Genomic DNA, 576716 nt, shown 5'->3' with positions numbered 1-576716 from the left:
ACAACACAAACACCCAGTCCCTGGGAAGATAAAATCCCCAACCTGGCTGGGAATCAAACCCAGGACCCCGTGAGCCAGAGGCAGCAACGCTAGTCCCTAGACCATGAGCTGCGGACGTGTTTATGGATGAACTGGATAAGAAAGATATTGACTGTCAGTAAAGGCTCTGCTAAGGTTATTGGTATATTTCAACAACTCCTGCTTTCCACTGCCACTCTCACCCATTCCATGTCACAAAGTCTCTTCCTTATAGCTTTACCATCTGCACATCTGCAGTGGAAGGCAGGAGTAGTTTACTGTATGCAGCATGCCTCGTCTGCTTGCCAATATTCTGTCAGGCAGTCAACAGAGTGCTTATGATCAGTGTTGTTGGTTTTGGTCTTTAACATTACATATGACAACCAGACCATTTGTGTCATGACTTAAGCACAACTCAGAAACCTGATGATGTTCAACCAATCATAGCACAATAAATGTATAGTAATACAGCTGACATAGTTTTCGTGAATTATTAGCTTCTGTGTGGGCTTCTGTGTATACAAATAGCAATTACTTTAGATTAGTCAGACTATACAGGAATTTCAAAATAATACCCTTCTCTCAGCTTTTCCATTGACTATAAGGAATAGTGGTTGATGCTTTTATTACATTGATTCATGTTCTTCCATGTGTAGAGGTTTCCCTACTGATGATAGGTTGAAACCCTCTTGCAAGCACTAACATATCTATTAATGAATGTTCACTAGCACCTGTAATTGTTACATCTTTTAATTCATCTGATAACAATATTTCCATCTCTCTAACTCTATTTGATAGTTTTCAGCAAGTTGTGCCCCACAGATCTTATAAAGAGTGATTCAGCTGCCCTTCTTGCTGGACTCCATGCAGCCTGTGGTGCCATCAAATACCACTCTCAAGATTTTCATATTCTCTTGCTTGCTATGGGCAAATTATTAGTAATAAAGAAAAAGTGAACAGGATCTTTTTGTAGGGAATTTAATGAAGCTAAATTTTGTGCTGGGACACGTTTTTACAGGGGCGCACAGTTTCTGTGCTATTCAAGAAGAATGCATCTGAAGGTCATTTTTGTACATTTTTCTTGAATAATTCAAAAAATATGACCTCTATGAAAAATGCATCCCAGTACAACACTTAACTACATTAAATTTCCTACAAAAAGATCCTGTTCATTTTTTCTGTAGGACTAACTGTTTGCATGTGGAGAACAAGAGAATGTGGAAATCTTGTACGTGGTATTTGAAGGCATTGTGCATTGCATAAACCTGGTGGCAAAGTCAGCTGAATCATCCTGTATATTTGAAAAATGTCATATTACCACCTTGAGCTGCTGGCAAAATTGTTTGTTTACACAAAAATTGCTTTATTTGCAGTACCTAATTTGACTAGCGCTACTGCTGCTGTTATTTATTGTTGGTGCTTTTATTGCTATTGTTGGTGGTACTGGTGCTCTTGTTGCTGTTATTGTTGGTATTCCATTACTGATGGGCTGGCTTCTCTGTTTAGTGTTGAAACAATAACAAGCATTGTGTCTTTATGTGTGTTCATAATTTCGACCTTTGGATTTATCTTATAGCTGATAAACTTTTTACCATTAACATTTAAATGCAAAGCATATCTTGTGCAGCATTTCCTTTTCAGGAATTCAGTTTCTAGAAAGCTTGTATTGTTACACGTTCTACATATTTTAAGGAATTGTCTGTTGGTCTGGTTCAAAAATGACAGTTGTATTAAGTGATACCTGTACAGTAGTTATGTAACTATTACAATCCAATTTTGTACTGTGACCAGAGCTTTCTCTATGTTTTGAATAGTGTCTTTTAATTCATTATGCTATAGGTCATTAGTACCTCCAGTTGTAACATGACACTGAAGTTCATGTGCAACATTATCATAATGTAAGTTCTTTACAACATTATGTATGGGTGCCACAGGTTTTACGCAGCTAGTGATCTTAAGATCACATTCATTTTACAAAATTTTTGTGATCCATAGTCAAGTATGTCATAATAAATGCTTACCTAGATGTTCTTGTGGTGCATATTTCTATTGAAATGGTAGGTACCAAAACAATGTACACACATGAACAAAAGCTCAAGAGTCATCAACTTAAAAGTTTACACAAATCACAATGGTTTAGAAGGCATAGTCCTACTGGAATTGATATTCTTTTGTCTTCTGCCAACCTGAATATTAGTTAAGTAGCCATTTACATGGGAGATGCGATTTATTGGTCTTTTAGCATACGAGGAATCTCTTGCCTTCTGCCAAACCTAATGTCAGTTAAGTAGCCAGTCACAGGGGAAATGTGATTTATTGGATCTTGTAACATACAACAATGAAATGTATTATGTATTAGTGGCCACTGGCTAAGTGGCGATCAATTATAAATGTTTTATTTTTATTTATTTATTTATCCTTTGACAAAGTACATTGTATGTATCAAGATATATTTTCATCTCATGCACTGACAGGTACATAGTATTTACTGTCTGCTGTTCAACACAAATATAATTTATCACAATTTTGTTCTAGGGCTATTTCATATTAAATTAGGTTTTGTACAATTTTTCTTTTGATACAATAACAGTATTGCAATTGTTTTGAACTGTAGTGCACATAAATTAATTTACAATTTTTTTTAGGCTCATGGAAGAGGTTCCATTTTCTTGTGTCATGGTTGTGTTGTGTGTTGTTATCTCTCATATTGGGAGAATATTTGAATTTTGACAGAGGAGTTCATATAGGTATATACTGGGTAATGTTAGTATTTTGAGAGCTTTAAATGCTGGTTTACATGAATCTTTCCATTTAAGGTTGGCTAACATTTTTATGGCTCTTTTTTGTAATTTAAATATTTTATTAATTTTTGTTTTCAAGGTACCTCCCCACAAAGTTATGCCGTAACTTAATGTTATATGAATTAATGCATTGTATATTGTTTTCATAATGCCTGTATCTTTTAGGTAGTTGAGTTTGTGCAGCACATATAGGTTTGCACTGAGCTTCCCCCTTATATATTCTATATGCTTATCCCAGTTTACATTTTCATCGATAATTATCCCAAGGAATTTTGTATATTTGGTGTTCTCTGCTATGCACTTGTCTATACGTACAATGATAACTTCACTGTAAAAGTTTTGAAGTCTGAAGTTTACACAAAGTGTTTTAGTAATATTGTTGTAAAAAAGAAAAAGTACTCTGTCTTCAGGCCACTAGTGGCCTACTGGGACCATCTGACTGCCATGTCATCCTCAGAGGAGGATGCGGACAGGAGCACACTGCTCTCCCGGTCGTTATGATGGTATTCTTGACCGAAGTCGCTACTATTCGGTCAAGTAGCTCCTCAATTGGCGTCATGAGGCTGAGTGCACCCCGAAGAATGGCAACAGTGCATTGCGGCTGGATGGTCACCAATCCAAGTGCTGGCCACACCCAACGGCGCTTAACTTCAGTGATCTCACGGGAACTGGTGTATCCCCTGTGGCAAGGCCGTTGCCCAGTAATATTGTTGTGCAGGTTTAATTCAGTAAATCTTTGGATGGCATTATTTACTTTCACACTGACTTTTATTTCTAGCTTTTCTGTGTCTTTATCTGTGAACAGAAGAGTTGTGTCATCTGTATAGGTAACTATACTACCATACCTGATCATATTTGGGATGTGATTTGTGTACAGCATGAAGAGTATTGGGCCAAGAATGGAGGCTTGTGGCACTGAGAAGTGTAAAATACTTGCTTTAGATCTTATTTTTTCGCCAGTTGTTTTTGTAATTTCAGTATATTGGCTCATGTTTGTCAGGTATGAGAGAATCCAGTCTCCTGCATTTCCTCTAATGCCATATACTCCTAATATTTCTACTAAAGTTTTGTGGTCTACACAGTTGAATGCCTTTGTTAGATCCATAAATACTCCTACACATTTATTTTTAGAGTCCAATTTGTTATGACATTTTTGATGAGATCTATTACTGCATCTATGGTGCATTTATCTTTCTGGAAGCCAAACTGATTCTTGTTGATTATTTCATATTTCATCAGAAAAGCAATGAGTCTCTGTGCATAAGCTCATTCATATATTTTTGATATGACTGGTAAAAGAGCTATAGGCGTATAATTTTTTGGATTGTATTCATTCCCATTTTTATGTATTGGTTTTATCAGTGCTGTCTTTAAGCACTTTGGAAAAGTTCCTTCCAGCAATGATGAATTGATTAGTTGTGTGAGAGGTTTCTTGAGTTCCTGCATACAGTGTTCAATTTCTATACTTGATATTCTGTCAATTCTACATGACTTTGTTGGTTTTATTTTTTTTTATTTTTAATGTTTCTTCTTCTGTCACTGGGAAAAGTGCCATTGTTTTTTCCTGGGGATTAATAAAAGTTAGTAAGTTTTTTTACTTTTTTAATTTTTTTAATTTTTTTTTTTTTTTTAGTTTTTGGCCTACTGTGGCAAAATAGTCATTGAAGAGATTTATGATTTTATTCTGTTCAGGTATAGTTTTTTTGCTGATCATGAACTGTATTTTGCTGTGTTCCTGTGAATTGGAGGGTTTGCGATTTGTATTTATAATAAACCAGCAAACCTTGCTTTCATTAGCAGCACTATTTATGTGCTTTTTTGCCTCTAGTCATTTGGCTGCTTGCAGAACTTTAGCATACATACTTTTATATTTTCTGTATTACTCTTTAAAGTTTTAATCAATGCTAGTTTTATATATTCTGTGCATCATTTTTATCTTGTTCCTACAGACCAAAATGCCTTTTGTTATCCATTTTTTGTTTTTATTTGTGGTTTTGGCTTTAGTTTTTATTACAGGGCATGTAATATTGAGATGGTAGGAAAGTGTGTCAATAAAATGAGTCTCTTTATGATCCACTGATGGCAAGTCTTTTTCCAGTATTTCCCATCCTTCTTTTTCAAGTTTGATCCTAAGGGCTATAAGTTCTGTTCATTTAATCCTTTTTTCCCCATATTTTTTGTGTGTTTTCATTTGTAGTGATATGATTTAGACATATTTTTATTGCATCATGGACTGACAGGGCTGTTTCTATAACTTCACTTTTCTACTGAAAGTCTCTTAAATTAGTGAAGATGTGATCTATTTGAGTACAGGAGTTAGCAGTTATACATGTTGGAGTAGCTATTGCATTGTATAAGCCATATGTTTTCATTGTGTTTAGGAGCTCCCTACTGTCATTTATGTCTTGCAATGTGTTTATGTTTACATCACCTAGTAGTTCAAATGGTTCAAATGGCTCTGAGCACCATGGGACTTAACTTTGGAGGTCATCAGTCCCTTAAAACTTAGAACTACTTAAACCTAACTAGCCTAAGGACATCACACACATCCATGCCCTAGGCAGGATTCGAACCTGCGACCGTAGCGGTTGCGCGGTTCCAGACTAGCACCTAGAACTGCTCGGCCACGCTGCACCTAGTAGTACAAGTGCACAGTTCTTGCTTAGGATGATGTGTAAGAGCTCTCCTATGTTTTCAATGAACGTTTTTATAGACCCATTTGGTGGTCTGTAGATGTTTAAGATGTACAGTGAGGAACTACTTAGAACTATTTTTTGGCCTGTTACTTCGACTACATTTTCAATGTTATGTTTTTTTACAGAAGTCAAGACTGTTTATATGGTTTCTACTAACATTGTTATGGGTAAGTATAGCAGCCCCACCTCCCTTACTATACCTCCTGCATGAACTAGCTGTTACATTGTAATTTGCAACAGTAAGATTTAGAATTTCATGCTCATTTAGACCATGTTCTGTCAGAACTAGAATGTCAGGAGTTTCTTCATTTAGCATTATTTGTAATTGGGTTACCTTATTTTTTAAGTATTGTATATTCTGGTGCATTATTTTTATAACTGAATATCCTGATTCTATGTTTGTTTTTGTCCTATATTCTTTTTTATCACTGTTTTTTGTGGATATCAGATTTTGTGATTTTTCACCCCACTATACAATGTTAGTTTCCCTTGTTTCTAATGATTTTACAAACATCTGCATATATTCTGCCAAGTGTTACCAGATCTAATCTATTTAAATGTGTGCCATCCTTTCCCAGACAATTTTCACACAGGAATTTGTTTGGATCTATGAAGATAGCACCAAGACAATCACACTCTTGTTTGATGGCACTGTTTATTTTGGATATGTATTTGTCACTCACTGACCTCCTTTTTATGATTCTGCTAAGTCTGAGCCTGGATCCTTCATAAACACTTCTTGCTGCAAGAATCATGTTTCTTGTTTCATTCACTAATTCATCTTTGCTGCTGCTTTTAAGCAAGTTGGTTCCAACATGTGTAAAATCACCTTTATAGTTTCGTTTGCGTTCCATATCCTGTTCTGTAGCCACTTGTTTTGCAATATTTTTGAAATGTTTGCCGCGTTGTTGCACTCTTATCCCAGGTTGCATGTCAATTTCACAGTTGGGGACAGCGATATTTTTCAAGAGCTAATATCCTATTACTAGAAACTCGCAATCTTGTACAGATTTGGGCTTGCTTCTTCTTTTGGTGTCTTCCACTTATATTTATCTGCTGATGTTAGACCTGTTGACTTTTTCATGTCTTCATTGGAGGCAATGAGTATATTTTTGTTTTTAAAGTTCTAGTGCGTATATGGAGCACGAGATGTGTTATTGTTTTTTGAGTTTGTAATTTCGTGGTATTCTATTTGTTTTTGGTGGTTTTCATTCTCACGGCACTGCTTTTCTTGTGTTAGTGTATCATTTTCTTTCCTTGCCTTGAATAGTTCAGTTTTTACAGTGTCACTGTCATATTGTAGCCTCTTTATAGTTTCATTTTCTGAGGCTTGTGTAGGTATCACCTTATCAAGGAATAGGCCAAATTTCAAATATGAAGTATATGATACCAAATATAAATTTATCGTATGATAGAGGTTTGTATTATAATTTGGAAGACATTTGGACTAGTAAAGAAAGAATTTTATCTGAATTTGTTAGAAATTAATTTGAGCATTCCATCTATTTACAATGAGATTTCATTTAAACATAATGTTAAATATATTATTTAGAACATGTTAAACTACAAATTTGCAAACACTGAATTGGAACATTTTTACACAGAAATTTATGTCACAAGCTCCAGTTTTTATTTTGCTAAATACGATAACACAGTTTATTTGTTTAGCCCTCAAACAGGTGTGTTTATGTATAAAGTGTGCTAATCACAAAAACACATTGTCTTGTACCACTCTATTGTTGTCTTACGATTGTGAGCCAATACTTATTTCTTCTTTACTGCCCATGCATATTCCTTCATTACTGTTTCAGCTAACACAGTGGTACATTGTGTTGTCATGCAGCCAAGTGAGCAGCAGTAATATAAAATAAACAGTGAGTTAGGTGAGAGAAAAATTACAATCCATGCAAGAAAATGACCTATATACCTAGCTAGCAGCAAAATCCCACACTGAGGCAGTTATCTATGAGATACATATCATCTCTGTCTCATGATGAAGTGGTACCAAATGATTTGCGAAAACATATTCTTATAAAACTTGTTGACAGTGAAGTGAAACAAACTTCCAGCCGTGTTTCAAGCAGATCCAAAAAATTGCCAAAGAGAAATGAAGATTTTTATGGATTATTCCAAGGAAGTCCAACCACCATCTAACATAGATTCCAGGGCTGGAATAACAATTAAATGTTCTCCATTGTCCCATAATACTGTACTCATCCCCTCTTGTGACAGAAACTCTATCTTATTTCTGCACTTAAATGTCAGGTCTCCAAAAAATAAAGCTGATGAGCTTGGTATACTAGTAAAAGGTAACAAAAGAATGGTTTTATGTATAAATGAACATTGGTTAAAGGAAGAAGATATAAAACTGTATGTACCATCAGGTTTCAAATTAGCTACATACTACTGCAGACCCAATGAATTGTATGGGGGTTGATCCATATATGTTAGCAATGATGTAGATTTAAAGTTTTCTGTTCTCGGAGTTAGTGACTTATGCATTAAAGGTGTTTTTGAAGCCACTGCTTTGATTATACCTAGTATACAGCTCATCACAGTTTCTTTATATCACACTCTTGAAAATAATGTAGAACAATTTATAGAATGCTTAGAAAATCTCGCGATCAGTATACAAAAGTATACTAAATACAAAATATTAATTTTTGGGGATCTAAACATAGACATTAGGAAAATGACAGGCATTTCTCCTGTATGTATACAAATGTTATTTTCAGCTAGGCTTATTTAATGTCAATTACCTGTCGGACCATAGAGTAATACGGGTGAAACTAATTACTGAAAAACCAAAAGAAGACCAGGAACAAACTCAGTGTGTGAGACTATTTACAGATAGAAATATCAGCAAGTATAGAGAAGAACTTGAGTCTATAGATTGGAATACTGTTATGCATTCCTCCAGAAACTCAGTGTGTGAGACTATTTACAGATAGAAATATCAACAAGTATAGAGAAGAACTTGAGTCTATAGATTGGAATACTGTTATACATTCCTCCAGATATGTTGATGAAGCCTTCAGCACATTTCTCAAAATCATTTCTGAAATCTTCCATACGTGCTGTACACTGTCAAAAAAATAAATAAATAAGTAAATAAAGAAATAAAAAATCAGGAAATCTAACCACTCAACTTTACAGAAGTGGTTTTCACCTCAATTACAAAAACTGAGACTATTGGTAATTACTTGTCACAATAAGGTCAAAAAGAGAGCAATAGATAAAGAAACTTACAAAAACCTGAAAACAAAATACAGATCTGAAATTAAAACAGCCAAGTATAAGGCAAATGGTGATTTCATTAAAAATCACAATAAATGTAAGGCTGCATCAAAAGTAATAAAAGCAGAGCTAAGTATGGATATAAGCCATAAAGACAACACAAATGCTGCTCACTGCTGATGATTTCACTCACTTTTTTGTCGGCTCTGTCAAACATAGCCTCCCAACTCAGGGCAACCACAATTCTACACATACACCTATTTCTCACCCCACATCTGACAGAAATTTTCAACAAAACATTACAAACGTAGTGTCAGTTTGTAAATGGAGAGAAGTACAAGTAACTGATATAATTAAAGCAACCTCTAAATTTGGATACTCCAGATCTGAAGACGTTTATGGCCTGTCAAACTTTTGAATTAAAAAAATTGTAGACCTCATATCACATCCTCCTTGCATACTGATTAACTGGATCCTCTCTAGTGGATGCTTTCCTGAATGTCTCAAAGAGACAGTTGTCATACCATTTTACAAAAAGGGTGACAGGTCCTGTATCAATAATTATAGACCAATTTCACTTGTGCATATTCTCTCAAAAATAATACAATATTGCATACTGCAGCAAGTATGCATACATCTATCAGACAATAATATATTAAACGATTCTCAGTATGGATTTAGGTCAAACTTATCAACAGTCAAAACAGGTGAAAACCTCATCTCTTTTGTACTAAGGTCATTTGAATCAGAATTATCTGTTGAAGCAATTCAAATTGACTTGAGTAAGGCTTTTGACTCAGTTAACCACAAGTTATTATTAGATGAACTGTGCTGCTATGGAATCAAACACTTGGAACTCTCACTAATTGAATCATATCTCAGCAATAGAAAACAAATTGTAAAGCATAATGGCCAAAAGTCGCAGACTCTAAGTATAAAATAAAGTGTTCCTCAGGGCTCAGTGCTTGGCCCTCTACTATTTATATTATTTGCAAACGACTTTCCGAGTAACTTACCCTGTAGATCTATCCTCTATGCTGATGACACAACATTAGCTAATTCCAGAAAGGATATAAACAAATTGAAGGAGGAAAGTGAAGAATGTCTCAAAATATCTAACATCGGGTTTATAGCTAGTGAGTTACTATGAACCATGAAAAGACTGTCCAGATAATCTTCAGTTTATCAAACAGTAAAACTGAGTTATCATCTATTATACTACTAGGAATACATGTTGACTCGAAATTAACGTGGGACACACATACAGATTATGTAGGTATGTCAAAAGTTATCATGAGTTTACCTACTAGCCAAAATATGCACATGTGTTACACAAGATTTGTTACTTCATTCATACTACGCCTTCCTTCACTGTCATCTACAATATGGCACTCTTTTATGGGGTAACTCCCCAGGAGCCAAAAAAATTTTCACTTGGCAGAAAAAAGCAATTAGATGTCTTTATGGAATCACTGACAACAAGACCTCATGTAGACCTTATTTTAAAGACTTAAAAATTCTCACAGTCCTATCTCTTTACATATATTGTTGCCTATTAAACGTAAAAGAAAACTTAAACCACTACACTAGAAGGAAATAATGTTCATCAACACAATACTCGACAAACAAATATGATTGATAAACCCACAACCAGGCTTAAGAAAACCCAGTCTAGCTATGAATACATAGACATAAAATTATTCAACACTTTACCCGTACGGGCTCAACTGGTTTCACTGGATATTTTCAAAACTAAAACCAAAGTGTGGATGAAGGAAAACACTTTCTGTAGTATAGAAGAATTTCAGAATAGTTGTAAAGATGACCTAATTTATTGATAAATTAAGGCTTACTGTTATGTATAGATATGGCTGTAGAGGCAGCTATAAGCTAATAGGGTACAACACTGCTATATTTCTTACCGTCTAATAATGTATAGATATGGGTGTAGAGGCAGCTATAAGCTAATAGGGTACAACACTGCTACATTTCATACCATGTAATATTTTGTTATATGAAACATAATGTACAAATAGCTATCATTCTTCAGATGACATCGACTGCATGTTAATGCTGGTAAATTAAGACTAACTGTTATGCATAGATATGGGTGTAGAGGCAGTTACAAGCTAATAGAGTACAACACTGCTATATTTTTACCATGTAATATTTTGATATGTAAAACATAATGTACAAATAAATTACTGGGAGGGGGGGGAGGAGTGGAGGCTTGATATACATTAGTATTGGCATAGATCTGCAAAATAGTACCTTCAGTGTTATAACACTCACTTAGGTCCACCAACATTTACTGAACACAATTAACTTCTGTAATAGCAAAGTAAGTGGTCTATTAGTAATCAAACCAAACAGTAATAGAACTCAGCAGTATATTCATCTGAGCCACAATAGAAATTAGTATTAAATAGTTCTTGATTAATTTGAATAAACTACAAATACTACTTATCTGATAAAAATGTGTGTAGTGATTGAAATTCCATTAAGCTGAGCAGTGATGGAAACCACAAGATCATAATTCATAGCAGTATGCACACAGTGTACAATCAAGACAGTCAGAGTCCACAGGAAGAGGTGAATCAGATAACAGTAACTGAGAAAGAGACCACTACTGGACAGCCTCATAGTTGCTTGCTACAGAAGTTCACATGACTTGCTTGCAATATGGCCAGTAGCATTCCCACCACTTGCTACATTGTCCAGCATATTACCCACATCAATATGTTTACATTTTCCATTTGCCTGGTGGATGGGGTTACTAAATCCCTCCTCACTTGAACTGGCATAATAGGCCAGGACCTGCCCAGGCAGTGTGGGAATGACTGCACAGTGGAACTAGCTGAAAGCCGGGACGGCCAAGAGGTAAGGAACCTAGAAGATCTCCAGGGTCAGCAGTGATGTTGGTGCTGGATCTGAAGTTTCTTGTGTAGGCCTGTAGACTGCTTGGAACAGCGATGGCCCAGTGCGTTGAGGCAGGACCAGAGATCCAGCCATCAGTGAAGCCAGATCCATGTGTGTGTCCCACAGCTTGCACAAAGGGGAGACCAGTTGTCCCTGCTCTGTGAACCGAGAGTGGATAGAGTTGCATTGTGGTTGCAGTGGTGGTGGCAGTGAACTCCTCAATGAGCAAAGCTGCTGACCAGAGTGCTGCAACAGAGTTGGTGTCAATGTGGCAGCCCCCATGTTGTTCCCACCAATACTATATGTGCCCCTGTTGTTCTGCCTTGGACCTCTCAAACCATCTTGGATTCTGCAAAATGTTTGTATCCACATGGAATGGTATGACTGTGTCTGCTCTGTGTTTAGAAGCTGGATACAGGAGATCCAGATGGGTCCTGTGAGAGCAATCAATCTCAACCAGGCTCTGACTATTAATGGTCATGAACCTATGAGAAGTTAGGAAGATGTTCAGCACTGTAGCTGATTTAGCAGACCCTAAAGCTTACAGCATTTGCACTTTAAAAGAGAGAACAAATCTTTTTACAGCCCGTTTGAGGCCGAATGAGAAGGGAATGTGGTAAGATGTTTAATTCCATTGTAGATGCAAAACCTTTTTAAATTGGAACCTTTTTAAATTCAGAACTGGGGACTTCTGTCGGTCTTCAGCAAGCAGATGTACTATCTGTTGCAAAGATTGGGTCCAAGTTTTACCCCATGGCCACAATTGTTGTAAGTTTGAGGCAGATGATATATGGGAAGTGGGAGAAGGAGTTGATGATAATTAACCAAACAGAACTCAAGTATGGGACCACAAAGATGGCATGACTTCACTCCTGTGGCTATGTCAGCACTGGCCATGCTGAGAATGACTGGGTTGAGGCCAGCTGTTGTGCTTGGCAAATGGCACACTAGCGCACAATCTATCTACTATTGTCATCTGTAGAAGGCCAGTAAATGAAGTGACATTGTAGTTGCTTCATCCTTGAAATCTCCCAGTGGGATTCATGCATGAGTAGAAAGATGAACCAAAAGTTAGTGCCACCAATACAAAAAATAGCAAAGGCCACGAGAATCTGCACCAGATGGCTTTGGAGGCTCACCTTGACCAGACATATAGCATGACCTGCTGATGACATGTGTTGCACCAAGATGTACCAATGACCAGGGAATTTATAGGTTACTTGTCAACTGATTGCTCACATTGGCTGTCTTTCTGGCAACCAACTATTTCCTGGTGGTCCAATTCAGGATCCAGGCCTATGAGAAGGTGAGACAGCATATTTGCATTAAAATGCTGATGGTGAAGCATGATAGCAATTGGGGTGTTGGAAATTCATCAAATAGACAGCCCATCAATGAAGTCAATGTGCTGCATGCTATGGCAATGTAGTCTTGTATCCAAAAGTGACAAGAGTGGTTTATGGTTGGTTATAACTATATAGTTAACGTCCAATGGAATAGGGTGGGCCTTGCAAAATCTGGGACTTGCTGTAATCTTTAAGACATGTGGACCTGGAAGGCAACTACTTTCCCCACACCAAGTCCAAACAGTGGTACAAGTTGTGTTTGAAGTGTATCAGTAATAGCATAAGGGACCAATAGGGTGACCAACAGCTGTACACAACCTAGAGGTGACGCCTCATGGCGGCCATAGAAATGTCCCTTTTCTTATGTATGACATACATTAGTTACAGATTTCAGTTTACACATTGCACTGTACTCAGTAATAATAATAATAATAATAATAATAATAAATTTGTTGCAAGTGATAAGAAAAAGTTTTGGAGTTGGAAATGATTCACAGATGTATTTGTATTTAACTTGATGAACTGAGGTGTGTCAATAATTGTTGATAAAGTTAGTAAATTATTCTTGTTCACTGCAACTATTTTAGAAAATCTTACATTCTTAGGTACCAAAATTTTACAATATTCTTCTTTCAATTACAGTTTCATCACTTTCCAATTCACCATTACAGATTTTTTAATAACAGTGTCTTTGAACTTAGTGAACAGGTCTGCTTTAACAACTAACTGTACTGAACTTTGATTATCGTTAGCAAGTGAACTGTTTAGTCCTAATGCTGGTCATTATATAGAATTTTGACACTATCTCATACTTTTAGTGTTATTATAATTAATATTTTATGTAAATTACAATGAAAAAAGATTAATGTAAATAATTTCAAATGTGAAATAAAGATCAGCAGAGAACAAAATTATATATTCATTTAACTATTTTATGACTTGCAAAATTTTGTAAAATAAATTACTTTAACAGTTAATTTTACAATTTGTAAGTTTTGATTAGAAATAAATTAGTATTTTAATTACCTACAATAATAGCAACTCCAATACCAAATCATTATCATTTTATACAAGTAGCACTGTTTGAATATGTACTGAAGATTAATAAATTTGAAAGTGTTTGGAGTTTGAACAATCAATTATTTTACTATGTAGGATTGTATCAGATTACTTTATTTTGTGGAATGATTATTATTCCTAATACCATTATACAATGATAAGTGTAGGGTGAAAATTAAGATGTGCTAAGAACCAACATATGTTTAAATAATGAGACTACAGTGTAGTGGTATGTTTATTAAAGAGACATATTATGTACTACAGTTGATGAATCTCAGTCTGTTACTTAACACTGTACACACACAACATTGATTGCACTTCACAGAGTGTGAGAGCACCCACAATGAAGTATATCGACTGTTTATATCTGAAAGTGATACACTGGTATTGATAAGAAAAAAAATTTTGAATATCTTGCATTGTTACCAGTATCAAAATTTTATGCAGTGCTTGAACTTGATCATGGCCTGAAATTTTATTAGTTATAGTCCTCTGGGGCCACAATGCTTCAGCATACTTCCACAATGTGACCCCTGTGTAAACACTTATAACACTCAGCCTCATATTGTGAACATCCCCACTTGGAATGCAAGGACAAACAGTCAAGGCAACTTGGAAACAAAGTGTATTCCCATGAATAACATCTGGTACTTTAGAGTCTGTTACGGAAACCTGCTGCACTATATCACTACAGCTCTGTGCCACATGTGAGGTGTCAAAGTATGCTGAGCACTCTGGCCAGCATGTGGTCAGACTGCCTTAAAGCTTGTATGGGAACCTCCTTATCTAGAACTAAGCTAATCACTACATCACCAATTAAATTTTCTGCATGTAGTTTATTACATTGACAAGTGAATCTACATTTTTGACTCTATTACCACAAATCCATAATCCAATGCGCATGACTTGCAGCGTATGACTTGCATTGTTGTAAAAACCCTAACTTCATGGCAACCATATGTATTTCATTAGAAAAATCCTCAAGTATAAAGAGAATATGTTAGAAAATGGTAACACTGGTGGATCAGGCAGCAGGGCTAACTTTTGAATCAAGTAATATAAATGAGCATTTGTAGCAAGCAAAAAGAACCATTATGAATCTGTACATTTAATTTCACTTACTTACAACTGCAGTGGGAGGCATCTTTTTATATACAGTACTTCACAGCATTTTTAAGCCTCATTAAATGACTGGGAGTGCCTGTGACTGCTGCAACTGTGAACTAATTAAATGTATGATCGAGTCCTGATGCTGAGGCTTTTGTCACTAAGACATGAGAATTCAGGCATATGTGTTAATGCTTGGTGAACAAAGACTGTGACCTCTTCAATGTCAATGTTATAACCCTCACTTGGGACAAATAATGTTTACTGAATACAATTAGCTTGTGCCTATTAGTCCACAAACCAAATAGTAATACTTCTCAGTTATTTATTCATCTGAGCCACAATAGAAATTAATGTGAAGCAGCTGTGCTTAATTTGAATAAATTTCAGGCACTACTTAGCCTATAAACAGATCACCCCTACATGGCCTTATATTTGCCCACTGCAGAGATTCATGTGACTAGCCTATGATATCAGTTTGGCAGGTTTACTTAACTTACTGTTGATGATTACTGTATAGAAAATGCATGAAATGGCTTCAGTGTTACGGCACAAGCAAAAAACCACAATTGTATGTGCATACTTAACACCAAACATCAATATTAACCCTTTGACTGCTGCAAGATGAGATCCTTACATTCCACGTTGAGTGCTATTTTATTGTAATTGTACTGCTCACCCAGTGCTGCTACTTGTGCTGAGAGAGAGTTTTCTATGGCTGGGAAATGTGTAGCATCTGACTGCACGAAAACTATTAGTATAAAAAAAAAACTGACTTTCTTTTCGTTATTTGTCGTAGTTAATTAATTATCAAATTAAGCAAAGCATTGCCTGAAAATTTAAGGAGTTTGTAGAGGCAAAAATGCATTGCCTAAACTTTGTGTATGGTTGATTTTAGCTCACACATTGCTGTGTATGAAATGTAGATAAGATATCAAAATGTTGTTGAAAATTGAGTGCAGAATGATATCTGATTTTGTTCTCGAGTTATTGGTTTTTATATCTAGTGGACAGTCAAGCGCAATGCGCTCATTTCCATCCCTGTGACTTGGATTCATGGTGTCTCAACAATCGTGACATAAATGGTTCAAGATATCGAAACAAGGATTTTTGCAAGTGATAGTACACAAAGAGGCATGTATGTCAGATGATAAATACTCAAAACTTTTTTATTCACTGAGACATTGAAGTAACTTGTCTGTGGCAGTTACAGGATCGACAGAATTGGATGTGTAAACACATCAATAGTGCTTTAGGGAAGCCTGGGGGTTGCATTTAAACACATCCTCAGCATCTGGGGAGGAGTGGAGCATAATGAATTAACTCGCCCACAGTACTCAAAAGGTTAATGCATTTCCACAGTCCTTAGAGGAAATGATTTTGAAAAATAGTCAAACTGTAGGATATTAATTTTTGGAGACATAAATATTGATATTACACTAAAGGCATCCACGCAATTTAATTCTTTTTATAAACTAAGATCACATGACCTGTATTACATTAATAATAATTTAGGTAGACTGATATAATACCACTGCAACAATGTTTCCCTACCTAACTGACTAAATGCTGTGACTGTGCTGTCTTGTAATGTTTTGTGGTTCCTGTCTGGATGAGGAGAGGGTGATATGATAAGTGGGTGGCTTGTTTTCCTCTCAATACAACACAAAATGCACACATGATTAAAATACACATTATTACAGGAACCAATTGAGTACTTAACTTCAATGGTGTCCAGTCTGAAGTTCTGTGGTTAACTGCAATCAAATAACATGTACAAATTCTTGAATCTTGTCCAAGCCCATATCACCACTATATACAATGACTAACGTTCCCTCACAGCTAGCTAAGGTGCGAGGTGATGACTATCATTGTGGATGCATAGAGAACAGTGGGACATATTGAGGTGCAATGTGAACTGAGTCCCAATGCAACGTACTGAGGTTGAGAAATAGAGGAAGCTCGGTTGGTGCTGGCGGCCTATAAGCACGCTGCCCATGGGGCATTATCGATGTGTAGCCTGGGTTCTGTCTTGGCCTTGTCTTGTCATAGGCACACTTAGTTCAGCATTTGCTGTACAATGGTTCCCAGAGCCAACCAATGTGCTGACGAAGACATACCCCAGCACACTAAAATAATCACAAAATTGCAAGGTAAGGCGTATTGGGCACTGCACAAGGTTAAGAAAACAACATATTTATTGAAATACCTAAAGAAAACAAGGAATGGTCACTTGCTGATATGAGGACACTAGATAAAAGAGCAGTGTCATAAGAAGAGCACCCTTAGTGCTGACTTGTCCATAAAAACACTCTCTATATGTCTTCTACATATCCTATATGCTCTAAACGTGAACAAAGTCACTAAGTTGTCATCACGTACTCACCAGCATAACACAAGCCATGGAATTGACTGGCCTGGATGGGCAGGAGGTCAAAACTCAGACAGTACTCATGTGGGCACTAATGCTTGCTTATTTGAATGTCTTATGGCTCAAAGCACTGATTTACATACCAAGCTGCATAGTAGGTGTAGAAATGGAGCAGCACATGTGATTCTGAACAGATTACAATGGATGTTCTTGGACACAAAGCACGTCGCCACATGATGTGTCTGCTGTGATGTGTGCATGAGGCCAAATTCTGATTATGTTCCTCCCATGCTCTGCCCCCACACACTAAAGCTCTTCTGCAATGCACAATGGGGATTGTGCAGAATGAAGGCTATAACTCAGTGTCATGTACTGGCCTGGCATTATTGCTGCCATTGAAGATATGAGTGAAGAGAAGACCAGGACTGAGGATGAGGCTATGTCGACAGAAGCCTCACTAGGACTGGAGCTATTCTATTTGTCTCAGTAGCCAGCAATTGTATCTGGTAGCACAGTAGAACTGACAACTTGAGCTGGGAGCAGGCATGTGAGGACAGAAACTCACTGTCTTAGCAGACAGCCTTAGTGAACTAGGAATGTATGAAACTGCTAAAACTGATGTGTGGCATAGGGCTGTCACACCACACCTATTATGTTCACTGATTAATTGTTATTTAGTAATAGCTGATTCCCTTCAGCCTTAAAATTGACAGTTGTTACACTTCTACTCAAAGAAAGATGACAAGTCTCACCCTTAACATTAATACGTAATATCTCTTGTAATCATCCTTCCAAAACCAATAGGATACTGCACACAGCTCCAAATCTTTGAAAATCTTTGTTGTAGTAGTAGTAGTAGTAGTAGTTGTTGTTGTTTTAGTTTTATTCGTCCACAGATCTTTTTTACAAGATACTGGATGTGTCTTGGCATTATGATTTAAGAACTTCAAAAATAAAGAATATGTCAAAATCTTTTAAGTACAATATACGAATGTCAAGAAACTAAACTTTTGTTGTACCTACTGTTAATCCCACTGTAAACTGCTCTCATTATGCTGTTCCATGTTTTGTAGACACTTGAAAATGGCTTAATGCCAAAATTTCAAACATAAAATAAATTCTAATAGTTGAAAGAAAGATGACAGCATTTAAAAAATTTACAGAAACTGTAGATCCATATTACAAGAAAGTAAAAATAAGGTAATTCACATATATAGAAATTTGCGTACTTACAAATCTAGTGTGACAACGATGGGATAGGTAGTTGACTGTGGCCTTACTAGTGGGTACCATCCTGGCATTTGCCTGAAATAGTACAGGGAAACTGTGGAAAACATGGAACAGGATGGCTAGGTGAAAACAAGAGCCTCCACCCTCCCAAGAAGAAGGCTACCCTTTTTAAAACAGTGTTGCCTCATTTGGTGTATCCTAGTGTACAGGAACATTTTACAAGTATTTTATTTAATAATGTAAAATTTGATACTACACAGTTCATTTATTTCTCACTCCCAGGCACTGCACACAGTATACACACATTGTTTCATAACACTACACACACTATCAGCTGAGGTTGGGACCATTTTAGGTTTTAACAACATGTAAGTAGTAGGGAGATGCTTTGGGCACTCAAACGAGAATCCCTGGAGGGAAGGTGATGTTCTTTTTGAGGAACACTGTTGAGAAACTGAACCAGCATATGAAGCTGACTGCTGAATGATTCTACTGCTGCCAACATACATTGCGTCTAAGTACCAAGAAGATAAAATACAAGAACTTAGGACTCATATGGAGACATACAGACAGTTGTTTTTTCCCTTGCTCTATTTGTGAATGGAACAGGTAAGGAAATGACTTGTAGTGATACAGGGTTCCCTCTGCCACATGCAGTATGGTGGCTTGCAGAGTACATATGTACAAATGGTAGAAATATTGTGTACTGCAACTTCCCGTTTGCTACTGGGAGAATCTGAGTCAGCAACTGAGCTCAGAAAGAAGGTTAAGGTGTTAGTGTTACACACTCCATAGTTCTGGCAGTAAGATTTTCCAGAAAAGAAGAAAGAGGGGAAAAATAGTTTGGCATTGTTATGTGGAATGATAGGTGTTTAATTATTGCTATTATCATTTATTGTGTTACATTCTTTTATCAAATCCTACTCTGTGTTATCTAAGTAATCCTTCAGTGTACAGAATGTATTGCTAAAAAGGTACCTTTCAGCTGCCTTTTAAAGTAAGTTTGTTTTAGCAATTTCTTTAATCTCCTTCAGCAGTTTATTGTACAGTTTTATATCTTGGTAGAAAATTCTGTTTTGAATTTTATGTTTATTCTTTCTTCATATAAGTAAGTTCAGTCCAGAGCTTGTTCCACAGTCATGGACAGAGCTGTTTGTGCAGTAATTATCAGTGTTAATTTTAATAAATACAACTGACTGGTAATTGTATGGGCACAGTACAATTAAAATTCTGTCTTTACAATGATCACACATGCTGTCTTTGGTTATTATTCATATGGACCTTTAATGCAGTCTGAAAACTATGCTCATATCTTTCTTCAATTAACATTCTAAGTGACAGGTGCTGGGCCATAGAGATCATGACCCACCAGAAAACATTTATATTTATACTAGCTGAGTTCCAGCATTTCCTGTGTTATGTATTTATTCCAGTCCCTAATTCCATCTCCTCTTCCTCCTCCTCCTCCTCCTCCTCCCTTTTTTTCCGTCTCCTCCTGTTCCCTTTCTCTGTCCATTTCCTCCTTCTCCTCAAGTCTGTTCCTTTCTCTGTCCGTCTCCCTGTCTCCACCTCTCCCCTCTCTCTGTCCATTTCCTACCCTCCCTCTCTCCTCCCCTCTACCTGTACCCATCTCCTCCTTCCCCCTCGCTGTCTGTCCATCTCCTCCTTCCCTCTTCTCTCTCCATGTCATCACGCTCACCCCAGGAAAAGGCTGGTGGTTCTTCCCCTTGCAATATTTCTTTCCAGATTGTAACTAACATGTGCGTTTGACATCATATCTCCTGAACTATGTGTTGTACAACGATATATTTTTGTAGGTACATTCAGCAACAGATGTGGATACTGCCTGTGGAGTGTTGCAAATAGTGTTAGTAGTAACTAAGAGATAACTTTAAACAACTTACATGATGCAGCAGTTTTTGATGCATCTCAGTGTTTATGACATTGTATCTCCTGGTATATGTGAATACTGCCTGCAAAATGTGTCAAAGATACAATTAATAGTAAAGAAGTAATAAATTAAAATGTCATGCCTCATGCAGCAGTTTCACTGCATGAACAGTGAAAATGTAAAAGGGATAAAAATCTTCTTTTTTCACCATTTTGTGGAGGTCATCAGCAAGAAAAAGTTTTATAAAGGTTTTAAATTATGTCTCAAGTGTGCCATTAGTCTCTAAGTGCTCTCATTGTCAAATATTGGATAACTAAAGCATGGATATTTATATTTCATGGGATCCACTCATTTTTTACTCCCACCCCACTCTCACCTGTTTCATAGTTAGGTGGTTATTACCCCCACACCGATGACTTCCAGACAGTAAGTGATATGTGTACCAAGAGTGGTTGACAACTATTCAGTAGTTTAGGAGACATGGAACATACATACATACATACATATACACATACATCCATTTCCATTTTTGTAATCTGTATGGATATGTATCAGTTCCCAAATTTAACAGCTACCTTTCAGAGAAGAAAGTAGCATGGAAATTAAGTCTTGAAAATGAGGATTTCTAAAAAGTAGAGGCTACATTTAATTCGGGACAAAAATTTCAGTTACTTCCCTGAGGGCTTCCCATGTGGATGGACTTGGTGACTGATATGTAACATTACAGTGTGTTAATGGTGCCCTTTCAGAGAAAACTGACTGTACCCACAAACTGACTTGACCAGTACTTATGGGAGGGGGGCAACTGGAAAGGAGGGTGAAATTCCTGGAGCTCAAGATTCATGAGAGAGTGGATAAATGATAAATGATAAATGTTTCCAATGGCCACGGACCCACAGCTGTAAGGCTGTACCAACTGCTTCCTGGCTTGCATCGACCACAACAGTGAGTTTGGCGTTATGAATAGGATGATGTAACAGTGCCCAATTGGGCATAGCGTATTTTTCTTCATTGAAGATACCTAAGGATCTTTCAGTCCAAGGCATGTCTCTTTCCCTGAGGTGAATTTGCCTCTAAGAAATCCTGTCCATGTTGTCTGTTTCACAGCTACTTCTACAGGATGGCGTCAGTAAAACTCTGCTGTTCCTAAAAACCATCATAATTCCTTGAAGGCTGCAGCAACAGGAAATCCACTAATAATCTGCACACTGTCAAGTGTCGGAGACAGACCTTCTGCCAAAATAGTGAAATCCAAACACTTCACGTTATCTATCCTGCAAATACATTTATCTTTGTTGATCACCACTCCAAAATCCCCAATTTTCTAGAATAGCATTCGTAGATCTGCTTCATGTTGTTCAGTGGTAGCTGAGAAAACGAGAATTTCATCCATGTAACAGAATAAAAAAGGCAGGCCTCTTATCACCTGGTGGATAATCTTTGTCAGGATTGTGAGGCGTTTTTCAGCCCAAAAGGGTACGAAGTTGAAATGGAACAATCCAAATGAAGTACTGATAGTGGTCTTCGCCCTTACCACAGCGATCTGTGCATAGACCTTGCGGCAGTCTACTACACCGAAAATTTTGCCCCTGCTACAGCAGTGTTGCAGTCAACCACCTGAGGAAATGGATGCTCGTCGGGAATAGTGCGGGAGTTAAGAACTCTATAATCCCCACTCACGCGCCATTCCTGTCCTTTTCTTTTCTTTTTTTATTAACAGCAAACGCAGTAAACTTTTCTGGCGTGAGTCTGCATGGACTAGGCACCAACAGAGAGGTCCAGGCAACGTCCGGATATAGTGCTACGTGTCATGCTTGCAAATCAGCTCAGAATTCCTGATCTCCATAATCCCTGTGAAACCTGCAGAACAACATCATATCCATTGGTAACTTCAGCTAACTATGACACTTTGAAGAAATGCAGGAAGAAATGCAGGAAGTCAGACCCTAAAATCGGCTTTGTTACTTCCTCTACAATAAAAGACCATGTGAATGGACGCTGTAGTCTTAAATAAACGGACAGAATCTTCTTTCCAGAAATTTCTATTACGGAATTATTTGCTGTTTTTAGCAGAATCGGCACCTTAGAACCATCTACTGTGAAAGACCTTGCTGGTGAAACGCTACAGCCAAAGCTGGTGTCCACCAAAAAAGTCGTTCATGAAGCCTTGTGTTTCACAAACTATCGATGAGACTGCACCTCCATGAAACACACAAATTCGATCTTTTTCTGTAGCTGCATCCATTCACAAAATGTAGTTTCAAATCCGACCATAATGGATATGCTTTGTTTTTTGTAGACATTTGATGTTGACCTCCTCCTCTCTGACGGCTCCATCCGCACCTATTTACACATTAAACCACCAACCACCGACGGCCGGAGTGGCCGTGCAGATCTAGGCGCTACAGTCTGGAACCGAGCGACTGCTACGGTCGCAGGTTCGAATCCTGCCTCGGGCATGGATGTATGTGTTGTCCTTAGGTTAGTTAGGTTTAATTATTTCTAAGTTCTAGGTGACTAATGACCTCAGAAGTTAAGTCGCATAGTGCTCAGAGCCATTTGAACCATTTGAACCAACCACCAACAACACCTGTGTTTCGATAACTGTCTACATCTACATCTACATCCATACTCCGCAAGCCACCTGACGGTGTGTGGCGGAGGATACCTTGAGTACCTCTATCGGTTCTCCCTTCTATTCCAGTCTCGTATTGTTCGTGCGAAGAAGGATTGTCGGTATGCCTCCGTGTGGGCTCTAATCTCCCTGATTTTATCCTCATGGTCTCTTCGCGAGATATACGTAGGAGGGAGCAACATACTGCTTGACTCCTTGGTGAAGGTATGTTCTCGAAACTTCAACAAAAGCCCATACCGAGCTACTGAGCGTCTCTCCTGCAGAGTCTTCCACTGGAGTTTATCTATCATCTCCGTAACGCTTTCGCGATTACTAAATGATACTGAAACGAAGCGAGCTACTCTCCGTTGGATCTTCTCTCTTTTATCAATCCTATCTGGTATGGATCCCACACTGCTGAGCATTATTCAAGCAGTGGGCGAACAAGCGTACTGTAACCCACTTTCTTTGTTTTCGGATTGCATTTCCTTAGGACTCTTCCAATGAATCTCAGTCTGGCATCTGCCTTACCGACGATCAACTTTATATGATCACTCCATTTTAAATCACTCCTAATGCGTACTCCCAGATAATTTATGGAAGTAACTGCTTCCATTTGCTGACCTGCTATATTGGAGCTAAATGATAAGGGATCTTTCTTTCTATGTATTCGCAGCGCATTACACTTGTCTACATTGAGATTCAATTGCCATTCCCTGCACCATGCGTCAATTCGCTGAAGATCCTCCTGCATTTCAGTACAATTTTCCATTTTTACTACCTCTCGATATACCACAGCATCATCCGCAAAAAGCCTCAGTGAACTTCCGATGTCATCCACAAGGTCATTTATGCATATTGTGAATAGCAACGATGCTACGACACTCCCCTGTGGCACACCGGAAATCACTCTTACTTCGGAAGACTTCTCTCCATTGAGAATGACATGCTGCGTTCTGTTATCTAGGAACTCTTGAATCCAACCACACAATTGGTCTGATAGCCCATATGCTCTTACTTTGTTCATTAAACGACTGCGGGGAACTGTATCGAACGCTTTGCGGAAGTCAAGAAACACGGCATCTACCTGGGAACCCGTGTCTATGGCCCTCTGAGTCTCGTGGACGAATAGCGCGAGCTGGGTTTCACACGATCGTGTTTTTCGAAACTTATGCTGATTCCTACAGAGTAGCTTTCTAGTCTCCAGAAAAGTCATTATACTCGAACATAATACGTGTTCTAAAATTCTACAACTGATCGACGTTAGAGATATAGGTCTATAGCTCTGCACATCTGTTCGACGTCCCTTCTTGAAAACGGGGATGACCTGTGCCCTTTTCCAATCCTTTGGAACGCTACGCTCTTCTAGAGACCTACGGTACACCGCTGCAAGAAGGGGGGCAAGTTCCTTCGCGTACTCTGTGTAAAATCGAACTGGTATCCCATCAGGTCCAGCGGCCTTTCCTCTTTTGAGCGATTTTAATTGTTTCTCTATCCCTCTGTCGTCTGTTTCGATATCTACCATTTTGTCATCTGTGCGACAATCTAGAGAAGGAACCACAGTGCAGTCTTCCTCCGTGAAACAGCTTTGGAAAAAGACATTTAGTATTTCGGCCTTTAGTCTGTCATCCTCTGTTTCAGTACCATTTTGGTCACAGAGTGTCTGGACATTTTGTTTTGATCCACCTACCGCTTTGACATAAGACCAAAATTTCTTAGGATTTTCTGCCAAGTCAGTACATAGAACATTACTTTCGAATTCATTGAACGCCTCTCGCATAGCCCTCCTCACACTACATTTTGCTTCGCGTAATTTTTGTTTGTCTGCAAGGCTTTGGCTATGTTTATGTTTGCTCTGAAGTTCCCTTTGCTTCCGCAGTGGTTTTCTAACTCGGTTGTTGTACCACGGTGGCTCTTTTCCATCTCTTACGACCTTGCTTGGCACATACTCATCTAACGCATATTGTACGATGGTTTTGAACTTTGTCCACTGATCCTCAACACTATCTGTACTCGAGACAAAACCTTTTTGTTGAGCCATCAGGTACTCTGAAATCTGCTTTTTGTCACTTTTGCTAAACAGAAAAATCTTCCTACCTTTTTTAATATGTCTATTTACGGCTGAAATCATCGATGCAGTAATCGCTTTATGATCGCTGATTCCCTGTTCTGCGTTAACTGTTTCTAATAGTCCGGGTCTGTTTGTCACCAGAAGGTCTAATATGTTATCGCCACGAGTCGGTTCTCTGTTTAACTGCTCAAGGTAGTTTTCAGATAAAGCACTTAAAAAAATTTCACTGGATGCTTTGTCCCTGCCACCCGTTATGAACGTTTGAGTCTCCCAGTTTATATCTGGCAAATTAAAATCTCCACCCAGAACTATAACATGGTGGGGAAATCTACTCGAAATATTTTCCAAATTATCCTTCAGGTGTTTAGCCACAACAGCTGCTGAGCCTGGGGGCCTATAGAGGCATCCAATTACCATGTCTGAGCCTGCTTTAACCGTGACCTTCACCCAAATTATTTCACATTTCGGATCTCCGTCAATTTGCTTCGATACTATTGCACTTCTTATTGCTATAAACACGCCTCCCCCTTCACTGTCCAGCCTGTCTCTGCGGTATACATTCCAGTCCGAGTTTAGAATTTTATTACTGTTTATATCTGGCTTCAGCCAACTTTCTGTCCCTAGTACTATGTGGGCATTGTGACCGTTTATTAATGAGAGCAGTTCTGGGACGTTTCTATAGGCGCTCCTGCAGTTTACTATTAGCACATTAATATTATTATTCCGTGTTGCATTTTGCCTACTCCTACGTTGCCGCGTCTCAGGAGGCGTCTTGTCGGGCCTAGGGAGGGAATTCTCTAACCCAAAAAACCCACATGTGCACTCCACATGTACTCCGCTACCCTTGTAGCCGCTTCCTGCGTGTAGTGCACGCCTGACCTATTCAGGGGGACCCTACATTTCCCCACCCGATAGCGGAGGTCGAGAAATTTGCACCTCAGATCTCCGCAGAAACGTCTGAGCCTCTGGTTCAAGCCTTCCACTCGGCTCCAAACCAGAGGACCGCGATCGGCTCTGGGAACGATACTACAAATAGTTAACTCAGATTCCACCCCGCGAGTGAGGCTTTCCGCCTTCACCAACTCCGCCAACCGCCTGTATGAACTGAGGATGACCTCTGAACCCAGACGGCAGGAGTCATTGGTGCTGACATGAGCAACAATTTGCAGTCGGGTGCACCCAGTGCTCTTTATCGCCGCCGGCAGGGCCTCCTCCACATATCGGATGAGACCCCCCGGCAAGCAGACAGAGTGAACACTGGCCTTCTTCCCCGACCTTTCCGCTATTTACCTAAGGGTCTCCATCACCCGCCTAACGTTGGAACTCCCAATCACTAATAAACCCCACTGCCGCTACGCTCAAAAAAAAAAAAAAAAAAAAAAAAGGTTCAAATGGCTCTGAGCACTAGGGGACTTAACTACTGTGGTCATCAGTCCCCTAGAACTACTTAAACCTAACTAACCTAAGGACATCACACACATCCATGCCCGAGGCAGGATTCGAACCTGCGACCGTAGCAGTCGCGCGATTCCGGACTGCGCGCCTAGAACCGCTAGACCACCGCGGCCGGCGCCGCTACGCTCCGAGGCAGCAGCCTGAAGATGGCTGACCGTGGCCATCAACACGTTCAGCTGTTCGTGAACAGTGGCCAGCTCCTCCTGCATCCGTACGCATCAGTCACACATCCTATCCATCCTAAGAAATCAATTTACTGTAGAGAGTTGATCAACTTTTAACTAGACTGCTAATTCACTAAAGGCTGCTGATAGTTGACTAAACTGTGGTTACTAGACACTTCTTTTAGAAAACAATGAAAATAGCACTACCTGTCTCTACTGTATTCAAAACAAACACTAGCACTACTGGCACTATGGCTGACTAAAGGGACTCTCTCTGACTGTATTCAAAACGAACACGAAATCTATGGAACACTATTACTAGCACTCGACAATTAAAGCTTCCTAAATGCAAAACACACGGAAGAAGAAGTGACAAGTAAGAAAAATACAGTGACAAGAACTTACTTACTCAGTATGCTGAGGGTCTCACCAAGGCCTTCATAGACATGCACTATTCCCAGTCCTAGACTACAAACAGTTCTCCCATATCATTTCACCTGACATTCACAATCCTCCCACGACCCCCCGAAAACCAGCCACAAAGAAGTGTCCCCTTCATCACCCAGTACCACTCCAGACTGGAACAACTGAACCACATCCTTCACCAGGGCTTCGATTACCCATCATCACGCCTTGAAATGGGGGACATCCTACCCATGATACTTCCCACCCCTAATAAAGTGGTGTTCTCCCCCTCACCCAACCTTGACAACATCATAGTCCATCCCTATTGCACTTCCTATCCTAAACCCTTGGACAAGGATCATATTCCTGCAGAAGACCTGGGTGCAAGACCTGCCCAATCCATCTATCCAGCACTTCCTATTCCAGTCCTGTCACATGTTTATCCTACACCATCAGGGGCCAGACCACCTGTAAAAACAGTGAAGTCATTTACTAGCTCTGCTGCAATCATTGCACAGTTTTTTATGTTGGTATGACTGCTAATAATTTGTCCACCAGGACAAATGACCACCGTCAAACTGTGACCAAGAGCAAAGTAGACCCCCTGTGGCAGAAAATGCAGCTGAACATATCATGCTTGATTTCAATGGCTGCTTCACTACCCTAGCCATTTGGATCCACTCCTCCACCACCAGCTTTTTTGAACTGTGCTGATGGGAATTATCCTTATTTGCTCCCATAATTGTAACAGCCTCAACATTCGGTAACAAACTGTCCCCAAACCATCCACCCAACAGTTTCCACCCCCTCTGTCCTGACATCTCCTCTCCACTCTCGTTTCCCACCCTCTTTGTTTTCTGCCCTTTGCCAACGCACCCGCTCATCTTTCCCTGCTTCTTTTCTTTTTCGCTCCTTTTTTTACCACCTCCCACCAGACAGCGTTCGTCTGTCTCTACTAACCCTTCCCTTCCCTGCCCCCTCAGGTTGCTGTTTGCATACCATGTGATAGTTGCATTCCAGCCCGAGATGCTGGAGTTGGTAGTCATGTGTATATACGCAAGATGGTAGTGAAAAAAAGTTCACGAAAATCAAGTTCCGCGAAAATCGTACAAAAGAATGTATCTTTACGTATTGGGTGGAAAAAAAGTATCGTGGTTCGACCTGGAAAACGTTACTGCTGCGAAGTTAAAGCAAAAAAACACAAACGAAATCATTACAACATCAAAATCTAGTGAAAAAACCGTGGCTTATGGAAATTCAGTGACATCGATATGTGAACATTGCGATGATTTTCGTCTCACTTTAACTGCAAAAAACAGTGAAATCAGTGAACTTAAAAGGACTGTAGCCTTATTGGAGAAACAGCTGCAACATCTTGGCTGTAAAACGCAACAAACAGAGCATCGTCTGAACCTGGAAGAAATATCGGCTACCAGTGATGTAATCAAAGGAAGAACGACTGTGGAAACCAGCACAAAACTTGGAAATAATAAAGTAAGTGCATCAAATAGTTATAATGACAAACATGATTCCACAAACAATGTCATTCAAAACATATGAGTCCAGATAATAATTACAAACAACAACAGCCGTGCACTGTAAATGTTTCGCGAGTGTCGCATCCAAAACAAAGAAATGTGATTAAAAATTCAGTCGACTGGCCTCAAGTGTGCAAAAGAGAACAAAAAGTGCTAATTTTTTTCCGATAGTCATGGACGTCAGATAGCAAAAAAGGTAGCAGATACACAAACTAACGCAAGTGTCCAAGCCTTTGTCAAACCAGGAGCAGACATTGCAGAAGTGACAAAAACAGTGGTAAAATGGTGTGAAAACCTTAACCCAAAAGACTGTGTCGTTATCTGTGCAGGTGCAAATGATGTTGCCAGAGATAAAGGTAGTGAACTCATCATTGTTCTTGAAAGTGTGATACCCAAATTAGGCAACACAAATGTAGCTGTTGTAAATCAACCACACAGATACAACCTCCCTCCTTGGCCATGTGTTAATAAATTAATAGAAAGAGTAAACAAAGAGATAGATGCTGTATGCATAAAGTTTCTGTATGTGGACTTAATATGGCTGAGCGGTTCTAGGCGCTTCAGTCTGGAACCGTGTGACTGCTACGGTCGCAGGTTCGAATCCTGCCTCAGGCATGGATGAGTGTGATGTCCTTAGGTTAGTTAGGTTTAAGTAGTTCTAAGTTCTAGGGGACTGATGACCTCAGATGTTAAGTCCCACAGTGCTCTGAGCCATTTCAACCATTTTTTTGAACTTAATAAATGTAAGCATGTTAGACAGGCCCATGCACACCAGCCATGGCCTTCATTTAAATCACAGTGGGAAACAATTTTTGGTTGAAGAAATCTGTCATCTAGCAAATTTGAGTCACAATAGGCATAATATACACTCCTGGAAATTGAAATAAGAACACCGTGAATTCATTGTCCCAGGAAGGGGAAACTTTATTGACACATTCCTGGGGTCAGATACATCACATGATCACACTGACAGAACCACAGGCACATAGACACAGGCAACAGAACATGCACAATGTCGGCACTAGTACAGTGTATATCCACCTTTCGCAGCAATGCAGGCTGCTATTCTCCCATGGAGACGATCGTAGAGATGCTGGATGTAGTCCTGTGGAACGGCTTGCCATGCCATTTCCACCTGGCGCCTCAGTTGGACCAGCGTTCGTGCTGGACGTGCAGACCGCGTGAGACGACGCTTCATCCAGTCCCAAACATGCTCAATGGGGGACAGATCCGGAGATCTTGCTGGCCAGGGTAGTTGACTTACACCTTCTAGAGCACGTTGGGTGGCACGGGATACATGCGGACGTGCATTGTCCTGTTGGAACAGCAAGTTCCCTTGCCGGTCTAGGAATGGTAGAACGATGGGTTCGATGACGGTTTGGATGTACCGTGCACTATTCAGTGTCCCCTCGACGATCACCAGTGGTGTACGGCCAGTGTAGGAGATCGCTCCCCACACCATGATGCCGGGTGTTGGCCCTGTGTGCCTCGGTCGTATGCAGTCCTGATTGTGGCGCTCACCTGCACGCCGCCAAACACGCATACGACCATCATTGGCACCAATGCAGAAGCGACTCTCATCGCTGAAGACGACACGTCTCCATTCGTCCCTCCATTCACGCCTGTCGCGACACCACTGGAGGCGGGCTGCACGATGTTGGGGCGTGAGCGGAAGACGGCCTAACGGTGTGCGGGACCGTAGCCCAGCTTCATGGAGACGGTTGCGAATGGTCCTCGCCGATACCCCAGGAGCAACAGTGTCCCTAATTTGCTGGGAAGTGGCGGTGCGGTCCCCTACGGCACTGCGTAGGATCCTACGGTCTTGGCGTGCATCCGTGCGTCGCTGCGGTCCGGTCCCAGGTCGACGGGCACGTGCACCTTCCGCCGACCACTGGCGACAACATCGATGTACTGTGGAGACCTCACGCCCCACGTGTTGAGCAATTCGGCGGTACGTCCACCCGGCCTCCCGCATGCCCACTATACGCCCTCGCTCAAAGTCCGTCAACTGCACATACGGTTCACGTCCACGCTGTTGCGGCATGCTACCAGTGTTAAAGACTGCGATGGAGCTCCGTATGCCACGGCAAACTGGCTGACACTGACGGCGGCGGTGCACAAATGCTGCGCAGCTAGCGCCATTCGACGGCCAACACCGCGGTTCCTGGTGTGTCCGCTGTGCCGTGCGTGTGATCATTGCTTGTACAGCCCTCTCGCAGTGTCCGGAGCAAGTATGGTGGGTCTGACACACCGGTGTCAATGTGTTCTTTTTTCCATTTCCAGGAGTGTAGAAGCAGTCCAAAGTACTTTGGACAAATGGGTCATAAAGAAAGATGCGATGTCTTATAAAGAGGATGAAAGACATTTTTTAGGGAAGTAGACTGTATCACAAAAAAAAAAAAAAAAATGTGATGGAGAATTAAATTGCAAATACACACTGAAGATTGTACACCAGAACGTACAGTCATTAACAAACAAAGTTGATGAAATAAATGTACTCCTCAATAGTGAATGGAAGGATATTTCAGTGTTATGTCTTTGTGAGCATTGGTTACAAAATGAAATATTTTCAGTACTTAAAAATACTGCATTTTAACCTTGCAAACTGCTTTTGTAGAATGGAATCAAAACATGGGGGAACTTGTATATATGTAAAAGAATATGTACATTATAAGAGTATAGCATCTGTTTGGAAACTTGGTTGTGAAAGAGACTTTGAAATCTCAGCTGTTGAGTTAATGTCTGAAAAAACTGTTATTTTATGTGTGTATAGATCTCCTTTTAGCAACATAAGTGTTTTTTTTTTCAAAAAATTGGATCTTGCTTTAGGCAAACGTAAGACAACTGGGAAAATAGTGATACTATGTGGTGATTTTAATGTTGAGTTTCTGAGCCATAGCCCTCACAGGGAAACGTTTTTAAATATTATAAAAGCCTACAATCTTTGACTGACTGTTAGCTCTCCAACACATGTAACAAAAACTAGTGTCACACTCGTTGATCAGGTATGTGTAAACATGGACAAGTGTACATCAGAAAACTTTGATACTGGCTATAGCGACCACCTATTGCAATTACTGACCATACCTGTAAATCACATTTCGACCAGTATAGAAAATGTTATCCATAAAAGGATTTATAGTAGGAAAAATATTGAATTCTTCCAGTACCTAAACAGTGAACAATCTTGGAGAAAAGTATATGATACCTCTATTACCAACAAAACAATGGAAAATTTTTTGAATATTTTCAAGCATAACTTTGACATAGCTTTTCCACAAAGGAAAGTGATTTCCAAAAGCACAGATAGATTCAAAAACTGGATTACATCAGGCATTAGAGTATCTGTAGAATGAAGCAGGAACTTTTTCTGCAGTCAAAAACTCACAGCAGTCCAGAATTTATTAATTATTTCAGAAAATACAAGCTAGTTTTGAAACATGTCATAAAAGAGGCAAAAATTAATGAAAATGACAAATATATTATAAAGTCATCCAATAAAACTAAGTCCATGTGGGAAGCTGTGCAGGATCTTATGGGAAAGAAGACAACTCACAAAAATATTGTGGTATCACATGATGACAAGAATGTCACTGACCCTAGGCCAGTTGCAAACAGTTTCAATTCTTATTATGCAACTGTTGCTGGAAAATTAGTGAAGGAAAAATTTGGAAATCCACCTAACACAACATGGAAAGAACTTTCATCTATTGAAATAAATAATATATCCATGTTCCTCAGTCCAATAAGCCCAAAAGAGCTCCTAAATACCATTAATTCACTGAAGAGTAAGTATTGAACTGGTATTGATGATATTCCAGATTATATTATAAAAATAACAGCAAGACAAATACTTTCGCATTTATTGGACATATGCAATTCATCCTTATCATGTGGTGTCTTCTCTCAGCAACTGAAATAACAAAAGTAATACCCCTATATAAAAAAGGTGATCATCAATGTGTGGGTAACTATAGGTCTCTGTGTCTCTATTGTCAGGGTTTTCGGAAATTATTGAAAAAGTGCTTTCGAAACTAATTACATTCTTTGACAAGAATAATATTATTTCTGGATGTCAACATGGCCTCAGACAACAGCAGTCAATTGAAACAGCCACTTTGTCTGATAAACCATGTCTTAAATGCAGTGGACAACCACAGAAATATCTCAGGTTTATTCTTGGATGTAACGAAAGCTTTTGATGTGATTGATCATTCTATACTCCTGAGGAAGCTTGAATGGTATGGTGTAAGAGGTGCGGCAAATCAGTAGATTAAATCATATTTGGAATATCGCTCTCAGGTAACTGAAATTAAGTACATGGAAGGCAATGAACTCCAGGTACATCTTTCAGAACCATTTGGACTAAGTCATAGTGTTCCACAGAGCTCCATTTTAGGTCCCTTTCGTTTTTTGGTCTACATTAATGATTTCCCATCACACGTTAGAGATTCTGAACCAATACTGTTTGCAGATGACACCAGTCTATTGATTGAAGGGAATAACGAAGAAAATCTTACTGCATCTGCAAAAGATATTACAAAATGAGTGTCTGAATGGTTTACCAGAAACAGGCTAATAGTTAATCCACAAAAAACGGTACTTATGAATTTCCACACTGATCAAAATATAAATCCGGCGCAACCTGTAATATGTATAGATAACCAAAACATTACTGCTATCAATGAAACTAAATTTCTTGGGGTTCATATCCAGGAAAATCTTAAATGGAGCACTCATATCACATCCCTTAATTCAAAACTAGCAAAAATAAGCTATGTAGTAAGAATTCTCTGCAACAATACTGGTGCAGAAACAGTTAATGCTGTATACTTTGCTTGTGTACATTCAGTACTGAAGTACAGTATCATTTTCTGTGGAAACATACACTAGGCCATAACAGTTTTCAGGAAACAAAAGACAATCATAAGAATAATGAAACAAGTGAGTATCAGAAAACCATGCAAACCTTTCTTTAAAGATCTAAAGATCCTTGCATTTATATACTGGAAGTAGTCACGCTTGTCAAAAAAAGCATACTGAGAAAAGAAAACATTTTTCCTCAAAACAAAAGTGTCCATGATTACAGTACCAGGTCAGACAGTGACATGCATGTCAATCATTGTAACACCACATTATGCCAAAAAGGTGTATATCATGCAGGAACAAAACTTTACAACAGATTACCAAGACATATAAAATCTGTTCCTGAACTACAAAGCTTTAAAAAGTCTGTGACAGCCTACCTTCTGAAAAACTGCTACTATTCAGTCTCACAGTATCTTATGCAAGAAAAATGTAATTTGTATCTTTAATTGTAGGAAATAAGTTATAAATATACAGTATTTCAAAAATTTGTAATTATTAACTACATAGATCCAATTTGTCACAAAATTTAAATAATGTATGTTTGACATTTGAAAAACCAATAGCTAAAAAGGTTTTCTGTCCAATATCCTGTGTACAATATATGTACTGAAAAAGAGATTTATATGGACAAATAAATAAATAAATGATGTGTGTTTCTCATTAGCTAATGAGGGCTGTGGCCGAAAGCTTTAAGTAAGTGTCTTTTAATTGTGCCTGTCTGCAATTTAATATGTCTTCTTTACAGTAAGTAGCAATCTATCTTTTCCTACATTCATTGTTTTACTCCATCAGTCTCCTATTTATGGTAAAAAGTATGCCAGGACATAACTGTATTTTGAATTCTAATTAAAATAGTGGCTAATATGGTTACTCAAGGTCAACTGTAAAAATTGTAGTTACGTATACCCATTGAAATTACAACAGAAGTAATCAAAGTTATCTCTGTTACTGTGCTATTATCTCGGAACCCTGGCCAGTAGCATGATGTCTATTAATGGCTTCCAGGATCAACAGAAATAATCATTTATCCTGACTAACTGTGCATTATGATCAGAAACAGCATTTGTTATTGGGTAAACAGATATTTTCTTTCTTTGTGCCTTATCAAAGAAAACATTATCAATTAGGGACCTACTGTCTTTATCACTCTTGCTCATAAATTAAGGATAATGCTGATACATGGTGGAACAACGCTCTGCTGGACGGTTTGCGGGTTTACATCGCCTTGGGGTATGACAATGAGGTGCATTTAACCTGTGGTCGTCGCACGGTGGCGATGGCAGAAGTCCACATACGCAGAAGTGTGTTGGTGCATGTCAGAGTACGGTGCAGCGAGTAAGTGTGCAGAAGTTTTCAGATGTGCTAATGGTAACTGTGTGTTGAAAATGGCTCAAAGAACGTATATAAAGCCGGTGGCCGTGCGGTTCTAGGCGCTTCAGTCCGGAACCACAGGACTGCTACGGTCGCAGGTTCGAATCCTGCCTCGGGCATGGATGTGTGTGATGTCCTTAGGTTAGTTAGGTTTAAATAGTTCTAAGTTCTAGGGGACTGATGACCTAAGATGTTAAGTCCCATAGTGCTCAGACCCATTTTTTTGAACACATATTGATAACGTTATGAGGGGTAGAATACTAGGGCGACTGGAGGCTGGTCAAACACAGCAGGTCGTAGCACGGGCCCTCCGTGTGCCACAAAGTGTGATCTCAAGATTATGGCAACGATTCCAGCAGACAGGAAACGTCTCCAGGCTCTACAGTACGGGACATCCACAGTGTACAACACCACAAGGAGACTGACATCTCACCATCAGTGCCCGCAGATGGACGCAGGGTACTGCAGGTAGTCTTACTTGGCACCTTACTGCAGCCACTGGAACAGTTGTCTCCAGACATACAGTCTACAGACGACTGAACAGACATGGTTTATTCGCCCGGAGACCTGCAAGGTGCATTCCACAGACCCCTGGTCACAGGAGAGCCCGTAAAGCCTGGTGTCAAGAACACAGTACATGGTAATTGGAACGGACGAGTCCAGGTATAGTCTGAACAGTGATTCTCGTTGGGTTTTCATCTGGCGTGAACCAGGAACCAGATACCAACCCCTTAATGTCCTTGAAAGTGAGCTGTATGGAGGTCGTGGTTTGATAGTGTGGGTTGGGATTATGATTGGTGTTCGTACACTCCTGCATATCTTTGACAGAGAAACTGTAACAGGTCAGGTGTATCAGGACGTCATTTTGCACCAGTACGTCTGCCTTATCAGAGGTGCAGTGGGTCCCACCTTCCTCCTGATGGTTGATAACGCACGGCCCCACCGAGCTGCCATCGTGGAGGAATACCTTGAAACAAAAGATATCAGGCGACTGGAGTGACCTGCCTGTTCTCCAGACCTAAACCCCATCGAGCACGTCTGGGATGGTGTCAGTCAACGTATCGCTGCACGTCTTCAAACCCCTACGACACTTCAGGAGCTCCGACAGGCACTGGTGCAAGAACGGGAGGCTATACCCCAGCAGCTGATCGACCACCTGATCCAGAGTATGCCAACCCATTGTGCAGCCTGTGTACGTGCGCATGTTGATCATATCCCATATTGATGTCGGGGTACATTCGCAGGAAACAGTGGCGTTTTGTAGCATATATGTTTCACGACGGTTTTCTCAATTTATCATCAATACCGTGGACTTACAGATCTGTATCGTGTGTGTTCCCTATGTGCCTATGCTATTAGCGCCAGTTTTGCGTAGTGCCACGTTGTGTGGCACTACATTCCGTAACTATCCTTAACCCTTTATTTGGCAAATGGTGAAAATAAAAACAAAATTTTTTTTCAGTGCTTATATTTATTTATTATGCTTAAAGAAATACAATTCAGTCAGTTTTAGAAATTTTTGACAAAAGTTATGAAAATTATGAAATGTTGCTTACAAACAACATCGCCAGCAGTAGACCACATTTATACATATTATAGAAAAGAAGTGTTTGCCAATAACCTCAAGCAAAAGGTTTCCTGTACGTGAATAACTTAATTTATAAACACATTTATGCATTCCTGCTGTGTAATAGAACTGTTTCATTTTCCCTTCTAGTTCTTCTTGCAATGGAATTTTTGGAAACAGTTCCTCTTTGGAACGAAGCACAATGCTAGATTGCATTTTGAACACGACTGTAGAATTTCCAGATGGACAATAACGACAATGACCTTTGGGACCGTATACAGGTCAACGCTCCATATTATCAAATCGGACATCTTGTGTAACAGTCGGAGCTGTTGGCTTCCTCCTCTTCTTTTGTTGTGGTGTTATGTCCATTGAGGGCTTTCCTACTTTCCTTTTCCCTGAAAACTTCAAACCATTGGCAATATCTGCCCTGAATGACTTCAATGTGGTCTTCTTGTCCAGAGATTCTCTTCAAATGGTTCAAATGGCTCTGAGCACTATGGGACTCAACTGCTGAGGTCATCAGTCCCCTAGAACTTAGAACTACTTAAACCTAACTAACCTAAGGACATCACACACATCCATGCCCGAGGCAGGATTCGGACCTGCGACCGTAGCGGTCACGCGGATCCAGACTGTAGCGCCCAGAACCGCTCGGCCACTCTGGCCGGCAGATTCTCTTCGAAATACCAGCCAGGTATTTACAACACTCAGATCTAGCATAAATGTACCAACGTCTAGTTTTCTTTGGTATTCTGTAGAGCTCTACCAGCATACCATCAAGATCAACGCCTCCTATATGCTTGTTGTACTGACGTACAACACTGGGACAGGGTACTTCAATTCTTCTTTTTTCATTGCTGTCCCATCGTTTTACTGTTGATTGTGGTTGGACACCACAAAATGAGCATGCAAGTGTCACGATTTTATTGTCTGCCTACCTTACTAAAATGAGGTCTGATTGACTGTCCTTCCTGTAGTCACAGCTGCCTCGTCCTTTTTTCAGTAACTGCTTCTCGTCTTGTAGAGGGCAGTTCCTTATTCGGTTCTTCCTTATGGTGTCCATGGACTCAATGTTTTGATTTTTTAAAGTATGTTATAAGTTCAAGGCTGCAAAAGAAATTGTCAAAATGAACTCTGGGAGAAATATCTCTTGGAATACTTTTGCAAAGTGTAACTACAACTTGTCCTCCAATTCCAAATACTTTCTCGTCATCAGCAAGATCAGTTATCATCCCCTTGCCACTATAGGGAAGAAAATGATAGACAACACCAGACACACCAGCTCGAACAAAAATCCTAAAACCCCACTTGTGTGGCTTGTTTTGAATATATTGGCGCAATTTACCTGCTCTTGTACCTTTATATGGAACCATCATCTCATCTACAGAAAATTCCGACTCTTGTTTCTGTTCACGGCAGGTCTTATTTTGAAAAGTCTTCCAGAAGAGTTCACAGCATTCTCATTGTTCGTAAAATGCAGGTATCGGCGGAGTTTCTGAAAGCACTTCAAACTGAAAATGCTGGTGATTTTTTCACAATTCATTGACTGAGACCAATAGTCAGTGTACGAAGGCATAGAAACAAGACCCATGTATATCAGAACACCGAAAAATTGTTCCATTTCATTTATATTGGTGTTTACTGACGTGTTAGTTCGTTGCACAGAGTATAAGTTCGTTTCCTGCACAATTTTGTCAATTAGTTCTGAATCAAAGAATCTTCTGAAATAACCCAGTGGTGTATTGCCTTCATCAGAAAACACAGGAGAGAGACTTTCTGCCCTAGCCATTATATCTTCCTTTACCCATATGAGGTAGAAGTGACTGCCTTTGTAATTTTCTTTTTCACTTGACTGGCACTTGCACTAGAAGGATTCACTGCAGAAGGTCCTTGCACATGTTCAGCTTCTGAGATTTCACTTCCTGAATCAGAATCAGTGTCTGGTATAACTAGGTTATGGAACTGAGATTGGCACTCTGGAATATAGTCTGGATCATCATCACTACAGTGTGCCAAAACTCCGAGTTCAGAGTCTTCAGATTCGCTTAGATCAGACAAAGCCAGGTTTTCTGGTGGAACTACTAGTCTCTCGCTTTTTTTTAATTCCATAAAATATTCTGGAATCCATAGCTAAAAAGCCCCTGAAAATAAAAATGTCTGCTCTGTCACACCGTAAGCATATGTAATATACTAATGGCACATGTACCAACTATTGGCAATGTTGCTCACAGGCAACATAAAAGTTTTATACTATTTACGTAATTCAAAACAATATTAGATTGAAATATTTCTGCTGTAAATTCACCTCTGGGTATCTCTTGAAGAAAATCTGCTGAGATTACTGCCAATTTATTGAAATCCACTCTTTCAGAACCAAAATAAGACACCCCTGTTGCTCACACGGGGAGATCTCTGTAACACCACTGCACAAACTGCCATCTCGTGTGGAAAACCTTGAACTATTACAACAACTGGCATTCGCAGTGTATAAAGGAACATTGCCTGGAGGCAACAATGCCAGTAAAAGGCACTGGGAAGTGTTTGCTGTCCCATAAGGCCAAAGTAAATTTCATGTTGCTCGAGAGCAACACTGCCAAATAAAGGTTTAATTTATGAACATGAGTGTACATAATGTTACAATTAAAAGTGAACTATTGTTCAGCATTAATTCACAAGCACACACTGCTATGTGCTGATCACTACAAAATCTACTTGTGTCAATGCTTTTGAACTTGTTTTCTGTCTTAATATATGCAACAACTCCTCCTTTTCCAATATTAGCTCTGCATGAGTAAGCTGCTAGACAGTAATCTTTTATATGTAACTTATCTAACCCTGTGGTTATGTGGTGCACAGACAGGCACAGTATGTCCACCTTTTCCTCTAAATTTTGCAAGCAGGCAAGAAGTTTACAGTTCTGCTGCTGTTGATGCATTTTGATGACATTGGCCGTAAGTCAAGAGTATGTCTACCTATTCTTCATTAGTAAATGGCACTATACTGCTGACAAATAATCACGCATTACGAACGATTCGATTGTGTGGATATTTTACAAGCAACATACTGTAAATGAATTGCAGGATTCCTTATTACAAACTTGATCTATGCAGACAATCGTTCCATGACACTTCGGTTAACTCCTCTGAAGAGCAGTGTTTAAACATCTTGTACACTGATACATATTAATCTACTGTTCATAACCAATAAATTATGGTCAGGGTCCACATCTGCCGCTGGAAATGTCTTACAATTTAAAACCTGGTTCCGAAATTTCCGTCTTACTATTACATAAGTAATCTAAAACCTTCCGGTGTCTCCAGGTCTCTTCCACGCAATAACCTCCTTTCATGATCCTTAAACCATGGGTTAATTATGGTTAAATTAAGCTCTGTGCAAAATTCTACCAGGTGGTTTCTTCTATCATTTCTCTCCCTCAGTCCATGTTCACCTACTGCTTTTCCTTCTCTTCCTTTTCCTACTACCGAGTTCCAGTCCCCCATGACTATTAAATTTTCTTCTTTAATTATCTGAATAATTAGTTTTATCTCATCGTACATTTCTTTAATCTCGTCCTCATCTGCGGAGCTGGTTGGCATATAAACTTGTGCTACTGTGGTGCGTGTGGGCTTCGTGTCTATCTTGGTTACAATAAGGCGTTCACTATGCTATTCATAGTAGCTTATCGGCATTCCTATCTTTTTAATTCATTATTAAGCTGGTTCCTGTATTACTCCTATTTGATTTTGTATTTATAACCCTGTATTCACCTGATCCCCAACGGCCTTGCCGCAGTGGTAACACCGGTTCCCGTCAGATCACCGGAGTTAAGCGCTGTCGGGCTGGGCTACCACTTGGATGGGTGACCATCCGGTCTGCCAAGCGCTGTTGGCAAGCGGGGTGCACTCAGCCGTTGTGAGGCAAACTCAGGAGTTACTTGATTGAGAAGTAGCGGCTCCCGTCTAAGAAACTGACATACGGCCGGGAGAGCGGTGTGCTGACCACAGCCCCTCTGTATTCGCATCCAGTGACGCCTATGAGCTAAGGATGACACGCCGGCCGGTCGGTGCCGTTGGGCCTTCGTGGCCTGTTCGGGAGTTTAGTTTAGCTTATTCACCTGATCGGAAGCTCTGTTCCTCCTGCCACCGAACTTCACCATTTCCCAACTTATGCATTTCCCTTTTTAAAGTTTCTAACCTACCTGCCCGATTAAGGGATCTGACATTACACGCTCCGATCTGTAGAACACCAGTTTTGTTTCTCTTGATGACGACGTCCTCCTGAGTAGTCCCTACTAGAAGATAAGTAAGGGGGATTAATCTACGTCCGGAATATTTTACCCAAGAGGATGCCATCATCATTTAACCATACAGTAGAGCTGCATGCTCTCGGGAAGAATAAAGGCTGTAGTTTCCACTTGCTTTCAGTCGCAGTACCAGTACATCAAGACCGTTTTGGTTGAAGTTACAAGGCCGGATCAGTCAATCATCCAGAATACTGACTTGCAACTACTGAAAAGGCTGCTGCCTCTCGTCCGGAACCACACGTTTGCGTGACTATCCTTTCGATGTACACTTAAAATTTCCCCAAAAATGTCACTGCTAACAATTTCAGGTTTAAACAAGCTTTCTGCACCTAGTATTTTCAAACTCTGGCACTTTGTTGCGAATGCTTCGGCAGTTTACCATCAGGATGTTAATATTCTCACCTATGGGAGGCATCTCTCTCGGTCTTACACTGATACTTCTGGGTTTCCTACAGTTGCCATTATCTGGATTGGATGGAGAGTCGCATAATCTAAAAAAATCCTTGTGTGCATCCCACATACAGACCGCTACCTGAGTAGCAGCCTTAGATGTGCGGCGCACACCGGACACATTTAGGGGGACCCTACAATTCTCAAGCCTATGGCGCAAGTCCAGGAATTCGCAGCCTAGCTTGTCACAGAATCTTCGAAGTCCCTGGTTCAGTGCTTCCACTCGATTCAGAACAGCCGCCCGTGATGACCGAGCGGTTCTAGGCGCTTCAGTCCGGAACCGCGGTCGCAGGTTCGAATCCTCGGGCATGGATGTGTGTGATGTCCTTAGGTTAGTTAGGTTTAAGTAGTTCTAAGTTCTAGAGGACTGATGACCTCAGATGTTAAGTCCCATAGTGCTCAGAGCCGTTTTGATTCAGAACCAAAGGGCCATGATCAGTTCTGGGGACAATGCTGCAAATTGTGAGCTTCATTGGCTCTCCACGCGCAAGACTGGTCTACTCAAACTTCTCTGCCAGTCGCTGGAAAGACCCAAGCACGACCTCGGAGCCCAGGCGACAGGCGTCACTTTTTCCCTAAGGGGTACCATCATTTGCCATACATTAGAACTGCTGATGATTAATAGGATCCTACCCTTTCGTGTTTGCGTCCTGTTGACAGTGGACAAAACAGGTTTCCCCAAAACAGGTGAAGTAAGTCCCACTGGCTCAGTTTCTATTTCAGTGGAAGACAGCACCTCAAACGTGTTGGTTGGGGGGATGGGGGGTTCGGTATAACGCCCTGAGTCCTCCCTGGCCCCCGTCCACCCTGTATGGGACACTCAGATCTACCACTGATACGTCACTCGCAGTCAAGTGGACATGTAATTGTTCTGGCAAACCACAAGCGCCAGAACGATGAAGAGCAGAGAAGGCCGTGAGACGACGTCTGCCAATGGTGCGCTGATTAGGACCGCACCGCGACAGGAGTGCCCTCTAGCCGAAGAGAATATAAGCGCCGCTCCTTCCAGCCTCGGGCGGACAGTATTAGCAAAGTAGTAGGAGAGTACTATGACATCAGTGACGTGTATCCATATCAACTGCTTACAAGGACCTTGTATACAGCAAAGGACTTTGATTATTTGCATGCCGCCCATCGCTTACGGCACCGTTGTAAATTCAACGTTAAGTATTGTTTATCTTCTTATTTGTAAATAAAAACTATTAATGTGATTTGCTTGGATTGTTGTATAGCTACCTGAGAACCTTTAGCTACCATTAGGCACCCTATAAGCGACGAACGGGCAGGACCCCACAGTAATGACAGACCCTGTACTTTCTGCAGAGGAGACAGGATCCATAGAAGAGAATAGTCCTTGAGGTATTTCCGGTACCGGTATCACAGGTAAACAACTCTCGGAAGCTCTTCCAACCCACCGATTTGCAGCAGCTGCAAATCGTTTGACAGTAGTCAGGGCGATTTCCAGGTGCTTATGAATGTCAACCAACTCATCCGGTGTTTGGGAATAGCATTCGCAGTGGGGTTGCGTTTTAGCTGGTGCAGTGTATTACAAGGCAGTGGATAAATAACTTTACATTAAGCCCAGTGATAATCTTTTAATCTGTTGAGGTGAGTTGCTTTCTTCTTATTTCCTGTTTATGTTCTTTTTACATTTCCTACGCGTTACTATTTATTTCATTTTGTGGTTCTTGTGTTAGATTTTACTTTTGAATCGCCCACAGCCCCCACTGTCTCATGGCAGTCCCCTTAGATTCAATATTTGTTATTACGTAGTACCGATATTCCATATAATTAATAGTTTACAATGTGTGGTGTTGCAGCATTATTTAAAAGTCATCTGTGGTTCTTTCACTTACTCGTGTAAACTATGATAATAATATGATTCACACATATATTTTCCTTTGTGCTGTGTTTTATCTTCATTTCTTTGCTATGTGATTCGTGGCCACACAATTAATCGTATGAACTGTGATTGTAATTTATTGCATGTATGTCTATTACCTTTTTTCTGTGATACATTCGATTTTTTTTTTTTTTTTTTTTTACGAATTAGCACAAGTTTATATGCCAACCAGTTCCGCAGATAGTATCGTTTTTCCCATGGACGGAATTTGTGTACTTCATCTGTTGGTGTCTAGGTTATCCCCTGTCGTGAAGCTAACTGAGGCGGGATGTGGGTACTAGTCCGGTATTCAACTAGTCGGATATGCTAAACGGTCTAAAATGCACGTGCTGGCTGTCAGCACGCCGACCCTCGTCGTTAATCCGCCGAATCCCAGAGGCTACGTGCTAATACGCGTAGCTGTACTGGCGGGTTGCTTTGAAGAACGCTAACAGAGAAAATTAATATGAACAGACCCCTGCAGTTTTCAGTCTGCCACAGTAACAATATTCTCAAATTGCTATCACTAGGACACTTCTCTGTTCGCTTTCAAAATCTTAATAAATATGCGTAGAACTCTTCAAAATATACCGATATTAGTCCCAGTTATGTCTAAAAACGACTACGCCATTCTGCGACTAACAAGGCTGTAAAATTTCGTCTTTACCTGTATGTTCGTGGTGCACAAGAAATTAAATCTGTAACTAGCATTTCTGCAGTAGTTACAAGGAACAATGATGATGATGGCGCGTTGGAAACTTAGTATTTATTTTTTTGGTACTCCATACCAATTTAGAAGGAACTTTATGGATAAAATATAACTTGTATTCATTTACGGATACTTAGTCATATTAGAATCGCTTCCAATCCGCGATTCAGCGCTCGTGTCGCAAGCCAATAGAAGCGGTGGAAAGCACCAGGCAGTTTCAAGCCCGGCAGCCGGGCGAAAAATATCACATCTCATAATCGTTTTTCAGAAACTTCCAGTATATGTGGCAACAAATTAGGTCAGGTTTCGACATAACAAGTTTGACCATGACCTTGAAAGGATAATTAATGCTACTCTTGCGTTACGCCGCGCGGGATTAGCCGAGCGGCCTGGGGCGCTGCAGTCATGGACTGTGTGGCTGATCCCGGCGGAGATTCGAGTCCTCCCTCGGGCATGGGTATGTGTGTTCGACCTTAGGATGTTAAGTAGTGTGTAAGCCTAGGGACTGATGACCTTAGCAGTTCAGTCTCATAAGATTTCACACACATTTGAATATTTTTTCCTTGCGTTACGAAAATAGCAAAATGCTACCATCACTGGTAACCATCCCTAAAACTTACAGCCTGGAACGTAAATCCCCATTGGTAGAAGTAGTAAGGCACTTTTGTGTGTGTTGAAACAGCAGAAAGTGTGTGAACATTGAAACAGTACCATATGCGAACGCTGATAACTAGAATTAATGAGACGCGCTGGTACATGTCGAGCAGCGGAAAATACCTGAAAATAGCAAAAACTATCGAATTTGTCAGAAAAATGCAATAATTTATAAAATTACGAAATTCTTAGCTAGAACCCAGGACACCCTAAACGCTAAACCTTATAGTTAGATATATCCGACAATTTCCGAAATGAGCATAAATTGGAAAAAAAATGTAAATGTCGAGACTCGAATTCAGAACCTCTCAGGTGACGGGGGAGAGTGATTGTAAGGGAGATGTTGGGGATGGGAAAGTACGTTAAGTAGGTATCGACGTTTCTAAGATTAGTGAAAGTAGGTCAAGGAACTGTTAGGTTATTTGAACTGATTCTCTGGATCAATAACTACTGCCCTGCACTAAGCGCCTGATGCGATTAAGTTAATAATTGTCTGTCGAGGCATACTTTCAAATCAAATGTGTTAATTCTAAATTTTATTACAATAGCTTCTTTGTGTCTCAATGAAACGACCACACAAACAATAGTGCGCATAAGCGAATTTAATTTTAAGAGCTACGGTCATATAAACTGCTAGTTGCAAGTTAATCTAGTTAATACACACGATTAGCGAAACAGGTGAACCATCCCAATATTTGTTTGGACTGCTTTGGGGAAACATGCAAGGTACAAGCAGCAACTTAAACTGTAGAATTTCAGATCCAGTCCTTCCCATTAACAGCGCGTAGTTTCGTTGTTTGTCTGCTCATTGCAAGTAGAGGCTCGCAGTTAATTGCTCGCAATAAGCGAGACCACGGGATGCTGAGAACTGGCGCAACGCGAAGATTGTTTCCGCGCTCTACTCGTTGATGTTTAAGGCCGCCGACGCAAAGATCCCGTCTTTGATTGTCATTCAGTACCACCGTTTTCCATTGGCTGGATATGTACTGTAGCAGCCGAGAAAACCGTTGCTCATGATTTTATCGCTCGTTTTGACACTACTTGGCTCTGTAGCCGAAATCACTAGCACACGCCTGTGCGATGTCGCTCGACTAGAAGGTAAACCTATTTGAATCTTGGTGGTCTAATATTAGCACTGCCAGTGTTTGGCCGGCACCAGGAGGAGATGTAGTGACGCAAAGTTCCGCTTGTCAGTCTTTGGCCCAATGTCCTGGATTAAATTCCAAACCTCTCCGCAGTGTATCATGAAGTGAGGGCACGCGACGCTGCTAATGGTGATCCGTCCGTCGTTTGGGGACGTTCAACTCGGCAGTCCCCTTGGTGCTATTCGGGAAGAGTAGGTTATTTGCCGGTATTGGGTCTCAACCTTTCCCTTCTCCTCATTTGCAACACTACAGTGTACAAGCACTCATCACAGCCATCCACACGATATAGATACACACTTGACACTTCGTAACAGGTAAGAGGAAGACAATGGCAAACCACCTCCCCCAAGGACCGTGCCTAGAACGGTGATGAAGGTTTACTGCATACAGTTTTTAATGCTCACAGCCTAACAAAAAAGGGGAAGCATCCAGAAGAGGAGGAGGAAACGAAGTCAGACTTCACAGGTTGAGAGCATATGTGATGTCACTTCAGTGATTAAAAAATCGGATCAGGTTTACTAAGAATTTGGCAGTATGAGCCTACTTTACAGTATGACGTTGCACTCACTTTGGATCGATGTATGCCCTGATTTGTTTGGGAAGGGTGTCGTAAAGCAGTTGTATTCTCTTCTGGAGCGAGTTGGCCCACAACTGTTGTAACTGGTATTTGATATCCTGGATGCAGGCACTAGGATAGAGCTATGTCCAAGATGGTCCTACACATGTTCTGTCACGGAGATATCTGAGGGTCTTGCTGGCCACAGAAGTACCTCAACTGACGTAGGCTGTTAATAGACACACGTGCCATGTGTGGATGAGCATTGTCCTGCTGAAAAATGGTACCACATTACTGTCACATGAGAGGCAACACATGAAGACACAGGATGGTCGTGATGTACCGTTGTGCTATGAGAGTTTCGTCAATCACTATCGGGCGTGACTTGAAGTCATACTGATGGCTCCCAGCCGGCCGGTGTGGCCGTGTGGTTCTAGGCGCTTCAGTCTGGAACCGCGTGACCGCTACGGTCGCAGGTTCGAATCCTGACTCGGGCATGGATGTGTGTGATGTCCTTAGGATAGTTAGGTTTAAGTAATTCTAAGTTCTAGGGGACTGATGACCACAGATGTTAAGTCCCACCATAGTGCTCAGAGCCATTTGAACCATTTTTGATGGCTCCCAACACCATCAACGCAGGAGTGATACCGCTATCTCTCCAAAATATTGGAAGAATGGGACCTCTCCCCAGGTCGCTGCTGTGGCCGAATGGTTCTAGGAGCTTCAGTCTGGAACCGCGCGACCGCTACGGTCGCAGGTTCGAATCCTGCCTCGAGCATGGGTGTGTGTGATGTCCTTAGGTTAGTTAGGTTTAAGTAGTTCCAAATTCTAGGGGACTGATGACCCCAGATGTTAAGTCCCATAGTGCTCAGAGCCATTTGAACCATTTTTTGAGCTTTTCGAAACGTTGGACATACTAACTGCTGAATTACAAAGATTTTGTGACAACGTCGATCTGCTAAATTCAGTAGCGAATCTCTATGGCTTGGGTGTAGACAAAAATGGTACCGTCGAAAAACTTAGGTAAGTGTGAGAAAATTAAACAAAGCTGTTCTACTACTTGTAAAATATTAGCGTTTTTTAAATTATGTCCAATACGCAATTTCAATCATTTTTCAGATCTTACAGTTCCATAGGATAAGAAGCTACTGTGGTCAGATCTTCGCCGCGAGGATGAAATGGAAAACACAATGCAAGTTTTGTATAGGCAGCTGGAGATGTTCTAAGACACATATGAACTTCTGACAGGAAGAGGATTACTATGGGAACGTAGCAGTTGAGGTACTGCATGAGAGGGTGTTTGTGTTGTCGGATGTTTGGAAGAGGAATGTGGGAGAGTGAAGAGAAATGACGTTCCAGAGCAAGTCTTAGGCTGTGAGTGGAGAGGAATGGCGAAGAAGGTAGTCGTGACCGAGGTAGGTGGGGTGTGTTCGGTTTTATCTGGTAGGATGGGTAAGTATCAGGGCGGATTTCATGGTTGGGTAAAGGGAGGCGATTCGAATTTCACTGGGATAGGATGTGGAAAGTGTGGAGGTGTAGCGTTGGGGGAATGTGGAGTAGACTCGCGGCAGAATGCTAGGAGCAGTGAGCAGAGGGGAAACTAGGGGTGGGTAGTATCGAGTTTACAGGTAACGAAGGACATTCGGATGTGTTCAAGATGTAAGAGGAGGGAGCGGAATTTTGTAAGCTGGTAGAGGATGTGAGTGAAGGACCTTAAGCAGATTCGAAAGGTTAGGCAGGGTGCATGGTGTTCGAGGACAGAGCGTGATGAAAGGAGGGAGGTGCCGAAGTCCATGCCACATTTGCATAGCAGAGGATGGGTCTAATCAGGGATTTATAGGAGTGGAGGGTTGTGCAATCCCCATGATCGGCCAGTGAGTAGTTTTAGTAATTTTAGTCTATTGTGGGCTTTCTGTTGAATAGTTACGAGATGGGGCTTCCATGTCAGTTGGCGACCAAGTAAGTTACTAAATGGGGCTTCCATGTCAGATGGGAACCAAGTGTTAAAATTTTTGGAAATCTGTGGTAAGGTCTTATAGGGCAAAACTACTCAGGTCATCGGTCCCTAAGCCTACACACTACTTAACCTAACTTAAACTAACTTACGCTATGGACAACACACACACCCATGCCCGAGGGAGGACGCGAACCTCCGACGGAGGGAACCGCACGGACTGTGACAAGGCGCTTCAGACCGCGCGGCTGCCGGCCGCGGTGGCCGAGCGGTTCTAGGCGCTTTAGTCGGGAACCGCGCGACTGCTAAGGCCACAGGTTCGAATCCTGCCTCGGGCATGGATGTGTGTGATGTCCTTAAGTTAGTTAGGTTTAAGTAGTTCTAAGTTCTAGGGGACTGATGACCTCAGCTGTCCCATAGTGCTCAGAACCATTTGAACCATTTGAAGCGCGCTGCTACCCCGCGTGGTATCAAGTGTTGGTCCGAGGTGTTTTAGTGTATTAGTTACCTAGATTGAACGGTCGTCAATGGTAAGGTAAAAGTTGTGGGGACGGAAACTGCGGGTGGTACGACCTACAATTATTGTCTGGGTTTTGGTAGGTTTGACTTTGAGGAGCCACTGTTGCCACCACTAAGTGAATTAATTGCGATGGAGCTGAAGGGATCGTTGGGATTTGTGGAGGGTAGGATAGAGGGCGAGGAACGCATTGTCAGCGGCATACTGGAGGAGACGAACAGGGATAGGGGCTTTGGCATATCAACATTGTAGAGGACGTGCAGGAGAGGAGAGGGGATGGATCCTTGGAGCACATCTGCAGTGGGACGGAAGATACGAGAATTGGAATTGTTGACGGCGACGTAAGACGGGCGGTTAGAGAGAAAGCAGATATAATTTATGGGAAGTGCATAGGTCTGGAGATTAAAGAGGGCGCCAGAACGTCACACACGATCATAAGCTTTCTCAAGATCTGTGGAGACAAAAATGACGGATTTTCGGTTGTTGATTTGGTGGAATAGGAGATGATTAAGGTACAGGTGTTGGTCATTGGAAGAAAATTGAGGCAGAAGCCACATTGTTAGAGAGGAACTGGTAAGTGTTATTGTAGGTGTTTATGGATATGGTGGGAGAGGATGGCCTCATAAACTTTGTTCAACACTGAGGTGTTGATGATGGGACAGTAGGAGGAGGCGTCAGTGGCAAATTTATTAGGTTTGAGGAAGAGGATGGGGGAAGGCGGGGGGGGGGGGGGGGGGTGGTTCGAGAGGTTTTCTACGGCTTAGGACAGAAATCCGTGTGAAGGATAATGTCATAAAGGTTGGCTAGGATTTCTAGGAAGGAGAGGGGGATTCTTTCAGGTGTCTACAGGTTATGCAGTCGTGACTTGGAAGCAGTTTTGTGTTTGTTATGGAGTTGCTGTTGTAGCTCTTCTATCACCACCTCCCGATAATTAAATACTACCTCACTTACACTCACAAGTACGACGAAACTCAATTGATCAGATCAGATCAAGTAAAATTTTTATTTCCGCCCTAAATGTAACTACCGCTGCTCTACCTTAAATGCAGCTCGGCCCTACGATCCTCTGGTTTTCCGCCACAAGAAACTCAATGACAGCCGTCTACTTGAAATCCACGTTCGTTACAGACGCCATTTGGAAAGCTATATACAACACTACCACTTTCACCATGAAACTGTAGGGGCTGTTGCGGGAATGTGTTGTCCCACAACAAATTCCCATTTTTTCAACCGTAAATGCCAAAGAAAATAATTTGTTGCATTACATACTGATCGTTCCTCGGATATCACAGCTTGCGCAGTTCGCCCAATATGGCGTCGAATGTAATAAGATTTGCACCAAGGCGGCCGGACCTGCCCCGCAAGGGGCCTCCAGCCAATGACGCCAAACGCTCATTTCATTTCATTTAACAACTTACGCAGAGTGGAGTGACAGTAGCTGTGCGCCTATCCTCGCAATATGAGGTGTGCATCCTGTAATATTCATATGCGCCTCTGATATTAAATGCAGTTGAGAGCTCGCTCTTCTGGTGATCCAGATCTTGTACTTATCTCTTTGTCAGGTCGTGATATCTAGCGAAACGAGTACATTGCCTAGTAAACGATTTTTTTTGGAGTTGGAGGGCACTGCCGTGTCTGGAAAAAAATTGTTGCCGTCAGCATTTCTTGGTGTCTGTGTTCCACGAATTGCGCCGATGTTAGCACATTTTTGATGTCAGCGCTCCAGGGATAGCACCATCAGCATACTAAGGGGTTAACGTTTCCGGTGCAATATTTTATTGTCCTTGTAATATTCCAAGTCACTAACCTTCCCTTCCGAGGCTAGGGGGGCACTGCTTTCGGGCAATTTCCTCCTCATTCTAGGTCTGCGATCTGTAGTAAGAGGACCATAATTAATTTGACAAATAAGTCGTACAAATTGGCTGGATATACTAATATGCAGATGTTCCTCATTAAGGTGCAAATGCATCCGTTCCTGTAGAAAGATACGTGTGCAATGCAAATGCAACTGCGCACTGTAAATATTTGTCTAATACATTTTTCAACACTTACAATTTGTTATAACAAATTAATTCCAAACCCTCCTTTTTGGTCAATTGCATGAGTCTAATCAGTTGTAGGGACCAGGTTCTTTTGTAAATAATAACAATGATGTAACAAAATTTCTAGTGGTCCATTAACAATAATTTTTTGTGAGCAATAATTTTCAAGAATATCTTGTTGTTACTTTAAAAGATGACCTATATGCACATATATACAGGACAACAGTTTTCAGCAATCTCTTTCTCGTACTTTAAAAAAATGACACATACACGTATACACGATAGTGATATAGCACATTTTATGTAGCAGTATTGTTTTGTATTTTGATGATAACTATATACATTTTTATTAAACTAATACTGTTAAGTACAGAGATACAATTTATTTACCAAACTTCAAATTTCATTATCATTCCTAATCAGTTAGTGAATGAATTTGTTGCTGGTCTCACGGAATTAAGAAAGAATTGAATAAACATTTTCATTACTAAATCGTACCCAGCTTGTGTTATGAACATTTATCATTTCACCAACCATAACCCTGCTTTCAATTTAATCAAGTTATAGGAAGTCAGCAGAACAATAACTGGATAATGCGGCATGTGTGTGTGTGTGTGTGTGTGTGTGTGTGTGTGTGTGTGTGTGTGTGTGTGTGTGTGTTCGCGGCCATTCTCTAGACATATACGAAGCCAAAGAACTTTAGAAACCGGTCAAGCACTTAGTAAACTTCTTTCCCACACAGGGACAGTGTGAGGAAATACGAATAGTACGTCCCACTCGGTAACATGATTACCAAATTACGTGGTATGGTGAGCCGTAGATAGGATAAGAGCTAGTCTGTGACAACATAAAGTACCAAAACGTGTAAGTGACTCATATATGTCTTAGCTTGCTTTCTAATAACAGTGCTCTCTGAAACGTTCTCTTGGTGCGACAACTGTACTGTCAGAACCTGAGTCATGGAGAAAACAATTACATAGCTCTTACATCGGTAAACTGTAGTATGTAATGCCCTGCATTAAAGTATATTGCAATGTATATTTCAGACTTTAGAAGTCCAGCTATCCCAGCTTAGTTTTAGTGTGGTTCTTCTAAAGGACCTCCTGCCCCTTAAGAGTTCACTAAATTACGGTGACCAGCGGGACTGGTATCGATCTGTGGCTAGCCTGTTCGTGGACCGGCCGTGATAAAATTTTTATCACCTGAATTTGTCCTACATGCGCACAGTCCCCGATCACTAGACTGTGTGAGTTTCAGTATCACACTAACTGATAGTTCAGTGCACTTTATTGTTTACAAGTGAAGGCATTACCCGAAACTAATGATGTTGCCATATAGGTTGGCAGCCTTCATCCTACTTCCTGTGGTAAGGGATGTGCGAACACTTGGTTTTACTGTCTCCCATATCACTCCATTACCAACAATCACAATGCAACATTGAACACTGCACTGAGCCACTGTAACCATCTATACTACCAGTTACAATTTTTAAAATACCTTACTGAAGGTGCATTGGCAACAAACCGTGCAATAACGACACGTTATTTCAGTTTTGCATGTAAATGAAACACGGAAAACACAACTACATTAAGAAGACGCAAAAACAGAACTGTTCTACTGGCCGATAACAGCCTATACGGTGCTTCATACGTTTATTCAGGATGACAGATTTTTCTGTTCCTATCCCCTCCTTGATGCCTGCTATTAAGATTTCCTGATGACCTGACCATTTGTTCTTAACTTATTCTGTGACAGATTACACACATCTCATTCGTAGGTACTACTTGTCAACTGATACTCTTTTTTTTCTCTCTATGAGTTCGCAACTTCTTAGGTCTAGAGAAATGCCACAACTGTACTATGAGTTTCATAACGACAGATTTACTTTAAGTTCCCGTGTAATTAATTACAAATATGGTTGTGCATTAAATCAGTCTGTGCTCACATTTCCAAGGTATATTGAGCAAACGTTAGTTGCCCTTACTCTCTCGTCGGCTTGTCAATTCCCTGCTTTCTGTTGGTATGCGTTAAGGGTGCTGCTCATCTCCTCTGGATCTCCACAAACCTTTTGTGCCAAGAGAGAGAATTCACAGAATCTATATTGAGTCCACTGCTGGAGCCGCCCCTTATACTCACTGTTGAGAAAAGCATGTTGCATTCCACTAGCCCATAACAGGTTAGATTTTAGAGTCCATGACTAAATGTCAGTTACATAATTTATTTAAAGTAATAATATTTACTTATAAGAAAGAAGGTTTCAAGTAAAGATTAAAAACTCTCAAGACGTACTATCACTTTGAGTATAACAACGCTGGGCGGTTCTGACCATAACTTGAAGATAGTTGTTTTTCAAAAATCAATGAGGAATACTTAACGATCCTTGTTCCACATCTTGCGTTGCATACGTGCTGGACAGTGTTTTTATTTTGCTGGCGTACGCGGGGCACAACATAAGCATGTTCCAACTTCACACGCGCTGGCTCGGCCTTGCATGAACGAAGACAGCACATTGGAACCACTGTAATTATATTCGACAGCAGCTAGCTGTGTAATGAACTTTCACTGCACCAGCGGATTGGTGGTCGCTTGTATGACGTCATCGGTAGACACAGCAGGAATTTCTAGTGAGCCACAGGACAGTTGGGAGGAACCACAACTATTCACATTCTATGTGAAAGAGCTGGTGATTAATACGATACACAGTCGCGAACAATGTTGGTGTTCATGGGGAAACACTGTCTGATGAAGTTGCAGTCACACACAATCAAATATGAAAAAGTTTTCAAACGCGTGTAAATAATGGACATGGCCTCTGAATCTACGTAAATGTAAAGCTGTCTTCTTCCCATAAAACGTGTAGATGCTACTTGTAATACAGTTAATGAGTTGCAATTAGTACCAGATATGTCTCAAAAATATTTATGAAAGCAATATCTACATGATATTTATATCTACGTGTGCAAGGGCGTGCTAAAAAGTAATGCCGCTAAATTTTTTATTCTGTTCTCAATTTTGGTTGAGGTATAACATGTCATGCATATTACTCGGTCGACTTTCCCGTTTCGCTGCCGCAAGTTGCAACCTCTGCCGTCAGGGGTTTTCGAACTTACTCGTGCAACGTTGCAGTATGTAACGTCACTACGTCGGTGCCTGAGAAACAGCATGGTGCAATCGAGAAGACTGAAATCACGAATTCGAAGAGTTTGTCCACACATGGTTCACTCTCTCCTTCACTTCGACTGCGCCAGAACACACACGAGCACTACGACATTTGCAACGATTTGACACCTTGGGTTCACTGTCATTGATCATCCTTCATACAGTCCCGACTTGGCCATATCCGATTTTCGCCTGTTTGCAAAACTTAAAGAACACTGTCGAGGACTTAACTTTGATAATGATGAAGCCGTGCAAGCAGAGGTGAAACTTGGAAATTTGTCGTAAGGTCTTATGGGACCAAACTGTTGAGGTCATCGGTCCCTAAGCTTACACACTACTTAATCTAACTAAAACTAACTTATGCTATGGACGACACTCACACCCATGTCCGAGGGAGGACTCGAACCTCCGGCGGGGGAAATCCCACGGACCGTGACAAGACGCCCTTAGACCGCACGGCCACCCCGCGCGGCAAGCAGAGGTGAGGTTGTGGCTCAAACAATTTGCTGTGACAGTGTCAACAAACTGGTTTTTCGTTGCGAGAAATTTGTTCGGCGCCAGCACGACTATGTTAAGAAATAAATGTATAGACGTAAAGAATAAAGGCGTAGAATGTTAATAATGTTTGTTTTGCTTAAAAAACTTAAAGAATTTTCAAACAAAAAATTTGGAGGCATTACTTTTCAGAATGCTCTTGTACGCTATATGAAAACAAGTATCTGAACACCTATAGTGGACATTAATACGGAGTCTGTCCACCCTTCGCCCTTGTGACGACTTGAACTTTGCTGGAGACACTTTCATTGAGGTGTGTGAATGTTGTGGATAAATGACAGCCCATCCTTCCTCACGAGACGAAACTAGTGACTGTAACGATGTTGGACGCTGGGATCTGGAGCGAAGTCGACGTTCTGACACATTCCAGAGGTAATCCAATTGTTTCAGTTTGAGACTCTGGGCAGGTCAGTCAATTTCAGCAATGTAATTCTCCACAAACCATTGCCTCACACATGCTGCTTTATGACGGGATCTACTGTCATGCTGATGCAGTCAATCATTGTCTCGGAATTGTTGCACTACAGTAAGCAGTACACAAAGCTGTCAAGTGTGTTCATATTCTTCCACGTTTAGCATTTTGTTAAGCGCAATAAGGTGATGCTGATGACACCCTCACCATGTACAACAGTCCCATACCTTGACATCATTATTTCCTTACATCATTATTGGCGCTGTGCAACGGCCTTGCCGCAGTGGATACACCGGCGCCCGTCAGACCACCGAAGTTAAGCGCTGTCGGGCGTGGCCGGCACTTGGATGGGTGACCATCTGGGCCGCCATGCGCTGTTGCCACTTTCGGGGTGCACTCAGCCTCGTGATGCCAATTGAGGAGACTTCCTCTTCCGTCTTCGAGACCGTTGGCCGTTGGACCTAGGTTTTTAAAGAGGTTGTTACTCCTTCTCCTCCTTCAACGTCACTTGCTAAAGGGGGCGCAGGCTTCGAACCGGTAATAGCAGAGTTATTATTATTATTATTATTTTAAATTATTCATATTTACTCGACCGAATAGTAGCGGCTTCGGTCAAAGAAAACCGCCATAACGACCGGGAGAGCGGTGTGCTGACCACACGCCCCTCCTATCCGCAACCTCATCTGAGGATGACACGGCGGTCGGATAGTCCCAATGGGCTACTTGTGGCCTGAAGACGGAGTGCTATTGTTGACGCTACACATGATGGAAGGTAACGTTCTCCAGGAATTCACCAAACCCAAAACGTTCCATCGGATTGACACAGGGTATAGCGCGATTCAATGCATATCACTCGTTTCTAGTCATCTAAATGTCCACTGACGTCGCTCATTACACCACCTCAAGCCATGCATAGTGCTGAGTACACAAATGTGTGGCGTATGAGGAGCTGTTTGACCGCTGTACCCCATTCTTTTTGACTCATTACGCACAGTCATTATGCTACCTGCGCTGCATGGTTTCACGAGGGAGGAGGTAGGCACTGCGTTTATTCCATATACAGACGCACTTTCGGGGAAAATCGCCCGCATTTTAAAGAAACACCGGGTCGGAACTGTGTTTTGTCCTCCGAATAAAACCCGTGCACTGGTGGGGAGCGCCAAAGATGACCTCGGTTTGAGGAAGGCCGGCGTGTACCAGATGCCGTGTCAATGTGGCAAGTCGTATATTGGTCAGACGATGCGTACCGTCGAGGATCGATTCCGTGAACACCAGAGGCACACTCGACTGATGTATACGAGCAAGTCGGCGGTCGCTGAACATTGTTTGTCGGAGAATCACGCTATGGAATATGAACGCACGAGGATTCTGGTACAGACGTCGAGATACTGGGACAGCGTTGTTACAGAGGCCATCGAAATTCGCACCAATGACGACCTCATAAACCGTGACTGTGGCTATAATCTTAGCAAGGCTTAGCAACCAGCGATTGGGTTAATCAAGAGTAAATCGAGCAAACGTATACTTGTGACGACCACGGCGGACAGAGCCATCACATCAACGTCTTCTCAGACGCCGTCGCAATCTGTTCCACCGCGTGACCGTGGCGCGGGGTGCGGACGGCGGAGTGAGCGCGCCGCGGGCGGAGGGTATTTAAATCGGCCGCCGCCGCGACCGAACCCAGTTCCCCCTGAGCAGCCATAGCGTACGGATCTCCGTGCCGGCACGTTCACAGGAGCTCAGTCCGTCAGTTCACCTGATGATGGCGACATGTATGATCGCCGAAATATTGTGCCCGTTGGACACTGTAGACCGGCAGTACGCCCGTGGATATTTTGATTATCAAATACGCCGGGAGAAACTCAAGAATCACACAGTATTACTCTTCGTTTTTGGAGCATCACCTGCGAGCAGCTTCACGAAAGAAGCGGCGACACTTTCTGCGCAACCCACCCATCATTTTGCACGACATAGCGCTGTGGCTGCTCCGTTTGGTCGATGGGACTGGGAAGTACTGTACCATCCACCATACTCCCCGGACTTAAGTCCTTGTGACTTCGATTTGATTCCGAAGATGAAGGAACCACTTCGTGGCATTCGCTTCAGAACTGTTCCACAGATTCGACAGGCAGTAGACCGCTCCATTCGTACCATGAACAGAACAGGCTCTGCTAACGGTATACTACGCCTTCCACATCGCTGGCAACAGGTTCTACACAACTCTGGTGACTACTTTGAAGGACAGTAACAAGTGCAAACATGTAACTCTTTTGTATCGGCTGTGAATAAATAGTTGCCACTATTTAAGTTCCAAACCTCGTATTATGTCTGCGCAAAGAGTGCGCAGGTAAATAGCGATATCTGAATTGCGAGTCAGTCTCGCCGGTTCCTTGACCTTGCCTTCATTACGTTTTGATTCAAATTGCTTCCTGAGCTGTTGTGCACGCTCATAACGACTGCGCTACGCTCTGTACTTTGTTTTCGGCTAGACGTTCACTTCTGTAACTCTAATGTCAACGACTTTGGGGCCCGCCTGTTTGTTCCACTGATCTCTGCGTCATCGTCAGTGCTAGTGATCGTAAACTGTGTTCAGAGTAGGATAGAAAATTTCGAGTTAACTGTCAGACTGAAGCTGCAGCACTTGGATCCGTTACTATAAACGCTTGTGGACACGGTCACACAACGACGAGAAAGGCAAGGAGCTTTGTCTGAATTGAATCTGTGGCTAAACACTCGATACAAGCTGGGATATCGATGCACCCATAGAAGCGGCGTCTTTGCGAGTTGATAAAGAAAAGCGTCAGATTCCATGCTTTGTCCTGGTCTTCTTCTCCACCGAGTCCCATAATGATGAAGTGAGCGCTAGGATCTCGAGATCGTCATACAGCACAGAGTAGTCAGTGCCGATGCAGTGCTCTGCCACGGCTGATTTATTGGGCAATGAGATCAGAGTGTACCTTCAGCGTTTAGAGCACCTCGTGCTTCACGAGAGGCAAAAATTTAAAACTCATCTAAATTTCATACATGGAAATATTCATTTTACAAATATAATTGAAAAGGAGTGCTGGCTTCTATTTTTGGTTGTTTTGGTTCGTCACAAAGATGATGGCACCCTGGGACACGTAGTTTACCATAAGACGACTCAGAAAGTCTTATACTTACATGAAAATATTTGCCACCGTCCTTCCGAGACGATGGGTGTTCTTAAGACGTCGGATCAAAGGGCATATAGCACTGTGCAGGATGAACTTTTACGCTTAGAAAGAACTTTTTGTAGCGACTGGGTACACTCCACGGCGGATACGGAAGGCGCTACAGATAAAACTTCAGGTACTCTTAAGAAATGATGAAGATAAAGAAGATAGATCTAGATTCGTAACTTCCCTGCCATATTTGGAAAATCTGCCATAAAAAACAAGTCAGATTCTCGCCAAGTATATAGCTAAAGCGATCTTTCGCCTTCTACCGAACACAGTAGAACTTCTGGGTTCCTTCAAGGATGGCCTGATGCTGCGCTAGGCTGGGGCTTACAAAATATCTTGCAAGTGTGGCCTTTCATACGTCGGGAAGGCAACTCGTACAGTCCATGGGAAGTGTGCGAAACACTGAAGGCTCTTACAGCCAATAGATTGGTTGTGACAAAGCACTGTGTCGACACTAATCACTCTAAACTGTGTAAGAATGTCGAAATTGCAACGTTGACTTCGTCATTTTGGGATCTGTGATGAAGGAAGTTGTGGAAATTCATTTAGCGATCTACATCTACATGATTATTGTGCAGTTCACTGTTAAGGGCGTGACAGAGGGTTCATCGAATGACATTTCAAGCTAATACTCTAACGTTCCACTCTCGAACTGCGAGCGACCGAGCGACGTGGCGCAGTGGTTAGTACACTGGACTCGCACCCGGGAGGACGACGATTCAAACCCGCGTTCGGTTATCCTGATTTGGGTTTATCGTGGTTTCCCTAAACGCTTCAGGCAAATGCTAGGATGGTTCCTTTGAAAAGGACGGCCGATTTCCTTCCCTATCCTTATCTACTCCGATGGGACCGATGGCCTAGCTGTTTGGTCCCTCCCCCAATCAACCAACAAATCGAACTGCGAGCGGGAAAAACGAGCACTTACATCTTTCTGTGCAAGCTCTGACTTCTTTTCTTTTATCATGATGATCTTTTCTCCCTGTATAGGTGGGCATTAACAGAATAATTTCGCACTGGGAAGAGATAGTTGGTGATTGAAATTTCACGATAACATCTTGCTGCAACGAAGAACGCCTTCGTTGTAATGATTGCTACCCCAATTCACGTAACATATCCGTGACACTCTTTCCCCTATTTCGAGATAATACAAAACGAGCTTCCCTTCTTCGAATCTTTTCGATGTGCTTCATCAGTTCCATCTGATGCGGATCCCATACTGCACAGCAATACTCCAGAAGAGGGCGGACACGCGTGGTGTAAGGCAGTCTCTTTAGTAGACCTGCTGCATTTCCTAAGTGTTCTGCTCACAAATCGAAGTCATTGGTTTGCTTTCCCCACAACATTATCTATGTGATCGTTCCAGTTTAAGTTATTTGTAACTGTAATCCCTAAGTCTTTAGCTACATTTACAGCCTTTAGATTTGCGTGATTTATCGTGTAGCCGAAATTTAGCGGATATCTTTTGGTGCTCATGAGGATGACTTCATACTTTTCATTATTTAGTCAGTTGCCCCTTTTCGCTTGTCTAAATCATTTTACAACTGGCTTTGATCATCTGATGACTTTACAAGACGGTAAATGACAGCATCACCTGCAAACAATCTAAATGGGCTGCTCACATTGTCTCTTGTGTCGTTTATGTACATCAGAAACAGAAGGGGGCAAATAACACATTCTTGGGGAACACCAGATATTATATCTATTTTATTCAATAACTTTCAGTCAATTTTCTACGAACTGCTGATTACTTCTGACAGAAACTTACGAGTCCTGTCGTACAATTGAGGCGATACTACATATACACGCAATTTGATTTGAAGTATCTTGTGAGCAACGGTGTGAAAAGCCTTCTAGAAATATAAAAATATGGAATCAGTTTGACATCCCCTGTCGATGGCACTCATTACTTTGTGAGAATAAAGAGCTAGTTGTTTTTCAAGAGAACGATATTTCCTGAATCCGTGCTGACTACTCGTCAGTAAATCGTTTTCTTCGAGGTAATTCATGAAGTTCGAACACAGTATATGTTCCAAAATCCTACTGCAAATCGACGTTAGTGATATGGGTCTGTAATTCAGCTAGTTACTCCTATTTCGTTTTGTGGGTATTGGTGTGACTTGTGCAACTTTCCAGTCTTTAGGTACGGATCTTCTGTCGAGCGAGCGTTTTTGTGTGTTTGCTAAGTATGGATTTAACCAATAGAGCTAGCGGTTTCAGCCCGGAAAAAAACATGGAACCTGGCGCTTTCTTCGTACAGCTCCTACTGAAGCATCGATATCTCAACATGGATTTATCATCTAACCAGAGGATCAGTTCACACTAAGCTCTATGCCGCTGACTAACGTCTCTGGCCTTTGCTTATTCTGTGGCAGCAAGCGCAGTGACCTGGCTCTCGTGTAAAAACAACGGATATGTGTGCTGTAATTTCAGTCTGTCAGCTCACTAGGAAGATGGCGGGCCGGCCGGAGTGGCCGAGCGGTTGTAGGCGCTTCAGTCTGGAACCGCGCTACCGCTACGGCCGCAAGTTCGAATCCTGCCTCGGGCATGGATGTGTGTGATGTCCTTAGGTTAGTTAGGTTTAAGTAGTTCTAAGTTCGAGGGGACTGATGACCTCAGATGTTAAGTCCCATAGTGCTCAGAGCCATTTTATGGAGTATAAAGAGGGTCTATACAAGGGTGATGTACTTGAGGACAATATTATGGAAATGGAAGAGGACGTAGATGAAGATGAAATGGGAGATATGATACTGCGTGAAGAGTTTGACAGAGCACTGAAAGACCTAAGTCGAAACAAGGCCCCAGGAGTAGACAACATTCCATTAGTACTACTTACAGTCTTGGGAGAGCCAGCCCTAACAGAACTCTACCATCTGGTGAGCAAGATGTATGAGACAGGCGAAATACCCTCAGACTTCAAGAAGAATATAATAATTCCAATCCCAAAGAAAGTAGGTGTTGACAGATGTGGACATTACCGAACTATCAGTTTAATAAGTTACGGCTGCAAACTACTAAAGCGAATTCTTTACAGACGAATGGAAAAATTGGTAGAAGCCGACCTCGGGGAAGATTAGTTTGGATTCCGTAGAAATGTTGGAACACGTGAGGCAATACTGACCCTACGACGTATCTTAGAAGATAGATTAAGGAAAGGCAAACCTACGTTTTTAGTATTTGTAGACTTAGAGAAAGCTTTTGACAATGTTGACTGGAATACTCTCTTTCAAATTCTGAATGTGGCAGGGGTAAAATACAGGGAGCGAAAGGCTATTTACAATTTATACAGAAACCAGATGGCAGTTATAAGAGTCGAGGGGCATGAAAGGGAAGCTATGGTTGGGAAGGAAGTGAGGCAGGGTTATAGCCTATCCCCGATGTTATTCAATCTGTATATTGAGCGAGCAGTAAAGGAAACAAAAGAAAAATTCGGAGTAGGAATTAAAATCCACGGAGAAGAAATAAAAACTTTGAGGCTCGCCGATGACATAGTAATTCTATCAGAGATAGCAAAGGACCTTGAAGAGCAGTTGAACGGAATAGACAGTGTCTTGAAAGGAGGATCGAAGATGAACATCAACAAAAGCAAAACGAGGATAATGGAACGTAGTCGAATTAAGTGGGGTGATGTTGAGGGAATTACATTAGTAAATGAGACACTTAACGTAGTATATGAGTTTTGCTATTTGGGGAGCAAAGTAACTGATGATGGTCGAAGTAAAGAGGATATAAAATGTAGACTGGCAATGGCAAGGAAAGCGTTTCTGAAGAAGAGTAATTTGTTAACATCGAGTATAGATTTAAGTGTCCGGAAGTCGTTTCTGAAAGTATTTGTATGGAGTGTAGCCATGTATGGAAGTGAAACGTGGACGATAAATAGTTTGGACAAGAAGAGAATAGAAGCTTTCGAAATGTGGTGCTACAGAAGAATGCTGAAGATTAGATGGGTCTATCACATAAATAATGAGGAGGTACTGAATACAATTGGGGAGAAATTTGTGGCGCAACTTGACTAGAAGAAAGGATAGGTTGGTAGGACATGTTCTGAGGCATCAAGGGATCACCACTTTAGTATTGGACGGCAGCGTGGAGGGTAAAAATCGTAGAGGGAGACCAGGAGATGAATACACTAAGCAGATTCAGAAGGATGTAGGTTGCAGTAGGTACTGGGAGATGAAGAAGCTTGCACAGAATAGAGTAGCATGGAGAGCTGCATCAAACCAGTCTCTGGACTGAAGACCACAACAACAACAGCTAGAAAGGAGGAATATTTTTGTTCTATAACAGCAAGACACTAGACTTTGGTATGGTAACACAACAAAGTCACATTATTTGTGAAAAGGGGAACTCGAATTTAGGTGGCAAATAATGTACTACTAGCCTTAGGGCAAACTTATAAAGATTATATCGGCACTATGGTTACAAATTTTAAAACATCTTCGGAGAAAATCTCATGCTTAATATTCAGATTTAGAAACTAAGTTCATACGTTCTACAAAGCTCAAAAACCCTTAAAAGAGTGCAACGAATCTAACAAGGAGAAAAATAAAGCATGTTTCGGAAATGGGCTCAAATGATACATTGAAAATTGCCCAGAGAGCATATTAATTCATTGGTTCGCTCTAATAGGAGAAGGAAATAAATACAAAATAATTGTAGGAGACTACCTATCCCACAAAATAACTACCAGAAACGGGAAAAAAGTTAACCACCTTCCGTAAGAGAAACAGATTTAGTAATCTTAGAGCATTCCAAAAGAAAAAAATTAAGTATCTCTTCTATCCCAATACAAGCCGAAATTTAGACTGATCCTGTCACAGTAATTGCCAGAAATAAGCGAGAGATAATTAGTTTCAAAGTCAGAAAAGAACTTAAACGCAGAGACGAGCCCTTATCTGTCAGAAATTATAGCAAAATACCAGCCGGAGAGTCGCCAATGTAAAATTGGAAGGACAGAAACCTAACATTCACATAAAACTTCTCAAATCAAACTAAAACAGTTTCAAAGAAAACATGTCTAAGGAAGTGATGGACAGCTGGGAAGAGCCGCGCGGCATTAGCCGAGCGGCCTAGGGCGCTGCAGTCCTGGACTGTGCGGCTGGTCCCGGCGGAGGTTCGAGTCCTCCCTCGGGCATGGGTGTGTGTGTTCGTCCTTAGGATAATTTAGGTTAAGCAGTGTGTAAGCTTAGGGACTGACGACCTCAGCAGCTAAGTCCCATAAGGTTTCACACACATCTGAACATTTGACAGCTGGGAAGAAATTAAAGTATCATCAACAAACGCTGCTCAAAATTTAGAGGATCGTAAAAGAAAAGAAAAAAAAAAACACTCTCACACGTTATGGAATAAAGGATGTGACGGTGCTCTTTACGAAAAACAGGCGGCCTGGAAAGGAGACTACTAGTCGTGAAAAAAAGACAAACACATTTATTTTTCCCTTATTATAATGCCTACCGAAATCGTAGTAAATTTCACAAGCAATAATTGTTAGAAAGACCATTATTATTAATAAACAGGTATGTGGAAATCATTAGACTATTCAGACACAGAACTTATTACTAGATCATAAATTGTAATGAGGGTTTTTTATTCACTTAATAGGAAACAGTTATAAGCAAATCTAACCAAAGAAGTGAGCAATCTGAAACATTTTTGATCTAACATATACTACAAATTTAGAATGTTAACGATGTGGCCTAGATGAGGCGTATATGCTGAATATTCCAATTTTATTGAATTTAATGAAGACAGACGAGGCTGAATATTGTGTTCCGTTTCATCAACATATCATATGCCTCAGAGACCAAGAATTCACATATTTTTCTGTCGTACCCTCCAAGCTGTTCCTTGGCTGAAACGGCTGGGTTACAAAAAGTGTTGGTTTGGAGTACTGGCACCAGGATCAGGATATTTATGTTTACTAAGCACGTGCTGTTTAGGTCAACGCTCGACATTTGTTAACATTGGCGGTGCTACAAACACCAGGTTTATCTGTTCTAAACAATGTACCTTGCCTTCAACTCAAGGTACGTAACTACCGCACAATGCGTATAGGAATAGTGTGGCCCCGACGTCTTCGTTTATCGCTGGCTTCAGATACCGCATTTCCGTTCCGAATGCCATCAAACCGATCAAAATAAAACAGAAGTGGGGCTGATACTTGCGTACTTGAAGTCTTGTTGAATATTTTTCACTTGTAAATGTATTTTAAATTCCAACTCTCTCAGTGTACGAAGAAAATTAGCAAATTTAAAGTCTCATTTGTTTCATCATGAATGGTTAATAACGTTATTATTTATTAATGAATCAAATCCTTCAGATGTTGATAAGAAGTCATCACACAATTTGATGCGACTGTGAATACTATCACTAACTATATGCTAACAAAGATGTGAAAATTTGTTACGGACCATACCACATAAAATAATCCTGTAAATAAGTCAACCAAAAACGTAGCACATAGTAGTTCTTTCAAGAATTATACCCTATCATGATACAGTAGCAGAGTTCTAAAACCTTCACTGTGGACAAAATAAGGTAATTAATGCTGTTTAATAATAGTAATGTAAAAAATGAGGACTATTTCTCTATCCTCACAAAAAGATTTGTAAGAAAATCCAAGTGTTACGGTGACACTAAAGATGCCTCGAAATAAAACGAAACATGTATGGTCTAAATAAGACTCTTATTACAGCCGTAAAAGACAGTATATAACCTTTATTACTTGCGTAACGGTGACTGCGGGACAAGGACGACTAAAAGCAAATTAATTTATTGTTTATTTGTTCCTTTTAGGCATTACTGGGAAGCAAATGAATTCGCAGCCACTAGGCCACAGCGAACTTTAGAAAGTTTTGATGTGCAACAAATACTGCCAATTTACCTGCGAGTTACATTGTTTCTTAGGCAAAATGTTACTTAGATTAAATATTGTTTATTATGATCCCAGAAGGGACTACAAATCTACTGAAACTGAAATTACTGATTTGATATCTATCAATATTTTATATTCTTCATCCAGATAGAGCTAGAAATCGTCCATTGTGCCGAAATTTGCATGTCAGGTTGAGAAACATATAAATAATTTATTGGCGATCTAAATACAGCTAAAATCAGTAGGCACAAGCAAATTTTTGTGTCATAACCTAATACAAAGTAGGCGGGTTACTTACGGTAACCATGAACAATGTGGAAACCTAGGTCGATACTAAGTCAATGGTCAGAAATTCAGTACAGGCCGAAAGTTATGACTGAAAGTAACATGACATGAGATGAAATCATTACCAATAAACCAATCCAGAATCGTTTTGACAAACAACACACACAATCAGAGTTCCTAAATCAAAGTTCAGGACAAGAAAAGTGAGCTGAACCTTATATCTGAGGATTGGCGTACACCAGCATAAGGACCAAATATGCTGATCCAGATGCCTATCGGGTATTTACAAGGTCCAGTGACAATAATGTGACCACCGCCTATGTTCCACGTCAATGCGCAATAGCCAGTCACAGATGGCAGCTGGCAGCACTAGCAGTGGAGGGCGTATATAAAGCGATTCGAGGGGACACGGAAAACAGTGCAGTCGTTGTTGTAGCGCGGAAACGGAGAGATTTTTCTAACGTCTAAAAGGGCATCATCATTCGATTTAGGGCCCAAGGTGGGAACCATTTTCGAAGTGACTAATTTTGTGAACTGTAGCGCCTTGTACTGCCGCAGTAGTTAATGTATACAGTTGACTGCAAAATGGCGCTACCTAGAACCGGCACAGAGGCAACTGTGGTGCACCACCGGCCATAGATGACAGTGGTGAACGACGACTGCAGCGATCTGTACGAACGAATAGAAGTGCAACTGCTGAGCAGCTGACAGCCCAGATGAACTAAAAGGCTACCAACAGTGTCTCCTCAACGACCGTTCAGCAGACGTTGCTGCCTACAAACCTCCACAGCAGCCATCTGATTGATGCACCAATGCTGACTGACGGCGACGAAAACTGAAATTTGCACTCCAACACCGCGACTGAATGTCCACCGCGTGGCGGCAGCGGCCTTTTCAGATGAATCACGTTTTATGCTCCATCAGACAGATGCCTGTTGGTGTGTACGGCATGAAACGTCTGCAAGCAAAGAGTTCTGGCCGAATGAGGGAGCATTATGGTCTTCGGAATGTTTTTGTAGCATTCCTTGGCTGCTCACGTCATTCTGGAAGGCACAGTGGATCAGTACAAGTAAGTATATACCCTTGGGTTCCATGTCCACCCGTACATGCAGTTTGATTTTCCTTTGCACGACGGCATCTGCCAGCAGCATAATGAAACGTACCCCACTGCTTGTAGTATACGTACGAGGTTTGAAAATCACCAGGATGAATTTACCATACTCCCCTGATCACCACATTTCCCAGATTTAAAACCAATTGAGAATCTGTGTGACCATCCCGGTCGGGCCGTTCGCGCTATGAATCCTCCACCTAGAACTCTAGGGCAGCTGGCTATTGCACTCCCTTTCGATGCCTTGCAGAGTTTCATTGGCTCTCTTCTGACATGTCTCGCAGCGGTCCGTACTCTTATTGGTGATCATTCAGGCTTTTGACAGTGGATCACATTAATGTGACTAGGCGGGGTATTTTTTGCAGTGGACTGGTGTTGTGATGTGTTTGTCGACCTGTAGCGTCGCGGCCGCCCCAACCGGAACTAAAAGGGTTGGACAGATATATGGAAACACCGCGACAAATGCGTGCTTGAATGTAAATGCACATACTAACCAAGCCTGCAGGTTGCACTGTTGTATTTCACAACTAACGGCACCTGTGCAACGTCTTCAGTACCTTGCAAGCTCCAGAACAATGTTCTGTGTAACTGTGAGCGCCTAAATAACAAGAAAGTTAAGTAGGGAACTGCAGGGCAAGTCGAAAGTCCAAAGCCCCTCATCAGTGATGCAAATGTCCGTACCAGGAAAGACCGATGTTTAGTCCAAAAGTGCAACATGGCGAGGTTTCGGTGATGACTTGGGTAGTCATATATTTGGTACTCCACGGACCCGATGAATACTCTGCAAGGTCACATTACTGCCATTTATTATGTGACCATTTTGTCTGATAAGGTCCATCCTGTGGTACAATGTTTGTACCCCAATGGTGATGCTTTGTTTCAAGACGACAGGGCCACGGAGCCAGGTGGTGCAGTGGTTAGCGTACTGGACTCCCATTCGGGAGGAGGTCGGTTCAAACCTGTGTCGGGTCATCCTGATTTAGAATTTCCGTGATTTCACTAAATCGCTTTGGGCTAATGCTGGGATGGTCCCTTTGAAAGCGTATGGCTGACTTCCTTCTCCATTCTTCCCTAATCGGAACGGACCAACGACTTCGCTATTTGGTCCCATCCCCCAATTCAACCAACCAACCAACCCAATGACAGGGCTCCTGTTTGCATGGCTCACATCTTCCAGGACTGATTTTGTGAGCATGAGGATGAACTGTCGCCTCTTCTATGGCCACCATTGGCACCAGATCTCAATATTATTGAGCTTTTGTAGATTGCTTTGGAGAGAAAGGTGCGTGATCGATATCCACCGCCATCGTCGTTACGTGGACTTGACATTATGTTATAGGCAGTAAGACATAATATTCCCTAGGAAACCATATATGGCCTGTTTTTGTCCATTCCAAGACGAGTGGAAGCTGTTTTGAATACCAACAGTTTTCGTACACCGTATTTGCCATGTTTATGTCTTGTACTTTTGATTTGTCCGTATTTACACTGATGAGCCAAAACACTATAACCACCTGCTTAATAGCTTGTTTTCCATCTTTGGAACGAAATACATCACTGATTCTACGTATGATGGATCCGACAGTTTGTTGGTCTGGTGTGGAGGTGTGTGGCGTTGGATGTCTTTGCACGGGTAATGTAATTTGCGTAAATATCGGGCCACTCATTTGTGTCCGCGGTGATGGCACCCAGATGGGTTCCATAGAATTTACGTGAGGTGAATTTGGTCGCGGAGACATCAACATGAGTTCACTATAATCCTCCTGAAACCAATGTAGCACGGTTCTGTCTCCGAGGTGCAGACAATTATACTGCTGAAAGATGACATCACCGTCGGGAAAGACATCAAACACAAAGGGATTCAGGTGGTTCCAGCTATCAGCATATCTTCCATTACCATCACAGGTCCTATGCAAGTGCAAGAGAATGTTTCCAATAGCATAACACTGCTCCCACCAGCCTGTGTCCATGGTGCACTGCACGTTTCGAGCCGCCATTCACCTCAATTACGGCGTTTGCGGAGACAAATATCGACATACTGCAGCAAAAATGTGATTCATCCGAAGAGCCGACACGTTTCCATTGATCTATAGTCGGGTCCTGATGGTCCCATGCCCATTGCAATCATAATTGACGATGTCGTTGGGTCAACATGTAAACACTTAGGGGTGGTCTGCTGCGGAGCTCCATGTTCAACAATGTGCTATGAACGGAGTGTTCTGAAACACTTGTGCATGCACCAGCATTGTGCTCTTTCAGCAGAGATGTAACCATACATTCTACTTTGCAGAGAAGACAAGCCTCCGACCCCCACGTTCTGTAAAGAGTCGCGGACGTTCAACCATTTAGTGCCTAGTGGTAGTTTCACTGTCTTTCAATAGTGGGGCACAGCTGGTATGGGTGTGTTTTGTTTTGCGGGTTGTATACATTCTGGGGCAAATCAGATGATGCTGTAATTTAGCGTCTAGTAAGGTCATCCGAAGACCAGTATCAATTGCAAAGCGATTTAGAAAAGATTGCTGTATGGTGTGGCAGGTGGCAGTTGACGCTAAATAACGAAAAGTGTGAGGTAATTCACATGAGTTCCAAAAGAGATCCGTTGGAATTCGATTACTCTATAAATAGTACAATTCTCAAGGTTGTCAATTCAACTGAATACCTGGGTGTTAAAATTACGAACAACTTCAGTTGGAAAGACCACATAAATAATATTGTGGGGAAGGCGAGCCAATGGTTGCGTTTCATTGGTAGGACACTTAGAAGATGCAACAAGTCCACTGAAGAGACAGCTTACACTACACTCGTTCGTCCTCTGTTAGAATATTGCTGCGCGGTGTGGGATCCTTACCAGGTGGGATTGACGGAGGACATCGAAAGGGTGCAAAAAAGGGCAGCTCGTTTTGTATTATCACGTAACAGGGGAGAGAGTGTGGCAGATATGATACGCGAGTTGGGATGGAAGTCATTAAAGCAAATACGTTTTTAGTAGCGGCAAGATCTATTTATGAAATTTCAGTCACCAACTTTCTCTTCCGAATGCGAAAATATTTTGTTGAGCCCAACCTACATAGGTAGGAATGATCATCAAATAAAATAAGAGAAATCAGAGCTCGAACAGAAAGGTTTAGGTGTTCGTTTTTCCCGCTCGCTGTTCAGGAGTGGAATGGTAGAGAGATAGTAAGATTGTGGTTCGATGAACCCTCTGTCAAGCACTTAAATGTGAATTGCAGAGTAATCATGTAGATGTAGATGAAAGCATATGTTCACAGTCAAACCCATTGTTATGCTAACTGATTTATGACCCTCTGAGGGTTGGTTTATGACCTCCTGCTAATAGTCCATTCTTCTGAGAAACCCCCAACCCCTCCCCATCCTACTCCCCCAACCCTCTGAGACATTCAAAACCCTCCGACCCTCCCCCTCACCTATGCAAGCGCACTTTTGATATCAAATTAATTGACTAATTAATTAAATTGATCAAGTAATTACTCCCACTCTACCTGGGAAATCCATCATCCCTCCTCTCCCTTCTCCTACTCTCCCCTCCCCCCTTTGGAAACTGGCAGCAAAAAGGCCTGGTCTGTGCTGAGCTGCTGGAGAGGAAGGACATAGGGTAGTTTATTTTCCTTATTTTGGGTGCTTGCTACCGTGTTGGCAATTGGCAGGAGAAGCTCAGCCCCACCCCTCCGCAAAAACTGATAACCGTGCTCTAATGCCAGTGTCTGATAGCATCACGTGGGACATTCTGTTGACGTGACAACTCATTGAGAGTGGTGGTCTGGACCTCGAGTAATTGAGCAAAATGCATTGAGATGACAGAAAACCTTCTAAAATTACGTAAATTGATGAAAAATACGTAAAATTAATAAAAATTGGACAAAACATGTGGAGGGATGAGGGTACTTACACGCTCACCTAGGTGTATGAAAGTCATTCCGTTCCTCTACAGGTGGGACTGACAACTTATGGTGCTTCCTATCTGTAATCTATGGATTTACGTCCTCCAGAATACCTCCTAGTCCCACATGTAGTTATGCTCTGTAAGTCATAAAAATGAAAGACACAGCGCCAAAGATTTGGGGGTCAGAATGATTACCAACTAGGACACTGAAACACCGATCACCTACCTGGGTGCAATATTCACCGTCTATATGAGAGATCAGTGCTCTGTATCTCTTAGTAAACAGATCACCGAAATATCTGCTACCCCATTACCGTGGAAGATGAGATCAAATGTAGAAGAAATCAATTTCGGGTAGCTGTTTATAAAAACTCCACAATACCTCAAACTCTTCCAGTTTCCATATACTGATATGTTTTCCACATTTTTGTCAATAAGAAACACCGCCTCTGTCTTTTATTTCAACTCTTCTGTGTGTTTTGGGAGCAGCTTAGTTCACACTATCCAATGTTCATCTTTCTATGAGAGTCAATGGATCAAAGCCTGTTAATGTCAGTTTAATATCTGACACAGACCTCAAAGTCATGGTAGAAAAACAAACTGTATGGATGTGTACACAGCTATAGGCATACACTGCTTTGATGTGTTACAGCAAAACAAAATGTATCAAATTGCTTATGAAACAACAACACAAGAACCCTCTATTGTGATTGACAGGCTGTGGGATATGGTCTTCCTCCAGTACAGACGACAAAACTTCATCCAAACCTGTGGAAGCGATTTCGATCACTGGTCGCCTGCTCCAGTGGATCAGTCAGTACATGTGAATTTATTTAATGAGATCACCACATATTGTCGATCTCAACATGCAGACGGTATTTGTTTCCCATATATCGGAAGAAATTGGAAATTTTTGGTAATGTCTTACAAGACCAAACTGTTGTGGTCATCGGTCCCTATGCTTACGCACTACTTAATCTATCTTAAACTAACTTACGCTAAGGAAAACACACACACACACACACACACACACACACACACACACAGCCATGACCGAGGGGGGACTCGAACCTCCGACGGGGCTAGCCGCGCGGGCCGTGACAAGACGCGCTAGACCATGAGGCTACCCCGCGCAGCGTACATCGGAAGAGAGAGACACGGTAAAATCTTATTGTTCACTACCTGGTGACGTTAAGTAGGTTTTATAGTTCGTGGTTTTACTCCGTTGGATGTTACAAAAATAACGAGGAGAGAGAGAGAGAGAGAGAGAGAGACTGTGATGTCAAAGAACACTCTGACACAATTACACTGTCGTTTTTCTAGCGTGATAATCACGGGAATACAATAAAGGAGATAGGACACATACAGGGGGATATTTATGAACCATCACTCTGTATCAATGAATTGTAGGTGTTATGGTTCTGAACTTCTTCCCCGCATGGTTGTGAGTTTCCTCCTGTACGTTAGTGTGTCATTTTTCTCGTTATGATAGCTCTCTACCTAATCAGTGACGGGTGAAGGTCTAGACAGCATTCAAACTACAGAACAGTGCTCTCAAAGCGTGATGGTATTTCTAAGGAATTAGCAGAGCTACATGATTTGGCTGGGGGTACCAGCTCTTCCTGCTCTGGCAAACGCCAACTATCGCGCAAGAAATGTACGTACCAAAAATAATAGACGCGAGGGCTTTTTAATTGTAATTACGATCTTTATTCCTGGACAAATATGTGATAACGACGTTGTGGCGGGAGGGTTTTACTACTGGGCAGTGCGAAACGATACCCAGCTGGTGTGAGTGTGGTTAACTTTTTTCGGACGCTATACACATATAAATGATAATCGTAAATGTGTATGTATTGGACTGTAAAGTTACTGTGGTCAGTGTTCCGAAAGATAGTGACTATGTCTGGTTGTAAGGGAGGTATACAGGGTGGTCCATTGATAGTGACCGGGCCAAATATCTCAAGAAATAAGCATCAAACGAAAAGACTACAAAGAACGAAACTCGTCTAGCTTCAAGGGGGAAACCAGATGGCGCTATGGTTGGCCCGCTAGATGGCGCTGCCATAGGTCAAACGGATATCAACTGCGTTTTTTTAAAGAGTATACCCCATTTTTTATTACATATTACAGATTAGCCGCGACAGCAGCTTAAACACCTACTTGGGCAACATCATTTGTTGCAGATCGTGGTTGACGTTTCACATGTGGCTGAACACTTCCTTAAATAAAGTAACTATCCGGCGAACGGTCCGGACACTTGGATGATGTCGTTCAGGATACCGAGCAGCATGGATAGCACACGCCCGTTGGGCATTTTGATCACAATAGCCAAACATCAACACGATATCGACCTTTTCCGCAATTGGTAAACGGTCCATTTTAGCACGGGTAACGTATCACGAAGCAAATACCGTCCGCACTGACGGAATGTTACGAGATACCACGTACTTATACACTCCTGGAAATTGAAATAAGAACACCGTGAATTCATTGTCCCAGGAAGGGGAAACTTTATTGACACATTCCTGGGGTCAGATACATCACATGATCACACTGACAGAATCACAGGCACATAGACACAGGCAACAGAGCATGCACAATGTCGGCACTAGTACAGTGTATATCCACCTTTCGCAGCAATGCAGGCTGCTATTCTCCCATGGAGACGATCGTAGAGATGCTGGATGTAGTCCTGTGGAACGGCTTGCCATGCCATTTCCACCTGGCGCCTCAGTTGAACCAGCGTTCGTGCTGGACGTGCAGACCGCGTGAGACGACGCTTCATCCAGTCCCAAACATGCTCAATGGGGGACAGATCCGGAGATCTTGCTGGCCAGGGTAGTTGACTTACACCTTCTAGAGCACGTTGGGTGGCACGGGATACATGCGGACGTGCATTGTCCTGTTGGAACAGCAAGTTCCCTTGCCGGTCTAGGAATGGTAGAACGATGGGTTCGATGACGGTTTGGATGTACCGTGCACTATTCAGTGTCCCCTCGACGATCACCAGTGGTGTACGGCCAGTGTAGGAGATCGCTCCCCACACCATGATGCCGGGTGTTGGCCCTGTGTGCCTCGGTCGTATGCAGTCCTGATTGTGGCGCTCACCTGCACGGCGTCAAACACGCATACGACCATCATTGGCACCAAGGCAGAAGCGACTCTCATCGCTGAAGACGACACGTCTCCATTCGTCCCTCCATTCACGCCTGTCGCGACACCACTGGAGGCGGGCTGCACGATGTTGGGGCGTGAGCGGAAGACGGCCTAACGGTGTGCGGGACCGTAGCCCAGCTTCATGGAGACGGTTGCGAATGGTCCTCGCCGATACCCCAGGAGCAACAGTGTCCCTAATTTGCTGGGAAGTGGCGGTGCGGTCCCCTACGGCACTGCGTAGGATCCTACGGTCTTGGCGTGCATCCGTGCGTCGCTGCGGTCCGGTCCCAGGTCGACGGGCACGTGTACCTTCCGCCGACCACTGGCGACAACATCGATGTACTGTGGAGACCTCACGCCCCACGTGTTGAGCAATTCGGCGGTACATCCACCCGGCCTCCCGCATGCCCACTATACGCCCTCGCTCAAAGTCCGTCAACTGCACATACGGTTCACGTCCACGCTGTCGCGGCATGCTACCAGTGTTAACGACTGCGATGGAGCTCCGTATGCCACGGCAAACTGATAGACACTGACGGCGGCGGTGCACAAATGCTGCGCAGCTAGCGCCATTCGACGGCCAACACCGCGGTTCCTGGTGTGTCCGCTGTGCCGTGCGTGTGATCATTGCTTGTACAGCCCTCTCGCAGTGTCCGGAGCAAGTATGGTGGGTCTGACACACCGGTGTCAATGTGTTCTTTTTTCCATTTCCAGGAGTGTACATTTGTGACTATTACAGCGCCATCTATCACAAAGCGAAAAAAGTGGTCCAACTAAAACATTCATATTTCTTTACGTATTTCACGAATATGTAATAAAAAATGGGGGTTCCTATTTTGAAAAACGTAGATGATATCCGTTTGACCTATGGTAGCGTCATCTAGCGGGTCAACCATAACGCCATCTGGTTTCCCCCTTCAAGCTAGACAAGTTTCGTTCTTTGTAGTTTTTTCCTTTGACGCTTATTTCGTGAGATATTTGGACCGGTCGCGATCAATGGACTACCCTGTATATCTGATGTGGAAAACTGCGATTTCATTACATCGATAGCCGTAAGGGGGATGAAAGATTTTACGTGGAGAATTATGTCCAGTCATAAGAAGGATATAGATTTATATTGCCAATTGATATTTCCAGAGTCACGGCCATCCGGAGGTGCTACTTCCAATACTTCGCTCACTGTCGAATGATATCTGATTGGTACTGCAGTCGTAATATTTAATTGTAATTACAATGATAGATATGTGGATGGTTTCCTAGGACCACTCTGCCTGCCATCTGGGTGCGTGGAGGAGATAACCGGTGACCAAAAGTAATAGAGATATCCGGTTTAAGGCGCAAGCCGCAGCTAAGCCTCAAACTTGTCAGGTGGCGTACAGCTGTGTCGCCCTCCGAGAGGGTGAATAGTGAACTAATACTTAGTAGATGTTGGGCAGCCTACGTAATCTCGTGCGTTGCTAGTATTCTCCGATTTTTACATGGTTGTCTGAGAGGATTCGATGTTGACCACTGACAAGTGTTGGCGGTGGACATATTGATAAGATCGAAATTCCTATGACCCCAGTCATCCTGCACGCCTTCTACGGTCAGGCGGGCCTCTCCGTCGGTCCAGGCCTGGCGCAATCACTAAGATGTGCGTCCACAATGGAATTAGCGCTGTGTGTCGTTTGGGCTGGAGCACTGCATGGGGACGTCGAGTCATGAGCACGTGGGATGTGTAAGTGTTCCAGCGATCTCCAACCTATAACCATGACAACAACTACTAGGGAATGGAATGTCGTTTTAAGTATGTGGTGTTTTCAGTACAGTGCAGTGGACTCTGTCTTGCGGCAGAAAGGTGGGAGTGATATTCGTTGTTGTTACTGTCCTATCACATGGTAGACCATTCATCCTTCTCCATGTCCTCATCCTTCATCCTGGTGTAGCTGAGAGAACCAACTTAGGGAGTATATAGTGGTATAGAAAAACAGCCGCAATGACGTGTGGATTGCATAAGTACATAGCACGCAATGGAGCTGAAATTTAAAACTCTCAGCTGCCTCCAACGTAATGGATTCCTACAAAATGACCTAATTGTGCCAGTATCCATCAATATGAGGCAAGGGAAAACATCCAGGAGGGTTTGAAAACCAGGTGGTTGGAGGATCGAATGTTGTCAAATACTCCAATCTTAGTATTCATCAATACGATATAAGGAAAAACTGCCCACACACAGAGTGTATCGATTTAATTAATTAGTCAATCAATCTGACAAAGTGAGGGAATATTTCCAATATCTCTACAGCCCTGCATTTTCAGAGTGGTTGGAGGTTTCCCAGGTATCTGCTACTATGTCGAGGAAAAAGGAGGAGTTAGTGTGGCATGTGATGGACGCTACCTACTTCTTCTTGAATGTCTTTGTTCCATCCATTACAGGTTCTCATAGCAGTGGACCTGTGAGAACAAAGGTACATACCGACCCCCAGCACCAGGTCTGCATGAGTGATGAGATGCAGGGGAGATGGATGGAAGGAAGGAGGGGTGGCTAGGACATCTTGGTCTGTGTGTGTTTGCACACGTTGGTTCACACAAACAGGAAGTAATCACTTGGGACCGAGAGAGGGAAAGAGAGAGGCAGGAAGTGAATCTGGTATCAAATTTCAAAGGAATGCCACTACCTGATGCTTTGTTTCTTGAGGATTAGCATGATCCAGTAACTGTGGTAGTCCCTGACTGATGGCGTGCATAGTGCAGTGTGATGTGCCTGGCAGTCAGCAATGTGTTTTTCTTCACCAGTTTTGCTTAGCTCGATCTGTGACACTATAATTCATTTGATGATCTTTTCATGACGGCATTCCTTGTGCAAATAAAAGAGTGTTCCAATTATTTAAATATTCCATACTGCCTTGTCACCCACAGGTTGATTAAATAAACATTATTTCATATACTAAAGTTACCCACCAATCAACCAATATTACCAGAAGGGGGCAGCATCCACCAGGGAAAACTGTCCCACATAAAAGGATATCGATTTAATTAATTAGTAAGTCAGTTTGCTAGACTGGGAGTTGGGCTATTCGAATAACTCAGGCCTGACCTGCAGCAGCTTGTGTTCAACGACAGAATACCAAAAGTGGATCCACCAGTCAAGGTGAGGGAAAGTACCTCAATTGAGCTATTTCCCTCCAACTTTTTTCGATCAATTTAATTCATTAGTCACTTAATTTGATGAAGCAGAAAAATAGGCTAAGGGGGGTGCCAAAGACTGTGCATCAGAAACTCCCTTCGGAAGTGTGTGGAATTCAAGAAGTGCACTTGTATCAGTGGGGAGGAGGGGGGAGGGGGAAGGGGAGGGGGTGGTAGGTCAGGCAGACAGAGGTGTGGGGCCGAGGCTTCCTGCCAATTGTCAACAGGGTAGCGCCCGAAATAAAGAAATTAAACTGCACTATGCCCTTCCTCTCCAGAAGGTCAGCACAGACCAGGCTTTTTTCCCACCAATTTCCAGATTCTGGAGGGGGGCACTGGTGGAAGGGAGGGGTGGAGTGATGGATTTCCCAGGACGAGGAGGGGGTAATTAATTGATCAATTTAATTCATTAGTCAATTGATTTGATATCAAAAGTGTGCTTGTATCAGCAAAGGGGAGGTTGGAAGGTTGGGGATTTCCTAGAGGGTTGAGGGATGAGAAGGGGACAGGAAGGGTTGGGGATTATCCCTGGGGGTCATAAATCAATCCCCAGTGGGTCGTCAACCGATTAGTGTAACAACAGGTTTGCCCCTGAAATTGTGCTTGCCCTAAATGTACACAACCCCGCCAAACAAAATGTGCTCATACTGGCTACTTCGTTCTGCCTCTTTGTATAGATGCTCATGACAGTAGCATGTGAACATTCGATCAACTTCGCCGTTTTCGAGATACTCGTTTATTGGCTATGATAATAATAATAATCTACCCTTTGTCAAAGTAGCTTATCTCAATGGATTTCCCCATTTGCAGGCTGAATTTTCTCTTGGGTGATCCCCTGTCAAAAATGTTCAAATGTGTGTGAAATCTTACAGGACTTAACTGCTAAGATCATCAGTCCCTAAGCTTACACACTACTTAACCTAAATTATCCTAAGGACAAACACATACATCCATGCCCGAGGGAGGACTCGAACCTCCGCCGGGATCAGCTGTACAGTCCATGACTGCAGCGCCTTAAACCGCTCGGCTAATCCCGCGCGGCATCCCCTGTCCATGTCTGTTCTGCTTACATGATTCTGTTGCTACGTCACATGCCCGCGACGCCATCAGACGGCATCCAACGTCGCGGTAGGCAATGGTCATAATGTTTTGGCTTATCAGTGTATGTCTACCACATGTGCCTGCTACACAGATACTGTTGGCGCCGGTCTATGAGTCGGTTTGCCCATCATTGGAGAGGTGGCACCGTAAAATTAAATTTACTGTCAGGCTCTCTACACATTAAGCACTCCTTATAGTTAATGATTGGAACATGGTTGTAAGGTAAAAGTCTACAGGCTTTTAAGGAAGATCACAAGACATGATCATTGCTAAAAACTTGGCTCACTGACGACAGCTATCTGTCAGTTACTACGAGCTATGACCTCTCTGACAGGAACCCAAAAATCCGGTTGCATAACTGAGACGATATTCCATCAGCACGTATTTTCATTACAAGCCGCTAGTGAGATACGGTGTCGAAGGCCTTCTGGAAATCTAAAAAGCAGAATCAATATAAAATCCTTTGCCTACAGCTCTCAACAATTCGTGTGAGTAAAGAGATATTTGTGTTTCACAAGAACGATGTTTTTGAGATCCGTATTGACTGTGTGTCAATTGACCGTTCTCCTCGAGGTAATTCATAATGTTCGAACACAATATATGTTCCAGAATACTGCTGCATATCGACGTTAATGATGTAGGCCTGTAATTTAGTGGATTACTCTTATCGTCTTTCTTGCATATTGGTGTGACTTGTGTAGCTTTCCAGTCTTTGGGTACGGATCTTTCGTCGAGTGAGCGGTTGTATACGATTGTTAAGTATGGAGCTATTGCATCAGTATACTCTGAAAAGAACCTAATTGGTATATAATCTGAAACGGAAGACTTGCTTTTATTAAATGATTTAAGTTGTTTCACTATCCCGAGGATATCTACTTCTAAGTTACTCGTGTTGGGAGCTGTTCCTGATTCGAATTCTGGAATATTTCCTTCGCCTTCTTTGGTGAAGGAATTTTGGAAGGCTTTGTTTAGTAACTCTGCATTGGCAGCACTGCCATCGATAGTATTTTCATTACCATAGCGCAGAGAAGGCATTGATTGTGTTTTGCCGCTAGCATACTTTACATGACGCCAGAATCTCTTTGGTTTCTTTGCCAGGATTCGAGACAAAGTTTCGTTGTGGAAACTGTTACAAGCATCTCGCACTGAAGCCCTCGAGCTTCTGTAAAAGATCACCAATCTTGGAGATTTTGCGTTCGTTTCAGTTTGGCACGCTTCTTTCGTTGTTTCTGCAACAGTGTTCTGACCTGTTTTGTGTACCATGAGGAATCAGCTCCTTCATTTGTTAACTTATTTGGTATAAATCTCTCAATTGCTATCATACTATCTTTTTGAATTCAAGCCACATCTGGTCTACACCTACATTGTTAATCTGGAAGTTGTGGAGTTGTCTCTCAGGAAGACGTCATAAGAATTTTTATCTGCTTTTTAAAATAGGTATATTTTTCTTTTATTTTTGGTGGATTTGCGAGTTACAGTATTCAGTCTCGCTACGGCAACCCTGCTTTCACTAATCCCTGTATTCGTTTTGATGCTTGTTATTAAGTCAGGATTATTTGTTGCTAAGAGTTCAAGTGGGTTTTCAGAAGCGTTTACTTCTCGAATGAGCTCGTGAACTAATTTTCAGGAAATGCGTTTAGCACAATTTCTGATGATGTTTTATGTGTACATCTGGATTTTAACATATATTCTCGCTAACATATCGAGGATAAATTGAAGTCATCACCAACTACAACTGTATGAGTCGGGTACGTGTTTGAAATTAGACTCAAATTTTCTTTGCACGTTTTAGCAGTTGTGTCATCGGAGTTGAGAAGTCGGTAAAAGGATCCAATTATTATTCTATTCCGGTTGCCAAAAATGACCTCTATATATACTAACTTACAGGAACTTCAGTTTCACTATAAGATAAACTACTTCTAACAGCAACAAACAATCCACCGCCAGCTGTATTTAGCCTATACTTTCTGAACACTGTCAGGTCCCTCACAAAAATTTCGGCTGAACTTGTCTCCGGCTTTAGTCAGATTTCAGTGCCTATAAATATTTGAGCATCAGTGCTTTTTATTAGCGCTTGGAGCTCTCGTACTTTTCCAACACATCTACGACAATTTACAACTCTTATACCGATGGTTCGTAGAGCTACGTTCTTCCCATGTTCGACCTGCACTCTTTGAGACTGAAGCCCTTTCGGTGTTTCCGTGAGACTCTGTAAGCTAAAAAAACTGCCCAGTCCACGCCACATAGCACCACTACCAGTGCAGCCGCCTCCTGCGTGTACTGGACTCCTGACCTATTTATAAAAACCCGAAACTTCACCATCCTACGACACACGTTGAGGAATCTGCAGTCAGCATGGTCGCAGAGCCGTCTGAGCCTCTGATTCAGACCCTCCACTCGGCTTTGTACTAGATGCCCCCAGGCAGTCCTGTCGGCTATGGTGCAAATGATTCACTCCGCACTCATCTCGCAAGTAAGACTGGCAGCCTTTACCACTGCTGATAGCTGATTGAAACCAGGGAGAATCTCTTCCAGTCCAAAGCGACTCATGTCATTGGTGCCGATATGAGCCACCACATGCACTTGGCTGCAACCTATGTTCTTCATGGCATCAGAAAAGACCTGTTCCACGTCTGGAATGACTCCACTACATATACACACAGAGTGCACATTGGCTTTATTCCCCTCCCGGGCTACCACGTCCCTATAAAGTCCCATGACGCGCCTAACATTGGAGCTCCCAACTACCAACGCTCCCACCCTCTATGACTGTGTGGATCTTGCAAGCTGACAGCTTTCCTCTGAAATAAGACAAGCGATGCGTCTACCTGACGGACAGTGTCAACCACAGATAGCACCTAGGACTTTTTTGTCAGACTAACCAGGAGTCCTTACGTTCAGCCCACTGGAAAGTCTTTTGCAGCATGCCACACCCCAAGGCGATCTCCCACTCGACCACAGGTGAGGGGTCAATCTCAATGCGAGCAGTAAATGGGCTGGCCACCGGTGCAGACCAATCGACGGACTCGTGTGTCGTGCTGGAAATCCGTTAGATTCCCACGACTGGTCCATAACATTGATACCCATTCACTGTAACTTCAAGCAGTGTAACTAAAGCTAACACAGCCTAGAGCTGAGAGCGAAGTGTCACCGGCTCATCTCGCTTCCGCACACAACAATCACAGTCTGTGTCCAAAATAAAGACGGTGGAAAACTGCGCTACACAGATAAACAAACGACCATCGAGAAGCGCTAAGAAACTCTACTTCAGGCACTGGCGAAAACGTGAGAACTGTGTCTAGTAAATTAGATTAACATGTAGAGATTCTAATACTAAACTACCATAGTTCACAGGTGAGACTAAATAATTCGCTCCTGGTTAGAAACTTGTAAAATGTCAAAAAATCGGTTACTCTCCGACACAAACGAAACGCTAGAACTATGTCTAGTAAATATTAGATTAAAATGCAGAAACTAAAAAAAAAAAAAACTACCAAAGCACACAGATGAAACTATATAATTCGCTCCTTGTTAGGGACTCATAAAATGTCACAAAATCGGTTACTTCCCTGTTGCTGCCCTGTCTTAGCCGGCGACTGCTGTCTGACTCATTACTAGTCGAAATGAGGATGTTCAAGGAATAGTCGCACGCTTCTCGACAGCAGATTATTTAAAAGTGTATATACGGTGTCGAGGGACCGATGGCCGTTGTAATTTGGTCCCTTCAACCCCCACAAACAAACCAACCATATACGGTGTCGTGGAAGGAATTATAAGGAGAAAAGGGAAGGAGGGGTGACTGAACTGATAGCATGGATTCTCACCAATAAAACCCGATTATGGAACGAATCACTACATACACTAATCAACCATCATCCTGTTCGAATATGGGGGAAGAGGGATTTATATCCCAGAGGCATGTAACGGCAGATTACCTACGAAAATTTCTGGTTTGCAATCGAAATTCGATCAACCTAAAACTACCTTCAGCTACTAAATATAAAGCCTGGCTCTGTTAAAAGCTTGCAGCTTGGATTTAGCTTTGTTTTGAATTAGCGAACAACTTTGGCTTCGCATGTGTGGTGCTAAGTACCTATGGTCGGATGACTTATATGGTGCAGCAGTAAGAAATCTGAAAGTTGTCTGTTATGATTTGCCAACTTCCGTGTAATATATTTTACTTGTCTCCTAGCAACCTTTGCTGTCATATGTGTGCCCACTGATCAATTTTGCGCATATTCACCACTGCGTCTGCTATGCTGCTCTTTGAGGCGAGAGTGGCCTTGGCCAATGAGAATTCGGGGCACTGAGATTCCACGTGGCTTGCAAGTTTTCAAGGAAGACAAAGCGTTCTTTCTCGCTTCCATTCCGTTTGGATTGTGCTGGAGTGAACGTGTATTTTTGCTTTTGTGTGACGTGGTGTGCTTTCTGGTGAGGCTTCATTGGATTATACTAAGGAAGATGGAGAGTGATATCTACAATCAGCTTAAAGTTTGTATTCATGAGATGGTACTGCGAATCAACATATTTTCTATACATTATCTCCAGAATAAAAGGTTATGTGTTTATTTATTATACAAGATGGAAGAGTAATATCTCATGGCTGCTAAAATAGGATGAATACCAGAGTGATATTCGTGATTATAGTTAATGTGGTGCAGCTTAAATCCCGTTTACATCCTGTAATGGACCATAATCGATTTAATAAGACGGTATTTTATTCACCAACAAGGTTATCGTACTTGTTTAATTCACTACTATCCAGAAGAATAGGTCTTTGCCTGATAGCGATGTGTGTGCCACATGGTTGATATAATTCTGATATTATTGCACTGTGTAAAAATACTTGTATCAACTGGGAATTACTAATCACAATTTAACAGGAAAATTTCATTTCCTTCTTTCCGTTTGGTTCGTTTCATGAATTTAATTAAATGAAGTATAATTTCTGAAGATAGCAGTGTTGAGTAACCATGAGGCTTAGTACTAATACCTTGCATAGAAATCCTAAGGAAGACGACTTTATAAGCTTCTGGTTCACTCATTAGTTCAACGATACCGTAATTATTTTTCATGGTATACGAACAGTGTGGCTCAACAAGGCTTTCTATTACTTTAATAATTTGTTTTCAGATTCCAGACGGTTAATTTGCTTGAGAATTCCCGACCAACAGTTGTTCACCGTTATTAGGAGCAATGTATTACCAGTTACAGTCAACTGTTACAGAATATAATTGAACCCACAATATGGTACATGTCTTGTTTACTAGGCATAATCTAAATGACGCTCATGGAACCAAGGTTAGATCCAATCGTAGGAAATTTGCGTAGGGGACAACTGTAAATCAGTCCAGAAGGGAAAGAATACACATCACACTGAGTATGGAATGTCGGCAGCGAATGATGCCTAAGGTTGAAATAAAAAAAACTGAGTCCAGCCTCAGCTTAAAAGGATAGCAGTCCTTTATTTGTACCTGTCTGCTACTCAACGTTTCTTATATATGGTGAGTAGCAATCTATCCTTTTCCTAATACTGTCAGCCCAAGGTAGTGAGACCGTGTAATAATACTGTGTTATCTTTTGGTATTTCTACACTTAGTACAGAGAGCATCTTTAATGAGAGCAGTTATATGTGGAATTTAGTGGCCACAACTGCAATCACATATTTTAAAGACTGACCCTCCCTACATAAAAGAACAGGATTTTGTTTTTCTGGGTTGATTAACAAATACAATTTAATTTTTTAATGAATAACATTGCACGTGTCTATTGAGCCTTTGCCTTGTCTGGTATAAACTGCTTCAATGAAAATAGTTATCAGCTAAGTTACAATTTGTGACAGAGTATCATGGTTTTTACTAACAACACAAGAATGCTGAGCATTAAAACTTCTCCTTTAAGGAATTACAATAATCAGTTATTATCTGTGCTTTGTGAGAATCAATGGAATTTCTGAGCATTACTGTATAAGTAAAACGTTTTGGGGGATGAAATCTGATTACTAACACATGCTTCAAGCAATAATTGTAAAATAGAAGAATAGACTTTGTAGGATGTTAGCGAAAAATGCATAATCAGGTTTAACTGTGAATAATTGTGGAACATAAGAAAAAAAAACATACTTAGTGTACTAGACTGGGTTAACACTGTCGTCGAACTTTCGTTTGTTGCTTATTTCTGAAGAATAGTCCAGTTCATAGTGATTAGTGATTATTGACTGGAAGAAGTCTGTGAAATAAAACATGAAGATGTCGCGAATTGGGGGGAAGATTTTTGAAAGTTGTGGCACAGCCAGCAGTTTGATAGTTAAATTTAGATGTACAGTGCCAGTTCTAATTTTCTTACTAAATTCATGATTAGGAAGAGTGAGGAATACAGACTGATTACTATGAAATTGTTGCAGTGTGGAATATTGTGCCTTTTGTTGAAATTCTTTGTGTTAATCTGATGCAAATTTTCTTTCAGGGTTATTCTGTGTTTAAGAGCTAATTTTGGCTCTGCGAAATTTAATTTTTTAAAGTGACGTATGTCATTCCTTGGAATTCAATCTTCAAGGTTTGGATGTTGGTTCACTGGACAGGAAACTTGGTGTATTTTGTCGAGATTCGACATTCACATTTTGAAGAAGAAAGGCATGCCTATAGTTATTGTGGCCTTCTACAGCAGTGGATTGAGTGACTGAACAGAGAGCAATACAGTGTAATAGACGATTCAGTTTTGGTGAGTTGTGGTGTAGGTTTGAGAACAGTGCGAAGTGTGATAGATTGGGGTGCCATTGCCTGTAACACGCAATCTCTCCTCCTGTGTCTAGAGAGCAATCTGAGCAGCTACCACTATATCAAGCAGGGTTTGCTGCCTGACGCACTGCCTCTCTTATAGCCCGTTCCACATGGCATATGCCGTGCGGTTCTAGGCGATACAGTCTGGAACCGAGCGACCGCTACGGTCGCAGGTTCGAATCCTGCCTCGGGCATGGCTGTGTGTGATGTCGTTAGGTTAGTTAGGTTTAAGTAGTTCTAAGTTCTAGGCGACTGATGACCTCAGAAGTTAAGTCGCCTAGTGCTCAGAGCCATTTCAACCATTTGAACCACATGGCATATCTCAACAGGACGACGCCCGGCCGCATGTGGCGAGGAATGCGCAAGCCGTCTTCGAAGAACGACGAGTACCACTGTTCCTCTGCCCTGCCCATTCACCTCACATGTTGGCCGTCGAACATTTCCGGGATATGGTTGGGCGGCAACTTGTTAAGTCAGGTCCTCCTGCAGCCGCAGTTGATTCTTCGTGGTCGCGCCTACTAACTGTGTAGCAGAGTATTCCCCAGCAGCACAATCGAGTGCTCTATGATTCCACGCCATGACGTCTACTGGCTGGTTGCAACACGTGGTGGTGCTGCTCCCTACTGAATTTCCACAGTCATACCACATGTACAGGTCTGTAATGCTAATCATCTCTGTAGTGTCATGTCCCTAATCGGTAGAATAAATTTCATTGTGATCATATCTCTTTCTCTTGGTATTTCATTCTTTTCCAAAGAGTAGTGTATTTTATTTTATGATGATATTTAAGGCATTCTTGGGATTTTTGTGTGAGATGATTCTCTGATGTGATTTTGGTTTTGCTGTTTCTCGATGCTGGTGAGAGGAGGTTATGAGTTTTATTCTTCATTATTGTCATAGTCAAGTGGCTTTTGAATGTTTGTTTGTGAATATGGAAGTCAGTTTTGCTTTCTTATACAGTTCTCTAGTGCAAATCTTTATGAACTTGGTATCCTCTGAAGTCATTTTGAGATTCTAGCTTGGTTTTTGGTGGTGTTAATATTCGCATCATAATGGAGAAATCTATAGTCAGCGGGAAAGGGACTAGGCGAACCCACATTATGATAATTAGAGAAAGGCAGAAATCCAGAGTTATGAGTCATTCTGATTTAGGTGTCTTGTCAGTTTCTACTACCTACCGAAGTGATAATACATTAAGCAGTGATTCAGTTAGCAAGTCTAGTAGTTCAAGGAGAGGGTACCCCCACTCATGACGTCAATAATGAAGTTCATGAATTTACCAGCGTTGTCATGAATGAGTGGGGTTTTTTCTCTCGTATAGGTCAGCCATATGAGTCTGTTGGGAGTCATGCTGTGTTAGCAGATCCTTCCACTGTTTCCCCAACATCTATTCCAAATGAACAGGATAATGGTAGTTCAGCTGCTAGCTTTACAGTTCATCAAGATTTCTATGGGTTGTTAAGATTCTTACTGAGGTTAGAAGCAAGTACCAAAAAGTTAGTTATTGATATAAAAAGGGTTAAGAGGTTTTTAAGAAAGGACTTGAATAGAAACTAGGGACTAGTTCTAGAGTATTGCGTGAGGATTTAAAAAAAATAGAAACTAGTGTGAAGGAACACGATAAGAAATTAGGAGAGAAAATGGAAGACAGTGCAAGGGAGTTAACTGAAAAATTAGTCTAATGTTACTTCTTTACAAGGGCACATATATGGTTTGGAACAAAGGTGTAAATCAATTGCTGAAGAAGTGATAAGGAAATAAACTGAACTGAGTACACAATTAAGTTATATGGTCAACTTGTTACTATTGAAGAAGGTAAGGGTCAATTTCAATTACTGGTTACTGAACACATTTATAACTGCCGAGAGGGAGGACCATCGTGTTCGGTGTATGGCTCTGGCGCATCGTACTGCATCTGCACCACCAATACTATAAAAGTAAAAGAATGAACTGTAACAAATCGGTTACTCCAAGGACAGCTTCGAGCCAGACGCATTGCATTGTGCATTCCACTGACCCCAAACCATTTCATTTGCGACTTTAGTGGTGTCAATCGAGAACTCATTGGAAGGTAGGGTGGAGATCTGTTAAGTTTTCTGATGAAAGCTGGATCAGCATCGGTGCCAATGATGGCTGTGTATTGGTTAAGAGGCCAGTTGAAGGCCTGCAGTCAGCCTGTCTGTGTGCTAGATACACTGGACCTACACCTTGTGTCATAGCCTAGGATGAGATTTCGTATGGCACTAGGAACACTCTCGTGGTATCCCACGCATCCTGACTGCAAATTTGTACGTTAATTTTGTGATTCGACCTGTTGTGCTGCCATTCTCGAACAGGATTCCAGGGGGTGTTTTACAACAGGATAACACATGCCCACATACCACTGTTGTAACTCGACGTGCTCTACAGTGTTGAAATGTTGCCTTGTCTTGCTTGATCACCAGATCTGTCTCCAATCAAGCACATACAGGACATCATCGGACGAGAACTCGAGCATCATTCACAAACAGCTTTAACCATCCCTATATTGCCCAACCAAGTGCAACAGGGACGGAATGTATTCCCACAGTATGGTGGACCCTTTGTGTGGTGACTGTGAACATTCATTCCATGAGGGAAGCCCCTGTGTTCCGCCACCTGTGTGTGTCAATTGTCATGACTGCAACTCCCCTCGCTCACCGGATGGCCCAGCTTACAAGAGAGAAAAGAAGATCCAAGAGTACAAGTTCCTGAATTGCCTGTCTTATGCCGAGGCTAGCCAGAAATATGAGAGATCCACCCAGTGTCACATTTCTCAACTTTTCTCTCTGCTACACCCTTTCCCCTTCCTACATCTTCCTTACCCCAGCCCCGTCCCCCTTTCCCCTCCCTCTCACCTGCAATTCCGGCGACCTCCAATCCAGGAGCCACTCCCCCTCCCCGGCTGAAGAAGGGCGCATCTTCTTTGGCACCTGCTCGTGATTGGACTCCCCTCCCCTCCCCCCGGGACCCCTCTCACCAGATGCACCATCTGTGCACCTCAAGATCGCCCACTTTCTTTCAGTTCCAGATCTTGCAGACTCCTGACTCCGTCAGTGCCCTGCCCTCCTCCACCTCCGAAAGAGTAGAAGAAGAAACTTAAATACCAAGACAACGGCCCTCTGGTGCCCCCAGAGGTGCCATCTCCCCCCTTGCAACCAGAGTCTGACTTCTCATTTATGGATGTCACCCCAACCTTGTCAGTGATAACCACTGTCTTGACCTCCTCTCAGCTTCTTTATATTTAACCTGGACTCCCGCTGCATGATCATCCAGTGAAATTGCAGCAGATACTGTCGTCACCTATTGGAAGTACAACATCTTGTTTCGAGCAGTTCGAGGCGCTACAGTCTGGAGCCGCGCGACTGCTACGGTCGCAGGTTCGAATCCTGCCTCGGGCATGGATGTGTGTGATGTACTTAAGTTGGTTAGGTTTAAGTAGTTCTAAGTTCTAGGGGACTGATGACCTCAGAAGTTAAGTCCCACAGTGCTCAGAGCCAGCCAACATCTTGTTTCCTTCTATTCTGCGTTCTGTCTTACTCTTCAAGAAACGCACTTCTGTGGTGACCAGTGTCCAACGTTTCGTGGTTATTGGGAATTCTGTCAGAACCGTGCTGACCCAGTGTTAGCATCTGGTGGGGTCCGCACTTCGATTCACTCTGATGTAAATAGTGACTGTATCCCTCTTCATACCAATCTGGGAGCAATAGTAGTTAAAGTGCAAACGACTCTGGCAATCACAGTTTGCAACGTCTAGCTCCCTCCAGGTACGCCACTTCCTTATGTTGAACTGTCTACCTTAATACAGCAACTCCCGCCCCTGTTTCTCCTCCCCAGATACTTCAATGCCCACCACCCACTTTGTGGGAGTGCCACTTCATTGGTATGGGTCTCCTAATTGACCAACTTATTACAGACTTTGATTCGTGTCTCCTCAATCATGGTTCTCCTACCTGCTTCAGTGCCGCTTATGGCGCCTTTACTGCTATCGATCTCACAATCTCCAGCCCTGTTCTCATGGCTTCCCTCATTGGTCATCCCAAGATGATATTTGTGACAGTGACCACTTTCTGATGATTCTATCGTTCCTCTGCTGCCGCCAACCAGGCAGGCCCCCACACTTACATTCTGCAGGGCCAATTGGCCTTTCTAGCAATGATGTGATAGTGCAAGGTATTTCTGCCACTATTCTTTAAGCTGATGGCACTGCTGTCCCCCTATTCACAGTTCCCCCTTGTCATCGACCAGTACCTTGGTGGATCAAGGATGTAGCAGTTGCTGTCCAGTACGGCTGATGGACGCTGCAGCAATTTAAACGACACCCTTCATAGACCAACCCGCTCGCTTTTAAGTGTCCCCGTGCTAGGGCTCGTTACCTTATTAAGCAGAGTAAAAAGGACTGGTTGGAGCGCTATGTTCCCTCCCTGGGGAAGTATATCTCTTCATCACAGGTTTGGTCCAAGCCCTGTAGCCTTCTGGGCCACCAGCGACATTCATCTGTCCAGGGGCTAACCTCCAAGGTGCTCTGAGCACTGATCCATTGGTCCTTGCAGAACATCTTGCGACACACTTTGCGACGTCATCAGCGTCCTCTTCCTATCCTGCCACCTTTCTCTGGCAGAAACACCGAGTTGCACAGACCCTCCCCCCCCCCCCCCCCCCCTGTTTCAGCCTGCATCACGCTGAAACCTGTAATGAATCCATCACTGAATAGGAATTCTTGTAGGCTCTTGCCTCTTCATGTGACACTGCCCCAGGCCCAGATTCCATCCACAACCAGATGATCCAACACTTGGACGCTACCCGGAGGCAACATCTCCTCAGGGTCTTCAACTGCATTTGGCTCATGGGTGCTTTTGCATCGTAATGGCTAGACAGTACAGTTACCCTGTCCTTAAGCCCAGGAAGAATACAATATCTCTCGACAGCTACTGCCCTATTCACCTGATGAAAGTACTTTAAAAACTGATTGAGAGGATGGTCAGCTTCCTATTATGTTGGGCACTCGAATCTCAGGGTCTTTTGTCCATTTCCAACTGACCATTTACTCAGATTGAAAACAGCAAGCTTTTATTAACCGCTGGCATCATGTTGCGGTCTTCTTTGACCTACATAAGGCATACGACATGGCTTGGCCCTCTAATATTTTAGTTACCCTCCATGAATGGGGCCTTGTGTCCTCCGTCCAATTTTTATCAGCGAGTATTTACCTCACTGGCTCTTCCGGGGTCGAGCTGGCACTTCACTCAGCACCCCTCATATTCAGGAGAATGGTATTCCACAGGGTTCTGTGTTAAGTGTCACACTCTTCCTCATAGCCATCCATGGGCATGTAACCTCTGTTGGGCCTATGGTTACCCCAGAGTTGCATGTCGACGATTTTTGCATCTGGTGCAGTTCCACTCGGTAGCATATGCTGAGCGGCCTCTCCAAGGCGCCATGCGACAGGTCTCTGCGTGGGCCATCTTCCTCCGCAACGTGGGTTATGCATTTTTGTCGTCGACCTACAGTACACCCCAATCCAGAACTTTATTTAGGCGACCAGTTCCTCGATGTTGTAGCACAGTCCGTTTCTTGGGCCTTATTTTTTATAAAAAGCTGGCGTAGCTGCCCCATATTAGCCTCCTAAAGACTAAATGCATGCAGAAGCTTAATGCTTTCCAACTCCTGGCCCACACATCTTGGGGAGCAGACCATGCCACTCATCTCCATCTTTACCGTGCTTGGCCTTCCCCATAATAGATTATGGCAATCAGGCTTATGGCTCAGCAGCTCCTTTCACTCTGCAAATACTTGATCCTGTTCACCATTGTGGGGTGCATCTGGCTGTTGGTGCCTTTCTCACTAGTCCCGTTGACAGTCTCCTCGCAGAAGTGGATAGTCTCCCTCTACAGATACGACAGAGCCAATTCCTGGTTTCTTACACAGTCGCCAATCGCCAATTCCTTGACCATCTCGTAGACCCTGTCCTCTTTGCAAACAAGGAGTATCTCCCTCCTGATAACCGCCCATGGGTAGGATTGCCACTTTGAATGCATCTCACGTCCCTTTTCTGGGGTCTTGTACGTGCCATTCTTGCAGAGTTCCAGGGTGCCACCATCTTCTACACTGATGGTTCTAAGACGATAGATAAGGTAGGATACGCTTTCATGTCTCCTACTGGCGTAGAACTCTATTTATTGCCAGGACCATGTAGTGTGTTCACAGCTTAGCTCCTAGCCATTCGCAAAGCCCTCCACTTTGTTTCTCAGGCCTCCCTCAGCAGTATTTTAATTTGTACCGACTCAATGAGTAGCCTGCAGGCTGTCGACCGATGCTACTCTCGTCACACTTTGGGTTCTGCTGTCCACGGCCTTCTCTCTGCCCTTGGCTGTACCACCTGCTCAGTTGTCTTGCTCTGCGTCCCAAGTCATGTGGGTATCCCAGGGAACGAACTGCCTAACTGTGTGGCTGTGAAGCAGATACTTACCTCCCATTCCATTTCATGATTATAGCTGTAGATATGCGGATCTACGTCAAATCTCTCTTTGCCCAAAAGTAGAATGACATATGGTGCGCTACTGCTCACAGTAATAAACTCTGCAAACTGAAGGATTCTACTACAGTTTGGCGCTCTTCCTTCTGCTCCTCTCAGAAGGAGTAAACCACTGGTCATACCAGGCTCACTCGTTATTTCCTCTTGCATAACGATTCACTCCTGCAATGTGGTTGTGGAAACAGACTGACGGTTTCCCATATCTTGGTGGAATGTCCCCGTCTTTCGGCCCTTCGTCCTAAGTATCATCTTCAATGTTCCTTAAATTTAATATTGGCAGATGATTCACAGATGGTTGCACTGGTCCTCATTTTCCTCCGCGAAAGTGGTTTTTACTTTCAGATATAAGGTTTTGCTTTGCTCCTGGATTAGGGGCAGGGTGGTTGTGGTTATGGCTTCTCTTCATGTTTTCTCAGTCTGGGAGCCATGACCACTCCCTATTCCAAAGAACACGCTTTTATCCTTCTGTTTTCACAGTTTTTAGATTTGGGGTACCCTCTTATCCATTCTTCAGTGTGTGCTTTGACTTTCTCATTTTATAGTTTGACTACTCTTCACATTTAGCGGACCCTCTCTCTTCCGTGTGTAGCTTTGGAATCGCGGGACTGATGACCTCATCGTTTAGACACACACACCCCTCAGTCCATCAATCAACAGACACGCAATTCCATCCCACAAACTGACATTGCATGACAGTGATTAACATTGCATGATAACAGGTTAATGTAGCGCGAGATGAGCCATTGCAAACATGAAATGCTGGCACATCAATAACCGGTTAAATCGGCAGAATGTTGAATGCATGCACATTTGCATGCTTGCATTCAGCATTCTGCCGATTTAAATGGCTATTAATGTGCCAGCATTTAATGTTTGCAATGGCTTATCTCGCGCTACATCAACCTGTTATCATGCAGTGTTAATCACTTAAATATGTTACTTAGATAAATGTATACTCGAAATTTTATTACTCTGGTTCAAAATGGCTCTGAGCACTATGGGACTTAACAGCTGTGGTCATCAGTCCCCTAGAACTTAGAACTACTTAAACCTAACTAACCTAAGGACATCACACACATCCATGCCCGAGGCAGGATTCGAATCTGCGACCGTAGCAGTCGCGCGGTTCCGGACTGCGCGCCTAGAACCGCGAGACCACCGCAGCCGGCTTTATTACTCTGAATTAATTACTTTTTGACGGTGCGACTTTTCCTTCCGTTAGTGTTTTGTTTTGGGTCTTAGTCCAACAATCATAGCACTGCCAAACACTTATTTACGTACCGAATATTTGACAGTGGCTTTGGGATTAATTCAATGCACTGATCACAAATATTGGGTCCGTTTGTCTAGACTGGCACTAGTTTTTACATGTAGGGTGTTGAACTGCATATTTTTACAGAAATTCTGATATATACTCCATTCAAAATTCTGACTACGTATAAATAGTGACAGGATTACTAAAATGGAGCTATACAATTTAAGGGGTGTGAAACATATCATCATGTTCATCATTGAACCGCCCGAAGTCTCCAGGGAAAACGTCGGCATGTGAGTGAATGAAGTGCATTTTGATTGATACGTTGCTGTTGAGTTTCTCATGGGCAAATACAAGCTTATTCATTTCCAGTTGTGCCCATGAACATTGATGTAACTTTCTGAAAGCACTGCCATGCGCTTACCTCATCAGGATTAAGAATATGTTCGCATTGCTGGTCTCCAAAGAACTTACGTATTTGTATACCAATGAATACTTCCTGCTTGATCTTCTCAGCACTCAGTCCACGGAATTTTCCAAGAAAGCACGTAGATATTCGTTCGTTGCTCTTCATCACAGGGAAGAGCTGTAGCCATTACTGGAAGCCATATTTCTGGTAGGTTGTGTTTTGTTTGAACGCCAGGTTCAGATAATGGAATATACATGAGACGATGCACGATCGAGTGGAAAGCTGCGTAATTGTGACTATGTGGGTGCTGGAAGCTTGCATAAATTACTGTATGTGAAGCTTTTTCTTTCTTTTTCATTTTTTTTTTTTTTTTGTAAACTCTGAAAAGTGGCTTCCTATTTACTTTTGGGCCGTCAGATTACAACTGAATTAAACTCAATTTTCGTGCCATACGCCTTTCCCCATTATTCTTTGCAAGGCATCTTCAGAGGCCTGGAAAATGTACATTTTTTGGTTATGCTGCTTAGTTTACATTTCGGGACGATATATATATATATATATATATATATATATATATATATATATATAAACTGTTATAGCTGTGCCCTCTTGTAATGTTTCGTGGTTCCTGGCTGGATGAGAACAGGGTGGTATGATAGGTGGGTGGCCGGTTTCATCTCACTACAACACAAAATTCACATGTGTTTAAAATACACTTTCTTAGCCGGCCGCTGTGACCGAGCGGTTCTAGGCGCTTCAGTCCTGTACCACGCTGCTGCTGCAGTCGCAGGTTCGATTCCTACCTCGGGCATGGATGTGTGTGATGTCCTTAGGTTATGTAGGTTTAAGTAGTTCTAAGTTCTAGGGGACTGATGACCTCAGATGTTAAGTCCGATAGTGCTCAGAGCCATTTGAACCATTTGAACACTTTATAACAGGAACTAATTGAGTACTTAATTTCAGTTATGTCCAATCTATAGTTCTGTGGTTAACAGCAATCAAATAACATGTACAAATTTTTGAATCTTGTCTGTGTCCGTATCACACCTATATACAATGACTAACGTTCCCTCACAGCTAGCTAAGGTGCCAGACGACGATTATCACTGTGTAAGACTGGAGCACAGTACGGCGTATTGAGGTGCAATGCGAACTGAGTCCCAATGCGACGTACTGACGTACTGAGATTGAGCGTTTCAGACAGCTCGGTCGGCGGCGGCAGCCTATATGCATGCTGCCCAGGGGGCGTTATCGGCGCGTAGCCTAGGGGCGTATCTTGGTCTACTCTTGTTGGGTGGGGTTGTTTTGGGGGAGGAGACCAGACAGCGAGGTCATCGGTCTCATCGGATCAGGAAAGGAAGTCGGGCGTGCCCTTTCGAAGGAACCATCCCGGCATTTGCCTGGAGCGATTTAGGGAAATGACGGAAAATCTAAATCAGGATGGCCAGACACGGGATTCAACCGTCGTCCTCCCGTCTACTCTTGTCATATGCCCGCCGCGCGCCTAGTTCAGCATCGCCTATACAATATTTCCTAGTGCCGACCGGTGTGCTGGCGAAGTCGTACGTCAGCACATAAATAGCTGTAGTGGTTGGGTTTTCTGCGGTGTAGTAATAATTTAAAATTCTTCGTAGAGGTTCCATGGATTTTATTCTACATGTTGTATTTTTATTCCATTTTTGGCCCTGTTCTTCTTCTTATAACTGGGAATCAAAATTTTGTTTTTCAATCTTCCCTGCACTAGGAACTGACCACTTGTTCTAGGAACTAAACACAAGTTTTGATGCTATGTTTTGATAGTGTTTGCCGATTGTCGATTTTTATTGCCGAAGATCGAACGTTATTGCCAACTATTGTGTGTAATTTTGAGATATCTGTGATCTGTTTGTGTGTGTGCGTGTGTGTGTGTGTGTGTGTGTGTGTGTGAACTGGTATTTGCTTTGGTGTGATTAGATGATAATATGCGAAATTTTGTGTGTGTGTGAATCCATGTTTGTGTTTATATGGCCCAGAAGGTCGGCACGAGAATTTCGGAAACTGCACGACTTGTAGTGTGTTCGAGGAATGCTGTAGTGAGTGTCTTCAGCACGTGGCGAAACCAAGGTGAAACCACGTCCATACGTTGTAGCATTGGGCGGCCACCCCTCATTACAGATGTCGGACGCCGTAGGCTGGGCTGACTGGTAAAACAGGACAGGCAGTCAGCTGTGGCGGAACTAACATCAGACTTTACTGCTGGGGAGAGTAGAAGTGTGTCTGAATACACTGCACCGAACACTACTAACGGTGGGCCTCCGCATCCGACGACCCATGCATGTGCCAACTTTAGCACCACTGCAACTACAACTAAAATGGGCATGTGACCATCGACACTGCATGTTGACGCATTGGCAGAACGTTGCACGGTCTGATGAATCCCGATACTTTCTTCATCATGCCGATGGTAGAGCGCGAATCCATCGTCTTCTTGGGGAACAGCTCCTTGACGTCTGTACTGCGGGACGGAGACAAGCTGGCGGCGGCTCCATTATGCTTTGGGGAACATTTACGGGGCATCCATGGGTCCATTGGAGCTCTTGCAAGGTGCCATGACGGCCAAGGACTATCGTATACTGGTTCCGGACCATATACACCTCTTCATGACGATCGTTTTTCACGATAGCAGTGGCATTTTTCAACAAGGTGATGCACCATGTCATAAGATCAGGAGTGTGATATAGTAGTTAGAGGAACAACGTGGTCCCCCAGCTGGCCAGATCTGAACCCTATCGAACACATCTGGGATGTGATCGAAAGTGGCAGCAAAACTCATCGCCTCCCTCCTCGGAATTTACGGGAATTAGGTGACTTCTGTGCGCAGATGTGGTGCCAAATCCCTCCAGCGACCTACCAAGGCCTCATTGCTTCGGTGCCATGGGGTGTCGCCAATATTTTCTCTACCATAGGTGGACATGCTAGCTATTAGGTAGATGGTCATTATGTTCTGGCTGATCATTGCATGTATATTGGATCACAACTTTGACATTAAAGTTTGTATATTCCTGATCCCCGGAATTTGTCCCTATGGATTGTTGACTGGCTTATATTGTGTTTCATTCATTTGTAATTAGACGGTACAAAAGTGAAAATTACCAACACTCCATAATATTACACGGTACTGAGGACGAAAGGAACACAAAAGTTGAAGAAGTATCTCCTTGTTCTAATATCTACAGTATATTGAGGTCCAAGAAAATTATATAAGAGCCTCTGAGCTCCATTATGAAATGAATAACCTTACTTTGGGAGATTAGTTGTTGTAGTAATGTATCTAACTGTCTAGTGGTACAAGTCCATTTCATTCACGTATCTGAACAAGTTCTTAACTTTGCAGTTCAATTGCTGTAAGAAATTTCGTTCAAAACTATGTATGAAAATTTCAGATAGTGTAAGACAAAGAGAAGAATCCATAAGTAGTCCGTTACATTGGCTATAATACGTGATCTGAAACTGGAAACAATTCTAATTTATAAACGTTTCAGTAGTAATCATTATGTCATATAAATCTACAGGTTTAATTTGGATTTGTGCAAGAAATATGTTAATTTAATAGTATCATGTTCTGCCAGACACTGATGGAAAATTCGGTTCATGTTAATTGATGTATATCTTTTTTTGTATATGGTTTGGGAATGTTCATACCTACCTACATGTGCATACGTTACGGCCATAGTAAGGCCATATTTTGCATTCATTTCCCACACTTTGCAATTTGATACTTTTTGTTTAACTTTTGCGTATGATCTGTGGATGTACACACTCACTCGTGTTCATCAAGGCAACAGTGAGGCCATACTTTAAATTCACTTCTACATCTTTTTTATTTGATAACTTTTATATAAGACACTTTTCAATTTTAGTGTGTTTATCTAACTTTTGATTTACTTGTAACTATTCAGGCCACGTTATGATCCCATTTATAGCATAGGTAAGATCCCTTGGTGAACATTTAAAACACTTGTTATATTCTTTTCCAATTAATGATTTTACATGGATTTTGTATGAGAATTTCAACATTCAGACCATGAAATATTATTGCTCTTTTACAAAGATTCAGGAAACTTATGTATTGCCACATTATGGCTCATCAGAACAATATGTTCTAGAGTTTATTTTAGTGACTGATGAGCTTTCAACTAAGGTAATTCTTGTCCAGTTTTTGTGATGATTGTGGATAATATTACTGCTGATTAGGATGGTTGTTAAAAGCGGGATGAATAGCAGAGTGGTATCCGTGGTTATGGTTAATGCAGTGCAGCTTCCATTTTGTTCACACGCTGTGTATCTCGTAATCGAATGTATTGAGTCGATATTTTATTCAAAAAAAATGTTTTGTATTTGTACAGTTGATGACTGTCTAGAAAAATAGGTCTTTGTCTGATAGTGGGATGTGTGTCACATGGTTCATGTAATACTAATTTTAATGTGATATGTTAAAATCAGTTGTATTCATTGGGTACTAATAATCACAAATTAACAGAAAAGCTCATATCCTTATATCTGTGTCGTTCCTTTCATGCATTTAATTGAATAAAATATAATGCTTTGCGTGGGAATAATAAGTGGGATGATTTTATGCTCTCAGCTCACTCGTTGGTTTGATGATATTTACTTTTCCCGAATATTGCGTCCCAGCGAGACTTTCCTTTACTTTAAGAATTTGTTTTCAGATTCCAGCAGGTAAGTTTGCCTCAAGAATTTCAGAGATGAAACTCTGCGCCATTGTTAGGAACGGTATATTATCAGTGACAGTCTGCTATTACAGAATGTAATTGAATCTACGATGTGGTACTATACATGTCATGCCTACTAAACGTAATATAAACGATGCTTGCTGTATCCAAGGTTAGATCCAGTAATGAAAACTTACTGTTTTTGAGATGGCAAAACGGTGCAAATGCGAAAGAATATCCGTTGCTTAAGTGTGTGTGTGTGTGTGTGTGTGTGTGTGTGTGTTTTCTATCGAATCATACCTAATGGCAGTGAGCTTGCTCACTAATACATTTTGGGCTTTTTTCACTTCTTATGGAGGTCATAGTATTTAAGCATGGCAATTTGTGGAATTTATTGACCACAACTGCAAACACATATTTAACAGACACCATACATATTATAAACAAAAACCATCCTCGTGAATCAGTTTATCTATTAGCGACAAACAAATCAAAATCCCTACAGTAGTACCTGAGAGTAGCCTTCACACGCAGACAGAAAAAACACGGCGAGGAACTTTAATTTAGTAATATGTATAGATACAAATTTCTCTTTATGTGGACCAGACAGAAGCTCACACGTATATTTGGATATATAATTTTGTGAGCTAATTACAAGATAAGGCTTGTTCTAAGTTATTCAATGTGAAAAAAATGTCGCACTTGGCGGTAGGCATGCAATTCCACATTCCAGTTCAAGACAAAGGTGTATCTAACAAAACATAGTCCCGCCGCGTGGTCTGGGGTGCCGCGCCACGGTTGGCGCGGCTCCCCCCTTCGGATGTTCGAGTCCTCCCTTGGGCATGGGGGTATGTGGTTTCCTTAGCGTAAGTTGGTTTAAGTTAGATTAAGTAGTGTGTAAGCCTAGGGACCGATGACCTCAGCAGTTTGGTCCCATAGGAACTACCACAAATTTCCAAGTTTTCCAAAACCTAGTCCCACCAATAGGTTTAATACAAATACCATTTAAAAAACAAGGCTCTGTCAATCCTGTAACTGCGTGCAGCGTAGCCAAGAATAGGTAGCATGAAATCCCCGCTCTGCCGGAGTTGTACCATTTTCTCAGTGAGACGAGGCAATGCCTTGGAGAATAGATACGCAGTCTCGTCGATGTTAGAGTTGTGTTTGAGCTAGACATTCTTTTTTTTCCAGATAAAGTATCAAATTGTATCCAGTTTACACTTGCACGATGCAGTATCTTGTATATTTCTTTCTGTTACTGTTACCTTGATTTCAACATTAAAACATAACGTGAACTTTTTACAGATATAAACAACCGGTTTGTTTTGTCCATGACACAAATAAAGAGAACAGAAAATAACAGTGTATACAGTAACATTGTCTGTATGTAATGAGGTACAAAAAACAAGATAAGTAGGCTGCACTATATTGCACATTATGTTACGTGCAACAATTCCATTCCGTACATTTGACGTCCAGGCTTATCTTCACATAGCAGGTATGTACACGTACGAGCAGCGTTCGCCTTAAAGAAGATGTTCAATGCGATAACTTTCATTTCCAAACAGCTGCCAATGTCTAAATCGTACTTTGATGGACCCTACGCAACACACCTGCCTACACCATTGCCGAAGCGTCATTAACGCTAGCTGTTGGGTTGTGTATATCCATAGATGGAGCAATATAAACTTGTTCTTTTAAGTGTCTCCATAAATAAATATCTTGTGGGTTAAGGTCTGGGGAACGTTGACGCTAGAGTACTGGATCTCCACGACCAACCCATTTCCCGGGAAACGATGCATTTAAACAGTTACGCACATTCATTTCAAAGTGTGGCGGTGGACCATCACGCTCAGAAACATAGCTGTCGCCGAACATCAAGTGGAACGTTTTCTGAGGGACTCATAGCGGACTTTGAAGATCATCCCGGCTAAAAAAAGAAACCCATCGTAGCTAACATGTGGCGAGCAAGGGTGTACAGGATCGGAAGAGTTTGTGCCATGTGAGGGATCCGCGATGTTATGTGGGCGTTGTCATAGTACATGTGTTGCTGTGAGGTTAAGGGAGCGGAGATAATGTTCAACGAGTCCAAATCTGATCAGTTGCAACATCCGTCTGCAGTTGAAGGCCGCAGGGTTCCACAGGTCAGCCGAAAATCGATGCCAAGGTGGTTTAAGGAATCTGTCACGTTGAGTGGGTCAACGGTTCCCTCAAGCAGACTGTACTGATACATGTAGCTCACGATTGACATACGTTAAAGGAGCTGCCCAACGCCATAGGTGCAAGTGCTGCCCAGCTATCGTTGGCGCTTCGAAGGCAGAGGAACAAATCGTCCATATAGGTGATACAGCAAAATGGAAGTCTATCTAGCGACATCAGTCGTTGTCGTAGGCAACATAATGGTTCTAGGGCGAAGGCATACAGCAGCGCTGAGGTGAGGCACCGCTGTCACACCAAGTACCTATTCAGGATCGGTTGTGTGAGCCTACAACTATACAACATCCGGGATGTTGTGCCATGCAGAAGAAATATGACCACCTCGGCAATGGTTCCTGGATATCTCATATGATGGAGAGATGCTGTAAGAAAAGAATGATCGACTGAATCAAATAACTGGCTGAATTCTAAGGATGCCAAAGTCGTGGACAAATGTTGAGCTGGAGCGAGGGCAATCATGTCCCTGTAGCGTCAGTTTGCTGTGTGAATATTGTACGCTCTGCCTAGCAACGCCTGGTCATAGGACATGACATGATGGGCCATCCTCTCCAAGATGCTAATCCAGGGGGGTTTAAAATGAATGTGCGCAACGGAAAATACTGAACGCGAAAATCAAGATTTGGCCCTGTCTGACTACCCCCTGAAGCAGATCTTAGGATCTCTTAATTGTGATACTATTTCCTCCTTCTTGCTCTTTAACATATAAGTTACAACCTAAACATAAATGAATGATTAAGGGAACTATTAAGTACTAAATGATGAATGTTGTTTCTGCTTATACATTGATTGTAGATAAAAACCCCTTAATATTACAAATGTTTATATTTCCTAGCTAATATTACTGATCAGTTGCCCAAATCTGCCCCTTTTTTATGGCTACGTGATCTAATATAAATATCACGACGAGATGACTGACATCATCTACGTACCAAACACTAGAAGGCAATAATTTCAAAGATGATTTACAGTGGTGTGCAACCTCAATGGAAATAAAACTTACGTGATCACAGCTGTTTAGCCTTATAGCCCTAATAAGCCGAAGCAATTAGCAATATCACCGTATGCGTCCGGTGCATTGTAGTGATGGTTCTCATACACGTCTGTGACGATGGAAGAACTCCAGCCACAAAATAAACTCTTTCAAACACCAGGATGGCAGAAGGCGGTCCTCTGACTAGTATAAACTGACACTGTCTTCTCCTCTCTGTGTTCTATAGACAAGAAACGCGAACTCCCAGCCACAAGGATGGAATTCAGATAACGTCTCTATGTGAGTATAGGCAGAAGTGCTCTTAGTCACTGAATACTGCGTAGTCAACGACGACTCCCTACCCGGAGGCGAAGTCCAGAATCGTATAAGTTCGCAACAGTACAGTGCCTACCTGTTCTAACTATAAAATCTCCCGAGAGCAAAGACAGAGAGTCCATCTGTACCAACAAAAGCTGATACTAAGCGACCGTCAAACACGGGCACTCAAAACGGAAGACCACTTTCTCTCCACCGCTGGCTTCCCAGCAAAGCTCAGCTTCCCTCCCTCGTAACTGCAGAAAGCGAATCATATTCTCTAATACACGGAATAGTCTTTTGTCTTCCAGCGTCGAAAGCTTGCGAGGAAATACTTATCCCCGTTAGTTAGGAATACATACAATGGTACGCTTCTCAGAGTAAAAATCCTCGGGAATAACCCAGCCTGCATGGTTTCCGAGGTAACGCTTCCTCGTTCCTCTCTGCTGCGTCCAAGATTTTCAGAGTTTCCGATGTACTATCCGGTTATCCTCCCGGCCCCACTACAATCCCTACCGGCTGCTGCTGTATTGTGCTTCAGCGCTCAGGTGTCCGGACCGTCCGTCTTGGCTACTTCTTGTGTCAAGCAGGACCAACACAGTTGTTCGGGCTTTTCCACCCAGGGCTTGAGTTACGCCTGCCGTGTCATTTCCACTTGCGTTCCAACCTCTACTAGTATAGACAATCATTCATTACGCCGTTTTGATAATAAAGTCACTCCCTCACCTTTCATGCAATAAGCATTAACAACTATTTACAAGGTGTACGTGACAATGTCAGTCTTCTTTAAATATTCATATATACAATGTACAACCTATCAAAATGATACCTAATTCCGGTTGTAAATCACGGCAAAGTTATAGATGAGTGCTTGTAAGGTGCGAAATTATAGCTACCTTACACCTCTTAAGTCACACTGCCAAAAGATGTGTGAGGATCTTCATGTCGCTATTTAGTAGGGTCAAGGGGTGATAGTCACTGATGTGCGACCCCTGTGGGGTTTGTAAATATGAACAATGAGGCCCTCTAGAAATACACTGGGGACCCTCACTTTGGCGACATCACTTCTCTACAGATAACAGTCCATGTGAGCGCTAAAAGATGTCAGAAAGCATGATATAATTCAAGGTAGATTCCGTCAGGACCAGGTGACTTGTTATCAGCTCCTGCTCAAATAGTATCGAGGACTTTGACCTATATTACTGCTGCCTCCAATTCCAATGCTGCGTCTTCTGGTATTGTACCAAACAAGAGCCGAGAGACTTCTTCACTGACAGCCAGTCGATGAGGGTGGTTAACATACAACCTAGCATAATGGGCGTGAAATGTGTATCCAGCGCTGGACATAGTGTCATGTTGCCTATCTTCTTCATCAGTGATGATTCGAATCGACTAGGCACCATCGTCACCCGCCTGCTGGCAGATGGTATATTGACAGAGCTTCCAAAGCCATATGGTCAAATGTACGGGCTCGCTCCACTGCCCCTTCAATGTGGCGGCGCTTGAGGGCTGTGGTCTGTGCTTTGGCGCAGTTCATTATTGTACACTGTTCAGGCGGAAACAGCATCATAGAGCAGTCCCTCAACACTTGGTAGTAATAGTTCAGGGATTGCCTCCTCCAAGCTACTGAGTCTGCATTACGCTATCATGGCCCAGTGGAGGACAGGTTTTGTGCAGGATGGCCACCACAACAATATAGAGGGGTAAGCACCACAGCGGCAGCGACATGAATCCCAATTCACCTCCATAACCTGCCGATAGTTGGTAAATGCCAGTACGGCCATATTCAGCATCCAAACACCCCTTCCATGCCAAACCCTTTGGCAGCCGAGGGTGACGGTGCAGACATATGCCCCATGGTCAAAACAAGGGACAGGCCAAATTTCAGCCAGTTGGGTTCCTTCCACCAGCGAGCACTATACATAAACGCGATAAAGGCGACTAGAAGAATGTTCAGTGTAGTGCATGAAATAGATGTGGTCGCCATGAACATGTTGTCATGTGTCCACAAGTTAAGATGGTCAACGATCGTAGCAAGCTCAGCACAAGGAGAATGATCCAGCAATTCACCTTTCGGGTGGAGGGTGGAATTAAAATCGCCACCAATGCATCTTCCTGCCCCATGAAAAGAGCTAAGACAGCCTTTACACATCCGAAAGATATTGGACATAATCGACAGGTAACCCTTCACAGATGAGGACTGTCACAGTGCTACTGGTATCCAACACATGGGAGATGAAAGGGATATACCCAAACAGGTTAAGAAAGCAATCGATATGCACTTCAAATAAGAGGGTCATGTCTAACTTCGCTGCATGAAATGTATTGTGGAACATTGCCAGTTTATGTGGGGCACGCATAGCATTGACATTGATCATAGCTAGGCAATATGTCTCTTCTGTCACTCCTGTAGTGGAGACATGAGGTCCACCAGTGGCATCTGGCTGGGGCAGGCCACACAAGACGGTCGAAAATGTGGCGATCACAGTGATGAGGTAGGGGGGGGGGGGGCTGAGAGGTGGCAGAAGCCCCCTCTCATGTTTCTATCTTACTCTGAGTAATTCGATTTTCCTCTCTAATGGTTCAAATGGCTCTGAGCACTATGGGACTCAACTGCTGAGGTCATTAGTGCCCTAGAACTTAGAACTAGTTAAACCTAATTAACCTAAGGACATCACAAACATCCATGCCCGAGGCAGGATTCGAAACTACGACCGTAGCGGTCTTGCGGTTCCAGACTGCAGTGCCTTTAACCGCACGGCCACTTCGGCCGGCGATTTTCCTCTCTAATTGCATGCGGTGAAAAGTTGCTATTCCTTCACACGCGGACTTCCTACGCAGCGTCTTTCGTCACCCGGGTGGTCCGGTGACAGGCGGGCACTGCTGATCTTGAAAGGGTTAAGCCGACGGGTGTGAGGGAGTCGAGTGAATGCTTTCCAGACATTGTCAGTAGAGCGGCGGAGACACGCCCGCAGGGGCCTGAAAGAGCAGCTGGGCTAGAGATTCCGTTATTTCGCAGAAACTTAGCGAAAACACTTTCTGATGGGCTATCAGCGAGGCATCGGAATGACTTGTGTCCCCAGGCAGTCTTGGTGGGCAAATTCCCGCGTTTTCTGCCAAATCGTAACTGTGATTGGCTTGCTCAGGACATAGCTCCGTGACGTAGCAAAATCGGCGCAGAAATTGGCACCAAGAATCTCCATTGGTGGAATGGTAGTGCTTTGGCAATAGAGTGGAATTTTCCGCCTGTTTTCGAGTTGCTGATTGGAACATTTAACCACGGCCACTGTCGTGGGGACGGGAATGTTCTGTGTTCTGTTTGTACGGGTGATCTTGTGGTAGTCAGCTCTCGCCTTTCGGTCAGTGTAGGTTACAAGACTGAGCTCTCGCTGCTCTGGACAGCCTGCCTTCTGTTCGCTGTCTAATATACTTTTATTTGATTGTAACTGTTTAACGAAGTTTCTGAAGTATCAATTTCAACGTAACTTTCTGAGTACAGTTGGCAATTGAGGGTTCTGCGTACAAGCGGCCTATGTTGTCTGTCTTGGGCAGTTTTGGCTAAAGTTGACTATCGGAGGTACTGTGTGACTTCCTTGTTAAAATCAATCACTGTACCGTCCGTGATTGTGTGGTGAGCCTTCTTCGTCTCCCTCAGAGGCGTATTTGTATTGATAGGAAGTCTTTAGTCTGGAACAACCAGACCAGGGCAATTTGTTTCGGGCTATACTCGCGACATTATCATCATCACGACGGGACGTCGAAGTAACCAGCCATCGCTTCCGGTACACCAGATCGTGTCCTTGCAGTTAAGAAGACAGCTTGGTAATGTATGTCCACAGCACCGGCAGATTAGGGAATTTGCACTGTGATAATCAGAGCTCAGCAGAGCGCGCCTGTTTGTCTTTTTCTAACTTTGTTCTGTCTTGGGTGTTCATTGTCTGAGTTCTCACTACTGTAGCAGCAATTAATGTTGGGTTGGTTGTGGGTTTCTCGTAAGATCTGAGTTGCAAGGGATTGGCTCCACATACCACTTCGTCATAAATGTCACAATCTAGTTTACGGACAACTTTACCTTCGCAGCATTTATTTGAGTATCCAATTTGTTCCATTTTGATGTATTGTAAATGTTTCATGTGTTTTGTTTATGATTTTGAGTTTAGTCATAATAAATCAAATTGTTATTTTGGACAGAACTTTCATTCTGTTAATCGGTAGAGCAACCCTTTCATTTCTCACTATGTTACTGAAACTTTCCTTTATTTAATTAATGTCTATCAAATTAAATTATTGTAGGTGCCAAACTATTTTCTACTACACTTGCAGGGTCGATTACAGTCAGTTCGCGTTTCTTTTTAATCCATGCGCAACAGCAAAAGTCGGAGTTAGGATACGGGGGGCTTGGAGCATCATTTACATATGAAGATTCTCGAAGAATTTCGTGTTAAATACACTACTAGCCCCGGCACCTCGCATAAAATGGCGACCCTTAGCCTCGCATCTTTCCTGTGAATCACTGATAAGCTAACAGTATTCTTAGTAGGAACATTCAAATTTTTTTCTCTACTTTTTTTTAATGATTAATACCCAAGTTCTTTTTCTTGTAGTTCCGTTGTGATTAGTTTTAAGTAGCAGCGCATGATTACTGTTTTTGTTTTCAGTGTATATATTTTTTGTTTGTTCATGTTTTATGTGTTTCTTTGATGTGGTGTCCATACCACATCGCACTTTGTCGGGTTTGTGTGCGGTTTCAGTACCACATCAAATTGTGCTTGTAATTACAGCGTTGGAACGGCGTTGTTGAAATTTTATGTCTATCTGTAAAAATGCAGGGAGTAGATTATTTTTATTGTGCATTTTAGATAAATTTTGATTTTCATTAATGATCACGAGAAGTAAGGCACGACTATTAGTGAGCGAAGCTAAAACAAAACTGGATACCATAATGGATAAGGTGCAGGTTACTGACGGGGATAGGTTCGGAGATGGGGTGGGCACATTTTTAGCAGGACAGGGCGGCATGTTCATTGATGAGGAAGGTGATTTGGACGCGATCTTAGAGCAACGTCGCGGCCGTGATTATGATAGTGAGGTAGAGGATGAAACAGAGACAGGCACACAGGTCGAGACAGTAGCAGAAGTTTATAGTCAAACGAACGAGAGCAGACAGAGGCCAGCTCGGTCACGTCAGAGCTCTAGCGCCCAGGTGTCCAGAGTTACATCGCCCAAGTGTGACGAGGATAAAAAAGATGACATAAACCCAATACTGAGCTTCCTACGATCAATGAAAGAAGAAGCTGACGAACAACGTAAGAAGGAGAAGGAAGAAGATGAGAAACAGCGTAAGAAGGAGAAGGAAGAAGCTGACGAACAGCGTAAGGACACTGAGGCAATAATTTCGCATATAGGAGAAATTCGTGGGGAATTACTAACAATAAAGAAATAATGTGGAGAAGTAAAACAAATGTCAATGGCTGCACAAAAAGTAGCAGACCTGGCCAAAACAGCAGCAATAGGGGCAATAAAAGTCGCGGAAGCAACTTCAAAACTCGCAGGCCCCTTGCGACGTACAACACAAGCCCACTCTAAATCGCTAGCGTTCTTAAAAACCCAAGGAAATATCGCGGTTACGAACACCACGAAACGAATAGAAGAAGTAGAGAGTCGGATAGCAAAACTAGAGCGAAACGGGCACACGAGCACTGCGCGTTCGGATACCAATGATGGAGTACACAGAATTGTGTCTCCGAGGTAAAGCCCGCCGTGTTCTAGCCCAATGACCGAGTGCGGAACTAACAATGCACACGCAGAAACAGCGAGTAAGAGCTCTAATAATTGTAGCCCACTTAGGAGAGGGAATTCTGAGTGCCACTTCCACTGTGATACAGAGGTAGCATACCACAGTTATCAGCAAGATATATCAGGACACTCAGCAGACGTACAAGTATCGGAAACGAGTGACAACACCAGTGCGAGGTTCAGACAGGATTTTGATCACAATCACTTCCTGTCGATACTAAAATTCCAGAAGTTCAAAGAAAATGGAGGGTCGATGCATCCGAAGAGCTGGGTGATGCAGTTTACAAGTTCAGTACCGGCATTATGGCCAACCCAGGCAAAATTAGAATTCATGTGTGGACACATCGAAGGCCAAGCCGCGGAAAAGATGCGGGGTGTGGCAGCGACGTGTCGGACTTATCAGGAATTTGTTGGTGCATTCCTGCGGACCTACTGGTCAAAGGAAACGCAAGACAGGATTAAAGAGGAAATAATATTTTGTACTGAACTGGATGTGTCCGGGCATAGGAGCGCAACCAAATTTCTTGATGATTTACTCAAGAAGAATCAATTTTTAGATAGTCCATATAGCAACGGAGAAATTATTAAATTTTGCTTTTCCAAATTGTCGGGAAGTGCGGATCTGACATAGAAGCATTTAAGAGTCTATTGCGCCAACTCGAAGTAGTCTGATAAACAAGACGCAAAGGACAAGAAGAAGGGGCAAAGTAACAAATACCACGGGCCAGGAAGGGAAGACGACAACAGATCGCATAATCGGACTGGTCAGTTAGGAAACCAGGGTTACGGAAGTCAAGGTTACGCTATTCAAGGTTATGGAAACCAGAGACACGGAAACCAGAACGTCAGGGAACAGGGTCAATCTAGACAAGGAATCTCGGATAGGAGGAATAACGAACGGCAAAGCGACCGTAATTGGAGAGAGCGAAACCAAGGACAACAGTGGAGCCAGGAGATTGAGACTAGACACGCAAATCCTAATGCACGTCAGGGGAGGGGGAGCTTAACAAGGGATTGACGCCAGACTAGAGCGAACACTGGTCGCCGGAATTTCGCACGTAATCTCGGACCTGCCCAACTACGGATGATAAATTACGAAGATTTATCAGAAATCCTGCTCGAAGAACATAAAACAACTCCTCGACAGGATCGGCAGCCTCTTATCACTGATCAATAGCTGAAAAGAGTATGAATGCGATGATAGATAGTGGAAGCTACATAACTGCAATATCTGAGGCAGCATACAAGAGGTGCCCTCAGGAGGTGGACTGGCCTGTCCTATCGGTTAAGAAAACCAAATTAAAAGGTGCATTAGCGGGTAAATGTACGGAGGTCACCCAACAAACAAGACTGGAATTCTCCTGTCAAGAACACAAAATAGAGTCTAACTTCTGGATCGTGCCAAATCTGGCGATCGACATGATAATAGGAACGGACTTTCTAAATGAGCAGGAAGCGATAGTTGACCTAGGACGAGGTGAAGTGGTTTTGAGGAAAGGGAATCCCGTCCACATTAAGTTCGACGACCAGCTGATCCCAGCTCAACTACCGTCTAACTGTGTACGGATAAACTACGCGTGTCAGAAAGACAGAAAGGAAGAACAGGTCGACGTTGCGGGTAGGGGAGAGGACACGGATGAGAATGAAGTCGTTATAATGGGAGAAATAAAGGAGAAAATAGGAGAAAAAGTGGAAGCAATAAAGAATATAAGGTCTGACCAGCGCAAAGAACTTCATAAATGACTAGTAGAACATGCGGAGGTTTTCATTCCCAAGACAGGATCAATAAAGAACTTCCAATACGAATTCAGTGTACGTCCGCACAACCAGTTTCGTGTGCCACCCTACCCAATCCCCTTGGGATATCGACAGAAAGTTGCAGCTGAAATTACGCGAATGCTGAGTGAAGGAATAATAGAACCTACGGCTTCAGTCTATAATAACCCGTTAAGAGTAGTCGAGAAGGCAGATGGTAGTATTCGTTTAGTCTTGGACTCGCGACAAATTAATACCGTAATAGAACCCGAAACAGACAGACTGGAACGATTAGAGGAACTCTTACAAAACTTCCATGGAATATCAATCTTCTCATCAGTTGATCTAAAATCGAGTTTCTGGCAGATCGAGCTCCACCCAAATTGCAGACAGTACACAGCCTTTTTAGCATTTGGAAGATGTTACCGGTTTCGTCGTCTACCATTTGGTTTGAACATTTCGTCTGCCGCATTCATTTGGGGGCTGGACGGCATACTAAGCGATAATTTGAAACGTCATGTCACCAGCTATGTGGACGATTTGCTGATCGCGGAGAAATCTTGGGGAGAGCACAATGCGGTCCTCGGTGAACTCCTTGCGACTTTCAAGGAATACGGAGTGACTATCAATATCGAAAAATCGAATTTTGGGACGTCCTCTGTCAAATTTCTAGGACATATCATCACGGGTGAGGGCATTGCGCCAAATCCCGAAAAGATCGAAGCGATTGAAAAGTTTCCCATTCCTACGACAAAGAAGCAGTTAACGGGGTTCTTAGGGATCATAAATTTTTACAACCGCTTCATACATGTCAAAACTCAGAGCAGTCCTAGGTTGCATCAACTTACAGGAAAGAAGATTCCTTGGGAATGGGATGAGGCGGCCGAATCCGATTGGAAAGCATTAAAATTCGCATTATTACAAGCACCCATCCTCTCACACCCTAATTTAGCAGAAGATCTTTGCATAGTAACGGACAGTTCATACTCAGGTCTGGGTGTCACGGTGTTCCAAGACTATGTACATGAAGGAAACAGGGTGTAGAAGACAATTGCGTTTGGTAGCAGAGTACTAGCTAAGAGTGAGAGGAATTACTCAGTAGCCGAGTTAGAGGCGCTGGCAATTGTATGGGCGTTTGAAAAATTCAGGTACCTTCTGTTTGGTCGCAAGACGAGGGTCTACACAGACCACAAGGCACTCGAGTTCCTGATGACTGCAAAGCTTATCACAGGCGGCTCATTAGGTGGGCATCATATCTGCAGCAGTACAATTTTTCGATAGAATATATCCCCGGCAGTCAGAACATTATTTCAGACGCCTTATCACGGTCACCGATCGGATTTGAGCACAACATGGAAGACGATCTGGAGGAAAATCACTACTGCCTTTTCTATATGCAGAAAGTAGCCTTTGACAATTTTATTACCTGTAGTATGCAGGACATCAAGAAGGAGCAAGACAAAGACCCTGCCCTAGTGTTATTGAAACAGAAATGGATAAACAGAAGACACGCCACCGTCAGGCAGTTCTACATCTTGCGGAAAGGCATAATTTTCCACCGAAATTATGCCAATGACACTGAATGGGGGGTATGCATCCCTGAACACCTAATAAACAAGGTTATATGGCATACTCACCTCAGCTATGGGCACTTCGGACCACGCAAGTGCAATCTCAAGCTAAGGACCATGTGTTACTTACGAAACATGGAGCGGCGAATTCGGAGGGTACTGTCGGTGTGTAAAGACTGCCAAAAGGCTAAGCGCACCACTGTGAGCATGCAGGGACCGTTATACCCAATCGTACCGACCAAATTAAGACAATTAGCGGCAACAGATTTGATGGGGCCTTTGCCAAGAACAAGAAGAGGATATACTTACGTATTAGTGTTTGTTGAACTAACGTCCAAATACGTTACCTTTACGGCACTGAAGAGGGCGACAGGACGAACTGTATCACGAGCCCTAATCCGGGATTTCCTACCACAGGTTGGTCATGTGAGTAGAATTATTTCTGATAACGGGCCACAGTTTAAGTCAAAAACATGGAAGGAGACGTTGCGTCGATGTAAAATTGATCCCATTTTTATATCTTCACACCATCCGAGCTCGAATGCTGCAGAACGGGTTATTAAGGAACTCGGAAACTTGTGCCGGTTGTACTGCAACAAACAGCACACGACATGGGACGTTTTCCTTAAAGACTTCCAGGAGGTGATCAATGAGGCACCCCATGGGATAACAAAATTGGCACCCATTACAGTACTGAAAAACCGGATTCCTAAGGATTTGATAACCGAGGTCGTAAACTTCCCGCCAAGAGCGCGAACGCAGCACCGAGCCATAGTGGATTTGGCTCTCAAGAGGATACGGGCTGCAGCAGAGGTCAGGAAGAGACGTGCCGACAGGGGAGCTCGTCTACGACACTTCCAAATTGGACAAATGGTGCTCGTGAAGTCTTTCCGACTCTCTAACAAACAAAAAATGAAATGCCAAAAATTCTACTCTGTTTACAACGGCCCGTACCGTGTAAGGAGAACAGCTCACCACAATGCTCATGAATTGGAGACGCTGAAAGGAAAGAAGTCCATAGGACTCCACCACATCTCTCACATAAAGGAGTTCGTGGAATAGTAGTAGTGTAAGTGGGGTACATAGTAGAATGGGCAAATACATGAACCTTGCTATAGTAGTAGTGTAAGTGGTGTACATAGTAGAATAGGCAAATATATGAACCTTTCTTCGTGGAACAATAATCGTTGCATTAATAAATTAAGATTGCTAAAGTTGTCTCGCATAAGAATTTACTGCTGCTATCCTTTTTTGTTTATGTTCGCGACTTCCAATGTCGATGGAGTAGGAGACACTACCTTTCCATGAGCAATGTTTTTGTCCTTTCCTGTCTGGTGTCCATGTTGAGGGATAATGATGAGTGAGGAGATGTCGCACAAACGGGCGCACACAAGAACGTGCTCTTAGAAGCGTTCTGAGAAGTCGTGATACGCTCCATAGCGGCCACAACTAGTTCGTGAGACGTTCATACCAATGCATGCAGGCACGCGTCAGTGCACTGCAAGATTGTGGTATATTGCGTGATTTCGAGGATGAATATGGGCAGTATAGTTTTTACAGTGATGCGCCAGCATCGTTGTCATGCAAGTCGGTGTGGACCTGTGAGCGTTTGACTCCAGTGGTGCCCTAGACGGTAGAAATGCGGGCATAAAGCCTACCATGCCAATGTGCTGGTTGGGGATTTAGCGTGCTGCTTGTGACTGTCATAGATGAATAACCAAGGAATTATACTTGGAGATTCGTGACATACTGTGTAGGTGGTGTGTGGTGGGCGACGGAATCCTCAACAGGAACCAGTCCTGGCTTGGTCATATTGCATTGCCTCTGGAAAGGTGTGCTTTGATCGCGAAAACCGCATCACATAGAAAAAGAAGTTGCAACTATAATTTATTGTCTTGTATAGCCATGGCTAACCCAGTCTCTGGAGTTTCAGTGAGGCGTAGTGAGAACTCGGGAGGCCGTGTCGTACGGTGCGCACATCACTGTCTTCGTCAACAGCGGCGAGCAGCGAGACATCTCAGCGTAACAGGAATTATGTAAGAGTATTGTATAAGGTAAAAAAAAAAAGGTACCATATACTAGGACAAGTTAAACTGTAGGATTTAACAATAACTAGATCAATATTGTTGGGGTTTTCTAGCACAAGTAGGAATGTTTGGCGCGCGCCTGTTGGGATGCTATTTTTCAGGTCACCAAATCACAGACCCGAGATGGAGGGACGACCGGCGAGCGAACGTAGAATAGTTGCATATTCTTTATAGCTCAGTAAAACTTCGACCTGCATAATAACATAATTTATTCAAAAGACATAGAATGTAGATCGTTGGCATATGGTAGTTAATTCTTGAGCATGTCAAATGTCGACCTATATAAGTAATAGTAATATTAGTGCGGGCCCGCACATTTAGTTGTTCATCCAATATAGCGTCACACACCATGTACAGTAGTGAGATCGGTCTCTACACAAATATCAGGATAGATTATTTCCATGTCTAGATTAGATATACCAAGATTTTGTTGTAATTATAGCCATAGATTGATAACTATAAAATTAAAATAAGAGTGTCTGAAATGACATACCATCAATGTATCGTTATGTAAATTTATTATAACATAGAAGGTCATGGGAAAAAGTTAGGCATAAGATTTTTGTCAGAACTGTGCAGATGACGGGAATCGTGGCAATGCAGAGGCCGGCCGGAGCAAAATAACAAGAGGTCATCGGCTATCTGAAAGAAGGGGAGTGTCAGCGCGCCACCTGACCAGAAGTGTGTGGCAGCGTCCGGTCCTACAAGCTGACGGTCACCGGGCCGTATACCTGAGGGATTAGGCGGCAGACAGCCCTCGCCGGACCACAAGCAAAAGTGTGACTGGCCGTTGACACTGACACGCGACCAGCACGCAACAGCCAGCTAGCTCTCCGGACGCGGCAGCCGTTTGGAGGGATTCCCTGCGGCAGACCACATTGTCGTGAGTACACGAAGAAGATCACATAAGGTGTCAGAACCTGCGCCTCATGTGCCTCAGGACAGAAAGGGCCGCTATGTAATCACCTATTTGAGTTTTTACAACTCATTAGCATTGGCCGATCTGCATACACAAAGCAGTATCGTGCCACAAACTCTAACAAATGAATTGTCTCATTTCTAACTTCTCCTCTCACTTAGAGAGCAGTTGTAGCAATCGTCGCTCCTAGTTCGATCCTGTCTGGATGACCTCACACACTTCTGGTGTCACTCCACGTGCCATCATCCCTCGTCGAACTGCAATATTGGGAAACGTAAAGTACTGTCCAGGGAGAGAAGAGACCTGGACTAGTGATGTATCCCAACTAGCAGATCTCAGAGACAATTAATCGACGTGAGGAGAGCCTATCACTATATCTTCCTACCGTACTGCCATGATCATATGCGTGAGTCTTGCTGCAATCTCAACAGAGTACTGCAGATGCTCCAGCACACCCTATTGCTGTTGCAAAAACGTAGCAACAACAGCCGATGTTTAGCCCTATGTGATGTCAGTACTGTGGCCCCATCCCAAAAGCCCCCCTCCGATGCTCAAGACATGGAACCACGTGCATCAATGCATATGACTCAACATGCCAACCACCTCAGAGAAACTAACGAATTTGTGAAGTGCTTCGAATATTTCCAACAATGTGATTTAGTGCCTCATTCTCAGCACAGTCATGAACATTGTGCAATGTGCAAGCACAACTTGACACCCCATGAACCTTGTTTTTTTTCTTAAATTTCTTTCTCTAGTGTTGTTTTTGTAATGTATGTTATACCTTCTTCAAATGGTTCAAATGGCTCTGAGCACTATGGGACTCAACTTCTGAGGTCATTAGTCCCCTAGAACTTAGAACTAGTTAAACCTAACTAACCTAAGGACATCACAAACATCCATGCCCAAGGCAGGATTCAAACCTGCGACCGTAGCGGTCTTGCGGTTCCAGACTGCAGCGCCTTTAACCGCACAGCCACTTCGGCTGGCTTGATATACCTTGTACGTGTTTGTGAATTTGCACTGTAATTCTTATGTAAGTGATAGAGTAGGGCGTACAAATTACAAATTACTGTATTGTTCTCTACACCAGGTTTTTTTTTGTATTCTGAATTTTTTTTTGTGTGTATGCAAATAGTGTGCCTGAAGACCCCATAAACTGAAGCAGATACCACCACTGTCATTGTGAATGGACCATCAGTTCAGGGAACATTTTGTAAAGGTTATTCTTGCTGCAGGGAGACAGAATGAATTGGAGGTTGTAATTAGATTCTGAAAGCTCACAAAGAGATTGTTAACTTAAATATTATCATGTGTGATTGAGTTCAGGTTACTTTAATGATTGAAATTGTTGTAACATCTTGGGCATTTAATTGTGCAGCACTCCAACTCTGATTGTAAAGAATAAACTGCTCCATATTTGGCTCACGTGCCCGAGCCGTACTTAGAGCGTGAATGTCTGTGTGAATCGGTGTTTGGAAGGGGCTCCCTGGGTATGGGTGTGTGATGTGAGTGTTAGAGTTCCATACTAAGAAAGTGAAGTTGGCTACATCAAGAATAATCCTCGCTCTATGAGCTGCATTTTTCAGTCGCAGAGAATTTTTTTTATAGAGCGCGGCATGTGGAGTCAGTTTGCAAGATTGTTCTTGGGTGATTGACTCACTACCTTGCTCCTAAGTGAGCCAACCGCTCACCAATTACAATCTAAAATGGCGTAGGGGCTATGAGAGGTGGCAGAAGCCCCCTCTCATATTTCTATCTTACTCTGAGTAATTCGATTTTCCTCTCTAATTGCATGCGGTGAAAAGTTGCTATTCCTTTACACGCGGACTTCCCACGCAGCATCTGTCGTCACCCGGGTGGTCCGGTGACAGGCAGCCTCTGCTGATCTTGAGAGGGTTAAGCCGACGGGTGTGAGGGAGTCGAGTGAATGCTTTCCAGACGCCGACATTGGCAGTAGAGCGGCGGAGACACGCCTGCAGGGGCCTGAAGAGCGGCTGGTCTAGAGATTCCGTTATTTCGCAGAAACTTTGCGAAAACACGTTCTGGCGGGCTACCAGTGAGGCGTGGGAATGACTTGTGTCCCCAGGCAGTCTTGGCGGGCAAATTACCGCGTTTTCTGCCAAATCATAACTGTGATTGGCTTGCTCAGGACATATCTCCGTGACGTAGCAAAATCGGCGCAGAAATTGGCGCCAAGAATCTCCATTGGTGGAATGGTAGTGCTTTGGCAATAGAGTGGAATTTTCCGCCTGTTTTCGAGTTGCTGATTGGTACATTTAACCACGGCCACTGTCGCAGGGGCGGGAATGTTCTGTGTTGCGTTTGTACGGGTGCTCTTGTGGTAGTCGGCTCTCGCCTTTCGGTCGGAGTAGGTTACAAGACTGAGCTCTCGCTGCTCTGGACAGCCTGCCTTCCGTTGGCTGTCTAATATACTTTTATTTGATTGTAACTGTTTAACGAAGTTTCTGAAGTATCGACTTCAATGTAATTTTCCGAGTACAGTTGCCAATTGAGGGTTCTGCGTACAAGAGGCCTATGTTGTCTGTCTTGGGCGGTTTTGGCTAAAGTTGACCATCAGAGTTACTGTGTGACTTCGCTTGTTAAAATCGATCACTGTACCATCAGTGATTGTGTGGCGAGCCTTCTTCGTCTCCCTCAGAGGCGCATTTGTATTGATAGGAAGTCTTTAGTCTGGAACAACCAGACCAGGACAATTTGTTTCGGGCTATACTCGCGACGTTATCATCATCACGACGGGACGTCGAAGCAACCAGCCATCGCTTCCGGTACGCCAGATCGTGTCCTTGCAGTTAGGAAGACAGCTTGGTAATGTATGTCCGCAGCACCGGCAGATTAGGGAATTTGCACTGTGATAATCAGAGCTCAGCAGAGAGCGCCTGGTTGTCTTTTTCTAACTTTGTTCTGTCTTGGGTGTTCATTGTCTGAGTTCTCAGTACTGTAGCAGCATTAATGTTGGGTTGGTTGTGTGTTTCTCTCAAGATCTGAGTTGCAAGGGAATGGCTCTACATACCACTTCGTCATAAATGTCACAATCTAGTTTATGGACAACTTCACCTTCACAGTATTTATTTGAATATCCAATTTGATCCAATTTGATGTATTGTAAATGTTTCATGTGTTTTGTTTATGATTTTGAGTTTAGTCATAATAAATCAAATTGTTATTTTGGACAGAACTTTCATTCTGTTAATCGGTAGAGCAACCCTTTCATTTCTCACTACGTTACTGAAACTTTCCTTTATTTAATTAATGTCTATCAAATTAAATTATATTAGGTGCCAAGCTCTTTTCTACTCCACGTACAGGGTCGATTACAGTCAGTTCGCGTTTCTTTTTAATCCATGTGCAACAGCAAAAGTCGGAGTTAGAATAGGGGGAGGGGCTGCTTAGAACATCATTTATATATGAAGATTCTCGAAGAATTTAGTGTTAAATACACTACTAGCCCCGGCACCTTGCAGGGCAACTGGTGGAACGCGCCCGCCCACGGTATCCACAGACTGTTCTGGATCCTTCTCTACGTCTTCCGCCCAAGGAACATGTGCAGCATCAGTGCATTGTCCAGGAATAGAGGCATCAGGACGCCGTCGCATGTTGGCGACAACCAGAGAGAGCTTCTCAACAGAGGGCGTAGGCAGCAGAGGGGAAGGCGTCACAGGCTGCAGAGGACAAGCAGCTGAGGTAGGTATAGAAGGAGGCACGCTCAATAGCAAGCCTTCCGAGGTCGATGCATCTTCCGACGTCCGTGCGATGTCCCGTATATCTATACTGAAGAGACAATTGCCAGTCAGAGTATGACTATGTGTCTTGTGTTTCCTCAGTGACTTCTGCTTCCAAACGCGCTGTTTGTGTCGAAGTGGGATAGGCTGTTATCCGAAGCCGCCCTAACCGGAAGGAAATCAAAAGGTGGAATGACGCCCGAGTCGACGTCCATCGCTACTGTAACGTCGCTCTCGTGTTCTGATTGGCGTCGGAGGGCGTCATTTCCACCAGAGGTGATGGAGAGCGAATCTGAAGACTCGCTTCTCCTTCAGTGTCCGGAAACAATAGCTGATGGGAAGCAATCTGGGTCAGTGCATCCCACACCTTTGCAACAGCGGCGTACGTGACAGGGAGCACCTTAAGTGTCACAGGTGGTTGGACATATCTTACCATCATCTGAATCAGGCGTCTGTCTGGAGGCAATCTGACCTGACGTGGCCAACCTGGCCACAGCCAGCAAAAGTTCGCGTCTGAGCTTCATACATTACGTTGTCAATCATCAAATAAGAAGGCATGTGCATCGTCAGTTCAAGTTTGATCCGACACACAGCATGTAAGATGTAGTAGGTCTCTAAGATCTGTCATTTTTCCGTGATGTGACAGATAACATTTCTGTATGCTCGAAATGCAGATACGACCACGTCTTGCAGTACCTGTAAAGGAAGTTCGAAAACACGCAGGGTGTGGAACCCAAAACCTGGTGATCACTCGAAACAGGTCCGACGTTACCCTGAGTAAAACGTCGCACAGCATCAGCGCAAACTTCTTCGGCCTTAATTTTAATGTAAATGATGCTGTTCGTGGTGGAGAAGTGAATTGCAACATCATCTTTAGGCACAAGATGAAGTTCGTCACATATGAATTGTTCCACTTCGTGAGCTCGAGGTCGTGCATATTCTGCTTGAAAGGTGATCTTAATAGTCGACCGTGATACGATAACGCCATTGCAGGTCAGAACTAGAAAGTATACAGCGAGATAGTACCGCAAGCTAACGAGTAAACAAAAACATGCCCGCGGAGCGCTACTCAGAGCGCCCGAGCATGTCCGCCTCGTGTCTGCTATGAGCCAACTGACACTATGGTAGTGCGGGGTGATACACGTTTCTCTGTACATTCCAGTTCGCTGCAAGATGTATCCGTGTTGCCGGTACATCATTTCCATTCATGTGTTTTCAAAAAGCACGTGATCTGATTTTGCTAGATAAACTTTTGTCTTGAATCTGCATGAGGAATAGCAACTCGACCCTCAAGTGCTGCATTTCTTCTTCACCCTGTATAATGAACAAATCATAAATAAAAAATAGGGTACAGAACTTCTGAAAACATTGTTGTGTTTATTTTTTTTTCTTTTAAATACTAAAGTCGTTTCATCTACATGTAACAATTCGCTTAGAGCCTTAGACAATAGGAACATATCTTGGTTGTTTTTTTAGCTTGATTACATACATAATATTTGGATGCTAAATTTGTGATGTACACAAGTGCTCATACAGTTTTTGAAAAACTCCAGCTATGACCGTGAAAATTGGTGATGGTATCAGCTCTTGTCTATATATTCACCCTTTACTATGACAGCCTTTTCCCAACGATGGGTGACTTGACTGAGACCTTGAGTGCAGAAATTCGCATTCTGGATGTTCAGGAAACGTTCATCCATTAACATCACTTCGTCGTAATTCCAGAAATGTTGCCACTCAGTGGTTTCTTCAGCTAAGAAAAGAGGATAGGTCACTGAGAATCATGTCAGGAGAATATGAGTGGTGGAGCAAAATTTGATAGTCCAAAGAAGCAGCTTGTGCAAAATGAGCTGGCGTGTCGCTGTGGAACAAATATATTACATCTGTACCTACATACGTATATATACACGGCAAACAACCATGCTGAGCATGGCGCCGGGTACCTTATACAGCTGTTATTCATTCCATTTACTGTACCAGTCGAAAATGAAGCGAAAGAAAAACGACTGTCTACTATTGTAAGCTTTCGCACGAGCTCTGATTCCTTTTGTCTTGTCTTCACGGTCCTTAGGCGAGCTGTTCAAATGTTTCTGAGCACTATGGGACTTAACTCACTATGGGACTTAACTTCTGAGGTCCCCTAGAACTTAGAACTACTCAAACCTAACTAACCTAAGGACATCACACACATCCATGCCCGAGGCAGGATTCCAACCTGCGACAGAAACGGTCGCGCCGTTCCGGCTTGTAGCGCCTAGAACCGCTCCGACACTCCGGCCAGCAGGCGAGTTGTGTGTGAGTGGTAGTATAAGGGACAGACAGAAAGTGTTCGTTCGGAGGCCGTACAATCCAGAATCGGCATGTCAATCCGACAAAATCGCAATCCGACAAAATGGCAAACAACTCCACCGACGTACCAAGCTGAAGACACACTTTGGGTGAAACACCGTCTCCTGCTTCGTGAAGAAGTCCGTAACTGCCTGCTGCACATTCTCGTCAGACAGGAATTGCAGATCCTTCAAGGCCTTTTTTAAGGAATCGAAGGTGTGATAGTCGCACGGAGGGAGGACAGTATTATAGGACGGTTGCTCGAGTGTTTCCCGCTTGAGTTGGCGTAACTTCTGCGTTACGACATTTGCGATATGGTGAAGTGCGTTATCGCGAAGCAGCAGCACGGAACTTCGTGCACCATTGTACAACTGTGGTTTTCGACAGACCTGCTGTCCCCATACACATTCTTCATTTTTCGATGGGTGTCTTATGTGCTTGGCGTTTGGCAGCCAAGAAAAAAATAACAGCACGTTGGTCCTGTTTGAACGCATTTGGTAATACCGTTGCCACACTTCACGTTTCCGCATTTACCGCACGCACGTCGGAAAGATACGAATGCCACGCTAATCCCTTGCCTACATGTCGGTGCTTATATACCGGGATCGGAGTCAAGCAACGTTGCATATAGGCTGCAGTCTACAGCCTGTCGCAAATCCCTGTCCCCGAACCTACGTCAATAGAGTTTCACAAAAAAAATTTCTCTCGCCTCCACGGTTTCCCATTTGGTTCACGAAGTATTTTCGTAATAGCTACATTTTATTCCGAACGAATCTAGCAGCACGCCTCTTAATTACGTCGATGTCTTCCTTTGATTCTGTCTGGAGAGGATCGCAAAAACTCTAGCAGTACTCAAGAACGGGTCGCACAAGTGTTCTGTTGCCTAAGACAGCTTCCCGCGTCGCTTCGTCTTGACGGCCTCCCGTAGCCTTGCCAAGAAACTTCGGCAATAGCCCCTATCACAGTTTGAACCTTAAGAGCATAATGCATTAGACCAGTCCATGACAGTCCCAAAACAATAAAAAAGAAAGAAAAAAACACTCAGCATCATCTTGGCCGATTACGATTGGGTCTTCTCTTTTTTCAGTGGGTGTGAATGTGCGTGTTTGCATTACTTGCTCTGCTTCTTTTCTCGGACTCATAGTGATACACTCAGCACTCATCAATGGTGATTACGCGTCTAAGGAAATTATCTGAAATAGTCTGACACAGTTGCAGCATTTCCGCCGATGCCTCGATTCGGCGAGCTTATTGAGTGGATGTGAGCAGCCGCAGAACCGAGCGGACGGAGAATTTTGTCACGCTTAAAATGTTGTGCAAACTGGGAAGACTGATAGGTGGCTTTCTCCACTGTCGCTTCGAATGCGATACGCTGATCTTCGAGCACCGGAGCTTCCATTTCTCTTGCGATTTCTTGTTGTTCACAGAGAGATGTTCTGCCATTTCCTTCATCATCATTCAGATTTGTTTGATAACACTGGAAGCGCCTGCGGCACTAACCGCTGTTCATGTGATGGTGCCTTGTTACCGTACACTCAGCTAGTATTGTTGCAGCGTTTTCCCCCTTGAAACGCAGATCACAAATTACTGCACAATGCCCCACTTTGTCAATGGGCTGCGGTGCTTTGTTTTGGCTCCTCTAGCGGCGTGCCGCGGTACTGTGGCACGAGGATTTCAGAATGTACGTAGAGTGCAGACATGTACCTGTAATTAAATGATAAATTAATTACATAACTTCATTTTTTCGACTTCATAATGAAAACTTTCACTATCCTCGTATTCATTTTGTTTATAAAGTTAAATTTTTATACGAGTTCAATGTAAATTTATGAAATGAAACATTTTCCGTTTATTTTTAAATGCTGCCAAATGTGCAAACTTTAATCGAGTGGCCAGGGTAGGCATTTTTGTTGTATTGTAATTCAGAATCAGTGCAAGGCAAGCAGCGGCAGCCAGTTATGTGTTAATGTTCTACAGCACGCTGTAAATATCGCACTAAAATTATGCCATTTCTCTTAGAATGTGTGCTGGTATGCTAATAAAACGGACGAAAATGTGTTTTGTAGCGTTCTCTCCGCCGTGCGGTCTAAGGCGTCTTGTCATGGTTCGCGCGGCTTTCCCCGTCGGAGGTTCGAGTCCTCCCTCGGGCATGGGTGTGTGTGTGTGTTGTCCTTAGCGTAAGTTAGTTGAAGTTAGATTAAGTAGTGCGTAAGGCTAGGAACTGATGACCTCAGCAGTTTGGTCCTATAGTCCTTACCACAAATTTCCAATTTCGTTCTCTCCGCGATAACTAGAAATCAGTGTCGAGTGCTGAAAGAGTGGTCAGCCGTGTTATGATCAACTGTGAGAAGGGACACAGCGTGTGGTTTCTATTGCACATGCTCTGATGTGACGTCATACCTTCCAGCATTATGAGTGCTATGCTGCTCTCAACACCAGGTCAATACATTTCTTTTGAATGTTTGAGTAACGAATTGTGCAAGCGTAGAGTATGTGAGATTCTTGAGGAGTAGGTGGCTTGTCGGCACTGAGCTATGTTGTTTTCCTTTTGGTGTCGTATGAGTCCTTGTGAACTTGGCATCGTTGTTTGTCTCTCAGGTTCGTTAGAAATTCACAACTGGCTTGTAGACACGCTCGCGGTAACTTCGGAACAGGTTCATACGTCTTACTTCGATTCTGAATCGTATGTGTTTTATATCTTCAGGCTGACAGGGTCCTTTTGCGGCACGGGCAACAAGTTCCTTTCACTCATCGCGATGGTTCTAATAATATGGTTGTTCTGGAAAATGTGGCGGTGGAACATACGAATGTTGGGATGCTTAACCTTACGCTTGAAACTGATGATAGTTTCCTCAAGATCATACGGCTTCCCTTTGGGGTCATACGGCGGGAACGATGGTCCACTCAACACCGTTTACAAGTTAATAGTGATGTTCGATCTGTGGATGTGGTGGTGAAGCTGAATATCCCCTCCCATTTGCAGGTGTGTGGATACCAACTACATGTAATTTATCCAGGCGAAGTATGGACCTGTTTTATGTTTAATGAGAGTGGACACCGCCGCACAAATTGCCTGCGTCGTGTCACGGTCTTCAAATACACTTGTAAACATCCTCAAGTGACAGCCATTGTGCCTAATCATGTCCCTGAGGGGTAACGCGAGACATTGCTTGATGGCACAAGTGAATTTCCGCCGTTAACCTCGCGTAGGGACTTTGTTGCTGTAGCTTTCGTGTCGCCAGCACTTCCACTTAAAAACAAGCATAACGGATACAAGATGGTAAGGAGTCAGACGATTCCTCTTCCCTTCTCCGTCCTACTGAAAAGATTCCCTTGGAGGAAGTCTCAGCCCTCACTGATTTCAGACCAAACGATAACATGTCAGTTGCTATTCAAGAGTCGAAAGCGAACAGCACCCCCTCCAATTTATATCCAGAGATCGAGAGTGCGTCTTCGGGATTTCATTAGGATGGACCCGTTTCGGAGCTCTGTGCTATATCCTTCCTCTGCACATGATAATGAATTTCCTCAGGACCCTTCGCTCTGCCGGCCGGTGTGGCCGAGCGGTTCTAGGCGCTTCAGTCTGAAACCACGCGACCGCTACGGTCGCAGGTTCGAATCCTGCCTCTGGCATGGATGTGTGTGATGTCCATAGGTTAGTTAGGTTAAAGTAGTTCTAAGTTCGAGGGGACTGATGACATCAGATGTTAAGTCTCATAGTGCTCAGAGCCATTTGAACCTCCCGCCGTCAAAGCCCCCCCCCCCCCCCCCCACTCCACGTTATCGCATGCGGCAGTAGCGTTCCCACAAAGCCCCTATAAACAGCGTGTTCAATTTAAGCTTGCGGCGTCAAGAAAAAAACATGAAATGGATGCAGGAGAGGGATCCAGCATGGACTGTGATACATGACCTTAAAGGTCACTTGCAAGTAATCATCTAAATTCGTTTGGTAACACAAGCCTATACTTTTCTTACCTTGAATATGAACAGAATTAGCTCCGATCTTAAACTTGCGCCATTGCGGCAATATTTACGTTTCAAGTGCAGACGAGATATTTTTGCAAGAAGTTTTATTTGATCATTTTTCTGTTCCCAGCTAGGCTACTTTCTTTAATGTAGCTACTGGTCTGTCTACTGGTACTCCCTTATATTACAGGGAGTGAATATCACTGACCGATTTCGAAGTTCTTGATAACGGTCGACGAATAGGCTGCAAATTTTGTGACCTTACTTTAATTCTTCTTTATGCCCCTTCAGGTTCTGACCATTCCACAGATCGAGAGGACTACTACAAATAGGACGTAGTTTATTTATTTCGTAACAATTTGCAGAAACTTCTGTTAGGCGGAGATTTTAGTTGTGTTTTGCGTCCTGTGGATCAGACCCCAAATATTATCTTCAGTAATGAAATGGTTGGTTGGGTTGTGTCACTATCACAGTCTCGTCAGTTATTCGGAATTTACAGCTACTTCCAGCAGCAGACTCAATTGTTTGTAGCTTTCTGATTCTTTTAAGTGGGCAACAGCTAGCGACAGACATGACACTAAGATGTTTCGCTAATTACTGTGCCGTATCAGTAACCTTAAATCAAGTGCCGCAACCTGTAAAATTGTATCGCCTATCCTGGATGTTGAACACATCTCTCTTAAAGGACCCTTCGCTCGAGATTATTGTTCGAGAGGTTTGGACCCGTAGCGTGCGTTCCCACGACTGCTATCATTCTTTTGTAGATCGGTGGTCAGCGCATGCTAAAACACTGCTCCGCAAAGCGTTAATACTTTATGGTGCTGGGGGAGGGGGGTCTCTGGCAGGCCCAGGAATTTTACTGTTCCGTCTTATGGCGACTTCATAAAGGTGCCAGACAAGCTTCCATAAGGACTACGGCTGTTCGCAATGTTACCGCGAAGCTTCTTCAGTTAAGGAGACAACAAATGGAAGGACCTGGGGTGCGATCAAAATACCGTTCATTCCTACAGGATGAGGTGGCCTCCTCAGCCTGTGTCATCTTATCCGGTTGTGGACGCTTCGAGAAAGAGCATGTATCGCGTCCCTCCCTCACACAGATGGTCACATACTGAACTCCCAACGTGACATTTCCAGATCGATCTATAACTACTGTAGCGACCTTTATGATACCCATGGTACTGATACGAGTTTTCCTGATGCATTTGCTCCTCTCCTGGATTGCATAGTTACTCCCGCATTAAATGATGAATTTCAAAGTGACTTTACTCGAGATGATATATATCGCCTTATTGTTTGTTCACCATCGCAAAAATGACCAGGACTCGTTGGTATTCCTAAGGAATTTTATGTACATTTTTGGCCTCTTATAGGTGATACCATTACATCACTAGTAAAGCACTAGTAAAGAGGTGATACCGGTTGGGAGCGATTTGATTCCTGCTCCTTTCAAGGTTGGTAAAATCGTTCTCATTCCGAAGACAACCGGACGCCCAGACACTGATAAATTCTATCTGTTCACACTCCTTAATTTCGATTACAAAACTGTTGCGCGGGTAGTTGAGAGCCATTTGTCGATATGGCTAGAGAAAATTCTGGCAGTTCACCATAGCTTTGTGCCCGGGCACACGATCCTGACTTCCGTAATCTAATACCGGTACGTCATCTCGGTGGCTGCAGCTACTTCTGTTTCTGGAGCTTTACTTTTTATTGATTTTAATAAGAAATTTGACCGGCTCAATCACAGTTCCTTGATGCAGGTGTTCAAGGTGAGCGGTCTCAGTCATACTGTATGTCACGTAATATCCTATCTTTTTACTGGTATTCAAGTGTCTGTGGTGGCGAATGGTCAACTTACTTTTCAGATTACAACCGACGGCTCTTACCACAGGGGAGCCCTCTCTCCATGTCACTTTTTCTCCTTTCCCTAGACTCTGTGCTATGCCGTATTGCTGCTCAATTATGTGGCTGGAAGATACTGAGGTACTGGGAGAAACTTTCTCAGTGCAAGCGTACATGGTATTGCTACGTCATATCCATGACATATCTTTTCACAAGGACATATTGGATTCCTTTTGTCCTATCTCAGGGTCCCGCATCAATGAACGGAAATTCACGCTGTTACCATTGCGGGGTTTTCATCAAGTTGTCACTCCATGGGTAATGGTAGTTGCTCGCAACAAATCGTTGGTGATTATCGTAGATAGCTGCCCGATGAAAATCGCTGCACTCAACTGCCGAGAGGTGACGGATAGAACTCACAAAGTATGGATCTTAGATTCCTACATGTCCAGTAATGTGTGTTATGTTGCACAAATAATCCCACTCCCCGCGGTGATGGCGAGCAAATTGATGCAGTTATCCGGTCGTTTCCTACAGAAAAGTCATATTTTTCCACTCTGATATGAAGTGGTAGCGAGGCCTGTCCCCTTGGAGGGTTGGGACTTCCCGATATCAAAGTAAAGGCTTCAGTATTGTTTATACGGCGTACCGTCTTAACATGTACTCCAGCTACTCATTCCATTAGATCTCGCTTATTTAGGTGTCATCGACTGGCCAGTCTGACTCTCCGTGCAGTTGTTGATCAGATCAACTCCAAACTGCGACGCGTATGTGAATTTTATATCGCAATAAATTTTCTGGGAGCCGATATTTTGTCAGTGACAGGCATCAAGGGATCACGAATTTAGTACTGGAGGGTAAAAACCGTAGAGGGAGACCAAGAGACGAGTACACTAAGCAGATTCAGAAGGATGTAGGCTGCAGTAGGTACTGGGAGATGAAGAAGCTTGCACAGCATAGAGTAGCATGGAGAGCTGCATCAAACCAGTCTCAGGACTGAAGACCACAACAACAACAACAACAACAACACACCTTACCAGCAGGTCTTTGATTTCGCATTGGGGCGTACAATTATCCCTCTCCCCTATTGGAATTGGCGCGCTATTGAGATCCAGAAAAACAGTGGGGTTTCAAGTTACTCTTCCTTTCCTTCCGATAGAAGCCGCCTCATCGTGGTATTGGGCCATTCATAACCTGATCCCGACCAAAGAACGCCTCTACTGCGTTGGTCTTCGTCCGACTGGCTTTTGCGACACACGTTATCATCCTGATACATTACCACACAGACTTCTCTCTTGCGGACGAGAACACTTGAACTGGATTCGCAAAGAAGAGGGTTTCCTTTCACAGACAACTGAAGCTGCTTTCTCGGTTTATCTTCTTCTGTATCCGGATCTTTCCTTTTTACCTCGGACGAAGATTAATACCACTGTGTGGCTCCTCAAACACTACGGCCACTACGTAGTTGTGTGTGACATCGATCCCGTTCCCTGTGTTTTTCGTCAATATATGGTGAACGTGCATTGGAAACGGCAGAGCCGGCCGGTGTGGCCGTGCGGTTCTGAGCCCGTCAGTTTGGAACCGCGTGACCGCTACGGTCGCAGGTTCGAATCCTGCCTCGGGCATGGATGTGTGTGATGTCCTTAGGTTAGTTAGGTTTAAGTAGTTCTAAGTTCTACGGGACTGATGACCTCAGTAGTTAAGTCCCATAGTGCTCAGAGCCATTTTTGAAACGGCAGACATCCACGTCATCGCACTTCTTTTACAAGTACGCTGTCTGGGAAAAAATAGTACACCTGAAAAGACTACGTCAAATTTGATCTGATGACGGCATATACAACCTAGGTGATAGCAAATGTACTGATAATGGTTTCACTGTCGTATGCCAACAGATAGTGTAGTGGCATAGCTACCAGAGCGCCATCTGTGCCTAGGACAGAATGTTCACAGCCGGAAGGCTCAGTGTGGTGCAAACGTGTGTAGCAAGCGATGAACTGTGACACAGAGACGTACTCGTGCTTCCTATAGCCAACTGAGCGAGTTTGAAAGGGATCAAATTTTGGCCTTCCAAGTGGCGGGATGGTCCTTCTGGAGAATTGCCACACAAGTTGGACGTGCTGCATCAGTTATGCAACGACGCTGGTATAAGTGGTCACGTGACTATTCTCACACCAGTAGACGTGGTGCTGGGCGTGCACACAGCACAGACGCCCGCCAGGCTCGTAGTAATGTAAGGGCAGCAGTGGCAGATCGTATATCTATCACAGTACAGGTAAGACGGCTTGTGAGCGCAGACGTTTCAACAATAACTGTTACGAACCGATTATTAGCAGAGAAACTACGGGCAGTCACACCTCTAACCCGTCCTCCACTCAAGCCACAGCATTGGCGTGCACGGTTAGGTTGGTGCCGTCAGAGTATCACTTGAATGGTGGAATAGCGCGCCGTGGTCTTCAGCGATGAAAGCAGATACTGCCTGCATGCAAGTGATGGTCGATTGCTTGTACGACGTAGACCTGGTGAGCGCTGGCTCGTACAGTGCATTCATCCAAGACACACTGGTCGTACCCCAAGCCTTATTGTCTGCGGTACGATAACCTACAAATCTCGGTCACCTTTGGTGTATCTGGAAGGGACGCTAACCAGCTTTCAGTACGTGCAGAATATTGTTAGACCCGTTCATTTGCAATTATTGCAGCAGGAGGATGATTTGTTGTTTCAACAGGATAATGCTCGCCTACACACTGCCTGTGAAACTCAACGTGCTTCGCAACACAAGCAGCAACTTCCCTGGCCAGAACGATCTCTGGACATGTCTCCAATCGATCCCCTGTGGGATATGATGGACGAGAAGTGACTCGTGCGTTTCGTCAACCAACAATTCTTACAGAACCTTATGAGCAGGTCGAGCAGGCGTGGAATAACGTATCCCAGGATAATATTGGCCATCTGTCTGGATGCCAGAATCAGCGCCTGGATTGCCGCCCATGGAAGCTACACCACGTAGTGATTTGCATATTCTAGCATGGGTCGATACCTGGTACCTTAGAACCGCTTGGCTTATTGATCTGTAAATGTAATAATTTCATGTACTCCAAATGCATTGTTGCAATAATAAATCTTGAGTGAACTATAAACCTCTAAAATGGTTTACTAATTTTTTTCCGGCAGTGCATGTTGCACCTTGTCGTTAATCGTCAAGATATTGGATAGTTCTTTCCACTTGCTCTGGAACCTTCCCTAATTGCGTTCTTCCTAGACGAAAAAAGTTTTCTTTCGAGTCCTGGAATTTTGCAACTTATGTTCAAATGGCTCTGAGCACTATGGGACTTAACATCTGTGGTCATCAGTCCCCTGGAACTTAGAATTACTTAAACCTAACTAACCTAAGGACATCACACACATCCATGCCCGAGGCAGGATTCGAACCTGCGACCGTAGCAGTCGCGCGGTTCCGGACTGACCGCCTTAACCGCGAGACCACCGCGACCGGCTTGCAATTTGTGTCTATCACGTTTTATGTTCTTAAAAAAAAAGACCAGTACCATGTGAGGACCGGCACAGTGGCGGGCGGGGGCGGGGAGGGACAGAGGCATCGCGGCCAGGCCACAGGGTTCGACCCCTGCCCGTCTTGTCTCCACACAGCCTGAAGTTGACTTCGTCCGTTCTTTACTGTTATAAAAAATAATAAAGAAGTGATTTACGGTTGTGATTAGTAACACCACGTCTCAGGTCCCAAATTAGATTCCCGGGAAAAGAAAATGATCTAGTGTGTGGACTGTCAATTCGTTGGCTTGAGTTCAGTTCCTAGTGCTACCAATCCTTTTTATTATTTTTTATTCTTCATAGTGTTAAACTATTAAATATAAAATTTAAGTATGTTTAAACACTTCCATTTATATACGTAAAATTATTATATTCAATTTAGTTACGATTATTATCCTTGTAAGTCAAAAAGCTGTAGGCCACCACATTGTAGCACGAGCCGCCACTGACGGTGAGTCATAGTAGAGTCCCATTCCATCAGTCATCAAGAATAGGCGGGCGCAAGTTTTCTGGCCTGAATACTGCATGAGTCTACAGGAAATTCTCATCGGTCTGTTAAAGATAGGAAAGCAAGACAAAGATCTTGAACTGAGAGACTTCTTGCTGTTTCTCATTATCACGGGAGTGAAATAGATACCACGTTTGCGCTGATAATACGTCGACTTCGCTTCTGCAGCTTTACATAGACCCTAGTTCATTATTAAATCTGAACGACGCAATTGGAATCAGTTATTCGATATGTATTTGAAGCTACTGAAATCATGTGTTTCACCTCTTTAATTTGTTCACGTTCATAAGAATTAGTTCATCTATATTGAGTAATTAAGTGACAATTATCGCAGTTATATTTGAAAGTGCCCAAATACGTATCTGTACTGACATAAAAGCTCTCTGTTGAAGTATTATTTTACACTACTTTACTCTGAGCAGCTTGTTTAAATCTTTTGCGAAAGGCTGCTGGCCACCTCCTGCAGAATCTTCATATATACACTGCAAACCACTGTGAAGTACATGGTCACAATCGTGTCTCAGGTGTCATTAAGTGACTGAAGTGATAACTAAGCCTGTATGCTGCAATTAATATGAGTGTCTGAACACAGTATAGGTGTGATGATACGCTTTCGTGAACGAAGATGCTTCTTTTCTTTCCATTCACTGCTTTCGAAGTGATGTGTTTAGTTGCGTTGTTTGATCTGATGGTGATGCTAATCAGTATCGTATACAGTGCTCAGCGATTTATTATTCGTATTTTTTACGTTTCATTTTGTGCAAAATTACTTGTTTAGTGTTCTAAGTGAATTCGTAGGGGCCGGCCGCGGTGGTCTCGCGGTTCTAGGCGCGCAGTCCGGATCCGTGCGACTGCTACGGTCGCAGGTTCGAATCCTGCCTCGGGCATGGATGTGTGTGATGTCCTTAGGTTAGTTAGGTTTAAGTAGTTCTAAGTTCTAGGGGACTAATGACCACAGCAGTTGAGTCCCATAGTGCTCAGAGCCATTTGAACCATTTTTTTGAATTCGTAGGGCTTATATATACACAGGAAGACAACTATCTCATGTTTTATGGCGTACTATTACTCAATGTTTTCCATAATAATCAGTGAATTAATCTCAGCCGTTATCGGATCGACTGTAGTTCAAAGTACGGTGAGATTAACTTCAAATCGTCTCTGTCATACAGAATTTATTTTATAGATACTTCAGTAGTGTCGACGGCTGTACAGAAAAAATCCGCATTTTAAAATCTCAAGCCATCGACAGCAGAGACGTTTTGTACTGCGTGTACTAACTATACGTAAAGTAACAGAGCCTTTCCGCTAAATCGTCCACGCAAGATCGACAGGATGTGAATGTCTTTGTCAATGTCGAATCAGTTGAAAAAATCTGTCTAGTACCCTGCTCGTTAGAAGTAAGGGGAAGCTAATGTCTATCCTTGCTGGTAACTATGAATTTAACAAGACGAGGGTGTGATGAAACCGGACGGAACACTTAATCAACACCACTAGGGGACAGCTGCAATACCCCGACGCCTGCAAACGGGGGAGTACGAAACCCACGTTCAGACATGTTCACTCGCATGGGTAATGATTTAATAAACTGAAGTTCTACCAAATCGTTCACAGGTTGAAATAAGAGAAGACTGCGTCTAGAATTGATGAGAGTTTAGAGCATTATTATTCTGTGCTTCATGTTTATTGTCCGTCTACAAATTATCTGTTTAGTCGATTGCAATAACACGTATATTTACCAGCTAATAAACGTATTTAGACACGTCTAGAAAACACCACCCGCGTTGAAGAAAAAAAAAATTTTGTAACTTTCTTCTTGTTCAGAGATTAAAAAGTCACAATGTAGTAAACACTCTAAGTGCTGTACCTAAATCTGGAACGCTAACTAAAATTAAATTTTAGTTGCATTACCAAGTTCAGTACCCATACACTCTTCTGCACAATATACTTTGTGTTCTGCTGTCTACAGCAGTGTGGCCACGTCGATAAATTGACGTTCACCTGGTCGTCACTGAGGCACTGCTTCTTACAATGATGCGTAAACGTTGTTTTCGTCGTCGCCGGCGAATGCTGGTTTACAAATCACTTGTCAATGTGGACGGCACTCTTGGTGCTTCGACATCTTCTGCGAAGGGTAAAAAGAACGAAGTAAGGGGAGTAGGTAAAACTACTCAATTTGTTCTTATTCATGGGCCTACTTTATTTTGTGGTGCGAAGTTAAATTTTTCTTTAATGGAAGTTTCTTCTTCTTCCAGTTTGGGTAACGGATGGATAACAGTTGCTTTCGTTGCTTGTAACAATGCAGGGAGAGCCGGTTTGGAATCCTTTGAAACTCGTGAAATCTTGGCTTACCGTACTATACCTGTTTCTGAGATTATTATTGCTAGTGAGGGTTCGTACCTTCTTCCGCACGGGAGTTTGTCTTTGTCTTGTCGTAGACGTTTTAAGATAAATTCCGATTGTAGTATTCACTTATGGGTGAAGGCTAGTGGTCCTTCTTCTTTGGAAGATTGTCGCATTGTTGGTGATTGTACCATTTATAATCATTGAAAGCAGTTCTCAACAAACGGCCCTTTTAAGGGCCACAAATACTACACATTGATCTTGTCAAATGCCGAGAAGCGATTCTTCTTAGTGTTGTAGCTCTCTGGGGCACTCTGGGATGCACTCTGTGGCACTCTGGGATGCTCAATAGATGTCGAGCAGAGTCTCTGATTGGTTGTCTTCTATTTGGCGCGCAATTCAAACTACGTTGGAGCAACACGCTACCATCATCAGAAAGCAGTTAGGTCACACAAGTTACTCATCTCATCTTTATAGAATTAAAGTTAATGGTTCGCACGAAGAAGCTGACTGAGTCTATAAAAGCCAGGTAAGTACTTTGTTATTCGCCTAAGAAGTGAAACTTTATATAACACGACCAGGTATTAGGTTGGTACGTAAGGTCGTAGTGTTCTCGTTTAACATCTTGCTATTCCGGTGATAGGTAATTTATCAGCTGTCATTTTTTACTTGCTGTTTACCGTTCTATTTGTGTTTACATATTGTCAAAAAAAATGGTTCAAAATGCTCTGAGCACTCTGGGATTTAACTGCGGTGGTCATCAGCCCTCTAGAACTTAGAACTACTTAAACCTACCTAACCTAAGAACATCACACATATCCATGCCCGAGGCAGGATTCGAAAATGCGACCGCTGCGGTCGCGCGGTTCCGGACTGTAGCGCCTAGAACCGCTCGGCCACTCCGGCCAGCACATATTGTCATTTCGTCATTTGCAGATAGTGAGTTGAGCTGTGGACGCTACAAAATGGAGTACCAAGCGGAGAAATTGGAACAAATTCTTCTGTTTGAGTTCAAGAGAGGGGCGACAGCAGCGCAGGCAGAGAGAAACATTTGCGCCGTCTATGGAGATAATGCCATTGGACAGAGCACTGTAATTTCTCGTTATAAGGAGGGTCGTTTTGACATTAGTAATTCTTCAAGTTCAGGAAGACCTTCGGGAATTGATGAAGATCGTTCAAACGCATTAATTTACAATGATCCTGTAAGTGTACTCTATAACTGGCAAATGTGATGAACTGTGATCATTCCACCATCTTGCGACATTTGCATGCCATGGAGAACGTACAAAAACTGGGTGAATTTGTACCACATGCTCTAACCAAGATCACGAAAATCAGTGAGTGGCTATATGTGCATCATCGCTTGCTCATCATCAACTCGATCGTGAACAACACGTGTCATTCGTATCCTGTATCGTTACTAGTCACGACAAATGGTGCCTTTATGTTAACGTAAGGAAACGAAAGGAATGATTGAGCACAAACAAAGCAGCAGGTCTCCATACCAAGACCTGTGCGCATCCACAAAAGATAATGTTATGCATCTGGTGGAGCAGCGACGATATGGTGTGGTACGAATTGCTTACTCGAGGTGTAACCATCACTGCTGACATTTATTAACAACAACTGAGACGTTTTGCAGAAGCAGTCCAAGCCCCACACCAAGGAAGATTGCGTTGAATGATGGTACTCCACGATAACGCTCGTCCACATTCTGCTAGACTGACAAAAAGCACTACACAAGAGGTGCGTTGGGAAGCCATTCCACATGCACCATATTCACCTGATTTTGCGCCCTCAGATTTTTACCTTTTCCGCTCTCTATTGAACAACCTTCAAGGTAATTCCTTTCCGGATGAAAATGCGCTCCGATCATGGCTTGACTAGTTTTTCGCCTCAAAACCACGTGATTTCTACAGGCGCAAAATGGAAAAGTTACCCCCGTGTTCGCAGACTGTTGTAAATAAAGAAGGAGAATATATTATTGATGATTAAAGTCTCCGATATGTGTACCTGTTGTGTTTATTAAACTTATTGAAAAACGCTGCGAACATATACACCACCCTAATATACATTACTATGCCATGGACGTTCGGATATACTAGGATGAATGATAACGTCATGTTCCACTGTACCATGGGTGTCTTTAGCGATGTAGGACGTGAGTGTGTGGAAGCTGTATCCACTTTCTTCTAATTTTTAAAAATTCTAGTTCGTCCACTGTTTCGTTATGAACTATGTTACAATGGCCTGTTCTCCATATTAGATCTTTCCTCTTCATTTCTTATTGATAGAAGGGTTCGGATGATGTAAATGTGCCTGATAGTGTGAAGTGTTCATCTACGATCTTCCATTAATGGAGAGTAATTTTTGAGTGGGTCAAAATTAGTTTTTTGCAATAGTGTGTACCAAATCGTGCTGCATCGATAACATAAATGAATGATGAAGGCAACTAATCCTACTAAATGATAAACGTTGTTCCTGCTTATATATTAATTGCAGATTAAAAACAAACCCTTTATATTACAAAGTTTACATTTCCTAAGTAAAATTACTAATCAATTGCCCAACTCTGCCCCTTATTATGTCAGCGCGGTCTATTGTCAATAACGCGGAATGACTGACCTCTTCTACGTACCAAACACTAGAAGACACTACTTTCAAAGATGATCTAGTGTGGTGTAGAACTTCAGTGGAAATAAACTAACGTGATCACAGCTGTTTAGCTTTTATAGCCCTAATAAGCCGAAGCTATTTGCGATATCACCGTATGTACTGCGTCTCGTGCGTCGAAGTGATGGTTCTCGTACTCGTTTGCGACGATGGAAGAACTCCAGCCACAAATAAACTCTTTCAAACACTACGACAGCAGAAGGCGGTCCTCTGACTAATATACTCTAATACTGTCTTCTGCTCTCCGTATTCTACAGACGAGAAACGCAAACTCCCAACCACAAGGACGGAGTTCAGATAACGTCTCAACGTAAGTATAGGCAGAGGAAGTGCTCTCAATTACTGAACGCTGCATTCTCGACGACGACTTCCAATCCGGAGGTGAAGTCCAGAATCGTATAGCTTCGCAACAGTACAGTTCCTAACTTTTCTAACTATAACTGAGAACAAAGACAACAAGTCCGTCTGGAACAACAAAAGCTGATATCGAGCGACCGTCACACACGGGCGCTCACAACGGAAGGCGCTGGCTTCCCAGCAAGGTTCAGCTCCCCACCATCGTAATTCCGTACACAAATCATACTCCCGGAACCACAGAATATTCTCCCTCTCTACAGATTCTTCCGAACGCCGACCAACCATATTTTAGTCTTTTGTCGTCCAGAGGGGAAAGTTTGTGAGGAAAACCTATACTTGTACAATGGTACGCTTCTGAGTAAAAATCTTGGAGATAACCCAGCCTGCGTGGTTTCCGAGGTGCCGCTTCTTCGTTCCTCTCACCTGCGTCCAAGATTTGCAAAGCTCAGAAGTATTATCCGGTTATCCTTCCGACCCTGCTACAATAGCGGCCGATCGCGACTCTATTGCGCCTCAGCGCTCAGGTGTCTCAATGTCCGTCTTGCTACTTCCTGTGTTTAAGCAGGACCAACACACCTGTGTGGGCCTTCCACCCAGGCCTTGAGTTCCGCTTGGCATTTCATTTCCACTGTCATTCCAACCTCTACTAGTATGATAATAAAGACACTCCATCACCTTTCATGCAGTAAGCGTTAACAATTATTTACAAAGCGTACGTGACCATGTCAGTCTCCTTTATATATTCATATATACGATGTACAACCTATCACATGCTACCTAATTGTGTTTGTAGATCACGGCAAAGCATGTGGACGAGTTCTTGTAAGGTGCGAAATTATAGCCACCTTACAATACCCCCACCTAACGAACTATTTTGTAGTAGGATGGGGTAATTCCTATAGTATTATCTCATCCCGTACAAAATCATATAACTGTCAATTGTCAATAGAAGTGAAGTAATAAGAATACAAGAGGAGAGGAACAGCTGAATTAAGATATGTTCTTCTACAGTCATTCTGCATTCATTCATGGGTTTACTGCCATAAATTTAGTCATTACATGTTTACTGTAGTCTGTCTACCCCTTATGTTAGGAACATTGTTCCGAGATGTGATAACTGGAATATACAGCATAAAAATAATTTAACTAGCATTACAAAAATTTTATTCTGTTTCAAAAATGGCAGTTCCCATCTATCTTTAGACTTAAGGCCCACGCTCTCTGTCATTCATCCATCCCTAAGACATAGGTAGAGGCAAGAAATATGAAAGTAAAGTATCCTAATCTTACCGAAGTGGTTGTCCAATAAATTACATGTGCTTCATTTAGCCATTGATACGCAAAACAAGCAGTTAATTCAATTATTCAAGATGTTATCTATTGGTCATTATACAATTATAAAATTCTGTGAAACGTCCTACATAACTTCACTTGGTCATATTTATGCTCTTGGCTTACATTACAGAAGGAAACATCATTTCACAAACTGATTGACCAACACTAGTTTTTCCTTAACGTGTATACCCTTTAAACATTTCCAAAATCTTATCTTCGAAAGCGTCCTTTGATGAACTACATTTACATTTACTGTGACAATTAATATTTGTAATAAGAGTTCAGATCGACCACCAATTTTAACTAATGTGTTTGTTCACAGTGTGTAGAATGTAATACATAAGAACATTGAAATCCATAGCATCATTAACAAAGAAAATGACAAACAATAATTTTACATAAATACATACACAATTAAAATTCTGGAATACACAAATATATAAAACAGTGAAGGACATAGCACCATTAACAAAGAGAATATCAAATAATACTTCTGCATGAATACAAGTATTTTCTTAAGACTACCCTGAAAAATAAGTACAAAATGTTTACACAATGATAGATACCGGAAACTGTTACTTTATGGGTGTAACTGTTCAGTGTTCACTACATTATGCACCTTTTTTTTTACCACGCGACACACACTGATTCGGATTTCACAACATACTTTCATCTTCATTTGTGTACGGGGATGGAAGCTACAGTTTTTTGTGAAGTTTAGAACGTGAAGATTGTTCGAGATCGAACATGTTGCCTTTGCAAGTCAGTCTTTGGACCCTCAGCACATTGTTGATTCCGTCAGGTTACCAGCCTCTCGTAGAGTTGATGATGTGGAAGGGTCATCGGAATATGCAGCCAGGTAAGCGGGTATATGTTTTGAAACAGCCAAGATATTTGTCGATTTCGAACGCAGTATGGGAAAGGTACAGTCAGATAAGATCCTTAGGTCACCCAGAATCCTTCTGCGTCGGCTAAGTGAAGTGTAATTGTATCTAGTCTTCAGTTCTTTGTGTTTCTTCTGTTACTATGTTTGTGTTCCTACTCTTCTGTTCTTGATGTCGCTTCTTCTCTTGATATAACTATAGTATTTTGGATAAGGATATCGGTAATTGTGGACAGGTAGGTTACCTGTTTGGTGACACTATACATGGACCTTGAGTTGTTGTGTGTGACTCAGATTCCTCAAAAGTCAGTGCCAGTTGATTGACTGCTACAGATTATGATGTTATCAGCATCTGTCTGGCGGAGGACGGCAGAAGAAAAGCAAATATAATTCTCGGTTCTGTACAGCTATTAGCAGTTCCACTGTAGGCTTAAGTGACTGTATTACGTGTGCAAATGGTTTATCTCGTCTCCATCGTTTAGTACAACAGTGGAGACAAGTCATAAGTGGCTGGTTAAATACCACCTCTGCTGCGCTGGCAACGTTACCTGGTGCCATTTTCTGCCGCCCGAGCGAGGTCTTAGGCAGCCGATGAATAGCTCATGTTGTCATATCCGCCGCGAAATGACTGACGGCGCCCCTTGCTTCTGGACCATTCCATCCACACACCATGTTGTTGTTCCCAGTGTGTCTCGCGAAGTTTTTGATCATCCTGTGCTCACTAATGCCCACAATTAGTTTCCAATTTACAACAAATACTATACAATACATAACGCAATTTATTGATATTTGTGAAATATAAAATTTTAAGATGCACTCACTAGTGAGGTCATTTACCTTTACATGTATTATTGTTCTATTTGTATTATTAGCCAAGACACTCAGGTATTTACTATTATTATTTTGAAAAATTTTTTTCTGTACAAAGTTCAGGTTACTTATAAAGGAATACGCCTCTACCTATATCAATGAATTATTAAATATCTGTCGGCACCTGTATACCTACAAAATACATGTTCATTAGTTGTTCATACAATAATAGAATTGATCCTCACTAAATCCCAATGTTAAAACTTGCAAATACTACTTGTTAAACTATTTGTTAAACTACTTGTTAAACTACTGTTAACTACTGGCCAGTAGGATGTTTATGTAAGTCTAACTACTACACTGTCGTGGGTATCACAAGAACATGTGATCTCATGGCTCTTGGTTTACATTTTGGATGTCGTCGTGAATATCTGTGAACAATAAAGTGCACACACAAGCATACACAAATGAATGGTTAGGTGGGCCTCTTCTTCATATCATGCTTCTGGCGTGCTTCCTGTGGACAATCATACTACATAGCAAGTTTAGTAGTGCAATTACTAATATCTTTTATTTTAATCACACTTTCAGGTACCTTTTCTCATGGTTTTGCTCAGCAATACCTTTTCTTCTCTGCCCCCCCCCCCCCCTTTTCGGATCTGCAGCTGTTACCTTTCTCTGGTGGTCTCTTCTTTTCATCTTAATAAAGTTACATTTTATTTTATTAGTGGTACCTGTAAATATAAAGATCTTAGTACATTATATAAAATCACTGCTCATCAACACGACTGCCATGTCCTTGTGTATTACCCTCTGTGTCCTGTGCTTCGAACGTACAGCTTCGTACTTTCCCTTTGTTACATTTTACGTGTCTATACCACCTTGTTACACTTCCATTTCATGTTCTCTAGCACCCAAATAATATTTTGGTGCGCTCATACGGAATTCCGCAGAACTGGCCACCATGTACACAATTATTCCGTCTCTCTGGACAGCATAAATACAACATTCCCATACAAATAACGGTGTGCTCTCGCTTAGACACGTGGAGCTGGCCACCTATTGAACTCCCGTTTCTCTGAATGGAGACAAATCATACTTGGTCGACACACCTGTGTGTCACCACAAACCCTATTAACAAGTCACTCATTTATGATCCTATTGCTAATCATGTAAAATAGACACTCATTTCCAATTTTTTTTTTTTACTGACATTCTCTCCTAATACATTCGACATCAATTGGTTAACAAATTTTATCTATTCACACATTTTTACAACGTTTTTGCACTACCACACGTTTCTCAATTTCACTTTCTTCCTTCATGGACAGATAGAACATCTTAAACTCTAAACACCTACTAAAATTGTACACACAGCTTGCTGTGCACATATTTATAGCCTACACAAAGAAATATACCCAAATATTCTTACTCACGACATCCCACCCTTTTATGTACTGTAGTACCTCTTTTAACACGATAATATTATAGAAAATTTGATAAATCTACAATACTATACTTTTGCCATACAAGCTCCCTTCAATTCTCCCTACTTATTCTGTAAATGGCTTGAGATGGCTCACATGATGGAGTCCCAAAGATTTTCCTGTTTTCACAGACTCAATTTCAACTGCATTTGCGTGCGCTCGTCTTCTTATACGTACAGGGCCGCTGTATCTCATGAAGAACTTTTGACACAGCTTCATTTGTTTGTTGGACAACCTATAAGACGTACCTAAGACTTTTGTCCAACTACAAATTCCCTTACATGCGCCTTTTGGTCTGCGCGCACCTTGTGGTTCTCACCAGCGACCCGAATATTGCGCAAAGCCTCCTCCACTATGACTTTATGCTGTCGGCGCGTCCTTTGTGGAAAATTCGATCAAACCTAGAATTTTATCTAGAGGTTCCCTATTCTTCAGAACCGTCATAGGTGGCATCAGTGTAGTACTGTGAGGAAGCTCGTTTATCACATCCTGAAAATCTTTAAGAAACACATCCCAGCTAGCATGATTCTTTCCACAGTATAATCTACATTAATTTGCCCAAATCTTTCATCGTTCTCTCTGCGGGGTTCGAACTTGGGTGAAACTTACTAATAAATATGGGCTTTATCTTATACCTCCTTAGTGTTCTTTTCCATACCTCTGATTTATATTTAGGTCCATTGTCTGAGATGGTACAGTCTACAGTTCCCACTTGGTTTATGGAGTCTCTACACAAGGTTCTACTTACAGTTGCACCAGTTGCCCTTTTTAGTGGTGTCAATGTCACAAATTTGGATGTCAGCTCCAATACTACCGATATATATTGATGGTCCCTCGGTGTCTTGGGTAATGCTCCCATTAAATCCGTCGCTGCCATATGCCTTAGCTTCTCAGGAATAATTGGGTATAAAGGAGCATGGGTTCCTACAGTTGTGGATTTTGCCTGTTGGCAGTTTTTACAGATGTCTAGTACTTTCCGTATGCGTTTCTCTGTCTTTAAAGTAGCAGACACTCCTCATTTTCATAAAACATTTTCGTGGACCGAAATGTGCGTAGCTTAGGTGTGTATACCATATAAACTTATTTATTAACTCATTTAGTATGCACACCACCCACAACGAATTATTTACGTTTGCCCTGTAAAACAGAATCCCTTTTCGCAAGAGGTGGTGCTGTCTTATGCAGGCCTGCGTCAGATCCTTCCATTTCTCTTTTATTTTGACCAAATCTGAGTCCTAATTCTGCTCATTCTGGATATCCCGCGTCGTTCCAGTAACGAAGTTTTCAAATGCCACGCCTTTGAGGTAGAACGACGAAAAATGCTCTTCCTCTAATGCTTCAGCCGTCTCACCAATAGGTGAGCCGGACAGGTCGTCAGCGATGACGTTTGTCGGACCAGGTACATAGACCGTTCAAAACAGGTATTCCTGAAGCACAGCTACCCGTCTCGCTGGTCTTCCATGCGAAAGTTTGACGGTTAGGAGAAACTCTAGGGCCCTATGGTCCTTATAGACTTTTGTTTTTCTACCAAACAGAAAGTATCTGAACTTTTTAAATCCCCATACTATTGCAAGGGCTTCACGTTCGGTAACAGAATAATTTCTTTCACTTTTGGATAGTACCCTGCTACCAAAGGCGATTGTTCTGTGTACAAGTTTGCCATCTTGTTCAAACTCCTGAAACACCATGACTCCCAGTCCGGTCTTCGAGCTGTCAGTGGCCATACAAAAATTCTGTGATAAGTCAGCATGTGATAAAAAAGGTGCATTGACGAGTGCCGCCTTCAAATTATTGAATTCTCGGTCTGCACACTCATCCCACACCCAGGGTGTTCCTTTTCCTGATAATTGGCAGAGTCGGGGACTTGTTAATGTTTCCACATAGATTAACTTCTTCCAGAAATTTATTATTACTAGACACCCTCTCAGTTGTTTTCTGGTTGTAGGAGTGGTAAACTTTGCAATTGCTGCCATCCTCACTGCGTCTGGACTAATCCCTTCTCCTATTATCACGTGTCCCAGAAATCTAACCCTACTGCTCCCAAAACAAGACTTCTCAATGTTTGCGTTCATTCCATATCTTTTCAAACTGCTTAACACTTCTTCTAAGAGTTTGTTATGTCTCTCCCAGATCTTTTCTGCTATCAATATATAGTCTACATAACACGTGAGCTTCTCTTTTAACTCTTCACTCAATATTTTGCTAAAATCCCTGATAAATGCAGCTGAAGATATATTCAATTCAAAAGGGAATTTTTTGAATTGCAAACACCTTCCGAAGGCAATAAAGGCCGTGTATTTTCGGCATTCAGGATCGAGCTCTATCTGCCAAAAGCTCGAGCGCCAATTGAGTGAGGAAAACACCGAAACCCCTTGAAATATTTGAAGCAGCTCCTCAAGCTTTTCAGGGAGATCTGTCTCTGGCACAATAATGGTATTTATTTGCCGTGAGTCTAACACCAGTCGAATTCCACCGTCTTTTTTGTCTACTATGCGTAGTGGACTATTGTACTCAGATTTCCCATCCTCAATTGCACCTTCGTTCTCCATTCTTCGTAGTTCGCTTAGAACCCTTTCCCGGTATGACCATGGGATGGCATAAGGGGGTCCCGAAATAGTCTATGTTTCTTTACCTCAAATTTATATTGATACCCCTTACTGCATCCGGTTTTGAGTACGAAGTAAGTAAAATTACTGATCAACTGCCCAACTCTGCCCCTTATTATGACTGCGCGGTCTAATGTCAATAACGCGGAATGACTGACATCATCTACGTACCAAACACTAGAAGACACTACTTTCAAAGATGATCTACGGTGGAACCTCAGTGGAAATAAACTAACGTGATCACAACTGTTTGGCTTTTATAGCCCTAATAAGCCAAAGCAATTAGCGATATCACCGTATGTACTGCGTCCCGTGCGTCGAAGTTATGGTTCTCGTACTTGTATGGGACGATGGAAGAACTCCAGCCACAAATAAACTCTTTCAAACACTAGGTCGGCAGAAGGCGGTCCTCTGACCTACACTGGCTTCTCCTCTCTGTGTTCTACAGACGAGAAACGCGAACTCCCAGCCGCAAGGACGGAGTCTCGACGTAAGTATAGGCAGGGGAAGTGTGGTGTCCCCACCAGACACCACACTTGCTAGGTGGTAGCCTTTAAATCGGCCGCGGTCCGTTAGTATACGTCGGACCCGCGTGTCGCTATTATCAGTGATTGCAGACCGAGCGCCGCCACACGGCAGGTCTAGAGAGACTTCCTAGCACTCGCCCCAGTTGTACAGCCGACTTTGCTAGCGATGGTTCACTGACTACATACGCTCCCATTTGCAGAGACGACAGTTTAGCATAGCCTTCAGCTACGTCATTTGCTACGACCTAGCAAGGCGCCATGTTCATCTTCAAGAATGTATTCTGAACAGATAATATTGTGAATCACGTACCGTCAAGAGCGACGTTCATCATTAATGGATTAAAGTTAAGTATCAAACTAATTACGACCGCTTTCTGAATTGTAATTCCTTGTCATGCTCCAGACGTCACGTCAGTATAGTTCTTCCCTCCTCACGCCAGCCTGCGTGAACCAAAACGCGTGCATTTCGGCCTCCTCTAATAACACGGTGTTGGCTCTTCTGCCAACACAATAGGAAGTGCTCTCAATTACCGAACGCTGCAGACTCAACGACGACTTCCAGCCTGGAGGTGAAGTCCAGAATCGTATAGCTTCGCAACGGTACAGCGCCTAACTGTTCTAACTATAAACTCTCCTGTGAGCAATGACAGCAAGTCTGTCTGTATCAACAAAGCTGATATCGAGCGACCGTCACACACGGGCGCTCACAACGGAAGACCACGTCTCTCCAGTGCTGGTTTCCCAGCAAAGCTCGGCTCCCCACCATCGTAATTCCGTACACGAATCATATTCCCGAAACCACGGAATATTCTCCCTCTCTACAGATTAGATTCTTCCGAACGCCGACCAACCATATTTTAGTCTTTTGTCGTCCTGTGGGAAAAGATTGTGAGGAAAACCTATACTCGCACAATGGTACGCTTCTGAGTAAAAATCCTTGGTGAAACCCAGCCTGCGTGGTTTCCGAGGTGTCGCTTCTTTGTTCCTCTCACCTGCGTCCAAAATTTACAAAGTTCGGAAGTATTATCCGGTTATCCTTCCGGCCCTACTACAATAGCTGCCGGTCGCGACTCTATTGTGCCCCGGCGCTGAGGGGTCTCAACGTCCGTCTTGCTACTTCCTGTATTTAAGCAGGACCAACACACCTTTGCGGGCCTTCCAACCAGGGCTTGAGTTCCGCCTGCCGTTTCATTTCCACTGTCATTCCAACCTCTACTAATATGATAATAAAGACACTCCATCACCTTTCATGCAATAATCGTAAACAATTATTTACAAGGCATACGTGACAATGTCAGTCTCCTTTATATATTCATATCTACGATGTACAACCTATCACATGATAGCTAATTGTGTTTGTAGATCACGGCAAAGTATGTGGACGAGTTCTTGTAAGGTGCAAAATTATAGCCACCTTACAAGTGTATGTGACACTACCGCCATCTGTATATGTGCATATCGCTGTCCCATGACTTCCCCCCCCCCCCCCCCCCCCTACCACTACCTTGCTGAGAACTTACGTGGATTCCTGCAACAAGGTTAATACGAGAAATGTGTTCAACGTTAAAGTGGTCGTCACTTTGATCCTCTGGACTGAAATACTTAGTATTGCAATGTCAATTTCTACACATAAGCATGCATGTCTGAAGGAACAGGCATTTGTGATAAACTGTAGCTGTTTGCATGCATGCCCGAAGGAACGTACGTTATAATAATAAGTATTGCAGCCTAGATGGACAAAAAGACCATAATACCAATTGCGCACTCGTTTGTCTCATTAAACCTGTTGTGAGAATCCATTTAAGTTCCGAGCAATGGTGTCGTAGACACTGGGACTTATGGAGGTTGGGATCAAATTTGGAATCGTCCACAGATAGCCGTGTTCATTAAGGCGACCGCTCGCGATAAGTAGAAAATGCAGATTCGAATCCTGGTCGGGTACAAATTTTAATGTGTCATTGGTACATGTGAGTTCCGTGCCTAATACAGCTGATGTCAACGATATTGGCAGTTACAACAAAAATTTCATAATAACTGAATTTGCCAGTCACCTTTTATGATGGATCCCTTTGCTGCACGGAAAGAGCCGGCCGGAGTGGCCGAGCGGTTCTAGGCGCTTCAGTCTGCAACCGCGCGACCGCTACGGTCGCAGGTTCGAATCCTGCCTCGGGCATGGATGTGTGTGATATCCTTAGGTTAGTTAGGTTTAAGTAGTTCTAAGTTCTAGGGGACTGATGACCTCAGAAGTTAAGTCCCATAGTGCTCAGAGCCATTTGAACCTTTTTTGCACGGAAAGATACTCCGTGAGGTGGTTCCTCTAGAAGAGAATTCAAAATTAATTCAAAATCTATCGATCTATCAACATAATTGTCTTATATATCTTATGACTGCAAGGTAAATACAAGAGAACCTTATCCAAATTGTCTTTAATCAAATGACACGCTATAAGTAGTTATATTTTTTGCCGTTGTGACTGAAACTAATGATTTGCCAGAGAAGCCATTCTGTGCAATATTCACGGATAACTTTGCCCTTTTCCGTAGTAGTAGATTTTTAATTTTATTTTTAAATAAATTTGCGTGTAAAATTTATCTTTTAAAGTACATTAATATGTAGTTTACTGATTTGTTGATTTTCATACTCGTTCCATTCTCGTCTGCTAGTGGGTGCCTGTAGTCGGTCAGAAATTCTTTCTCAATTAACTGGTGACCGATTCTATGCGTGAACCTTGACGCGCTTTTCGACTTTTTCTATTGTAAAGGTCTTCAAAGAAATGACGTGTGCTGTGTCGTCAGGGTTTTCGAGAAAACGGTCTTGTTTCTTTTCAGTTGTTACATTGCGACGATCTGCTAGCATATTTATGTAGTTGACACCGCTGCCGATACAAACCTTATAATTTTAGTATGCAGCTTCTCATCTCCTGTGTCTGAAGTCGTTAATTTTCCAAATAAGTTTTCACTTCCCACACAGTGTGACACTTCGATGCGTAGTTAATTTACACACCCGTCAACTGTAAAAGTAAACTATTAACTATCATATTGGAACTGAGCTCAGTTCCCGTACTTGCAGAAAAAAATAATGAATCAAGGATGGATCTACCTTTTTGCAACTACACAGATTATTGTTTTGTTTTATCACCCAAACATGTTTCACCACACTTGCGATAGTCTCAGTGTTTTTTTTATTATTTTCCTTTTATTTTATATTGTGTGTGTTCTGTGACTGCCAATCAAAATCAGCCTCAGGTCTAGATTAGTAAATCATGCCATGTTTTCTTCTGATCGTTTGTAAATACTGCGTCCTGTTATGTTGCTGCAACTTGGACACAGCAACATAACGGGACGCAGTATTTACAAACGAGCAGGAGAAAACATGTCGTGGTGTACTGATACACCTATGTCTAATTTCAGTTGGCAGCCACAGGATACACATGATATAAAATAAAAGTAAAATAATAAAAAACCAATGAGAATGCCACAAATGTGGTGAAACATGTATGAGTGATAGACCAAAACAATACATTCTGTACGTGCAACAGACGGACTCATTCTTAATACATTATTAATAAACTGTTAATGTTGGTTTGACATATGATAGTTTACTTCCAGTTATTTAGTGCTAGTCGTGCCCACATAAATATTAATAATTTTCTGTAAACGAATTTGAATCCAAGACATTGTACTTTCAAGGACTGCGAAATTCCTTCGAAAGTGAAAGAAGATTGGGTTCGTCTGCACTGGGTAGTAAACAGGTTCCATAATCCGTACTTCCGTTTAGTTTGCCATCACTTCTCTCTACCTAGCTTGTGGTCACTGGTCTGTCACATCACCCAACTAAATGTGATGTTTTCCGAGAACGCATTCAGCAAAGGAAACAGAAATAGACAACCTGAGGTAACCAATTAATTTATCATACAGAAGTGGCACTTCTGCGTACTTCATATCATTTTCTGGAAATTTATCTAAAAATTCATATAGTACACAATTAGATACAAAAGGAAAATTGAACGAGTAAACATTAACGGTTCCCAAAAAGGAACCATCTCCAGTGAACTAGTTTCCAAAGATGAACGAGTTTGCCCATTAACAGCTATTCAGCAGTTCAGAATTGTGATAATTTTCTTCGCAAAATTCTGCAGAAGTATTCAAATTTTGTACAGAGAGCTCTAGAACTATAGCGTACCTGCCAAGATCTCTGAAAAAAATGTGTATTTCTCCAAAGTTGGGTGCCAACTTCACAAGTAGTGAAAATGGGTCTTTCATTAGTGCCATTATTTCGTGAACCATTATCTGTAGAAAGAATATCATTAGGGTTATCCGTAGAACTATAGGGGAACTATTCAGTATTGTGATCATTGTTTTTTTCGCAAATCTGGCAATTAATTTTCTTTACAACATTAAAATTTTATCGTCTACTATTTTTTCCTGAAATTTTGTAGAACTATTCTATTTTTGTACAGATAATATAGAACTGTATCGTATTTATCAATAACTGTAATCGAAATGAATATTTATCGAATGTCTGGTGCCAACTTCATATGACTCTCTCGAGGTCCTTTTCAGTAGAGGAAACCGACTCTGGAGTAATCTCCCGCACTTTATTAGAGAACTGGAGGACATCTTCAGTTTCAAAAGATTACTAAAGGAACAATAATGATTACCATTTTCTCTGCAACAACTCATTACACTCGTACATCCGTCTTTCCAACCAGATATTCCTCATTTCCCGATATTCTTAGCTAATACAGTCTCCTTAAATTTCCTTTCCCCAGAACTAGCCATATAGGAAAACATCTATTCTGAACACCTATAAATTCTTTTTACACCTGCAACTATCATTATTGTTATTAGTGTCATTACTGTCATTACTTTTATCATAATCAGTGGTAGCAGCAGTAGTAGTACAATTACTGCCAGCGCCACCTTTATTAGCTCATAGTCCGTGTTATTTACTCACAGTGCCACTACAGATACGCCAATCATTTTGATACTATTTGTCATATTAAAATTGATGATCCTTAGATGACTATGATGTAAAAAGGATACTTTCTATGTGAAAACCTAGTCCAGTGTAATGGAGAGCCTGATGGGCCTAAACAGATTATGTTAAAAAATAAATAATTAAGGGGATAACTTTCATCATCTGGGTGGATTTCTTAGTATTGCATGCAGCTCATCTGAAATGCAACATGTTTCATATTTTCGTGTATGACTCCATGTTAAATATAGTCGCCCGTTTCATAATAACTGCATACAATCTTCAGTACTACCAGTTACCGCCCAGCTAATTTACCTCTTCTCTTCCTTTTATTACGGTGGGGAGGCTTGTCCTTTTCTGCGGTTGTGGAGTGCTTTGTCTAGATGGCTAGCAACAAGGAAATTTACTTAAAGGAAAAAGGAGAGTCATAAATTCGTTTAGGGCTGGAAGTTACTCTTGAGAGCAGATAGTCTGAAGCAGAATCTGCTTCGCACACCTCCACACTCCAAGCGGCCCAGAGGTCCACATGCCTGCCAAAAAACAATCTTGTAACATGATTCTTTTAAAATCCTTCCAAAGGGCTTTCTTATTGACTCATAAGACTTTTGATTCGTCAACTTCAGAATACTGTCATGGAGTGGGAGAGGTTTTCTGCCTTCCTCCCCATGCCACGGTACCATTGGTTAATCATAACATAATCCACAGAAATAGGAGTTTGTTTAACTTATTAAAAATTATTACTTTATAGAATTCACAAGGTCTACTGCAATTAACCGGCGAGATTCCTAAACTGGCAGAAACAGGAAAGTTTCAGAGGGTGAAGGTAGACAACACTTGCTGCTGGGAGAGGGAAGAGCAGAGACTTGGTTGCTGCCAAATGACCGTTGAGATGAGTAGTGCTGTTGCACAGAAAGATGTCTCCACATTAGTACTGAGAACACAGGGTGAGCTGGACTCAGAATAGCTAGTCGCTATTGCTGCCACCTTCGACATTCACACTGTATGAGAGTGATAAGAATGAGCTGGTGATACAATCACTGATTTGGCATGGCTGCAATGTTAGTTAACTTGCATCAGGGGCTAATTGTACAGTTCTAACATTCACAACCGACTTATTGTTTCCATCATTCACTTTGGCGATTCTATTGGCGTTCGTACTTATTTCTCCAGGTCCCTCCTTTAAACCACTATCCATTCTTGCAGCCATTGGGCATATCTGCGATTCAGTCTCATGATTATGCTTTTATTGTACTCACCCAACTGTGCCAACGGTAGATTTCACAATTTCAATCCTGTGGCCATTTATTAAATGTTGATTTACTTATCTCAATGGTAATTCATATGTTAATGTTTAATGACAATAAACCTGATTGTTACGGTGACTGCTTGCTTTGTTCCAGGCAGATGATCCCTCCTCTCGTTAATGAATCCATGAGTGGTTTGGTACCTATATTTTTATGCTTCATTGTTCAATAAGACGCCTCCTTTGTCATTTCCTTAAAAATTGCATACTATTGTGGGAGCTTCACGTCTCTGTAGATCACCATGGATCTGACTTACAGCATCTTAAGCGTATACTAATAGCTCAGCTGCCACTTCATAGAAGAATTTGTCAACTCTTAGCAAGGATTTTCGAAGCTTGGATCCCTCTGATACATGTAGTCAAATTTTATTGATCAAATTTTAGCCGGAAAAGTAAAGACGAACTCTTAATAATGAAAGAATATCAATAAATTAAAATCGTAATAACTACTTAGGCTTTACAGATTTGTGCTTTTTCAGGAAAGATTTGTGAGTAAAAGGCCATGGTTGTCCTGAGTTTTCGTATTTGCAAATTTGGCGGAAACATTTAGTGTGCTTGTGTTTGATTAGGATTTTAGCACGTAAATTAGGAACTTGGTTATTAGGGGGAAATGTTTAAAATTTGATGTCAGTATTTGGTTAAATGGTTCAAATGGCTCTGAGCACTATGGGACTTAACATCTGTGGTCATCAGTCCCCTAGGACTTAGAACTACTTAAACCTAACTAACCTAAGGACATCACACACATCCATGCCCGAGGCAGGATTCGAACCTGCAACCGTAGCAGTCGCTCGGTTCCGGACTGAGCGCCTAGAACCGCTCGGCCACCCCGGCCGGCCAGTATTTGGTTATGCCAAGTTTAACCCATACTTGCGCATGTAGCTCAGAGAAAATTAGTACTGTTGATAGAGAAGAAGTGAGTCAATCTGTATCTGTAACCCTCAAACTTAACATGGAAACCGAACAAGGCAGTTAGACCACTTCTGAGATGGGGGAAAGTAATGAAAGTAATTTGGACGAGACATTATCGACGAATAGAAAACTAAGCAGCTTGCAAAATAACAGCCCGTAGAGCAACAGGCAATAGCTGAGGAAAAGGCAGAACAGCGTACTACGATTTCTGATCAGCGTTACAAAAAGACGGAGGAGTTTTCAAACAGACAGACGAAAATTTACAAAAATAATGGAAATATCAAAAGTATTGAAGAACAATTGAAGAAACATAGTGACCATTTTAAGAGATTAGAAGAACAGTTAACAGGTAATGTACAAGGGTGTGACGAACGGCTGGACAAATTAGATAAAAGAGATCAGGGAAGAAGTTAAAAAATCAAAGAGAAGACGAAACAGATAAGTAGTGCACAGATCAGTAATTGCGAAAGTAAATTAGGCGCGGCTATATGCAAACACTGAACTACGAAAGGATGTTGACGCCATTGAAGAATGGAAAGGCGTATACACGGCTTTCCCATACCACCTCCTGTGAACATACACTGAGGTGAAAGAGTCATGGGCTACCTCCTTATATGGTGTCGGACTGCCTTTTGCCCGGTGTAGTGAAGTAACTCGACGTGGCATGGACTTAACATGTCGTTGGAAGTCCCCTACAGAAATACTGAACCAAGCTGCCTCTATAGCCGTCCCTAATGGCGGAAGTGTTGCCGGTACAGGATTTTGTACACGAACTGACCTCTCGATTATGTCCCATGAGTGTTCGATAGTATTCATGTCGGGCGATCTGGACAGCCAAATCATCCGCTCGAAATGTCCTGGATGTTCTCCAAACCAATAGCGAACAACTGTAGCCAGGTGACATGGCACATTGTCATCAAAAAACGTTCCATAGTTGTTTGGAAACATGAAGTTTATGAATGGCTGCAAATGATCTCCAAGTAGCCGAATTTAACCATTTCCAGTCAATGATCTGTTCAGTTGGACCAGAGGACCCAGTACATGCCATGTAGACACAACCTATACCATTATGGTCACACCACCAGCTTGCACAGTGCTTTGTTGACAACTTGGTTCCATGGATTCGTGGGATATGCGCCACACTCGAACCCTACCATCAGCTCTTGCCAACTTAAATCGAAACGCAACTGACCAGGCCATGGTTTTCCAGTCGTCTAGGGTCCGACCAATATGGTCACGACCCGAGGATAGGCGCTGCAGGCGATGTAGTGCTGTTATCAAAGGCACTCGCGTCAGTCGTCTGCTGCTATAGCCCATTAACTCCTCATTTTGCCGAACTATCTTAACGAATATGTTCGTCGTACTTCCCACATTGATTTCTTTGGTTATTTCATGCAGTTCAAAAATGGCTCTGAGCACTATGGGACTTAACATCTATGGTCACCAGTCCCCTAGAACTTAGAACTACTTAAACCTAACTAACATAATGACACCACACAACACCCAGCCATCACGAGGATTTCATGCAGTGTTGCGTGTCTGTTGACACTGACAACTCTACGCAACGCCGTGCTCTCAGTCGTTTAAGTGAAGGCCGACGGCCACTGCGTTGTCCGTGGTGAGAGGTAATGCCTGAAATTTAATATTATCGTCACACTGTTGACACTGTGTATCTCGGAATATTGTATTCCCTAACGAATTCCGGAATGGAGTGTCCCACGTGTCTAGCTCCAGCTACCATTCCGCCTTCAATGTCTGTGATTTCACGGCATGCCGGCATAATCCCGTGGGAAATCTTTTCATATGAATCGCCTGAGTAAAAATGGCAGCTCTACCAATGCACTGCCGTTTTATACCTAGTGCACCAAATACACTCCTGGAAATGGAAAAAAGAACACATTGACACCGGTGTGTCAGACCCACCATACTTGCTCCGGACACTGCGAGAGGGCTGTACAAGCAATGATCACACGCACGGCACAGCGGACACACCAGGAACCGCGGTGTTGGCCGACGAATGGCGCTAGCTGCGCAGCATTTGTGCACCGCCGCCGTCAGTGTCAGCCAGTTTGACGTGGCATACGGAGCTCCATCGCAGTCTTTAACACTGGTAGCATGCCGCGACAGCGTGGACGTGAACCGTATGTGCAATTGACGGACTTTGAGCGAGGGCGTATAGTGGGCATGCGGGAGGCCGGGTGGACGTACCGCCGATTTGCTCAACACGTGGGGCGTGAGGTCTCCACAGTACATCGATGTTGTCGCCAGTGGTCGGCGGAAGGTGCACGTGCCCGTCGACCTGGGACCGGACCGCAGCTACGCACGGATGCACGCCAAGACCGTAGGATCCTACGCAGTGCCGTAGGGGACCGCACCGCCACTTCCCAGCAAATTAGGGACACTGTTGCTCCTGGGGTATCGGCGAGGACCATTCGCAACCGTCTCCATGAAGCTGGGCTACGGTCCCGCACACCGTTAGGCCGTCTTCCGCTCACGCCCCAACATCGTGCAGCCCGCCTCCAGTGGTGTCGCGACAGGCGTGAATGGAGGGACGAATGGAGACGTGTCGTCTTCAGCGATGAGAGTCGCTTCTGCCTTGGTGCCAATGACGGTCGTATGCGTGTTTGGCGCCGTGCAGGTGAGCGCCACAATCAGGACTGCATACGACCGAGGCACACAGGGCCAACACCCGGCATCATGGTGTGGGGAGCGATCTCCTACACTGGCCGTACACCACTGGTGATCGTCGAGGGGACACTAAATAGTGCACGGTACATCCAAACCGTCATCGAACCCATCGTTCTACCATTCCTAGACCAGCAAGGGAACTTGCTGTTCCAACAGGACAATGCACGTCCGCATGTATCCCGTGCCACCCAACGTGCTCTAGAAGGTGTAAGTCAACTACCCTGGCCAGCAAGATCTCCGGATCTGTCCCCCATTGAGCATGTTTGGGGCTGGATGAAGCGTCGTCTCACGCGGTCTGCACGTCCAGCACGAAAGCTGGTCCAACTGAGGCGCCAGGTGGAAATGGCATGGCAAGCCGTTCCACAGGACTACATCCAGCATCTCTACGATCGTCTCCATGGGAGAATAGCAGCCTGCATTGCTGCGAAAGGTGGATATACACTGTACTAGTGCCGATATTGTGGATGCTCTGTTGCCTGTGTCTATGTGCCTGTGGTTCTGTCAGTGTGATCATGTGATGTATCTGACCCCAGGAATGTGTCAATAAAGTTTCCCCTTCCTGGGACAATGAATTCACGGTGTTCTTATTTCAATTTCCAGGAGTGTAATACCGCCATCTTTATATGTGCATATCGCTATCCTATGACTTGTCACCTCAATGTATAATCTATCTGTACGAGGTCGAGAAACAAGTGAGACAGCATTTCGTATCCATGTAGAAGTATGCACTGTTTCTGGAAAGATCGAACAGTGTACAATGTAAAATTTGAATCGAACAATTCCAGAACTGACTTCCGAGATCTTAGTCTGGTGGCTACTAAAGCATCTTCATTTGCACACATATGCGAGCAGACACAACCGCATCCACACTGAAGCGCCAAAGAAAACGGTATAGGCAAGCGTATTCAAGTACAGAAATATGTAAATAGGCAGAATACGGCACTGCTGTTGGCAACGCCTATATAAGGCAACAAGTGTGGCACAGTTGTTAGATCGGTTACCGCTGCTACAATGGCAGGTTATCAGGATGTAAGTGAGTTTGAACGTGATGATATAGTCGGGGCACGCGCGATGGGACACAGCATCTCCGAGGTAGCGATGAAGTGGAGATTTTCCCGAACGACCATTTCACGAATGTACCATGAATATCAGGAATCCGGTAAAACATCGAATCTCCGACATCGCTGTGGCCGGAAAAAGATCCTGCAAGAACGGAACCAATGAAGACTGAAAACAATCGTTCAGCGTGACAGAAGTGCAACCCTTCCGCAAATTGCTACAGATTTCAATTCTGGGCCATCAACAAGTGTCAGCGTGCGAACTATTGAGCGAAACATCATCGATATGAGCTTTCGGAGCCGACGGCCCACTCGTGTACCCTTGATGACAGCATGACACAATGGCTGCACGCCTCGCCTGGACCTGTCAACACCGACACTGGACTGTTGATAACTGGAAAAATTTTGCCTGGTCGGACGAGTCTCGTTTCAAATTGTATCGATCGGATGGATGTGTACTGGTATGGAGACAACCTCATGAATCCTGCATGTCAGCAGGGAACTTTTTAAGCTGGTGGAGGCTCTGTAATGGCGTGGGGTACGTGCAGTTGCAGTGATCTGGAACGCCGTCTGAGGCGTCTTGTCACGATTCGCGCGGCTCCCCCGTCGGAGGTTTGAGTCTTCTCTCGGGCATGGGTGTGTGTTGTCCTTAGCGTAAATTAGTTTAAGTTAGATTAAGTAGTGCGTAAGCCTATGGACCGATGACCTCAGCAGTTTGGTCCCATAGTCCTTACCACAAATTAAAAAAAAAAAAAGATCTGGGACCCATGATACTTCTAGAAACGGCTCTGACAGATGACATGCACATAAGAATCCTGTCTCATCACCTGCATCCATTCATGTCCATTCTGCATGCCGACGGACTTGGGCAATTCCAGCAGGACAATGCGACATTCAACCCGTCCTGAGTTGCTATGGAGTGGCACCAGGAACACTCTTCTGAGTTTATACATTTCCGCTGGCCACCAGACTCCCCAGACATGAACATTATTGAGCATATCTGGGATATCTTGCAACGTACTGTTCAGAAGAGATCTCCCCCCACCCCCTCCATCGTAGTCTTACGGATTTATGGACAGCCCTGTAGGGCTCATGGCGTCAGTTCCCTCCAGCGCTACTTTAGACATTAGTCGAGACCATGCTACGTCATGTTGTGGCACTTCTGTGTGCTCGCGGGAGGCCTACACGGTATTAGGCAGGTGTACTAGTTTCTTTGCCTCTTCAGTGTATATGCGTGATTGCAACAAGGTTGAGAACTTATGAGGAATTCCACTAGGCATTACTAAACGAATTTTGGGTGAAAGAGAAACAGGAGCGTGCCAAAGCAGGCATTTTGAAGGAGCCTTACGCATGTTCGCAGTTTGGAAGTTCAACGCAGTATTTTAAAGAACTGGTCAAAAGAAACCAACTTTCGGACGCACCGTTTGAGCAGAAGGAGCTCATATACATGTAGGTCTGCCAAAGCAAATTACCTTATCAGATTCAAAAAGATATTACGTTAGCCGCAGGTGCCTTCTAGGATTTGCTTGTTGAACTTGGTTGTGATTGCTAAGTCGACGACAGGGAACCAGTGCACTAAGTACAAATCCAAGACGGAACGCCACAACACGGACCACCGAGTGCGAACTGGCGGGTGAGGCTTCCTCCCCGCAAAAATGGTAACAGGTGGAATAAAGACAATTAACACGATTATGGACACAGCCATATCGGGCAGATCACATGCGATATTACAGAGAACGTGAAGCTCAAATACGAGAGGGTGTGGAAATTAGAGAAATACGCGGCGCAGATCTGCAAAGGAATCTGCTACGATATGCTGAACGGAGGGACATAAGATTACGTAATGGCTAAGGCTTCGACTTCACTGATAGACAGAATGCAATCCCAGGAGCCTTCATGGTAAACTGATATCCTGTAGTTAATGTAGTTTTAGGAATTAAGCAATCAGGAGGTATTACGTCCAATGGAAGTGCGATAGGAGAATTTACGAGTAGTGAATAATTGAAATTTGGACATGTGAGTGTATGGTGTGTATGCAAAAGATTAAAGTTTGCTTTAAAATGAACAACAAGACGCCATAAAATAACTACAGAACGCAATGAGAAGAAGCGAGTTTGTGGACGATAAAGCATTAATGAAAACATGGAAGAGGTCACACAAGAGCAGATGTATAAGCAATAAATTCTTTACGTATACTGTGGACCGTACAGAGAGAGAGGAAATTTATACTTAACAGCGTAGTTGGTCTTGAGATGCTCAGGAGCCGCCAATCGAAAGATCAGCGACACATTTCACACCTCAAGAGATTCGTCGAATACATATTGTTAGAGACAACCAACAATCACTATCACAACTGTGGGCAACTGTACAAGGAAAAGAAAGGGGATGAATTGTATGTGGATGACTTCCTGGTAAGGATTAAACCATTGAAGCAATACTGGAAGATTACAATGATGAGTACGTTGAGATAATGAGATGTTGAGTAAAGTTTGTCCTATAAGGATGAACTGCGTGTTGTATTTGATATTTGATGCGAACAGTGAGATGCACTAAGCGATTATTACTGGTAACTAGCTGTAGTAACATGAGTCACTGGGCGGCTTTGTAGGGAAGGAGAATAGTATCAGTCCAATGAGTGTGTTATGGAGTGCATCATGGGTATTTGGAAGAAGATGGTAATGAAAGAAGATGAAATTGATTGCATTGGAGAGTTAGTTTGTAATGTTTATTTTATATTGTTTATTGTGCCTATTCTTTGTTGCTAGTAATGCTTCTCCACAGGAAGGAAATGTGCTATCTGACATTGAATTGAATACTTATTGTTCTATTATTCTTGAGAACGTAACTGAATTTTTTATGTGAATGAGTGCAATGATAAGCAGTTGTCATGCAGTTGCTATTAGAAAATAGTATAGAATATGTAGTTTTGTAGAGAGCTGTAGTAGTTACTACAGTGGGGCGTAGACTGGTGCAATGAGTATTTACAGATTCGGAAATACTATTGTGTTCTGCAGAAGGGGTACACACTGTAAGTACAAGATGACTATGTTAAAAGAATGTGTTACAAAATTTGTATGTGCTTGTCATTCATACAGGTGTAAAAGATAACCAATAATCCAATGCATAAGTTTTTAATATATCAGATTAACAGAGTGCTAGATAAGAGGTAATGCTTTATTTTGATTGGGAAGTGGTGATAACCAATTTACTTACAAGCGTTTTAATATGTTTTATGTAAGTAGGAGCATGATTTCTTGAGACAGAAGATAGTTGACTGAGACTGCATGCAGAAACATGAGAGAAGGAGACCAACTAACTTGGACACCTAACCCAAGACGGAGCAGTTTCATCTGAGAGACTGAGGCTAAACAGTGTTCTTTTGAGTACCAAATTGTATGTTCTTCAATACCCACCTCTGTCAAGATAAGTCTTGCTATACATATGATACTACTGTGTCCTCCACCATAAGTTTCTGTAAAGTCTATTGATTTGTGATCAAAAACGGTGTTGTAATTGGAAGCCGATTCTATGGCCCTCCATGTTTTACGAAACTATAATGAACCATTGTATACAACATGACAACTGTGACTTTACCTCACCTCAATGTGTAACGCAGTGAACAAATTTTTGCTATTATCGACAGTTTCAACCAATTATTAACGTAGATTACAGCTTTTCATTTGTCAAACAAATTTTTGTACTTATTATACAAAGATGAATATAAATTTGCAAACTTAATCAGGCCTTTGAATAAGATTTCTGAGATAATCATTTGTACATTTGTGTAAAATCAGAAGCTATCCCGTGGTCTTCACTTTGCTGATCTAAAGTGGTGATACCAAAGTTTCCATAACTTTGTTAATATACTTATACAACGTAATTTGTTCTCTGATGAGGCCACAGTTGTCATGATCTTGTTAGTTTAATGTACTGACACAATCTTACTCAATCTTTGGTGAGACCACAGAGACGATTAATGTATTAGTTCAGGATAATGACATAATTATACCCAATATTAGGCCACAGAGAGGCAAAATATTTATGACTATGTAACAGTTGTAGCAGTACATTTAAAGTTACATTCCTATAGATCTGGTAGTAGCATGTATCTAATTTCTGTCGTTTTTGAGCAATTATATGCATTGTTGGAAGATGTTCACACACCTCTGTGAGCCATATTTAAAATAATTACGATTTTTTTTCAGTTTGTTAATGTATGTGCAACTTGAGGGTGTTCCACTCGTGTGTTCATCGAGATCAAAGTGAGGTCATACCAGAATGCCTTTTGTATATGAAACTTCCATATTTAATAGTTTTTATAAGACTTTTACATTACATGCAACAAATTTATGCCAGACCATGATACTATTTTCAACATGAGTAACTTCACATCATAAATATTTAAAATACTTGCTACGTTATTTTCAATTTAATGATTCTTGTTTAGCTTTTGTGTTATAATGTCAACATTCATATCATATTTTGGTCCCATTTTCAACACAGTTTACACTACTTACTGTATCTTTAAAATAACTTTCGCATTTTTGTTATAGTTTGATGATTCTTGTGTAGCCTGGAAATGGAGAGCAAACTTGGAATGTTTTCTGTAGAATAATTAGCAGAACACATTCTAAGCTGATCGTCAAAAAGAATCATACAAGTAGTAAAGCAGACGCCGATATCGTCTTAAGGGTCGATGCTTTTTTTTTAATTTTTTATTTTTGGAGCGATTGGGCCTCCTGCTACTACGGTGTTTAAGAAACGTCATTCATACGAAATACGATTCAGGGTGCCATGGCGTATCGGCTACTAAAAAAGGAAGCTAGTCACATCAAGCAGCATAACTGCGCATCAACTCGTGAATCAAAATGCGAGTGTATGACTCGTGTACAAATGCCGTAAACACGGAAATAATTTATAATATGAAGAAAGGAATGAGCTGGTAAGTACACTAGAAACTTATTCTAGTTACACGAAAGTGGTGAAGACCAGGAAGCAGATACGTTAGCAGTGTCCAAATCGGCGTCTTCCTATCCCGTCCTCGCAAGGCATCAGTAGAGAGTATAGTGGACGCTGTGTCTGATGAGCCAGCGTTAGTGGAGTTATGGCCTCTGACGAGCTGCTTTAAATAGGCGCTGCAACTCGCCGTTCTACACTGCAGCATATTGAATGAAGCTCGCAGTAACGCAATATCTCCGTACCCATTATTTGATCCAGCTCCGTTACTTGATTTCAGCCTTTGTACTTCTTCTTACTTCACTAACTTTGGCTCGCAATAACTTTGGCTTTTTAGACTGGTTGGTCTGCCAATACACACTTACGCTCACCTCGTCGGCTTATCTAGTGACTTTTGCAGTTCACTGCTGAGTACAGTTACTGCGCTTAAGAGATACTGCCATCACCGATAGTTTACAGACTTCACCATGGATGATAAAGCTCGTCTATATGGACCTGCTCTCTGATGGATAAATTACATACAGGTGAGTATGTTCAGCGCATGGTCTTAATAGTTAAATCAGCAGCTTCTATAGATTTTTATAGGGTGTATAAAAAAAGGTACGGCCAAACTTTCGGGAAACATTCCTTATACACAGAGGAATAAAATGTGTTATAAAGTAAAGGGTCTGGAAACACTTTATTTCCATGTTAGAGCTCATTTTCTACTTTCGTTTGAAGTGATCAGATTTTAAATTTTCATTGTCAGCACGTATGGGCTGTCGAAAATCGTCAAGAAATATTGCAGTCAGATCATCAACAAAGGCCTTCATCGACGTTTGGGCCGGCATTGTCGTTGGCCGTTTTATCATGATTACCTGACATTGTCATCTCTATTGGAGGCGATCTCAGAACCTAACACGATTGTTCTTCCCATTACGGAAGTTTATTCACCAAGATCCCACAAAAACACAAAATGATTACTAGTTCCACCGACATTAAATTTCCATCTTCAGATCATTTGTATAGAAAAATTTTGACAGGACCAGTCCATTTCGTCGACTGTGAGTTAATGTGAGCAGTCGACTAAATGGATTGCCCCTGTAAAAATTTTTTCTATACAAATGACCTGAAGATGGAGATTTAATTCCATTGAAATTAGTACTCATTATGTATTTTTATGCGATATGAGCAAATAAATATCTGTAATAAGAACAACTGTGGTGATTGTTAGGGCCTCATGCTTTTCCACCCCGGCTCAACAGACACACGTAAGATGCTGTCTTAGAGAATACTTTAACTGTTCTGCTAGACCGTGTGTCTCTGCGAGTGCTACAAAACACTTTGTTCATGAACAATGGAACTCCTCCTCATTTCATTGTGAATGTTCGTAGGCTTCTAAATCACAGATTCTGTGAGGTATGGACAGGTAGAGGTGACCAATTCCTTGGCTTCCACGCTCTCCAGACCTAGGCGTAGAAGTGAGCCCATCCACGTGCGCACTATCATGGTGACCATCACAAAAGTTCTACTTTCACCTCTGCGTTTGTTAGTTATTTTAAGATAAATATCACAGGATGCGGTGACTGTGATATTGTCCATACGTCTGGGCACGATCACCCTTTAATACGATCCCATCAGGAAATAGAAAGTGGACGAAATTTATTGAAGAGTAGAGGAATTACGGGTAGAGAGAAAAAAGTACCAAGGCAAGCGCCACGGGAAAAAATATCCGTGATTGTCTGTACGACTAGTAAGAGCAGTAGTCGTTTTCTTGCTGTCTGCGACAGATCATTCAGGCGTAGGCTATGTTAGCAGCGGGCGTCATGCAGCTCGACACCAGTGTCATAGCTGTGTGGTCGTCATAAAGAAGTCAGTCAGAATTTGCGCTGCGATGACTGGACCCTCCGCTACGCTCCGTCAATAGTGACTGGCGCAGCAGTAGTTCCATGTTGGCTGCTGCTCCTTCACCTGCGTCATCGATCTCGCCTGCGCCTACCCTGTCCATGCTAGGAGGGCATGGTAGCTTCGTAGTCGTGTGATCTGAGCATTGTCAGGTAGTCGCACCATTGTTCTACCGATGGTGAGGGCGATAAGTGTTCGTCGTTGGCAGTCACCTGTGTAGCGGACGATGTAGCCGCACTTTGTGAGCGATTTAATCGCCCGATTGCAGAAGTACTCGTCTTGTTGCCGACATCTCCGGCGCTGGAGTGGGAATTTCATCTTCTTTTGCAAGGAGTGTTGCACGCAGTTGCCGCAGCTGACGGCACGCCTTCTCCGTCTCCGCTGCCAAGGCGGCCGTGAGAACAGCTCTCCTTTGAAGGCCACAGTCGCCTCCTCTGCTGCAGCAGACACTAAGGAGCGCATGCCTGTGACTGACGGCTCCCTCCTCTCCACCTCTGGCGGCCGGTCCCACCCACCTCTACCACTGACGGGGTATTCCGGCCGCTCGCGGTCGGTGGAAGCTGCTGTCGTTGCTCGTCACTTGGGTGAGCTGTTTGGGAGCTGACGCCCACCCCAGCGCGCACATGTCGGCTCCGCGGTTCTTTCTGTCACAGGCGCGGCTGTCGTGCCCACCTGAGCACTTGAAGCATCTCAGAGCATTGTGGCAAAAGGTAGCCATTTGTCGCTCTTTCTGGCACCTGAAGCACCGTGGCTTAGGATCCAGGCCTGGAGGGAGAGCTTCTCCATGGATCGGGAAGCCTAGGAATTTCCTCAACGGAAAGATGTCGTTTGCCATTTGCACGACTGCGTCAGATAGCGGCGGCTACCATCTGTTTGTCCGGTTATGCAGTTCAACCGCCGCTTTCCGGAAGCCAGCACGCCACAGCCCTTCTTTGACTGCCACCTCGTCGCAAATCCTGGACAGCCCTCAGAGGAGCATCTCTGCCGCCTTGTGACACTTTTTTGGTGGCGTCTGCTTCTTTTCGGGCGTCTCTCGCGTGCCCCGTTGTCGGCCATATTCGCCGCTGGCAGCTCGATTGTGGTACCAGACTCAACAGACTCGATGCCGACTTCGCGCTTTTAACAGCTGACTATCTGTCATACATCTCTGTCTGCCCTGTACTGCATTTGATGCACACAACAGGGACAGGTATATGGTCGCTGTGGTGTCACCGCCAGACACCACACTTGCTAGGTGGTAGCCTTTAAATCGGCCGCGGTCCGTTAGTATACGTCGGACCCGCGTGTCGCCACTATCAGCGATTGCAGACCGAGCGCCGCCACACGGCAGGTCTAGAGAGACTTCCTAGCACTCGCCCCAATTGTACAGCCGACTTTGCTAGCGATGGTTCACTGACAAATTACGCTCTCATTTGCCGAGACGATAGTTAGCATAGCCTTCAGCTACGTCATTTGCTACGACCTAGCAAAGCGCCATTACCAGTTACTATTGATGCTGTAAAACATGTACCGTCAAGAGCGATGTTCACCATTTATGGATTAAAGTTAAGTATTCCACAGCTACGTCCTTTTTTGCTAGTCTCATTTCCTTGACCTGTTCCAGACCTCACGCCAGCCTGCGTGAGCTAAAACGCGTGCCTTTCGGCTTCCTCTCATAGTGGGTTGGCTCTCTTGCCAATCCACAACAGTCGCCATTAATCTTCTGCCGATCGGCAAATTCGCTGAGTTGCACGACTGAAGGCCCTGTGCAGCCTGTTTCTTCTGTCTGCTTCGTTTGCCCATGCTGTGGCACGAAAATACGACGATTTACGTTGCCTCGAAAGAACGACACGCACGACAGTTTGCTTTTCGTCATCGCCACAGCGCAAGATGTACAAATTCTTTGTGCCCGTATTGTGGAAGACTGTGAAACAACACGCAGTTCTCCTGGGATACATCAGTGAATCGGGGATTCAGTGCGAAGGTTGGTTGGTGCTTGTATCCTTGCTAACAGAGTGCAATTTAAACATTTTATTTTGGAAAGTCTTTCATGCAATGCTGATGCGTTCTTTTCCTGTGCGTTTCCTATGATTAACGTAATATGGAAAAAAGTGGAAACTGAGCTCTAATATGGAAATAAAGCGTCTCTAGACCAATGCCCATATAATATTTTCTTTCTCTACGTGTGAGCAATGTTTCCTGACCTGTAGATCACCTCTGGGATGCTGTTGATTCACACATACAAATAACGCCACGTCACTGCCAAATACATGTGGCATGTTTTTTTTTAACTGTTTTGTTGTTGTGGAATATATTTCCTGATTTTGTCAATTTCTTTGAAATACATACCGTCAGCTTCTAAACATATGCTATTACGTGCCAAATTTTTTATTATTGTATGTCCAATGTTTTATTAAGTCGGACCCTTTCTTGTAACTCTATCTACACCCGATAGAGGAAACGTGCATTCTCTTCTTGAGGATGATTGCATTTTTGACACTAGACATTCCTAGCAGATTGACGACTGATGTGAGGAATGCATCAAATGAAAGGGCACCAACAGGAATCTGAGGTCCAGTATGACGATCCATGAACAGAACGACACAAGGACTAGAGAATGAATTGCAATTCGAATTTGGAATGCGTCGTGAAAATCACATGAATCAGCAACTCTCCTATTAGCTTCTTAATGTAAAAATTACTGTTACTGTATTCATACAGTAATATGTAAACAGGAGCACTTTCTCGTGGACCTTTTTTTTTTACATATCGCACCATAATCTGTTAATCCACACTATCGTCAACAAAGAATTTTGCTATTTTATCTATGGTGCGAAAATTGGCAATTGCCCCCAAATAACTAAAAATTGTGAGGTCATCCATATGAGGGCTAAAAGGAATCCGTTAAACTTCGGTTACACGATAAATCAGTCAAATCTAAAGGCCGTAAATTGAATTACAATTACGAACAACTTACAGTGGAAAGAACACATAGAAAATGTTGTGGGGAAGGCGAACCAAAGACTGCGACTCATTGGCAGAACACTTAAAAGATGCAACAGATATACTAAGAAGTCTGCCTACACTGCGCTTGTCAGTCCTCTTTTGGAATACCGCTGCGCTCTGTGGGATCCTTAGCAGATAGGATTAATGGAATACATCGAGAAAGTTCGAAGAAAAGCAGCAAGTTTTGTATTATCGACAAACAGGAGAGATAGTGTCATTGACATCATACAGGATTTGGGGTTGACATCAATACAAGAAATGCAATTTTCTTTGCGGCGGAATCTTTCACGAAATTTCGGTCATCAGCTTTTTCCTCCGAATGCGAAGATATTTTGTTGATGCCTACCTGCATAGGGACAAACGATCATCGTAATAATATAAGGGAAATCAGAGCTCGCACGCAATATAGATGTTTGTTGTTCGAGATTGGAATAATTGAGAGTTATTATGAAGATGGTTAAATGAACCTCTGCCCGGCACTTAAGGGTGATTTGCAGAGTATCCATGTGGATGTAGATGTGGATCTCTCGCTAGTGGCTATACCGATAGTCTTGAAATTTCGTTTATTCACATGCTTTTTATTTCAATCGATACATAATTAAATGAAAAAAACAAGAACATATCAGCATAGCACTAAACACAACTCGTCATCGACTCTAAGAAAACATAGCACTAAACACAACTTATCATCGACTCTGACAAAATAATATGTGACTGAGGCTTCGGACAGGGATTATGTCTTCCATTTATAGGTTGCGATGTATTAAAACTGAAATATTATGAGATATATATACCTACGCATATGAAATTAAGATGTTAAAATTTTATTGAAAAATTATATGGTAGGTAGTACCACAAAAACATGTGTCTGAATTGTACCATTCTGAGATGGAACTACTAAGCACATACACCACTCGAGAAGTAACAAATGCAAAGGTCTGTTCCACTCATTTGGTGAAAGGAGAGGAGACTAGGCTACATATGGTAAGATGACGTGAAGTACAGTGGTATAGTTCAGTCGCTGCAAGTGAAAAGGACATACACTTCCCCGAAAATATGTGGATTTGAACTATGAGAAATGTTCGACAGAGCACTGAACTAACTTTTTTTTCCGACGCAGGAGACTTAACTGTGTAGTTCCGTTAATGCCACAAACCAACGGATCATTTACATGCCAAATTTTGCGTGACGTTTTTGATGAACTGTGCTGGTTATTCACAGTACATAAATACGACATGGGGAAATGAGGTTATACAAGGCTAATAAAACAAAGCTCACCTATGAAATGTTTCGAGCATGTTAAGATAGACAACCCAAATTGCATCATGCGTCCTAGGTGCGTATGACGTAAGTTGTGTTGCTTATCTTAAAGTGCGTGAAATATTTTCAGGGTCATTTTTATTTTTCCCATCCGGTAGGTAATTGCTATCATTGAGCCACCACTCAGGTTCACTCTTGTTCCACATGTATTTGGCGCGGCTTCTCGTCGAATAACCCTAATCCTGATATTTCTACAAATGTAATTTGATAGTGACCCAGTATGACTGGTGGTTTGGAACTGTCAGAAGATGTGAATTTGTTAGACAGTGGAAAAGGCGAAGGAACGAGTGTCTCTCCTGTGACAAACCAGAGAGGAGATCTCACCCAGCGGGAACCAGGAAGACGCCAACCCTCCTTTCTTCTCATGCCTCAGGACCGTGACACAGTGAATTGCGACCGACAGCTGGTCCCAGGTGGCCGTCGCGTCCCGTTAGCACTTGCGAATGTGTAATAAGATAAAGGGAGCCTGTCCGAAATTCGACGAAGCAGTAGGTAAGTGGTCGACCGTGGAGAGAGAGGAGTGAGTGAGTAGTGAGATCACAGTCCGCGAGTGGCTGTAGCCTTCCACAGACCGTGGTGTCGTGCAAATACACTGCGCAACGCAATTAAAGGATAACTTTCTCGGAGCGCCGTATTGTTTCCCATTGCGACGTAGAGGTTTGAAATTTGGCTCAAACGTAACCAAAAACTTCCTCTTTAGTGGTGCAGAAGAGTGGTGCCCTGCGACGTCACTCTGGGGGTCGCCAAGCGTCCGAGAGAGACAGGCCGCGGCGCGTACGTCACGAAGGTAGGCCGAGCTCGCTCGCTCGCTTGCTCGCTCAACTCAGCAGACAAACTGCGTTTCTACACCTGTTAACTCGTAACTACGTATGCATGTACAAGCGAGAATTTCATCTTCTATTGGAATTCACTATTATGGAGTCTTACTGTTATTAGTCCTACAATGATAGGAAGTCCACAGGCCTATTAGGCCGTGTGACTACGGCCTCCCTTTGGGTAGACCGTTCGCCGGGTGGAAGTCTTCCGATTTGACGCCACTTCGGCGACTTGCGCGTCGATGGGGATGAAATGATGATGATTAGAACAACACAACACCCAGTCTCTGAGCGGAGAAAATCTCCGACCCAGCCGGGAATCGAATCCGGGCCCTTAGGACTGACGTTCTGTCGCTCTGACCACTCAGCTACCGGGGAGCTAATAATAATTTGTTACGGCTGTAATGTGACACAATAAAATTAAAATCATGCCACAATGATTATCAGTTGCATAAGGCACAACATCTTGTACGAAATGAGGGCCGTTATGCAGAAGAGACTAAACGCTATAAACAGTCCGTTGTACTATTTACGAGGGTCATTCAATAATTAAAGAGACAAATTGGTCTGGAGAAAAAATAGTTTATTTTTACAAAACAATACTATTTCTACTTTTCAAAATAATTCCCTTGAACATTTATGCACTTGTTCCAACGGGTTACAAGCTTTTTTATTCCGTCTGCAAAAAGAACTCTTTATCTCGATGTTTGAACCAATTTCCCACAAACTTTTTAACGTCGTCATTGTACTGGAACCTCTTCCCACGCAATGCCTCCTTCAGTGCACCAAACAAATCGAAATCACTAGGTGCTAAATCAGGACTGTAAGGGGGATGAGGCAGTACTTCCCAGCCCATTTTGTCGATGGTTTCACAGGTTAGTTGAGCAATATGAGGACATGCGTTGTCTTGCTGAAGAATCACACATCTCCTCTGAGATCCACGACGTCTCTCTCTCATGGCTGGCTTCACATTGTTTCAAAGCAAACCCGAGTAGTATTGGCTGTTCATTGTACTCTGCTCTTCGAGATAACCATAAAAACTGGACCTTCAGCATCCCAAAACACCGTCAACATAACTTTTCCTGCTGATGCTTGGGTTTTGAATTTTTTCTTGACAAGTGAGTTGGTGTGCTTCCACTCCATGTCTTTTTGATTCTGACTCATAATAGTGTACTCAAGTTTCACGCCAAGTTAGATTTTTTTGAGGAAGTGCTCACCTTCCCTTTCATAACGTTCCTTTAGCTCTGTGCACACTTTCATCCTTGTTACCTTGTGCAGCCGTATCATCTCCTTTGAGACCCATCTTGCACATGTTCTGCGGTACTTCAGCTTGTTACAGATAATGTTATGAACTGTATCAGTACTAACTTGAACCTTATCAACTATCATTTCCACAGTCAAACGGCGGTCCCCGAATAATGTCATCAATTCGACTTTCAAGTGAGGTAGTTGAAACTGCAACTGGTCGGTCAGAACGGTGTTCGTCAGTCACTGAGTCGCGACCATTTTTCAACTGCTCTGCTCACTTGTAAAAATTTGCAAGATTCATACAACTTTCACCATAAACTTTAGACATTCTGCAGTATATATTCACCAGTTTCTCTCCTTCAGCAAGTAAAAAACGAATAACAGAACGTCGATCAACTAATGTGAATGTTACAAGTGGACTCACCATATCGAATGTATTTTTGGAGTTATAAACAAAACAATGTTGATACATCAGTATTGGGACAAAATGGACACGAGCGCAAAAGTACCGTTATCCAAGATGGCGGCGATGACGTCATCCAAGATGGCGGCGCTGACGACACAGACACACCTCCAGTGACGTCAATCAAGATGGCGGATTTTGGCGGGAAGATTTTGGCGGGAAGTTTGAATTTTGGCGGGAAGATGGGGCAATTGGCCTACCTCCACTAACCTAACCCCCACCCCAATAAAAATTGCGGGAAGTTCAAATTCCAACAGGATAATGCTTCACACTAAGAAAAATGGCGGGAAAAAGGGACTTATCTTTATTATTTAACCAACTTCAAGCACGAGTCCACCACGAGCTCTAGAGCCCAACTGGCTTAGTTGATATCATTGCCATCAGAGAGCGCCATCGTGACATCATCCAGGACGGCGACTGTGACGTCAATCAATATGGCTGCACTCAGTGTATCCACCACGTGGTGTAAGATTGGAGACTTGGCCTACCTCCACTAACCCAACCTCCCTCTCCCCAGAAAAATGGCGCGAAGTTCAAATTCCAACATGATAATGCGTCACACCTACGATAATGGCGGGAAAATCGGACTTGTCTTTATTATTTAACCAATTTCAAGCATGTGTGTTCTCCACTGGGTCTGGACTCCAACTGGCTTAGTTCATATCGGTGCCAGCAGAGGGCGCTCTCCTGACGTCAGGAGATGACGCAAGTACCTTCATTCAAGATGGCTGCACCCAATGTATCCACCACGAGCTCCAGAGCTCAAGTGGCTTAGTTCATATCGTGGCCACCAGAGGACGCTACCGTGACGTCGCATGATGACACAAGATTGTCTGCACTATCTCGCGCGCACGCGTTTTAACCGGTCACGCGCCCTGCCACCGGCTCGCGGGGTCCGACCGCTTACGTCACACACCCTCGGCCGCCACCTCCATACACGCGCCGGACAGAGTCTTCTGTAAATATGCTAACTAAAGTAATACCCACATCGTGCATCTAACTTATCAGTTACCTAAGTACTTAATTCTATTTAAATTTTAATCATATAAATAATTCAATGTACAATTTCAATATTAAATGATCAAATGAGAAGTTTCACATTTTCGCACTACCAGCGCGGTATTCATTCATGACCTAGCACGCCCCACCCCTAGAATGCTGCACTCCTACTGGCATTAGTCACGTGATTCGACTTCATATAGGAAAGAAAACGTGTTCACTGTACTTTCAACTACCTCGGTTCAACTACTTTTCAAGGTCCAGATCGCCACCTCTTCCTAGGAACCGGCGCCGAGTTTGAATTCTGGCAGTAAAGAAAGGTCACTTCGGCTTTCGTTACTAGCCTAAGAAAATTGTTGCATACGAAGCTCACCACCACTAACCTAGGCCTCCAGGGCGCAACCTCTTCCTAGTGGTTTCTGGTAAAAGGAATAACCCCCAATAGGCTGATGGAGAGAGGAAGGAGTGTACTTTATTTATTTGGGGCCAATTTATTTAGGGATGGAGTATATGTATCACAGAACACACGCTCTGACATGACCCACAGCATACAGACCTGCAAACTACTCCTACATAACTCATGTATAAGGCTCTACACACGCTTGGTAATTGTAAACCGTCAAAAACAACGCATTGCACAGCCTACAGACATGCGAACCGCTCGTAAATAATGCAATGCATCTACGTCCAGATAACCAAACAACTCGTAGATTGCCAAAATAATGATCCATCTAAAACACTTTGCTTGCTAATCGTCAACTGTCGAAATCATACACCAGCCTTTATTTAAAGAATTAGAGGCACCACCACCACCCAGTGTATTCGCCACTGAGTCCAGAGCCCGACTGACTTATTTCATAAAGGTAAGAAAAGGGGTTCGCTACGCTTTCAACTACCTAGTTTCAACTACTTTTCAAGGTCACTCAACCACTCACTTCCGCATCCGAAATAGAGGCACATAGATCGATGTATGAAGGAAATGTCTTATGACTTTTGGTAGGTTGTCGAATAAGACACGTAAATATCCTCTTACAGAATATTTATTAACTTTTGCGTATACATTTACACACAGAAAACAACTCTTTCTTTATTTTCGTTAGGTGTAGCTTTAATAATGTCCAATTTAATTTTTAACTTGTAACTTAAATCCACATCTGAATCATCTATTTCTTTCTCCAACCAATAATTTGACAAATGCAGAGAAGATATATTATCGAATTCTAATACATATCTAATTTTCTTCCTGTAAAATACTTGTCTTATGGCTTTAACTATTAGCTCTGTTCCTTCCTGCAGTTCTTCTAGACGAGAGCATTCGGGGATTTTAATTTTTCCTCGTATCTCCTCCATGACGCTGCTGTTAAAGCGTTCCACGTCCTCCTGTGTGTATGTCGGCAACTCTTCTGCTTCACATTCTTGCGGGATTTCTGTATAGAACTTTTAGTTTACAATTTTTGCAAACGAGTGGCCATTAAATGTAGTTATTCCATCAGTTTTAAACTCGGCAAATAGCTGTTCTGTTGCTAGGTGGACAACATTCAGCTCGCCACACTTAGAATATAATCATCCTTTTTAAGCAGATTCAAATGGGAATAGAGCTTAATAAATACATTTTTCGTGTATCCCCAAATATAGTAAACGTTCTCGATTCCACCGATTTCGGCCAGTACTTCAACACGTGACCAGTTTCCATGGCTGTTTACTGTAAATGCCAATATTTTGTATTCCCCTTCATAGTCAGATTTTTCCATACAGAATGTTTGAATCTATACGTAAACCTGGCCTGCACATCGGCAATAGCTTCTTTCTTTTCCAATTGCAGCTTATATTCTTACTTTATAACAGTTGTATTCTCTATATACTCCAACCTCCTTTTCTTTACTTCGAGTTCCTCCATTTCCAGTTTCCGTTTCTATACACTTAATACATTAACTGCACTTAATAGAGTAATTTCTTTAATGGGGAATGGTTTAACTCTGTTTGATACATTGGTCCTTTTTCTTAAGACTTGGGGTATAACATGTTTGGAGGAACCAGTCCCAATTCGGCGATATCTATATCGGACGGTATTGTGGAGAACAGGGTTCTAGACTGAGAAAAATAAGTTTCTCCTGCTTTAACATAACACTTCTGCGTAATACTTATATTCTCTTTGTTGGAGTCAGAGTTAAGAATCTCCACGTAGTTTACAGGTAGATAATTAAAACTGTATGCAGACAGAGCATAATTTATAAGCTTTCCTCGGTCTTGAGAGTCCGACAGACTTACTTGCACACCTGTCAACTTTCGGGTGTTCTTATTACCCCAGTAGACAAATCGTAGAACGTTGTTAAACACCACACAGCAGCTGTTCTGTAAATTATTAGTTAGCTGACACCACATGGATGCAATTGGCACAGAGTAAATTGGGCACATTGTAAATACTGCTTGTTGGTGTCCAATACACTTAAACAGCTTTGCACTGGGTCGAACACACGATCTGTAGCTGTATGCTGTGGCCTCCACCCTGGTAATGCCATGCTCCTTAGCCAAAGAAGACGTAAAAGTTTCCCGTAGTCGCGTGTCTGGACACTTTATAAAATCTATAAAATGGTCATCTATAACTTTGTTTACTCCTGGACTTGTGATTTGACATACAAATTTGTTATATACTGCCGGCCGCAGTGGCCGAGCGCTTCTAGGCGCTACAGTCTGGAACCCCGCGACCGCTACGGATGCAGGTTCGAATCCTGCCTCGGTCATGGATGTGTGTGATGTCCTTAGGTTAGTTGGGTTTAAGTAGTTCCAAGTTCTAGGAGACTGATGACCTCAAAAGTTAAGTCTCATAGTGCTCAAAGCCATTTGAACCATTTTTTGTTATATACCTATATCCTGCAATTGGAGCTCATCCACGTTAAACAGTCTATTCCAGCTGTTTTATCATTGTCCACAATCACATTGCTGCTTCCCTGATGGTCTCCTTCCATGCAGAAGTCGTGGGTTGATATTAGGTAGTCGCACATCTCCATTTTATTAAAAATTCCGGCAAAGTCTTGCGTTATGTCTAAATCCAAAAGGTAATAATCGTCCACAAGTAGCTGCTGCAATATTCCGGGCAACTCCTCTATTAGAACATCCAATTTAACGTCCGCTAATTCCACTTTATATGGTATAGCCACAGGATTTTTATATTTCTTCGTAATCGACCCCAGTGCTTCAATGCCGATTTTGTCCAATATTCCTTTTGCTGTCACACTGTCGCTTCCATGTAGGAGAAATGGTAGCTTCACCTCGACACCATGTCTCGCTGTGACGAACTTGGCGAATTTACTACGTAGATAATAGTTAAATGAGCCACACATCTCCTTTTTTAGCATTACAGACCGTCCCTTCTAAAAAATGGTTCAAATTGCTCTGAGCACTATGGGACTTAACATCTGTGGTCATCAGTCCCCTAGAACTTAGAACTACTTAAACCTAACTAACCTAAGGACATCACACACATCCATGCCCGAGGCAGGATTCGAACCTGCGACCGTAGCGGTCACGCGGTTCCAAACTGAAGCGCCTAGAACCACACGGCCACAACGGCCGGCTCGTCCCTTCTCTAACTGCTCCTGACAGTCCTCTTGATCACAGATTCTAACTACCATAATGTTATCGCAAAAGGGTTCTATAATAGGAGTAAGCACGTTTAAATTCTTCTTGCTAAGGAGCGTACCATTTTCTGTGTAATTTTTGTTACCAATGTCAGAAACAAGATTGTCCAGGTTCTCAAATAGTAACCATAATCCAAAGCGTTCGTCAGTTGGTCTCGTCCTCCTCCCTAATAGTTGAGGCATGTTAAGCACTTTGGAGGAATCCATGTTGACACTTTCAACTGCCACAGAAGACTGATTATATGCGGATGTCATGCATCCTTTTATACTCTACAAATCCGAGATAATTGCACTTCCGGTCACGTGATTTCCTGTCATACACTCTGCTTAGGCTCTAACCCAATTGCGCTATTTTGTTCGCAAGGTGTCCGTGGGAGGGAAGGCAGAAAAAAGGTTGGTGGTGTGCCCTGGGCCGCGGTGGTCTAGCGGTTCTAGGCGCTCAGTCCGGAACCACGCGACTGCTACGGTCGCAGGTTCGAATCCTGCCTCGGGCATGGATGTGTGTGATGTCCTTAGGTTAGTTAGGTTTAAGTAGTTCTAAGTTCTAGGGGACTGGTGACCACAGATGTTAAGTCCCATAGTGCTCAGAGCCATTTTTGGTGTGCCCTGGCGACATGGAGGTCGGCCGGTCGAGGCTTCCGCCTGGCGACACCATTGAAGAGCATCTCCAAGTCGGTGAAGGAGGAGACCGGGCTAAGAGGCCGTGGTCCAATAATAGAAATACTTCTCCCTGACGTTTCGTTGCCAGCTGCGGGCAACATCATCTGAGGTGAGTCTACGACTGGCTGCTAGGCCGTGGAGGTCCTGTTTATATAGAGCGCGTAGAGGGCGCCACCACTCGTCACGTGTTGTCAACAGTAAAACTATCTCTGGCTGGCGTCATTACTCTCGATCGAAGGTAATCGATTGTCACATCTTTGGTACAGAGTCGATCGCCATATCTTATCTAGCTTCAAGCCTTCTTCTTTCCTGTTAAAATTATTGTGGTGTTTAAAAATCTCTACAGCCTCTCTATACATACGTGTGTAATAATGCGATGTCTTAGCTAGCACGCTCGTCTCACTAAATTTTATTTCATGGTCACCCGTTTCAAAAACATGTTCCGCTACAGCCGATTTGTCCGTGTGTCCCAGTCGACAATTCCTTTTATGTTCAGTTAGGCGAGTATTGATACTTCTTTTTGTAGTTCCAATGTAAACCTTCCCACAACTACTACACGGAATCTTATAGACACCAGGAGTAGCTAGAGGGTGTCGTGCATCTTTCGCCGATCTTAAGCATTCACTAATCTTCTTGGTGGGTCTGAAGATTGTTTCAACTCTGAACTTGGCCAGCACTTTCCCGATACGGTCCGTAATATTGTGGATGAATGGAAGAAAAACTTTCCCCACCGATGGTTGTTGTTGTTGCACGTTTTCGGACATTTGTCTTCTGGGATGGAGTGCTCTATCTATCTCCTTGCCAGCGTACCCATTTTTCTGGAAAGCGGTTCGCAAGTGGTTTAGTTCCTCTTGCAAATAAGCTGGCTCACAGATTTTATTAGCCCTGTCCACCAATGTCTTGATAATACCTCTTTTCTGCCTGGGATGATGGTTTGAATCCTTATGAATACAACGATCGGTATGCGTATCTTTTCTGTAGACTTTGTGACCCAGAGTCCCATCTGCTCGTTTAATTACTGAGACGTCCAAAAAATTTATCTGTCCGTTACTTTCTGTCTCCATAGTGAATTGTATTTTTGAATTGATGCTATTCAAATGCTTCAAAAAACGGTTCAGTTCTTCTTCACCGTGATTCCATATGACAAAAGTGTCGTCCACATACCGATACCACTTCAAAGGCTTTTTTCTAGCTGACTGCAGTGCTTCCTGTTCAAAAAAATTCCATAAAAATATTAGCAACGGCTGGACTTAGAGGGCTACCCATTTCCACTCCATTAATTTGTTCATAGAACTCATTATTATACTGAAAATAAGTCGTGGAAAGGCAATGTCTAAACAAAGCTACTATATCAGTAGGAAATATGTCAGATATGCAAGCAAGAGCTTCGTTGACAGGAACCATCGTGAACAGAGACACCACATCAAAGCTGACAAGAATATCACTGGGGCTGACGGTAATCTCCTTCAATTTTTCGATGAAGTGCATAGATTTTTTAATATGACGATCAGTTTTTCCAATAAACGGTTGTAACAAGGTGGCAAGATGTCTAGCCAGCTCTTGAGTAGGGGATCCAATAGCACTTACTATCGGTCTCAGTGGGACATTAGGTTTATGCACCTTGGGTAGACCATATAATCTAGGAGGATAAGCTTCCGTTTTGCAAAGATCTTTTATATCCTCTGAAGGAATAGAAGACTTTTTTTATTAATTGATTGGTAACTGTCAACACTTTCGTTGTAGGATCCTTTTCAGTATAAAAAGACTCACCTCAGACGATGTTGCCCGCAGTTGGCAACGAAACGTCAGGAAGAAGTATTTCTATTATTGGACCACGGCCTCTTAGCCCGGAAGTTTTAATTACTGAAGACGCCGGCCGTGAAAGCCTACACGCTATGACCGTTTGCCTTTGTTTCACTTCTTGGAGCCTTTCTGGCTGGCAGAGGAAGACTCAGATGTTTGTTGGCTGGATGGACGGAGGAAGTCTTCGTGGGAGTATTCCTTCTGTCCCTTACAGCCCGCCAGTTGTGAAGCAGGTGACTTCGCCCCATGAGGCGGAAGTTTGGTGGCTTGTTGCACAGCTGGAGGAGGAGACGGTGATGTTATTTTGACACTGGGTGATTTCACAACTGCAGTGCTAAAGATGAGGTCGCATGTGTGCAAGGCCATGTCCTTCGTGGAGATACCGCAAGAACAATACGGTAAGTGCTGGATGGAGGAATGAAGGTTTTCCGACTAGCCAATAACTTGTAAGGGACTGGGTAAGGCCCTTTTTCCTTAACCCAGATCTCCTGGACAACCCACTCACCAAGATACACGAGACCATCTCGGGAGGAAATGGCGTCTTTGCCATTGCAGTTGATACAGTGGCGAGAGGGATGTGGGCAATCGCCCTCATGAGCATCCCTACCACAGGTTACACGTTTGGCTGGATGTTGACAGCACATTCGAGTGTGGTTGTAATGACGACACTGGTAGTAGTGCATCGGGTCTGGAATGTAGGGTCGAACTGTGGTAACTTCATAGCCCGCTTTGGTCTTTGATGGAAGTACGATTCTATCAAAAGTGGGAAACAGAGTGTGTGTGGGTACTAAGGATACATCTACCTTTTTCATCACCCAATGGACTGCAACAACACAACGATCAGAGAGGTACATTTGGATTTCTGCCTCGGTCAGACAATCCAGCAGCATAGTGTAAATAACACCGTGTGAAGAATTCAGCATGCTATGGGCCTCGACATGAACAGGTTAGCAATGGAGGAGTGAAGCTGCAAGCAGTTGTTGTGCTTGAGAATCATAAGTAGCCTCCAAAGGCAAAGTGCCATTTCCTAAACGAGAGCAGGATTGTACAGCGCCAGCAGTTGCATCAACCCTTCTGAATAATAAACTGATTTGCCATAGCAAAGGACTGGCTGTCTTCAGTACATGAAACCACGAGGAACAGTGGTGGTACTGGGAGGATCTTTGAATGATTAGCCTCATTCCGTTTGTGTATGGTAGACATAGACTGTGAAGTTGATGATTGGCTCATAGCGGGAAAATCGCCATTGACTGCCAGCGTCTCCGATGGCGAGCTCCTTTCAACTGTAAACTCTCTTCAGAAGGGGGCGCATTGCCTTAGATGATCGTTCACACCTCAGGTCACAGGTCACACCTCCCAGCACGTGACAGAGGGATCAATCGGCGATTTGGGAAGGTAGCAATTCAGGTACCAAGGGATACTTGTGAACCGTACTTGTCAACCCAGGCCTGGGATTTACGCTTTACCCTATCACCTGTTACACGTCAAATGCGTGGGCTGACCTTTAGGGGCACACAGGGAGGAAGGAAAAAAAAAAGAGAAACCTCAAACGCCGAAGCGGAGGAAGGATAGGAGAAGGGGAACAAAGAAAGAAAAAGGGAACAAAAGAACAGAGGAGAGACTGTTCTCATATCAGCTACTGAATGTGCAAACCACTTTTCCAAAACATCCCAGACATGGTCCCCTAGGGAGCGGAAAAAGAATAGCAGGAGGATAGACATGCAGCACGGAAGGGAAACGATACTGCAAAGGCTGGGGCCCAGTGGTAGCCAAGCACGTCCCCTGGGGGAGCTTAATGTTATGGATTAATGTAGTTTAGTTTTAGTGTAATACACAAATTCAAGTTTATTATAATATACACACATCAAAAACAGTTTTGCATCACCTTGGTACTGAGAGTTCCGGAACCTGTACAGAAAATTGGAATAGAGATCAACATAAACATCATCTCTGCCCCTTTTACTGCTCTTGAAAACCACACATTGCATGTTGTACCACCGTGCAGCGAGACCTTCAGAGGTGGTGGTCCAGATTGCTGTACACACTGGTACCTCTAATACTTAGTGTCACGTCCTCTTGCATTGACAGATGATTGTATTCGACGTGGCATACTATCCACAAGTTCATCAAGACACTGTTGGTCCAGGTTGTCCCGCTCCTCAATGGCGATTTCGTGTAGATCCATCAGAGTGGTTGGTGGGTCATGTCGTCCACGAACAGCCCTTTTCCATCCATCCCAGGCATGGTCGATAGGGTTCATGTCTGGAGAACATGCTGGCCACTCTAGTGGAGCGATGTCGTTATTCTGAAGGAAGTCATTCATAAGACGTACACAATGGGGGTGCGAATTGTCGTCCATGAAAACGAATACCTCCCCAATATGCTTCCGATATGGTTGCACTATCGGTCGGAGGATAGCACTCACGTATGGTACAGCCGTTACAGCGCCTTTCATGACTACCAGCGGCGTACGTCGGTCCCACATAATGCCAACCCAAAACATCATGGAACCTCCACCTTGCTACACTCGCTCTGGACGGTGTGTCTAAGGCATTCAGCCTGACGGGCTTGCCTCCAAACACGTCTCCGACAATTGTCTGGTTGAAGGTATGTGCGACACTCATTGGTGAAGATAGCGTGATGCTAATCCTGAGCAGTCCATCTGGTACGTTGTAGGGCCCATTTGTACCGTGCTGCAAGGTGTCGCGGTTGCAAAGATGGACCTCGCCATGGACGTCAGGAGTGAAGTTGCACATCATGCAGCCTATTACGCACAGTTTGACTAGGAACACGACGTCCTGTGGCTGCACGAAAAGCATTTCTCAACATGGTGGCGTTGCTGTCAGAGTTCCTCCGAGCCATAATCCGTAGGTAGAGGTCATCCACTGCAGTATTAGCTCTTGGGCGGCCTGAGCGAGGCATGTCATCGACAGTTCCTGTCTCTCTGTATATCCTCCATGTCCGAACAACATCGCTTTGGTTCACTCTGAGACGCCTGGACAATTCCCTTGTCGGCCGTGGTGGCCGAGCGGTTCTAGGCGCTTCAGTCCGGAACCGCGCGACCGCTACGGTCGCAGGTTCGAATCCTGCCTCGGGCATGAATGTGTGTGACGTCCTTAGGTTTAAGCAGTTCTAAGTCTAGGGGACTGATGACCACAGATGTTAAGTCCCATAGTGCTCAGAGCCATTTGAATCATTTGAACAATTCCCTTGTTAAGAGCCCTTCCTGGCACAAAGTAACAATGCGGACGTGATCGAACCGCGGTATTGACCGTCTAGGCATGGTTGAACTACAGACAACACGAGCCCTGTATCTCCTGCTGGTGGAATGACTGGGACTGGTCGGCTGTCGGACCCCCTCCGTCTAATAGGCTCTGCTCACGCATCTTTGTTTACATCTTTATGCGGGTCTAGTGACATCTCTGAACAGTAAAAGGGACCGTGTCTTTGATACAATACCCACAGACAACGTCTGTCTTCTCGAGTTCTGGGAACCGGGAGAGGGGGGGGGGGGGGAGGGGGATGCAAAACTTTTTTTGATGTGTGTATAATTAGGCGATAAAGTAAATATTAACTACGAATAAAATAAAAACGCGTAGCTTATTAACACACGATTTACTCTATAGCGATCAGTTCAGCACAGGATATCCCGCTACATGCAGAGGATCTAAGCAACATATAAATCTATATGTCGAGGCAAGAGACGAAACAGATCTCAGTGACGCACATTGTACGAAATTTCTTTCAAATCCATGACCGATAACTGAAATCTTCCCCTTGAAAGGGCTCCATGGGAAGTGAATGTCGTTATTCTTCCACACTAGGTCATGGAGCGTCAAGAGGCTGAGCAGGCGGAACATGAGTAACACCATGTTTGCAGAGAGTGTGCAAAACATGCTTTATTGTGTTCAGTTGGAATGTAGAGATGCTGGGTCAGCGCACTGAATTGTGAAGATATTGTCTACAGAACAATTCCTGTGCGGTGGAGCAATGAGATATTATAAGCTGAAAACATTAGCTATTGCACTAGCATAACAATGCGCATAAGAATAGACGATGTCAAATCTACTCAGTCCAGTCACATTAATGTTAGCACTACCTATGTTCGATAAAATAACCACTCGCATATGGCAAGTGGCAGCGCTAGCAGTGGAGGTTATATTAAACGAGTCGTCGGGATGCGGAAAATAGTACAGTTGTTGTCGTAATGAGAAAACAGAGTGATTTATCTGATGTCCAAAATTACATGATCATTGGCTTTCTGGCCAAGGATGGAAGTACGAGTATTTCCGAAACAGCTAAGTTTGTAAACTGTTCGTGTAACGCCGTGGTTAAAGTCTATGCGGTCTGTGGATGGCAGAAGAGTGCTATCCAAAACGGGCGCCGAGGCAAGTGTGGTACGGTACACCACGGCCAATAGATTACAGGGGTGAACAATGGCTACTGAGATGTATATGGGCGAATAGACGCGCAACTGTTGAGCAACTGATAGCCCAGATGAACCCATGGGCTACCAACAGTGTATCCTCAACCACCGTTCAGTGAACGTTGCTGCGTACGGGCCTCCGCAATAGGCGCCTGCCTAATGTACAGATGCTGATTACTATTCATCGGCTCCAGAGGTTGGAATTTGCACGCCAATACCGCAACTGGATGGTTCAAATGGTTCAAATGGCTCTGAGCACTATGGGACTTAACATCGATGGTCATCAGTCCCCTAGAAGTTACAGCTAATTAAACCTAACTAACCTAAGGACAGCACACAACACCCAGCCATCACGAGGCAGAGAAAATCCCTGACCCCGCCGGGAATCGAACCCGGGAACCCGGGCGTGGGAAGCGAGAACGCTACCGCACGACCACGAGATGCGGGCAATACCGCAACTGGACGTCCACTCGATGGTGACAGGTGACCAATTCAGATGAATCACGTTTTATGCTCCATCGGACAGATGGCTGTTGGAGTGTAGGGCGTGAAACGTCAGAGAGCAAACAAAGGAGGCAGCTTTAGGGTTTGGCGAATGTTTTCGTGGCATCATCTGGGTGATCTCGTCATTCTGAAAGGCGCAATAGATTGACACAAGCAAGCATCTATCCTTGGGGACCATGTCCTCCACTACATGTAGTTTGTTTTTCCTCAACACAATGGCATCTACCACCAGGACAATACACACAGTGCACGTGTGTGGCTCGAAGAGTTTACAGGACAAGTGCAGAGGACAGGTATGCTAGTCATTGGGAACTCCAACGTTAGGCAGGTAATGGGACTCTTCAGGGAAATAGCAGGCAGAGTGGGAAAGAATGCCAATGTGCATACGGTGTGTTAGCCGGGGGGTCTCATTTCTGACGGTAGCTATCGAATGCTCTGAGTGCTACCGGCCGTAAATAGTGGCACATGTCGGCACGAATGACTCCTGCCACTTGGGTTCTGAGCTCATCCTTGGTTCCTTTCGGCGGATGGCTGATTTGGTGAAGGCAACTAGCATCGCACACGGTTGCAGACTAGGCTCACTATTTGTGGCATCGTACCCAGGGTCGATGGCGGTTGTCTGGTTTGGAGCAAACTGGAAGGTTTAAACCAGAGGCTCAGATGATTCTACGACAGGATCGGATGCGAATTTCTCGATCTCTGCTATAGGCTGGAGAATCGAAGGTTTCCGCTATAATAGGTCCGGCGTGCAAATGAGGATTTTTTAGGTTAAAGGAACCCGCCTCCCCCCTTGCGTTTACAGACGAATTCCCTGCCAAAATCGAAGATACATGAGCCACGGTGCTGTCAGAGAATCAGAGAATTGTAGTCCTCGCAGATCGAATATATGAAAGGTTAATATGGTATTAGTAAATCTGCAGGGGCATCGAAGGAAAGGGCCCACAATTAGTATCGCTTATGGGAGGTTATAATGGACAGACAGTATTAGGAACAGAAAGTTGGTTGAAACCGGAAGCGAAATGCAAACAAATCCTAATTTAAGAATGGAATATTTACCTTAAGGATAGGTTAGTCGCCAATAGTGGCGGCATAGTTATTGCAGAAAAGAATTCAATAATATCCAGCGAAGTTATCACGGGCTATGTATGTGAATTAATCTCGTTTAAATTAAGCACAAAAAGTCGGTCAAATATGGTAATCAGATGGTTTTACAGACCGCCTCGGTCAATAACTGTGGTGGTAAGGCGCTTCAGAGAACCTGCACAATTTCGTGAATGAGTTTCCTGATCATGCTATTGTAATAGCGGGTGATATCCATTAGCCACGTATAGATCTGGAGAGTCGTGCTATCAAAGAGACAGGGATTCGTGTGAAATTATCCTGAATTTTACGAAATAAAATGTTGTTCTGAATATCTTGACCGAAAATTACTTCTAGCAGAAAATTAGAGAGCCAACTCGTGACGGTAACACCTTAGACCTTTTAGCAATAAACGGACCTGAACTTACCGAATCAGTTAACGTAGCAGAACATGAGTGATCATAAGGCTATGATAGCAACTACAACTATGAGTATTACGAGGAATGTTAAGAAAGGTAGGAAAATGTTTTTGCTTAACAAGAGTGACAGGATAAACGCTGCGGAGTATCTGCGTAATCAACATCAAATATTCAGTGCTGAGGACAAAAATGTGATGGAAAAAAACCGGAAGCATCGTTCAACATGCCTTGGTCAAGTGTGTACCGAGAAAGGTATTAAAGGATGGGAAAGACAGTCCGTGGTTTCATAGCCATGTTAAAAAACTGCTATGTAAACAAAGAGAACTTCACGAGACATTCAAGAGAAGTCAAAACCTAACTGACAAACGAAAACTGAACGAACCAAGCCGGCCAGATTGGCCGAGCGGTTCTAGACGCTGCAGTCTGGAACCGCGCGACCGCTACGGTCGCAGGTTCGAATCCTGCCTCGGGCATGGGTGTGTGTGATGTCCTTAGGTTAGTTAGGTTTAAGTAGTTCTAAGTTCTAGGGGACTGATGACCTCAGAAGTTAAGTTCCATAGTTAAGCACTCAGAAAGTAAAACATTTCAGCCGATGTGACTAAAAACCCTAAGAGACTTTTGTCTTACGTAAAATCAGTAAGCGGTTCAAAATCATCTATTCAGTCACTTAGTAACCGTACTGAAACCTAAACAGAAGATAACAGATAGACGGCCAGAATACTGGATTCGATCTTCTGGAACTGTTTCACCGCTGATGATCGTAATACGGCCCCTCATTCAACTATCGTACGAACGTCCAAATGGCAGATATTGAGATAACCGATCACGAAACCGAAAAGCAACTACAGTCGCTTAGTAGTGGAAAGGCATAAAAAGCATATGAGATACCTGTTAGATTCTACAAAGATATGCGAAAGAACTTGCTCCCATCTAGCAGCTGTTTATCGTAGTTCGCTGGAGCAACGCAGAGCACCTAGCGACAGGAAAAAAAGTGGAGATCATTCCCGTCTCCAAGAAGGGTCGCTGGACAGATGCACATAATTACATGCCTATATTATTGACGTCACTCCATTGTAGACTTGTGGAACCTGTTTAATAATCAAGAACTATGACGTTTGTAGAGAACGAAAATTTCGTTTAGACAGATCAGTAAGGATTCCATAAAGAGAGATCTTGAAAAACTCAGCACGCTCTGTTCCTCCACAAGATCCGTAGCGCTGTAGACAACAGCTCTCAAGCTGATGCCGTGTTACTTGACTGGAAGAAGGCATTTGACGCCGTCCAGCACTGCCGCTTAGTGAAAACAATATGAGTTTACCAAGTACCGGACCAGGTTTGCGCCTAGATTCATTAGTTCCTTGCGGACAGAGCTCTTATGTATTGATTGCTACGTTTCACCTGCTGCTCCAAGTAATTCCATACATTGTCAATGCGGGTAAGACTGCGTGATTTAGCTGTCCATTTGCGGTGCTGTTGGGTGCTTGAGTGGTCGTCAAACAAGAAACGTACAGGGGGTGGACAAAAATATGGAAACTCCAAAACACGATACTTTGTTAACCATAATACGATGTAGGGAAAGTGTTGGCACTAAGAACAGCTTCCAGTCGTCTCGGAACGAATAAATGCAATCATATATGGTTTTCAATGGAATATTATACCATCCTTCCTGCAAAATAATGGCAAGATCATATAACGATGGTAGAGGTGGATACCTATCATGCACCCTTCTGTCGATAGTAGATTACAAAGGCTGATGACTGTGGTGGCCAGCGAAGATGCGACAGTTCATCCTCATGTTCACAACACCAGTCCTCGGCGATGCGACCTGTGTGACCAGCGGCCCTATTGTCTTGGAACACAGCATCACTATTGGAGAACGTAGTACCTTGGGATGGATGTAATCAGCATAAATCGTCATAAAATCCTTAGGAGTAATGCGATCTTGCACAGCACCCATGGGGCCCATGTAATACCATGATATGGTTGCCCAAATCATCATCGAACAGCCGCCATGTTTCACTCTTTCGACGTAAACTCAGCCAGAAGTAGGAAACAATGTTTTGATGCTGACGGGATTCGCCAGTGAGACATTCATCTCTGGAGTGACTTTCGCAGATGTCGTCCTCTTAGTTTTCATCGCAATACTCCTCAGTGACCGTCTGTCACGATCACTCAACTCACACGTTCGTCCGCATTGTGGCTTAGCGGATGATGTTTTACGCTTTACCTGCATGCGGTACAAATTTTCGATATGGTGCCTCTTGAAAAACCAAACAGTTCGGCTTGCTTGCGTACGGAAGCACTTAGCATACGAGCACCAACAGTTTCCTGGTGTTCGAAGTCGCTCCTGCAATATAACGCAGTCACAGCTACGCAGAATAACTATACAGGATATTACACAGGTGCCGTTCGTGGTCATATGCAACAGCACAACCTTGTCTTGGCTAGCATCTTCATTTATGTTCCAGCACGCATTTTTTGTGGTGTTTCCATATTTTTGTCCAACCCTTGGGTGTGTACAGTCCTGGGAACACGTCTGTTGTCATCTTAGACGTGCGGTAGCGTTCTCGCTTCCCACGCCCGGGTTCCCGGGTTCGATTCCCGGTGGGGTCAGGGATTTTCTCTGTCTCGTGGTGACTGGGTGTTGTGTGCTGTCCTTAGGTTAGTTAGGTTTAAGTAGTTCTCAGTTCTAGGGGACTGATGACGATAGCTGTTAAGTCCCATAGTGCTCAGAGCCATTTGAACCATTTTTTTAAATCTTAGACGACAGGTATGTCCAAGGTATACTCATAATAAATATGTAGATGATAGGGTAATAGTCATCGAGAATATTGAAATAAACAAGAGTCGTTCATGCTCACTATAACCTGAACTAGTGGGCCCTAACCATGGTACGAAAAACACCCCCAAAACATCATAGAACCATCTCCGGCTTGGACTTCACTGTCGGCTCACTTAGGGTTAACAGCATCATCGGGAAGTCGATGTGTTTAAATGTAGGCAAAATCACGACTCGTCGGACCACACAACACGCCTCGACCGTACTGTCCAGTTTCTATGTTATGTGACCCCTAAAGCCTTACGAGCTCTGTGAGCTATGGCTAATTGTAAGGTACCCGAAACCCAATGTCCATTACATGCAACCTTTTTCGCAATGTTAGCTCGGATACTTGTTGAGATGGGCCATCATTCGCTAACAGCAATACCTTCTCTTGGAGATGAAACCGATAGTTGTTGACAAGGTGTAACACCCCTCTCTGATCCCTGTCACTTAGGATCTTTTCACGACCCCTGTTAATAAGCCGTATTACTTGGCTGCGAATAGTCAACAAATCCTTGCAGTCACATTACGCGGTCCACGTTGATACACCGACGAACTGGGAAACTTCATTCACGGTGTGGTCGTGGGTACGTTCCAACACGATACCTCCATTCTGACGTTCTGTCACTCCATACAACCGACCGACACATATTTAACACTGCTGTGATGTACGTCAGCGCTGAACCTCCTGGAATCGTTTGCACACCATCTACAGTGCTTCAAAGCGACAGGCGTGCTCTTTCAAGCGGGTGGCTAATACACTGCGCAACGCAATTAAAGGATCACTTTTTCGAAACTACGTAATTGTCTCCCATCGCGACGCGGAAGTTTCAAATTTGGCTCCACAACAATATACCTTTGTTGTGGCGCAAAAGTGTGGCGCCCTGCGAAGTCATCCCCACCCTTGACAACACTTCAAACCGCAAGATGTCGACACATGTGAGAAAAAAGGCGAAATCTCGGAAGTTCATGTGATGTGTTAAGGTGGGTTAATGCCGTTACATTGGCACCAAATAACACCACACTTCTGCCCAGCGCCACCGTTCATGTGTCACGCGATGGGAAAGTCATCGCACCCACTCTTACTAACATTTCACCCCTTCTTTTGAGTCCTCTTCAATGGAGGTCAGAACCGCGACGCCACGGGTTGAAGTCACACTGTTTTCTTGCAGGTGTCCGAGGAAAACATTCCAGGCATACCGCCGCTCAAAATCCACACGAAGAGGGTGGCATATAGATCATCAATGAAACCACCCTTATGCTCCAGGCGTTGATTCCTACACACTTTGCTGTCGAAAACTGTAGTTCGCAGTACGGTGAGCAACAGTGCGACGTTCTTGGTGATCTTCGACACTGCTGACATCCCTGACACCCCTGGACGATTCAACCCTTCTCTAAAGACGTCGTGGGCCTGCAAGTAGACTGAACTTGATCACACCCCTCTGGAGTCCAATGCGTCTGCAATTTTTGCTTTGGTGTACAGGTTCGTAGCCACTAGGAACCGCTCAAAACCACTAGACGATATATGAATGTGATTCAAAGCAGTAAGGGATGCTTGCACATTTTCGGCCTCCTATTTCGCGCGCTCCTGTGTCAGGGGGTAGGGAGGGGTGTGCGACATTGACACGTGCATGAAAAGCATGTCTCTCTAAGGGTCTCTCTAAGACCCCTGGCCTCAGTTCGGCAATACGCTCTTTGCACCCGCTCTCCTTTAATGAGAATTTCAAAAATGTACCTGTAAAGCGGCAACCTGAGAAGTAGTCCTAGGCGCCTTCAGGCAAGTGTATCCTTGACAGCCCTCTGATTACAGATACTTGCCTGCAGGCACTTAGGACTCAGTCACAGTCTCTTAGAGGAATATTTTTAAGATTCTAAATAACAGTTGACTGATGCCACCAAGGATGTTGCCGAACTGGGGTCTTCGCCGTTTTATTCACGGATGTGTCAATGTCGCACCCTCCATGAACGCACCACAGTAGAGCGCAGACAAAAGGGATGAAAAGGTACAAGCATCCTTTGCTGCTTCGGATTACATTCAAATTTCGACTGATGGTTTTGGACGGTCGCTTGTGGTTCCAAACCATGCACGAGAGCAAATTTGCATGCACGCTAAAGTCGAGATAGGGTTCAGTAGGGTTGCAACCTCAGAATGTACTGTACTTAGAGAAGAGTTAAAACTTCCGGGGTGTCAGCGGTGTCAAAGGTTGTCAAGAGTATCGTCCTGTTGCTCATCTCACTGCAAACTGTTGTTTTTGACCGCGAAATGTGTGAGGATCAACGACCCCAGAAAGGGGGTAGCTTCATTGACGTTCTAGTTGCTACCTCCCGAGACCTCTTGGTGTCGATTATGAGCGGCAGTGTGTCTGAAATTTTTTGCTGGCCACTCATACGAAAACTTCATGATTTAAGTTTCGACACAGCGGCTCTGATCTCCATCGCAGAGGTGTCAAAAGAAGGAGTGAAATATAAGAGGGGGGTGTGACGACCTTCCAGTCGTGTGACAGGTGCGCGCTGGGCACATATTTGATCAAATTTGGTGCCAAAGCGATATCATTAACCCTACTTATATGTCGCATGAACTTCTGAGCTCTGTCCTTTTTTTCCGCATGTGTCGCCATCTAGCTGTTTGTAACGTCGCAGGGAGCAACACGTTTGCACCATTAATTACTGAGGAAGGTTATAGGCATCTTTGAGCCAAATTTCAAACTTCTGCGTCGCAACCGGAGACCATTCCAGGGTTTCGAAAAAGTGATCTTTTAATTGCGTTGCACAGTGTACGTATTTTGTTCAATAAGCTAACTTACCTTGTTTCCATTGCGGCTTATGTATCTTGTATTTAATTTATTTGGTGGTCTGTTCAAATACTGGCAATGCAGGTGGTAACAGAAGATACTGTTTAGATGGCAAAGTATTGCACGTCAAACATCGCTTTATTCCCCGTTATTAATAGTCATATAATAAGCATGCCTATTTCATCAGCCTTAGTGTATACTGACGATTATCGTGCCACGTTACGGTACTTTGTCCTTTAATTTGTGCAAACCTAAAGCAAATGGAGAACTATGTTCTGTGGAAAGCTCTGCTGGCTAAGGTTACCCATGCTACATCAGACTGCTTGTTGCACACTTAAATCCGGCACTTTCCGTGTATTAATGGTACTATCAAGACTACAGTATCAGTGAATTTTCAAAACCAAACTGTAAAATTTGGGACAGTTTTACCAGTTTGTACATTACTAATTATCTCGAGCACAGGAATCATATCACGTACGCTGCAGCGAGGATCCAAAGACACAGTGTGGCAGAAGAGACGTGAAAGCTGACGCAGATAGCATTATTTTTTGCAATGTACAGGAACTATACAGGGAGTTACAAAAAGGTACGGCCAAACTTTCAGGAAACATTCCTCACACACAAATAAAGAAAAGTTGTTTTGTGGTCATGTGTCCGGAAACGCTTAATTTCCATTTTAGAGATCATTTTAGTTTCGTCAGTATGTACTGTACTTCCTCGATTCACCGCCATGATTTCATACGGGATACTCTTCCTGTGCTGCTAGAACATGTGCCTTTACAAGTACGACACAACATGTGGTTCATGCACGATGGAGCTCCTGCACATTTCAGTCGAAGTGTTCGTACGCTTCTCAACAACAGATTCGGTGACCGATGGATTGGTAGAGGCGGACCAATTCCATGGCCTCCACGCTCTCCTGACCTCAACCCTCTTGACTTTTATTTATGGGGGCACTTGAAAGCTCTTGTCTACGAAACCCCGGTACCAAATGTAGAGACTCTTCGTGCTCGTATTGTGGACGGCTGTGATACAATACGCCACTCTCCAGGGCTGCATCAGCGCATCAGGGATTCCATGTGAAGGAGGGTGGATGCATGTATCCTCGCTAACGGAGGACATTTTGAACATTTCCTGTAACAAAGTGTTTGAAGTCACGCTGGTACGTTCTGTTGCTGTGTGTTTCCATTCCATGATTAATGTGATTTGAAGGGAAGTAATAAAATGAGCTCTAACATGGAAAGTAAGCGTTTCCGGACACATGTCCACATAACATATTTTCTTTCTTTGTCTGTGAGGAATGTTTCCTGAAAGTTTGGCCGTACCTTTTTGTAGCACCTTGTATATGAAAGCAGAATTTTTGTCATACAATATTCAATACTTGCAGAGTATTTGTTGCCTGTATATCTTAAAAGTTGGAAGAAAAAATAGAAGTTTTGCGTACTATTAGGTAAACTGATGCACTTTTTTCACTTGACTGCAGTATCTAGTAGAAGGTTAACATTTATGGAACTATCAGTACGCGTTTCTAGCTTCGACGGAAACTGATAATTCTAGTCAAGCATTTTGGTGGACACCGCATGCAGAAAAGGAAAACCTCAGCCTTATCGGAGATTGCAGGCGAGCTTCTCCCTGCAGCTTTCCTCGTCTTCATCCTTATTTAGGTTTGCCGTTGTTTCCCTAAAACACTAGATGCGAATACTCGTTTGATTTCTAACATGCTGTTCGATATTCTTTCATCTATTACTCCCTGCAAAGTACTAGTTGTCGATTAGAAGTTATATCAGGAACGACTGATGGATTCCTTATGGAGTCAAGAATTTCCACTTCACTAAGTACTTACTCAATTTCTGTTTGATTCTGTAGTTAACTGTTTTGAAATTTACTGGACAGAGTGAATTTTGATGATAGCCACAACCAAAGGCGACCTGATAATAATGCCTCTTACTACAACCTACTATCTTTTCCTCCACCACAATGCAAATTCAATTGTCATGAGGTTATCCATATGACAGTACCTCAAGATTTCATAAAAAGGGGACCTAATTTCGTTATAGTATCTTACACAAAAAACTCATGTATTTATAGTGTCTCAAAATTGCCGGGAATATTTGACCAGAGAGTTTTCTCTTAAGGCACGCTGGTAAGTCTGACCACAATTTAACTCCTAACATTCAGAATTAGGCCTAGATCAAAGAGGGGTTGTTTATGATTAGCTGAGTTGTTTACGATTAGCCCTAGACATAAAAAAGTATTTATTGTAATGAAAAATACTGATGTAGATATATCTCCATCCGAAGAACACAGTCGTCAATGAATCCAGCTTTACTCAAGTTTTCAGGAACCCATCCTTCTAGTAAAAATTTTGTAGATACATTACAGCTCCTTAGCATTTTTTTCGACATACATATAAAAACCAAACTCAACAAAATAAGCTCCTTGCACGAAGAAAAACTGCTAGTGGGCCTGTGCAGCATGAGAGGGAAGTCAAACAAGTGTGTAGTAGTTCTCTTTTGATGAACAATTTCACCTGGCACTACATTTCTAAAGGGTTTGTTGTTGATCATGGCGTTTTCCCAGTGAATCTTCAGACAGCAGCCTATATCAGTACAGAAGATTTGCGCAATAATTCTAGATCATACTTTAGTTCAGGCAGTATAACTAATCTCGAAGAAAATAATTTTTATGAAACCAGCTTGGCTTCTAAAAACAAAGATGATGTGAAACTCTGTCCGCGCTTTTGACCTACCGCATCACCAAAAAACATGGGCAGAGATAACAAAATAGGATAGTTTTTTCAGGTGTTCAAAAACTGGTTTTGATTTAGCTGTCTGCTAAAAACATACGTTCATGTCTGATAGTTGCCTCTATGTGTACTGGACTGAAGACTAATTCATAGACAAAACGCACGAAGTTATCATATACAAAAAGGCAGCCGGCCGCTGTGACCGAGCGGTTCTAGGCGCCTCAATTTGGAACCGCTCGACCGCTACGGTCGCAGGTTCGAATCCTGCCACGGGCATGGATGTGTGTGATGTCCTTAGGTTAGTTAGGTTTAAGTATTTCTAAGTTCTAGGGGACTGATGACCTCAGATGTTAAGTCCCATAGTGCTCAGAGCCATTTGAACGAAAAGGCACGCAAACATACATGCTCGAAAAAGTTATAGGTTCCTCTCAGAGAGGTGTTGGTGTTCTTTATTAACGACTTAGTGTCTAATGTTAGTATCATTCTCAGGTTTTCCGTAGATGAGACGAGTCTTAATTGTCCATATACAGTTTGACATGATACCACTTGAAACAGACATTAGGCGCTAGTTCTTACTGGAAGTAAATAAACATTGTGCATGTCACTAAATGCAAAAATGTAGTTGTCTTTGACTAAGCGATCACTGAGTCACAGTTTTAGTTCGTAAAGCCATAAAAATACTTAAAACTAACAGAGTGCGGAAATATACTCAGCCATAATTGTAGATCTAGCAAATGACAGGATTCGATTCGCTGTAAAGATACTGGAAACTACAGTTCACCTATGAAATAGAGTGCTTACTAAACACTGGTACAAGCTATTCAGAAATAATAATCACGTGTGGGGGTTCCGTAGCAGAGGTTCAGGAACATGTATCCACAGGGAATCGACGAGTACTGTTAAGCGCCAAACATATTACTTTCGTCGGGGACGTTAAGATATTGCATGGCTAATGAAGTTCCACACAAGAGTGTATGTAAGCAGTTCTTCCAATGTTCCATTTTTGATTGGACCAGGATGGAGCTTTAACGTGTGATACTTCAAAAAGTACTGTCTTACATGCAGCTTATAGTGAGTTTCGTAATCTATACGTGAAGTAAGATTCGTATGGCAGTGTTGGCTGGGAGATCCCAAGGGGTTAGTTGCCATTTTCTGCAGAATGGCCTCTTTCCTCACTGTTTTTATGTCCAACACAAGACACACATGCTCGACTGAACTGACTAACTGTATACTTAGACAATTCTAATTATTTGAACAAACAATTTAAATTTACTTGGAGAGTCATCCGGATTAAGTGCCAAATAAACACTTCTTCCATAATTCTTAGATGGCGTCAGAAGTTATTCTTGCTACTGCCGAGAATGAAGCCGCTGCTAGACTGTATGGGGGAAACAAAAGCTAAGTTCTGAAACGCTGCTAGTCCACTTGTCTTGAATACTTAGCACTTTTACAAGAACGAGTAACGTCAAGTTAAATTTCCTCACCAGAATCCCGAAATGATGTCCTATGTAAGAAATATATTTCCAGCACACGACATACATCCTTCTTGCACGTTTCTCTACGATCAACTATGATGACAAACTGTGAAATAATAAAAAAACTACTTTCTTAAAACATAGATTCTGTGTGATACATGCACACATACATACAGAAAACAGAACAAACGCACTGTAGCTGTAGAATATGTGGGTGGAACTGAGTGGATGCATTCAAGTATAGTGCTGTAATATGCCGCCTGACCAGAAAAACAGCACGTTTGCGCTTTGTACTACTAGTCCAGTGAAACTGTCAGAAAAAAAGCCTGTACCTTGCAAAAGGTGGGGTAGAAGATTTTATTTTTTAACTCGTTCATATTGTTGGAAAGGTTAGAAAACCAAGTTTTGCCAACAAAATTTCTCTTGGGAAAACTTTCTGCAGTCAAAAAACTTCGAAAATTTCGGACTTTTTTCAGTTTTTTTCAAAATATCTCAGTTTCATTTGCTCCTATCGCTTTGAGGTCTATTTTCTTTTTTAAAGAGCACAAAATTCTCTACAAATTTGATTCTTGCCATTTTTTTCTACTCCCAGTATCTAAGGCGCTACAGCGCGTCAAAAAATACCATTTTTTTCAAATTTCAAGCAAAGAATAGTTGGTGACAATTTCCACGATGTAAAGTTCCGTAGAAAAGATAAAGTTGTGACTCTCCTTTCTGCGTTCAATTCTGTAAAAGCTGGGAGCACTAAAATTACTCCTGTTGATCCTTTAACTCTTTTTCCAAAGGATTTGTTTAATGAAACAAAGTGAAGAAGAGTTAAAAGCCTTTCTGAAATATGAATTTGCTCCTTACCCAATGTCCCTATTCTCAGAAAAAGGCATGCGAAAAGGAACAAAATCTTCATTCTACATTGCCTTCGTTCCAGTTGAAGATGTGAAGTCAGGTGGACCGAGTAAATTTTTTGTCATTGATGGATGGTACCTTATCCACAAAGTGACTTGGACTCGAAATGTTTGCTTCAAGTCAGTAGCCCAAAGCTATGTTTCTTACCCGCAACGTCATTTTGGATCTCAATTTGCTATCGTATTTGATGGGTATCCATGTGAGGGAGACAAATGTAGCACAAAGAGTGCTGAGAGGATTCGTAGATCCAAACAACATTCTTCGGTTGACGTTGTGGTTGAATCAGAGATGGTGAACCAAGTCCCTCAGGACAAGTTCTTGTACAACGAACGAAACAAGATGCGTTTGATCACACTTCTTAAAATGGAATTTCTGGAGTGTAGCATTGAAGTGCACCAGGCATAAGAAGATGCTGACGTTATAATTGTAACATCTGCCATTTCAAGAACCAAAGATTTTGGAAGTGTTGTCATAGTAGGAGAAGATGTAGACCTGCTTGTGCTCATGACCGGTTTGGGGCAAGGCATTGAAAACTTATTTTTCTTAAAGGCAGGAAGAGGAAATGCAGAAGACAAGTGGTTTTCCACTGCATCTTACAAGTTTGACAGTGAATATATTCTGTTCACTCACGCCTTTAGCGGATGTGATACAACATCTGCTTTTTTTTGGTCAAGGAAAAACTAAGTGCTGCAATATTGTTGCGAAAAATAAACACCTAACCTCAGCGCTTTGCACGTCCAATAAACCACATGCTACCCGTGAAGAAATAATAACTGCAGGAGAACAGGTTACTATCGCATTTTATAGTGGAGGTGTCAGCAGTTCCCACACACTAGACCATTTGCGGTACCAGCTATTCGCCAAGTCTGCCACAAAAAGCAAACTGAATCTTGCACGGTTGCCACCTACACAAGATGCTGCACAACATCATTCGTTGCGGACTTACCAACAACTCCAAAATTGGATGGGAAACTGGGAACCTCCTGAGAAATGGGGCTGGAATCACAGTGACCACGGTCCAATACCCGTTATAATGAGCCAAGATCCAGCACCTGAAGCACTTCTTCACATTGTTTCATGCTCATGCAAGCTGAACTGTGGCGGAGCGTGCTCCTGCAGAAAAGTGGGTTTGAAATGTTCTTCATTTTGCAAGAAATGTGTTGGGGTCAACTGTGAAAACGTGCCAAAATTTTTATATGTAGACAGTGAAGAAGATGTTATGGAGGATGTTGAGGAAACCGCTGACGAAACCAACGAACTTGCTGAGGCTGACTCGCTGTTTAAAGAAGAGGTCAATCTGGGATCAACTCTATGTACAGACCCTGAATCCATAACTCAAGGTATTTCTGGTGACACTTAGGAACCAAGCCCATCAAAACGTTGGAAGTGATGCTCATATCTGTCTCAAGTGCGCTTAAGTGCGGTATTACAAGTATTACACACCCAGAACTGTCAACATTTTTTAGTAACTGACAATACATTTTAATTGTAATAAAGCTACTTATTTTTAATGTCAACTGTGTGGCTTTTATACACAAGACTAATTACCTACCTAATTAGGTTGCCTATTGCAGCTAATAATAGTTCAGTATCCTGAGAATTTATTTTGTGTGCGTCTGTATGTCTGTGTGTGTGTGTGTGTGTGTGTGTGTGTGTGTGTGTGTGTGTGTGTGTGTGTGTGTTTATGTCTCTTAATAATGTATTTTTATATTTATAGTTTTACAAATACCAGGGCTGAGGTGGCCCATAGTGAACTTCAGGTAGTGATGTAAGAATCACAATAGTTGGTGCCCAGCAATCCTCATGTTGCATACAGAGAAATTGAATACCTGAAAGTGAGGTGGTAAATTCCAACTTATAACATGATGTATAATGTATTTATACTACACAAACAGAAACTGAAAAAATAGTGTTAAAAAATAAGGTATCTTGCCACTATGCTCAAAATTTGAAAAATTGGTATTTTTTGACGCGCTGTAGCGCCTTAGATATTGGGAGTAGAAAAAAATGGCAACAATCAAATTTGTAGAGAATTTTGTGCTCTTTAAAAAAGAAAATAGACGTTAAAGCGATAGGAGCAAATGAAACTGAGATATTTTGAAAAAAACTGCAAAAAGTCCGAAATTTTCGTAGTTTTTTGACCGCAGAAAGTTTTCCCAAGCGAAATTTTGTTGGCAAAACTCGGTTTTCTAATCTTTCCAACCATATGAACGAGTTGAAAAAATAAACTCTTCTACCCCATCTTTTGCAAGGTATATCTACTATTTGACTGGACTATAAAAAAAATCGATAAAATTACCAAAAATAACGGAAAATACGTATAAATTGAGGGAAAATACACCGAAATGAGGGCAAATTAAGGCAGTACTTGCCTGTCTTCTGATTGGCGCAGAACAACTCTTGTACATGGAAACTAGTATGCGACAGCCAGAGGAATACGAGAAAAGGTTGACATGGAAGCGCCGGGAACCAGGGAAAGAGTCACTTTTTCGTCGAGGCAGAATGCTACAGCATGTCTATTGATGTAATAGTGATACAAGCGAGGTGACTGCTGTCTTTGACTCTTTCCTGAAAAAAAGAGAACCATCTGTCTCTAAACGTACTTGCATCTGCATTAAAGAATGACAGAGAGTGGATGGAGTGAAGAGTTGAGATCGAGTTCTAACGAGGTACGATTTAATGGTAGACAGATGATGCATTGTAGAGAGAAAGGGAGCTGTTGCTGTGGCTCAAACCACACAATTATCCTGGGTTCGGTGTGGGGTGGTGGTGGGGTGAGTGGACTGCTGTGGCCTGTTGTGGGGTTGTGAACCTCTGAGGTCTACTCCGGGACGAAGCCAGTCAGTCGTTTCTAGGTCCCCGGTTTAATACATACATACATACGTACGTACATACTGTCTACTTGCTATCGTTAACAGTAAACCTCTCGATCATCAGAGCACTTCCCATTAGTGTATGATGAAATGTTGTAATGTTGATGCAATAAGTTGTTCTGAAAGCGGTGCTGATATTCAAGACAGTAAAAGCGGGTTAAAAGCTGTCAGCTATCTGGGAAAGTTAACCTTGCATTACTCAGCAACTGTTTCACCAGGTATCCTGTTTAGTTTATCAAATTCCCAACCAGACTAACATTAATTATAATCTTTTAATAGTCATCTTACGACAACCGGTGATATATATATATATATATATATATATATATATATATATATATATATATATATATATATATATATATAAAGAGCATTTAAATAAAAAGAAATAAATCAGTTTATATTTGGACATTTACTTTAACAATGATCATTTTTCTGTTAAACTTTCAGCATATTAAACTTGATTCATAACTAAACTGGTACCTTATTTAGGGCTGTGAAAATGTGAGTTTGTAATCTTACAGAACACATCAAATATGGAGCCAAGACTGGGAGACTGCATACAACACTGCATTCATAAAATAACACACGAAGAACGTTGAAACATATGCAAGAGTAAATTAACCACAACCAACCGATTCAATTTTCACCCAAAGAAGTTATGTTCTTAGTGCAATCCTGTCCGTCATGAAATTACCACACACTGGTCTACTAATTTCATACTAACACTCTGTTAAATCTTCCCAAAAAAAAATAGCTGAGGGCTACTTAGATGATTACACCACATGCTTCACGTAGTCAACCTGGTTCACACAATGAGTGTAACTCCACAATAGTTTTGATAATTAAAATAAATCACATCGAAACACAATTTACAAAAGAAAAGCCTCGAACTGGTTACTATTGTCTTACTATTAACCTTATGGGTCAAACAATTGTATAAGCACGTGGTACTGGTCTCACAAAGTATACCCCACGTGGGTTGAACATAGAGAAAAGTTGCTATATTGAAAAATATTGTCAAGACGAGATGTTATAATCTCACGCACATTTGCATTTAAGATTGATAATATTAGTTAGAGTTACGGATCATCAACACATGGTTCCACTTTACTCACAAAGTAGTGACAAAGCAGCTACTGGAAGATATTCTGAACTTCACACTCGAATTACACTGTGTTGCAATTTAAGATAACATAAGATATTTTAGATCTAAACCTGAAATAAAGGTGATTAAATTTCCAGTTAGGCTGAACTTAAGAAATCCATTGTCCTACGGACTTAGCATAGACGCACTTAGCCGGAGATCTTACCACTTCAGACACTCGCCACGAACAGACCGGCCTGGGCCCCTACCGAGGGTACCTCACAGATGCAAACAGAAGTGACCAGAGAGGCATATTCCTATACCAACATGACAAGGGATGGACAGGACCATACCAAGAATAGAAACCTCTTTGCTTTTAGAAAACGTAGCTACCTGTTCCGACATTGGTCCTACTGTTCTCTAGCAGACAGGCTTGTCTGCTACCATCAAGCATGCAACTAGAAATACATTTGCTCATTCATCCTTTCACACAGAAGGGAAGGGGGATGACAGAATCTTATCACATACACTATATTAAGAAAAAAAGTGCATGTAGGTTCCATATGAGACTGTGTGACATGAATTACATATAAACCATGTTTTAAAGTGTAGTAGTGTAACAGATCGTTCTTGTTTATTTATAAAAGTAACACGTTCCACTGCTCAGTCTCCTCCCAGATGGAGTCAGAAACACCATAGTAAATTCAGAGGTGGAATGTATGCCGTAAATGACAACAGATTTAAGAAATTAACATGAAAGGAATCCAACAGAGACCTTTCAATGTGACCATCCTGTTTCGACACATTCCTCTAAATGAACAAAGATTTTTGCCCTGTCTCATCTTGGGTATAAAATCGAGTCTTCAGTTTCATAACAGCCGTGATTCCAAGTTAGCGACATGTGTTTGTGAGGTACTGCAATCCCCGTGTATACATCTGTTTGGCGGATTTCCTGTTTACAGAATTAATGGTGGCAAGACGTGTAAGTTCACATGTCAAACGCCGCTGCTATGCGTTTGTCAGTTTCCTTGTAAGAGGTATTCACCGCTACCAACTTTAATTTTCTATGGGACTGATGCGAGCATAGTACAATTTCTGAACCATGATCAGATGTGAACAGTGGACGCTATACACCTCTGCAAACCTATATTGTGAATGTATCACACAGAATCGATGTTTTAAGGAAGTAGTTTATTTTCATTTTACAGTTTGTCATCGTAGCTTATCGTAGAGATACCTGCAGGAAGAATGTCTGTCATGCACTGGAAATATATTCCTTTCATTGGAATATTAGCAGCGATGCATTCCACACGACTAATAGGTCAGAGACTGCAACGATGTAACATTATGCTCTGTTTTAAGTGCAGAACCAGTGCAAGGTGCTGGGGCTAGCAGTGTATTTAACACTAAATTCTTCTAGAATCTACATATGTAAATGATGCTCTAAGCCCCCCCCCCCCCCAGTCTAACTACGACGTTTGCTGTTGCTCATGGATTAAAAAGAAACGCGAACTGACTGTAATTGACCCTGCAAGTGGAGTAGAAAAGAGTTTGGCACCTGCAGTAATTTAATTTGATAAATAAGTTAAATGAAGGAAAGTTACATTAACGTAGTGAGAAATGATAGGGTTGCTCTACCGATTAACAGAATGAAAATTCTGTTCAAAATAACAATATGTGATTGATTTTAACAAGCAAAGTCACGCAGTAACTCGAATACAGTCAACTTTAGCCAAAACTGCTCAAGACAAACAAGATAGGCCGCTTGTACACAGAACGCTCAATTGCCAACTGTACTCGGAAAGTTACGTTGAAGTTGAAACTTCAGAAACTTCGTCAAAGAGTTACAATTAAATAAAAGTATATTAGACAGCCAACGGAAGGCAGGCTGTCCAGAGCAGCGAGAGCTCAGTCTTGTAACCTACTCCGACCAAAAGGCGAGAGCCGACTCCCACAAGAGCACCCTTACAAACCGAACACAGAACATTCCCGTCCCCACAACAGTGTCCGTGGTTAAACGTACCAATCAGCAACTCCAAAACAGGGGAAAAACTCCACTCTATTGCCGAAGCACTACTAGTCCACCAATGGAGATTCTTGGCGCCAATTTCTGCACCGATTTTGCTACGTCACGGAGCTATGCCCTGAGCAAGCCAATCACAGTTACGATTTTGCCGAAAACGCGGGAATTTGACCGCCAAGACTGCCTGGGAACACAAGTCATTCCCATTCCTCGCTGGTAGCCCGCCAGAAAGTGTTCTCGCTACGTTTCTGCGAAGTAACGGAATCTCTAGCCCAGCCGCTCCTTCAGGCCACTGCGGGAGTGTCTCCGCCGCTCTACTGACAATGTCGGCGTCTGGAAAGCATTCACTCGACTCCCTCACACCCATCGGCTTAACCCTTTCAAGATCAGCAGTGGCTGCCTGTCACCGGACCACCCGGGTGACGAGAGACGCTGCGTGGGAAGTCCCTGTGTGATGGAATAGCGACTTTTCACTGCATGCACTTAGAGAGGAAGATCGAATTACTCAGAATAAGATAGAAATATGAGAGGGGGCTCATGCCACCTCTCATAGCCCCTACGCCATTTTAGATTGTAATTGGTGAGCGGTTTGCTCACTTAGGAGCAAGGTAGTGAGTCAATCGCCCAAGAACAATCTTGCAAACTGACTCCACATGCCCCACTCTATAAAAAAAAATCACTGCAACTGAAGAGTGCAGCTCACAGAGGGAGGATTATTTATGATGTAGCCAACTTCACCTTCTTAATATGGAACTCTAACACTCACATCACACATCCATACCCAGGGAGCCCCTTTCCAAACACTGATTCACACAGACATTCACACTCTAAATATGGCCCGGGCATGTGAGCCAAATATGGAGCAGTTTATTCTTTACAATCAGAGTTGGAGTGCTCCGCAATTAAATGCCCAAGATGTTACAACAATTTCAATCATTAAATTAACCTGAACTCAATCACACATGTTACTAATTAAGTTAACAATCTCTTTGTGCGCTTTCAGAATCTAATTGCAACCCCCGATTCATTCTGTCTCCCTGCAGCAAGAATAACCTTTACAAAATGTTCCCTGAACTGATGGTCCATTCACAATGACAGTGGTGGTATCTGCTTCAGTTTATGGGTACTTCAGGCACACTGTTTGCATACACACAACAATAAATACAGGATATAAAAAACATGATGTGGAGAACAATAGAGTAATTTGTGCGCCATACTCTATTACTTACATAAGAATTACAATGCAAAACACAAACACATACAAGGTATAACATACATTACAAAAACAACACTAGAGAAAGAAATTTAGGGAAAAAAAACAAGGGTAATGGGGTGTCAAGTTGTGCTTGCACATTGCACAATGTTCACGACTACTGTGCTGAGAATGAGGCACTAAATCACATTGTTTGAAATATTCAAAGCACTTCACAAATTCGTTAGTTTCTCTGAGGGGGTTGGTATGTTGAGTCATATGCATTGATGCATGTGGTTCCATGTCTTAAGCATCGAAGGGGGGCTTTTGGGATGGGGCCACAGTACTGACATCACATAGGGCTAAACGTCGGCTGTTGTTGCTATGTTGTTGCAACAGCAATAGGGTGTGCTGGAGCATCTGCAGTACGCTGTTGAGATTGCAGCAAGACCTACGCATATGATCACGGCAGTACAGTAGGAAGACATAGTGACAGGCTCTCCTCATGTCGATTAAATGTCTCTGAGGTCTACTAGTTGGGATGCATCACTAGTCCAGGTCTCTTCTCTCCCTGGACAGTACTTTACGTTTCCCAATATTGCACTTCGACGACGGATGATGGCACGTGGAGTGACTCCACAAGTGTGTGAGGTCATCCAGACAGGATCGAACTAGGAGCGACGATTGCTACAACTGCTCTCTAAGTGAAAGGGGAAGTTAGAAATGAGACAATTCATTTGTTACAGTTTGTGGCACGATACTGCTATGTGTATGCAGATCAGCCAATGCTAGTGAGTTGTATAATCTCAAATAGGTGAATATATAGCGTCCCTTTCTGTCCTGAGGCACATGAGGCGCAGGTTCTGACACCTTATGTGATCTTCTTCGTGTACTCACGACAATGTGGTCTGTCGCAGGGAATCCCTCCAAACGGCTGCCACATCCGGAGAGCTAGCTGGCTGTTGCCTGCTGGTCGCGTGTCAGTGTCAACGGCCAGTCACACTTTTGCTTGTGGCCCGGCGAGGGCTGTCTGCCGCCTAATCCCTCAGGTATACGGCCCGGTGACTGTCAGCTTGTAGGACAGGACGCTGCCGCACCCTTCTGGTCAGGTGGCGCGCTGACGCTCCCCTTCTTGCGGACAGCCGATGACCTCTTGTTTTTTTGCTCCGGCTGGCCTCTGCATTGCCACGATTCCCGTCATCTGCACAGTTCTGACAAAAATCTTATGCCTAACATTTTCCCATGACCTTCTATGTTATAATAAATTTACATAACAATACATTGATGGTATGTCATTTCAGACACTCTTGTTTTAATTTTATAGTTATCAATCTATGGCTATAATTATAACAAAATCTTGGTATATCTAATCTAGACATGGAAGTAATCTATCTCGATATTTGTGCAGAGACCGATCTCACAACCGTACATCGTGTGTGACGCTATATTGGATGAACAACTAAATGTGCGGGCCCGCACTACTATTAATATCACTTTATAGTTCGACAGTAGACATGTTCACCGAGCGAGGTGGCGCTGTGGTTAGACACTGGTCTCGCATTCGGGAGGACGACGGTTCAATCCCGCGTCCGGCCATCCCGATTTAGATTTTCCGTGATTTCCCTAAATCGCTCCAGGCAAATGCCAGGATGGTTCCTTTGAACGGGCACGGCCGACTTCCTTCCCCATCCTTCCCTAATCCGATGAGACCGATGACCTCGCTGTTTGATCTCCTTCCCAAAACAACCCAGACCCAAGTTGATATGCTCACGAATTAACTACCATTTGCCAACGATCTACATTCTATGTCTTTTGAATAAATTATGTTATTATGCAGGTTGAAGTTTTACTGTGTTATAAAGAACATGCAACTATTCTACTTTCGCTCGCCCGTCGTCCCTCCATCTCGGGTTTGTGGTTTGGTGACCTGAAAAATAGCATCCCAACAGGCGCGCGCCAAACTCTTGTCGTAGAAAACACCCACAATATTAAGGATCTAGTTATTGTTAAATCCTAAAGTTTAACTTATCGTAGTATATGGTACTCTGTCTCTTTTTTTCTGTCCAAAATACAACACTCTTACATAATTCTTGTTACGTTGAGATGTCTCGCTGCTCGCCACTATTGACGACAGTGATGTGCACGCTGTACGACATGGCCTCCGAGTTCTCACTACGCCTCACTGAAACTCCAGAGACTCGATTAGCCATGGTTATACAAGACCATAAATTTATAGTTGCAACTTCTTTTTTCTATGTGATGCGGTTTTCGCTATCAAAGCACACTTTTCCAGAGACAATGTAATATGACCAAGCCAGGACTGGTTCCTGTTGAGGATTCCGTCGCCCACCACACACCAGCTACACGGTATGTCACGCATCTTCAAGTATAATTCTTTGGTTATTCATCTGTGACAGTCACGAGCAGCACGCTAAATCCCCAACCAGTACATTGGCATGGTAGGCTTCATGCCCGCATTTCTACCGTCTAGGGCACCGTTGGAGTCAAACGCCCACAGGTTCACCCCGACTTGCAAGACAACGATGCTGGCGCATCTCTGCAAAAACAATACTGCCCATATTCATCCTCGAAATCACGCAATATACCACAATCTTGCAGTGCACTGACGCGTGCTTACAAGCATTGTTATGAACGTCTCGCGAACTGGTTGTGGCCGCTATAGAGCGTATCACGACTTCCCAGAACGCTTATAGGAGCACGTTCTTGTATGCACCCGTTTGTGCGACATCTCCTCACTTATCATTATCCCTCAACATGGACACCAGACAGGAAAGGACAAAAACATTTCTCATGGAATGGTAGTGCCTCCCACTCCATCAACATTGTAAATCGCGGACATAAACCAAAATGGAAAGCAGCAGTAAATTCTTATGCGAGACAACGCAGCGTGTTAATAGTTTAATAATCTTAATCTATCAATGCAACGATTATTGTTGCCCGAAGAAAGGTTCATATATTTGCCTATTCTACTACGTACACCACTTAAACTACTATTATTCCACGAACTTCTTTGTGTGAGAGATGTGGTGGAGTTCTATGGACTAGCGCCAATCCCTTGTTAGATTCCCCCTCCTCTGACGTGCTTTAGGATTTGCAGGTCCAATTTCAATCTCCGAGTTCTCCTGTTGTCCTTGATTTCGCTCTCTCCAATTACGGTCGCTTTGCCGTTCGTTATTCCTCCTGTCCCAGATTCCTTTTCTAGATTGACCCTGTTCCCTGACGTTCTGGTTTCCGTGTCTCTGGTTTCCATAACCTTGAATAGCGTAACCTTGATTTCCGTAACCCTGGTTTCCTAACTGACCAGTGCGATTATGCGATCTGTTGTCGTCTTCCCTTGCTGGCCCTTGGTATTTGTTATTTTGCGCCTTCTTCCTGTCCTTTGCGTCTTGTTTATCGAAGATTACTTCGAGGTCGCGCAATAGACTCTTGAATGCTTCTATGTCAGATCCACACTTCCCGACAAGTGTCTGTTGATACGTAACTGGCAATTTGGAAAAGCAAAATTTAATGATTTCCCCGTTGCTATATGGACTATCTAAAAACTGATTCTTCTTGAGTAAATCATCAAAAAATTTGGTTGCTCTCCTATGCCCGGACACTTCCAGTTCAGGACAAAATATTGTTTCCTCTTTAATCCAGTCTTGCGTTTCCTTTGACCAGTAGGTCCGCAGGAATGCACCAAAAAATTCCTGATAAGTCCGACACGTCGCTGCCACACCCCGGATCTTTTCCGCGGCTTGGTCTGCGATGTGTCCACACATGAATTCTAATTTTGCCTGGGTTGGTCATGACGACGGTAACGAATTTGTAAACTGCATCACCCAGCTCTTCTGATGCATCGACCCTCCATTATCTCTGAATTTCTGGAATTTTGGTATCGACAGGAAGTGATTCTGATCAAAATCGTGTCCGATCCTCGCACTGGTGTTGTCACTCGTTTCCGATACTTGCACGTCTGCTGAGTGTCCTGATCTATCTTGCTGATAACTGCGATGTGCTACCTCTGTATCACAGTGGAAGTGGCATTCAGCAATCACTCTTCTAAGTGGGCTGCAATTATTGGAGCTATTACTCGCTGTTTCTGCGTGTGCATTGTTAGTTCCGCACTCGGTCATTGGGCTAGAACACGGCGGGCTTTTCCTCGGAGACACAATTCTGTGTACTCCATCATTGGTATCCGAACGCGCAGTGCTCGTGTGCCCGTTTCGCTCTAGTTTTGCTATCCGACTCTCTACTTCTTTCATTCGTTTCGTTATGATGTTCGTAACCGCAATATTACTTTGAGTCTTTAAAACTGCTATGGATTTTGAGTGGGCTTGTGTCGCATGTCGCAAGCGCCCTGCGAGTTGAGAAGTTACTTTTGCGATTTTCATTGCCCCTGTTGCTGCCGTTTTGGCTAGGCCTGCTACTGTTTGTGCAACCATTGACATTTGTTTTGCTTCTCTCCATTCTTTCTTTATTGTTAGTAATTCCCCTCGAATTTCCCCTACATGCGAAATTATTGCCTCAGTGTCCTTACGCTGTTCGTCAGCTTCTTCCTTCTCCTTCTTACGTTGTTTCTCAGCTTCTTCCTTCTCCTTCTTACGTTGTTTCTCATCTTCTTCCTTCTCCTTCTTACGCCGTTCGTCAGGTTCTTCTTTCATTGATCGTAGGAAGCTCAGTATTGGGTTTATGTAATCTTTTTTATCCTCGTCACACTTGGGCGATGTAACTCTGGACACCTGGGCGCTAGAGCTCTGACGTGACCGAGCTGGCCTCTGTCTGCTCTCGTTCGTTTGACTATAAACTTCTGCTACCGTCTCGACCTGTGTGCCTGTCTCTGTTTCATCCTCTACCTCACTATCATAATCACGGCCGCGACGTTGCTCTAATATCACGTCCAAATCACCTTCCTCATCAATGAGTCTGTCGTCCTGTCCTGCTAAAAATGTGCCCATCTCATATATGAACCTATCCCCGTCAGTAACCTGCCCCTTATGCATTATGCTATCCTCTTTTGTTCTAGCTTCCCTCGATAATAGTCGTGCCTTACTTCTCGTGATTATTCATGAAAAACAAATTTATCTAAAATGCACGATAAAAATAATCTACTCGCTACATTTTTTACACATAAGACATAAATTTCAACAACGCTGTTTCAACGCTGTAATTACATGCACAATTTGTTGTGGTACAGAAGCCGCACGCAAACCCGACAAAGTGTGATGTGGTACGGACACCACATCAAAGAAACGCCATAAACAATGAACAAACAAAAAATATATACACTGAAAACAAAAACTGTAATAATGCGCCGCTACATAAAAACTAATCGCGGAACTACAAGAAAAAGAACTTGGGCATTAATTATTAAAAAAATTGAGAAAAATTTTTTTGAATGTTCCTACTAAGAATACTGTTTGCTTATCAGTGATTCACAGGAAAGATCCGAGGCTAAGGGTCGCCATTTTATGCGAGGTGCCGGGGCTAGCAGTGTATTTAACACTAAATTCTTCTAGAATCTACATATGTAAATGATGCTCTAAGCCTCCCTCCCCCCCTCCCCCCTAGTCTAACTCCGACTTTTGCTGTTGCACATGGATTAAAAAGAAACGGGAACTGACTGTAATCGACCCTGCAAGTGGAGTAGAAAAGAGTTTGGCACCTGCAATAATTTAATTTGATAAATAAGTTAAATAAAGGAAAGTTTCATTAACGTAGTGAGAAATGATAGGGTTGCTCTACCGATTAACAGAATGAAAACTCTGTCCAAAATAACAATATGATTTATTATGACTAAACTCAAAATAATAAACAAAACACATGAAACAGTTACAATACATCAATTTGGCTCAAATTGGATACTCAAATAAATGCTGTGAAGGTGAAGTTGTCCCTAAACCTGATTGTGAATTTTATGACGAAGTGGTATGTGGAGCCAATTCCTTGCAACTCAAATCTTAAGAGAAACACACAGCCAACCCAACATTAATTGCTGCTACAGCAGTGAGAACTCAGACATTGAACACCCAAGACAGAACAAAGTTAGAAAAGACGAACAGGCGCGCTCTGCTGAGCTCTGATTATCACCTAGCAAAATTGCCTGCTTTGCCGGTGCTGCGGACGTACATTACCAAGCTGTCTTCTTAACTGCAAGGACACGATCTGGCGTACCAGAGGCGATGGCTGGTTGCTTCGACATCCCGTCGTGGTGATGATAATGTCGCGAGTATAGCCTGAAACAAATTATCCTGGTCTGGTTGTTCCGGACTAAAGACTTCCTAGCAATAGAATGTGCCTCTGAGGGAGACGAAGAAGGCTCGCCACACAATCACTGACGGTACAGTGATTGATTTTAACTAGCAAAGTCACACAGTAACTCGAATACAGTCAACTTTAGCCAAAACTGCTCAAGACAGACAACATAGGCCACTTGTACGCAGAACGCTCAATTGCCAACTGTACTCGGAAAGCTACGTTGAAGTCGATACTTCAGCAACTTCGTCAAACAGTTACAATTAAATAAAAGTATATTAGACAGCCAACGGAAGGCAGGCTGTCCAGAGCAGCGAAAACTCAGTCTTGTAACCTACTCCGACTCAAAGGCGAGAGCCGACTCCCACAAGAGCACCCGTACAAACCGAACACAGAACATCCCGACCCCACGACAGTGGCCGTGGTTAAATGTTCCAATCAGCAACTCGAAAACGGGCGGAAAATTCCACTCTATTGCCGAAGCACTACTAGTCCACCAGTGGAGATTCTTGGCGCCAATTTCTGCACCGATTTTGCTACGTCACGGAGCTATGCCCTGAGCAAGCCAATCACAGTTACGATTTTGCAGAAAACGCGGGAATTTGACCGCCAAGATTGCCTGGGAACACAAGTCATTCCCATGCCTCGCTGGTAGCCCGCCAGAAAGTGTTTTCGCTAAGTTTCTGCAAAGTAACGGAATCTCTACCCCATCCGCTCCTTCAGGCCACTGCGGGCATGTCTCCGCCGCTCTTATGACAATGTCGGCGTCTGGAAAGCATTCACTCGACTCCCTCACACCCGTTGGCTTAACCCTTTCAAGATCAGCTGTGCCCGCCTTTCACCGGACCACCCGGGTGACGAGAGACGCTGCATGGGAAGTCCGCGTGTAAAGGAATAGTGACTTTTCACCGCATGCAATTAGAGAGGAAGATCGAATTACTCAAAGATAGAAATATGAGAGGGGGCTCACGCCACCTCTCACCAGGTATCCTTAGAAGTGTATGTGTTAACACTTTAGAACTGTTAGCATAGTTGAATTACGTAAAAACCTGTCTGTCTAGAGCTCTATCATACCTGTTTTTTTGTTCTTTTTAACCATCTGCTATTACATTACAACACTCCCATATCTACTACTATACACCGACAATGGGTGCTAACCCCTCGACATGCATGCATCTCAAGAAATTTGTGCACTTGGATGGGTACGGAACAGTAGCTACAGACTCGGCACGATTCATTCATTCATGCGACACAGAATGCAGAGGTCTACTTCTGCAGGGCAGGTTGGTCAAAGACAGTGTGAGGAGATTTTTCATTCTCTAACTTTATCCTAAGAATGCGAGAATGTACTGTGACTCCCACTGCATAGAGAAATATCGTAAATTACGCACTAGGCTCGGAGCGCTAGAAATATGTAGATCACTGTCTGGTATACTTTGATGTATATGCCCCAGAAGTAACAATGAATGGACATACTGGACAGTCACCTATCTACATTCGCAATGGTACTCGCAAAGTAGAGGAGGGGTGGTTTAGCAATGATACTGAAATTGGAAAGCATGCTGCCACATCATTGGCCGATGTTGAAATTACTGTAAAATTGCTAAACTTGCTCGCACTATGAACTGTGATGCTTGTTATTACAGTATATTGACGGTGTCATTTCCATCCCATCCATTCATGGATACGCTGTTGATTACTACATAATGATTGACTGAGATCGCTTGTTTGAAATGGAGAAATAGCGGTGGTGAAGGGGGACATCTTCCAGGAATGGATGGCACCGAAACAGTGATCGCGTGCATGGCTACAAAACGAGGAGTCAATCAAAATGGAACACTGAGTCATCAGCTATTCCATCACTGTGAAAGATGAGGTTAAATGTAGAGGCCATTAATCACCTTGTGTGTGTGTGCGTGTGTGTGTGTGTGTGTGAGTGTATGTGTGCGTATGTTGTGGTAGCAGGAGCAACAACATGATTTACACTGTGCGACGTCTAGTTTGTTGCGAGAGGCAATGGATCAAAACGTGTTAATTTCAATTTAGAAGCTAACACAGACCTCGAAGCCATGATGAGAAAAAACAAAAATGTATGGCAGTGTACAAAGTGTGTTACAGCAGACAAAAAACAATGTATCAAACAACAAAACATGGACCCTCTCTTGCGACAGAGAATCTGTGGGATATGGTCCTTCTACAGTACAATTACAATTAAATCAATACCATTAGATGCTGACGGGCGTTGATATACATCAACGGAGACAGTTGAAAATGTGTGCCCCTACCGCGACTCGAACGAGGGATCTCCAGCTTACATGGCAGACGCTCTATCCATCTGAGCCACCGAGGGCACAGACGATAGTGCGACTGCAGGGATTTATCACTGGCACGGTACCCGTGAGACCCACATTCTCAACGTATAGTCCAACCACCACATTCGTAGTGCCCCTGCCATTATACACATTACTCGCGGCAGACAATCCACCGAGTCCCGTAAGAGTTCGGACAAATCGCGTGCACTCGCACTGAAGAAGGTCATCAGCCGGTTAGCCTTAAGCGATATGAAGATGGCATCTGTTCTTTCGCACATGTCCGAAATTTTTCCTTTGAAAAGGACACGGTCGATTGTTTTCACTATCTATCCCCAGCCACTGTGATTCATCTCTAATGACCTGGTCGTCGATGGCTCGCTAAATCCTAATCTTCGGTCTTTTCTTGTCTCACTTGCTGAAGATACCAATTCGTGCTATTTTATCTCTAAGAAAATTTTTTATGTGCTCAGATGTTTTACCAGCACAGCCCTTTCTAATACTAGTTCCGATCAGCTACCACTCCAGTTCTTGATGCATTTTCACGTATTGGTTGAATAAATTGGAGCCGCACCTGTGAAACCCATTTTGCTCTGGAAGAAGATCGACCGAACAGCTACAGTTTTTCTTTGAATTTTATTCACATATCTCTTTCGGAAACTTTTTTTTCCCATTGTGAATGCTGTTTGGGTAAATTTATCTTGATGTATTTCGATGTGCTGTGTGCTTTGATACGCAGATCTACAGAACAGGTGAAATTTTTCGATGAAATTTATGCACATGACGTTGATAATGGAAATATAAAATCCCGAAATCGATTAGTGAATGAAGTTCAAACAAAAACTGTAGCAATTCCCTGGTTTTATATATATATATATATATATATATATATATATATATATATATATGTGTGTGTGTGTGTGTGTGTGTGTGTGTGTGTGTGTGTGTTTGTGTGTGCAGATGGACGAAGGATGACGACCCATGAATGTACGAGAGCGTCCTCAAAAGTAATGCCTGGAATTATTTATGTGAAAACCATTAGAGCTTTTTGCATACAGCAACAAACGTTATTAGCATTTTACATCTTAATTCTTCTTGGTGATTTATATAGGTACAAGTATCCAACGAGCCTCCAATTTAAATCACAGCTGCAATACGTCGTCCATAATGGATATAACTGAAATTTATCCCTGCATCTACATCTACATGGATAATCTGCAAATCACATTTAAGTGTCTGGTAGAGGGTTCATCGAACCACGTTCGCAATTTTCTATTCTTCCAACCTCGTGTAGCGAGCGGAAAGAACGAACACCTATATCTTTCCGTACGAGCTCAGATTTCCCTTGTTTTATCATGGTGATCGTTTCTCGGCATCAACAAAATATTTTCGCATTCGGAGGAGAAAGTTAGTTCAAATGGTTCAAATGGCTCTGAGCACTATGGGACTTAACAGCTATGGTCATCAGTCCCCTAGAACTTAGAACTACTTAAACCTAACTAACCTAAGGACATCACACAACACCCAGGCATCACGAGGCAGAGAAAATCCCTGACCCCGCCGGGAATCGAACCCGGGAACCCGGGCGCGGGAAGCGAGAACGCTACCGCACGACCACGAGCTGCGGCCGAGAAAGTTAGTGATTGGAATTTCGTGAGAAGATTGCTCGGCAACGAAAAACGCCTTTGTTTTAATGATGGCCATCCCTAATCCTCTATCATTTCAGTGACATTCTCTCCCCTATTTCGTGATAATACAAAACGTGCTGCCTTTCTTTGAATATTTCGACGTACTCCGTCAGTTCTATCTGGTAAGGATCCCACACAGGGCAGCAGTATTCTAAAAGAAGACGGACAAGTGTAGTGTAAGCAGTCTCCATAGTAGATCTGTTATATTTTCTAAGTGTCCTACCAATAAAACGCAGTCTTTGGTTAGCCTTCCCCGCAACATTTTCTATGTGTGACTTCCAATTTAAGTGGTTCGTAATTGTGATTCCTAGGTATTTAGTTGAATTTACTGCCTTTAGATTTGACTAATTTATCGTGTAACCGAAGTTTAACGGATTACTTTTAGCACTTATGTGGATGACCTCACACTTTTCGTTATTTAGGGCCAATTGCACAATTTTCGCACCATACAGATACCTTTTCCAAATCGTTTTGCAATTTGTTTTGGTCTTCTGATGACTTTACCAGTCGATAAACGACAGCGTCACCAGCAAACAACCTAGACAACCTAAGACGGCTGCTCAGATGGTCTCCCAAATAATTTATATAGGTAAGAACCAGCAAAGGGCCTGTAACACTAATTTGGGAAGCGCCAAAATCACTTCTGTTTTACTCGATGACTTTCCGTCAATTACTACGAACTGTGACATCTCTGACAGGAAATCACGAATCACGTCACATAACTGAGACGATATTCCATAGGCACGCAATTACGCTGCAAGCCGCTTGTGTGGTACAGTGTCAAAAGCCTTTCGGGAATCCAGAAATACGGAATCAATTTGAAATCCCTTGTCGATAGCACTGAACACTACGTGCTAGTAAAGAACTAGTTGTGTTTCACAAGAACGGTGTTTTCTAAATCCGTATTGACTGTGTGTCAATAGACCTTTTTCTTCGTGGTATTTCATAATGTTCCAACACAATATACGTTCAAAAATCCTGCTGCGTATCGACGTTAATTTTATGAGCCTGTAATTTAGTGGATTACTCCTACTCCCTTTCTTGAATATTGGTGTGACCTGTGCAACTTTCTAGTCTTTGGGTACGCACCTTTCGTAGAGTGAACGGTTGTATATGATTGTTAAGTATGGAGCTACTGCGTCAGCATACTCTGAAAGGAATCTAACTGGTATACAGTCTGGGCCAGAAGACTTGCTTTTATTGTCATGTCTATTGGTTTGCAGTTCTCTGCCCCTACACGACTCCGAGTTGCAGTGTGTCACGTAACAAAGTCGGTGCGTGGGGAACAGCGTGCTGTAATAGAGTTTAAAATTCAAAGAGTTCGTCCAAACTTGGAGCACCCTCTCCTTCAGCATAATAATGCCGGACCACACACGAGGGCTGCGACATCTGCAGCAGTCCGACGCCTTGGGTTCACTATCATCGAACATTCTCCATACAGTCCCGACTTGGCCCCATCCGATTTTCATCTGTTTCCAAAAATTCAAGAGGTGCAAACAGATGTAAGGTTCTGGTTCCATCAATAAAGTTGAAATGGTTCAAATGGCTCTGAGCACTATGGGACTTAACTGCTGAAGTCATGAGTCCCCTATAATGTAGAACTACTTAAACCTAACTAACCTAAGGACATCACACACATCCATGCCCGAGGCAGGATTCGAACCTGCGACCGTAACGGTCGTGCAGTTCCAGACTGTAGCGCCTAGAAACGCTCGGCCAATCAATAAAGTCAAACATTCCACAGTGACAGTAACAACAAACTTCTCGTTCAGAAAAATGTATTCGTCGCCAGTGTGACAATGTTGAGAAATAAATATGTTGACGTGAATAATAAAGATGTTTCATTTAGAATGCCTAAAGAATTTTCACATGAAAAATTCTAGGGCGTTACCTTTTACCACGCCCTCGTTTTAATAATTTCTTTGTTTCGTGTTTTTGTTTTGAAAATGCCTTTGTAATGTTCTTTTGCGGTGCATGTGAAAAACGTGTGTTGTGCACCACGCTGTACATCTAATGAAGCATCGCGACAACAACCGACAGCAATTTAGTAAACTCGTGGATATCAAGACCGGTATTTCTACAGCGCTTACTGCCTTTGTCCGCAGTTTCCCCTTTGTTAATCAGCGTGTAATGCTCGAAACGTGACCCAGAGGATGCCAGAAGTCCGCAGGTTACGAGCGCTGCGGCGGCTACAGACAGAAGTATGCGCGCCCGTGTCCACTCACACTTGATGCCAATTGTACGAAGTTCGCGAGCAGCGGTAGGGTGGCGGGCGGCAGCAGCGCGCATGCGCGGAGAAGCAGCGGCGGCCAGCGGTTGACAGGGCGGTAGCCAGCCAGAAGGCTGCACGATGTGGCTGCGCGCGGTTGTGCTCGCCCTGCTGCTACAGCTTGTGAGTATCCGCCGCCTCTGCCGCTGCGCACAGCGTCTCTCTTGTGCACAACGCTTTTTGTACGCTACACGATGACAATGAAAAGCAAATTTCTGCGTAACTGAGGCAGCCAGACCTCCCCCGCAACCGTGCGATCAGCGGTTCTGGCTGCTACAAAGACGACCCGCGTCCGATCCCCGGTAGCTGTTGACAGACTGAAGCGCCTAGAACCGCTCGGCCACTTTGGCCGGCTCCTCGTTCTGTCGCTAAGTCTCTGTATTAGCTCTAATTTCCCGAATTTTCTCGTTGTGGTCATTTCGCGAGACGTATGTGGGAGGAAATAATATGTTGTACGACTCTTTTCGGGGAGTACTCTCTCGACATATCAATAGTAAACCTCACTGTGATGCACAACGCCTCTCTTGTAGCCTCTGTTGAGCATCTCTGCAACGCTCTCGCACCCACTAAACGGTCTTTTGATGAAACACGCCACTCTTCATTGGATCTTCTCGATCGCTTCTATCAGTCCTACCTAGTAAGGATCCCAGATCGATGAACAATACTGAAGAATGGTATAAGAGTCCCGTTCTCCGTGGTGGGTCGTATCAGTGTGATAATATAGTTTTTTTTATTCGAGTCAGAAGCAAGTACAATAATGCAAATTACCATTAAAAACAAATGACAGAAACAACTATCAGGTTACACTGTTGTTAACCAAAATAATGCAGCTTCATTTGTGGTCGGAGTCATAAGCAGAAGATCTTCTTCTGTGTAAGATGCAGGGCCTACTTAAACATCCAATAATGTTTCAAAGAAACGTCTGCTACCGAACAGAAGCCTGTCGCTAACGTGGCTTATGACGATTTGATTCACACAGCTACCGCCTACACAACTCACTCGTATTGAAGAATGGATTTCTCTGACATTGTATGATGTCAGGCGTCAGCAAGAGGTTACGAAAGCAAATATGCTATTTGATCGAAGACTTCCGACTTCCGTTTTTTTCCGATTTGTGCCGACTGAGGACTAGAACCAGACGCGACGGTGGAGGAAGATAGCAAAAGGGGTGGAGGAAAAAATAATTTTTTGGTCCCTCCAGCCGAGACTTTTGCTGCTTCCAAGTTTCAGGTGGTATGACTTGTTATGAAAGTAAAAGAAAAAAATGAAGAATGAGCCTTCTACTGCTCATTAATAATATTACGGCAGCTGCCAGTCGTTGTGTCTATAGACAGCTATCCTTTGTCCATCTAGCAATAAGTTGTACACTCGGGTGAATATATGTAATTTTTGCCGTTGGTCACTGGCTGCATTGCTCACGCGTCTGGAGTCGTAGGACCGCTGGAAGTAGACATTACTTTCGTACGAGGGGCGTTCAGTAAATACTGCAACACATTTCTTTCTGAAAGCAGGTTGATTTTATTCAGGATCCCAATACACCATATTATTCCCCACTCTTTTGGCTACACAACTCTATTTTTCAACATAATCTTCATTCAATGAGACGTCCTTACGTCATCTGGGGGAGTCTGTACGCCCGCATGGTACTACTCTGCTGGTCGAAGTCAGATCCAAAGTCTTGCTGCATCAATAACCTCCACATCAATCACTTACTGCTTCCAGCGGAGTGCATCCTTCGTTGGGCCAAACAGATGGAAGTCGGAAGGTGCGAGACCCTGACAGTAGGGTGGATGAGGACTAACAGTCTAATTATGTTTTGGGAGCTAATCTCGGGTGCGCAGACTTGTTCGAGGGCTTGCTTTGTTCGGAGAAGGAGAAGTTCGTTTGCATTTTTATGGCGACGAAAACGCTGAAATCGTTTCTTCAGTTTCCTGAGCATAGCACAATACACTTCAGAGTTGATCGTTGAACCATGAGGGACATCAAACAGAATAACCCCTTCACAGGCCCAGGAGACAGTCGCGATGATTTTAACGGCTGAGCGTGCGGTTTTAAACTTTCCTTCGCAGGAGTGGTGGTGTAGCACCACTCCTTGGGTTGTCATTTTGTTTCCGATTCGAAGTGATGAACCCATGTTTCGTCTCCTGTGGCGATGTTCGACAAAAAATTGTAACAATCAGCCTCGTAACGCGCAAGCAATTCCGCACAGATGGTCCTTCGTTGCTCTTTATAGTCTTCTGTTAGGCGACGAGGAATTCAGCGGACACACACCCTTGAGAACCTCAACTGGTGGACGAGTATCAGCAGTACCAGCAGAGCCGTTCGGCTCAGTAGCGAGGTTTTGATTGTGATCCGTCCATCACCTCGAATGAGTGTCCGCCCGTTCCAACATCGCAGGAATCACGGTTGTGTGCGGACGGCCGGAATGCGGCAGGTCGGACAGATTTGGCGACTGTATGACGATGACAGACGCCTCGCCTAACGACTCACCGTGCTTTTGTTCACTGAAGGTTTCCATAGACATTCTGCAAGCGCTAGTGAATATTTACGATACCCTAGTTTTCCGCAGAAAGAAACTCAATGACATCTCTCTGCTTGGAAAAAACCTCCGTTACAGACGCTATTTTGAAAGCCATGTATAGTGCCGCCACCTATCAGAACTTAACGAAACTATAGGGGCTGAAGCGGGAATATCCACGATGTCCCACAACAAATTCCACATGTTTTCAACCGAAGGTGGCCGAGAAATAACGGTGTTGCAATACTTACTGAACGCCCCTCGTATAACGTATTTTTCGTTATTCTAGAGCGAATGGAATTCCGTCACACGTTTAAACGTCGAAAGTCTTAAGTTTCTTTGCTAATCACTGTGTTAAAAATTTAAGCCATGTAGTTCTTGTATTAAACCTCACTGGCCAGTCAGTTTCACTAAGTCTGATAGTAGTCTGATATGGTCATTAAACCTACTTACAAAATCATAATTTGCTAAACGTCAATAGAAAAAAATGCTAAAAGATATCATCGCTGGTGAGCGAGTGGGGGGGGGGGGGGGGGGAGGGTTGAAGGCGCAGCGAGTTCTATCTGGGGCGTAGAATCACTTCAATACAAGTTTGCATACTGGCAGACTTTTAACCAGTAAACTTATCCATATATCTGTGTATCATTTTAACGCAAACTAACTCTGCTAGAAAAATAAACCCTAGTCAGAAGCGAGTGGTATTGAATCCAAACCTGATGAAGAAGTGTGGACATTATCTTGGTCAAGAGCAAGCAACGTGAGTGAATGGAGCATGTTTGTTTCCAGACAAGATACACAACGTATATCGTTGACATTAACATTGTTGTGCAGGTATTTTCAGTGTAATACAGATGCAGAGCTAAGAACCTGCCCGTATAGTGTTACGTGCAGCCTGATACCTTGCGAGACAGACCCGGCGGTGGATTAACGACCGTGACTGGTGCAGCGGCCACCCTGAGTGTGGTTTTTAGGTTGTTTCCGACGCTGGTTTATCAAATGCTTGGCTGGTTCCGAATTTCCGCCGTAGAGAATACGATACACAACCAGATTACAGGCAGAACAAACTTTACATGATTCAGACACGTAACACACGCGGGACTTCTTTCCCCTTGGCAACTGACAACTGCAGCGATAGGAAGGGCATCCGGTCGCAAATTTAAATCAATTCAATTTGCCAAATCATGAGTATAGAGTTTCCCGTCTTAGACGTGATGAGCGCTAACGAAACGAAGGCAGATTCAAACATACACTGGGGCAAGGAATGAAACGACATGCAATTATTCTATAACAAATATTGGAGAATTGGAGACTACAGGTCTATTGTATCAAAATATACAAAAAATTTCCCTGAGTAGTCTCCAAATTTCTCTCTGTGGTGTCGGATTTATCCCGTATAAAACAAAAAAAAAAGTTGACTTCTGTCGGTAGCTTTAATAAAGCGCCAAAATTAGTATCTCATACATAACACCCTTCTTATCGTAAGTTATAAGATATATAATGAAAAAGAATGGAATGAACGTAAGAAGTTTCTCGTCTAGCACCTAAAAACAGACAAGAAGACACGGTCACATCGATCGCTGTAACATCTGCTGCTGTTGGCTTTGGCGTAATGTAACCGTTGTGGCCGGAGTTCAAATCTGCTCATTTCTTGCTGAAGATAACGTAGCTGGGTATGTAGATAACCTTGCAAAAATGTACTTCTTGCAGACGAGTACCCACAAACTAGATCCTGTTACTATTAGTTTATGAGATACGAGAGCGTGCAGAGAAGTAATGCCTCCAAATTTTTAATGTGAAAAGTCTTAACGCCTTATAAATAATACAAACGTTACCAACATTCTACATCTTTATTCTTTACGTCTATGTACTTGCAGCGCTTTGCCACTACAGGGCTTCGAACTGCGGCGTGTAACATAGCGGTGTGTAATGTAACTTTATTGGTGCGTGAGAAGTAGCATGCTGTATTGAGTTTCGAATTCGATGAGTACGTGCGTACATGAGCACCCTCTCCTTGAGCATGATAATGCCAGACCACAGTAGGCATGTCGGTTATCGCTGGAATAATCTGTTTTCAGTTGCATCGGTTTTTCTCCACGCCAGGTGAACCTATCACATCAGCTCAAATGCCGGTTTCTGAAATAACGGATTTTTGGAGTGTTATTCTTATTATTTCCTGTAATAAACGTGCAACTCGAGCAAAGATTGAAAATTTTGACTCAGTTGCACAGATACATAGAACCAAATATTGTAAACAGGCAAATAAAAGAGAACTTAGTCCATCCACCTTTCGCTGTTTTTCTCGAAAAGTGATAAGTGGTTGAATACAACAAAAAATTAACAATATTAATTCTAATTTTTTTAAAAATCTGCTCAAAAATCATGTTATACTCTGAAATCATACTACTATTTGGGCATTATGAATAGTCAATGCTAAAGGGGAGAATTGAGTTTGAAGAACTCTATTTTTCCTGTTAATTTGTCCGTTTTCAAGGGCTACAAGCAGATGAAGGCATATTATGTAGACATAGGCAGCAGATGAGCTACTTTATATTTTTATTGTATGCTGTCAATAAACTGTAAAGTTTTTAATTTATTTCTGGTAGGACCGATGACCTAGCAGTCTGGTCCCTTTCATCTCCCAAACCAACCAACCAACTATTTCTGGTACCACAATTTCCTTGTTCAAATGTGTGTGAAATCTTATGGAACTTTACTGCTAAGGTCATCAGTCCCTAAGCTTATACACTCCTTAACCTAAATTATCCTAAGGACAAACACACACACCCATGTCCGAGGGAGGACTCGAACCTCCGCCGCGACCAGCCGTACAGTCCATGACTGCAGCGCCTCAGACCGCTAGGCTAATCCCGCGCGGCCACAATTTCCTTCCTTTTTCATTATTTCATATAACAGGCGGACGAATCTTTTTAATCTTTTAAAGCAAATGCAGCAAGGTACTTCATTCTACGTCACTTCCTAAAGATATTTCCAGGTTATTGGTGGTGCCATTCTGCAACGCAACGGATGTCCGGCGAAGACAGCGAGAAACTACTGTATAGACCAGGTGGAGGCAAGACTTGGACATTGCACGTACAAAATAAAAAACAAGAAACACCTGCCATGTGCGAGACCAAAAAAAGTATTGGTTATTCAGAACTAAAATACCGGTATCACTTTTAACCGGCCGGCTTTTCCCATCCTAACACACACGATTGTTGCTACATCCGCAACAATCGGACGTCTTGGGTTCACTGTCAGCGATCATCCTCCATTCAGTCCCGACTGGGCCCCATGAGATTTTCATCTGTTTCCAAAAGTTACAGAACACCTTCGAGGACTTCACTTTGATAGTGATGAACGGTGTAAGTAGCAGTAAGGTTGTTGTGGCTCCGTCAACAAAGTGAAATATTCTACAGTTACAGTATCAACGAACATGACTCTCGTTGGCAGAAATTGTGTTCATCGCCGTGGCGACTACGTTGAGAAATAAATTTGTAGATATGAAGAATAAGAACGCAGAATGTTAATGACGTTTGTTTTATTCAAAAATTCTCTACGAGTTTTCACATATTAAATTCGGAGGTATTACTTTTCCGTACGCCTTCGTACAAATGAACTCTATCGCGGTTTGTCTTTCTCCGGCATAAATCACGTGCTGTGTTCCTTCTCCACGTTTCCTTCAGCCTGCCGGATACTTTAGATGAGATATTATATCCAGAATGGAGGTGAGTTTTCTCTGAGTTAGAGCGAACAGTGTGGCTAATTTTCTTTCTTGTACATGTAATTTTTGACGTTTATACTTGCCGAATTATGACAACGACTTTTTTCAGTTTTGAATAAACACTTTTTCTGTGGTATTTGGTTAAAGCCTTCGTGGTACAATATGTGTGGTACTTGATCAAATAGCAGCAAAATGACAGCATCAAAAATCATCGTCCCGCCGCCAGGAGACACACTACAAGCGTTAGCCCTACTGCGCGGAACGAAACCAACCATTTATTTCAGGTATAATTCGTGTATTTATCGGTATGTCAGTCATATCAAATGCTTAAAATATTGACGCAGACCACTGATACAGGCTATAAAGTAATTACGGATAGACAATATTGTGTGCTGAATTTAATCTGGATTTATCGCAGCACATACTTATGTCATAAGTAATTTCATGTCTTCTAGGGTCACCAATGTTTCCTTGCAAACCTCTTGTTCTAATTTTTCCCACGGATAAATTTCAGAAGTGTTAAGTATGGTGAGCGTGCAGGCTATTTTGTGTTTTCTCAACGACCGAACCAACGACCTACGAATGCTCTTTTAAGAATGCCTATACGGAATGAGCGGGAAAACCATAATGTTTGTACCACATGATTTGTGGGGATGTCTTCCAATAACTGCGGCAGCATACCTGTTAGGAACTAGATCATTGTGGCAATTTAGAGTCACATCACTAAATCAAAGACCAACGATGTATTCTTGAAAAGCCCGCACCACGCGTTGATATATCAAGGTCGTCATTTTTCCTCTTCTCACAGTGAACGTGGCTTTTCAACTGATCAGTAGTGCAAATTGTGAAGATTGATTTTCCCATTTTCCTCATCGCTTGTTAAAGATGTTTCATTCGCAAATAAAATACTGCATTTAAACAGCACATCACTTAGGGTTTTACGGAGGCACTATTCAGAGAACTGCGATCGATTTTGAAAGGCATTGGCAGTTTTCGGAAAACACCCCTGTGTCGCACATTCAGATTGCCTTCTAATAACATTTGGATTGTGTATTACCGCTGTTAAAATGTTAATCGCATTTCCCTCACAGTTTTTGTTCTCTTCCGTTGGTGTATTTAATTTTCCACACTAACAGAGTCTGGAATATTTTGTACGATGTGTGCAAAGACGGATTTTCTTTGTTCAAAAAAATGTTCATATGTGTGTGAAATCTTATGGGACTTAACTGCTAAGATCATCAGTCCCTAAGCTTACACACTACTTAACCTTAATTATCCTAAGGACGAACACACACACCATTTTGCCGGCCGCGGTGGTCTAGCTGTTCTAGGCGCGCAGTCCGGAACCGCGCGACTGCTACGGTCGCAGGTTCGAATCCTGCCTCGGGCATGGATGTGTGTGATGTCTTTAGGTTAGTTAGGTTTAAGTAGTTCTAAGTTCTAGGGGACTGATGACCACAGATGTTAAGTCCCATAGTGCTCAGAGCCATTTGGACCATTTGAACCATTTGAACACACACACACATGCCCGAGGGAGGACTCGAACCTCCGCCGGTACCAGCCGCATGATTTTCTTTGTACTTGACGCAATGAGGATACCTTCCAGCATGTAACTGCTCTAACAGTTTAAAGGCACTCCGCATAAAAGAAAACCATATCCAATTTTTCGATTGTCATATACTTTGTAAAGTCAAATCAGCTACAGGAGCAAGTTTCCGATCGCCGAAACGGCAGTGCACAGACTGATGAGCTTTAAGCACGCAGGTGAACATCCGACCCCTGCCTCAGTTACTTGTTTGCTTGCGCTTATTTACAGTAGAAAGACGTCTGTGGGACTTCTTCTTCTGGCGGTCGGCCAGTGGTTTGCGCCTTGTTGTGTTGTTACCTTTTAACTATTTGATTTGATCCATTATAAATGGTTTTTGAAAGCCTGCGACTGTAGATACAATAGGTTTGTTTATAAATAAATAAATCTTCTGCTACCAGTCACGATTTTCTTTATTTTACTATTTGCACGACGCGTTTCGAGAAATAATTCCCATTTTCAAGTGCGTTTTTATGATGTGTGTTAAGCCATTTCTTTTGATGTTGTCAGTGTGTGTGAGTCTGCTTCACTTTGTTGACTTTTACTGTAATATATAAGAAACGCGATTTTTAGTTGGGTGTCAATATTTTCTGTGAGGTTAGTGGCTAAAGTTTGAGAACAATTTGTACTTACAATTTTCTAATGGTCCATTTGTGTAGAGAGTCACACACACTTAACATCACACACAACTTGTACATTTTACACATCGAAAAATATCTGATATAAACAAAACAGTTACAAAGATCTTCTTATAGGTGGTTCACAGAGATAACATTATAGGTCTTCCACAGATTATGATATGCTTTTGTACAGAGGTTAATTTATCTTTACAATTTGGCTCATGAATTACTTATACTGATTTTACATTTGTGCTTATTTCTATGTTTTACTATTTTTATTTAAGTATATTATCAAAACATCTGAAGAAATTCACTGATTCATTTTCAAGTTTTTCATTTAATATTTTATCTTCATATTTTCTATAATGTGAATATATCTCCAGTTCTTCAAGCAAATCCATTTTATGTCCTTTATCTAGTCGGTGGAGTACTTTGACATTTTGCTCTATTTTTCCAAATGGGTGTCCTGTATTATGTATGTGTGTTGCTATTGCTGATGTAGCGTGTTTGTTGTGGGTGTATGCTCTAATGTGCTCTGTGTACCTGGTGTTGATATTTCGGCCTGTTTGTCCTATGTAGAACTTGGAGCATTCCTGGCATGTTACCTTGTATATTCCAGAGTCTGAATATGGATCATGATTACACTTTATATTATGTATTAGTTTTTGGTGTAGTTTATTGGATGTAGAAAACCCAATTTTTACTCTGTGATTTTTGAAAATATTTGCAATCTTCTGTGATACATTGCCTATGTATGGAATGCTAGATATATATTTGTTTTTCTCTTTTTCTTCTGTGGTGCAGTTTGTACCTGGGTTTCTCTTCATTTTGTCTAAGATTGTGTCAACCATGGAAGCATTGTAACCATTGGCAACTGCAATCTTCTTCACTGTGTTTATTTCTTGTTGCATATTTTCTTGGTTCAATGGTATTTTTGTTGCCCTATGCAGCATTGACCTGTAAGCTGCCTGTTTATGAATATTTGGGTGACATGAGGTTGCAGGGATTGTGGTGTCAGTCATTGTGTTTTTCCTATAAATTTTGAATGTGCATGTGTTGTTGTGTCTTGTAATATTTAGGTCCAGAAAGTTGATACTTTTATTTTGCTCATGTTCCACTGTAAATTTGATTTTCTCATTTAGATTATTGAAATGATTAAGAATGTCTGTGATGTCTTTGGTATCTCCTTTTACTAACAGTAGTGTGTCATCTACATATCTCCTATAAAATTCTATTTTCTTTAGGCAGGGTTCTTGGCTGTCAAATAATTTTTGTTCTAAGTGATTTAAGTATATGTCAGCTATGGTACCGGATATACATGATCCCATTGCTAGGCCATCTGGTTGCTTATAAATGTTGTCATTAAAGGTAAAGTAGTTGTAACTTAGGGTTAGCTGAAGGAGTTCCATAAATTCTACAATCTCTGTGTATGAAAGTTTCTTGTGTTGCATAAGGTTCTTTTGTATTACTGTTAGAGCTTCTTGTATGGGTATGTTTGAATAAAGGTTGGTGATGTCAAGTGATATAAACTGTGCATCTTGGGGGAGCTTTCTGGTTCTTAGTTCTTTGGCTAGAATCATGCTGTTTTTTATGGCATATGTTGTTTCATATGTATAATTTTTCACCAGTATGTTATTTAGTTTTTGAGACAGTTTGTATGCTGGGCTGTTTATAGAGTTGACCACAGGACGTATCGGGTATCCATTTTTGTGTATTTTTGGTTGTGCTCTTAGGCGTGGTGCTTTTGGATTCATACATGTAAGGTATTTCTTTTCATTTTCTGTCAACAGGAAATGTGTGTTCTTTAATTGCTCCTTAATTTTACTTTGGAATTGTTTGGTTGGGTCTTTTTCAATGTGCTGAATGTTATTAGCAGCAAAAAATTCATTTGTTTTGTCTATGTATTCTTTTTCTTTCATCACAACTAATGTATTACTTTTGTCTGACTTTACAACTATGGATTGGTTGTTTTCCAGTTTATTGTTTATAGATTTTAAAGTTTTTGTATCATTTATTGTATATTTAGATCTAAACTTATCTTTATTCATTTCTTTCTCAAGAAGCTTGCTTACTTTGTGTCCTATTGCTGCTTTTGTATTTGAATTTAATTTTGCAGCATCTGCTGCACTTTTAGTTGCAGCTATAACCTGTTTCAGTGTATGGTTGTTGAGGTTAGGTTCTACGTTGTATTTTAGTCCTTTTTGGAGTAGATCGTTTTCTCTTTGGTTGAACTTTATGTCAGTGTTGTTTACCACTCTACTGTAAAATGTGTGTTTGTTTTTGTCAGTTATCTCAAGGTTGGATCTCTTGTCTTGTTTGGATGTCAAGGTCTGTAGTTTCTTGTTATGTGTGTTGCAAATCGTCAAGTACTCTTTGTCGACTACTTCCTGGATATGCCTGCAAATTCTGTCATAAACTGTAGGTTCCATGTTGTTTGCTGCTTCTATCTGCATGTTGAGTAGCTTTCTGTTTAGTAAGTCCTTTTTCTTATGTAACTGCCTTATTTCGGTTTTCAGCCAGAGTTTTTCTGCTTTCTGTTTTATAAGTTTTGCTATGTTGCTGCTAGAACATATTTTCACTTTTATATATTTCGGAATTATTCCTAGTTGTTGACAGTGCTTGTTGAATCTTATGTGTGCAACTGTTTTTAGTACTTTCATTTTGAGGTTTTTGTATTTATATATAGCTTTCATTGCCTGGCTTGGCACTAATAATCTGATTTGATCCATTATAAATGGTTTTTGAAAGCCTGCGACTGTAGATACAATAGGTTTGTTTATAAATAAATAAATCTTCTGCTACCAGTCACGATTTTCTTTATTTTACTATTTGCACGACGCGTTTCGAGAAATAATTCCCATTTTCAAGTGCGTTTTTATGATGTGTGTTAAGCCATTTCTTTTGATGTTGTCAGTGTGTGTGAGTCTGCTTCACTTTGTTGACTTTTACTGTAATATATAAGAAACGCGATTTTTAGTTGGGTGTCAATATTTTCTGTGAGGTTAGTGGCTAAAGTTTGAGAACAATTTGTACTTACAATTTTCTAATGGTCCATTTGTGTAGAGAGTCACACACACTTAACATCACACACAACTTGTACATTTTACACATCGAAAAATATCTGATATAAACAAAACAGTTACAAAGATCTTCTTATAGGTGGTTCACAGAGATAACATTATAGGTCTTCCACAGATTATGATATGCTTTTGTACAGAGGTTAATTTATCTTTACAATTTGGCTCATGAATTACTTATACTGATTTTACATTTGTGCTTATTTCTATGTTTTACTATTTTTATTTAAGTATATTATCAAAACATCTGAAGAAATTCACTGATTCATTTTCAAGTTTTTCATTTAATATTTTATCTTCATATTTTCTATAATGTGAATATATCTCCAGTTCTTCAAGCAAATCCATTTTATGTCCTTTATCTAGTCGGTGGAGTACTTTGACATTTTGCTCTATTTTTCCAAATGGGTGTCCTGTATTATGTATGTGTGTTGCTATTGCTGATGTAGCGTGTTTGTTGTGGGTGTATGCTCTAATGTGCTCTGTGTACCTGGTGTTGATATTTCGGCCTGTTTGTCCTATGTAGAACTTGGAGCATTCCTGGCATGTTACCTTGTATATTCCAGAGTCTGAATATGGATCATGATTACACTTTATATTATGTATTAGTTTTTGGTGTAGTTTATTGGATGTAGAAAACCCAATTTTTACTCTGTGATTTTTGAAAATATTTGCAATCTTCTGTGATACATTGCCTATGTATGGAATGCTAGATATATATTTGTTTTTCTCTTTTTCTTCTGTGGTGCAGTTTGTACCTGGGTTTCTCTTCATTTTGTCTAAGATTGTGTCAACCATGGAAGCATTGTAACCATTGGCAACTGCAATCTTCTTCACTGTGTTTATTTCTTGTTGCGTATTTTCTTGGTTCAATGGTATTTTTGTTGCCCTATGCAGCATTGACCTGTAAGCTGCCTGTTTATGAATATTTGGGTGACATGAGGTTGCAGGGATTGTGGTGTCAGTCATTGTGTTTTTCCTATAAATTTTGAATGTGCATGTGTTGTTGTGTCTTGTAATATTTAGGTCCAGAAAGTTGATACTTTTATTTTGCTCATGTTCCACTGTAAATTTGATTTTCTCATTTAGATTATTGAAATGATTAAGAATGTCTGTGATGTCTTTGGTATCTCCTTTTACTAACAGTAGTGTGTCATCTACATATCTCCTATAAAATTCTATTTTCTTTAGGCAGGGTTCTTGGCTGTCAAATAATTTTTGTTCTAAGTGATTTAAGTATATGTCAGCTATGGTACCGGATATACATGATCCCATTGCTAGGCCATCTGGTTGCTTATAAATGTTGTCATTAAAGGTAAAGTAGTTGTAACTTAGGGTTAGCTGAAGGAGTTCCATAAATTCTACAATCTCTGTGTATGAAAGTTTCTTGTGTTGCATAAGGTTCTTTTGTATTACTGTTAGAGCTTCTTGTATGGGTATGTTTGAATAAAGGTTGGTGATGTCAAGTGATATAAACTGTGCATCTTGGGGGAGCTTTCTGGTTCTTAGTTCTTTGGCTAGAATCATGCTGTTTTTTATGGCATATGTTGTTTCATATGTATAATTTTTCACCAGTATGTTATTTAGTTTTTGAGACAGTTTGTATGCTGGGCTGTTTATAGAGTTTATAGAGTAATACATAATATAAAGTGTAATCATGATCCATATTCAGACTCTGGAATATACAAGGTAACATGCCAGGAATGCTCCAAGTTCTACATAGGACAAACAGGCCGAAATATCAACACCAGGTACACAGAGCACATTAGAGCATACACCCACAACAAACACGCTACATCAGCAATAGCAACACACATACATAATACAGGACACCCATTTGGAAAAATAGAGCAAAATGTCAAAGTACTCCACCGACTAGATAAAGGACATAAAATGGATTTGCTTGAAGAACTGGAGATATATTCACATTATAGAAAATATGAAGATAAAATATTAAATGAAAAACTTGAAAATGAATCAGTGAATTTCTTCAGATGTTTTGATAATATACTTAAATAAAAATAGTAAAACATAGAAATAAGCACAAATGTAAAATCAGTATAAGTAATTCATGAGCCAAATTGTAAAGATAAATTAACCTCTGTACAAAAGCATATCATAATCTGTGGAAGACCTATAATGTTATCTCTGTGAACCACCTATAAGAAGATCTTTGTAACTGTTTTGTTTATATCAGATATTTTTCGATGTGTAAAATGTACAAGTTGTGTGTGATGTTAAGTGTGTGTGACTCTCTACACAAATGGACCATTAGAAAATTGTAAGTACAAATTGTTCTCAAACTTTAGCCACTAACCTCACAGAAAATATTGACACCCAACTAAAAATCGCGTTTCTTATATATTACAGTAAAAGTCAACAAAGTGAAGCAGACTCACACACACTGACAACATCAAAAGAAATGGCTTAACACACATCATAAAAACGCACTTGAAAATGGGAATTATTTCTCGAAACGCGTCGTGCAAATAGTAAAATAAAGAAAATCGTGACTGGTAGCAGAAGATTTATTTATTTATAAACAAACCTATTGTATCTACAGTCGCAGGCTTTCAAAAACCATTTATAATGGATCAAATCAGATTATTAGTGCCAAGCCAGGCAATGAAAGCTATATATAAATACAAAAACCTCAAAATGAAAGTACTAAAAACAGTTGCACACATAAGATTCAACAAGCACTGTCAACAACTAGGAATAATTCCGAAATATATAAAAGTGAAAATATGTTCTAGCAGCAACATAGCAAAACTTATAAAACAGAAAGCAGAAAAACTCTGGCTGAAAACCGAAATAAGGCAGTTACATAAGAAAAAGGACTTACTAAACAGAAAGCTACTCAACATGCAGATAGAAGCAGCAAACAACATGGAACCTACAGTTTATGACAGAATTTGCAGGCATATCCAGGAAGTAGTCGACAAAGAGTACTTGACGATTTGCAACACACATAACAAGAAACTACAGACCTTGACATCCAAACAAGACAAGAGATCCAACCTTGAGATAACTGACAAAAACAAACACACATTTTACAGTAGAGTGGTAAACAACACTGACATAAAGTTCAACCAAAGAGAAAACGATCTACTCCAAAAAGGACTAAAATACAACGTAGAACCTAACCTCAACAACCATACACTGAAACAGGTTATAGCTGCAACTAAAAGTGCAGCAGATGCTGCAAAATTAAATTCAAATACAAAAGCAGCAATAGGACACAAAGTAAGCAAGCTTCTTGAGAAAGAAATGAATAAAGATAAGTTTAGATCTAAATATACAATAAATGATACAAAAACTTTAAAATCTATAAACAATAAACTGGAAAACAACCAATCCATAGTTGTAAAGTCAGACAAAAGTAATACATTAGTTGTGATGAAAGAAAAAGAATACATAGACAAAACAAATGAATTTTTTGCTGCTAATAACATTCAGCACATTGAAAAAGACCCAACCAAACAATTCCAAAGTAAAATTAAGGAGCAATTAAAGAACACACATTTCCTGTTGACAGAAAATGAAAAGAAATACCTTACATGTATGAATCCAAAAGCACCACGCCTAAGAGCACAACCAAAAATACACAAAAATGGATACCCGATACGTCCTGTGGTCAACTCTATAAACAGCCCAGCATACAAACTGTCTCAAAAACTAAATAACATACTGGTGAAAAATTATACATATGAAACAACATATGCCATAAAAAACAGCATGATTCTAGCCAAAGAACTAAGAACCAGAAAGCTCCCCCAAGATGCACAGTTTATATCACTTGACATCACCAACCTTTATTCAAACATACCCATACAAGAAGCTCTAACAGTAATACAAAAGAACCTTATGCAACACAAGAAACTTTCATACACAGAGATTGTAGAATTTATGGAACTCCTTCAGCTAACCCTAAGTTACAACTACTTTACCTTTAATGACAACATTTATAAGCAACCAGATGGCCTAGCAATGGGATCATGTATATCCGGTACCATAGCTGACATATACTTAAATCACTTAGAACAAAAATTATTTGACAGCCAAGAACCCTGCCTAAAGAAAATAGAATTTTATAGGAGATATGTAGATGACACACTACTGTTAGTAAAAGGAGATACCAAAGACATCACAGACATTCTTAATCATTTCAATAATCTAAATGAGAAAATCAAATTTACAGTGGAACATGAGCAAAATAAAAGTATCAACTTTCTGGACCTAAATATTACAAGACACAACAACACATGCACATTCAAAATTTATAGGAAAAACACAATGACTGACACCACAATCCCTGCAACCTCATGTCACCCAAATATTCATAAACAGGCAGCTTACAGGTCAATGCTGCATAGGGCAACAAAAATACCATTGAACCAAGAAAATATGCAACAAGAAATAAACACAGTGAAGAAGATTGCAGTTGCCAATGGTTACAATGCTTCCATGGTTGACACAATCTTAGACAAAATGAAGAGAAACCCAGGTACAAACTGCACCACAGAAGAAAAAGAGAAAAACAAATATATATCTAGCATTCCATACATAGGCAATGTATCACAGAAGATTGCAAATATTTTCAAAAATCACAGAGTAAAAATTGGGTTTTCTACATCCAATAAACTACACCAAAAACTAATACATAATATAAAGTGTAATCATGATCCATATTCAGACTCTGGAATATACAAGGTAACATGCCAGGAATGCTCCAAGTTCTACATAGGACAAACAGGCCGAAATATCAACACCAGGTACACAGAGCACATTAGAGCATACACCCACAACAAACACGCTACATCAGCAATAGCAACACACATACATAATACAGGACACCCATTTGGAAAAATAGAGCAAAATGTCAAAGTACTCCACCGACTAGATAAAGGACATAAAATGGATTTGCTTGAAGAACTGGAGATATATTCACATTATAGAAAATATGAAGATAAAATATTAAATGAAAAACTTGAAAATGAATCAGTGAATTTCTTCAGATGTTTTGATAATATACTTAAATAAAAATAGTAAAACATAGAAATAAGCACAAATGTAAAATCAGTATAAGTAATTCATGAGCCAAATTGTAAAGATAAATTAACCTCTGTACAAAAGCATATCATAATCTGTGGAAGACCTATAATGTTATCTCTGTGAACCACCTATAAGAAGATCTTTGTAACTGTTTTGTTTATATCAGATATTTTTCGATGTGTAAAATGTACAAGTTGTGTGTGATGTTAAGTGTGTGTGACTCTCTACACAAATGGACCATTAGAAAATTGTAAGTACAAATTGTTCTCAAACTTTAGCCACTAACCTCACAGAAAATATTGACACCCAACTAAAAATCGCGTTTCTTATATATTACAGTAAAAGTCAACAAAGTGAAGCAGACTCACACACACTGACAACATCAAAAGAAATGGCTTAACACACATCATAAAAACGCACTTGAAAATGGGAATTATTTCTCGAAACGCGTCGTGCAAATAGTAAAATAAAGAAAATCGTGACTGGTAGCAGAAGATTTATTTATTTATAAACAAACCTATTTTAACTATTTGATCAAGTTCCACACATCTCGTAGGTGGGTGTAAAAGTATACATTTTTCGTTTAAAATTTTTTTAAAACTTGTCACAATATTATATCAATGACGCATGCAACACGTAGTTTGACATCTCGGTTTCATTATCATCCAATCATTATTATAAGGATAAAATAAGTTTTATTAAAAAATAATTTAGCGTACTCTTACCTCATACTGTGGGGCAAGAGTATGCGGACCTGGGGAAGAGTACGCTGTGAGTACCTTTACCCCCAAATGAAGAAAATAAAAAGGATTACAAACACATACGGTGTATGGAAAAACAGAAGAGGAACTCTATTTTTCCGCGAATTCAACAATTAACGTCTTACTGATCAGACAGTAAACCGAAAAAACGTATTTCGCGGGAAAGGCAGTACTACACTATTGCATGGTTTTCGTCAAATGAAAAAAATTTTGTGAATCGGCCAGGTGCTCACTACTTCTGCCGGTTTTAAGACTTTTTTTAAGACAACCTCTGAAAACTCGGTAGGTTGGGATGCTTGTCGTATTGAGCTCCCATTTTCAATAAGGCTAAAAGCTTGATTGTAGAGTGGCTCTGTAAATGGCTGTCGAGTTGATGTTCTAAAACTGTTTCTGGAAAAAGGAGATGACACTATGGAGGACGTGATTATATCCTAAGTGTGTTTGAGAGACAGGTATGTTTGAAAAAAAAAAACACTACCTAAAGGTCCCACAAACGTCTTCCTACTGTAAATAAAAACTACAGAAAAGAAACGTTAAGTTCTGTAACGTGAATAATGAATCAGGATAGGCAAATACACACAAGAAAAAATGCTTCAATACGCTAGCAGGAACTACATACGTCAAAGTATAGGTCATGGGGTAAATATTCGCAGATCGTTTCTTCATGTGGTAAAAATAAGCACTGCGAATTTCTATCCCATTAGATCTGCGTACTGTTACCCCCAGTCCGCTAATTTCTTTTTCGGCAATCTACAGGTAACACACACAATTAAAGTCGTGGAGATCAAGGAGAATATTGGAAGCTTATAGCCACCATTTCCGGTACCAAGTTTCCCTAATTTTTAAATAGATTTAGGTTCAAGTAACACGCAATCACAACTATACAAAATTTAAATTGAAAACGTACAGAAGTGACTTACCGCATTTTCTCCAGCCGTAAGCGTCCAGCTGCAACGAGGTTCCAGAATACGAGTGAGAAGATGATGACGTCTGCGCTGCCTGATGGGAGAATGTTGATCCTCTTCCTTTGGGGACGTCAAAACTTGAAGCATAGTCTTGCCCCACGCGTATTTTTATCCACGCACCTACCCCATTATGTCACCGAAATCCTCCGCGAAGGGTTTTTCCACTGCCACAGAAATAGGTAAATAGTACCACTAAAAAACATGGGTGTCATAAGCCGTCAACCACAGACGTTAAATTTCGGCTGACAACGTTTCAGCCATTCTCAGGGTGAGTCGCTTGCAAGATTTCTAACGCACTTTACACAGCGGAGTAAGCGCGCTTGCGTCAGAGGTAATACTGTTGGTAACAAGAGCGTCAGTCATAGATAAACTTTGCACCTCTAAGAGTAAAACAAAGCAATCGCAGAATCAGCAAATCCACAGTGCTTACGAAGTATTTGGGTGATTGTTATTGATGGCATATCTTGTGATGCTAAGGAGTGAAGACCTAGAACAATATTTCCTTTGAGAGCGCAGTCGTGAAGTGAGGGGTTTCCATGAATTTTCGAACTGAAAAACCCTCGTCTCGGTTGAGCAGGTTGTCTGCTCGTTGTATTTCCACAGCTTTAACGCATGTGCATTTACTCCACAGTGCAAAGTGCATTAAGAATATTACAAACATGACTGCAGCCACACTGCCACTGTGTAGGTAACATATTTAAGTGATTAACATTGCATACAAACGCGTATGCATCGTGTTGCCCAGGTGCCGGATGTCAGATTGTGGGATGGAGTTCCGTGCCTGTTACACTTGATCTGTCAATACACGGACGGTTAATGTTGAAACTTCCTGCCAGATTAAAACTGTGTGCCGGACTGAGACTCGAACTCGGGACCTTTGCCTTTCGCGGGCAAGTGTTCTATCAACTGAGCTACCCAAGCACGACTCACGCCCCATCCTCACAGCTTTATTTCTGCCAGTATTTCGTCTCCTACCTTCCACACTCCGCTGCAGAGTGAAAATCTCATTCTGGAAACAGTTAATGTTGTTTGTTGATGACACTGGAGTTGTCGTCCGATGATGTCCCATATGTCCTCGATTGGAGACAGATGTGGTAATAGAGGAGGACAAGGCAACATGTCGACACACTTAGAGCATGTTGGATGACAACAGCGGTATGTAAGCGAGCGTTATCCTGTTGGAAAACAGTCCCTGGAATGCGTCCATGAATGGAAGCACAACAGGTCGAATCACCAGACTGACGTTCAGATTTGCAGTCAGGGTGCATGGGATAACAACAGGAGTGATCCTGCTGTAATACGAAATAGCAGCGCAAACCATAACACCAGGTGTGTGTCCAGGTTGTCTAGCATGCAGATAGGTTAGTTGCAGGCCCTCAACTCGCCTCCTTCTAACTAACACACTGCCTTTACTGGCATCGAGGCGGAAACAGCTTTGTTCAGAAAACACAACAGACCTCCAACCTGGCCTCCAATGAGCTCTCGTTTGATACCACTGAAGTCCCAAATGGCGGTGGTTCGGGGTCAGTGGAACGTACTCTACAGGGCGTCTGGATGGAAGTTGCCTTTGAAGTAACCGAATTGTAACAGTTCGTTGTGTCACTGTGGTGGTAACTGCTGCTCGAACTGCTGCTACAGGTGCAGTACGATGCGCCAGAGCCATACGACGAACATGATGGTCTTCTGTCTCGGTAGTGACTCGTGGCCGTCCAGAGCCGGATCTTTTTGCGATCGTACATTCTCGTGACTATCGCTGCCAGCAATCATGTACAGTGGCCACATTCTTGCGAAGTCTTTTTGCAATATCTCAGAAGGAACATGCAGCTTCTGATAGCCGTATCACACGACACTGTTAAAACTCAGCGAGGTGTTGATAATGGCGTCTTTGTCGCCATAAAGATATTCTTGACTAACATCAACTCACCACGCCCACTCTCAAAGGTGACTAACTCTCACGACCGTTACAGCTTGTATTTAGAGCAAATGTGATTTGCATCCTCATAGCGGCATTACTAGAGCTGCTCTTTGCGACTGGCGCGAAATTTGAACAGACATTATCTTTCAGATGTAGAAACTGCCTACCAACTTTCGTTTATGCTACACAACTCCTTCATGGTGTTGCAATTGTTTCTTTTCTTTTGCCGTCAGTGTATTTAAAAATTTTGAAGCCATCATATCAAATCCTGAGACACCTTTTGTTCCTAATTATTGTCTTTTTTATGGATTCAGTACATCTACATCTACATCTACATTTATACTCCGCAAGCCACCCAACGGTGTGTGGCGGAGGCCACTTTACGTGCCACTGTCATTACCTCCCTTTCCTGTTCCAGTCGCGTATGGTTCGCTGGAAGAACAACTGCCGGAAAGCCTCCGTGCGCGCTCGAATCACTCTAATTTTACATTCGTGGTCTCCCCGGGAGGTATAAGTAGGGGAAAGCAATATATTCGATACCTCATCCAGAAACGCACTCTCTCGAAACCTGGACAGCAAGCCACACGGCGATGCAGAGCGCCTCTCTTGCAGAGTCTGCCACTTGAGTTTGCTAAACATCTCCGTAACGCTATCACGGTTACCAAATAACCCTGTGACGAAACGCGCCGCTCTTCTTTGGATCTTCTCTATCTCCTGTGTCAACCCGACCTGGTACGGATCCCACACTGATAAGCAATACTCAAGTATAAGTCGAACGAGTGTTTTGTAAGCCACCTCCTTTGTTGATGGACTACATTTTCTAAGGACTCTCCCAATGAATCTCAACCTGACACCCGCCTTACCAACAATTAATTTTATATGACCATTCCACTTCGAATCGTTCCGCACGCATACTCCCAGATATTTTACAGAAGTAACTGCTGCCAGTGTTTGTTCCGCTATCATATAATCATACAATAAAGGATCCTTCTTTCTATGTATTCGCAATGCATTACATTTGTCTATGTTACGGATCAGTTGCCACTCCCTGCACCAAGTGCCTATCTGCTGCAGATCTTCCTGCATTTCGCTGCAATTTTTTAATGCTGCAACTTCTCTGTATACTACAGCATCATTCGCGAAAAGCCGCATGGAACTTGCCCAGTCAAAATCCACATTCCCTACATTCGGTTCAATATAAGTTTTTCATTCTATTTTGATAAGTAGCTGTTACAGTGGTTAGCCAAAAGTACGATACTAATTCAGTTACAGAGCGCCACATATGCGCAAATATTTCATTTCTGCGCCGTGTGACACCCAATGGCTGTTGACTGTTTGGATGAATCTCAAACCTTACACCCTGAAGTGATCTCTTCGTAAACCTTCCTTCTTGAGGGATTCATCTCATCCACTATGAGTCGCGCGAACCTCTGCGAAAGAATCAGTTCCGTTCGAGAAAAGATGGAGTGTGGAGACAAAATTGCCGGGGTTCTTCTGCTAAATGATCCACGCACTGACGTAAAGCACAATATCGAGGGGAACAACTTTTTATCACTGAATTACCACTGTTCAGTGCCCACCACACTTCTAGCTTTTCTATGAGAAATTAAAAGCTGTTTTTTTAGTGATCTGATTGACTGTGTAACTGATATTTATCTGCAGGTATTTTACAGGTCTCCAATGGGTTAATGTGGGTATTAATCTCCTAACTGAAGCACATACGCCACAGAACCTTAATCATTCTAAAACTATGTGGAAGAAAACTGAATCGTCTTTCGTTTCGTCATTCTTTAGTTGCTTCAGAATTCATGGAGATACGTTCCGCCCTTGCGACTAAATGAAAGGCAGTTTGTTTTTTGCCATATGCGTTTCGCTTCTTTTCACTTATGAAACTTCTTTAGTGACATGTAATACATATTTGCTTTATGTGTGTAACAAATGAATTATGAAGTAGTTACAAATTATGTTACTATGTTACGTGTTTTCATGGTATTCTCTTTTTTTCATGTTAGAACAATTTTTGCTGTACAAGTTTCGTGAGGTTAAATTAAAATTTCATTTTAATTACGATTTCCGATATTGTAAATCCATGTGTGTCATCCCGGAGATGTATTTACTCGGTCTTCATACGCCAGATGGCCGATATTCGGCGTTTTTCCGACCACATTTATTTCAACACATCGATTGCACTCTTCACTGTGTATTGGATGTGTGTGTCTGTGTGTGTGTGTGTGTGTGTGTGTGTGTGTGTGTGTTCACAGTGTGTAGTGCTGCCAACTGTCACTGTATGTTTATTTTTCGTCTTTGTCTCATACAAAGAATAACACACACACACACACACACACACACACACACACACACACACACACCCATGAACAAATATCAAACCACACATACCCAATACAAACAAAAGACGAAGGGTAAACACACAGCGAGAGTTAGTAACACTGCACATTACAAATACATACACATTCAATACACATTGAAATGCGCAAGTGAAGTGTTGAAATAAATGTGGTCGAAAAAACGCCCAAAATCGGCCATCTGGGGTATGGAGAACGAGTAAATACATCTCCAGGACTATACACATGGATCAACAACATTGAAAATAGCAAATAACGAAACTTGTTATGCAGAAGTTGTTTCTAATCTGAAAAACAAGAGAATAACGTGAGAAAACGTAACATTTCAACGTACTTGTAACTACTACATAATGCATTTCTCTCTCTCTCTCTCTCTCTCTCTCTCTCTCCGCCCGAAAAGCCTCGGAAGGCCTTACGGAACTGACCGACCACCGTGTCATCCTCAGCCGATAGGGGTCGCTGGAGGGGGATATGGAGGGGCATGTGGTCACCACACCGCTCTCCCGACCATTATCAGGTAACTTCTCAGTCAAGTAGCTCCTCAGTTGGTCTCAGAAGGGCTGAGTGCATCCCACTAGCAAACAGCGCTCGGCAGACCCAGCCAAGTGCACTTAACCTCGGTGATCCGATGGGAACCAGTGCTACCATTGCGGCGAGGCCGTTGGTACATAATGCATTATCACGCCACTGAAGATGCTTCATAAATAAAGCAAGCGAAAGGCGTATGGCAAAAAACAAACTGTCTTTCATTTAGTCGCAAAGACGGAACATACCTCCATGAAAACTGAATCCTTCTCACATGTGCTTTGTAACTTTCGTTTCGTAGTATAATACCAGATTGGTTCTCATAATACATGTGTAACGTGTGTGCCTGGCACAAATTCATTAGTGGCGGTTTATGTATACGGGACCTTTCACTATGATGAAGGATCGGCTCGAATAACCAAGTGCGTTGCATCGCCGCTTCCGGATTTCGGCGAGGCGAGCCTGCCACGGATCGGATTATGGACAAGGTCTTGTGAGCCGGTCAGTCCGGATATGGTTTTTAGGCTGTTTCCCATATGCAGCTAGGTAAATACCGGGCTGGTACCCCCGTCCCGCCTCAGATCCACTCTATCCAAACAATGAGAGAACTTTTGAACACTTAAACGCGAGACTTATTCTAGACTCAGACAGATAAGGAACACAGAATCTGTCCTGGTGGAGCCGGCCGGGGTGGCCGAGCGGTTCTAGGCCCTACAGTCTGGAACCGCGCGACCGCTACGTTCGCAGGTTCGAATCCTGTCTCGGGAATGGGTGTGTGTGATGTCCTTAGGTTAGTTAGGTTTAAGTAGTTCTAAGTTCTAGGGGACTGATGACCTCAGAAGTTAAGTCCCATAGTGCTCAGAGCCATTTGAACCATTTTTTTTTTTTTTGTCCTGGTGGAAGTGGTGTCGTTAAGTTAGGAATCCAGCCACCCACTGTCAGTAACATTTCCACAACCTGTATGAGAATGCCTATGCGGGAAAAAGCTAGGAAGAAGAAGGGACATTATGTTAAGTGCTTCTCTCCAGGTAGGCAGTTACTGTCATGGTGCAAATTTTTAACCGGTGGACTTTTGGAGACTGGATTAACTGTACATAAATATTATGCTTGGGATGTAAAGGTAACTAACTCTCTATTTAAGAGAGCTGGTACATTTAGTAAAATACAGAGTAATATTTAGTGCTATTAATGTGCTTATGGAACCTCTAGGCCTGAAAGAACTGCAGAATGTCTTAATTCCAAGTTCTTACAACCGACGAAGATAAGAAAGTGCAGGTGTCTCCATTTTGTGTGGACAATAATAGCAACACATTTAGCGCGATTCATTTAGATATTCCAGATTTAGCGCCAGTTGTTGACAATGAGATAAAAAACAACAGGTCCACAACAATACCACTTTCCGTGTAAACTTTCAAGCGAGTACTGACCGGTAATACCTGTTTCAGAGCTTTCCTTCACAGTGTTTTTGATGGTCACAATTTATTATTAAAGATTGATAATGGAACTGCATAATTGAAATCAGACGCAAATTCTCAAATAGACGAGAAACTAAATTGTGCACTTCTTCCAGACGCTGTTACCCTTGTATTTCAGAAGGAGTGAGAGGACTTAACTGGCATTACAAAAGATCAAGGCTCGATTTCCCGGCTCGTCAGATTTTCTGCGGTGTCCCTGAACGTTTAAAGACGAACGACTAGGTCCATAATTACGTTGTGGACGTATACTGCCTTATCCTTGTGAAGACAAGCTCCATCTCTAATAACATCGGTGTCAAAAGAACGTTAAACACAGTTACTTCGTTTCTTACATTTAAGTTTCCTACGCTTCTTGACGATGAGATGGTTACGTTTTTAGACCCGAAACGCAGGCTGAAAATTTGCTTCCATACTCAAATTCTAACACGTGCTGGCTACAGAGCTTACGTCGATATTGACTGTTTGTGCCTTAACGTCATACGTTTCGTTCGTCGAGTAGCCTGGTCGTGGAAGAAGCCCGATGATAGTTTTACGCTCATTAGATGACGAAACAATAACACGAAGACTGTTGACATTTGTTGTGGCGTCACCACTTCTGCCCAATTTAACTGAATGGAGATTTTAATATGTCTTTTAGTGGCTGGCTCACTCTTTTCGTTCCGCTATCAGCCAAACTTTTTTCCACTGTTTTACTAATTCTTTTAACATGTGACAAAGGTATTACTAGATCTACTGAAAATTTTACGTGATATTTGTAATGCTGTAGTTATCGTTATGTGGTCTTTGCTTTTAGTGCTACTCATTCACCATTACCACGATCTCGTAAAAGGGCGCTGACGACCACGCTGTGTAGTGCCCAATAATTTTAAATCCATCATCATCCGCGTATTAGGCGAGCACAAAGTTGGAGAACGCAGTTGGGGTACTGCAACTCAGTGTCACGAGCCAACGCAAACACTTGCCAGTTCACACAGACCATACAACAATGAGCAATAGTAGTCGCATAGAGGAGATATTTGCATGCAATATATTGCAGCTCAGCGAATCATGCTAGAAAACACTTTATGAGCTTACGATGCAACAGTCAGCGCCATTTACTTCAAGCTATGCTCATGTATGTAGTGCAGGCAATCAATTTAGTAGATTCGTAGCACCTTTAAATTGTTGCCAATAAAACACAGTCTTTGGGCCGCCTTCCCCAAAACATTTTCTGTGTGATGCTTCCAATGTAGGTTGTTCGAAATTGAAATCCCTAGCTATTTAGGAGACTCGACAACCTTTAATTTTGTATGATTTATCGCGTAGCCAAAATTAATCGATATTTGTCGATATTTGTAAGTTCTCGTGTGGAGGACTTCACAATTTTTATTGTTGACGGTGAACCGCCACTTTTGGAACCGTGCAGATGTCTTCTGTAAAACATTTTCTAATTTGTTTTGAGCTTCTGATGACTTAGCTAGATGGTAAGTGACTGCATTATCTGCAAACAATCTGAGAGGCCTGTAACACCGAAAATGCAGGATGCATGGCACCTGCTACCGATATATAATTTTTTTTGAATTGTATGTAAATATTTGTAATTTAAATGCTTTCTTTTAATAAGTAAGGGAATTGCTTCACTGTACGTGTACATTTAGATAGAAGTCTGTTGACGTTTCATTGTATTTATCTGTGTTTTACTGTGAAACTTATAAGCTCTGGGAAAAAGCCAAAGGAATTGTTATTTGCGTCGGCTAGCAACGATAATAGCAGTGCTTGTGCGTTGTAAAATCTTTGGGTAGTGGGTTATTGCACAGAGCGCGCGGAGAGAGCGAGAGACGGGGTCCAGCGCTTGTAGTGTGCGAAGTGTGGTGTTAACGCTCTCGCAGTAGACAGTACCATTTCGGCGGCATCATGTACGCGCGCGGGCCAGGTGACTAGTAGCAGGAGGAAGGACAGTGCATGGGCGGAAGAGGCTGTATTAATTACAATTGCCAGTTCCTGTAATTAGCCGCGGCCCCACAAGATGCTACCGTCTTCAACAACAGCAGCAGTTCCAGCAACACAGATTCGTCGTCGGCTCCGGGTTTCGTCGCACGCACAGCACTGAAGTAAGACTGTGCATTGGTAGAAAGTATTAACGGCTAACCCAGCAGCACAACTGAACGTGATTTGATTAATGAACTTTATTTAAATAATAATCAGTTAAATTCAGGGCGATTCTGTCCTCATTGCCCCCAGACATTGTTACCAAGCAGGGTCCTTGTTCCCTTTTTTCCTTATATAGTTTGGGAATCTATCATTGGAAAAAATCCAAATCTAAAGAAAATGCACAAATTAAGAGTGCGGAAGTTTTATTTATTTTACATGTAATTTGGAGCACATGGCTGTTGGGTTTGGTACGTATTCTAGTATTTAATTCTGTTCAAGTCAGTAAAAAAGGCTCAGTTGTTCAGACAATAATATGAAATCCAATTAGAAAATTAAGTAACTGCATAGTAGAAAGTGCTTGCCTTTCTCTAAATTTCTTTGATGACGTTATGTTGAAGTCTCTGAAGTTCAATACTAACATACAGTTTAAGTGGATATTTTCAAATCATTACTCGACTGCGTTTTTCAAACTTTAATGACAAACTTAACGTAAAAGTGACTTCTCAGTTTTCTTTATCCTTACATACTCACTTAAAATTAGTGTCAAAAAACGTGACAACATTCAGTTGCCACGTCAGTGTTTAATAATAAATGTTTTTCTTTCCCATCATCTTGTACAGGATTTTGGATGTAAATCGCCCTAGTGGGCGACGATCGTAATTATTTCCTTTTCGTTCATTAGTGTAACTTTTGGATTCATGATCAGTGGTACCCCTTTCCTGTCCAGTGTTGTTCGTGAGTAAATGCACAAAATAACTTTCCTTTTTCCAAATTGTAGCCCTGTTCGGTTTAATTACTTTTTTATTTTTAGTTGACTTTTCTATCAGAGAAATCGGTTGTACACTTTCCCCATACTTATCGGTATTACTTCTTCGGGAAAGATAGCCTTATCCAGTTAGAAAAATTCCATTGGGTATACACGCGATCCATGGTCATATTTTATATCACAAGCATGGTAGGTTGATTAGTAAGGGGGAGGTTACAGGCCCACTCACATTGTCTGCTAAATCCTTAATATAGTTTACGAACAGCCTGTAACGCATCCTTGTGGAATTCCAGGCAACGAATTCTGTTTCACTAGATAGCTTGCCATCAATTACTACGAGCCGAGACAGGAAATCACGAATTCATTCTCACAGCTGATTAAAAACTCCATGGGCACGCAGTTTGACTAGAAGCTGCATGTGACGAACTACGCTAAAAACGTTTCCGAAATGTGGTAATATGGAATCTACCTGAGATGATCTGTTCAATAGCACTCATGCACTAGTTGTGTTCCACAGCCGGCCGCTGTGGCCGAGCGGTTCTAGGCGCCTCAGTCCGGAACCGCGCTGCTACTACGGTCCCAGGTTGAAATCCTGCCTCGGACATGGATGTGTGTGATGTCTGTAGGTTAGTTAAGTTTAAGTAGTTCTAAGTCTAAGGGACTGATGACCTCAGATGTTAAGTCCCATAGTGCTTAGAGCTATTTCAACCATTTTTGTGTTCCACACGAACGATTTTTCTGAACCTGTGCTAGTTATATATCAAAAGATCGTTTTCTTCGAGATTTATGTAATGTCTGAAAAAGTATACGTTTGTGAACGAAAACATTACGACCACTACATTACAGCGTATTGGTCCACCTTTGGAACGCAGTACAGTAGTTAGTTCGACAAGTATGTAACAGGTTTCCAGAGTTATTTGACACCAGATGTCTACTCTCAGGCCGGGTTCTCATCAGGCGAATTCGGTGGCGAAGACATCAATATCATTTCACTAGGATACTCCTCAAACCAGTGTAGCACGATTCTGGCCCTCTGCCACGAACAATTATCCTGCTGGAAGATGTCGTGCCCATTTGGGACGACATAAAGCATGAAGGGATGCAGGTGGTCCGATGTCCCCCATAGCACAGTAATACCCCCAAAGGCCTGCGTCCGTGGCACGGCGCATCTTTTAAGCAGCCATTCACATAGATGACGACGTATCCGGACTCGAACATCGACCTGGTGTAACAAGAAACGCGCATACTTCAAAGTCGCCTATGTCAGTGGATCTCCCCATCTGCAGCTCGTATCGTCGCTGGAATGTTTCCTCACTTATCTATATAGTTTCCTTAGTGCGACACGTGCTACAGCGCCATCAGACGGCACTCTGTCTTGTTGTGGACAGTGGTCGTAGCGGTTTGATTCATCAGTGAATGTTTCAGTAGACTGTATTTCCTGTTTAGTCTTATAGGTTTGCGCCTTGTTACTGTGCTCGACATTTTTCTGCAGATTATACCGGCACATCTACAGCACCATTTGTCCTGTTGTAACTCTGGTATATTAATGAGGTATAACCGATAGTTCTAGCAGGTGGTTAGAGTTAAAATGTAGTTGCTGACAGACGTCCAGTGTGGCCTGAAATTATCGTATGGCAGTGAAACTTGGTGGATATTCTAATACATTAATGCGGAACCAATTGACGATGGAAAAAATTAGTTCCAATTTTGGCCACCAGTTGCAGACCTGGCACTGTGAATGCAAGAAAGACGTATAGAAATGTTTTTATATGTAATAAATTAGGAACAGGAAGTGGACAGAAAACTCAAACAAGTGAGGAGGGCATAATGCTGATTTCATTATTAGCTGCCACGAACACAATTTCTTCAGTATGACCACCGGAGACGTCGACGAGATGCTGCAGCCGGAAAACGATGTGCTCAATAGTTGCTAGCAGCAGTTCCTTTGGAACCTAACCACCGTGTCCCCATGTACCGGCTTTTAGATCAGTTAGAGACCGAACGTGTGCCTGGTAAACGCGTTCTTTTAGGTATACTCAGAGCCATAAGTCACATGTCACTTCAGATGATCTTGCGGGCCATGCATCAAGAAAACCTCTGGCGATAACACGTTCGTGGAAGGTTCCATTAAGTAGATCTTTCACTAGACGAGCGATATGGGGTGATACTCCATCTTGCATTAAAACAGTGGATTCACAACAGTTTCGCTCTTCCAAAGCAGGCTCTGAGCACTATGGGACTTAACATCGATGGTCATCAGTCCCCTAGAACTTAGAACTACTTAAACCTAACTAACCTAAGGACATCACACAACACCCAGCCATCACGAGGCAGAGAAATCCAAAGCAGGAATCCCTTCCTGTACAAGGAGGTCTCGATAACGTGTAGACGTCACGGTCCATCTGACAGGCCCTCTGATTGTATTCTCTTCAAAGTAGAACAGACCTAGAACAAAGGTGCTTGTGAATCCACACCACACAGTCACATACAGCGGGTACAATGGCTGTTCATGCACAACAGGCGATTTATCGGTGCCCCAAATTCGGCAGTTCTGTGTATTCACTGCACACTGTAATGTGCCTCGTCACTCCGTGGAATATTGCCCGGCCACAGGTCATCGACTTCTATCCGTGCCAGAAACCGAAGAGCAAGTTCAGAACGTTGCTGCTGATCATGAGGTTTCAATTACGTCTGGATCTTATGCACTACTGGCCATTAAAATTGCTACACCACGAAGATGACGTGCTACAGACGCGAAATTTAACTGACAGGAAGAAGATGCTGTGATATGCAAATGATTAGCTTTTCAGAGCATTCACACAAGGTTGGCGCCGGTGGCGACACCTACAACGTGCTGACACGAGGAAAGTTTCCAACCGATTTCTCATACACAAACAGCAGTTGACCGGCGTTTCCTGGTGAAACGTTGCTGTGATTTCTCGTGTAAGGAGGAGAAATGCGTACCATCACGTTTCCGACTTTGATAAAGGTCGGATTGTAGCCTATCGCGATTGCGGTTTATCGTATCGCGACACTGCTGCTCGCGTTGGTCGAGATCCAATGACTGTTAGCAGAATATGGAATAGGTGGGTTCAGGAGGGTAATACGGAACGCCGTGCTGGATCCCAACGGCCTCGTATCACTAGCAGTCGAGATGACAGGCATCTTATCCGCATGGCTGTAACGGATCGTGCAGCCACGTCTCGATCCCTGAGTCAACAGATGGTGACGTTTGCAAGAGAACAACCATCTGCACGAACAGTTCGACGACGTTTTCAGCAGCATGGACTATCAGCTCGGAGACCATGGCTACGGTTACCCTTGACGCTGCATCACAGACAGTAGCGCGTGCGATGCTGTACTCAACGACGAACATGGATGCATGAATGGCAAAACGTCATTTTTTCGGATGAATCCAGGTTCTGTTTACAGCATCATGATGGTCGCATCCGTGTTTGGCGACATCGCGGTGAACGCACATTGGAAGCGTGTATTCGTCATCGCCATACTGGCGTATCACCCGGCGTGATAGTCTCGGTCACCTCTTGTTCGCATTGACGGCACTTTGAACAGTGGACTTTACATTTCAGATGTGTTACGACCCGTGGCTCTACCCTTCATTCGATCCCTGCGAAACCCTACATTTCAGCAGGATAATGCACCACCGCGTGTTGCAGGTCCTGTACGAGCCTTTCTGGACATAGAAAATGTTCGACTGCTGCTCTGGCCAGCACATTCTCCAGATCTCTCACCAATTGAAAGCGTCTGGTCAGTGGTGGCCGAGCAACTGGCTCGTCACAATACGCCAGTCACTACTCTTGATGAACTGTGGTATCGTGTTGAAGCTGCATTGGGCAGCTGTACCTGTACACGCCATCCAAGCTCTGTTTGACTCAATGCCAAGGCACATCAAGGCCGTTATTACGGCCAGAGGTGGTTGTTCTGGGTACTAATTTCTCAGGATCCATGCACCCAAATTGCGTGAAAATGTAATCACATGTCAGTTCTAGTATAATATATTTGTCCAATGAATACCCGTTTATCATCTACATTTCTTCTTGGCGTAGCAATTTTAATGACCAGTAGTGTACATGTACCAAAATAGACCGCAAAACTTCCCGTGTAGTCGACCATGGGATGGACAGTTCTCATCACACTGCACGAGTACTAGCACTCCTCGGGGCACGTGCTGTATGGTCAGATACAGCAACAGCAACCTCGTTGGTAACTTCCAGCGGGATAAAACCCCTTCCTCATCCAGGCGCCACACCTTGTTCACCCGTGTTCTCGAATTTAATTATTACTTCTTTAAATCACTTAATGACACCGGGCCTCTCCTCAGACCTTTCAGGCGGCGATACTCTCTCAGTGCAGTACTGTAATTGCTGCAGCTCACTTAAAATAATTTCACTAACAGTGCGTGGTCCTCTTCTCGATATCCACATTGTTCACTCACGTTATGTCTTGCCAAATGATAGCTTGGACGTCATACCATCATACAGTGTACAGCACCAGATTTGTATCTGGTCACCGCAGTTGAAACTAATTTGTTCTCCAGCGTAGCCGGCCGTGGTGATCTAGCGGTTCTAGGCGCTCAGTCCGGAACCGCGCGGCTGCTACGGTCGCAGGTTCGAATCCTGCCTCGGGCATGGATGTGTGTGATGTCCTTAGGTTAGTTAGGTTTAAGTAATTCTAAGTTCTAGGGGACTGATGACCACAGATGTTAAGTCCCATAGTGCTCAGAGCCATTTGAACCATTTCTCCAGCGTAAATCGGTTCTGCATTAATGAATTAGCGTATCTACTAAGTTTCGCTGCCGTACGATACTGACAGCCCACACTGGACCTGTGTAAGTAGCTGCACTTTAATTATAACCATCTGGTACATACGATAGATTTTGTCAGCTGATTAGACACTGTCTTTACAGATGAACGGGGTAGTAGAAGTTAAAATAATTTCACTAACAGTGCGTGGTCCTCTTCTCGAAATCCACATTGTTCACTCACGTTATATCTTGCCAAATGATAGCTTGGACGTCATACCATCATACAGTGTACAGCACCAGATTTGTATCTGGTCACCGCAGTTGAAACTAATTTGTTCTCCAGCGTAGCCGGCCGCGGTGGTCTAGCGGTTCTAGGCGCTCAGTCCGGAACCGCGCGGCTGCTACGGTCGCAGGTTCGAATCCTGCCTCGGGCATGGATGTGTGTGATGTCCTTAGGTTAGTTAGGTCCAGTGTGGGCTGTCAGTATCGTCCGGCAGCGAAACTTAGTAGATACGCTAATTCATTAATGCAGAACCGATTTACGCTGGAGAAATGGTTCAAATGGCTCTGAGCACTATGGGACTTAGCATCTGTGGTCATCAGTCCCCTAGAACTTAGAATTACTTAACTGAATGACAGAATTGTGCCCACCTCTGCCGTGATCGTCGCTATGGATCGTGGGCTGGTCCGTTATCTTAGATAGCCCTCTTAACTGTGCCGAGTAAAGTTAGGTTGACCCCTGGCTCCCTTGCGACGCGAGAGCACGGAGTTCGGGCTGGTCAGCGGACTCGGTTAACCAGCAAGGAACTTAGAGTTCGCTAGTGTGCGCTCCCTCCGGTTATCTCAGACACAGCAAGTCGGAGGAAAGCGGCATGTGGTCAATTTACCTGAGTACAGCAAACCAGCAGATACAGAGCTACAAAATTCAATAAATAAAAGTAGAAATGATACCCTAATTTGACAAAGAAGAGTAAACGGATTTTCACACTCTGTATTTTTGTAAACTGCAGATGCCATGTAAAGCAGCGTTTTCCGTGAGATCACTATTCCGGTTGCTATCACGAATTCTGTTGTGTTTAACTGCAGTCAAGTGGCGTTTTTCTGAAACTCAGTGGCAGTTGTTACTTTCCCATCGTGCAGGCAGGGCTGTCGTAGTGAGTCGAGCTTTCTAGTAACAAAACTATCTAGTGGGTAGCATACTGCGTAAGACTGCATTTAACGTTTGGTGCAAAGCGTTAATTGTAGCGAATTTGAGTTCGTGAATCGTATGCTGCCAACTGGTTTCACGCATATGTAGGGTAGAGTGTTATACCTAGAGCATACTGTACCCAGGAAGAAACTATGTTTTTTGTCGGTACTTCAGTCTGGTGACTAATTTTAGAATCACATGAAAGAATGCGTACTCGAGACCGCCATAAGCAGTTACCGCCAGTTTCTACAGTTTTTGTTGTTGCTGGACATGAAGCTGTGTTTCTCGCAGCATTTGTAAATATTTAGTGTTTTACACATTTAAGTGCTGTGTAATCTATTAAAGCTATATGGAATATATTGTTAATTCTTCACGTACAGTAATTTACGGGGAGTAAGATGCTATATACAGAACTATTTATATGACATGTGGACAATTGAGCCATACTTCGTCGTCGTGGACCACCTTGTATCTTGAAATAGAACAAGTTCTTTTACCATGTGGTGCTTGCTAATGAACTGAGTTTCTTTAATGCCTAGATGATTTGTGTTGGTTTACAATACCTTCTGTTACACAATGTATTTGACTTGTAACCTCTTTTTAATCATACTTGTGGTTAATTTCACTTCACTTACTGCTTATTGGCGTGGAGTAGAGTAATAATTTAACAGACAGACTGTTAAATACCGTATTGACAAGATTTTCTCGATAACAATACTTTCAGTTTCAACTAAATATTGTTCCTAGGAGCATGAACATGTTGTATCGTCGAATATGTTTTCACATTTGGAAAAACCTTAATTTTCCGAAATAATTTCTGTAATTTCAGTAGAAGACTGCAGCGCATAAGTAGTGATTGTCATTGTTTGAAAATGGAATAAAAAATATATTAAGCTTCTCTTGCAGGTCTGGCTAGAGCAAAAGTCCGGAAAGTGTACTAAGATACAACACTCCCCTCTACAGTTTGTTGTAGTGTTGCGGAATTCGTGTCGTAAGGACGCCTTGAAAATAAGTTACAATCGCAGAACATGCAATGTGCAACCAGCTCCTGTAGATCTTCAACAGTGGCTGATCAGGGAGCTGAACCATCTGGCATCTTTTGACACTATGCTGTGACAGACAAATGGTGAAACGAAGATCAAATGTTAGTAATACACTGAAGTGACAAATGTCACGAGATACTTCTTAATATTTGCCCGGCGTAGCGCAGCAGCTAGACGTGGCACGGTGTCAAGTCGGTATACGTCCTCTACAGAAATATTGGGCCATGCTGCCGCTGTAGTTGTCCATAATTGCAATAGGTTGCCGGTGCAGGATTTTGTACACTAACTGAACTCTCGATTATGTGCCATAAATGTTCGATGTTATTCATTTCGGACGATTAGCGGGGCCAGATCATTCACTCAAATTGTCCAGAATGTTCTTCAAATCAGTCGTGAACGATGGTGGTCTGGTAAAATGGCGCATTTTTATCCTCAAAAATTCCATCGTTGTTTGGGAACGAGTCAAGCTAACCCACAGGTGTTGTAACTGGCCTCTGATATCCTGAATCCTGGCGCTAAGACGGAGCTGACGTCCGAGCTGGTCCCACAGACATTCTGTCAGAGACGGATGTAGGGATCTTGCTGGGCACGGGAGTACCTCAGCATCACGCAGAAAATTCTCAGAGTCACGTGCCATGTGTGAATGGACACTGTGAAAAATGACACTTCTGTACCGGCGCATGAGAGGTAACACAGGATGTCCATAACGTACCGTTGTTTCGTCAGAGGTCTACATCTACATCTACATGGTTACTCTGCAATTCACACTTAAGCAGCTAGCTCTTTATTCGCACGAAGTAATGGCCACTATCGACAGGGGATCTCAAGTTGATTCCGTATTTCTAGATTTCCGGAAGGCTTTTGACACCGTTCCTCACAAGCGACTTCTAATCAAGCTGCGGGCCTATGGGGTATCGTCTCAGTTGTGCAACTGGATTCGTGATTTCCTGTCAAGAAGGTCGCAGTTCGTAGTAATAGACGACAAATCATCGAGTAAAACTGAAGTGATATCACGTGTTCCCCAGGGAAGCGTCCTGGGACCTCTGCTGTTCCTGATCTATATAAATGACCTGGGTGACAATCTGAGCAGTTCTCTTAGGTTGTTCGCAGATGATGCTGTAATTTACCGTCTAGTAATGTCATCCGAAGACCAGTATCAGTTGCAGAGCGATTTAGTAAAGATTGCTGTATGGTGTGGCAGGTGGCAGTTGACGCTAAATAACGAAAAGTGTGAGGTGATCCACATGAGTTCCAAAAGAAATCCGTTGGAATTCGATTACTCGATTAATAGTACAATTCTCAAGGCTGTCAATTCAATTGAATACCTGGGTGTTAAAATTACGAACAACTTCAGTTGGAATGACCACATAGATAATATTGTGGGGAAGGCGAGCCAAAGGTTGCGTTTCATTGGTAGGACACTTGGAAGATGCAACAAGTCCACTGAAGAGACAGCTTACACTACACTCGTTCGTCCTCTGTTAGAATATTGCTGCGCGGTGTGGGATCCTTACCAGGTGGGATTGACGGAGGACATCGAAATGGTGCAAAAAAGGGCAGCTCGTTTTGTATTATCACGTAATAGGGGAGGGAGTGTGGCAAATATGACACGCGAGTTGGGATGGAAGTCATTAAAGCAAATACGTTTTTCGTCGCGGCGAGATGTATTTACGAAATTTCAGTCACCAGCTTTCTCTTCCGAATGCGAAAATATTTTGTTGAGCCCAACCTACATAGGTAGGAATGATCATAAAAATAAAATAAGAGAAATCAGAGCTCGAACAGAAAGGTTTAGGTGTTCGGTTTCTCCGCGCGCTGTTCGGGAGTGGAGTGGTAGAGAGATAGTATGATTGTGGTTCGATGAACCCTCTGTCAAGCACTTAAATGTGAATTGCAGAGTAATCATGTAGATGTAGATGTAGATGTAGAAGTGCCTGGCAGAGGGTTCAGCGAACCATTTTCATACTACTTCTCTACCATTCCACTATCGAATGGCGCGTGGGAAAAATGAACACCTGAATCTTTCCGGTCGAGCTCTGATTTCTCTTATTTTATTGTGATGATCATTTCTCCCTACGTAGGTGGGTGTCAATAAAATATTTTCGCATTCGGCAGAGAAAGCTGGTGATTGAAATTTGGTAAGTAGATCTCGCCGCAAAGAAAACAGCCTTTGTTTTAGTGACTGCCACCCCAACTTGCGTATCATATCAGTGACACTCTCACCCCTATTGCTCGATAACACGAAACGAGCTGCCCCTCTTTGCACTTTTTCGATGTCCTCCGTAAATACTACCTGCTAAAGATCCCACACCGCGCAGCAACATTCCAGCAGAGGACGGACAAGTGTAATGTAGGCTGTCTCTTTAGTGGGTTTTTCGCATCTTCTAAGTGTTCTGCCAACAAAGCGCAGTCTTTATTTCGCCTTCCCCACAATATTATCCGAGTGGTCTTTCCAATTGAAGTTGCTCGTAATCGTAATTTCTAGGTATTTAGTCGAATTGGCAGCCCTTAGATTTGTGCGATTTATCGTATACCCAAAATTTATCGAATTTCTTTTAGTAACCCATGTGGATGACCTCGTACTTTTCTTTATTTAGTGCCAATTGCCACTTTTCGGACCATCCAGAAATTCTCTCTAGATCGTTGTGTAATTGGAATTGATCTTCTGATAATTTTACTAGACGGTAAATTACAGCGTCATCTGCAAACAATCTAAGGGGGCTGCTCAGATTATCACCTAGATCATTTATGTAAATCAGGAATAGCAGGGGGCCTATGACACTATCTTGGGGAACGCCATATATCACTTCAGTTCCACTCGATGATTTACCGTCTATCACTACGAACTGTGTCTTCTCTGAGAGTAAATCACGAATCCAGTCACACAACTGAGATGATATTCTATATGCACGCAATTTAATTAATAGTCGCTTGTGAGGAACGGTATCAAAATACTACTGGAAATCTAGGGATATGGAATCGATCTGAGATCCCTTGTCGACAGCACTCATTACTTCATGAGAATAAAGAGCTAGCTGAGTTGCACAAGAACGATATTTTCTGAATTCGTGTTGATTATGTATCAATAAGTCATTTTCTTCAAGGTGACTCATAATGTTCGAGCACAGTATATGCTCCAAAATCCTACTGTAAATTGAGGTCAGTGATATGGGTCGCTCGATCACGACCAATCGTGACCTGAAGTCATACCCCGATGGATCCCCCCACCATGACGCCACGAGTGACACCAATGTGCCTCTCCTAAACAATGGAATAGTAGGACATCTCCCCAGCTCGTCGCCATTTTCGCTGACGATGGTCACCTGGGGTAGTACAGAAACGCGATTCGTCGCTGAACGCATTGCGACGCCATTCCACAGCAGATCATGCTTTCTGGTTGCGGTACCACCACAAACGCAGCCGTTTATATTTCGGTGTTAACCGCAGCCTTCGCGCGCCGCGGTGACAACTCTGAACATGAATAAGATTAATGCACTCTGGTGGTCGTTCTACCTGTCACAGAAAATTGCACACCTATGGTGTGTATGTGTACGAAGTCGCATTGACATCTGACCATGTCTTCAGGGTGCTTCACTTCTTTTGTCGGGCAGTGTGTTTCAAAACTACCGATGACCCAAGGGAAGGGTGGTGGGGGTGTGGACGAGTTATGACATCGACTACAAAAGAAGCATTTTATTAATCGCATTTACATTTTTGTATATTTGAAACTTTATCAGCTAATTTTTGGAGGATAAAGTAACATTAAAACTAAGAATCTCGATAATTTAAAAGAGTTCTAGAAAGTTACAAGCTACGAGTGTGTTTAACAAAGTTAATTTTCAGGTTCTCGCTCACGTGGATAGGCTTGCGTAATGGCCACCTGTACAGAACCTTCCAGCCAGATAAAAGTATCCATTCAGAGGCTGAACATATCTGCTACCAATAACAAATGCGACACGGTTAATGGGTCCACAGGTAGCACTAGCAAACCACAGAACGCTGAGTGAACAATGACAAAAAGGGGAAGCACGCCGAAAAAAAAGAGAACTGAGGAACACTGGCTCCCCAAGGCGGAAGTGACTGAAGGAGGCAGATTTAAAAGCCTGCGTAGCCATCGCCTCTATATCTGTGGCCGGCCGCGGTGGCCGTGCGGTTCTGGCGCTGCAGTCCGGAACCGCGGGGCTGCTACGGTCGCAGGTTCGAATCCTGCCTCGGGCATGGGTGTGTGTGATGTCCTTAGGTTAGTTAGGTTTAAGTAGTTCTAAGTTCTAGGGGACTTATGACCTAAGATGTTGAGTCCCATAGTGCTCAGAGCCATTTAAACCATTTGAATCTATATCTGTGGTCACAGTCTGGAGACAAATGAAATAATGATAAAGGTGAAAGCTCATTTCGATTTTTTATTGCGTAAATTTTGATGTTGTCAAAGTCGTGATAGTTTGTTGCAAAGATAGTTCTTAAATCAGTTACATGACACTTAAATCACTTAAGTTTTTACATGAATGTTTGTCACATGTTATATTTCTTTAAACTGCAACTTCTTAGAATTTATGCTGAAGGGATGTACTAACCACTTACGTAAACAAATTATTATTATTTTATCAAAACTTTTTATATATTTCATTATAATTATAACAAATATAAATATAAGCATCTGTGCCACATTAAAGGTGGGTGGGGAGGAAGGGGGTGGGGGCTTGGCGTAACGGCAAAATTAAATTTGGGATTGGATTGCGCGGGAGAAAGACAGTAACAAACTATGGCAGCGTCCTCCCCCCGTCCCCCACCTAGGCCCACGCTCGTCTTAAGTAGTGTGTAATTCTCCAATAAACAAATCAGCTGCAGCAGACGATCTTCCAGTGATACTCTAAGACACCACCAGGACATTGTTGTAGCCAAATCAACCAAAATCTCAAAATAAACATTTAAAGGGGGTGTTCAGTGGCCGAAGCATGTAACAAGAAGTGATTCAGCGTAAGAATTGTCATCGAGGCAGTACAGTTGTGTTATTGAAGTGCAACCATGAACGCTGCATCTCATGTTGGTTATATGCATATTTTTAAAAGGAGAAGTCGTACCAACGCTGGTTAAAGACGGTACAATTGTTATGGTCCCAAAATCTAGCGGATTAGAGAAGGTGATAATTTCAGCCCTTTTGCAGTGTTGAACGCTGATTACAAGATTGTAACTGGGGCACTGAAACAAAAGATTTGCTCAGGTCTTAGAGAAACTATTTCAACGATACAAGTAGTGTTTTCCAGAATGTTCGATCCTGCACACTCAAGTTGAATACTGAGACGTATTAGTGATCACGTCGGTTATAAAAATAAAAAGTACACTGGTGCTTTTAGACTTTTGAAAGATATTTGATCGTGTGAGTTACATCTATCTAGAAGAAGTTAAGAAGAGAATGGGATTTGGAGAAGCTATAATTAAGGTAACAGGGGATATGGTTAGGGGAGAGCCAGATCGTGCGTGAAAATGGGCAGCTTACTATAGACAGCTTTACTATAATTGTAAAATTGACTTACTATGATTATAAAACTTTCTTGTAGAATATCATACCGAGAGACTGCAATTATGATCCGCGGAACATGCAAATAGCTAAACTAAACGGAACTCCACTTAACATACAGTGCCAAGGTGCACACAGAAGTCTCTTGTCGATGATGTTGTTTATTATCAATGTACAGGCTTTCCTAAGACGCCTGAGTGCGTAGTTGACATGTATGTAATCACAGCGAAAGAAGAACTTGATAAGCTCATTAACTTGCAATTCACTTCCATTAACGTGTTCTGCACGTCATTTCCAAGGGAAAGCTACCCATATTGTTCTTCCGTTAGATTCCGATGCTGTCGTCAAATTACGATTAGCAGCTAACGTAACACATTACATTTTGAAGATGGCTCAGAAACAGTATACTGAACCGTTAACTTTGCCCCAAAATACGGCAGAAAATGACTTTACAATTTTCAACTGCTACTGTAGCATATTTTTATTTTTGCTATATCACTAACGCTACGTGTATGTTTTATCGAATTACACACGCTCTCTCGATCTCTGTCTACACACACACACACACACACACACACACACACACACACACACACAGAGAGAGAGAGAGAGAGAGAGAGAGAGAGAGAGAGAGAGAGACATCAGTATAAAGTATAATAAAGTGGCATTAATTCGATATCTGAAGAGGTCGGATGTATTTCCCAGGTATTTCACAAATTTCTTCGAAAAAATGAAACACGCCTTCTTTAAGAAGCAGTGAATTCATCAAATTATCTAACACCAGATCGGCGGAGAAAATTAGAGCATTGTTAAAAACGACGTGATGGTTTGTGCCTTATGAAGAGAGTAGACTTCTAGGGATTTGAGGGCAAGCCAACTACTTCCATACATCTCTCGAGCGAGAAGCTGCAGTGGTATTCTAATCCCCCTCCCCCCTCCCCCCTCCCCCCTCCCCCCCTCCCCCCCCCCCCATCCCACCCCTCCTGCTGTCTTTGATTGAGATTTGCGGAGATTTCCCTATACCATTTTGGTGAATTGATTTTTCCATAAACAGAGTACGGCCGCTTCCTTTTCCCTGTTCCTCGAACTGACTTAATGTTCCGTCTCTAACGACCTCAGTGGTGACGAGACGTTTAGGCTTAATGTGCTTTCGTATAGATGTGTACCGATAGGCTAACTAACATGTGTGACTCTTGTTTTCACCAAAACTTTGCGCTCTACGTGATGGCAGGTCACCGCCAGAGAGTAACATGCACAAACTAATACTGAAATCATTTTAGCGCTGACAGTTGCTTAATTTATTAAGAAGTGGTGGACAGTCTGTGCTCGGTGGGAGGTTTTGTGATGGATGCCTGTTCCTTTGTGCAGCGACTGACCCACCCAAGCCATCTGGGACCGGAAGTGAAATCTTACTCCTCATTGCCACCAATAGAGCGCGTCCGTCCGCGAACTCCTCTTAGCTGACGTCCGCCTGCATCCTGTGTTTTTAGATTGAGAACTCTTTTTCTTACTCTTCACCTCATTAATCGAGTTTTAATTGCCAAGTGCAAAGCTACAAAATATAGGTTGCTTTTGAGAGAAGCTTCTATATTTGTAGGTGGTTTACGTTAATTACGAGAAATGTAAGTAACCGGAATCGGAAATGTAAAAAACTATACAATTAAAAGTCCCTGAAGCCGACTCATCGAGGAGATGACGGCTTTTGAAGGCAACATTTCTAGAAACTGTATTTATGTGTCACAGTGGCTTGTGACACACTGAACCATCGCCTCCTCCCCATGGAAAAAAGTTCTGTAACAATATATTGACAAAGGGGTGTTTACTGTAACAATACATTGACATAGGTATGTTTCCTGTTTCTGCAGAAATATGCTGCAGAGCAAGAGCTTCTTTGATGAGCTCCAAGGACAAACAAGCAGATGACGACGACGGAAGAAAGGCCTGTCCTTGGTTGCGTGCTTACTGTAATAATGATTATGCTGTCGATGTCTTCCGTTCAAGGACTGGCTTGGTGCAGCTTTCCACGAGAGCTTATAAGAAACTACATCCACTTGAAACTGCTTACTGTAGGCAAGCCTTGCACTCCATGTATAACATTATCCTCCCACCCTTCCCTCCATTACCAAAATGACAGTTTCTTCAACCTCAAGGCGTGTCCTCTCAATCGATCACTTCTTTTAGTCAAGTTATGCCGTAAATTTATTTTCTCCACAATACAGTTCAGTACCCCGTCATTAGTTATTCGATCTACCCACCTAATTTTCAGTAGTCTCCTATAGTAGCACACTTCAAACGGTTCTGTTCTTTATTTATCTGAACTGTGTATTGTCTGTGTTTTCTCTTCTGCGCAGGGTTACAGTCCAGATAAATATCTTGAGAAAAGATTTCGTAACAGTTAAATTTATATTCTCTGTTACAGAATTCCTCTTTTTCAGAGATACTTTTATCGATGCCAGTATCAGTATTTTATATCCTCTCTACTTCGGCCATCGTCAGTTATTTTGCTGCTCAAATAGCAAAATTCATGTAAAACTCTTAGTAGTACTGACGATTTAGGAAATGAAAGACCAAGAGGGTTTCAAAATGGCTCTGAGCACTATGGGACTCAACTGCTGTGGTCATCAGTCCCCTAGAACTTAGAACTACTTCAACCTAACTAGCCTAAGGACATCACATACACCCATTCCCGAGGCAGGATTCGAATCTGCGACCGTAGCAACAGCGCGGCTCCGGACTGGAGCACCTAGAACCGCACGGCCACCGCGGCCGGCAGACCAAGAGGGGCTGAGGTGTGAATTGATAGGCCATTTGCCTAGTAAGCAGGATACGTGGGTTCTAATACTAGCCCTGGCACAGATTTTAATTCATTACTTCAGTTTCTATCCCTCGCGAAGATTTTAGTATATCATTTGCTAACCTCAGTCCCTCGGCGGCATCTGATTTAATTAGACTATATTCGATTGCCCTTCTTTACTTTTGTTGGTTTTCCGGAAATAACCTCTTTTCAAGGCACTATCCATTTCGTCCAACTGCTCTTCCAAGTCATTTGCCGTCTCTGGCCGAATTGCAGTCTTATCGGCAAAATTTCTCTACCTTGAAGTTTAATTCCCTTACCACATTTCATCATGGTTTCCTTTGCTGCTTGCTCAGTGAACAGATTGAATGACATTGAGGACGGACTGCAACCGTGTCTCATTCCCTTCTCAACCAGTGAATAATGTTTATCTCTTATAACAATGATCAATCTCTGTTTAAAGGAACGCTGAGAATGCTCAACTGTGTGTGAATTCCTAAGGGACCAAACTGCTTAGGTCATTGGCCCCTAGACTTACACACTACTTAAACTAACTTAAAGTAACTTATACTAAGAACGACACACATACCCATGGCCAAGGGAGGACTCGAATCTCCAGCGGGAGTGGCCGCGCAGTCCGTGAGATAACAAAAGCAACGCTGAGATTAGTTTATACTGATGATAGTGCTATCATGCTATTGCTAATTACACAAAGGACGTTGAAACAATTGAACAAAAGTTCTCTGAAGCTCTGTGTGTTCTTATTGCGTATTAAAGGAGAACCATCCGATATCAAATTCATTTAAAATGCATACTTATAATTTAAATCTTAAGAAAAAATATATATCCCGAGTCTGAGAGTGACCTAGGAAGTAATTTCACTGGATCACTGACTATTATTCTACATTGTGCCGTTCACTGTTCACACGCCCGCATCTCGTGGTCGTGCGGTAGCGTTCTCGCTTCCCACGCCCGGGTTCCCGGGTTCGATTCCCGGCGGGGTCAGGGATTTTCTCTGCCTCGTGATGGCTGGGTGTTGTGTGCTGTCCTTAGGTTAGTTAGGTTTAAGTAGTTCTAAGTTCTAGGGGACTGATGACCGTAGCAGTTAAGTCCCATAGTGCTCAGAGCCATTTGAACCATTTGAACTGTTCACACGGAAAGCGAAAATGTGATGCAAGGAAACAACATGGTGCGAAAACTGATAGAATGTAGTATTCATAATCAAGCACAGTGTTATTCTGCAGCCAAATACGTATAAATCGAGTGCACTACGTCAGGTAATGCGAAAACAGTGAACCTGACTTACAACGAGAAATGACGTGTTGTCACAGTCTGCCTACATGAGTAACATGTTGATTAGTGCTTCGAACATTAGTCAATGGCAAACACCGGACGACAAGATTCCTGCTGGCTGTATGGAGGAGTGGGCGGTTTGGAGGGCACGCATTACAGCAGTTCTCGTGATACTTTACAACTCCAGGGTGCAAATCTTCAGTAGAGGAGATACGTCTTCGGATGATGTCTTCGCATGCATCATTTCTCTCCTGTGCACGAACTGTAATTGTATTGTCGTAACTGAAAGATCAAACAGTGTCAAGCTTTTGCCGCAATTACTGTTTTTTTTTCTTCTCTTTATCAAGAAATACGTCGTCAACATCTCCCGCACAAAGTTGACATTATTAAAATCAAGTTTCACTTCTTCGAAATTTCTTCACTAATAGCGAATTCCTTGACATCAGTTGTATTGGGTATAGATCTGCTACCCAATTACAATATATGAACATTTCTGCCGGAGCAGGACTCGAATACAGATATGACGCTTACTGCAAGCGGTAGCCATAACCACTTCGGCTATCTGTACTCGCTTCCCAGACCCACCCAAATTTACATATGACACATTGTCTGCATCCTTATATTGTAGTCCATTAAATTGATCGCCTAATGCTCGCAACAGTACTTGGATTCCCGCAACAGGGATAATTAAAGGACGGGGAGGTGAGACTAAAGTAGTTATCGTCGTGTGCGTGCGTAGGCTTGTAATACTTACATGCATGTCTGAAAGATCAGACACTGTTGACGATCCACAGCTGTAAGGATGTAGACAGTGTTACCCATGTAAGTTGGGGTTGGTCCGAAAAGAGCGCACGGATAGCCGAAGTTGTTAAGGTGACTGCTCTCGTAAGGTGGGACATCCGGATTGAGTCCCAGCTCGCCACAAATTTTCATACATCACTCTTGATTAGTAGATCTATAACTAATACAGCAGTCAGTGAATAAATTTCGAAGTATTTCATACAGCTATGGCTCGTCAACAGTGTCTCTTCTTTCAGACATGCGTGTAAGTAAAAATAAAAAATAAAAAGTCACTTCAGCTGAACTCAAACATGGGGTTCCATGTGACGTTGAAGGCTAATCCTCTGAAACAGTTTATCCCCGAAATATTTTAACTGACCTACCTCTGTTGTATTCTCTTCTGCAAGATGCCTGAACAGCGCCGTCTTTTTTTGTTATTCTTTCTTCCTTCAACTTCCCATTTTTTCTCAAGTAACTTGCATTTACCAATCCACAAACCCTTGCGTACCGTTATATACGCTGAGGTGACAAGTCATGGGATACCTTCTAACATCGCGTCAGATCTTTTGACCGGCATAGTGCAGCATCTCAACGTGGCATGGACTCAACAAGTTGATGGAAGTTACTTGCAGAAATATTGAGCCAGGCTGCCTTTATAACCGTCCATAATTGCGAAATTACGTCTCATAAATGTTCGATGGTACTCATGTCGGCCGTTGTGGGTGGCTAATCATTCACTCGAATTGTTTCAGGAACATGAAGCCCGTGAATGGCTGCAAATGGTCTCCAAGTAGCCGAACTTAACCCTTCATTTGTTAGCAAAGGCACTCGTGTCGATCGTTTGCTGCCACAGCCTATTAACGCCACATTTTGCCACACTTTCCTAACGGATACGTTCGTCGTATGACCCACATTGCTTTTGCGTTTGTTTCACGCAGTGTTGCTTGACAACTCTGTGCAAACGCCGTTGCTCTCGGTCGTTAAGTGAAGGCTGTCGGCCATTGATGGTAAGTTCCTATGGGACCAAACAGCTGAGGTCATCGGTCCCTAGGCTTACAAACTACTTAATGTAACTTAAACGAAGGAGGACTCGAACATCCGACGGGGGCAGCTGCGCGAACCGTGGCAAGGCGCCATAGAACGCGCGGCTAACCCGCGCGGCCCTACCACTGGGTTGTCCGTGGTAAGAGTTAATGCCTGAAATTTGCTATTCTCGGCACACTCTTGACACTTTGGATCTCGGTATATTGAATTTCCTAATGATTTCCGAAGAGGAATGTTCCATTCGTCTAGCTCAAAGTAACATGCCGCGTTCAGAGTCAGATAATTCCCGTCGTGCTCCCTAAATCACGTCGGAAACCTTTTCACATGAATCACCCGAGTACAAAGGACAATCCCGCCAATGCACTGCACTTTTATTCCTTATGTATGTCATACTAACGCCATCTGTGTATGTGCATGTCGCTATCCCAAGACTTTTGTCACCTCATTGTAGGTCATTGGCAACATCACAATCACAAGTTAAACGCTTCTCAGCCCTTGTTTATAGGAACCTATTTTAGGTGAAAATACAATCAAGAACTACAGATAAGTACTCACTTAATAAACTGAAAATAGCTCCAGTATATAAACACGGGCACGTCAAGTCATTTTGGCTACTCAGTAAGAGAACTAGACGGTAAATCCTGGGGAAGTAATGATGGGTTACTAGGAGAGGGTAAGCGCAGAGGAGGAACTAACTGTCTACCCTCGCACTTCCACCCTCTTCACAACCTCCCCCACCTCCCTCCCGCACACGCCAACCTGTCACAGCCGCAGAACAAAATTTATCCCTTAATACGTCTCTATTGCACTTTAATGTTGTAAATACATTTAATATTTGGTCTTAACTCGCTTCATTCAACAATGAACCTTAATTTTATACCATTCAGATACTACTTTTAATCATCTGCAATTTTTCACTCCCATGCATCGCACAAACTACTAGTGCTAGAGAAAAAAAAGGACTAGGAATATTTTTGTAGGGAATTTAGTATAGTTGTAAAAAATTTGTAGATTACTTTTACATATACTGGAACATGCTTTCAGTAGACGCCAAGGATTTCAACTTACTCTAGAAAAAAGTTACCTCTAAACGCCCCCAACGCTCGCCGTAAGGATGTTTAGAATGCTGTTCATGGCATTCCCTCCTATCACTGTACAAAAATTTGCGACTACACGAATTATTTCGCCCATTTGATCGCTTCTGGTCTTCATTGACTGAGCTATTGTACAGATACAGTCTCGAGAATTGTGAAGTACAGTCTGTGTGATTGAGGAGAATAGTAACGCACAGCCTACCTTCTGCAATCCACTTCGTGTCCAGATACAGGTAAGATCAAGGGCAATCTCACAGCAACACCACAGGTTCTTAGAGATTCCAGGTTTCAACTGAAAAATATATATAGATCCCCTGAATTACTTTTGCATTCTAGTTGACAATTGACTGAACATATATTAATTTATGTCTTAATTTACTACTGACATGACAAAAAAACGTTCTCCCGATTACGCATCTCTTCCTCTGCTAACGAGGTCCTGTCAGTTCCTGCGGACTCGGTGAGTATTTATAGTACTCAGTGAGTATTTACAGATGACAGAACCACACGCGCATTTCTACACAATGATAGTGCTACAACTGCATTTTTACACAATTTCATCCATAAAACGGACTGCAGGTAATTCAGTGAATCATGTTCATGCAGGTACCTCCATAATTTTGATACTTCTCTATTCATTGTGACTTACGGGACTGACTGATGATAACAGGGATTGTTAAAACGATAAAAACACTCGGTAACCAGTAACTGAAATTTACATGTATTAGTCCCGCACATATTCTGGTTTTACTCTTTCTATTTAGTTCATCGACACACCTCCTATTAAGATAGCGCCGTTAGATTTTCTGCAGTTTTTACCCGATTCAGAAAAACTGCGTAACATATAACGACGTTTTATTCAGAGCAGGTTTGCTGACGAACTGAAGTCCAAGAGTGAAACCTGAAATAGATATGAGGCCTGACTAATAAAGAGAATTTTCAGTGACTGGCTTCAAAGTTTTTGTGTGTGTTTTAACAGTTTAACATACAGTCGCGGACACAGCGCTCGCAAATATGCATATCTATAAGGATAATATCAGAAAACTGTTTGAGGAACTGTCGCCTCATCTTCAGTCGATTAGGTTTCGTAGGAGCGCCGAAAGCCCCAACCGCGTAGCAGGGAACTTGAGCCCTTGGCAGAGAGGGAAGACGTGCACAATGGGAGTTGGCAGGTGGGGCGGGTGAGCGCCAGTGGACCGTTACGCGACCGTGGCGGCCACTGACCCGGCGACCTCGCGGTCAGCTGCCCACTACCCAACAGCCATTGTCCTCGCCGTCACAAATGTTCCCACCAGGTCAACAGCTCACACCGAATCCACAGTGACCGGTATTCATATACATAGTGCATTATTATTTAATCGTCATTAGCGTGAATTTAAATTAAACATTGTTCGCGACTACTGCCTACAAAAGTCCTGGTTACAATGGTTTTCAATAGTTTCAGTCTGATTCGGTTAAATCAATCAGCGATACAATACTGGGTCATCAAGGGATCTCTCACGCTGGTAGAATAATGAGCTCGCATTCTAGGAGAGCCGGTTCTAAATCATAGCCAGGCGGAGGCGAATCGAGGGAGAGGGCAGGGAGAAGGGAGAGGATGCATGGGCTGCAGCCCCGTCCCCCTGTCGTACGACTGTTTCTTCAAAATCTCAACAACAAAAAAAAGAAAAGAAATCTTTTGTAACATAGCTTTCACATGTAACAGTCTCGAAAATTTTCTCGATATCGCTGTCGGTGTTATAATAGATTAAGAAAATGCTTTCATTTACTCCAGAGAATGTGGAGACCGTACAATGATACACAATTTCTATGACCTCACCGCCTTCCCCCACCCCATCCAGACCAGAATCCTGGATGGGACCCTGCAGCCAGGTAATCCTGATGCAGATTTTCCGCACATGGTCTGAATGACTTTAAGTGAATATCAAAATCAAATTTTGGTTTTCCCATTAAGAGTCTAGAAGACAGCCGATGACGTGGAGATGGATAGTAACAAATAATGAAAAAGAAGAAAGAGAAGAAAGAAGCGAGGTGGCTGCAGTTTCATAGCTCCTGCTAAAGAGACCGGCATACTGGTCACAGATTGACATCGTGGTAAGAACAAGACAAAATCACTTTGACGGCCTCCTATCAAAAATTCGCTGTAATATAGCGTACGAACGATGCTGCAACGGCGGTATTAGCAGCAACGGCAAAATCCCGATTTAGCATCGTTAGAAGGCTCACTATTGTGACCTCCGAATTGACCAAGGTAACAGTTATGTTGTTTTTCTGTTATTTCAAGTAACCCTTTTAGAGATTACGATAAATCGACATTGTTGGTGCTTCTTCGTTTTCAAATGCAGTTTCCTTTGGACCTGCACTTCTCCCATTCTTCAACAATGTTCTTCATTATCTCCTCGTGTCTACTTTCTTCCAGTTCTTGATTTTTGCCAGTCCTGCATGCCTGCCGTCTCTATCGCATCTTTAAAATGTGTTCTGTTTCTTATTGTGTGCCGGCCGCGGTTGCTGAGCGGTTCTAGGCGCTGCAGTCCGAAAACTCGCGACTGCTACGGTCGCAGGTTCGAATCCTGCCTCGGGCATGGATGTGTGTGATGTCCATAGGTTGGTTAGGTTTAAGTAGTTCTAAGTTCTAGGGGACTGATGGTCTCAGATGTTGAGTCCCATAGTGCTCAGAGCCATCTGAACAATCATCTTATTATTCCAACATCTTCCATATCTCTTCCTACTTGTCTGAAATATGTGTTTTTGGATTTGTAATTGTTTAGTAACTCAAAGATTTGTTTAGTTATTTTGTCATCACTCATACTGCATATGTGACCATTGAATCTAAATCTCTTTTTTTCTTCTTGCTTGCGTTAACATTTCCAATTTCAGGTATAATTCTGCATTAGATCTTAATCTATATTCTGTTTCACTGCTGGTTTCGAATCCTAGTGTTATTTAACTACCTTATTTCATTACGGTAGATGTAAAAATGTTTCAAATGGCTTTGACCACTATGGGACTTAACATCTGAGGTCATCAGTCCCCTTGAACTTAGAACTACTTACACCAAACTAACCTAAGGACATCACACACATCCATGCCCGAGGCAGGATTCGAACCTGCGACCGCGGTTCCGGACTGAAGCGCCTAGAACCGCTCGGCCACACCGGCCGGCGGTAGATGTAAAAGGCCAGAGATATTTGCTGGAATCTTTCTGTATATCGGAGAAACTCAAGATCAAGATAAATGAGTTATACATGATAACAGTAATAACCATACGAATACTAAAAAAAATAAATATAGCAATGGGGGTAATTACAATAATGTCTAATGTATTAACCGCGTGCTAAGAACATTTATCGTTATATCACGTCCCTGTCAGATGAATAAAAGTTATGGCAACATTAGAGAAAGCATAAGTTAATTGTTCAGGGAAAGAATAAAAATAATAGGGCAAAGTTTACAGAAGAAATACTGGTAACTAAAGAAAAAGCAAAAGAGAAGCAAAAAAATCAGAGATATGTTATGGAGAACCGGGAGAGTTTGACAATGACAGTGTTGGAGAAGGGAGTAAGGAAGGACAATTAAGGTATAATGTTGCATCCACTATAGGAGCATTATAGACGGAACACAAATTCGTACAGCGCAATCCAAAGGGATTTTTGTGGTAATCCTTTTAATCAATTTATATTTATTAATCAATTTACGGAAACCTATTTCACGATTGCTGGACGGGTACTTGAGCCCTGCAACTCAAATACGAGTCCAGTGGGGCAACGACAGCAACAGGAAGAAGATATCACACGTAATGTATACTAAGAGGGAAACCACGTCAATGATAACAGGGAGAAATCAGCCTTTCTATAGAAAAATAAACGTATTCGGGACGCGTGTAGCTTAAATCCCCTTCCACTTATATTGACCTAGGTTCAAAATGGCTCTGAGCACTATGGGACTCAACTGCTGAGGTCATTAGTCCCCTAGAACTTAGAACTAGTTAAACCTAACTAACCTAAGGACATCACAAACATCCATGCCCGAGGCAGGATTCGAACCTGCGACCGTAGCGGCCTTGCGGTTCCAGACTGCAGCGCCTTTAACCGCACGGCCACTTCGGCCGGCTATTGACCTAGGGTTATCATAAATAACTTGAGAGGAATGTCGGGTTCATGCTTTCAAGGAGGTCACGTCTAATTTCTTTCCTCGACCTCGGCTGTTTCCAATCAGTACTGAAAAGGGTACATTAAGAGTACAAAAATTACATGACAACGACCGCAAAACATCGGGAAGCTAAGAGGCTGTGGTTCAGTACAGACACGTGGATTACTGCGTTCCAGGTGTAGTGTTTATTCATTACCTCTGAGTAACCAGTTCATACTAGAATTATAGTTCTCCCTCAGTTACTGTATCTATACATACGTATTTATTTGACGCTCGATAACCATCATTTTATTATTCGTGCGCACCTAGCCTCCCATATATTCGTATACTTTACCGATAACTTTTTTAGTTTCATAGTTTATTTGACTGTCTTTTCATTTTCCAAGTTACTTCCGGGAACTTATATTGTGATACACATTAAATACTTAACTGACGAAGAACTGTACTCAGTAGCACGAACAGTATATCACGAGAGACATTATATTATATATTTCATTTTTTTGCTTTCGAAAATACAGCTATGCTATATTGAGACGGATGTTTAACAAAAGCTACGGGCCATCTGCTTTTAGAACATTGTGCTCTCTGCACCTGACAGCACCGAGTGCTGTGTTGTGAGCACTTGACTCGTATTGTGAAGAAACGAGCTTTAAATTCTTGTCCAACCACACTCATTGAGATCCCGTTGGATACCAGTACCACGTCAGACGAAAGACATATAACAGTCATTTCCCCATCCTTGTCCTTCAGAGTTAGCACTCAGACTCCAGTAATCTGAACGTCGACGGGACTTTAAACACTGATCTCCCTTCCTTATTTAACACGAAAGTATTCATTCCAGCGAAGATATGTCACGAGTCTTTGAAGTTAAAGCACTTTCAGTTATTTCGGAATGATTTATAGAAACCTATTAAAAGTCAACACTTTGTAGGACGTTTGACGATAATTTTAACAATAGCCCCCATATTTGGAACGGAAGGCTATTTATCTATGTAGAAAGTCTTCGAGTCTAGTTTCTGTAGGATATCTGTTTCCTTATTTGCTGTTTCATCTAATTTTTCTCCGGTTATGCGATATCGTGAAGTAACAGCACCAGTGTGCCTGAATGGCGACTGACGTCAAACATATCGTCATATAGGAGACATAGGTCAAGGCAGACAGACTGCTTCTGGTCGGATTTTGCAGAACACTGAGTACCAACTATTCGGCGACGTTCTTAAACAAGACTGATGGCGTACGGAAGTCGGATGAATTACGTGTGCATATAGGTTCCCAGTGCCACGCAGTGACACTCGGCACAACATTCTAATTAAATTTCTTCCACTGTTACGAAGCGAACAAATCAAAATAAACAACAGATTCACAGCGGTATAACAAAGTAACATAAATAACACACGTAATGTTTTTTTGCTTGGAGCACATATTGCCTTTCGCTCCGCTCGTGTTCGTAAATAAATCATCCAACGTTGTATCTTAATTCCAATATTGTTTGGAGGTAAACTAAAAGTTCCACAAATACAGACTCTCTAAATGCATGTATCAGCACATTGTTATTTCAAAATTCTGGTGTTTCCAAGTACGCAGGTGTTGTCCCCACACTGATTGTGCGGTGTGTATGCAGTGATGGAGTTTCAATTAAGCGAACAGCTCCGAAATGCTGTTGCTTTTCCTACTGGATAGCTGCTTTCAAAACTAATATTACAAAATTGCTCTTCGCCTTTGTTAGAGAACACCGTCATTGTTCTAGATACCGCTGGTAATCAAATTTCGTGTAGGCTTTTATGTTCTACGAAAGGTATTATAAATGCGAGCATAATCAATTTCTAGCGCTCTCCAACCCTGAAAGCAGACCTAAAATCGTATACAATTATCTATAAATTTGCATCACTCCTCAATAGATTACATTTTGTAACAGTGCTCCATCGTTCATCAATTATAGTTACAACTCTTTCTTTGTAGCTACGGGTCTAGAAACCGTTGACTTTTCATTAACACCGATATTACGAAACTCTCGATGACATATTTTTCTGAAAAAGTTTGCCTTTGGGTTGCCAAACCTTGGTGTCCCAGTTCTGCCGTAGTTTCCATGATAATGCTCTTCAATTTACAGTGGCCGCTTACAATAAAGACTGGCTACGATTACTTTTAAATGACCTTGTAAGCTATCATAAAATTAGAGTACGGTATATTACCTACACGCAGCCAGTAAAAGCTGTCTTCGTTCTAGGTGCATCAACAGTCACTCTTATGAGAAAATCTGATCTTTATTTATTTACTAAACGGACAGCAAAGAACGCTTTGAGAAGTGATGATTCAACGGCACCATCGCTTGCCAACTACTGGTATTCTAGAAAAGAGGTTGTGTTATGTTCTCCCATCTCCTGCGCAGAATAATGAAATTGTCAACCTGTATAGCTGCTAAATAATATACAGGATATACCATAATTAACAGCGAAAACTTACCTGTGTGAAAGTATTCCATAAAAGAAGCAAAAACGTTCTATTAATCTAGGATCCGCAAACGATCCATTTGTGACACAACTGCGACTGTGTGGTCACGAGCCACCACTGACTTCAGTATGATATATTGTCGCAGCTAGTACAAATTCTTTTGAAATAAACTTTTCGAGTTAGTCCCCATCTAGTTGGGCTCAATTTTCTACCATGACCGATGTACCGGCATATTTTGCCGCTGTTGTAAGACGACATGTAACACGCCAGTGTAATCCAAGATGTATATTAGTCGAGAAGGGGCGGGACCTTGGCCTCCAAAATCTTCCGACCTGAGTACTCCGGATTTTTCTGTCTGGGGTCGTCTCAAAAGTGAAGAATACAGCACTTCTGGTTATACCGCTGAAGAACTGGAGAGTGACTTGTACAGTCTAGTCAAGATTTAGATAACCCGGGGGTGTTTGAAAGAAGTCGTAACTCACTACAGAGACGAGTGCAATTTTTGTATCAAAATGCGAGGGTTATTGTTGATACACCTCCCATAACAGGCGTGAGCGTACAGTGATTTGTAACATGTAATATGCTGAAGAACTGGGTAGCAATAATTAAAGTGCAGCAACTTTACAACGTCCAGTGTGGGCTGTAATTATAGTATGGCAGCAAAGTTTGGTAGATATTCTATTGCATTAATGCGGAACGGATTTACGCTGGAAAAAATTGAGTCCCAATTTTGGCCACCAGGTGGAAATCTGGCACTGTACAGCACCTCGTCTACTTCTGTGGCGCTCATATTGAACAAATTGTGTAAGCAGCGTTACTAATTAAATCAACATTATGCCTTTCTCACCTGTCTGAACTTTTCTGACCACGTCCCGTTCCTAATCCATTGCATATCGAAACATTTCTAACATTTTCTAAGTAGTGGATACGATTTCGATTACCGATACTGTCGAGGATCTTTCTTTGGTGGGAGGACTAGAACGTGGTACGCTCCGCCTCGTGATGCCAATAGAGGAATTTCTCTAATGAGATGTAGCGACTCTCTGGTCAAGAAACCCGACAGTGGCCGGGAGAGCGGTTTGCTGACCCCACGCCATTCCTTACCGCATCCAAGGACGCCATTAGCAGAGGATGACACGGCGCTCGGTCGATCGCAATTGGAAAATCAACTTTGCTTTGCTTGTTATATTTTCTGTAAAAATACTGGGAAAGCACCGAGCTGGCCGTCACTGATTGCTACCGCCATGCGACAGCAGCGCTGCTCAGTCGCTGATGGGGCACTTGTTATTCTTCGTGTTTTACTGTCCTTGTTAATAAATATCGACAAAACAAATATCGCATTAGGGTAATCTAGGACCAATCTATCGAGTGGGGACGTAAAATTCCGATTTAAAAATCAGAGCCAAACCGACGATTTCTGTCGACACTGGTAGTCTCGTGAGAGTCGTGACAAGCAATGTTTGTTTGAGATGACTCCCGCTACACACAGCAAAAACTGAATTGCAAATACTTGCCATAAGACCAGAGAAAAAGCTCCTGACGACTCTAACGAGAGACACCCTGTATGTATGTACATATGTTCCACGTCTTCTCTTTAACCACTGGACCGATTGCAACTAAACTTGGTACACGTATCACACTGTCTGGAAAGAATAGCTGTGGCGGTAAAAATCACCTACTTATCAAAGGTGTGAAGTTGGGGGTGAATAAGGAGTATAGACCACGACGCACGAATACACAGGTTTTATTCATCCAGTAGTTGAGAATGACAGATTTAGTGACCTGAAACAAATTTTACACATAATTTCAAACCTTCAAGAAACTTTTTCTTCCTGACAACCGGCCAATGATTATGGAAGGAAAAAAGTTAACTGCGTACTACATTTTCGCTGTTCATGCATTAAAACTGCCGCATCTTGCATGATGTTTAAATTTATTAATTATTTGTTATTAAATCTATTCGCAACACATTTCGCAGACAGTATCCACAAATACCGCTGAATACATCTGCAAAATTATATCACTGTACGACACATAGTCCGCAGCTCGTCGTCGTGCGGTAGCGTTCTCGCTTCTCGCGCCCGGGTTCCCGGGTTCGATTCCCGGCGGGTCAGTGATTTTCTCTGCCTCGTGATGACTGGGTGTTGTGTGCTGTCCTTAGGTTAGTTAGGCTTAAGTAGTTCTAAGTTCTAGGGGACTGATGACCATAGATGTTAAGTCCCATAGTGCTCAGAGCCATTACGACACATAGTTAAGGAGACATGATGTCATAAACATTGACTACGCGAAAAGGAAACTGCAGGGTGAAATTCGCTGGAGATACAGGTACACTATGTCTAGCAATATGTGTGAAATTGGTTAAGTGTATGCGGAACATATGTGACATATCTGTACACCAGCAAAGTCATAGGTAAAAAGCTCCTTATAAACATCTGCACAGATTTCAACCAAACTTGGTACATTTACTACCTACTGTCTAGAAATAAATACAGTGGGGTTACCAACTAGCAACCTCCTGTTAGGGTGGGGGTGATGATGTGGAGAGAGGACGAGGGGAGGAGGAGATTAGTGTTTAACGTCCCATCGACAACGAAGTCATTAGAGACGGAGCACAAGCTCGGGTTAGGGAAGGATGGGGAAGGAAAGCGGCCGTGCCCTTTCAAAGGAACCATCCCGGCATTTGCCTGAAGTGATATAGGGAAATCACGGAAAACCTAAATCAGGATGGCCGGACGCGGGATTGAACCGTCGTCCTTCCGAATGCGAGTCCAGTGTGCTAACCACTGCGCCACCTCGCTCGGTGAGAGAGGACGAGGACAAGGAGATGGGCAGATAGAGAGGAGGAAGGAGAGGATGGACATATGCACCTAGATAGTGGTGAGAATGACGTGGACAGAGACAGAGGGATTGGGTAATGGACAGAAAGGAACAAGAAGAAGATCTACAGAGAGAGAAGAGAGAGGAGGAGATGGGTGGAGAAAGGAAAGAAGAGAATGTGGATAGAGAGTGGGGGCGGAGGTTATGGACAGAGAGAAGGGGAGAAGAGGATGGACAGAGAGAGTGGGAGGAGCAGATGCAGAGAGGGGGAAAGGAGCAGTTGGGTAGAGAGGGGGAAAGGAGCAGTTGGGCAGAGAGGGGGAAAGGAGCAGTTGGGCAGAGAGGGGCATGAACAAATGGATGGAGAAGAGGGGGAGGAGGAACTGGATAGAGAGGGGAGGAGGAGATGGATGGAGTGAGGGAGAAAGAGGAGATAGATTGAGTGAGTGACCGGAGGAGATAGAGCGAGGAGAATGGAGGACCTCAAGGGTCGATCAGGAGATAGAGGGAGCAGAGAGGGGCTTAGGGGGAGGTGGAGATGGACTGAGAGGAAGGGAGGAGAAGGTGGATAGAGAGAGAGGGAATGAGAAACAGAAAAGGAAGATGAGGGGATAAGCAGAGACAGGGGAGAGAAGGAGATGGACACAGAAAGGAAAGAGGACGAGATGGACTGAGTGAGGGGAAGGAAGGAGATGGACAGAGAGAGGAGGAGGAAGAGGAGGAGGGGTGGGGAGGGAGATGGACAGAGAGACCAGGTAGATCTACATGGACAGAGTGAGGAGGAGAAGGAGACAGACAAAGAGAGGGGGAAGGAGAAGAAGGATTGAGTGCAGGGGGGAGGAGATGGACAGAGTTTGGGGAAAGAAGGAGATGGACTTGAAGGGGGTATGGAGGAGATAGAGATGGGGTTAGCAGGGGCAGGAGGAAATGAACAGAGAGGAAGAGAGGAGAAAATGGACAAAGAGAGGGGGGAAATGAATGGGGAAAGGTAAGGGGAGGGAGAGAAGGAAACGGACACAGAAAGGAAAGAGAAGGAGATGGGCGGAGAGAAAGAGAAGGGGAAATGGACAGGGAAAGGGAAGAAGACCAAATGGACAGTGAAAAGGGAGAGGAGTAGATGGATAGAGAAAGAAAAGTGTAGGAGATGGACAGAGAAGAGAAAGAGGAGAAGATGGATAGAGAGAGAGGGGGGAAGATGGAGATGAACAGAGGCGGAAGGAGCTGTTGGGCAGAGGGGGAGGGAACAGATGGACAGAGAGACGGGAGGAGGAACTGAGTAGACGGCGGGGGGGGGGGGGGGGAGGAAGAGGTGTAGGGTCTCCCTATAGCCCTATAGCAGCTATAAAATGAACATTTTGTTTACACAGCTTACTTTGTTTTCGTTGACATTATGTTCACTTTGAGTAAATTTAAATCATATACACGGTAGTGTCTTCTTATTGAAATTGATAATCCTCTATCAGTATATGAAAGTTTACTTTTCCTTCTACTATATCCTCACACGTAATAAATATTGGTTATTTTTTGGCATTTTTATTGAATTTCATTTTTCCTCTGGTAGTATGTATTTCGGGGTATCGGTATTCATCAAGCATATTTGGTAAATATGTGACAGCTGGTAGAAGATTATCTTGGCTTACGACAGGGTTTGGAGCTTATCGTTGACGTTCGCTCAGAGCGCGATTCACTAATAAAAGCGAGTCGGCAGTCGTTAAGTTCAATCGCAAGTAAGCAGTTTGCAGTAGTTTGAAATGTGGGTGTGCCGACAAGTGTATCTACATCTACATCTACATTTATACTCCGCAAGCCACCCAACGGTGTGTGGCGGAGGGCACCTTACGTGCCACTGTCATTACCTCCCTTTCCTGTTCCAGTCGCGTATGGTTCGCGGGAAGAACGACTGTCTGAAAGCCTCCGTGCGCGCTCTAATCTCTCTAATTTTACATTCGTGATCTCCTCGGGAAGTATAAGTAGGGGGAAGCAATATATTCGATACCTCATCCAGAAACGCACCCTCTCGAAACCTGGCGAGCAAGCTACACCGCGATGCAGAGCGCCTCTCTTGCAGAGTCTGCCACTTGAGTTTATTAAACATCTCCGTAACGCTATCACGGTTACCAAATAACCCTGTGACGCAACGCGCCGCTCTTCTTTGGATCTTCTCTATCTCCTCCGTCAGACCGATCTGGTACGGATCCCACACTGATGAGCAATACTCAAGTATAGGTCGAACGAGTGTTTTGTAAGCCACCTCCTTTGTTGATGGACTACATTTTCTAAGCACTCTCCCAATGAATCTCAACCTGGTACCCGCCTTACCAACAATTAATTTTATATGATCATTCCACTTCAAATCGTTCCGCACGCATACTCCCAGATATTTTACAGAAGTAACTGCTGCCAGTGTTTGTTCCGCTATCATATAATCGTACAATAAAGGATCCTCTTTCTATGTATTCGCAATACATTACATTTGTCTATGTTAAGGGTCAGTTGCCACTCCCTGCACCAAGTGCCTATTCGCTGCAGATCTTCCTGCATTTCGCTACAATTTTCTAATGCTGCAACTTCTCTGTATACTACAGCATCATCCGCGAAAAGCCGCATGGAACTTCCGACACTGTCTACTAGGTCATTTATATATATTGTGAAAAGTAATGGTCCCATAACACTCCCCTGTGGCACGCCAGAGGTTACTTTAACGTCTGTAGACGTCTCTCCATTGATAACAACATGCTATATTCGTGGACCATTGTATAGCTAATTGTTGTTCCACACAAGATGTTCAGTATTACATTAGTTAGCCGGGTCAGGAAATTTTGAATAGTTAAAGTTTCAGTGTGAGAAAGTTTATTATGGCTCTGAGCACTATGGGACTTATTTTCTGAGGTCATCAGTCTCCTAGAACTTAGAACTACTTAAACCTAACTAACCTAAGGACATCACACACATCCATGCCCGAGGCAGGATTCGAACCTGCGACCGTAGCGGTCGCGCGGTTCCAGACCGTAGCGCCTAGAACCGCTCGGCCACCCCGCCGGCGAGAAAGTTTTTTGTCAGACAGACAGTAAATATTCAGACATTATGCAGTTCCATTGATGATGTTGGTGTAATAAACGCGAGAAAATGAAAAAGCAATACTTGTTACCCGCGACTGACTCCTGCAAATAACAGCCTTTATTATTCACATCATCGTCCGCTCCTATTTACAGACATTTCGTAACGATAATAGAGTAAAGTAGAGACTAGACCTATCGTTTGCTAAAGGACGGTGTAAGATGGTAGGAGAAGAGAAATAATATGGCATGACGATTTCGATAGGAGTGTTAGAAGCCCACTAAATTTTCCCGTATTAGATTTGCAACTTTTGTCACGGATGCAGAAGCTACAAGAAACTTGAGCGTGCAGGAGATCTGTAAGGTCCGAAAAAACGGGAGATTAGGGTTTAGTATCTTGTCAACGATGAGATCGTTAGAGATGGGGAGCAAGCTCTGATAAGGATAAGAAAACAGACACGCCCGCGTCCTTTTCAAAGGAACCACTTTGGCATCGCTTTCACCGATTTCAGGAAACTATGGAAAACCTATAAGTTAATCTGAGACGTACTTCCAAATTAGAGCATAGTGTGCGAATCAGTGGGCCATCTCGGTCGCGTTGGGTTAGTACGATCCAATGTGACAGAACTAAACGATCATTGGCGTACAGGAGCTTAAAATACTTCGAGAGATGTTATAATAAGAGAAGAGGAAAAAGGACATCGTCAGTGCGTTAAAGCTATGTACAATCTGGTTTCGGGACCGAGGTGCCCATATTATGTCGCCCAATTCCTGCAAATGTGAATGTTATTGATATGTCAGTGGAGTTGAGAAACAGCTGAAACCGTTGATGCTGAATAAATTTCCCGAACCCCTACAAGATTCTTACGAAATCTGCAGCTGAATTAGAGCCTCTTTTAAACATAATATACCGTAGATCTTACGAACAAAAAACTGTTCCCAGAGGTTGGAAGAAAGCAAATGTCACATCCATCTACAAGAAACGTAGCAGAAGTGATCCACAAAAATACCGTCCAACATTTTTGACATCGATATGTTGGAGAATCTTAGAACATACTCCGAGCTCAAACGTTGTATCTTGAACAGGATAAGCTTCTCCTTGGTAACCAGCACTGATTTCCAAAACGTCGGTCATGCGAAACCCAAACTCCGCTTTTTCTCACATGACGTTATGAAAGCCAAGGATAAAGGCAGTCAGTACTCTAAGTAATTATTGATTTCAGAAAACCATTTGACGTAGCAGCAAACTTACGATTACTATCGCAGATATGATTGACTGGATTGCTGATTTCTGGTGAACGATGATGCAGAATGTTATCTTGGGCGGATATCATTAAAAGATATGGAAGAAACTTCAGGTGCGCCCCATGCAAGTGCCTCTCGGTATTCTTACTGTTCATGTTTTACACTAATGACTTAATACATTACAGATGACGCTGATATCTATAATGAAGTACTGTCTGAAAAGAAGCTGCCCAATGTTGACTTAATCTTGGAACGATTTTTAAGTGCTGCAGTGATTGGAAACTAACTTTAAATGCTCAGAAATGTAAAATTGTGCACTGATCAAAACGACAGAGCATAGTGTCCTATGACTGCAATATTGTCAGTTGTAAACATAATCCAGTCGAAATCATAAATCATGGACATCAATGAAATACGACACTTATCAATGGAAGTTCGTTTATTATGGACACTATGGTATAGACAGAACAGAATTACCAAGGAATGTAGAATAAGAAAGGTATGCCAGATTGGATTAGCGCACTCTCATTGGTCTGCGACTTGTTACGTCACTCATCAGCTAGACGACAGCCGTCTCTGTTTGTAGTGTACGGGAAATAACAAAATAAATTTTTCACGTCTCTTCCCTTCCCATTTAACTTAAGGTTTCGCGCTGACAGGGTTCACAATACTTAGTGTTAATGTTATATACAAAAGTCCCGAAAGAAACGGGTTAAATATTAGCAGCAATGATGATATCGCCACGCAAAACTAGTGGGCGATGTTCGCATTCATAATCTTGTTTAAGGCATGTGACTATTGTAAATGTTTTACAATTGCGTACTGACCATTTGAAACATTTTTTGTGAATAAAATGATGATAAACTCCAAAAGTACCTCACAAAGCTGACGCAGAAGCTACCCCGAATATACTGAAGGCTACGCCGTCTAGAGCAAATTCTTTCTTGCAGAATTCTGTTTCATCGCATAAGTTTTAGCGGTTTTGTTGAAATGTCTAATGTGAATAAAAGTTCTTGTTTTGACACAGAATTGAACTATTTTGCTATTAAGTTCGGGAAATTTTGCATATATGTAAACTGATAAGTTTCCCATCATTTTACTACAATGAGAAAGATTTGTTCCACGAAAAGCAGCAAATATAATTTATAGTTCATGTATTTTAGCCATCCAGTCAGGAGAGGGAGAAATGAGGACCCCTTTTGAAATAACAGTAATCTAGTCTTGGTTCAGACTTAATTCTATATCAACAACTCACTTGCCTACTGTATTTCCCAAAGAACTATTGATGTTTATGCACTTGAAAGCTATGTATCCTGCAAGATATTTTAAAACATCATCATTCTCGTCTTCGCTGGTGCACACTGAATCACTGGGGTCGAAATCTAAGATCAAGTTTTTGTCGTCTATAGCGACGTCGAATCATTTACAGTTACCCTGATACGTAAATCACTTGAGAGAAAACGTGCAAAGTCTTCCTCAGTTCATCAGCAGGTATCGGGTAGTGTTCAACAGCAGACTTCTCATTTATGTCCTCTGTAGTCGAAGCACCAAGAAACAAAGGTATTTCACTTGCAGTTCCGGTGAGTATTAATAAACGAGTTTACCTAGAGAGGCGTGGGATGGCTATAAAATACACTTTCTAGAAAAGGAATTTGCTAGACAGTCTTGATTCAGTCTGGCTGTCAATATGTAAGTTGCTCCGGAAGTTCTCACATCATTATAGAGTCCAAAGAGTGAATTTATTGATATAATGAATCCCTTCTGACGAGAGGAGACAATTTATTTTTCCTGTTCGCATATTAGAACAAATTTCTTGAATTTTTGTTAGAGAGTTTTCCTGATTTCTATAATAAACACGTAACCACTTCTGTGTGGAGCTTTATGGTGTTGAGGATATCTCTAGTTCAGCACATCGAAAACATCGTTCACCAGCTGAATCAAGCTTCCTTCACGATCGTTATGCAGAACGTATTTCACAGCTTGGGCAGTGCGATGTGAAAGTAGCTGTGCACCCATTCGGACATTCCGACGATCACGTCCACTAACGTTAAGCTAAATCTCCGATATGCGATGAATGATCGAAAGATCACCTTTTTCATGTCGAAGAAGATCTTTTATCACAATTTTTGTAATCACAGTACCATCAGGCAAAGTGATACCCTCGTCAGGAAAAGATTTCTTAAATTTCAGCAAATGTGGACCATCAAAAAAACAGACTTTCCTGCTATCATCAACAGGGTGCGAAAAAAAAAAAAATGTCTTGGATGTCAACACACCAAGTTTCTTTCACACTTTCAGATTTTTTGCTCCCATGTCACACGTAACATCTACGATATGGATTCCTGTTCTTTCAACTTCTTTTATGACATGCTCCCATATTGAAAACAAGCTGCGAACCGTGGCGACTTGAACATTATTGTGTGGTCCGAGTACCACATCGTCGGATGAATCTTAAGTGACACGACCGTCAATGTGCATTTCGTCAAAGCTTAGGACAGCAGTTGCCTCTAATGACGTGAACATTTCTGACTTATCTTTAATTAACTCCAAAACTGCTTTTAAAATACCTGGTTGGCACTTCAACTGATATGTCCATTTCTAGAGCGTTTACCTGCAGGGAAAAGGATAGCTCTTCCTCCTCAGATACGAGAGACAAAGCTGTCAAGTAAGACCATTTGCAATGTCCTCTGAGCTCCGCTTACTTACTTTCTCTCCCTTAACAAACAGTGAATTTGTCCTGGTGTGAAACACTGAGAAAGTATAGTTGTCACATCCGAGCATACACACTTATGCTTCTTAGTATGAGACGCATTAAGTTTTATAGATGCAGCCTGCTTTTTAACTTTTCTCATAGAATAAATTTTTTGTTTCAGTAGAGCATTTTGAATGCTCGAACTAGCCAATACTTTCTTTAGTTCCTGAATTTCCTGGTCTTTAGGTGAAATCATCGGTTCAGTGCAAAAGTCTCTGTTGTTAGATTTGTACAGCTTACTTAGCTTCAGAGACAGAATTTTCAAAGCTGAGGGAGCTCTTTTTCTTTTACTGTTCTGGCATCACGACGACGTTCTCTCTCTGTTACAACGCTATTGTTTATATTCGAAGTGCTAGGGCCAGAAGCTTCAAATTTATTTCCGTGCCAGTTTGGTATTTTTTTGAGGCGGAATAGCATTATACTGCAGCTCCGTGTACGTAAACCTAACATTTCATTCTGCAGGTCTCGTCTGTAATCACTTTCACAGAAATGATCAGAACAAATGCTTGCATTTTCACCCTTAATTCTGTCCACTTGTTTACAAAGAGCAATTCACTTACGCTGTAGTTCAACATTTTTTGAAAAACTGTAATAAATTACGCCTTCAGCCTTACGTCCGCTATTGCTACATTCAGCAACAGCACAACTGCGACGTATTCGTAGCCATTATTCCAAGAAACTCACAAAGCAAGCTGCTTAACAACTGAACACTCGGCAGACCAAGAAATGCACACAAATTAACACGTAACACGAACTCACATGCACGCCTCAATAGAAACGCTGAGCGACACCGTTTTAACTAACCAGTGGTGCCCAGGTGACATCACAGCTCGCTACTCAATATGGCGGGCAACATGCGAGAGGTCGATTTTACAGCCCCCTGAGGATTACCTCCTGGATGGAGAGTGCTGCTATTTGTACAAACATTGAGTATTCCAATATATGCAAACATTACAAACAGAATAATTATCAGTAACCTAGAAATGATATATGCTAAATAAAAAAATAAATATTGGGGTATCGGATTGGAACTTCAAACCGCAGCACGCCAGCCAGCGTCGCTAATTACTACTCCCCCTTGCGTGCAGCATAATACAGCTCTGCAGCTACCATTTACGGTCGCTCGGATTGCTCGGTGAATGCAGTTCCACTTAAGTTCGGTAGATGTCGATAGAGCCTCTTTAGACTGAGGGAACAGCTGCACAAGACTTTCTTCACGCTCGTTCGAGCATCCCACGCTCGAATTGATCGGCTGTCTTTTATAGTTACCTGAGCGCCGCCCAGTCGCCCGCTGTAAGATCACGGCGCTTGAACGTCAGATGAAGCGAAACTTGATTCGAAAGAACATATCCTGAGTGCGAAAGGTGGCGGTTGTGACAATGTTTGGTAGAGATTTTCATTAGTGACTGATGAGGATATCGGCTTCTTGTACTGTGGTATGTGCTATGCTCTCCTGTCTTACAGATCCGCCACCACACGTCTAAAGGCTCACGTCTGCAGAACACAACGATGTGTAAGTTCTGAAGCATTACGAGTTTCATTGAAAGCTACGATAATTAAAAAATTGCGTAGAAATGTGTGATAGAGACCTTCGTTCCTTCACATTAGTATTGATTGTAGGACTTCGCGCTTTGTCAGGAGCTTGTAAACTTCGGTTCAGAATTGGGGCATGTAGATGTCTCCAAAACTTTGCCTCATCCTAGGATAGTACAATGAAACACTGAAAGACAAGCCGATGAAATATGGGCGAGTATTACGCTCAGTATTATCCAGGCCATAGGCGTGAATGCCTATGGATGTACATTGGATATATGGACCGATACATATCGGAAAATATATCACACATCTATTGTTGCGCACTTTGTTTATTAAGATTAGGCACTGCAAGATATGATACTGCTGACAACTTCCTTTTCTGAGAAGGAAAAATTCTGGCATACTGATTGAGAATTACATTGAGGAAACACTATTTCAATTCTTTGGAACAAATGCCCAGCATTCTAATAAGATTTCATTTGTCACTGACCGATGCGCTAGTATACGCAAGTCTCTGCTTCCCTTACATTACATATGTTTTGAAAACAGTCCTGGAAGACATTTTGAATGATAAATGAGGTTACAGTGGTTTATTTCACGACTTATGCTGCCAGAGTTATTGTCCGTTTCGAGAAGAAAACTGGTGACTTGAATTCGATACTGACAAGGTTGAAGCAAGAAACGGAGAGTAAGTAGAACAGCTTGTTCAGAATATCACAGTGTGTAGTTAGGCTGTACGATAAAATCATGGAAATGCTTCCGGAGAGAGGCGTGTATTAGTTACGACAACAACCCTGCAAAGGAACTCGTGACATTTTGGAGCCATTCAAAGATGCTGTATGAGTATTGGAAGGCGATAAGTTTCCAATAATTCAGTTTGTTTTGTTATGGTCACACAAACAGAAAAGTCATTATAACGCAGGTCACGAAGATACAAAAAAATGTTCAAATGTGTGTGAAATCTTATGGGACTTAACTGCTAAGGTCATCAGGCCCTAAGCTTACACACTACTTAACCTAAATTATCCTAAGGACAAACACACACACCCATGCCCAAAGGAGGACTCGAACCTCCGCCAGACGAAGATACAGATTTACGAAAAATGGTTCAAATGGCTCTGAGCACTATGGGACTCAACTGCTGAGGTCATAAGTCCCCTAGAACTTAGAACTACTTAAACCTAACTAACCTAAGGACAACACACACATTCATGCCCGAGGCAGGATTTGAGCCTGCGACCGTAGCGGTCGCGCGGTTCCAGACTGTAGCGCCAGAACCGCTCGGCCACCAGCGGCCGGCACAGATTTACGTTTAAATTACTTGTTTAATACACACTGCAAATGAAAATTGCGCTTATTTGCAAGACGCCAGTTTCAGTGTCACCGGTATTTTCGTATTATCGTCTGTTATCTTAATCCTGGACTTCGTATATGACCTCTGACACGCGACGAAGGATATAATGCGACACAAAATGGTGATTTAATAACTTTTTAGTAACTTTCGCCAAGCGAAATAATCCATACCCAGTCTCTCGGTCAGTGTCTCACTGGCCGGTGCTTAGCAGATTAGCGCTTTTGGTGCTTCTCCTGGGCGTTCATGCACCGTATGCGAGTAAGCTGCCTTGCTTCTTTGGTCTTGGTAATGAGATAAGTCACGTAGTTCCGAGTATCGTTTGGTTGACATGGAAACAGTGCAAAAATTTGTCATTTTGACCATTTGTCATTTTGGTCGATTCCATTGGAATGATTGTACCCCAAGACCGTGATGTAATTGTCAGCATCGGTCGTAATGTCACCTGTCTATTTTATTGAACTGCAGATCTAGATTTCAACTGATAGTGCGACTATCATCAGTGAGTTATAGGTAGTCATGTAGACTGAACGTAATTATAACGACACACATTCCACCATAACTCAGACATGTACAACAATTAGTCGAACTTGTCGTTTTGGCTTTACGACAGTGAAGCAGAAATAACGATGTGAAGCCTGTAGTATTTTGCTTCGCTGTGTTATGTACAGTTGCCATGAGGGGCAATATTGTATCTGAATCTATTAAAGCATCCCGTGGAGCCATTCGTCTAAGGGGACTAGGCAGTTATCATTCTTTGGGTAATGTCGTGTTGACGTTGAAAAGTCCGCCGCGAAACCAACAAATCCGGCAACTTCACGCACCGTATGGCCATGGGCACGGCCAAACACGATTGCTCCTTTTTGCCACTCTGTAACGTCCTTACATTTACACGTGTTTACGTACAATATCCGCTTGAAACATAAATTTCTTACTGATTGCTACTGCCTTACGCTGACACAGAGGCAGTGCGCGAGCCCTTGAGCGAGTAGCCGCGAGGTTTAAGGGCACCTTGCCACGGTTTGCTCGGTTCCCCCTCAGAGGTTCGAGTCCTCCCTCGGGCATGAGTGTATGTGTTGTCCTTAGCGTAAGTTAGTTTAAGTAGATTAAGTAGTGTGTAAGCCTAGGGACCGATGACTTCAGCAATTTGGTCCCATAGGAACTTAAAACCACCACTTGAGCGCGTGGCTTGATCGGTGGGCCGTCTGCAAAGGCTTAACAATTCATCTGTGCATGCGCACTGGGCTGACGAATTTTTTGTCAGGTTCTGAGGGTCATGTCTTAAGTAAATATGTCGGCTATGGGTGACAGTCGTGGATGTGTAGTGTGGTGTCACGTTTGTGTTAAACGATGATGGAAGAAGAGAGATGGCGTAACCCGGTACCGGCACGTAGCCTAATAGTTTTAGACATCTTCCAAGAGCCATCGGGCTTACTGTCCTAATCCGGCGGTCGGGTCAACAGCAGCAGCGACACCTGCCCACACTCCATAAGACACTGAGGACAGGTTAGGAATTTAATCCAGTACATTGTAGCAACGTGTGGTGGTCAGGATATCTACGCCCGCGCGTCCCCTCTCCTTGCCAGCAAAATACTGATAGTGAAAGTGTGTTATACCACAGGAATTCGAACAGATTATCCTCGAGAGGAATGCCAACTCAAAGCTGGGAGTTACCACCTCGGCCAAGGAGGCATGTTAAAATTCCGTTTTATAATAAATTATGATAACACTATCTGAAAATCTACAGAGTGAATAAGAATCCACTCATTTCAGAGGTGATAGTGTGGACCCCAAGAAGAAACAAATGCCCAAATCACGGGCTCTAAGTGCATTCATTAATAGACATGATCACTTGTTCATCTTCGTTACTGTGAGACCCGTTTCTTCTATTGAAAGTTTTTTTCTTTTTTTTTTCCTTTCCATGTCTTTCCATATTTTGAAATTGGGTAGTATGGACCAAAACAAGAAAAAACAGTCAATTAAACTTGGGCTATAAAATGCAAACCTTAACGGCTATGAGCACTTGTTCATCTTCGCTACTGTGAAACTCATCTCTTCAAGTGAACAAGTACTCATAGTTTTCATGGTACGCATTTAGATCCCATGCTTACGGAACTTTTTTTTTGACCCATACTACCTCATCCCAAAATATGAGAAGCAAGGACCTTGTAGTAGGTGAGATGTGTTCTAGTGTATCGAAGATGAACAAGTGCTCATAGCACTTATATTCTATCTTTACTAGACTTTTTTCCTTGTTTTGGTCCATACTACCACCTCTGAAAGTTTGCATTCCCCTGCATGGTTTTCAATGTACTTGCGCCTCACCATCAGCGTATAGCAATGAGGACTGTCCTTCATTAGACCAGGCGACTCTTGCTTTGAGCATACAACTGGGGTGCTCCTGTGCATTTGCTAATGACAGTCCCCTGAGTAGCTGCGAGCGAAGGAACATGTGCGAGGCATCAGCTTTTGAACCCCAGAGCGAGGAGGTGGTCTTTTCATCATTTTTAGTTGTCAGGCATTGAATTGGTCAGTGATTTACTGCACTGTGGCCCGTGTAGTTGTTGGTGCAATCAGCTATGGTTGACAGCATCAGTTGTGATCAACATGTTATTTCGCACGGTCTATTAAATCTGGCGGTGTGAGGTATTCGGGGTACATCCTTGACACGGTAGCACATGACATGACCAGTACCTGCCATAGCCATGTGCTTTGGACCGCTAGTCCATTTCAGCCGTCCACAGCATGCTCGCACATCTCGGCTGGATTGTCCGGAGGTCCGCTTCAGTCTCGCTTCGACACCGGGCTAGCTCATTGGACTGTCCAGCCCTGTCGGCCCGTAGCTCGTGAGCCGCAGTCAGGCCGAGGTTGCAACACTCTCACCGTGTGCCCTCACTAAAGCACTCATCTCATCTAAATTGTTGAAGGACCATGAAGTTTCATGTAATCAGTCCAAGTGTGTAGGATAAACTAACGCTTATAAAAGCTATTTGATTACAGTAAAGTAGCCACATGTACTTTTATATTTCCATACGAGAGATTTAACGAGATATAATTAAAAAATACATCCGTTACAAACAGAGCTACCACAAAATATCTCATCTAGGTAACTGTCGCACAAAGCAGGAGTCTTTTGTCTCTTCTATGCTCCATGCATCAGATTGAGACTCAAAATAAAAAATGAATGTAAATAAAAAATAAATAAAAAAATTGTTTGTTCATCTCATACTTACAGAAAGAAAAAATGCAACTTCACGGTAAATATGGCTCAAATGGCTCTGAGCACTATGGGACTTAACTTCTGAGGTCATCAGTCCCCTAGGACTTAGAATAGTTGAACCTAACTAACCTAAGGACATCACACACACATCCATGCCCGAGCGAACCTGCGACCGTAGCGGTCGCGCGGTTCCAGACCACGGTAAATAATTTAGGTAATAACGTACCCTCTTGTGGCGAGATGTGGGAACACAAAATGCACCCAGGAATATTGTCCAACATAATCGAGTTTGTGGTCTAGGTGTTATGGAGCAGGGAGGCATAATGTTGCGTTGGCGTACTGACCTCCAGATGTGTGAACTCGATACACTCGCCTGTCAACGTTATTGTGACACTATACCCCTCCGCAATATGAGCCCCCATATGAGTATTTTCAGTGGTTCAATCGGGCCTGACTTCATTTTTATGGAGGACAACGCGCGACCTCATCGAAAACGTGGAGGTAGGAGCTCCTGGAATGACAGGATATTCGCCCAATGGACTGGCCTGCCCGTTCCCCCGACTTCAATCCCATCGAGCACATGTGGGATGCGTTGGGGAGGCGTGTTGCAACACATCCATATGCACTAACGACCATCCATCAGTTGTCAACTGCGCTGGTGAAGGAATGGAACCCCTACCGCAAGCACTTTTAACCAACCTTGCGGCCAGCATGTGAGAACGTTGGAGAGCATATGATACTGTCCGTGGTGATCACACGCCCTATTGTAAACCATCCTCCACCATTTGTAATGTCCAGAGGATTATCATAATTCGTGGTGTAATTATTGTCTTTGAATAAAAGTTTCATCCACATTCGTCTAATTGCGTCTTTCAGATATATTCTGTATTATACACTAGGAGTTGTTTCTATGTGCGGTTCAAGTTTCATAAAGCTATATTACTTGGCAGTGACACATCATGTGAAAGTTACTTTCACTCATACATTTTGCGTACATAGATCTGAAGATGACACAGGAAGATCTAAAGTAGTCATACTGTAAAAAATGTGCCACTGAGACTGAAAAATAAACTATATATATATATATATATATATATATATATATATATATATATATATATATATATATACTGGTGTCCAAAATTAAAGCAACAAGCAGCTATTTCCCCGTCCTGTGTCTAATTCATGATATAATCATACAAATTGTCAACAGGTGTCAGTGCAATCGTGTTCTGCACATAAGATGGCATTTCGGTCAACGTACTACTACGCCGTAAGATTGCTATAACCTGAGCTGAACTGTCCGCCATGTTTTCCTCCAAGTATAGGATATTAACATCCATACTTGTTTATATACTAGTCATGATACGAGTGGAGATTTCTGATTAAATGTATTGAAGAATCCGTCGTAAATATGGGTGGCTGCTCAGCTGTGAACTGCACTAACTATTGCAAAAATGGTTTTCGCGTATTTAGATTTCCTAGTGACCCTGAATGAAGAAAAGTTTGCGCTATAGACTGCCGGAGAGACAGTTGGGAACGATCCGGCTCTCAGTTGTGTATTGTAAATATACGTTAATAAAAGTAGTTATAAACAGGGAACAAGTTGTATGCAACTTCGTTTCTTCCCGGTCTAAAACTGTACTGAAGCAGTTCGTCTCAAAACTTTTCAATTCCAGAGATGGAAATGTGGAGAGGAATATTTTTGATGTATTTATAAGTCTTGTCATAAACATACGTACACAAACTGAATAATACTCAACCGAATTTCTTATATAGGCGCGTAGGACAAGTGCTAATTCAGATATTTTTATAGTGGATTGGTAATTGTGAGGGAACCTGCACAAGTAACATAAACTTAAAAGAATAAAGTTTTTACGACAACCCAGCAAGCAACAAACCAATCATGAAGCACATAAAATGAATACTGGTTACATGATAGATGAAACTATTAATAAAAATTCGTTTCATTGTAAGATGGAACTGTACTTTCCCCTACCTCTGTACAATAAAAATGTGGCATTTCTTAAAGTATGTCCTTTTGAATAAAAGTAAACACCTCTTTTACAAGTGGCTGTATACAGGCAAAAATAATAAATAACCACTTGTTGTTACTGCGTAATACCCCTATTTGCAGAGATTAGTACCTAGTTCTTAACTCATTACATTTAATATTTACAAACTATCACACAAATTCCGAGTCTACGTTTCTATAGTTGTGTAATACTATATTTCAATTTTTCTGTTACATGAAAACTGCATTCTAAATATCTCTATAAACATTAATTACTGTTTGGATCACTTCATACACACAATATCAAATATTTTGCAAGAAATACCGTGTAAAATTGCGTGAATAGGTTAACCACCCAAAAGGTAAACACTGCTGAACCCTCAGAGATGGGGAAAACATGGCGGACGATTCAACCTGTTATATAGGAGCTCTACCACGCCAGCAATGACGTCAGGGCACCCATCAAACGGGGTAGTATTTGTCGGATAGTCCCACATCCACACACGCTGTGTTCACATTTACAGACGGTTCAGTATGGCACAGAGAAGACGCTCGCCAGACTCTCTGCAGTGGAGAGGCGTAGGAAGAATGGAAGAAGGGCAGTCGCAAACTGATGTGGTCCGATGGCTTAAAGCTAATCGTTCTGTTGTTTCTCAGATGTGGCGATAGTTTATAGAGACCGAAACTGTATCCCAAAGACCAGGGCAGGGCCCACAATTAGAAAGATAAGACCGCGATTTAGCGGTAAGGGTACAACGGTATCGCCATAGCACTGCACGGCAACTGGCACCTGACCTCGAAGTATCCACTGGACGTATTGTATAGAGGCAAACGGTGTACAGATTGCTTCGGCAGAGTGGCCTTTATTGCCGCACATTTGCTGCATGTGTACCTCTGACGCGTCTTCTTTGAAGGGATTATCTAGAGTGGAGTCGTCAACATGTCATCTGGACGATCGAACAGTGGGCCAATGTTCCTCTCACAGATGAGTTCCGAATCGATCTGGAGAGTGAGTCTCGATTGATTCGCATCTGAAGGGGACGTAGAACACGATTTCCACCCAACAATCGGGAAAGAGACCGATATCGAAGGGGGTCCCTAATGGTGTGGGCGCGGATTATGTTGACCAGTCTTCATGAAATTGTACAGGTGAACTGGCAAGGTTTAACTGCTGTCAGGTATCGTGACGAGATCTTGAAACATCATGTGCTGTTGTTGCGAGGTGCTGCGTGTCCAGACTTCGTACTGATGAACAATAATGCCCGACTTCATAGAGCATGGGTAGTTGATGTTTTCTTGGAAACAGAGGTTATTGCACTCATGACGTGGCCTGTTCGCTCTTCCGATTTTAATCCCATAGAGCAAGTCTGGGATGCACTATGGAAACGGGTTGCATCACGTCAGCATCCACCAACCACTTCACAAGACTTGCGAGCAGCTCTACGGGAAGAATGAGCGTTACCTCAACATGAGATTGATGACATCATTCACCGCATGTCCCGTCGTTGTCAGGCCTGTGCTGCTGTCAGAGATGGTCACACCCCATACCGAACACATTGATCAGTTGTTGGAATGTGTGTCCAAATCCGTTAACTTGGAAGAATCGAAGAATATTTTCACTACCGTTATGCATGTTGCAGTTGTTTACGTTCTGTATTCTTTACATTGTTTCTACTTTACTATCACCTGTTTATACTGTTCTGTGACAAAATAAATGCAACCTCTCAATATTTCCGTTTGTTGCTTTAATTTTGGACACCAGTGTATAAAAAAGTTAAATACCAATGCAGCTTCTGAATTATCTTGCAATGAATACGGCGGCTGTAGGTAACCGAGAACATTTTATACAAAAATATTTCTCCCTCCTCAGCTATTTCTTCTCAGTCCTTTCTCTCTTCCCCTACCTAAATGTTCACACATTGACGCATTAAGACAGACTCAGTAGCTCTCCATTCTTTTATCTGAGACAGAAGCGTGCTCACAGCGTTCATATACGAGATTCTTCATCTGACAGAGAAAAACGACTCTGTGAATGTACTGTTTTCTCTGTGGCTCAGAGCACACCATTTCCTCCAACTACCTTGGCTGATCGTTGAATGACTGTGCTACCATGCTGCACCAAGTAGCAGTTTCATTTCACAGGTCTGAAAAATTCTCCTTATCGTTTCTGCCACCCAAAATCGCATCGTTTCTCACACACGGCAAAACAATTTACAACATTTATTAGTTTGCAATTACCTGACATTGCCAGAAGGGAGGCGATCTCTTTATCAGTGTAAAAATGATTCCAAAATAGAAGTTTTATGGCCCTGATCGCAGTTGATGCATATCCTGATTACTAATTTCAGCAAAGTTATATCACCTTCTTCAGATGATTCGATACATGAACTAAAAAGCCACTAAGTGCGGTACATTGCCATCTGGCGACAAAATAAAAGCCATAAGCGTATCAGCAAGACACAGATGTGTCAAATATATTAGACAGAGCACATACCTCTGTCAGATGTGTCTATGTTGAATATTGGTTCCGTAATGGTGGAAAATTGTCAAACGAAATACATAATGCGAGGGTTGGAACTTTACTAGTGGCAACTATTTATTTACAGCTCGTACAAAATATATACGTGTTTCAAAGTTTTACTGACCTTCAAAGTAGTCACCAGCATTGTGTATAACCCGTTGCCAACGATGAAGTCGTAGGATACTCTTAGCAGTGCCAGTTGTGTTGACAGTTCGAGCGCCGCGGTCTATTGCCCGACGAATTGGTAGCAGTTCTGAAGCGAATGCCGTGAAGTGTTTCCTTCTGTTTAGAAATCGAATTGAACTTACGAGGGCTTAGGTAAGAGGAGTGCAGTAGGTGTTATAGCACTTAGCGTCCCCATCAGTCAAACAAATCAGTAACAGCTTGCACTGTACGTGCTTGAGCATAGTCCCGCAAAAAAAAAAAAAAAAAAAAAAAAAAAAAAAAAAAAAAAAAAAAAAAGCTTTAAGCACTATGGGACTTAACATCTGAGGTCATCAGACCCCTAGACTTAGAACTACTTAAACCTAACTAACCTAAGGACATCACACACATCCATGCCCGAGGCAGGATTCGAACCTGCGACAGTAGCAGCAGCGCGGTTCCGGACTGAAGCGCCTAGAACCGCTAGGCCACAGCGGCCGGCTATTGTCCTGCAAAATGCCGGTCAGGTCCTGCAGAAAGGGTCATCACTCCTGTCTCTATGCTGGGCGTCCACACTTTTCTTAGCCCCAGCAGGGCAGAATACGTCATAAACTAAGCCGGAAAAACAGGAATACTACTTCAGTTGAACTGGAAAAAGCATGCCAAGAGGCAACGGGAGTTGATTCCAACTCATCAGTTGATAGGAAAAGACTCTGTGCTATGGGACTGAAGGCTAGAGTTGCCAAGAAGAAGCCATTTTTAAGTGTTGCATTGAGGACAGAAGCTAGCATGGGCCGGACTGCATGTAAACTGGACAAAAGAACAGTGGAGTATTGTATTTTCAGATGAAAGCCGATTGTCCACAATGAGTGACAAACCACAGCTCATCAGGTGTGAACTCAATGAAACGATTGATCCTGACTGCCTTGTGAGAACCATGAAACATGCTCCATCGGTAATGGTGTGGGGAGCAAAGACGTACCAAAGTGTTGGAAGGCTGTACTTTATTCAGGGAACAATCATCAGTGATCAGTACGAAGTTCTGATTCGGCGTCCTCTGATGTTCACTACATGTGATGCTTTCCCTGATGCGCAGTGTGTTTTCCAACAGGATCTGGCTCCATGTCACACATAAAAAAGGTGAGTTTTGTTTTTTTATCTTCGTAATACAATTTCCAAGGTTACTGCTATTACATGCCGTCCAAATCTGTCACTTCATATTCGTTCTGTCATGACTCATTTGGGTATCAGAGCATTTTTATGGCTGGAAAATTCTACATTTACAACTACATTGTTACTCTACAGTTCACACATAAGTGCCTGGCAGAGGGTTCATCGAACCATTTTCATACTACTTCTCTACCATTCCACTCTCGAATGGCGCGTGGAAGAAAGGAACACCTAAATCTTTCCGTTCGAGCTCTGATTTCTCTTATTTTATTATGATGATCATTTCTCCCTACGTAGGCGGGTGTCAACAAAATATTTTCGCATTTGGAAGAGAAAGTTGGTGATTGAAATTTCGTAAACAGATCTCGCCACAAAGAAAACCGCCTTTGTTTCAGTGACTGCCATCCCAGCTCGCGTATCATATCAGTGACACTCTCACCCCTATTGCGCGATAACACGAAACGAGCTGGCCTTCCTTCCACTTTTTCGATGTTCTCCGTAAATCCTACCTGGTAAGGATCCCAGTCCGCGCAGCAATATTCCAACAGAGGACGGACAAGTGTAATGTAGGCTATCTCTTTAGTGTGTTTGTCGCATCTTCTAAGTGTTCTCCCAACAAATCACAATCTCTGTTTCGCCTTCCCCACAATATTATCTATGTGGTCTTTCCAATTTAAGTTGCTCGTAATTGTAATTACTAGGTATTTAGTCGAATTGACAGCCCTTAGAGTTGTCCAAGGAGGCCGAATCAGAACTTCGTCCTGATCACTGATCATTGTTTCCTGAATAAAGTACAGCCTTCCAACACTTTGGTATGTCTTTGCCAGACCTTAGAGAATTTGTGGCGACTGGTTGGGAAAGGGGTTCAGAAGAAGAAGCCTGCAACAAAACGGGATGTGTAGGAGGTGACTGTGGAGGTGTGGCGCCATGAAGTTGACATCAGTACCATTAGAAAATAGATCTACTCCGTTCTTGACAGAGTGAAGGCTGTTGTAAGCGGCAACAGGAGACCAACAAAGTAACAAGATTATTCAAAATATGACTACTGAATAATGCACTTGTGATACACAATATTTGAATGGAAATTTTGTCAAAATATTTAATATTTCACTTCGATATCGTCAGTGACATGGCATGACATTGTACAGATGTGTACGTACTGTTGACATATTTCCTTGAATTATATTAGAAACAGCCTTGTCCTTCTCGCTTGTAGACTATCCTTCTTTAACAAGTATTTGAAATTTTAAAGGCAAATGTGTCTGTAGAAGTTTTTTTACCAAAATTCTAACAATTCTATAGGAACGTGCAATACTTTATAACAGCAGTGTATGTGCTCCATATGCTGTATTTGACACCTCTGTGCCTTACTGATACAGGAATGGCTTTTATTTTAGCGTGCTTGGTGTTGTATGGGAGTGTCTTTGCTGTGAGTTTACCTCCACGTTTTCAGTCGCCATATCGCCATGCGCCACATCTAGCAGATTTATAATTCACGTATCCGACAGTCTGAACATGGCAATATAACTTTGCTGTAACTAGTAATCAAATGCTATCTGGGCACTAAAATTTCGATTTTGGAAGCTTCTTTACAGTTATTGGGCAACGGCCTTGCCGCAGTGGATACACCGGTTCCCGTCAGAACACCGAAGTTAAGCGCTGTCGGGAGTGGCCGGCGCTTGGATGGGTGACTATCCGGACCGCCATGAGCTGTTGCCACTTTTCGGGGTGCACTCAGCCTCGTGATGCCAATTGAAGAGCTACTCGACCGAATCGTAGCGGCTCTGGTCAAAGAAAACCACCATAACCAGCGGGAGAGCGCTGTGCTGACCACACGCCCCTCCTATCCGCATCCTCAGGTGAGGATGACACGGCGGTCGAATGGTCCCGATGGGCCGCTTGTGGCATGAAGACGGGGTGCTTTTTTTTTACAGTTATTAGCTTATTTTTGAGACATGTAATCTGGGTGCCCGTAGGAAATGTTTTTACCAGACAACAGCATACAATCTTAGGCGCAAATGCTCCACTTACAGGCGGCAAATAAAACGCAACATTTTTTAGATAGTCACAACTTTTTCTCATACGCAATTCCAAAAGTGAGTGATAACAGTTAATTATAAAAATCAAAGAAAATTTTAGCGTTCCCAATAATTTGTATTCCTTCTTAATTTCGTCCAAGTAAGTGACACCGCGGGTCACCATATACATTAGGGATCACCCCATCTCAAGATGACGTGTGGCGTTGGCGTTATAGGTTAGTGAGTCACTCTGAGAATTCAACCCGTGCTTCAGTACGCGAGTAACCGGTTGACAGCCTGGCAGACCGGCGGGCCAGGCCTACAGGATTTGTTCCAGGTCCGGAGCTGTCGCTAACGTTACGTCCTCAACTGTCGATGAAGAGGAAACTGCCGTAGCGCAGAGGCCGGACGACCAGAGTCAGACAGCCCATTCGCAGCACGCGAGGCGGCCCGGCTGGGAGGGGCCAGCATGAGCTACCGGGATGCGATGCAAGCCTCTGGGTGCCTGCGCGACTGCAATTGTAGAGCGTCCCATGCGTTGGGCACTTTCGATTTTGCAGCGGTCAGAGGAGCTGATATATAACGACTTGCCCCTTCTGTGCTCGACTCTTACGCCGACGGCCTGTACAGTGTCTGACAACATCCCAACCTTGTCACATGCCGAACTCTTCCATTCGCTGAGAATTGCCCTTCTTGCAACACTGCAGCTGTCTCTCAGTCAGTTACTCAGTGATGGAAATATTATGATCAACCGCAATATAGGATGACAGCTAGTAGCCGGCCGCTGTGGCCTAGCGGTTCTAAGCGCTTCAGTCCGGAACCGCGCGACTGCTACGGTCGCAGGTTCGAATCCTGCCTCGGGCGTGGATGTGTGTGATGTCCTTAGGTTAGTTAGGTTTAAGTAGTTCTAAGTTCTAGGGGACTGATGACCTCAGATGTTAAGTCCCATAGTGCTCAGACCCACTTGAACCATGACAGCTGGTACTCCATACAACCAGTTTATCCAACTCAGGGAACTGTATTCTTTTTTTTAACGGTACTTTGACTTTACTGTGCTCCATCGAGCGCTTTAATGTGTGATGACAATAGACGAACTTTCGTCAACATCCAATAAACAAAGCAAGGACACAGTTTAAATGTTCTGTCTGCACTCCATCCTTTCTTCCACAAGTCAACCAAGATATTCAGGCAAAACTGTACACAGTTTCAGAAAGCAGGGAGAGATACCGGCAAAACAAGCTATGCAGGTGGATCAATTGTAAGGCCTGTACAGCTCACTTGGTGAGACTATTATTTTAATTCCCAGGAAGTTGCAGAGTGTCTCATGGTAACACTGTTAAAAAACGCACCGTGTCGTTATAATTAAAGTGCAGCTACCCACAGAGGTCCAGTGTGGGCTATAATTATCGTATTATAGCGAAACTTAGTAGATATGCTAATGCATTAATGCGGAATCGATTTACGCCGGAACACAAATTAGTTCTACCTGCGGCAACCAGATATCAATCTGTCGCTGTACACTGTTTGTATGATATCCTCGCTGTCGTTTGTCAAGACATGACGTGAGTGAACAGTATAGCTATCGAGAAGAGAGATCGTGAGTTGTCAGTGAAACTGTTTCATGTGAACGGCAGCAATTACAGTGCTGCACTGAAACAATATCGCCGACTGAAAGGTCTGAGGAAAGGTTCGATGTCATTAAATGGTTTAAAGAAGATGATAATGTAATTCGAAAAGTGCTTGCTGCGGCACGTGGAAGAGGAAGAAGTCCTATTCCGGTGGAAATTACTGAACAAGTTGCTGTTGCTGTATCTGACCATGCAGCACGTGCCCCCGGGAGTGCTAGTGCTCGTGCAGTCTCACGAGAATTGTACATCCCCATGGTCAACAGTACGGGAAGTTTGTACATCCCCATTGTCAACAGTAAGGAAAGTTTTGCGCTTTTTTTTTATTTTTTTAAATGGTACTCGTACAGGCCGGCCGGAGTAGCCGCCCGGTTCTAGGCGCTACAGTCTGGAGCCGAGCGACCGTTACGGTCGCAGGTTCGAATCCTGCCTCGGGCGTGGATGTGTGTGATGTCCTTAGGTTAGTTAGGTTTAATTAGTTCTAAGTTCTAGGCGACTGATGACCTCAGAAATTCAGTCGCATAGTGCTCAGAGCCATTTGAACCATTTGCACTCGTACAAGATCGATACGGTGCATCAACTGAAACCTCATGATCCGCAGCAGCTTTCTGAATTTGCACTTCGGTTTCTGGCACGGATCGACGTTGATAACATGTGCCCGGGCAATATTCGATTGAGTACGAGGCACATTATGCACTACAGTCTGCAGTGAATACGCAGAAATTCCGAATTTGTATCACTGTTTAATCCGCATGATATGCACAAGCTCGCCGTATGTGACTGTGTGGTGTGGATTCACAAGCACCTTTATTCTCGGTCAATTCTTCTTGGAAGAGAATACACCCAGAGGACCTGTCAGGTGCAACATGCTGTCTGCACGTTATCGAGGCCTCCTTGTCCTGCATGTGATTTTTGTTTTGGAAGAGTGCAGGTATATGGAAACCATTGTTTTCATGTAAGATGGGGCAACGCGTCATGTCTCTCGCCAAGTGAAAAATCTGCTTAATGCAACGTTCCACGAACGTGTTACCTCCAGAGGTTTTCCAGATGCATGACCTGCAAGATCACCTGATCTGAAACCGTGTGACGGTTGGCTCTGGGGATACCTAAAAGAATGAGTTTAACAGGGACACATTTGGCACTATCTGATCTGAAATCCAGTATATATTAACACATTCCGAAGGTTTCACCGACACTGCTGCGATCAACTGTTTATCACGTCTTTTTACGGATGCAGTGTCACTGGTGCTCATGTTGAACAAACTGTGTGTCAGGTATCGGTAAAAACCAACATTATGCCTTTCTCATTTGTCTGACATTTTCTGCTCAAGTACCGTTTCTAATCCATTACATATGGAAATATTTCTATACGTCTTTTTTGCTTTCATAGCGCCATATCTGCCCCTGGAGGCCAAAATTGGAACAATTTTTTTTTCTAGAGTAAATCTGTTCCCAAAATGGTTCAAATGGCTCTGAGCACTATGGGACTTAACTTCTGAGGTCATCAATCCCCTAGAACTTAGAACTACTTAAACCTAACTAACCTAAGAACATCACACACATCCATGCCCGAGGCAGGATTCGAACCTGCGACCGCAGCAGTCGCATGGCTCCAGAATGTAGCGCCTAGAACCGCTCGGCCACCCCGGCCGGCTAAATGTGTTCCCCATTAACGGTTTAGGGAATCTACCAATTTTAACTGCCATACAAGAATTACGACCCTCACTGGACCTCCGTGATTAGCTACACTTTAATAATAACCATCCAATATGTCTCCAGTTTCGTACCATTTTGCTGCGAAACTAATTACGTGAGAGAATACTACAATTGTCGATTACTGTCTCTGTTATTCTCATCAAGATGGGTTTTCCGCTTTCCATGAGCGAAAGAAGAAAGAAATGAAGACTAGAGTTTAGTGCATTGTCGGTGACGTTGTCATTAGAGACAGAGTACATGCTCGGATTGCGCAAGATTGGGAAAGAAAAGCGTGCTAACTACTATCCAGTAGAGAGTCTCGTCATCTAGTTTTACATTTTATGGTGTTATGGAATGCTTATGATCAATGCTAATAAATCACACTTATCGTATTTTCGTTCACTCATATTCCTCAGATCATATTGCCTTTTGCTAAAGAGTTTCATAAGAGGATGTATTGCGCTGTGAAATGCGTTTAACTGTGTGAAGCATAGTGTAGCTGACGCTAATATCCGCTTAAAGGAGGATGTTGTTCCCACGATCTGAGCCAACTGTGCAACAGATTTTGGAAAGGAAAAGATAGTGAAAACAGTGCTCTTATCGGTCAGGATATCTAATCATTGGGTGCCACTGGAGGAACAAATCCATTATCAGCATTTCAGCCCTTCTAAAGTTGACCAAGTGGACTGTTAGTGATGTGATTGTGGAATGGAAATGCGATGGAATAACCGTACCTAAACCAAGACTAGGCACACCTCATGTACTGACGGACAGGGGCCGTCGTGCATATGCGGCAGGCGGTTGTAAAAAAAAAAAAAAAAAAAAAAAAAAAAAAAAAAAAAAAAAAAATCATGAAATCAACGGGAGGAATAACTCCTGAGCTGCAAAGTGCTACCAGCAGTGCAACTAGCATAGTGACTATGCGTAGGGAGTTAAAATAATGGGGTAAAATGTCGTACAGCTCCTCATAAGCCACACATTTCTGTAATGAGTGCTAAGCGACGCTTGAAGTGGTTCTAAGAGCGGCGCACCTGGAGAGTGGATGACTGAAAACGAGTGATTTGGAGTGATGAATCACACTATAATATGAGGCAATTCGAGGGGAAGGTTAGGGTTTGACGAATGCCTGGAGAACGTGATCTGTCATCATGAGTAGCGTCAACAGTGCACTACGGAGAAAGTGGTGTTACGATACGGAGAAGTTTTTCGTGGTTAGGTTGTGGTCCCCTATTGCACTTAAGAAAACGTTAAATGCAGGATGATATGAGCACATTTTACAGCATTGTGTGCCTTGTAAATTAAAGGAGCAGTTCTGAGACGCATCCTGTCATAAAGCAATAACCTTGAGATCATCGTTTGTAGAAAGTCACATTCCTGAAATGGCATTGCCTGCTCCGAGTCTCGTCCTGAGCCTAATGGAATACCTTCGGTATGTGTTAGAACGTCAACTTCGCTGCAGACTCCCAGCGTCCAAAATCGCTATCTTCTCTGGTTTCGGCTCCTGAGGAAGAATGGCCTGTCTCTCCTCCACAGACGTTCAGCTACATCATTGAAAGTGTCCCCAGCAGATATATATGAAGATGCTATCTGTTCATTCGGACATGTCCGAAAGAACAGATACCATCTTCATATATATATAAAGTTAAGGGTCACCGGCCATTTGACCATCTTCTTCTTCTGTGCGGATGCACAAACAGTGCCCGAACTCTTACGGGAATCGGCAACAAGCCGCGAGTAATGAGTATAATGGACAGGGGCACTATGAATATAGTGCGGGACAATTAGTTGGGAATATGGGTCTCACGAGAGGCATGCCAGAGATGAGTCCTTGCAGTCGCACTATCCTCTGTGTCCTCGGTGGCTCAGATGGATAGAGCGTCTGCCATGTAAGCAGGAGATCCCGGGTTCGAGTCCCGGTCGGGGCACACATTTTCAACTGTCCCCGTTGACTTATATCAACGCCTGTATGCAGTTAGGGGTATTCATTTCATTGTAGTGTCCCCAGGAGAGTTCAAGACCTCTTAAAGGATAAGGGCGGACACAGCCCATATTAACGCCCGCTAATAGATGTATGGATAGTTCTGATCAGATAATGTATAAATCGTGGAAAGAACAGCCCTATAAGACCCACGTGGCCTGAAGTTCCTATCACATTCGACGATTTCGCCCCATTATGAACAACGATTTCCGTACTATCTGTCAGGAATCATCACTCCAATTACAAAGGGGGTCCGATTTTCGGTAAGCCCGAATAGCTGGAAGTCAAGGATAATTGCCATTATTTACTGCTTTCTAGATCTCATAAACAAACAGAGTTTCACCTGCGAAATGCATGTTGATACTCACAGACGAGATCTTCGTTTTCAAGAATGTCATAATATGCAAGTATAAAATAATTCTGCAACAGACTGTCATCAGCAGTGTAGATCTACTCTAAATGTGTAGCAAACACCAATGCCCACAGCATTACGGCTACTTTAACAAGAAGGCCATGCTATATAGCTTCTTCATCCATCTGTTGCTCACTGATTGTTTGTATTATGTACGCCCGTACGAATTATACAAAATTTGATTGTGTTCATCTGCACAAAATTCAATCTGTTGTCTTTCTGTTATGGTAACGCTATCCAGCAGCGTGATAATGTATGACGCATCAACTGATGCGTACCAGGCGACATCAAGGTTCCTGCAGACACATTGATGAAATGAACTTTGATTCCATAGACATTCGAGGATTTGCATCTTGTCACTCACGGTGGTCCGCGTGGGAATTCATTACTTCACTCTGTATGATAACCTTGTGGCCTTAAAACTTGCACACACTGTAATTCAAGCTGCGGGATCGGCGGTTGTTACGCCGACCGCACGCGACTCTTATCATTGCGCCTCTCCGAGGTCAGCCGAGTATTGTCAGTCCAGACTGGCCACCAAAGAGGACTTCGCTCGCTCCAAAATCTCCATCACTCGCCGTTAAACGACGGGTGGCGTTCGTTACGTGCGCAAATAGAGGTCACTGCTAATGACAACGCCCTCAACGTAGCTAATAGTATTCATCCGCGCCTGCTTCAAAGTCGGCGCCCGCAGACAACCTAAGGCAGAAGACACGACAAACACTGGAAGACTGCTATCGAAGCTCATCGCGACAGCGAATCCATCCCTGCAGCACAGTTACTAGTTTATAAGAAGCTACTAATCAATGTACCGAGGACATTATTCTGCTAGAAAATAGTTTTCAAATCAACAAAAAAAGATAAGTACATTCTGCTACAGCTTTGGGCAGCTTGGCTACTTGTAAAACTGTAAATAAACGTTGTAAATTTTATAAATGCTACTGTATGTGTTTGTCATGAAATTAAATAAATTCTGACATCGGACGCTGTTGGGCATTGAACTGAATGCAGTCGCGACATGTGACAATTTGTGCTGGACCTGGAATAGAACCCGGATTTCGCACTTTAGGCGAGCGATCGCCTTTGGGTATCGGAGTACTCTCTCGGTCCGACCCAAATTCTCAAGTTGTTTGCATATTACTTACGTAGCGCACCTGTCCCCATACTGATTGCACCCCACATCACGCTGGATTCCCACAAGAGTTCAGGAGAGATACTGCAGCTTCACAGAAATGACCTTAATGGCCGCAAGCCGTATTTATTCGAGTTCTGGTCCGGCTCAAATATCAAATTGTAGCCACTGAATTCATTTCAATGCCCAATTGTGCCCGACGTTAGAATTTATTTCATTTGATTATGTTTGCGATCGGCTGCAGGATCAAGAATGGTGTCTGTTCTTTCGGACATGTCCTAAAGAACATATATGTCTTTGTATTTATAGTTCAAAAGGACTACCTCGTATCCACCTCCTACAACTGCGCATATGACAGACACGAATAATGTAATTTCTTGTACAAAATTGACTACGTAAAAGTTTAGTCTACGCCCTGAGCAGCTGCTATACTTGGCACACTTCAAAATCATCTACTCGTCACAACTCTCGTTCATCCAAATCCTGTGTGCGAACTGTACGAGACCTACCGTCCATTTTCTTTGTTCTGAATCGCACCACATTTGCAAATCGCTGTGAATACCTGCTGAAAATATTTTCGGATTAAATATGGCGTTATGGATATCGTTCGGCGTCCAGGATATGGGCCTGCCCATTAACGTATTGATAACTTACTGCACAATATCATATTTGTCGTCTCTCGTGTGGAATATTGGACACCATTTCAGCGTTCAAGTTATTCACTTTGCTCAGAATCAGTAATCTTTATCTGATACCAGTACAATCTTAATACAGCACATACCGAATGGCTGACGTACGAGACATATACAGGGTGTTACAAAAAGGTACGGCCTAACTTTCAGGAAACATTCTTCACACACAAATAAAGAAAAGATGTTATCCGGACATGTGTCCGGAAACGCTTAATTTCCATGTTAGAGCTCATTTTAGTTTCGTCAGTATGTACCGTACTTCCTCGATTCACCGCCAGTTGACCCAATTGAAGGAAGGTAATGTTGACTTCGGTGCTTGTGTTGACATGCGACTCATTGCTCTACAGTACTAGCATCAAGCACATCAGTACGTAGCATCAACAGCTTAGTGTTCATCACGAACGTGGTTTTTCAGTCAGTGCAATGTTTACAAATGCGGAGTTGGCAGATGCCCATTTGATGTATGGATTAGCACGGGGCAATAGCCGTGGCGCGGTACGTTTGTATCGAGACAGATTTCCAGAACGAAGGTGTCCCGACAGGAAGACGTTCGAAGCAATTGATCGGCGTCTTATGGAGCACGGAACATTCCAGCCTATGACTCGCGACTGGGGAAGACCTAGAACGACGAGAACACCTGCAATGGACGAGGCAATTCTTCGTGCAGTTGACGATAACCCTAATATCAGCGTCAGAGAAGTTGCTGCTGTACAAGGTAACGTTGGCCACGTCACTGTATGGAGAGTGCTACGGGAGAACCAGTTGTTTCCGTACCATGTACAGCGTGTGCAGGCACTATCAGCAGCTGATTGGCCTCCACGGGTACACTTCTGCGAATGGCTCATCCAACAATGTGTCAATCCTCATTTCAGTGCAAATGTTCTCTTTACGGATGAGGCTTCATTCCAACGTGATCAAATCGTAAATTTTCACAATCAACATGTGTGGGCTGACGAGAATCCGCACGCAATTGTGCAATCACGTCATCAACACAGATTTTCTGTGAACGTTTGGGCAGGCATTGTTGGTGAGGTCTTGATTGAGCCCCATGTTCTTCCACCTACGCTCAATGGAGCACGTTATCATGATTTCATACGGGATACTCTACCTGTGCTGCTAGAATATGTGCCTTTACAAGTACGACACAACATGTGGTTCGTGCACGATGGAGCTCGTGCACATTTCAGTCGAAGTGTTCGTACGCTTCTCAACAACAGATTCGGTGACCGATGGATTGGTAGAGGCGGACCAATTCCATGGCCTCCACGCTTTCCTGACCTCAACCCTCTTGACTTTCATTTATGGGGGCATTTGAAAGCTCTTGTCTACGCAACCCCGGTACCAAATGTAGAGACTCTTCGTGCTCGTATTGTGGACGGCTGTGATACAATACGCCATTCTCCAGGGCTGCATCAGCGCATCAGGGATTCCATGCGACGGAGGGTGGATGCATGTATCCTCGCTAACGGAGGACATTTTGAACATTTCCTGTAACAAAGTGTTTGAAGTCAAGCTGGTACGTTCTGTTGCTGAGTGTTTCCATTCCATGATTAATGTGATTTGAAGAGAAGTAATAAAATGAGCTCTAACATGGAAAGTAAGCGTTTCCGGACACATGTCCACATAACATATTTTCTTTCTTTGTGTGTGAGGAAAGTTTTCCTGAAAGTTTGGCCGTACCTTTCTGTAACACCCTGTATACTGTCCAGTGACATTAATGTGACAATCTGCCAAAAGCCTGAATATTCACCTTTTGCATCTTCAAACGTGCAGGAAGAGGGTCAGTGAGGTTCTGGAAGGTACCGGCTGGTAATTGGAGTCGTGCCGATTCCAGTGCCGTTGTCACTCCTCTAGGATCCACGGCGCTAACAGACCGATGGAGATCATCCCAAAGAGTAGCGACTGGGTTTAAATCTGGGGAGCTCGTTGGACAGAGGAGTACGGTAAACTCATCCTGGTGCTTTCCAATCCACGCACTTACACTGCGAGCTGTGTGCCAAGTTGCGTTATCCTGCTGGTAGGTGCCCTCGTGCCGAAGAAAACTAAAATGCATGTAGTGACGGACACGGTCTCCAAGGAGAGATGCATACTTGTGTTGATCTACTATGCCTTCCAGAACGACGAGATGACCCAGGGAATACCCTGAAAACTTTCCCCAGACGATAACGCTCCCTCCTGATTACAGGGTGTTTGCATTCTGTACGATGTAGCATAAAACGTCACTTGTCGCCACTCAGTCACGTCCAGTTGTAGTACTGGCGTGCAAATTTCAGCCTTCTTCGCTGATGAACAGCAGTTAGCACCGTTGCATGAACCAGACGCTTGCTACGGAGGTCCATACGCAGCAACGTTCGCTGATCGGTCACTGAGAAGGCACCCTTGGTAGCCCCTTGATTCATCGGGGCGGTCAGTTGCTCAAAAGTTGCACTTTTATTCGCCCGCACACATCTCCGCAGCGCTGCCACCTTTCGCCCGTGGTGCACCACAGTTGTTTCGGCGCCGATTTTCCATATCGCCGTTTTGCCATTGATGGCATCCTTTAACCACAGCACGCAAACAGTTTACAGGCTCAGCCGTTTTGGAAATGCTTCCACCCTTGGCCTAAAAGCCAATGATCATGCCCTTTTGGACGCCAGATAAATCGCTCTGTCTCCGCATTACGACAACGACTGCGCTGTTTTCTGCGTCCCTCCGAGACGCTTCATATACCCTTGATAGCTTGTGCTGCCACCTGCCGTCTGTGAATGGTTATTGCACACTGACTTCGAACACTGGCGGTGGTTACATTAATGTGACTGGACCATGTGTAATTGCTGTGACTGACATCAGCACCGTAGTCACTGGACAAAGTTCAGAGAGAAACAAACGGGAAGACAATCTACATCACTGAGTTCTGAAAATAAATGGCGCAAGCAGATGTTACATACCTGAGTAGGTATTTATTTCACAGATAGGTTTTATAGTGCTTTGCACACCAGTTTTGACCAATGCTGTATTCTGTAAGAATATTATCTCCTGGTTTTCAAAACAGCCTGTGTAGGTTTACTCTAGAAGAGAATGATATACCGTGGAAAATCCGGAGATGAAAATGTATTTGCATGTTTAAAGGTGTACCAGAGTGATTTCTTAATTAGGCCCGTAGAATTTCTCTCTGATCTTTCCTGTAATAGATTGTTTAATCTATAACAGCTTTTTTGTCAACAGCTCTTCAAACTCGTAAAGAAAAGCGAATAATTATTTTAGTATCTACGTCACAGCCATGTGATAGAACGTCAAACATAAATTCGCAAGACGAGGACGCAATGTTGTCTATAACCGCAGAGCTTCTTCAGTCCCTTCAGAACCACAGGACTTCTGTCACTGCTTTTTCGACAGTTATTCCTATGAACAGATTGAGCAGTTAAGTTCTCCTGCACTCACACAAGGGCTTCTATGGGTGACCGGAATAGAAATTCGTTCCCGTCTACTTTCAATAGACAACACAAACAATTAAATGGAACTGTTTGCGCTGTAGAACAATGTTATTCTTTCTCACAATTATCTGTACCAGAAACAAAACATTTCTCACTGTGCACGTTCTCGCAGAATACACATACTAGCCGCAGTGCAGTGGAGCTATAGCTATGGAATATAAAGTAACTCTTGAGACGCCGATAAACTGCATTCTGATCTTTATTTAGTTATGTAACATTCGTTTGCTTGACACATTAGTGGTTGCTCTATCAGCCCAGCGTACAATACGACTCAAATGTCAACAGTAGTCTGTGGGCTAACGTGATATCTGCTCCCAACTAAAGTCATTCAGATATTGCCTTATCGTTACTGAAGGTGGAACAACTTAGTCGTTCTAAGGCACTTAAGAGAGTGGAGCGAAAACCAGACAATCGAAAGAGAGTGGAATCCTCAAAGACCAGCACGTACAGTTTACTTGCACTATCTGATCAAAAGTATACAGACACCCATATGTAATGCGAAATTGAACAATAGATGTCACGAGAGACGAACCCATCAATAGAAAAGGAGGTGGGGAATATTGTGTCGTCAGTAGAGCAGTAAAAGCAGAATTAGTCGTCGGGAGTGCTTAGTGATTTCGAATGTGGACAAGTCATTGGACATTACATGAGTAACAGATTCATAAAGGAGATTTTAACCGTTCTACAGCTGCCTAGTTGACTGCCGTTGACATTACTGTGAAATGAAAACGCAAAGGAAGCGCCACTAAGCTAACACAATTACTGTGGGTAGGGAGTTAAAAAGATGGGGGTACAGTCGTTGAGCAACTCGTTATGAGTCATACATCTTGTAGTCAAAACAAAGCGACTCTTGAGGTGGTTATAGAGTGACATCATTGGACAGTGGAGGACTGGAAACGAGTGATTTTGGAGTGATGTCTCTTGCTATACCTATGACAATCTGATGAATGGTTTGGGTTTGGCGAACTCTTGGAGAATGTCGATTGCATCGTGTGAAGTGCCAACAGTAAACTATGGAGAAGTTGGGTTTACAGCATAAGGGTGTTTCTCGTGGTTGGGCTGTAGTCTCCTTATTGCGCCTGAGAAAACGCTAATTGCGGAAGAATATGAACACATTTTGCAACACTATGTACTACGTGCACTAGAGCAACAGCTTGAAGACGATTATTGTTTGTTTCAGCATGATAGCGCACCGTGTCATAATGCAGAATCTGCGTGGCCATGATTTGTGGACAACCACGTTCGTGAAATACTCTGGCCTGTCGAAATTCGCGATCTGAAAGTAGTGATAAATCTTTGGGATGAGTTAGAAAATCGGCACCGCTCCAGATTCCCGCATCCCACATCATTATTTTCTTCGGTTTCAGCTCCTGAGGAAGATATTTAGCCACCTCATTGCGTGTGTCCCCAGCATAACTCAAGCCGTCATAAAGGTGAAGGGCGGGAATATCCCATATTAATATCCACTAACAGGTATCCGGGTACTTTTGATCAGTAGTGTATTTGGTAATCATTTTCAGGATGGAATACTTTATTCATTACTGGTTATAGTTCTCACGAAATATATTTCGGAAATCAACGGCGTCGAGGAGCAAGCACGTTTCCTGATTGAGTGTGGTGGTTAAGACAAATATTCACATTCAGGATGGTGGCAGTTCGGACTCCCTCAAACTAGACTTCGATTTCCCGTGGTTTCCCTAAATCGCTAAAGCTGATTATCTGGATGATCTCTTTCAAAAGGGCATGGCCAATTTTCTTATCCATCCTTCTCCAATCTGAGTTTATGCCCCATCTCTAATTTACATCTACATGACTACCCTGCAGTTCACTTTTAAGTGCCTGGCAAAGGGTCCTATGAATCACCTTCACACTATTTCTCTATCGTTCCACTCTATAACAGCGCATGGGAAAAATGAACACTTAAATTTTTCTACAGGAGCTCTGATTTCTGTTATTTTATTGCGATGTTCATTTTTCTGTATGCTGGTTGGCGACAGTAAAGTTTTTTTCGCATTCAAAGGAGAAAGTTGGCGACTGAAATTTCGTAAAAAGATCTCGCCACAACGAATAACGCCTTTCTTAGTTATTGCCATCCCAACTTGCTTATCATATGCGTGACACACTTTACCTTATTTCGCGATAATGCTAAATGAGCTGCCCTTCTTTGAACTTCTTCGATGTCCACCGTAAATCCTATCTGGTAAGGATCCCATACAGCACAGCAGTACTGTAGCAGAGGACGAACGAGCGTAGTGTAGGCAGTCTCTTTAAGACCTGTTGCATCTTCCAAGAGTGCTGCCAATGAGATATAGTGTTTGATTTGTCTTTGTCGCAACGTTATTTATGGAATCGTTGCAGTTGAAGTTGTTCTTAGTTGTAATTCCTAGGTATTTAATGGAATTGGCAGCTTTTAAATCTCTAATGCCCGTTTTGTTGGCAGAATATTAAACCCTATATTCCTTCTCGTTGCCCGAAGATTGGATATACGGACTTACTGGCCGACATCTGGAATAACTGGTGTTTCTGTTGATGTTGTCCTCAGTCCAGAGACTGGTTTGATGCAGCTCTCCACGACACTATCCTGTGTAATCCTCTTCATCTCCAAGTAACTACTGCAGCCTACATCCTTCTGAATCTGCTTAGTGTATTCATCTCTTGGTCTCCGTCTACGATTTTTACCCTCCATGAAACCCTCCAATACTAAATTGGTGATCCCTTGATGTCTCACGACATGCCCTACTAACCGATCCCTTCTTCTAGTAAAGATGTGCCACAAATTCCTCTTCTCCCCAATTCCATTCAGTACCTCTTCATTAGTTACGTGATCTTCAGCATGCTTCTGTAGCACCACATTTCGAAGGCTTCTATTCTCTTCTTGTCTACGCTATTTATCGTCCATGTTTCACTTACACACATGGCTACACTCCATACAAATACTTTCAGAAAAGACTTCCTGACACTTAAATCTATATACGATGTCAATAAGTTTCTGTTCTTCAGAAATGCTTTCCTTACCATCGCCAGTCTACATTTTATATCCTCTCTACTTCGACAGTCATGAGTTGTTTTGCTCCTCAAATAGCAAAACTCATCTACTACTTCAAGTGCCTCATTTCCTAATCTAATTCCCTCAGCGTCACCTAATTTAATCCGAGTGCATTCCATTATCCTCGTTTTGCTTTTGTTGAAGTTCATCTTATATCCTCCTTTCAAGACACTGTCTATTCCGCTCAACTGCTCTTCCAGGCCCTTTGCTGTCTCTCCCAGAATTAAAATGTCATCGGCAAACCTCAAAGTTTTTATTTCTTCTCCATGGATTTTAATTACTACTCCAAATTTTTCTTTTGTTTCCTTTACTGCTTGTTCAATATACGAATTGAGTAACTTCGGGCAGAGGCTACAACTCTGTCTCACTCGCTTCTCAACCACTGCTTCCCTCTCATGCCTCTCGACACTTGTAACTGACATCTGGTTTCTGTACATATTGTAAATAGCCTTTCGCTCCCTGTATTTTATCCTTGCCATCTTCAGAATTGGAAAGAGAGTATTCTAGTCAACATTGTCAAAAGCTTTTCTAATTCTACAAATGCTAGAAATGTAAGTTTGCCATTTCGTAAACAATCTTCTAATATAAGTCGTAGGTTCAGTATTGCCTCATTGCCTCACGTGTTTCAACATTTCTACGAAATCCAAACTGATCTTCCCCAAGGTCGGCTTCTACCAGTTTTTTCATTCATCTGTAAAGAATTCGCGTTAGTATTTTACAGCCGTTACTTATTAAACTGATAGTTCGGTAATTTTCAAACCTGTCGGCACCTGCTTTCTTTGGATTGGAATTATTATATTCTTCTTGAAGTCTGAGGGTGTTTCATCTGTCTCATACATCTTGCTCACCAAATGGAAGAGTTTTGTCAGGTGTGGCTCTCCCAAGGCTATCAGTAGTTCTAATGGAATGTTGTCTACTCCAGGGGCCTTGTTTCGACTTAGGTCTTTCAGTGCTCTGTCAAATTCTTCACGGAGTGTAATACGCCCCACTTAATCTTCATCTACGTCCTCTTCTATTTCCATAATATTGCCCTTAAGTACATCGGCCTCGTATAGACCCTCTATATACTCCTTCCACATTTCTGCTTTCCCTTCTTTGCCTAGAACCCGTTTTCCATCTGAGCTTTTGATATTCAAAGAGCTCTTTAATTTTCCTGTAAGAAGTATCTATCTTTCCCCTAGTATTAAGATCGGTAACACCATAAACCATGGATGTTGCCGTTGGTGGGGAGGCTTGCGTGCCTCAGCGATACAGATACTCGTACCGCAGGTGCAACCAGGACGGAGGGGTATCTGTTGAGAGGCCAGACAAACGTGTGGTTCCTGAAGAGGGGTAGCAGCCTTTTCAGTAGTTGCAGTGGCAACAGACTGGATGAGTGACTGATCTGGCCTTGTAACATAAACCAAAATGGCCTTGCTGTGCTGGTACTCCGAACGACTGAAAGCAAGGGGAAACTACAGCCGTAATTTTTCCTGAGGGCTTGCAGCTTTACTGTATGGTTAAATGATGATGGCGTCCTCTTGGGTAAAATATTCCGGAGGTATCATAGTCACCCATTCGGACTTGGGCGCCCTGTCACGGTCCACGAGGCTCCTCCCGTCGAAGGTTCGAGCCCTTCCTCGGGCATTGGTGTGTGTGTTGTTCTTAGGGTAAGTCAGTTTACGTTAGATTAAGTAGTGTATAAGCTTAGGGGCTGCTGACCTCAGCAGTTTGGTCCCATGGGATCTTACCACAAATTTCCAAATTTTTTGCGGGGAATACTCATAAGGACGTTGTTATCAGGAGAAACAAAACTGACATTCTAAGGATCGGAGCGTGGACTGTCAGATCTCTTAATTGGGTAGGTAGGTTAGAAAATTTAAAAAGGGAAATGGGTAGGTTAACGTTAGATATAATGGGAATTAGTGAAGTTCGGTGGCAGGAGGAACAAGACTTCTGGTCAGGTGAACACAGAGCTATAAATACAAAATCAAACAGGGGTAATGCAGGAGTAGTTTTAACAATGAACAAAAAAATAGGAGCGCGGGTAAGCTACTAAGAACAGCATAGTGAAAGCATTATTGTAGCCAAGATAGACACGAAGCCCACGCTATCATATTAGTTTATATGCCAACTAGCTCAGCAGATGACGAAGAGATTGAAGAAATGGATGATCAGATAAAAGAAATTATTCAGATAGTGAAGGGAGACGAACATTTAATAGTCATGTGGAACCCGAATTCGATAGTAGGAAATGAAAGAGAAGGTAAAGTAGTAGGTGAATATGGAATGGGGGTAAGGAATGAAGCCGCCTGGTAGAATTTTCGACAGAGCATAATTTAATCACAGCTAACACTTGGTTTAAGAATCATAAAAGAAGGCTGTAAATGTGGAAGAGGCCTGGAGACACTGGAAGGTTTGAGATAGATTATATAATGGTAAGACAGAGATGTAGGAACCAGGTCTTAAATTGTAAGACATTTCCAGGGGCAGATGTGGACTCTGGTTATGAACTGTACACTAAAACTGAAGAAGCTGCAAGAAAGAGGAAATTTAAGGAGATGGGACCTGGATAAACTGAAAGAACCAGAGATTTTAGAGAGTTTCAGAGAGAGCATTAGGGAACGATTGACAAAAACGGGGGAAAGAAATACAGTAGAAGAAGAATGGGTAACTTTGAGAGATGAAATAATGAAGGTAGCAGATGATCAAGTAGGTAAGAAGACGATGGCTAGTAGAAATCCTTGGGTAACAGAAGAGATATTGAATTTAATTGAGGAAATGAGAAAATATAAAAATGCAGTAAATGAAGCAGGCAAAAACGAATACAAACGTATCAAAAATGAGATCGACAATAAGTGCAAAATCGCTAAGCAGAGATGACTAGAGGGCAAATGTAAGGATGAAGAGTTACAGTGAATGACGGGCATCATATAGGAAAACTACTTTTCAGTAAATACTACAGAAGACAATTGCTGTAACCTGTATAACTTGGGTATGTTGACTGTTTCTAGGAAAGGAGTGACCATGATTGAGTATTCTTTTTGCTAATAAGTACCCCCAAATATTACGATCGTCATTAGTAACACCAGTTAGCAAGGACATCTGCAAAGTTTTTACAATACGCACCGTAACCAATACCTAATATTGTGATGGTAAATGTAACACAAAGAGAGACTTAAATCCTGGTGGTAAATAGTGTAGACGAAAAGAAATTGAAACAGCCAGACATCCAAATTCTCTGTTTAGCATCCCGACCAGTACCACGAGTTGTTGCCGAGTGCTGTCTCAGCTGCCCGCGCCACCCGTGTGCCCTTTACTCCCGATTCGGGCTCTTTGCTTTCCGTAGACCGACTCGCACGGCGAGTTTCGTTTCCTCTTATGGAGTTCTGTTCCCCGGATTTTATCGAGCGAGCTATCGTCGGTCAGTGAAGTACTCGCGCCGATAGTGTAGTGTAGCATCCATGTCAAACCTGTGCAGATACTAAACAGTGTTTTCATCTTTCAAATTTCGTTTGCTACCGTCAATAAGACTTGCGTTCGGTGTATAATACTGTAATGTTCATGGCAACGGAAATACAAATAAATGCACACACCAAATTACAGCAGTAGGGTCCCACAAGACTGGCCTTCAGTAAGTTGTGAAAAGACTCTCATGTCCTGTGATCAGACTGCTGAGAAAACTCGCATCTGTCCATAGATTTTACTCAAGAAGCTTGTTTAAATTTATATCCAGTTTTACGTGGTATCGAGGAAGCATTCTGATTGATGAGTTTTCCCCGATGTGACTGGCAGGGGGTACAAAAATGGTTCAGATGGCTCTGAGCACTATGGGACTTAACTTCTGAGGTCATCAGTCCCCTAGAACTTAGAACTACTTAAACCTTACTTCATAAGGACATCACACACATCCATGCCCGAGCCAGGATTCGAGCCTGCGACCGTAGCGGTCGTGCAGTTCCAGACTGTAGCGCCTAGAACCGCTCGGCCACTCCGGCCGGCTAGAGGGTACATTTTCGAGATTGTAGCCGACGTAATTCCATTTTACGCACAATTAGACATGGATGGAAGTGTCTGGAAGAGGTTACTGGCATTAACATTAGTTTGGCAACCAAGGGAAACCTCCTGAAAACCGCAGCAGGGACAATGAGACTGAAGCTTTTTTTTAATTTGTCGCTTGGGTAATATCTCTACGCAAAGAATATGGAGAATAGCACGGTCTGCTAACAAAGAGCGCTGCATACTACAGACCCCAGTAAATTGATAGAGTGATTTTCAACAGGGAAACGCTAAGAATGAGTGTCTCTGAGCGGAGAAAGATATTTTAGAAGCGAATCAGAAAGTTTGAGTTTGCTGAGCGTACGCTCTTTCGTACGGAGCAAATGACTGTATTATCGGCAACACACAAGGCATATGCACGCCGTGGAGTGCGTATGCCCTGCCACCTCTCAGAAGCATGAGCAATACAAAAGGACGCGTTGTGCCGTCAGGAAGCATCAGTGAACATTTGTTTCTAACAATAGTTGTTCTCCATGACGTGATGCGTCAGCCCTTGATATTTGATGCAAAGACTTTGTAGCACCCTGTATTATTATTATTATTATTGTTGTCATTCTAAATTACTCCCCTTTAGGATAGCGTGTGAACTTGGACCAATCACAGTTTCAGTTTCCTTTCTTTCCTTCCCAGAACCTCTTCCTTAATTCACTATGTTTTTTGTTCCTTTCGACTGTCCATTTTCCCTTTTGTTTCTCTCGTTGAGGCTTGTTCAGTTTTCTTCTTTCTGAGTTTACTTCTGAATTGTTTTCTGCCCATAATTTCTTCTTCTGTAATTTTCAGTGGTTCCTAGTCTTCTTCCGTTTCTTTCATCAAACTGGTCTTCAATTTGCCTGCATTAACGATGGCGAAATTTTCTTAGTGAGTGTGTTTTCATCCATCCTACATAAGTTCACGTAGAACTGTAGGCACCTTGTCCTAAATTTATCTGTGGTTAAGTTTGTGTTTTCGTAGAGTTCCTTTATAGACCGTCTGACCCAAGCTCCGCCTCGGGGAATAGCACTATAGATTTTTCTAAGACTTTTTCGTTTATGTTTCATGATGAGAATTTTCGGTATCCCTCTAATTACTGTTGTTTCTGGGGCATACAAGGGTTACGGTAGAAGAACCGTTTTGTAACGTCGTAGCTTTGCATTAAGAGATATTGCTCTTTTGTTTTAGTGTTTCATGTCAGTTTGTACTCCTTTTGCAGTTTCAATATTATTTCTGATTTGGAGCCTGTCTTCAGTCCTGTAGGTTGGATGGTTTCTCCTAAGTACTTGAAGCGTGAGATTTTTTCATGCTATGCTTTCAGTGGGAGTTTTCCTGTTTGTTAGGAATCCATATAGTTAGTTTTTTCGTAGGAAATTTGAAGTTCGGTTTGACAAGAGATTTCATGTGATTTATCTAGTGCTAGTTTGGCTTTATCTTTGTTGTTCGTTAATACCGCCAAGTCATCCACAAAGGCCAAGCATTTCACACTGACTCTTTTTCCTTTCTTTTTTCCAATTTGGATATGCTTGACATGCTTCTCCCATTCTCTGATTATTTTTTCCTTGTCGGAATCTTGTGTAAATTTCTCCCACTAATTTCACTTTTGACGTGGTTCCTGATAATTTTTATCTGGATGATGGTTCTGGTCTTTCTCTCGACTTCTAATTCTTCTTGGTTACTAAACAGCGATTGTCTGCCAACATAAGCGTAAGATTTTTTGAATTCCACAAACGTGAATATAGTATTCCGACATCGTCTGATGGGTAGTACGGCTTTCCTTTTGCTGAATCCCGCCTGATACCGTGTGGTTATAATTAAGATTCATCTACTTACGGAGGTCCAGTGTGGGCTATAACTATCGTATGGCAGCTAAACTTGGTAAATATGCTAATCCATTAATCTGGAACCGATTTACGCCGGAAAACAATTAGTTCTACTTGCGATCACCAGGTGTCAATCTGTGCTGTACACGGTTTGTATGACGATATGATATCCACGCTGTCATTTGTCAACCCATAACAGAGTGAACGGTATGGCTATCGAGAAGAGAGATCGCTGTCAGTGTAACTGTTTTGCCTGAACACAGACATTACAGTGCTGCACTGAAACAGTACCGCTGACTGAAAGGTCCGAGGTAAGCTCTGATGTCATTAAATGGTTTAAAGAAGATGATAATGTAATTCGAAAACACGGGTGACCTTGCTGCGGCACGTGTAAGAAAAAGGAATCCTATCCCGGTGTAAGTTACTGGCAAAGTTGCTGTTACTGCAACTGACCATGCAGCACGTGCCCCGAGGAGATGTAGCGTGACTTCTGCACGTTACCGAGACCTCCTTGTGCAGCTCCTGATTCCTGCTCTGGAGGAGCGCAGCTATAGTGAATCGACTGTTTTGATGCAAGATGGAGCATCGCCTCATGTCGCTCGTCCAGTGAATGATCTATTTAATGCAATCTTACACGAACGTGTTATTGCCAGAGGTTTTCTAAATGCATGGTGTGCAAGACCACCTGATCTGAATTCATGTGACTTTGACCCTGAGTATACCTAAAGATACACGTTTAACAGAGACATGTTCGGTCTCTACCCAATCTGAAGACCAGTATGCAGAAACATGCTGCTCAGATTCCACCGAAAGACCTCCGAGCAACTGTTGATCACATCGTTTCACTGATGGAGCTTCTCGTCGATGTCTCCGGTGCTCTTGTTCAACAAATTGTGTAAGCGGCAGTTATCAATAAAATCAACATTATGCCTTTCTCACTTGTTCCTAATCCATTACATATGGAAACATTTCTATACGTTTTCTTGCATTCACAGCACCAGATTTGCACTTGGTGGCCGCAAGTGAAACTAATTGTTTTCCGGTGTAAATCCGTTCCCCATTAATGCATTAGAATATGTAACAGGTTTCTCTGTCATACGATAATTACAGCATACACTCGATCTCTGGGGAGACCGGACTTTAATTATAACCACCCAGTACTTCCAATCTGTGGTCCCGCTTGCAGCTCACTTCCGTTCAACAAAGCTTTAGAGAGAATTTTAGAAGTTGGTGTAAGAAGTGAGATTCCCCTGGAATTGTTCGGATCTGTTTTGTCTTCTTTTTGGAGAGTTGATGTATCAATCCGCTCTTCCATTCTTTTGGGATTTTTTCTGTTTTCCACGCTTTTGATATTATCCTGTGAATTCTCGGTGTTATGCTTCTCTGGTCCAATTTCCACAATGCTGCAATAATTCCATCTTTGCCAGGTACTCTATTGTTTTTCAGTTATTTGATTATTTTCACTATTTCTTCGTGTGAGAAAGCGAATCAGGATTTGGTGCTGGTTTTGCAAAGCGTAGTTGTTCAGATGGCTGTTACAGTTTGATGGTTGTACAGAAATATTTGGCTATAATTTTAAAATTGTTTTTTGTATTGGTTTCTAGGTATCAATCAATCGTTCGACGCACGGGTAGGCAGGATGGTAGTCACATAAATTTTTTGTGAGGGCCTTATAAAAGTCGCGAATGTTGTTCTTGGTAATGCCTTCGTCTGTTTCGTTCAATCTCTTATTATTGTAGTTGCGTTTTTCTCGTCGAATAATTTCAGAAGAATTCTTGACACTTTTCTGTTGTTTTATGACTAGTTAAACTTTTTCCTGCTTTAATACTATATTCGACAGCTTGATCGCATGCGTTGTTTCGCTACCTATGTTTGCTCTGACCTAATTTTATTGTTTGCTTCACTTTCCTTGCAAATTCATACCATCATGTGGAATCCACTCTATGGATTTTTCAACGATTTTCTACTTACTGAGTTCTGAGTATTCGGGCTTAGTTCGGAAAATCTGGGTTACTGTCCCAGAATCATATGACCACAACAAATGGTTCAAATGGCTCTGAGCACTATGGGAATATCTGAGGTCATCAGTCCCCTAGAACTTAGAACTACTTAAACATAACTAACCTAAGGACATCACACACATCCATACCCGAGGCATGATTCGAACCTGCAACCGTAGCGGTCGCGCGGTTCCAGACTGAAGCGCCTAGAACCGCTCGGCCACTTCGGCCTGTCGACCAGAACAGGAAACCACTCTATTGACTGGGGTCTGGGCAGTGGAATTCTTTCCGGTTAGCTCTGCCTAGGTTGCTTCAAGTTTAAGAGCGTTTCTTTGGTAATTTCCAATGGAGATCACGAGATTTTAAGACTTAAATGTTAAGATGAAGCCACATGTCTAACAGTCGCACCAAGTAGGTGAACGAACACTGACCAATAGGCGCTGAATACCAGATCAGGCGCTGATATATTCTGTGACAGTATTTGGTCCACACACACACACACACACACACACATATATATATATATATATATATATATATATATATATATATATATATATGAGAGAGAGCGAAGTCGATGACTTCTTTACGTGTCTTTATGCATATTTGTTCTCTTGCGCTCGGGTCGTAATTCCGACAAACGCTCACTTACTTTGTTATCCTGTTTCCAACATAAAAGATGAGGGGACAACATCTTCATAAATGTAGTACCGGATCCCTAGCCTTGTTTAAATTATTACCTTCTCTCCCGTTTATAACGTCTTCCCACATCCATATTTCTAAACTTAATTAAGCTGTCCCGGAAACTTGGTGCGTTTGCCGAACCACTACTCTTATCATTTTCATGTCATGCTTATACTCCACGACAGTAAACATCGGCAACAGTTAATTCACTATGCCGTTTAGGCCGATTGTACCACTAATGTACCTTGCACCCTTTCGCGAATGTTCAAACGGTTCGTCTCATACATGACGTGAGACATTGACACAGAATGTAGTATACATTTGGTTCCCGGAGGTTTACACCTTCTTTGACATCTCCTAAACAGACTTTTCATCTCTGAATTTGGGAGTGTCATTCAATGAACGCCGTGTTTGTAAAGAAGGCTACCGATATTGGGTAAGTATTTGGCGATAATCAATTCTTAGTTCTTCATTTTCTTCCTCGATCTCTTAAACAGGCATTTTTGCCTTTGGCCGCAACACCCACCCAACTGGTCGACCTTAGTACTCATTTCTTCGGAACCTTGTTTGCAGGTATCTTAGTTCCGTCTGCCTGACAGTGCGAGTGACGCAGACCAGAGACCACTTTACCCCATTTCTTTGCGCAGGGCGGAGATGGAAGTTTCTGTGCGTGGACATCCTGTGCATACAGTGGCCAAGAGATCAGTCTGCTCTTCTCTTATCTAACACACTGACGAAAGGTAGCTGGTCTTCTTTTTTCAAGTTTCTGCGTGAACTTTATGTTAGGTTGGATAGAGTGTAGGAGTTCCAAAAAATCGTGTATTTTTCTGTTCCACGTTTTAATACTACCAATGTGATTTACACAAAGCAATTGAAACACCTGACTCGAACTTAGCTGATTTTAATCCAGTAAACAAGGGCTCCAGAGTGCACACCTTCTCTTCTACAGAACAAGTGCGCGTAACGCTTACGATATCCAGTTTAGAGCACATTTTTACTAGACTTTTTCCCTGTTTTGGTCCACACTACCTTCTCTGAATACTTTTACCATCCTAGCAACAACAGTACCAGTACAAGTATTAGAACAATTTTCGCTTAAAACTTTCGACCTACTTGCGACTTACTGTATTGTACATTACATAGTACGATATATTATGCAGTAGCTTCACGTGTTAGATAATGCCATTTCTAATGTTTTTCAGTGCGGCTGATAACTATATGGAAACCTGCTTCTCGATTTGGCTTCTTCTGCAATCGATCGAATTTTACGTTCTACCGTCCACACGTTTTCTGTTGCATGGATTTCACTTTTAATCGTGTTCCAATGGCGAGGCACTGCCAAGAAGAAGAACAGAGTCCGACTGCCATATAAAGATGGAGCTGAACAAGCTCTCAGAAGTGCAATCCAACATTCGTCGAATGTTTCAAATCCCCTCTTCCGTTAGTTCCCAGTTTGAACGGCATATAATCCTGCTTGTCGCTGGTGTGTTAAAGTGACGTTTAATTTTGGCGAACGTTGGTAGAACTACTTATTTCGAGATCTTGTTAGAACTGTCAGGATGGTGAATAATCAGTTTTTCTTCTAGCGGAGCTCATACAACTTAACGATGTAAAAATATTGCACGAAAGAATAGAATTGTCACCTAGAAACGTGAACACGTGCAACTGATCCATCTCGCCTAGAGAATTTCAGAAATCACATCAATTATCTCTACAACGTCAAGTTGTAGAGAACTCTGTAAAAGTTGCACTGGCGTCGTCAGAGGCAAGGTCGATTTCTCAGCGTCCTGAGATTTTGAACAACTCAAGAACTGAATGTGTGTGCTTATTTGCCGTGTTTTCCTTGTCATTATGTGCTGGAAAAAAATCACAAATTCCTCGTCATTTTCTTCTTCATGTACGATACGTTTAATCACTTGAAGTTTATTTCAACGTGCGAAAAGCGGTAATATAATTTATATGGCATATTATTTTCTTGTTAATGAGAATAAACTTAAAAATGAAAGATAAGCAATAAAAATGTTCTTTCTTTCAAAATCAGGCCCTCTCAATGTCTTTTCATACTCTCGATGTTCTGGATCGAATACGTGTCACAAGATACCGAGCCACTGTCTTCTTTCAAGAGGTAACGTCATTGTTTATCATCTCGGTGGGTTTACAACTCTGTTCTCAGAGCACAATGGGGACAAAAGTAACATCCAACACGAAAGAAAAATGGCAAATGCAGCGTTGTGATACCGTGGAGACTAATCAAGCGGAGCTCCCACATGAGCGCACATGATGGAGACGTGCCTCGTGCTCTATCTCTAGCGGCTTCTTACTGCCTCTTTGCGTTTAACCCGAAAACCCTTAGGCAGATGCAACTTGTGGGTATCACGAAAGCTTTGTAACATAACAATACAAAGTGAAATTAAAGAAGTCTATAATATAAGGTCTCATCGATGATAGTATTAGGCCGGCCGTTGTGACCGAGCGGTTCTAGGCGCTTCAGTCCGGAACTGCGCTGCTGCTACGGTCGCAGATTCGAATCCTGCCTCGGGCATGGATGTGTGTGATGTCCTTTGGTTAGTTAGGCTTAAGTAGGTCTAAGTCTAGGGGACTGATGACCTCAGAAGTGAAGTCCCATAGTGCTTAGAGCCATTTTAACCATTTTTATAATACTATTAGCTATGTAGCACTAATTCAGTCATACAAGACTGTATGTAAAATTACCTTGTTGAAGCAGCCTCTCGGTAACCGTGTTAAATGATTTTTAAAAACATTGAAAATATTACTTCGATACGCAGATGACGATTTGAACTTCACTCCTTCCGAAAGCGCGTCCAGTACCTAGACCAGTTAAATCTCTATCGAGAGCAAGTAAAATTAATTGAAGGAAACCAGTATTCAACCAGATCTATGTGACCGTCATCCCACAGCGTTTTCGTCCATCCGTAACTCTGAACTACCACTCCTTGAAACCCAAAATATAATACGTAGAATTCGTAGAGTTCCGATGAATTATGTAACCATAGCAACAACTGGAATTAATCCTCGTGGTGTTGAGGAAGCTGTAGAAGGATTATAGCCTTGCGGCAAAGACAGTGGTCCTGCTAGAAAATGCCAAGGTCTTTAGAGGAAGATAACAGCCATTATAGGAACTAAGTGGTCAGACATAACATTCACGTCGTCCATAGCTTTTGTGATTTCTTGAGTAACATCTACATATCCAGGAAGCTGGCGACAAAGTGAAGTCTAGCACCACCACTTACGTACCGTCTGCACGCTTTTTCATGCGCGCGGGGAAAAAAGATATGCCAAGAAGCTGACTTGTCTGCTTCGGCCAATCAAACGCCATGAGTGTGAAGACGCACGTCATAGAACACTGTTGACCATTAAAGTTACAGGACAAGGAAGGATAGCCAATAATGAATTTGTTTTGTGCGCATACAGTACTGTAGGAAGAACAAGGGTGTGTGTAATATTCAGAGGAAAACACCATGTTTTTTGGTCCGTATTTCAATCTGGTGATGATTTTAGAATCACATGAAAAAATGCACAGTAGACCACCATAAGCAGTTTCCGCCATGTAGTTGTTGTTATTAGACACGAAGTTAATTTTTGCACAGCATTTTTCAATATTTCACGTTCTACGCATGTAAGTGCAGTATAATGTATTAAAGGTATCTGGAGTACATTGTTAATTCTTCAGGTATAGAATTTTATGGCAAGTAGAAGGCCATATATTTTTAGAATTAATCATATAACATGTGGACAGTTAAGTCATACTTCATCCGTTTAAAAAGGTAATAAGAAAATATGTTAAACTCCTATTGCAGAGCTGGCAAGAGGTGAAAGTTTGAAGGGTGTACCACCGTATAACGCTGTCCCGTACACAATTAGGGATTTACGTGTGGTAAAGTTTCTGCCCGTAAAGTCGAAATGGGCTGATAAGAGATACGGGTATGTCCTTCCACGCTGCTTCATCTCTAAGCTAGTTTTCAGTATGGGTACGGAGAGATGAGTTACTTGACTGCCATACCCTGTATCTACTTCATCGGTTCCTCTGTAAACATGCACCTCAGTACCTCACATCAGAGATGAACAACCTGTTATCTCATCATAATCGTAACACAAGGTCTCACTAACCTACAGTAGTATCTCCGATGTAGCCGTTCATAAAACAAAAACATTCCCCAACTGATTCTGTGTTGTTGCAATTCGCCTCTGGAACAAGTTACCCTTCACTCTGCGCACAAGTTATTGCCCTGCTGCATTTAAGAAAAAGCTGTAGCAGTGCTTTTTGACAACTTCATAACATTTCCTTAAAAATATAACACATTTGAAGTGTTCTCTGTGGCAAACAATAAAGTAAATGCTCCCGTCTCCTTCTGGACACACTTCTTTCTCTTCTCATTTTGCAGTCACGCCATCTCTGCATTAACTTTTGAAAATCACTGTGAAGTGTCCGAGGGTACCTCCCACTATCCTACCTATTAAAGTGTTTTCCCGTTCCATTCACATATGGAGTGTGAGAAGAATGTTTGCGCAAATGCCTCTATGTGAACTGCAATTAGTCTTACATTCTCTGTCCCTGCCAGTTCGATACATGGGTGTTGTAGTATAATCCTAAATTACTCACTTAATGCTGGTTTCTGAAACTTTGTCAGTAGGCTTTTCCGTTAACAGTTGGCATTTCCCTTTCAGTCTGCCAGTGTTAAGATGATTCAAATGGCTCTGAGCACTATGGGACTTAACATCTGTGGTCATCAGTCCCCTAGAACTTAGAACTAATTAAACCTAACTAACCTAAGGACATCACACACATCCATGCGCGAGGCAGGATTCGAACCTGCGACCGTAGCAGTCGCGCGGTTCCGGACTGAGCGCCTGGAACCGCTAGACAACTGCGGCCGGCCCAGTGTTAAGATCTCCGTGGCCCTCTCCCATGAGGAAAAAAGGAAGATCTGTCATTACAGGGGTCATACACCATTGAGTAATATTCTGTGGCGGATCTCACGAGGTTTTTGGAAGCAGCCTGCGTTGTAGATTGGTCACATATTCCCCGTATCCTACCAATGGATCGAAGTCTGCCACCTCCATTGACCACGACTGAGCCCGTGGTATAATTTCGTATCGTGTCCCTATACTTTTTTACACTCAGGTTTTCGGCTTCTTCCTCTTGTAAAGTGCACAGCTTTACATTTCTGAATATTTAAAGCGAACTGCCAGTTTTTGTATCACTTTGAAATCTTATCGGGATCTGACTGAATATTTGTTCAGCTTTCTTCAGACTGCACTTGATCATAAATAACTGGATCTGCAAACAGTCTGAGACTACCGTTAATAGTGCCTGACAGGTTATTAATACACAACATGAACAGCAATGGTCGCAACACACTTTCCTGTGGCACGCCTGAAATAACTTCTGCTTTCGTTGATGACGCCAACAGATCTTCAATACAGTCACAAATTGCATTTGATACTCTTTGTGATTGTACTCCCATTAATAAGCGTTAGTCTGATACCGAATCAAATGCTTTTCGGGAGTCTAGAGATACTGCATCTACCTGACTGCATTGATCCATAGCTTTCGAGACCTCATGTGAGAAAAGTGCAAGTTGAATTTCACATGACTAATGTTCATGTGGAGGAAGTCATTCTTTTCGAAATACCTCATTACGTTTGAGCTCTGAATATGATCTAAGATTCTGCTACAGATCGACGTCAGAGCTACTGGGCTATAGTTTTGTAGATCACTTCCGCTACCCTTATTGTAGACAGGTGTGACCTGGCATTCCTCCCAACACTGGATACAGTTTTTTTGTGCGAAATGTGGTTAAAAAGGGGCTTAATATAGCCATAAATTCCTTATAGAACCGAACAGGAAACCATCAGGTGCTGGAGCTTTATCAAATTTTGGCTATTTCAGCTGTTTTTCAACACCACTGACGTTAACATCTATTTTACTTATCTTTTCACTGGTGCGAGAATTAAACTATGCCAATAATCCTGTAGTTTCCTTTGTAAGAAAATATTTGAGAATGGAGTTCAGCATTTGATTCGCTATCTTCAATTTCCGTTCTTGTTTCATACGTAAGTGCCTAGATACCAACATGTAAGCCACTAACAGACTCCGCAAATGGCCAGGATTTCTTAAGGTTTTGTGATCTTTTGATTAGACTTTGCTGCAGTAATCGTTAATGGCCTTTTGACAGTCAAAATCGTTTCATGTAACATTTCTATATATGTAGCCTTGTGCTTTGTTTTACACGTGTTTTGTAACAGAAGTTTTTTTTTCGGGAACTGGAACCTCCAATTATGAGTTGTTTTACTAGGTGCATTTGTTTCCATTGTTACGTTTGTCACTCGCCCAGAGAACCACGTGCTTTTTGGGGAAGCGCGCCGGCCCGGATCGAATCCACACGGCGGATTAACGACGACTACCAGTGTGCTGGGTAGTCCGAATGTGGTGTTTAGTAGGTTTCCCACATCCATCGAGGTGAATACCGGGCTGGTACCCACCTCGCGCATCAGTTACATAATGACGCAAAAAAATCCCAACACCAAGGAGTTGTGCGACATAAACGAAAGTTGATAGGCGTGTTTCCACATTTTAAAGATGACATCTACTTAGATTTGGCGGCAGTCGCACAACAGAGGCGTTAGTAGCGAGACTATGAAGATTCGAATCATATTTGCTTAAAAATATACACTGTAATAGTCGTAAGCGTTAGTTACCTTTGAGGTGGGACGTGGTGAGTTGATGTTAGTCAAGAATGCCTTTAAGGCGACAAAGACACCATTATCAACACCACACTGGGTTTGAATGAGGTCGTGTAATAGGGCTATGAGGAGCTGGTTGTTCCTTCTGCGATACTGCAAAAAGACTTGGCAGGAATATAGCCGCTGCATCTGATTGCAGGCAGCGGTGGCCACGAGATTGTACGGTCGCAAGGAGACCGGGCTCTGGACGGCCACGTGGCACTACCGAGGGGGAAGAGCATCGAATTCAGAGTATCGATCTGCCGTATCGTACTGCATCTGCAGCACCAATTTGAGTAGCAGTTGGCACCATCGTGACTCAACGAACTGTTACAGATCGGTTACTTCAAGAACAGCTCCGGGCCAGACGCCCTGTAGTCTGCATTCCATTGACCACAAACCACCGCCATCTTCGACTTGAGTGGTTTCAAACGAGAGCTCATTGGGGGGCAGAGTGGAATTCTGTTGTGTTTCCTCGAGAAAGCTGGCTTTACCTCGGTGCCAGTGATGACCGTATGTTGGTTAGAAGGAGACCAGCTGAGGACCTGCAACCAACTTCAGTCTTTGCTGCCATTCATGAACAACATACCAGAGGGTGTTTCCCAACAGGGTGACACTTGCCCACATACCGCTGTTATTACCCAGCACGCCGTACAGAGTATCGAAAAGTTGTATTGGCCTACTCGATTAACAGATCTGTCTCCAATCGAGCACATATGGGACATAATCGGACGACAATTCCAGCGTCATCAACAAACAGCAGTAACCGTCCCTGTATTGACCGACAAAAAGCAACAGGCATGGAACTTCATCTCACAAACTGCCATCCCGCACCTTTACGTCATAAGGCATGCACGTTTGCATGCTTGCATTCAGCATTCTAGCGGTTACACCGATTATTAATGTACCAACATTTCACGTCTGCGTTGCCTCATCTCGCGCTTACATTAGTCTGTGATCTTGCATTGTTAATCATTTAAATATGTTACATAGACAGATGTAACCCGACATTTAGTTACTCTACATTGATTATTTTTTGGTGTAGCGATTTTTTTCCGTCAGTACATGTAGAAAACGTTCGCACACTTTCACATGGGATAGCTCTTGACGCAGACAGTTGGGGTACACAATTTCCGACTGTCGGAGTGAGGGAGGGGGGGGGGGGGGGGGTAAGGAGGCACGGGGAAGTGGCGATAGAAAGGACATCATCCAGCCACCCTCTACCAGTAACATTGCCAAATCTGCAAATTAACACACCGATCCAGTTAATATACGGGATAAGTGATAGAAAAAAGAAGAAGAAGACATCTTTCCAGTGCTTAGTGAATTGTTCTTCTATGCATGCTTTTACCGAGAGTAAAATATTTCACTATGAAAGAATATTCTACAATATTCATTATTTTTCAAACCGATTCTCGGCTGTTACACCATCGTCAGCTACGAAGTATGTGGCGACTTCAATTTTAATTTTGTATGTGATTGTGCAAAAGAAAAGAGGATATTGAAAGATGTCCTATATTCATATTAGCTGGTGCAGATTGTATTTTTTCCAACAAGGGTGCAGGGGAACAGTAGCACAACATAGACAATATTTTTATTCGTTCTTCATTACTTGATGGGCATTCTGTTAGTAAAAGGATGAATGACCTTTCAGACCTTCATCTACAAATTTCAACAACAAAAGATTTTTGTAGTCAAAATGATGTTATATATAATTACAAACTATTTAGAAAATATAACGGCAATATAATTTTTAGACCTAGTTAAGGAATGAAAGTGGAGGATGTTTTCAGTGCTGATAACATAAATGACAAATATAACGCTTTCCTTAAAACTTTTCTCATGCTGTTTGAAAGATGCTTTCTTTTAGCATCTTCAAAACAGAACTAGAAGTAAAAGGCAGCCTCGGTGGCTGAATAGTGGGTTTAAGGATATCATGCAGAACAAAGTGAAAATTATATCAAAATGTTAGAAGTGGTCACAATCGAGCTACAGTAGCCCATTACAGACATTAAGGTGTTTAAAAATGTTATTAGAAGAGAAAGAGTGTGTGGTACGGAAATAGAATAGCTGATTCATAGGATAAAATTAAAACCATACGGTGAGTCGTGAAGGAAGTGTCTGGCCAGCAACACAAGGTCGACGAAATAAAGTCAGTATGTAGCGAAAACGTTTCTGTTACTGATAACTCAGATATATGTACGGTATTTAACAATCACTTCCCAAACATAGCTGGTAAATTAAATAAAACTTAGTTTCTAGATGGAATCATAAAACTTTCTTGGAAAATGGCTTTCCAAGGCTGATATCTGAAATATTCCACAGTGATACAGCAAGGGGGAGATTAGGTGAATAATTAAATCACTGAAGACTAAAGCCTCTCATGGATATGATGGAGTTTTTCCTGTAGGAATGGTCAATTTCCTGAACGATTGAAGCACTCAGTAGTAAACACGCTTTATATAAAGGGAGAAAGGGATAATGTAGGCAGTTTTAAATCTATTTCTATGCCATCAGTGCGTGCTAAAGTTATGGAAAAGGCAGTGTGCGAAAGGATAACTGATTGTTTCATTTCACATAAATTGCTGTCAAATGTACAGGTTGGTTTTAGAAGTGGTTTAACAATTGAAAATAGTATATTCTCTTTCCTCTGTGAGGTACTGGATGGATAAAATAAAACGTTTCGAAAGCTAGGCATCTTTTTTGATTTAACTAAAGTGTTTGATTGTGTTGATCACAAAATATTACTCCAGAAATTGGACCATTATGGGATACACGGAGTAGCTCATAAATGGTTCACCTCTTCCTTTAAGAACTGACAGCAAAAGGTCATTCTCCACAAACGGATAATAACTCACCTTATTCTCTCTTGGAGTACCAACAATCAAAAGAATTTCACGTGAAATACTACTAAATTAAATTATCATTACAACAAGAAATCTTTCTATTCAAGCTACAGGCATGGGCGTTAGCCTGTTGTGACCTCACCACGTTGTGGTGTAGACAAAGCCCATCTTACTTACTATTTCAACAAGAAATTTTAACTGATCAAAATGATTTAAATAATAAATGATTATCGATTCAAATTTATTCAGGAACTTCTATTCTCCTGTGCACCAATAAATTTTAATTAACCAAAATGATTTAAATAAAAAGTGGTTACTGATTCTAATTTATTCAAGCACTTCTGTTCTCTTTTGCAGCAAGAAATTTTAACTAACCAAAACGATTTAAATAAAAAAGATTACTGATTCAAATTGGGTGAAGCGCTTCTTGTTTTCTTTGTGTGCATCTCCCTGAGATAAAGGCTGCACCATAGTTTACTCACCAGAAGTATGTGCTGGATTTAATCAAAAATTGTACAGAATATTTAAGTATTATCAACTTAAAATTAACACACGCTGAAATTCACCTTAGAAACTAACACACGCAGAATCATCATGACCGTTGACCTGGTACAATGAAACCTAACATTCCCAAGATTTACCTGCCTAAATATATCTTAAAATTATTAAAATTCTCTCCCCCATATGCTATCATTGTTGATGACTTGAAGTAAGAAATCATTATTTCTAACTATTGCCTTAAATATTTCACATGCATACCCTTCGTGAGACGAAGTTACAGAACATACAAAATATTAGACTGTTCAGTACAGGTACAGGTAGCAGAGTGCTGGGACATAGCTTCCCACAAAGAGATCCTCCACCTCGTCAGTGGTGGGGGACTGCCCTGATACCACATTAATCAGCCATCGTCCAGACATTCCACTCGCTACTTTAAAGTTTCTTTGGTTTTGCTACTGTCAGGCAAGAGGGTGCTCGGAGATAATTAGTGACTCTACATGCACCATCTATGGTCTCTTCCACACAGACGACACACTCACACATGATCCATTCAAAACAAATTGTAGAACACAACGAATTCGGACATAGGGATTTAATGTACTAGGTAGTGCACATATGGAAAGAGAATTCCCATTGTCTTTCTTACACAATCAGGCTACCGATAACTGTGTGTTGGGTACGTTAAATAAAATCCTGTTCTGAAAAGAACAACGAACCATATAGATATGTGACAGATATCACTGTATCCTTTCATTTTATGTGATGTCAAATGCAAAAGACAGCACGTCAGCAATGGAAAAGAGGGGAATCTACAAAAACGCTTTTAATTATAGCAAATTCTATACAGGCCAGTGTGACATCGCAATATCCACCCGTTAGAAGTAACACCATAGATGTTTGAAACATAGAAGAGAAGGCTCTACTTTGGCAGACCAGCTGCTTAAACAAGGCCACAGTTACAAGGTGCAACATGAAGTGTGACGTAACATCCACAAAGGGAGGAAGGTGAACAATCTTGAAATAATGGAAATTAATATACGTAAGTCCACTTGCCCAAGTCTTGTCCTGAATCGTCTGACACATCCCTCTTGCTCTCCACTTCTAACTGCAGATATTGCTAACTATCACTTCCATACTACTGTATAACTTACTCCTCCTAGTCATGTGCTGCATTTTTCCTTTATTTCAGTTACTGTATTTTCACTTGCCCCATTAAAATTTTGCTTTGTGCAGTTACGGTTGTTTCGGTTATCTGTTGAGCCTCACTTGTAATACACCCATGCTCATAAATTAAGGATAATAGCAGAATGTGGCGCCACACAACGTGGCACTACACAAAACTGGCGCTAATTGCATAGGCACATAGGGAACACAAACGACACAGATATGTAAGCCCACGGTATTGGTGATAAGTTGAGAAAACCGTCCCGAAACACATGAGCTACAAAACGCCACTGTTTCCTGTGCATGTGCCTCGACATCAGTATGGGATATGATCACCATGCAAACGTACACAGGCCGCACAATGAGTTGGCATACTCTGGATCAGGTGGTCGAGCAGCTGTTGGGGTATACCCTCCCGTTCTTGCACCAGTGCCTTTCGGAGCTCATGAAGTGTAGTAGGGGTTTGAAGACGTAAAGCGATACGTTGATCGAGAGCACATCAGACGCGCTCGATGGGGTTTAGGTCTGGAAAACAGGTAGGCCACTCCATTCGCCTGATATCTTTTGTTTCAAGGTACTCCTCCAAGAGGGCAGCTAGGTGGGGCCGTGCGTTATCAACCATCAGGAGGAAAGTGGGACCCACTGTACCTCTGAAAAGGAGGACATGCTGGTGCAAAATGACGTCCTGATACACCTGACCTGTTACAATTCTTCTCTCAACGACATGCAGGGGTGTACGTGCACCAATCATAATCTCACCCCACACCATCAAACCACGACCTCCATACAGGTCCCTTTCAAGGTCATTAAGGGGTTGATATCTGGTTCCTGGTTCACGCCAGATGAAAACCCAGCGAGAATCACTGTTCAGAGTATACCAGGGCTCGTCCGTGAATATAACCTGGGACCACCGTTCCAATGACCATTGACCATGTACTGTGTTCTTGACACCAGGCTTTACGGGCTCTCTTGTGAGCAGGGGTCAGTGGAATACACCTTGCAGGTCTCCGGGCGAATAAACCATGTCTGTTCAGTCGTCTGTAGACTGTGTGTCTGGAGACAACTGTTCCAGTGGCTGCGGTAAGGTCCCGAGCAAGGCTACCTTGTGGCCGTCTGCGGGCACTGATGGTGAGATATCAGTCTTCTCGTGGTGTTGTACACTGTGGACGTCCGGTACTGTAGCGCCTGAACACGTTTCCTGTCTGTTGGAATCGTTGCCATAATCTTGAGATCACACTTTGTGGCACACGGAAGGTCCGTGCTATGACCTGCTGTGTTTGACAAGCCTCCAGTCGCCCTAGTATTCTACCCCTCATAACGTCATCAATATGTGCTGCACCATACTCTGACATGCACCAACACACCTCTGCGTATGTGGACTGCTGCCAGCGCCACCGTGCGGCGACCACAGGTCAAATGCACCGCATGGTCATACCCCGAGGTGATTTAAACCCGCAAACCGCCCACCAGAGCGTTGTTTCACCATGTATCAGCATTATCCTTAATTTATGAGTATGAGTGTATTTTACCTCTATGTAATAACGAATCTACTAGCGACAAGATTATCTTGTTCAGTCACTCTCTCGGAACACGGCACCAAAGTTTACTATGTATTGTTCAACTTATTTTTCTTCTCATAACAATTGTAGTAATTTGACATTTGCTTTATTATTTAACTTGTCATACATTTAATCTGAACTAAATAGTTTTTCACCGCATTTTGCTACACAGTTGCCCTTGTTATAGTTCTAAATCAAGCATTAACAATGGTCATCTATGAAAACGATCTGAGATCTTCTGTGGATGCTCGTAGTTTCAGTTCTCTGTTCCAACAAAAATTTCACAGACACATATATTTATCTTTGTAATTGCCGATGACGTAACAGCGGAAAACCGGTTTGTAAAATAATAAATTTTGTAGAACGTTACGCCAGGATCGTGTGTTATTCATTCATGATGTATAAAATAGTCTATCAAGTACCAATGGAACAATCAGTTACTAAAGAATTTCAAGTTTCTCCTTGAGATATGCAACTACTGCCTTTTTATTTAGTTTATTGTTGACATAAACCTTGTACTTGTATTAATTGCATTTTGTACTCATAAACCTTGTACTTATTTCAATTGCCTTTTGTACTCTAGTAATCGTTGTTGTAACAGCCGCCTCATGCTCACTGATACGAACCTCAACGAGGACATTCTGATTGAGGTCAATTCAATTAATTGGCGTTAGAGCTAATATATTTTCCATCATGACTGGGCCTTCGAACTATCTAGTTTAGATGACTTTTAGGGAAGACATTTAGTACCGTTTCGTAGAATGTCTTGTCACACCCAACACATTCAAAAATGTAATTTTTCCAGTTAATCGTTGGATGATAAAAGTTTCCTTCAGTGATGACAACATTATTGGAGAACTTACGTGTTACTGAACTTATGTTCTTCTTAAGTTTTCGATAAGATCTGGAAGGGTGTCTGGTGGTCGATAGGAGGATCCGATTATTAGTTTGCGTCCGCCCTTGGTGCTGAATGTTGCCCAAAAAGATTCATATTCAGCAGACGTTTCTGCCTTGATGAATTTCAGTTTCTTGTCTAATGTGACAAATACACCAGCTCCATTTCCTATTAGTGTATCCTTTCGATATATTCTTTGATGTATCCCAAAAGTCTCATTGTCATCAGTTTATGGCTTCAACCAGCTTTCTGTACCTAGCACTACATGAGCGTCATTGCTTTTTAGAAGTGCTTGAAACTCTGGCAATTCCTCACCCCTTAATTGATAAATTGGGTTCCGAAACGTTCCTCTTTCTCTCTCTATCTTATCCTTTACCTGTTTGTAATGTTAGACCTCTTATGAACAAGATTGTCACCCTTGGAACATGCTGCCAGTGCCTTAAATTTTAATCTTTATGCCAGCAGTTTGTGTTTTGTTCTATTCTTCATGAACGAATATAAACTGTGCTTTTTCTGCTATAGCTACTACGGTTTCCACTATTTATGAAATAATGTATAACTGTAGAACTCCATACTAAATGTAATATCTCTTAAACATGTGGGTCATAATAAATGTAAATTAAAATTCCTAATTAGATGTAAGGGACGTTCTGGTTGCCCTAATCTTGGGTAAGGATAAATAAATCAATAAATAAAGAAATTAAAAAGCTCGCTTGAAGTGTACATTTTTCTTGTTTGAGTGATAAGGCTGATTGTGGTGTGACATAACAAGCTATTATACCACATGAACACAATTCAGTTAAACTTTTTACACAAATCTTAGTCGTTACTTTATGTTTGATTATTTCGTTGAACTTTTGAGGCTGATATTGAATTAAATATCGTAGTTGGCGACAATATTTTTGAGAAGTTTTTATTTTATACCATGCCCATTCCCCCTCCCCTCCCCCCGTGAACCATGGACCTCGCTGAGGTGCCTCAATGATACAAATAGCCGTACCGTCGGTGCAACCACAAAGGAGTGGAAACTGAGGAGGTGGCATGGGGAACATTTTGGATGATTTACTGATCTGGCTCCGTAACGTTAGCAAACAGGACATTGCTTTGCTGGTATATCGAGCGGCTGCACTTCTATATGGTTAAATGATGATGGTATCCTCTTGGGTAAAATATTTAGGAGGTAAAATAGTCCACCATTCCGATCTTCGGGTGAGAAATAATCAGAAGGTATCATCACCAGGAGAAACAAAAATGGCATTCTATGGGTCAAAGTGTGGAATGTTAATCAGGTAGGTGGGTTAAACAATTTCAGAAGGGTGTAGACGGGTTGATACGGTGGAAATTAGTAAAGTAAGATGCGAGGGAGAATAGGACTTCCGGTTAGGTGCATACGGGATTAAGCACTGGCTAACGAAACACTGAAGGAGGAAACGAAATGAAACTTCACGGGAAGAAAGGGTATGCGGTGTTATTGTAGTGATTAGAATATCGAGTCAAATTTACAAAGAATTGGGCTGTACTGGTAAGAGTCCCCTTGACACCGAGCGAGGTGGCGCAGTGGTTAGCACACTGGACTCCATTCGGGAGGACGACACTTCAAACCCGTCTCCAGCCATCCTGATTTAGGTTTTCTGTGATTTCCCTAAATAGTTTCGGGCAAATGCTGGGATGGTTCGCTTTAAAGGGCACTGTCGATTTCCTTCTTGATCCTTCCCTAATCCGAGCTTGTGCTCCATCTCTAATGGCCTCGTTGTCGACAGGACGTTAAACACTAATCCCCTCCTCCTCCTCCTCCACTTGACACTGAACCCCCCCCCCCCCCCAGCCTGGATGCATGAACTGATTCGGCTGGTTAGGGTATCATTAAACCCTTCTATCTTATTTGATGCAAGATGGCCTACAAGTTGTTGTAAGTGCTCCTTGGTATCCTGGATACTGGCACAAAGACGGAGTTGACGTCCGTGCTGGTCCCACACATGTTGTTCTATTAGTAACAGATCTGAGGGTCTCGCTGTCCACGGGAGCATCTCAGCATCACGCAGACATGTGATAGAGACACGTGTTCTTTGTGGACGAGCATTGTCCTCTTAAAAATGACACCACGGTACTGTCGCATGAATGCAGAGAATTGGTAGACAGTATGCTGTTGTATATTTTATTGTAGTATATTAGCTTATTTCGGCTTTATTGCCCTCACCAGTACCTCTGCAAACAATCGCTTTTATTTATAATTTGCATAATATGTAATTTATAAACATTTGTTACATTTGATGTTGTACTCATGTCACGTTGTAGATGGACATATGTCAACGTTGAGTAAGCCATTATTGCTGTCTGTAGTTTAGGAAACGCCATACTCCCAAACCACTGAAAACCTGGAAACTTCAAAATTAATCTGCAATAACTGCACAAAATTTTATATAGCACAGACGGGAAGTGATTTCATCGTTAGGTTCAGAGAACACACGAGAAAAACAAATAACAACAAATCCACCTTTTTTACAAACCTCAAAAATGAAAAACACGAAGCTGACAACATTGAAAGCTCCTTACAAATCCTGCACAAAATCCCAAGAGGTCCTGTCCTGAAAATTTTAGAGGAATTTGAAATATACATGTACACTAATAATTATCCCAACGACAAACAGATTTCAAGTGCACACAGTTTTTAAAATTTTTTATTCAAATTTTGTGTAGGGATAACGGATAACCAAAGCACCAGAGACTACAAACATATCAATAGCAATTCCATGGATACACGACCCACACCAGCACAAATATCTTTGAGTAAACAACTAGCTGTGAAACTTGAATTACTACGACTGTCAGATAATAAATTACGTATCACATAATACGAGCAACAGCAAGTTATCAAACAACTTTAAAACGTTGCTGAAAAAATTAATGCATCAGATGTAATAAACCTCTTTAAATTATACATTACGTAAGTTCTAAATAAATGCAGTTGTTTGCAGATGTACTGATGAAGACAATAAAGGCGAAATAAGCTTATATACTAAAAATAAAATCAAGCAGCATACTTTCTACCAATTCTCCGCATGAGGTCATACTGTAACATAATATATGCAGCAGGTATCTCTTGAAAACTACGTATTTTTAACACATTCACCTGTAAGCATTATCGTACACTGTTGTACAGTTCACAATAAATATTCAGCTATCCCACCGCCAACTTCAGTGTATTTGTGCGCTCTTGGGAGAACATGCTGTGTTTTTTGTCTGAGGACCACTACACCTTTCCTAATGAGGGCAAAGGCGTCCGTGAAGTGATGAAGCATTTCACCTGGCGTATTCACCTTTAATCTGTACACCTCAGACTTCATCCAACCCCATAAACAAAAACCTAATGGCGTAAGGTCTGGCGTTCTTGGTGGTCAGTTAATTGTACTATCATGACCAGTCTAGCGATTTTGGTAATTATGGTTGAGATGTTCCCTCACAAGTCTGGTAAAATGTGGCTAAGCTCCGTCATGCTGGGAACGCATTGTGGTTCACGTGGCCAAAGGAACGACCTCAAGCTGTTCGACAAACACATTTTCCAAACAATAAAAGTAATTCTGTCCCGTCATTAGCTCTTCTAAAATGATTAATGGTTGGACATATCAACATGTTATCGATTATGCCACACCAACATTGATCACAACATGAACTTGGAAAATGATTTCCACTGCAGCATGTGGATTTTCCTACGACTATCGATGATTATTACATGTGTTGTTGATTCCATTCCATGTTAACTCGGCTTCATCAGTGAATAGTATTAATGGAAGCAAAAGACAGTTGTAATTTAACCAATGAAAAATTAAAGTCGCGTGGCATTGTCGCTAATGTGAAGATTATGGACACGCTGTACGTGAAATGGGCGCAAATTTTCCGCAGATAATGTTCTCCATAAACGTGTTACTGCATCACTGATACGGCATAAAGTCGCCGTGTGCTGATAGGAGGACTACGGTACACCATTTCAATAACGTGTTGCTGCTCCTGCACGTTCAGAAGAAAAATGGGCACTTGGAAAATATCTTTTTCACGCAGTGTGCTGAAAACTCTAGTACACACTATTCATTGAGGAATTCGACATGTTGGAAAGCGCCGATGATATTCTACGACAGTACCGGGAGCATTACCCTTGCAGAAGCCATAGACATACACCATATCTGCATATTTTTCATTTTTGTAGGTGTATCGCATTTCAGCCAGCGCGTGTACAAACACAGCTAACCTATGCTAATCTTTGATACATGAAAATCCCACACAATACTTCGCTCACAACAAACCAAGGACAACTGCACGTTCAGCAGGCTAGTTTAATGGGAGGAAGACATCCCGAGCAAGAGACTGAAAGGAACGAGATAGGTTGGACTAGGATAAAACGTCAAAGAGGTTAGGTGGGTAAGACACAAACTTGCACGCCAACAGCCCAATACAACTGTACACTTGACAGCAAAAAAAGTGGGTCACTGCCGAATGCAACCAACATAACGTAGCTGTGTTGCAGGTCCTCTAAACACCAAAACCTCGTGGGGTACAGTCGTTGGACTACACACAATGGGTACCGCAAGAGACTACTAAGAGACCAAAGGTCTTTATGGCAGTCAGTCTAAGCATCAACTAATAGCGTCATACAAAACATATTAGAAAACACGTTCTTAGCGATGAGAAACCCCATAACACTCATAAACTAACTTTAATTACAAGTGACATTCCAAAAGTTCTGAGAAAACGGATTATTTTACATACACTGTACAGTAATCCTTAGTCAAAATTAAATACTTGAGACAATATATGGAGTTACAAAGCTGTACGGTTATTAGAAAAAAGTTTTTCACTCTCTACAAGGTTTTCCATACACGTGCTGAAGGTCGCTCAATGGCGAGTGGCTTTGGAAACTGGATATTGGACGAACCAGTAGAAAAACGCGATAAGCAGCAACAAGCACTCTAAGGAAATCTCAACATTAACAGTGAATCACCAGTAATATCACTGTTCTCATAACACATCAACAGCTACGTGTACACAAATTTGAACTTTAAATGACATGACCAACGTCGTCGTTATGGACCTGGATTCAAACCCAGCACCTATAGCCATTGCCACCTAAGCTAAGCTTTGTTTGTGCCTTATTGAGAACGGATCACTAGGCACGAGGAGACGTGAAGTATAGACGTTTGCACCAGTATTAGTTGTCAATTCAGATCCTGAAAATAAATGACGAAAATGTTTGCACTGAACTGGGAATCCTGTCATAACAGTTACCGTCCTGGGAACTACCCCCAACGACGTTTAATATGGTGTCATTGACTAGGAACAAGGTATGATCATGTTTAAAATTGAAATGCCACCATATAAAGCTTGTGACAGGGATACGAACCCAGCACCTAATCGGATTGTTAACGAAGAACAGTCATGCTCAAAAATATACGAACGACTTGGATTGCATTTCGCCTGATTCCATGCAACCCACATAACGCAGCTGTCAAGCAGGTCCTCTAATCGCTCCTTGATACAATCGGTTGACTATTGAAAATCGTTCCAACAAGTCATCACTAGAAAACACTGCTCTGTATCGCAATAACTCAGTATGTGACGTAATACCACGATACTAAAAATATCAGGGAACGCCTCTTCACGGATAAGACTTTCCTTAAGGCTTGTAAGCTCGCATTTATTGCAATAACTGACATACCTGAAATGTTAGCACTCTCATTATTACGTCAGATAGGTAATGCACGTGGTAAGTTTGTCGTATTCATGATTTCCTCTTCAAAGTAACGTACCACACGTGTTATTTAACACAAAACGTCATTAAAAATTTACGTTATTCACGAGCAGCTAGTTGAGAATATGTATGAACTTCAAATGTCATGACGAACCTACTCCTTCTGCATATGGATTCAAACCCAGGTCATGCAAACTAAGATTTCGTGACTGACGGAAATTAACAGTCATTCCTGACTAGGCATAGAGAGAATGATATACCTCGATTTTAGACAGTATCAATTAACAAATATCAACTTTAAATTACATAACGTAAACATTTTTAACGGACGCGAATTCCTGCCCAGTATCTATTGTTCCTGTTAAAGAACTACGAGAGATGTTAAATACTGCTTCTCCACAAGTAACTTACTTGAAATGCAGTGAGGTAAAGCTTTGTGTTGGACAGGGATTCGAACCCAGAACCTAATCGGATTGTTATCGAAGCACAATCAACTTTGACATATCGGATTTTCTCGGCAGTAGCTAGATGTATTAAATGAAATGACGAAATGAAACATTAATTTTTCCATTCCAGGACTCCAACCCGGCACACGTCGCTGTTATATTCCAGGGAAAAGGAACGTTAAGTATGGGTTTGTTACACCAGCAGCGACATGTGAGCATGTTTGAACTAGAAATAATATGACGAAGTGTTCAGTGCAGACTGAGAATCGAACCCCAAACATATCGTTGTTGACTACACACAAAGAGGCGACACTTGCCGAATTTTTCTCCACCAGCAGCTCGGAATAACATCCATGAACTTATACAGTGATCTCGCAAATAGTTCTGTGCCTCACGGGGAGTCAAAAACGTCAGATATCCTTAATGTTGACAACGAATGAAAATACATTAAAAACAAAAATTATTATCCACCAGCAGATAGGTGTTCTCATGCTAGAGCTCGAGAATACATAGTGAAAAGTTTAGTGCTGGGCCAGGATTCCAACACATTCATGCGCAATATGTGGAGATGTTGAGGAATCTGCAGTTTTGAACAAACAACAAGTTGTAGTCGAGCTGTATTGTCACGAAGGGATCAAATTCCGCGTTAAGGGCGGTCTGAGTTGCATTCCCAGTTTATAACCAATTTTATCGACATACAGAAGCTCAAATTGAAGACGGAATAAGTGTCCTGTGACTATACATAGGGTTTGTTTCGTCACTAGAAATAAATAACTAGTATAAGAAAAGTTACTGGTGATAGAGTTTCTACATGTCGCCACTCCTTACTTTATTGTGGCTCCACCTAACGTCTACTTGGTAGAGAAGGAATATCATGTTTAATGTGATTTTCAGACCACAATGCCATTATACCTTCTTCACTTGGCGTAGCCAGAAGAGAATAGAATCTACCTCTCCCTATCAAACAACATCGGCAGAAGTTGGAATCGAACCGAGACCAACAGCGTATGAAACTGTCATTAGTCCAACAGACCACCACATCCAGTTCTCTGCGGCTCAATTCTCTGTCATAACACCGTTGCGGCACACAAGATGAGAATTCCGACACACAGGCTCCCTGTAGTGGTTTGCAGGATGTTCAGTACATTCATTTACTTGGTTGACCGAATCGCCATGAACTAGCTGCCTTGGCTACCCAGTGCATACATTCGACTCTATTTTGTAATCACCGAAATAAAATAACGTAACTGCCACCTACACAGAACTGCCAACAGTGTAGGATGCAGAAATTTAAATAGGAAGTGTTCCTTTCCATTTGAGCTACTCTATTGCGCTATCTGTTTGTTGAAACCATCGTGCTGTGCAAAAGAAATGCTGTAACTGTCTGTCTCTCAGAAGTCTATATCCGGCCATTGGCATTATCTCACAGCACTGTGGAATGCCGAAGTTCTGGAGGAACTGTTGTTCACTTCCAGAGGTGCTGTACTTACGTCACAGCTAGTAGCATACCGGTAAGCGTCGTGCACTGTTGATAAGACGTCTCGTGTTCTGTTACATTCGCTACTAGAATTTTTTTAAACGTAATTCTGCTGTCTGCTAAAGTTATCAATTAAATGGAACTTTGAACATAAATCTCTTCACTTCTCAACCCAAAATAGTCGCATGTGGAAAAAAGGCTAACCCTGCGTAATTTTGTTCTTTTCAGGTTTAATAGACGGCTAGAAAGCAGATGCGCTCGAAGCTTTTGTATTATGTATGTGGAGAGTGCATCGTGCCAAAATAGTCAGAAAAGTATTTTCTACATCAGCTGTCGTCTGGTAGTGGCATTTTGTATTATGTATGTGGAGAGTGCATCGTGCCAAAATAGTCAGCAAAGTATTTTCTACATTAGCTGTCGTCTGGTAGTGGCATTTTATTCCTCTTCAAACCTTGTTTGACAGCTTTAACTCAGAACAAGTTTTCTACACGCATGTAATGAATAAACTGCATGTGCATTGTCAGACTGTTATAGATGACATCAGAGAATTCGCATATATCGTTGATGATTAATTTCTCTCTCATGTTTAGCATTGTTTTAACAACACTAAAAGAAACCTTACGAAAACTGTGCACTGTAGTGTAAGAAATGAAATAAAACTACCCACGATAATCTTACGACGAAAGTCTGTTTTAACAAAACTGAGTATCTGTACACAAGCGTGCCTCTATCTGCACGAATTAGTAAAGCACTATTCACTTAGATTTCGATTGAGTCTGTGTTTAAACGGTATGCTGTGTCATACTCAACAGGTATGCAAACGTGGCATTTCATAAATAAAGTTACGTATTCCTAGAAACCCTTAAATTTGCTTGTCAGCAGCGGAAAGAGGCGTTACCTGTTGTGCAGCATTGTAAGTTTTTCACCATTGCACTATGAGCTGAAAGTATTTTCTTACGATTTGCTTATCGATGTTTGATCTGACTGCTTGCAGCTCTTACACAGAAGGGATAAAAACGTTACATTCAGCGAGGCTGGAACCGCGAACCATAACAGTCGTGTTTCTACAGGTCAGCACGTCAACACAGAGCTAGCGGATAGATGTGGTTTGCGCCATCCTCTTAGGTCAATAGTGGTTATAACTCGTAAAACGCTATTTACAGGACGAGATTAGTTGCGATTGCCACGTTCAATGACTTTGCTGGGCTGAAAACCGTAAATTTACAATCTTTTGATACACCTCAAGCGATAACAACTCAGGTTATTCAATGGAAATGGCACTAGAAATCAAGTGAACTTTTGAGGCTTAATTCCGTGCACACCAGGAAGTAACTCTTCGGTCACAGAGTTGCCAAACATACCTTGCGTTGTTGCCAAATCTCAGTTACATTACCAGCAGGAAGAAGACGAACCGATGTGATCCTACAGCGAGCTGGGAAGTGACCATAGCTGGCGCCTCAAAGACGCAGCTGCTACGGCCTGGAATACGTAATGCGACTGATTCGCATTTCTGTAACTAGGTTTAGGGACTGGAGCTTAGTTGCTAACAATACTCAGAACTGACTGCTGCTAAGCATCATACATCAATAACTCTCATAGTTGTTTTTATATTTCTTTCGTAACTGTACTCAAAACTAAGAAATTCATTCGCGGACGTTTTCGTGACTTGCCGATAGTCGAGCACAACAAACAAATAAAAATAAAAAGAGAATGTGTGTGTGTGGTGTGTGTGTGTGTGTGTGTGTGTGTGTGAGAGAGAGAGAGAGAGAGAGAGAGAGAGAGAGAGAGAGAGAGAGAGAGAGGGTAAAAAATTGTTGTAAAGAAATTGAATACTGGTATGTAAAGAAATCTTTCATTAAAATAACTCGTTCCACATCATTACGAAATGTCGTATTAATGATCTATGAAACAAGTATTAATCTAATCATATCATATCATATTGCTGACTATCCATGATGAGTCATGAAGTGCCGAAATTTTCGCCTATATCAGTAACCAAATCTAAACTTGAAAATAAAAGACGACAGAGTTTGTAATAAACCGGTACTCCTATCAAGACCCTTTCATCCCTGTTAACTAACCATGAAAGATGTCTCACATACCTCAATTCAGAAGTAACGAAATGGTATGAATTTAAAGATGAAGCACATGATGTGAAGTTCTGCGACGGAGATATGAACCCAAGACGTCATCGGATTGTTAACTAAGTAAAATCAAATGTTACGTATCGGTTTTTCTTGCCAGCTACAAGGTGTTTAATCTAAAATAAGGACACAAATTTTTGTACCTGAGCGACAATCGAACCGCACTCCTATCGTTCTTCTTTATTGTCCACGAATATTGCTTAAGTATCAATTGCTTACTCACCAACAGTAAGATGTGTGCGTGTTTGTCCAGAAATTGTTGGCAACATGAACAGACATTAAAAATGCACGTTAATTTTCACTAGCAGGCCGGTGTGTACGTGATAGGGCTTGAAATGAAGTTATGAATATTTTTGTACTGGATCAGGATTCGGACCCACATATTTACCTTTGGCGGAGACCTAGAGAAGACTGCAGTCTTGGGAAAAGGAATGAAATGATTGAACAATACTGTTCCAAGAGATTCAGATCCTCGAAAGAGGAGATACGAATTCGAATCACAGTCCAGTACCAAATTTTTCAACGTCTCTAGTTCAATCAAGTACAAGTAAAATAAGAGCCCTGTTCCTTTAGGCGGCTGTCAGTTCATCAAATGAAATAAAATTTTCTAATGTAAGTAAGTTTACTGGTGACAGTATTTTTGTTTACCTTGACCTCCACCTATGTCATCTTCCAACGTAAACCGGCTCTGCCCAGTTTGGAATGAAGGAACGTGATGTTTAATGCGGATTCTGGATTATAACAGCTTTCTCTTGAGGTTACCAGAGGTAAAGTAAATCTGTTTGTGCCTCTTAAAAGTAAATGCCTGAACCCACGCATTGCACTTGTGATAGTTCGTTCCACCAGACCATTGTGGCCACATTTCCCAGCCTCAGGAGTGTGCTGTAATGGATGATGTGCTTAGCTTACTAAACTAGTCACGGTGGAAAAGACGCAAGTCTATTAAATGGTTAAGTAGAAGCAAGCTTCTGACGTGGAGATTATGCTATTCTCATGTCAGCAGGATGTAAAGACTCTTCTAGGCGTCATAGCCTCGATTTGAAGCCATTTTGAAATTTTCACTAATTCAGGAAATTTCTTAGTTCCAGAAAATCCACTGCGAAGTGTGAAGGTACCGGATAATTCGATTATCACCGTCATTATTACTATCATTTTCTTCATACCGCTGCTGGAACACATGTGCTTGAAGATCATTTAAGTCCTTTTGGTCATTATAGAAGTAGCTGCCCAAGAACAAGTTCTTTCCCTGCCTACGGAATCCTTTTCATGTTAATATCAAACATCAGCAATTATTCATAGATCATATTAAAACTAAAGTAATTGATGAAGACCTTACTTGATAACGAAAACGCGCCGCCTTTCTTCATTTACTTGCGCCTAGAAATGGCTGTCGAATACTGCCTTCCAATACACGTCGCTGTCGGTTCTTCGATATGATTTGGTCGACGTGGCCTGTTTCAAGTTGTGTATGACACAGAATGTTTTAGAAAATCAATTGTTTTCCTTTGCAACAAACAGAAAGATTTTCATTCTAAGCTATCCAAGTCCAAAATTTTCGCAATATTAGTTCAAATTTAATATTAGCTTCCATAATGTAAGGAAAGTATTTCACAGTTGCAAAACCCGCATCCGACTCACTGTCCGTACACTTAGTCGCTGGCCATAAATTCTAGCTCAAAGTGACGCCAGTTTAAGTAACCTAATGAAGCGAAGACTGTTTGCCAGTGCTCTTTCTCACCGGAAAATATGCAATTCACTCATTGGGCTCCATAAGTACACTGTAACAGTAATTTCTGTGTGTATGCAATGCATACGGATTGTATAATTTAGTGGTGCTCTCTCTTCCACTTCTGTGTACAATATGCCTGACCTAAACGGGCCCTTTATCATTACAGTCCCTGGGCGGTACAACATCATATTGACAACAGTAATGTGCTTATACTGACAACCTCATGGTTCGTTTTACCCGATTTTGTAGTCATTTAAGTAAAACAACATGACCTTCGAGTGGGAGACATTTCGTCCCCCTTTTCCTTCTGTGAAATTTGTCAGTAAGCTTTTTGCCTTCGAAGCAGCGAAATGCGGCAGAGTTCGGCTGGCAAACGATTTACAAACCACGATTTAGTGCCGTTAACACGATTTCTTTAAACATTGGCATAGGTGAAGGAATTTAGTTTCTTCTTAAATCGTCTTATGAAGCAACGTTCACAGATATCTCAAATAGGAAAAGCTCTTTATCCAGGTACGAAGGTTGTAAAACAAACTTCCCACAGTTTGCGACCTTATTTTAATACCTCGTGGGAGCAGGCATAATTTTTTGCTTTTTGAACATCGAACAATAACACACAAAGATACTAGATGGAAGGATACAAAGAATAAATCAGACTCATGGGTGTGGATCCAGTTCATCATAAGTTCATCATAAGAAGACTAAACAAGAGGGAAACATTACGAAAGCAACGAACACGCTGGTTAGTATACATTATTTGTATAGATCTGAAGATGAAAAAGCGCAGATCTGCACAGTGCCCGCATCTGCACTTTACTTTCTGTCTTAATGGCCATAATTTTTAGTTTCTTCTCTTTTGAATTAGCTAATGAATTGATTATTACGTGGTACAGAATAATTAGGTAAGTGTGTTTCTTACAGCTTCCATTCGCACCACAATTCTTCTACATTCTCGTGCAATTCATGAAATTCTACTTGTATGATCACAAGACTGCACATAGATACAATCGATTTCGAGGTGCAAAGTGTTTGTTATCTTACTTTCCGTGACAGGTTGGCAAAGTTGATTTCCAAAAACTTTTCATTGTACTGAAATAATCTTTTGTAACAAAGTAACAAGGTAAGTGTTTTATTCGTATATATTTTGTGGGAAACTGTAATCGTGATGGAAGATTACACACCTAAATGTTTGACACAGCTGGTAGGAGAAAACGCTGCATATTAACCAAACCCCGCGCCTCCTCTCCGTATCTCCTATGACACGAGCACAGGATTTTCCTCCTATAACGCTACAGAGCTGTTCCTAGAACAGATGAGAATTGGCAACATCGTCACAAACATTTGGCAACACTGTGACAGTGCAATTACTTCCGCGTATGGTATTGAACTGACTCGCTAAATTCACCTGATATTCCCTTTCCATTTGAATGACTCGTGGTATATAATCCTCACGTAAACTAAGAGACTGAGACAGAAATTTCAGATTTTTGGCTCAAGTAATGCTATTCTTCACGTAAGTGAAAACTTTTAATATCTTTCACGATGCGTTATGAGGCTGAGCGACCAATACCATGACGAGAATGGCGTACTGGCAGCAGTGTGTCCGTAGCCCCGTGGTACGGCCCATGTCTCGTGTTCTACCGGTTAAGAAAATCGTCAGTTCTAACCGTGGGAGGGGCAGAGCGTGCGAGCTTTTTTTGTGTATTATTTCATGGAGCTGCGAATTCCCAGAGAAAATTCTGTAACAAAATCAGAAGAAAACCTCTACACATCAAATACTCTTGGCAGCTCGACTCAGTAAGTTGTGTTAATGGTCGTAGATCTCGGCTTTCTGACTGCCAAGCTGCTATACAATACAAGCGTCTCTGAAGAAATTGGAATCGACCGTCAACGATACGAAATTCAATAATGTTCTTCACTTAAGACTCCCATGCCAGGGTGATAAGTATGAAGGAAATAAATTGATTAGCAAATCGTAAGAAAATACTTTCAGCTCATAGTGCAATGGTGAAAAACTTACAATGCTGCACAACAGGTAACGCCTCTTTCCGCTGCTGACAAGCAAATTTAAGGGTTTCTAGGAATACGTAACTTTATTTATGAAATGCCACGTTTGCATACCTGTTGAGTATGACACAGCATACCGTTTAAACACAGACTCAATCGAAATCTAAGTGAATAGTGTTTTACTAATTCGTGCAGATAGAGGCACGCTTGTGTACAGATACTCAGTTTTGTTATAACAGACTTTCGTCGTAAGATTATCGTGGGTAGTTTTATTTCATTTCTTACACTACAGTGCACAGTTTTCGTAAGGTTTCTTTTAGTGTTGTTGAAACAATGCTAAACATGAGAGAGAAATTAATCATCAACGATATATGCGAATTCTCTGATGTCATCTATAACAGTCTGACAATGCACATGCAGTTTATTCATTACATGCGTGTAGAAAACTTGTTCTGAGTTAAAGCTGTCAAACAAGGTTTGAAGAGGAATAAAATGCCACTACCAGACGACAGCTAATGTAGAAAATACTTTGCTGACTATTTTGGAACGATGCACTCTCCACATACGTAATACAAAATGCCACTACCAGACGACAGCTGATGTAGAAAATACTTTTCTGACTATTTTGGCACGATGCACTCTCCACATACATAATACAAAAGCTTCGAGCGCATCTGCTTTCTAGCCGTCTATTAAACCTGAAAAGAACAAAATTACGCAGGGTTAGCCTTTTTTCCACATGCGACTATTTTGGGTTGAGAAGTGAAGAGATTTATGTTCAAAGTTCCATTTAATTGATAACTTTAGCAGACAGCAGAATTGCGTTTAAAAAAATTCTAGTAGCGAATGTAACAGAACACGAGACGTCTTATCAACAGTGCACGACGCTTACCGGTATGCTACTAGCTGTGACGTAAGTACAGCACCTCTGGAAGTGAACAACAGTTCCTCCAGAACTTCGGCATTCCACAGTGCTGTGAGATAATGCATATGGCCGGATATAGACTTCTGAGAGACAGACAGTTACAGCATTTCTTTTGCACAGCACGATGATTTCAACAAACAGATAGCGCAATAGAGTAGCTCAAATGGAAAGGAACACTTCCTATTTAAATTTCTGCATCCTACACTGTTGGCAGTTCTGTGTAGGTGGCAGTTACGTTATTTTATTTCGGTGATTACAAAATAGAGTCGAATGTATGCACTGGGTAGCCAAGGCAGCTAGTTCATGGCGATTCGGTCAACCAAGTAAATGAATGTACTGAACATCCTGCAAACCACTACAGGGAGCCTGTGTGTCGGAATTCTCATCTTGTGTGCCGCAACGGTGTTATGACAGAGAATTGAGCCGCAGAGAACTGGATGTGGTGGTCTGTTGGACTAATGATAGTTTCATACGCTGTTGGTCTCGGTTCGATTCCAACTTCTGCCGATGTTGTTTGATAGGGAGAGGTAGATTCTATTCTCTTCTGGCTACGCCAAGTGAAGAAGGTATAATGGCATTGTGGTCTGAAAATCACATTAAACATGATATTCCTTCTCTACCAAGTGGACGTTACGTGGAACCACAGTAAAGTAAGGAGTGGCGACATGTAGAAACTCTATCACCAGTAACTTTTCTTATACTAGTTATTTATTTCTAGTGACGAAACAAACCCTATGTATAGTCACAGGACACTTATTCCGTCTCTTATTTGAGCTTCTGTATGTCGATAAAATTGTTTATGAACTGAGAATGCAACTCAGACCGCCCTTAACGCGGAATTTGATCCCTTCGTGACAATACAGCACGACTACAACTTGTTGTTTGTTCAAAACTGCAGATTCCTCAACATCTCCACATATTGCGCATGAATGTGTTGGAATCCTGGCCCAGCACTAAACTTTTCACTATGTATTCTCAAGCTCTAGCATGTGAACACCTATCTGCTGGTGGATAATAATTTTTATTTTTAATGTATTTTCATTCGTTGTCAACACTAACGATATCTGACGTTTTTGACTCCCAGTGAGACACAGAACTATTTGCGCGATCACTGTAAGTTCAGGGATGTTATTCCGAGCTGCTGGTGGAGAAAAATTCGGCAAGTGTCGCCTCTTTGTGTGTAGTCAACAACGATATGTTTGGGGTTCGATTCTCAGTCTGCACTGAACACTTCGTCATATTATTTCTAGTTCAAACATGCTCACATGTCGCTGCTGGTGTAACAAACCCATACTTTACGTTCCTTCTCTCTGGAATATAACAGCGATATGTGCAGGGTTGGAGTCCTGGAATGGAAAAATTAATGTTTCGGCTCGTCATTTCATTTAATACATCTAGCTACTGCCGAGAAAATCCGATATGTCAAAGTTGATTGTGCTTCGATGACAATCCGATTAGGTTCTGGGTTCGAATCCTTGTCCAACACAAAACTTTACCTCACTGCATTTCAAGTAAGTTACTTGTGAAGTAGCAATATTTAACATCTCTCGTAGTTCGTTAACAGGGACAATAAATGCTGGGTAGGAATTCGCGACCGTTAAAAATGTTACATTATGTAATTTAAAGTTGATATTTGCTAACTGATACTGTCCAAAAATGAGGTATATCACTCTCTTTATGCCTAGTCAGGAATGACTGTTAATTTCCGGCCGCCACGAAATCTTAGCCTGCATGATTGGTTCAAATGGCTTTGAGCACTATGGGACTCAACATCTGAGGTCATCAGCCCCTAGAACCTAGGACTACTTAAACCTAACTAACCTAAGGACATCACACACATCCATGTCCGAGGCAGGATTCGAACCTGCGACCGTAGCAGTCACGCGGTTCCAGACTGAAGTGCCTAGAACCGCACGGCCACAACGGCCTAGCCTGCATTAACTGGGTTTGAATCCATATGCAGAACGAGGCGGTTCGTCGTGTCATTTGAAGTTCATACATATTCTCAACTAGCTGCTCGTGAATAACGTAAATTTTTAATGACATTTTGTGTTAAATAACACGTATGGTACGTTACTTTGAAGAGAAAATCATGAATACGACAAACTTACCACGCGCATTACCTATCTGACGTAATAGTGAAAGTGTTAACATTTCAGGTATGTTAGTTATTGTAATAAATGCGAGCTTACAAGCCTTAGGGAATGTCTTATCCGTGATGAGGCGTTCCCTGATATTTTTAGTATCGTGGTATTACTTCACATCCTGAGTTATTGCGATACAGAGCAGTGTTTTGTAGTGGTGACTTGTTGGAACCATTTTCAGTAGTCAAACGACTGTACCAAGGAGCGATTAGAGGACCTGCTAGACAGCTGCGTTATGTAGGTCGCATGGGAATCAGGTGAAATGCAGTTCAGGTCGTTCGGATACTTTTGAGCACGACTGTACATAAAATCAGAAGTTAAATATCAAATGTTTTCACCAATAACGAAATGCTGGAACCATAATTGACGATAGAATTGTTTTTGCCTGACTGGGATTCGAACCCAGCATCTAGCACCGTCTTTTTATAGCCAGGAACAGACGATAAATAGCTATTGTTGGTTCACCAGTAGCGAGATGGGCGCATGTTTAGCTAGACATCAGGCGGCGAAAAGTTCTTTGCTGAATGGAATTCAAACCCCGCACACGTGGTCATGAAGAAACTTTAGCTATCCAATTCTTTTCCAATAATAGCTAGGAATGGCATGTTTGTACTTTCAATGATGTGATGGAATATGCTCTGCTGGCTAGAAGTTGAATCCACAACATGTCGTCGTTGGTTATCACAACGAACACAACGTCAAACCCAAATCCGTTTTCACCAGTAGGATGGAGAGGAATTTTTGAACTTGAAAAGATGTAAGGAAACGTTTGATCTTGTAATGTTGTGATAAAACGCTCATCATGTGGCTGCAAGTTGAAACGAACACGTTACAGCTGACAACGCACGAAGAGACGTTGAAAATGCAACTATTTTTCACGAGTAGTTCGGAGTGCATGTGCTAGGGCTTGAAATGGAATAATGAATATTTATTGCTGATCGGGATTCGAAACCAGATAGGTGACTTTCGAGGACGCCTAGAAGAGTTTGCAATCTTCGGCAACACAGTGAAATCGAATTCTAATCCCAGTCCAGCACCACAATTTTCAACGTCTCAGTTTCAAATAAAGTAAGACCCTTGTGAACTTACATGGCCATTGGTTCATTAAAATGAAATACGTTTTCTAGTTTACGACGGCTTGCTGGTGACAGAGTCTCTGCCTTACGGGGTTTCTCCATCTGTCACAGCTCAAACGAATGCCCAGTCGGCAGCGAAGGGATGTTATCTTTACTGCGGGTATTGAACTACGGAGCTCACAGGCGTTCTGCACGTGGCGTTACTAGGGGTGAAGTAGAGCTACTTGTGTGTGTTAAAAATCTACGCCCAACGTGAGATGTGAACCTACACGTTTTACACATCAATACAAGATTAATCCACCAGACCACAGAACCCCCTGCCAAGCACATAATTATGAATTGCAGAGTATTCATTTAGATGTAGATGCAGATGTCAAGGGACGCGTAACATGAAGGAGGGCGAGATCTGGCAATGGATAGAAGTGCAGAAGTGCAAAATATAAGCGTGAAATGCTTGCAAAGTATTGCTTACTTAGACGTGTGCGACAGTTCGTTTTATCTTAGGACCGAGAGATAAGGAAGGACTGCTTTCAGAACGAAGAATGGGTTATAGGGAAGGGGAGATCAACGAATACGGTTTCATAGGTGGTGAGAGGAATGATAGAGAGTAAAGACAGCAGCAATTAAAAGAGAAAATGTAGCGTCATTGGAAACCGTTAGATTTGTTTACAAAGTTTTGGGGGGGTGTAATAGAAGGGCACTTGCGGCGATAGTGTCAGAGAGAGAGTGTGAGAGAGAATAGAAGAGATATTAACGACGAGTAAACATAAATGTTCATATATGTGTGAAATCTTATGGGACTTAACCCTAATCTTACACACTACTTAACCTAAATTATCCTAAGGACAAACATACACACCCATGCCCGAGGGAGGTCTCGGCGGCGAGTGAACATAATATGAAATCGTTGGCGTATTGTGTGGAGGACGGAGGGTGTATTCATGGATGGAGGGGAAGAGAGAGACATATTTGAAATAACAAAAACTACTGTGACAGAGTCCATGTACGCTGATTAGTGTGTAAGTATGTAGACATGGTGTAAATGAAATCAAAATAGAATACTTAACAAACTGTATATTCAAAAGAAACCCACTTGAATTAAAAGGGCAACTCAAAGGAAAGCTAACCCTTATTGTATCTTTTCTGTTGCCACGCGATCTTCCACTAGCGTCCAATGAGGAAAAATGACGAAAAAGAAGACATAAAAAATCATTTTAAGAACTCTAATATTTTATCCAGAATCCTTCATTATTTTGTACTTCTATCACGCGTCTTGGCATAGAATGTATAAGCCGTCGGACGTAATAGCCTGAAGAAGCAACTTCCTCCCAGGCTTCCAGGACGTAGTCCCAAAGAGCGTCCGCAGTAGTTGGTTGGTTTCGTGGCCAGTTCTCTGTTAATGTTCTGGCGACCTCAGCCCACATGTTTTCCATGGAGTTCATATCAGCCGCCCGTGGCGGCCAGTCCATGACGTTGACGCCAATCGTGGAGAGCCGCTGCTGAACAAATGCAGACTTGTGTATGGGAGAATGGTTCTCTTCTAATGTGACGTCCCCTTCTGTGTACAGCATTCGCACTGACGGAAGCATCACATTTTCCAATATGTGGGCATACTGCGCGATGTCCAGAGTTCCTTCTATCCTGTGAAGAATTCCCGCCCCTCTGAATTCCAACCCCAGCAGGTAAGAGATAGCCGGCCACTTCTTCTCGTCGTGATTACATATTCGCGTCGATGGCGAGTCCCTTGCGGCCTGTAAACGATTCGTGGACCGTCGTTATTGGTGGAAAACACCTTCTCATCAGTGAAAATGACGTTGTCCCACGACGCCCTCAGATGGAGCTCCGCAAATGCTAGCCGGTATAAAACGTTGTCTTCGCTGAGCTCTTGATTCACGGCGGATCTTCGTGCATGCAGTCCAGCGTCCCTCAGCCTTCGGCGAATCGTGTCACTGGAGCCGGGGAAGTTGGTATCCCGCTGCAACTGCTTCGCGTTCAGAAAGGGATTTTCTCTGCTCCTAGACACTAGGTCCTTGTCTTCCTGCTGTGAGATCACTCTCTTCCTGCCTGAGCCAGGAGCCCTGTTGGTGGTGCCTCTTTCAAGGCAGATCCTCCACCATCTCGTTGCAGTGGTATGTGGTACGTCATACCGCCTGCCAGCTTCTCTGATGGAACATCCTCCTTCCTCAATGAGAGCGACGACTCTACCTCGGCCGGCCGGAGTGGCCGAGCGGTTCTAGGCGCTTCAGTCTGGAACCGCGCGACCGCTACGGTCGCAGGTTCAAATCCTGCCTCGGGCATGGATGTGTGTGATGTCCTTAGGTTAGTTAGGTTTAAGTAGTTCTAAGTTCTAGGGGACTGATGACCTCAGATGATAAGTCCCATAGTGCTCAGAGCCATTTGAACCATTTTTTGACTCTACCTCGAATAGACCTCTCCCAGTGAGCCATTACGGCAAACAACCTGATGTGTATTTCTGCTTGCCGCTCTTATACTGATTCCAGGAGAGGAGGTAAACATATTTACGTCAAACGGAGCGGCAGAGGCAGAGGCACGCGGCGCAGCCGTGCTGGCTCGTCCCGGGCTGTTGGCCCACTAACGCCACCGCCAGCTCGCTCACTTGCGTCTCGCCTCGGCCAGGCTGGCTGGCCCGTAGCTCGCGAGCCGCGGCTAGTACAGACCCGGGCCGCAAGGCCACGATCACCCCTTGAAGGATCAAAAGTTACACCTAACCTACCCAAGTCTGTAGTACAAACTAACGCAGCTACAGCTATTATGCTATAACATGTGCAGGCACACCTACAGTTGACGATTTATTCAAGTATTTGACGAACAATACTTTCAAAAATACATTCATTTTAAACATAGCTATCACAAAATATTTCACCTAGCTAGCAATAGCATGACGCAGGAAACTATAATTTCTTGTAAGCGCTGTGCATTAGATGTAGCCTTAAGAAAACCTGTATTCAACCACGACAACTAAGCGGAATGTAAAAGTAAACAGGTTTGGCGGCAGCTTCTCCAAATAATAGTATATACTTAGTATATAATACGCGTTTTGTGCCCTTATAACATGTACTCAGTGTCTCTGAAACAATACGTACTGCACTACGGAAATTACATTCTGCTGAGGCGCTTCATTTACTTCTCAATGATACACGACTACTAGAGAACATTGCTCTTTACGGCAGTCAATCCACTTGTAAATTAACATCATGATATCGCAGTTATTAGGCAACACGTTACTAGGGATGAGTAAGGCCTTAAGGTTTGCAACTAAACATGCTACTCCTAGCTACTACTGAATATGAAGTTGATTATTAACGTGTCTTCATAACCATGTGTGCGGCGTTCGACTCTCAGTCAGCATAGACGTTTTCGTCACCTTATTTCTAGTTAAACGTGTGCACATCTCGCTGATGGTGAACCAACATTGGACATTTCTCGTCTGTTCCTGGTTAGACAACGACGGCGGTATGCGCCGGGTTCGAATCCCGGTCAGGCAATAGAACTTCAGTCGTCATTTAAGGTTCCAACCCCACTACTGGTGACAAACTGTGATATCTACATTCTGATTTTACGTACTTATTCAACAATCCGATTAGGTGCTGGGTTCGCATCCTTGTCCCCAGCATTACATGATGGCATTTCAATTTTAAACATGTGCGTCCTTTATTCCTTGACAATGCAACACTATACAATGTCTTTCGAGGTTAATTATCAAGAAGGTAATTGTCATGTTAGGGTTCCTGCATTCATACAAACATTATCGTCATTTACGTTCAAGTTGAGAATTGATAACTGATACAGGTGCAAACGTCAATATCTGACGTCTCTTTCTGCCTAGTGATCGAGTCTCGATAAGGCACAAAGCTTTGATTGGTTAACAATGGCTTTACGTTCTGGGTTTGCATCCTGATCCAGAACGAAGACGTTGGTCATGTCATTTAAAGTACAACTTCGTGTACAAGTAACTGTTGATGAGTAATGTGAACAATGATATTACTTGTGATTCACTGTTAATGTTGGGATTTCCGTGGAGTGGTTGCCGCTGTTAATCACATTTTATTTTAACTGCTTTGTATTACATAAAGTTGATGCGAAACCACTCCCCGTTGAACGTTGAACGACGTTCAGCATGTGTTGGGTAAACCTTTCAGACAGCAAAGAACTTGTTTCCAATTGCCATACAACTTTATAAATCCATATACTGTCTCAAATATTTAATTGTGCCTAAGGATTACTGAACGATTTATGTGACAAAACTAGTTGTCCCATAACATTTGAAATGTCACTTATTGTAATTAAGTTTAGTTTACAAACGTTATGGACTGTCTGATCTCTTCTGTACTATCGTGGTTTTACTTTACATCTGGACGGACTGTCATAAAGACTGGTGTTCTCTAGTAGTCTCTAGCAGTACCCATTGTGTATCTTACAATGACTTTACTGTGGAGGGTTGCGACTATGTGCAACACAGATATGCTATGTTGGTTGCATACATTCAGGTGCAGCATACATGTTGGAATTCAGGGGTGACCCACTTTTTTTGCTGTCGAGTGTACATTAAGTGTGTTCTATCTCGAAAACCATTCGCAATAGTTAAAATGTCCGTTGTTGTTGTTGTTGTTGTTGTGGTCTTCAGTCCTGAGACTGGTTTGATGCAGCTCTCCATGCTACTCTATCCTGTGCAAGCTTCTTCATCTCCCAGTACCTACTGCAACCTACATCCTTCTGAATCTGCTTGGTGTATTCATCTCTTGGTCTCCCTCTACGATTTTTACCCTCCACGCTGCCCTCCAATGCTAAATTTGTGATCCCTTGATGCCTCAAAACATGTCCTACCAACCGATCCCTTCTTCTAGTCAAGTTGTGCCACAAACTTCTCTTCTCCCCAATCCTTTTCAATACCTCCTCATTAGTTACGTGATCTACGCACCTTATCTTCAGCATTCTTCTGTAGCACCACATTTCGAAAGCTTCTATTCTCTTCTTGTCCAAACTAGTTATCGTCCATGTTTCGCTTCCATACATGGCTACACTCCATACAAATTCTTTCAGAAACGACTTCCTAACACTTAAATCTATTCTCGATGTTAACAAATTTCTCTTCTTCAGAAACGCTTTCCTTGCCATTGCCAGTCTACATTTCATATCCTCTCTACTTCGACCATCATCAGTTATTTTACTCCCTAAATAGCAAAACTCCTTTACTACTTTAAGTGTCTCATTTCCTAATCTAATTCCATCAGCATCACCCGATTTAATTTGACTACATTCCATTATCCTCGTTTTGCTTTTGTTGATGTTCATCTTATATCCTCCTTTCAAGACACTGTCCACTCCGTTCAACTGCTCTTCCAAGTCCTTTGCTGTCACTGACAGAATTACAATGTCATCGGCGAACCTCAAAGTTTTTACTTCTTCTCCATGAATTTTAATACCTGCTCCGAATTTTTCTTTTGTTTCCTTTACTGCTTGCTCAATATACAGATTGAATATCATTGGGGAGAGGCTACAACCCTGTCTCACTCCTTTCCCAACCACTGCTTCCCTTTCATGCCCCTCGACTCTTATAACTGCCATCTGGTTTCTGTACAAATTGTAAATAGCCTTTCGCTCCCTGTATTTTACCCCTGCCACCTTCAGAATTTGAAAGAGAGTATTCCAGTTAACATTGTCAAAAGCTTTTTCTAAGTCTACAAATCCTAGAAACGTAGGTTTGCCTTTTCTTAGTCTTTCTTCTAAGATAAGTCGTAAGGTTAGTATTGCCTCATGTGTTCCTACATTTCTATGGAATCCAAACTGATCTTCCCCGAGGTCCGCTTCTACCAGTTTTTCCATTCGTCTGTAAAGAATTCGCGTTAGTATTTTGCAGCTGTGACTTATTAAACTGATAGTTCGGTAATTTTCACATCTGTCAACACCTGCTTTCTTTGGGATTGGAATTATTATATTCTTCTTGATGTCTGAGGGTATTTCGCCTGTCTCATACATCTTGCTCACCAGATGGTAGAGTTTTGTCATGACTGGCTCTCCCAAGGCCACCAGTAGTTCTAATGGAATGTTGTCTACTCCCGGGGCCTTGTTTCGACTCAGGTCTTTCAGTGCTCTGTCAAACTCTTCACGCAGTTTCTTATCTCCCATTTCGTCTTCATCTACATCCTGTTCCATTTCCATAATATTGTCCTCAAGTACATCGCCCTTGTATAAACCCTCTATATACTCCTTCCACCTTTCTGCCTTACCTTCTTTGCTTAGAACTGGGTTTTCATCTGAGCTCTTGATATTCATACAAGTGGTTCTCTTCTCTCCAAAGTTCTTTTTAATTTTCCTGTAGGCAGTATCTATCTTACCCCTAGTGAGACAAGCCTCTACATCCTTACATTTGTCCTCTAGCCATCCCTGCTTAGCCATTTTGCACTTCCTGTCGATATCATTTTTGAGACGTTTGTATTCCTTTTTGCCTGCTTCATTCACTGCATTTTTATATTTTCTCCTTTCATCAATTAAATTCAATATTTCTTCTGTTACCCAAGGATTTCTATTAGCCCTCGTCTTTTTACCTACTTGCTGCCTTCACTACTTCATCCCTCAGACCTACCCATTCTTCTTCTACTGTATTTCTTTCCCCCATTCCAGTCAATTGTTCCCTTATGCTCTCCCTGAAACTCTGTACAACCTCTGGTTCTTTCAGTTTATCCAGGTCCCATCTCCTTAAATTCCCACCTTTTTTCAGTTTCTTCAGTTTCAATCTGCAGTTCATAACCAATAGATTGTGGTCAGAATCCACATCTGCCTCTGGAAATGTCTTACAATTTAAAACCTGGTTCCTAAATCTCTGTCTTACCATTATATAATCTATCTGATACTTTTTAGTATCTCCAGGATTCTTCCAGGTATACAACCTTCTTTTATGATTCTTGAACCAAGTGTTGCCTATGATTAAGTTATGCTCTGTGCAAAATTCTACAAGGCGGCTTCCTCTTTCATTTCTTCCCCCCAATCCATATTCACCTACTATGTTTCCTTCTCTCCCTTTTCCTACTGACGAATTCCAGTCACCCATGACTATTAAATTTTCGTCTCCCTTCACTACCTGAATAATTTCTTTTATGTCATCATACATTTCATCAATTTCTTCATCATCTGCAGAGCTAGTTGGCATATTAATTTGTACTACTGTAGTAGGCATGGGCTTTGTGTCTATCTTGGCCACAATAATGCGTTCACTGTGCTGTTTGTAGTAGCTAGCCCGCACTCCTATTTTTTTTATTCATTATTAAACCTACCCCTGCATTACCCCTATTTGATTTTGTATTTATAACCCTGTAATCACCTGACCAGAAGTCTTGTCCCTCCTGCCACCGAACTTCACTAATTCCCACTATATCTAACTTTAACCTATCCATTTCCCTTTTTAAATTTTCTAACCTACCTGCCCGATTAAGGGATCTGACATTCCACGCTCCGATCCGTAGAACGCCAGTTTTCTTTCTCCTGATAACGACGTCCTCTTGAGTAGTCCCCGCCCGGAGATCCGAATGGGGGACTATTTTACCTCAGGAATATTTTACCCAAGAGGATGCCATCATCATTTAATCATACAGTAAAGCTGCATGTCCTCGGGAAAAATTACGGCTGTAGTTTCCCCTTGCTTTCAGCCGTTCGCAGTACCAGCACAGCAAGGCTGTTTTGGTTAATGTTACAAGGCCAGATCAGTCAATCATCCAGACTGTTGCCCCTGCAACTACTGAAAAGGCTGCTGCCCCTTTTCAGGAACCACATGTTTGTCTGGCCTCTCAACAGATACCCCTCCTGGAACACCCTGGGTAATGGTAAGACAGATTTCGAAACCAGATTTTAAACTGTAATACATTTACACGTGCAAACATGACCATAAGTTTTTCGTTATGAACTGTAGGTTAAAACTTAATAAATCGTAAAACGGTAGGACTTAAGCAGGTGGGACCTTTATAAATTGAAAGAACCAGACACGACTGAGAGTTTCCGTTTGATGGAAACAGGAAACTGGAATACAGTAGAAGAAGAATGACTAGCTTTGAGAGAAGAAATAATGAAGACAGCAGAAGATTAAACAGGTAAAAAGACAAGGGCTAGTAGAAATTCTTAGATAGCAAAGGAAGTACTGAATTTTATAGGCGAAAGAGGAACACATAAAAATGCAGTAAATGAAGCAGGCGAAAGAAAATGCAGGCATCTACATCTACATGACTACTCTGCAATTCACATTTAAGTGCTTGGCAGAGGGTTCATCGAACCACAATCATACTATCTCTGTACCATTCCACTCCCGAACAGTGCACGGGAAAAACGAACACCCAAACCTTTCTGTTCCAGCTCTGATTTCTCTTATTTTATTTTTATGATCATTCCTACCTATGTAGGTTGGGCTCAACAAAATATTTTCGCATTCGGAAGAGAAAGTTGGTGACTGAAATTTCGTAAATACATCTCGCCGCGACGAAAAACGTCTTTGCTTTAATGACTTCCATCCCAACTCGCGTATCATATCTGCCACACTCTCTCCCCTATTACGTGATAATACAAAACGAGCTGCCCTTTTTTGCATCCTTTCGATGTCCTCCGTCAATCCCACCTGGTAAGGATCCCACACCCCGCAGCAATATTCTAACAGAGGACGAACGAGTGTAGTGTAAGCTGTCTCTTTAGTGGACTTGTTCCATCTTCTAAGTGTCCTGCCAATGAAACGCAACCTTTGGCTCGCCTTCCCCGCAATATTATCTATGTGGTCTTTCCAACTGAAGTTGTTTGTAATTTTTACACCCAGGTACTTAGTTGAATTGACAGCCTTGAGAATTGTACTATTTATCGAGTAATCGAATTCCAACGGATTTCTTTTGGAACTCATGTGGATCACCTCACACTTCTCGTTATTTAGCGTCAACTGCCACCTGCCACACCATACAGCAATCTTTTCTAAATCGCTTTGCAACTGATGCTGGTCTTCGGATGACCTTACTAGATGGTAAATTACAGCATCATCTGCGAACAACCTAAGAGAAATGCTCAGATTGTCATCCAGGTCATTTATATAGATCAGGAACAGCAGAGGTCCCAGGACGCTTCCCTGGGGAACACGTGATATCACTTCAGTTTTACTCGATGATTTGCCGTCTATTACTACGAACTGCGACCTTCCTGACAGGAAATCACGAATCCAGTCGCACAACTGAGACGATACCCCATAGACCCGCAGCTTGATTAGAAGTCTCTTGTGAGGAACGGTATCAAAAGCTTTCCGGAAATCCAGAAAAAAAATGAGAATGGCAGAAAGTGCTAAATGGCTAAGTAGAGATGGCTAGAGAACAGAGGCACATATAACTAGGTGAAGATTGATTCCGCGTATAGGAAGAGTAACGAGACCTTTCGAGAAAAAAAGAAGCATTGTATGAATGTCAAGTCCTACGGCAAGTCAGTATTAAGCAAAAAAAGGGAAGCTAAAAGGTGAAAGGAATACACAGTGTGTTTCAAAGTCTTTGCGACAGACACCTAGGTCTGATCACGTCATGGAAAACAACTTTTGTTAAAGGAAAATGTTCGAAGACGCTTTTCCGCGACGTCAGGAGTCGTTTAAGACTGGGTTACGCCCCTGAGAAGTGGCAGGATGTAGACACTAAGTGGCATTCATATGAAATGTGTATTGCCTATCATCCATCTAGTCTGCTGGGTAGCCGTACGCCACCCAAAATTGAAGTTCTTGATTTACTTCTAAAATATCTGTCTCCGCTTAGTGACACTCATTCTTGTCATTTTCTTGTTGGACATTACTCTTTCAATTTACTGTGATAGGCAGTATGCTGTACGCCTTGTTAGTAGACCCTGCTACTTGGGAGAAATCTCGTCGCCCAGGCCACGAAAACACTACAGGATTCGTAGCGTCGCTGGGAAGCGAACATTTTGTCTCTAACAGAAGTCGTTTCCCATGACATGTTATAATATCCCTAGATGTTTATCGCGATGATTTGAAACACCATATACAGGATGGTCAGAAGCAGTCCGAAAATCTTATAAGGCTGTTGCAAATAGGTTGTGCTCAGAAATAATTGTTAAGAAAAAAACTTCAAAACGTTGCGCGGTTTCTGAGTTAATTAGCATTGAAGTTGGCCAATCAGACAGTTGCGTTCTCAAATTCAAGCGGTTCTCCAGGCCGGTGTCTCCAAACGTTATCTTCGTTTGGTTTACTTGCAAAAAGAGAGCGATACAAAAATTGGACAAGGGGTTGTAGTAAGGATCAAATCCGAGCCAAAGGCTGAGCAATCTAAGCTACCAGGACAACTGATACTACATACTCTGACCCACCAGAATATTATGACCACCTACCTAGCGTCTATATAAACCCGTTCAGGCGAAAGCAGCGTCACCTGGCGACGATTGACAGCTAGTGAGAAACACGCACGGTGCATGTAGTATCAGTGAGCACGCTGTCTGTGGGTAGAATGGGGACGGCGTTCTATCTATCCGCGTTTGACCGAGGGCAGATTGTGATGGCCCGGCACGAACATTTCAGAAACTGCACGACTTGTCGGGTGTTCGAGGAGTGCTGTGGTGAGCATCTCAAACACGAAGCCAAGATGAAACCCTGTCCAGACATCGTGGGGTTGGTGGCCACCCCTCATTACACCTATGGGGGTCGTAGGCTCGGCAGACTGGCAAAAATAGGACAGGCTGCGAACTGTGGTGGAACTAACATCAGACATTAATGCTGGGCAGCGTAAAAGTGTATCTGAACACACACTGCACCGAATGCTCCTAACGATGGGCCTCTGCAGCCGACGACGCATGCATGTGCCAATATTAGCACCACGACATCGGCAACTACGACTGAAATGGGTGCGTGACCATCGGCACTTGACGTTGGCACAGTGGCAGAACATTGCATGGTCTGATGAATCCCGATACCTTCTTCACCATGCCGACGGGAGGGCACGAATCCGTCGTCTTCCAGGGAAACAGCTCGTTGACACGTGTACTGGGGACAGAGGCAAGCTAGCGGCGGCTCCATTATGCTCTTAGGACATTCAGGTGGGTGTCCATGGGTCTAGAAGAGCTCGTGAAAGGTACGATGACGACCAAGGGGTATCGTACACTGGTTGCAGACAGCGGACACTCCTTAATGACGATCATGTTTCCCGGCGGCAGTGGCATTTTTCAATAAGATAAGATAATGGGAGATGCGGTACTGCGAAAAGAATTTGACAGAACATTGGAAGATCTAAGTCGAAACAAGGGCCTCGAGTAGACAACATTCCATCAGAAATATTGCGATTCTTAGAAGAGCTATCCGTAATGAAATGATTCAACATAGTGTGCAAGTTATTTGAGAGAGGCGAAATACCCTCAGACTTCAAGAATACTGCAATGATTCCAATTCCAAAGAATACACGTGCTGACAAGTGTGAAAATTAGCGAACTCTTCAGTTCAATAAGTCATGCTTGCGTAATACTGACACAATTATTTACGGAAGACTATTAAACTGGTAGAAACCGACCTCGGAGAAAAGTTTAGGTTATGGAGATATTCACTAACAGCCGAACCAAGACTGATCCTACGACTTATCTTAGAAGTTAGCTTAAGGAAAGGCAAACTTAAATTTTGAGCGTTTGTAGACTTAGAGAAAGTGTTTCACAGTGTTAACTGGAAAACACTCTTTGGAATTCTGAAGGTATAATACAGGGAGCGAAAGATTATATACCTCTTTTACAGAAACCGAACTGAAGTTATAACAGTCGATGTACAAGCATGGAAGGGAAGCAGTAGCGAAGAAGGGAGTGAGAGGGATTTGCAGCCGATCACCAACGTTATTCAGTCTGCATAATGAACAAGCAGTATATGAAACCAAATAACAATTTGGAGAAGAAATTACATTTCAGGGATAAGAAGTAAAATCTGAGGTTTGCCAGTGATATTGTAATTGTGTCAGAGACAGATGAGCAGTTGAATCGAATGGATGTTATCTTGTAAAGAGGTTATGAAGTGACCATCAATAAAAGTAATAAAATGGTAATGGAACGTGTTCAAATTACATCAGGTAATGTTGAGGGCGTTAGATTGGAAAATGAGGAACTAAAAGTAGTAGATGAGTTTTGCTATTCGGGCAGTAAAATTTCTGATATGGCTAAAATAAAGCAGATATAAAATGCAGACTGGCTATAGAATGAAAAGTATTTTTGAAAAAGATGAATTTGTTAACGTCGAATGTAAATTTAAGTATTAGGAAGTCTTTTCTGAAAGTATTTTTCTGAAGTACACCCTTGTATGGAATTGAAATATGGGCGATAAACAGTACAGACAAGAAGAGAATAAAAGTTCAAGAAATGTGGTGCTATGAAGAATGCTGAAGAGAAGTAGCGTAGATCGATTTGCTAATGAGGAACTACTAAATCGAAATGTGAGGTAAAGAAACTTATAACTTGGCTATTTGACTAAAAGATTGGATCCGTTGATAGGACACATTCTGAGGCATCAAGGAATCATCATCAGTTTGGTTCTGGAGGGGAGCGTTGGGAATAAAAATTGTGGAGGAAGGGTAAGGGATGAATACAGTAAGCAACCTGAAATGGATTCAGTTGATAGTAGCCATTCGGAAACTAAAAGACTTTTGCAAGAGAGACTAGCGTGGAGATCCGCATCAAACCAGTCTTCTGACCGAAGGCCACAACACATGTCCATCTTCAACAGGAAACAGTTATATTTATTACAATGTCAAAGTCTTCAAAAACATTAGACTGTTACGTGGCGCAGGGAAATATTTATGCCTATAATATCATTTCTTATTTGTAGGAATGATTTTAATTGATCTCTTACGAAGCAAAAGTTTGACGCTTCGTCTAGAGAAAGCTCTAACTTTTCAAGTTTTATTTTGTTCTTCGTGCAACCCCTTAATATGGTTTTATTGAACAAAGTAGTTAGTTAACATAATTTAGGCTAAACGGAGTAATGGAAACGGGTGCCTCTCCACCCTAAATCTGAAAAATAAAAGTATAATAAAATTTTCATTTATTATTTATCTCAAAATTTACTGTGCATCCATAACGATGAAAACTATGATTGTAAGCAGAAACAAGCGTATACCACGTACTCAGCGCCGCCTGGCGGTCTAGTCCACATGGCTTACAAAATTTTCACTTGGTAGCAGTTTGCACTTCTCTTGTGCTCGAGAATGTTGACGTGATACAATGAATCTAATGTTTTTGTGTGACTGAAATAGCAATGGTAAGCCAGGAAACCACATTATAGTCGTTGTAGCATGTCTCTTATCAATGATGAAATGTATCATATTTTCATATCGTCTGATACCAGTCTTGTGTTGTACTTTTGTAGCCTTTGAAAATGACGGAAAGTAGAACCGCGTAAGGGTGATAAAAAATAAAAGTGTGATCAAGACATAAATAAATACAATCTGTTTTTCACATAAAAAATTCGGAGGCATTACTTTCCAGCTCGTCCTCTTACTATCACTCAGATCATTAATACTAAAGTACTAACTTTAACAAATCGGTATATGACACTATTCCGCCATATTACCGAAGTTAAGCGCTGTCGGGCTTGGCTAGCACTGAGATGGGTGACCGACGGGGTCCGCTGAGCGCTGGTGGCAGGCGGGTTGCACTCAGCCATTGTGACGCCAATTGAGGAGCTACTACATTGAGAAGTAGCGGCTCCGCTCACGAAAAATAACGGCCGGCAGAGTGGTTTGCTGACCACATGCCCCTCCATATCCACATCCAATGACGCCTATCGGCTGAGGAAAATACGACGGTGGGTAGGTACCGTTGGGCCTTAGGAAGCCTTTTCAGACTGAGTTTTATAATATAACACAACTACGTACAATGTGAACCAAATATGACTAGAAAATCACATTTTCTTACAAAAAATCGTTATCCTTCGATAAAATCACGTGTTTAGGCCCTGAATAGTGTTGCGATTTTATAATATGAACCAAATGTGACCAAAAAATCACATTTTCTTTTAAAAATCATTATTCGTCGATCCCCCCCCCATGAACCATGGACCTTGCCGTTGGTGGGGAGGCTTGCGTGCCTCAGCGATACAGATAGCCGTACCGTAGGTGCAACCACAACGGAGGGGTATCTGTTGAGAGGCCAGACAAACGCGTGGTTCCTGAAGAGGGGCAGCAGCCTTTTCAGTAGTTGCAGGGGCAACAGTCTGGATGATTGACTGATCTGGCCTTGTAACACTAACCAAAACAGCCTTGCTGTGCTGGTACTGCGAACGGTTGAAAACAAGGGGAAACTACAGCCGTAATTTTTCCCGAGGGCATGCAGCTTTACTGTATGGTTAATGATGATAGCGTCCTCTTGGGTAAAATATTCCGGAGGTGAAATAGTCCCCCATTCGGATCTCCGGGCGGGGACTACTCAAGAGAACGTCGTTATCAGGAGAAAGAAAACTGGCGTTCTACGGATCGGAGCGTGGAATGTCAGATCCCTTAATCGGGCAGGTAGGTTAGAAAATTTAAAAAGGGAAATGGATAGGTTAAAGTTAGATATAGTGGGAATTAGTGAAGTTCGGTGGCAGGAGGAACAAGACTTTTGGTCCGGCGAATACAGGGTTGTAAATGCAAAGTCAAATAGGGGTAATGCAGGAGTAGGTTTAATAATGAATAAAAAAAATAGGAATGCGGGTAAGCTACTACAAACAGCATAGTGAACGCATTATTGTGGCCAAGATAGACACGAAGCCCACGCCTACTACAGTAGTACAAGTTTATATGCCAACTAGCTCTGCAGATGACGAAGAAATTGAAGAAATGTATGATGAAATAAAAGAAATTATTCAGATAGTGAAGGGAGACGAAAATTTAATAGTCATGGGTGATTGGAATTCGGTAGTAGGAAAAGGGAGAGAAGGAAACGTAATAGGTAAATATGGATTGGGGCTAAGAAATGAAAGAGGAAGTCGCCTGGTAGGATTTTGTGCAGAGCATAACTTAATCATAGCTAACACTTGGTTCAAGAATCATTAAAGAAGGTTGTATACATGGAAGAACCCTGGAGATACTAAAAGGTATCAGATAGATTATATAATGGTAAGACAGAGATTTAGGAACCAGGTTTTAAATTGTAAGACATTTCCAGGATGTGGACTCTGACCACAATCTATTGGTTATGAACTGTAGATTAAAACTGAAGAAACTGCAAACAGGTGGGAATTTAAGGAGATGGGACCTGGATAAACTGAAAGAACCAAAAGTTGTACAGAGTTTCAGGGAGAGCATAAGGGAACAAATGGCAGGAATGGGGGAAAGAAATACAGTAGAAGAAGAATGGGTAGCTTTGAGGGATGAAGTAGTGAAGGCAGCAGAGGATCATGTAGGTAAAAAGACGAGGGCTAGTAGAAATCCATGGGTAGCAGAAGAAATATTGAATTGAATTGATGAAAGGAGAAAATATAAAAATGCAGTAAATGGAACAGGCAAAAAGGAATACAAACGTCTCAAAAATGATATCGACAGGAAGTGCAAAATGGCTAAGCAGGGATGGCTAGAGGACAAATGTAAGGATGTAGAAACTTATCTCATTAGGGGTAAGATAGATACTGCCTACAGGAAAATTAAAGAGACCTTTGGAGAAAAGAGAACCACTTGTATGAATATCAAGAGCTCAGATGGAAACCCAGTTCTAAGCAAAGAAGGGAAAGCAGAAAGGTGGAAGGAGTATATGGAGGGTCTATACAAGGGCGATGTACTTGAGGACAATATTATGGAAATGGAAGAGGATGTAGATGAAGATGAAAGGGAGATATGATACTGCGTGAAGAGTTCGACAGAGCACTGAAAGACCTGAGTCGAAACAAGGCCCCGGGAGTAGACAACATTGCATTAGAACTACTGACAGCCTTGGGAGAGCCAGTCCTGACAAAACTCTACCATATGGTGAGAAAGATGTATGAGACAGGCGAAATACCCTCAGACTTCAAGAAGAATATAATAATCCCAATCCCAAAGAAAGCAGGTGTTGACAGATGTGAAAATTACCGAACTATCAGTTTAATAAGTCACGGCTGCAAAATACTAACGCGAATTCTTTACAGACAAATGGAAAAACTAGTAGAATCCGACCTTGGGGAAGATCAGTTTGGATTCCGTAGAAATATTGGAACACGTGAGGCAATACTGACCCTACCGCTTATCTTAGAAGCTAGATTAAGGAAAGGCAAATCTACGTTTCTAGCATTTGTAGACTTAGAGAAAGCTTTCGACAATGTTGACTGGAGTACTCTCTTTCAAATTCTGAAGGTGGCAGGAGTAAAATATAGGGAGCGAAAGGCTATTTACAATTTGTACAGAAACCAAATGGCAGTTATAAGAGTTGTGGGGCATGAAAGGGAAGCAGTGGTTGGGAAGGAAGTGAGACAGGGTTGTATCCTCTCCCCGATGTTATTCAATCTGTATATTGAGCAAGCAGTAAAGGAAACAAAAGAAAGATTCGGAGTAGGTATTAAAATTCATGGAGAAGAAATAAAAACTTTGAGGTTCGCCAATGACATTGTAATTCTGTCAGAGACAGCAAAGGACTTGGAAGAGCAGTTGAACGGAATGGATGGTGTCTTGAAGGGAGGATATAAGATGAACATCAACAAAATCAAAACGAGGATAATGGAATGTAGTCGAATTAAGTCGGGTGATGTTGGGGGTATTAGATTAGGAAATGAGACACTTAAAGTAGTGAAGAAGTTTTGCTATTTGGGGAGCAAAATAACTGATGATGGTCGAAGTAGAGAGGATATAAAATGTAGACTGTCAATGGGAAGGAAAGCATTTCTGAAGAAGAGAAATTTGTCAACATCGAGAATTGATTCAAGTGTTAGGAAGTCGTTTCTGAAAGTATTTGTATGGAGTGTGGCCATGTATGGAAGTGAAACATGGACGATAAATAGTTTGGACAAGAAGAGAATAGAAGCTTTCGAAATGTGGTGCTACAGAAGAATGCTGAAGATTAGATGGGTAGATCACATAACTAATGAGGAGGTGTTGAATAGGATTGGGGAGAAGAGAAGTTTGTGGCACAACTTGACTAGAAGAAGGGATCGGTTGGTAGGACATGTTCTGAGGCATCAAGGGATCACCAATTTAGTATTGGAGGGCAGCGTGGAGGGTAAAAATCGTAGAGGGAGACCAAGAGATGAATACACCAAGCAGATTCAGAAGGATGTAGGTTGCAGTAGGTACTGGGAGATGAAGAAGCTTGCACAGGATAGAGTAGCATGGAGTAGCATGGAGAGCTGCATCACACCAGAAATAACTATGTTATGGGGAAAGAAATCTTCATCTTCATGCCACTGAGAAGAAGCTGCCGTAAACAAATTATTCCTCAAGTCATATCCATTAAAAATAGTCTTATCTGACTAGTAACAAATGATCGGATCCCATTATACGTAATTTCTTGGATGTCATTGATTCTTTCTTGAACCCTTTAAATATTGTAGTCTGATGATTCTAACGATTAAATGCATTGAGCAGTTTCGTTATTGAACAATGGAACCTATGTTTCTACAGTCCATCTGTCCCTACAAATCTGCCTCGGGCATGGATGTGTGTAATGTCCTTAGGTTCGTTAGGTTTAAGTAGTTCTAAGTTCTAGGGGTCTGATGACCTTAGAAGGTAAGTCCTATAATGCTCAGAGCCATTTGAACCATTTTTTGTTCCTACAAAAATGCTTCTGAGAATGAATCCACATACGTAGTACCTGCAAGTTAAATGCCAGAGGTTTTTTTTTCCAAAATGTTTTCTAGAAGTTCTCGTAATCGATGCAGTTGCGTCAAAGACTGATGTCTTAAAGCCTGAAGAACCCATTCATTTAGAGTTCCATAGACAGCTGTTAAGAATTTACTCAGTACTACAATTTGAGAAACCTACAGGAAGCTTTCTATATTTTCTTATCCTTAGTTCGCTTATGATTTCGGTTGAAAACCAACTGTTACACGAAGGGCTTATTTCAATGGTACAATTCCATGACCCCCACTTTTCTGCCTATAATGCTTCTGAAATTAATGATCCAAACAAACAGAAAGAAAGGTTCATCTCTAGCAAGAATGCTTGAATATTTCTGGTACCTCAACTGCAGGTTTTTCAAATTCAAAATGGTTCAAATGGCTCTGAGCACTATGGGACTTAACATCAGTGGTCATCAGTCCCCTAGAACTTAGAACTACTTAAACCTAACTAACCTAAGGACATCACACACATCCATGCCCGAGGCAGGATTCGAACCTGCGACCGTATCAGTCGCGCAGCTCCGGACTGAGCGCCTAGAACCGCGAGACCACCGCGGCCGGCTGCAGATTTTTCAGCGCTCATTTAACTTTAGGACTCTGTATCTGAAAATGAACAAAAATGGACTTGTACCACTACTGAAATAAGCCCTTAACATGGTACAATCAGACCTAATAGTGCATAGTAATTATTAATGAAATGAAAACATTCCCTTTTGTTTAAAATTTTACCTACGAATGAACAACAGCGCAATGTGACTACTGCTAATGAAATATTAGGAATAAGCACAGTTTTATAGCACCGCACAATATGTTAACGGGCCTTTAAAATGAATGACAGGAAACCAACTCACAACTAAGATTTTCGATAGCTCTAATACAACTTATAAGTGTAGAAATGTCTCTTTTCGTAGAAAATAAGCCTTCAATGCAGGTGTGACTTGACCTTGAATTGCTTAATACCTAACGTCAAGAAGCACGGATCACAAAATGCAAAATCTCGATGTATTCGGGACTAAGCACTTGCCGTGACGTTCTTTGCAACTCTTGCAACTCAAACTTATCTTGTTTGCTGAAAGTTGCGTGTAAAGAAGAAATACTTTGTTTACTAAAGGCAAATTATAGTACTATATGTTCTGTTGAAGGCAGGTCATTTGGAATAAGCTGAGCACGCACTGGCTGCTAACGTGAACAAAGGCTAAACGAGCACATGTGTAAAGTCGCAAGGCTGAAAGATGACTTCTGGAGGAAAATTAGTCATGGGAACTTAAGATTAAATTCGCTGCTAACGTGAACAAAGGCTAAACGAGCACATGTGTAAAGTCGCAAGGCTGAAAGATGACTTCTGGAGGAAAATTAGTCATGGGAACTTAAGATTAAATTCGCTTATTATTCACTAAATTGCCATGAAAGTTCACGAATAGTAGATACAAATGTCATCCAAGGGACCACGTTGATATACAATACGAAACATTCACAAGCCGGCCGCTGTGGCCGAGCGGTCCTAGGCGCTTCAGGCCGGAACCGCGCTGCTGCGACGGTTGCAGGTTCGAATCCTGCCTCGGGCATGGATGTGTGTGATGTCCTTAGGTTAGTTAGGCTAAGTCTAGGGGACTAATGACCTCAGATGTAAAGTCCCATAGTGCTTAGAGCCATTTGAACCACATTCACAAAAACAGAAAATTCATCTCATATACTTTCAGGTTATTGTAATACTATTTAATGAATAAGAAAGTAAAATGAAAATCGACTGATAATCACATATGGCTCATGCAAAAAAATGGATATTAATCGTCATTAAATCAGGCAAATATGCGAACCGAACAAAGTGCTCACCTCACTCGGATGAAAATACATCTCCAAACCTGAAAATCATGTTATATAGAATTGCGCCAATGCAAAGGCAGCAAGCAGCTCTATCACCATAGATCCTGAACGCTGCAGCTTACAACGAAAACTCCCCATCGCATCCCCACCAGATTTAATGGTAAGATGGCTTAGTATACAGCCCGTCAAAAACTGAACACGGATCAAGCTTGAAAACAGGAAGAAGGTGTACTGAACTGTGCAAAAAGAAGCGAAACAGAAACAGTGAACGGTCCAAGATGTGCAGCATCGAGCAAATTGGAAGAGCCATGGCGTCGTGTTTATGTGGTTACGGTGTTGGATGGCAAAGCAGCAGATCGCTTTTTTCACAACGTTATGAACTGTCCGTCCGGTCATTGGCGTGTCTGTTCTCTTTCTGTCTGTCTTCGCAATTGCCGTCCTTTACGCTGGTTATGGAATATGAGTCATGTGGTAAGAATATATTACCGCCGCAAGTAAATGTGATGAATAGTGAAAACAGGAGAGATGCCGCATGGACCTCCATAAAAATGAAAACAACAAGTAAAATGATGTGAACTATGTTACAACACAGGAATTCAAGAGTCAAAACCTCCAAAACGGAATACAAGAGTAGTAACATGTGGTACCTGTGTAGAACAAACAGGAGGTACATACGTCTGGAGGCTCATCGCTTTGTAATCACGAGATCCTAGTGTCGATTACCGGTGAAAACACACAAGATCTCGGAATCAGCTTTCATTATAGGTCTCTTCCTTACACCTCGCTAAATAAACGTGATACAGTGACCCTATCAATTCCGCACACTTTGATTTTGGGCCGTTCACTGTTTCTATTTTGCTTCTTTGTTTATGGTGCAATACTCCTTTTCCTGTTTTCATGCTTGATCTGTGTCCAGTTTTTGACAGGCTATCCAGTGGGCCATCTTACCACTAGAACTGCACATCTCAATAATAAACGATACAAAAAGCCTGAACTCGGAAAAAGTCAGCAAGTAGAACTGTGTTTACTGCTCCAGGCAGCGACCACGGGAAGAGACAAAGAAGAAAAGTGTCTTCACATGGCTGTCTTAGAACTTGAATCTCAGCGCCAAGCAACCTAATTAGGTGACAAGGCATCTTATGCCTTGCCACAAGTGGAGTTGTTGCCCCTAGGTGCGGATGGAGTCGTTTTGAGACCGTGCACATTCTTCGTAAAACTCCTATGCTGTGACACGAATGCAGCCTGTAGCCGTGGAACTAGATCATGGAGACTTCTCTTGCAGGCGAGAGCATTATAGTCTCTGAGCCATGCGAGTGATGTTTCTAACTGGCAACTTTCACGTGAACCTTTTCTCACGGAGTTTCTATCGGGAACTGCCATATAATTCCTGTTGACCGTAATATCTTCGATATCTTGAACTAGAACTTCGATAGTAATTATGTTCATGTGAACTGCTTCCCGCCACTGACCTTCCTTTCATACGAAGCTGCAGCGAACTTAGAAGTGATTACTACTTCACGTCTTCTTCTCTTTTTTACTTGTAGCAATGAACTACCTCAAAATCTAGTACTTGTCAATCAACACTACTTGAACCTGATATCATCAGTTCGGCATGTTGGTCTGAGAAATAATGATACAACCTACACAATAGTAAGTTTAATGTCCGGAATAAGAGCAAAATTAGCAGCATTGAATTAATAATGGGTTTTTATTTCCCTTTATTTTCAAGTACGCTTATGATATTTTAAAAGAAAATCAACAACGTTTCTTTTTCAGATGGAAGTTTGTTTTCAGTGTTTTCATGCGACTAATATATGTGCGAAAATATGAAGATACCGTACTTTCTAAGATTGTTAAATGTATGTCCATTCTCTGAACACCACTGTGAAGTGCATGGCAGAGGGTACTTTCCATAGTACCAATTATTATGGCTTCTCCCTATTCCATTCATGAACGGAGTGCAGGAAGAATGACTGTTTAAACGCCTCTCATGATCTCTACTGGAGCGATATGTATGGGTTTGTAGTATATATTGTAGGAATATGTCATTTAAAGCTGGTTCTTGAAACTTTGTAAGTAGGCTTTCTTGGATGAATTTCACATTGACTTTTGCCTAGGGTTGTTTGACTTGGGTTAATTGACGTTTATTTGACAATTTTTTTTCGGATGTTTCGCCCGCACGAGTGGCTGACGCTGTTAAAGCTTTGCCCTCCACTGGTGGTGGTGGACTGGAGTGGAGCTCGTGTGGGCTTTTCCCCTGGCCATTCCCATTGTGGTTCCTTCCTTGCTACCTGCAACGGTCATTCGCTGCAGCATGGGAATCCACGATCCATTTAGTTTGAGTTTTTCCTCTTTATTGTTGAAGATTTTGTCATGTTTATGGATTTCCATGGCTGCCATGAATAAGCGAGTGCGGTTGCTCTTCTCCACAGTTAGGACTTCGGTGTCGGTGAGTATTATTATATGGTCGTTGTCACAAAGCATGTGCTCTGGCATGGCAGTTCTCTCCACCTGTATGGACCTGTAGCACCGTTTAAGTTTGGTAATTCTAGTGTTGATGAATCGTCCAGTCATCCCAACATAGACTATTCTACATGTACACGTTATGTGGTACATTATCTGACATTGCAGGTGGATCCTTTTCGTCCTTTGCTGATCCGAGACACTCTTTGTTCTTCTTGTTTGGTTTGGAAATAGTCTTTATGGTGCGTTTGCGTCATATATGGCCAATTCTGTGTGTTACCCTGGGAATGTACAGCAGTAAGGCCATATTTGTCTTTTCATTTTCTGCATTTCACTTCGCCTAGTTTTAGATTTCATGTCATTTCTTATGCACCTGTTGGAATGCTGATTGCTCATCGGAATCTTTTCCAGGTGTTGCATCTTGCATCCAAGGTGCTGCGGCTGACATATTCGCCTTGTACACTTCATCACTCTTTTATGGGTTGGGTGATGATTTCACACTGTCTGCATATATGTATCTGTGAGTCAATTTTAGATATATGCTGTGTTCTAACTTCACACTATTTCTCGTAAGCAGCACTTGTAGAAAGGGTGACTGTTGACACTTTTCACTCCCACAGTAAATATTATGTTGGCGTGGAGACTGTTCAGATGTCTTAGCAAGTCACTGAACCATTCCTCAACATGCCTTCACACAGTGAAGGTGTGCACGAGATGGAGTGCCCATGGCTATAGCTTCCAGGTGTTCATAGAAATCGCCCCACATGAAATAACTCATGGCAAGACATGCATAAAAGAGCATAGTGATGTCATGCAGGAAAATGGAACCGACGTTGTCCAGGTAATCATTCAGTGGTACAATGGTAAACAAAAAAAACAACGTCAGAGCTGACCAGGATGTCGCTTGGTCCAAGTTTTCGTTCCTTCAGCTTCTCAACGAACTCTCCTGAGTCAGATTTTCCCAAGTGCTGTTGAATGAGAGAGGCCAAGTGCTTCACCAGTTTATATATCAAGGAGCCAGGGTCACTTATAATCATTTTCTTAGTCGGATGTCATCTTTATTGATTTTTGGTATTCCGTACAGCCGAGGTGCTAGGTTATTTCTGTTACATATCTATATCCATCAAGGGAGAAGATGCTTGATTTCAGCCTGCCACCAGAAATTTAGGTTGAAGCTATGACAAGTGTTTCGTGGGTTATATGTCAGTTATATATCAGTTATATGTCAGAAAGACAGGAGCACTTACGATCGGTCTTAGTGGTACATCAGCTTTGTGGATTTTTGTTCTTCTATACAAGTGAGGTAGTAAAGCTTTTATGTCTCTCAGGTTCCTCTGCACATCTGCCGAAAGAGAAGATATTCGACTTAAGTCCACCATAAGCAATGGAGCGTGGAGCTTTGACAATGTTAGCCACTCATTTGAGCAAAATATCAGACAAATTTCCAAACAAACACTGGTTGAAAAAGGGCCTCAACAGTTTTTATGAGACAGTTTATTTCTATCACAAGTGTCGACCAGTTCAATTTCTTCAGCATCTCTGCAACGTTGTCCCATGGGTCAATCAAACCTGTGACCATTCACGCTGTCGTTCTCTATATATCTCCAGTATCCCTACCACTTTCAAGAGTATAATTTTCAAAATCGACTGTTGGATGATTAACGCCTCCTTCAGTGAAGACAGTGTGATTGTGAAACTTACGTACTAATGAACTTAGGTTTTCTCTGAAGTCGACGAAAACGGAAGACGACTCAGATGGTCCGAGTTGGGTTGTAAAAAGGAGCTGCTCTCTATTTGCCTTCTCCCTACTTGGATTCGAGGTCACTGACTCATCACGTTGCAGACCATTTCCTACTGTGAAATAAGAACGCATTCATTTAAGGAGATCGAAGTAAACAACCTGCGTACATTAGGTGATGATTAGATTCGTCACATGGAAATTATATTTTATAAAATTGGTGGTTCTCTTTTATGCTGGAGTTTCTGATACTAAGGGCCCAGAGACACTCATCCTCTTATCGTACTAACAATGATCCTGGATTTCACACATCTCATTTTTACATGTGATGGAACCTAACTGGGGATTAGAACAAGAAAAAATATCGAACACTTAAAAAGGGCCACGTAAGAGCCAGCCTGATGAACATATTCGCTGCTTCTAGATGATTTGTTCTAACACATAATTCTTACTATCAAAGAAGGATAAAAAATTGATCACTAGAGCACATTAATCCAGCGTATCTCTGTCACGGACATAGCCACCAGAAACCAATAACCAGTCAGTAATACATTGTGGGTGCTTGCAGTTTCTCTTAACAGTCTCCGTTGTTTTTTTGTTGTGAATGTATGACCACGAGAGTACTGTCAACGTTCCTCCTCAGAACTTTCATGGTTTAATCTATATTTCTTTTGTTTCAGGTGAGGCCACAAGATGCAGAGGAGACAACGGTTGCACCCAGATCGTTTACCGTGGATTACGAGAACAACACTTTTCTTCTGGATGGAGAACCCTTCCGCTACGTAGCTGGCTCCTTACACTACTTTCGTCTGCCTCACCCTCTATGGCGAGATCGACTAAGAAAGTTGCGAGCTGCTGGTCTCAACGTAGTTTCAACGTAAGTTTTCTTAACCTGCTTCTCGTGAGCCGTTATTTCTTTCGACGGCAATGTAAGATGACCACTTACGTCCATAAGACTGTGCTCTTAAGAATCAAGTTCCGACTGAGAAGTATAAAGTATGCTGATTACTCGGTGTTATTTCATATGGTTGCGCTCGGCAGTACAGTGTGAACAATATGTAAAACGGAACTAAGGTACTGTTATTAAGCTAGACAGGAAATGAACATGTAGAATTGTCTGTTCGACGTGGGTGACACTGCCTCATCGGCCGCAAAGACTCCATGCAGTCAGCACATGGGGGCTGGATGATTGACAACTTTCGCACAAGGATGCAGACCGACTTATACTTCGAAGGAGGGGACTGAAAAGGATCGAACGTATAGAGAGCCCCCGAGCATGCCACGAAAACTATCAACATTAGTGGGAAATCTGTAGCAGTATTCTTGAACTTATTCTGCTTTCAAACGATATGATCTACCTGGACTCAAATACTGGTCATTTTCATACAGGATATCCTAACAGCTACAGAAAAATGTGGCCATCTGGGTCCAGTGCTTTCAGACTGTCAACAAGCTTGTGATATAAATTTAAGTTGACTGATAGTAAATATAATGTGTTATTATAAGCTGCTTATTAAGGTTTGCGAAGCCACTGAGAATTTCTTGAATGCATGTCATCTTTTGTGGAGAGTAGTAGGAGAGTAATGGGTATTCTGGCCACCCCTTAGTCTTTATGAATAAAATTTCTGCCGTTGAGTCTCAGTAATGATAATAGACCAAATATATGACGATGACATCGCAGCTGGTCCCATTATATGATGTGACGAGATATCACAGTAACTGCCCACTATATTGTGAGGGAGGAGGAGAACAGAGCATAAGGGACGCGAAGTGGGAGATCAGGGAAGAGGAAACAGACATGCATGCAGCTATTTGTGACATCTCGAGCTCACTCTGTATGACTGAAAAATTGTATTGCATAAGCAAGATGACACAAGAACACACACACACACACACACACACACACACACACACACACACACACACACACACATGGGTACGTCTGATAACGCTGACTTGCTGCTGCTTTATACTAGAAAAGTATGCCTTCATATAGTCTCGCTTACCACAAGCAACGTCATGAAAAATAAAATTTGGAAGTGGTAAAGCTCAAACAGACCATATTACGTCTACTTTAATAAAAAATACGTAAGGAAGAGATTCAATGTACCCATGGACATCCTTAAATTCTTAGACCACTGTCATGAACGAGAAATTAGTAACCGCTTTTGTTTTTCCACAGCTGGAAAAATTAGCAACTGGATCATCGTTTCTATGGCCTTTCGGTGCATGTTTCTAGGCTCATACCTTCTATTGCACGGAGTTTCTTCCAACTTACAACACTTAACATAAGAACCTGTTTGTGAAGCCACACACTCAAGGGATGGTGATAAAATTTCAGAAATACTTACATTAAAGAAAATTAAGCTCTTGAGGATAAAAATTAATCCACAAACGTTAGTATTTAAGGAGTGAGAGAATTTTCATATGAGTTTTATGTGTGGTGTAAGAGTGGGCGTGAGATGATGACTAGACAATGGTGATACACAGACATACAGGCATTTTACCAAGATTTTTTTGAGACGATACTTAGTTTCATTAGAAAACTACGAATTATCACCAATATCACGATTTCTGTTAAAACCAAGGTTTTGCAATAACTAGAACACTTTCACGTCCAATGTTAAGTGGATTTTGCCGTTAAAAAGACGCCATGATTGGCATCTTGACTTTCCAGAATGGTCGTTACAGAACTTCTACAAAATTCACAGTTAATTTGTTAATAAAGTGTAGTACCACTGTTGCCACCCGTAGCTCTCACTTGCTTACTTTTGGGTCTCCTGTAAAAGTCAACACGCGTTTCCACTATAGGTACAGTAACCATCGGGCCCCATGGACCAGCTCTTTAGACACCACGTTGTAGTAATATACCTGACTGCTGAAGCCTCAGAACTGTACGGCATACTACCAGTTTTCAACGAGCAAACTGTTTCAGCAGCTTGTTGCTCGTTCGTCTCGACAACTTCATTAACAATAAGCATTAAGATAACAACGGCCAACGGCCTTGCCGCAGTGGTAACACCAGTTCCCGTCAGATCACCGAAGTTAAGCGTTGTCGGGCTGGGCTAGCACTTGGATGAGTGACCATCCGGTCTGCCGAATGCTGTTGGCACGTGGTGTGCACTCAGCCCTTACGAGGCAAACTGAGGAGTTACTTGATTGAGAAATAGCGGCTCCGCTCTCTTAAACTGACATACGGCAGGTAGCGCGATGTGCTGACCACATGCCCCTCCCTATCTGCATCCAGTGATGCCTGTGAGCTGAGGATGAACGGCGGCCGGTCGGCAACGTTGGGCATTCATGGCCTGCTCGGTCGGAGTTTCGTTTAGTTTTATTAAGATGGCAACTCGAAAGTACGATCCCAACCGAAGCTTGGACTCATCTACCATGCCGCTCAGGTAGCTAATGCTAAAAAAATAGACTGCCGTTTTAGTATCATCTGTCTCTCACTCGCCATCATTAATCGTATATTTCAGTATTTTCTGTATGTGATTTTCTCCTGCTGACCATGTAGTGACTGCTGCTCCTGTAACATGTGCAAACTAAACAGTTTAATCATACTTTGCAACTCGTTTAAATGTTGTCAGAGCAATTAATTAAGAGAGATTCTTATATCTGTATCTGAGGATTTTATCCAGTATATCTGCTTCTTTAAAATTGTCTCTTATTTATGTAGCTTTGAAATCTCCCCACGTGTCCTTAATGTCTGTTAGCAGCTTGACCATAATCGCAGTGCTGTAGCTAGAAGCCAAGGTTAATTATGCCTGCAAGACGAGAGGAAGCTGATACCTGTGTCTCGAACTGAAGAGGAAGCTGTAAGAACGGTGTCCATTTTAGCAAGATCAGAAAGCACCAGAAGAGGCTATTACGTTTTCTAGATAGCAAAATATCCCTTTTTAGTCAGAAAACAATTAGGAATGAGAAGTAGGAAGATCTTTCCTCTATCATGCTGTTAATAAACAACCTATCTGTTCGTATCTGCCAGGGGACTCACACTAAAGCTCAGGTATGAAGTTGAGGGAAAAACTGAAAAGAGGTAACATCAATTTACTATATGCAGCATGTAAAGAATGTAACGTAGGATATGCACCACACTCACAACATAGTTCGACTGAGAGACCTCAAGCTGACCAAATCCTAACTGAGTAAATTAAGGAGGTCAATGAAAGCAAAACTTTCCATGTTGAGAATGGGTATCAAATAGAAGCGGAAAAATAAAAGAGATAATGATGGAAATTCATGACTGGGCTATAAATATTGAAAGAAGTGAAGGTAACAACTCGCCACAGAGTTGAGGTGTTGAGCAGTTGACAGGCACACAAACAACACTGGGAACTTCGTTAAACTTTAAAATGAACACCTTCTTCAGACATAACTGAAACATAAAGAAACCAAGTGTACATGCACCGCTGCATGACTACACTGCAGCTGGAATGGTATGTGCTAAGTGGAAGTCGGGAGGGGGGGGGGGGAGGGAAGTTGGGGTAGGTGGAGTTAGCGAGAGAAGAAAGGAGGAAGGAAGACAGAGAAGGAATGGAGAGGAGGATCGTTGATGGCTGCAAGGGAGAGGCAGCAAGGGCACACTTTAGGAAAGTGGCTCTAATATGATGAAATCACCCTGGCGCAAGCAGGAGGAGTTATGTCTGGCACTCGATGAAGAAGAGGAGTGGGTTGAGAGCGGGAAGGGGAAATGGAAATTTGTGGTAAAGACTATGGGACCAAACTGCTGAGGTCACCGCTCCCTAGGCTTATGCACTACTTATTCTAACTCAAACTAACTTACGCTAAGGACAAAACGCTCACCCATGCCCGAGGGGGGAAGGGGAGGAGTAGAACAGAAGAAGAGGCCAGCTGTGGAAAGAGGAGAGAGTGAGTGAAGAATGAGTGAAGTGGGGCCATGGGAGTAAGCGAAAGGATATGGGTCAGGGGCAAGCAGGGATCGAGACAAGGAGCACTGTGGGGTCAAAAGATGTGTTGTAAGGAAAATTCTCATTTACTTAATTCATAGAAGATATTGTTAATCAGGAGGATTAACATACCAAGGGTTGTGCAGCAATCATGGAGCTCGAGAATGTCATGCTCATAAGCATATTGTGCTATTGGGTGATCAACTGCGCTCTTGCTCACAGTTTGGCAGCAGCCACTCACTTGGGTGGACAGCTGGTTGATAATCATGCACGTGTAATAGATTGTGCAAATGCTAAATCAGAGTGGGTATATGACTGCATGACGCTACAACTCTTTATTGAAATACTTTCATGTAATGAATCTTGGGGCAATGTGTGGTCTGAAACGATTCCTTTGGCCAACTCTTTGTATTATGGTAGATCACACAGCCACGTAATATCTCCGTGAGCTAGGAGTAATAAATTTGCTGTGCATTGCATTGTATGAAGGGCTTTGATGAAAGTGATAAACTATAAATAACTTCACTGGCAGGCCGGCCGCGGTGGCCGAGCGGTTCTAGGCGCTTCAGTCCGGAACCGCGAAACTGCTACGGTCACAGATTCGAATCCTGCCTCGGGCATGGATGTGTGTGATGTCCTTAGGTCAGTTAGGTTTAAGTAGTTTAAGTTCTAGGGAGCTGATGACCTCATATGTTAAGTCCCATAGTGCTCAGAGCCATTTGAACCATTTTTGAACTTCGCTGGCAAAGACTTGTTGTTTTAATACAATTATTTCAATCCCCAGAGAGTTCTAAACTGTTGTGTCATGAACCAATTTACACACTGACGATATAAGAGTGCCTCAGTTTGCTACAGGTTCACCTAACATCTCATAGAAAAGTTCATGTTTAGTTCTTAGAATGAAATACGAATTGTTCATAAAAGAGAAAACTATCAAATGTTCATCAGTGTTTGAATGAACTCAAAGTTTACCGTTACTCTAAGCTATTCCAAATCTGAAAGTAGTGGCATTATCACCAGTTATAACACTATACACTAATCAGCCAGAATATTGTGACTACCTTCCTAACAGACGATTTGTTCACCTTTGGCATTGATAACAGTGGCCACGCATCAAGGCATGGAAGCAATGAGACCTTGCTAGGATACTGGAGGGAGTTGGCACCACATCTGCACACAAAAGTCACCTGATTGCCGTAAATTCTGGGGAGGGGGACGATGAGCTCTTATACCATATTCAATCACATCCCAGCTCTGTTCGATTGAGGTTCAGATCTCGCGAGTTGGGGGGCCAGCACATTACCTGGAAATAGTCAATTTGTTCCTCGAACCACTCCAGCACACTCTTGATCTTATGAAATGGTGAATTATCTTGTTGAAAAATGCCACTGTCATCGGGAAATATAATTGTCATGTCCGTGGTCTGCAACTCTGTGGGGTGTCCATGGTCTGCAACCAGTGTATGATACCCCTTTGCCATCATGGTGGCTTGCGCAAGCTCTACTGTAGCTATGGATACGAACGTGAATGTTCCCTAGAGCATAATGAAGCTGCCGCCAGCTTGTCTCCATCCCACAGTACAGGAGTCAATGAGCTGTTCCCCTGAAAGACGACGGATTCGTACCCTTCCATCAGCACGACCAAGAAGGTATCTGGATTCATCAGACCATGCAATAGTCTGCTAATGCACCAATGTCCAGTGCCGCTTGTCACCTGCCCATTTCATCTGTAGTTGCCAATGTCATGGTGTTAACACTGGCACATGCATGAGTCGTCTGATGTGGAGGCCCATCGTTAGGAGGGTTGGTGCATTGTGTGTTCAGACACATTTTTACACTGCCCAGCACTAAAGTCTGATGTTAGTTCCGCCACAGTCCACTGTCTGTCCTGTTTTACCAGTCTCACAGCCTACGACGTCCGACATCTGTAATGAGAGGTGGCTGCCTAACACCACAACATCTGGAGGCCGTTTCATTTTGGTTTCACCATGTATTGAAGACACTCACCGCAGCACTCCTTGAACACCCGACAGCTCGTGCAGTTTTCGAAATGCTCGTGCCAAACCTCCGGGCCATCACAATCTTCCCTCCGTCAAACTCAGATAGATCACACACCTTCCCCATTCTGCACACAGTCCGCCTGCTTAGCTGGGTGGTAACGTGCTTGCCCCCATGCACTGAGCCTGGGTTCGGTTCCTAGCCGGGTTGGAGATTTTTTCCGCTTGTGGACTGGGTGTTGTGTTGTCCTCATCATCGGTTGCAAGTCACCCAAGGTAGCGCCGACTGAAATAAGACTTGCACTTGGCGACCAAACCCGAATGGGACAAGCTGGCCAACAATGCCATGCGATCATTTCATTTTTTAATTCTACATACAGATGTGGTGAACCCCCGCAGTGGTGAATTCGCCCTGGCCCAGGAAGGGGAAGTTGTGTCTGCTATTTGATGAAGCAGAGGAGTGGGTTGAGAGGGGGGAGGAGTAGAACGGAAGAAGAGGGCGACCATGGAAAGAGATTTATGTATCTCTCTCAGATTGCAATCTAGATGCCTCAAAGGCTGTTTGAACCCTCTGTGTCATGTGCTAACAGACCCATCGCACTGCCTGCTAGTACATACCATAATTATTTAATGAGTTAATATATAAGTGTGAGGACAGTATCTCAAGATGCGCGCTGATGTTCCAATTAAAATGACATGTAGAACCCACATCTTCGATGAAAACTACAATCTATCATCATTAACTGTAGCAAAGAATTCGAGGGATCCATGATATATTATTTTTAGAAGAGGGGCTAACTCAGCAGTAAATTTAGTATAGGATCTGATAGGGATTCCAAAGGTCCCTGGAATTCTGTTCAATTGTAACGATTTCAGCTATTTCTCAACACCAGTGACACTAATACTGATTTCACTCATCTTCTCGGTTGTGCGACAATTAAAGTGGGGCATTTCTCCTGCATTAGTATCAGTTCCTGTTTGATTCGCAAATAACTTGACACTGAATATGGTGCCCCTAACAGCCTTTACACACGAGCATGATTTTTGTGCGTTTTGTGAAAGATCATTTGACAATATTCTGCTACAGTAGTCACTGAAGGCTTCACGTATTGTTCTCTTGACGGCCACACGCGTTTCATTCACCATCTCTCTATCTATTGCCCTATGCTTTGTTTTACACTTGTTACCAATGGTCTCGTTTCTGAAGAAGTTTGTTTACAGTGACTATATACCATGGAGGGTCCCTTACAGTATGGACTGTTCTACTACGTACATACCTATCCAGTGCATGGTCAACTGTTTTTTTAAGCTAAAGCCATAGTTCATCTATATACTCCTGTCCTGCGCTGAAAGTTTCAAGTTTCTCATCGAGGTATGAAACTAACGCTTTTTATCTAGTTTACTGAAAATATATGTCTTTCTACTTGTTCTGATTGTCGTTGTACTTTGGTAATCATTGTCGCCACAACCGCGTCATTGTCACTGGTTGCAGATTCTATGTGGACATCCGCAAAAGAGGTCAGGTCTGTTTGTTGTCATTAGATATAATTTATTCCACATCGAGTGGTGTTCTGAACTATCTTTTCTAGGTAGTTTTAAGAGAAGGCATTCGATAATGTTTCATAGGAAAATTAACAGGTGTTAGTGGTGGACGTGAAAAAACATCCAAATTGATTGGTGGATCACTAAAGCCTCCACCGATGATTATAGTGTGATTGGGGAAGTTACGTACAAGCACACTGGGGTTTTCTCCAAAGCTTTCCGTTACATCAGGAGGCGAGTCTGGCAGGCGATAGAAGGATCCAATTACCATTTTATGCCCACCCCTGATACTACTGAGCCTTGCCGAAAGAATCTCACGTGCTGCTTCAGTTTCTATCTAGGTGGATTTTACTTTCTTGTCTGCTCCGATAAATGTACAACTTCCATTTCCTGTTAGCCTACCCTTTCCATGAATACTTCAATTATCCCCAAAAATCTCACTGCTACTAATTTCAGATTTCAACCGGCTTTCTGTAAGTAATATTATGTGAGCTTCACTGCTTGCCGGGAGAACTTCAAACTCTGGCACTTCGTTGCGAATGCTTCAGCAATTAACTATTATGATTTTAATACTTCCGACTGGCCGCCTGGAAGGGGCATTCTTTTGGACTTTACACTTCTGGGTCTGCTACAGCCAGCGGTGGATACATATGGGGGCCGCGCGGGTCGCCCCCACCCCCCTCCCCACGCCATGCGGTGTCACACGCATTGCCACCCGCGTCGCCCCCGCCAGTCAGCCTGCACGCTATTCGTTCGTTTCTTTCATAAGTCGGCTCGAATGAATCGAGTTATCGAGTAGTTGCACTTTCCTATGTAGCACGCGCGTCCATGTCATCGTATTTTGTACGTTTCTGTCTGGCACATAGATAGCTAACACATACCTACGAAAAAAGTCGCTGCCATTCTAGTGATCTCGATATGTTATTCTGTCTGGCATTTGTTCGAGAAAAGTCGCGAATATTCTACTGTTTTCTTATACAGAGAACCTGCGATACGCAGCGTTATAAATACGGACTATTCGCCGAATAGGAAGCTAGTTTACATTCAGAAGCAGAAATGGTAAGACTGAAGAAATGAATAAGTAAAAAGTTCTAGTTGCAGCAAGTGCAAGTGTGAATGTTAGTCAAGACTGAGAATTATCTGTTGATTGTGAAGTATTAATAATAGTGATTCATAGTAATTTCTCAATAAAAATATTGTTACGAGACTCGTAATAATATTTTTACTAATAACGTAACAATAGTTACGAGTTAGGTATGGGAAACTAAACTCTGCATGTGGCTTGATTATTTTTTATTACGGTAAAATTAAAGGTAGCTCAAGATATCTTTAGCGCCCCCTTCTTGAGGTTTTTCTGTATCTTCCACTGACTGCAGCTGTCGTTATGTGGACTGGATGGAGAGTCACCTAATGTGCACCACACACATAGTCATCTACCTGATGTGTAGTATACCTGACCTATTTAGAAGAACTCTACAGTTCTCTACTCTATGGCGCAAATTCAGGACGCCGCAGCCTAGGTTGTCACAGAACCCTCGAGGTCTTTGATACAGTCCTACTCGACTCAGAACGAGGAGGCTATGATCGGTTCTGAAGACAACGCTGCAAATTGTGACCTTCGTTTAAAATCGGTGCGCAAGGTTGATCTTCTCAACCTTACCTGCCAGTCGCTGAATTGATCCAAATATGAATTCGGAGCCCAGACGCCAGGCATAATTTGTTCCAATGTGCGCCAGAATCTGCAGTTGCTTGAACCCTGTTCCCTCAATAGCTGTTAGAATCGCCTCTTCAGCATGTTGAATGATACTCTCAGGTCATCACTTACTTACGATTAATGTAGATAATATACACTCCTCTTGAAAACGAAAACTAAATGTAACATAATATGTCAGTTACACTCTGCTACAGCAACTAAACCACAAGCGCTGATTTAATACTACGAATTAGTTTGTGCACAGAGTTACAACGCTGTTTCAAGTAACCTCATCAGTACTGTTTTTTTCCATCGTGCTCAAAACACGAAAAAACATATCGTACGATTTAGCCCTATTACAAAATCCCAAGTCAAATGCACACTTATGCATGTCCATGTCCTTGGCTGTGTATGTACACAGATGCACCTTCAACAGTAAATATGCAAAGCATATCCCGTGATTTTCTTCTCACAGAATGAGCCAAGTTCAAACAGTCAACAATAAGCATAACATGCAGAAATGTACTAGGTCATGCAACACGGAACTTCGGCTTTGCTTCCGTTCTCACATCCTTTCTTACAACTAGTGTGGAAACTTACCGGACTCTTGCAATAATAGTAAGCGAAGTTAGGGTTAACTGTACCTGTTTTTTTTCTTCCCTTGAAATGTTATTTAAAATTGAGTCTTTCTAAAAATTTTGCCGGCCGGAGTGGCCGTGCGTTTCTAGGCGCTACAGTCTGGAACCGCGTGACCGCTACGGTCGCAGGTTCGAATCCTGCCTCGGGCATGGATGTGTGCGATGTCCTTAGGTTGGTTAGGTTTAAGTAGTTCTAAGTTCTGGGGGACTGATGACCACAGCAGTTAAGTCCCATAGTGCTCAGAACCATTTTTTTTTCTAAAAATTTTATTCATGTAGGCTTAGCTAGAGGAAAACATATAAAAAACTTCCATTCTTGCAATAGCTGACAGATTTTACAGGACTAGAGAAGACTTTTGACCCCACGTTTGAACCATTTAACCTCATTGGCAGTGTTAACTGGACCATATCTGATGGTTAACTGGACCTTTCGTTTAAATAAATGAATTACTTGGCCTTAAACATAAAAATGTGTTGCAACAACATCAGAAACAATGCTAAACAAACCTTTATGACAATATCAATGAAAAAACTCGGAAATAACGAAATTAGTGCACTATGAATTTAGCGACATCAATCTGGAACCACATAATTTTTTTGAATACTGAGTCCTATTGTCATGTACTGGATTGGGTAGTTTGGAAACTATTTTATTTGAAGCAATAAAGGTATTACCTTCTTCTGCAGCTTCAAATTGTTACTAGAAGCAACTCTCTTTCAAAAATTTACTTTGCAGCCACCATCGTATACTACAATAACTTCAGCAACATAATTGCAACCATTCGCGACAGTTTTTCCTTCTGTTTGACTGAAATGAAGTCTCTTTCTTCACTGTTACAAAATTTTCAGTACCACTTACGCTGAAGAGCCGAAAAAACTGGTACACCTGCCCAATATCGTGCAGGGCCCCTGCGAGCACGCAGAAGTGCCGCAGTACGATGTGGCATGGACTCAACTAACATCTGAAGTAGTGCTCGAGGGTACTGACAACATGAATCCTGCAGGGCTGTCCACGAGGCGTGGAGATCTCTTCTGAACAGTGCATTGCAAGGTATCCCAGATATGCTCAATAATGTTCATTTCTGGAGAGTATGGTGACCAGTGGAAGTGTTTAAACTCAGAAGAGTCTTCTTGGAGACACTATGCAGCAATTCTGGACATGTGGGGTGTCACATTGTCCTACTGGAATTGCCGAAGTCCGTTGGAATGCATAATGAACATGAATGGATGCAGGTGACCAGACATGATGCTAACGTACATGTCACCTGTCAGAGTCGTATCTAGACGTATCAGGAGTCCCATATCACTGCAACTTCACATGCTCCACACCATTACAGAGCCTTCACCAGCTTGAACAGTGTCCTGCTGACATGCAGGGTCCATGGATTCATGAAGTTTTCTCCATGCCCGTACGTGTCCATCCACTCGATAAAATTTGAAACAAGGCTCGTCGGACCAGGCAACGTGTTTGCAGGCATCAACAGTCCAATGTCAGTGCTGACAGGCCCAGGCGAGGCATAAAGCTTTGTGTCATGCGGGCCTTCGGCTCCAAAAGCCTGTATCAATGATGTTTTGTCAAATGGTTCACACACTGACGCTTGTTGATGGCTCGGTGTTGAAATCTGCAACAATTCGGGGAAGGGCTGCACTGCTGTGACATTGAACGATTGTTTTCAGTCATCATTGGTCCCATTCTAGCAGTATCTTTTTCTGGCCACAGCAATGTTGGAGATTTGATGATTTACCGGATTCCTGATATTGATGGTACACTCGTGAAATGGCCGTACAGGAAAATCCCCACTTCATCGCTACCTCAGAGATGCTGTGTCCCATCGCTCATATGCCAACTATAACACCACGTTCAAACTCACTTAAATCTTCATAACCTGCCATTGTAGCAGCAGTAACTGATCTAACAACTGAGCCTGACACTTGTTGTCTTATATAGGTGCTGTCGACTGCAGCGCCACATTCTGCCTGTTTACATATCTCTGTATTTGAATACGCAGTCCTATAGCAGTTTCTTTGGCACTTCACTGTATGTGCAAGTCATTATCAGATGAATCGATCTACTGGGGTACTGGACATGATCATCGTCGGAGTGGTTGCTGCTCGCTTCCAATTTCTGGCGTTTTAGTGAAGGCTTTACTTCATTAAATGTATGCTTTTTTTGCAATTCCTTTGATCTTATGGCTTTTGCTGCTGTGTCTAACCATTGGTTAGCTGGTGTACTGGTGACGATAGTTGGTTTACCTTTCTTTCTACCTCTTATTGTTTTCCGTGCACTGGTCTTAATATATGGCCAAACTTGCGCAGGATGAATAATTTCTATTTGCTGAGCTTCTGTCTGACGTCCGGTGTTGCCCACATTGCCATCTGCACGTTTGTTTGCAGCTTCTCCCAGTGAGTTATCTGCAGTTTTCTGCTGAACTGGCAGAAGTCTGCTCATTACATATGATGACAAAAAAATATTGGTCAGTAAGTATGTTTAACTGAAAGGTTCGATACCACTGACACTAAGGCCTATTAAGATGTTGGAGACAGTAAACGCCAAAGGATAGGCTACACCTACAAGGCTTGTGCTTTCATGTATGGTAATTCTGGAGGCAATAGTGGGGATTCCTGTGAAATTACTCATTGGATTAATTCATCAACACCTTAGTGGGATTAACTGAATTGGTCTACTTAACCTCATACTTTGGTGGTCCAGTTAACCCCATCTTCACTTTATCAGCAATCTTCGCAAAGGTGGCAAAATGGCTCTATGCACAGATTATATTCCATGGAGTACCATAAAGCAATAGACAGAGAATTTAACTCAAACAAACAAAACAGTATGCTATCAGTAATTAAAACTTCAGAAGAATTTGTTAGATGTGAAAAAAATTACTCTTACCAGTGGATTTAACATTTTTATATGCGCAGCCCAGTCACATTTTTGTGACCACTGCTTACGTTTGGTGTCAACACGCAGTAACCACTCACAGATGGTAGTTAGCAGTACTAACAGTGGATATATAAAGTGTGTCAGGTGGATGTAGAGAACAGTGCAGTTGTTGTTGTAACGTGGAAATAGAGCAATTTATCTGATGTCCAACATGGCACGGTCATTGGCATTTTGGCCAAGGGTGGAACGTTTCTGAAATGGCTAAGTTTGTGCCACCAATGTTAAAGCATACCATGCATGACAAAATGATTGGTGCTGAGGCAGCTGTGGTGCAATACGGGCAATAGATGAGAGAAATAAACGAAGCCTGCAGAGATGTGCATGGGAGAATAGACATGCAACTGTGGAGCAGCTGATCACACAAATGAACCTAGGGGCTAACAACAGTGTCTTCTCAGTGACCGTTCAGTGAAAGTTGCTGCATTTGGACCTTCACAGCAAGTGCCTGGTTCACGCAGCTCTGCTGACTGCAGTTCATTGGCAACAAAGGCTGGAATTTGCACACCAGTACCACAACTGGACATCCACTGAGTGGTGACAGGTTAAATTTTCAGATGAAGCATGTTTAATGCTCCGTTGAACAGATGGTCGTTGGAATGTGGCATGAAACTTGTGAAAGCAAACACCCTACAACAATTGTCATAGGGGTCTGGCCAGATGGCATTCTCAAACGACTTCATCATTCTGGAAGGCACAGCGGGACAATGCAAGTATGTATCTATCTTTTGAGACCATGTCCACCCCTACATGTTATTTGTTTTTCCTCAGCACAATGGCATCTACAAGCAGGACAATGTAATGTGTCACACAGCTCACAGTGTATGTTATATGGTTCAAAGAGCACCAGGATGAGTTTACCATACCCCTGGATATAAACCCAATTTAGAATCTGTGGGACCACCTCAGGCAAGCTGTTCATGTCACAGATCCTCAACTGAGGAACCTAGTACTGCTGGCCATTGCATTGGAGTAGGCATGGTTCCACATCCTTAGCAGTGCCTTCCATAACCTCACTAAATCTTTTTCTGCATGTCTCACAGCTGTTCACACTGTAAAAGGTGGCTATTGCCATTGCCATTGACTTTTGACAGATGGTTGCATTAATGTGACTGGACAGTGTATATCAAAGAATTTAGCTGACATATAGCAGCCATCTAAGGTCATATAGCACTCTGAACCTATGAAAACAAATTTATGGTAGGAAAAAAATAATTTTCTCTTGTGAATAGTTAATTTATGTGATGGTTCAAGTAACACCAAGGTTTAGTTAAACCTGACCTACTCTATTGCCTCAGATCAGTGTCAGCAGGCAGAGGCTGTGAAACCCATAAATTCTTCAGTATATATTGGAAAAATCTATGGTGCCATTGCCATTTACAGGTTTCCCATGAAAACTGACTGTGAGAAATAAATCAAAACATCACATTTTCATAAAATTATAACTGTCTTTTGTAAATGATTTTTTTCTAACTCACCACATACTATATAGCCTATGTAAGAGTTATTGTTTCTGAATGCACAAAACAGTTTAGTTTCTCCATGATTATTTCTGAATTATTAAATATAGTGTACCCACCTCTGTGGTTGAGGATGTGCACAGAGTGGAAATATCTATGTTAAGCTATTGGCACTCGAGTGGCAATATATACTGCCTTAACCATCTCTTTCTGCAGAAAATATGCAACAACACTACCTTTTAATTATGCATCAGTATTGTACTAGCTCAGGACTGCACAGAACGCAGTTGGAGTATAACTAAATACTTATGTTCAGACAGGGATATGAACTCTGTTCTCCTTTAAAGGGAGTCAACTGCCTTAACCATTGTGGTGAGTAAGTTAAAATATTTCCATTCAATGATGTCCTACACTACAGTATTTTGGGCTAACTCTTCATCTGGGCCAAAGATATTAATGGTTAATGCTCCCTGCCACCGTTGGATAAGCAGCTGCAGCAGCAAGTCGTATACTCCTAGCTCACTCATTTGTTACATAGTTTAATTCTTAATTTCTTTGCGTGTTTTTGGTACTTGCATTGTTTAATTCATAGATTTCGGGCGTATTATAGTATTTGAGAGTTGTAGCATCGCGTTTTACTACCTGAATAGTGTAAAATCGCGTAGTCTCCTTCCGCCGCCGAGCAGTGTGTCAGCAGTGCGCAAGTAGCAGCATTACTGCATTTACTAGGCAATCTTGTATTTTAATAACCGTTTAAATTTTGTGTCGATTTGTTTGCGCTCTCTGTAGATTAGTTCAGACATTCTTTGCGCAACAGTTTTTAGCATGGATAGGGACTGCAACTGCTGTGTTCAGATGCAGGCTGAGTTGGCATCCCTTTGCTCCCAGCTTCAGGCAGTGTTGGCTTCGGTCACACAGCTTGAGGCTGTTGCCAATGGGCATCACTGTGGGGGTCCGGATGGGGGTTTGTCGGGGACGGCCAGCTCGTCCCACGCATCCCCCGATCGGACTACGACTGTGGTTGCCCGGGATACTGCCCGCATTGAGGCTGATCCCTCACCTGTGATAGAGTGGGAGGTCGTCTCAAGGTGTGGCAGGGGCGAAAGACATTCCGGAGGGCTGAACGGAAGGCCTCTCCAGTTTGTCTGACGAACCGGTTTCAGGCTCTGCCTCAGGCTGATACTGATCTTCGGCCTGACATGGCTGCTTGTCCTGTTCCAGAGGTTGCCCCTCAGTCTGCAAGATCCGGGCGGTCGCAGAGGGTGGGCTTACTGGTAGTTGGGAGCTCCAACGTCAGGTGCGTAATGGGGTCCCTTAGGGATATGGCAGCAAGAGAGGGGAAGAAAACCAATGTGCACTCCGTGTGCATACCGGGGGGAGTCATTCCAGATGTGGAAAGGGTCCTTCCGGATGCCATGAAGGGTACAGGGTGCACCCATCTGCAGGTGGTCGCTCATGTTGGCACCAATGATGTGTGTCGCTATGGATCGGAGGAAATCCTCTCTGGCTTCCGGCGGCTATCTGATTTGGTGAAGACTGCCAGTCTCGCTAGCGGGATGAAAGCAGAGCTCACCATCTGCAGCATCGCCGACAGGACTGACTGCAGACCTTTGGTACAGAGCCGAGTGGAGGGTCTGAATCAGAGGCTGAGACGGTTCTGTGACCGTGTGGACTGCAAATTCCTCGACTTGCGCCATAGGGTGGTGGGGTTTCGGGTTGCGCTGGATAGGTCAGGAGTCCACTACACGCAACAAGCGGCCACACGGATAGCAGGGGTTGTGTGGCGTGGGCTGGGCGGTTTTTTAGGTTAGATGGCCTTGGGCAAGTACAGAAAGGGCAACAGCCTCAACGGGTGCGGGGCAAAGTCAGGACATGCGGGGACCAAGCAGCAATCGGTATTGTAATTGTTAACTGTCGAAGCTGCGTCGGTAAAGTACCGGAACTTCAAGCGCTGATAGATAGCACCGAAGCTGAAATCGTTACAGGTACAGAAAGCTGGCTGAAGCCAGAGATAAATTCTGCCGAAATTTTTACAAAGGTACAGACGGTGTTTAGAAAGAATAGATTGCATGCAACCGGTGGTGGAGTGTTCGCCGCTGTTAGTAGTAGTTTATCCTGTAGTGAAGTAGAAGTGGATAGTTCCTGTGAATTATTATGGGTGGAGGTTACACTCAACAACCGAGCTAGGTTAATAATTGGCTCCTTTTACCGACCTCCCGACTCAGCAGCATTAGTGGCAGAACAGCTGAGAGAAAATTTGAAATACATTTCACATAAATTTTCTCAGCATGTTATAGTCTTAGGTGGAGATTTCAATTTACCAGATGTAGACTAGGACACTCAGATGTTTAGGACGGGTGGTAGGGACAGAGCATCGAGTGACATTATACTGAGTGCACTATCCGAAAATTACCTCGAGCAATTAAACAGAGAACCGACTCGTGGAGATAACATCTTGGACCTACTGATAACAAACAGACCCGAACTTTTCGACTCTTTAAGTGCAGAACAGGGAATCAGTGATCATAAGGCCGTTGTAGCATACCTGAATATGGAAGTTAATAGGAATATAAAAAAAGGGAGGAAGGTTTATCTGTTTAGCAAGAGTAATAGAAGGCAGATTTCAGACTACCTAACAGATCAAAACGAAAATTTCTGTTCCGACACTGACAATGTTGAGTATTTATGGAAAAAGTTTAAGGCAATCGTAAAATGCGTTTTAGACAGGTACGTGCCGAGTAAAACTGTAGGGACGGAAAAAACCCACCGTGGTACAACAACAAAGTTAGGAAACTACTGCGAAAGCAAAGAGAGCTTCACTCCAAGTTTATACGCAGCCAAAACCTCTCAGACAAACAGAAGCTAAACGATGTCAAAGTTAGCGTAAGGAGGGCTATGCGTGAAGCGTTCAGTGAATTCTAAAGTAAAATTCTATGTACCGACTTGACAGAAAATCCTAGGAAGTTCAGGTCTTACGTTAAATCTGTAAGTGGCTCGAAACAGCATATTCAGACACTCCGGGATGATGAAGGCATTGAAACAGAGGATGACACGCATAAAGCTGAAATACTAAACACCTTTTTCCAAAGCTGTTTCACAGAGGAAGACCGCACTGCAGTTCCTTTTGTAAATCCTCGCACAAACGAAAAAATGGCTGACATCGAAATAAGTTTCCAGAATGAGATTTTCACTCTGCAGCGGAGTGTGCGCTGATATGAAACGTCCTGGCAGATTAAAACTGTGTGCCCGACCGAGACTCGAACTCGGGACCTTTGCCTTTCGCGGGCAAGTGCTCTACCAACTGAGCTACAGAAGCACGACTCACGCCCGGTACTCACAGCTTTACTTCTGCCAGTACCTCGTCTCCTACCTTCCAAAGGCAAAGGTCCCGAGTTCGAGTCTCGGTCGGGCACACAGTTTTAATCTGCCAGGAAGTTTCATATCAGCGCACACTCCGCTGCAGAGTGAAAATCTCATTCTGGAAACATCCCCCAGGCTGTGGCTAAGCCATGTCTCCGCAATATCCTTTCTTTCAGGAGTGCTAGTTCTGCAAGGTTCGCAGGAGAGCTTCTGTAAAGTTTGGAAGGTAGGAGACGAGGTACTGGCAGAACTAAAGCTGTGAGTACCAGGCGTGAGTCGTGCTTCGGTAGCTAAGTTGGTAGAGCACTTGCCCGCGAAAGGCAAAGGTCCCGAGTTCGAGTCTCGGCGGGCACACAGTTTTAATCTGCCAGGAAGTTTCATATCAGCGCACACTCCGCTGCAGAGTGAAAATCTCATTCTGGAAACATCCCCCAGGCTGTGGCTAAGCCATGTCTCCGCAATATCCTTTCTTTCACGAGTGCTAGTTCTGCAAGGTTCGCAGGAGAGCTTCTGTAAAGTTTGGAAGGTAGGAGACGAGGTACTGGCAGAAGTAAAGCTGTGAGTACCGGCCGTGAGTCGTGCTTCGGTAGCTCAGTTGGTAGAGCACTTGCCCGCGAAAGGCAAAGGTCCCGAGTTCGAGTCTCGGTCGGGCACGCAGTTTTAATCTGCCAGGAAGTTTCATCGAAATAAGTGTCCAAGGAATAGAAAAGCAACTGGAATCACTCAACAGAGGAAAGTCCACTGGACCTGACGGGATACCAATTCGATTCTACACAGAGTACGCGAAAGAACTTGCCCCCCTTCTAACAGCCGTGTACCGAAAGTCTCTAGAGGAACGGAAGGTTCCAAATGATTGGAAAAGAGCACAGGTAGTCCCAGTCTTCAAGAAGGGTCGTCGAGCAGATGCGCAAAACTATAGACCTATATCTCTGACGTCGATCTGTTGTAGAATTTTAGAACATGTTTTTTGCTCGAGTATCATGTCGTTTTTGGAAACCCAGAATCTACTATGTAGGAATCAACATGGATTCCGGAAACAGCGATCATGTGAGACCCAACTCGCTTTATTTGTTCATGAGACCCAGAAAATATTAGATACAGGCTCCCAGGTAGATGCTATTTTTCTTGACTTCCGGAAGGCGTTCGATACAGTTCTGCACTGTCGCCTGGTAAACAAAGTAAGAGCCTACGGAATATCAGACCAGCTGTGTGGCTGGATTGAAGAGTTTTTAGCAAACAGAACACAGCACGTTGTTATCAATGGAGAGACGTCTACAGACGTTAAAGTAACCTCTGGCATGCCACAGGGGAGTGTTATGGGACCATTGCTTTTCACATTATATATAAATGACCTAGTAGATAGTGTCGGAACTTCCATGCGGCTTTTCGCGGATGATGCTGTAGTATACAGAGAAGTTGCAGCATTAGAAAATTGTAGCGAAATGCAGGAAGATCTGCAGCGGATAGGCACTTGGTGCAGGGAGTGGCAACTGACCCTTAATATAGACAAATGTAATGTATTGCGAATACATGGAAAGAAGGATCCTTTATTGTATGATAATATGATAGCAGAACAAACACTGGTAGCAGTTACTTCTGTAAAATATCTGGAAGTATGCGTGCGGAACGATTTGAAGTGGAATGATCATATAAAATTAATTGTTGGTAAGGCGGGTACCAGGTTGAGATTCATTGGGAGAGTCCTTAGAAAATGTGGTCCATCAACAAAGAAGGTGGCTTACAAAACACAAGTTCGACCTATACTTGAGTATTGCTCATCAGTGTGGGATCCGTACCAGATCGGGTTGACGGAGGATATAGAGAAGATCCAAAGAAGAGCGGCGCGTTTTGTCACAGGGTTATTTGGTACCCGTGATAGTGTTACGGAGGTGTTTAACAAACTTAAGTGGCAGACTCTGCAACAGAGGCGCTCTGCATCGCGGTGTAGCTTGCTCGCCAGGTTTCGAGAGGGTGCGTTTCTGGATGAGGTATCAAATATATTGCTTCCCCCCACTTATACCTCCTGAGGAGATCACGAATGTAAAATTAGAGAGATTAGAGCGCGCACGGAGGCTTTCAGATAGTCGTTCTTCCCGCGAACCATACGCGACTGGAACAGGAAAGGGAGGTAATGACAGTGGCATGTAAAGTGCCCTCCGCCACACACCGTTGGGTGGCTTACGGAGTATAAATGTAGATGTAAATGTAGAAATAAGTAATTTAGAACTGTATGAGGTTTCAACTGTTTACATCTTGTAGCCATCTCTTTAAACAGCTCTCAGAATTAACAAAAAAGCACATTTACACTCTTATGAAATTTCTTACCAACAGTTCCCTTCATTTTAATTGCTCTTCACAATTACAATAGTAAATTATAATGATTTGTGTTATCCTTTATGGATTCTAGCTTTAGCTAAGAGACAAGAAAATTACAAAGCTGTAAATACCTTTCATAATCCATCCACAGATATAAAAAAAATGTAGAGTAAAGAGGTATGTTTAAAAATAAATTTGAAGTTCCTTTAATTAACAACAATTTCTTTATATTAAACAAGTAATGTAACAGAAGCATTTATTGAACATTACATGTGGCTAGCACATATATGGAGATAGATTTGTGTTATTGTGCATCTCTCATATGCTACCGTAATGAAATTTATCTTGAATAAAATTTACGGAAAATGTTTGTATGTAATAGTTTTTTCTCATATTTTTCAATGTTTTTGTACAGAAAATGTATTGGTTTCATTCCCAGCTCATTTTGTATTCTTTTCTTATTACCATTACTTATCAAAACATATACAATATTTTGTTAACTATAAAAAATTGAAATACTTAATCAGATGACCCACAGGTACGTTGAGTGGAGTCAGCATGCTCCGGAACCTGGGGAATACATTTTCAGTGGAGATCTTGATCTTTTACATTTCATTGACATTGCACAAGAAGAGGGTCTGTTAGTGATTCTCCGGGTTGGACCTTATATTTGTGCAGAAAGAGATATGGTAAGTTAGTGTTCCTTATTATTTGTAACTAGGGGTAGTAACACAAATATTAAGAAAGTCAGAAACCCATTTGAATATTGTGTATGCATCTCCATGATTAGCCCAATGAACAACTGTCATGCTGCAACTCTTCCATTTGGAGTTATCTTGATCAACAACAATTTAACCTTTCTGATTCTGCTATAGCAATACATCCTAGCAAACATAAATTTTTATTTTGAATAGGTGATGGCAGAATGCTGTTAATTAATGTACATACTTCGTATCATAAAGTGAATGGTTGATTTTATGCTGTCCAAGAAAGATATTTTCCTTAATAAAATGAAATTGTCATTTGAGAAGACAGAGTGCTAAGACTTATAAAAAATTAGTTAAGGAGTATGAGCTCAAATGAAACATGCTGGAAAGAAAATACAGATGGAATCAAGAGTAGTTTGGGTTCACACTTGTAATGTGGAATGGAAACAAAAATAGTTCTCTTATTGCTGGAAATCTTTAGAAGGTAAAACTTAATATTTGGATTACATGAGATATAGTGGCCAGGGTGAGTGACTGCTACAGTGGGTGGAGAGTCTGGCTGTGATAGGTCAGGATGTCTGCAGTTCACCATCTTGGGCCTGGCTGCAATGGTGTGGTGGCAGGCATTGGTTTGGTTGAACAATCTCTTTATTTCACAACAACATACAGCAGTGAAGATGGTAATCAGAAGGTAGCTAGTGCCCCCATGATATGGCTGATTTCAATCAGCAAAGGTTGTCAGTGTCGGCGATGGCCCAGTAGATGGGCAGCATATGGCATCTTTTCTCAAGTAATAGTGGCAGCCGGGTAGGTGATGCCATCAGCATGGCAGCTGTAGCTCTGAATTGGGAATGGAGCTGAGTGACACACATCGGACAGTATAAGGTACCCATGGCAGCTGGCCCACCCCTGCTGCTCAGCATGAAGTGTACTAGACCAGATGGGATCAAACCACATGCGGGCCCCAGTGTGGATGATGGCAGTGGCTTGTACTCACACCAGGTGATGGTGAACGCTGATAATATATGCCGACACAGGGCGAAGAATGTCTACAGTATTTGCTGGCTTGAGAAGAGGTAACCGAACAGCTAGATGGTTCAGGCTCAAATCCCAGTCCACCAGCGAGGCAGCCAACAGCAGATGATAGCCACACAGTGACTGGCCCACTGGTGGAAATGTGCCAGATCAGTGTAGCCAGTGCAGCACAGGCAGTGGCCTGCAACTAGTGTAAATGAAGTCTGGCAGTGGGAGCTTGTTGTTCTTCTCAGCTTGATTACTGGCATGGACCTCCCCTCATGGCCAGCAGCTGGTGATATCTGCATTATGGCTGTTGAAATAGGCAGTGTGTACACAAGCTTGGTCCGTAGTTTTTCTGAAATGGCTGTGCTCCTGGCCTTTAAATCATAACAGGTCCTGTTGGTACTTCAATGTGCAGAACTCCTTCTTTTAGAGGCATCTTTTGCAGTGTCAGCTATCTGAATACATTCTCTTGCAACAGTACACATAGTTACTGAGGTGTCTTGTGACATCCTCCTTACAATGTTCTTTTCCTGAGTTGATCACAAGAGCTGTTTGCTTCACAAGGCAGAACCATGGTGCTAACTATCTGTCTCCTTTGGGAGATACAGTCCGTTTGATCATCATCTGTTTACATTTCTGGAAAAAATCTTAACAAAAAATTTAATAGTGTGACATATTTGTACAATATACTCTGATTCTTCTTATTCTAAATCAGCATTAACCACAAAGTTCATTGACTGCATATTAAATTAATTACTATTTTCTAATATTAATCCAGTCTACTGGCAACTGATGCACTGGGAGCTCAAGTGATTGGGCTGTTGTCCATCTAAAGTGGATCACACAAAATATAATTGGAATCACAATGATACCAGAAATTGACACACCCATTATCATTAATTTACTGTGTTGTTTCTCATGGTACTGCTGGAGCATCTATTCTGGGCTAATGCATCCTTCTTGATTTGCTGTTTGTCCACTGAGATTTCCTCATTTCTCACCTATAGACATTACAATCTAATGAAGTGGGGATACTTACAAGGGTCAACAGTTTGTGGATATGGAGAAATACAGACAAAAAAATCTGTGTCAATGTTTATGTTGATCTGATTCTTGCAACAAGGAGGAGGCACAAGAAAATGCTGTACCAGTTGTTTGTTTCTGGATAACGAATCTTTTATTTCAATTCTGGTGTGTGTATGTGTATAAATTCATTCCAGTTTCTTACCTGAAATTGCAAATTTATGGAATCCTGTGAATATGCTTCTGATCTGAGTAAACAAATAATTTACTCTACTGAATCATCATGCAAAAAAGTAGTAAAATAGTATAACAAAACTCTTTCTTCTTAACAAATTGCTTCTACATACATTTAATGGAAAATGAATTTACTATGATGCTCAGCAATTCTCATCATTTATATTGTGGCTTCTTTAATCATCTCTCTGGCTCATTAAGCAGAATTCTTTGACAAAGTTGCACTACATATTTCCAGAAAAATATATCCCCTAAGACAGTGCTCACACAGAAGCCACCTATCATATTACCAAACCCATTACATTGATAAATAGCTCCAATTACTCCCCTCAATTACTCCCCTTACTTGAAAGGTAATTACAGACTGAACCACTCTTGCAGTGCTATGCATCATTGTACCTTCCCACAGTACATCATTGGCAGAAGTCTCCTCAAGCCAGAACAATTTCTCACAAGCTCCACTGTGTGCTGTGAAAGATCAACTTTCACATGGCTTTTTCTCTTACCCTCATATTGGTTCGAACTGGCAAAGTGTGCAACTCTAGTGACCATCTCAGCAAATTGGTGTCATAAAGAGGGGGGGGGGGTTGTTGCTAGACACCTCAGCAACTAGGTGTGATGACCCAGAAGAATGTATTCAGTAAGCTCACACTGCAAATGATACCACCCAGGGCCTCCAAATGGAGGAGTTACTACACATTACAGCACCAAATGGGCTTGTGGCAGGGCTGACATGACAGGGAAACTGGGCAAATGATGTCATCATTGCTCAACGATTAGACCTGGCACCATTGGCCTTACATGAGAAGCACTGCAACTTCAGAAACACTAGCAGACTCAGTTTCCATACATACTGCCTAACTTAAACTGGCCTTATGCTGTCATTGTCAGCCACTAGACATGAGCTGACGTCCACAAGTCATCAAGCTGAGATGAGTCAGCAAGCTGCCACTATCATACATTGTCTTCACTAGCCATTGTCTGGATGCTGCCACCTTGGAGCCTTTCCACCAGTGGTCCTGGTAGACGAGGGTTCAAACCTGGGCCATCTAGCTGTCCAGCCTTAACTGCCTGAGTGGGCAAATACTGTCACTGTTGATCACACCATGAGGATACACATTATAGCCATCCACTATCGCCCGGTGTAATGGGCACACTCTGCTGCCATCATCAATGCTGGGGACCATGGTAACCGTATTTACTCGAATCTAAGCCGCACTTTTTTTCCGGTCTTTGTAATCCAAAAAACCGCCTGCGGCTTAGAATCGAATGCAAAAAAGCGGAAGTTCTGAAAAATATTGGTAGGTGCCGCCACAACTAACTTCTGCCGTCGAATATATGTAGCGCTACACAGGCATGCTTTGTAGGCACAGAGATAAATACTGGCGCCAAAACCTCTGCGTCAGTTAATAAATTTAAAAAAAAAGGTGGAAGACGAGCTTTTTTTTCTCCGCCCCGAGTTTCGACACTGCATTTTCATACATTATCCAACGAAGTAAATACAAATTCCATATTGTTCATCTTCGAATATAGCAGAATTTCAATGTACTACGAAAATCCGACTGGCAAGACTTTTACAGATGCTTGTCAATATGGCCAACTCTACATTCTGAATTTTTTTCCTACCTGTGAGAAGAGATGATTGCTAATAGGAACCTGATGAAATGTGAATCACATGCAGTATTATCACAGTCTAACATTATCTTCACCATAAGAATAATACAAATATAAACATTTTGCCGTGTATTCTTTTTTCGTGTTTGCTACTATCTCATTTAAATACTGTCTGCCTAATAAACTACGAAACTTGAGTGAGACAACAGCAAACGCGGAAGAATATACGTATTGTGTCATGTTTTTATTTGTATTATTCTTATGCCTAATAGTGATACAGTCAGAAATGAAGCACGGCAACTGACTAGATTTTAAATCTAAGATGACTAATTTCTGTGCAGCATTTGATGTACTAAAGAAGCAGCCGCAAAGATTTTCAAACGGAGAAAAATTTTCGCCTACCTCTCGTTCAGAACATGTTCTATCATACGCAGTCTATTATTTGGTTCTTGTTGATCACTATCAAAGAAAGCAGCAGTGTAAGTAACAACAAATAGCAGTCCCTTGCCATTGTTTCGCTAATGAGATGATTCCTCTCCTTTTTGTTTTTTATTGTAAGCGGCGGTAGCGCGCAAAAGCAAGCCATGCGGCGAGCGGCGACACGCCGTAAACACGCACTATCAGAATGCGACAAACAATGCATGACGCAGTACAGTAATGCATTTTCAGCTTAGAGTGACGTAAACACCTATAACAAAGAAAACGGCACTTATCAGATCAAAGCAAAATAAGCAATCGATTCAAACCAGACGAAGCACGTGAAAAAGGAAGGGTACCCGTATAAATACGGACGGAGCGCCTGACGCATAGCAATGGCTACCTGGTAAAGCTAAACTGCTAAGATTACGACTCGAACCAAAGTACTGTATCGTCTTTCATTCGACCTAAATTGGGTCCCATATTACAATGGACCAACTTTGTTTCGATTTGGAGGTGCGGCCTAAAACTTTTCTCTCCCCTTGAATTTCGAGTCTCAAATTTCTGGTGCGGCTTAGATTCGGGATATTTTTTTTTTCCTTTATTTCGAGTCTCATTTTTTAGGTGCGGCTTAGATTCGAGTAAATACGGTAATCCTGCCTAGCCTGGTACACTTTGTACAGAACAGCTGATTCAGAATTATAGCTACCATGCTTATGGCATAACCTATTCAGCTGCCACCATCACTTGAGGGGTTACACATTGTCCATCTGCTGGGTAACTGTTACATGCTGTAGCTTCTTACAAAATAAAGAGATTATTCAACCAGTACTGTTTCCATTATGGATTACTACCTGACAGCTGCCACCAGCCCACTGTAGTAAAGCTCAGGGTGGCGAACTGCAAATATCCCAACCATATCGCCTACCAGCCCCACCTGTCACCATAATGGCCATCCACATTGCCACTACAAGTAGTGTCAGAAGTGGTTGCCACCACCTCTAAATTTGCAGCTACAACTTGCAGCATCAACATGCAGTGGGATGACTGCAGGATTTTTGTTTCTCTTGCAAGCATCACGGCAAGTCAGGGGTCTTCTACCAGAGTTGTAATTATGCTTATATGCACAATTTGGGTAAAGTAGGCTCAGATAGTGTTCTGAGGGTTGTCAAAAAGTTATGTTACATTGCACTGTTTGGAACAGACAATGTATTTTGTTGTGAGCAAGGAGTACGGCAAATTGTTTTTTGTGTAAAGCAGTAATCACAAGCCACCACTCAGATGAAGGAACTAAGTTACAGTAAGAAGGGTCATGTTGATATTATATTTAAGTGCCCTTCTCATCATTCTATTTTGTTCTCTTGTCATTTGTTTTTTTGTGTAACTGATAGAGGATCAACCATGCAAGGGTTGAAAACACAGGGGAGTGCCCTTGAGGAAACATAGTGAACTTTCTCAGTTCAGTTAATTGCACTGAAAGCAAATGATATGTGTATGTCTAAGAAACTGGATGTTATGGTAAGGAACATGCACATGTGCCCAGTGTATATAAATGACCTAGTAGATAGTGTCGGAAGTTCCATGCAGCTTTTCGCGGATGATGCTGTAGTATACAGAGAAGTTGCAGCATTAGAAAATTGTAGCGAAATGCAGGAAGATCTGCAGTGGATAGGCACTTGGTGCAGGGAGTGGCAACTGACCCTTAACATAGACAAATGTAATGTATTGCGAATACATAGAAAGAAGGATCCTTTATTGTATGATGCGGAACAAACACTGGTAGCAGTTACTTCTGTAAAATATCTGGGAGTATGCGTGCGGAACGATTTGAAGCGGAATGATCATATAAAATTAATTGTTGGTAAGGCGGGTACCAGGTTGAGATTCATTGGGAGAGTGCTTAGAAAATGTAGTCCATCAACAAAGGAGGTGGCTTACAAAACACAAGTTCGACCTATACTTGAGTATTGCTCATCAGTGTGGGATCCGTACCAGATCGGTCTGACGGAGGAGATAGAGAAGATCCAAAGAAGAGCAGCGCGTTTTGTCACAGGGTTATTTGGTAACCGTGATAGCGTTACGGAGATGTTTAATAAACTCAAGCGGCAGACTCTGCAAGAGAGGCGCTCTGCATCGCGGTGTAGCTTGCTCGCCAGGTTTCGAGAGGGTGCGTTTCTGGATGAGGTATCGAATATATTGCTTCCCCCTACTTATACCTCCCGAGGAGATCACGAATGTAAAATTAGAGAGATTAGAGCGCGCACGGAGGCTTTCAGACAGTCGTTCTTCCCGCGAACCATACGCGACTGGAACAGGAAAGGGAGGTAATGACAGTGGCACGTAAGGTGCCCTCCGCCACACACCGTTGGGTGGCTTGTGGAGTATAAATGTAGATGTAGATCTAGATGTACCTACTCCTGCTTATGTGAAGATGAGGTGAAAAATATGGGACAAGTGGTGGACTAGAGACAATGAATGATTCATTGATCTTGGGATAAGAAATGTTGTGCATATAGGGAGTCTTGAGAGATTAAATAAGAGTGGTATTTGCATGGAAGCAAAAACCAAGGGGGGGGGGGGGGGGGGAGAGTTGACAGTGTGAGATTATTTGTGCAGAAAATAGTAAGATTGTGGGATTATTAGCTCCAGTACCTTGTGGGAATTTAGAGTTTGAATATGCTGAAGCGCCATATCAAGTAATGTTTGCTCTGTTAAAGTAAATGAGTGTGTGACTAGCAATATGCATGATATTGATTTAGGTATAGTGGTATCTTCACCAGTGAGAATAACAGGTGTTGTGTACAGGCTGTGAAACTTGGGCCAGGTGTGATCCTGGATGGCTATGTACAGGAAAGTACATTGCAGACAGTAATTTATTTGTAGATAGAGCAATGAATGTACAGGAAATATTGAAAATGTTGTGGATATTGATGTGTTGACACACATTTTCTTTTCAAAGGTTGCAGATTTGTTGCCATCTGTTAGTTAATTAGTTTTACTTTCACATCACAAATTAATTTGTAGATGCTGAACATTTATGATCATTTCTTTTTCTTTTTTTCAATTAAATATACAGATGTGAGACAGTAATTCCTATCCACCATCTTTTGCTCACTGCAATAATAGAAATACTTCTATGGAATAGAAGGAGTTGTCAAGGAAAAGCTTTCTCAGTTTGTTTTCAAATTTTACTTTGCTGTCTGTAACTGGCTAAGCTACAAAAAATTTTACATCCAGCATTGTGCACCAGTTTTTATGCTACAGATATCTTTAATGCAGAGTAATGACTGTCATTTTTCCTTCTGGTATTGCAATTATGAACATCATTGTTCCTAAGTGCTTGCAAGAAGAGTAATCAGACCAACAAGGCTAAATTCTTCCAGGAATGTTTGCCTGAGTGTAAGGATGTTCATAAAGTTGATGATTCTTGCTCAGAAGTCATACTGGAAAGGAAGAATGAAAGTCTATCAGTTTAAAAACAGGACTGATTCTGCTTATTGTATGTCAGTCTATTACTGCACAAAATGTAATCTGAAATAGTCCATAACTTTATGTGGAATGTATTTGCCATTACACAGGAGGATATTACTTGATATGTTTATGAGAAACATGCTATAGATTGGAATTATCGTGTAAGAATATGGTCTGTGTCTATAAACGGGAAACCCATCAATTCAGTCTTTTTACTGATTAACCGTAATACAAACATTGGATAATATCACCAAGTGTATGCACTCACTTGTGAGTGAATCTAACCGTAAAAATATGTTTTCAATATTTTAATCTAAGTGTAAGATGTTTTGCCAAATTTGTAGTTTTGTTTTACAGGGTGGTCTGCCATACTGGTTGCTTACCCTCAATCCAGATATCAGGCTGCGTACTAGTGATCAAAGTAAGTTATGTGATACAATTGAGCTAAATACAGAACCCAAATACTCTGTACTATTTTAATGTCATTAATCTGTTTTGTGATATTGTTATAATAAAATCACATTAGTGATGAAATATCTGTTGCAGTTTTGATGTCAGTGTAAATCCTATAGTTAACTGTCTCTTTTATATTGAAGCTCAACTAATAACATTTATTATGACAGTGCATGACTTAATAAAAAGAGTGAAATAAGTATAAGCATGTAAATGTATAATAAACTGAGGAACTCAATAAGTATTTGCAAAATACAGTCTGCAAAGCTGTAAGAAACACACTTGGTGCTACTGAAAAAGATACTGTCTTGTGTATCAAAGTCATAGTCTACCTTAAAAACTTTTGCTCTGAAAGAATTACTTGTCTGAGTGCTGTTCATGCCTGTGTTACAAATTCTATCAAAAACAGCTGCAATCATGAAAACTGAACAAAGTTCCAGAGCTCTAGGGAGATCATTTCAGATTATATAAAGAATATGCAGCTGAGTTACCCCTCTCTTAACCACAACATACCATAGATCACTCAAACAAAAAACTGTGCCCATTAATTGGAAGAAATCATGAATCACACTTATCTACAGGGTACCAAAAATGATATGTAAAATTGTCATTCAATATTATTGAATCTATCTTAGAACATTTTCTGAGCTCAAGTGTAAGGATGTTCCCTGAACAGAATGACCCCTTTCATACCAACCACCATGGATTGAAAAAATATGGGTGACCCAAAACTCAGCTTGCATTTTTCGCACATGATATCCTGAATTACATGCATCAAGACAGTCAGGTAGATTCAGTATTCCTTGACACCTGAAAAGCTTTCGAGTCAGTACCACAACATACTTATCAGTAAAAGTATGATCCTACTGGGTATCAAACAACATTTGTGACTAGATGACTGGACTGAGGATTTCTTTGTAGGTAGGATGCAGCTTTTTATCTTGGATGGAGGGTTACTGAAAGATGTACAAGTATGTTCATGCATGCCCTAGGTAAGTGTGTTGGCACACTCAATGTTCATATTTTATTTTTGTGGCCTTCCACTTCAAACTTTTTACAGATGATGCAATTATCTACCATGAAGAACTATGTGAACAAAGGTTTACAAATATTTGGTCACATCTTGATAAGATTTTGAAGTGGTTCAATGACTCATAATTCAATTATTCAGAAATGTAAAATTGTGCGCTTCAGAAAACATAAAACTGCAGTATGCTATGTTTTATATTCTTGCTGCTCTAGAGCTCATGCAAGACATGTGGACTTCATTTTTGATGACTAATAATCAACATTAGCAGCATAGAATTTATTTTAAAATTTTATTACATCGAACCAATATAAAAAATGTGCCTATTTTGAGCACCACACTGTAAGTACCATTATGTCATATCAACAATCCTTAAGATATGAACTACAAAAGAGCATACGTTACAATATGCACTTAATGTTTGTATAACAATGTAAGGCATGTGTTGCCATACATGAATATACAATCATTAGTAGTACATGTCTAAAGCCTCTTCATATGATACTTTCAGTGTGACGTTAATAATGTGCACATGGCCACACACTGGTCCAGCATAACAACAGCATAATAAATCATAAAATAGCCAGGAGTCATAAAAAAGAAGGTCCATAGTATGCTATGACTACAGTATCAGTGAGGCATAACTGGAATCAATCAACTCATACACCTAGATAAACAACTTGTAAGGATGGAAAAATTATTCAGTCACTGCAACTAAATCACAGTTAAAGCAGGAAGCAGACTTCAGTTTGTTTATATCATTCTGGAAAAAAAGCTATCAGCCTACATAGTATGTGCTGTTGTTGTGATCTTCAGTCCAAAGATTGGTCTTACGTAACTCCATTCATCCTGTGCAAGCCTCTCCATCTCAAGCTTCTAACATCAAAACATTCATCAGAAATAGCTAATGTACAAGATTTTGTTATAAAAAATGTGCAGACTCAATTTCTGAACCACTGACATATCTTGTAAACCTGTCTTCCTCAACTGGCAGCTTTACAACAAGTTTAAAAATAGCTAAAGTTAAACCACTACACAAAAGAGGAAGCCAGGAAGAGGTTTCAAACTGTGCACCAGTTTCTCTTTTGTCTGTGTTTTTTCTAAAATTCTATGGAAACTCATTTATAAAAGATTGTCAAATTTCATAGATAAATATAATATGCTAACAGCATCTCAACATGGTTTTAGGAGAAATCACCAATCTTTTATTTTCTGTATGAAACTCTACAGGCCCTAGATAGACAGGAACATAACTCAAGTATATTCCTAGATTTGTCAAAAGCATTTGATACCATCAATCATGATAAATTACTAGGTAATATTCAGAACTGGGGTATTAGGGGAGCAGCACATAACTGTATTAAATCACGCCTACATGAAAGAAAACAACTCATAGAGATAATATATGAAGTAAATGGGACAGTCAAAACTCACTAGTCAGATTTGTTACTGGTCAAACATGGAGTTCCCCAAGGTTCCGTATTGGGTTCATTTCTCTTCTAATTATATATAAAAAATTTATAGATGAACAGTAAAAACAGTAAGCTATATAAATTTGCAGATGACACCTAAAAAATCTGTTGCAATGGGTATTTTCACCACCCAGAATAGGACACCAGCAAATCCTCCTGTAGAAATAAGTGGACAAAAAATTGAAAAAAAAAATGGGAGTACAAAATTTCTCGGTGTATGGAGTCAACAAAACATGAAATGGGATACACACTTGGACTATGTGGACAAAAAACTGAGCAAAACATGTTTTGTAATGAGAATAATAAGAAACTGCATATCACATGATGATCTCAGGACCATATATTTTGCTTATGTTCATTCAATATTGACATATGGTGCAGTGTTTTGAGGAAATTGTGAAGCTAGTCAGAAATCATTTAGAGTGCAGAAAAAGATTATTAGATTAATGCAAGGGTTACATCAAATATCATCATGCAAGACACTATTTAGGAAAAATAAAATACTACCACTTCCATTTATTTATATACTTTAAACTGTAACTATTTTAAAGAAAAACTAAACAGCAAAGTCCAAGCATCACCCGTAATGGATCTGTACATAGCTACCACACAGGACCAATAAATTATGTATATGTACAGCAGACAAACACAGCACTATTACAGAAAGGCATACTCCACCCTGGCATCAAATTGTACAATGCACTACCCAAATCACAAAAGTAATAATGGACTTAACCAAGTTCAAATCAACTGTGAAGGATTACTTGGTTGAGCACTGCTTCTATAGAGTAAGGGAATACCTAGAAAAACAAAACTGCCTCACTGATTAAGACTGTTTTTATAAAATGTGTAGAGTAAGAAATTATTGTATAATTTTATCTTTTATTAAAATGATGTCTGACAAGAAAGGAAAAAGTCAAGGAATGTGTATTGTAATTAATGAATGGTCCAATATCTTTTTTACACTGTACAGTCCTAGATTCACAGGACCAATAAATAAATAAATCCAATCTTCAGAATTCTGCTGTAGTATCACATTTCAAAAGTTTCTGTTTTCTTTCTTTCTGGATCACTTATCATCCACATTTCATTTCTGCACAAGGCTATACTCAAGACATCAGGAAGGTTTTTCTGGACATTGCCACCCTGCATGCTATATCCTCTTTACTTCAGTTATCACAGTTTACTTTACTGCCCAAATGGTGAAACTTATTTACTACTTTCAACATCTCTTTTTCTAATGCAATTCCCTCAGCATCACTTGATTTATTTCAACTATTACCCTTGTTTTGCTTTTGTTAATGCTCGTGTTGTATCCTCCATTGAAGATGCTGTCCATTCAACTTCACTTTCAAGTCCCTTGCTATCTCTGACAGAATTACAGTGTCATTGGCAAACCAGAAAGTGTTTGTTTCTTCTCCAAAAACTTTAATTCCCTTCCCAAATTCCTCCTTGCTTTCCATCACTGACAAATTGCTCCATGTACAGAATGAATAGCATGGGGATAGTCCTCACTCCCTTCTGAACCACTGTTCCCCTTTCATGCCCTTCAAATTTCATACATGTGGTCTGATTTCTGTGCAAATTCTAATTAACCAATTGCTTCTTGAATTTTATCCATATTATCTTCAGAAGTATAAAGTGTATTCCAGTTAACATTGTCAAAAGCTTTCTCCAAATCTCTCTCTCTCTCCTTTTTTCTTTTTTTTCCGGCCTCTTCATCTCAGAGTAGTACTTGCAACCTAAATCCTCAATTATTTGCTGGTTGTATTCCAATCTCTGTCTTCCTCTTAAAGTTTTTGCCCTCTACAGCTGCCTCTAGTACCATGGAAGCCATTCCCTCATTTCTTAACAGATCTCCTATCGTCTTGTCATTGTTTTCTACATATTCCTTTCATCTCCAATTCTGTGCATAACCCCCTTTTTCTTGTTTTATCAGTCCACATAATTTTTAACATTCGTCTATGGCATCACATCGCAAATGCATCAATTCTCTTCTGTTCTGGTTTTCCCACAGGCCATGTTTCACTACCATACAATGTTGTGCTCCAAACATAACATTCTCAGAAATTTACTCCTCAAATTAAGGCCTGTGTTTGATACTAGTAGTCTTCTCTTGGCCAGGAATGTGAATGCCCTTTTGACAGGTGCTAGTCTGCTTTTGATGTCCTCCTTGCTCCATCCATCATTGGCTATTTTGCTGCCTAGGTAGCAGAATTTCTTGACTTCATCTACTTTGTGGACCATCAAACCTAACGTTAAATTTGTCGCTGTTCTCATTTCTCTTTCATCTCAATACTTTTGTGTTTCTTTGATTTACTCTCAGACTCATTAGACTATTCATTGCATTCAGCAGATCCTGAAATTCTTCTTCACTTTCACTCAGGGTAGCAATGTCTCAGTGAATTGTATCATTGATATCCTTTCACCTTGAATTTTAATCCTACTCCTGAACCTTTCTTTTATTTCTGTCATTGCTTCTTTGATATACAGATTGAACAGTAATGGTTAAAGATGACATCCCTGTCTTACACCCTTTTTAATCCAAGCACTTCGTTTTTGACCATCAACTCTTATTATTCCCTCTTGGCTGTTGTACATATAGTACATTATTCATCCCCCTCCCCCCCCCCCCCCCCCCTTATAGTGTACCCCTATTTTTCTCAGAATTCTGAACATCTTATATAATTTTACATTGTCAAACACGTTTTCCAGTTGGACAGATCCTATGAACGTCTTGATTTTTCTTTAGTCTTGCTTCCACTATCAACCTCAATGTCAGACTTGCCTCTGTGGTGATTTTACCTTTCCCAAAGCCAAACTGATTGTCATATAACACGTCCAATTGTGCCATAATTGTCGCACTTGTCACCTCTAGCAGTCTTCAGAATTGTGTGGATGATATTTTTCTGAAACTCAGATGGTATGTTGCCGGACTCATACATTCTACACACCAACATGAACAGTCATTTGCTGCCACTTCCCCCAATGATTTTTAAATTCTGTTGAAATTTTATCTATCCTTCTGCCTCATTTGATTTTAAGTTTTTATTCTAATACTGGGATCCCCCATCTCTTCTAAATCAATTCCTGTTTCTTCTTCTAGCATATCAGACTACTCTTTCCCCTCATAGAGGCCTTCAGTGTACTGTTTCCACCTATCCACTCTGTCCTCGCATTTAGCAGTGGAATTCCTGTTGCATTCTTAATGTAAACACCCTTGCTTTTAATTTCACCAAAAGTTGTTTTGTCTTTCCCATATGCTGAGTCAGTCCTTCTGACAATCATTTCCTTTTCGATTTCTTCACGTTTTTCATGCAGCCATTTCATCTTAACTTCCCTGCACTTCCTCTTTATTTCATTCTTCAGTGACTACAAATGCTATAAATGTAGGTTTTGCCTTTCTGTATCTTCTAAGGTACGTTTCAGGGTCACTATTGCTTAGCTTGTTCTGACATGTCTCTGTAACCCAAACTGATCTTCCCCAAGGCTGGCTTCTACCATTTTTTTCCATTCTTCTGTAAATAATTCATGTCAGTGCTTTATAACCATTAGATATTAAACTAAGAGTTCAAAAAATGAAAAATCCAGGACGGAATGTAACAATATTATGAAAAAAAAGTAGATACTCACCATACAGTGGAGATGCTGAGTCGCAGGTAGGCACAACAAAATAACTGTCACAAATAAAGCACACACACACACACACACACACACACACACACACACACAAATGCAACTCACACATATGACTGCAGTCTCAGGCAACTGAAACTACACTGCATGCGAGCAGCAGCACCATTGCATGATGAGAGTGACGACTGTATGAGGCTAAGGAGGAGGCTAGAGTGGTGAGGGGAGGGATAGTATGGTGGGGGCAGCAGATAGTGAAGTGCTGTAGGTTAGACGGAGAGCAGGCGAGTGGGGGGAGGGGAACGGTGGGCGGGGGGAGGGGGGGGGCAGGTGGGGGGGGGGGGGAGGGCGTAGCAGAAAAGGAGAGAAGTAAAAAGACTGGGTATGATGACGGAATAATGGCTGTGTGTTGTGCTGCAATGAGAACAGGGAAGGGGCTGGATAGGTGGGGACAGTGACTAAGTATGATTGAAGCTAGGAGGCTTACAGGAACATAAGATGCATGCACGGAAAGTTCACATCTGCGCAATTCATAAAAGATGGTGTTGGAGGGAAGTATCCATATAGGACGGACTGTGAAGCAGTCATTGAAATGAAGGATGTCATGTTTGGCAGTGTGTTCAGCAACAGGGTGGTCCACTTGTTTCTTGGCCACAGTTTTTTGGTGCTCATTCATGTGGACAGACAGCTTATTGGCTGTCATGCCTATGTAGAATGCAGCACAGTGGTTGCAACTTACCTTGTAGATCACGTGACTGGTTTCACAGGTATCTCTGCCTTTGATGGGATAGGTGATGATCATGACCGGACTGGAGTAGTTGGTGGTGAAAGGATGTACGGGACAGGTCATGCATCTAGGTCTGTTACAGAGGTATGACCCATGAGATAAGGGGTTAGTAGCAGGGCTTGTGTAGGGATGGACAACTATGTTGTGTAGGTTCAGCAGATGGTGGAATACCACTGTGAGAGGGGTGGGAAGGATAGTGGACAGGACATTTCTCATTTCAGGGCATGACGAGATGTAGTCAAAACCCTGGCGGTGAATTCATAATTCCCTGCAGTACATCCTACATTCCCATAACCCTCCTGGCCTCAACCTTCATTAGTCTCTGTCCTCACCCATCCAGCCCCTTCCCTGTTCCCATTCCAGCATTGCATAGCTGTCATTTGATCAATACACCCAGTCTTTTCACTTCTCTCCTTTTCTGCTATTCCCCCCCCCCTCCCCACCTCTTCCATGCTCTCTATCTAACCTGCAGCACTTCACTATCCACCACCCCCACCATATTATCCCTTTCCTTCCCCGCCCCAACCTCCTCCTTACCCTCACCCAATCACCCCTCCCATCATGCACTGGTATTGCTGCTAACAGTGTGGTTTCAGTTGCCTAAGACTGCAGTCGTGTGCGAGAGTCGAATGTGTGTGTGTGTGTGTGTGTGTGTGTGTGTGTGTGTGTGTGTGTGTGTGTGTGTGCATGTTTGTTGTCTATTGTTGATGATGGCCTTCATGGCTAAAAGCTTTATTTGTGACAGTTTTTTTGTTGTACCTATCTGCGATTTAGTATCTCTGCTATATGGTGAGTAGCAACTTTCCTTTTCATAATATTGTTATAGACTAAGAGTTCCGAAATATTCTAATCTGTCAGCACCTGCCTTCTGTGGATTTGGAATTATTACATTACCCTTTAAGTCTGTGGCTATTTCCCCTCTCTCAGGTGTCTTGCTCACCAGGTGGAATAGCTTAGCCACAGCTAGCTCTCCCAGTGATATCAGTTGTTCTGAGGGAATGTCATCTACTCCAGAGTCCTTGTTTCATATTAAATTTTTCTACAATATTGCCTTGAAGTTCATTTCCCTTGTATAGCCATTCTATATATTCATTCCACCTTTCAGCTTTTCCTTCTTTGCTTAGCCACAGCTAGCTCTCCCAGCGATATCAGTTGTTCTGAGGGAATGTCATCTACTCCAGAGTCCTTGTTTCATATTAAATTTTTCTACAATATTGCCTTGAAGTTCATTTCCCTTGTATAGCCATTCTATATATTCATTCCACCTTTCAGCTTTTCCTTCTTTGCTTAGTGTTTGTTTTCCGTCTCAGCTCTTGATATTCATACAGCTGTGTATCTTTCTTACAAAGGCGTCTTTCATGTGTCCTATGGCGACTCCTCCTTAACCATTTTGCAATTCCTGTCAATTTCATTTTTTATATGTTTGTACTTCCTGTCACCTGCTTCATTTGCTGCGGTTTTATATTTTCTCCTTTCATCAGTTAAATTCAGTATCGCCAGTGATATCCAAGGATTTTTAATAGGCCTTGCCTTTTACCTATTTGATTGTCTGGTGCCTTCACTACCTCACCTCTCAAAGTTCCTCATTCGTCTTCTGCTGTCATTTCCCCTGTTACAGTCAATTATTAAAAGTCTCAGCACCCTCTCATTCTTTCAGCTTATCCAGGTCTTATCTCCTTAATTTTGTACCATTTTGCAAATTCTTCAGTTTTAATCTATAATTCATAACCAATAAATTATGGCCAGAGTCCACATTTTCCCCTGAAAATATCTTAAAATCTGGTTCCTAAATCTCTGTCTTACCATTATATAATCAATCCAAAATCTCCTAGTGTTTTCAGGTCTCTTTGATGTATAAAACATACTTTCATGATACTTGAACCAAGTGTTAGCAATGATTAAATTATGCACTGTACAAAATTCTACCAAGTGGCTTCCTCTTTCATTACTTTCCTCCAGTCCACTTCCTTCCACTATTTTTCCTTCCCTTCCTCTTCTTTCTACCAAAATCCAGTCATCCATCACAATTTTTTTCCTATTCCTTAACTATCTAAATAATTTCTTTTACTTTATCATACATTCTTTCAATCACTTCATCATCTGTGGAGCTAGCTGACATAATCTTGTAGTAATGTGGTGGGTGTTGGTTTTATGTCTGTCTTAGTTACAATAATGCATTCACTATGCTGCTCATAATAGCTTACCACATTCATATTTTCTCATTTATTGTTAGACCTGCTCTTGCATTACCTCTATTTAATTTTGTGTTTGTGATCCTGCACTCACCTGACCAGAAGTCCTATTCATCCTGCCATCCTTTTTCAAATGTTCTAGCGTACCTACCTGATTATAGGCTGCAACATTTTACACTCCAATCTGTTGAATACCAGTTTTGTTTTTCTTGATAATGAAATCTTCCTGAAAAGACCCTACATAGAGATCTGAATTGAGGATTATTTTACCTCTCTAATATGTTGCCCAACAGGATGCCATCATTTGGTAGAGCTGCATGAACATGGGAAAAGTAGCAGCTGTAGCATCTCCTTGCATTCAGCCATTTGCAGTACCAATAGAGCAATGGCATGTTGGATGATGTTACAAGGGCACATCAGTCAATCATCCAGACTGTTTCCCCTGCAAGTACTGAAAAGGCTGTTGCCCCTTTCCAGGATTCTCCACAGATAGCCCTATGTTGTGGTTGTATCTATATGGATCAGCCAGAATATTATGACCACCTACCTAACAGCTGGTATATCCACATTTGGCATGGATAACAGTGATGATGCACCATTGCATGAAAACAATGAGACCTCGGTAGGATGCTGGACGGAGTTGGCACCACATCTGCTAACACAAGCCATGCAAATCCCATAAATTCAATGGAGGGGGGGGGGGGGGGGGGGGGGGGGGGGGGAGGGCTCTGATTACACATTCAATCACATCCCAGATGTGTTTGATCGGGTTTAGATCTGGTGAGGTGGAGGCCCAGCAGCACATCAATTGGATCTCACCACTATGTTCCTTGAGCCACTCCATTACGCCCTTGGTTTTGTGGCATGGTGCATTATCTTGCTGAAAAATGCTACTGTCATTAGGAAGCATGATTGTCATAAAAGGGTGTACATGGTCTGCAACCAGTGTACAATACTCCTTGGCCATCACAATGCCTTGCATGAGCTCCACTGGACCCATGGATGCCCATGTCAATGCCCCCCCCCCCCCCCCAGAGGATAATGCAGCCACGGCCACCTCATCTTCATCCCACAGTACAGGCGTTGATTAACTGTTACCCTGAAAGATGGAGGATTTGTGCCCTCACATCAACACAATGAAGAAGGTATCAAGATTCATCAGACCATGCAACACTATACTATCCAGTGTCAATGGTCAAATGAGAGTTTCATCATTAATCTGCGCAGCATTAAAGCCTGACATTAGTTCCACCACCCTTCGCCGCCTGTCCTGTTTTACCAGTCTGCCCATCCTATGATGTCTGACACTTGTAATGATGGGTGGCCACCCAACTCTATGATGTCTGGACATGGTTTCACCTTAGTTTTCCCATGTTTTGAAGACACTCACCACAGCACTCCTCAACCACCTGACAAATAAAGCAGTTTCTGAAATGCTTGTGCTCAGCCTCTGGGTTATCACAAACTGCCCTTAGTCAAACTCAGATTATGTGTCTTCCCCATTCTACACATGGACAGCACATTCACTGATACAACATGCACCATGTGTGTGTCTGACTATAAGTCATACCTCACCAGGTGATGCTGCTATTGCATAGACAGGCTTACATCAATAATAGGTCAGTGGTATAATGTTATAGCTGCTCAGTGTACGGTACAGCTATCTGTATCACTGAGGCACCCCAGCTCAGTGGTGCCCATGGTTCATGGGGCAGTTACAAAAATATTTCTTACAAAATGCTTGTGTAACACAATCTAAAATATTTCTCAAATGTGTTGGCGGACATTTCGAAATAGACCTCGACTATACCGCTAAACACCTACTTACAAAGTTTCTAGAGCCAGTATTAAGTGACAAATCTAGGAATATACAACCATCTGTTGCCTGAATGGACACCATGAAGACAAGATTAGATTAACAAAAGTTTGTGCAGACACACTTAATTAGGCATCCTTGCCACATGAATGAAACAGGATGCAACCCTAATGATTGGTGCTGTAGAAAGAACACTATTCAGAATAATTGAAGGATCACTTTTTTGAAGCATTACCATTTTCTACAATTGTGAAGACCATTTTCCCCAATTGTGAAGCAGAACTGTGGAATTTGGCTCAAAAGTTCCTACAACCTTCCTCTGTAATAATGCAAAAATGTAGAACCCTGCAACATCACCCTTGGGCTCAGTGATGCTTCAAACAACAAGGTGAAGACACATGCAAAAAAGAAGCCAGACCTCAGAATGATGGGTGGGTGAATGGTGTCATACTGGCACTAAGTTTCACCAGAATTCTGCCCAACACCATCATGGACAGGTCACTTCATAGGAAAGGCATTACACCCACTGCATCCACACCTCAACCCTTCTCTTGACACATCTATGATGGAAGTGAGAATCACAACATCCAGCATTGAAATCAGATGGTATTCTTATGGGTGGCACAGGAAAAAATTTCAGACACCATCACTCAGGATTGACACAAAAAGATATCAGGATGTGGCATAAAGGGTGTCTTGAAACCATTCCTTCCCTTGAGGTGCCATTTACACCATTCTGTGGTCAAAAACAACAGTTTTTTGTGTGATGTCCAAGGGAATAGCATCCTTGACAGCCTCTGACACTGCTGACATGCCTCAGCTGATTCAACCATCCTCCCAAGATACAGTCTGGCTGCAACCCCACTGAATGTGAGCTGACCACTTTAAAGTGCATTGTGACCACAATTATTGCTCTTGTGCACAAGGTGGAACCACTAGGAAGTGTTAAAAACCATTCAATGAAATTTGAACTCTCTAACACTTCATCTTCAGAATCAAATCAAAGTCACAAGGACTAAAGTCCAGGGAGTATGGTGGATGGTACAATATGCTACAGTACTTCCCAGTCAAACAGAGCAGCCACAGCTTGAGATGTATGCACCTGCCCATTGTCATGCAAAATGATGTGTGAGTTGCACAGAAAGTGTTGCCACTTCTTTCTCAAAGCTGGTAGCAGATGATGCTCCAAAAACGAACAGTAATACTGTGCACTGATGGTCTGCCATGGAGGAACATAATGAATTAAGATAACACCATCACAATCATATATGAGAATCACCATAACTTCCACCATACTGGGGCTCTGACGCACTTTCGACTTTTGCGGTGACCCATAATGACACCATTGATTGGATTGGCGTTTCAGTTTTGGCGCATACGATGTGGCCCATGTCTCATCCAGAGTTATGATACAGCGTAAGAAAGCCTCTCCTTCATCGTCATAGTGCTCCAAGTGCATCTGAGCAATGTCGTAGCACATCCATTTCTGCATTTCCATCAAGTCATGCGGAATCCATTGTGATGCAAGTTTTTGTATGCCCAGGCATTCCTTCAGGATGCAAAGCACAGTCGTATGCACTAATCCGGTTTCATGGGTGAGCTCACAAATCGTATGGCATCGATCATTGTCCACTAACGTGGCAACATCTTGTACTTCTTCTTCGGAGATGCTAGGACAACCTGCCCGATGTGTGTCTGCCACCATTTGCCAACCTTTGTTGAAGGCTTTTTATCCAACGTGCCAATGTTCTGTACGGCAATGCTAATTCCCTTCATGCCTCTTGAAGTCCTTGTTGAGACTGTCATGCTGTACGACCTCTGGCACGTTCAATCTTGATCCAAATCTGTTGTTCCTGTTTTGAACCATAGTGACACTGTGACTGTGTTTCTCTTGATTGTGCGCACACTGGTGACATGGGACAGGTGAGTCTCTTTGCTCAGAGGTAAGGTAGATATGTCAACAATATTTGCTATCAGTGACAATAGTAGATTCCATTGCATAATGTCTCCACAGCGGTGTTGCCACTATTTAAGTTCCAACCTACATAAAATGCTGTTCATCTGAGTTGGTGTTTTCCCAGACAGAATTAAACATGGTATTATCAAGCCATATCACAGAAAAGGAGATGAAACATGGGTAAATAATTGTTGCCTCAACTCATTATTGCCAGTAATTTCTTTAAAAAATTAAGCACATAATATACAATAAACTTTGTAAACACTTATTACATAAAAATGTATGACTTAGGCTTTTGATTGTGTTAACCATGATATGCTCATGCAAAAACTGAATTAGGGTGTGTAATCACCATGGATGGAAATGCATGCTATGCAACATGCTCCCTAGCTGGGCAGAAGGTTGGCAATGATTTCTTGTGGTGGGATGTTTCATTCCTCCACCAGTATGACTGTCAGCTGCTTGATGGTCATTGGTGCATGTGGATATGTTGCAGTACATCTCTGAAATGCATTCAACATGCACTTGACAGGATTTGAGTTGGGGGAATGGGCAGGTCAGTTCATTTGCCATACATTCTCTCATTTCAAGAGCTCCTCCACCTATATTGTTCAGTTTGGTTGGGCATTGTCATCCACAAAAATTGCTATTCATGATCATCATACACCTTACAAAGAACCATGAGCCGCCTTTTGTATTGTTCCGGGTGCTACCATGAATATTTTTTGTTCATCTCATTGCATAGTTTTCTCAGTTATCTTTGGTACTGTAAGAGCCAAATGTGCCCCTGAAAAGACACACATGGGGAATGAGTACAGTGTAACAATAATCTTGAATGGTGAGTATGCCACGTTAAAAAATCTGGAGGTCACTGCACCCATGCAACATTATGCCAACCCACACCATAACACCTGGACCACCAAAACAATCATGTTCGACACTGTTCCTAGGTGCATTATGTTTTCCCACCCTTCACCATATGATAGTATGTACAGCATTGTGGAAAATCTCAAAACCTTTGACTACAGTATGCTTACCAGTAAATGTTATTGTGACACTGTACTCCTTCCCCATATACATCTTTTCAGGGTCCATTGGCCCCTAAATTTATTTTTATGGATGACAGTGTATGACTGAATCGAACAGTCCAGGTGTAGGAGCTCTTGGAAAGAGAGGATATTCGGTGAATGGACTGGCTTGGTCTTTCCCCAACTTAAACCACATTGAGCGCATGTATATGGCATTGTGGAGGCTTACTGCAGCATGTCCACATACACCGATGACTATCCAGTAGTTGTAACTGTGCTGGTGGAGGAATGGAATTTCCTACTACAAGAACTCTTAACCAAACTTGTGAATGGCAAGGGAGCATGTTGCAGAGCAAGCATTGCTATTTGTGCTCATCACACACCTTATAGTGAACCATGAGCCACCCTTATGTATTGACCTGGGGAACACCATGAATCCAGTGACCTCAGTGTAATTATTCTCTTTGAATAAAATTGTCATTTTTGTTCATCTCAGTCCACATTTCTTTCAGTTACCTTCTGCACTATACTGTAGCAGTTCTTTGTATGTTGGTCCAAGTTTCATCAAACTGTGTTACTTGGAAGTGACACAGCATGTGACAGCTACTTTTCTCTATAAGTTCTGCACACCAGTGTATTATGGAATAGTAAGCCCAACAGGTTCACTGGTTTTATATCATCTGTGCAACAGAAAGCTGAATGTTTCAGTTCCATGTTAATCACAATGTATTAGGCACTCACAGTTTCAAACAGTCAGGGTGTGCAGCAGGACTCTATTTTATGTCCTCTGTTGTTTCTGATATACATAAATAATCCTCTATTTGCTTTATCAAAAGATCCAGGATTTGCTTTTCTTACATATGACACAAGTATATGAATACAGAATGTCATACCAGCCCTCTAACTGTAAAGGAAGGTAACAAAATAACTGAAAAAAAAAATCCATTCCAGCCTTCCAAAAATAAGTTTTCTGTGATTTCCTTAAAATGATAATTTGAGTGCTTAGATATGTTCCCTTGAAATGGGATAAAGCTGGTTTGCTTCTCCATCCTCATCTTATCTGTAATTATCTATCATTAATGGGACACATGTTTCCTTCTTTCATTTGGAGAGTGAAACTGATCTCTCCAGAAGATTTTAATCATTAACAGATCTCTTGTCACTAAATACAATTAATATTGACTAATATACAAGCTCCTTGCCAGACTGTGAAGGTCCAAGAGATGTCTACTGGCTGCCTTGTGGCATTATGCAGATGTAGTATGGAGGGGCATGTGGTCAGCAAATCACTCTCCGAGCCATTTTGCATATTTTCCATACTGTGAAGCCTGTCTGCAACATTCTCCCATGTCCAAGTAGTCCCTTGATTGGCCTCACAATGGTGAGTACACCATGCACCAGACCTCCCACCAAGAAAAGTCCTCAGCAGTATCAGGAATTGAACCAGGGTCCTCCACATGGCAGCCATCTATGCTGACTACACAGCTATGGAGATGGACAATAATGACTCATGCTCACCTAAAATGTAGTTTTGCCCATTTCATTAAAAAAAAAGGTCAGGAGCAGCAGCAACTGTGCAACTATATTTTGCAGTTTACTGTGTAGCTGATTTATTGCTGCACCATTCTGTAGCAAGTACTAAAAACATACACCGCTGGCTTAAGGGAGAATTAGCATTCATCATTGGCCTGTAATATCACTAGTTTCCGGTTATAAAGGACTGTGGGATGCAATGAAATTATATATTTTTCTTTCTTAATTGTGTGCCCAAACTCTTGAGCCCCCATGTTTGGGGCTTTGGAAGGATGATGAAATAGACTTCACACCACTACTCTGAACCAAACAAGAAGATGCAGTGTGTTGTAAGTTACAGTGCATCACCAGAAGGAAACTGTGTTTGGCAGTAAACCTTAATACCTCTGTTAAAGTATGATTAAAAATGCTGGTCAAAAATCAGGAGACTGCATACGAGTACCATATAACATGGCCCCTAGTCTCCATAATGGCCTCACTTCAGTGAGGAAAGCCATCTACAAGTTTCTCCAGGTATTTCATATCTCACTGAAGCCACTCATTGATGATTAGGTGCTCTACAGCTACCAAATTTTGAGATGTTCCTTGTTATATTCCACCTGCTTTTCTAAATAGTCCCAAACATTTTCTGTAGTATTGACAGCTTGTGATTTAGAAGCCCAACTGAGTGGCAATAGGATTCCTGAGTATTTCTTAAACCACTAAAATACACATGCAGGCTTTTGAACACAGCTGTTGTCATCTTGGGAGACAGGAATTTTCATGGCATACTCATCGTAACAAGGTAGAAGAAAAGATAACACTTCATCCCCAGTATAGTACAGAAGATAACTGAAAGAAATATGCAATGAGATAAACATAAATGACACTTTTATTCAAAGAGAATAATTACACTGAGGTCACTGTGTTCATGGTGGTCTCCTAGACAATACAAAAGGTGGGCTATGGTTCTTTATATAAGGTGTGTTCTTTCTTTCTTTCTTGGGGCCTTGGTCCCACTTCATGTGGGGTCAGCTGTGTTACTATTGATTTGGCAGAGTTAGTTACAGAGGGTTGCCGGATGCCCTTCCGGCTGCCACCCCAAACCCTCCAGGACGGAAGTAATGTACCCCAGCTGTCTGTGTCTAGTGTAAGCCACGGAACATTTTCAAATGTCTGCAAGTTGTGTAACTGAGGTGGAACATGGGGACCAGCCCAGTATTCAGCCAGTGAGAAGTGGAAAACTGCATAAAAACCACATCCAGGCTGGCCGGCATACTGGCCCTTATCATTAATCCATCAGGCAGATTCGATCTGGGGCTGGCGTGCCTACCTGAGTCCAGGAAGCAGTGCATTAGCACTCTCGGCTACCCTGGCGAGTGGTTATTTCTAAGGTGTGTGATGACCATGAATGGCAATGCTTGGTCTGCAACAGTCTCCCATGCCATCCACAAGTATGATAAACAGTTCTTGTGGTGGACATTCCAAGAATGTAAAAATTAACACCCTGGTTCATGTTCCTGAAAACCTGAATGTATGGGTCCAAGTCATGATATAAAAACCAGCCCCAAAGTATTGAGAACCTCAACTGCACCTTCCATATACTGCAGATTAAATGTCTCATTGGGTGATGATACCCTTCTAATCACATTTAAAACACAAATAATGGAAGGATTAGCAACTCACAACATAAATTAAAATTAAGAACATAGTTACAAATCAAGCTGATCTAGAAGGGCTGTCATACTACTGTTCAAAATGTTAACAGTATATCTTCTACCTGATGAATTATGAAGGTAGAATTATGAATTAGTATGGCCTGTAAGTCATACTGTTAGTGTTGTAGATAAAAAGTGCTGTATTTTTTTTAAATTGTCACATTATGTGTGAATAAGTGTTTCCCAACATTCTTCCAATGAGTATATTTCATCCTTGAAGTGTGGTCCTCAAAGTTCTGCAAAATAAACATCTATTGAACACGTAATCATCTGATTGTGATCAAAATGTTTTCCAACCATGAATTTCTTTTTATATGACAAGAGTTAGAAATATGAGGGTAGCAAATCCAGTGAGCTGATGAGTCAAGTAGATGTTCAGGTATCAACAAATTGTTCTTAAATGTCTCAATTTTTCCATGGTTGCAACATTGCTGATATTTTTTTGTGAGCATTCGACAAAGGTGGCAGTCATCTTGCATTAAGTTTCCTCATAGAAAGTACTTCATCTAAAATGTCCCATACTCTTTTTACCGAAATGCCTACCTCTATTCCTGTTGCCTTGCACTGGGCTGGGACACAAACATGCAACTTTACACTTTGTGATCAGTGCTCTAACTGACTGAGTTATCCAGGCATGACTGATGACCCATGATCAGAACTTTACTTCTACCAGCACTATTCTGCTTCATTCCAACGTCACAGAAGCATATCTTGCTGAATTAGCATTCCTGATAGAAACAATATTGCAAAAAATAGCTTAGTGATAGTCTAGGAGAATGTTTACAGCATGAATTGTTCACTGTTCATTGTAGTATGTGCTATTTTAAAATGTACTGGCAGATCAAAACGGTCTGATCATTCTTATTTAAATCAAAACTGTTTGCTATTGAGTATGTTATCCTGTACTAGAAAAAGTTAATTGTCCATTATCTTTGTGACAATGTTTGAAAATACTGCCAATAATGGGATGGGCCAGTTATTCTTTACTAATGTTTTATCAAATTTTTAGTGAATTGTATTGACGTGGTGCCTTTGATAACTGCTATAGGTCCCAAGGAATCCCAGGTGAGTTTCTCCCATAGCATAATACTGTCCCTCCACCCTGCATGTATGAAGCAGTCATTCCTTGGATGGCATTGTATTTAGCCATGAGTGCTGGTCTGGTATAACAAAAAATGTGATTCATCAGACTGGACAACATATTTCTAGTGATCCACAGTCCAGTCTCAATGGCCGCATGCTCATTGCAGTCGTGATTGAGGATGTCACTGGATCACATCGGAACATAGAGGGGTTTCTCTGCTGCAGAACCCATGTTTTTTTCCTGCTGATATAATAAAAAAAATCTGTCTAGTTTATTGACTGATAAATATGTTCTACTAATTTATCAGTCATATTATATTTATATTGTTGTTTGTGATACAATTCAACAAATACTAAAGTCACATGAATGTATTCTTTCAGGTTTCCTAAATTATGTGGATGGTTGGTTAAGCTACCTATTGCCACTGGTAGCTCCAAAGTTCTATGGCAATGGAGGACCTGTTATAATGGTCCAGGTAATCTTCTTCATAAATTAAAATATTTAAAAGGACTTTGAATGACATATTGGATCTGACTGATACACAAACTTTTACAGGTTGAAAATGAGTATGGTAGTTATCCAGCATGTGATTTTACTTACACTAGCTGGCTGAGAGATAAATTCAAACAGTATGTTAGAAATGATGCACTATTGTTTACAACAGATGGAAGTTCAGACATCATGCTGCGATGTGGAAAAATACAAGATGTGTATGCAACTGTTGACTTCGGTGTAGGTAAGTACTTAATTCCCACAGTTTAAAACCCTAAGTCATAAACAAGAAATGAGTTTCAATAATTGCTTTATTGACACAAAGGAAATGTGTTTCCACATGTACTTTTAAAATACATGAAGGTTTTCATAGGATGAGAAACAAATGAAATTACTATAATAGATCTAATTCCAGTTACAACTCATTTTTCAGTGTCTAATTAGCCTGAAGGATAGCATTTAACAAATTATTAATTTCTATGGTAACACATCACTAACAGTCTAGACTAAACAGTATTGAAATGTCTCATGGTTCACATAAATTATTCAAGCTTGATGAATGTGCTAAGTATTACATTCACCGATTATCTATTCAGTTTTGGATATAAATGAACTTTATTGAATCAGGTCTTTTTGCCTCTGTCTATAGAATAATAGATAGCATAGCAAACACCAAGACCTTGTCTCAGGGTTACAACCGTTTGTTTTAATCATCAGTCTTTTCATTGGTCTGATGTTGCCTGCCATAAATTCCTCTCTGGTGCCAACCTTCTCATCTCAGAATAGTACATGCTTCCTATGTCCTCAATTTTGTTGTAGTGTGTATTACAATCTCTGCCTTCCCTTACAGTTTTTACCCTCTACAGCACCCTCTAGTACCATGGAAATTACCCCATGATGTCGTAACATATGTCCTGTCATCCTGTTCCTTCTTCTTGTCAGTATTTTCCATGTGTCTTTCATCACTAATTCTGCAGAGAACCTTCCCATTCCCTATTTTACCATAGCATACAGATACATCATTTTATGTTTACTTATGCTGTCTCCAGTGCATCCACTGTGTTGAAGTTTTGCCTAAATTGTTAAACAACCAAGCATAGTACACGAATAAACTGCAATGGTTCATAATTGCACTAATGCATTTAGAAGTGACATGGCTTTTGTTGCAAAGAAAGCTAAAATAAATTAAGGATATGTCAATAGAAGTCCATGGCCCCTTCCCCCCTCCCCCTCCCCCATACACACCCCTCCCCCCTGGAATCTGCAGTACAAAGTTCTTTTTTTCAGTAAAGAATTCTCATATACACTTTAGAAGTGAATCAATAAGCATCAGTTCTCTAGTTTAAATTAAGTTGATTGTCTCACCTACAAAATTTATATTTCTGCAGACACAAAGAGATATATTCATTTTGTAAACAAAAACCATGTATTCCTGTGTTATTTGTTAGTATGGAAGAAAATTCAATTGGAGTCATTTTAGTAATTAGTATATTAACAGATCAAAAACTGATACAACTAGGCAAACATCCTGGATGTAACTACCAAAGAATATAAGCTGGGGTTTGGTGATGTTACAAAATCCACTTGCTCTTGTGCCACTCCTCATTGTTTTTTTTTTTTTCTTATATTTGGTAACATTTTGTAAAGGACAAATATGGGGCTAGTACACAAAATACACTCCTGGAAATGGAAAAAAGAACACATTGACACCGGTGTGTCAGACCCACCATACTTGCTCCGGACACTGCGAGAAGGCTGTACAAGCAATGATCACACGCACGGCACAGCAGACACACCAGGAACCGCGGTGTTGGCCGTCGAATGGCGCTAGCTGCGCAGCATTTGTGCACCGCCGCCGTCAGTGTCAACCAGTTTGCCATGGCATACGGAGCTCCATCGCAGTCTTTAACACTGGTAGCATGCCGCGACAGCGTGGACGTGAACCGTATGTGCAGTTGACGGACTTTGAGCGAGGGCGTATAGTGGGCATGCGGGAGGCCGGGTGGACGTACCGCCGAATTGCTCAACACGTGGGGCGTGAGGTCTCCACAGCACATCGATGTTGTCGCCAGTGGTCGGCGGAAGGTGCACGTGCCCGTCGACCTGAGACCGGACCGCAGCGACGCACGGATGCACGCCAAGACCGTAGGATCCTACGCAGTGCCGTAGGGGACCGCACCGCCACTTCCCAGCACATTAGGGACACTGTTGCTCCTGGGGTATTGGCGAGGACCATTCGCAACCGTCTCCATGAAGCTGGGCTACGGTCCCGCACACCGTTAGGCTGTCTTCCGCTCACGCCCCAACATCGTGCAGCCCGCCTCCAGTGGTGTCGCGACAGGCGTGAATGGAGGGACGAATGGAGACGTGTTGTCTTCAGCGATGAGAGTCGCTTCTGCCTTGGTGCCAATGATGGTCGCATGCGTGTTTGGCGCCGTGCAGGTGAGCGCCACAATCAGGACTGCATACGACCGAGGCACACAGGGCCAACACCCGGCATCATGGTGTGGGGAGCGATCTCCTACACTGGCCGTACACCACTGGTGATCGTCGAGGGGACACTGAATAGTGCACGGTACATCCAAACCGTCATCGAACCCATCGTTCTACCATTCCTAGACCGGCAAGGGAACTTGCTGTTCCAACAGGACAATGCACGTCCGCATGTATCCCGTGCCACCCAACGTGCTCTAGAAGGTGTAAGTCAACTACCCTGGCCAGCAAGATCTCCGGATCTGTCCCCCATTGAGCATGTTTGGGACTGGATGAAGCGGCGTCTCACACGGTCTGCACGTCCAGCACGAACGCTGGTCCAACTGAGGCGCCAGGTGGAAATGGCATGGCAAGCCGTTCCACAGGACTACATCCAGCATCTCTACGATCGTCTCCATGGGAGAATAGCAGCCTGCATTGTTGCGAAAGGTGGATATACACTGTACTAGTGCCGACATTGTGCATGCTCTGTTGCCTGTGTCTATGTGCCTGTGGTTCTGTCAGTGTGATCATGTGATGTATCTGACCCCAGGAATGTGTCAATAAAGTTTCCCCTTCCTGGCACAATGAATTCACGGTGTTCTTATTTCAATTTCCAGGAGTGTAGTTAATTTCATGTTCAGGTTCCAGTTCATCAAAATTAATTGTTCAAGATATAGCATCTCAATCATCAACAATGATATTGCAGTTAAATAATCTGGAAATAATTTGTATAAAGAAATTTTCATACTTTAAGAGTTTTCAAGAACACATTGAGATGGAATTAGTGGTGAACTAATGAGGGATTTTGAGTGAAGTGTTATGTCTATCAGTTTACAGCTCTCACTCTTCTCTTCTTAGTACACACCTTACTTTCTACTAAAATTCTCAATTTTAGAAATAATACGTAATCAAATTTTAAAGTTCCAGAACATTCAACTATTAAGTAATCAATATTTACAAAATTCAGCACTTTAGTTCTGTAGCCCTGATTTTCCTGATTTCAAAAATGCTCACTTTCACTAGGAAAACTTGTTACTTTGGCAATTATTAACATCAAATAGGGACTTCATCAAATATTTCTATGACAATCTGGTCTCACATAAATACAAGCAGAAATGAATCAAATAAGACAGAAAGTGGGAGTGTTGTACTTAAAGCTCAAGGAAAATAACTGACTGGCCCATGTGAAGTGTGTTCCACTTTAAATCAGTATTATGTAAGTATAGTTCATAAATTAATAAAACAAAATGAACCATTGACTAAAGAGAGTATAGCTGTACCGGGAACAACAGAATGTCTATTCCTGTTTCAAACAGATCAAACAGAAGTTACAAATAAAATCAGATCATTGAAACACAAGGAAAAAAAGGACACAGATGGAATATCTGCAAAAGTAATCACTGTTCACAGTATCTAGTTAAGCCTCTGGGATTCCTATTAGAGTTGATAATGGAGAAGAGACTGTTTCCCACATATCTGAAAAAGAGTAAAGTAGTGCAATTTACAAAGGCAGTCACAAAGCAGTCCTGGAAACTACAGACCTATAACAATTACACTCACATTTTCAAAAATTGTAGAAATAGCTATTAAAACAGAATTATAAAATTAATAAAAGACAAGATATCCTTGATGAAGCACAGCATGGATTTAGGAAAGAGAAGTGTACTAAAACAGCTGTGGCAAGTTTCATAACACATACATTCAGAGCTTTGGAAGTACAAAAGAAAGCTTGTAATAAATTTCTTGATCTCTCAAAAGCCTTCGACAGTGGATGTCACACTACTTTGTTAGATGAACTGAATAGATATGGTATCAGGGCAAATGCAGTAAATCTAATAAAGTCATTTATAGAAAGCAGAGAACAAAGAGTAGAGTTAAGATAAAATGTAAACAATAAGATGGAAGCCTTTTACTCTGATTTCAAGTGTAAAGTATGGATAGCACAAGGCTCAACACTTGATCCACTAATGTTTATATAGTACGTAAATAACATGACAGCACCAGTAAAAGAAAATGTAATCATGTATGCAGATCATACATTCCTCATTGTAAGTAGAGGCTCAATAAATGATTTAGAAACAAGAATATTTAAGTGAAAACCATTTATTTGTAAATGAAAAGAAACCAACCTACATGGAAGTACTTGCAAAGAGTACAATAAATGAAATTCATATAGAAGAGATCAGCTCTAAAGTAAGCAGAAATGTATTTTTAATGAAGAAAATGTCCCACACTTGATGTAGATGTATTTTTAAAGTTGTACTACAGACTAATGCATCCACATTTATCATACTGTATAATAATATGGGGAAGGACAGTGAATGTCCGTACAAATGGACTGCTGAAAAAGGAAAAAAAAAAGCAATCAGATGGATTGGAAGGCTATCACCAAGAGAGTACTATAATATAAAATTAAAAGAATATAAAAATATGACTGTACCATTTATTACATACTTGAAAGCGTCATGTATCTCAGATTAATTTGTACATCAGTGCTAAATATAGTATTACACAATTACAGCAAAAGAATAAAAGCTGACTATTGTAGTAACCAAGTAATACACAAAACAGATCCAAGTAACACAAATTTGGCTTTATTCATATACCTCTGAATAATAACTGAAATCATCCTCTCATAACTCCATGTGAAACAAGACAAAAGAGTCATACAGAAAGTGCAACATAAGCAATACAAAAAACAACTGCTGTGGGCAGTACAAACTAAGAGAACAAAGTGAGGGTCAGTCATCGCTATTCCATGCTTATGTAAGCACGAGTTTCCAGTAAACAGTGCACAGGAGACTGCTCCATGTGCACGCTTCCTACAGGTGCACACTGATACAGTTGGCAGTTCATTTAAGTACCCACATGTGGTGACACTACACTCAGTGCACTCACCCCCATACACACTAGTTGCAAAATACTCTCTCGTGCAAAGAGGATGCCCAGGTGACGGAGAAGATACCGGCAGCCCAATAAGAGACACATCCATCTGATCTGGAGCAGTAGCAGCTGGTCCTGATAGCAAGGGCAGGATGACGTGCTGCGTGAGCACTGTGGCATAGGGCTAGAACATGAGGAGATGCAGGCATGCCCGAAGGCAATGGGGCCCTGCGGCATCTGATTACAGCACTGGGGGTGGGGGTGCCATTGCCATCTCTGTATCATCATCAGCAGGCAGGTTTCAGTGCAGTGCTCACCAGTGACAATGGCTGAGGCAATGATGGTGACGAGACTTGTGGAGGTGGCCTGAATAGAGCACCAGGCTCCTGCAATGGACCTGAGGCCAGAGATGGACCAGCATCCAGCACCAGGAAGCTGGAAGCCCAGGCCACTGCATGTGGATGAGGCAGCCAATGGGACAGGACCACCTACACAGCAAGCAATGATGGGCTCGAGGCGGAGGGCAGTGGGGCAGACTGTAGCCACGGGAGAGCACACATGAACTTGGAAGTTCCCGTCAGCCAACGGCACTGCCACTGATCAAAGTGGTGTGTCACCAGCCCATCAACCATATGGATCTCATAATGATGACATCCCCAGCAGGACAACAGTGAATGGTATTCACGAGGGATGGTGACCAAACCATCAGGCCCACACCGGCAATCCTTGTGCAAAGTGGTCGTACAAACTTGACCATGGCAGGTGTGGTGCAGACTGCACAAGGTGGATGAGTGTGTGTGGCTGCTGGCAGTGAAGAAACTCAACCAGGCTCCACTCCTCCATAGGTGTGAAGCAATAGGTGCTCAGAAAAATGAGAAGGGCATTGTCCAGTGAAGAATCCACAACAAACTTTTTGATTTGGAACTTGAACATATGCACTAGTCATTCCACCTCACCATTTGATTGATGGTGGAATGGCGAAGGCATAACATGATAATGCCGCTACAGGGACAACACAACTGCAAGGTATGAGAAATGAACTGGGTCCCATTATTGGAAACTAAGGTACAGTGCAACCCCGCAATAGAAAAAATAAACACAAAAACATATGAATTGCTACCTCATCTGACATTGATGCACATTGTAGAATGTAAGGAAACTGGGAAAATGCATCAACAATCAAGAGCCAATAGGAATTCATGAAGAGACCCAGAAAGTCTACATGAATGTGTACCCATGGCTGGTGTGGAGCATGTCAGAGGGACAGAGACACCCTGGGTGCTGCCTTTGTTAGACACACTGCTCACAAGCCATGACAAAATGGACAATTTTGTCATCAATCCCTGGCCAAAAAATGTGTCTCCTAGCTGTCAGTTTAGTGTATGAATTCCCCAGTGGCCTTGTGGAGAACACATAGAACCTCATACCATAGTGTAGCAGGGAGAGAGGTCTTCCATGTACAACTGCGAAACACCATCAAATACATCAAAAACAGAGAGGTGACACTGTAAGGAAAAATAGTTGCATAGTGTGTGAAGCCTGACTGGGCAGTTTGCCTGGCAGGCCTGTTGAACAAATGGAGCCACCTGACAGAGAACTGGGTTGGTGGCAATGGCAGTTGCTATGTGCAAGTTCATAATTGCAAACCCTCAACTGTAGCCGAAGTTTCAATACCAAGATAGAAACAAAGCAATTCTGCATGATCAATGTTGGGATCAGGTCCCAAGGGAAGGCATGATAAAGCACCAAATAAATAAAAGGAAAGTTGAAAAATGTGAAATTTAATGAGGTTACACCACAAGCCTGTGGACTGTAGGACAGAAATCGAAGTACAAAAAGTTTTCAACTGATCAATCATGGGAGAGCCTGTGACAACAGTATCAGCCAGATAATTAATGCAGCTCATGACAGGAATAATCAGTTCCTCTAAAAACTGTTGGAAACTAGCATGGGCAGTAGCCACACCAAAAGAAGGAAGGCACAAATACTGATAGAGATCAAAAGGAATACACAAAATCAGGACTCACCAAGACTGTCTATCCACAGAAACCTGCAGATATGCTTCAGACAAATCAATTTTAGAAAAGTACAGGCTACCATTTATTTTCACCAACAGTTCCTCCTGGCGTTGGAAAGGATACTTATCCATGATCAATTGCACATTGATAATAGTACTGAAGTCGATACAGAGGCAAAGTTTCCCTGATGGTTTATGAATTACAATCAGGGGAGACAACCATTCACTAGCTTTAACAGGTTACACCACCCCTAGAGATTAAAGTCTGTCCAATTCTGCTTTCACTTGATCTTTCATGGCCACAGGAATAGGACACACATGACAAAAATGAGGCCAAGTCATGTGTTTCAAAGAAACATAAGTAGAAGAATTCATAGCACACCCCCATACCTTTTGAGAACTAGTGTGAAATCTCCTCACACAGTGTTTCCAGTTGAGAATATGGTAACTGATCAGATACATGGTGAACTGTGTCAGTGATAGAAAATCCAAATGCCTGAAATGTGACCATCCTGAACCAGATCACAACACTGGCATCAGCAACCACCAGAAATGTAATGGAACAAACCTCTGACATGTATGAGGCAGATGCCATAAATTGTCCCAACACTGCAGTGTTCTGTTTGTTATAACTGACCAGTTTCCATGTGACTGGTTTCAAAGGTGGTGAGCCTAAACTCTCATCGGTTTGACTTAACTTGATAAGCAACTTGGGAGAAGTCACAAGCATTGGAGTCCCACACAATTTACATCTGTGTCAATATCCTAAGCAATGCCTGGGAAATGACATGCAGACACGATGTGGCCTTTCTTCTGGCAAGCATTACAAGTAGCTCAATGCTTAGGACATGCTGAACATTCACGGTGGACAAAACAGGAAGGACAAGATGGAAACAGGGAACGCTGATGTTGGTGGGGTGGTGGCCCTGGCTGCTTGGACCAACCTTGGTCTACTTGGTGTTGGGCCCGTATGTTTACTGCTGTTACTGCCACTCCCTCATGCAAGCTATCTATCATCATAGTGAGCACATTTTGTGACACTACTGCCATATCGCCTCATGCTTTAGTTTGGTCACCTGCTGCCTGAGAAACTTCAAAAGATTGTGCTATTTTCAAAACTTCTGCCAATAGATGGTTTCCACAGAGTGAAGGCCTTCTGGCACACTTCCTTGTCCAGATCTAAACATATGAATGCATCACCGACCATAGGTCTGCATAAGAATCACTATGGGCATCAGTTATGAACAGACACTTACAGCTAAGTCCTTGAAGTTTGGCTGCCCAGTCCCTGTATGACTGGTTTGGTTTCTTGTGGCACCAGTAGAATTCCTCTTATGTTGCTGTGACATACATCCATTTTTGATGATAATAGGACAATAAACTGTGCATGTGATCAAAAGTAAGAGCTTTCAGTTCTTGTAAAGGGGCATGCTAACACAGCAATTGCTACACCTTAGGTGGAACCCACAAGAGGAATAAGGCTTTGCTGAACTGTGAGTCTATCACACCAAAAGACAAAAAATGCGCTTTGAGTCTTCTTTGGTAAGCTTCCCAATCCTAGGTTGAAGCATCATAGGGAAGAACAGTGGGTGAATAGACCAGTGGAACATTACTCCCTCTGTTAATGGAAACTGACAAAGTGGTTACTGTTCAATCAGGGCTGGTGGCACAGCATCCATAATGACAAAACCTGATGAAACCACACTTAAATACAGAACACGCAGAAACCATCCCATCCTGGTCACCAGTCATGTATTAACCAAGTAATGATCAAAACAGATCCAAGTAATACATGTATGATCTTATCCATAAACCTCTGGACAATAATGAAAATCAGCCTCTGTGACTCCACATGCAACAAGACAAAACAATTATACAGAAGGTGCAACATAAGCAATACATAAAAGAACTGATGTGAGCAGTACATATTAAAAGAACATAATGAGGGTGAGTCAGTGTTGCTTTGCACATACGTAGATGTGATTTGCTGGTAGACAGTGCTGCGGTGACTGTGCCATGTGCACATTTCCTACAGGTAGCCTCTAGTGCCCGGCCCACACTGACATAGTTGGTGGGTGATTTGAGTACACACACGCACACACACACATACACACACACACACACACACACACATGGTGACCCTACACTCAGCGCACTCACGTTCACTTTCGGTAGTAGCAAGATACAGCAACTATCCCATCAACAGTACCTGACTATAACTGGCCAACGAAGACCCTACTAAAGCAGATTATTTATTATACAACAAATTACCAAGCAGTTTAGAAAATATAAAAGTACAACCAGTTTTCAAAACAAAACTAGGAGAGTGCTTAAAACAGCATTTTTGTACAGTGTTAAGGAATATTTTGAGACAAGACCAAAAGAATCAGAAATAATTTGCAGGACAAAAGGATTATTTTGGAACTTCACTATGTACATTGTATCAATGAAAAGAAGGAGATGGTGTATAAGTAATGCAGGGTCTAAACATTTAAAAGCTCTTGAGATCAGATCAGTTGTATCAGCTATTTCATACAGTTAATTGCTCATCTTGAATACCTTAGAGAGTACTGTCCCAACTAGGTGTGACAAAAAAAAGATCAGACGAAAGGCGAGAAGCATTCAATGAATTCGAAAGTAAAGTTCTATGTACTGACTTGGCAGAAAATCCTAAGAAATTTTGGTCTTATGTCAAAGTGGTAGGTGGATCAAAACAAAATATCCAGACACTCTGTGACCAAAATGGTACTGAAACAGAGGACAACAGACTAAAGGCCCAATTACTAAATGTCTTTTTCCAAAGCTGTTTCACCAAGGCCAAGGAAAACTGCACTGTAGTTCCTTCTCTAGATTGTCGCACAGATGACAAAATAGTAGATATCAAAATAGATGACAGAGGGATAGAAAAACAATTAAAATCAGTCAAAAGAGGAAAGGTCACTCGAACTGATGGGATACCAGTTCAATTTTACACAGAGTACGCAAAAGAACTTACCCCCCTTCTTGCAGCTGTGTACTGTAGGTCTCTAGAAGAGCGTAGCATTCCAAATGATTGGAAAAGGGCACAGATCATCCCCATTTTCAAGAAGGGACATCGAACAGATATGCAGAACTATAGACCTATACCTCTAACATCGATCAGTTGTAGAATTTTGGAACACGTATTATTCTCGAGTATAATGAATTTTCTGGAGACTAGGAATCTACCCTGTAGGAATCAGCATGGGTTTCGAAGAAGTTGATCGTGTGAAACACAGCTCTCACTATTCGTCCACGAGACTCAGAGGGCCATAGACACAGGTTCCCAGGTAGACGCCGTGTTTCCTGACTTCTGCAAGGCATTTGACACAGTTCCCCACAGTCATTTAATGAACAAAGTAAGAGTATATGGACTATCAGATCAATTGTGTGATTGGATTGAAGAGTTCCTAGATAACAGAATGCAGGATGTCATTCTCAATGGAGAGAAGTCTTCCAAAGTAAGAGTGATTTCAGGAGTGCTGCAGGGGAGTGTCATAGGACCGTTGCTATTCACAATATATATAAATGACCTTATGGATAACATTGGAAGTTCACTGAGACTATTTGCAGATGATGCTGTAGTATATTGAGAGGTTGTAACAATGGAAAATTGTACAGAAATGCAGGAGGATCTGCAACAAATTGACGCGTGGTGCAGGGAATGGCAATTGAATCTCAATGTAGACAAGTGTAATGTGCTGCAAATACATAGAAAGAAAGATCCTTTATCATTTAGCTACAATATAGCAGGTCAGCAGCTGGAAGCAATTAATTCCATAAATTATCTGGGAGTAGGCATTAGGAGTGATTGAAACTGGAATGACCATATAAAATTAATCATCGGTAAGCAGATGCCAGACTGAGATTCATTGGAAGAATCCTAAGGAAATGCAATCCGAAAACAAAGGAAGTAGATTACAGTACATTTGTTTGCCCACTGCTTGAATACTGCTCACAGGTGTGGGATCCATACCAGATAGGTTTGATAGAGGAGACAGAGCAGATCCAGCGGAGAGCAGCTTGCTTCATTACAGGATCATTTAATAATTGCGAAAGCATTATGGAGATGATAGATAAACTCCAGTGGAAGACTCTGCAAGAGAGACGCTCAGTAGCTTAGTACAAGCTTTTGTTGAAGTTTCGAGAACATACCTTCACCAAGGAGTCAAGCAGTATATCCTACGTATATCTCACAAAGAGACCATGAGGATAAAATCAGAGAGATTAGAGCCCAGCAGAGGCATATCAACAATCTTTCTTTCCACGAACAATACAAGACTGGAATAGAAGGGAGAACCGATAGAGGTACTCAAAGTACCCTCCGCCACACACCATCAGTTGGTTTGCGGAGTATGGATGTAGATGTAATGGGCATATGGTGAAACTCTTGAGCTGGTTGCACCCTTCATCATCATTCACTATTCAGGAGACGTCTTCTACATGTTTGATATTCTTGAAGACATGCGCTGAATGAGATGGTGTATTACTTAATGTATTATATTCACATTTGGAATTAGTGGGGATTAATCTTCCATAAAACCTTGCTGAACTAGGTTTTTGTAGTTTCCTTGAATGATTTTACATAAATATCAAGAAGACAGTTTTGTCATATCAGCTATCATGAATCTCAGTCATTGAACAAGTAACTAACTAACTAGCCAGTTGTTTATGTGACCAATACAGTTGTCATATTGTGTGCACTTTGTTCAAATTGATAAAACAGAACACAACCCCATTATAAAAACTTTCTTCAGGATGGGTTATAATGAATGGGAATTCATTCAATGTGGGTGAAGGCTTACAAGCCTGCTCATTATTTTTCAGAAGTTAAAAATGCACAGTGAAGTTCAGCCATGGTCTATCTTCTCTTGAAGATGAACAGTGTGTAGTACATAGCAAAATGTGGGACTGGATAATGAGTTATTTTAGGTGTATGAAATAGCTGTATCAGAAGGAGTGTGGTACATTTTATGTGAATAACATTCCATGGGACTGTTTTGTGCAAAAGGAGACACATCTTTATTGAATGTTGACTGAAAAGCAATTGTGAAAACAAAAGTCTCATTTAAAAGAAATACAACATGTTTCATGCAACAGTTTGTTACTATGCCTTAGATAGATGTCCAGCTCTTAATCACACAAATAAAGAACCAGTTAAAGCAGCATGGAAGCTGTCATCCTTCAACAGGAAAGTTAAAATTGATTTCATATACTGGAAAAGCTGTGCCCAATGTTTTGTAAGATGCTATCATTTCAGCAAACTCACCCAGTTGGAAATCTGAGAATTTTCTATTAATTCAACTCACCTGGAAAGGCAATGGCATAGTAAAAGAAATTTCTCGTTAGAAGAGTGCATCTATGTTTTCACTCACTGTTTGAAAGAGTTAAGTGAATTGAATAGTCTCATTCTGTTATCCTTTATCTCATGGCATAAATCAACACACCAAACATTGGTCTATATCCTACTTCCTGGAAATGAATTCATTGTTTTATTTAATATATCACCTGACAGGAATGTCTACACTAACCACAATACAATGTTTATATGTGAATTAAATTTGTAGCAAATTAGGCTGAAGAGACGAGCAACTGTATTGTAGAACTGATCAAATTCCTTAAATTGGAGATAGCACAAAACGTTTTCTTCACCATTGTTCATTTTAATTTCAATTTGATATGAAATTAAAAGAAATTCACAGTTTCCCTATAGAATTCTTGTTTCATGAAACCCAAGTTTATTTCTTCATTTATTGTCATTTATTTTAAATACCATAAGAAGTAGTACAACCACAACAACAACAATAATAAAAGTAATAATAATAATAACAGAACATTCATTCAGTTAATAATGATCATTTTGGGTCGAAATCAAACATGGCAAAAGGAGAAATTTTTTCAGTTTCATGTACTGTGTTTAGGAGAGAACCTCGTTTTATAGTTGCATATTTTGCCTTACACTGATTCTTAATAAGCTACTATGAGGGTTTCTGTAAAAATAGTAGAAATGCTTTGTACATTATGTGTAACAATTTATTTTCAAATGTTTCCTCCCCTTGAAACAATGTGTAAGCTTCACCATCTCACAGAGATTCCACTATCTGCAATACCTTTGTTGCTTATTTCATTTTCATCAGCACAGTGACTAAAGCTATATACATTTTATGTATCACATTAGGGCTTAATTATGTACCTCTTTATATAAAAAACAGTATTCTTCCTCCTAAAATGTACTATAGCCTTCATTATAGTTTTGCTATTAATACTGAGTTTCCATTCCATATTGAGGAAACATTTTTTACTATAGGTGTGCTCATTTGCTTATTTTCTGTTCCTATCTATAAATTTCAAATTATCTCTATGCTTCAGACAACAACTGCCATTTTGCACAAGACTATATACATGCTCCACACTTCTGATCACCAGTTTTGATATTTTGGTAACGAACTGTCACAGTGCCCATTAACTAGACAATGCCCTTGTAGGCAACAAACTTAGTATAACATAAGAAGCAAATGGATGGATTTTTTACCAGTTTAGTAAAATGATATTATTGCTATAATTAAGTTGCACTTGAAATAGTGGTACTATGTCTGGCTTAACACAGAATCCAAAAGAGGATGACTTCCTACTGCGGTACATTTTGTCGATGGATAATACAGTTTGATTAATTTACCAATCAGAAACTCTACTTGACACAATCATCATCTGAAATGAAAGTAATGTATTTTTTTCTGTCATTGACACATCCTCAACAACATTTCACAACATTATATAATAAGTCAGTCATGATCTTCATTTGCAGAATAATTTTTTCCCCAACTATTGCAGTATTCACTTGAAAATTCCATTATTGCTTCAGTTTAAATCATTTCTAAAATTAATTTACTCATGTTTGTGATTACACCAGCTTCTAAGCATGTTGCACAACTTAAGATTTATTTATCTTTTTGTCACACTTGTTTCAGGTTCAAATGTGGCATCTTCATTCAGTGCTATGAGGCGTCATGAACCACAAGGACCTCTAGTTAACTCAGAGTTCTATCCTGGTTGGTTGTCTCATTGGGGAGAACGTTACCAAAGAGTAAATACAGGTGCAATTGTGACACGCCTAGAGGAAATGCTTGAGATGAATGCTTCAGTTAACTTTTACGTCTTCTTTGGTGGCACAAATTTTGGATTCACCTCAGGTATGTAACTTTTGAATAATTTTCATTAAATCACAAAATAATATGACTTCACATTCGTTAAAAGCCTTTGAAACATGAAATTAAATTTACAATGTAATTTGAAATCAGGTTTTTCTTAGTTCAATATATTTATCATTGCAGCAGTTGATATATGGAATTTACAACAACAACAAAAAAAAACAGTAATTTTCACAGACAGATAGTTTTATCATTGTATAAATTCTACTCAGTATTCAGGCTGTGTTGCATTTGAATACTACCTCAAGGCTTCTTCATTATCTGGAGATGACTGACTGCTGATACCTTTGTATGTCTCTTCTACCAGGGGTCTCTCCTAAGTGTCTTCAGGTGCAATTTTCCTGGTGTTTTGACAGATATTTGCAATTTCATTTTTGCAATTTGTAGCTGGAGTCAGCTGAAACACATACTACTCATCATGTCTCAGAGTACCAAGGAAAGTATTGATTTGTTTCCTGGTACAAACAAAATTATTTTTAATGCAAAATTTTACATGCCTGTTTACTAGAACAGTCCTGAATTAGTCTAGTATGATATTTGTTTTATCATTATGTATTAAAGGGAACATTAAAACAGGAGGAATAATGAGTACTACAGTAGCAACTGAGCAGCACTGCATGGCACTAGCAGTCAATGTGGGCATGGAAGATGCCATCACTGTTGGTTTTCAGGTTACTCTTTGTGTTTTGCTGTTCCTGTTAATATGTATTGATAAAATTAATATTCAACTAGACTAAGTTGGGACTTCTTTATTGCTGGATGTATAAAATGCCAGTTTAAAAATAATTTTGTTTGTAATGGAAAACAAACCAATGCCTTCGGTTGAGACTAGGCATCACATGAAAGATGTAGTGAGTAGTCTGTGTTTGGGCTGGCTCCAGCTACACACTGTAAAAATGTAATTGTTATACTTGCCAAATGCCAGAGGAAAATGTGCCTCACCACTCTTAGGAGAGATACCCAGTACAGTCATGACCTGGCTTACTATATGTGAAGGTACATCATCTGAAAGATGGGAGTCCTATCCATAAATGGAAGATTCACTGCTCTGGCACACCTAAATAATCACGTGTTTAAAATAAGCTGTAATATTGGTTGCACTTTAGCTTGACATACAGTATGATCATTATTGACAACTGACTCCTTCAGTTATTGTCTGACACCTTGTTTGTGAACATGGCTGTATGCATCTACATGACGTTAATTTTTATATGTACACACATCAAAAAAAGTTTTGCATCATCTTGGTTCCGAGAGTTCTGGAACCTGTACAGAAAATTGGAATAGAGACCAACATAAACATCATTTCTGCCCTTTTTATTGCTCATGGAAACCACACATTGCATGTTGTACCACCATAGAGTGAGACTTTCAGAGGTGGTGGTCCAGATTGCTGTACACACTTGTACCTCTAATACCCAGTAACACATCCTCTTGCATTGATGCATACCTGTATTCATTGTGGTATACTATCCACAAGTTCATCAAGGCACTATTGGTCCAGATTGTCCCATTCCTCAACAGCGATTCAGTGTAGATCCCTAAGAGTGGTTGGTGGGTCACGTCCATTAACAGACCTTTTTAATCTATCCCAATATGTTCAATAGGGTTAATGTCTGGAGAACATGCAGGGCACTCTAGACGAGCAATGTCATTATTCTGAAGGAAGTCATTCATAAGATGTGCACAATGTGGGTACAAATTGTTGGCCATGAGGATGAATGCCTCACCAGTATGATGCCAATATGGTTGTACTATCGGTCAGAGGATGGCATTCACATATTGTACAGCCATTACAGTGCCTTCCACGACCACTAACAGCATAAGTCAGCCCCACATAATGCCACCCCAAAACAGCAAGGAACCTCCACCTTGCTGCACTCCCTGGACAGTGTGTCTAAGGCATTCAGCCTGACTGAGCGGCCTCCAAACATGTCTCCGACAATTGTCTGGTTGAAGGCATACGTGATACTCATCGGTGAAGAGAACGTGATGCCAGTCCTGAGCAATCCAATCAGATGTTATTGGGCCCATTTTTACCATGCTGCATGGTGTCATGGTTGCAAAGATAGGCTTCGCTATTGCGCACAGTTTGAGTTGTAACATGACGTCCTGTGGCTGCAAGTAAAGCATTATTCAACATGGTGGCATTGCTGTCAGGGTTTTTCTGAGGAATAATCTGTAGGTAGCAGTCATCCATTGCAGTCGTACCCCTTGGGTGGCCTGAGCAGGCATGTCATCAACAGTTCCTGTTCTTTGTATCTCCTCCATGTCCAAACAACATCGCTTTGGAACACTCTGAGACGCGTGGACTTTTCCCTTGTTGAGAACCTTTCCTGGGACAAAGTAACAATGCAGACACAATTGAGCCACAGTATTGACCATCTAGGCATGGCTGAACTACAGATACAAGAGCTGTGTACCCCCTTCCTGGTGGAATGACTGGAACTGATCAGCCGTCAGACCCCATCCATCCAATAGATGCTGTTCATGCATGGTTGTTTACATCTTTGGGTGGGTTCAGTGACATCTATGAACAGTCAAAGGGACTGTGTCTGTGATACAATATCCACAGTAAACACCTATCTTGAGGAGTTCTGGGAACCGGGATGATGCAAAAGTTATTTTGATGTGTGTATTTAGTATAAGTATTGACACAGGCATACTATTGAATCTCACTTAATTTTCTTAGTTTGTTATTAGCAAAGTGGTAATGAATATTTCTAATTACTGTGAGCATTTTGATTTATCTGAAATTTCTGTAGGATCATTCTAAGCTGTGGAACCAAAACTATGCAAGGTTTACAGGAATAATATTTGTAATAATATTTGCAACTTGACATGACACTATCATAGCTCTGAATTCCCACTAGATACAATACTGGTCAAGTTACCCTTTCCTCAATGGCTACAGAATTCCAGGGCTCCTCTGGCCTTTCTGCTTGCTTGACATGAGTTGTTTTTACCTTTCATTTGAGGCAGCCAGTGACTACCATGCCCCCATTTTTACCACCCTCAGCCACTGATATTCAGTCAGTGGACATTAACTTTCAATTGTCTTGGTATCATTCTATAATACCAACTGAGATATTTACCATTATTTCTTCCTTTTTTTGCATTTTTTAAATCCTTCTTTGTACAGTGACTTAACTTGTTGCGTTCAACAGAAGTCTGTTACATCAGTTGTTTTGCTAGTATGTGCTGTCTTCATTCAGTTATGTAACAGACCTACTAAGGAGACTGCCTACACTATGCTTGTCCATCCTCTTTTAGGATACTGCTGCGTGGTGTGGAATCCTTACCAGATACTACTGACGGAGTACATTGAAAAAGTTCAAAGAAAGGCAGCACGTTTTGTATTATTATGAAATATGGGAGAGAGTGTCACAGAAACGATGCAGGATTTGGGCTGGAAATCATTAAAAGAAAGGTGTTTTTCGTTGCAACGGAATCTTCTCATGAAATTCCAATCACCAACTTTCTCCTTTGAATGTGAAAATATTTTGTTGACACTGACCTACATAGAGAGAAATGATCACCATGATAAAATAAGGGAAATCAGAGCTCATACGGAAAGCTATAGGTGTTCATTCTTTCCGCACACAATACGAGATTGGAAGAATAGAGACTTGTGGAGGTGGTTTGATGAACCCTCTGCCAGGCACTTAAATGTGATTTGCAGAGTATCCATGTAGATGTAGATGTAGAATCTGAGTTTATAGACAATACCTAGGTAATATTGTGGTGTTGCAAATTGAATAAATTTTGGTCTCCATTTAAAAGCTATGTTTGGGGAAGTTCTTCCAGAATGTAAATAATTTAGGAGTAAGTGAGATCATACAGTGAATAGTAGAACTGTTGACTCATTCCCAGGCACAAAAAAAAAGAAAGAAAACTTGTTAACTTTTGGATGAATCCTTTAACAAGCCACAGCACAGATACAAATGCAGACCCACAGGTTTGTGAGTGTGTGTGTGGGGGGGAGGGGGGGGGGGGGGGCACGTGTGCGTGCAGTGAGTTGTCTCCTCTACTCCAAAATTATTTACTCAAAGCTATGTTTGTTTTCTGACTTTATGACAAAACTGTAATGTTCATTCTAGAACCAGAAACTGATAGTATTGTTGTTTACAATTTAATTTTCATTATGGAATGAGCTATTTTGAAATTCATGCAGTAGCAATACAAAGAAGGTACATCAATGCAACAACTGTAACATAAGTGACACCTTCATCTGCTATAGGAACAGATGGAGCACAAGCTGCTGCAGAATTAGAAACACCTTCAGAATCAACAACTGCTTGCTGAATAACTCCAGTGTGCACCCGTGCCCCCATCATTGATTTCAGCCCTTGTCTCCATCTACACTTACATATATGCTTCACAGGCCACCAACAGTGGATGGTGGACGGTATCTTGTACCACTGTTAATCATTTCCTTTCCTGTTCCACTTGCAAAAAGAAAAAGGGGAAAATGATTATCTATATTCCTACATACGAGCCCTGATTTCTGTTATCTTATCTTCATGGTTCTTGCATGAAATGTGAATTGTTGGAAGTAGAATTGTCCTGCAAGTCAGCTTCAAATGTCACTTCACTAAATTTTCTCAATAGTCTTTAGGTTTGTTTCCATCAGGAACAGCATGCTGCATGATGATATTAATGAGATCCAAAATAGGACGAAGGGCAGCATCAGTCATAAATTTTTAATCTGATTATCAAACAGATTAAACCAAATTAAAAATATATGGCCAATGGTGCCCTGCTTCCCGTTATGTCTCTCAATAGTGTTCTTTGAAAATAATGTCACCTTCCCTCCAGGAATTCCCATTTGAGTTCCTGAAGCATCTCTGTAATATTTGTGTATAGTTTGAACATAATGGTAACAAATCCAGTGTTGGTCAGTTGGCAGGAGATGTAGAATTACTATAGCAAATGATTCTGTCACTATCTTATTGTTTCTCAAGATACAGGTACAGACCATCCTCATGATTACTTTTTGGCTTGTTGTGACTATAAATGTTTATGACTGTTGAGACAGCTTTCCCCTCAGTGAGAGCCTTTCTCTTTCAGTTTCCAAGAATGCATTGAAATGGTAGTTCAGTACTCTGACCAGTGAGTGCATGTAGTGTCTGAGCAGTATTATTTATTTAATAACAAGAAAATACAAGATAAGTCTCATTTACAATGAGCCAATAAGTAGCAAAATTTAAGGTGATATCCATTGTATTTCATGGTGTATTCACTCATATGTGAGAAATCTCAGGAAAGGCTGTACCTGACACAGAGATATGTGCTGATGAAGACATTGTAAAAGAGGATATGTTGCTCAAGGAAAACCTCAAGGTTGCTCAATCCACAGACATGGTAACAGCTTCTCACCCTACTGTACCACAGCATAGGATGCTCACCATGTCATCTGTCTGCCTGGTCCTGATCAAGTTCACCAGCATTACTGTACTTTGCAACCTCACCCATATTGTTTCTGACAACACAAAGGATAGGAGCATGCTCTTAAAACACTCTTATATGGGGCATGGGTGCCCTCAAGTGCCCATCAGCTCACCTGCAGGAAGGCTTTAGCTGTAGTATAGGCTACTTACGAGGTAGTCCTATTGCACATATTCTGTATGTGCACAAGCCTCTTGGCCATCGTTGCCCCCGGGCCCTCAGCCAGGACAATAAAACTGCATAGATTATAAGACAGCTGTCTGACTGCCCGTGTGACAGCTGTTTGACCAGTCCTGATCACCACAGCTGTAGGGCACATGGCTCCCTGAAGTTACCAGAACATAGCCACAAAACAAAATAGAATTCAGGTGATTTATATCTGCACAGTTAACAAGCTCTGCATTACTGAAATGTCTGCAAAAGTGAACTTATGTGATATGATTCAAGTGTCAGGAAGCAATAGATATTTACATCAAAATCGGTTTTAGCAATGGAATTTATGTGTTTCAAGTACTTATGAAATACTTTCTAAACCACATAACCAATTTTAATAGGTCCCATTGCAAGAATATTTTTAACTTTAAAGAAAACTTGAATCTCATTACAAATAGGTAACCCACTCATACAGCTATAATTGGTGGAGACTTCAATCTACCCTCGATTTGTTGGTGAAAATACATGTTCAAAGCTGGTGTTAGACAGGAAACATCTTCCAAAATTGTACTCAATGCTTTCTCTGAGAATTACTTTGAACAATTAGTTCATGAGCCCACACAGATTGTAAATGATTGCAAAAACAACTTGACCTCTTAGCCACAAATAATCCTGATCTAATAGAGAGAGTCATGATGGATACAGGGATTAGTGAACACAAGGTCATTGTAGCGAGGCTAAAAACCATATCAACCAAAACCACTAAAAATAAACACAAAATATGTCTATTTAAAACAGCAAATAAAAATTTGCTTGATGCCTTCCTGAGAGAGAGTCTCCATTCCTTCCAAGCTAATTATGTGAGTGTAGACCAGATATGGCTCAGATTCAAAGATACAGTGTCGACAGCAACAGATAGATTCATACCACGTAAGTTAATAAGAGACGGGACTGACCCACCATGAAAAACAAGTCAGAACACTGTTGCAGAAGCAACGAAAAAAGCATGCCAAATTCAGAAGGATGCAAAATCCCCAAGACTGGCTAAGTTTCATGGAAACTCAAAATTTAGTGCAGAAATCAATGTGAGAAGCTTTTAATAGTTTCCACAATGAAACATTGTCTCAAAATATGGTAGAAAACCCAGAGAGATTCTGGTTGTATGTAAAGTACGCCAGTGGCAAAAAACAGTCAATACCATCACTGCACGATAGTGATGGAAATGTTACCACTGATGGTGCCACTAAAGTGGAGTTACTAAATACAGTTTTCCATAATTCCTTCACGAAAGAAGATGAAGTAAATATTCCAGAATTCAAAACCAGAACAGCTGTTAGCACGAGTAACATAAAAGTAGATATCTTAAGTGTTCTGAAAGAACTCAAATCACTTAAGAAAGGCAAGTCTTCTGGTCCAGATGTTATACCAATCAGGTTCCTTTCAGAGCATGCAGACACAATAGCGCCTTTCTTAGCCATCATGTACAACCACTCACTTGACGAAAGATTTGTTCCTAAAGACTGGAAAGTAGCACAGGTCACACCAATATTCAAGAAGGAAAATAGGAGTAACCCATTGAATTACAGACCCATATCACTGACCTCAATTTGCAGTACGATTTTGGAGCATATACTGTACTCGAAAATTATGAGTCACCTTGAAGAAAATGACTTATTGATACATAACCAACATAGATTCAGAAAATATCATTCTTGTGCAACACAGATAGCTCTTTATTCCCATGAAGTAATGAGTGCTGTTGACAAGGGTTCTCGTATTGATTCCATATTCCTAGATTTGCAGAAGGCTTTTGATACTGTTCCTCACAAGTGACTATTAATTAAATTGCGTGCATATGGAGTATCGTCTCAGTTGTGTGACTGGATTCATGATTTCCTCTCAGAGAGATCACAGTTCATAGTGATAGACAGTAAATCATCGAGTAAACCAGAAGTGATATCTGGCATTTTGCAAGGTAGTGTCATAGGCCCTCTGCAGTTCCTGATTTATATAAATGATGTAGGTGATAACCTGAGCAGCCCCCTTAGATTGTTTGCAGATGACACTGTAATTTACGGTCTAGTAAAATCATCAGACATTCATTTCCAATTACAAAATGATCTAGAGAGAATTTCTGTATGGTGTGAAAAATGGCAATTGGCAATAAACAAAGAAAAGTGCGAGGTCATCCACATGGGTACTAAAACAAATCCAATAAATTTTGGGTACATGATGAATCGCACAAATGTAAGGGCTGTCAATTTGACTAAATACCTAGGAATTAAAATTATGAGCAACTTAAATTGGAAAGACCACATAGACAATATTGTGGGGAAGGAGAAACAAAGACTGCACTTTGTTGGCAGAACACTTAGAAGATGTAACAAACCCACTAAAGAGACAGCCTACATTACACTTGTCCATCCTCTGCTGGAATATTGCTGCTCGGTGTGGGATCCTTACTGGGTAGGATTGATGGAGGACATCAAAAAAGTGCAAAGAAGGGCAGCTTGTTTCGGGTTTGGGCCATATAATATAGATGGTCATTATTCAAGATTAGTATATTTGACCTGAAATTGTCAAAATAAACTAATGCACGTGCTTGATTGAGCTTCATTATGAAGTTCTGGTTATGAGTTACAGAATATGGATGTTACAGATTAGATGTAGACTTGTTCATAATTTCATTCATGTGTTCTAAGTCAATAGGATGTTCATGCATTGTAACCAAAACTAAGCAAATGCTTAACATTTACACCTCAAAAAAATTTTAAACCTAGTTATAATAATGATGATGTTGGCTTTATATTATCCTTCCCACTCCTAAGTTCTTTAAGGCAATTAAACTTCATGCTTAAGCACAAAATTTTCCTATACAGGCTCACATTGTAAGCACATAATGTCTTCCTCACATCATGACCAATGAATACTTCATAAATGTTAAGACAGTCGATCTATGTACAATCTGCACAGGATAACATATATGCCCTTTTCCTCAGCTGTACCTTTCTTTTATTTCACTTTACTAGTAAATTCAAGGTCAGGAGTTAGGTTCACATCTTGTCCCAGCAAGTACCCTTCAAACAGATTATGCACAGGCACAAGGTGTTGTGTGCTCCTAGGTGGGTCTCATGAGTCTATGGTCAGTTCCAGTACAGTACTCATGGCTGCCACATCGCGGTCACGAAGTGGGGCCAAGGCAGTTCCAGATAAGTTTTTACAGTCTGACAATAAATTATGGATTTGTAGTTTTAGCTTGACCATGTCCACTATGGACAAACGGTAATTACTTTTATTCTGAAGAAGGCTGGGTTATCCCGACTGAAGCCTAGGTAAATCTTGGTAACCTGTGCAACTGAGGCTGTTCATTTTTAAAATTAATATTAATATTTATACAGTTGCTGACAGGGTTGCAAAATGTTGAAAATATTTAAGTTATTACCTGTGAAAATATTTTGTTGACACCCACCTACGTAGGGAAAAATGATCATCATAATAAAATAAGTGAAATCAGAGTTTGAACATAAAAATTTAGGTGTTCCTTTTCCCACACGCCATCAGAGAGTGGAACGGTAGAGAAGTAGTATGAAAATGGTTTGATGAACCCTCTGCCAGGCACTTAAGTGTGAATTGTAGAGTAACCATGTAGATGTAGATGTAGATGTAGAACAAAGTCTACTCACACTGCAATATTTTTGCTGGTGCTTCATGGAGATTCAAAACTGCTTCCAGTTTTCATTTCTGTAACCACCTTCGAGCCCTGGTTCAATACAAGTTGGTGCGAATAATTTGAATACCAACTGTGATGTTTTCCATGGAATATGATTAAGGTATTTTGAAAGACAAACATGTCATTCATTGAGATACACTAGTTATATTACTCAAAATATGTATCTGATGCAAAAACCAATGATAATACATTTCTATCACAAAGTTGTTTGTGGTATCCAGTAATGGATGCATTGAAAATGGCTCTTTATGAAAGAATGGTTCAATAAGTAAGTCACAGTTTATTTACAGTTGATGCAAAATATTTAAGACCACTCATGTCCAGCTGTAGAAGTGTACAATGCTTGTGCATTTGAAAACAATCCATAGCAATTTTGAACCAAGATTACTGCTTCTTCTGTTGTGAAACTAACATTTTAACACTGTACCACAGCATAACAACCTTTCACTAACAAACATTGTCCACAACTAATTGTTTAGTTTTTCTGTCCAATTTGCAGTCACTGGACTTTGCGAGCAAACAGATAAATTGGTAGGTGTCCAGGTTTATTATTTATATGTTTATTAAAGTTACTGTCCTTCGAAGGTCTTTATGGTTCTTTCACTGTACAATGTAGTCATTAAAAAGATCAATTATAATGAATTACTACCTGGTAAATTAAGTTTCATGAAATGTCTACACAAGAATTATGTCAATTTTTAGGCGTAGACGACTCACTGAAAAGCATTGCTGGTGAGTGGTCTCCTTTACTCCTAAAAATTTAAATTCTGGCAGAATTTTCATTACTATAAGAATGGTGTCATACCGATTTAAATTTAAAAATAATGTTTGTTTGAATTAGCCTCTTTCATACTTTGACCAATTAGTAATCTACACAAAGTCATTTCCAGATCACTGTTGCTGGGTGTGATGTCACACTGTGTCAGGGCAAAATTGAGAGAGAAAGGATTTTATACCTAACTGCAACAGAGAATATCTATTAAACCACAAAGAAATATCTTTCCCAATATGAAAATTTCAGTGGTGACCTATTGACAATTGTGATCCATCCCCATCTTCAAAGCCATGATGTCATTGGTCACTTACTGGCAGTCAAAAGTTCTGATATTTGTGTGTGGTATTTATGTACCACAAACAAATTTTCTCTTGCTCACTGCATCTACTTGATATAATGTATCAAATATCTTGAAGCTGGCTTCATTTAACACTTTTGGGTTTTCAGTAGTTGGTTTAGTACAAGTCCTACCATTTAACAAGATGATCAAGCCAATCATAGAATGTCTGTCCCTCTTTGTAAAGGATTTCAGAGATTCAGAGATTCACTTTCCTTCCTTACTTGATGCCACCCTCGACCAAAATTGTAAGGCTGCTTGGAAAATGCAGTGTCTTTTTTCACCTCTTTTCAGTTTACTGCATCTTTTCTTTTCTTGAATACCTTTCTAATATGTGCTTCACTGTACCCATTCTTAAGGAACACTTACTTTGGTTGTAGCTCAGATGGGAGGATTTCTTGTCACTGATGATGTGGGCTCCATGTACCAGTATGGTTAGCAATGTCTGCCTCCATCCTGGCTGATGGCAGTGTGTTGCATGCAGGTACAGGTATGTGTGGGTCTTCTTCCTATACACTGCTGTTCGAGACTTGGCAAAGGAAGAAACAGAGGAAATTAGGTGGCTAACCCACAGCGTCATCAACAAGCCCTCACTTACAAAAGCAAACATGACTGCAGTGGAGCTGGAGGCTCTCAAATCACTGAGAAATAATGTTGACATAATGGTCCTTCTTGCAGATAAGGGGAATGTATGTATCCTAAAGTTTACTGATCACTACTAGCATGAAACTGGCTTACTACTGCAGGACCCAGCCTGAAAGAAGTTCAAGAAGAATTTTGAATTGTGAATTGTGTTTTATTCATCTCATGACATAGATTTGCAATCCATTTGGTTTGCGTACAGGAGACATGTCAATAATTTATAATACAATTACAATGATTTTTAAATTAATAAACAATAGCACTACAATAAATAATAACACTATAAGGATATTTCATCTGCATTAACTTGTTCCCTTTTAATTTATTACAAATTTTCATTCCCATGTGTTGAGGTCCCTGGGCATAAAGTCTGAGGCAGTGGGTGGGGAGCATAAAATTTTCTTTGTTTTGAGTATCATCTGAATGGACAAAATGACTTCCCTCAAATAATTCATGTCTGGTGTACAAAAACATAATAATCTCATATATGTATAAGGATAGCAGAGTTAAAATATTAAGTTTTTTAAATAATGGTCGACATGGTTCTTTGTGATTTTCAGTATACATATTTCAAATGTTTTTTTTTTCTGTATTTTTAGTATCCACACGATGTTTGTCGAGTTACCCCAAAATACAATATCATTCCTAATAATGGATTTGAAGTAGCTTGTATATGTTACTTTTCATGTGTCCATGTCAGTTGCAGTTGATAACATTTGCATTGCAAATGCAAAGCTGAGTTTGTTTGGCAGGCATTCAATGTGTGCTGCCAGCTCAAATTTTTACCTACATTTAAACCTAAGAATTTGACTGAGTAAACTTATTCTATATCTTGGTTGTTGTGTACAATCTTAATCTGCTTACACTTTGACTGTTTGGTTTTGAACTGCATCATGTAAATCTTAGATATGTTTAGATTCAACCAATTTAGCTGAAACCAAGTTTCTAAGGTACTGAGGATACTGATCACAGATTTGGGAATTTTTTCTGAATCCTGATCTTCAACTAAGACAGAAGTATCATCTGTGAACAGAACTGGTGGGGAGATGATATTTAATGGTAAGTCATAAACATAGAAGAGAAATATGACTGGGCCTAATATGGAGCCTTCTGGAACACCGTGAGACTTTTTTTTTCCCAGTCAGAAAAATAATATGCACCATTTGAAGAAATGCTAACTCTTGCGTTCTTTTGGATAAGTAGGATTTAAGACATTGTAGGGCACTACTGCTAATGCCATACTTTTCAAGTTTGTAAACAAGCAATGCATGGTTTACAGAATCAAACACCTTTGTGAGGTCGCAGAAAATTCCTACCACCTTATTTCTCTTGTCTAATGATGTACTTATTTTCTCAATGAAACTGTTTACTGCATCTGTGGTGTTTTTCCCCTGCTGAAAACCAAATTGATTGTTTAGAATAACAGAGTATTTTGCAATGACGTTTTGGATTTGTGCAACAGCAAGTTTTTCAGATATTTTAGATAAGACTGGGAGAATCGAGATAGGATGATAATTTCCCAGGACCCAACTACAACAATGATTAGGAAAATGTTTTTTATTGTTTTATTTTATTTTTATGTTTTGTTAAAAAGAGCTCAGGTCTATGAGAGGAAGTCAAGAAGTGAGTGTATCCCAGAGCACAAGCTATACCATACCTGCATGGACTTCTGAAAAATCAACAAGAGAGGGGTGTATCTGCAGCCAGAACTCAATACCATTAACTCCCACAATTATGGACTAGCCAGATATCTAGCTATGCCCCTTGTGTGACATTGCAGTTACCATATGAAGAACTTGGCTGATTTTGTGAAGGTACTTAAGGGCAGCCGACTGCAAAAGGATGACTTGTTCATGAGCTTCAGTGGTATGTTGCTTTTCACAAGCGTGCATCTTCAAGACTCCTTGGCATCCATAGCTCGATACTTTGAGTCAAAAATAGTTAAACTTTTTGAACATGCAGACAACCAGCTATTTCAAATACAATGGGTTGTTTTTTGAACAAGCAGATGAAGTGGCCCTTGGGATTGCAAATCTGTACGTTGAACACTTTCAGGGAGTGGAGATTCAAACCCACTTCTGCTACTATGAGACATTTGCACTGTGGGAACATGGTATACAGGTGCTGGATGAGTGTCGGGACCACCTTAACAACATCATCAAAACGTTACATTCACTGTGGAAGTAGAGAAGAATAGATGTCTCCCTTTCTTGGGTATACTAATAAATGAAGGCAGATGGTACACTAGATCATGCAGTAGATAGAATGAGACCTTTACTTGCTTGCAAAATGCTACCATCCTCAAGCACAGAGGCAGACATTTCTAACCTACCATCTGGTACATAGGTGTGTGTCATCTGTGCCAAAGGTAGAATCACAACTGAATTACAGACCCTGAAGGAAGTGTTTCGTAAGAATGGGTACAATGAAGCAGATATTAGAAGGATGTTCAAGAAAATGAAAAGATGAAGCAAACTGGAAAGAGAAGGAAGGGAGCAAGAGACTTGTCTTTCTTCCTTACTTTTGCCCATTCCCAGAAAATATCTCAAGGCTGCTGGAAAATGCAACATCAGACTGTCTTCCAACCATCACCTATGACAAAAGAATTCCTGCTCTTTACAAAAGAGCCACTAAAACTTAATGTACTAGGAATATACAGCACACACTGTCATAGTGGCCCTGATGCATCAGGCAAACACAGTGCTGTACCTCAAAATGTTGTGAGGAACACAGGTGTGTATGGCTGGGGCACTAAAAGAAATCAGTAGTCATGGAGCATAGCATAAATGAAGATCACACTTTTTATTTTGAGAACACTTTTTTATTACAAGCAATCAGCTACATCAGACAAATGTTGTGCTATACCTCAAAACACTGTGAGGAACACATTAGGTGTGTTCAGCTGAGACAATACTTGGAAAATGCTACACAAAACCTTTTTCCAATTAGCACCTAACACAAAAGAGTTCCTTGGCTCTGTGAAACATTGACTGACATTTAACATAGGAGGGATTTATGGCATAACTTGTGGGCGTGGCCACTGATACATCAGGAAAAAACAACACTGCATCTCAAAATGTTGTGAGGAACACATCAAGTGTGTATGACTGGGGCACAAACAGAAATCAGCAGGCATAAATGAAGATAACATTTTTCATTTTGAGAACATTGTTTTTATGATGAGCAACCAGCTACTTGGATCTTATTATACAGGAATCCATAGAAATAAGGATCCACAAGAATTGTGTCAATAGGGGTGACTGTTACCAACTTACCCAGCATGGAACCCCACATTAGCAGCAACGTGACAAGAGCATGCCCTACTTTGTCCAACATGCAAGAGGCATCTAGAATTCCCATGCAGAATTTCTACTACAACCTCCAGCCCATTTGCCACTACCACCATTCACCCACTTCCCCACCTGTCAGATACACAGGACATAGCCATTCACAGTCTCTTATATGGGGCATCCCAGTAATATAAAAACAGGGACATCTAAAGTACCTCAACACTTCACCAAATGAGGAGTATGACACTTGTAAAAATGTTGTGATATATTAACACTGTCACTTGACTAGAAAATCAAGAACTTTTTATAAGAATTATCCACAATTGTTATGGCAAAACAGAAAGAAATTTCATGCAGGTTTTTGTTATTATTTATTTTGCAGTAATCAATGATCAGACTAGTGGAATCATCATCTTTGATGATGCTGCTTCAGACTGAAATATTTATAGTAAAAAAATATGTGCCAACTAATAAGTGGAGGTACAGTAAACAACTGGACCCAGCTATATGGCACATCAACAACAAAACAGATGAAAATAATTTAGCAAGATGCCATTACACTTTCTGCTTCAAATGTCCCCTGGATTTACTTGCAATTGCAGCTGTTGCACACACAATGAAATGCAAATGTTTACATATTAACAATTGGAAATGGTTACAGTTTACCAAATTTAGGAATCACTGAAGAAAATAAATATTTTTTTATGCTGATTAATGTAACATTGTTGTGCACATATGGCAATCAATCTAATTACATGTATTTCAGTTACATTTTAGTTTGATTATTTAATTTATATCGTATTTATCAGAAACTTCTAAGTGTGTGAATTTGTGATAAGGAATTGTTTTGTGTACTGTTATGTGTGAAGTATAAAAATCTGTTAAAAGCTGATTTAACTCTCAGTAACTATTTCTGAAACTCTTAGGTGATAAATTAATTATTATTACTAAATTCTTTTTCAGGTGCAAATTATAATGATAGATATGAGCCACAGCTGACTTCATATGATTATAATGCACCACTAAATGAAGCAGGGGATCCAACTCCAAAATATTTTGCCATACGAGAAATGATAGGACAGGTAAATTTTTTAAAAATGTTGATGTACAAAGGCACATAAACATATTAGTGGTATTTTAAATCAATATTTTATTAACTTAGTTTTTTTCATTTCTGCTATGTTCTGTTCTTTTATTTATAATGGTCTTTCTTTGTTTCCTCCTTCTTTAACCATTTATGGTATAGATACTCTTTCGAATTTAGCACCAACACTACAATGTGAAATAATAGCCATCGTTACCAGTGAAGGAGTGTACCTTCAGTTACCTTTCTCTATAGTTATGAGAGAGGTTACAGTATGGAATCAGTTTCTATAAAATACCTTCATAGAAATTTTCTGGTATGAAGATAACCAGCTAATTATAATTTCTTTCTTTTGGTTATCATGAGATTTTCACGTCAAAGGAATGGTGAGATATGCAGAAAGAGTAGAAAATCACAGGCAACCACCACTGGGAAAGTAATGAAATTGCTTTTTGTCAAATTAAATTGAATATATAAAGCCACCTATGACTCAATGATTCAACCCATGTTTCAGCTCTATAAACCTCATATATTTGTAACTGACTGTCTTTCATCTAATCTTTTGTGCATTTAAGAAACTGAATTCTGCTCAAGTCTTGCACAGAACACACTTTTGATTTATGAACATTCCATAAACAGCTTGCATTGTTTGTTCACAGATCATAAGAAATCAGACTGGTACATGGCCTATGACAAAACAGTGATCATTGCAAGCTACTTACACAAAACTGTTTCTCCTAGAAGGGTGTCTGCTCCTGCTAATACTATAGGTCTTTCTTATCCACAGAACCCTTCTATATTAGATGGGGCAGGAAATTGTCTCTCCACAATGTATCACCAAGTTTTGTCCTTACAATGTGCAAACATGTGTGAACTTTTTTATTTGGGATGTTTAGTAATTATTGTGGCAAAATAACTCTGCTTAAGTCCATAACCACTAAACTGCATTAACTTAATCATCACAGTCCCAGACGTATCTGGTACAGTTCCTGGTGATACAGTAAATTTTCATCACTCAAATTTGATCATTAAGTGGGGGAGATAAAATTGTTTGGACCTTGATTTCCATGTGTTTAGTTAAATCCCAAACGATTCTATTGTGTCTTCTGTAGAGAGAATGGAAAACAGCTACATTTGGAAGTAAAATAAATAAAAATGTTTCTGTAAAGCTGCTTATAAACAATTTTTATTTAAAAATTGTAGCTTATTTAGGACAAAGGTATTGCATAGATAATGACTTCTGTTATGAAATTAAATGCTGTTTTCTTTTATGTAAATACCAGGTATTTCAACATGAATATAGGGATTTTAAGGATCTGTAGCATTCATTCCATTCAACTTACAGTTGTAAATAATACATAAAATGGAACAGAAACTCAGAGAGTTTTTCTTACAAGTGTTTGATGTGAATACCGTTTGTCACATGGCACACAATGAATTGATATGCGAGTTCTTCTGGAACCTTGATTAGTGTGCCTGGAGTAATTGTTGCAACAACTGCTTCAATCCTGTTTCTTAAGTTTGGTAAATCAGATAGCATCAGAGGCATGAACATATGATTCTTTATGAAGCCCCAAATCCAAAAATACTTGGCATCACACTGGGTGAATATGGATGTTATGTGAAACAAGCTCTGTGATTTGACCACTTGTGGTCAATCCAGTAGTTGGGTACACAGTCGTTTAATCAATTGCATACTGAGTTATGCCAGTGAGGCAGCTCAGCATTTGTGGTTCAGCTTCGTCAAATTGATTAAACACCAATAATTCTAGTGTATCAAAATTAGAAACAGCGGCTGCAGCTGCTTCCCTGAAAAGGGGAGGCCCATATACTTTCCGTCAGGATATAGCACAAAAAATATTCAGTTTAGGAGAGGCTCACTCCAACTGTACCACCTCAAATGGATTTCCTGACTCCAAGATGCACACATTTTGTGTGGTAATATTCCCACTTAGATGAAATATCGATTCATCACTTAATCCAGAAAACCTTGATTTGTGTGCAGCAACATTTCCTTTGTGAACTTCACATGTAAACCACTGATGATGATAAACAGAAGTCTGAAATTCTCACTCAACCTACCTTTCAAAAACTCGTTTACGGTAGAAGACTGCAGCACCATTCCCCCTTTCATTTATTGAACAAACGCAAGGATGGCTGACATAGTGTTTAGTGTATCTGGGATTGTAAAACAGTTAAGATCCTTAGACACCAGGAAGGCATTTGGCCCAGACAGTATCCCCGTAAGATTATATGTTGACTATGGTACAAATATAGCACCATTCTTATCCATCATCTATCAGAGGTCATTGGAACAGCGGAAAGTTCCACAGGACTGGAAGAAGGACCAGGTCATAGCAATCTTTAAAAAGGGGAGAAAATCAGATGCACATAATTACCAGCCAATTTCACTGTAATCGATTTGTTGTAGAATCATGGAACATATTTTGTGTTCAGACGTAATGACCTTTCTAGACTCTGAGAAGCTCATCTGCAGAAATCAGCACAGTTTTAGTCATGCGAGACACAGCTGGCCCTCTTTGTGCATCATATACAACAGGCTCTAGATACCAGCTCCCAGGTTGATGCCATATTTCTCGACTCTCAAAAGGCATTTGACTCAGTTCCACACTGTCACTTGTTCCAAAAAGTGAGCAATTACGGTCCATCCCATGACATATGCAGTTGGACAGAAAGTTTTATAACAGACAGAGAGCAGTATGTTGTCCTGAATGGGATGACTTCAACAGAAGCAAGTTTAACTTCAGATGTCCCCCAGGGCAGGATAATAGGTCTGCTGAATTTTACAATTTACATAAACGATCTGGTTGATGGTATTGACAGCAGCATTAGACTGTTTGCCAATGATGCTGTAGTCTACAGGAAAGTAGTATCACATGAAATTTGTGAACAAATCAGTGAGGATTTGCAGAAAATAAATGCGTGGTGTAATGACTAGCAGTTACCTCTCAATATTAGTAAGTGTAACCTACTGCGTATAACAAGGTGAAAATCCCCATTAATGTATGAGTACAAAATAAATCTCCATTCTTTGAAAGCAGTAACATCAGTCAGGTATCTGGGTGTGACTATTCAAAATCATCTCAAATGGAATGTCATATTACACAAGTAACGGGCAAGGTGAACTGTAGATTGTTGTTTATTGGTAGAATCCTAAAGCGATGCAGTCCTTCAACAAAGGAAATTTGCTTACAATATGTTAGTTCATCCAGTCTTAGAGTATTGTTTGTCTGTATGGGACCCTTACCAGTTGGGTCTGATTCAAGAGATTGAGAAGCTCAAAAGAAGAGCAGCATGATTTGTGACTGGTACATTTAGCTATTGTGAGAGCATTACAAATCTCATAGAAAGTTTGAAGTAGGACACACTTGCAGATAGATGACATGCTAAACGGAAGGGGCTGCTAACTAAATTCTGAAATCCTTCACCGAGGATGTAGAGCGTATATTATTACCACCAACTTTCAAATCACACAATGATCACCATTCAAAGATAAGGGAAATTAGAGCTCATACTGAGACATTCAGACACTTGTTTTTCCCCCTTGCGATCCGCGAGTGGAACAGAGAGGGGGAACATGACTTTGCCGCGAATTGTGCCCTCCGCCACACACTGCTTGGTGGCTAGCGGGATATATATGTAGATGTGGATGTAGTCTGTAGGCTTTATACTTGTAACAACTACAAACCAGACTGTTTCAGTTGCTCTTTCATTTGATGTATTACTTTTAATTGTAAGCTGAATGTGACAAATGCTACAAAGCCTCAATACCCCAATATTCATTTTTAAACACTCAGTATTTAACTGTAAATTAAATCTATAAATTTACTCAGTCCGCATGATTAAGATACATCAGGTGAGTGACCCATCAAACAAGTAACTGGCTAACTAATGAACCAACTAACTAACTAACTGTTTTTCATGATAATCTGCCAGTAGGATAATGGTAGTAGGTGTTACTTGAGAGAAGTAGGTTAAGAAGCATAGGTAGCCTTGGCATCCTTCCTTTAATTTTTATAAGAATTTTCAAAAGCACATTGAAAACATTATAGTGCACACATTATATGCACTATACTTTTGCATACAAATCATATAATACACAGACAGGAGACAGATACATGTAAATCAGTTTCACTTATGTCCTTATAATGAGTGCAATATGGAATCTCTCTTATTGCCCCTAGGTCTTTTTAGGGTAAATTTTTCTGAATGACAGGGCTACCAAATAACTGCAGACAAGGCTGTGCCTATCAGTGGAGAAACAATAAATGCCAGTTTGAATAGCAAAAAGTATAACCTTCATAGTGTATTAGGACTTTCCCATGAGAACATAAGAAGCTTTTTAAAAAATGATCAGCTCCTCATCTTACTGTGGGAAACTGCGAAATATGTATGCTATGCATAACAACATCATTTAGAAGTTACAGACATTGAACAGGTGCAGTTAAATGGACTGGATAGTTATAGTAGACTACTATAACATGGAAAATATAAGGAAAGGGGGAGTGGCTGCATACAAAAAAGTGTAATAAAGTCTGATGCCATAGACCAATGAGTAGAGCATTTAACAACCATTTTCATTAACAGAATTAGAAACACACATGATAGTGGCTATGACAGTGTACAGATGACCAACAACAAATGTTTTAAGCTTCATAAAGCATTTAGATAAGTTATTATTAAGAAAGACCTAGTAAAATTAATTTGGAAACAACTGAATGTAGAAATTTTAACATTGGTTTTCTTTTAGATAGTTCTGATTGAAGGTACTCAGAGTTGCTGATGTGAAGCTTTTGTTTGATTCACACAGTAACATTCCCAACAGGAGTAAAAGGTTCTAACACCTTACATGAATGCAGCTGGGTGATGTCTTGCACAACTGCTGATATTTTGACAGGTGAACACCTCATCATTTTCAAGGCAAAAATGCAGTAACAGAGTGTTGTGCAAGAAAACTGTAACATTCAGTAGGCAGGGCTACGCCAACCAAGGATAATAATATGGCATATGGAGAAAACAATACATACACTGTAAATAACTAGTGCCACCACACTAACGATGTTGATCATGTCAGAAGCTGTCAGTAGCAAATATTTGTTAGTAACAGCTTTGAAAGTAGCATTAACTCTGTCCATCTGTTGTCTGACCAGGGAGAGGACAGGATTCCAAGCAGAATTTAAGCAAAAACATCCATCTCTACTTATATGACCACTTGCTGATTTAATATCAACTGCTTCCTTAATAACACCAAAACAGTAGCTGAAAGTGCACACCAGAATCTCTGTATTGTAACATTCCTTAGGGTGAATGGTGCCAAAGCAATATTCTGCAATAGCAGATTTGCTCAGCACTACCAGTCAGCACTAGGAAGCATTGTATAGCAGGTGCTAAACTAAGCACACCTATGACAGGAGAAGATCAAGACACGCCCCCTAGGCAGTGTGCATATAGGTCACCACCCTCAACCAAGCTGTCTCAATTTCTCAATCTCAGTACCTTAGTGTGTCACATCAACACTCAGTTTGCATTGCACCTCAATACATCGCACTGTGCTCTAGTCTTCGACAGTAATAGTCATCGCCTCGCACCTTACCTAGCTGTGAGGGAACATTAGACTTTGTATATAGTTGTGATAAGGACACAGACAAGATTAAAGAATTAGTACATGTTATTTGATTGCTGTTAACCACAGAGTTTCAGAATGGTCATAATTGAAGTTAAGTACTCCATTGGTTATTGTAATAAAGTGTATTTCAACCATGTGTGCATTTTGTGTTGTAGTGAGAGGAAAGCAGCCAGCCAACTATCGTACCACCCTCTCCTCATACAGCCAGGAACCACAAAACATTATTAGAGGGTATAGCCACAATAAGGAAAAATTAGGAGAGAAGCAAAACTTGCAATGAATGAAGACTACCAGAGAATACATCAATACTAGGGAATGAGGGCAGCCTCTGCAGTCTTCGTAACAGTTACATTGGAGCCCGCTTCAAAAACTGCTTTGATTGCTTATGACTAGTATAAAAGTGCCTAAACATGTACATACCAGACAAAGCCAGGAAAATAATGGATCAAGCTTTCAAATGGTTCACAGTAAACAGCTAAATCCTTCATCTGGCAAAAACTCATATCACGCAATTTCATGCAAAACAAAATTGCTTACAGCTATTAGAGGTAGACACCCATCAATGGACACACAGTAGATAAGTCTTAGTATGTGAAGGTCTTAGACAACCAAATGAATAATAAACAATGGTAGCACCAACATGTGTACAAGTGGGGCAAACAGCTCAGTTCTGCCTGATCTGCACTTAGAAATCTCTTTCTTTGTGTTGACCTCTAGACAGGATTTCTAGCATACTTTACATACTTCCATTCAATACAATCTTGTCACATGATGTTCTTAGACATTGCAGCTAAGGCAAAAAGTATTTATTCTGTAGAAATGTACAGTAAGAATGTTGTGTAAGATTGATAACTGAACATCTTCAAGGACCACTGGACTCTTACACTTATGTGCTGTAGTAACCAAATAATAGACAAAAACAATCAAGTAACACAAATATGGCTTTATTCATGAACCTCTGAACAATAATGGAAAACATTATCTCATGGATCTCCACATACTGAGACACACTACATTGATGCAATTGGTAGACTGGTAGCATATAAGAGAGATTCAGTTAGTGCTGCTCTGCGCATATATATGCATGAGTTGCTGGCAGATGGTGCAGCAGAGACTGCACTACATGCGTGACTCCCACAGGTGGCCTCCAGTGGCTGGCCTGCGCTGATACAGTTGGCGGCCAGTTCAAACATTCACTCATGGCAACACCATACTTTGCACACTCACACTGATATGTACTAGTTGCAAGATACACCACATCTCTCCCTCATGCAAAGTGGGCATTCAGGCAACAGAGAAGATACTAGAGGCCCGACAAGAGACATATCCATCAGATCGGGAGCAGTAACAGCCAGTGCTGATGGTTGGGGCAGGTTGATGTGCTGGGCGGGCACTGGAGACTAGGGCTGGAGCACACAGGGAAGCTGGCACACCCAAGAGTGGTGGAATTGTGTGCCGCCCCATGGCAGCACCACAGAGGAAGGTGCCATTGTCATCTCCGTACCATCATCATCAGCAGGCAGGTCCCAGTGCAGAGGAGACAGGGCTGGAACCACTGGCAATGATGACATCACTCATCTCCACACCATGTGAACCCCTCTTTAAGATATTTTTTCTTCTAAAGTCTCACTTTTGTGTTCTTGCTACTGCATGATGGCACAGAACAAACAGAGATGTGAGACACACTTCTTGGTGTTATTCTGTATCTACTGCAGTTTCAGACACATTGCTTGACTGTTGCACTGCGTCTGACATTTAATAAACTGCCAAAGATCTCCTTTTGACAAATTTATCCATTTCTGATGGCTTGTGTAAATTGTATCACTTTGAAAGAAGTAAAATGGTGACACATATAATGAATGAAAGATAGAAACAGACTGAAGGAAATTTGTACCATCTCTCATTTTCACTGCTCGAAGAACTTGTTGGGACATGGGCTGATAGAGAGTACCGATTTACAGCAGCTGAAGAGAGACATGTAGTGCCATAATTGAAGTTAAATGCACAGATCAGTGGAATTCCACATGCTGATCACTCATTTAATACTTGATCTGTGGTTATACTGAATGAAGAGAAGGTTTTCTTTTATTATTTTAATACAAGTTTTTCATTTGCTTTACATTTTGAATTTGCTACTCTCACAATACCTTTGATGCTGTTACTTGACACCCCAGGGTGTTGTGACACCCAATTTGGAAAGTTCTGCTCTAGAGAGAAGTTCATATGCAGGAAAGCTCAGATCTTAAAAAATAAGTGTACAGCACATGAACACAATTTTCTGAAAATGGAAACTTGAGCTCCAGTATTGAATAATTTTTTGTCTTAAAATTAATGTCTTCTTATATGGATTCCTTATCTGCCTGAGAAGTTGTGTGTATTAATGTGACCGCTTCCAGGATGGGGAAGTATGCTAGCCATGGATTGAATCTGACAGTAGATAAACGATGATGGTTTGGTACACTGGCCAGCCTCCAAGTGGTTTTTAGGCAATTTCCCAAATCCCACTAGGTGTATACCAAACTGATTCCCATGCTCCACTTCATATACAGGCTACACAAACATTTAGAATGCATTTTACACTAGCACTTACACATGCAGACAGATTGGATACATTGCTTTTGTCCTGGGTGGTGAATAGGAGACTGATGGCCTTAACTGTCTCTTTAGACTCTTACTCAACATCAGCATGTGGATTCAGTTTGTATTACAATGAAAGCTCCTAAGTGAAATATGAACAATGTTAGGAATAAAGACAAAGAAGTGAGCAGTGGATAATTTGGATAAGTAAATAAACAACATTTTCTCTATCTCTCTACTTCTCCCCTCTCCCCCCTTCTCTTATTCTCTCTCTCTCTCTCTCTCTCTCTCTCTCACTCCCCCCACCCCCACTCCCCTCCCCTCTACCCATCTCTCTCTTTCTCTTTGTGTGTGTGGTTTAATTATTTCTCAACTAGCACAGTATGACTGAACTACTTTCCTTGTTCTCTGCTGGAGATGTGTTACTTCAAAAGGTTTGTTGCTGCACATCTTCAGTTTGAAGTATAATAAATTCCAGGAAGGCTATATTAGGTACAAAGATAGAATGAGATTTTTTACTCTGCAGCAGTGTGTGTGCTGATATGAAACTTCCTGGCAGATTAAAACTGTGTGCTGGACCGAGACTCGAACTCGGGACCTTTGCCTTTTGCGGGCAAGTGCTCTACCAACTGAGCTACCTAAGCAAAGCATGACTCACGCCCTGTCCTCACATCTTTACTTCTGCCAGTACCTCGTCTCCTACCTTCTGAACTTTACAGAAGCTCTCCTGCTAACCTTGCAGAACTAGCACTCCTGAAAGAAAGGAAAAGGAAGCAAAGGTCCCGAGTTTGAGTCTCGGTCCGGCACACAGTTTTAATCTGCCAGGAAGTTTCAGGTACAAAGATGTATGATAACCTCTATGCATCTATTGGACTACAATGCTAGACACTGCTGCACAGGTCATTGAATTCGTTCAGCATAATTGCTACTGTAATTTGGTGCATTCAAGAAAAAGTTTGAAAGGTTACTGATTTGCCACAGATGAAGACAATCTGAAGACAATCACAGGAATTTTTATATAATCGGTAAGGGGAGTCTATAAAAATTGCATTTGCAAGCTTTTACAACAATAATGGAACTATTTAGGAAGTGTTGAAGTTTCATATGCCTAACTATTGTACTGATATTTCTGTATGTATAATACAGTTCTCTACCGTATAAGGGTAAACACTGTTTTTCATGTTAACATTTTGGCTTGTATCACTCAAATCTGTCTTTTCATTAAAAAACAGGGATTTTTTTAAAAAAAATCAATTACCTGAAAGTAAAGAATGTGTGTTTCGGCAACTGAGCATTTCACTGGTCTTGTCAACAGTGAATTGCACTCCTTAAGTAAACAACAACCACATTATTCCATTAATTTTATAATTAAACAGTTATAAGAAGAAGAATAATTATATGTCTGTACATAATTCAAAATTTGTCTGGTGGTTTTACACTGCTGCAATTTAAAAAATATATATTTTTTTGCATTTCAGTATTTACCTCTGCCAGATATTCCATTACCAGTTCCTTCAGAAAAGGGGGATTATGGTACTGTGACTCTGTATCCAGTTGCTGCTTTATTGAGTGATCTGTTACGGGAAACACTTGGAAAAAAGTACAAATCATCATTGTATCCTAAGACATTTGAGCAATTAGGGCAAAACAGTGGTTTTATATTATATGAAACAATAATTCCAGATGATTTAAGTGATCCTGCACTGCTTGATGTACCAGGAGTGAGAGACAGAGCAATTGTTCTCATTGACAGGGTAATAATCTTGTACCATTTTTGAACTATAGAATAATATTAAAGGAAGTTATTTAAAAATTTTACTATGGAAAAATAGTTATGTGAAACAGTATTCACTTCTATTTGAATTCTCATCTTTTTTAAATACAAAAGTTTAATTATACATTATTTTTTATTATAATCATAAGTCTGTTCACAATTCCTCATTAAACACTGGCTGTCTTACAGGGTATCTGGTTAAGTCATTACATATATAGTTGATTACAAGATCATTTTTACAGAAAAATTATTGAAAACTTAAATTCTACTTGTTTATCAAAATTTATAAAAACTACTATTATCAATTTGTTTTGAATTGGTGTTCTAATAACTAATCATAGATCTTACATTTCAAATTACTGTATTATAAGGAAAGGACTGAGCATGTATTGTAACTTTTAAAAAAATTTTTAAACATTAACTTGTGTATGTTTCTGGCCTTTTCCAATCTCTGTCTTTGTATATAAAAGTGCACTTTGCCTCCAGTGGTGTGACATTGTATGTTCTCTCTGGTGTCAAACTTATTTAACTTGACTGAATTATGCAATAAATTGCTGAGAATCATCAAAGTTCCAGTATTAATTTCTTATACTACTTGATGACTGATTTCAAGCCTAAGCTCATAATCATATCATCCAATAAGCTATGCAATAACAGACATTATGACAGCCACATGAATGTTCATTGTAGTTAAACACACCTCTAGTATAAAGCAGAATGGAGTTGACCTTCACTCACAGAAGTTGAAGTTCAGCCCTGCACTGCTTTATACTAAAGATGTGTCTAACTACAGTGAACATTGCTGTAGATGGTGACATATGTTACTGCATATATGATCTGATAGCTTAGGCTCAAAACTAGTCACCAAGTAATAAAGGAGATTAATACTGCAACTTTAATGGCTCTCTGCAATTTATTGCATAATTTTGTTAGCTAGAATTGTTGCCGATGTCATGCCTTCCAGAATTCTGGAAATTAGTAAATCATTTAAATATCTTTTGACATAAAGTAATTCTTTATAGATGTACAGTCACTGTCTTAAGCATTATAAAATATGTAGGGGTAACATGAATGCAGATGGCTGATGACTGTAGTGGATAGAGAAATGTAGAGGAGACTATTATCCAGAAATGGATGTCAATGGTTGATGATGTTTGTTGATGATGAAGATATATAAAATTGGATGTCTATGATTTGTTCCACATCCTCTAGGATAACCTCTCTAAGGATGTGTGGAATAAACATTAAATATAAGAATTTTAATTCTTTTATAAAATATTTAATCTGTATCAATACTTTGATGTGATCCATATCAGAATGAATCTCCTCATTTGGAGTTTCTGAAATCTAATCTAATTTGAGCTGTTTCTTAAGCTCACAGAGGATTCTTGTTTCTGGGATGAGAGTTTCCAGGAATTTCACTTCCTTTGTGATTAAATCTCACACATGATTATGTTTGTTAACAAATACACCATTTAAATAGAAAATTTAAAAAGTCACACATTCATTTCACTGTTTTATCTACATTTAAGTATATTGAATGCATCTAATGATGTTGGAAACATTCAGTTCAGATTTTCTGGCATTAAGTTCATATAAAATTTATGTAAAGTTATATCTGTTTCAGAAATGGCTTGATGTTATTTATATTATTTTATGTTCATGACAAAATTTTGACCCTATGTTCCAATTTTTATTGTCATTTTCAGATGTTTGTCACAGTTCTCAGTCGTGCTCAAGGGATAACCTCAGCAGCATTATTAGCCAGACCTTGTAGCACACTACAGCTGCTTGTAGAAAATCAGGGAAGAATCAATTATGGGTCAGAAATGAAAGATTTTAAGGTATTTATTAGGACTTAACATTTAGTTTTAGACGGAATTTTAGTAGGAGAAAATGATATTTGAGAAACTAAAGTCTACTAAGTAAAAGTTTTCGATCACCTGTCTGTAATGGTATACATTGTTTGAGTCTGTATGAATCTGTCCCTCACTTTTCACTAAAGTGTTAATTTCATTAGTGGGTTTGAATTCTTTTTAAAGCCTAACTGCCACTTCAAGAATTGTCATCATAGAATGAGATATGGGAAATCAGCACATGCCTGCAAAAACAACTAATGTAATTTTTTGCTGGGCATTTTCAGAGCTTAAAATCCAAATATGGCTAGTGTAATACTGTAGTAATGTCATTCTTTGAGAACACCAATGACAAAATAGAGCATTAGTTCTGATTCATGAGAAATTTTTAAATGCAATCAAAGATTCAACTAACCAGCTTGCTGCAGTAAGTCTGTGATTCCATATTTTGCACAATGAAATTGAGTATTCAGATGGAAGAAATCACTGAGCTTCCATAGCTACCAGAAATGTTATTCATTATTGACCAACAGTGGCATTGGAGATTTTTAATATATTTTACATTTAAAAATTATATAGCCAAGATTCTATTTATTTACTTGTTTCACTAATGAAATGTAAAACAGGCTGGAAACTATTGAGTAAATTAAAACAGAAAGTCATTCTAGACGGTGTTCAATATATATTTTTATTTGAAAATGAAACTTCCATATTATTTTAGAATGAGCATCATAGTGAATAGGTTTTGTATTTGCAGTTAGTATATAAAAATGACCATACATTTACTGGAACCACATTGTTGTGCTTAAATAATATTTAACCCACTGAATTGAGCAGTTTGAAATCAATAGCACAGGTTCTATTTCTTACTGTAATGCAGTACTCTAGAAATTTTAGCATCCAGTAATTAAAACCACATTAAGTCAGTGACATTTGTATTATAAATTACTGAAATGTGCTGATGCCTAATTTGATGTGCATTCACTTGGAAGGTATAAAGGTTACAGTTTCATGTGATGTTGATGTCATGGTAATTGGAGATGGTAACTCAACTGAAGGAAGAAACTATCCTGTCATTCACCTGAATCAATGGAGATAGTCACAAGATACTGAAATTCAGATGGTTGCATACAGATTTGAAGTCCATGTCTACTGAGTGTAGAACGAGTGTTGTAATTACTGCAACACTTCAATGGGTAATTTACCTGTTGATGTAAACTTTTGTAGTAAGCAAGGTGTATTACAAAATACCTTGGAATATTTAGTTAGTGACTTAAAATATGACAACAGCTAATAATGATTATCAGCTAAATACATAATCCTTTAAATGAGTTTTTAAAATGATTGAAAGACAGATTGCAATTTTTTCTGTTAGTGGCTTCACAGTGATGATAACAACAACTTGGTAAAAAAAAGTCACTAAAAATAATGATGACCAAAGTTCTTCTACGCTGAGGGGCCAAAAGTGATAGAATAGTGATATGCACATATGCAGGTGGTGGTAGTATCACATACACAAGGTATAAAAGGGCAGTGCATTGGCAGATGGCAGAGCTATCACTTGAACTCAGCTGATTCATGTGGAAAAGTGTTCAAAGTGATTATGCCCACATGACAGGAATTAAGAGACTTTGAACAGGGAATGGTGGTTGGAGCTAGATGCATGGGACGTTCCATATGGAAATCATTACTGAATTCAATATTCCAAGATTTACAGTGTTAAGAGTGTGCAGAGAATGCCAAATTTCAGGCAATACCTCTCACCATATACAATGCAGTGACCAATGTCATTCACTTAATGACTGAGAGCAGTGGTGTTTGCATAGAATTTTCAGTGCTAACAGACAAGCAACACTGAGTGAAATAACCACAGAAATCAGTATGGGATATACAATAAACATATCTGTTGAGGCAGTGTGGTGAAATTTGGCATTAACGGGCTATGACAACACACCGACGTGAGTGCCTTTGCCAACAGCATGACATCATCTACATCATCTCTCCTGGGCTCATGACCATATCAGCTGGACCCTAGGCCACTGGAAAACTGTGGCCTGGTCAGATGAGTCCTGATTTCAGTTAGTAAGAGTTGATGATATGGTTCGACTGTGGTGCAGACCCCATGAAGCCATGGACCCAAGTTGCCAACAAAACACTGTGCAAGCTGTTAATGGTTCCATAATGGTGTGGGCTGTGTTTTCATGGAACAAGCTGGGTCCTCTGATCCAGCTGAACTGAGCATTGACCATCTGAAGCCATTCATGGGTTTCATGTTTCCAGACAATGATAGAATTTTTGTGGGTGATAGTGCACCATGTCACAGGGCCACAATTGTCACAACTGGTTTAAAGAACATTCTGGATAATTCAAGTGAATGATTTGGTCAACTAGATCACATGAGTCCCATGGAACATTTATGGGACATTATCAAGAGGTTAGTTCATTTACAAAATCCTGCACTAGCAAGAGTAATAGAGGGCAGATTTCAGACTACCTAACAGATCAAAATGAAAATTTATGTTCCGACACTGACAATGTTGAGTGTTTATGGAAAAAGTTCAAGGCAATCATAAAATGCATTTTAGACAGGTACGTGCCGAGTAAAACTGTGAGGGACAGGAAAAACCCACCGTGGTTCTACAACAAAGTTAGGAAACTACTGCAAAAGCAAAGAGAGCTTCACTCCAAGTTTAAACGCAGCCAAAACCTCTCAGACAAACAGAAGCTAAACGATGTCAAAGTTAGCATAAGGAGGGCTATGTGTGAAGCGTTCAGTGAATTCGAAAGTAAAATTCTATGTACCGACTTGACAGAAAATCCTAGGAAGTTCTGGTCTTACGTTAAATCAGTAAGTGGCTCGAAACAGCATATCCAGACACTCCGGGATGATGAAGGCATTGAAACAGAGGATGACACGTGTAAAGCTGAAATACTAAACACCTTTTTCCAAAGCAGTTTCACAGAGGAAGACCGCACTGCAGTTCCTTCTGTAAATCCTCGCACAAACGAAAAAATGGTTGACATAGAAATAAGTGTCCAAGGAATAGAAAAGCAACTGGAATCACTCAACAGAGGAAAGTCCACTGGACCTGACGGGATACCAATCTGATTCTACACAGAGTACGCGAAAGAACTTGCCCCCCTTCTAACAGCCGTGTACCGCAAGTCTCTAGAGGAACGGAAGGTTCCAAATGATTGGAAAAGAGCACAGGTAGTCCCAGTCTCCAAGAAGGGTCATCGAGCAGATGCACAAAACTATAGACCTATATCTCTGACATCGATCTGTTGCAGAATTTTAGAACATGTTTTTTGCTCGAGTATCATGTCGTTTTTGGAAACCCAGAATCTACTCTGTAGGAATCAACATGGATCCCAGAAACAGCGATCGTGTGAGACCCAACTCGCTTTATTTGTTAATGAGCCCCAAAAAATATTAGATACAGGCTCCCAGGTAGATGCTATTTTCCTTGACTTCCAGAAGGCGTTCGATACAGTTCAGCACTGTCACCTGATAAACAAAGTAAGAGCCTACAGAATATCAGACCAGCCGTGTGGCTGGATTGAAAAGTTTTTAGCAAACAGAACACAGCATGTTGTTATCAATGGAGAGACATCTACAGACATTAAAGTAACCTCTGGCATGCCACAGGGGAGTGTTATGGGACCATTGCTTTTCGCAATATATATAAATGATGTAGTAGATAGTGTCGGAAGTTCCATACGGCTTTTCGCGGATGGTGCTGTAGTATACAGAGAAGTTGCAGCATTAGAAAATTGTAGCGAAATGCAGGAAGATCTGCAGCGGATAGGCACTTGGTGCAGGGAGTGGCAACTGACCCTTAACATAGACAAATGTAATGTACTGCGAATACATAGGAAGAAGGATCCTTTATTGTATGATTATATGATAGCGGAACAAACACTGGTAGCAGTTACTTGTGTAAAATATCTGGGAGTATGCGTGTGGAATGATTTGAAGTGGAATGATCATATAAAATTAATTGTTGGTAAGGCAGGTACCAGGTTGAGATTCATTGGGAGAGTCCTTAGAAAATGTAGTCCATCAACAAAGGAGGTGGCTTACAAAACACTCGTTCGACCTATACTTGAGTATTGCTCATCAGTGTGGGATCCATACCATATCGGGTTGACGGAGGAGATAGAGAAGATCCAAAGAAGAGTGGGGCGTTTCATCACAGGGTTATTTGGTAACTGTGATAGCGTTATGGAGATGTTCAGCAAACTCAAGTGGCAGACTGAAAGAGAGGCGCTCTGCATCGCGGTGTAGCTTGCTCACCAGGTTTCGAGAGGGAGCGTTTGTGGATGAGGTATCAAATATATTGCTTCCCCCTACTTATACCTCCCGAGGAGACCACGAATATAAAATTAGAGAGATTCGAGCGCGCACGGAGGCTTTCAGACAGTCGTTCTTCCCGTGAACCATACGCGACTGGAACAGGAAAGGGAGGTAATGACAGTGGCACGTAAAGTGCCCTCTGCCACACACCGTTGGGTGGCTTGCGGAGTATAAATGTAGATGTAGATGTACTTTCACAACTATGGATGGCTGTCAAGACAGCATGGCTCAATATCTCTGGAGAGGACTTACAACAACTTGTTGAGGCCACACCACATTGAGATGCTGCACTGTGCCAGGCAAAAGAAGTTCTGACACAATATTAGCAGGTAACCCATGACATCTGTCACCTCAGTGTATTTAATACACTCACATTTTAGTTTCAGTTTTAATTTATTGCTCGTAACATATAATTTTGCATGCCTGAGCATTATCAACCAAGTATAAAGTTTTTACAATTAAAATTTTTTTAGTTTGCATTATTTCTTATGACATTATAATTCATGATAAATTCAAGTTATAAGGGCATTTTTGGACAAGCCTCTGCTTGACTTGCTTTTTAAAAGTACTCCCTGTCAATATATTAACTTCTTTTGGTAACAAGTTATTAAAAAGAGCTCCTTTGACATGGGGCTTTTCGCTGTTAAAGTTAACCTTCTGTTAACCATAGTAAAGTCCTTTCTAAACCACACTTTGTTCCATAGTTGAGAATATCCGTGTTTCTTTTTGTGTCTTCTTTCACTAACATTGTAGTTTCTAGTATATTCATGGCATAAGCTATGAGAATATTGTGTCTAATGAATAGGGGTTTGCAAGAAACTCTCGGTTTTACTTTTGCTATGATGCACAAGGCTCACTTCTGCAGTATTAAAACCCTTTTCATATTAGTTTGACATGTCCTATCCCACAGCACTATTCCATAAGGCAAGAAAGGGTACACTAATCCATAATATAGAGTCCTTCAGGTTTCAGAATTAAAATATGATGTTAATCTTCTTTTCTATAAGGCCAGAAAGGGTACACTAATCCATAGTATACAGTCCTCAGGGTTTCAGAATTAAAATATGTTGATAATATTCTTAATACATATAGACTGGGTGTTATTTTTTTACAGACGTAATCAGCTTCATGCTTCCACAAATGTCGATCATCTATGCATAAGCCCAATAATTTACAGTCTGTACAGGTATTTGGTAGAAAGTCATCAGTCACAGTATTTTGTCTGTTTGGACCACTTGGTTTAAAATGAACAATATTAGTTTTTTATGTGTTTGCTTTTGGTTGTCTCTTTCAAAGTGAACTCTTGCCTTTTCAATAAAGTTAAGTATCTCTTCAATTACGCTGGGTTCACTGATTGCACAGCAAACACCAAATGTATTGTCTGCATACATAGTGATCAATTGCTTATTGTCAAGAGAACTTTTGAAATCATTTGCATACGGTAGCAGATGAATAGGACTGGACCTAATAGGAAGCCCTGTTCAACACCAAAATGCATACTGCTTATACTTGACCTTCTCCTCTCCAGTTTTTTTTTTCCATTAGAGTATGTAAGCTCTGTGCTTTGCTGTCTACCATTTAAATATGTTTCTAGCAGCTGCATGAGTTTTCAGTGAGACCACTCTTAGCAGTTTTTGATATGAGCACATCATGATGTACTCTATTAAAAGCCCTTGAGAGATCCAGGAATACTCCTGCTGCTTGGGGCTCTTCATTTATTTTTTCAAGTATATGAGGACAAATTGTACTGCTTGTCACGAACCCGCTCTACTTTGCAGGAAAAGTTATCTCCATAAGGACACCATTACGGTGTGGCTAATGGCTGTATAGTACTTTAGTAGAGCTGGCCATGATATCTCCTTTGTTGATGCTGCTGAGTCTGCGTTGTCCATGTGGCTTCTTGATGTCTAGGCGATGATTCCTTTGCTGCTCTGGGTCCAAAAAAAGGTGCGGGTTTTTTAATTATTACTGGACTATCGAAAAATGACGCAGTATTCCACGGTTTCTTTGTATCAAAAACACATTTATTGCCAAAACTGTATACACAACTACACTCAACTGCGGCCAACACTCAAGTGGACAAAAACCCATTGTAGACCAAAGATCACGGTCATAAGCTACAAAAAACGTACAATTCCAATATCGATTATTGATCGCAACACCTAACTTAGTATTATCTTAAGCAAAAGCTTTTTTAACATGACTTTAGTGTATAATATAACAAAATGATGTCTATTTGTCAGTTCCATTACAATAGCCCCCCAAGAATTTTGTAAGTATGAAAATGTGAACAAAATTCTGACAACATAATACTGGAACTGCCAAGAATATAATTTTAAATAAATTAAAATTTTTAGTAGGACTGTTTCCTTTTAATTATGCTAATACTGAAATTGTTATACTAAGTAAAGGAAAACATACAATTTTTAACCTTAGAGTAAATGAAATACAAAAAAAGATTCACAATTTTCACTTAAAAGAGTCCATAATGTTGTAGCACTTCACATGAAACCATTGAAAGACTGTAACTTTTAACTGCAGGCGTGTTTTATTTTCTTTTGTTGCCCACTTTTCACACTACTCACAGTCTGTCCCACATTGTCCATCTGCACATAGGTGACTTCCGTTAAAAGGTCTGATTTCTGCTTGTCCTGCAGTGCGTCTGTTTCCAAAGCTTAGCTGTTTGTATCGCTTCATTGACTATAATGCCATGTTACCTAAAAATCACATACAGAGATCACCTTTTGGTTACAAAATGTTTATATGTAAGTACATGGTTAGGATACATAGTTAACCTTCTGGTAATGTTTGTCTAGTGGGAGAAGTTTACAGTATCTGTCTGAGTAATACTACACAGATACGAACTGGTCCAAAAAAAGATCCTTTAAATAATAATAAATTCAATAAACATGTAATACAAATGCATCAACATATTGGGTGTAAAATGTCTTATCACAAAGACATTACTCCAAGGATAAAAAAATTAAATTGTTTTCAAAAGTAAAGTTACAGGCAGTTTGTTACAAGGGTTCATATTCACAGTAAAAGTGCAAAGGTAGAATCATGGATGAAAGTTTTGGAACGGTATGTATCTATCAAAATTAAAAAATATTACTGCCTGTGCATTTGCAGTGGTTGAGAGAGAAATATACAGTAATTCATGTGGTTCACTGAAAATGATTGTCTCCTTGTAGAGTTGGACATTTCAAGCACTTAAGTGTGTAGTAATTAGGACTCTGCCTTTAAGAGTAAAAAATTTAAAAAACTTAATTGTTGCAAGACAGATTTAGTGCTGATTAGTGGCTTGCATTTTAAATGATGTCTCAACAAGTGTGGTGTGAGAGTTACACAAACTAAAATTACACAAATTATCAAACATCAATCAAATTGCATAAACATACAGAAATATCAAAAACTAACATGGCTAGCATATTACACAGAAAATTCATTGCAAACACTTCATACAGTGAATACATATTAAACAAATAATAAACATTTTCAAGGGCACAAAACTGTATCAAAATCAGACAATCTTTTATATACAAAATTTCAAAATTTTCGGTGAAAAACTTTTGTTGAGTCACCTTTTAACTTTCTCAGACTAGTCTTATCCCTTTTGTTTATACAATTTCAATGAAACAATATTCCTTAGCCCGAGAACTTTCCTGGATTTAGGATACACCAACCGGTATGCATTTGGGTGTGGATGCTCTACAATCTCGAATGGACCCATGTATCTATCAAAGAATTTCTTTATTCCAGAAGTTAGAATTTTTGATTTCTCATGTGATTTTACTAAAACATAATCTCCTACTTTTAACTTGGTTGCTTTGATCTTGCCATCTTGTTGTCTTTTTCTAATTTCCCCCTGTTTTATCATTGTTTCTTTGACTATGGCTTCACGTTCATGCATGTTCATCATTGTGCATGGTGGAAATTCTATGAGTTCAGTGATAATGTTGTCTCGTTTTAGATGAAACATAATTTCATAAGGTGAAAATCCTGTGGAAGTGTGCTGCAAGCTGTTCATAACATCTTGAAAGTCTCGTACATGGTCGTACCATGTAGGATGTTTATGACTGCAATATGTACGACATAAAAGTACAATCTCGCGCATATACCTCGCAGCTGGGTTTGACAATGGATTATATATAGATATTTGAACATGTTTGATTCCCGATTTATCAACAAAGGCTTTCCAAACTTTTGACAAAAACTGAGAACCATTATCTGACAAGATTGCTTTTGGTTTCCCAACATTTAAGAAATAGTCTTTTTCAACTTTTGTAACTATCTCTTTACCTGTGGCTTTTCTGACAGGATACAACTTGATTAGTTTAGAAAATGCATCTACCATGACAAAAATGTAGCAGTGGCCACTCCTACTCCTTGGAAGCGGCCCGTAGAAATCAACAGCGACTAAGTCTAGAGGTTGTGCAGGAATAACGTTTTGCATTTCACCTTGACATTTTCTGTTACTTACTTTGACTCATTGGCACTTATCACAAGTTGACAATTCTTTTCTAACTTTCTTGGCCATATTGTAGAAGTATATGTTTTCTTGTAATTTCTGCATACACTTCTGTATGCCACAATGACCATAGCTCTCATGACTATACCTAATTAACCTCTCAGCTTCCTCCTCAGGCCAGCATAGTTTCCAATTGTCTGAGTCTTCATCAGTTCTTCTAAACAGAGTACCTTTAAACACCTTATAGTACATGTCTAATTTTTCATAGTTCTTTTTCCCTAAACAGCTCTTTACTAATTTCCAATTTGCATCACGGTTCTGGCTCCTCCTGATTTTATCACACAATGATCTAACAACTTTTTCATCTGTGACCCCTTTAATATACCTCATTTTAAACTGTTTTTCTTCATTCTGATCAAAAATTTCTGTTTCCCCTCCTACTGGTAGCCTCGATAGAGCATCCGCGACTATGTACTCAGTGCCTTTAATATACTTAATTTCAAAGTTGAATTGTTGTGAATACAATGCCCATCTTGTAAGCCTATCATGATAGAGCTTGCATTCCTGTATATAGCTTAAGTCTTTATGATCAGGGTACACTATTACCTTATGCCCAAGTAAATAGGTCCTGAATTTTGAAAATGACCACTGTATGGCTAATAGCTCTTTTTCTGTGACTGTATAGTTCTTTTCATGCTTCAGTAAGATTCTGCTTGCAAATGCAATTGTAGCATGAACTGTCTCCCCATTGACTTCTTTTACTTGAAATAATTCAGCACCTAGCCCATAATCACTGCTGTCAGTATGTAAACAGAAAGGTAAATTGAAATCTGGTCTGCTTAACAGGTTCTGGTTATTCAGTTCCTTTTTTATTATGTTGAAAGCCTCTTGACAATCTTTACTCCATATCCAAACAGTGTCCTTCTTTAACAAGTTACTTAGACAGGGTGTGTTTAAGCTTTGTTTAGTTACAAATTTTCTGTAGAAGCCACATAGCCCATTAAATGATTTCAGTTGTTTTCTGTTACGGGGTATAGGAAACTCTGCAATAGCTTTAATTTTGTCTGGATCAGCCAAAATTCCTTTTTCTGTTATGACATGTCCCAAAAATTTTAACTCAGGTACTGTAAATTTGCACTTTTCTAGTTTTAGTGTCATTCCCCCACTTCTAAGTTTCTCACACGCCTGTTTTAAAAGCCCAACATGCTCATTCTAATCTTGTCCAGTTACTAAAATGTCATCTACATAAATCACTAATTTGGAAACAAGTTACTGACCAAGCACATGGTCTAAAGCTCTAATGAATTCTGCTACTGATGAGTTCAAGCCAAAAGGGACTACACAATACTGATAGCAACAGCCATTGTAAAGAAAAGCAGTGTATTTCCTAGATTTGGGTGCCAGGGGTACTTGGTGAAAGCCTGAGGTTAAGTCTAGACTTGACATTAATTTTATGTCCTTGAATTTGTGCAACAGCTCATCACTGTTTTCAGGGTGGTCTGTTTCCCTGTATAAGATCTTGTTTAAAGGCCTGGAGTCAAGAACTATTCTCCCTCCCCCATCCCTCTTTGACACAGCTACCAGTGGGTTATTATAAGCACTGATACTTCTTTCAATAATGCCACACACTTCCATCTTATGTAATTCTTTCTCAACTGCTGTACATTTTGCTATGGGCACACCATATGGTTTTATGAAAAATAGGTCATGTGGTCTTACTAGCAAAGCACATTCGTAACCCCTAACTTTCCCTGGAATGTTGCTAAAGACATCACTGTATTCCCATAACAAAGACTCTAGTTCCTGTTTTTGCTCATCATTTAGACCGCTAGCTTCTGAAATCTTAGTGTTTACCAGGGTGTTGAAATCTACTTCACTTAAATCTAGCTCTGTTACATGTTTGTCAACATATCTTTTCTCCTTTACAAGATTTATAGTGTTAAATTTATCATTACACAAAACTGTATTTTATCTGACAAACTTGGTGGAGATACATCCCCCATTTGGTGTTGTTATGATAAGTTTTTGTCCTCCCCAGTCAAATCTTGCATCTACACTCCGAATCCATGACATCCCGAGAATACTGCCCTCACTGAGGCCTGGTATAATTAGGCATCCATGTGTAAATGTGACTCCCTCAACAGTAAAAGATAACAAAGTTTGTCTTTTCACAGTTTTACTATGTTTTCCTGTGGCCCCTCTTATTTTCACCCCAATTACTGGCATTTCAATGTAATCTTTCTCGCACTTCAGCTTTTTGCTTAGAATTTCAGATATCCCTGACACCTGACTCCCTGTGTCTATAAGGCACTTGCCTTCCCAGGTACCAACTTTTGCCCTAAATAATGGACTACCTATGTCATCACCTTTTTCAGGCTGAACATATTCATACAATAAATCATTTTGAATTTCACTGAAACAATGACTTTCTGACTTACAAGTACCTATATTACTGTCACCTTTATTATCTATGGTCATTACATTAACACACACATCATTAGCACTGTTGCTTGCATTGATAATTTCATTGATCCAAATATTTTCACCCATATAACATTGTTTACCACTAAGGTATTTATCCTTCAGTTGTTCATCAATAATATGTTTAGTGTTTTGCCACCAATCAGGATATAAAATTTGAGACATATTAAGAATCATTTTTCTAAAATTGCTATCATTTTTAATTGCATCACTATTTAGCCACATATTATAAAGAAATAATTCACCTTTGTTCATTGCAAATGGCAGCCTACTTGCACAGTCAGTTTTACTGTTCAGGGAATCTTTATCAACTGCCCAGGTTCCTTCATAAGATGTTGGATTACAGAGCCTATTGGTTGTGACACTGGCATGAACACCACTTAAACTGTTAATAACATCATTGGGTACATCTACAACATGCATATCAGTTTCTCCCACAACACCTAATGCCTCCATTTCCTCTTTCAAGCAAACAAAATACTTTTCACCATCCTCATGTATCATTAAATCTTCATTTTCCCAAATACTACAATCATCAACCTCTCTCTCCCGAAAACTTAAAACGTTGCTTTCACACCCAAGTGTACTTAATTCTTTGCTCGTTAAATCAGTGTCAACAATTTGCTCACCTGGTTCCTTCATCAGTGCATCAATTCCTAAATCATTTAAATCATTAACCTGCTGGTCATCTGACAAACTAAAAGCTTGTGCCCATTCATAAAATTCAACTAAGTCAATTATTTTCTCTGGCTCTTTATTACAACCAATGTGTTCTTTCTTAACAGGTACTGTGTTTAGAGAGTAGTACACATTCATAAGATAAGTACTCATTACTTGAGACATATCTCTTGGTGCAATGTAGTCACTGTTATTGGTCCATCTATTATCTATGCTTTTCGCCCCTACCTTGTGGACCGACAATGGAGCGCATGCTAGTTTTTTACTTCATTACTTCCCATAGCATTTTGACTCCTGGTGTCACTATGCTCACGCCAATTCCTGTTTTCAGACTCCCTGTAATTACTTCTGTTCCAATTGTTCCCAGATTGTCCTCTTGAATGGAAATTATAGTTTTCCCTTGAATGGAAGTTATTACTAATATTGTGACTATTTTGTTCCCTATGATGAAAACTATGGTTGTTGGGCCTACTGTTTTCCTTCCTGTTAAAATTAGTGTTTCCCCAACTATGATCCCCACCTCTTTGCACGTGATTGAAATAGATTTTTGGTTTCCCCACTTTGTCTATAATCCTGTCAAGTTTGTCCACATAGTTTAGAAATTGTTCAATGTTGTCATCTGGTCCATACACTAGGTCCCATTGCACATCTGTTGGCAACCTTCTCTTTAAAGCATCTATCTGTGTGAGCTCATCAAAGGGTTTACTCAAATGTACAAGTCTCTTCAGTTGATTCTTACAAAACTGTTTCATAGTCCCCTGTGTTTCTCTATAATTTGGTCCATTCGGGAGCTCGCTCTTTATCCTGGCTTGTTCAGTTTCAGACCAGAACCGTTTTAAGAACTCCATTTCAAATTCTGCACAAGACATGCCCATAGAAAAATTTTGATTGGCCCATGACAAAGATTCCCCCTCCAAAATTTTTTTAACAAACTTAATTTTGATACTTTTACTCATATTGGTCAAAAAATTGTCTCTACAACTCTGCAGAAAGCCAACAGGATGCAAACTACACTCATCAGAAAAGTTTTTAACTGGAATATTGGATAATAATATAAATGTGTTAATAGAAAAATTTTTGTTAGCTACATCATTGCTAAATATTTCAAACTTCTGGTTTAACTCTGATACTGTACTTTTTAATTCACTAACGTCTGTCTTAGTTTCAATCTCGTGGAGTTTTACTGTGTTACTGACTGTTTCCACTTTATCATTCACAACATTTAGTTTCGAATCTACTCTACTTTCAAGATCTACTGCCATAGCTTTTACATTTACACAAACTGTACCTATTTGACTATTAACATTAACAAAACACTTTGCATTTTTCTCTCTGTCTGTGACCAGTTCATTTTTTACAGACTGAATTTTGTTACTCAGTCTAGATTTTACTTCTCCCACTTTAGATTCTACCACCAAAATCTTTTTTTCTGCCTTGCTAAGTTTCTTGTCTATCTTTGATATATCGTTGAGAAGTTTATTACCCCAAAGTAAGACATTATCAAATTTTTTGTTCATAGCTCCCTCTAGACGCGACACTTTCTGATTTATAACCCGAAAACTGTCCGTGACCGTCTGATTCATGCTTTGCAATTGTTCTTCATTAGCTTGTAAGCGAGCTGCAACAGTCTGATTTAAAGCTAACGATTGTTCCATCATTTGTAACAGTGATTTAATGTCCGACGCCTCACGTTCTGATGAATTAAGACTCTGATCCGCTTCTTTGACTGACTCATTTTCCGTTTTTATCGGCTACGTCCCCAAAGACTAACAAATTTTCACAATCCTGCTCGGATTCAGCACCACTTTCCTCTTTCACAATGATCATTTTCATGAAATTTCACACACAAAATAATAAAAGGAATAAACAGCACTACACAAATGTACTTATCTTTTCAGTCTGGGTCCTCACTCGTGTGGTCAGTCCACTTTACTGTTTCGTTTCATCTCCCTTGACTTCCATGTATAGCACTTCTTCGTACTACGTGGTCATTAGACTTCTGCAAAACAGATTTTGTCAATCCAGTACATATAAATGTGTTAATCCCGGACGAGTCCCCAGTTGTCACGAACCCACTCTACTGTGCAGGAAAAGTTATCTCCATAAGGACACCGTTACGGTGTGGCTAATGGCTATATAGCACTTTAGTAGAGCTGGCCATGATGTCTCCTTTGTTGATGCTGCTGACTCTGCGTTGTCCATGTGGCTTCTCGTTGTCTAGGCGATGATTCCTTTGCTGCTCTGGGTCCAAGAAAAGGTGCGGGTTTTTTAATTATTACTGGACTATCGAAAAATGATGCAGTGTTCCACAGTTTCTTTGTATCAAAAACACATTTATTGCCAAAACTATATACACAACTACACTCAACTGCAGCCAACACTCAAGTGGACGAAAACCCATTGTAGAACAAAGATCACAGTCATAAGCTACAAAAAACGTACAATTCCAATATCGATTATTGATCGCAACACCTAACTTAGTATTATCTTAAGCAAAAGCTTTTTTAACATGAATTTAGTGTATAATATAACAAAATGATGTCTATTTGTCAGTTCCATTACATGCTGCTGACATGGTACTTCAACCTCTCCTGATACCATGCTGGAAATCACTTAGTATGTCAGCACTGTTGTAATGTGCCAGGGTTTATTAAAATATTATTTTCTCTATCAGTTTGCTGAAAGTGAGATTAGGACAATGGCTCTGTAGTTCTGTACATGCTTTATTTCCCCCTTTTTGTGTATTGGTTTAACTGCAGCCAGTTTCAACTTGTGACGGAACTCACCATTTTCTAGAACACAGTTTATTAGATGAACTAGTGGTTTCATTAGTTCATGTTTGCATTTCTTCAATAGATATGGAGAAATTTCATCTAATCTTGCTGATTTTTTGTTTCTGAGTCTATCAATAAGCTGGAGAATGTCATATGTGCTTCCTACGGGTAGTGTACTGCCATTCTGTTTGTTACTGGACTCCAATGTGTCTTGTATATCCTGTTTCATAGAGACATCATTTTCAATACTATTTATGAAGTAATTATTAAAAATATTTATGACTAGAAGGGGATCAGCAAAATCATTATTATTCACAGTTAATTGTACATTATTAATTTTAGTTTCTGTTTCAGTGTTTCTGATTTTATTTACAACTGACCACCAAGTCTTTGAAACATTATCTGAACCTCATATCTGCTGGCTGATTGTTTCTGCTTTTAATCTCCTAACTTCTTTGTGGTACTTATATTTGTACTGCTTGTACAGTTCTGTGTGTAACTCTGAGTTAGGCAGTCTGTGTAAGCTATGCATGTTTTCCATTTTTTCTTTCAGATCTTTTGTTTTAAAATCTAATGGCACAGATTTTGATTTTAAATGTTGATTTTTCTGGATACTCACATTTTTAAATGGCATGGCTCTATTTAAGTTCTCAGTCAGAATTTCTGTGAACATGCTTCATTTATTGTTGACCCCTATGGTAGTACTTACTAATTCCCATGATTCCTAGCTTACACTGTGTCTTAGTATAGCGGCCGCAGCTTGTGGCCTTGCAGTCATGTTCTCACTTCCCGAGCATGTGGTTCCAGGTTTGATTTCCGCTGGGGTCAGGGATTTGCACCTGCCTCAAGATGACTGGGTATTTCTGTTGTCCTCATCATTTCATCATCATTCATGTAAGTGGCGAGATTGGGCTGCGCAAAGGTTGGGAATTTGTATGGGCACTGATAACTGTGCAGCTGAGTGCCCCACATACCAAATGTCATCATCATCATCTTAGTATAGCACATAGTATTGGGCTGTGCTTATACATTTTTCTTGGTTTGAATTTGGTATTACATTTTAACACTAGTGTTTGACCTAGAGGTGACCATTTATGATGGCTGTTGAGGTGATTTGGTCATAATTTGTGGTAACATGACCAATTGAACTACTATGTGTGTTAGCTATTCTGGTGGGTATTAGTCCAAGAAGATCTTTAGCCCCATAAGATGGGATACAATCTGTAAAACGTTTGCTTTCCTGACCATCAAGTAAAGTGTTGATGTTCAGATCTCCCAGTATGACAAGATTTACACTTCTACAACCTGACATTAATTTACTTAAAATTCTGGTAAGTGATTTCAGAAAAGCATCAAACTTTCTACAGGGGGTCTATATACACCTATGATATGGAAAGGAACAGTGCACAGTGTGAGTTTAAGAATTCCAATTTCGAAGTCTTTGTCAACACGGAAATTGTTTCGCCGTAGCATTTTTTCTGTGGTTGTTATGAACTTACGTTTTCTTGGGTACATGGCAACATCACCACCTTTATTATGTGTTCTACAGTAGAACATAGCTATGATGTAGCCTTCTAATTTGCAATATTGAATGTTGCCCACTGTTTGCTGGTGTTTTGTAACTATTACTACATGTGGAGATAGTCCTGTGATAAATGATTAAAAAGCATTTATTTTGTTTACTAACCCCTGTACATTATAAAGTAAAAGTGATAAATTATTCTCATGTGGACTGAAATCTGTTTGAGGCACATATGAAAAACATATACTTGCATCTGGTGTTGCACTGGTGGAAAGTTTTATTGTCCTAATAAAACATCGCTCTTGTCCTGCCGATGTATTGTCTAAGTAACCTGGTATTTAATGGTTAACTCTCGTGCAAATTTATTATTTTTGTCCTTAAGAGGGATGGCCTCTGCACATTCAATTTGCTTTGTACTACTTCTTGGATGTGTAGGTACATTATAACTAAGTCCCTCCCTAGTCTGTTGACATGTAAACCCCGGGATGTGTTGTATCTCCTCCCTACACAGCTTATGTCCACAAATGTAACATTTTTGAATCTCATGGATATATTTAGGATCTATTTATTTGCACTTTGCACTTCTTTATTTACACACAACCAGACTGGCAAGTCATGTCAATGTGGAACAGTGAACACGATAACGTTTGAGCTTCTCAGGTCATGTAGCTTTTGTTTGAGTGAGATCACTAGATCTTTTATTTCATTTCTTACTACATCATTTGTTCCCGCTAAGTACACAAAAAAGTCATTATTTGTTGTTGCTGTTTTCATGTCATGGTTCATGGAAATCACTGCTTGAAATGTTGCACCTTGTTTCACTGTTAGTTATTTTGTGATTGCTTCTAGACTGAAATTCGGCTGCTATGTCCCATCCTTGACTATCTGCAAATAGAGTTATTTGACATGTTTTTGCTGGTTTATGATAACTCTTTTTAGGCCTGCATGGTGGCACTGGCCCCCTTTTTTTGTGCATAGTAGTCAATAATTCATCTTGAGAAACACTCGATTATTATTCACTGTTGGTGATTACACTCAAGTATGAATTTTTTTCTTTCTTTTTTCTCCCCTCTGTGGTTCAAAGTTACTCTCTCATTCTTTGTTTCTAATCTCATTTTTCTTCCGATGTGGTTCAACACAGCACTTTGAGATATTGTAGTCTACAATTAAAAGCACTTTAAAAGGGTTTTCATGCACCAACATTGTGTCACTGGTACATTTACCATCTACACTATTTTGCAGTTCTTACGTGCTGTTTTTGAAGTGACTTTTGTCCACTTTTCGCTAGCAAGTGCAATTTATAACTTGCAGACCTTGTTGAGTATTTGGCTCACTTCGTCCAAGCTAAAAATTTGAGATATCCACTTTCAGAGTACTGATTATAAACTGTAAGCTTGACACATGTTCCTTTAACTTTGTGATTTCACCTTTACAATTTATACACACTTTTGTTTTATTGGCAAAATTAACTCTTTTCTGTGGATCGTACATTTTTCTGTGTTGAATGTACAGGGTGTACGTAAAGTCTGGGGACACTTTCAATTATTCATTGCACAAGAACTCAACATTGTATAGATGTCATACATATTGCATTTTGAAGAGAAACTCTGAAAGTTTTTTTTTATAGACATTCGATATGTGAACCTTGAGTGACCCAGAAGATGTCAATATGGTAATCAAATATGCTCCACATTCACTGCACTCACACTTGGACATCTGCTTCTCTTTGCTGGGCACAAGCAACCCGTTGTAATGAATTTGTTGTGCCAGTGGTAAATGGCCTTCCTTGTTGGTGGCTTCTTACTTTACTTGGTTCTGAACATCAGCTGAACAGCTGCAGCACACTTGCTTTTGTCGAAATCCAACACACAGAAAGCTCGCTCTGCACTTGAACTCGCCATGTTTGCGACTAGCGCTGGACTTTATGTACACCCTGTATATGTCTCTGCGACAAAAATTCGACTAGGTCTCACCAGTCCAGTGGGGGAAACATATGGGATGGGATGTGCATGGGCTCACTGTCCCTCCCCCCCCCCCTCCTCTCCCCCTCTCCCCCTCTTGTGGGTCCACTCGCATTGGGTCCTGTGGCATTGCCACCACCACCAGTCAGCCCGCACGCTATTTTCTCGTTTCTTTCATCAGTCAGCTTGACTGAATCGAGTTACTGAGTAGTTGTACTTTCCTATATAGATTTCACATTCACGTCATCATATTTTATATGTTTCTGTCTGGCACATAGATAGCTAACACGTACCTACGAGAAAAGTTGTGCCCACTCTAGTGATCTCGATACGTTATAATGTCTGGCATTTGCTCGAGAAAAGTCAAGAAAATTCTTCTGTTTCCATGTGCAAAGAACCTTCAATACACAGCATTATAAATACGGACTATTCACCAAATAGGAAGCTAGTTTACATTCAGAAGCAGAAATATTAAGGCTGAAGAATGAATTAGTAAAAAGTCCTAGTTGTAGCAAGTGCAAGTGTAAAGATTAGTCGAGAGAGAGAGTGATCAGTTGTTTTTGAAGTATTAATAATAGTAATTCATAGTAACTTCTCAGTGAAAGTATCATTACAAGACTCATAACAATCTTTTTACTAATAATGTATCAATAGCTTCCCATACCTTACTTGTAATATGGGTTAGGTATGAGGAACTATTGACGTGTATATCTCCGGTAATAGTGAGTTTTGAGAAGATTCCTAAAAATGCATTGTTACTATAGAGGCCATATATTGAATGTGCTACAAAGGAATGAACTTCCAGATGATGTCATCATTCGAAACTCATCCTTATATTGTACATTGTAAGGTTCATATTGGCTTGTCGCTTTCACAGTAGGTGTTTGTTCACACTCCATAAAAGTCTGGAAGTGAACATTCTGGCAGCAAATGTCCTTGAAACAACCAAGTGACATATATAAGGAAAGCAGAATCGCTGCCAGGTAGTCAGTTTGAAAGTTACAATCGTTGCAATAACTTGGAAGTGATAAAAAGTTAATCACTGCGATTATTGGTTGTTACCACGGACTTCAGTCAGTGTTGTGCTTAGTGATATTAGAAGTATGCGGAGTGTGCCCCTGTGTGTTTTACTGCTAAGTGTACTAGTGTTGTATTTTTCAGCTTGAATAAAGTGTTTATTTGAGAATAATTGGCATCTAATTTACCTACATCATAACAATATAATAAAATGGATCATTATGTAATAATAAAAAGAAAAGTAGAAACATCTGAAGATTCTGGTCACCATTTAGCCACAAAAACACCATCAGATGTATAGGCAGAGCCCAGCAGTTCTTCAAAACTTTCACAACAAAGTTCATCGACTGATTCCCTTAATCCCACAGATATTGGCAATTTTTTGGATATATTTGCAACAGGAAATATTAGTGGTCATATAAAACACAAGCTTCTCACAGCTCCAAGGAAACTTAGAAAAGGTTATATCCTACCTACTTAAGAGCACAACAAGAGGGGATGGGTTGAACACAGGCAAGTGCACGATAATCACTTTGAACAGTATCTATGGCTGGTGTCCTCACTAGTTAAAAAGGGACTTCTTTGCATTAACTGTTCTATTTTTGTGAATAATAAAATGGTTGGAGGAAAGAAATCCATTATTGTCAAGAAACTTGTGACTGAGTCACTAACAAAGTTTTCTAAACTTGCTGGTAAGGATGGTGACCTTGAGACCCACTCAGCTCAAGTACCACGGTGAAGTGTCAACAGATGCAAAATTATTTTTGGTGACATGAGACAGCCATGAACTTGAGGCCATAAATCAATTGTCAAGACAGAGAATGGAAAGCATTAGGGAAGACAGAGACTGTCTTGTACCTATAATAAAAACAATCATATTTTGTGGAAAGCAAAATATTCCTCTGCAGGGGCATAGAGACAATGGGAATCTATTAGAAAACAAAAATGTTCGTGAAAGTATAGTGAGTAACTAAGGAAACTTAAGAGCTCTTGTAAGATTTAAAATTGATGCTGGGACTTGCAACTAAAACATCACCTTGAGACCACTAAAGCGAACGCCACTTACATAAGTAAAATAACTTGTAACGAACTTATTTCATGCTGCAAAACAGCGATGTTATCGAGAGTACTGGAGGAAAGCAAAGATTCTTGTTATTACAGCATAATCTTGGATGAGACTACAGACGTAGCGCACATCGCCCAACTGACTTTAGCTGCACAATATGTAGATGGTGATGGCAAATTACCTGAAAGATTTTAGGGTTCTGTTGACATCCATAAAGACAATGACTGTAGTTGAAACATTAACGATGAAGTATTAGGTACTAGGATTCTAAGGAGAATGGAAAGCCTCTCTGTCACTGGAGAACTGTGAGGGTATAGGCTGTCATGGTTGCCCAGTTAATATGACAGAACTGAAAGAAGTTATGGCTACAATAAAAAAAGAAAGCTATCAATGCCCAAGTTGCAGTCATCAGATCAACCTCACTGTCTCTTGCAGGGTTGCAAAGTTACAAGTGTAAGAAACTTACATGGTACTATTGAAGAAATAGTATCATTCTTTACAGCATATATCAAGTGGTTCTCAACATTGAAAAGTCACCTAAAACACTCATTGCAGTCACATTGTCAAATGAGATGGGCTGAGCAACATGATGCTGTTATTCAATTCGCAGCTGATCTCGGAACTGTTTGCAAAGAAATACAGTGCTGGAGGGATAGAAAAACAGCTGCCAAAGTCTATATTCTCCTTTGAGCTCTCTCTAATTGCGAGTTTATTATCACTCTGTTTACACTGAGTGACATCATGAGCAGAACATATCCAGTTAGCAAAGTCTTACAAGACCCTGGCTTGGACGTCATGATGGCAAACTCAAAATTAGATACGACACTCAAGGTGTATGATGGCATGAGAGCTAATGCTGATAGCCACTGTGCTCATATTGTTGAAGAGGCGAAGGCAGTTATGGAATAGTTAGATGTGGAGATGAGTGTACATCATCTTACAGGCAGACAAAAACACAAAGAAATCTGTGATAATAATGATGATGATGCTATGACATATTGGAAAAGAACTGTTTTTATTCCAGCACTGGACCATTTTATGACTGACATGAGAGAACGTTTTGCTGAAGAAAATATTTATCATTTAAAATTCAACATACTTTTGCCCTCACAACTACTGAAACAGGACGGTAATGATCTGGGACATATATTGAATCAGTGCTTAACTGAACTACCATTCTTTGAAGAAGACTCACTCTTTGTGATTAAAAAGAGACTAATGGGAGAGATTCTTCAATACAAACAAACGAGCATAAATTCCCTTAATGATCGTGATTGTGTTATGCAAGCATTGTCTGTCTGTCCTAGATCTGATTACCCTACTTTGCACACACTGTAAGAAATATTTGCATATCTACCTGCATCTATTGCTAGAAAGACATGGCTGAAGTTGACAATGAAAGAGGAACAACTTAATGGCTTAGCTCTGTTGAACACTCACCCTGACGTTGATTATCCTATTGATGATGTAATGAACCAATCTGCCAGGAAGAATAGGCACATAGAATTCATCATTTAAGGAAGAGAACCACAATTGTAACTTTTTTATACCATAAGGTGGCGTTGCCTTGTATATGTGTATAATCAGTTTTAATAAAACTTTCTTAACCTTTGCATGTGACTTGATTATTTTCTATGATGGTAAAAGTAAAGGTAGCTCAACATATCTTTAGCACCCCTCCTTGAGGCTTTTCTGTATCTGCCACTGCATCACTCGCACCAACATAAGTTGTAAACAGATTGTTTGTACCGAGAGATAAGCCTGGTTCTGAACCGGAACATCAGTGTTGTAGGCAAATTTTCCTCTAACTGAAATATTTCTTCAAATTCTATTATAATACAGGCTTTATGACATTGCGACCCAACTTGTAACTGTGACCTTGTGGTGGTGTTTGGGCATACAAACCCAAAGGTTGTCGTAGAGTATCCTATTGCAGTGTAAAATTTCTAATTAAGACTGCAGTTGGTGCTACTGTAGGTGATGAAACCTCCAAGTGGGACATATCCAGTGGGTCCAACAGCAATGCCTTAAACTGTGGTATCAATACTTTAGAGACCTATAACTGTGTCTTCATCATAATCTATGCTATGTTGTCACTTAGTTTAGCATTGACACCCTTCTGTAAATCCTCATTATCATTGTTACTGCTAACAAAGAGGAGGACGCCACTACCCTGCATGGCATTCATATTAGACTGCAGAATTAGAACCACAACTCAGGTTTGTTTTGCACAGGAAGGCTGGCAATTGTGCTATGTAACACATGCTGTTGAATGGAAGAAGTTGTCTCTGAGCCATATCAAGGGTGCAAAAGCTCTTGTTGAGTACTGGGGCAGTGTTGCTAATGCCTGAGACACCACTCGCCTTGGTGTCAGTGGACATTGCTGGTGTTGATGCTGAGTAACTACCAGCAATTTAAGCAAGCTTGTCATGTTAAGCACTAAGCTTATGTGGTTCTTGTGCTTGCACTGGTGCCACTTGAGTGAGAGGCAGTACTCGGTAGAATAGGTGTGCAATGAAACTGTTAAACATTTGAGTGCAACTTCAGGTGGCAGTTCAGCACTGACTTGTAGTCACTTGTCACTAAGGAATGGTTTCAAGCCTATGTAAGTGTTCATGTGGTATTGATGGATTTACTTGCAATCTGTGATGGAAGGGCATTGTATGCACTTCAGCAGCTACTCTACTTTGATGTGGCCACACAAATGGATCCATAACTTCAACTATGCACAGACATTTTGCAATACAGCTTAAAACAAAAAGTCTTTAGGCAATCCTTCGAGTTTATTTAGGGCTGTGTGAAACTGTCCTGTGGTGGTGCCAAATGTGTGCACACAGCTTGTGCACTATGGTCATCACATTTTTGCTGGATGAGTTAGCTGTTTTTTGCAAACAGCTGGAAATAACCTTAACTGTTATCAAGTGATTGGAAGCTTCTGCAAATAGGTGTGTTGGTACAGACACCAGGAGACATGTACAAATGATACTAAAGGCACCTCAAGTACTATCCTCTTGCACAAAAACTGTCTCCTCTATAAGAATTACAAGGCTTGTCACTACTCATCTTTTAACTGTGAATGGTTTGTCAGTGGTAGGTTTAGGGGTGCTGTGCAAGGGAGACAGTGACTAGGGTGACCGGAGGCTACTACACCTACCCTGCTCACCAACAATTAGTATGGGGCATATTGCTACTCTATATGGAAATGGCAACAAGGGATAGGTAGGATCACCTTTCACCCTCAGTGTGTATGCCTGGAGACCATTCAACATGTTGAAGAGACTGCTCCAATTGCTACTGAAGGAATAAGGTTCAACCAATTGTACTGGAATGAACAATACCTGTCATCTTTGATCTGAGCTCATACTTGGATCATTCCAGGGAGAGAAGGTTCAGAAGACCAGCCCCACTCAATGTATTTGAATGAGGCATTCTTCCAAGAACTTATCATGGTCCCACTGATTTTGAGTTAAGAGGAAGGCTTGAACCAGACTTCCATTGTTCTGTGATCAGCAAGGCTCCAAATTTCTAGACTTGCACCATGGGGATGAGAACTGCTGGGTCCTCCTAAATGGGTCAGTGACACACTACACATCAGAGGCCACTATGTGTCTGTGTGTGGGGTTCTTATCTCTTTAAGATGGCCATATTGAAACTGGAATCAGTGACAATGAGGTAGTTGTAGCAACAAATATTACCTAAGTGCAGAGGGTAACTAAAAATAAGTTGAAAAATTTACGAGTGCATCAAACTAGATAAATAATCAATAGCTTCATATCTCAGTAAGTAACTTCACATATTGAACTCTGGGCAGGATCAAGTACATGAAGTGTGGCCCAAGTTTAGAAGAACACTGTGCCAAACACAGGATACATCTATATCTAGTAGAACAGTTCATGAGGGGTATGACCCTCTGCAGTATACAGTCATTCTAAATAAACATCTATAGAAACAACAACTACTGCACAATAAGTGTAAAGTGAAGTATAGTAGTTACAGTGGCAGCTCATGCAAAATTTTACTGATGGGCTACAATGTGGTGGCCTTTAGCCCTATGACTTACAGGGATAGTGTTAGGAACAAAATTGAATATATGAATTTTATGTATATAAACTGAACTGTTTAAATATATTTAAATTTTACAACAAATTGTTTAACATTACATAAAGTAAAAGAAAACAAAAAAATTGTAGTATCAGTGAAAACTGAACCTGAGCCAATGAATTGCTAGTCGGTCCACTTGACCACTGTGCTACTGAGCCAATATGCGAACTGCTGCTCAAAAATCCCTCATACTCTATGTGCAAATCTTTAGAGAGCATTTTATTTTTTCCTGTGACCCACTACAGCAAAATATTCTAGGAACTTTGCTTCTACTCACTTAGTTTGAGCCAAGATTGTGATCCTCATTCTGCGCCCTCCTGTTGTTGGATATACTTTTGGAATATATCCACCTTACTTTGAATCTTACTGTCTCCTTCAAAGATCTACAAGAAAAGAGTCTCTTTAGCAGATCATCTACAGAAAACACTTTTACACAAAATTTCCTTGTACTCTTGATTTTTTACCATCTTTTGACTCACCAAGGTGGTAATCATAACAAAATTAATATATTAATTTTACAGATACAAGTTAAACTGTTTAAATATATTTAAATTTTACAAGTAATCATTTAATATTGTGAGGAATAAAAGAAAATGAAAAAAAGAGTTATGGTAGCAGAGGGAATCAAACCTGATCTGTCAGATAGCCAGACAGTGCGCATGATCACTTGGCCATGGCACCATTATTCCAACTGCTCCTAAAGAATCTCTAATACTCAGCACCTGTACTTTCAAAGAAATATACTGATTTGGTGCTGCAATCAACATAGCAGTTATAGTGCCAGTAGCGTTGGGATGGTATCAGAGCATGTGCAGTCAAAAACAGACAGGTGCACACCTTCTCTGAGTTGACTGTAGGATGGCAGATCATCATTCCAGCACTCAACACTGGTTTCTAGTATTAGTATCTGCACAGGTATGACAGCACTGCTGCACAGGTTGACAGTGGTTTGGTAATAGCAGGGTCAGAACCCCATGAGAGGAAAATGAACTTGCCATGTGAGTCAATCTATGGGAAACAGAGAGTTCAAATCCACACAGAGACAGGCATGGGAATGACTCAGCACATGGCTGGCATGGACTGGAAACATCAAAGCACTAAGCAGCAAGACATGGTGTGAAGCACAAGGCAATGTCTATGATGGTTGAACTCCTTTTAGCACTGGCCACCCAGCCTACTGTCACCCACAAGTAAACAATTCTGCCAGCACGTCTGCCCATACTACACATTGCTTGTGCCATCCATGGTAGGTTTCCACACTATCCGCTGCACTACCTATGTCAACTTGTCTGTCTCCATTGTGATGCATACTTGGAGGGATACAAAACTGATTATCATGCACAGAAAAGCATGCTTTCACCCATTTTATTTGTGTATCAGCATGCATTCGAAGAGAAATGGTGTAATTTTAGTGCAATTTCCATATTGCATACAAAAAAATGGTGTAATTTTAGTGTGATTCCCAGCTCACATACAAAAAGAAACAATATCATTTTAGTGCAATATTTACAGAGTGTGTTAGCACATTATCACATGATACCCAGATGCCACTGAAGTACAGATAGAGAGATGCTAAAGGAAATGCATTTGGTGGCCAAAACAGTGTGCATGAAACTTTCAATGGTTACTGTGGCATAATCTTAGCAAAAGACCACTCACAAAACTTATATAAACTCTAATCGTATATAGAGTTGATCAAACTTAGTGTCCAGACATTTATGTATAATACAGAAACTGAAATTGAGAGAAGCAAATCAAAAGTAGAAACACTGAACTCTACTTTAATATGTTCCTTTACAAAGCAAAACCCATGAGTAGCGTCCTGCTTTAATTCTAGCACCACTGCTGAGACGAATGATGTAGATATGTGTGCTTGTGACATAGACAAACAGCTGAAATCACTTTATTTATTTATTTATTTTACTATCCATCTTTAGGCATTAAAAATGCAATTGATGTCGTCATTTGTGTACATATACAGTTTACATAACTAACAGAAATGGTGTGATATATTGTAGATCATTATTGTCTAATAAGATACAAAATTTGTCCTTGATGCTGCACAAGGTATTTGCATTATATTTACATGTATAAGTTTAATCTAAGTGAAACCGTATTAGTACCGGTACTTAAGATTATCTTTACTGCACATTATAAACTCTTCTATTGTATAAAAAGCTTTTTCTCCAAGCCATTTCTTTGTGACACTTTTAAACTCATTCAGTGACACATTATGTGCCTCTATTGGCAACATGTTAAATAGTTTTACTCCCATGTACCTGTAACTATCTTGAGTTTTCTTTAGTCTAGCAACTGGGATGTCAAATTGCTGTTTTATACGTGTATCATGGTGATGGATAGATTGTTGTAGATTGTGACTGTGTTGGTTTTCTTTTGTGTGTATCAGACAACTTAGTATAAAGAGGGCTGCAACTGTTAGTATTTTTAGATTTTTGAAATATGGTCTACAAGACTTGTTATTTCTGACTCCATGGATGCATCTGACTGCCTTCTTTTGCCACATGAAAACTTGTTTTGCTCCGGGTGAGTTTCCCCACAACAAAGTGGCATACATTAAATGGGTGTGGAAAAAGGCATAGTATGCATTGAGTAATAACTTACCACTAACACATGACCTTAGTTTACCTAACAAATATTAATTAGTACAAATATAATCGGTATGACTCTTCCACGTTAATTTTGAGTCAAGATGGATCCCAAGTAGTTTACCTGAGACACAATCAATCTTATCACTCTTAACACACAAGTTAAAGAGAATATTTACAATTTTATCATGATTTATATGCAAACCATTGAGTTGGAACCACTTGATGGCTGCTCTGAGATGAGCCTCACTTTCCTCGTTTAATTTTCCTAAGTCTTTCCCTACTGTAACAAAAGTTGTATCATCTGCATAGAATGTGGATTTACATAACTTGGTGCTGGGCAAGTCATTTACATATATTATAAAAAGTAAAGGTCCAAACACAGAGCCTTGTGGTACACCCTGCATGATATCCAAGACATTTGACTTCATATTGTTAAAATGCACAATTTGTTTTCTGTCGCTCAGATAGGATCTGATCAGAGATAGTTCTGAGCCTCTGATACCATAGCAGTGCAGTTTTTCTAGTAGTATCCTGTGACTGATACAGTCAAATGCCTTGCTGAAGTCCACAAGAGTGGCATTAACTGATAATCCTGATTCAGATGATGACAATATATATGAAACAACATCTTCAACTGCTTTTGCTGTTGACAGGCCGGACCTGAAGCCATACTGAGAGTCACTAAGAATATTACTCACAGACAGATGTTGACTAATTTGGAGCTGTATGCAATATTCTGCTACTTTTGATATGATGAGAGGGGGATTGGACGGTAATTATTAGGACAAGACTTGTCCCCTTTCTTGTGCACTGGAGTAACGACTGCCATTTTTAAGGATGAAGGGAAATAGCTACTGACAAACATTCGGTTCATAAGAGAACAGAGTGGATGTGCTATTACATCTACTATTTTTTTATTACAAAATTGGAGAGACCATAAATGTCTTCTGATTTTGAGTAACTTAATTTTGCTATTGCAGTTTTAATATATGTTACTTTTACTTCTTTCCATTTAAACACAGGAACCATATGCTCAAAATTTTGTAGAAATGAATTTCTATTATTTGAGATATGGTTGTTGTCACATTTATGGATATGTCCATTTGGAGCACTGTTATTCATACTGGCAGCATTAATGAAGAAGGTGTTGAAATCATCCGGTGTGATACAAGCATCACATGAATCATTTTTGTTAACATCTTTATTTCTACCCAGATGAGTCTTGATAACAGTCCAGGCTGTTTTGCATTTATTTTGGGACTTATTAATATAATCATCATTTGCCTTGCACTTGCTTAACCTAATTTCTGCCTTGTATCTGTTCCTCAAACTTATGTAGTTTGCTTTTTTGGCTTCACTATTTTTTGATTTGTCATAGGAAATCATTAACAAAGTTCTGAGCCTTTGTAGTTCAGGTGTGAACCAGTTATGCACTGATGTGAGACCATGTTTCCTCATAGTTCCCTTATTTTTTCTCATTATTTTAGGGCAGTAAGTTTTAAATGTATCTGACAATGCACTAATGAATAGTGTAAACACTTTTTCAATATGATTACTTTCCAGCAGAATGTAATTCCAATTTGTCATCTTTATTTGTGTTCTGTAGTTATCAATGTTCTCTTCATTCAAAAGCCTAATGTACTTAATTTTATTGGAGACAGATGCTGGCTCTTTTGTTATCAATTTTAACCAAATACCTTTATGGTCTGATAAAAAATGAGTATTGAATAACCCTAACTAGAACTAACCTCCAGGTCATGCTGGAATCACTATCTAAATCTGTATATAATTAGTGGCTGATTTAGCCTCTCTTTTATATATAATTCAGGGGAGAGTGTTGTATTGAGTTGGTGCGTAAGCTCATAGCATTTTTTCATAAGTTTAACAAGCACAACAGATACACATAACATCAATGCTCTATTTTCGTTCACTACGTACAACAGTCTGCCAATGCTCGGGTAACTTTTTGATTCCATGACTCTAGAAATCGCATGGTTTTGATACAAAGAATTCACTGAGCCATGTTCAGAGTGCATTTTTATCCAGAAAGGAAGTTCTCTGAAGGCCATTTGTTAGAGAACAGAAAAGGTGAAAATCTGAGGGTGCAGGATTAGGTAAATAAGCTGGGTGCAGAATGACTTCCCAACCCAACTCCTGTGTGGTGTTTTTTGTCAGTCTAACAGAATATGGGTGGGCATCAGCATGGAGTACGATCACTTCATGCAGTCTTCCTGGTCACTGTTTTTGGATTGTGCCTGCAAGATACCTCAGCAGTTCACAATAAATGTCAGCAGTGATGGCTGCACCTTGGGGAAGCAATTTGAAGAACACCACACCATCCCTGTTCCTCCAGAGACATATAGTTATCTCTGTGGATGTAGGTCTTTGTACAGAAAGTTGCTGCTTTGTTTAGCCTAAACCATTCCTGTCTTTTCCTTGTGTTCATATAAAGACACCATTTCTTATCACCAGTAATGATACAAGATAGGAATGGTCAGTGTTTTTCATGACAGTGTTTTTCAACAGCCAATTGATGAAAAACAAGCAAAGATGCACATACGGCCCCCTAACAGATTTTTGTGATTTTGACTTAGAGCATGCGGTGTCTACACATCTAATTTTTTATCCTTCCCCATTGCTTACAAATATCACATGATGGTGCAATGATCACAGTTCATCTCATTTTCCAGTTCTTGAATACGCTAACATAAATCATTGTGGTTTAATGTGTTTAAACAATCTTCATCAAACCCTGAACATCTTCCTGAATATGTAGTCACTGATGTCAGAATGATCTTCCTTAAAATGAGAAAACCCCCTTTCTTGTTGTGTTCTGTCCAGTGGCTTTATCCCCATACATGGTGCAAATGTTTCTGGTTGCCACTGCTGTTGTCACCCTTCTACTGAACTCACACAGAAGAATGTCAGAAATGTTCTGATTTCACCACTCGGCACTCCATTTTCTGGCAGCCACAGCTCCACTTACCAATCTCCAAATGACAAAATGACAACATGTGAACTCAAGTAGCACATGAATTACAAATAAAAAGTGGCAATCAGTAATAACATCATGCCATACGGAATATCAACATGCTAAACAAAATTGCTATTAATTTATGCACCAACCTAATACCTAGAGGATAGCATAGGTGAAGTGTTGTATCTTGGAACATTTTTCAGCCTTTTGCCTTGAGCCATCCCTGAGACAGAAGTTTAATATATTTTCTTGTTCCATTTTTAAATTGTAGCATTCACTTTATGTGTGCTGTAGTCTTTTTCTGAAATTACAAAAACTGCTCTGCAGAAGTAAGGTTTTTCCAAATGTAAAAAACTTTTGTAATGTTGGGGAAAGTCAGATAAGTTGATGACATTGAGGTATATTATGATTTTTCTGGTCTTCACTTTGAAGTCAAATAGTTTATTTATCGATAAATTATTACCTCATGTATCCCATTTAAATTCAAGCTTTTAAACATTTCCCAAAACTGAAGATATTTTAGATAGACCAATTTTTGTTAGTGGTAGTACCATTCATCAGTTTCCCAACAGAATGGGTAAGACGACTTCGGGGTATGGGTAAGATGATGGAATAAGTATTTTATTTACAATACAAAGACATTTTATTGAATAGTCACAAACAAAAAACTTCTCCTTTGCTTCCTTGTAATTTAAGCCTGTATGCTGAGCGTGAGCCCACTCCTGGCATTGGGGACATTGATACCACATTTCTGTCTTTTCAACCTGACCAGAAGGATACAGTCCCTTTCATCGATACAATCAGAATCACTGTCAGTGTGCTCAGCTCTGATGGATGAGTTTGAATTTATGTTGCACAAGTCTATTCTAGTATTCTTTCTTTTTTTCATTCAAAAACCTCCAGAGTGGAAGTTTACATTGACCTTTGTTTTTTTTTCCTAAAGCTTTTTTTCTTTTTTCTTTTTAAATCTCTCTTTATTTTTCTTCATTTTTTTCTTCTTCTCACTGTCCACTTTTCTTTGTCTCTTTTCTTCCAGAGCAATTTTCATGAGTGTGCTAATTTTGTGTGGAAATGACACTTATTTCTTCATTTTCTTCAACGTCATTCAGGTGCAGCTTGAGGTGAAGGAAGTAGAGCTGAGGTAGATGTGGAGTTAAAAGTAGGTGAGGGCACCAATACAGAAGCAAGTTATCCATGGGGTAATGGAGATGAAATAGAAGTAGGTGTAGGATTAAATGAAGGCCCTGATAGAGGTTCTGCTTGGGGTAGCAGAGGTAATAGAGAGGTAGCTGTAGACTTAGATGAAGGCCGTATTACTGCATTAAATTCTACATTTGGGTTTGCTGATATCCGAGGTAGAGCATCTCTTTCAGTGGAATATTATTGACGACACTATCCATTGTTAGGGATGGTGCTAAGTTTTCATCACTAAATATCTGTGAATTTAATGACTCCATTCCTGTGTCTATAAAGTCCTTGATTGCATTATATAAAGATACAGCTTTGCTAAAGGCACTTATGAACAGTCTTACAAACACTTGTATTGTTATCCGTTAGCCTGGATGATTAGCAAGATACTCAGTACAAGCTTTGCTACAGGCAGTCTTCAGAGGTCCGTAAAATGACACATCCAATGGTTGCAGTTCTGTGGCTTGTGTAAGGTAGGAAACCTGGAAGAGTTATGAAAGTATCTCTGCAGAGAGTAACATCTTCCAAACTGAGGGATGTAGTGTGATTATTTATAAACAAAAGGATTCAATTTCTTTCTAATGGTCTTACTTATGTAATGAAATACTCCAGCCATTTTACAAAGCTCTCAGCACCCATCTAGCCAGATTCGAGGCCATCTTAAACAGATTCTGGAGGTGCATCATCCAGATATGCTGGCTGCCTTCTAACACTCTGATACACTATGTGATCAAAAGTATCCCAACACCTGGCTGAAAATGACTTACAAGTTCGTGGCACCCTCCATCAATAATGCTGAAAATCAATATGGTGTTGGCCCACCCTTAGCCTTGATGACAGCTTCCACTCTTGCAGGCATATGTTCAATCAGGTCCTGAAAGGTTTCTTGGGGAATGACAGCCCATTCTTCACAGAGTGCTGCACTGAGGAGAGGTATCAATGTCAGTCGGTGAGGCCTGGCACAAAGTTGGCATTCCAAAACATCCCAAAGGCATTCTATAGGTTTCAGGTCAGGACTCTGAGCAGGCCAGTCCATTACAGGGATGTTACTGTCATGTAACCACTCCACCACGGGCTGTGCATTATGAAGAGGTGCTTGATCATATTGAAAGACACAGTTGCCATCCGTGAATTGCTCTTCAACAGTGGGAAGCATGAAGGTGCTTAAAAGATCAATGTAGGCCTGTATTGTGATAGTGCCATGGAAAACAAGAAGGGATGCAAGCCCTCTCCATGAAAAACATGACCACACCATAACACCGCTGCTTCTTAATTTTACTGTTGGCACTACACATGCTGGCAGATGGCATTCACCATAACCACACCCTGACATCAGATCACCACATTGTATACTGTGATTCGTCATTCCACACAACATTTTTCCACTGTTCAATCATGCAATGTTTATGCTCCTTACACCAAGTGAGGCATTGTTTGGCATTTACCTGTGTGATGTGTGGCTTATGGGCAGCTTCCTCCTAACTGTCATACTACTTGCAGTGGATCGTGATGCAGTTTGGATTTCCTGTGTTATGGTCTGGATAGATGTCTGCCTATTACATATTATGACCCTCTTCAACTGTTGGCGGTCCCTGTTTGTCAACAGACAAGGTCAGCCTGTACGCTTTTGTGCTGTTTATGTCCCTTCATGTTTCCACTTCACTATCACATTGGAAACAGTGAACCTAGGGGATGGTTTGGAGTGTGGAAGTCTCATGTACAGACATATGACACAAGTGACACCCAATCACCTGAGCATGTTCAAAATCCGTGAGTTTTGCAGAGTACAACATTCTTCTCTTTTACGGTGACTAATGACTACTGAGGTTGCTGATATGGAGTACCTGGCAGTAGGTGGCAGCACAATGCACCTAATACGAAAAATGTATATTTTTGAGTTTGTCCAGATACTTTTGATCACATAGTGTAACTAAAAAATGCAGGTACGAACTGACCTGTGGCACTAACATGGAAACCAATGCTGAAATTTGTTCCCTTCTCGGCAGAGGAAACCTCAATTGGCTTTCTTTTGCCAATAGGGCTCAATACTGATGGTACCTTTGTGAGAAGTACTGAACACCCTGTTTCATCAACATTAAAAATCTGGTGGGTGTCAAATTAGTAATTTGTTCTTATTTCTCTGTATACTTCAAAGAATCCCTCTACATTCACCTTATTAAATGAAGCCAATCTCATTGTCAACATATGTTCTGGTTTATGAAAAGAAAACTTGAACCATGTCATGACATTTTGAATAAAATCTCTCCCAGTCATCTTTTTAGCTTAGCTAAAACTGTGCTCTATGTTCTTAAATTCATCATAATCATAGAAAATTCATTCATCAGTCCAAAAGCTCTTCTGTCCAAATTAATGATATATTGCTCAAATTCTTGTAACTGGTCATCATTAAATGTATATCAGAACCTGTCTGCATTTTGGGGCAAAGCCTGAAATGAAATAAGCAGTGTGTATTATTAGGTCCACAGTGAGAGTTTTGAAAAATTAAATGACAAAGACTTTATTGTAATTGTACTTGCAATGAAAAATAAATAGATGAAATATTAACCTGAAATGAGATTTTCAAATATATTTAAATATAAATAAAAGCAGATCTTACTTCATAAGTATGTTTTTATACGTAGCGACCTAAAGTAGCTTCAGGTAGGCTGAAATTCCTAGTGGCACCATTAACAGGGTTTCTGCTTCTTACTAGCAGCATTGCCTCTTTCATTTATTTCTTGCTCCATTTCTGTCCTCCTTGTATATGCTTCCTCATGTTTATTACATAGCTTTGTAATCAAAATAACAGGACTATACATAACAAAGGAATTAGAAGCAAAGCAACAGAGAGAGGTGAGTAAGAAGACAAATTCACCATATTAGCCTCTGCATAATTCATCATCTTAACTGCAGCAGACATTTTGTATACAGACTTAAACATATATAAATTCTTAGAGAATAATTTCATTAAACTGTTGTTAACACATCAGTAAATTTATAAGGTGTAAGAAGAATCAGCTAATATTCATTATTATAAAAGTATTACTTACATGTAACTTATTTAAATCATAGGGAAAATTTTTACAAAAACAATGTCCACACAAGCTTCTGTTCCCAACAAAGCAAAATAACCAAGCAAGTCTCATTCAACAGACACACCTGCAGAGTCCCGTAAGGAAACAACACCATAGTGCAAATAGCACCTTCTATGGAGTTATCAGGGAAATTCAAAATTCATCATCTCAGACTCCTCTTAACTTCTAAAAATCATTTTACTTCGTCTCACATCAACACTTACTAACAAAAATATGATAATGTGGGGTATCAAATGTAATTGCTGATTGAATTGAGGGTGTGGCACCAATGAAATTGATACCAACATCGATATGCATTCATCTTTGGACTCTAAACATTATCTTTGGCTGTTCCGCCATGTTCAGTTCAGTTCTTTGTGATCCTTGTATGTGTTAAGGTTAATAAATGAACTATTGCTAATTGGGTGTGATTATTGGTGCAACCAACCTGGTAATCTTCCTCAAGGGTTTCTTTTTAGGGAGGGTGAGCATTTTATCTAGGATGGAGAGCCATCTAGCAGTAACAATGTTGTTTTTGTAATTTGTGGATAGAGTTGGCCCAAACAAATACTGCTCATCATATGTTTAATGTGATGGCCAGTTTAAACAGAAAGTGTCAGTTTAATTTCTCATTACAAACAAAATTAGCTTTAAAGTGGAGTTTTATGTGCCCATTTAATAGAGCACTCCCAAATAAGTCTAGTATGATATTAATTTTATCAATGTCTATTAACAGGGACTGTAAAACATGAAGAATATCTGGTACTCCAACAGCAACTTTCATGCATACTGCCCCACACTGTCTGCAGGTGCCATGCAGCATTGCTACTCAGTCACTGTTTGTGTACTGGATGCTCTTACTGTTTTACTGTCCATGTTAATATATATCAACAAAATAAATATTGCACTAGATTATTTTGGCCCTGTTCTATAGAAAAGGCATGTAAAGTCAGCTTTAAAAGTAATTTTGTTTGTAAAATGAGACAAATAGGAGCTTTCCATTACACTGGGAATTGCGTGAAAGATGTGGTGAGCAGTATTTGTTTGGACCAACTCCAGATATACATTTCAAAAATGAAATTTCAGCCAAAACACTAGAGAGAATGCACCTGAGACTGTGTGTGTGTGTGTGTGTGTGTGTGTGTGTGTGTGTGTGTGTGTGTGTGTGGTTGTTTGGGTGTTTGGGTAGGGGGAGTTAACACAAACTTTGAATTGGTCACCACTTTATATTTTACCACTTTAGTACTAGTCATACAAACATTAATGCATTAATACCCCCTGAAAACTTTCTCTGAAACACATATACATATAAAATTATTGATATAAATATGAAACAAAATTGAAGCTAGCTAAAAAGCATGTCAATCACTGTAATCAGAACAATATTGTTTAAATTCCAGGGCTTGGTGTCAAATGTCACTTTAAGTGGATACCTTCTTACCAACTGGAATATCACTGGATTTCCTCTAAGTAATATATCAGCTGTTCAACAGTTAGATGCAGCAACAGAGGTGTCTTCAGAACCTTATTTTTATAGAGGTTACTTCACAATTCCATCAAATGATACAGTACCAAAAGACACTTTCCTGGATGTTTCTGGCTGGCACAAGGTGAGTAATTTTATTAATTCACTACTGAAATGCTGTAGGTACTATATCTAAGGAGATGTGGTAGAAATTAAGAAAAGCAGTGAGCAACCTGGTAATATTTTTAAAATATATTTATTATGTTTCTGTGACATCTAAAAATTTCCCAAATGAATCTCTCATTCTGCAATTCAGTGTGCACTATTTTGATGAAAGTTCCTTATAGATTTAAACTGTGTTTAGATTGGAATTTGGTCCAAAACCTGTAGTTAAACCATTTGTGCATGTTATCCCTTCACCCAAGTGGGTGAGTTCAGCAGAGTAGGCAAGAGAGCTTCTATGAAGTTTTAAAAGTATGAGAGAGGTACTGGTTCAATTGAAGACGTGTGGGAGGGTTGTGAATCATGCATGGATAGCTCAATTTGGTTGGAGTATTGCCCGTTAACAGCAAGGTTCTGTGTTCAGGTCCTGGATTACCACAGAGTTTTAATCTGTCAGAAAAATTTTGCAGTGTATACATGATCTAATGAACACCTCAAATATTCATTCATGACTAAAGTCTATCATCTGTTGTAACTCTTAACAATAAGGCAACTGATACCGCTCTGCCAAACTTAATAGGAAGCATAAATGTCTGTTGTGGTTCTAAACTGTATTCCTGCACTGAATCAGTTTGACTCTGATAAAATTAACGTTAAAACTTTTTCCAAAGTAGCTATAAATTTCAGACAGTGTCTTACATTAGCCAAGGTATTCAGAATCCCTCACATATCTCTAATGTTATTATGAAATGTTTGCTCCATATAAGGTCAGAGAAACAGAAATGAAGATACAGATAATTCAATTTTAAATACAAACTTTGGTAAGTAAAATATTTGATGAATTTTATCATTCCATTAGTGACATTGCTCAAGAAATGAAACACTAAAACAGTAACTATGACAAAAGGTAATATGCTTCAGATGAAGAGCATCTACATTCTACCACAGCCCAAGAAAACAGTAATAAATTTAGGTAAACTGTAAATTTTATGACAGCTTTAGCATAAGAGCTGACAACTTTGTGTCACACTATGTGAATATAAATTACACCAGAGTTAACAAATTGCTCAGTGTGAAAATACCCTCTGACAAATGGAGCAATGGTTGGCTGAAAATGAGAGTGGAAAACTATAGTGGTTGATCAGTAAGTAATGCACAATAATTTTTTATCCTCTAGTATTGCAACTAGAATGCTGAAATTTTGGGACAACATAGTTTTAAATTTGTGCAACAGAGGGTATTTTGTTTTCAAGTGCAGCCCTAGTGAGAGAAACCTGAACTACAAAACAAACATGTTGTGCCTATTATTGTCATCAACTTGTGAAGATGCGAAGTGTAGTTCTAGATCTATGGGCCAAAAGGCACAAACCAGGTGAAATTCACAGGGACATGTGTGGCATGTATGGGGACAACTGCATGGACCATAGCAATGGCTCCAAATGGTGTGCATTCTTCCAAGAGGGCTGTGTGAACCTTAGTGATTCACCACACTCTGAGTGGCTGGTAAAAGCTGGAAACCCACAGGATGTCGGAGCCACTGAGGACGCTGTGGTTAGTACCTGCAAACGATGACAAACTTGGATCACTTAACACATTACACCACAGAAGAGCATGATTTTCTGAAAGGAATCATCACTAGTGATCAGTCATGAGCATACCACTACCTACCTGAAACCAAGCGGGCATCTATGGAATGGAAACATGCTGATTCCCCAGTACGAAAAAAAGTTCAGAGTGATTCAATGTGCTAGAAAATTGCATGTAACAGTGTTCTGGGATATGCATGGTGTTTTATTGGTGGACTTTGCTGGACAAGGAACCGCTGTGAATTCTAAAGCCTACATTAAAACTTTGGTTAAGTTGCACTTTGGCCTTCATGACAAATATTAAAAAAAAAAGATCCTGGCCGGCCAACACCTTGTGACAGATGTGGAAATGAAATCAGCAGTATGCAGATGCCTATACTCCAACAAAACAGACTTCTATGAACAGGGCATACTGAAAATGGTACCACAAAGGGAGAAATGGGTTGAGAACATTGGTGACTATGTAGAAAAGTAAGTGAAAGATGTGAGTTCATTTGTGTTTCTTTTTGTCTTGTTTCCTATTAAACTTTTTAATAATAAAATTATTGTGCATTACTTTTCTATCATCCCTTGTATAAATGACAATGATAAGTGATCTTACAAAATAAAAATCTTTTGGATTTTGACTGCAAAAGCATGATTGACAGCATTAAGAATTACATCTGAATTTAGCAGTTGTTGTTTAGTGTCAAATCACTCACCATACCCAGTAATGTTACTCGTAATTTTGTAAAATCTGTAAACCAGTTACCAGCTGCAAAGATCATGTTCAGATTTTTCACGAAAAACTACACCACTTTATATATTACTGGCAACAGTCTTCTTATTAAAACATCAATGGTTATGAAATATAATTCTGCCATGCAGCCACTTTCCATTGTAATCTGTAAAATACAAAAATTCAGATTAATCCAGCTATTGATCATGTCTGTAGTGAATGTCACCACAGCCATGACAGTGAGTATCTGGGAGTCTGTTTGGTTGTGTGTGTGAATGTGTACCTTTTACTAGAAAAAGAGCCAGAGCTCGAAAGCTAGTGAACACAATTTTCTGGCATTAGTCTGCTATAGTTGAGTGGTCGTCTTTTTCTTATTTTAAGTATCACTTTATAATAACATTGTAAAGTTATTGTTGTAGTAATACCTATGTATATACAGGATGAATCACCTAAAACATGCACTGCAGATATTGTGCAAGTGGAAAGTACTGTTGATGTGCAGTTTTCACTGAAAGGAGTGGTAGCATTATACTTGTATTATTAGCTAATCAACAGATTGTAATGATACTTAGAAAGTGTATTTTTTGTGCTAACATGCACTTTTGTAAATGTAACAATGCCTTTTGACATTAACAGACTGAAAGTTCGCTAAATTAGAATGTCAGTGGTGTTTGCTGCAGCATTATAGTGCAAATCATTTGCGAGATATTGTACAGGGTGATTCAAAAAGAATACCACAACTTTAGGAATTTAAAACTCTGCAATGACAAAGGCAGAGCTAAGCACTATCTGTCGGCGAATTAAGGGAGCTATAAAGTTTCATTTAGTTGTACATTTGTTCGCTTGAGGTGCTGTTGACTAGGCATCAGCGTCAGTTGATGCTAAGATGGCTACCGCTCAACAGAAAGCTTTTTGTGTTATTGAGTACAGCAGAAGTGAATCGACGACAGTTGTTCAGCGTGCATTTCGAATGAAGTATGGTGTTAAACCTCCTGATAGGTGGTGTATTAAACATTGGTATAAACAGTTTATAGAGAATGGGTGTTTGTGCAAAGGGAAAAGTTCTGGACGGCCGAGAACGAGTGACAGAGCACTTCATCACTGGCTTCCAAGAAGCCCTGATCTTACCCCCTGCGATTTTTTCTTATGAGGGTATGTTAAGGATATGGTGTTTCGGCCACCTCTCCCAGCCACCATTGATGATTTGAAACAAGAAATAACAGCAGCTATCCAAACTGTTACGCCTGATATGCTACAGAGAGTGTGGAACGAGTTGGAGTATCGGGTTGATATTGCTCGTGTGTCTGGAGGGGGCCATATTGAACATCTCTGAACTTGTTTTTGAGTGAAAAAAAAACTTTTTAAATACTCTTTGTAATGATGTATAACAGACGGTTATATTATGTTTCTTTCATTAAATACACATTTTTAAAGTTGTGGTATTCTTTTTGAATCACCCTGTATTTTGGAAAGTACCCACACTGACACTTGTACAATACCTGTGGTAGCACACACAAAAGAACAACACAAGTGTATACACTAATTTTGTGGGTTCTGATCAGTGATGAGACAACTGATCATCACAGGTTGTGTTCAAAATGACCACCGGCAGTGGCAATACACACTTCCTGTGTGGTATGGAATGACTGCTGCACATGTGCTAGCATTTCAGTGGAGATGTTTGAGCAGGCTGCAGTAATACATCACTCCCCCACTGAGTGTAGTTGGTATGTCCTTGTATACAGTGTCTTTCAGATTTCCCCACAGAGAAAGTCTACAGGCATCAAATCTGTGGAATGTGCTGGCCATGGTACAGCTTCTCTGCATCCAGCCCAATAATCTGGAAACAATTAATAAAAACATCTGTAGTACTTCATGCACTATGGGCTGGGCAGCGATCATGTTGGTAACACAGGTTCCTCCTAGTCTGCAGACAAACATCTAGCCTCAATGGAAGATGATCTGTTAGGAGGGTATGATAGTGTGCCTTCAGCCTTCAGTCTGTGAGAAATGGGCTTATGAGCTGATGGTTCACTGTCCCTCACCAAACGCTTGCACTCCATGGATGTTAGCATTCCATCTAATGAAGCCAATGGGGATTGTCAGCAAGCCAATAGTGCATGTTTTGGTGATTTAACTGGCCATCACTGACAAATGTGGCTTCATCACTAAACAAGATACATTATACAGCTGCAGTCTCCTGTCTTAATGCCTACGTACAGAAGTTAACACAATTCTCACAATCATTTCCATACAGCTCTTGGTGGAATGGCATGTGATAGGGAGGGAACCTATTTTGATAGAGAATGCATAGGAGACTTGCCTGAATCATGTCACTTCCTCATACAAATGTATGGGAGCTAACATGTGGATCAACTGCAACAGCAGTAAGAACACTAATTTTCCACTCTTCTGTCACCACTTGTTTCCTTTTGTCACATTATCTAGGAGTTACAGGACGACTTTCACATAACTGATGAAGAGATTGATAAAAACTTATGGAGATGGTTGATGTGTACTGGGATATCGTGCTGTACAAGAACAAACTGCATTCTTCCTACACTCTCCATACAATATGAGCATTTCAGCTTTTTCTGCATTGGTAAATCCCATTGTCCACTCATGATCTACTGCTTGGACTGTCATACAGTATCTGACTTGGAAGTCATAATGCCCTCAAGGAACAGACAAACACACTGTAAGCAAACGCCAGCTGGAGTGGCCGAGCGGTTCTGGGTGTTACAGTCTGAAACCACGCAACTGCTATGGTTGCAGGTTCGAATCCTGCCTCGGGCTTGGATGTATGTGATGTCCTTAGGTTAGTTAGTTTTAAGTAGTTCTAAGTTCTAGGGGACTGATGACCTCAGATGTTAAGTCCCATAGTGCTCAAAGCCATTTTTTTGTAAGCAAACATAACATCATACCTAGCAACTACGCAGGTTTAATGGTATGAACAAAATATCTCATAAATGTTTCACATTAGACTCATGCAACAAACACCACTGACATAGTATAATTCTAGTTAGGTAATGTCAATAAGCACATCCATTTAAAAAAGTGTATGTTTGCACAAAAAACACACATTCTAAGTGGTATTACAATCTGTTTATTGGCAAACAGTATGAGCCCCTGACTACCAATCAATTGTGTGAAAACTGCACATCAATAGTGCTTTCCATTTCCACAATATCTGCAGTGCAAGTTTTAGATGATTCACCCTATATACAAGAAATATTATTAGCAGTTATACACTGGCTGAATAAATGTGCAGAACAATTATATTTTCATCTGGTTCCAACCAGAACTCTGTTAGATAACTGTAACACAAAATCATTTGAGTTAAATGTGATGCCCAATGCTCCATTTTCACTTTGAGCTAAGCTGTTATTCATTTATTTTCATTATGAGACACAAATCATAAGACTTATAAGTATCGTATTATTATTACATTTGTTGATCAATCTACCTATTTCTAATATACCAAAAAATTAAAAATAATGTGTGTTAATCAAAGTGAGTCAACTAATATAAGCCTAATGCTATTGGAGGGATGAAAACTATTGATACAAAAATCACTACTTCGTTGCTGCAACATCTACAGGGTGTTACAAAAAGGTACGGCCAAACTTTCAGGAAACATTCCTCACACACAAATAAAGAAAAGATGTTATGTGGACATGTGTCTGGAAACGCTTAATTTCCATGTTAGAGCTCATTTTAGTTTCGTCAGTATGTACTGTACTTCCTCGATTCACCGCCAGTTGGCCCAGTTGAAGGAAGGTAATGTTGACTTCAGTGCTTGTGTTGAGATGTGACTCATTGCTCTACAGTACTAGCATCGAGCACATCAGTACGTAGCATCAACAGGTTAGTGTTCATCACGAACATGGTTTTGCAGTCAGTGCAATGTTTACGAATGCAGAGTTGGCAGATGCCCATTTGATGTATGGATTAGCATGGGGCAATAGCCGTGGCGTGGTATGTTTGTATCGAGACAGATTTCCAGAATGAATGTGTCCCAACAGGAAGACATTCGAAGCAATTGATCGGCTTCTTAGGGAGCACGGAACATGACGCGCGACTGGGGAAGATCTAGAATGACGAGGACACCTGCAATGGACGAGGCAATTCTTCGTGCAGTTGACGATAACCCTAATGTCAGCATCAGAGAAGTTGCTACTGTATAAGGTAACATTGACCATGTCACTGTATGGAGAGTGCTACGGGAGAACCAGTTGTTTTTGTACCATGTACAGCATGTGCAGGCACTATCAGCAGCTGATTGGCCTCCACGGGTACACTTCTGTGAACGATTCATCCAACAATGTGTCAATCCTCATTTCAGTGCAAATGTTCTCTTTACGGATGAGGCTTCATTCCAATGTGATCAAATTGTAAATTTTCACAGTCAACATGTGTGAGCTGACAAGAATCCACACGTGATTGTGCAATCACGTCATCAACACAGATTTTCTGTGAACGTTTGTGCAGGCATTGTTGGTGATGTCTTGATTGGGCCCCATGTTCTTCCACCTACACTCAATGGAGCACGTTATCATGATTTCATACAGGATACTCTACCTGTGCTGCTAGAACATGTGCCTTTACAAGTATGACACAACATGTGGTTCATGCACGATAGAGCTCCTGCACATTTCAGTCAAAGTGTTCGTATGCTTCTCAACAACAGATTCGGTGACCGATGGATTGGTAGAGGTGGACCAATTCCATGGCCTCCACGCTCTCCTGACCTCAACCCTCTTGACTTTCATTTATGGGGGCATTTGAAAGCTCTTGTCTATGCAACCCCGGTACCAAATGTAGAGACTCTTCGTGCTCATATTGTGGACGGCTGTGATACAATACGCCATTCTCCAGGGCTGCATCAGTGCATCAGGGATTTCATGCGACGGAGAGTGGATGCATGTATCCTTGCTAACGGAGGACATTTTGAACATTTCCTGTAACAAAGTGTTTGAAGTCACGCTGGTACGTTCTGTTGCTGTGTGTTTCCATTCCATGATTAATGTGATTTGAAGAGAAGTAATAAAATGAGCTCTAACATGGAAAGTAAGCGTTTCCGGACACATGTCCACATAACATTTTTTCTTTCTTTGTGTGTGAGGAATGTTTCCTGAAAGTTTGGCCGTACCTTTTTGTAACACCCTGTATACTAAAAAAATGAGAGAGATTTCTTTTGTTTTCTAAAGGCTTAATTCCTGGGATAAACTTCATTCAGACTCAGTTAGTAACAATGGTCTTCTTAAGAAAGTATCAAAACATGCAATGACATAATTTTGCTATGCAGCTACTTTCCATTGTAATCTGCAAACTTCAAAATTCAACTGAATCCACCTATGCATTATTTCTGGGGTGGCAGTGGATGAACCATACTGATATGTCCCTTTTTGCTATCACAGTTGAAGTGTCACTGTTACTGTCATAACTCAATTAAATGATGTATTTTCTCTGGTGCCTTTCCAAACTAAATTCATTCTGCCATGATTATCTCACAGTTTACTGCATATAACTGATGTCTTTGTTCCTGTCTTCAAAGGCAACCTTTTTAATCCTGTGAGTCCCAACAATACAAATAAATAAATAAATTTTTCACAAAATTAAACTTCATTATCATAGTAAGCAATGAATACAAGAAAAAAGTGGCAAAAAGTAAACAATAAATTGTTTTAAGGAGATGTTTTCACCCTGAAACCACTAGTGTGTACAGTTTTCAACCACCCTTCATTTCATGCATCATATCTGAAGCAAATTTGTTTTCTTCCTAGACACAATCCCAAATCCCAAAACTTCCATGAACTCATCGCAACCTATATATATATATATTTCTAGTTTCAGAACACTAGGAAGAGAACCACGACTCAGAATTACATCAAATTTGAACAACATATTATTGACTTATGGGGATATGTCATGGAACAAAAACAAATTTAACACAATTGTTGACTAAACATAAAATCCATAGTAAGTGCCACAACTGCTGTTTTGCAGAAATTGCAACAAAAATAGTCCAGAAAGCATTCCTTTTTGATATCCTTATTTTTTTATAGCCTGAACAAATGAAGATAGTTAATCTACAAACATTTTTAGAGTTAAGTTACTGTAAAACATTTAACAACAGCAACAAAAATTGTTAATGGAACACATCAAGAACAGGGCTATGTGCCAGCCTCTCTAACATAAAAACCTGGCTAAGTCCACCACTTATATCTGTAAATGAAGGGGTGTGGGGAGGATAATAATAATAATAATTTTACTATTATAAAAATCTGGAAATTACTGTTTACAGTTTTTCTATAATAACTATGTTATTATGAAAAGTCAGTTTTGCCTACAGAAGTGCTGCGTTAGCAAACAAACTATTTAAAGAATAAAGACAAAATCAAGCATGTTACTGTGTTCTTACAAGTTTTATTTAAAAATAAATACCTTTTACAAAGTTTAAAAAGTTACATTTTGTTTTAATTTACTACTATTTTATAAATGAGATATTACAATGTTACAGTCTATAAACAGCTTCTGTGTTTACTCAGTCAGATTTTGGTAAAACAGTTTGTTTTCTTGTTTGAGATAAGGTATCATCTTTTTTAAGTCCTCCTCCTTCTCAGTTTTCAGTCTGACTGTTAGTTCAAGCTGGGGTAGATCTAAGCCTTTTATGGTTTCCATCTCCACACCTTTTTTGAATACATTCATTTGCATCCACATTTCAACTTCATTGACTGTCTTTTTTGTAAACATTTTCCTGGGTTGGTTTGGAAACTTTGAGCCAAATGGCCTTGGAAATTTCTAGCTTTTTGTGATGAGGTGTTCTTTAGGTACTTTGGAGAAGTCATAAAAATCACCATCATTCATCATACTGGTTAGAAAAGGAGTTTTGCTATTGGCATTACACAAAAGTCTCACAAGATCCGAAGGAACTTCATGTTTCTCTATTATTTTTCTTTTTTCAATTAGAGCAAAGTCACGTTCACAGGTTAAGTGTGAGTGTACAGAGACAACATACTTGTGGTGAACTTTGTCAAAGAAATCATTAAAAACAAAGTACATCCATAAGAACAATACCACTGGATTTTTGTTTTGGCCACAGCTGTTGTCAGACCACACTATTAACTTTTTTTCTGGGAAATTTTACTTTTAATCCCTCTTAGCATGCAGCTCACTATTTTGTTGCCTCCCCTGCCACTCATGCCCTCGTGCCAAAGAAACATAAAATCTTTATTATTATCTGCCATATGCAATCCCAAATTGTAACAAGAAAGTTGATGTAAATAATACATTTGGCAGTGTGACAACGTTGGCAAAGAGAAAACCTGTTTAAATGTATGGATACTGAGCATGTATCACATGTAGGAGTGGTAGAATATACATGATCACACTTCATCTCTTCTCTAGCTCTTTCAGCTTGTCTATGATGAAATTCTAGTGAAGTATGATGTACAGCTCCATTGGTTGAGTCATTCAACATTTTACTTTTAAGCAGATCACATGCGTTACAGGTATCTTTCCTTGGGCAGTGAAATCTCAGTTTGGGAAAGAGTTCTTTCAATACTTGTTTGTAGCATAAATAGCTAATGTTTGTGTTTGGATAAAGCGTAACAAAAGTCTCATACATTCTGCTGTAATTTAAATCTTGGCTTGAAAATAGAAGGGAGCTTTTAGCCCTTGTGTAATAGCTTTCGTCCTTGGGGAAATTTTTGATGTGTTCAACAATGCATTTTACATCAGCAGCTGTATGTTTCCTTTCTTTGTTTTTGTTTCCCCTATGTTCAGTGTAGGTAACATCACCACTCTTTTCTGATTTTACCAAGGTTTCCACTCTTTGCCTCGTAATTTTGTGTATTTCCAGAAAGGCTTTTTGCAAACTTGAAAATGTCTGCCTTTGTCATCAGGAACTGTATAAAAAACACTAGCCTGTCTGTGATTCTCCTTGGGTTCTTCATAAGAACCATGTCACCTTCTTCTAACATTGCGTACACTTATGATTTCCATCAAATAAGAGTTTTGCTTAACATTATAACCTGGTTCGTAGAACTGATTGAATATGTTTAATATGTGTTCCAATGCAATGTCTCTACACTGATAGCGGCATTGGTATGGAACCTACAACAAACAAACAATGGAATTAGAGGCATTAAATAATTTGTGACTGCCATGAATAACCTGTTTGTTTGCTACTCTGCACAGTTAGTAGGTCTACTATAGTCCAGGAACCAAGTCAAACATAACCTAATATAATCTAAACATTGGTTAGCTTAAAACGCCAAAAAAAGTTCTTCACAAATGTCTTAGTGTTGGTTGTTTTGAGGTACAGTAACTTCTGTATTTTTCTCATATCGTTTTCCCTCATCTCTTAGCTTTTTATTTATTCAGGAAACACTACCTTCACCCTGTTTCCAACATTTTCTTGTTTCAACGATCACATAAACCACAATAGTAAATGCAACAGACAGGACTAATCACTGCAACTTGAACACAGTTGAACTTCAAACTAAAAACAACAGCATGGGCACATAGCCCTGATTTTGTTTCAGAACAGGTGGCACTTAGCACCTGGTGCATTCTGGTGGTAATATTTTAAACCACTTCCAGACTAATTGCTAGATAGCCTGATTTTTACTGGCAAAGGTTAGGCACATAGCCCATATTTTGACAATAAAACATTTTTCTTTTATTTTTTGCACTTAGACCAGATTTTATAATTAATCAATAATTTTAGCAATAGATGTCATTGTAAGTATCTTAACATAAATGAGTTTGGCTACAAATGACAGACGAATCATACAAATGACAGACAAATCACAATGTGACAGGTATTGTTTCAGTTATGCATTACATCATCTGTACTGTTCAGTGTACATGACTGCAGAAGTTGGGCAATCAGCAGTTGTGGCAGTGTTACTTAGATAAGCCTGTCCACCATGGACAGATGGTGCCACAGTGCATGGGAAAAACAAAAATGAAATTGGTTTTTAATTGCCCTGGGGCCAAAAACTGCATAAGAGGCAAAATGACATTGATTTCTAATTTGTATGAGACTGGCAAAAGACATGTTCAGTATGCTGAACACAATTTTCTGTCACAACTTGAAATCGGGAAACAGATAAACAGTATGTTTTACAACACATTGGAAAGTCTCAGCAGTCACGTTCAGACAGCATTGTGCAATGCATGCCTTCAGTTCAGCTACATTTGTAACTGAAGCACTGAACAAAACATCTTTCAGATATCCTCACAACAAGAAGTCACACAGATTAAGAACAGGTGATCTGGATGGCCAGGCTGTAGGGAACTGATGGTTCAAATTTCTAGTATTTACAAGATACCTCTGCAGCAGGTACTTTACCAACTGTGCAATGTGTGGAGATGTGCCATCTTGAATAAAAATCTTTCTACCCACACATCCACCCTGTTGAAGGATTGGAATAACATTTGTGTGGAAGACTCTCATAGCATTTACCTGTGATTGTACAGGTAACAGGACCCATAGGCTCATCTTCTCCAAAACAATGGGGCCCTACAGTAAATGACATCAGCGTGTATCACAGTCACTTATGCAGAATCAAGTTGTACTGGTTGATGTGTATACAGAATTACCATTGTCCATATTCTGCAATTCTGCCTATTGACACGTCATTGGAGATAGAAATGAGCTTCCTCTGCCTGCAGAATGGTCCATGGCCATTCATTGACCTTTTCAATGTGAGTAAGATATTCCAGAGTGAATATCTGTCTAGTGCCAGGTCAGCAGGAAGCAACTCCTGAACATGGGTGATTTTGTATTGCTAGTAGCGCAGGATGTTTTGAAGAATTTTATGTACTGAGCTCTCAAGCACGTCCAGTGTTTGAGGAATTCCCCATACACTGCATGTGGCACACCACAGCTTGATCTCTCCTGTAATGTTGTGGCCACATCGTCAACAGACTGAAGGTCAACTGCTTTCTTCCATCTGCCACATCTCACTTCAAATGAACATGTCTTTTTTAATTTTTAATAATTTTCTCCAGAGCCTTAACAAACAGTGGACCAATGTTATTTTCATACCCTTGAGTGTCTGGAACTTCTGCAGGGCTACTGGCACATAGTCACAGTTCTTGGAAAAGAGATTTATCAGCAGCACACGATCCTTCATGGAGACAGTCATTTTGGCCACCTTGGATGCAAACCAAGGAACAGAAATGTGCTGCACATCTGTTTGTGTGCATATTCTGACACTTACAGTGCCATCTATTGATCAAGCTTTTGTTAATTTCCCCATGTATCAATAACATGCTGTTCAAATTTGATGCCATCGATATCATTTTGAGCATCATTATCCTTCTATAGCATTTTGAAACTGGAATTTTACATGTGGACACACACAGTATACAGTGTTTTGCCAATACAGGAGTTTGTGCACAAACTGCCCTCTTGATTATGTACCATTAATGTTTGATGGGATTCATGTCATGTGATCTGTGGCTTCAAATCAAACTTGAATTGTCCACAATGTTCTTCACACCAGTCATGAACAGTGGGGCCCAGAGATCTGGCTCATTGTCATCCATAGAAATTCCATTGTTGTTTGGGAACATGAAGTCCATGAATGGCTGCAGATGGTCAATGAGCAGTTCAGCTGGACCAGGGGACCCAGACTATTCCATATAAACACAGCCCACACCATTATGGAGCCACCCACCACTGGCTTGCCCAGTGCCTTGTTGGCAACTTGGGTGCATGGCTTCATGCCCAGGAACCCTACCATCAGGTCTTACAATCAAAATTGGGACTCATTTGACCAGATCACGGTTTTCCAGTCTTCTAGGGTCCAACTGATATGGTCACAAGCCAAGGATGATGTGCTGCAGCAAAGGAACACATATCAGTTGTCTGCTGCCATAGACCAGTAATACCAAATTTTGCTGCATTATCCTAATGGATACAGTCATCATACATTCCACATTGATTTCTGCAATTATTTCAACAGTGATACTTACCTGTTAGTACTTAGAACTCTACACAAACACTGCTGCTCTTGGTCATTAAGTGAAGGCCATCAACCACTGCGCTGTCGGTGGTGAGAGGTAATGTCTGAAATTTGGTATTCTCAGCACATTCTTGAGACTGTGGATCTTGGAATGTTAAATTCAATAACGATTTCCAAAACTGAATGTCCCATGCATGTAGCTACAACTGCCATTCCATGTTAATTTCCAGTGTGTGGCTATAACCATGTTGAACACCACCTGAGTACATGCACTGCTCTTTTATAATTTGTGTATGCAATACTATCACCATCTGTATATGTTGTTGTTGTTGTTGTGGTCTTCAGTCCTGAGACTGGTTTGATGCAGCTCTACATGCTACTCTATCCTGTGCAAGCTTCTTCATCTCCCAGTACCTACTGCAGCCTACATCCTTCTGAATCTGCTTAGTGTATTTATCTCTTGGTCTCCCTCTACAATTTTTACCCTCCACGCTGCCCTCCAATACTAAATTGGTGATCCCTCGATGTCTGAGAACATGTCCTACCAATCGATCCCTTCTTCTAGTCAAGTTGTGCCACAAGCTCCTCTTCTCCCCAATTCTATTCAATACCTCCTCATTAGTTATGTGATCTACCCATCTAATCTTCAGCATTCTTCTGTAGCACCACATTTCGAAAGCTTCTATTCTCTTCTTGTCTAAACTATTTATCATCCACGTTTCACTTCCATACATGGCTACACTCCATACAAATACTTTCAGAAACGACTTCCTGACACTTAAATCTACACTCGATGTTAACAAATTTTTCTTCTTCAGAAATGCTTTCCTTGCCATTGCCGGTCTACATTTTATATCCTCTCTACTTCGACCATCATCAGTTATTTTGCTCCCCAAATAGCAAAACTCCTTTACTACTTTAAGTGTCTCATTTCCTAATCTAATTCCCTCAGCATCACCCGACTTAATTCAACTACATTCCATTATCCTTGTTTTGCTTTTGTTGATGTTCATCTTATACCCTCCCTTCAAGACACTGTCCATTCTGTTCAACTGCTCTTCCAAGTCCTTTGCTGTCTCTGACAGAATTGCAATGTCCTCGGCGAACCTCAACGTTTTTATTTCTTCTCCATGGATTTTAATACTTACTCCGAACTTTTCTTTTGTTTCCTTTACTGCTTGCTCAATATACAGATTGAATAGCATTGGGGAGAGGCTACAACCCTGTCTCACTCCCTTCCCTTCCCAACCACTGCTTCCCTTTCATGCCCCTCGACTCTTGTAACTGCCATCTGGTTTCTGTACAAATTGTAAATAGCCTTTCGCTCCCTGTATTTTACCCCTGCCACCTTCGGAATTTGAAAGAGAGTATTCCAGTTAATGTTGTCAAAAGCTTTCTCTAAGTCTACAAACGCTAGAAACGTAGGTTTGCCTTTTCTTAATCTTTCTTCTAAGATAAGTCGTAAGGTTAGTATTGCCTCACGTGTTCCAACATTTCTACAGAATCCAAACTGATCTTCCCCGAGGTCCGCTTCTACCAGTTTTTCCATTCGTCTGTAAAGAATTTGCGTTAGTATTTTGCAGCCGTGACTTATTAAACTGACAGTTCGGTAATTTTCACATCTGTCAACACCTGATTTCTTTGGGATTGGAATTATTATATTCTTCTTGAAGTCTGTGGGTATTTCGCCTGTCTCATACATCTTGCTCACCAGATGGTAGAGTTTTGTCATGACTGGCTCTCCCAAGGCCATCAGTAGTTCTAATGGAATGTTGTCTACTCCCGGGGCCTTGTTTCAACTCAGGTCTTTCAGTGCTCTGTCAAACTCTTCACGCAGTATCTTATCTCCCATTTCATCTTCATCTACATCCTCTTCCATTTCCATAATATTGTCCTCAAGTACATCGCCCTTGTATAAACCTTCTATATACTCCTTCCACCTTTCTGCCTTCCCTTCTTTGTTTAGAACTGGGTTGCCATCTGAGCTCTTGATATTCATACAAGTGGTTCTCTTCTCTCCAAAGGTCTCTTTAATTTTCCTGTAGGCAGTATCTATCTTACCCCTAGTGAGACAAGCCTCTACATCCTTACATTTGTCCTCTAGCCATCCCTGCTTAGCCATTTTGCACTTCCTGTCGATCTCAGTTTTGAGACGTTTGTATTCCTTTTTGCCTGCTTCATTTACTGCATTTTTATATTTTCTCCTTTCATCAATTAAATTCAATATTTCTTCTGTTACCCAAGGGTTTCCACTAGCCCTTGTCTTTTTACCTACTTGATCCTCTGCTGCCTTCACTATTTCATCCCTCAAAGTTACCCATTCTTCTTCTACTGTATTTCTTTCCCACATTCCTGTAAATTGTTCCCTTATGCTCTCCCTCAAACTCTGTACAACCTCTGGTTCTTTCAGTTTATCCAGGTCCCATCTCCTTAAATTCCCACCTTTTTTGCAGTTTCTTCAGTTTTAATCTACAGTTCATAACCAATAGATTGTGGTCAGAGTCCACATCTGCCCCTGGAAATGTCTTACAATTTAAAACCTGTTTCCTAGATCTCTGTCTTACCATTATATAATCTATCTGATACCTTTTAGTATCTCCAGGGTTCTTCCATGTATACAGCTTTCTTTCATGATTCTTAAACCAAGTGTTAGCTACGATTAAGTTATGCTCTGTGCAAAATTCTACCAGGCGGCTTCCTCTTTCATTTCTTAGCTCCAATCCATATTCGCCTACTATGTTTCCCTCTCTCCCTTTTCCTACGCTTGAATTCCAGTCACCCACAACTATTAAATTTTCGTCTCCCTTCACTATCTGAATAATTTCTTTTATCTCATCATACATTTCATCAATCTCTTCATCATCTGTGGAGCTAGTTGGCATATAAACTTGTACTACTGTGGTCAGCATGGGCTTCATGTCAATCTTGGCCACAATAATGCATTCAGTATGCTGTTTGTAGTAGCTTACCCACATTCCTATTTTCCTATTCATTATTAAACCTACTCCTGCATTACCCCTATTTGATTTTATATTTATAACCCTGTGTTCACCTGACCAGAAGTCTTGTTCCTCCTGCCACCAAACTTTACTAATTCCCACTATATCTAACTTTAACTGATCCATTTCCCTTTTTAAATTTTCTAACCTACCTGCCCGAGTAAGGGATCTGACATTCCACGCTCCGATCTGTAGAATGCCAGTTTTCTTTCTCCTGATAACAACGTCCTCCTCAGTAGTCCCTGCCCGAAGATCCAGATGGACAACTATTTTACCTCTGGAATATTTTACCCAAGAGGACAACATCGTCATTTAACCATACAGTAAAGCTGCATGCCCTTTGGCAAAATTATGGGTGTAGTTTCCCCTTGCTTTCAGCCGTTCGCAATACCAGCACAGCAAGGGTGCTTTGATTAGTATTACAAAGCCAGATCAGTCAATCATCCAGACTGTTGCCCCTGCAACTACTGAAAAGGCTGTTGCCCCTCTTCAGGAACCACACATTTTTCTGGCCTCTCAACAGATACCCCTCTGTTGTGGTTGCACCTACGGTACGGCTATCTTTATCGCTGAAGCATGCAAGCCTCCCCACCAACGGCAAGGTCCATGGTTCATGGGCGGGTAGGGGGGTAGTTGATATTATCAACGACACATACAATCAGTAGCTTTTGATAAGAAATTCATTAGTGGGATAGGAGCTGCCCACCAATAAGTTCTTTAGGCTCATCTTAAACTGAATTATATTAGTAGTTAAAATTTTATGGCTGCTGTCAAGTTGTTGGAAATGCATACTATTGAATAATGGATGTGTTTCTGGACCAAAGTAAGCACCTTTAAAACTGGATGAATATTATTTAAATTTCTGTTATTGATTTCATGAATTGGGCTGTTGGATTGAAACAGAGATTTGCTTTAAATGACAAATATCAATAAGGAAAAATATATACTGAGAATCAATAGTTATTACCCTAGTTTCTGAAACAGGGCCTGCGTATGTTCTTGAGTTCACATAACAAATAATTCATATTACATATTTTTGGATTTCACCTGCCAGGTTAGCTGAGAGCACTAATGCGTTGCTTCCTGGACTCGGGTAGGCGCACTGGTTCCAGATCGAATCCACCCGGCAGATTATCAATGAGGGCCGATGTGCTGGCCAGCCTTGATGTGGCTTTTAGGCAACTTTCCTCATCCCACTAGGTGAATACCAGGCTGGTTCCCACGTCCCGCCTCAGTTACATGACTCGCAGACATTTGTAACATGTTCACACTATTTCATGATTTACACTAGATGCAGACAGCTGGGGAACACTGATTCTGCATCTGGCCACCCTTTCCAATTAAGCATGCCAAACCTGATTTTTGCAATGCTGACCCTGCCAAAATTGCGGGATAAAACACAGGTGAAAGGCATGTTTTGGGATTTCAAAAGCTTTAGCTTGACTTGATGAGTTAGTCCAAAGAATGATTCAGTAAGACATTATGGAATGAAAGTAATCACTTAAGTCTGACAGCATCTGTTTTCAATAGAGATCTGTTCAAGTGATTCAGCAGTTATTTGGTATGCATTTATTACCAAGGTCTAATCCCAAGAATTGAGCACTGTTAGATTCTTCTATATGATTGACATCAAATTTAGGCATATACTGGTAGAAAACCTCTTACTAGCTCTGCAATGCATATAGCGTGTTTTTCCAAAGTTTAATGACAAAGAACTGGCTAGGAAACATTTTTTAATGTCAATGAAAATTTCATTAAATGCTCTTCCTCTTGATTTGTTATTTGTTGCAATATTTGTATCATCTGCAGACAACAAACTTGGTGCATGGTAATGTTACAGATGAAAGGTCTTCAATACAAACAAGAGAAAGTGCCCTAAGATGTAAACTTCTGTGACACCACATGTAATTAGTTCCCAGTTATATGATTCCTGGTAGCTTAACACATGTCTCTTTCCTATTGACACATTTTGTTTCCTACCAGAGATGTAGGATTTAAACCATTTTGCAGCGTTTCTTGTTACATCCTATAATATTCTAATTTAGTCAAAAGGATACTGTGACTTACAAAGTCAAACATCTTTGACAGATGACAAAGTAAACTGGTAGTGTATAAATTAGTGTGTACTGAATTAAGTAGATTATCACTGGGGATGTAGAGGGCCTTCTCAATATTGGGGTCCTTCAGAAATCTGAACTGTGACATTGACAATATCTTATTTGTAACCATTTAGTTAAGGGGATTATACACCACCTTTCCTTATTTTCAGCAGTGCTAGTAGAAGTGTAATTGGATGCAAATTTGATGGTGTTTTTAAAACAAATCTTTAACTTCAGTATATTTTAACGATTCAGAAAATGTTCTACTGATAAATGACTGATTATACAAATGCAGAAGAACACTCATTAATTAAATTTGTTGATATTTTATCATAACCAATTGAATCTTTTGCTTTTAAAGAATTATGGTGAACATTTTTTCTGCAGGTATTGACTAAAACCTAACTTTATGATCTTTTCACTTATTTATTAATGTAAATGGCAACAACATGTGATAATTATGAGATTGCCACAGCTAAAAGAGCTCAGAGATATATAGAGTAAATGTAATGATATCAAAATATGACAGCACAGTATGATGCAAAATTTGAGGAGTAAAGGAAAGGAAACAGGATGATTCATAGAACTGTTCTTCGCTACAGATTGGTAGGGATAAGCTGTCCTTATTGCATCAAATTTCAGAACTATGATTTGTAATGAGCAATATGCCTGATCCATATTAGATTGTAGCACACAGTCCTTAGAAATACATGTGATGGGCTACCAAAATGGTGATTTAAGTGGATTCTTCTGCACACAAGCCAAAGAAATAGCTGGAAAAAGAGAGAAAAACTATGGACCTTAAGATGTTTTCGACAGTGCCCCACACCTGTGGCCAGAATAATCTCATCAGTGCCACATTCTCATGCTGTACACATACTACCTGTCACTCCCTGCTGAAAACCACACCTCTCACTCCCTGCCTCTTTTCTCCTTCATCCATATGTCCTGACACAACTCCTCACCCCAAACAGTCAACTGAGACAGTACAGCTATACAGTTGCATGTGTACTCTACAGTACTAACTGCAGGTGAATATAGCTTAGCATTTGATTATTGTCAGTTGGGTATGGAGAAGGAGCTGCTATCTACATGAGATAGTTACAAAAATATATAAACATTGTTACACTCAGTATTGGTAGTGTTTGGCATTCTAAAGCTGTGATACAGAAATATAAATTCATAGAAAGTGAATAAAAATGATGACAATATACAGGGAAACACCTGGTAATTTTGAGTTGTTCATGAAACTACCTAAAGCTTTGTTAAATTTTTAAATTTCTGAATGGAATAAAGAACTTCTCATGAGAGCAACACTCCCTTGCCTTTTCATGTAATCTGAAACATGACGCTGTTGTCTGACAAACTATAAACAGTTACTTCCTTCTTCCTGTAGTGTTGCAAGTGATATGCCATATTTACAACTATACATTTGTTATATGATAATTTCTGCTGTTAGTCACCTTGCATTTAAACAAAAGTGTGGCAGTATGAGCATCAGAGACGTATATGGCTAACATTGTACATTATGTAACGATGACAACCTACTTTAGTGTGTACATGACACCAAGAGCAATTCAGTTCAACAGACTATGTAATGCCTGGCAGATGGCTAACATTCTACATCTACATCTACATTGATACTCCGCAAGCCACCCAACGGTGTGTGGCGGAGGGCACTTTACGTGCCACTGTCATTACCTCCCTTTCCTGTTCCAGTCGCGTATGGTTCGCGGGAAGAACGACTGTCTGAAAGCCTCCGTGCGCGCTCTAATCTCTCTAATTTTACATTCGTGATCTCCTCGGGAAGTATAAGTAGGGGGAAGCAATATATTCGATACCTCATCCAGAAACGCACCCTCTCGAAACCTGGCGAGCAAGCTACACCGCGATGCAGAGCGCCTCTCTTGCAGAGTCTGCCACTTGAGTTTATTAAACATCTCCGTAACGCTATCACGGTTACCAAATAACCCAGTGACGAAACGCGCCGCTCTTCTTTGGATCTTCTCTATCTCCTCCGTCAACCCGACCTGGTACGGATCCCACACTGATGAGCAATACTCAAGTATAGGTCGAACGAGTGTTTTGTAAGCCACCTCCTTTGTTGATGGACTACATTTTCTAAGCACTCTCCCAATGAATCTCAACCTGGTACCCGCCTTACCAACAATTAGTTTTATATGATCATTCCACTTCAAATCGTTCCGTACGCATACTCCCAGATATTTTACAGAAGTAACTGCTACCAGTGTTTGTTCCGCTATCATATAATCATACAATAAAGGATCCTTCTTTCTATGTATTCGCAATACATTACATTTGTCTATGTTAAGGGTCAGTTGCCACTCCCTGCACCAAGTGCCTATCCGCTGCAGATCTTCCTGTATTTCGCTACAATTTTCTAATGCAGCAACTTCTCTGTATACTACAGCATCATCCGCGAAAAGCCGCATGGAACTTCCGACACTATCTACTAAGTCATTTATATATATTGTGAAAAGCAATGGTCCCATAACACTCCCCTGTGGCACGCCAGAGGTTACTTTAACGTCTGTAGACGTCTCTCCATTGATAACAACATGCTGTGTTCTGTTTGCTAAAAACTCTTCAATCCAGCCACACAGCTGGTCTGATATTCCGTAGGCTCTTACTTTGTTTATCAGGCGACAGTGCAGAACTGTATCGAACGCCTTCCGGAAGTCAAGAAAAATAGCATCTACCTGGGAGCCTGTATCTAATATTTTCTGGGTCTCATGAACAAATAAGGCGAGTTGGGTCTCACACGATCGCTGTTTCCGCAATCCATGTTGATTCCTACATAGTAGATTCTGGGTTTCCAGAAATGACATGATACGCGAGCAAAAAACATGTTCTAAAATTCTACAAGAGATCGACGTAAGAGATATAGGTCTATAGTTTTGCGCATCTGCTCGACGACCCTTCTTGAAGACTGGGACTATCTGTGCTCTTTTCCAATCATTTGGAACCCTCCGTTCCTCTAGAGACTTGCGGTACACGGCTGTTAGAAGGGGGGCTAGTTCTTTCGCGTACTCTGTGTAGAATCGAATTGGTATCCCGTCAGGTCCAGTGGACTTTCCTCTATTGAGTGATTCCAGTTGCTTTTCTATTCCTTGGACACTTATTTCGATGTCAGCCATTTTTTCGTTTGTGCGAGGATTTAGAGAAGGAACTGCAGTGCGGTCTTCCTCTGTGAAACAGCTTTGGAAAAAGCTGTTTAGTATTTCAGCTTTACGCGAGTCATCCTCTGTTTCAATGCCATCATCATCCCGTAGTGTCTGGATATGCTGTTTCGAGCCACTTACTGATTTAACGTAAGACCAGAACTTCCTAGGATTTTCTGTCAAGTCGGTACATAGAATTTTACTTTCGAATTCAATGAACGCTTCACGCATAGCCCTCCTTACGCTAACTTTGACATCGTTTAGCTTCTGTTTGTCTGAGAGGTTTTGGCTGCGTTTAAACTTGGAGTGGAGCTCTCTTTGCTTTCGCAGTAGTTTCCTAACTTTGTTGTTGTACCACGGTGGGTTTTTCCCGTCCCTCACAGTTTTACTCGGCACGTACCTGTCTAAAACGCATTTTACGATTGCCTTGAACTTTTTCCATAGACACTCAACATTGTCAGTGTCGGAACAGAAATTTTCGTTTTGATCTGTTAGGTAGTCTGAAATCTGCCTTCTATTACTCTTGCTAAACAGATAAACCTTCCTCCCTTTTTTTATATTCCTATTAACTTCCATATTCAGGGATGCTGCAACGGCCTTATGATCACTGATTCCCTGCTCTGTACATACAGATTCGAAAAGTTCGGGTCTGTTTGTTATCAGTAGGTCCAATATGTTATCTCCACGAGTCGGTTCTCTGTTTAATTGCTCGAGGTAATTTTCGGATAGTGCACTCAGTATAATGTCACTCGATGCTCTGTCCCTACCACCCGTCCTAAACATCTGAGTGTCCCAGTCTATATCTGGTAAATTGAAATCTCCACCTAAGACTATAACATGCTGAGAAAATTTATGTGAAATGTATTCCAAATTTTCTCTCAGTAGTTCTGCCACTAATGCTGCTGAGTCGGGAGGTCGGTAAAAGGAGCCAATTATTAACCTAGTTCGGTTGTTTAGTGTAACCTCCACCCATAATAATTCACAGGAACTATCCACTTCTACTTCACTACAGGATAAACTACTACTAACAGCGATGAACACTCCACCTCCGGTTGCATGCAATCTATCCTTTCTAAACACCGTCTGTACCTTTGTAAAAATTTCGGCAGAATTTATCTCTGGCTTAAGCCAGCTTTCTGTACCTATAACGATTTCAGCTTCGGTGCTTTCTATCAGCGCTTGAAGTTCCGGTACTTTACCAACGCAGCTTCGACAGTTGACAATTAGAATACCGATTGCTGCTTGTTCCCCGCATGTCCTGACTTTGCCCCGCACCCGTTGAGGCTGTTGCCCTTTCTGTACTTGCCCAAGGCCATCTAACCTAAAAAACCGCCCAGCCCACGCCACACAACCCCTGCTACCCGTGTAGCCGCTTGTTGCGTGTAGTGGACTCCTGACCTATCCAGCGGAACCCGAAACCCCACCACCCTATGGCACAAGTCGAGGAATCTGCAGCCCACACGGTCGCAGAACCGTCTCAGCCTCTGATTCAGACCCTCCACTCGGCTCTGTACCAAAGGTCCGCAGTCAGTCCTGTCGACGATGCTGCAGATGGTGAGCTCTGCTTTCATCCCGGTAGCGAGACTGGCAGTCTTCACCAAATCAGATAGCCGCCGGAAGCCAGAGAGGATTTCCTCCGATCCATAGCGACACACATCATTGTACATTATGTAACGATGACAACCTACTTTAGTGTGTACATGACACCAAGAGCAATTCAGTTCAACAGACTATGTAATGCCTGGCAGATGATACACATGGAATTAAAAAATGATTTTTGTTGATCTGAAAATGGCTCATTGATTACTTATACTAACCGAGAATTTTTATCCACAGATTTTGACATAACTGACTGCCTGTTTCCAATTTGATGGAGATTAATTGAAATCACTGTCTTTAGGAACAGATATCTGACATTGTCAAGGACATGCAATATGTTGGCTTGGTATCTACCACTGATGGCTTAGCTGATATTTTCTTCTGAACTTTCTGCAGCACTGCAGAAAAGCTAACTTGTTTCTTGGGTTGAGCTCTTTTTTGATCAAAATGAGTTTGTATGATATGTAGATTCATAACATCAAAAGAATTTGTTGTTGGCTACTCTCAGAAAATGTCACCAAAGTGTTTAAGGTTTCTGAAGCCTCAGCCCAAGAGATGTGAATTGTAGGCATTTCTTCTTCATCACCCTCAATTTTTGGTGCCTCCTGTGGGTTGAAAAAACTTTGTAACATTGCACTGTGTCAGCTCTTCTTTGATAGCTAAATTCCTGTCAATTTTGACCCATTTGTCAGCTTCCTCTGCCGAATACACACTCAGCCCATTAACAGATACTGAATTTAACATTCATAATATGTGAGAGCTATCGTCATTTACATCACTTTCCATCTCAGCTTCTTCAAGCAGCACTGATGCAATTGTAAGTACACAAAGCTATCTTGGCAAAAATATAATTTCTCAGTGAGGCAGACAATTGTTACTAATGAGTCACTGTACCATGTGGTTCTAATGTTACTCAGTGACCTCCAATTGTATTTCCTGTTGTTCAAAAATGGTTCAAATGGCTCTGAGCACTACGGGACTTAACATCTTAGGTCATCAGTCCCCTAGAACTTAGAACTACTTAAACCTAACTAACCTAAGGAAATCACACACATCCATGCCCGAGGCAGGATTCGAACCTGTGACCGTAGCAGTCCCACGGTTCCAGACTGCAGCGCCAGAACCGCACGGCCACCACGGCCAGCTATTTCCTATTGTACCAAGCTAAAAATAAGGGAAATTTTTCGTATGTGATGGACTATCAAATGTTGGAGTGTTGTGGTCTTACTGTAATATGTACACACTTTTAATAACTCTGTTTCACCAATAGATACCTAAGATTTCAGCAGCTCCTTAGTGGAGTGTCTACATTTTCAAGAAAAGTATCCCAAAAGAAATTTGTTAAAACTCATCTTTCTGTTCAAAAGATGTTTTTCTGAATTGAAACTATTTAAAAATTCTAGTATTGTTGATAAAATCAGTATGAAAATAATCAAATGTTGTACAGGTGAGCTATTACCATACTAGTCTACTTTTTTTTTTTTTTCCAAAGTTGTGAATGATGTTTGTATGGGTTAATTTTTTTTTATGCAGGTATTTTGTTGATGATGAGTATCAGTTGGTTGGTAGGTGATGTTTAAGAGAGTATGGTTAGGGTGATAAGTATGTTTTATGTTGTATTTGGTCTTTATTGTAAGAGTGTAGTAGGTTTGTTTATGTATGTAATTTTCTGTGAGATGTGGATTTTGTAATTTGTGTTTGAATAGTTTATTATTATTTTGAGGTTTGGGATGGTAGCTGAATTTTGTATTTATTAGTTTATATTCGTTGGTGGGTATGGTCTGACATTGTAGGTATGAAGGTGTTGGTGGTACCAAGAACCTCAGTTGATCTGTACTGGGTGCCTCTCCTGTAGGTTGTCAGGCACATTTTGTCGGCAGTTTCAGCAGATATCTGCAGTTTTGGTATTGCAGTGTGTAACTGGTGTTAGCTCAAACAAATATTGCTCATCTTGTCTTTGATACAATGCCCAGTATCAACAAAATGTGTTGGTATGTTTCTCATTTCAAACAAAATGATTTTTAAATCAGGATTTTATGTCCCCATTCAATAGAGCACTACCAGGTTAGTCCAGTGTAATATTCATTTTAATGATATGTTTTAACAGGGATAGTAAAACATGAAGAATAATCCATACTCCAGTATAAGTTGAGCAATGCGCTTCTGTGTAGCGTAGCAGTCAGTCTGGGTAAGGGCAGTGCTGGTGCAGCTGGAATACTTACTATTTCTCACATTTTACTGTCCCTGTTAATACATATTGGTAAAAATATCACGCTAGAGTAATTTGGGACCACTCTGTCAAATGGGCATGTAAAATTCACTTTAAAAATCATTCTGTTTATAATTGGAAATGAACCGAATCTTTGTATCGAGAATGGGTGTCCCATGAAAGACATGATGAGCAATGTTTATTTGGGGTGATTGAATCCACATGCTGCTAAAGCAAAATTTCAAATATCCACTAAAACACAGGAGAAAGTCTGTCTGACATATCTTAGGAGAGACATCATGTATAGTTTGACTGAAATTTCCTGTGAACAGTTCTGGAGTCATGTGGGCATTTGTAGTATTGTAGTTTTGTTTGAGCTAGTGACAATTCCAGTGCCATGCGGCGATACCAAGAAGGAAGAGCATTGTGTTCAGCTTATGGCTATGGCGCATCATACACATTTGCAACAGCAATTTGAGCAGCAGTTGGCACCACAGTGACACAACAATCTGTTAAAAATTAGTTACTTCAAGGCCAGCTCTGAGCCAGGCACCCTGTAGAGTGCGTTCCTCTGACCCCAAACCATGAATTTGTGACTTCAGTAGTCTCAAGTGAGAGCTCATTGGAGGGCAGGGTGGAGGTCTGTTGTGTTTTCTGATGAAAGCTGGTTCTGCCTCAGTGTCAGTGGTACCCATGTGTTGGTTAGAAGGAGGGCAGATGAATGTCTGCAACCAACCTGTCTGTGGCCTAGACATACTGGACCTACACTTGGAGTTTAAGGTCTGGGGTGCAATTTTGCATGACAGCAAGACCACTCTCATGGTTATCCCACACACCATGATTGCAAATCTGTACTCCAGTGTTCAAGAATTCTTCAGCAAACCGATGTTTAGGATATTGCTCTGTAACTGTGCAGGTCCATCCATTAAATAAATGAGAGTCAAGAGTTGCCAGTTGCTTGTGACTTTGAGCTGGACAAGAGATTCATGACAAATGCAAGGTAATTAAGGAGCCAGCGCTACAGAGAACTCTCTGTATAATCCAACTACCATTCCATCCGGATGTACTGACTCACTTGTTTTCAACTCTTTCAGTTGCTTCAGTATGACATGGATGCCTATTGCTATGTCCTGCATGTGGGCGTCTTTGTGACAGTCAAATGATGGCATGTTCATACAATCCTCCTACATGAAAGATTTCTTAACTTTAAATTTAAAACTTCAGTTTTCCATTTGCTGCCTTCTGTTGGCACACCAAACTGGTTGATGAGTGACTGGATAGAAATCTTCAGCCCACTTAGTGATTTTACACATGATCAGAATTTTTTTGGGTTCTCAGCAGGATCTTCCAATAAGATACGAAGGTGAATGTTGTTTGTTTTGCACATTTATCTTCTTATGGATGCACAATTTTCAAGTACATTTCACCTGTCAACATTTGCAGTCTTTTTTTCATTTACTGAGAGTGCAACAGTCTTTGCCCCCTTGACATTTTCTGAATTTTGTTGTTAAGCCATGGTTGATCTTATCCATCCTTAATCCACTTACTTGTTACATACACTGATTAGCCAGAACATTATAACCACTGACCTACTATCAATAGAAACCCATCCAGGGGATAGCAGCAGCACCTGATGAGGAACAACTGCTACTCAGAGGCCTGCATGGTGCATCAAGTATCAGTGAGCATGCTGCCTGTGTGTAGAATGGGGAAGGAGCACAGTATACCTGAGTTTGACCAAGAGCAGAATGTGATGGCCCAGAGGCTTGGCATGAGCATTTCAGAAACTGCACAACTTGTTGGGTGTTTGAGGAGTGTTGTAGTGAGCGTCTTCAGCACATGATGAAACCAAGGTGAAACCATGTCTAGACACTGTGGGGTTGGGTGGCCACTCCTCATTACAGATGTTGTTGCACAGACTGGTAAAACAGGACAGGTGGCAAACTGTGGTGGAAGTAACATCAGACTTTTAATGCTGGGCAGAGTACAAGTGTGTCTGAACACACAGTGCACCAAACACTCCTAACAATGGGCCTCTGCAGGTGATGACCCATGCATGTGTTAACATCACAACATAAGCAACTAGAACTGAAACCTGATAACATCTACATCATGCCAGTGGGAGGGAGCAAATCCATCATCTTCCAGGGGAACAGCTCCTTGACACCTGTACTGCAGGTTGGAGAACATTCACCTGCATATCCATGGGTCCAATAGAGCTTGTGCAAGGCACCATGACTGCCAGGGAGTATTGTACATTGGTTGCAGACCATGTACACCCCTTCATCACAGTCATGTTTCCCATGCAGTGGAATTTTTCAGTAAAATAATGCACCATGTCACAATGCCAGGAGTATGATAGAGTGGTTAGAGGAACACAGTGGCGAGTACCAGTTAATGTGTTGGCCCTCCAAACAGGTAGATCTGAACCCGATTGAACACACCTAGGATGTGATTGAATGTGGTACCTGTATTAGAGCTCATCACCCTCTCCCTGTAATTTTTGGAAATTAGGTGACTTATGTTAGCAGATGTGGTGCCAACTCCCTCCAGTGAGCCCACCAAGGCTTCATTGCTATCATACCATGATGCATTGCAAATGTTATCCACATCAAAGGTGGACATACTGGCTATTAGATGGGTGTTCATAATGTTCCGGCTGATCAGAGTACATCTCCCAAGCATAATTTACAATCATTTCAAACTTTGCCAGTAATTCTTCTATACCCATCATACTAAAACTAAATGATGTCCATTCATTGTCAAAGGAGATGCTAAAACAGCTTATCTGCCTTTTCTAGCATATGAGGTGTGTAGGAAAAGTAAATAGCCTGCCTTTTTTTCTACCATCTACAATATTGTCCCATTCAGAGTAGTTTTCTTGATAGCTGTTCACCAGCAGAGTCATTGTTCCCATCTTCGAGGCAGTGCTGAAAGGCTTCAGCTCGTAGGGCCTTTAACATGTCAGTCACATTCTTTTGAATGTTCTGCAGAGTCCCAAAATGACGTCCTCTTAAGACATTTTTCAATTTTGGGAAAACAAAAAATTGACAAGGAGTCAGATCAGATGAATAGGTTGGGCTGTGGAACAGCATGAACGCTATTTTATATCAAAAATTCTGTGATGGAAGTGGCTGTATGACATGGGGAATTGTCATGATGTAGCACCCACTTGCAAGACTTTGATCTAATTTGATGTACAGTGGAAGTGTTTAAGTTTAACATATTACCCATCATCCTTACTGATAAACATCAGTCTGGTCTCATAAGAGCGCGCACACACTTGACATTTTCATCTGTTTTGCAAGTTGCAGGTCTCCCTGTGTGAGGTTCATCTTCAATATGTTCTTGCCTACCAAAAATGATTCGTGCCGGTAAAAAACATGTGCTCTTGATAAGGAATGTTCCCCATAGACCTATTTGCACTTTTCTAAAGTCATATTTGCAGAGTCCCCAAGTTTAATGCAAAACTTGATGACATAATATTTCTCTAAATTGTGCTCTTCCAGTTTCATAACACACAACAAAAACACAACTTCACTGATGGTGCTCTTAAAAATCATGTGATGGCTGTATGGAGCTGAAATTCAAACTGAACATCTGGAAGATATGAACACTTCCACCGAAGTAGAGCAACACAGTGCGACCAGATTGCTCTCAGTATTGTCAGTCTCATTACATTTCCCATATACCTTGTAAATACTCTTCTTGCCTTGTTGATGAATTTATTAACTTAAGTAGCCATCATCATTGTAATGAAACTATGATTACCAATCCCTGTCTCTATACCAACACTGTGAATAACGTCAGGTCTGTTTTAAGCAACAAGGTCTAAAATATTTCCATTGTTTATGGGTTGCCTAACTAGCTGTTCAAGGCAGTTTTCAGAAAACATGTTCAAAAATACTTCACAGGACTGTCTGTCTGTACCATGTGCAGTGAATCCATAGACACTCCAGTCCATAAGCAGTAGATTCAAGTCATCCCCAGACAGCTATGTGTATGAAACAGGCTACCCCTTAAAGATTATAAGGTGATTTAAAAATCATGCATGTGGAAACGAAAAGAAGATCAGCTTACTGGAAGAATTAAAAATAGCAGTCACAAAAACATAGTAAAACAATATTCTCAAAGTGCAAATCAAAGCCATTGGAAAAATAATCTTAACAGCTTTTTGGATTTATTTTAATAGAGATGTAGAAATTAAGTATTTAGTCCTTTGCCGATGCAGGAGCCAGACGATGGTGATAGCAGACATTGGCATGGAAGCAGTGTCTTAGGAAACGAGATAAGGGTAGGTGTCCAATGGATTGCATTTGGGGTTCTGTCAGTAGCTGTGCATATACACTGACCAGCAAGAAATATTATGACCACCCACCTAATAACTGGTATGTCCATCTTTGGCACAGATAACAGCAGAATGAGGCCCTGATTTGGTGACTGGAGGGAGTTGGTGCCATGTCTGCACACACAGGTCACCTAAATCCCATAAATTCCAGGAAGGGGACAGTGAGCTCTGACAATCACATCCAAGACATGTTTGATTGGGGTCAGATGTGGTGAGTTGGGGGCCAACACATAAGTTGGGACTCGTCACTGTTTTCCTTGAACCACTCCAGTACACTCCTGGCCTTTTGACATGGCCCATTATCTTACTGAAACATGCCACTGCCTTCAGGAAACATGATTGTCTTGAAGGAGTGTATGTGGTCTGCAGCCAGTGTACAATACTCCTTGGTGCCTTGCACGAGCTCCACTGGACCCGTGGATGTGCACATGGCTGTTGCCCAGAGCATAATGGAGCCGCCAACAGTTTGTCTCTGCACCACAGTACAGGTGTCAAGAAGCCTGTAAGACAACAGATTCTAAATGGTTCAAATGGCTCTAAGCACTATTGGATTTAAGATCTGAGGTCACCAGTCCCCTAGACTTAGAACTACTTAAACCTAACTAACCTAGGACATCACACACATCCATGCCTGAGGCAGGATTCAAACCTGCGACCATAGCAGCAGTGCGGTTCCAGACTGAAGTGCCTAGAACTGCTCTGCCACAGAGGCCGGCTCAATGGATTCTCTCTCTCCAACTGGTATGATGAAGAAGGTACCGAGATTCATCAGAATATGCAATGCTCTGCCACTGTGCCAACATCCAGTGCCAATGGTCACACATGCCTATTTCAGTCATAGTTGCCGATGTCATGGTATTAACATTGGCACATGTATGGGTTGTCGGCTGTGGACGTCCATAGTTAGGAGTATTCAGTGCCCCGTGTGTTCAGGCACACTACCCCCCTGCAACCAGAATTAAAGTCTGATGTTAGTTCCTCCACAGTTCACTGCCTGTCCTGTTATACCAGTCTGCCCAGCCTACAACATTCGACATCCATAATGAGGGTGGCCACCCAACCCCACAACATGTGGACATTGTGTCACCTTGGTTTTTTGCCATGTGTTGACGACACACACCACAGCACTGCTCAAATACCCAACAAGTTGTGCAGTTTCCAAAATGCTCATGCTGAGCCTCTGGGCCATCACAGTCTGCCTCAGTGGAACACAGACAGATTGTGCACCTTTGGCATTCTATTCACAGACAGCATGCTCACCGGTACTACTTGCACCATGCTTGTGTCTGACTATGAGTCATTCCTCACCAGGTGATGCTGCTCTTGCCTGGATGGGTTTATATCGATAATACGTCAGTGATCATAATATTCTGGCTGATCTGCGTAGAGCAGTACCTAGCACACAATAACTCACCAGCAGTTCACAACATGATGAGATGCATCACCTGATCACTCTTGGTGCCAACAGCTGCTGAAGGGAACATGACATGATGTGCATTTGCAATATGAAATGATAATGAGAGTGACAGAAGTGGACAATTTTAGTATATGATGACAACTTATAGTCCTATGAATTTTATTTTATGAATGCCACAAATGAGGTATTAGAGTTCATTGTGTTTTAATCGTATATGCTGCATGTCAAAATTCTGATAATGAAAGCATTGTCTCTTGAAACATGTTGTTGTATTTTGTGAAGTACAGTTAAAGTAACTGAATGCTACTAGTTGCATCTAATATAGTGTAACAATTGCTACCTCACATCTGACAAGTTTTTCTTTACAGATTAGATTTAATAACAAGCAGCCCTCAAGTGATAGTCCTGTCCTCCTTTGAGTTTTATGTAATGTGTTTTCAGGAGATCATGGTATTCAGTGTTTTTAATTTGTTTAGGCACTCAGAACATTAATCTAATTTCATATCTATTCAGAATGCTTTATTTAACTGTGCAACAGTAGTTGAGAGCAACAGGGCTTTCATTTATTTTCTGTTGGCAGCAGTATCACTTTCGCCAATTTATATTTTGTTTAAGACCTAAAGACACCTTTACTGCTTTTGGAAAATGGAGAGTAATTTATGGTGAATACTCCAAGGGAACAGATATTACTAATTCAAGACGTAAAGGAAGTATTAGTGTTGGAAACAGTTCTTATTCATCCCCTGCAGTTGGGTGGGAGCTGTACCACTTCACGCCCAGTTTCACTATACACAAATAACATGGTATTGTAATCTATGGACATTTTTAACCAGTGAAAAAGAAACCCTGTCTTATAAATGTTCTGTGTACTGCAGGTTGGGTAGTCACTTATTTTTCCTTGTATATAAATTATAGGTAGGTCTGATAAGGCTGAATGTAAACCATGACCTAATTTACCTAGAGTATTGAGTGTATTTAAAAGATTCAGTGATCACATAACTGTATTGGTTTCAGTTAAGTAACCTCTTCAAACATCATCAGAGAAGCTTATGTAGTTTTACACTATTCTGTCTTCTTTTCAGGGTGTAGCATTTGTCAACGGCAACAATTTGGGTCGCTATTGGCCTATTGAAGGTTCTCAAGTCACTCTGTATGTACCTGCCATATTTCTTCAGCCATATCCTAAAACAAATGAAATTATTTTATTTGAGCTGGAGCTACCCTCACAAAGTAAGCAAGTCAAGTTTACAAAGGAGCCATATCTTAATAAAGAACCACCTAAACAAGGAAAAGTAACTCCTTGTCATTGATGTAACTTGGTGAAATTATTAGGTTTCCTCTTGACTGTTGACAATGAATGTCATTAAAGTGTATCAATATTGATAAATTATGTAGGACTGGTAACCGAGAAGGTATTTAATTGTAACAGGTGAATGTGGCCACTGATAAAGACTTTTGTTATAAATATGTTACACTTACATAATACTTCATGTAAATGATTTTCTATCAGTAACACCAGAGCTAACATCAGTACATTATGTTTGCAAAGTTATTTTATCCATGTTGGATGTAGTGAACACTGTGGCCATTCAAGACAGTTGGTGAATGATGTGTGCAGCCACAAATACGTTTTAATTTTTTATTGAAGTGCTATTACCAGTTACAGTCTACCAAGCACACCTTCAGATGGCTAATATTTTCAGTTACATAAATGTTCTGATCCATAGCATGTCTTCTGCTCCTACACTACACAAGAATATTTGAATACTGTATAGGTAGTTTCATTATTATGAACATGCTTAAGTGGTTGCATTTCTTTAGATATAATGTAAAATAGTTATATTCACTTACATAAGTTCCAGTAGATAGTGATTTGTTTTGTTGGGGTAAGAGTGGTTTTCCAGATCAATCTCTTTGTTGTTCAATTAGAAACGGAACACACATTGCAAATAAATGGCTGTGGCATGCTTCATAATATTCTTAATGTCAGTGCTAAGCATCACACATGTTATCCACTTGATGTTTCTGTTTACAATGCAAAGGTTATCATTAAGCAAAGATACAAAGAAAGTGTTCATTTTCAGTTGACCATGGATATAAACAGAGGAAATATGATGTGGGATGTGCAAAGTGCAATATTTTAATAACATAAAAATGTTTGCCCTCTATGATTAAACTGATTTTAAAAGTCAACAGGACAAATTGTTTTCGGAATTTCAAGTATGTCATCCTTTTTTTACTTAACTTTCAGCAGAAATTTTGATGAAATACTTCAAAGACAACTGATTGCATACTACAATTTAGACATATATGTACATTCATTTATATATACAGACATCTGCTTAAAATGGCTGTTTATAAGTTAGTTGCAGGAAATACAAAATTAAAATGTTGGAGGGTGAGAAGAGAGCAACAAATTTGTTCATCATAATAGTTTATATTTGTACAGTTTTACACTGATATCTTAAACAGGTGAATCTGAAAAATTTAATTTCCAAATATGTTTAATGTTATCATTGGCTTAGAGACCTGCAAGGCTGCTACCCATTGCTAGGCTATCTGGCTGCATATAGAGTTTCTTGTTTAATGAGAAATAGTTATGGGCTAGAATTAATTCTAATATCTCTATGGATTTGTATATTTCTGACTGGAAAAGCTATTTTTTAATCACTAAATTTCACTTAATTGTTTCATTATTTACATGGACAAGGATATTTGTGTACAAACTCTCAATGCCCATGAATGCAAATCTGGCACTCTCTGGTACGTGCCCATCACTTGTGTCATTATTTCTCATTGAAAAAGAAAATCTATATGCAGCCAGAAAGGCTAGCAATGGGAAGCAATCTTGCTGGACTCTAAACCAATGTTTCCATTAACCATTTATAAAATAAATTTTTCAGATTCACCTGGTTAAGATATCAGTGTAAAATTGTATCAATATAAACTATCATAGTGAACAATTGTGTCGCTCTCATCACACCCTCCAACTTTTTAATTTTGTATTTCCTGCAACTAACTTAGATATGGTCATGATAAGCAGATATCTGTATCTATAAATGGATGTACATATACATCTAAATTATAGTAGGCAATCAATTGCCTTTAAAGTATTTAACCAAAATTTCTGCTGAAATTTATGTAAAAAAAGGATGACATACTTGACATACTAAAAATAATTTGTTCTATTGTCTTTTAAAATGAGTTTACTCATAGAGTGCTAATGTTTTTCTGTTATTAATATATTACACTTTGCACATCCCACATCATATTTCCTCCTTTTACATCCTTGGTCAACTGAAAATGAATGTTATCTTTGTATCTCTGCTTAATGATAACCTTTGCATTGTAAACAAAAACATCAAGTTATAACACATGTGATGCTCACTGACATTAAGAATATTATGAAGTGTGCCACTGTGATTTATTTGCAATGTGTGTAGTGTTTGCAAGTCAACAACATAGAGATCAACCTTGAAAACCATTCTTACCCCAACAAAACACATAACCATCTACTGGAACTTATGTAAGTGAATATAACTATTTTACATTGTATCTAAATAAATGCAACCACTTAAGATTGTTCATATTAATGAAACTACTTATACAGTGGCACTAAATATTCAAATATTCTTGTGTAGTGTAGGAGCCGATGACATGCTGTGGATCGAAACGTCTGTGTAACTGATAATGTTAACAATCTGAAGATGGGAATGGAAGCCTGAAACTGGTAATAGCACTAAAATAAAACATTAAAAAGTATTTGTGGCTGGCTATGTTATTCACCAACCATTATGTTTGCCGTTCAACTTTATTTTATTTGACAGAGTTTCTTCTTAAGTCTTTGTGCATATCACACCCAGGAGGAACTGCACACGTTTGCAAAAGGGTAACTGCTGACATGTATTATAAAACACAATTGACACCATTAAACAGTGTTAACCTAACAATAGTCCTCCACTGATTGTGTTGCAAACAAATACACTAGCGACCAAAAGTTAAGAATAATCATGAAAAGAGGGAATATTGTTTTATGAGCACATTGGAAGGATTACTGCAGGAGCTAAAACTTAGTCACAAGGCATTTGGCATACCACAGTGCCTGGAAAATAATTTTAGAGAAGTTCTGGTAGTTAAAATACATTTTTGAAAGCAAGTAACACAATTGGGAAATCTGTTCTACATCAAAAGAATTCGTTGATAAGGGATATGGTTACTGCTAACAGCCACACATGCTGGACTGTGATGCAACATGCATTCTATGAGATGGTTCTAAAATGTTCTTTACAGACAATCTCAGTCCACAGCAAGAGCAGTGTGGAGGGCAGGAAGTGTCTTTACTGGAAGCTGACAGGATGCAATTCATCTCCCTAAAGCAGTCCAGCCTTGTTCTATAAGATTCAGATCTGGGGACATCACTGGCCAGTCCATGCAACAGATATCATCACCTTCAAGAAAGTCATCCACCAGCAAAGCTGAATGTGTACAGAGGAAGTCTTGACCAACCATATCTCTGAAAAGACACATTTGTGGTAGCAGTATCTTATCTCTGTATCCCTGAGTGTATACAGTATTCCTCCAGCCACCAACAAAGTTGTGCATCTCTGTATGGCCATTCATTATGATGCTTACCCATACTGTGATGTCATCACAACCAAACCAGTCACTTTCCACGATTTTCCTGGTGTTGAAGTGGGTATCAGGTTCTCTCCAGAGAAATGTACGATGAGAATCTTTTTTTAAACTGAAGTGGGATTCATCTGTGAAGAGCATGTTCCTCCATTCATTCATGGTCAGATTTTGATGTTGCTGACTCCACAATACACAGACCCATCTCCATGCTGGAGTGAGCAAGATGCACATGGCCAGATGTGTGGCAAACATCCCTGCTTTTCTGAGCCTCCAATAGACAGTTTGTTGGGAAACAGAAACTCCTGAGGCAGCTGCAAGCTCTGCAGCCAGTCGCTTTGCAGGTGTATTCTGATTACATTGGGCAGTTACGACAAGGTATCGGTCTTGCTGTCAGGTAGTTACTTTTGGTTGACCTAGTACTGGCCAACAATGAACATATACTCAACACCTTTGCCAAAGCCTCAAATGATGCTTTGTGGCACACCTAAGGCTACTGAGATTTTGGTCTGTATCTGGCTTGCTTCCAAGTGGCTGAGTGTTCTACCCAGCAAAACAGGGTTCAAGTTGCATCTTTGTGGCATTATGTTGTCAACCTCACCAAGGAACTGCAATTTGCTCAACTATGAGTGGACAAACAAGACTGAGATATGATTAGTCTCATGCACTGTTTGTGTTTACCTTTTGCTTGTGCCATTGTTCACAGCACAGAGTACTCCTTCCGTGTACAGAGCAAACAAGTTGGGTCCAAGGGAAATATTTATGGTGATGTTGGGTGATTTCTCACCTTTTCCCATTTAATTTTTGTATTTTCATGATTATGCTTAACTGTTGGACACTAGTGTACTAGAAGTGGTATCACTGATTACAAAAATTGATATACTGGCTTAATTCTATTCCTGGAGGGCATCATATGTTAATTGACAAAATAAGATTGTATAAAGATGAACTACGGTAGATTTGGCATTTAAAACAATGAAAAGACTTCCTAAAATACTGCCTAATCTCACAAGATTCATAACACATTTTAAGTATTTATACTCCATCAATTTACAGACCATAAATTTCAATTTCTTACAAAATAACTGATTTGTGATTGATGCATGGTGATACCTGAGAATGTGATGATCATAATGTCTTGATAAAAAGAGGATGCTGCTGATAAAACAATCAAAAGTATCTCTTTGAGCAGAATTTTGTAATAAGTAATGTTACCACTAGGAATATATGGGTAGATTGTACATAACTCTCTCTCTCTCTCTCTCTCTCTCTCTCTCACTCTCTCTCTCTCTCTCTCTCTCTGTGTGTGTGTGTGTGTGTGTGTGTGTGTGTGTGTGTGTGTGTGTATGTTTTTAAGATAAGGACAGAAAGTTAACATGGTCATTGTACATATAGAGTTCTGCATTTATAATGGATAATGACTGTCCTAGTCAACTTTTTTATTAAATTGGAAATTGCACATGTTTCATTATATTTTGCTGCTTTAATTGTAGTTGATTAGTTACTCTGCTATGCAGCAGGATGTCTGCAAATATTTGATTAATAAACTATGTGTATGTTTGATTTCAATAAAATATCAATATAACAACAATAAAGATGCATTCCAAAACTACATGTAAATGAAACAGAAGGTTATAATGAGACTACACTGAAAAGCATTTATGCAATGAATATTCAGTCATGTAACTGATACTCTTATCATGAAAGTGATGTTCGCATGTAGTACAGAAAACTTGGAAATTTAAAGCTTGGAAATTTATAACTAACTGTGTATTACTTAGACCACAGACTTACTTAGTCGAGTAAACTGACTGTATCTTACAAACCTTCACATTCAGCAACAACAAGATTTTCATGTCATTCATAAGTGATGATGACTGGTAATGCACAAATTTCAGTGATGTTGTGTATTGATGTCTGTTGACGAAATGTATTTTCAGTTAACTGTCTCAAACATGTAAATATCAAAACTATTGTGTTTACTGTATGTTAACAGTTATGTTTGTTTATACTACCAATTTCAAATGAAATTATTTGTAAATGTTATATGAATATAAATTAAAACACAAAATCAAACTCAACACTTTGTAAATATCTCACCCTCAGTAACTAAAACATAACAACTATATAGAAATCATGATTAGATATCACAGACTGATTCTACTACCATCCTTAAATTCCTTTAGGCAGGGATTCCTTTCTATATATCTCCTGTAACTTGCTCACCTGTTTGAAATTCATTAACAAATTTACAATTCAGACTAAGGTTCGGAACCTCTAGGTCTATTCCTCCAGAATCTTGGCACAACTTCCATAATTATTATGTTCTGTCAAGCAGCAACAGAAAATTCAGTAAATATTCCATTCATTTCATTAGGTCTTCCTTTGATCAGTGAATATGTTTAGCACTTCATAATACATAAGACCAAAGCAAACTCTTTTCAAGTCAAATCTACCAATTACTAGTAATATCTTAACGTCAACAGCTGTTGTCCATTGAATAACAAACAGCCCTGGCCAGTCAAGGAAGCCAGATCTGTAATGACAAACAGTCTTTGGCCTACTATGCTGACAGTCTTACAGGAGAATTTAAAAACTGATACTTCTCTATGCACCTTACTCAGAAATGCGTCACCTATCCCTTCTCACAGCATATGCCTTGCACCCATCGCATATCTTATGAAAAGCAACAAAAGAGCACCGTCTTCAGTGTAGAAATAATGTCAAGATTGGAATATCTGAAACATATTATTTACCAAGGTTTAGAATGTCTTTTGTAACTTCTTGATGAATATCCTTCTCACTAGTTTTACCTTGTCTTTGAAAGTGACATTCCAGTATCTAATCAATCTATTTGGTACCCTCATCCATTCCATCATCTCATCGATCATAAGAGAGAGTGTAGCATTCCAAAAGATTGGGAAAGGGCACAGGTCATCCCCATTTTCAAGAAGGGACATTGAACAGATATGCAGAACTATAGACCTATACCTCTAACGTCGATCAGTTGTAGAACTTTGGAACACATATTATGTTCGAGTATAATGACTTTTCTGGAGACAAGAAATCTACTCTGTAGGAATCAGCATGGGTTTCGAAAAAGATGATCGTGTGAAACCCAGCTCGCGCTATTCGTCCACGAGACTCAGAGGGCCATAGACACGGGTTCCCAGGTAGATGCCGTGTTTCTTGACTTCCACAAGGTGTTCGATACCATTCCCTATAGTCATTTAATGAACAAAGTAAGAGCATATGGATTATTAGACCAATTGTGTGATTGGATTGAAGAGTTCCTAGATAACAGAACGCAGCATGTTATTCTTAATGGAGAGAAGTCTTCTGAAGTAAGAGCGATTTCAGGTGTGCCGCAGGGGAGTGTCGTAGGACCATTGCTATTCACAATACATAAAAATGACCATGTGGATAACATTGGAAGTTCACTGAGACTATTTGCAGATGATGCTGTAGTATATCGAGTGGTTGTAACAATGGAAAATTATACTGAAATGCAGGAGGATCTGCAACGAATTCACACATGGTGCAGGGAATGGCAATTGAATCTCAATATATACAAGTGTAATGTGTTGTGAATATGTAGAAAGAAAGATCCTTTATCATTTAGCTACGATATAGCAGATCAGCAACTGGAAGCAGTTAATTCCATAAATTATCTGGGAGTAGGCATTAGGAGTGATTTAAAATGGAATGACATTATAAAATTAAATGTCTGTAAAGCAGATGCCAGACTGAGGTTCATTGAAAGAATCCTAAGGAAATGCAGTCTGAAAACAAAGGAAGTAGGTTACAGTACAATTGTTCGCCCACAGCTTGAATACTGCTCACCGGTGTGTGATCCGTACAAGATATGGTTGATAGAAGAGATAGAAAAGATCCAACGGAGAGCAGCGCACTTCGTTACAGGATCATTTAGTAATCACAAAAGCCACACACCATCGAGTGGCTTGCGGAGTATGGATGTAGATGTAGATGTAGATGAACCCTGTAGAACATGTAAGTGTGAGTGCTGTCCCATTCATCCGACCACTTCAGGAACCTAAATTTTTGCACTAGTACAATCTTCCTCAGACTCTTCCTTCCCATTCCACTATCTCCCCATTCCATACAAATTCCTTTCCTCACTAGCCACACCATACAAGATTGCTGTCCACTCTACCCAGACAGCACAACCATGAGGGCAAGCCAGAGAGTGAATGGCTCTTTTTATTCCATGTGAGTTTGTGTGTGTGTGTGTGTGTGTGTGTGTGTGTGTGTGTGTGTGTGTGTGTGTATGTGCATGTGGGTGTGCATTAGCATGTGTGTGGGCATGCACATATGCGTGCAAGTGCGGGCACATGTGTGTGTGGGTGCACATGTGTATGTGTAGTGCCTCTGAAAAAGGGCATTGTCTAGTTGTCCAGAAATCTCAGCTCACAGTCAGCCATTTCAGTGCCCTATGTGTGGCTCAATAGGTCTTTTATTTGGTGAGTTATCTGTCCTGATATACCATCAAGAGCTGACAGGTGTGGAAATTATTGCACAAGTGGTTTAACAGCTCATGTATGCAAGTTTCTGGCAAGAATAATATAAAGTAGAATGGAGAAGAAAAGTGAGGATCTGTTAGATGACACTCAATTTGGCTTTAGGAAAGATAAAGGTACCAGGGAAGCAGTTCCAATGTTGCACAACTGAAGACAAATCAAGACATCTTCATATGTTTTGCTGACCTGAAACAATGCAAAATGATGCAAAGTGTTCGAAACTCTGAGAAAAATAGGGGTAAGATATAGTGAAAGAACGGTGTTATACAATATGTACAAGAACCAAGAGGGAACAATAAGAGTGGAAGGCCAAGAATAAAGTGCATAGATTAAAAAGAGTGTAAGACAGGGATGTAGTCTTTCTCCCCTGCTGTTCAGTCAGTACATCAAAGAAGCAATGATGGAAATAAAAGAAAAATTTAAGAATGGTATTGAAATTGAAGGTGAAAGAATATCAATGTTAAGATTCTCTAATGACATGGTTATCTTCAGTGAAACTGAAGAAGAAATACAGGACCTGCTGAATGGAATGTACACTCTAATGAGTACAGAATATGGCCAGGGAGTGAAGTGAAGAAAGACAAAAGCAAGGAGAAGTATCAGAAATAAGAACAATGAGAAACTTATCATCATAATTGGCCATCACAAAGTAGATGAAGCTACCTAGGCAGCAAAATAACCCATGATGGATGAAGCAAGGAGGACACAAAAAGTAGACTAGCACTGGCAGAAAGGGCATTACTGGCAAAGAGAAGTCTACTGGTATCCAACATAGGTTTAATTTGAGGAAGAAATTTCTGAGAATGTGGATTTGATGCACAGCATTGTATGACAGTATGACATAGACTAAGGGAAACAAGAACAGAAGAGGATAGAAGCATTTGAAATGTGGTGCTACAGAAGAACATTGAAAATGAGATGAGTTGATAACATTCAGAAATAGAAGGTTCTGTCCAGGCAAGGAATAAAGAGGTTATGTGCAGAATTGGAGATGACAGGAATGTATTGAGAACACTGACAAGAAGACACTGAGAAGACATCTGTTAAGTCATTAGGGAATAACTTCCATGGTATTAGAGGGAGCTGTAGAGGGTAAAAACTGTCGAGGGAGACAGAGATTGGGATAGTAGCGTGTTTACATGTTGTGCATGCAGTTGCAGCTGTAGCGGGTATAAAGCTAAGTACTGACAAAGTTATTTTTGCACTTTTAAATGGTGTATTGTGCTGTTCATGATAAATAACAATATAATAAACTTTTGGGAACGTTCATACACTGTGTTTTTTAGAGTTTTTGGTTCATTGAAGTTGTTTAGTAAATCTCGTGCTTTAGTTTTCAGCAGATGTTTCTTATTGTTTCTAATGAAATATTTCAGTAAAATTTTCATTCAGTGTTTTAACTTCATTGAGAGTTCCAGTGGCCACTTGAAGTTTTGGTTTTAGCTAATAATTTTGTGAAGTTTTGTTGTTATTGGTATTAGCTGTGCTGTACTAGTATCAATACAAAAAGTTGCTTTTTTAGCAGACAGAGAATTTTGAGACTGCTTTTGTTAGTTCTATAAATAGTTCTACTGATGTAACTGAACTTAGTTATCGTAGATGTATAGTTGTTTCAGTAACTGTAAAATTTTACCATGAATGAGAAGTGTGGGCTCTGCTGTAGGTTTGTGAGTAGTGGATTACGGTGTGGGATTAGTTCAAAATATATTCTATTCATTGGGGGGAGGGGGTGGGGGGGGGGGATGCAATGGGGGAGCCAGGAAGCCAGTGGGCATTCTAGCGAGATCCTCTCCTGGGAATGCAGAATCTGTAGTAGAAATAAGTTGTCAGAGGAGCAGGAGCATAAGGCATGTGCCCTTCAGGTGCAATTATAATGTACAAAGGAGGAACTAGATATGTTGAGGAGGGTGAAGGGTGGTGGTAAATGGGAACTGGCAGTTGGCAAGAAGGCAGCTAGGAGGAGGAGGTATTCAGACTGTTATACTTTGTGTATATGCAATAGATTTGACCAACTGTCAGAGTTGAGTGAAGCGGAGCCTCTTGTAGCTGTAGATGTAGGGAACATGCATCAGTCCTCAGCAGTTAGGAGGCCTAGGTTAGTTGCAAAGTCAAACAGAAAGAAGAAGGTTCTGCTGCTAGGTAGCTCACATGGTAGAGGTGTGGGCCAGTAGTTGCAGGAAGTGTTGGAGACTGAGTGCCAGGTCACCAGCATTGTGAAGCCTAGTGCAGGGTTGGCTCAGGTGACTGACAGCATATGGGGAGTTATGTAGGAATTTTACAAAGGAAGATCAGGTAGTGATAGTGGGTGGAGCAGGGAACAGCCTTGATAGGGACAGGGAATATGATATAGGTGGTGACCTGGTAAAGATAGCTATTCAAACTGGTGGCTCTAATGTGCATTTCATGCAATTGTTTCAGCCTCATCTTAATGTGGCTGTTAGGCACATTAACATAGGGCTCGAGAACGTGCTGATGGCAGAGGGTATGGGTCACATTTCAGTGGTGCCAGTTGGGTCTATCAGCAGATCATGTTTCAATAGGCATGGCCTTCACCTCAATAGGTATGGGAAGGGGAGACTGGCAGAGCTTATAGGTGACAGTGTAGTGGGTGGTGGTGGGATCACTCATGGAAAAATTCCTGTAGTAGTTGGTATTATAGGTGCACCTTTGACAATTCAAAGGCTTCCTTTACCAGAATACAGATTAGCTGGCTGTTTTTCAAGGAGTTCCTTGCCGGGTGGCAGAGTGGCTACGTACATAAAAAAAACAGTATTAAATTTGAGTTCATAGACCTATCACAGCACTGTACTGAGCAGATATTTGAATGTTGTGTAGGGGCAGTTGAATTTAGTGAAACTAAACTTCTAATTGTTGTTGTTTATAGGTCCCCTAACTCTGACTTTAGAGCATTTCTGCTCAAGCTAGAGGGGGAATCTTGATTCACTTTGTAGGAAGTACCAGAAATTAGTTATATGTGGTGACTTCAATATAAATTTCGTGTATGATAGTGCTAGAAAAAGGATGTTGGTAGATCTCCTAAATTTATATGAATTGATGCAGACTGTGTAAAAGGGTGAATGGCCTCTCATACCACATAATGCACAAATTTTAACACTAAAAGGCTTTTATACTCAAACAAATGTCACATATAATTACAAACTATGTAGGAAATTTAATCCAACAGTACTATAGAGTTTTTTAAATCCTGCCTAGGAACAAGAGTGGCAGGATGTTTATAGTTCCGATAACATAGATGGTAAATATAATGCTTTCCTTAACACATTTCTCATGCTCTTTGAGAGTTGCTTTCCATTAGAGCGTTCTAAATGGGGTACTAGCAGTAATAGGCAGCCTGATTAGCTGACTAGTGGGATAAGGATATCATGTAAAACAAAGTGGGAATTATATGAAAATGTTAGAAGTAGTCTCAATGAAGCTGCAGTAGCCCATTATAAACAGTATTGTAAGGTGTTTAAAAGTGTTATTAGGAAGGCAAAGAGTATGTGATATGCAAATAGAATAGCTAATTCACAGGATAAAATTAAAACCATATGGTTAGTTGTGAAGGAAGTGTCTGTTCAGCAGCAAAAGGTCGACGATAAAAAGTCAGCTTGCAGTAAAAATATTTCTGTTACGTATAAATCAGATATGTGTACAGCATCTGACAATCATTTTCTGAGTATTGCTGTTGAATTAAATAAAAATTTGGGTTCTCCAAGGAATCATATAACTTTCTTGGCAAATGCCTTTCTGAGATTGATGTCTGAAATACTCCTCTGTGATACAGACAAGGGGGAGATTGAGTCAATAATTAAATCACTGAAGACTAAGGACTCTCATGGTTATGATTTAGTGCCTAGCAAAATATTAAAGTACCGTGCTGCATATGTTAGCCCCGTATCTGGCCATATTTGTAATTTTTCCTTTAGGAATGGTCAGTTTACTGAACGATTAAAGAACTCGGTAGTAAACCTCTTTATAAAAAGGGATAATGTACACAGTTTTAGACCTCTTTCTTGCCGTCAATGTTTGCTAAAATAATTGAAAAGGCTGTATATGTGAGGACAATTGATCATTTTATATCACACAATTTGCTATCAAATGTACAGTTTGGCTTTAGAAGTTGCTTAACAACAGAAAATGCTGTATACTCTTTTCTCTGTGAGGTACTGGATGGGTTAAATAAAAGGTTTCGAACGCTAGGCATATTTTTTGATTTAAATATTGCATTTGATTGTGTCAGTCACAAGATATTGCTCTATAAGTTGGACCATTATGGAATGCAGGGAGTAGCTCACAGTTGGTTCACCTCCTGCTTTAGCAACATACAGCTAAAGGTCATTATTCACAATGTTGAAAATGGCTGTGATGTGGGGTCTGAAAGGGGTATGGTCAAGTGGGGGGTGCCTCAGGGATCAGTGTTGGGGCCACTCCTGTTCCTTATTTAGATAAATGACATGCCCTCTAGTATTACGGGTAACTAAAATATTTCTGTTTAGTAATGACACTAGCTTGGTAGTAAAGGATGTTGTGTGCAACACTGGCTCGGTTTCAAGTAGTTCAGTTCATGACCTAAGCTCATGGCTTCTAGAAAATAAACTAATGCTAAATCACAGTAAAACACAGTTTTTGCAGTTTCTGACACACAATTCAACAAAACGTGACGTTTTAATTTCACAGAATGAGCATATGATTAGTGAAACTAGGTGTTCAGATAGATAGTAAACTGTCGTGGAAAGCCCACATTCAGGATCTTGTTCAAAGACTTAATGCTGCCATTTCTACTATTTGAACGGTATCTGATCTGAGTGATTTTTCGCTCATGTCGTATGGTGTTATGTTCTGGGGTAACTCTTCCCATTCTAAAAGGATATTTTTGGCTCAGAAACACGCAGTTGGGGCAATAAGTGGTGTAAGATCACAAACCTCTTGTCGACCCCTGTTCACGAGTCTGGGTAATTTGACATTGGTCTCTCAATATATATATTCCTTACTGTCATTTCTTGTTAACAATATTAGCTTATTCCCAAGAATAAGCATCTTTCAGTCAGTTAATACTCGGCAGAAATCGAATCTGCATTTGGATCGGACTTCCTTAATTCTTGTGCAGAAAGGTGTGCAGTATACTGCTGCATCTAATTTCAATAAGGTAGCACTCGAATTCAAAAATCTTAGCAGTAATCCACGAGCTTTCAAATCGAAAATGAAGTGTTTCCCCATGGGTCACTCCTTCTATTCTGTCGAGAAGTTCCTTGAAAAAGTAAGTTGATTCTTGTTCTGTTGTTGATTGCGTTTACTTAAACTTGTGGATTTGGGTTCATAAACATTTTATTTTTGTCTGTTATACTTTTATGTTGTAATTTCATGTACTGACATGTTCCATGACCTTGGAGATTTGCTCCTCAATATGGTCCTACGGAACCTGACATGTAAATAAAAATAAATAAATAAATACAGCACTCCATATTCATTCATTTTCATGCTCTAGGCATCCAGTCTACCAGAATCTACAGTACCAGTGCTTTGGAATGATGGGCGACTGCTGCAGTGCAAGGTATTGCAACGCTCAACATCATGATCACTTGTCATTTCGCTTCCCTGTGCTGCATCAACTATTTTGCTGAAATCCACTCTTCTTGCGTGGCTATTAATTCGTCCAGTAGCTGGATCAGGTTCAGTTTCAATGCCTTGTTCAGGAAGGTTGGCTTCTGCAGTGAGAGTACCTCTGGTGATTCATCTGTTCAGTACAAATGTGGCTGTGTCATGTTCAACTGGATAATTCGCATAATCATGGCTGTCAGATGGAAGGTTAGCCACATTGTGTCACATGCTGTCCCATTAATCAGCAACCCACTACTCCTCAGCTACATCCACCTTGTTTCTGTGAGCCTTTCATGCTCGCAGCAGTTCACCACTACTGCCATGTTATTGTACATGAAATAAATCCAGTTAAGCCCATTTGCTCGATATAAAATTTAGGTTTCTCTGTGTCCCTCAAATAATACTGTCATCCTATTCAGTCCATGAATAGTTCCACTGTGCTTGTGCTCACGCCAGTTTGAGTCACCCAGGCTGTACATACTGTAATCATCTCCCACTGGCAATGCTGCAGCGTCTTTTCTGTCACCATCACATGTCTTTCCGCTTCCTCAAAGATCAACAACATACTCACTGTTCTCACTTGTACAAGCTTCTCCATGGCTCCCAATTTTACTGTATAGGCGTGAATAATGTAACATTTGACTTGTGTTCCTGGGAACCAAACCAGTATGTACAACTGCGGCTGGTCAGCCCTCACTTCTACTAATGCAATATGGTAGCAAAAAGGTAAACTCTGCCAACTGGGTCTGCTGTTAATGTCAGTTCCAACAGTAGTTCTCACTGCACTTCCTGCAACCCCAACAAATATTGCTCTGGTGATAATAGGACAGGACTCACTTGCCCCTGCAGTGCATGATAAATAGCTTCAAGAAACCTCGCCAATATCACTTGTGAGTCCCATACACTGTATGTTAATGATTTTCACAGCTTTGCCACAGTTACTCTTCCATCCAACACATCCACCTGCACTTACATGATTGCGAGATCCTGATTACTGTACGCTCTTCAAGCTTGCTGACTGCATGGTATGCCAATACACCACTGACTTTGGCCCGCATCTCGTGGTCGTGCGGTAGCGTTCTCGCTTCCCACGCCCGGGTTCCCGGGTTCGATTCCCGGCGGGGTCAGGGATTTTCTCTGCCTCGTGATGGCTGGGTGTTGTGTGCTGTCCTTAGGTTAGTTAGGTTTAAGTAGTTCTAAGTTCTAGGGGACTGATGACCATAGATGTTAAGTCCCATAGTGCTCAGAGCCATTTGAACACCACTGACTTGCTATTCTAAGAAAATTTCATCACCACCTTTACAACCCTGTTCAATTCTCTGATGTCACTGGCATCTGCTGTTCAAAACACAGTCTTCAAAATTCTTCCCCGAGCATCTATACAACCCCCCTTTCGTCAGTCTAGCAAATGCAGCACTACCTCCACTGATTGCTGCATCTGTTCTTGTAACGGTTCATACAATTTATGCAACTTCCCACATTTACCAAAGACTTCCCCGAGCACATATCTGCTCTTGGCTCCCCGCTGAAGCGGACAAAACACGTCCTCCAGCCTTCTCACTTCATTCTGGAATTGCCATGCATCAAAAAATAGCTCAGACCCCTTTGTTGGCTGGTAATCACCACATCCTCTTGTTTGACAAAAAGATCTCCACTCTCCAGGTGCTGATTTTGCAGTGCCCTCTTCACTCCAGGCAAAGAGGTTGAGCACTGCCATGACTAGCACATTTCCCATTCTTGACCTTGGTGTACAGCAACAAGAGAACAGGGACTTTCATTGTCCTACCTCCCCATCAGAAGGCTGCTGCCACTGGTCAACACTCACATACAAAGAAAGTTAAAACAGCCCTTACTCCAACACAAAAAATTATTCATTTCACTGTATGAGGCACGTTCAGAAACTAAGTGTACTATATATATATATATATATATATATATATATATATATATATAATGTGCAATATCTTAACGTTTTTCATATATACATATATATATATATATATATATATATATATATATATATAACAGTTAAGATATTGCACACACATATATATATATATATATATATATATATATATATATATATGAAAAAAGTTGAGATATTGCACATTGTTGATACACTTGTTGACTATTTTTTCACATAATCACCATCCTATTGAATGCATGTGGTGAGCTGTGGCACAAGCCCCTTTATGCACCCTCGAGGAACTCTCCTGTTGGCACCTTTCCCCAGTTCAGAACCTTTTTCTGCACCTGCTCGTTGGTTTAAAATTTAATTCCACTTGTGTTTGCCGTCAGTGAGATAAAAAGATGATAATCTGAAGGCGCCAAGTAAGGGAAATATGGGGAGCAGTTCAAATCATCCCAACCAAATGAGTAGTCCAAGAACATCTTGGTGGCTAACACTACACAAGGACAGGCATTGTCATGCAACAAGCACACTCCTATCACCGGCATTACCTTCCTTTCGTTCTGAATGCTCCTTTTCAGTATTTTTAGGGTCTCTCAATATCTTTGTGCACTGATTGTCTCCCCATGAGGCAGAAATTCAACCAAAATGATGAATTTTTGGTCCCAAAACACTCAGACAATCCTCACCTCCAAATTCAAGTCATTAAAGAAACTTATGGGTGCTGTTGACCCGATTTTCCTTGTGCAGCTCCATCAGCTGTTTTAGGACCCATTTTGCACACAGTTTCTGTTATCCCAGCATGTCTGTGAGTGTCTCTCATAAACGAGTTCTGGAGAGTTGTGGAAACATCGCAAAAATTTCATCTACTGTCAATCGGCAGTCTTCACGACTAGTTTGCTCGATGTTTTGCACCAACTCATCGTCAAAATGGAATATCTTCCATTCCTGTGTTTGTCATCAACATTTGTTCTGTCTCAACTAAACTCCCTACACCATTTAAGCACGCTCGTTGTCTTCATAAAACCTGCGCCAGAAACCGTTTTGATTCGAGAAAAAATTTCAGTGGGTGTTATTACTTCTGTTAGTAGGAAGCAGGGCACAGCATGTGGCTTGCACTTGGTGGGATTACTTACCAACATCTTTCATGCGACTAGACACTACATCATGAGTTCACAACTACACACTCACTCTGGTCAGGGGGTTCCCCTCCTGCCACTTACAAGGGGAGGCCACGACGTTTGGATGCGGATTTACTTCAAACTTCAAACACTAGTAGTACTCCATTAGGACAACAAAATGTGTAAGCAGTAGCACGTTATTGAGAAAACAGCAAGATAATTTCAGTCGTTAAATATGTACGCGTGCGTGGCCGTTTTTAGCAGCAAGCGGCGGCAGCCGAGTGAGCAATCTGCCGCCGGCAGAGCTGCGAGGCGGTCACGCGCCAGAGCGCTGCGGGCGAGGCGCGCACCGTGTGTTTGTGTTTACTTCGGCCGCTGGAAGTGCCGTTTTCCTTCTAGACCACCATGGCGCACAACTATCGGAAGAAGACATTACGTTCCAACTTTTGTTCCGACTTCGCCCGACCCAAGGCCCTGGAGGTAGAACGATTCATCCGCGATGAAGTTAAAATACCACCAACGGATCTAATTGGTATCCACTTGTCTATAGTTGGCAGTACCGTCTACGTCAAAATGATCAACGATGAGGCGTGCGACAAGGTGCTTCAAGAGGCAAAATGTGGACAGCGCTTCTGTCATTCCGACGGCAACGTCGGACCCGTTACCGTCGATCACGCAGGTCTCGGCACGCGAACGATAAGGATCTTCGAACTGCCGTTCGAACTACCTGCAGACGTCGTCATCGAGGCGCTCCGTCCCTATGGCAACGTTCTGGAACATGTTGCCGAACGATGGGTACAATTTCAAACCTATCCCGTTTTAAACGGTGTTAGACAGGTCCGCATCGAGTTGCAGAAACACGTGCCTTCCTATCTACGTACCGGAGGCTGCCGTGCCATTATAATGTACGACGACCAACCTCGGACCCGTTCCGGTTGCGGGAAAGAAGATCATCTACGGTCTGAATGCATTCAACGACGTGTCGCGCAGCTCCCGTTTTCGGAAGCGTCCGTCACACCCATGATGACCACCTTACTGGTCCCTTACGCAGCGGCTGTTGCCACGTCTACAGTTTCGTCCAGTCCGTCGCCCGGTCCTACCTCCAGGGCCTTGGGTCGGGCGAAGTCGGAACAAAAGTTGGAACGTAATGTCTTCTTCCGATAGTTGTGCGCCATGGTGGTCTAGAAGGAAAACGGCACTTCCAGCGGCCGAAGTAAACACAAACACACGGTGAGCGCCTCGCCCGCTGCGCTCTGGCGCGTGACCGCCTCGCAGCACTGCCGCCCACTCGGCTGCCGCCGCTTCATGGCAAAAACGGCCACGCACGGGTATATATCTGACGACCGAAATTATCTTGCGATTTTCTCAATAACGCTTGAGAAGTACGCGCTACTGCTTACTCATTTTGTTGTCCTAATGGAGTACTATGAGTGTGCGAAATTTCAAGTAAATCCGCGTTCCAAACGTCGTGGTCTCCCCTTGTTAGTGTTGCCAATCCAATAAATAAATAAGTAAATAAGTAAATAAATAAAATAAACACAGCCCATTGTGTTCTTACTTCCTGGACATGTCTTGTATTATACCCCGGCACATTGCACATTGTACCCCAGATAATCATCAATAAACACAATAAAAATAGCTCTGTCACTTCCTCGACCTCAGTGCGAATGGCACCTGCTGAACAGGTCCAACTTCCCTACTTCTATGTCTTTGCACTTTTATGAGGCTCCTTTTTAACTACCCCTGAGATTGACTCTGGAGCACCATAGGCATCTAACATGCACTGCTGTTGACCTTGTTGGCAATTGCAGCCTGATGCTAACTGGTGTCACAGTTTCAACCACTTGTTAAGGTCTACAGTACCTCATGAAGAATTTGTTAATTTTACCCTTCGTTGTGTAAGGGCTGGGTAGCATCAACCACTGGCCTACTCTATAACATTGGAATCTCCCTGTGCGTTTCACAGATACCTAATGCCTCTCCACTCTCTTTGTGCTCACCTCCTGCAATCATTTCCATACTTCTCTCACCATTTTTGCTCTAATCATATCAAATTTCGATGGTATTTTCCTGATGTACCATACTTACTATGGAGACAATCCTCTACTAATGTGGGCCTTTGAAATGTACGCAGCCACTACCAAATGAAAGATATGGGTTCCAGTCAATTGGTGTGAGTTCACATTGTAGCTTAACATCCTTCAGTTCATATGATGTGCCTGCTCTATTCTACCATTTGATTGTGGGTGAGGTGGACTATTTCTCAGTTTCTTCATACGTAACAAGGAACACAATTCCTTTATCAAGTCTGATGTAAAATTTGTCCCTTGATCTCTAATCACCATCTTCAGCACCTCAAACTTAAGTATCCAGTTGCTGACCATTGTCTGTGCGACTGTGACTGCTTGTTGGTTTGGCATAACAATCAGCTCCACATATTGATAAAAGTGATATATTATTGCCAACACAAAACATTCCCCTGCTGGAGTCAGGTCAAATGGTCTAACCCACCCATCCTAGTTATTTCGTATGGCTGTGATGCCTCTGTCAGTCTCTGTAACGGTATTCGTTTGTGACCCAAGTCGAAGGGCACCGAATTTCCAAAATATCTGTGGGTGTATATCAATGGTGGAATATAGTACATGTCTTCTGGGGATTCTCGATATTTTTTAAAAATATTACCTTTCTTTTACAATCGTTTATGAACACTTGCCTGGGTTATAAAGATCTGTTTTGCTATAAAGTAAAACATGCTGGTACTATAAGTATACATTGAGACTGCCCTAGCTCAGTCAGTAACACAGCTGTCTTAAAAGCAAGAGAAATGAGATCGAACTAGGGTTCAAATTTACTTTGACAGAACCACAGACCCAGAGGCGAAACATACGCGATACGGACGTGCCTGCAAAAATAAAAATCCCGATCTCCTAATACAAAATGTATGACCTATCACAAACTAACGTAATTTTCATTACAGCATCCGGCCGGAGTGGCCGAGCGGTTCTAGGCGCTTCAGTCTGGAACCGCGCGACCGCTACGGTCGCAGGTTCGAATCTTGCCTCGGGCATGGATGTATGTGATGTCCTTAGGTTAGTTAGGTTTAGGTAGTTGTAAGTTCTAGGGTACTGATGACCTCAGATGTTAAGTCCCATAGTGCTCAGAGCCATTTGAACATTTGAGCCATTACAGCAGATATAAATAGAAATTTAATGGAGCGGCTTGTAAAATATCATGTAATATAAACAGAAAGTTCATTCGTTTACTATGAGGGTCGTTCCAAACTAATATGCCTCCAAATGTCGTCAGGGAAACTACGGGAGATACATATATCACAACAGCACAGCTAAATAGAGCAAAATTTCAGCTACAGACTGTCAATTTTCCACATAGTCACCACCATTTGTTATGCCCTTTTGCCAATGATGAACCAGAGCCTGCATGTCGCGCTTGTAAAAATCGGAACCAGCTGAGGCTAACTACTTCCTTACAGCTTTGACAAAAGCATCTGAGTTTTGAAAATGTGCCGTGTAGTCCATCTTTCAGAGGCCCAAAGAGATGGAAGTCTCAAGACAATCCAGCCGAATTTTGCAATAAATTGCGTGGTTGTAAAACTGGTGTGGGGCCTGACGTTATCATGTTGCAGGTGAAAGCTGATCTTCTTCTTTGCCCTTACCCTGGAAATTCAGGCTTTCAGCGTCGTCAGTGTTGTCTTGTATAGTGCTGAAATGATCGTTTCTCCAGGCTCCAGGACGCCCAAAAGAACCACACCCTTGCTATCCCAGAACACTGTTCGCATCATTTTGCCCGTAGATGGCTGTCTTGAATTTCTTCTTTGATGGGTAATTCGCATTTCACTCTTCCGTGGACTGTCTTTTGGATTCCGGCTCACAGTTGGGACACCACGTCTTATCTCTGGTAACGATGCTATTCAGAAAATTGTCACCTTCAGCTTCATATTGGCCCAGCAGGTCCCAACAAATTTATATTTGAAGAGTTTTTTGTTCTTCTGTGAGCATTCGCGAGACCCACGTCGCACAGACTTTGCGATAACCAAGATGTTCCAACATTGTTTCCAAGGCATTACAGCCGATATTCAGCTTTGCACACAGTTCTCCGCTCGTTATACGCCGATCAGCACGGATGAGTTGATCAAGACGCTCATCGTTGAGAGGGATTATAGTTGTGCAAGGTTGACCGGACAGTGGCTTCTCATGCACATCCTTTTCACCACCTTGAAATTTCCATACTTATTACACCGAGCGAGGTGCCGCAGTGGTTAGCATACTGGACTCGCATTTGGGAGGGCGTCGGTTCCAATCCGTCTCCAGCAATCCTGATTTAGGTTTTCCGTGATTTTCCTAAAATCGTTTCAGGCAAATGCCGGGAGGGTTCCTTTGAAAGCTCATGGCCCATTTCCATCCCAATCCTTCCCTAATCCGAGCTTGTGCTCCGTCTCTAATGACCTCGTTGTCGACGGGACGTTAAACACTAATCTCCTCCTCCTCCCCCATACTTATTACCTCACATTGCTCACGTATATTGTGTCGTATCGATACACATTTAGTAAGTGTCGATGAATTTCAAGCGGCGCAATTTCTTCAGCAGTCGGAATTCAATCACACATCAGTGTTTTGTACGCTCGTCCATGCCAGACTCCATTTAGGAACACTCCTCTGCTGACTCCAATTGCCGCAGAGCAACGGAACCACCTACAAATGAAAGAGGAAGCTTCAAGCATTAGCACCACACCAATGACATCTGGCGCGGACATACAAAGTCACCACAAAAAATAGGAGGCATTACTTTCGGAACGACCCTCGTATATTCAAGGTATTAAATAAATTTGAAGATTGTTGTTGCAGAATTTTTGTTGTTACGGTAATATAATTTATCAGATTTTAGTATATCAAACAGTCTTTGGAATTTTCACATTAACAAGTTACATTGTTCGCCATAAATACAAAAATACGCCCGATCACACCAGAGCCGTGCTTACTACTACTTCACTCTGCAGTAATAACCATGTTCCAAAGGGTTTACAGTTTCTCTTGACAAATGAATTTCTATTAATTTCGATTATTATTTCACAACTGAATCCATAAATAAACATAGTAAACAGTGCTAGATTGCGTAATTAATAATAGAAATTTTAAGTGTCCCAAATAATTCATAATTTCAAATGTTTCTAACAAAATAATTTTAACTGTACATTCAAGAGCTACTACTTATCGATTCTTATCGATTGTGACATCGGAAAGAAAGTAATTTCGTTTCATAAATTTTAGCTCGAAATATAGCACATTGTGTATAAAATTATACGAACGTTTTCAGAAAAGCAGCTGAGATAATATTGTCCTGCCCAAAATTCGAAAAATAGTGCTGGTATCGACAACTAGGCCTACTGTTGAGGAAAAGTAATGCTAGAGGAGGATGTCCCATTACAACCTGCCTGATGGTTTCTTGACATTTCTTGCTGATGTATTACAGGAACTGGCTGAAGACACGTTCTTGAGTTCCATATTTTTTGGCTGAATATGCTTTTTCACTTTTTTCAGTGTTAGTAATACCCACCTCTGATGACTACAAACGTATGACGAATTTATCTACAGCGACTAGGAAACTGTTAGAATTCGAAAGTATGTAGGGGGATAAGTCTATGTCGCACCGGCTCTCAAATCGCATCACCACGTTTTTAGCTTTACTGGTCATGCATATGCACAAAGGTGCCGACTCCATGGGGTCTGAGGGGATCCGAGCCCCCTCAAAAATTTGTTTGGGGGGTCTCCATACCCCAATAATTTAAGAAAATTATTAGTTATATTATGTTTTGTAAAATCACAAAATTATGTTGGAATTTTTTATTTTCCTTATTTGACCATAGTTACCTTTCAAAATACATTCAGTAATGAGTTAAAACAAATAATTATTGCAGTAGTAAGCAGGTTAACTGAAAACGAGTGGTGTGAATCATGTAAGTGTTACGATGCTGCGGGCACACTTAGAATTTGTCTCCGTACGTGACCTTCGGGTAAAGTCTGGTGCCGGTGGGCCAGCGCTGCGGCCGCGGAGACGTCAAAAGGACTGGAGCAGAAGCGCCTGGACCCCTCTGCCTTGCGTCTCCTTGACGCTTCGAGACATTACGACGCCGCAGCTTTATAAAGCCCAACCTGCTGTCGCAGTCATTCAGTGTGGATAGTTTCGTTCAGTGCATGCTGCAGACGTGTTTAGTGTTCCGACTTTAGTGTCTAGTGGACTATTTTATATGACTATATTTTATTCGTTTACTTTAGTCTCCTAGCGTATTGTTAATTAAGTTTGCAATTGACAAATTTGTTACCAAAAAGTCGCGCTTGGAAGTTAATGATACTGCAAGTCAACCACCCAACAATTATTGTGTAGTCAATTTCTTCGTCGTCTTCAGGCGAGAGCCGCTCACAGCCGAAACCTGGACCATCCGGTAAGGGAAGATCATTTCAGAAGTCTTGGTTGATCAAATTTACATGACTAGAATATGAAGCATCTACTGAAAAAGTTTTTTGCCAAACCTGCACAGAGGCAGGTGCTAAAAATCTATTACAATTTTCTTCAAAAAAAGAAGATGCATCATTTCCGTAGGGTTTTTTAACTGGAAAAAGGCTTTGGAAAAATTCCGTCTTCATGAAAATACATTTACGCATAAAGATGGTGTTCTGAAACTAAATTCTATCACTAACCGAAGTGTGCCCTCCCAGTTGAATGAACAGTTAGATAGTGATATGAAGAAAGGCTGTTTAGCTCTTGAGACAATTTTTACTACCGTGCAATTTCTATGCCGAGAAGGACGAGCAATTAGAGGGCACGAAGATTTAAACTCAAATTTTTTTCAGTTGTTGGAACTCTCAAAGAATGACATACCTGAGTTTAAAGAATGGTTAGGGCGTTAGGGGTATAAGTTTACGTCCCATGATATTCAAAACAAGATCATTGATCTACTAGGAAAGTCTGTGTTGAGAAAGGTATTGGCTTCAATCAAGAAGACTCAACATTTTTCTGTTATGGTTGACGAAACAAGTGATTCTTCGATGAACGAACAAGTGTCAATTTGTATTCGTACTGTCGATGATTTCTTAATCATCAACGAAGACTTTATTGGCTTATATGAGACCACCAACACTGAATCACAAATTGTGTTTAGTATTTTAAAAGACGTTTTTGCTCGTGTTCATTTGTCAAGAGGACAGGATGGTGCCTCGAATATGAGAGGTATGTTCAAAGGACTAAAAAAGTTAGTTTTGGATGTACAACCAAAAGCACGTTATGTGCACTGCTCTGCTCACAGTTTAGACTTGGCAGTTGTAGACAGTCTCCGCCATCTTACGTCTATGATGGATATTATGGCTTTAGCCAAGGATTTAATGAGCATCGTAAAGGGAATCGAACAAAAGGATGGGACTTTTCAAAAGCATACGCTGTGAGAGCGTCAACGACCACGCTGGTCTGCGACCCCTTTGCCCGACTCGAAGGACTATGCGAGCTTCTAGTATCTCGAGGATACTGAAAAACTTTGAAGAACTTCTAGAGTTTTTTGAAACATTTTCTGCTGAGGACAAAACAGAGGCAGGTTACAAATGTGCAGGCTACCTTGAGTCAATGTTACAATTCAACACTTATTTCTTTCTACGTCTTTATTGCAATGCAATGAATCCAGTAGAGGATGTCAATGAAAAAATTCAATGCCCTCATCTAAGTGTTGCTGATCTGGAAAAAATATATGAAGTCTTGATTTGTATATTGAATAGAAGGCGTGATAGTTTTGAGCACTTTTGGGAATTGTGTTTAAAAGAAAAATCTTCACAAGCTGATGATCCTTCACTTCCTCGGAATCGAAGTATACCAAAGAAGTATGAAAACAATGAATCCAGTTCACCGCACACTTTCAAAACCTCAAAGGAACACTACAAAGCTATTTACATTGAAGTTTGTGAAACGGTGCAGTCTTGCATTAATGAGCGGTTTGCTTCAACTTGACTCACACAGGTCATTATAGTGCTTGCTTTTAGTAAACAGAGGTGAAACAAATTTGGAAAAATCAACTGAGTTTTTCAAAAGTGACCTAGACATTGGGAGATTATTCGTCAATTAACTTTCTGTGTAAGTAATGAATTAAAAAAAAATAAACGAATGAGAAAATAATGTGAAATATTTTTTAACTTTCTCTCAACCTGTAAAGTTGCAAGGACATTCACGAATATTTCACATCATTTTCTCATTCGTTTATTTTTTTTAACTTCACAGTAAATTAATTGACGAATAACATCAATATTGTTTCAACATAAATTGGAATAAACATTCTTAGATGATTCAGAGAGTGAGGGGTGGGGGGGAAGAGAAAAGGAACAACCGGGTTTCGAACTCGCAGCGCAAAATTCTGAAGTCGCGACGGTAGCCGCTGAGCCAGCGCTTCAATTGAATCCTTACACGCTAAAAGGTATCTACAATATAGAAACAGCGCTTGAAAACTTTGACCGTCGTTTTCTCAGAAGCTGTCGAGTGTATGCAGTTAAGCCGAGACACGTGTTCGCTTATTTTGTCCCCTCTTTTACTTAGCGAAGTTTCAGCAATATCAGGGTATGACACTTGGTGGGTCCCCTCGTAAGTGGGGTGCGTTGTGATTCAGTAGACAGAATGCGTCCATTTTCCTCGACTACTCATTGACATGTTCGGAAACTTTTGTTCTTGTAGTGGCAGTTTGCATTATGAGGGCTGGTTTTCCTGATAACCATCTACTAATGGACTTTCAAATGGTTTAAATGGCTCTGAGCACTATGGGGCTTAACATCTGAGGTCATCAGTGCCCTAGAACTTAGAACTACTTAAACCTAACTAACGTATGGACATCACACACATCCATGCCCGAGGCAGGATTCGAACCTGCGACCGTAGCGGTCGCGCAGTTCCAGACTGAAGCGCCTAGAACCGCTCGGCCACATCGGCCGGCTAATGGACTTTGCTCCTAATTTACATTACTGTGTAGTAGACCAACTGCAACGACTTGAACCGTAAATGTTTGTTTATTTGGATAGTCCGCTTCTTAGTTCCCATATTTCCCTATAATATTTTGCTTTGTTTCAAAACGGCAAGTTTAGCTGACCACTGCAACTTGGTGTCAGTAACAATTTAATACTTTGAAACAGTTACGTGTGGTGTACGAGGAATGTACTCTGTTGAATGAGGAATACATTAAACACGAAAGCTGCGTCCAGTAACAATAATTGACTTTCGGTTACATGACAAAACACAAGTCGGAATACTGTCAGTTCATCTCAGTACCCAGTAAAACTGAAACTCGAACGATCGCAACCATACTTTTGTGGGGAAGGCAAACGAAAGACTGCGCTTTATTGGCTGCACACTAAGAATACGCAACAGGTCTACTGAAAACACTGCCTACACTACGTTTGTCCGTCCACTGCTATAGTACTCCTACGCGGTATGGGATCCTTGACAGACGTGATCGACGGTGCACGCCAAAACCGTCCAAGGAACGGTAGCACTATTTGTAATGTCACGAAATAGGTGAGAGAGAGTCCCAGATTTGATATGCCAGTTGGGGTGACATTAATGAAAACAAAAGCGTTTTTCGTTGCCGCGAGATCTTTTCACGAAATTTCAATCACCAACATCTGTTCTGAATACCAAAACATTATTTCCTCGGGAACTTACACAGGAAGAAATGACCATAGTAATAATGTAATTCAGGGCTCGTAAGGAAAGATTTAAGTGGTTCTTTTTCCCGCTCGCTGTTGAAGAATGGGATGGTAGAGAAATAGTCCGAAGGTGGTTCAATGAACCCTCTGCCAGGCACGTAAGCCCGGATTGCAAAGAAATCCTGTAGATCTGTAGATGTAGTCATGTAGATGTAACAACGAAATTATGTTGTAATTGTGACATGTGAGTTACATTTGACTTGAACATCGAAGTTGTTTGCTGTTTATTTATGATTTGTTCATTATTTTCAGTCATAGACAAACACCTAGGTGCGTTAAATTGATACTGAAATAAAGTGTAGTGCATGGAGCAATAACAATAAATTCTTAACTATTGTTATGGTACTGCAATATCTGCCAGCGTCTTCAGAAGTGGATATCGCATACGACGTTGCTAGGGCGTTTATAAGTGGATATTGCAAACGACTTCGGACAAAATTTGAATATAGCGTCGTAAAAGTTCCGTGATCAAACGCTCTGAGTTGCTGGCGTATACAGTTTATCCTCATTAGACAGTATATACTATCATTATATGTGAGGTGAAAAGGGTTTCGCCGGGTGCGGTGGCCGAGCAGTTCTAGACGCTTCAGTCACGAACCGCGTTGCTGCTTCAGTCGCAGGTTGGAATCCAACCTCGGTCATGGATGTATGTGATGTCCTTAGGTTGGGTAGGTTTAAGTGGTTCTAGGTCTAGGGGACTGATGACCTAAGCAGTTTGGTCGCATAGTTCTTAGAGCCATTTTTTGACCTTTCGCATAAATTTTCTTTACATAAAAGGCCGTATCTTTAGATTGAGTTGACACAGAAGCTTACTTTTTTACACAACCAAGGGACCGTTTACCGCAGGAAGTGCGATATCTTTCCTCTTATTATGTCTACCCGCACTCGAGGTAAACGGGTCTTAAGAGTTGGGTTTGGGTAGGCAGATAGACGGTCAAGAAATTGATACTAGTAGGGTTCCATTTTTACCGATTTAGGTGACAAAATCCTAACAACGAAAATAGCTACGACAGTTACTGAAGGTGAGACCGCATAAATAATTCCCCCTACTCTTTATTCGAAATGTTTTAGTTGCAGTCGATACATCAGCAAATTAATCATAGCTACGCTTTCGATCCAATTCACGTTTACAGGAATGCAAATAAAATCCATTTGCCTATACACGTGGTAATTCAGATCCCAGTATTAATGCCACCGCGTTTTAGAAGTTCGAGCATTCCCATTTCTAGCTAGCTTAAGAAACACTTCGGCTAATCACCGTTTTCTGGCTGTGGCGAGTCTAATGGAGAATTCGAAACATTGTAGAATACGTTTGACAGCTATGTCATCGTTTATTTCCTGGGTTGGTGCAGGGATTATCCTACTAAATTTACTCGATGATAACAGTATTTTGTTATTTCGATAAACATCCCGAATGATTGCCACATAAGCTGTGACATAAAGGTAGAAAATTCATGTTGTTGAGTCCAGAAAGCTCTATGCAACAGAAACTGCAGGTCAGTTTGCCATTTTCATTGCGAAATTGCCGGCTTATTCATGTCTGGGGTAATAATAGAGGGCTGTTTGCCTGGGTTGTCTGCTAGCGTAGTGAAAGGTGTTTGCTACTGCAAGGGAGGTCTGGTTTGTTTTCGGTTCTAATCTCGATGGAGCCAGATAGACTATCAGTAAAGCAATTGTAAGAAATTCTCGCGCCCCCAATACGTTTTATTGCTACCTTTATTAAGTACCGGCGCCCTGTGGATGTCAATATGAAACTCTTGTAGAATTTCACACTTGTTACTACCTACTTTTTCCGGCCCTGTCAATAAATGAATTGGCTTAAGTGTGGCACTGAATGATTTTTAACTGAATTCCGTTATGACTCTTCACGCATTGCTAAATTTGCACACTTTCATGGTAGGTCAGCAACGGTAATCCAGTATGACTGGTCTGAACGTTGACACAGAATGTTCCGCAGCCGAATGCGCATAATATTTTGCCAATTCGTTACGATCTGTGGTACTTTGTCTTACTAAAAGAGTTATCTTATCTCGATAAGCTGAAACTCATTTTTGTTAGTACAGTTCATACTACAAAATTGTTCAGCCTTTCGTGGCCACTTGTTGACAAACTGCCTATTGGCTTCTGTCTCGGGTTCTCCGGCCGACGTTCATCTAATGATTTTTCTGACGTTTCGCCAGCACGAGTGGCTGGCATTGTCAAAGCTTCACCCTCCATTGCCGGTGGTGAACTGGAGGCGAGCTCGCGGCCGCAGACTATATGTACCTGTCGTGCCAACGTCCGAGGGCTTCTCCGCGGTCATTTCCGGTGCGGTTCTCCTCTTGCTACCTGCGACGGTCGTTCGCTGCAGTACGGGAAGCCAGGATCCGTTTACCTTAAGGCTTTCCTCTTTCTTGTTGAAACTGTTCGCATGTTTTTGGATTTCTACAGCTTCTCTAAACAAGCGCGTGTGATAGTGCTTCTCTACAGCCAGAACTTCCGTGTCGGCGAATTTTATTACGTGGTTGGTCTCATTCAGTGCGTGCCCTGCCACGGCCGATTTCTCCACCTGCACCAACCTGCAATGTCGCTTATGCTCTTTGATCCTGGTGTTAATTGATCGTCCAGTCATTCCGACATAAACTTTTCCGCATGTGCATGGTATACGGTATATTCCCGACATTGCAAGTGGGTCTCTTTTCTCCTTCGCCGATCTAAGACACTCTTTGATCTTCCTTGTCGGTTTGAAAATCGTCTTTACGCCGTGTTTACGCAATATACGGCCGATTCTGTCCGTCACTCTGGGAATGTATGGCAGAAAGGCCGTACCCGACATTTCTTTTTCTGGTTCCTTACTTCGCCGAGTGTTTGGCTCTGTTACACTTCTAATGTAATTTGTGGAGTACCCATTGCTCCTCAGAACAGTTTCCAGGTGTTGCATTTCTCATTTGAGGTGTTGAGGCTCACATATTCGTCCTGTTCTCGTTACGAGCGTACTAATCATGCCTCTTTTCTGGCTCGGGTGGTGGTTTGACAGTTTGTGCAGGTATCGGTCCGTGTGTGTCGGTTTTCGACACACGCTGTGTCCCAGGTTTTCGCCGTCCCTTGTGACCAGCACATCTAGAAATGGCAGTTTCTTGTCCTTTTCTACTTCCATGGTAAATGTTATGTTGGCATGGAGGCTGTTCAAGTGTCTCAGGAATTCACCGAGCTGTTCTTCACCATGGCTCCACACCACGAAAGTATCATCGACGTACTTGTACCACACCTTAGGTTTGCAAGTCGCCGAGTCCAGTGCCTGTGCTTCGAATTGTTCCATGAAGAAGTTGGCCACCACTGGACTGAGAGGACTACCCATGGCGACGCATTCCAGCTGTTCGTAGAAATCGCCATTCCACGTGAAATAGCTCATGGTGAGACATGCATGGAAGAGCTTTTTGATGTCTTGCGGGAACATGGAACCGATGTGCTCCAGAGCGTCACTGAGTGGCACTTTCGTAAATAACGAAACAACATCAAAACTGACCAGGGTGTCGTTTGGCGCAAGTTTCAGTTTCTTCAGCTTCTCAATGAAATGTCCTGAGTCCTTAATGTATGTGTCGGTCTTCCCCACGTGTAGCTGGAGCAGAGAGGCCAAGTGTTTCGCCAGTTTATACGTTGGTGAGCCAGGAGCGCTAACGATCTTTAGTGACACAATCACTAAATCCAAAACTAAAACCGCTCAATATGTTTAAAATAACAAATTATAGGTGTAAATAAACCACAGCTAACCGAACGACAGGGCCATATCGAAATCCAAAACGTCTCGGTACAGTTGTCGAAAAATCGGTGGGAGGACCATTCGGTAACAGGTCTCAGAAGCTTACTGAATAGGAAATGCGGATAAAGAACCGAAAATGACGTCACTACTGAGACTAACCTACTGCACCAATCGTTATGAACGATGTAGAATAGGGCCCCCGCCCCCCCCCCCCCCCCCCTGCAAAGCGCCTGTGTGGTGTCGACAGTGTCGGCATGTGCGCGCGTTGGAACAGTTGGCTGATACGTCGTAGTTGACGATAGTTCGAAAGCGTCTCTTACGTGCATTGAGTGTTTGTGCACTGCATTATTTTTGGCTGTTTAAGAGTTGTGTGTTTGCAGAGCCTTTTACATGCGTTACTTTGACAATTTTACACATAGTGGACGTGTCTGTTGCATTATTTTGTGAACAGGTCTGTAGGATCTGCTACGCATTATTTCAGTAATTTTCGAGTTGTTTTCGTGTATGTACATCAGTATACTGCATTATTTAGATAATTTACGAGTAGTTTGCAGGTCTGTAGGCTGCGTATTGTGATCCGACGCATGTCACAGTGAGTGTTTTGTATCAGTGTAATAAATGAACTATGTGAACTCCATCCCAAAATAAATTGTTCCAAAATAAAGTACACTCCTTCCCCTTTCCAGCAGCCCAGAAAAGGCTGAGGCCTTTTCCCGCTATTTTTTCCCCAGACCGTCATCTTGGATTATGTCACAGGTGGGACGACAGTACCCGCTGGTGGCAGTACTGTGTACTAGGTCAGTTGGACCCCAGACCTCATAGTGAACACACTGGATGGAGCTACTGCTTGAAATTGTTTAAATAAGGACTGCCTGCAAAACAAAGACTTACGTTCATCTTATCCAGCAGCCCAGCACAGGCTCAGTCCTTTTCCCGCCAATTCCAAGGAAGAGGTGGCGGTCGAACGACTTAGGTTAGTGGAGGTGACCTATTTTCACGCCATTTTCTTAGGTTAGTGGATGTAGTCCACGTGAACTTTCTTCTATAAGAATTTGAACATCCCGCCATTTTCTGGGGACTGGAGGAGGGAGGGTAGGGGAAGGGATTAGGTTAGTGGAGGTATCCCACTTGACCTATTTTCCCGCTAAAATTTGAACATCACACCATGACGTCATTTCGACGTTGCCATATCTATTGCCATTATCTTGGATCCGCCATCTTGAATACATCTGGGAACGATGCAGAATGGGGTGATGCACAGGTTGTCCTATTGCTCATGTACACATGATTAGTGTTAACTTTAACGAACATATTTTTATTTTAGTCCTCCTAATGCAACCGCACTTAAAATAGGTTTTTGTGCTTGCTGGGAGCACTTACCTGCGTTTACAGACAAGCGACTACACAAAAAGGTGGCACCCATCGGCCCATTTACTGCAGCCAAATGTTCATCGCCTGGAGAGGTGTCACAGAGACTACCATTGTAGTAGTGACCTAATGGACCATGTCTTCAACTTCTGTTCGACAGGTACATCGACATCAGAGTGAATTCAAAACAATGTAATGCCGAAAAATTATCAGTTGTTGAAAGTCCCTTGTGTGCGATAGTGTTAGTGCCAAACTAAGGATACATCATGTAACAACAATCAAGCCGCTCCATTCTCAGCTAAAAGTTAGTTATATAGTGTTGTTAGTGAAGACCAAAAGAGAGCTTCATTGTCGGCTCAAAATGATTTGGGAAAGTCGGATTGCTGGAAGGAAAGAACTCCCATACAGCTTGGGCTATGGTAATTTCCACGTAATAGCTTTAATCTCATCATTGTGACTTTACATAATAAGAAATTCTTGGTTCATATGTTTGTTCCTTTATGTTTCGCTGAAAAGAAGATTTGAAATCAATATTTTTTTATCTTTTTCAATATATAGTACGATATTTCTAATGTCACTTCATCTTAACCGAATAAGAAATCAAAATGATGGAATTAAAATTTTTCTTGCAGTTATTTTATTCATTTACATAAAGCGAATATTCGTTGACCATGTTTGTACAAATGGTGCTCCCTCAGTGATGGCCCACATAATCCTTTGATTTGCATTCTTCTAATTAACCTTATTTTTGGACTTATTTTGTTGCAAATAATCTTGTGTTTGTGTCCTTTTATATTCAATTATTTTTCAAATTTATGAGCTCATAGTCGAGCAATAGTATATTCTAGAGTTACAACGGGAATTTGTTGTACCATATCTAATAATGTTTACTTATCATTCTGTACTTTGTTGATTAAGAATTGTTCTCATTTGTATATTGTGGTATTTCTTTTAGTCACGATCCGTCCTTTCCTTTGATACCTTATTGTGAAGCTTGAACTTACTATTATTCTCAGGTAATCTTGATGTCCATTATGTACACTACTGGCCATTAAAATTGCTACTCCACGAAAATGACGTGCTACAGACGCGAAATTTAACCGACAGGAAGAAGATGCTGTGACATGCAAATGATTAGCTTTTCAGAGCGTTCACACAAGGTTGGCGCCGGTGGCGACACCTAAAATGTGCTGACATGAGGAAAGTTTCCAACCGATTTCTCATACACAAACAGCTGTTGACCGGCGTTGCCTGGTGAAACGTAGTTGTGATGCCTCGTGTAAGGAGGAGAAATGCGTACCATCACGTTTCCGAATTGTAGCCTATAGCGATTGTGGTTTGTCGTATCGCGACATTGCTGCTCGCGTTGGTCGAGATCCAATGACTGTTAGCAGAATATGGAATCGGTGGGTTCAGGAGGGTAATACGGAACGCCGCGCTGGATCCCAACGGCCTAGTATCACTAGCAGTCGAGATGACAGGCATCTTATCCGCATGGTTGTAACGGATCGTGCAGCCACGTCTCGATCCCTGAGTCAACAGATGGGGACGTTCGCAAGAAAACAACCATCTGCACGAACAGGTCGACGACGTTTGTGGTAGCATGACCTATCAGCTCGGAGACCATGGCTGCGGTTACCCTTGCCGCTGCATCACAGACAGGAGCGATGCCGGCCGGAGTGGCCGTGCGGTTCTAGGCGCTACAGTCTGGAAACGAGCGACCGCTACGGTCGCAGGTTCGAATCCTGCCTCGGGCATGGATGTGTGTGATGTCCTTAGGTTAGTTAGGTTTAATTAGTTCTAAGTTCTAGGCGACTGATGACCTCAGAAGTTAAATCGCATAGTGCTCAGAGTCATTTTGAACAGGAGCGCCTGCGATGGTGTACTCAACGACAAACCTGGGTGCACGAATGGCAAAACGTCATTATTTCGGATGAATCCAGGTTCTGTTGACAGCATCATGATGTTCGCATCCGTGTTTGGCGACATCGCGGTGAACGCACATTGGAAGCATGTATTCGTCATCGCCATACTGGCGTATCACCCGGCGTGATGGTATGGGGTGCCATTGGTTACACGTCTCGGTCACCTCTTGTTCGTGTTGACAGCACTTTCAACAGTGGACGTTACATTTCAGATGTTTTACGACCCGTGGCTCTACCCTTCATTCGATCCCTGCGAAACCCTACATTTGACCAGGATAATGCACGACCGCATGTTGCAGGTCTTGTACGGGCCTTTCTGGATACAGAAAATGTTCGACTGCTGCCCTGGCCAGCACATTCTCCAGATCTCTCACTAACTGAAAACGTCTGGTCAATGGTGGCCGACCAACTGACTCGTCACAATACGACGGTCGCTACTCTTGATGAACTGTGGTATCGTGTTGAAGCTGCATGGGCAGCTGTACCTGCACACGCCATCCAAGCTCTGTTTGACTCAACGCCCAGGCGTATCAAGGCCGTTATTACGGCCAGAGGTGGTTGTTCTGGGTACTGATTTCTCAGGATCTATGCATCCAAATTGCATGAAAATGTAATCACATGTCAGTTCTAGTACAATACATTTGTCCAATGAATACCCGTTTATCATCTGCATTTCTTTTTGGTGTAGCAATTTTAATGGCCAGTAGTGTGAAACTTCTTGGCAGATTAAATCTGTGTGCCGGACCGAGACTCGAACTCGGGACCTTTGCCTAACGCGTGCAAGTGCTCTACCAACTGAGCTGCCCAAGCACGACTCACACCCCGTCCTCACAGCTTTATTTCTGCCAGTACCTCGTCCTCGTCCTCGTCTCCTACCTTCCAAACTTTACAGAAGCTCTCCTGCGAACCTTGGCCAGTAGTGTATTTATCATTCTCTACTGATGTCTATATAGAATTCCTGTTCTTGCTTCACATACTGATTGTCTTCGCTATTGTTTTATATTTATGTGTGTTACTTTTATATGAGAGCTTATTGTAGACAAAACACTTCACTATGTTTTGCATTATAATTTGTATTTTTGTTTACAACTTCTTTGATAATCTCAGGACTCATCACTGTTGTTTTCGAGCGTTAAGCTTAAGCCATTATATCATAATTTATTTTATGCCGATGTCGTTGTTTCGTGATAAAATCTATCATAGCAAATTCTATAAGCACAGCAGTTTTACAGATTTCCAACCAAATTCAGTATCTGTAGAAAACACACCAGGACACAGAAATCTCTACTATGTCACCACTGCATTGCTACATTGTGTGACGTCATAGCAAAAGTTTTGGTGCTTCGAACCAACGATGCTATGTCTAAAACAATTAGCACACTGCTACAAAATACATATCTAGACAGCACAATGTCGCTTCTAAATCTGACTGCTGTGAGTTAGTAGATGATTTTTGCAAAATGTTTGTCTGCCCACACATTTAGGTGAACATTATGAGTTCATCACCGTGCTGGTGGGAAGACCTAGCATAAATACTACAGACTGATATACAGGATGAATCACCTAAAGGTTGCACCGCAATTATTGCGGTAATGGTAAGTACCCGTGATGTGCGCTTTTCACAGAAGGAATTGGTACTCAGGCACTCGTATTGGTTAGCCAGCTGTCAGACTGTAATGATACTTAGAAAGTGTATTTTTTGTACAAACATATGCGTCCGTACATAGAGCAATGCCTATTGCATTAAAGAAATAAAAGTAGGATAAATTAGCATGTCGGTGGTGTTTGTTGCAGGATTCTAGTGCGAGTCGTTTACGACTATCGCATTTTGAAAAGTTTTTACAGCGACACTTGTACAGTGCCTGTGGTAGCACACACTAAAGAACAACACAGGTGAATACACTAATTTTGCGGATTGTGCTCAAAATGACCACCAGCAGCGACAATATGCATTTTCAGTCTGATATGGAAAGACTGCCACACACATGCTACCATTACAGCGGAGATGTCAGAGCAAGCTGCAGTAATATGTCGTTGCATATCATCGGGTGTAGCTGGTATGTCCTTGTAGACAGCGTCTTTCAGCTTCTCCCACAGCAAAAATATCTACAGGCATCAAATCCGGGGAATGAGTGGACAATCCAACGATTTGGAAACAATTTGGGAAGGCATGCTGTAATATTTTGTGCATTATGGGCTGGACAGTCATCATGTTGGCCCCATAGGTTCCTCCTAGTCTGCAGACGGAAGTCTTCTGACATCTGTGGAAGACGGACTGTTAGGAGGCTGCAATACTTTCGTGCATTCAATGTTCTGTCTATGAAAAAGAGGCCTGTGACACTCTGTGGGTGCTGAAATTCCTCCTGACGAAGCTCACAGGGATTGCTAACACACGAGTGGGGGCATGTTTCAGCGGTTTCCCTGGCCATGGTTGGTAAATGTGGCTTTGTCACTAAACAAGATACATTATACATCTTGAGTATCCTGCTTTAATCCCCATGTATAGACGTTGCCACGATTCTCATAATCGGTTCCATACAGCTCTTGATGGAGAGACATGTGATAGGGTGGAACCTACGCTGATGGTGAATGTGTAGGACACTTGCATCACTCATGCGACTTCCTCATGCGATTGCGTGCGAGCTAAAGTGCGGGTCAACTGCAACAGCAGCACGAACATTGATTTCTCTGTTTTCTGTGGTCACTTTTTTCCTACTGTTACACTGTCTACGCGTTACACTATCACTTTCACGTTACTGGTTGAGGAGGTTGATAAATAATTACTAAGTTGGTTAACGTCTGTTGATATATCTTGCTACATACACCACATAAGAAGATTTGCAAGATATGATCAGAAAATCATGTGACTGGTAGTTTTGTTATCATGAATTTTACGCAGTGTTTTGCTAATACACTGAAGCGCTTAAGAAAGTCAATTAGGCATGCATATTCAAATACACAGATATGTAAGCAGGCAAACTACACCAGCTGCGGTCGGCAACACCTATATAAGATAACAAGTGTCTGGTGCAGTTGTTAGGTTGGTTACTGCTGCTACAATAGCAGGTTATCAAGATTTAAGTGAGTTTGAACGTGGTGTTATAGTCGGCGCTCGTACGACACAGCATCTCCAAGGGAGCGATGCAGTGGGGATTTTCCCGTACGACCATTTCACGAGTGTACCGTGAATACCAGGAATCCGGTAAAACATCATATTTCCGACATCGCTGCGGCCGGAAAAAGATCCTGCAAGAACGGGACAAACGACGACTGAAAAAGAATCGTTCAACGTGACAGAAGTGCAACCCTTCCGAAAATTGCTACAGGTATCAATGCTGGACCATCATCAAGTGTCAGTGTGCGAAACATTCAACGAAGCATAATCGAAATGGGCTCTCGGAGCCGAAGGCCCACTCGTGTACCCTTGATGACTGCATGACACAAAGCTTTATGCCTCGCCTGGGCCCGTCAACACCGACGTTGGACTGTTGATGACTGGAAACATGTTGCCTGGTCGGACGAGTCTCGTTTCAAATTGTATAGAGGGGATGGACGCGTACGTGTATGGAGACAGCCTCATGAGTACATGGACCCTTCATGTCAGTAGGGGACTGTTCAAGCTGGTGGATTCTCTGTAATGGTGTGGGGCGCGTGCAGTTGGAGTGATATGGGACCCCTGACACGTCTAGATACGATTCTGACAGGTGTCACGTACGTAAGCATGCTATCTGATCAGCTGAACGCATTGATGTCGATTATGAATTCTGACGGAGTTGGGCAAGTTCAGCAGGACAACGTGACACCCCGCAAATACCGAATTTCTACAGAGTGACACAGAGTGACTTCAGGAACACTCTTCTGAGTTTAAACACTTGGACTGGCCACCAGACTCCCAACGTGCTGTTCAGAAGAGATCTCCATCCCCTCGTAATCTTACAGATTTATGGACATCCCTGCAGGATTCATGGTGTCAGTTTCCTCGAGCAGTACTTCAGACATTAGGCGAATCCGTGCCACATCGTGTTGCGGCACTTCTCCGTGCTCGCGGGTGCCCCACACGATATTAGGCAGGTGTACAAGTTTCTTTGGCTCTTCAGTGCAGTTTTCATTATTTTACTAGGAAATCGATTACGTGAACTACCAAACAATGATGCTGACAGTTCTACAGTACAATGTCTATTGCTGGATGACTGTCTGTTCGTCATTAGCAAATCAAAATGGAAAAAATTTCCCAAAGCCTTTTTTTGGTACCGTCAACAATACAGAAAATTCGCGTGACAATACATCTGAGAACGCCAGCAAAAGCTATACATGTCTAGAGGACCTGGTTCTCATGCTGACAAAGATACAGAACAAATAATGCGATGTGTGTTGAGCAGACTTAGACCATTATCTATTAGAGTTTTTCTATGCGTAGGCCTAAAATCGTTCTGCAATTTTGTCTACCGGGATGTAACAGTAGTTTATATGTTGATGATCATGTGATCATGATGTCTTTTTGGTTATGAATCCTAAAAAATAACCGTTATCTTATTCATCTGAGTATTGTGGGCTATCAAATAAAATGATGTAGTTGTGTGGAGGCGCTAAACTACGTACCCACAGACTCAGAGTTGAAGTATTAAAAGTTTCCCCTGGTTTCGATGTCTAGGGGCTGAGATACGTAGTTGCCGCATTACAAGCCAAATACTGCTGAGTCTAACAGTATACCATACGAATATACACATGAATCGAATGGTCGAAGGTTCCTATCACTCGGCAATTGTGAATTTTGAACGTAAGATAGACATTTATAAATGAAAGCTTGCAATTAAATAAATTCTGCAGGTACTGTTTTAACGACTTTAAATGATGAGTACGATAGCAGGAATGTTTCCATCGACTAGCTTTTCCTGAAATAGCTCACAACCTATTCCATTGTCCGAACTGTCCGACGCTAAACAAAAAGAGAGATTCATATCTGGCTAATACAATATCTTATTATTGCAGAATTTATCTTTTATACTCTGGAATTCCGTTTCACATTCCTCGGTCCACCTCCAAGAGGCATTTTTCTTCAACGATGCCTAAATTCGGAATATTCATTGCTCCCTCCCCCAAGAATTTTCTGTAGAAACCGCACAAGCGCAAGTATGACTTCAGTTGTTTCCTACTTTTGGGTCTATTATATCCGGAAATGGACTTTAATTTTTCGCAACTAGATAAAATTCCTTCCGAAGTAAGGATATGCCGCAGGAATTGAATTTCTGCTCGAACAAACTCACGTTTGGCGAGCTTTAAAGTCATTCCACCTCATCTCAGAGCTATGAGTACCTCCTCCAAAACTCGACAATGCTCATTCCACGTTTCTGTAGTGATCAATATATCATCTACGTATATCACGAGTTTGTTCATTAGACTCTCCTCCAGGACATGACTCAACACTCTTACAAAAACTGCCACAGAAATAGTAAGTCCGAATGGTACTACCCCAAACCGGTAGCTTCGACCTTCAAAAAGGAAAGAAGTGTATCGTCTGCTTTCCTCTGCCAAAATCCCGAGGTCAGATCAACACTGGACATTAAATTGATATTATTAAAACTTTGCAGCAGTTCCTCCATATTGCCAGGCTGGTCTAATTCCCTTACAATTACTTTATTTACTTTTCTCGCATCTAATACAATTCTGACCGAGTAATCACGTTTTTTAACAATAGCGATAGGACTGCAGTAATCGCACCTACATTGTTCGACTATTCCCAAGTCCAACATTTATTTTAATCGAACTCTGACGGCATCTCGATCAGCTATAGGTATTACGTACGGTTTGCACTTAAAAAATTGGTTCGTGAGGTTTCACTTCTATAGTATACTCGAAATCTGTAACTTTACCAGGTCGATCCGAGAATACGTCCTCGTAGCGGTACAACAATCCCCACACAACTCTTTCTTTTCCCCTTCTGATATACCACTGACTGCATCAATCACTTCCTTAATTCTGTTATGCATATTGACTTCCTTACTCCAACCCTCAGTAACTATGGCATGAACAATCTGATTTTCACCTGTTAAAAGTCTGTTAAATTTTACTTGGCCTTTTTCAATCAGAAATTCAAATTCTACACATTTCCCTACACAATTAAGCGAAGTATGACTGGCTGTACATTTACCATTTCCTTTCGTTCTAAATATTTCTCCCTCAATAAATCATTTTCTACGTCTCGTCACTTCTCTTCCAACTCTAGCGTACACACATCCTTTTCTATCCACCCCTCAGTCTCTTGCTCATCCCAAAATAATTCATTATATATTTCCTTCACCCCAAATTCATTCCTTCCCTTTTCTAAACCTCTAGCAATGTTAAACTTCCACATATGCGGCAGAAACGACCCTAACGTTCTACCGTACCAACGCCAATCAGTCACACTAAAATCACACTCCTCCTTCATATACCAATTCGTACGAACTTCATTACACAAACTGTCCCCATCCAAACTATTTACTTCAGCCCTCTCAAAATTTTCTGTTAGTTCTTCTGCACCTTTCTCCGATTCACTACCCACAGCATGTACAGTTTTACTGCTTTTCCCCTCCAAAATATCGACACTTTCAGCCTCAACAAAATAACACATTAATTCACTGTTAAACACTTTACCTTTCTGAAATAATACATCGATACCTAAGCCGTCATCACCATAAATATTCATCTCAGCAACCTTATCTGCTGATACACCATTTAAATCACTACATAAATTCACATTAGAAACCTTACTTTCCTCCGTCGACAAATTAACTTTATGTGAATCGTACACAACTTTATCCTACGCCGCTACACTATACAAATTGCTGCTACCTTGTCGTACAATTTTGGAACTTCCAGACTTGCTACATTCCGTTGCCCTCGGACAAAAATGAGCACACATGGCCATTTCTACACACTTTTCATCCAGATTAACCCCAGATTCTACGAGGGTGAGTCAAATGAAAACCTTAAATTTGTAATAACAAATCGAATTTTCGCGCCGTTATCCTGTAAGTTGGTAAGCGTGCTACAAACAGCGTGCAGAATGGCCTGTAGGTGGCAGCATAGTGCAGATGCACACATACCGTCGCATTATCAGTATAAAGATGGCCGCCCCACTTGCGACTTGCACCAGGGAAGAACAGCGTTCTGTTATTCGGTTGTTGTGTAGTGAAGGTGTGAAACCTATTGAAATTCATCGATGAATGAAGGTTCAGTACGGTGATGCATGTTTGTCGCAGCAGCAAGTCTACGAATGGAGTAGGAAGTTCACAAATGGTGTGACTTCAGTGGAAAATGCTCCTTGTCCAGGTCAGGCGCAACGAGTTGTCACTCCACAGACCATTGCAGCAGTTGAAGCCATAGGGAAGGAAAACCGCCGAGTGACACTGAATGACAGTCCTCAGCACCAAAACCTAAGAAGTTTCCAACCTAACCATCAGCAGGGAAGGTTATGCTGACTCTCTTTTGGGACAGAAAAGGTGTCATTTTGGAGAGATCTCCTAAAAAATCATCTTCGGCCTGCAATCAAATCAAAGCGACGTGGATTGCTGTCAGCAAGTGTCCTTTTGCAACATGACAATGCAAGGCCCCACACTGCCCGTACAACAGTTGCAACAATAACAGACCTGCATTTTGAGTGTCTTCCTCATCCACCATACTCACCAGTCCTTGGCCCAAGTGATTTCCATATGTTTGGACCACTCAAAGACGCAATGGGAGGAAAGAAGTTCCGTTCTGATGAAGCGGTACTCCACGCGGTGCATGAGTGGTTGCGCGGACTACCAAAAGAATTTTTTTCTAAAGGAATTTATGCACTTTGTAAGCGCTGGAGGACTTGCATTAAGCGTGGGGGAGATTACGTTGAAAAGTGATACAGTTTTGTACCACATCTGCACAATTAATAATATTTAAAAAAATATTTAAGGTTTTCATTTGACTCACCCTCGTACCTTACATACATTCTCACAGTCACACTCTGACAAACGTTTTAGATCCACACATTCATCAATAAGTTTCGTTTCCCCTTCTTTCGTGAGTAGATACGCGTAAATCCCTTCCTCTGAAGTATCAATACCAGTTGCTTTTATATCATTACATAAATTACCGTTGCTCTGTTCCTTTAAACAGAAATCATCTACGTCTGCCGATACATTTTTAACTTCAACTGCTGGCGGGACCAATGCTAAGCCTCCCTTAGTAACATTGACGGTTTCCGCCGGAAGACAGTCACCCTCACTTGCAGCTGGGGAGACCAAAGCGACGCCGCCTTCACTAACATCGACGCTTCTCACCGACTCACAAATACTTGCTACTACAACACCTTCCTTACTGCAATTGCTACTGTTTACTAATACGTCTTCAGAACTCTCCACATAATTTGCTTTCACAAAATTCATCTCCTCTTTAACTCTTTTTTGAACCTCTGAATCTTTCCATTCATCACTATTCACACACTCATTCATTACTTATTCAGAACTTACATCATTCCCCGCAAATTTATTCCCATTATTCTTACTTAAATCTCACAAATCTATGCTTCCATTGTTCGCCCCTGCTTTTATTGAAAGAGCCACCTTTATTGCCTTCCTCTTTAACGTACCCCATATTACATATTTGTGGCCTTTCTCCAAACCTATCAACATTTCTACCATTACCATTATCTCCAGTCCTTTTCATCGCCTGTTCAGATCGCCATCCCCGGACCTGAGATGTGGCGAACATCAGTTTCCCGACCGGTTGTTACGAAATTGCACTTCGCGCGAATTTCCACCGTCAAATCTACACTCTTTACTTGGGTCTTGTTCACGGAATTTATCATTCCTGTTCGTTCTCCGATCATTCTGCTCATTCCAGCTACTATCTCCCTGAGATTTCCCTTGCTTTCTCTCATGATTATTATTTTGGTGATGATTATTTGGATTCCCATTTTGATAACTACCACCCGGTTTCCTCTGAGGTTTTAACTTCAACAAATTCTAGAAATTCGTCCACGGAATCACATGGACTATGAACAAGACTCCAGTGCAGAGTTTCGGGTAATCGCCATTTTAACGTGGTGATTTCCACTGAATCCACAATAGATGTTTCACATGCATAAGCTTGCCAAGTTCGTGCTTGCAAAAATCTCTCATCATCCCATTACTGTACCTGTAACTCGGCCCGTTTAAAAATTCATTTTTGATCCTTGTCTGTTTTGCTTCGCTCCAAAATTTATTCAAAAAACGTTTTTCGAACTCTTCGTACGATTCGCACCAACTACATTTAATATTTTCCCAAGACTGCGGGTCTCCCTCCAAATGCCGTTTTACATATTTTATTTTGGCTTCGTCCGACATGCCGTGAACAAAAGCATCTCTACACGCAGCCAAGAATATCTTCCGTTATCTGTGTAAATTTCACAGATCTGCTATTTGCCCAAAGGATATTTATAACTGGCATGGCCTGTTGGGAGGCTAACGAATTTAAATAACTATTTATCTGTTGCATTTGTTTTTTAAATTCATTTTCACTAGTGATACTGGACTCTATTTTATCTTTAATTTTGCCCACTTCTTTCTCCCCCCACTCTCCCCCCCCCTCCTCACCTACACGATTGGCAATGTCACTAATTGCAAAATTTATATCGCTTTTATGAGCATCTTGCTCTTTTATACAGTCGCTTACCGTGCCCCCAAGTTCCATCTGTATCTTATTCATTTTTCCCCAAGATCTTTTTCCACTGATTCGATTTTAGATTTTACTATTACAACTTTGTCTGTAATTTTCCCCACATCCACTCGGACACATTTTAATTCATCATCAATTGCTTTTTCAAGATTACCCATAATTTTTTCAACTTCCTCTTCCATAGCGGAAATTATTTCAGTTAGCATTGTACCCATATCAGTCTGAACTGTATCGATATTATTTGCTGTTGTATTCATATTATTTCCCAATCCCTGGATCATTTGCATTAGCTGAGACATCATATCTCCCCCACACTCATTCCCCTTGCTTGAATTCCTACTAGTTACACTTTCGCGCTCTGATTTTCGACTAACCGGCTCTCTTCCGTTTTCAGAATTACACATACTAGGTGACTGTTTTATATTCGCTAGATCTGTAAGTGGAGCTTCAGCCTTAGGGTTAAACACTATCTCACTATTTGTACAGGCACTTATCTGATATTAGATGGTTCTCTCTACCATAGTGATGCCGTCAGTTGTAGTGGAAGACGACACTGAAGACTGCCCTGGTGTAGTCCAAGACACTGCCGTCGTATTGCTGTCGATCTGTGTCCGCCACTGGAGAAGTCGCCTGCTGTAGTTGTAGCTGCTGCCGGTTACAGCGTGTTTCAACTGTCCGTTAAACGAGCTAACCGCTACTGTTCTCTGCACTCAACTTATTTAGACTCTGGGACCCCGCGCAAATTCCCTTTAACGTGATAGATTAGGACCTCTACAAATAGCATGTGTTAGTTGTGAAAATAGCTGCGCAATTTCGCTGTTTCCAGATACCTATTTGCGGAAAAAACCGATCTCAAACTGTGATTTGAGAGAGGTTCACTACACAGAAGTATCTACTGGTTTTGCAAAGGTTTTCACAGAGAGCAATGGTATTACCACTTTGCAGGACACAAATCTCAGACGAGAAACCTCCAATTGCGGGCTTTCAAACAAAATGAAGTGGTGGTGTGGTGGCACTCAACTACGTACCCACAGACTCAGAGTTGAAATATTAAACGTTTTGGCTGATTTTGTTGTCTAGGGGCTGGGATACGTAGTTGCCACATTACAAGCCAAATACTGCTGAGTCTAACGATATGCCATGTGGATATACACACGAATCGAATGATCGAAGGATCCTATCACTCGGCAATTGCGAATTTTGAACGTAACATAGACATTTATAAATGAAAGATTTCAATTAAATAAATTCTGCAGGTACTATTTTAAATGACGAGTACGATATCAGAAGTACCTTTAAGAATGCCTTTTATTACTGTAAAACACTTATTGGTGACGAAGACCCAGCAATTAAATAAAATATTAGTTGAATAACAGGAACAATAGATTCCTACTTCACGTAATTAGTTATGAACAACGACATAGCTCGTGAGATATTCACATCTAAACGCATACTACGTCTTCACTGCAGGAGCCACAGAAATCTCACAAGTGCGCAAGTCGTCACTACGAAATGTTTCTATCTCCCATGACCACGCGCAAACTACTCAACTCTCCAAGTCTTTCCCGCGACTGTGCGTCCGTCGCACCGTACAGTCCAGGACACTCTCGTATCCTCTCCCGTACTGCCCAGAACTCCCCTGTCCTCTCTCAAAACGATGCTCCTCTCCCACTTCCATACAGTCTCTCCACATGTCCTTTTTGGAATGATCACTGTGGTTGGCTAGAGCGCTCCTACCCTGTCTCCAAGCCAACGCACACTCACATACATAATCAAACACATTCGAAGTACTGGATTTACATTTAAATAACTTGAAATTAAATAAATATTCCTATGCCTGGACCATAAACATGCTCTAACACACATTATTAAATATATAAACTAATAAAATGAACATATATCAAAGGAATAGAAGCATAAGTAGGGCAGTAGCCTAATGTCTATGTGCTTTCTAAAACACAATAAATATTTGACCAATGTCTTCATGAATAGTATATATCGGATATAAACAAAGACATAGACGAATAAATATATTGATAAGCATGCTGCTACCGTTTTTTTTTTTTTTTTCTTGTAAATGTGAAGCACTTATGGCCTGACGCGATCGATAGTAGTCGGCCACTTCGACCTCCAATAAATCATGTACTATTCAAGTTACATGCCTGCAATTTATACCAATTAGCTTTCTAAAGACACGTCGATCGACAAAATCGGATGAACCGTTTAGATTTTGGAAATCCGTTGCTGGGTGTTACTTGTATAATTTATCGTCAGATACTAAACTTTAATAAAGATATTGAAAATTTGATTACACCATCAGAATCGTCGTGCAAATAATGGTAATGCACATGTTTCTTTTTGAGATATCATGATTCATCTGGCTACTATTAATTTCTATACGAACTGTGAAATGTCTGCCACTATGGTTTCACAAAGTCCGCCATCTTTGGCACTCCACGGCATACAAATCTGATCCATCGACACAAAGCCAATTCCGCGACACAGCGTTAAGATGGAATTCCCAGTCACATGGTCGGCCTGGACCACGCGCTGGGGCTGCCCCTCTTCCGCCGGCTAACGTACGGCACCACGCTGTCGCAAACGAGCCCCGGCTTTGCGTGCGGCCCGTATGGCCACGCCGACTCCGACCTTAGAATATTTTCAGGGCGACACAACTCGCTCGTTACCTCACAGTATGTACATAATCTAGAAGACTAGTTTTAATGTATTATTCGGTAATGGCAGGAGGCTATACTAGTACCTCGATACTCTATTTGAAAAAAAAAAGACAGTCAGGACCATTAATGGCTTATAAAACAGTGCCTGTAGCTTTAACGTGAAAATAATTACACAAAACACCAGTACTGGTAGCTGTTTTGTACACGATCTAATGATGGAATTCTGAATTACTCTGCCGGATGATTGAAATCAATTCGGCTGTCATATTACTTCCTATAGAACCTAGGCTGGGAAACAAGCTTTAGTATACACTAGCAGCTATGGCAGGCAGAAAATGAGCCTTCGTAGATGTGTAACGATTCCACCACGCTGCATTAATATCAGTATGGTGTTGTAAATACGAGCCTATTCAGAAACTAAGGTCAGATCAGTCGCGAAATGCAAACCACAATGAAAATCAAAAATGTTTTATTTGCAACGGTTTTCTACGCCTTCCAGATACATTTATACATAGTTGCCATTCCTATATAGACGCCGGCCGCTGTGACCGAGCGGTTCTAGGCGCTTCAGTCCAACACCGCGCTGCTGTTACGGTCGCAGGTTCGAATCCTGCCTCAGGCATGGGTGAGTGTGTTGTCCTTAGGTTAGTTAGGTGTATGTAGTTCTAAGTCTAGAGGACTGATGATCTCAGATGTTAAGTCCCATAGTATTAGAGCCATTTGCACCATTTGAACCTACACAGACATCTGTCGTAGCAGTGTACCCACTTTCCAATACCCTCGTCATAGAAGACAGCCGCCTATGCCTTCCGCCACTTTTCTATGCTACTTTGCAGTTCGTTAGCTGTGCCAAAATGATGTCTTCATAGCCAGCAGTTTATGTGAGCAGAGATGAACATCAGAGGGAACCGAGTGCAGGCTGCATCGTGGGTGATCAAATACTTCCCACGGAAAACGTTGCAGAGACCTCCACATTGTCCCTGCAGTGTGCGGCCGAGAATTTTCATGAACAAGGAACTGCATGCCATTGTAACCTACGTGAGGTTGCATGAAATCAGGCGCAACCTCGCAGGGCGCACCCATAGTTGGTGGGGGATGCTGTTCCTTTAGGCATCTTCACGTGCTCACTACATGCTCAGAACTGCAAAGAGTGAAGTGACGCGATCGACAGACATACTGAGATACTATCCACCACATCTCTGCAAAAGATTTTCACTGTCCTTTCCTTTTCACGACTTGTTGTCTCTTACTTTCCGAACAGATCTCATAAATACTTACGATTACTCATGGACTTTATAATTATTTGTCAGCTGTTAGCAACATTTATCCTCAAAGTCGTTCCACAGATTTCCGCAGGTGCTCGTGTAGGCGCCGCCGAGTTACGACTGGTTTACTGTGGTGGGATGTCGCCTCACTGAATGCCAGATTTATGTAGCAGTGCCTTTTACACAGGGCACCAGGCCGCAGACAATAACGCACATATTGTGCAAAATTTTTCGCTCGTTGCTGTGGAGGGGATTAATGTGTTCACCCCCCTCTGTCTCTCTGTCTCTCTCTCTCTCTTTAGTTGCGTATTTTGCAGTACTGTGCTAAATCTTACACACACAGTATCCTAGGCTGCAAGCCTCATAATTTTGCCATAACGTCATTATTGCTACCAACATGACAATGAGCTTGTTTCACCGCACCTCAGTGCTGTAAGGATGGCTTTGCAAGAGTTTGTGTATCTATCTGTGGTATTTCTGCTATGTTCCCACCACGCTACTCTTACCAGGAAGACGGACCCACATATTTCATCTAGATGAGTGGATAGATTAACATTTTGCAAAAATCATCTAATAACTCGCAAGAATCAAATTTAGAAACAATGTAATGCACTCAAGATGGGCATTTTGTCGTACTCTGCTAATCTTTTTACGCATCATATCGTTGGTTGGAAGTATCAGAGTTTGTTTGCTATGATGTCACACAATCTAGTATTATAGTGGTGAGTTAACAGGGGTTTATGTATTGTGGTGTAGTATTTCCTATAATTACTGTAACTTTGGTGAGAAATCTGTAAAACTGCTATGCATATAGAATTCGCTATGACGTTATTATTTCCACTGTATTCATTTGTAACTCACACACTACTATGACGTCACACACATACACACACACACACACACACACACACACACACACACACACACACAAAATAGTAATGTGATTGGCTGAGAGCCTCATGACGTCGACATGACTTTGCGAGCAGTGGAACTGTACTCACGTAATTGGATAAAATACCTAAAATTTGGGAAAACACGAAAAATGTGGAAAAATATGTAAAATGTCGACATGAAGTCGGAAGCACAGAGACAGAGATCGTGTTATTAAATAAAACATAACATTTTGAAAAATACTTAAATTGTAGAAAATACGAAAAATTGTGGAAGCTATGGAAAAATAGGTAAAATTCTGTAAAACATGCAAGAATGAGAGTACATGCATATCTTCCTGCGTGTGGGCTGTGCTGGTGCCTCGAATGACATAATATTAAATTGTTATTTACCAATAGGCCTTGGGTGATATCGGTTAACGTAGTCTGTTGTTAACAAAGAGACACAGCGTGATCCTTGCCCAAGGCTGTCCAGCTGTAGAGTATACCCCACCCACTCAAGTGTCCCAGTTACAATAGATGAGGATGGGGAAGGGGTGCTTGAATCTCATTAGTTCTGGGAGTGGGCGAATGGTGGAGGAGAGGGGGAGGAGGGGACTGGGATGGGATTCCCTTAGATCAAATCCCAGTGATTTTCTGGGGAGGAGTGGAGTGGTGAGAGACCTTCAATATTAGTCGCCCAAGTGTGTAATGTGACACTAGATAAGAAACAGGTTATACTCGTAAATGGATCATGATCCGTACCAGCACTTACAACCTACTTACATAACCCATATTTCTGTAAGTAAGATGGCTGTGACGTTCGTACAACTTGAAAGGCGCTACACTTTATGCTATAAAATGTTTGTGTTCAATGTTCCATATTTGACTGTTCTAATTACAAGTATGGGGTAACATCCTCACAGCACAGTGACCGACTATATGCTCATATAACGCTCATATACGCTCATATAACATGGAACTGAGCACCAGATGTCACGAAATGTGGTTCGACGAGTAGAAAATATCTCTTGAAGTAATTTATTGTCAATATAGAAGCTGTAACAGTAGTATGGGTCGGTCAGGAGAGCTGAGTGACTTCGAACATGGACAAGCCATTGAACATCAGACAAGCAACATATCAGGGGCATTTAAGCACTTCTAAAGCTGCCCAAGTCGCCTATTGGTGATGTTATTGTGAAGTGGAAATGCGGAGGAACAACCACAACTAAATCAAGACCAGAGAGACTGTCACATACTTCGTAGGGTGGTTGTAGAATATCACATGAAATTAGCAGAAGAAATCCTGGGTTCCACAGTGCTACTAGCAGTCCAGTTAGCATAATGACTGTGCCTTGGGAGCAGCACCTCGTGAGCCACAAATGGCTCAAATGGCCCTGAGCACTATGGGACTTAACATCTGAGGTCATCAGTCCCCTAGAACTTAGAACTACTTAAACCTAACTAACCTAAGGACATCACACACATCCATGCCCGAGGCAGGATTCGAACTTGCGACCGTAGCAGTCGCGTGGTTCCGGACTGAAGCGCTTAGAACCGCTCGGCTACAGCGGCCGGCCGTGAGCCATACATTTCTGTAGTCGACGCTAGGCCACGTTTTAGGGAATGTAAATAGGTGAATGGACTGTGGATGACTGGAAAAGAGTGATTTAGAGTGATGTATGACGTAATACCCTATGACAGTAGAATGGCTGGATTTGAGTTCGCTGTATGCCTGTATGATGTTACCTAGCATCATGTGTAACGCCAACAGTGAAGTACGGAAGGACGTTAAGAACTCTTCCACACAACGGCCTCCCAGTCGCTTGGATTACAGGAGTACGCCACGACTCCCCGCCGAAGTACAGAAGGCATGATGTTACTGTATGGGACTGTTTTTCGTGGTTGGGGTGTGTTGTCCTTACAGCGCTTAATAATACTCTAAATGCACAAGGAGATTCACAAATCTTAGAGCAATGTGTTCTGTGTAAAGTACAGGAACAGTTTGAAGAGAATGGTTGAATCAGCATGACAATGCTTCCTGTCGTAAAACAGCATCTATGAGGCAATGCTTTGTGGACAGTAGCAATCCTGAAACGGAAGGGCCTTCCTTGAGTTCCGACTTGAACCTAATGGAATACATTTGAGACAATCTGAAACATCGACTTCGCTCCAGATCCCAGAACCCGACATCACAACTTTCTCTTGTTTGTACTCTTGAGGAAGAATGAGGTGAAATTCCCCCACAGACATACAAACACCTCATTGAAAGTATCCCAAGCAGAGTTGAAGTTGACATAAACGTGAAGGATTGACACATGCCGTATTAATCTCCACTAATAAGTGTCCAGATTCTTCGGAAGTAGTGTTATTAAAACACATTCACTATTTACATGAAATGTATTTGGAGTTACGAATACTAACAACAGTCAACTGTATAATGGAATGATGATAATGAAAATTTATGCCGGGCCAATACCGGATTTCCCCCTTTATGTGAGCGGTCGCCTTAACCTCTTTGGATATCTGTGCATACTCACAGCCAGACCCATACTTCTATATGCCGTCGTTCCTGAGTCACAACCTGTACTCGTATACACATTATGTGATTCCCGTACGGGGGAGGGGGGGGGAGATTTTAAATGAAAGTCGCTGCCTGATATTAGCGGATAAATACAATATTGCAGTGCCTATGTTGTTAAGAAAAACGATTCAGCTTTCCTTTGGACATGCGTGCATGTCCAATTTCGAATCGCTTTGTATGCTATTTTCCGTTGCAGTATTAAAGCAAGTGTGACTGGTCAGATAACTTTCATGTAACATGTTGTACTCAGTTACGTTTGTTAATTAATATAATGAATATGGGTCAAAGGTTTGTCTATGATAGAGAGTAGTTTTTTAAATTCAGTGCACCTTAGGATGTACTTGCGCTAGTAATAGAAATTTAAACAGAACAGACACTTTACACTCTGTGTGTGGTACAGTACAACTAACATGGCCTCTCTTAGTTGGCGTTTGCGGGTGCGGATTTATTTTCTTATAGTCTCTTCAGTGTGATTTTGTATTTAAAAGTCGACTCCCCTATGACTGTAACTGTGCATTCCATTGCAAAGCTCAACACAGTATCAGACGAAGAACACCCTGTTGACCATCTCCACTGGGGAACCAGTGGAGTGAGCTGCCAATGGAACTCTATAATTTCTCAAACCAAGCAGGACTTCAGCGCCAGATCAAAGCTCTTGTAAACAGAACTAGATTATCCAAGGATACTGCAGTTGCGAGATATTTTGAACCTTCAGCTGAACACCATTGTGGTGGTAAGTGTCTGGTTAATAGGAGCATACCATGGTTTGTAAGGATGCAGATCGAATATTATATAATTATTGGGTCTACACACAACAATCTTTAAGCAAAAATTCCCAGAAAGTAACATTATGTATCTAGTAAAGGCCATAATTTCATTTTATATGAAGCTTAGAATACATAGTGTGGCACCTAATTACAATTTTAACTTTAATACAGAAATACTAAGTCAGCACGTTAATAAATCTGATCTGTTGCTTAGTAAATAATAAAGAGATTTAAAATTAAAATAGTTTTTTATAAATCTCGTGTCTAAGTGAGGAGAAAATGTTAAATGTTAGTCCATATGTCTTACCAAACATCTTGCAGAATTTTGGTGGACTTTTTTTACCAGTTTCTGATTGCATAGTGCTAAAAACTTGGCTAGTGGATAAGTGTGATATAACCATGCTGTTAATGACTGAAAATATTGTTTCGCCAGCTATAGATTGATACCCTTCATAGAGAGGCAGGTATTTTTGTTGTTCAGGAATAATGGAAAGTAAAAATTTCTTTATATGCCTAAGTATAACCTTCAGAGGGAAGTCGGTATTCCTTGTGTTCATGGATAACAAAAAGTGTACATCGGTTTACATGCTATAAGTCAAATATGTAATAGGGATTTTCAGTCGTAGAACTTACGTTTTCAGCAGGAATATATCACTGACGCTTAAAATCAGTAGCTTTTATTTATGACAGTGACATAAGGCACAAAACATTTCATTTTATAGTGGTATAAAACAGCTCAGTAACTGATGAAAACATCACACTGTTGGATACAGATTATGTAAGTGTATATCTTCAAAAATTCATACTGTTGTTTGTGCGCAGGATTCTTCCACGTATAGTACATGCAATGAAACAATAATAATACTGTGTACCAGATGCTGGCAAAATCGTGTGATGCAAAATACATTTC

General features: G+C 41.4%; 1 protein-coding gene, 1 non-coding gene and 3 pseudogenes across 2 annotated transcripts; all 5 read left to right on the top strand.

Moving 5' to 3' along the window:
- The first annotated feature begins 40505 nt into the window (after nt 1–40505).
- Nucleotides 40506–40623, top strand: LOC124557363 (annotated as a pseudogene).
- Nucleotides 40624–55335: 14712 nt separating this feature from the next.
- LOC124556957 lies at nt 55336–55453 on the top strand (annotated as a pseudogene).
- A 155351-nt stretch (nt 55454–210804) lies between these two features.
- Nucleotides 210805–530111, top strand: LOC124555135 (beta-galactosidase-like). The gene is made up of 12 exons (XM_047128946.1): nt 210805–210846; nt 366613–366809; nt 387327–387477; nt 395632–395695; nt 414334–414428; nt 414509–414689; nt 428807–429028; nt 444385–444503; nt 454208–454483; nt 456213–456347; nt 492036–492245; nt 524484–530111. Exons 1-12 carry the CDS (start codon nt 210805–210807, stop codon nt 524709–524711), a joined length of 1920 nt encoding a protein of 639 aa, XP_046984902.1. The 3' UTR covers nt 524712–530111.
- Trnat-ugu lies at nt 293332–293405 on the top strand. The gene has a single exon. It is a non-coding gene; the product is annotated as a tRNA-Thr (tRNA).
- LOC124556967 lies at nt 368927–369044 on the top strand (annotated as a pseudogene).
- Nucleotides 530112–576716: the final 46605 nt, after the last annotated feature.

Source organism: Schistocerca americana, chromosome X (genome assembly GCF_021461395.2).
Source record: "Schistocerca americana isolate TAMUIC-IGC-003095 chromosome X, iqSchAmer2.1, whole genome shotgun sequence".
NCBI lineage: Eukaryota > Metazoa > Arthropoda > Insecta > Orthoptera > Acrididae > Schistocerca > Schistocerca americana.
This window is presented reverse-complemented; position numbering and strand designations above follow the sequence as displayed.

Coding starts and splice junctions, on each gene's coding strand:
- LOC124555135 (XM_047128946.1), top strand. CDS start 210,805: ATGTGGCTGCGCGCGGTTGTGCTCGCCCTGCTGCTACAGCTT. Junction 387,478..395,631: donor TTTGTGCAGAAAGAGATATG/GTAAGTTAGTGT, acceptor TTTGTTTTACAG/GGTGGTCTGCCATACTGGTT. Junction 444,504..454,207: donor TACGAGAAATGATAGGACAG/GTAAATTTTTTA, acceptor TTTGCATTTCAG/TATTTACCTCTGCCAGATAT.